A 460,424-nucleotide genomic window follows, 5' to 3' on the forward strand; every position below is an offset into this window, starting at 1 on the left:
TTGTGTTTAAACAATTTATAAAACTTAACTTTTTGAATCTTAACATCTAGTATCATTAAATAGTTGTCTGGCCCCTCCATAATTTCCCATAATTGTGAAAAATTTTAAATTAATAAAAATAATTGTTTTAAAAACAGATATCTGTTGAAATTCTAAAATAATAAAAATCAAATTCTACCAAGCCTTTTTATCTTTAATATAAATAGGTTGCAAAAACTATGGCAAAAAAATTATTGCAATTTCTACTAAACTATGTTGTTCATATGATCATAAAAGAAAATTCTGCATCTTATTCTGAAGTTACTGTAAATAGTGCATATGATACGAAGCTATTAGTAGGAACAGAGTTTTTTTGCAAAACCAGACATCTGAAACAGCATCTGGCACTGAGCTCAGATTTGATTAAAAATAGTGACACTTACATAAAGTAGCACTAAAACTAGCATTTTATTTTATTCACAAATAAAACAACGTAAAAGTTTCTGGAAAATTCTATGCAACCACAATCGCAGTGCAGTTATTTATCAGTGAAATCTCACACTGGGCCTAATCCAAAGATTTCTGACATCAGTGGGAGTCTTTGGATTAGTGGGTAAACGTTATCCCCATTTTACAAAGGAGTTAATCGAGGGGGTGAGTGATTTGCCCAAGATCTCACAGTATTTCACTGGCAGTGTCAAGAACTGAACTCTGAATTCCTGGCCTATACACCAAGGACCCTATGTTTATGGAGCTCGGCAAGGAGAGTTTAGTAATTAACATATCTGCCAACATTGGAAAGCTTTAAGTACTGAGAGTGAGGGAGAAAATAGGGAAACACCTTTTAATTCTATTAGTAAAAAGAAAAATAGAGGCAGCCCCTCTTAACTGGGGCAGTTAGTAAACATCCTGTTTCTGTATAGCATGAATGTTTAGGGAACAAAATAAAACCAAAAAAGGGTTTTGCGGCACGCAACAAACTCAGGTGCTGAAGGACAGAATCCTCAGACCAACTTGGCCAGTCTTCAGTCTGTGAATCTGAGCTGCAGCCACAAACACAAACAAAGAAGATGAGTAGCAGAAGTAGCCCACTGTTTATCCCCATGGACAGTTGTGACTTCTCACGCAGTGAGAAGGCGAGGGTCTATGAACACTTACCACCTCTAGGGGGAGCTACAAGTACCCTTCACAGAGAGATTTTCTGCTGTATATACAGAAGGACACATGCAAAAGGTTACCACTGATGCTGCTCCTCACATAGACAATTTGCAACTCTTAGGTCACATCTATACTACAACTATCACCAGTGCATGGAACTCAATACAACAGAGTTGTATCCTGACATGGTTGCAACAGGCTTAAAAGTTGTTCTGTGGTTGGAACCCAACATGATTTTAGTAAACTCAAGTGTTCAAGTTTGAACAATTGCCTCAGGGGAAAATAGGGAAGAAAACAAGGTCTCAGGCAATTTGTACATTTGGTTTTTAACCTAAGTGTGGTGCTCAGATACTATAGCAGTGGGTGCAATTATAAAAGCCTGGGTGGATGGACAGTTAGGATAAATAATGTACTGAAAAAATACAAAAATCCCCTATAAAAATTAGACACCTAAAAATATACTGAAATCAACACAATGTTATTTTGGCAGCATCTGATATACAAGGCTCAAAATGATTAAACAAAAAGTTTCATAGTCCTCATTTCCCTCAATATAACTCAACTTGTATTTACACTCCTTTTATGCCAGCTTTCCCAACTAAATCTTAGAATCATAGAATATCAGGGTTAGAAGGGACCTCAGGAGGTCATCTAGTCCAACCCCCTGCTCAAAGTAGGACCAATCCCCAATTTTTGCCCCAGATCCCTAAATGACCCCTCAAGGATTGAACTCACAACCCTGGGTTTAGCAAGCCAATGCTCATCCCTGAGCTATCCCTCCCCCCGTTGTACAGATTGCCACAGAGATTTATTACAAATTTTGCAAAGCTTTTGACCTGTATCATCTTATTAAATTTTTATGAAAAATCAATGGAGTTCAATCATGTTATAGGCTGTTCTTCACACACTTCAGTGGTAAATGGAGAAGTCTATTTATCCCCAAAGTCTAGAGTGAAGATGTTAGTACTGATAGAAGTCTCTGATTGTATCTTCATCTGTCATGGCTGTGAACTTAAAATAGAGAGTTTAAGAAAATAAAATAAAGAAATTCAATTTTGAGAAAAAGAGGAAAACAGAGAACTGAGAATCAATGGCTTTTTGAGGACCATCACATTATAAATTAAGAAACTTTACCCCACAAAAAATGTTTCAGATATATACTAGAGAAAGCATGCTTTTATTCAAGGATAAATACACAGGCATAACTGTTATGTAATACATTACTAATGTCACCAGGAGAGAGGACAAAAATGATGGACTCACTTTTTAAAAATAAAACAAGCCACATTTTGAATAACATAAGCAACAATACATGCTGCATCTGAATAATGAGAAGCAGTCACCACAATTGTTCACAACTATCAAAAACAGCCAAAAACTGTTACCATACTCCGGGCAGTAGAGAAAACTCAACCCATGCACGAACTCCATAAATGTCCTTCCCCTACCCAGTTCAGGGGACAGTTCTGATAGAGGTTTGGGAATAGGAGCATAGCATTGTACGGGCAACTCGGGGAAGAGTTTTGATAGGAGAGGAGTAGGGAACTCACTGGTTGGCTTTGTACAGAGGAAAAGTAGCAATATATATTGATTGCTCATACATACGTGCTCAGCCACCCGACAGGTGACCGGGGTCTGCAGGGATTACAAAAACAGGGACAAAATATCCATGTTTGTAAAACAATCAGGGACACCAGGACAAGCCTTGAATGCTGATCCAGTTACAGTTTTCAGGCACACATAATCATCTGGGTCATGGTCACAATTACAGAATGCCATTTTGGAATCATATGAGCAGGACTAGGAGTATTGCTGACCTATAGCCTCCTACAGCGCCTCAGAGTGGTATTGAGGCGCTCTGAGATGAAGTATTCCACAGACATTTCTGTAGAAATTGCCTTAAACTATGTTAGCTGTAGGACTTTGAACAATCACTGCACAACACTGTAGTCATTTATAGAAGGATATCGACTCATGTTTGTTCAATTTCTTTATTTTCCTTTTGTTGTCTTTTCTCTCCAGTGATAGGTGGTATTGTTATCCTTTTGACTTCCTGTTAGCCAGAGGACGTAAAGCAGCAGGGAAAAGAACGGCATTTTTTTCAATAATTTAAAAATACCCTATTAGAAAATATGGAAAGGTGGATGGTGCCAAGCTGGCTGAAGCAGGGAATTGAGTCTGAGTCGCTCCCATCCTAGACCAGTGCCCTAACCACTGGACCACCCTTCCTCTCCATACCTGCCACCTTGTATAAGGGGATTTTTTTTAATAGAACTATAAATACATGCAGATGTGTGTGCGCGCGCACACCCACCCCACAAATATCATTAGTGGGTTCCATCTATCCCCCACATGCTGCCCCACGGTGAGAGTATAACCCACAGTTCTCAGCTATAGGTATACTCTGATGCTCCATCATCAATGACAGCATTTATCAGGAATCCCTTGAGGCTAACAACAACTAATTTCTCTGTGCTCACCTGCTTGCCAAATTGGGTGGAATGCTCATTTCCATTCCAGTCAGTTGTACCAGGGCATAGCAGGGTACATCCTCATTGTGGCAAGAATGAGAATTCTAATAAACAAGGGGGAAATAACACCGTACATTCTGCTGATTAGCAACCCCTCAGTTGCCAGCAAAGAATTGCCATTATCTGGCATTTACCAATGAGCCGACAGCAGATATGAGGCGCTGCAGCCAGGGAAGGAAGCACTGGGACCTACCTTCCCTGGCTGCAGCCCCACAAACCTGCCTGTGGGCAGGGCAGCAGCAGGGAGAGCGACTATGCAACTCTGCAACCCTCAGCGTCCCTGTTCCCTGCAGAAAGCCTGGCATCCAGGCTACAGACCTGTCCCCACTGGTACCCTGCCCATAGCCTTCCCTCTCCCCTCCCCAAGGCCATGGCACCAAGACTCCAACAGGGGCTCCCCCATTAGGAGGGGATACAGGTGCCCCAACCCCTTAACTCTTGTGCAGTCCCCAGGTGCAGGTAGGTTTGCAGAGCTGCAGCCAAGGAAGGCACGTCCCAGTGTTTCCTTCGCCATATACAGCCCCACAGACCTGCCTGAGGCAGGGGCCTTTCTCCCAAAAAGAGTTCTCAGTTTGTGGCACATTGTTACCAGTATCCAAATCCCATTACTGTGAAAGTCAATGGGACAGGATTGGGTCCCAGTAAAGTGTTGCTATTAACTGGAACTTGTTAATATCAGGGATGCTATCAAGCAGCATTCACTGTAATTGTAAAGAAAAATATCTGGAATGTTAGACATTTTTGTGGTCACAGACCTGGTGTCCACAATTCAAGAAATACGTTGATAAATTAGAGAGGGTTTGGAGAAGAACCACAAGAAAGATTAAAGGATTAGACAGCGTGCCTTATAGTGATAGACTCAAGGAGCACTATCTATTTAGCTTAACAAAGAGAAGATTAAGAGGAGACTTGATTACAGTTTATTAGTTCCTATTTGGGGAACAAATTTAAAAATGGGCTCTTCAATCTAGTAGAGAAAGGTGTAACATGATCCATTGGCTGGAAGTTGAAGCTAGACAAATTCAGACGGGAAATAAGGAATTTTTAACAGTAAGAATAATTAACCATTGGAACAACTTACCATAGGTTGTGCTGGATTCTCCATCACTGGCTATTTAAAAATCAAAATTGGATGTTTTTCTAACAGATATGTTCTAGGAATTGTTTTTGGGAGAGTCCTATGGCCCGTGTTAGACTACATGATTACAATGGTCCTTTCTGGATTTGGACTCAATCAACCTTTTACCCAAGAAGTAAGTAAAATAAAAAAAAGATTCACACTGTGATGTAACACTTATTGACACAGCAAGAAAGAAAGTAAGTAAAAGCATACTCTATATATTAGAACATGAGAAGTTAAATGCTTCCCATGCATATCAACATAGGTATACAATATAGGCCAGATCCTCAGGTAGAGTAAATGAGTATCACTAATTTACCCCAGGCAAAGATCTGACCCTTGAGAACATTATGTGGAGGAACGATCTTGTGGCAAATTAAACTACAGGTTTTGAACAAATATTCATTTTGTCTAGCTACACTGACAAAGTCAGATCATGTTAGAAGTATATCATAGAAATGAATTGGTTCTACAGGTTAGCCTTAAACATCTGTTGAGTTCATTTTATTCATGTATCCCCTGAAGGGAATGCTGTCGTGCTCTCTCTTTAACCTTGATTACTATGGGGAAAACCCCTAAATGGGATGTTCTTTTGGTCTGATAAACAAAATGTGTGCTAATACATCTTACACTGAACATGATCATCAAGGGAATTAGTTGCATAGTCATTCTATAGTTCACCTGGGTACAGAACAATATTTGTATGAGGTTATGCTTATTGAAGGGCTGACTGAGGAAAATGGCTTAAATTGCTACTTTCTGCATTTTAAATCAAGATCTTCTATAGGAAGCAAACAATAAGGAAAAATGAAATTAGATGATAATCAAACAATACTTTCCTGTACTCAAAATATAAATAATCGCACCAGCTATTATCAAATAAAATTCTCAAGAAACCAGGGAATGGATGGAAAGGAATTGTGCATGCAGACTATGACTACCCATTTGACTTTGACAGTACTTAGGCAATAAACTTGACTGCATGTAATGGCTATTTTGAAGAACATTCAAGCCAAATTTCCAGCCATTAGCGCTATATTTAGAAAAATCTTGGCTTGTAAAGAAAGACACAGAGTACCTCATGTTGTAGAATATGTACAAATAACAAAAGCTTACAATGGTGACATGGTTGTTTGTGAATTTTTTTAAAATAAGATTTGATTAAAAGGGACGGAGAAAATCACAATTAACCAGATTTGTTCATTTTTCAGCTCACTAAAAAGGATAATGACCCAGAAAAGTTATTAGTGAAAAACAGAAAAATCCCAAGCAATTTCAGCAACAGTATATATACACCCTGTATTTAAATGAATACATCAGAACTACTTTTCACTGTTAATTTCCTCTTCTAAATAGAAAAGACTTAATTCAAAGTACACCAGATTACGTAAAAAGTTCTAAAACTGTAATGAACGAAATATATGAATTTCCCTAAAGCTTATTTTTAAGTTAGTAGACCAGGTTTTAATTGCTGATAACCTCAGGTCAGATATACAATAGGCAGGGTCTCTGTGAGGCAGTAAACTTGGCATCAATTCTCTTCATTTCATGCACTCTCTGATCAGGTTTTGTTTTGCAAAGGTCATTTAATTAGTACTATCAGTAACAGTTACTACCTTAACATTATCTTCCTTTAGCTAATGATAGCATTTTGCATGTGTTAAGTAAAACAGGAATTAACAAAATTCCAATGGCTTACTTAAATGATAAATAATGAGCCATTTTAAGGAAGAAATCTCCCGGGGAGTGCGGAAAAACCTGCAGCTGAAGGCAAGCGAGTCAGGATGTGTAACTCTGCACAGGCATAAACAGGAAATGGAGCAGCTTGCATTTGGATTGACAATCTGGCTCCAAATGGCTCATCTAAAGCGGGCACGAAGCTTGACCCCTGTCAAACACGAAAACTAAGGTTTTGTAACAGTTTTATGTCCTGACACCTCTAAGCTCCTCCATATAAAAGAAATCTTTCCTTCTCCGTTACTCTGAATGACTAAGGAAAATGGGACTTGTTAAATCAGGGAATTGTTTACGGTAACAAAATCACATTTTATTTTAAATATTTTCTCATCCCAGCTCGCCATACAGTCCATGTGATAACACCAGAAGATTGGAAAGGTCAGCAATTAATCTTTCTGTCATATAGAAATAACATCTGACTCTCTTATTGCCATGTTCCAACATACTGTAGTGTAGGGAATAGCTTGGCTTCCTACAAAGAGCCTGCAGGACCTAAGCCTACACCACCAGTTTCAATGGGAACAGTGTAGTGCTCTGTATCGGGGGCAGGAGATTTTGGGAGTAAGGAAGTGGCAGGGTAGCACAGGAGCAGGAGGTGGGCCACAGGTCCTTAGTTATTCAGATGCACTGGGCGTTACCCCTCATCCGACCCCATGGAAGAGGCATGCAGGAGCCCAGGAGCAATTTCAACCCTAAGGCTGCAGCACAGGCTGCAGAGCACAAAGGAGATCACTAGGGTTGTGTGACGAGTTAAGGATTTGGCCCTTATACAGCACACTCAGGTGATCTTACCACATAATATAAAGAATAGATAGAACACTGTAAAAAGAGTTCCATACAACACAAGAACAATTATCATCCACTCTCCACAATATATTCCTGAAAAAAAAAATGGGGTCAAGATTTTCAACATCAGCAGCCTAAAGTTAAGCTCCTCGATCCATAATTAGGGACCTATATAACTGGTTTCCATTTCAAAAGTACCAAGCATCCAGTAAATGGAACTGACTTCAATAGTGGCTGTTGGTTGCTCAGCACTTTCGAAAGTCAGGTCACTTATTTAGGTGCCTAAATATGGATTTGGGAACCTAGCTTTAGACGCCTGTTTTTTAAAATCTTGGACTTGGATTTAGCACAAAAATTTATCAGTCAGACATCTACTGCAGGACAAAGGGGATATTGAATCATCGTGATTCTTACTACTACTAATACTTATTAAAACATTTAAAATTTTAAAAACAATGTTATACAGTATGTAATGTCAAAGTTTGCTGTCCAAGAAGAAAGCTGCTCCCCAAAACAAGACATTATAAAATAAAGCTGCCGATATAGTATTTTTTAAACTTATATTAAGCAAGTCAGAGAGAGCATGGACCACTCATTCTTATGTTTAAAAATAGGTAGTTTAAATTGCACTTGCAAAATAACAAGTCACATTGTATTCCTTGAAACTCCAATATAAATAAAGTACCTGTATATCTAGATTTTGCATTTAAAGTTCCAATTACTGGGTTTAAAGATTAACTGAACTATTTAGTGTGTGTTTTTTAAACTGCAGTACAATTAACATAATACACGTGTAGAATAGTTTTTCAATGCATTTTAAACATGACTCAGAGTTCTTAGCAGGTTAACAAACAAACAAACAACACTTATTGAAAAAATCCTGTCAATTTAACACAAAAAATAAATAATTCTACAGTTTTTTTTAAATCATGCAATAGAATTTAATAGAGAATTATAATCCTGCTATAGCATTCTTCTGCATAGTAAAAACACTTCAGAAAGACGATCACTTCCTATAAAATTCTATACAGGGTTTTAGAGCATTTCCATAGAACCCTCTATTTAGATGCTGCAGAATTCTATAGATTTAGTCCCTATAAAACTTTATACAATTTGTTTCATAGGAGGAATGTGAGTTCAGGGTTCTATTTTTTCTGAATGTGAAATGACATCATTAACACCAACAACATGAAGCTGCATGCCATATGCTGGTTTAGGTGCTAGTGACATCGTAAGGAGAAAAAAGTCCAAAAATAGATCCTGATAGATCAGAAACCATTTTCAAATATTTTATTTTAATATGTATTTGTGTATCATTTCATTCTTCTCATTTTATTATTTATAACATGGTAGTGCCTACGAGTTCCAGCCCTGGACCAGGACCACACGCTACAGGCACTGCACAAAAATGTGGTCCCTCTCCCGAAGAATTGACAATCCAGTTGATTTACTGATTTAGGACCTGAAGCAGTTTTTTGTATATATTTACTTTTAAATCACTTTGCTTCACCTTTAAAACAAGGTGGAGGGGGAAATAGCTGATCTATATTTAGCAAACAGCAACATTCTGCCCATTTATAAAATTTTGATTTGATGCCATCTTTGTGCTCATATATCTTACAAATTTTTACTTCTCTCAGTTAAATATAAAAATAAAATGAGTGCAGTTAATGATTTTTACTACTTCATTTTTCTACTGTTTCAGGCATATTATGCAATAAACCATAAATCAGATATTTGCAAAATATAGAACAGCTTTTAAAGAGTCTTCCTCCCCCTCTCCCTTCCGAAGAATTTCATTGTAGCTTCTTGAAAACAATACAGTGAGTTGGGCATTTCTCCCATCAATGAATTTATTTAACAAGTAGAAGGCAGGGACCTGGAAATTTGCAAAGTGGATACCAGGAACAAGGGTCAGAGGAAGGAGATGTAAAATGTCCATTTGTCACTCATGCATCTTAATCACTAATAAGACAGCAGTAGATATCTCGGAGCCTGCTGGAGAAGAAAACAAACTATTCCCTGCACAAACATCCCCATCAAATGGCCAATGAGAATTCTTGGCACAGTCTGCAAAGGCAGATAGGCAGTTAAGCAGCTATTCATTACGCACCACAATCAGAGAAGACAACATGGAGTTGTACACACTGTATGTGTGTTTGGTGGGGGGAGGCTTTGGAAGGAAGGGCTGCATGGGGGGGAACAACAAAGGGAAATTAGAATGGACAATCAATTAAAATATATGAAAGTGTATGATTAGCATACAATGACCGATTTCTTACTTTGTTTTAATGCTCAATGGCACGTATTTAAGATATTTAATAATGCTATTTTAACACATAAGCAACAATAGTTTATAAAAGCCTGATATGAGCTTAGAATGGAGCTAAGCACCTCAGTAGTGACACAATATAAACTTCAGTACATGAAATACTGGAAGTTGATGTAAACAGCTTTTAATAGCAGTGAACATTTGTTCGCTTTGTTTAGACCATCTGGATGTTCCATTGTGTTCAGTTCAACACTGACTGCCGTCGGGTGACAGTTGATATATGTTAAGTACAAGCAAAGTGCCGCGGCCCACTCCAGGGACTCTTAGGAGAGCTTTTCAGTGTTTTGTGGAATATTCTGTCAGATCACAGCAGAGTCACCTACATCCTTAATGGCTCTGTGCCAAAGTCCTCCGGCTTTTTTTATCAAAGGAGAGTTTTGCTTTTACTGTTTGAAAGGTTAAGAAAACTATGCCAAAGTTCTTCCAGGCAGCTTGGAGAGCATCAGCTGACAGGAATGATTTTCAATATGGAGCAAAGAATAAAGAGAACCACTAAATCCTGAGAGAGTCCAGGTTTCACTCACTTAACATGCAATGTGTTGAACAAACAAGCCTTTAGAACGCAACAAAAGAAAAAGTTACCACAAACATGATGTTATTGTTCTGAAAAAAGATAGGAAATTAACATTTAAAAGCACGTTGCTTTGTGCAACTGGAAAAATCTATGTGGTATATTATTTCTTTATTAAATTTTAGGCGGTGAGCTATGCACGCCCATGAAACTCAGACCTACCTTTCAGAAGCGTCGGCCACTTGAAGCGTAATTAATGTTTGTCAAGCTCTGAGATCCTTGAATGAAAGCACTACATAAACACAAAACATTATCATATACAGCTTCAAATAACCAGTTAAGGACAGTGTTTTATGCATTCAAATCTTTTCAAAAAACAGAACAGATAGAAATCCAAGCTTACATATAGAAACACAAAAAACAGTCAGACTTATTGTACATAACTTGAATAATTTTGATCATCACTACCTTGGGATTTTTGGTCATTAAGTGCTTCATTTTAAAGCAGAACTGGAAAACTTAATGGAGACACACTGGCTTTTGCTACACACGAGTCTATAAATAGGAGATAATTATATAATAAATTTCATATCACAGCAGAAATTTAGATGGGTCTTAGTCATGTATCACCAGCCATTTTTTGCTGTATTTTAAAATCAGCAGTAACAAAGTACTGCATGACATAGAATAAAACGTATTAGACGGGGGGGCAGGGGTACGTGTACACTGCAAAAAAAAACCCACAGCAGCAAGTCTCAGAGCCCAGGTCTACAGACTCAGTCTCACAGACTCAGACTATGGCACTAAAAATAGCTGTGGAGATGTTTGGGCTCAGGCTCTGAAAACCACTCCCCTTCCAGGGCTTCAGAGTCCAAACTTCAGCACAGGCTTGAATGTCTACACAGCTATTTTTAGCACCATAGCAGAAACACCACAAGCAAGAGTCTGCACAGCCACAGGAGTGGTTTTTTGTTTGTTTTGTTTTTGCTGTGTAGACATACCCACAGAGTACATGCCTTCCCCTTTTTCCTCTTCTAATTATAGTCATTAGAACATTTAATATGCTTCTCATAGATCATTTTGATGTCTGAGCAGCCTTAGATATTCACAATGGCTTATTGAGAAACTATTCTAGTAATCTCTTTATCTACGGAACAGGCGCTTTCCATCTATGCCCTCCAAAATCTAGTACATCAGGCTTGAAATAGTCAGACCATCTTTAGAGGTGAGACGATAGGTCAGTTTCCATGCCATTTCAGTCCTTGGTGCCTTTGTTGAGAGAGCTAAAAGGGTACCAATCAGTAGATCTGTGATGGAGGTTCTATAATGTGGACATTTAACCACAGGGAATTGGCCTGAGAATATCAAACTCATTTGAACTGGAAACCTAGAGCCTCTATATCCCAATCCCTGAGCTATCTAGTCCCCTGATTGGTAATCATCTTTTTAAAAAGAGCTAGAGTGGAAGAAGTAACACTCCAAAAAGGAGAATCTCCACTTCCTCAAAGGTTAGAGATAGACGCCTCTGAGTGAATTATCTTTGACCCCTAGAAAGACTCCCCTCAAATTAAACGTAAGAATTTGAACCAACATGGTCCTTTTCAACTACACTTTCTACAAGGTGATTCTTTACGGACCTGCTTCTGCTCTCACTGAAGTCAGCAGGAGGTAAGTTTGTATACCACTTTTTAAAAGATATAGCACCTGATCCTAAATTGCAGTGAGTGCCTTCAATTCCCTTTGGAATCAACTGAATCTAAAGGGTGATTCCACAATACACTGAAAGGGTGCTCAGTGTATTGTGGAATCAGGCCAATAAAGCATAATATAAAGTGCTAAATATTGCCATATTGAAACAGAAGTTAAGACTGCATAGGAGTCATTAGGTCGTACTCTTTGGAATCAGTATTCAGTTAGAGCTTTGAAACCAACTTAAAAGTAAAATCCTGCCTCATATGAGTAGTCTTGTTGAAGTCAATGGGATTCCTCACATGAGATCGGTCACAAGGATTTGGCCCTGGAGAATAGCAATATATCTATTTCCATTGTGTAGGTAGTCTTTAATTAGTTTCTTCTATCTAAGCACTATACCTAAAAATATTTGTAATAAAGAGTCCAGTTTTTTAAAAACCTGTAGCTGAACCAATTAATGTAGGATCTTCCTTTTTCAACCCACTATTTCTTCTTTGGGGCGTGGGAGGGGTGTACATAATAAAATAAGAATAATTTGAATTTCTCTAGCACTTTTCATTATAGGACTTCAAAGAACATTATAAATGTTAATTAAATCCCACAACATCCCTGAAAGGCAGGTAAGTATCATACTCACTTTACAGAAGGGTAAACTAAGATACGTACAGGGCAACTTGCTCAAAACCACACAGCAATTCAGTGGCACATCTGCAACTTGAAACTAGTTCTTCGCTCTAGGCAGTAGAACACATTTCAAATATTGCAAATCCTCACTCACCTACTTTTTCCTATGTTGATATTTGCATTGTAAAATAGTACATTTAAAATAAATTAAACAGCCAAGTCCCAAATTGCCTGTTCCAGTGTGACTTGGGCTGAACAGTAAGCACTCAAGCTTTTAGTTACTGTTGACTACTGCTCGCAGATCACATTAATGGAAACTGAAGCTTTCTATTTACTTACAAGCCAGGTATTTTGTAAGCAGATGTTTTACACATTTCTCTACACTGCTCTAAACACAAATCCTAGCTTTACTTTGATTACACCTTTATTTTATTTCTTTCCCTTCCAAAATAAATGTTAATTTGTTTTCTACATGTTCTTTAAACAAAAATGCCTGTCACAACAAACTTCAAAACCAGCAGCACCCTAGTTTACATTTTTGCTACACATAATGCCGGTGCTACTAACACTATACAGAATAATTGTCTTAATACAGTGGAGGTTTTTAAAAATTATCAACTGATTAATATTGTACAAGACAAAATATTTTTTGTAAATTAATAATCTCATTACATAGTTTAGCCAACAAAATCAATAGCTCTCATACTATATTTATATTTCTAGGTCGTTAAGCAAAAGAAAGATATGGGGAAAATATTTATATATATTTCTTATTTGGGAAACACAAATAGGTTTGGGGGGGAGGGTTAAATGTTGGTATTCATGAGTTTATTTGCATTCTTGTGTAAACAGCCTAATACTTCATCTCTTAAATGTATATTGTAATATTACATTTCAAAACATTTTAAATCTTAAAAATGAAAACAGCTGGTCTTTCACTAAAAAAGAATATGTTGACAAAGAAAGTGAACTCAATCAAATGCAGAAGTTATTCAATAGATAAATGTGTGTACTGTACAATTTAACGTCACCTAGTTAAAAAAAGTGAAGATGCTAATTCTGCTGATGAAGATATTGTTTTTCCCCTCTTGTGCCCTATTCATTATGCAAGGCTGCAGAATATGAAGTGTAGTGTGTGATCCGAGCGATCTAATGATCTCCCACACCTGCTCATCTGGTACAATTTTAATTAACACTCCAAGGAGGTTTGTCAAGAGTAATCAAAAACATTGTCGCTTATAAAGCTGTGGCAAGAAATCAATACTTTTCATCAGAAAAGGTAAGGTCTGGCATAACTGAACCATTTAATTGCTCCATTCCAATAAACAAAAACTGCACATTTTAATGACTTGATTCTGGAGATCAATATCTAACTACATATTGCATTAAACAGCAACATGTGGTGGGGTATTCACAGTCATTTCAATGCAGAATGAAGCATTCCTCTTTTTTATTTCATCTGGAATGGCAATAGGTTGCTGAGCCTATGCAGTGCTATGATTTATATCAAATGAGTGACCTCTAGGGCCGTAAGACTAGAACGGGTGACTAGTTCTCAATGGTAAGCTACTGGCACTTGACAAAGTGCCTGAAGCAGAATGAATTTACTTCTCTTTTCCTCAATCATCAACAGGCTCTGCCCTGACCCTCATACTGACTCCTATAACAAGATCTCCTGTCTCTGACTGAAAAATTTATTGTCATGTCTACTTTTCATTGAGCTCAAGTGAGTACTTCTGTCACCTTCAGTGAACTGAGTCTGTAAAAGATTTAACTAAACACCAGTCACAGTTTAAAAACTAAATAAGTACATCTCATAAGAAGATAGCGCACACCAGTTTCTTAAAAGCCTATCTAAACTCCCTAAGTTATACCTTTTATTATGCTTCTGCTTGTTTAAATGTTCGTTGGTAAATTACTGAACTCTTAAAAGACACTTTATGAAGAAGTGAATGCAAGACTCATTGTAAAATGCAGATACCATAAAAATTAGCGTATGTCTGAATTTAACACTGTGAAAACTTCCCATCAGATACATAAAAAGGTAAATTTTAAATGCTTCTGAAGCTATGAAACGCTCTAAAAATAAGTGGTCTTAGAGATTGAAAAATGTGAACGTCCGCATATGGAAGTAGATTAATATATGCATATTTCATACATAGTCATTCGACTATAATAAAGTATTTATATACACAGTGTGTCCTACATAAACTCGGATGTGCCTGGGTACAACAACTAAACTAACAAACTTACCACTGTTTAGTAGACCTTTAATCTTAAAGAGCTATTAGTTAAACATTTTCTCTTTTAAAATTTTTTCAAGCTATTACAGAATACATGAAAACAGCCATACAGAAATACATTCATAGCATCTGCTACTTAAGCATTTTAACTAATATTTTACTAACATTTTAACATCTTAAAGTAATTAAAATTAAAATTTCAAGAACCCTTTATATCAACAATAAGGCTATTAAAAGAATGACATTTGATGGTTTATTCCAACACTTCACTAAAGCCTTACACAAAATTTTCACTCCCTCTTTAATTTTCCATTCTTCTACCCTCCCTGCTTCACAGCTTCTGGCTATTGGCTTTTACAATCTGTCCCTAGAGAGCCAGGAGTTATTACTCCTGTCGATGGAAGAGAAAGGGATGTTATTCCCCTGTCACCCTCTTCGGCTCCAGCAGATTCCTAGCTCTGATCTATAGACTTCATTGGAGAAAAGCGTCTGACATGCTGTTAGTTCTCAGTCCTGTCAGATCCATCTACCTGTGCTACTGGCATTACTTACTGGAGCCAGAATGACACTTACAGTCACAGGAGTTAGACCAAAAAATTCTAGAAAAACACTGCACAGCATTTCTTCCTGGGTACATACCAGAGTGAAATATCCTTTGCAAAGTGTGTATGTTTGCTTGTGATACACCAAGACACAGACCTCTATACTCCAATTCAGACTGTAACTAGAAGAGTATTACTGGAAAATTATCCAGTAGTTTGTAACATAAAAACTGCTTGTACATAATTTATTCAATAAGACAGAGCTTATTTAAAGGAAAGGAGCGCAACAAAATCTTTAATGTAAAAGATTCAGACGTTTAATACCTTTTTCAATGCTGTTTTAAATAACTAATCTTTCATCTTCTGTATTATTGATATAATCTATTCATAGAATCATAGAAATGCATGACTGAAAGAGATCATCAAGTTCAGCCTCCTTCACTGAGGCAGGACCAAATAAACCTAGTCCAGCCCCAGCAAGCATTTGTCCAACCTCTTCTTAAAACCTCCAATGATGGGCATTCCACTATCTCTTTTGGAAGCCTATTCCAGAACTTAATTACCCTTATAGTTAGAAAGTTTTTCCTAATTTCTAACCTAAATCTCCCTGTGCTGCTTTGGGGTACAACCCACACAGTAAGGAGTTTTGCCACAGCCTGCTCTAATATCGGCTCTAACATAGAGCAGATTCCGCACTGATTTCCTTTTTGTTGCTCCTAGGACCCTACTGGACTTTTCCATATCCCGCCAACATCAAGACCTCTGTTACAGTTGCCATTTTTATGCTTACCTGTGGGGCTTTGTCACCTGCCCCCTTTGAATCTAGTTTAAACACCTCCTCGCTAGGTTGGTGAGTTGGTGCACAAAGATTAATAGTTTCCAAACCGAGAAGGAACCACTGTGATCCTTTAGTCTGACTTCCTGTATAACACAGGCCACAGACCTTCCCCAAAATAATTACTAGTGCATAGCTTTTAGAAAAACATCCAATTTTCATTTTAAAATGGTCAGTGATGAAGAATCCATCATGACCCTGGGTAAATTGTTCCAATGGTTAATTACTCTCACTGTTAAAAATTTACACTTTATTTTCCATCTGAATTTGTCTAGCTTCAATTTCCAGCCATTGGATCATGTTACATCTTTCTCCACTAGACTGAAGAACCCATTATTAAATATTTGTTCCCCCTTAAGATACTTATAGACTGTAATCAAGTCATTGCTTAACCTTCTCTTTGTCAAGCTACATAAATTGAGGTCCTTGAGTCTCACTCTAAGGTAGGTTTTATAATCCTTTAATCATTCTTGTGACTCTTCTCTGAACCAGCTCCAATTTATCAACATCTTTCTTCAATTGTAGTCACCAGAACTAGATGCAGTATTCCAGCAGCAGTCATACCAGTGCCAAATACAGGTAAAATAAACCTTTCTAATCCCACTCAAGATTCCTGTTTATGAAGCCCCAGAATGGCACTAGCTTTTTTGGCCACAGCATCACACTGGGAGCTCATTTTCAGGTGATTATCCACCACAACCACCAAATCTCAGTCTCACTGCTTCCCAGGATAGAGTCCCCCATCCTGTAAGTATAGCCTGCATTCTTTTTGTTCCTAGAATATACATTCACATTACAGGTATTAAAATGCTTATAGTTTGCTTGCGTCCAGTTTACCAAGTGATCTAGGTCACTCAGAATCAGTGGCCTATCTTTGTCATTATTTATCACTCCCTCAATTTTTGTGTCACCTGCAAACTTCATCAGTGATGATTTTATGTTTTCTTCCATATCAATGATAAAAATTTTAAATAGCATAAGACCAAGAACTGACCCCTGCAGGATCCCACTGGAAACACAGCTACCCAATGATGATTCCTCATTTACAGTTACATTTTGAGACTTATCAGTTAGCCAGTTTTTAATCCATTTAATGTGCGCTTTGTTAATTTTATATCATTCTAGGTTTTTTTTAATCAAAATGTTGTCTGGTACCAAGTCATATGCCATACAGAAGTCTAAGTATATTACATCAACACTATTATCTTTATCAAACAAACTTGTACTCTTGTTAAAAATAGATATCAAGTTAGTTTAACAGGATCTATTTTCCATAAATCCATGTTGATTTGCACTAATTATATTACCTTCCTTTAATTATTTATTAATCAAGTCCCATATCAGCCTTTCCATTATCTTGCCCAGGTTTAACATCAGGCTGAACGACCTATAATCATCCAGGTTATCCAGTTTTCCCTTTTAAAAATTGACACATTAGCTTTCTTCCAGTCTTCTGGAACTTCCCCTGTGCACCTCTAGTCTATAAAAAGGACCTACATTTCCCTTCATCTTTCTCTTACTCCTAATGTATTTCAAAAACCTCTTCTTATTGCCTTTTATATTCTTTGCAAGGTGTAACCTATTCAGTGCCTTAAACTTTTTGATTTTGTCCCTACATGATTGTGCTGTACTTCTATACGTCTTCTAAGCAATTCTTCCATGTTTCTACTTTTTGTAGGAATCTTTTTAGGGTGACCATAGGCAGATCTCCTTATGACAAATCTTGTCCCCCAAGCAGGAGTGCACAGGGACCATTTTGTGGTCTTATCTAATTTATTTCTTTTTCACCACAAGAGTAACCAAAAACATTCACCTGAGCCAAATGACACTGATGAAGAACAACAGTGCCAGGTGCTCAGATGTGTATCTTCCCCTCCACCATCCACATATTTCTGCTTTGTTTGGGCCAATGCAGGATTGTCCCCACAGTTTGAAACCTACAGGTATTCTTGTTTTTAAATGCAGTTAAGAAATCACTGGCATATGGGATTAAATATCCACAAGACTTCCCTTTCCTCTCCCATATTAAGTCATGCCAATGTTTCTTATGGGTATGTTGCTGGTGTACTCCATGCCCTGAAGAATTCTTAAATTCTCTGACTTGTTAAGTACACACACGATATCTTCACACCGACATAATCACAGGGTACCATTTACGACTATTACAGTGTCATTTCTTAGCCACACCATTTTCAAAGCCACCACAAATATAGAAAGAGCAGCACAGTTGTAACAGATCTAACTGAATGGAAATGAACAATGACTATGAAGTCTTATTTTTTTGCTGACTTTTATATTAAGTAAGAGCCAATTGCTAATCATCAGACAAGGATTCATGGATAGACCTTATAATTACCAAATTCACGGCCACGAAAAAAGCATCACGGACTGTGAAATCTGGTCTTCCCCCATGAAATCTGTATAGTATAGGGTAAAAGCACACAAGACCAGGTTTCATGGGGAAGACCAACATTTTTTAAAATTGGGGGTCCTGACCCAAAAGGGAGTTGCAGGGGGGTCACAAGGTTATTTTAGTGGTGTCGCAGTATTGCCACCCTTACTTCTGCGCTGCCTTCAGAGCTGGGCAGCCAGAGAGCAATGGCTGTTGCCTAGGTGCCCAGCTCTGAAGGCAGCGCTCCACCAGCAACAGTGCAGAAGTAAGGGCAACAGTACCACAATCCCTCCTACAATAACCTTGTGACCCCTCCACAACTCATTTTTGCATCAAGACCCCTACAATTACAATGCCATGAAATTTCAGATTTAAATAGCTGAAATCATGACATTTACAATTTTTAAAATCCAATGACCATGAAATTGACCAAAATGGACATGAATTTGGTAAGGCCCTACTTATAATTATAAATACTTTACACTTGTTTAGCATCTTTCATCTCAACTTCTCAAATCATTAAAAAAAAGTTAATGAATTAATCCTCACTCCAATTGGGGTATATATTATGAGTCAAGTTTCACACATGGGGAAACTTCCTATGCGCCCAAATAGAGATCAAGAATAATCTAGCCTCATATCTTTGTGAAAAATTGCATGATAGCAGCTGAAGTATGTATGGGTTGTTTGAATCTAACACTTCCCTTTAAAAAATGTGTTGAGGTGAATAATAAATGTTATTTACTGAATATTTCACTTTTATTTCTTAAGCAAGATAAAATTGTATTTAAAAAAGCAAATGGATAGGAATAGGATTTGGCAGCTGTGCAATTTGCACAGTTAGTTCCAGTATAAATACATAAAAAGTGAACATAAGCCAGAAAAAAATGGAATAAGCATAAGTGTCAATAAAAACATTATCTACTAAAAATTGCAGAGATGAGAAGGTGAGACAAATCCAACCTTTTAGCAATATTTCAGTTTAATCAACAGTGAACAGACAATATTGGGTTTTCCTGATTATCTGTTAAAATGATGTGCTGGGATATTTTGAATTCATTTGCTGAACATTGTACTAAACATTGCACTAAAACTGTTGCTTCTTAGCCCATTGGCACACACATCAGTGAGCCAGTTATTCCCCAATTATCATGGATACCTACCAGGTGGATAATTGCACTGTATATGACTCATTGGATCAAAATATGTTGGATGGATGATTAAACTAGCGCTGGGTGAACTAAGGGATCTCCTAGCTTTGGTGGTGGCTGGCCTTGGTAAGAGTACTTTCCTGCATTGGTCACACAGGAGTTAATCTTTTTTTCAATAGATGCACTCCCAGATCTTTCTAGTAATTGTCACTTGTTCCAAGCTGCCACCCTTGTTGCTTCATATTGCTTAACATGAAAATAGCTGCTCTGAAATGAGGGCCATCAACATAGCCTAAAAATCAGGGTTACTTAGGAAATATGATTGCTGAGAAAAATCATGATGCTTTAACAGGGTTGCCAATTTGCACAGCTTATAGGCAATTCTCATGATATATTGTCTCTTTTCTTAAAGGTCCAGCTCTGAGAATCAAGCAATTATTTGATTTTAAAAAAAATAGTTCCTAACCCTCACTAGGAAAAGGGTGGTTTTTTTTAACCATGAGCTAATACACACATGGTAAAGAACATTACTCCTGGCAGAATTCTGCACCCATGCAGGAGCACAGAATTCATGTGGCCCACATATTTCTGTGCCCCCCACACAGAAAAATGCAAAAGAAATCTGCAGAGAGACACGCATCTTTCCCGGCAGTCCAGGCAGCACATCTGTTCCAGTGTGCCTGGAGCAACTCCAGAGACGCAAATCACTGCGGGGGAAGGAGGGCTCCATGTGCATGCGTACCTGCGGGGGAGATGTTGATCACTGTCAGGGGGCGAGGCTGGCCAACAAGCGAGAAAGACTCGCTCCATATTTCTTGATACTGTGGCTTGAGGGGTGTGGAGGAGGGTAGGTCTTTTTGTTATGCAGGAGGAAGGCTCTATCCTCAAGGCAGAAATGTAGCAGCCTGTCTGCTTAGTAAAATGTAATTTCTTGAGAATTGAAAAAACACTTAATTAAATATTAGTATCATGTTACTGAAAATTGTTTGTTTTTAAGTTAAAGAAAATAGTTTTTGTTAAAAAAACACATTTTGTTAATGTTGCTGTTGATAGTTAATTGATCGCATTCTCTGAGGCAGAAATGTAGCGACCTGTCTGCATAGTAGCATTGTTAATTATTCTATTGTTAGTTAACTGTTTCCATTCTCAGTCAATTCCCTCATGAGCATAAAAACCTGTAAAAGTTTTAGGGCCCCTACATTGCCAGAGTGATGTAAAGCTGTATAAATGACAGTAAGGGAATCAGCTAGGAATATCTATGCACTTTCTCACTTTTTTTCCTGTGCCAAAGTGGAGTAGTAGAACATGTAGCAAAATGCTATTGTGGATTTGAAGAAGAACTTGGTATAGCTCAAAAGCCTGTCTCTTTCACCAACAGGAGTTGGTCCAGTAAAAATATTAACTCACCCACTTGGTCTCTCTAATATCCTGAGACAAACATGGCTACAACTCCTCACAAACAAGTGTGGACAAAGCAGTTTACAGTTCACACGTGTTAGTAAATCAAGGTAAACACTAGAGGAGGGCCCAGGCAATGCCAAACAATGGTACCAAATGATAGCAAGAAAGGTTCCAATATAGAAGTAAACCGCAAAATAAACCTATTTTATATTTTAACCAGCAACCAGAAATGGTCAATATACCACAGAGGCACTTAGATCCAAAGTAGTTTCAATTTTTTAACATGCATTCCAGAGAAATGGCATTATCAAGGATGGAAAGGAATGACTGAAAAGGCTCTTAGTTCTAAACCAAGTGTATAAAACCCTTTAAACCTAGGGAAATCAACATTAAATGCATTCTAAATAATGGAGAACAGGTCCCAGCACTAATGACCTCCAGCAAGCTGATAAAGTATTCTCAGTGCTATTCATCTATTCTTTTATATACAACCAGAATAATATTTAAACAGTTGGAGTTTACATTATCATTCACATGTATTCTCCAGTTTATCCACCATTTCCCAACTATAATATCTGGGTTCAACTCTGAAATGTAACTTATCTGGTTCCTGAAATGTACAGCCCATCCATAACTTAAAATAACATAGACGTCCTTTGTTGGTAATAAGACATTTACTTCATAGATTACTGCATGCATCCTTTGGTCCAACCTCCCACAAGGCAGGCATAAAGGTCAGAATGGAAGAAGATGCAATCAAAAACAAGAATTGAGAATGGAGGAAAGGAAACAACAATGGAATAATTACATGAGAAGACTGGTGGAAACAAAAGGAAGTTAGGAAGAAATGAGAGCAGAAATGTAAGCAAGAGTAGACTTGCTCATAGCCTGAAGGTAAAGACAATAAGCATGTAACTGATGAGGACAGTAAAGGAAGCCAGTACAGGGAAATGAAGAGGTGGGAGGTAGTGTATCCAAAGCAAGAGAAGAGGCATAGGTAGAGCATTATCGGAGCAGCATTTTGTATGGATTTGAATGGCGTAAAGGGAGAAGCAAGCAGGCTGGAGAAGAGAGGAGGTTATATTAGTCACAATGGCAGGTTAACAAGACAAAGACAAGCATTGTATAATTGGGGATGGGAAGGAAGAGGAGTTTGTGAAATGCAGAACCACCACCAAAAGGATTTGGTAACAAAGAAAGGAGTCAAGATGAATACTGAAGTTCCAATAGGTGACAGGGAGACTAGTGATGTTAACAGTGATGGTGTTGGGTTTGAGTTAGTGACAGAATATCCAGTATGAGACATTGGAAAGGCAGCTGGAGATGAAGGGATAGTTCACAGAGATTTGGGAGTCAGCGGCACAGAGGTATCATTTGAAGCTTTACAAGCTTTTTTTGCCCATGGGGAACATAGCATAGAAAGAGGGGCAAGGGTCAGAACCTTGAAGAATACTGGTAGACAGGGCAGGAGAGGAGCCACCAAAGAAGAAAATGGAGGAGCAGTAGGAGAAGAAAGAAGAAAAGTAGGAGAGCACAGAGTCTTGGAAGTCAAAGGACAAAAAAAGGCCAGAAGAAAGCATGTCAGCTGTGCCAAAGGCATCAACAGATTGAGAAGATGTGGCCAAGGAGATCGGCCAATGTTTGAGCCTGAAAGGAGGAGATGGGGAAGTAGTTGAAGAGACAGCTGAAGTCAAGGGATAGGATTTTTAATACTGAAGATACTAGAGCATGTTTGAAGGCCCATGGAAATTTAGACTCTAGAGATTACCATAATATCTGTTAGGAAGACCCTAATCTTGCAGATTTTTATTCTCCACAAAAATCTCCTTTGTCTTCCACTATAAACTATTGAATACAATTGAAAGGAACAGAACTACTGACAATAACCAGAGATCACTTATTAATTTACTTCTAAAATACCAATATTTCAGCCACTCCACCTCAGGGTACAAGAGGCAAATTAATTCTGGTTTCAAAGCAGTCTGTGGCAACACCAAATTTCTGCCCTTGGGATGAAGCTCCACCTGCTGAATTTCATCATCATCATCCCTAGGTCTTGTTTGGGAGTTAGATCTTCTCTCTCATTTTCCAGGTTATAAATACATTACATCTCAATGTGACAATTTCATCCCTAATTGGTTAATTTCAATTACTACAAACAGCTAATAAATTATATTTTTCTTTACCCCACACAGTCATGTGGTACAGCATCCTCAAGATAATGATCCTAACCAATAAAGCTGTGTCCAATTGCTTTACCATTACAACACTAGTCCATTCAGAACCTCTACAAAAAACACAATTTAAAAAACTCTCTTTTAAGGGGAATATCAAAGTCATAAAATCAAATCCCACATTCTAAATCCATTTCTCATCAGCCTTTGTATCTCACAGAAAATTATATGATCACAGCGGGAATTAAAATGGGGCCTTTTTCCTTAATCCAGCAAAGGAAGGGTATTAATGCATCAATAGTTTAAAAGTCCTAACTCTAGTCAAATATAACTAATCATAGCATTTCTTCTCACAAAATGTGTTCATTTAGAAAAAGATAGAAAGGAATTATTTGTATGAAACTAAGACGACTTACTGTTCCTCTTAAAGACAGTACAAAGTACAAGACATTCCCCCTACAGGTGCTTTCTTTCATGTGCACCTGGAAAAGATCCATAATATCAAAAGCAGATGATGATTTGGTAAAACTGCTGAGATTAGCAACACAGAGGTTCACAAACTGTTTGATAGCCTGGGCCAGTGGTTCTCAACCTGGGGTACATAGAGGTCTTCCAGAGGGTAATCAACTCATCTAGATATTTGCCTAGTTTTATAACAGGCTACATAAAAACCACTAGCGAAATCAGTACAAACTAAAATTTTATACCGACAATGGCTTTTTTATACTGCTCTATTTACTATACACTGAAATATAAGCACAATATTTATGTTCCAATTTATTTATTTTATAATAATATGGTATAAATGAGAAAGTAAGCAATTTTTCAGTAACAGTGTGCTGTGACACTTTTTTGTATTTTTATGTCTGAGTTTATAAGCAAGTAGTTTTTAAGTGAAGTGAAACTTGGGGGTATGCAAAACAAATCAGACTCTTGAAAGGGGTACAGTAGTCTGGAAAGGTTGTGAGCCACTGGTCTGGACCACATCTTAATAGTGAGCATGTTTGTGGACATTCCCCACTGCCATTCAAGAACAAAAGGAAAACCAAAACCATAAAAACACCCAGCTACCTGCACACTACCAACAATGACTCTTCTGACAAGCAGTGGGCTATCGACCACAGCATGAACTGTGGTTAACGACTACAAGCACAAACCAGGTTTGTCCCTATCAAGGTCAGCCTATATACCCTTTTGTTGGCAAACACATTCATGAACATTTTCTTGCATGTTTATGAATTTGCATTGGGCACACAGGTGTGATTCTGTTTCTGTGTAAGTGCAACATTAGACATAAGAAGTTTGCCTGCCAGTCAACCAGGTATCAGGGCTGTGAGGGGATTTGAGATGGAAGCTCTTACAGAAGGAAAGGCCCATTCTTATCTTTTCCGTGTTCTGTGTTTGTTTACCTTAATTTGTAATTAAAATAATCTAGACTGATTATGCTTTGCCTCTGTGTGGGGGAGAGGGGGGGAGCAGGGACAGGAACCAGATCTGCTCATTGGAAGGAACTGCACCCTTTAGCAAAGTAGTTTGTTCCCATTTTTACAGTAGTAGCTCTCTTCACAAGGCAGCACAGGACTTTAAATGGCTATAAAACATGAGATTCCTCATAGCATATACTGCTAAAAACCTGGTACACGTCAGGTGAACTACACATCCTCTGTACAATGCTCACAAGAATTAGCTTTGTAGGGGGAACAGTGATAACTGTTGAGAGAGGATAGAGTCCTCCTTCCTAATCTGGAGGCAGAGCATAGACCTGCATAGACAGGCCTCAGTGACTGCTCCAGCCCCCTAGCTGAATTGGTTGTTATGGCTTGGCATACCCCACTCCCCCCACACAAGATTTGCATCCAGAGGATCTGTTCAGTTCATGGACCCACTAGTCACACCACTGCCACTCTTATACTGACCACAAACCCTATGTTCTCACAGAGAGCACTGCTGAAGAGCTCTGAAGCACATAGGGAACCGTGAAGCCCTCTAGCTCAGTCTTTTCATTTCCTGGCATTGTCTAACCATGCGTGTATGTCCCTCTGTATTTATGTCCCTCTGTAACTACAGAAGGGAGGTGGAGGATTTCAAACAATCTACCATCTTTTAAAAATGGGCCCTTTGTTCCTCTAGAGAAACATTAACACTTTAGATTAGGAGGGCTCTGCAATATTAATCAACATAAAAACAGGGAGATAACACTGATTACTATAGACAATAGTTAACATCTACTACCCACCATTGTAATGTCTGTACAACATGCTGCCTTTGAAATACTCTTGATTTAATTTAAACTGTTAATGGTTAGTGATGTGTACTGGGAAATTCTATGCATTAGGATTATTTTGAGCAATAAATGTTTAAGCGAACTGACATTGTTATTAATTCTTTTCCAGGCAAATTACTTTTAGAGTTTTTCTTGTTTTGTTGCTATTTTTTCCCTTAAGGATAAAAGTAGTATAGGGTGAAAGTTACATTGAGATTTTGTGTTTGTTTGCTTTAACTTGCTTGTTCATTTGTTTGCAGTGTTTTGGAGGGTTTTTTGATTGGTTGGTTGGTTCAGAGAGTTTTTGTCGGGTTTTATTTATTTTAATTCGTTTTGTTTTTGTGTTGATGATGCAGACACCAGTATTCTTTTATAAAAGAGATATAAAACTGAGTCTGTGAACTGTGTAATCAGACCTTATCCTTAGCAAAAAGGGATTTCTGAAGCCCAGGGAGATTTACATGCATAAATCAATGTTCACCTAATCCTCATCTACAAGCATTAGGCACCCATGTAAAATTGATGATTTTCCCCCCTTCATAAAAACAATGTAGCTAAAATTTTTGTGAGAAGAAATTAATGACTAGCCAACATATTTTCCGAGAACCATATCCTTTAACACAACTGCAGGCTGAAGGTGTTTGTTTTGTTTTGGGAATACCTGATATGAATATATACCTTTCATAGGGCCTAATCCTCAGTCCCTACACATAACTCCATTTGCTTCAATGGGACTTTGGCATGAATGGGGACTGCAGGACCAGGACTATTGTGCCCATATCTATTCTATCTCTCTTTAAGAAAATACCTTTATAGGCCCAAAGTGTTCATAGCCTGCCCCTAATTTTTCCACCCACAGATCAGGTAGACATGTAGACATGACAGGTTGCAGGCATATCAGCAACACTAAATATTTTAGTTAGCTTGACACTCAAATCACAGGTCATAGAATTGGCCCTCACAACACAAGAGTAACTTCGCCGGAGAAGCATTAGAATACAATGTGGGAATCATCATTGAACAGGTGTTTGAAAATTCCCAGATGCCCATTCAGCGTCATATTAGGGTTGCCAACTTTCTAATTGCAGAAAAATGAACTACCTCGCCCCTTCTCCAATGCCCCATCCCCACTCACTCCTCCTCCCATCCCTCCATCGTTTGCTCTCCCCCTTCATCGCTCACTCGCTCATTTTCACCTCATTTTACGGCTAGGAGCTGGAGGGACATGCCGGCCGCTGCAGGGAGCCGGGTAGGGAGCCTGCTTGTGCCACCAATCGGCCTTTTAACAGCCCAGCCAGCAGTGCTGAAAATCAGACACCTGGCAACCCTAGGTCATATACCAATTAACGCACATACAGCTACATTCTGCTGTGATTTGCACTAGTGTAACTGACATTAGAATACAACCTACTATCTAAGTACAACAACAAGTACTTAGTAACATAAATAGAAGTTGTGGCAGAACAGTAAATGTATATAAAAAGAAACTAAATACTGAAATATAAAATACTGGAGACCAAATTCTGTTCTCAGTTACACTGGTGTAAATGCCTGATCTTCAGTTTAGCCTAAACCAGGAATTCCTTTATGCACCCTCAATTTTGCAGGTATAAACAACAGTGGGCACAATTTTGCATTCACAACTGATTGTGGTGCAATTTAGATCATTTAGTCATATATATTTCTATTATGCAGGCAAAATCAGTAGAGTTAGACAAAAGAAGGGGACATTTTTGTTTAAAAAAAAGTTCCTATTTTTCAACCAGCTCTAAGAGTCAAGTACGTAAACATCTAAATGGCCTAAATGACACCCACAATTAATTTTGAGTGCAAAAGCTGAAATTACTTGGGCACACATAGGGTATGCAGGGGCATTGGAACAATTTTTATAGTGGGGGTGCTGACAGCCATTGAATCAACTGTAAACTGAGTGTATAATGGAAACCGCTTCAAACTAGGGGTGCAGTTCCCCTCACACCTCTAGTTCCAGCACCTATAAGAGTGTGTCTACATACAAAGAAAAAAACGTGGCTGGCCTATGCCAATCGTCTCAGCCTTGTGGGGCTCAAGCTGTGAGGCTGCTTCATTGTTGTGTAGATTTCCGAGCTCAGGCTGGAGGACCCTGTGAGGTGGAAGGGTCCCAGAGCCCAGACTGCCGCTCAAATCTGGAAGTCTACACAGCAATGAAAGTACTCTGCAAACTGAGCCTCACAGGCCAGCCACAGGGTTTTCTTTGCTATTTAGACATACTCATAACGTAGTTTCAGTAAGAGAGGCACTGTTAAAAAAAATCTGACCCCCAAATCTCAAGTAGCTTAACTGACTACTAAATCAACCAGAATTCTTTCTGAAGACCCTAGGTGTTGCACAGCCCTCTAATGGGCCCACATCTACGGCCAAATCCAAAGTACATTGAACTGAATCTTTCCATTGACTTGAATGGACTTTGATTCTGGTCCCTAATGCTCCTACATCACCTTCCTCTAATATGCCATGGGTACAGTCTATATCATAAGGTAAAGTGCTGCACATAAGACAGCATATTCTATTCAGATTCTTACACTGTTCACATCATCATACCACCTGTATGCCTTGCGCATGTGAATTAAACATGACTAGCATAAGCCGTACACATCAATAGTCCTGTATAGTAAGGGCGTGTCGGATGGTTGATGCAGAAGCAAATATTTTAAATCAGCCTCTTACAAAAAATGTGGGTTGTTTTCTGAAAAAAATAAAAAAGGTTCATAATGGAAATGCTAGCTGTTGATTAACTATAACAATACCAAACAGTATTGTAATGCTGACTACACTAAAAGCAATCTTTACTCAGAACTTCTACAATTTAAAATCAGTGGCATGTAAGTTAATGAGCAGGCACTGCTGCCAGAAAAAATTGCCCTGGAACTGTAAATGTCAGTTTACAATTCCAGAACCAATGATAGTTAAACATATTTTATTTACAGAAGCTGACCTGTAACTACAGAAAATACGACACATCTGTTACAAAGTTGACAGAGGGGAAGTGAGATGTGGGGATAGACATAGGTTTTATGGTTCCATTAGGAATCTGACTCCAAGAACCAGCACGTGTTATTGAAAACAAACTACTTGTGGTAAAAATCTACTGCTGAGGATTGTTTACTGAAATGAAATGTTTATTCTCCAGGGCAGTATTTAAAACTCTAAGATAAGTGCAAACTGTTTCTGAAAAGATACAGCATGTAATAAAATACATGGAAGGAAGCAGCAGAACAATATTAGATTTTTACACCAGCTAATTTACAGTAATATTAAGACTTCATATATAAATTATAGGGGATTCCCAACTACAGTCCACTTATGCAGTAAGAGAAGGTTTACTCTATTTGCTTTAGTTACAATTCCTAAAATTTCCAGTTTTCTTTTGGAAGAATAGAAAGCATGCCATCTATTTCAAGGTTAATTTAAAAGCGAGGTGAAGAAAACAAATTTATGACATTGAAATATGACCTTTCAATTATTCTTACTTTGTGCTATAGACAATATGATTCCTGGCACATCTCTGTTTCATATCTGTTGCACTGTTCTATTGGCAGGATCATACGCCTACAAGCACTGGATTATAGAAGAAATCACACCTCCTGGCTAACTTAAATAAAAATGTTAAATAGAAACAGTAGGCCCTAGTCTCTCTAATTTTGCGGGTGGAGAAGCGGCATAGGGTAGAAGAAGAGGTTTCCCTAGAGTATTAGTTCATACAAACACCACACATTAAAGGGCAACATTAAACTGACCAATGTCAAGCTAGCCAAACTCTAGCAAAGTTTTTATTCAACAGATAAATTATGAGAACATATTTCAGACAGATAGATCACTCTCAATTGATTTACTGCAACTACTGCTGTGAGTAGATGCTATTCATAATTTATTACTGTAAACTGGTTAACTTAGTCACATGGTTCTGCTTCTTTTCCCTAACTGGAAAACTTCTGCAGTCACAAAGCAATCTCAAAATGGCCATCCAAACTCCTTTCCACAGTAAATATTCATGTGAATACATATTTGCAAATATCCACTTGAACAAATGTATACAAAACACAAGTAAAAGGGATCTGTACCTTGTCAGAAGAATGAATTCTAACAGGGTCTGCAATATTCACCCAGGTCCAGTCCTAGGTCCTAGTCTGAATTTTTATTACATGGCTCAGTGACATGCAGTTATAATCCATGCTACCCCCCTGCACACACAGCGCCCCAGACTAGTCCCATCTACACAGGCAAGACCAAGCCACATTATGACACCTTTGGGGAACATTATGATCCCCCACAACACGGCAGATTTGACTGTGCAGACTGGGCCCCATGTTTGGCCCAAAACTTGATCTTATCCATAGATTTACCCCAAAAAAAGGCAGAAAACTAGAGGCCAGAAAGAACAACTCCCCAAGGGACTTGACTCTATATTTGGCTGTTTTTATTTCATTAAAAAGAAACTGAGGTAGTTACAGTAGAGCAGGATATTATCATCTGTAGTCCCACTGATGAGATTCAGGTCCCCTTCTGGGGATCCTGTATCAGATGAATCCTTTTTTTGTCCCTGTACAGTTTATAGGCTGCAGCCTGCCAGCCAGCACTCATTATCAGAAGATCTCAGAGTTTTAAAAACATAACAGTTACTGGACTATTATAGGTGCGAAAGGTTAATATAAGGAGTTCCCTGCTCCCATTTTTATTTAAATCCCTGCTACACACTGTACTACTGACTAATGCTTTACGGCAACAGAAGGAAAAATGCTAAAGGTGTTTGTCAGCCCTACTGTCAGGAAAGTAAAAGCAGATGAGTAGGAGAAGAAAAATGATCACATTAGACATAGAAGAAGAAAGATTAACTTATGAGAGCTGTAGGAGCAGAAAGATGAGTGAAAAGCAGGGGGACTCGATGGCTCAGGGGAATTGGTAATGGGTGACACTGCCTTTCACTTCTAGATCACTGGCTCATATCCAGCCCACATCAGTAGTGACTGTCATTACCATCTGATGGAATTTTGGTGACCTCTGTGGAAATGAATTGGTGGTTTCAATACAGTTCAGTTCCCAGTGAACAAACGTTCACATCACAACAGGTACACCACTGTCTTAAGAGAAGGAACACAGCCATGAAAATTCCAGAGCCCCTTGAAGAACTGAAACAGAGCAAAAGAAGTCACCCAGCCTCAGAAGCCAAGTAAGCAGCCCACCTCCAAATGTATCAACAGGTGAAGTGGAGCCTTGGAGCTGCCTATGGAAGAAGAAATTCTGTGCAATGGGTAGAATCAATCCAGATTAGGCAACAAACATAACAGAACCTGAAACAATCCTGATTCAGGCTGGGTTCTGGGTTTTATGTGAGCATTATGCACAGCTGTATTTAAAAACATATCAATAAAGCCCATGGGGAAGCCACCACTGCTGCTACTGCACTGTACCTGCCATGAGAATGGAGCAATTCAATTACTGGGAACCTAACAGTTTTCAAGAGCACAACTTCTTTTTTAAATTGACTGGCTACCCTCTGTCATGGATACCATTGTCTCGCTGTATCCCAGTCTATTCAAACATTCAGACATTTACAATTAAAATAATTCATTCCAACTTAGGATACAATATATACACTATATTTTATTAAATGAATAAATACCACAAGTCGAGGGCAATGGGAGCTGGATCACTGCAGTTACTTTCTGTATTTTTATCAGATTCCGTGTCAAAGAGCTGCTGATGCCTCAAGGAAAACTTTGGAAAATATTTTATTTAGAAACAGGCCTACACTTATCTATTTTTGTGCATTTCTTGTACCTTATTCTTTAATACTAAGCACATTCACATGCAAATTGAATGTTTATTTCTTAACAGGTGAACTGCACAGGAAAAGAAATAGGCCAAATTCTCAGGAGGTGTAACTCCATTGACTGCAGGGAAATTACAACACTAGCAATCCAAGTGGGTTATTATTTTTGTTTGTTTCTCAATCAGGATAAAACAAACTCTACACAAGAAAATTGGGAGGAGAGGGTGGGTTCTATTTTTTACCTTAGAAAAATCAAGACCTTCAAATCTGGGCTCCTCTTTTTCTGCTGGATGGCCTTTGGCGGGCTGGATGGCTCAAATGGGATGGTGACCTCACAATAGACTAAAAGCTGGTCTACAACATTCCTTTGCACTTTGCAAAGGGAAGGGGACAGTGAAACTTTCACAAAGTGCATTTTATTCTGTTTGTCATTAAGCAGGTCTTAGCAAAAAGAACCAAACAACATTTATAACAGTCTGAACAGTCTAAGCATCCCTCCCCTCTCAGTTTAGGTATGCAAAAGTTGCAGCTAAGGTTTTATTTCAAGGTGATGTCATTATTTCACTAGCCTCCACTCGGCTCTCCCACAAAAACAGAAAATTCAGGACCAGATATTTCTAATCTATAAACATTTTAAACTGCAAACCTTTGAAGTTATCTCTATTGGTCATAAAGAAGGAATAAAAAGGTACAATTACCTTGTTTTTCTTTCTAGTTTATCTTTAAGAGTTGATGTGAACGTATGCAGGCCTTGTGCAAACTGCCCTGTTGCTTTAGTATTAAGTCTTGAGCATAATGAGGACAATGACAAGCCTGTTTTATTTGTGGAAAATATGCTTCGCCATCTATATCATTCCATCTTATACCTCTGTAAACATAGGAGGCCCCTTTCAGAGGTGACACATAAGAATGGTGTAAGCTACCAATGGATATTTCACAGAGTGAAAGACAGTCCCTGCCATGAAAAGCTTTCACCTAATTAAATATGATAGCGACACCATTACAGTTGTTATAGTCCTTATAGTTCTCCTGAGGACCTGTGACAGTGCGCACTCACCTCTTATGAGCTCCTGCTGTCGGTTGCGTGCGAACCTGCACGCTCTCTGCTTGCGCTGCCCCTTGTCGGCTGTTGCCCTCATCAGCAGGGTCTTCAGTGGCTCTGGCTAAACCACATATAGACTAAATGTATGAAGAAACTTCTTCTGTGGTAATGCAGTCCAACAAAGGGTTGGCCTTCTCCAGGGTCTTCAGCCCAGTCTCTGGGCCTGTTTAAACTCTAGCTCCTTTCTCGGGCTTCAAAACAAAACATGTCCCCTTCTCAGGGCTTTGACCAATTCACCAGTGGCTCATGGGGGGAACCAGACCCGTCTACTACTCCGAGTCCCAACCCAGGGACCCTCCAAGTAGCAGCCACATGCTGCTTTCTTTGCTTGTTGCTACTGCTGCATTCCTGGGTGGTTTCCCACTCTGTCCCACCACCGTCTTGGGTTCTCTGTTCCCTCGCTGAGCAGGGTCTTTCTCAGGCCTCATTTGCTTGGAGAGCTTGTAACTGGCTCTGCCCCCTTTTTAGACAGGGTTCTCTCTCCCAGGTCTCTGCACCTGGAAAGCTTCACAGTCCTATCTCTGCTTGAGCAGTGTTTCTCCTAGGGTTGCCAGGCCTCTGGTTTTCAAGTAGAAAACCTGGTTGAAAAGGGACCCTGGCGGTTTCAGTAAGAACTGCTGATCGGGCCATTAAAAGTCCGGTTGGCTGCTCGCAGTGGGGAAGGCAGGGTGCCTGCCCGGCCGCACATGGCTCCCAGAAAGCTACTGGCATCTCCCTCTGGCTCCTAAGTTTAGGCGTGGCCATGGAGGCTCCACATGCTGCTCCCCCCTCTTGGTGCCAGCTCTGCAGCTCCCATTGGCCAGGAACTGCAGCCAAAGGGAGCTGCGGAGGCGGTGCCTGCAGGGGGAGGCGGTGGGGCGGTGCCTGCAGGGGGAGGCAGTGCGCAGAGCCTAGGAGATGGAGGGAAATGCTGACAGCTTTCTGGGAGCTGCCTGAGGTAAGCATGGCCTGGAGCCTGCAGCCCTCACGCCCTCCTACACCCCAACCCCCTGACCCAGCCCAGAGCCTCCTCCTGCACCCCAAACTCCTCATCCCAATCCCCACACCAGAGCCCACACACCCAGCCAGAGCCTGCACCCATACCCGCAACCCCTGCCCCAGCCGGGAGCCCCCTTCCACATTCCAAACCCCTTGGCCCCAACCCCCAGCCCAGAGCTCCTTCCTACATCACAAACCCCTTGTCTTGCCCCACCCCAGAGCCCGCACCCCCAGCCTGCACCCCTTTCCACATCCCAACCCCAGCCCTGAACCCCCTCCTGCACCCCAAACCTCTCATCCCCGGCCCCAGCCGAGGGCCCACCACCCTCAGCTGGAGCCCCCACCCGCATCTCAACCCCTTCCCCAGCCCAGAACCCCCTCCCACACTCCAAACCCCTTGGCCCCAACCCCCAGCCCGGAGTCCCCTCCTGTACCCCAAACCCCTCAAGTCTGGCCTGACCCCAGAGCCCACACCTCCATCCAGAGCCCTCACCCGCTCTCACACTCCAACCTCTGCCCCAGTCCAGTGAAAATGAGCGAGGGTGGGGAGAGCGAGCAACAGAGGGAGGGGGGATGGAGTGAGTGAGGGCGGGGCCACAGCGAAGGGAAGGGGCCAGGCAAAACAAGGGTGTTTGGTTTTCTGCAAATAGAAAGTTGGCAACCCTAGTTTCTGCCCAGTCTCTTTACCTGTGGAGTGTCTCAGCCTTCCAGCCCTTCTTCACCCTTCTAGTCCCAGCCAGCAACTGCCCTGCTCAGACCCTGTAGCCCCTTTGAACTGAGTCTGCTGGGCTGTGATTGGCTGCTTCCCTGCATCTTTTCCAGGTAGGCCTGGAGGACCTGCCTTCAATGCTTTTTTTCCTGAGGCAGGGTGTGGTAGGACCACAGGGCCTCCAGCCGGGGGACTCAAAGGGCCTGATACACCCTATCACAGGACTCCAGGACAAAATGTGTCACATTCTTACCCTCATCATTTATCATCTCACCTGCTTGTTTCGAGTACAGGCGTTTGGTTTTCCCATACACTTGGCTGCTTTGGAAAGGATTGTTCAAAACTAAATGCAGGTCTTTGTTCCCTCCTGGGAGCTTTATAAAAAATTCTCTGTCTACGGAATTCTTTAAAATTCAAAGCTATTTGTCCTCTTTCAAATGTGCTCTATAGCCAAGGGAAGTAGCTATAAGTATCAGGTTTGAAATACACAGAGGCCCTGGCATCAAAGGTCCAAATTTTGGCAAGGCCAATTCCATCCTTTGGTACAGAGATGGGCAAAGTATGGCCCATGGGACCCTCCTGCCCTGCCCCTGAGCTCCTGGCCCGGGAGGCTCACCCCCCAGCCCCTCACCTGCTGTTTCCCGTCCTCCGCAGCCTCAGCTCACTGCGCCGCCAGTTCTGTGCTGTGCGGTGGCGTGGCTGGCTCCAGCTGGCCGGCGCGGCTGCCTGTCCTGGTGCTCTGGGTGGCACGGTTGTAGCGCCGCCATGCATCGGTGCTCCAGGCAGTGGGGTAAGTGGAGAGGGAGCAGGGCGGGGGAGGCTGGATAGAGGGCAGGGGAGTTCAGGGTGGTGGTCAGGGGGCAGGGGTGTGGAACAGGGGGGTTGAATATAGGCAGGGTCCCCGGGGGGCAGTCAGGAAGGGGGGGGATTGGATGGGGTGGCGGTCAGGGAGAAGGGTTGGTTAGATGGGGCAGGGGTCCCGGGGGGGTGCAGTTAGGAAGGGGGGGTGGGATGGAGCGGCGGGGGGCAGGTAGGGAGAGGTGCATGGGGCAGGAGTTCCAGGGGGGCAGTCCATGGGTGAGAAGCAGCGGGGGTCGGATAGGGGGCAGGGGCCGGGCCACACCTGGCAACCAGCCCTCCATACAATTTCAGAAACCCGATGTGGCCCTCAGGCCAAAAAGTTTGCCCGCCCCTGCTTTGGAAGGTAGATAAACTGAGTACTAGCTGGCTGCCATCACCCTCATACAGGTGACTGCATTGCAGTGGTCCTGAAAGCTTATGAAGTATTTAGGGCTCCTTCAGGAAAAATGTGCGAAATATTACAAAGAATAAAAAGAAACAAAAATGTGCCTTTCACTATTTGGTGTATTCATAAACATCCAGAGCAAAGAGGGAGTGGAAATTAAGCTCACCAGACATAGCTGGAAGATGTTACACATACTATGGAAGATAAAGAGACAAAAATGGTATGACATTACATTATTATTTGAGAAGCAATATGTGATAAAGACTATATGACAATGCTTAAGGAGATTCTGTTAAGGTTCCAGGAGCAAAGTGTAGAAAGAAATGGTCAGTTTTCACAGGGGAGAGAGGTAAATAGCAGGGTCTCCCAATGATCTGTACTGGGACCTGTGCTGTTCAACGGATGTATAAATGATCTGGAAAAGGGGGTGAACAATGAGATGGCAACATTTACAGATGTTACAAAATTACTCATAATTAAGTCTAAAGCTCACTGCAAAGAGTTACAAAGCGATCTCACAAAACTGGATGACTGGGCAACAAAATGGCAGATGAAATTTGATAAATGCAAAGTAATCCATATTAGAAAACATAATCCCAACTATACATACAAAATGATGGGGTCTAAATTAGCTGTTATCACTCAAGAAAGAAATCTTGTAGTCACGAAAAATGTCTGAAAACATCTGCTCAATGTGCAGCGGTTATCAAAAAAGCTAACAGAATGTTAGGAACCATTAGGAAAGGGATAGATAAGGAAACAGAAAATATCATAATATCACTATATAAATCCATGGTACGCCCACACCTTAAATACTGTGTGCAGCTGTGGTCAGCCCATCTCACAAATGATATATTACAATTGAAAAAGGTACAGAGAAGGGCAACAAAAATCATTAGGGGTATGGAACTGCTTCCATACGAGGAGAGATTAAAAAGTTGTCTCTTTTCATCTTAGAAAAGAGACGACTACAGGTGGGTATGATAGAGGTCTGTAAAATCATTAATGGTGTGGAGAAAGTGAATAGGGAAGTGTTATTTACCCCTTCACATAAACACAAGAATCAGGGGGTCACCCAATGAAATTAATAGGCAGCAGGTTTAAAACTAACATAAGGAAGTACTTCTTCACACAACACACGGTCAACCTGTGGAACTCATTGCTAGGGGATGTGACAAAGGTCAAAAATATAACTGGGCTCAAAAAAGAATTAGATAAATTCATGGAGGATAGGTCCATCAATGGCTACTAGACAAGATGGTCAGGGACGAAACCCAATGCTCTGGGTGTCCCTAAACCTCTGACTGCCAGAAGATAGGACTGGATGACAGTGGACGAATCAATCAATAATTGCCCTGTTCTGTTCATTCCCTCTGAAGCATCTGGCCCTGGCCACTGTTGGAAGCCAAAATGGACCACTGATGTGACCCACTATGTGTTTGTAGCTTTGGCATTTATTTAATATTGAGTGGAACTCTAACCTAATTATTGAAAAACTATAGAATAAATCTGTGCTTGAGTCTTCCATTTCTCCTTTTAATCAGTCTTTTTAAGACCTGAAATAGTTTCAAAACACAGCAACGAACAGAAACTAAAGTTTGCTTCTTACCAAAGAAGAAATAAATATATTCTTCTTAAACAAGCTAGACAAATAAACATATATATCATAGAAATGTTATCCTAGAAACTCTTTACTCTAGTACCATAGAAGCAGACAGAAGATGCCAAAAATAGGAAAAGTCAAATTTGCCTACTCAGTTCTTTGAAGACTTTTTATTTACATGCAGCAAAGTGAAAATCTCTCACATAAGTTCTAGCTGTTTAAATTAAGGATTGATTTTGCTACCTTTGCGTATACTGAGTAGCAATTACCCCTGCAAATAAGTACAATTAGGCTATTCATGCAGGTAAATAATGCTCCATGTGAGTAAGGGTTGTAGAATAGGGACCTATAGGAGCTGCAGTGCATTTCAAAACTCCTGATCCATCTCCAATTCCAGTGACATGAATACACCTGACTGATCCAGTGATTACTTGAATTCTGCATATGCATCATCTCCGCTTCATTCTTGAAAAAGTATCCCACAAGCAAATAAACTATATTTATTTGTAACCTAATCTACGATTTACTTATTTAAATCACAAGCCTCTGACAAATGCGGAAGCGATATATCCCAGATGCAGCAAACGACGTGATTATTCCTGGAGGCTGTAAGTGGTTAAGTAGTCCTGGTTTTAATTGTTTTGTCCTACCTTATACGCTCTTCAGCTCCTTTGTTCCAGCTGCCACTGAAGACTTTTATTAGAGTTCAGTCATTTGCTCAGTGTAATTCCAACAAAGTGAGCCAAATGAACCATGTTCAGCCATCTGGAACATCTTCCTCCAGGTTTTGCTCCCTTTGGGCCTAGAGAATCAGTCTATTTCCCTGGCATGACAAGATCCAGAAACTTGCTACTACAGGACCTCAATTACAATTCCCAGCTTGGGTAGCACTGTCCGGGATTCTACAGTATTCTGTTCAGTGCAGCAGACACCTCATTTGTCCCTCACACATTATCACCAAGCTATTAAAGCTATTATACTTAGTGAGAATTCACTGATTACATTTTAGGGGATAAGGGGCATGCAGTACCCTACTTGAAACAGGGGAGGCCTGTGCTGTCCTAACTGATCTTAAGGATAGTCAGAGAGCGCAGGAAGGAAAGAGGGGCTGATCTATAACCAGGACAGGGCAGAGTGCTCATGCTATCCCAACCCCTTTTTACCTCGCCTGGTAGCCCAGAAAGCTATTCCTGTCTAGGGGCAGCAGTAGCTTCCACAGGGTGCCCTGCTCAGAGGATAGAGAGGGCATCAGGGGCAGGTCCCAGTATGTCTCCCCCAAGAACAGCACTTGAGAGGCTGGTAAAGAATGGAAGCCTGTGCTGGCAACCCACTCTTCCTTTTCCCACGGTAGGGTGCATGTTTGGTGCTGACGGGCCACCCTCCTAGTCAACAGCTGTGTTTTGGACCAGTCAGCCAGCTCTGATGCTGAGTGGAAAGAGGGAGAGAAGACCACTGGCCTTTATCGCCATTTTCCAACTTGTCAGTCAGCCAGGGAAGCCAAAGATATCAAAGGAGGCACCACCTCCTCACCATCACTCCAGTGCACCCCCACTGTCATATGTGACAAGGAAGGTAGAGTCTGGGAGGGACTTTGCCTCTGAGGAAAGGGGGCAGGGCTAAATGGCCACAAGAGCAGCTCCATGGCCCCTGGTGAGCAGCCCCTCCCCTTCAGCATGCAGCATTGCTCTATAGGTTAGGAGCCTAACTAGGGCATGGAGCTTGTTGCCAGGCTGCACGCCCACTGTACAGGTGAACTGGAATTTAGCCTAAACATTCTGCATCTTTTGTGCTTCTGGTATGATGAGTAACACTTATTAAAACCATTTTCAGGAAGCAAGCTAACCTGAGCAAGATGTCAAGTTAGCACGACCCTAACTAGCAAAATAAAGGTCTCTTGAGACAAACACGCTGTATCCTCATCCAGAAAAAAACTGGAATGGCTTTCCTGTTTGACACTATCAGCACACCTGATTGAGCAGAGGCTATTCACAAATGCCCAGCCACATTGCTGCTCACCCTAGCTCAAGAAAACTGCATATAGATGTGAAAGCATAATAGAGGATTTTTTATAAACAAAGCTGTAGCATGGATAGACTACACAGTTAGTTAGGTCCTGTCTATGCTGCCAGGAATAATGATGAATTAACTATGACAGAGGGCAGCTATAATATAAGTGAGTGGGGCGGGGCTGGGGGGAGAGCCTAAAAAGCAAAAGCACAAGAATGGGGAAAATAAAAAGAGATGGACTGAGGAAGAAAGCTCCTTGTTCCAACTAACCCACTACTGTGTATTCAGAGGAACTGAGTATGTCTGTGACATCCTGATGGCCCAGTGATTAGAAAGGACAGCCCATAACAATGGTTCAGGAGAAAGGTGGGATATACCAAGTGTGCTACGAAGTGTAACTCCCAAAGTGCAGTGTGCAGTACAATGGGTTTTCTATACAACTTGGTCCAGCATCAATAGATACTGTTGAATGGTCTCTTGTTTTGTCTTAGAATACTGCTATCAAAATATCAGAGTAGGGCTAGGTAGACCGGACATGAAAAGGAAAATTCAAATGCCAAAACTCTATAAAAAGAAAAGGAGTACTTGTGGCACCTTAGAAACTAACAAATTTATTAGAGCATAAGCTTTCAAAGCTCTAATAAATTTGTTAGTCTCTAAGGTGCCACAAGTACTCCTTTTCTTTTTACGGATACAGACTAACCCGGCTGCTACTCCAAAAACTCTATAGAAAGGCTAATTCTCTATACCCAGGGAGAACAGAATTCCATACATTTGGGAAGGAAATTCCTATAAATTTCTCTTGTCTCTAGTGAAGTCACATCATTTACAAAATATATAACTGACAGAATCTAAAATATCCTCTCTCATTTTATTCTGTCAAGGAGAATAAAAATGCCATGATGCATCCTAGGGCCCGATCCTGTTCCTGTTGGAGTTGTAGCGAGTTTTGCCACTGACTTCAGTAAAAAATGGGATTGGGCCCCTAAACACAGAAGGTGAATTTCTACTTCAGTAGAAAAATATTTTGCAACACATTGTAATTTAGCCTGCTGATAAAGGGAATAAGGAAGTGAGCAGCCTGTTCTTCCCAATTATCTACAACTCTCTTTTCTCAGATATTAGCAAAGGTTGTTTTTTTTTTCCCTTTCCAAAGGCAAAAATTTTTATCTGTAAATTTGCTTAATAAAATACAGACATATGTACAATTCTGTATAAGTAGGGCAGAAAAATAATTCCAATTCAAAATACAGAATCAGAAAACAATTATTATTTAACAGCTAGAACATCCACACTTTTGGAAAATACTGTGAAAATCTATGGAGACTCTACTCATTCAGCTTTTGTAAATCTACAGAACTGAATATGTAACTATATCTTCCACGAGTTTCTTTAGATATTTTATAGACAGGATACATACATATATACATGGGTGAAGGAACTTTTCTAATAAAATATCACGTTGAAGCAGACAGCCCATTTCTTGTTTCAGGCAATATATTCAAAGCATCTGCTTTTATCTTACAACCCCACATCCTGCCACTGGAGGTTAAAAAATATAATCATATGAAACATACTTTTAGGCAGTTCAAGCTTGCCTGCTTTTCTTGGAATAATGTATTTGTAATGGAGTGCATGTACCCCTGTCCATCTGCTGTTGACCTATTCTATTGGATAGAATGTCAAACCCGTGTCAAGTGTTTATCATTTCCCTCTGCTAATCACTAAAGGACAGTGTTTTTGTGGGGGCAAAGATCATTTGCTAGGTTACCTGGTGGCCAATGCCTCTGTGTTTGGAAGCAGTTTGGGACTGTTAGAGACTCAGACAAAGCCTGCTGAAGTAAAAAGTGGTAAAGGGTTAAAATTGTAATGTGGCATTTCAGCTCTACCTGGCTCGAGGGGCAGACAGAAGAATTATGTTTTGTTTCTGTGTCAGAGTTGGGGGTATGACTATAGAAAATCTTTAACAATTCAACTAGTTGATTTATTTTTCATATTTTCAAGCTCCTGCTTACTGTCACCAGCTGTACTGGCCCTTTAAGGCAGGTTACAAATCCAGCTGTGCGCTTCCAATGTGGCCAATTCTCACAATATTATTGTGAATCTTGTGATATATGATGTTTTACTTAAAGTCCCCACTCCTGTAGTCACATAATGAGAGGAGAATTTCAGGGCTTGTCTACACCTGAAAATTCTGATTAAGCAGGGTGTGAATATAAAATCAAAAGAACTATTTCAGAGTAACTCAATGTGTGGATACTCTTATTCTGAAATGAGAGCCTTGTTCCTGTTTAATTTAATCCATCTTCAAAGATTCCAGAAAGTTCCATGTGTAGACAAGCCCTCAGCTTTTATTTTAAAACTAAAGTAAGTTTCTAGCTCTCATGATTGTGGAGAAAATCTTGAAAACAAGGCCCAAGTGTATCCAGAAGGCTCAAAAACCAGAGGGCAAATTAAAAAAACCCAAAATGCTTTTTTAAAAAAATCTCATGATTTTTAAGTCAACCTCATAATTTTTTGGGGTGGCTAAGCTTTGAACATTTAGGGCGGGTGACAATACTCTGTTCTATTCAGGACAGAGGGGTGCTGGGCCAGAACTGAGTATGTAACTATATCTTCCACGGGTTTCACGAGCATCACTGTAAGCCTACCTTCTTGTCACAGATCTTCACAATGCCTCCACCTGCCCTCGCTCGTCACACAATAGTGTGATACCACCGTGTGTGCACAGTAACAACAAGCATTGTAGCTGCACTATTACAGGTGGTCCTTCTAGCTCCATCCCACAGAACACTGTGGTCATTTTATCTCCCTGGTGCAGTCAGCAACTGAGTTCCCTGCCCTGATTCAAGCAGGCATACCACAACCAGGGCCATCAGCAGGTCTTGGTTATACTTGAGAAGTGCTTTTTTATAAAAAATTGGAGTTACTGAATGCAATACAAACTATTTAAATACTTTTTAATAAAATCAAACTTATTAAAACAACATTTTATCTACCTAGGTATTTGTATGGTTCTCATCACTGTAGTATATGAACACCTACCAAGTATTTATGGATTTAACCTTATAACACCTCTTTGGAGGTTGGGCAGTACTATTATTGCCATTTTATAGATGAAGAACTGAGGCACAAAGAGATTTAGTGACTTGGCCAGTCACACGGAAGCCTGTGGCAAAGCCAGATATTGAACACAGAGCTCCTGAGTCCCAGAGCAGCACTTAAATTGTAAGGCCAACCCTTCCTCCCAGTAGGAACCTCTCCTTTATCTTCTCCTGTGAAATGAAAAACAAAACCCCATTTAGATGCCACACACCAAAAAGGAACAACAGGGAGGGGAGAAGAGCGGCTGGATACTGTACCACAGCCACTTACTTACTGGGAGCTAGGGCTGACAGATTCCTCAAAGAACTTCTTTAGCAGCAGCTCCTACATGGTGGATATCTGCAAGGAAAACAACAAGAAGGAATGTTGCACCAGATTCTGCAGCCTTTATATCAATCAACGCTCTGATTGAAGTAAATAGGAAGTTTTACTTGATTAGGGGCTGCAAAATTTGGCCGAAAGTGACATCCAAATTACAAACACACACACTATGCACTCTTACATTCCAGTTCAAATATACTCACTACTCCGTGGCACTCTCCAAACACCTCATTTGCCTATCCACTTCCCAACATAACCCATGGCAAATGTAGTCAGATGCCATGATGATGAACGCAAGATAGATCAGTCAGACAGAGTTTAGCATAGGGTAACAGCAATGGATACACCTGCAATCAGCTATCCCCCAGATCATTTCCAGGGCAGGCAACTAAATGTCATGCAGCAGCAGGTAGGGGGGAAATCTAGTTGAATCAGAGCACCTCTCCTTCATACACCCATCCCTTCCAGACAACAATCCTGCCAACATCTGTCACTGGATCCTAGGGAGGAAAATATGAGAGAATGAAACTGTTCAGCTACAAAACAGGTGGGGGTGGGGGGTTTGAGAGTTTAAAACATTCCAAAACAATTAGAAGCAAGTGACTTGCCTCCCCCAGCACCCAGTGGGAGAGGGTTCATCAAAATAAAGGCCCACACTTAGTCCAGGGGAGTACCAGTGTTTCTCCTTCTCTCATTTCTGCACAAATGATGGTAGGACAGCAGAGTTAGGGAAGCACAGATCACACAAAGGACAGCCCAACAATAGAAACAATTCTTGCAAGAAATCTGGAGTTTTAATAGGATCTGAATAGCAGAATATTTGCAAATAGCCTGTTAAGGTACTGCAATAACTTACTCATTTCAGAAGAACATTCAGCACGCTTGAAAGAGTTACAGTGGACTATTAGGTGTGGTCACACTGAACCATTCTACAAAAGTCAGGGTTAAGTATGGACAAGATGAACAACTGCACGAACAAACGGCTCTTGCAACAAGCAATAGTGCCATTTGATACTACAGATGTTTCTACAGAGTAAGTAAAGGGTAACATGGTCCTATTGAGTCTCCACACCAGTTCTACTATGCAGCACCCGGCACATTCCCTTCAAAGGATTAGACTCAGAAACAAATTCCAAAGAGACTTTAAAAATGCACCAAATATTTTTGTCCATACACTTGTTTGCATGCAAATAGTTCTGCACTTGCACACACAGCTTGGACTATCTGTATACCAGTACCTGTTTGCAGACAAATCTTTTCTTATTCACATAACTTGCAAGTGGAAATGTCCAAATTAGGGTGACCAGATGTCCCCAGTCCCAATTTTTGGGTCTTTTTCTTATACAGGTTCCTATTATCCCCTACCCCGTCCCGATTTTTTCACATTTGCTGTGTGGTCACCCTAGTCCAAATGCTTGCATGCAAATTTTGCGCATGCATGTTTGGAGTTCCTTTCAAAAACTGATCCTTCATGGCAGTATTGTAGAGGGAGTAAGGATGGTCTATTGGGCACTGGACTTAGACTCAGGACACCTACGTTCAATTCCAGGCTCAGCCACAGACTCCCTAAATGATCTTATATAAGTGACAATCTACCCTGCACCTCAGTTCCTCTTCTGTGAAGTCAGGATAATACTTCTCTAACCTCACAGGGTCCATTCATTATCATCAGATGTTCAATATACTCTGATGATGAGGCCACATATGGGCCTAGACAAATACTGTACATGCTCAGATTGAGGATTCCAACCCATTTCTTGGTTTCTCACTTACTGGAATAATACAAAAGTGACAAATAGAGCTGTAATAATTTGAAAAAAAGCTTGAGGTTAAAAAAGTAAATTAGGGATAAATGTTTCATTGAAACATATTGGAAATTCATCATTAAATGAGATTCTTAAAATCCTTTTAAAATTCATCCTGAAGAAATCACTTTGAGAATAGCGAGATTTAGCAAGTCTATGTAGACATGTGTCACAGGATTAACTATTCCATATGTATTTGTATTTTAATAAAGATATACTTCCCTGATGGCTTACTGGTAGCATTAGGCAGCAGTTCCATGGCCACTTTCCTAGTGACGACACAATGCAATATTGCAGCTCTTTAAAATCAATCAAAAAACCCTCCCTCGCTTTTGATTCCTCTCGTCTAGGATATCACCACTTCTGGGATATAGTCCTCTTGGCAAGCTCCACCAGATCTATAAACTAACTTCTCAACATGCTGTACTGCAATTGCCATTTCTAGATTAACATTGACAGGCACTAACAGAGTCTTCAAAAACATCGTAAACTTCGTTTTGGAGCTGACACACAATTGCTGCTTTGTACATTATGGGAGCATACACAGAGCTGTGCAAGCATATCTAGTACTGGTCAGATAGATGCCTTTTGTCATCACCTCCAAACACGATTTTTCAATTAAGGCAGCGGGAGGAGGAAAGCCATAAGAGAGTGACTTCTAAAGTGACCTATGCCAGGGGTTCTCAACCTTTTTCTTTCTGCGGCCCCCCAACCATGCTATAAAAACTCCACTGTCCACCTGTGTCACAACAACTGGGTTTTTGTTTGCATGTCAAAGCCAGGGCCAGCATTAGCAGATAGCAAGCAGGGTAATTGCCAGGGGCACCATGCGCTTCGGCTTCAGCCCAGGGTGGCGGGGCTCATGGCCCTGGGCTTCAGCCCCATGCAGTTGGGCTTCAGCTTTCTGCCATGTGCCCCAGTGAGTCTAATGCTGGCCCTGCTTGGTGGCCCCCTGAAACCTACTCACAGCCCCCACAGCGGGCCCTGGACCCGAGAACCACTGACCTATGCTACGGTGTCTGTAGGTCAGATGTGTGAGAAGTAGTTTATAATACACTGATGTAACCTAAATTAATAAATAATATATAGTACTTTATAAGTGAGCAACCTGGCAGCTCAGCAGTAGTGCTCTGCACGGCCATTTAGGATACCCAGGTTCATTCATCATCGTCTCCCCCTCCAAGTCAATTGGGGCTCAAACCACAGTGGAAAATAAGTCATTCAGCCCGGGTGGGACAGCTTGCTTCTCGCTGCTGACGAATGTCCTATGGTTCTCATTGGCAAGTATAATCCCTTTCTCATAACTCTTAGAAAACAAGAGAGCTGTGAAGACTTTTTATTAGGAACCCACAAGAGCAGTTACTTTCCAACTTGCTAACAAACTTCTCTGAGCACTAGCACAGTCCATCTGGGTGGCAAGTTAAACAGTGGAGCAAACTGTGGAGTTAGCTAGGATGGAGTTACATGCACTCTGCAGTAGATTTACTGTATTATACACATTGCCAATGGAAAATTAAGAACTGGTGATGGGGGGGGGGGGGGGGCTTTGAATAGAATCATGTCTAAAGCTTCTTCCTCAAAAAAGATGGTATTCATAATATAGAGGACTCAAGAACGGAGGGGAAGAAGTGGGCTAATATGGAGGAGAAAGGAACAGAGCCTCAGCATTCAGACAGAAACACACAGGTTTTCCCAGAAAGGAAAAATGTACAGATCAAGATATAGCATCAAATAAACCCTATACTACATAAATATGTTGTATTTCAGTTGATTTTACAGTGGTCATAAAAGTGATATGTAGCAATAACAGTTATTAAAAAGGCCATCCTCTAAAGTGATCTGGACCATTCAAAATGTAGAACATTTTCTCAAATGTGTCATATTCTCACACAAAAAATCATTTGAAAATAACTGAAGATGAACCATCACTACAAAATAGTTTGTTTTTTCCCTTCAAGTTATTAATCAACAGCCCTCCAGAGAATGGCAGACAGCCAATGAAAAATTCCACAGACTCATCTCTCTGTCTCTGGTTAACAGAAGCTACAGTGTTTATCTGTCCAAAGTAAAATTCTGGGTTAAGGTAGCTGATTTAAACTTCTATAATAAGCAACCCATCTTACATATGGGGGAAAAAATATTCTATTTTATACTGCCAGACATACACTCATTCAGCTAATCATTACATTTGTGTGTCTAGATTCTGTGCATAACAGACAGAATCTGCAACATGATTCTTGTCTTTTTATTTGCACAATTAAAAACACCATGATAGTCCTAGTGTTATGTTAAGTGGAATAAAATTCAGTGCGACTAACAATATGTTCTCCATTTTATCTATTTTCTTTTTAAAAAATGGTCACTAATGACATGTTCTTCATTTTATCACTTTTTTTAAAAACATACATGTACAAAAGTGGATATAAACAGTTAGGACTATGACAATGGAGAGACTGCTGCCACCTTTTGGTCATCTCTATAAACAGCGCTATAGAAAAGACAGCAATATTTTTCCCCATTAAAATAATCCGTATTGGAAACTAGTTTTATTTTGTAAGCATTATGATGTGTCCCAATGCTGATTGTGGGCTCTGGATGATACCAAAGATAAATGATTATTAATAACAACAACATTTCAATGAGTCAATGATGCTTTTATGCTACTTGTCTCAATACTGTATATCAATGATTTTAGTTCACATGATGTAAAGGAAAGATTTTGAATTAAGTAAATAGATAGAGCTATAAAGTCTTCAGAGTGCTGAGAAATCAGAGTTCACCAATATCTGACCTAGACATGGGATAGTGGTAGACTACCTCCAGAGTAACAAAAGCACTACACTACCATTTCTGAAAGCCAGAACATAATGAGTGCAATTATTATGGCTGAAAGGCAGGGTTTTGTTTTTTGTTATTTTACATCAGAGGCTTGCTGGCAAAATGGATAAAAATGATAAACAAGGCTATACTTTCCCTTGTTTCAGTTCCTACAAGAAGACATACCAGACCTTTCTGGGGAAGTAGTTTTAATAGAAAAAAGAATTATTCCTAACAATATAAGTGTTTTGGGACTAGGGGCTGGCATTTTGGGGAAAGTCACTTTCACAGAAACCCATCAAACTATTTTTGCATTCAGAAAACTATGTTAAGTTCAGGAGGAGGGGGTTTGTTTTTCAAGCACTTTTTTCAGAAGAGGATCCATTTTTTAAAAAAAAAAAAAAGTCTTCCTAGCAAACAGAAAGTCTGTACTATGTATTAAGGATAGAAGAACAACCAAAAAGCTAAGCCAGCACAAGTGAGTGACTGACATATTGCCTCTCCCAAACCCACACTCCAATCTATGCTATTTTTGTCAGCCTCTCCTAAGTGAAATATGAACCAAACACTCAAGACTGAACTGAACTTTCAAATTCACAATATACATGAGTTTGAAATTAGGCAGGATGAGTCTGCTCCTTAGGACTCCCTCCCATCCTACTGAAATAATTTAACTGCCTGTAAGCAGTGGATGGCCCATGGAATAGTTCAGAGTTCATCTATCTGTTTTGCATGGCTGTTCCATGTTGTGCATACATATGACTTTAGCGCTCATATAAGGTGCTAGTTTGATACTGAGCTCATTTTATTATTAGAAAAGATAAAGTACATGCAGCAACAGTTAAAGCTTCTCCATACCTTCCTACCAACATACCTATCCCCTGAACTAGAAGCTCGGTGTCTAGATGTGAATAAATGGTCCATTTGCCACATCTATTAAGTCTCTAGCATTACTGCTAAGTCTGTGCAGCCAGTAGGACAACTGGCCTGGTTTCTGTGATTTGTACTGACTGAGAACTGGACTGACGCCAACATTCATTTCAAACATGCCACCAAAACAATCATCATCTGGTAACTTTCAATCATTACCAATAACCTAGAGGTGAAAGGTTCTATAGACTATTCAAAAATCCCTTGAGCCATGCAGTTGCCCTTTCCTTTTCTTGTTCCTAACCCCACCCAGCTCTTCTCTTCGTTCTGTCTTCACAACTTTGCTCAAGATCAGGTTTCACACAGCTTACTCTTCCAACTCTTCTCCACCTGTGAGTCAAAGTTATTCTGATCTCTTCTGGAAAATCTGGGGCCCTTTCCCTCATCTGGCATCCTGAAATTTGATGTTAAAAAACATTGAATTAAAGTAGATGGAGAAGGAGATTTTCAAAAGCACCTAAGAGATTTAGGAGCAGAAGTCCTATTCACTTTCAATGGGGTATGTGCATCTAAATATCTTAGGCACTTTTGGAAAATCTCTCTCATAATGTGTGAAACCTCCCTTGTTCATTAGTAATCAGAAAAAACAATGTCAAAAAAAATGAGTCAGAAAAAGAAATGGGTCAGAAAAAACAATGAAAGGGGGCAGGGCCGTCCCTAGACAGTTTGGTGCCCTACGCAGCCCGCCCCCCGCGGGGGGGGTGGGGGTGGAGGGAGCTGGTCTCAGGCCTCCGTGGGAGGGCAGGAGGGCAGCCACCCCCCAGAATGAGCCAGCAGAGCAGAGCGGGTTGGGACTGGGTCGCTCCACTTCCTGCCACCCGATCTCATGCGGCAGCGGGAAGTGGAGTGACCCAGACCCAGCCTGCTCCATTCCACTGGCTCCCAGCCTTGGGCCTTGGGGGAAGGGCGGGGGGGGGAACTGCCCCCAGCACTCACTGGCGGCGTGGCTGGGAGCCAGCAGAGCAAAGTGGGCTAGGTCACTCCATTTCTCACTGCCCGGCGAGTGCAGGGCACACCCAACCCCTGCTGCAGTCCCCCGGGACGTTACTCAGGGGAAAGGGTGGAGTGGGGCGGGGCTGGGGAGGAGCAGGGGCAGGAAGAGGTGGGGCGGGGGCTTTGGAGAAGGGGTGGGGCGGGGGCAGAGCTGGGTTGGAGTGGGGGTGGGAAGAGGCAGGGCTGGGGTGGAGTAGCAGTGGAGGCCATGGGGAAGAGGCGGAGCAGGGGCAGGGGCAATGTTCCTGGGCAGATCAGCCAGCAGGGAATCAGGCTGGCCACTGGAGCAGCGCACAGCTGCGTAGGGCACGAGGAAATTTGGGGCAATTTGGTGCCCCAAATTTCCCGGTGCCCTACGCAGCTGCATATTTTGCGTATGGGTAAGGACGGCCCTGAGAGGCGAACACAAGGCTCTGAAAACTCCATAAATTTCACCTCACAGAATTTGCAGTCACTTGCCTTGTAACAGTAGCTACTGGAGTCAATGGATACTGACCCCTGTCATCTGATATTACTGATGATATTTGTTTGTGATATGGCAATATCCAGTGGTCTCAGTCAAGCATCATGGCCCCTGTGATAAATGAAAAGGGGGGGGTACCTCCCTTTTATGGACCCAGCTAGCCAGTTAGATGTAAAATCCCTCTTAGTAGCTGTTCTCTACTTGCTTTACCTGTAAAGGGTTAAAAAGTCTCCCTGTGATGCATAGGTAAAAGGAAGGGAGTGGGCACCTGACCAAAAGAGCCAATGGGAAGGCTAGAACTTTTTAAAATTGGGGAAAAAACTTCCCCTTTGTCTGTCTGTTATTGTTCTCAGGGAGAAGCAGAGACAGGGCTGGAACTATGCTATAAGAAGCTTGGGGCCAGGTATGAAAAATCATCTGAATCATACCTAGAAACTACTCATTTGAAACCCCAGATATGTAAGTAGATCAGGGAATGTCTAGGAAGACGTGGTTAGGTTTCTCTCTTTTTTATTTCTTTATGGCTTGTTGACTCCTCTGTGCTAACCCCAGGTGCTTTTGTTTTGCTTGTAACCTTTAAGCTGGACCTCAAGAAAAGACAGTTACCTTTTCTGTAACTAGTCTTCTCTGAGATGTGTTGCTCATGTCTATTCCACAATAGGTGTGCGTGCTCGCCACGTGCACTGGTGCCAGAAGTTTTTCCCCTAGCAGTACCCGTAGGGGGGAGCGCCCCCCTGTGACACCTGCCTGGCGTTCCCCCCACCCTCAGTTCCTTCTTGCCAGACAATTCTGACAGAGGGGAAGGAGGGTGGGATGTGGAATGACATGAGCAACACATCTTGAAGACCACCAGTTACGGAAAAGGTAACAGTCTTTTCTTCTTCGAGTGATTGCTTATGTGTATTCCACAATAGGTGATTCCAAGCTATATCTGTTGGAGGTGGGTAGGAGTCCACAAGTTCTCAGGATGGAGTACCGCCCTGGCGAACCCGGCATAATCCCTGGCCTGGGAGACGATCGCATAGTGCGAGTTGAACATGTGAACCGAAGACCACGTGGCAGCCCTACAAATGTCCTGGATGGGGACGTGGGCCACGAAGGCAGCCAAAAATCAGCTCCTCTGGACGGGACGAAGATGGTGCAGTGCTTTGGGTGTCATCCCGGCACTGGAGGATCCACCACCTGGTTGGACTCCGGCACGGTACCAAGGACACAAGTCCCACCGACCTTTTTTCTGGCGGTCTAAAGATGGACATCGACAGTGCTTCCAAGGCCCCGGCCACCAAGCGAGCCCCCACTGGGGGCTGCGCCGGAGGCAACGGTGCCCACTGGGCCGGCCACAACGCTTGGTGCCATTGCGCTTGCTGAGGTGCCGGTGGGGCCGGCTGTTCAGGCTGGCTAGCTTGGCTTGTAGACGGGCGGCTGCAAGGGGAGGCCAGGCTGGCGTATGATCCGCTGCCGCCTCTGGACCTGGAGTATCAGCGGTACCGGGACCTACGTTGGCCACGGGACCATGATCTCGACACAGAGGAGTGGCACCGACGGTAGTAGCTGCTCTGCGAATGGCCTCAACGGGCGGACCCATGTCAGCGAGATGCCAGTGATTGATGCCCAGGACTACGGTGCCTTGGCGGAGACTTGGAACGGGAGTCAGAGCAGGAACAGCGTCGACAATCGTGCTGCGACCAACTGCGGTATCTCTTGCGAGACGAGGACCGTTGGTGACATCCGCCATGGTCCCATTGATATTTTCTTCGCTCAGACAAGTGGTGCTGGGAGTCCTGGTCACACGGCACCCATCCGGACAGTCTGGCCAGCGTCGAGGGTGATCCACATGGACTGAGCCCTGAACAGTCACTGGGTGGTGAGCAGTGTCGGGAACGTTCCCTCGACCGAGACTGGTACTGGGCTGGTGGCGACTGCGGTGATCCCAGCAGTGACTTGCCTCTGGAGTGTGGGGCCGACATCGGCGGAGCTCCGGGCACTGGCACGGACATGACATCCCTGGCTGCCTGGAGGGCTTCGAGTGTAGATGGCATCCCGACATCCGGAGAGGCATGCTCCGAAGGGGTCAGGCTACTCCGTTCAATGTGAATCGGAGGCCTATCCCTAATGGGGATTGAGGACTACCTGACATGGGCCTAGCCTCTGTCCCAGACTTCCCTCGGTGCCGTTGTGAAGAGGAAGTCTTTCCGGTCCTCTTGGCATGCCCTGTGGACGGGGAGTGGTGCTGACTGCATGATGGTACTGGAGGGTCTCCACATACCGACACCACGGTGCTGGGTACCGGTTTGAAGTGGCTTGCCGGGGTCGGGGCCAGCACTGACTCCATCAGGATGGCCTAGAGCCTAATGTCCTTTTCTTTTTTAGTCCGGGGATTGAAAGACTTGTAGATCTTGCACCTTTTGCTGATATGGGTTTCTCCCAAGCAGTGCAGACAATCCGCGTGCAGGTCGCTCCTTGGCATAGAGAACCCACAAGAGCCGCACAACTTAAAGCCTGGGGCTTGGGGCATGCCCTGACCCGGGCTCAATGACTGACTAAACTAACTGAATAAGCTAACTAACTACAGGTACTACTGAATAAAGGGAGAGTTCTGGAAACGAGCTGCAGCAAAGCTGGAGCTGAGCAGTTCTGATGCACCTTCATTGGCGACAAGAAGGAACCGGGTGGCAGGGGGGGGAAAGAGCGCAGCCCCCTTATACCGCGCCAGGCAGGCACTGTGCGGTGGGGCGCTCTCCCCTACGGGTACTGCTAGGGGAAAAACTTCCAGCACCGGTGCACATGGCGAGCACGCATACCTATTGTGGAATTCACATGAGCAATCACTCGAAGAACTATTCTTGATGTTTAATCTTTGTATTTGCTCTTTTTAAATCTAGCAATAGCCTGAGTTTCCAATGTATTTTCTTTCATTTTGTTTTAATAAAATTTACCTGTTTGAAGAACAGGAGTGGATTTTTGTGTCCTAAGAGGTTTGTGCACATGTTTAATTAGCTGGGGGCAACAATTGATTTCGTTTTTTTCTTTCTCAGCTCCTCCCCGGAGGGGGCGTGAAAGGGTTTGAGGGTACCCCACAGGAAGGAATTCCCAAGTGCACCTTCCTGGGTTCTCAAAGGGGTTTTTCCACTTGGGTGGTGGCAACATCTACCCATCCAAGGTCAGAGAAAAGCTGAAACCTTCGGAGTTTAACACAAGCCTGGAGAGGCCAGTATTAATTGTTAGAATCCTTTTGAGCCCCCACCTTCTTCACTCAAAGTGCCAGAGTGGGGAATCAGCCTTGACAGCCCCTTTGCACTAAACATCGTGCAAACTCTTCTCAAGACTGTCCCTACCCCAAAAGAGATTGAAATTTACGTTACAAAATAAAGCCAACCAGATGCACAAACTAAACAAACAGGGAGGCGGCCACAGTAAAACAAGCATATCTTAGCAGAATGAATACTAGCCATAATGTTTTGCTAGGTGAAGGAGAACCAGCAAATAAAGATCCAACTCTTCCTAGCTCTCCTGGGTGTCACATCGGTATTGCAGTAACACAGGTGGGAAGTACCTGGGAAGGGAACCATCAGATGAGCAACAGAAAGTGACTCTTTATGCTGCTGCCCCAGCTCCCCTCTCCCTCCACAGCTCCAGTGGGACAGACTTCTGTAGAGTCAGGGGAAAGGGGGCGGGAAGATAACCCAAAATCAATATAACCCTCTCTCATGCTTAGATCTATCCAGTTTTCATCCCCTCATCACAGCTGTGGAGGAAACAAGTTGGCCTATAACCACTCGTATCTATGTGTCAGAACAGCACAAATAATGACAAATAACAGCAAGTAATGACCATAGTTATTCACTGTCACATTTGAGGAGATTATTTAACAAGGCCAAGGTTACTACTGTCTATTAGACCAAATTATGTGACAGTGTTGCAATCAACAGCACAAATATTGGGTAGGGGTGTTGCATTATTTTGAGCAATCGGGTAAATGACTGGCATTTTTGGAGGAACTGGATCTGACCTGCTATAAAGAGTCTGGGCTTAGCCTTGGAAAACAAAACATTTCTCTTGCAAAGGATTTTGCCATATCAGGTAAATTCTGAGGTGCGATACTCTGTTCAATAACCATATGCTTTCATAGGCACATTGGACTAGATTCACTCCAGGTGGCACAGGGAAGTAAATTGCACCTGCTTGTGCCTAAGAGCTGTGCCATGTTTCAGAGGGCATTCATACTGAGAGGGGCAGGTGAAGTTTTCGTCATTGCCCTCTCTTGGGTGGGCTATTCCATAGATATTGCTGGGGCCTCCAGAGGAGCCATGGAAGAATCTGCCAAGTGAATTGACTGGATCAACATATTGTTTCACCTTTTGGGCCACATTTGCTCCCTGCTTTAAAATAATTCAGCCATTTTTCCTGCCTTCAACAAAACACAACGTCTTGAGCCACCAAAACCTCCCTTAGGGCAAACTTTTTGCTGCCGGGGCCATTGCATGCTTGTTTACAGCCACAGAAGCTATTGTTAAATAGGAGAGAATCTGACCCATTGAGTAAGACACTATAACTTCCCCTTTGTGTCCTGACATCTCAAAGTGTGTGCGGGGCTAGAAGAAAATCCATAGACCTTATGTCTTGGTCCTGCAGTATCAGAGAGCACAGGAAGGTGCCCTCCATTCCCATAAGTAAATGTCGCTGACGACTAAGGGTACATTTGAAGTCCATGCATCTCAGTCCACTCTCACATGAAAACTAATGATTTTTTATGAGATAAACACAGAACATGCATCCATTTCCTACAGCATTATGAATATGTCCTTATTTGCTCAAATTAAACAAAGACCAATACCTGCTTAGAATTCTCATCATTGCAGTCACCATCATTCTCATCATTTGCAAAAACAAACTCAAACTCTGGAAATGTGGTTGACCAGAACAAAAGTATTGAAAGAAATGGAACCACATGCATCTGTATTAGGCCTCCACTTTTTTAAACTATTTATTTACTAAGTTTAACAAGCTAACAAATCCTTGTCATGTAAATATCAGAAGTACAGGCAGTCCTCGAATTTACGACTTATGACGAATGGCTTAACTTATGGTTTGACTTATGATGAATGGCACTTACATCACTTCTGAATTGACACCCTGATTCTACTTATGACAATTGGTTTCGACATTACGATGCGTGGTCCTGCAATGGAGTAGATTGCAGTTCCGAGTTAGGACGTTACGACTTACGATGCAATTTTCAGAAACCAATTGTGTCGTAAGTCCGAGGACTGCCTGTAAAAGAATCATCATAACAGTTAGCTTTTGTTTAAAGAGACATAATACAGGACTATAATCATATATTTTATTTAACAGGGTATTACCATATTACAGAGTGAGCATCATTACAATGTCTATAATATGTTGTGTCTAGGGATTTTATTAAATTGAGTGAAATCTCTCTCTATATATATACTGAACAGACCTGATGCGTCTATCAAAATGTCAATATTCAAGAAAATTGGACAACTGTGCTGGCGTGGGGTTTTTTTTGTTTTGTTTTGGTTTTTTGCAGGTGAATGTACTTTATGAGAGTGTGGAATAAAAAGTAACCAAATATCTAAGCATCTATCTGCCCTCTATTTTGCTGGGTATGTAACTGGTGTATTAATTTTGCCATAACCTCCAATCTTTTTCAACCATTCCTCTATGGTGGGGTTATTTTTCTTTTACCATCGATAGCCTACCAATAGCCGAGCAGATGAGAGATTAATTCTTCGTTTCCTCTTGTATGAGGGTTTCCTCTATGAAGCCCCAGCAGGATTACCAGAGGATCATTTTATATCATAAAACAGGGGTGGCCAACCTGTGGCTTCGGAGCCACATGCGGCTCTTCAGACTTAATATGCAGCTCCTTGTATAGGGACTGACTCCGGGGCTGGTGCTACAGGCACCAACTTCCCAATGTGCTGGGGGGGGTGCTCACTGCTCTTCCACAGGACCTGCCCCCACTCCACCCCTTCCCCTGCCATGTCCTCACTACTCCCACAGAGAGCCTCCTGCACACCACGAAACAGCTGATAGGGAGGGAAAGGGAGGTGTTGACCGGCAGAGCTGCTGGTGGGTGGGAGGCACTGGGAGCAGGGTGGGGAAGCTGATGTGGGGCTGCTGACGTATTACTGTGGCTCTTTGGCAACGTACATTGCCAAATTCTGAGTCCTTCTCAGGCTCAGGTTGGCCACCTCTAACATAAAATATCCAACAATTTATGGTATTTGGTTAAGGATTCCAATATTCTCTAATGACTGGACAAGTCCCCCATATATGCATAAAATCTCCCCTTACCACAATTTATCCAACATTTATCCCTGTTGAATCAGTGTGTATATTACATATATTGAACCTGTCTGGTAATGAGGTACCATTGAAGCAGTATCTTTAAGAAATTTTATTTTATTGTTACACACTGAGGTTTCTGGTCCTCTTTTTCAGTTCAAACTCCATTCCTCTGGGCTAATTTGTCTATACGGGTCCTTTTCCCAGCATGGGTTGTTGGTTTTTTTTTTGGGGGGGGGAGGGAGATGTTAGGAAAATTGTCTGCTAAGATTGATATCAATTAGTCATAATCTTTTGTTTCCCAATTGATCAGATGGCATCACTTCTATTCAAATTAGTTTTCTATATAAAACAGGTTTTCTAGAAAGTTGAGAAATATAATGCCCGAAATGAAAGTACTGGTACCAGCAGAGAGTGGGCCAGTTAAAGTTACTTTTGATCTCTAAATAAGTTAGAAAAAATTCTTTACTTGAATAGCTAGCCAACCACGTGTATTGCATGGCTCTCACTATCTTTGAAGCTCTCTGGTTCAAGATTTGGGTTAAGATCTGGCTTATTTGCAATGGGTGTCATTGGCGAGGGAAAAAAGTTTATCTCTAGTTCTATTCCAAACCTATAGAGTAGCCTTTGCTAAAGGATGTGTGTCAATTTCTGGAGGGTCTGATTTTTTATTGTTTTTTAAATTCGTGGTAGCCCAGTGATGTTTACAGTGTTCTTGTTCAATAAAGACCCAGTGTTTGGCTGGGTTAGAGTGCCCCCAATCCACTACTGCTTTGAGCTGGCTGGCTTTGATGGTTCCATAGAATATTTGGAACAGCTAGTCCACCCTGTTTAATGGGTCTGTACAAAGTATCTGCTCTCAGTCTTGATCTTTTCTTATTCCACCTAAATTCTAAGAACAGCCTCTGTATGCCTGCTAGGGTTTTATCTAGGATAATCCCAAAAAGATTTGGAAACAAGATAGATATCCTTAGCAGAATATTTTATTTTGATTTTGAGGTAATATATTTTATTGGATCAACTTCTGTGGCTATTCTTCCCAACCAAGAAATTGCATACTTCCCCCAGCACTCCAGTTCATTTGCTGAAGTAATGGTTTGACATTTAAATCAGAGTTCTAGGTTGTTTGAGATTTGAATTCCCAGATATCTTATAAAATTTGCTGCTCAGTTTGTACCTAAATGTTTTCTGGAGGAGTGACTTTCATACATCTGTATTAGCTTAACAATTGAACTGTTAGAAGAAAGATGAGCCCAATGGGATGAACTGATTTTAAAAAAAGCATTGACATAAATTTTCTGAAAACAATTTCTATATCTACTGTAGCTTATTATCTTGTCCCAGCTCTGCTGTATTCTCTTACCTTTGGTATTTATCACCTTCTTTTGTAACACTTATTGGGGGGAGGGGGCAAAATTGTTTCTGTTAATAATTTAGTTTAACTTTAAAAAAAAAGGTTAGTTACTAAAAAAATTTGAGGAAAGAAAAATGCCATTGAAGTTAACCTTGGATAAAGAGGTCTACTTAATTTAATGTCAACAACTTTCAATTCATTATGCATTTTAATGCAAGCAAGAAAGCTACATCATTTTAACTTACATAGTAAAATAACGAAAAGGAAGGATGGTGACTGTTGTGCCAAGTTCAAAGAAAAGATTGCCAAAATTATAAAATTCATTGCCATTCGCAATCACATCAGTGTTACCTCTTCATATCCTCTTGATCTGATTAATGAATTCATCAGGGATGATTAAAATAATACAAATTTTCAATTTATTTAAAGTTGAAAACATTCACAGAAAAGACTTAATCTGAAGGCACCTATTTTCACTATTGCTTCAGATCCAAAACACTTCAAAAACTGAACAGAAAATACGGCAAAAGCAGCCTTCTTGTCTACAGTATTTACATGCTTTACATACTTTAAAAATATGTGGCTTATTAATGACTGATTTTTCAACCTTCCCAATAAGCTATTTTATTAACATGACAGTCCGTTACTTACAAGTGTCAAGCAACTCCTTACTGTGCATGTATCCTTTAAGATGTTTAATATAAAAGAGAGTACAGTATTTATACCCCTCACAATAAGAGAATGGATTGTTTTAAGGTTATACAGCCCAGTTGTGATAAAAAAGAAGGAACCTTACAAAATGATAAATATTTTCATTAAAAAACTTTAAAACTAAAAGTTCAAAGATATGTTCGCCTCTCTTATATCTTGTCAAAACATGACTTAGGACCCAAAACTAATCTACTTTCAATTTTATTCCATATTTCAGTGCTGTCATAGTACTCAGCAGAGAGTATTGGAATACGATCATTTTTTATTTTGTTGATGTTACCGACAGCTTTATTTCACAAAGCAATCTTATACTATGTCTACCAGTGGCAGGTCACAAAGGTCAAACAGTCTATCCTTACAGGTAGAGCTTATTAAATGGCACGTCTATTAAACCCTATGGACAGTATAAAGAAACATTTCAGCAAAATACTTTTAACATAGTTCAGTGGAAGATATGAGTCAAAAGGATAGTAAATAATTTAAACCGAAACCAATAAGGAATTATTGTTGTTGTTTTGCAAGCATCTTCAAAATTATGCTTCAAATACAATAGTTAGAAAGAAGAGAAATAGAAAAACCTTCACAAAGATCAACTTACTCTGTGCAAACATTTGTTTTGTACAGTGCATTTACTGCCGCATTTTCAAGGTATCGACATTTACAATTATGTCTCTAAGTGACTAAATCAAGCTACATTTATGCTCTCTAGGACTGTGCTTTAATATGTGTTAAATTTAAAATCATCATCAAATTTTGTATAATACTTTCCTTCAAAGCTACCTGCATGTCAGCTTACTAACTACTAGACTGAAACATCATGGGATAATTTTTAGGAAACAACCTATTTGTAGTTATTTGTTTTAGAATGACACTAAAAGCGATCACATCCTAGCTTTGGAAATAATTCAGTAATGTATATCAAAAGAATGAACTCTAAATAATGAGGAATGTGTGGACTTTACAAGATATTGCATGAATATTTTAACTGAAAAGGATGTGTTTTCTGAGGCCAGAAGAAAATATTTATTGATACATAATTGTGATTTTATCTGTTTTTCTGGCATAATTTGATTGTTGTGGTATTTCCCTGTGCCCTAACCTATCATATGTTAAATATTGAAAATGTAAGATCTATGTTTGCATAACTGCATTTATAAAAGAGGAACAAAAATAGGACATCTGTGGGATGGAAAGGTTATATATTCAAATAAAGACTCATATTCATTATCTTTAGACTTACTTTGATTGGAAAACAAAGGTTAAGTATTTTTAATTGACTTTTAAAAAAAACAATACCTGAATTTTGGTAACCATGATCTCTTATATGGACTCTGTTAGATGAAGTACTTGATCCACTGTTATCACTAGATTCACCTAGTCAGATAATTAATAAGATACAGAAATATAAAACATGAGTTGTTAAAGTTTACAATTACCTTCCCTCACAGCTTCACTCTAAATGCACTGTCCTTGCTTTAACACACAGTAAATCATCTACCTAAATGTATTTGCACCCAATCATTTTTTAAAGTCACAATCTTTGTAGTGTCAACTTGTCAAGGGTCAAAGGGAAGAACAGGCAAGATTCCCAAATCAATCTGCTTGTAGGAACTGTCTCATTTCATTTCAAATTACCTGCTGTGGCTGAAGCAGGCTATGGACAAACTGCCTTCCTCCATAAACCATGACAGCACAGGTCGAACTTATGTGATCATTCATAAGGGGCAAGTCATGCTGGGTCTGTCATTAACTACTTTTAAACTGCTGTGCAGGGTTAAGTGATCTTGCAGGGCAGCAGCAGATATAAATACTATTTGGACAGTTTAATGTCAAGAGACAACTCCTCTGGGATTAAAACTGTGTAACCCAATAGTGCAGTTGTCGATATAAGGATTAAGGTACTTTGGGACTGTTTCTCAGAGGCAAGACTTTGCATGTGTTTTGTATGTAATTTAGATATCAGACCCAGAATGCAGCTGTATAAATTGCTTTGTAACAGACTCCCTGAAAATATTAAAATAACTCCAGCCTCTTGGTGTTCAAATACTTGAGATCTTCTAAGTAAGCATTCTCAGACGGTCTCCTTCTGTCCTTGTGAAACTGACCAACACATGAGAGAATACTGCGGGTCTAAGCACATAAATATGTTGCAGCAACTAATCATGCACCAGGCTATATGATCAATGGTCAAATGGACTACTACGCAATCCCTCCCAACCACCCATGACCATTGAAGCAGCCACCCAGGACCATCAACCACCCTTCACATAAACACACCCATTCAGCCCTTGGGAAACTTTGGTCCTATCAACCTTCCTGAGCTAGATCCCAGGAAGAGGAAGAAAGCTGAACATGCTCCCTTAAACTGGACACTGCCACTTCATCTAAAGAGGAGTCATTAGACCTGTCTGCAACTAAGATGTGAAGACAAATGTCATTAAAAACAAAATATCAAGAGATATTAAAAGGTGAATAGAAACACTACCACTTTGCCCTTTTACGGCAGCTTCTATCCAAGCATTTCAAACCTAACATAACTTGCAGGTTCCCTCTACAGTGCTGGATGCTAGTGAATAAGATTCAAATTCATTAAGGGCTTCCTACCTGCCTTTAACTTTGTTTTATCCAGTTCTATTGGTTATTTAAATAAAAGCTACAACATATTTGATTTCCAAACCACACCTCTATTTGCAGATGGGTGCTCGGCATTTGGAAAAGGGTAAACAAATGTATGTTTGGTTTTATATCAGTGTTAAAACACTTTTATGGTGAGTCCCTGGCACTCAGTAGAACCATGCTGATACTGAGATCATTCGCAAAGAACCTCATGGACATTTGGGGGCTAAAACCGAAGAAAGCACTGCAAACGTGCCACCAGAATGAACAGTAACTTGCAATAGTCAGAAGGGTCAAAGTAATTCTTACCAATGAGGACCTTTACAGAGTATTTTTCAAATGAGTTTAATATGATAAATGATTGAAAAATTAATTAAGGATGAAGGACTTCTGGAAGATGTTTGATATAGTCAATTCAATCTTATATGGAATATATAAATTAGTCAATTTTGGATGTTATCATGCTAAACTGCAGCTATGTGCACTACCTTGAAAAGTATTCTTGATAACTACTGAAGTTCAAAATGAAGTATAGAAAACCCCTTATGTTTCATTTCAAGTAGCATTCTTGCCCCCAAATAGACTTACAGTTATTTTACATTCAAATAAAGCCTGAGAGGTGATGTCTCTGGGAAGAACGCTTCAGCAGTAGCATATGTGTGAAGGATTCTTGAGTGAAATAACTGAAGTTTGAGTCACATTCTGTACTAACAATCAGACCTGTGGCCCCACAGTAACATCCACAGAGATCTTCAGAGAAGTTGAGCTTTCCACGGCAGCTGTATTCTTTGCATTAATCTAGTCATACAATGAACTAACATGCAGACTAACAGGAATACCTTAGGATATATACTATTCCTGAAACCCTACAGAGAAAGAATTACAATTTAGGGAGCTGACATAAAGTAGCAGTTTTAAATAATGATTAGGGCTGACTGACTTTTCCCCACAAAAGGCAGACAGTTATAGTGAACTGAAGACAATGCTAATACAGCAAACATAATTAAAATGCAGAGGAAAAAAAAGCTAGCATTGCATACAAACTTACTGAAGCAGCATGCAGGAAAGCAAAACACAGCTACTGCACCAAAATAATAATGATATTTATAATTTTGATCAGTTAAGGGCTGCAGATGCTTCTGTGAATATTAAATTCACATCCCAAATGTCATCAATTTCACAGATGTTAGGCCGCTGTTCAGAAAGACAGAACACTACATGTGTCAAAATTAGAAGAAGAAATTTATTGGGCATACCCTTAAAAACTTTGGTCCAAATCCTACAAGTCTTAGTCAGGTAATACGCCCATTGACTTCACTGTAAAATTTTCATCTGTGTAAGGGCTGCATGGTTTTGCCCACCAGATAAGTCTTTTGATCTAAAGAAGCCTGAAAGGATAATGCAGGAAATAGCAAGGGACCCAATGGAAACCACAAGACTATCATATGTACAATGTGAATGCCACATGGGGACTCAGAGATTACTATTATACACACCCACCCACACATGTTAAAAGAACATTATTAACATTGCAAAGTCAAGCACTCTGAAGTTAGAAAATGCCAAGATTAAAGTTGCCTGTGCAACCTTAATTCTGTCCCCTTGTGCATATGCATTATGACACTGTATTTAAATACATGTCAGTCCCAGGTTATTAGAGAGACGAGGTAAGTGAGGTAATAGCTTTTATTGGACCAACATCTGTTGGTGAGACAGACAAGTTTTCGAGCTTACACACACACACACCCCCACGCCTCTTCTTCAGGTCTCTCTCACCAACAGAAGTTGATCCAGTAAAAGATAGTACCTCACCCACCTTGTCTCTTCAGGTATTTTAGATATGTAATACCTGATAGCAACATGACAAAGAAAAAAAACAACACTATTAGAGGAGATTCTTGAATACTGGCATCTACAAACATTTTATGAAGGTGAAAGCAATGCAGACCATTTTCTAACATTCAATCAAATCCAAACATGCACAGATAGAACACAAATTGAGTTTTAAGACCACATTCTGGGTTCAGTCTACAAATGCCTAAAACCTCCTCTTTTTTCCCTCCAAGCCCTCAGGGTAGACTAAAGGAACCCCCAAATTTACACACTTTTTACTCCCCCTTTGCAGTGGCCTTGCATAGCATCCATCATCCTTTTGACCAAAGAGGATGGAAGAGGATGCCTTTTGCAGTTTGTCATTTAGCCAGAGAGATGGCTGTTTAAAAGACACAAGGTGTTTGCTACACATCATTTTCCTTCCAGAAAGCATGACTAGGACTAGAAATGAAACCCAAGGCATGACAGTGCAAAGTACTCCAACTAGAATACTATGGAAGCTCCAACAAAATCTTTTTAAGTTTACAAAAACACACACACAATTGTCAACATACTGTAGATAATTAGATACAAGTCTTTCAGTGTAAGCTCTTGTTGATTTTACTCTTCTTGATTGTGCTTTAGACTAATGATTTTGCCACGTAAACAATTTTCCAAGCCTTATACAAATTTCAGTTCCTTGGTGTTTGCTACACCTAATCCTATGCAGCATAACTTCTTTGATTTCAATATATTAAGCATGCTTGGCCTGGAAATAGACAATTCTGATGCAGTATCCACTCTAGGACACACAGAAATTCAAATCAAATCAGTAAACGCTAAAGAAACATGAGGCTTCAATTAACGCACTTTCTGTATGTCCAATGCATATACATAATAAACAACAAAACTTATACTTTTAAAAATGTGAATGAATGCTTTTTGAAAGAATACATTTACCAGAGTGTAGAACACAATAAAATATTTGCCTCTTTAATAAATAGAACAACAATGTCACAAACACTGGGTCAATTCTGCACTCCTCACTCAAGAAAAATAAAACTAAGGACTATAGGATTTTGAAACACATACTTAGGACTTCAGGATGCATTATTTTGCAAACAGTAATGAACAATTATTTTAAACGGTTGCAACTATTTTAGAACTACAAGCAGTAAAACATGAAACAATTTACGGCTTATATTGCTGGTTCCCAACCTTTGGATCCAGCAGAGGAGCAAAGAGAGGTGTAGAAAAGAAGTGAAAGAAAGTGGGAAAAGTGAGAACTAAATCACTAAATAAAACTGCCCATCTTTCTAGGAGACAGTAGGAAGAAAAATGAGGTTGTTATTTGCTAATGAGGTTGTTAGCCCTTTGGTAAAGGCTCAAATACCCACAGGGAGAGATGACATCATAAAAACTTGGAGACAGACAGATCATGGATCACCTCTAACTTCCAATTGCAAACCTGCTGCTGAGGATAAAGTAGTCAACAGCTTCTTAAAACTCACCTTTCCTCTCTACTTCTGCAGTGATCCCTAAGACATTAGGCAAAGGAGCCGATCATGCATAAGGATAAAGGCTCACAAAGCATCTACCAGTCCACGTTTTGTATCACAAGGGCTTCAACAAACAGGATGGGAATCACAGAGCTAACTACTGGCTAAACAAGATTCAACTGTACCAGAGGGTTGTTTCTTGCACTTTAAAAAAAAAAAAAAAAAAAAAAAATCAAGTCTTAGTCTTCTTTGTATATTTAAAAAAAGTTCATTTCTTCATTCCTCCAGCTGTTGTGCTCCATTTCCTAAGAAGCTTGTTTAATTTAGATGTAGGATGATATTGTGGCTTAGTTTCCTTTCTCCTACCAATGAGCAGGCAAGTGGAAGGCTCTGATACTTAGCTGCTCCCTCAATTCCTCCTACAAAATATCCTATCATCCATATATTTAAGCAAGTAATTATGGATATAATTTCCTATACATTTTCCAGAAACTAGTATAAATACTGGTTTAAAAAAAAAAGAGCAGAATTTATAGCAATCTATTCTTTTTTTTATAAAACTTGTAAAATTTCATTATTTCAGTTTAATTACAAAGCCTGGAATCCTCACAAACCATCACCACACCCCCTAAAAGTTGCAAGGTGTGTTTTTTTTATTCTGCGGTAGTAACATGTTAATAGTATAAATAGTAATGCTTAACGTGATAGTTGTATTGGAAAAACAAACTACATTTTTACCTTATTTGGATCTAATGATTCGTTTGTACTACAGATACAATTATGTCATCATTCATATGGAAGAAATCACTGAAGCAATCAGAAGACCCAAAAAACCCCAAGAAATCCTTGAACTGATAACACTGACAGCGGTTCTCAAACTTCTGTACTGGTGACCCCTTTCACATAACAAGCCTCTGAGTGAGACCCCGCTTATAAATTAAAAACACTTTTTAATATATTTAACACCATTATAAATGCTGGAGGCAAAGCAGGGTTTGGGGTGTAGGCTGACAGCTCGCGAACCCCTAAGTAATAACCTCGAGACCCCCAGTTTGAGAACCCCTGCACTATGATCTAAATTAGTCTGACATAGTAAGAATTGCATCAGATATGATGTGTGAGAATATAGGGATGATGATGATAATCTGAAACAATGAACTACAATTCCAGTAAATAATAAGCTGTATTGTAGGAATTTCCCTGGATCTTCCATGAAGCTTATTGTGTCCCTTGGGGCTCAATCTTTTCAGCTTTTTTTATGTAGCACACAGTGAAACACTGTGTGATGCTAATGCATTCAACATCACCAATACATAACACCGTATCACCAAGCCATATGCCTCTTTAACAAATGGGGCTGATGCAGTCTCCCTGATGACAGCATGTCCAAATAAAGTGAGGACTTGGATGAAAAGTAGCTGGTACAAGTTTCAGTCAGAAGTCAAGCTGGTTGGCAGGGGAAAGCACTTTGAAGAAATGACTAGAGACTCACTTTAGCAATATATTACTACTTAGGTCTGGTCTACACTAGGAAATTAGGTTGGTATAACTACGTCGCTCAGGGGTATGAAAATTCCACACCCCTGAGCAACACCATTAAACCGACCTAATCCCCAGTATAGACAGCACTACGTCAACAGGAGAATTTTCCCATTAACCTAGCTAATGTCTCTGAGGGAGATGGATTACCTGCACTGACAAGGGAACCCCTCCTGTCTTCACTGAAGCTGCAGCTCTGTAGAGTTTTAAGTTTAGACAAGCCCCTAAATTCCTCTTGGGGGAGTGGGGGGGGGAGGACTGCAAGAAATTTCTCCCTTTTCCCCAAGACATTTCTGGGGGCATCTCTCACCTAATATATATTTGATTTTTTTATTAAATTATTAAACATGTTTGTGTCTTACTGTAGGGACAACTGTTATCTGTTGAACGCTTTGGGAAATTCCTTCGAGATTTTCATTCAAAATCTGCGAAATTCTGCAGATGATTAACCTCAAAGAATGGACCAATTTTTAACCTCTCTTGCAGGTATGCTTCTGAATGAAGATAAGTGAAAAATGACACAAAGGTGGCTCTAACAATGTTGCTTCATTAGTAAGTACACCTAATCATTCCTGAAGCAATTCAAATGATGCAACAGCAGGCAGCAAAGTGGAAGACACAAGCCCATTTTTTCTTCAACGTTGCTGATCTCTAATGAGATCGGTCATTGCAGAATTATCTGCTGAATCACCAGAGGTAACTTTTAATCTCTAATGCACAAACTCCTATGTGGTTGATGCAGCAGCTTGTAGAGATAAACGGGTTTGTGTCCTCTCTTGCAATCCTTACAGAATTGCGAAAGAATGTGACTGAATTTTTTCCAATCTCTTGGAAAACACACACAAGTAGAGAGCCTATACATGGAAAAAAGTGGAGGGAGAATGTCTCAATCAGGAAAAACTGCCTGTTACTTCAAGGAGAGTGTTCTCAGGAAACACTTCAGAGTGGCTGGTTTTTTTGGTTTTTGTATTCTAATAGGAGTGCTTGTTCACTTAATCGCTTCACTTAGCACTTCCCAGTGGCATGCAAGGGTCCAGATTCTGATCTCACATACTGCTGTGTAAATCAGGAGAAATCCCACTGAAACCCACAGAATTACTCCTGATTTACAGGTTTCAGAGTAGCAGCCGTGTTTCTTTTTCCTGATTTACAGTGGTATAATTTAGATCAGAATCTGTCCAGGCTGAGAGAATAATTTACACTTTTGCTGTAACTATTGTTTGGCTTTTCAGCAACGCTGGTTAAACAAAAGCAAAACTGAAGCTTAAGCAAGGTTTGCATTGTAAAGTCTGTTGTCACAATGGGAAAAGCAAATAATCTCTCAGAAAAAGATTATTTAGAAAAATCCTGAAATTAAAAAGGGGCTAATTTTCTTATACTCAGCAGCCATTTTCCAACATCCTTTGTGTGTAACCTTATCTTAAGGCCTTGTCTATACACAAACCTGCACTGATCTAATTAAACTGTGTCAGTTAAAATCAGTGGAAACCCATGTGTGGGCACCCTTCTTTCTGTTTGAATTGCTTTTTTCAATTTGACTTAAACCTCTTTCTATCTGACAAACTCATTAAAGCTGAAATACGAATAGCAACACAGCCTTTTGCACTGGTGTAATTAAATCAGTTTAAAATCACACCAAAGTTAACCCAGTGTGTACACAAGCCCTCAGTCCTTAAATACATCAAAATCTAAACTATTTTCTACACAGTATTTGCAAGACTTCAGTGGTGAACTGCAGCTAGAAGCTCAAACTACATGTTGATTTCCCCAGTTGTAAAGTGCATAGGAGAATTCAACACAAAACTAATTTCACTGTAACCTTTATTTTAAACAAGCATTCCATTCAGCTCCCAAATGTGCTGACAGACCAGAACTCTGATATCACATATAGGAGCAATTCCAGCGGAGCTGGTCCATCCGTACTGAGATAGATTAGGCTATGTAAAATAATAAATGTTTCAAAACTGTCTATTGAAATAAGAAGCCAGCTCCACTTGTCCCATTTCTGATATCAGTTACCCACATTGAATGACACATTCTGGGGCATCCCAACAATCAAGAGCTAGCCAGAAGTACTCTGATTTTTTAAAAATACTTTTTTAAAATAGGAGAAGCTGAATGCCTCTCTGGCCCTTCAGTCTATCCAAGCACGTTTATTTCATTTCTGGTAAACTGCATTATCTGCATTTTCGCCTTAATTAAGGTGGGGGTCATACTGGCTCCATGACCTATTAAACAAATATCTACTTTAGTCATTCAACTATGTCTCCAGATCACTTCAGATAAGATATCCCCCTCACCAGTTACCATCTCCTCCCCAGATCCTCCTCCAACATTTCTTACCTCTAATAAAATATTAATAATCACCAGTGCCAGCTGCTGTAGTCCACCACAGTTGATTTTGCTTTAAAACCCACCAGCACGGACGAGATGCTATGCTCCATAATGCTTCCCCCTTTGGCATGCAATGTAAAGGAGTACTTGTGGCACCTTTGCGACTAACCAATTTATTTAAGCATAAGCTTTCGTGAGCTACAGCTCGGTGCCACAAGTACTCCTTTTTTTTCTTTTTGCGAATACAGACTAACACGGCTGCTACTCTGAAATGTAATCAGAGTCACCTCCAATAGTGAAAGCTTTACAGAATATAAGATTTCTATGGTGCAGGCAAAATGAGACAGCTGTATCAGCAGGTAGCAGTAAGGTTTAGCAATGCTAGTGGTTATTTATTAGTTCATTTATTAAGATGTCTAATTATAAAAGTCTCAGAGCTTATCTGCAATGTTTAAAAACAATACATAGCTCTTAATGACTAAAGTCAGCAAAGGGAAAAGCTTGCTCCTCTCCCAAAATAAATGGAATGAAATGCCTAGACCCACAGGTAAAAACAGGAGAAAAGAGATGGCCCTTATACTGTACACACTAAAAGTCATCATACGAGTGATCTGTTGGACCAGCAAAGGAATCAAAGCAGAGCTGAGGCTATTAACAGGGAAGGGTTCAGAAAAGAAAGAAGCAGATGGGGTGGAAGAGATAGCAAAAGTATGGTAAGGAGACAAAAAGTTAAACAGGGAGAAGGCCGAGGGAAAAATCTCAACTTCTAGATTTGTATCAAGATCATTGCATGCCACCTGAATCTGTAATAAAATTCTGCCAGGAAACTGTAGCATATACTGCACAAAATTTTTTTAAAACTGAATAAGGACTTAGGCAGTCTCAAGGGTTCTTAAATATGCTAAATAGCTTTCATAATATTCTAATTAGCAAAGTGTCTATATTTTGTTCTTTGAAATAAATACAAAAGGTTACTTCATATTTTGGAGGATGTCTGCCTTTTGTAAATCCCATGCTTAATTTTTAAATAGATCAAAACCTAGTGTTATAGTAAGAAAGAAGTTTGACAGAAAACATTTTGTATTTTGCTACCACTAATTATTACTAGAACTATCTGTGCTCCTGAGGGCTAAGTAACTACCACCACTAAAGATTGCTGAGTTCTATGTCTGCACTGCAATTAAAAGGACCCTGTGAGGTGGGAGGGTCCCAGAGCTTGCCCAAACATCTACATCACAGTTAAACCCCTCAGGCCAAGCCCCGCAAGCCCGAGTCAGCTGGCTTGGGCTAGCCTCAGGTGTCTAACTGCAGTGTAGACGTACCCTAACTCAGATTTTAATGTTGCCAGTTTAGTTCAAAGAAATACCCTTTATAAAGCACTGGTTAAACAACACAGTCCACTTTTTAAAATATTGCACTTGTATCCGAAAATTCAGTACCTACTCGAGTTGCAAGTTAACACCTAAAATTACTCTAGCTTAAAGTGTTAGGAAAAAGTAATTCTCTATTTTTTCAGTGTTTCTTTGAGCATTCAACAGCACTTTGTGGATAGTTAGTTTTGCTGTTCCCCTATTAACTCTTCTCTACACTGAGAACATTTACAAAAATATTCCCACTGGTACTGACCCCTGTCCATCTGAGACCCTGTCCAGCAATGTTGAAAGCCTTAATGTAAACTCCTCCTGCAACTGGACCTGTTTTTACCATCATTTCACTTAGAATTACTTTCAGCATGTTTAACTGAAATACTGGCAAAAACAGTACCAGACCCCTGTGCAAAGAAGCATCCAGATACCTAAAGAAACAATAAGCATACAGGTTTCAGAGTAGCAGCTGTGTTACTCTGTATTCGCAAAAAGAAAAGGAGGACTTGTGGTACCTTAGAGACTAAAATTTATTTGAGCATAAGCTTTTGTGAGCTATAGCTCACTTCATCGGATGCATATTACATGCCAGTAAATGCTCCACAGCTTACAGATTAGGAGCCACTGCACTATACTATCCTCAATGATCTATTCACACAAAAAAAAACAAAAAACCTTTGGCTTACACATTTACTTTCAATTTAATAACCTAATTTTCACTAACACTGAATTTGGCTATATTTGTCTGATGTGAGTCAATAGTATTGTATGTCCAGTGTGGAAAAAATATTTAATTGCTATGAATCACTTGTAGAAAAAAGCTTAAATCTTTTAAGGACATGAGCCAACCACGTACATTTTGTTTTCACTTATATAATTCACGTAATTAGATATCAGGGGGTAGCCGTGTGAGTCTGTATCCACAAAAACAACAAGGAGTCCGGTGGCACCTTAAAGACTAATCTGTTAGTCTTTAAGGTGCCACCGGACTCCATGTAATTAGATAAGTACTGTAGTGCATTGTATTTGATCACCCCCTTTTCAAAAAAATCTAATAAGTACCTTAGTACACAAAAATTATTTTAAGTGTTAGACAGTCTTGCTTTGTCTATCAACTATACAAAGCAGCTTTTCTGATTTAGAAATAAATAGGTAATACAAGTAATGTCAGATCTTTACCTGTTAGTCAGTAGAATTTGCAAACCTTAATTTCTTGTCAAATGCAATCAGTCTCATATTGTCATACAAAATTTAAAAACATTTTCCAGTTATGTACAGATCAATCACTGCATTTAGTGCTCATCAAGGCCAGTGTCTGATATTCTGAATTTGTTTCATTTAGTATGAATACACGTTTTGTAAAGATTTGCCATTCAGGCAAAGAAAGGAGGAATAGAAATACGAAACAATTAAATATGCAGTTGTCACTGAACACGTTTCCAAGTAATAATTCATTATTTTTTCCTCACCTACCATTGAACTGCAATTCATGCAAAAAGAAAAAAAAAAAGCCTTGGGTGATTTTGCTACAGATCCTTCACCCGAAGTAATACTCAATTATATTGTGCATATGGTATGTGCAATACCTGCTTTTACTTTAGGGCTGGGAATCAACAACCAAGTACCACAATGCCCTCATGTTTTCTGCTGCTGTATAGCATACCTAGTCCAACATCCACAAAGTACTCCTTTTCTTTTTGAGAATACAGACTAACACGGCTGTTACTCTGAAATAAGAAATTTTGTTCACTTTGATGATTCTGGAAAGCTAATGGGGAAATTTTTGAAACCAATGCATGGGTATTTATCTGTATTAACACTGGTGGAATCTTATGTGGCTGTGTGCCCAGTGCGTTGCTTTGAAAAGAAACCTCATAACTGTAGGCATCAAAGATCAGGTTGTACAGGTAACTGATTGACAGACAGCTTGAAGGAAGTAAGAGATAAGGATTCACGAACAATACTTTATGGTTATTCCACAGTTTGTCTGTCCTTCAGTTCCCACAGCTGGAAAATGTTTCTGGGCTTGCTAATCTTTGTCATTGCTGCACATATTATTACTATTAACATTACTAAAATGTCTATAACAACAGTAACTAGGCTCAATTATACTTAGAGGTACACCAGCTTCTTCCAACATGAACTAATTTTCTAGCCCTCCAGTTCAACTGTAACTCTTTTACTTAGGAATATTTGAGTCCAAGTGGCATACACACACATCCCCATGTTATTTCTTACCCATCTTTAATAACAGGTTTTCCTGTAGGTGTGCTCTTTGACGTTATGTTTGTTGATTGCCTCATTTTAAATGTCTTCATGTCCGACACTTTGACAAGCATTCCTTAATGCTGATGCTTGAGGTAAGAAGGTGGAATTCGCTTAGGGCTGAATTCTGCTTAACTCTTAAAAATGGGTGCACAACACGGAGGGGAAGGGAATAAGATGCTTCTCTCAATACTCCCTGCATGACTCCAAGGGCTAAGCAGAACTGCAGGTCCTGCATTCCAGGATTTGAAGAGACTGCTCCCCCAGTACTCTCCCAGAGGTGAGATGGGGCACAGAGGCCTCCTTTCACCCTCCCTGCATTCTGGTCAGCAGAGCCAGGCTGCCTCATGGGGGAGGGGAGAGAGAAGCTGCTGCACACAGTAAAGGGATGCAGCAGTGTGTGCACTCTGGCTGCACATTGAGAGGTATTCTGCATCACCGAGGCAAGATGCCTCCAATTCTTCGCCTACGGTATTGTAGCTCCACACTCCCACGTCTCAGGATTGTGCCTAGTTGGCAACCTTAGTCTTTAGAATTAACTTACAGTTATTAAAATGAGTGATACATACATTCCAAAAGCAAGTCAATCAGACAAGAATCTCTTTATCCTGCATATCCTTTTTAGTCTTCTCCCAAGAGTTCAGAATCCCAGAGAATCCGCTTCTTGCTGCACACAGATATTTGTCTTGCATCAGTAAAGCTTACTCAACTGGCATATGCTGCAATACGTCTACAATAAGGTTAGTGGGAGTGTAGCTACTTCAGAGGGGGGAAAAAAGCAAACAATGTCAATAAGCCCTAAAAGCAGTGATAACATACACCTCTGAACAACAAAAGGCAAGTTAACATTAACTAGCTAATATCCAACATAGAATGAACAAAACTTGATAATTTATCTCCTTGTGTTTGTCATCCCAACTGTAGAGCCAAGTAACAGCAGGACTTCACTGGGTTAATCCTTCCCGAGCAACACATAATTGTATTATAAAACATACAGGAATTGACTCAAACCAGGTTATAAATAAAGTTGGCTGAAAAATTTCAAGTTTCTATGAGAAAAAGAGAAACAAATCAATATTTTTGGTGGAATTTTTCTCTCCATTTTTCAACCTGCTAAACTAGACAGTTTCAAACCCCATCAGTATGTTGTCTGAGCTGTTCCCAAAGGAATTTTTCTCATAGATCCTCCATTGAAGTTAATGGCAAATCTCTCACCGATGTCAATGGTGCAAGATGAGGCCCTCAGAGAACAAGGATCATGTAATAAACAATTCAGGGGGACCAGCTGAAGAGAGTATGAAAATTATCTAGCTATCTATGACGAGAACAATTAGCTTGCCTCAATTCTGAGGGGCAGGGAGTAATTTAAAAGTGTGAATTCATAGTACTGCATAAAATTCATATATTAGTGCATAACAATTGGCACCTAGACAATCCAGCACTGAGTGCATCTGAAATACCTAAAACAGATTAGAAACTTTATTAAAGTAACTATGTATAAATGTTTCTCTCTTTTAAAATGTACATTAATTCCCTGTGTTTTTAAGCTAAAAGGGGGATTTTCAGGTGTTCAAGGCCTCCTTATGCCTTTTTATAAAAAACAGTAATAAGGGGAAATGCTGTCACTTCTCTGTGGACCCACCAGAAGACTCTAAACACAGTGGAACTGTCATGGCCTGCTGCATGAGCGAGAAGACCAAGGAGAGGCCTCTCAGGGGGATTCAGCAATCCCCATATGCTCTGGAGCAGAATAGTGACAATGTGGAGAAGTATTTGGGAGCATTATGGGGGCAAGCTAGGGAGAGGCAAGGGATGTACTGGACATATCCAGAAGGCCCAAGTCCTAGCATAGAAGGCCCATGATGCTGTGCCTTCAACTAGGAAAACACATAGCTTTAATCCATGCTAAACTAACTCATTTTAGCTAACCCCATGTTATGATCCTAGAGGAGACTGTTAAAGTTTTAACCCGCATTCACTGATTCAGGTAAACATTTTGCTGATCATAATAAGTGAATCCCTAGAGCTTACCTCATCCAGATAACACATCTTAAAACCAAAATGGCCTTGTCTCCACTAGGATTGCAACGCAGGGTTAACAATATACTCTTTTTCCCTAGTGAATAAGGCCCTAGTGGCCACAATAGTAAAGCAGTTGCGCACAATACAGGGGTGAGAAACAGGTTTCCTTTTGCCAGATCCTCAGTGTGAAGCCTAAATATTGAGCCAGTATTTCTATAAATAAGAAAGGACAAGAACATAAGTTTGTTAATACCATGCATAAAACACTACACCTAGTCAAAGCTTTTGTCACTCAACAACCCTGCAAGGTAGAGAAATTTCTACAGGACAATTTTGTTTTGTTTACAAAACAATTTCCTAGACTAATCACCATACCTACCTTGCTCAAAAATTGTTAAGACCTTGGGTCAAGGAGACAGTGGCATTAGCTCTCAACAGAAAATGTGCTTCCCTACACAATTCTACACTAAAATAGCCTGTTAAGCAAGAATGTGGAAATGATTTATCTTGCACTGTTTAAAGTTGGATCTTCACCTCAGCTATGACTGCACAATCAGAGAGAGGATGTGATACTTTCATACAAAGAAAAGAATACTAATGGCCAAGAGAGTCTAGTATTTAACAAGAAACAATCTTTTGGGAAAAAATATTGCATACTACAAAAAATCAGATTGGAAAACAATTCATTGCTGCTATTTATGATTTTTGGATGAAAGAAGTTCTTTCAGGTGCTTTAGGTCCCAAAATTACTTTTTGTTTAAACAAAAACAAAAAAAAAAGTTTTACAAAACTTAACATTAAAAATGTTTTTTTCCTAATTTCAGTGTAAACAGTTTATTTGAATTTAAATATTCCCATGTTTGCAATCCCAAATATCATAGTGTGCTAGTGCATGACAACCAGAAAATGAAACTGAACATTAAAAGAAAGTGAAACTTAATCAACTGTGATAACCCAAAGTGCAATGTATTGTGCAAAGTTAGCAAATAGAATTAACAGTGTAAAGCACATTAAATAATCTTTCAGTTTAGTAATTTAAGGTGTTACTTGTAAAACAGGTAAGGATATTTGGTTTTTATATCCATTTTACATATATAATTTTAAATTGGATCATACTTAAAACAATTAGAAACCTTTGTGTTCTAATAAAGGCAATTAAACTTTTAGACAACAGAACATTCACTGAAAACAATAGGGATAGACAGTTTGATTTTGAAAAGAATAGTATTTATTTATTCACTACTCTTCCATCACTATACTAACTACAGACATTTCAGAATTTTAGGAGTACAAACCCTTTCAGTACAAGGCCCTTTCCTGCAAACACTTATGCATGTGCAAAGTAGGATTTGCAGGATAAGGCCCTACAGGTCTCTCCATGAAAATAAATGGACGGCTCGCATAGAGACAGAGTCTGTGCCACATGATCCACAAATATGTAAGAAACCTCTGGTGAGGTGTCCATTTACAGAGGCATGTGAACATTTAGAACAACCTCCTTTGTTCTTTATGAAATTCACTAAACTGTACAAAGTAAGCAGTCATCATATTGGACATGATGCGATTCCTTTTAAATCAAAATAGTTACACAAATTTCCACCAACACAGGATCTGGCTCCTAATAAGAGATCTAGTTTTTTTTCCCTCTAGTACCAGCCCAATTTGAGCCCTGTTGAATAAGGACATCAATGAAGATTAAAAAAAGAGAGTAAAACTACAATTAGCACTAAATTCTGGTTCCCCTTGTCCATTTAATGCTAAGGGGAAAGACGACCTTTCCCACCCATCACAAGTGGTCAAAAAATAGATTTTAGCCTTTTATTTTATAGAAATTAAATGAACCTAGAAGAGTCAAATGGCTCCTAGAATGAAACTTTCCGCTAAAAGCTCTCCCATCTTTATATATAGTAACCCATCTATTGCACTGAGATATAGTCTCACCAGAAATTTCCAAGGCTAGTCTTCCTCATGACATATATATACTGCAACTATACAATTATTTTATGCTAAATCTCATTCTATTTAGTAACAACCTTCACTAAGAGCAGATGTCTGAGGGATTATTCTATTGTAAATAGATAATTTGTAGTAATAGCTCATCTAAAGGAATATAGCACTTGCCACACCAGATAAAATGAATGGTCCTTCTAGGCACATAACTTGCCTCTGGCAGTGGAATTCCAGATGCTTCAAAGAGAACTGAAAAAACCCAACACACCTATCTAGCACTACGTTAGCTAATATACTGTATATTCTAGGCCAGGCTGGCAGCGCACATATGGTAGGATTGCCTGTCATTTCCCCATTATAAGACCCTGTTTTCAGTTGCTTATCACTGTGCCAAACTTTAACCATTTGTGCTAAATTTTTCCATGTCAGATGGCTGCCTCAGGCTGAATGTTGTTGAAAAATTTCAGCCAAAACTGTTCTGTTATTTACAAGAACAAGAGAAAAATATGTCATTTTGCCCATGTTAAAAATGCTTGAGACATTTTCTTTCAACAACTCTATCACTCCCATGCTTTGGTGCAGGGACTTTAAAATTGGCAGATGGCCAGGGATGTGCCTTTTGTGGTCACTGTAAAAATCTGCCCAAATTTGGCCAAGTCTTTGAAAGATCTTAGCTCATACACACTCTGTTCTTAGATTTTAGCAGTTAAATCTCCAAAGATTCCATCCCATCTGAGGTTACTCTTGCCCCTCCCAGCTGGCTGCACATGCAGTGCCCCTACAGAGTGAGGGAACGTGCTCCCTGCAGCCCAGGGATGCAGGGAGAAAGCCAGACTTCCCCAGTAATGGCTGCTACCAGCCTGTCTCTCCTGTGCTCTCATTCCTCTCAATGACCCCACTGTAGGCACTTAGGCAGCCTGAAGCAGGAAGCCAACTGATTTGAATGCTGAGGAGACAAAACCCAGACATGATGGGAGGAAAGGAGTTGACTGGGACAAGGAATCTACTGAGACTGGGACTGGAGAGAAAGCATGACTGGGAATGGGGGATGAAGATTGGGAACTGGAGGAAGCAGGGGGCTGGTACGGGTTTGGCAAGGAGACTGGGAGCCGCTATGGAAACAGAGGGGGAACAGGAAGCCAATTGGCAGGGGAGGATGACTAACACTGAGTTTGGATGATGACTGGGTGGGGGAGGGTAAGGAGGACACTGGGACTTGCTGGTAGGGAGAGACACTTCTGGCAAGGAGCTGGGTGTAGGGAAAGAACTGGGGCTGGTTAGGCAAAAAGAATGGGAAAGGTCTGAGATTCGGTAAGGTGTCTGGAGATGGAGGCATGAACTGGGAGCCAGTGGGAGGGGAGAGGAGAAGAGAAAGATTAGATGAGAAAACAGAAGAGGAAAACTGGAACTGGCTAGCCAAAGAGATTGGGGCCAGGAGTTGGGATAGTGGACTGGTACTGGCTGGGCTAGGAGACAGAAACTAGGTATGGGGAGGGAAGAAAGACAGGGAGAGTGGGAATGGCTGGGCAAGAAGACTGGGACTGAGATGAGAACATGAGAAGCGGAGACTGGGACTGAGTAGGCAAGGACAATAGCGCTGGGACAAGGAACCAAGGGAGGTAAGAGACAGGACTGGCACAGTGATACATTGGAGGTGATGGGGCAGAAAATGTCAAACTTGGTAAAAACAGGCAGAAGAGTCCGTGTCCACTGGAGCACACTCTGCACCAGATTCCTGAGTCTCACCATTTTTCTGCTGTCAGCAAATATCTGTGAAATCCACAGACAAAGTGTGCCTCATCCCCCTGTAGTGCTGGTCCACATAGAGTATGATATCTTACTACTGTTATCAGTTATTCTTTTAGTTCAAGTGGCAGTGGATCTAAAAATTCCAACCCTGTTGATAGCCCAAGACGGTGTCAGTATGAAATTTCCCTTTTTCAATTTTGTCAAAAACCTAGAAAATTACATTAAAAATACCACATTAAAAGAATGTTAAGACTGCAAAGTCAAGCACTCAAAAGTCAGGAAATCCCAGAATTAAGGGCACCTGAGCAACACCTAGGTCCCTTTGTGGATCTGTGCCCTGGTAACCAACATGTCTTCCCTATAATTTTACCTCATGTTACTTAAAAAACACTTATTTCTAGAGAATAGAGTCCTTGCCCCCAAGTGCTTATAATCTATTATCCTTTTAACTTTGTACAAGCAAATCTATTTATCGGGGAGGGGATTGTTTATTTTTATTTCTCCAGGGGTGGGGCCATGGGATAGGCATTGCTCCCCCAGCTGGTCCAACGCTAGGTTTGGGCCAGGAGAGGGGTGCCCCAGCCACAGCAGGTCCAGGTCGGGGCTGAGGCTGGGTTCAGGCTGGGGGGGGGCGGGGCCCCCCTCCCCTGACCGCAGCAGGTCCAAGGCTGAGTTGGAGCCAAGGCACCCACCTCCTGGCCAGGCAAGTTGCCTGAGCGTCTACGCAGAGCTCAATAGGCTGCTGTGTAGCCACACAGCTTACAGGATACTTAGCTCCAGACCCAGATCCACTGAATCGAAATGTAACATAGGTGGGCAGAAAAGTGCATGTGACAGGGAGAAATTTTGAGAATGCTAACCTAGACAGACTATTCTTTGGCCTGGGAGGAGACATCAAAATGAGGATCCTTTTGCCAATTGCTGTTGATGGTCTACATAGAAATTAAAGATCTTGGGGAACTTTTCATAAGCACCAGAGATAACCCTAAAAGCTAATACAGCTCTCTGTAAAACATGCTTTAATGTCAAAGGCTGTGTGTGAACCTAACAGCTGCTGAAATTGCCTTAACAGTAAACTGTACTACCCCTACTTAGCTCATTAGTTCACAAAGTGTTTTGAGATACCTGGGACTAAGTGAGGGGCTACAAAAAACTTAATTGGAAAGACCAAAGTTATATGGATCACACAGAAAAATATTCCAAAGTTATATTTCCCCAATTCTATCCTAATTCTTATCCATTTGATTACATACTGGATATCTGATCAAATTTAAAACCTAATTACTATATAAGTAGGCAGCCCTCTAACGTACCATTAGAAAAACATTTACTATGGAAGATAGGCTAAAGACTAAGTGTAAATTAAACAAACTTGTAGTAAATGTAATAAAAAAATAAACTCGCAATCTAGACACACCAAAAATTAGATATCTAAGCATTATATTACACAGAGTTACACTGAAAGGACGTAAGGCTGCAAAGTACTCAGAAGTTAGAAAATGCCAGAATTAAGATTGCCTGTAGAATCTTCATTCAGCTGCCTTGTGCATATGCATTATGACAGTCTCTAGTTATGCAATTACATGCTATTTTTTCCATGGGACCCATCTGTCAGTGCACAGGATGTACAATGCTCATGGAATTAATCCAGGTTGTCTATAGGACCCCTACCTCATTTGCTGCAGAAGATGGAAGGGGTGTAGGAAGAGAAAGGATGATTTTGAAGTTTAGGCAGCTGAATGTCACATTGGGAGATTGGATTCTATCCCTGGCTTTGCCACCTTGAAGAAGAGCTCTGTGTAGCTCGAAAACTTGTCTCTTTCACCAACAGAAGTTGGTCCAATAAAAGATATTAACTCACCCACCTTGTCTCTCTAATATTCTAGGACCAAAATGGCTGCAACAACACTGCAAACAAAGTTCCTTTGTGATTATGGACAAGCCACATGAACTAAACTTTTCACAGGCAGCCATATTCCTCATGTTTCCTCATTTTCCGGGTACCCAACTTCTGGGTCTGGTAAGTGTTGAGACCTTGGACCTGCGACTCAGGAAGAGCTGAGCTGTGAACATATGAAGTACTATATAATACTGTATTGTCTAAAAAATCACGCCATAAGCATATCCAAATGGACCTCAAAATTAGTCTACACTTTTGAGTCTCGCTGTGCCTCAGTTCCCCACCTGTAAAATGGGGATACTATTACTCTACCTCACAAGGGTGCTGTCAAGATACATTAATGGTTGTGAAGCACAAAGATGCTACAGTGATGAACACCACAGAAAAGCCCGCAATGAAATTAAGAACTCCGTATTCAGAGCAGGATTTGAATGGTGTGCAATAAATAAGGCATGAGACCACAAACTGAACAATGAGGATAAAACAAAATACTGACTAGTTGCTCATTCAGCACTATCTATTCCGTGCACTGAAAGACAGGGACCCTGGTAGAACCAAAAAAAAAAGTATGTGATCATGTAATTAAATACTACATCATAATGCATCTGCACAAATGGATCAAATTAAGGTTGCAGAGGCAACCTTAATACTGTCATTTCCTAACTTTAAAGTACAACTTTACATACAAAACCAACTATATTAGCAATGTTAAAGGTGCAATGTTCTTGTTTATATAAAAGCAAACTGAAAAACACAAATTCCATCACATCATACCATGCTGACTATCCCATGATTCTTCAGCAGGACTAGAACCTTTAGATCAACAGCACAGACTTCTGCCACCTGAGCTAAGAAGAACTGATAGCAATAGTAAGTTACTATGTGCTATGCGGGCGAGCCATTAGAGGAAGATGAAGCATACACATTGCCAGAGGGTTTCACAGCTTATTTCCTGACAGCTGAAGAACGTTGAGACTCAGGAATGCTGGGTTCTATTCCAGGTTCTGAGGAGAACATACTCTAGTGGATACAGACTTCTCCTTTTGCCCCTGGACCTCCAGCCTCTCCTTGTCCCAGACTGCCTGCAGTTGGCTCTTCAGCCCAGCCTCCAGTCCAGACCTCAAGGCCCAGCTCCCCATTCCTCTGCATTTCAGTCAGGCTGCCTCCTCCTCACTGCCTGTGTTAGCAGCAGGAACACCGATTAGAGGAGAACAAGTCTCCCTGCTCTCACAGTTCTTGTGATGTGTCACAGCATCTCCTTGCAGCCAAAGAACAAATTGCAGTGGAAAGTCCTGTTCAGCCCCTGCAGTCTCATGCTAGATCACATCCAGCACAGTTGGAATCATCTCGAGAGCTTAGCTGCCAAACTCCCAAGTCTCTACTGAGCATGTGCAAACAGATTTCAAAGGCTCGTAACTAGGCCAAATTCAGGCAGATTTTACAAGGATGACAACAGGAACATCCCTGACATCAGAGCAATCCCCCAATAAATGTAGAGCCCCAGCTATAAAGCATGGAAGTACTACAATTTTTCAATGAAATGGTTGTAAGATTTTTTTTTTTTTTAAATGTGGGTAAAGAGACCATTTTCCCCTATTTTTTGGTCTAGGAAATAGTTAAACTGTTTTTGCTTAAATTTTCCAGAAAAATTCAGCCCGAGTCAGGCACCCAGCAGAAAAATTTCAGCCCAAATGGTTAAAGTTTGGTGAATTTATAAGAAATTGAAAAGAGTGTCTTATAATGAAAAGTATCTGGCTAACTGCATGCCTCTAATAAAAAGTAAAGTAGAGAATGCAGGAAGTAAAGGCTGCAATACCTTTTACACTATTAAAAGCATGCCCTCTATTCACAACACAGATTTCCACAATCATCAACTGTAACATTACAATTAGAAGACTCATTTCTAGTGGGAAGGATATTAAAAGCAGAGTGCAACCAAACAAAAATTGTTTTCATGCAAATGTTAGTAACAAAAAGAGAGATAAGACTAAAGAAAATATGACAAGCTGAATTGTTTCAAAATCTTTTCAAGGTTTTCATGAGGCATCATCAGTTTTTTATCATCTCATGGGAGCAAAAGCTAATTGGTGAGTTGCCATATTTCCCTTTTACAAAGCCAAGGGATCGTCTATAACAAAAATAAAGACTTTTTGACATACCAGAGTGCCCCATTATAGCATTATCACACAGATTTTTTAAAAACCAAGGCATTACTACAAAAGTAAATATGAAAAAATATACTAAGTTGATCAAGCAGTAACTGAATTTCTATTTTACATTATCAAATATCCTGAGACTAGAATTATTATAAGGGAACCCTCCCTCCAGCCTGATTAAGAGGTACTATGTTTGTAGCAGGGGTTCTCTGTTTAAGTGCCAGAAAAGACAAAATCCTCAAGGCAGCACAAAATTGTGCCTTTTGTGCCAACTTGTCTGCTCTTGATTTAAATATGTGTGATGGGATACTTAACATTGAGCACTTCATTACTTCACCTAGAATTAGATGACGATTCCACTTACCAGGGGCTGAGAACTATAGGCAGCTAATACAATAAATTTGCTCTTGCACAGTGGGGAAAATCTTTTGGAAAGTACAAGCTTTCTTCAGGATTCCATAAAAGCCTGAAACTATTATATTTTCATTTTCTTAAGTCTCCCCCTCAATTTGCTGCTCCAAAAGTGCCTCCTGCTTTAATTTACATTCAAATATCATTTCCACCTGTGTTAATTTCCAGTTTTCAAACAGCTCTGGAGTACACACAGAGTTTTTGCTGGTTTACAGTCACCCACCCATAATCTGGAGGAAGAACCACATTGTTTTGTCTGATTCAACATCAGTTCTGAGATGGGAGCTACATATCATGGTAATATAAATGCTTCAATTTACGTATGTCCAACTTCTTATCATGTATATTACTTCTTAATGGCCACTTCCTTGTAAATAATTCCCCTTCAGTACCTTCAATCTAGACTCTACATTTCGGGTTCGGAAACAGAATTTAATTCCCTTCCATTCCCCTTTTTAAAATATACTTCCAGACACTAAAAGTTATGACACATGAGAAAGTTAATTTAACCTTGAGAACTATGTTCCTTCCCCTCCCTATACTCCCAAATTACCCATAGGATTGTTCGTTTGCTATATTTATACTACTGCTTCATACACATTAAGGAAAATCTATATTTGCAGTATGTAGTTCTTTCCAGCACATAGCAGAAAGACCAGCTTCCTATATTTACCAGGTGCTCAACATTAAGCACCCAAAGCAAATAGATGTGGCACACTGAGTACTGTCCTGGATACAAATAATTTGAAGTCAGTGGTTAGCTGGGAAAAATATCTGTTTGTGTTCTACTTAGAAACACATTTTCAAGTGATTGCACAATTACCAGAGTGTGAAGTGTAACAGTCTGCATCTCCCAATCTTCCACAAGGGCTCCTGTCAATCCCCTGGATACTATCTACATTAATTCCTTAAGTACTTTGTGTTTATGTAACTGTTTGTTTTTTGCCAGTTACCATTCTGTTTCTTTTTGGCATACAGGTATCTTCTTCCTTGACTTTCAGATAACTTCATGTAGGCAAACGGAACTATAGTCTGTACCTAAAAACTACTCAACTTCCCTACTTCCCTTTTCAAACTGTTTTGGGGACTTTTAGCACAACTGCACTTATTTTCTACAAGTTTACGAAACACTAGATAAACCTACTAAGGAAGCACAGAACATATACTTAGGACTGGTCCACACTAGGAACTTACATCAGCATAGCTATGTCTCTACAGAGTGTGAAAAATCCACACCCCCAAGAGAGGTGGCTATGTCAACCTAACTCCGAGTGTAGACAGCCTTAGGTCAATGGAAAAAAAGCTACCACCTCCCTGAGAGACGGATTACCTTCGCTGACAGGAGAACCCCTCCCATCAGCATAGGGAGCATCTACACTGAGGCGCTACAGCGGCTCAGCTGTGCCGCTGTGGGAGTTTAAGTATAGACATACCCGAATGCTACCTACTGCTTGTCTGAATAATGGTTTTGATACAACCTTACTTTTGGTAGGTCCTTCTTTAAACGCAAATAAAAGCAATGGGTTCAAAGCAAAAACCAGTTAACAGAAAATGTTTAAAATCTTAGAACAAAATTATCTCTGCATAATATCTACAGAAACTCCAGCTCTCAATTTTCAACAAGTAAATTACAAAATATTCAAATTACAGTAAAAAGAAAAGGAGTACTTGTGGCACCTTAGAGACTTAGAGCTTGGATGCTGTAGCTCACGAAAGCTCATGCTCAAATAAACTGGTTAGTCTCTCAGGTGCCACAAGTACTCCTTTTCTTTTTGCGAATACAGACTAACACAGCTGTTACTCTGAAACCTGTCAAATTACAGTACGTGCACTACCACTGTGCAGAGCCATACGCAACATAGAGGATCATGTTGGTCAACTAGTTTAAGCAAAATCTAACTAATCTCAATGGAAAGTTAAACATTAAAGGTGTTATGTGGCTCAATTTTTTTAATAGTGTATTCAAATAAGAATTTCCAAACCAAAAAATAATCTAAAAGTAAAAAATAATCTATTTAAATCTGCATACTTAAAATACCAAGAGTATTTTTATTGATCTAAAAGAACATAAACTTACAATAAAAATACCTTAAAATATACCATCAAGCTATAATGTTGCTTCTGCAATGCTATTTAAAACATTTTATGGAATTTTCTTAATAAAAATGTCTCAGAAGTGTGACTGGATAATATAAGTGATATCTTCTTTATGATTTTGTGAATAATAGTTTTTTATTATTAAGCTAAAGCAAACAATCAGAATACATATGCAATATCCAGTACACACAATATAAAGAAAGTAAATCATAACCTCTGCAAAACAAGAGATGATAAAAAGTACGAGGCCTACAAAAGTTATGGTCTACTCCATCCCTTGATGACAGACTGGGCTTCATGCCTGGTGATCAGAGGAAGCTTACCTCACTAAATTGAAATAAGGATGAAATACATAATCAAGTTTAGAGAAAAAGTTAATGAGATTAGATTAATTCTGTGGAAGCAAGCCTGCTAACAGTAAAAAGGTGATAGTTCACTTAGAGAAATAGGGTTTAGGTTTGGGTTTTTTGGGAGGGTGGATAATGGGAGATAAATTACCCAATTTTTTTTTAACAATTTGTTTAATAATTCCATAGTTTTCAAAACACGACTTTCATATCAGAAGTGTTTTACACTTGCACAATGTTAATTACTTTATTATACATGGAAACCTGTAATAGGCTGATTACACAAGAAGACTGCAAACAACCACTGGTACTTTTCTGACACTAGAAAAGTACGTAAGACTGAAACATCACCAAGAGTACATAAAAAACCATCAGCATAAACATCACCAAAAATTACATAAAAAAACTAAGCAGAAAAAAACATTTTCAAAAAAGTGGTTTAGAGCAGTGCCACTGCCTTTCAGCAGCTTCAAATGGCCACGAACAATTCTGGGTTTCCGTAGCTCCACAGGCATTAATCAGGATTCACATATAATAAATAATGTACCACAAAATATACATAAAGTATGGCAATAATTCCATTAAAGGGTTATGGTGACATTAACAGACCACTCAAGCTCCACCCTTGTGGTGTCTGTCATCGCCAGAAACCTTTAATGGAATTGCAGCCATAGGCCCCAAGCCTGCAGTGAGATGTTGTGGACCCGGGCACCTATATGGAGACCCACTGAAGTTACTGGGATCTGCTGGACACAGATGTCCATGTTAGCAAATCCCAAGGCAGCATCAGGGCCTTACTATGTACAATTGGGAGTATATTATTTCTTATTGTACATGGAAACCTTAATAGAATTATAAAATACATGGGTGTTTACATTTTTATTTTTCTGTACTTGATATCATAAGACATCAGTAAGTACATAATAAATTATGCACTTTCTGGAATGTAAATCTTTTCAAATTCCAACTGTTAAGATGGGAAATAACCAGGGAAGGACCACAAACCATGTAGGATTGAACCAGAGAGGACGACAAAATATGCAGAAAGAGGACCCAGCATACTAACAGAGGAAGGGCAAAACACTGATCTGTTTTAAACCATGTATAATAAATAATGTATCCCAAAAGTGTATATAAGTTATGACTGTAGCTTCAAGTTGGGGTTCTAATAACATGAACAAGCCACTTAAGTTTTGTTCTCAGGGCTTATGTCACTAGAATCTCTTTATGGAATTACAGCCTTGTACAGGAGTTCGGGGGACATTATTGTTTATATTAAAGCTATCATTCCAGGCATTTACCATGGATCCAAGAACATTTGCCCCACCAATCTGGAATGAATCACCTGGAAGAAGAGTATATTAAAAGCTACAGCAAGATGTAGGTAGCAAAATTCTCAGAATTTTGGATCACCCTAGATATAAGACAGCAGTCTGAAAATGTTTTAGATCCCTTCCTTAAATGTTGAAGTATATTTGCCACGATCTGTAAATTGGAAGTTCCAGTACACTAATGGTGCATAGAATTTCCATGCTTCGTTACACTTTCCTGAGAGTAAAGCAATTAGAATAAACCTTAATCCTAGGAACAAAGTTAATTTTTTGCATTTTAAACTTTTGGGCTATTCCCTGACACTCTATATATGTAAATTGGATTGCTAAACATTGTCATTTGAGCAAAAAGAACTATTTTAAGCTATTGATTTTTTTTATTAAAACCCATAATAAACAGACCTAAAAAAAAAAAAAATCACACTAACAAAATAAACTAAATATGAAAAGTTGCATTGAAAGGGCATGTTACATTATTCTTAACAGGACCATGTAGAAACATTCCAATGGCAGTGTTATCAAAATAAAACAAAATTACATTAAAAAGACCCCACAGCCTGGTCACACTTGGGACCTTACCTGTAACTTTGGCTGGTAGGGGTCTTTACTCTTGTACTACATGGCTCATTTACATCAGACATCATATTTGTATACCCTGAGAAATCTGACACTGAAGTCCTTATTCTATGGTCCACTTCTCCATTAGAGTTAGTGATAAAAGTCATTGGCACCCTGCTACCCAATTTAAATTGAGAACCAAACGCTTGTGCAAAGTTCTCAATCTGGTATGTTGCTCTAGGCTCTACATCCTTCTGGGGATCTATCTGGCTAGCTAACTCCTGAGGTGGAATCTGAAAGCTTGTTGAAGATTCTAAATTTTTCTGTTCCTTCTGGCTACTCAATTTCTGAGATGTAGACTGGTAGTTTGATGAAGTCTCTAAATTTTTCTGTGAATCTATCAGATCATCCAGCTCTTGAGAAGGAGTCAACTGTTGATGAGTAGCCTCCAAAGCAGATAAATAAAAACCTGGTTGAGATCCAAGCAACATCCCAAAAGGAGGCTTTGGCAATGCAGTTGGCAACACTGAGGTAACAGACTGGCTGAAGCCACACTCAAGAGGAGATGTAGTGTATATCTGTTTGTCTTGAAACAAACTGTGGTTATGGAGAGTTGAAGACAAACTAACAAACTGGAAACTGGGTCCAAAAGCAAAACCAGTGCTATTGGTCGTTCTTTCAAAAGCTTGTTGGAGGTATTTAGAGTATTCTTGCAACATGCTTGCCTTATCATTTGAAGCTGTTTGAGAGTTTGGGCTCAAATTTTCTTCTTGAACCATCTCTGAATGTTCTCCCGAGGTGTGCAAGTCTACACGTTGTTCAGTTATACTGAAAGGATCTTCCTTCTGGCCTTCTGACTTGTGAGAGTACTGGTCCAAGAGACTCTGCAAGACTTCATCAGGAATTCCAGACTTGTCATGGCAAGACTTCATTTCAGTATTTAGAGATGTTGAATCAATAAGAGATAATGGGGCTTCATTATCCATAACGCTGACACCTGCAGACTGGATGACAGACTGTTGGGAGGCCATATGTCCAACATTTATAGAAAAGGCACTGTTACTGCTGGCAGTTTGTAAATATCTTCTTTTCTTTGAAAATTGCATGGCATCATCATAATTGCTACTTATTTGACCTGGTTTTCCACCTGCATTTTGGAGAAGACCAATAGCTTCTACACCAGTATTGGTTACTATACCAAGAGAGCCACTTTGTTTCCCAGGCAATGGCTTTTGCCCAATAATATCTGGTAATGGTGACACAAAATTAAGGTAACTTTTGTCTGCATTTTTTCTGTTTCCTTTTTTGAAGACCAACTTTGGCACCTTTTTTTGTAATTCTTCCATGCCAGCACCAACTAAGCTACCACTGGAAGACACAACAGGAATCTCTACTGCATAATTCTGCATGGTCATATTACTTGCAACTTGTGATTCAGTTACTTTATTACTAGACTTATGTCCTTTGTTTTCAATGGATATACTTTTTGTTTTACTTTTTCTCCTTGAAGAACTTGTACTTCCCTGAGACAACACAGCCAGGCTCCCCATGTTATGATTTGATGATCCAGGTTCCATTCCAGCACCTGCTTTACCTATGGCTTCACCGCATGTTCGTCTGTGCTTCAACAGTCTATCAGTCCTTGAAAAATACTGCTGACAAGTGTCACATTTGTATGGCTTTTCTCCACTATGTGTTCTCTTGTGTCTCTCCATATGGTACTTCTGGATGAATTTCATGCTGCACTGGTCACATCCAAATGGCTTCTCCCTACTGTGGATCTTCTCGTGTCTCTGGAGCAAGTACTTCTGGATGAAACCCATGCTGCACTGGCTGCACTGGAAAGGCCTTTCCCCAGTGTGAATGAGCACATGTCTGCGCAAGTGATAGGAGCTCCTGAAGGCAGCGCTGCAGTGTTCACAGACATGAGGTTTCTGACTTGAGGACAAGATGGCAGCTTCTGCGTCTCCCACCAGTGGGGGTTTGGATGAGGCGCTCTGCTTGCGCTTGGCTTTGATTCCCTGAGATTCTGGCTTTGGCCTCTTTGCCTTCTTGCCATGGGTGTCGTGCTTTGGCTCATCGGAGCCCCCAGGGGTGCTCTCGCTCCTGCCGCTCAGTAACAGGTCCCGGTGGGGATGGTGGTGCAGGTGGTGGAGGAGGCTTAGGTCCTGAATCACACTCTGGCTGGCTCCTTCCCCACTGCCACTGCCCAGGGCTGGGTGCCTCTCCTCCCCAGCCCCTCCAAATAGCCCCCCATAGTGCTGCTGCTGTTCCTCTTCGCTGGGTTTCTCCTGCTTGATGCTCACCAGCGACTGGAGGAAGCCCCAGTGGCTCCTCTGCGAGGAAGAGGAAGGGAAAGCCCCAGCCGGCTCCTTCTTGAAAGTCACGTCCTGAGGCGGGGGCGGCGCGGGAGGCTCGGCCGCCGCAGAGGAGGAGGCGGAGGCGCCGGCGGCGGAGGGGGGCGGCGGCAAGACGCACTGCGAGGGGTGCTGGGCCGCCGGCGGGGGCGCGGCCGCCCGAGTGAAGCTGGTGACCGGCGGGAGCCGGTGGTTGAACATGACCATGCTGGGGGGGAAGGTGGGCTCCATGGCCGCCGCCCTCTTGCTGCCGCCACCGAGGAAGCCGCTGCCGAGTTTCATCCCCCAGGAAGCCGGGCCGGGGAGGAGGCGCGGCCCAGAGGGGCTGCGGGACCCGCCGCTCGCCCGCAGCCGGACGCCGCTCGCTCAGGGTGCTGCTCAGCGCCGGTTCACCGAGCCGGCCCCGCCCGGGCGCATCGTCACCGCCCCACCCGCGCCGACGGGCAGCACCCGGCCCTGGCTGCACTTACGGCTCCCGCCGCCGCCTCCAGTCAAAAATAACGCCGCGTCCGCTCCACAATGGAATTAGCAGCCCCCGAGCGCGACACTGCGCATGTGCGGCGCGCGGCATGCTGGGAACGACCCAGTCAAGAGGGCCGCGCTGGGCGGGCAGCGCTCGGCAGCCAGTGCGCAGGCGTAACAGAACCCCACCACCCTGCCCCCCTTCGCACCCATCAGCCATCTCTGCCCTGCAGCCCCTCAGGCCGCCTGGGCTGCGCCCGGGGGCAGAGGCCGAGGGGGAGGGGATTGCACCTCGTTGCTGGGGGAGGCCCGGGTGCAGCTGCCCTCCCTGGGCTCGCGGAGTGACACAGAGCGGGGCAGGGGTTGCCGTTGCCCCAGCCCTGCTCTGCAGCCAGTACGGGTAACGGACTGGGCGCTCGCCGTGGCCACACGCAGCCGGGTGCCACCCTCCAGAGCACGCGGTCCTGCACCTGTGCGTCGCCGCCGGCGCTGGTCCCAGCGCGAGCCCGCAGGCTGCGCTTCGCAGTGCAGGGAGCCGAGCCCGCTGGAGAAGCCCCGTGAAGACACAAGCGAGCATGTGTGACGTTCCCCCTGTGTGTTGTGGCCGAAGTGCCCCGTTACGTAGCCCAGGGTAGAACACAGGCAGCTAACGGTGTTTCAGACCTGTTCGTGTAACCCACGTGTGGCGGGGTGTGACAGGTCTCCCTCGGGAGCCTCAGGCGTGTTCAGCCAACTCAGCCGAACTGATACGAGGCGGCGGGGGACGACGACACGCACCGCTTTTCTCCCACCAACAAACACTAGGCCTAATACAAGTAAAACCACGTGTGCATCTTCACTCCTGCAACGTATCTGTAGGATTGGGATAGAGATCTAAATGCGTATTGTTTTTGTCGTCAGACTCAAAAATAATTACTTTGACATGCGTGCATTTATTAATCCCCTTCTACACACGAAGAAATTAATAGTTTATGTATTTATAAGAAACCAGATTCCGATATCCTTAGCGCGTTAGCATCATATTGCACTGACTTCATGGACATTAATAGAACCGCTCCTGAAATATTACTTAAGAGTAAGGATATCCAAATTTGGCGTATTGATTGTATATGTGTATACATTCATAACATGCATACTTGCTTGTGGGCATTTCATCTGAAATCTGAAAAGTGCAAATTGGAAAGCACAGCCAGATAGTTCACCCTTTCTTTCGAAAAAAATTAGCACAGAGTAAGAGAGCGCAGTTAAAGAAAACTGTGCAAGCAAATTAATTGTACATTTAGAGAACTGATCATTAATATACCTGAAGACCACTACATAATTCCTCTCAGATCAGTACAGCCCAATTGCAACACACTTTAAGCACACAGTTGTAACAGATATGCACATGCCTGATTAATGGTGCTGCTTGCCATTTTAGTTGCATAGATGAAAATCCCTTCACTATTACTAGCTTTGGCAGAATTTGATTTTAATTTTTTTTGTAATTTTGACATATATAAATGTATATTTCAAGCATTTTTTTCAACTTTTATCTATTTAAATTTTCACAGTTGCAGAAAATTACCATTAATGACAGTACACACAGGTATACAAAGTTAAAGCCTTATAACTATTAAAACACAAATTGTCAACATCACATCAGCATCTACAAAGTAAATATTAAACTAAACTAAGAAGTTCTCAAGCAGCATTTCTCTTTGCCTATCTGTACATTTCTATTATTATTGATGGAGATTTTGTCAGTGTGTGTGTATTCGGTGAAATCAATGTTAACTGACATTTACTAGTAAAAATCTAATCCTTCCAAATGTAATTATAATGGACTGATGCAACTCCAGAAACACATTCACAATCACACCACTTTAATTTTTTTAAAAAAACCTCTCCATGAAAGATTACAGCTGACATTTTTCTTCATTTTCACTAGTGTTAAACTAGATATGCAGCCTTGACTACTACTAACTTTTGAATAAAATTATGTTTAATTTCCAACCATTGATTCCCAAAGCTTATTTATTTATTTCGATGGGTTTTTAATATGGCATCCCAAATATAATATGCACCCAGGTGTATTAGTAACTTCCTACTGAACTGATTAAAACTTTTTTTTCCCATGAATGGAACTGTAAGGGCACAAACTATAACAACAACATTTGGATTTTTTTACATTCCATTTGCTATGTGTATATATATATACACACATACACACATATATATATATATATATATTTATGATATATATTTTATCACCTTTAAAGATCATGAAGTAATTTCCAGAGGCCTATTTGCAGCTATTAGAAAGTCTTGCAGTAGATTTTAAAAGTCTTCCAAAATATATAAAAGATGTAAATATTAAACCTGGGATATAAGATGTTTCTATACCCTACAGAATTTTGAAGTCAGTTATTAAGATAGACTAGTTCTTGCTACATTTCATGTAACTCTAAATGCAATTCCATTTAAACAGCATGCAAACTAAAACTTAGTTATATATAAAAACCAACTTGAATTGTGAAAGTTTAAGACTGTCAAGTGTAACTAAGTGTTAAAAAAAAGACTAGGAATTCAAAAACTTAAAAGCAGCAGTAAAATATTAGTCAATGCCTATGAGAAATGAGTCTGTCCCTTTATTCAGGGTGTCTATGTTTAATGGTAAGATGGGATGCATATAAGCTAGTCCAAGCATGAAGGGCAGTAGGACACTCATATGGAAAGCCAACTTTGTCCCTCAGTTATCAAGATAAGAAACCTGTCATTTCTCTCATTCACTCTGTCAGCCTTGAGATACTCTAAGCAGACTTACCTCTGTGTTGTACACCCCATATATCAGGAAGATGAAGAGACCCTGTAAAATAAAATGGAGGGAAAAAGCTGTTAACTCTAATCATTTCAGCAGTAGAAATACCTGAAATAAACTTTCCTGGGAACAGACAAAAGAAGACACACTTCATCAAGGTCAATTTATTTTTCTATTTTTCAACATTATAAGCTGTACCTTGAGCATTTATTTGATAATGTGGGAGTACATTGCCTACAATATTTGTGCTATTCAACTGTTTGGCAATAAAATATTCAGGACTAAAGAATCTAAAATGTAAATTAGAAAAATTTATGTCACACCTGAATGGTCTTTTGAACATGAAATAAAAAAACATCAAAAATGCTATTAAAACAAACTAAGAAAAGAGCAAATATTTATATTTCTAAATATCTTTTAAAATGCAATCAGTAAAAAGTTTATCGTTTATTACCATGTTCTATAATAAAAATATATGTATGCATGCATACATATGTTTGTGTTTGATATATAGATACATACACACCTAAAATCACAAATATTCAACTTTTAAAATGAAACTAAAATAGCAATAAAGTGAGAGATGTAGGATTATAAGGAAAAGTATAGAGAAAAGTAACAACAATTAAATGAAATAGCTAAATTGTTCAATATTTCATTAATCAGAGATCTCTGTCTTGACAGTAGGGAGTATGAACTCTCAAGGCAGACTTAGACAATACAAAATATTACAGAACAGTAGATTCTAACCATGATTTATCAAAGCCAATATATTTATAAGCTTCTTCAAATCTGACTAGCATCAGACAAACAAGCAAAAAGACATTCTGGACTTCTGTGGGGGCTCTGTGCAGTCTTTTCACAGGGATCTATTTGCAATATCAAGGGCTGAGTTAATATACTGTTAATTCTTCCAAAGACCAATTACAGGCAAGATCCTTCAAAATATGAGCAAAATACATCAATTAGGAACAAAGCAAATCAGAAAAACGTTATAAAGTTGTAGAAGTACTTTCTTAGGGAAACTTTTCAGTAACTTGAGTTCAACACCTCTGGTATAATTACCCTGAAGAAATAAAAAAGGAGTCTCATATTTGCACCCAGAATTTTGAATTCATATGTGGGCCTACCCTACGTTGTAAGAACTTTGTTTTGTTTTTTCCATTGGCATATACAAGCTGCCTGTAACACTATGACACCTGGGGTTTTCTGAAGTTACAGATTTTAAGTTCTATATAAAAATTATTTAAACACAGCTAGGATATTCTTGCAGTTGTTACATCATCAGAATTACTGTATCAAGAAATATTGAACTATAAGGGAGATTATGCACATTTAGTATTTCCCCAGGTTACACAGCATGGAAGTTAAACTCTTGAGGGGGAGAATAAGATTAATTAATTTATAATAAAATAATTAAGAAATATTAAACTCCAGTTCACCTTTCTGGGGTGTTTTTTTCATAATGAAAGCAGTTTATTTAATGATACATAGACTGATACAAAGGACAGACATCTGGTTCGGGCTATATTGTACACTTAGTATTGAACATTCTGCACTTTTATATTGTGCTTCTTGTTTGCAAAATAATAAAATTCTGCAAACATGGCAATTCATGTAAGTGAAGTTACTTACGTGCATAAGTGTTTGCAAAATTGGGTCCTAATTTTGCTTTCAAATAAGGGGGAGCATAAAATTTCTTATGGGGAACATATAGTGTAAAACACAAGGATTAATTAATTTTAGTATATCATTGGCTTCTCTCAGAGAAGAATTTGAAATCCATGTTGCTTAGACTACAGGAGTAGATTAGCCTAAATTTACATATTTCAGTAACTGAAATAAAATTCAGAGATGCATGAAATATAGTTACAGAAAGCAAAATAATTATGGTTATATGATAGGTAGTAATAAGAAATAAATAATAATGTATGAAATTTAAATTGAATGTTCAAACTTTACTAACCAATAATCAAATGAAGTTAGTATGATACACAGTAATCCAAGCAGTAGCACAATTGTTATTACAAAGCTGAAATACTATGTGACTTTTTTCTAATATTCTGTACAGAGAATTATTGTATAAACATGGATCCTTTATACAGACCTGAAGGTCAATCAAGCTTATGCCAATTAGTATTGAAGACTGACATTGACAATTAACATTAAGATAAAAGTTATAAATTTAAATAAATTTGAACATTATTATTTATGGCCACATATGGACTGAACATATGCAACTGCACAGGACTAAGAGGAGGAGTAAGATACACACCTGTATGGCCTCCTCACATCTCTGTTGCAGGTGTAAAAGCAGGAGCTGAACTCTTGGGACTTCTCTTTCCAGATAGGTGGACAGGGAGTGGGTGGGGCGGGGCAGGAAAGATGAGTTGACACAGGGAAAGCAGTAAGCTGTTATTGGTAAGAACAAATAGATTACTACTCCATGGGAACAGGGAAGGAATTGTGCCTCTCTTAGTACAGATACTCATCTAAAAAGTCCCTTCATTAATAGGCATAGAAGACACACTTATTTTATTATTTGTATTACAATAGCACCTAATGACCCCAAGTGAGGTTGGGATCCCATTCTGCTAAGTACGGTACAAATACGGAATAAGAGTCCCTCCCTTGAAAAGTTCACAGTCTAAATGGACAAGACAGACAAAGGGTAGGGGAAAGGGTAGAACATACAAGCGGAGCTGAGTCTCATTTTCCAAGAGTTCAACAGAAATGTTTGACACCTCTCCTCTGTTGTTTTACCTAGAAGTTCCCACCAGTCCTTCAGATCAGCTAGGGGCTACTACTCTGCCTTTTGGACTTCGAAAAACACAACCATTGTTGCTCTGTCTAGTGTTTACTCAGAAAACCTCTTTAACTGGGGCTCTCTCTTGGGTGTAAATCAGTTGTTTATCTTTAAACCTCAACTGTTCTCATCAAAATTGTCCTTCCTACCATTTATAAGACAGCCCATGGACAGTTTTAACCTTTAACTATTCCTCAAAATCTGTTCTACCTTGGTTAGTAACAGTTGACGTATTAAAAGTCCATTTGGAGTTAGAGCAAGAAAGCCCTGAGGCCCAGTTCCTTTATCAGAACATTCACCCCATGATTTATCATTTGTTCCTTCAATCTGCTGCTATTTGAAATTTGCTAAAAGCTTTTTTTTTATTGACAATATATTTGTAAGATTTGAAAGAAAATATGCAGTGTATCAACATCTGTTAAACATTGCGTATCAAAAAATGAATATGAAGTATGTTTATGTCAACATTGTTTTAAATATTCCCTGTATCAGGACTTTTCTTTTTGGATCATCATCCTTCAGAATGTATAGCATTATTTAATCCTGTTTACCTTCAATAGTTACATTTTTGAGGCTCTTGCACTTTCATTTGCTCAACATAAAAATGAACAGCTAAAAATTCCCAAGTACTAAAAATACAGCCTGAGATACTTCAGTGGATCAATTAACTATATTGGAAAATAAATTGTAAATTTAAGTTTATCACTTTGATGCAGTGTAAAGGAATTAAAATACCTGAATTGTCATTTTACTATGTAAATTCCTGACATGACCACAAATATTTTAACACATGCATCTAGTATTAACTTATTAAAACCTTTCTTTACAGAAATAAGTCTCTGTGTTGTAAAATACATTCTATAATATATATACAGTGGGGAAACAGAGAGAACACTTCACCTACAGACACAGAATTAATTATGCTTATTTATTCCATGTGTAAGAAATGGGTGCATGTTTTGTGGCAGTAGGCATGTATGGATTGCAAAAATTACATGGTGAGACTGAGCAATCTCCCGAAAATAATAGATGAATTACATCAACTCTTGTCCTTGACAAGGGTATAGAAAATTTTTACCATTCAAAGGCTTCATAGACACCAGCTTGTATATTGCCTTGCAGCATCAGGGATAGAACTAAGTACCCTCAACTCCAAAAGTACAGGCTTTTATCACTCAAAGAACTATTTCCATTAGCTTGTCCAAAGTATTTGTTTTGACAGAACCATGTTGCCATTTAAAATTACATTAAAAAGCTTCAAATTTAGCGCCTCAGACATGCATAGGAACGGTTCACGTCTCTTAGCTATTGTTCAAATCTATCTGCATTCTGTGAAAATGCAGGGAGATAGCATGGCTTTGGTTCATATTCAGAAGGTTTTCTTCATAACCATAAATACTAGAAACTTTTAAACATTATTAAAGATTTAATATCCGAGGTAAAATAGGCATTCTGGCTCATTTTCCCACTGGAAGAATAAGGCCACTTTTTTTTCTCCCCCCTCCAAACTCTGTCCTGTGCATATTGCTGTGGGGACAAATCTACCTCGTACTCAAGAAGATCTAAAGCAGAACAAATAACTTTAAAGAGCCTTGCCTACAACAAAGGACAACTTCAGTCCATGATTCTTCACTAAAGGTTGATTGAAGCCATCCAAAGGAAAAGAGGTAGCAACTGTTGAAGAGACCTGAGTTATAACCGAGGCAGGGAGTGATCTACTACCATACCACTCAAAGTTAAACAAAAACAATTCTCTAGGCTGCTGTAGCAAACATCTTCCTCAGGAACAAGTGCTGCTAAGGAGCCTCATAGAAATTCCAGTAGAAATAATTGAGATATTTATAAATGAGGGGTAAGCACATTTGCCAGGCTATTAACATAAATACCACATACAGCCAAATTCTACTATTCTTGCTCATGTTTAGTAGTACCTTACAGCAGAATTAACGCCATTAATTTCAATGAGACAATTCCTGAAGTAAGTACTGCTTAACGTGTGTAAGGGAGACAAATTTTGGCTCATTGGAAATGGAAGGTTTAAAATTATTACCTAGAGATACAGATGTAACATTGTAAGCAAACAGGGATGCAATCAAAATGTGATCCAAGTGTTTCTGTCAGGTACAATTCTACATTTTCAGGTATTCGTTTACATTGGACCTACAGATAAATTTACTTTCTGCAATAGGTTCTGACAAGATATCAAGTTGCAGCAGCCATTTCAAAATGTCTGTGTGTACATTTACCATGATCTTTAGCATAGTTTTATATATCTTATTGCCCTTCCTTTTGTTGCCTAATAATTTAGGGCTTGATCCAGGGCCAATTCAAGTCAATGGGAGTTTTTCCATTGATTTGAATGTTTTTTTGGATTAGGTCCTTAATCTCTAGAGGTTGGATTAAACTAATTTAATATAAGAACTTTCATTCTACTATAACAAAAATGTTGCAAAGACTAACTAAAGGGTTAGAGGACTGATGAGACAGTAAATTGGATCTAGTGCAAATTGTATAACTACATTGTCTGAAATATAATTTAGTGATTTTGGTCAGAATTCAGATGGTTTAAAACATCCCTTGAAGATCTAGAAATATGAATTTACTGTCTAACAAATCATACAGGGAGTTATCTATCCTATGTTTTATTAGTGAGTTATAGATATAACCTATGAAAGCTTTCCATCTAATTTCTACCCAGTCACTGAATTCATGCTAGATGTTGCCTGTAGAGCTAATGTCATGTGAGTCAACAGTTCTGCCACATTCTTTTCCTCATTTTTCACAAATCAGATAGACTTTCGTTGGATTAGAAGCAGTCAGCACTGGATTTAGGGGCAGGCGACCCAGAAGACTGTCTGGGCTACCAGGCTTATTGGGGCAGGCACCAGGCTCAGGGTGCTGTTTTCGTTCTTTGCAACAAAAGGGAAAATAGAATTTGTGCAGTAAAATGTTTCAGGTATTCCATATGTGGATATCACTAACCTCCTAGAATGTTCTGGACCTTTGTGGAATCTCACGGAACCTTCCAGACCTTATGGGGACTACATTTCCTCTGAACTTCTTGGAATGTTGTCAGCCATGCCCTTGCAGGTATATAAGAGGCAGGGCATTGCCAGTAGGTCCATGAGATACAAGAACAAAGTGAAGTGAAGTGAGAGTCCAGCTATGATATTGTGAACCTTTGTTTTATTGTGTAATTGTGAAAGTGTACTTGTATTTTAAGACTTGAAGGGTGTAAGTAGCAACTAATAAAGGACATATTTACTGAGACACCAAAGATATCTATCGAACCCCTATCTATGCAACAATACAGTGCTAATAAACAATGGTCACATAAACACCACCCTATACCGGAAACCTACTGACCGCTATTCCTACTTGCATGCCTCCAGCTTTCACCCTGACCACACCACACGATCCATCGTCTACAGCCAAGCTCTGCGATACAACCGCATTTGCTCCAACCCCTCAGACAGAGACAAACACCTACAAGATCTCTGTCAAGCTTTCTTACAACTACAATACCCACCTGCAGAAGTAAAGAAACAGATTGATAGAGCCAGAAGAGTTCCCAGAAGTTACCTACTACAGGACAGGCCTAACAAAGAAAATAACAGAACGCCACTAGCCGTCACCTTCAGCCCCCAACTAAAACCCCTCCAACGCATTATTAAGGATCTACAACCTATCCTAAAGGATGACCCAACACTCTCACAAATCTTGGGAGACAGGCCAGTCCTTGCCTACAGACAGCCCCGCAACCTGAAGCAAATACTCACCAACAACCACATACCACACAACAGAACCACTAACCCAGGAACTTATCCTTGCAACAAAGCCCGTTGCCAATTGTGCCCACATATCTATTCAGGGGACACCATCACAGGGCCTAATAACATCAGCCACACTATCAGAGGCTCGCAAAAAGAAAAGGAGTACTTGTGGCACCTTAGAGACTAACCAATTTATTTGAGCATGAGCTTTCGTGAGCTACAGCTCACTTCATCGGCGATGAAGTGAGCTGTAGCTCACGAAAGCTCATGCTCAAATAAATTGGTTAGTCTCTAAGGTGCCACAAGTACTCCTTTTCTTTTTGCGAATACAGACTAACACGGCTGTTACTCTGAAACCTATCAGAGGCTCGTTCACCTGCACATCCACCAATGTGATATATGACATCATGTGCCAGCAATGCCCCTCTGCCATGTACATTGGTCAAACTGGACAGTCTCTACGTAAAAGAATAAATGGACACAAATCAGATGTCAAGAATTATAACATTCATAAACCAGTCGGAGAACACTTCAATCTTTCTGGTCACGCAATCACAGACATGAAGGTCGCTATCTTAAAACAAAAAAACTTCAAATCCAGACTCCAGCGAGAAACTGCTGAATTGGAATTCATTTGCAAATTGGATACTATTAATTTAGGCTTAAATAAAGACTGGGAGTGGCTAAGTCATTATGCAAGGTAGCCTATTTCCTCTTGTTTTTTCCTACCCCCCCCCCCGAAGTTCTGGTTTAACTTGGATTTAAACTTGGAGAGTGGTCAGTTTGGATGTGCTATTACCAGCAGGAGAGTGAGTTTGTGTGTGTATGGGGTGGGGGGATGTGAGAAAACCTGGATTTGTGCAGGAAATAGCCCAACTTGATTATCATGCACATTGTGTAAAGAGTTGTCACTTTGGATGGGCTATCACCAGCAGGAGAGTGAATTTGTGTGGAGGGGTGGAGGGTGAGAAAACCTGGATTTGTGCTGGAAATGGCCCAACCTGATGATCACTTTAGATAAGCTATTACCAGCAGGACAGTGGGGTGGGAGGAGGTATTGTTTCATATTCTCTGTGTATATATAAAGTCTGCTGCAGTTTCCACGGTATGCATCCGATGAAGTGAGCTGTAGCTCACGAAAGCTCATGCTCAAATAAATTGGTTAGTCTCTAAGGTGCCACAAGTACTCCTTTTCTTTTTGCGAATACAGACTAACACGGCTGTTACTCTGAAACCTGTCATTAGAAATACTGTTACTTTTTTTCTCAGGCTTAACACGTAATATTTGATGACTTCCTAAGACTGCAAAACATAGACTTTTGCTCTCCCTAATACTGTCTGTTTTCCCCCATAGAAAATAAAAGAACCCGAAGAACCCTTCAGGACCTCAGTATAGGAAGTCAAAAGCTCCATTGCAATCAAGGTTGCAGGAAGAGGCAAATTTGATGGGAAAATATCTGAAACAGAACACAGACTGGGCTTTAGGCAGTTGTAATTGTCCCAGTGCAGAAGAAATTGAGGAGCGAAGTGTAAATGATGGACATCCTACTGAGTAATTAGCAGATTTACCTGAACATAAGGAATGGAAACTTGAGGAAAGTGATGGAGAATTGTCCAGTTTTTCTGGTGACGTAAAGGAGAGTGATAATAAAGAAGAACATGGCTCACATGAAAAGGAGAGTAACAAGAAAGAAATATCTGGTTTACGTGAAAAGGAGAGAAATGATAAAGAAGAATCAGCCTTGCATGATAACAGAAACAGCAGTGAAAAAAATTGCGTATCACAAATCGATATGTCGGATCCTGCTTTATGGTGAGCAGTCCTAAACTCTGCTGATATTGATCGTATAATTTTGAACAGGCTGGGGAAAATCGAGGATATGACTTTCCAGTAAATAAGAAGAGACAGTTTTCAAAGTCACACTGCAAAAGAGTGCTCAAGAATGGTGAGAAACTGACCCGGTGTTGGCTAGTTTCCTTGAATTCAAGTGAAAAATTGTTCTGTTTTTGTTGCAAAATATTTAACAAGAATGCCAAATCATTGCTTGTGCTTTCTGGGTACAGTTACTGGAATAACTTAGCTGATGCTCTGAAGCAACATGAAAAGTCACCCAGCCATTTTATGGCCTACTCCAAATGGATGGAGGTCGAGTCCAGGCTCAAGCTGAATAAATGCATAGTTGCAGAAAACCAGCACATTATTAATGTGGAAACCCAGCATTGGAAGAATGTGCTCAAGCGTCTGATTTCAATTACAAACAACAATTTGGCTTCCCAGAGTCACTCGACGTAATGGTACTTTCCTTGGTTTGGTAGAACTCCTTGGGAAATAGACAACATCATGTGTGAGCACCTACATGGAGTAGTTCGTAAAGAAGCTATGGATCATTACAGTCAATCAAAATGAATTGACTGACCTTATGGCAAGGAAGGTGTTTGATAACATATTGATGCAGCTTGGCAAAGGAAAGTACTACACTGTAATAACGGACTGCAGTCCCGACACTAGTCGCAATGAAAAGATGTCATTAACAGTAAGATTTGTTGACAATGATGATGGCTGTATCCAAGTAAAGGAACACTCTCTGTTTCCAGTCTGTGGATAACTCTACTGGAAAAGGCCTACCAGAACTCTTTATGAATGTTTTGAATGAGAATAAAACAAAGCTTTAGGACTGCCAAGACTACGATAATGGTGTGAACGTTGAAACAGTGGCATCCAGGCAATGATCCTTGCACTGAATCCAAGAGCTTTTTTTGTGCCTTGTGGCTGCCATTCCCTCAACCTCGTTGTGTCAGATGCAGTGTCATCTTCTTTAGATTCAGTATCTGTCTTTGGAGTATGGGAAAGGATGTAAGTCCTGTTTTCAGCATCAGCTATCAGTTGGAAGATCCTCATGGACAATGTTACAAATCTGACCATGAAGCTGCTAAGTGACACTCACTGGCAGAGCTGCATTGACAGCAAAAGGCCAGAGAGGTACCAAGTGACTGAGATTTACGACACTCTGATGGAACTGGCGCAGTCAGTAAAGCTGAGGCCAGAATCCGACAAGGCCGAAAGCCTGGCAAACCAGATCACTGACTTCAAATTTCTGGTCTCAATAATGGTTTAGCACAATATCCTGTTCCAAGTAAACATTGTAATCAAGGCATTACACACTCAGTCAATGGACACTGCGACCACTACTACTTGATGAGGAGCTGCCTTGATTTCATTGTGGCCTACAGAGACAAAGGATTTAAAGATGCCATCACTGCTGCCAAAGAAATGATGGAAAACTTAGGAGTTGAGCCTGTCTTCAAGGAAACTCATATGCATTGGTAGAAGAGAGAGTTTGGTTTCAAGGGCAGAGATGAGGTGATGGGAAGCTCAGAAAAAAATTCACGAGGGAGTTTTTTTGCTTACTTGTGGACACCATGCTTGAGTGTCCATCGAAGAAAGGTTTGGACAAATGAAGCACCATGAAAAAACCTGGGTGTTTTTTTTTTTTTTGTACGAGTTTAGTAAGCTACCAGCAGACAGGAAAACACTCTTGAATAATTGTATAGACCTTCACCAGACACTGACTCATGGGAATGTTTGGACATCAATGATAAAGACCTCTGTGTCGAATTGGACAACATCCATCACATTTTGCAACATGGGAAGACTCTCCACTCCAAGTTCTCCAGTTCATTCATGATTCAGAGCTGAAGGACACTTTTCCTAATATTTGGCAGGCCTATATTGGTATACTATTTTCATCAAATCCCTAAAAACCTTTCAGTAATTTTCTTCTATTACATTATTGGGCCAGTTCTCCAACACTTACTGACACGAGCAATCTCACTGAAGAGAGATCGAAAGACTGGCCAATGCCATTTTCAAGCAATAAAATAGCAAATGTCAGTCTCTCATTGGCCATCGTCGACTGAAGGTGTGTTTTAATGAGCCTGAGCTTTGAAAAGCTGCACTCACCACGTGACTGTGACCGGCAGCGTGAGCAGAATCCTCCTTACAAGAGTGGGCCCTATTTTTCATAACTACTATAAAGTCATAATTACAAACCCCAATATTACACTTCTGTGGAGACTTGGCATTTATATTTTGTAAAGGACAATAATTCCAGTAGCACATGAAAACTGATGATCCCAAAGCTTTCTCTAAGGGTAAAATTTACACTACAATGTTCTTAAACAGATATTTGATGTGTTCACTTTAGTCTTAAAATGAGATTCTAATCTGAAAATGGTTTTCTGGGGTTCCATGTTTACGTTCTCAAAGTCTCTTCCATACGAATGTATTCAGTTTACAGATAAAGTTCTTATAAGTGCCAGCACAGCAGAAAGTTGTGGGGTGGGGGACGGAAGAGACTTAAAACTCCTCAGCTCCACCATGATTTTAATGTAAAATTTGTCAGCTAAGTTTCAGGCATATACTAAAGAATCATCTCACTAACTCTCCTGAAAATCCTTATTTTGGACCCATGCATGAAAGTGGACAGGAATCTGCTGCATTTGGAGCAAGGAGAAAGGTACCAAAATTATCTGGAGATAAAAAAATAGTACAAGTTGGAGACCTCATTACTCTTTTTATATTTAAAAAAAGAGACAAGTCAGGTAGTATTTCATGCTCAGTACGGAATGAGAGAGAGAGAGAGAGAGAGAGAAAGCTGGAGTTCAGTGGGTTTCACATTCTGCCTATTTCTCTGCTGGGATCCTCTCTCTCTCTATTTTTCTTTTCCCCATTGAGCCCTTATCACCACAACTGAACAACCCCATCCTTGGACAACTGTCATGGAACATTGTTTCCAACAGTCTATCTCATCGCCCGGTACAAGGACACCACCCAAAATAGTCTTCTCACGGTTAGCAAGAGGGAAAAATCATCACTCCATGGGTGCCTTGTAGCAGGGGCAACATTAAGAGACCTCACATACTAAGGAGTACAAGGGAGAGCTCAGAAGACAGGAGGAGAAAGGAGGAGACAAAGGTAAAGAAGATGGTCAGACGACAAGAGAGGAAGAAAGGTGATGATGGTGAAGTAGGGAACTGCATCAGGGTGCTCAGATGGGTGCAGTATAAAAGGGATAGATCACAGCTGGGTTAAGATGTCAGAAATGTTATCAGTCTTAGACCCAGACAACAAGATGAATGTTAAAAGGCCGATCATGAAAAGAAAATGATTCTACACTGTCCAAAAGGAAGTATTAGCTATCAATAGGAAATTTGAAAAAGTAAGGTATTGGTTGACTTCATGTGGTAAATATTAAACCCTCAGCTTGAGGTAGTGGTTTGTGATTGCAGCTCTGCCATTGTTAGCCTAACTAAAAGAGAAAAATACACTTAAAAAGGACAATGACAGCTTGAAAAAAGAAATCACACTTCTGTCTAAAAGTAAGTGGCGCTCCACACAGCCATAGAAGTCAACCCATGCAGTATGACTTGCTGTACTGGGGCTTAGATGACTATGCAGGGGAGCACTGAAACTGACTACACACAAAGTGCTGTCAAACGTACAAAGTAAAACCAAAAAAAGACAAACATTGTTTCTCACTGACTTTTTGGTTATCGTAATTCAAGTTATTACTTGTTACTGTATTTTAAAGAGTCTCTAGCCCTTTTCCCATTGGGATCCACATGGGCACAGGAGTGGAGTAGGTACACGATCCAAATATTAGTGATTCCAGTTCTCTCGTGCTGACAGACCCCTATAAACATCAAAGAAGCGGAAAAACCCTTATGCATTTTTTAAAGTAGGGTGTTTTTTAAAAAATAGTTTTCGGGAATAGTATTTAAAAGGTACTCTATCAAACTGGATTTAAAAAAAAACTAGTCAATTAAAAAAAATAAAGTTGAAAGTATCCCTTTAAAGCCAAATTTGATTTAATCAAAAAAAGGGTCCAAGTAGGCCAGAGGACCTCTAAAGAAAAAAATATATTTTTAAAACAGTAGGCAAATAGCATTCATATCCTTTCCACTACTATTTTCTCTAATCTTTCTTCTGTGAACCATTTTTTATAGTGGAAGGCTATACTGCATGAAATTTTAATTTGAAGAGACATATTCTAATAGCAATCAGCCATACTAGGATGTGTACCAGTAGACTTATTGATAAACCTTTCAGGCAGCTGAAGCCACTTGGTCTTCAGGTTTTTTCTTGACAATGAAACCAGGATATATGCCAACAGCCTGTGGGTCTTTGTGTGGTTTACTGCTACTGTATGTTAATCCATAAGGAATTCTGGTGATGGTGATTAGTCATTCTGCTACAGCTAGAAAGTACTGAAAAGCTAATAAAAAAATTAAAATTAAATAATCCGATTGTCTGAGAGGAATAAAATTTAACCTTTTAGGGTGGTGATAGAATTCTCAATCCTTCCTTTCTCATGCAATATTTACACAAAAAGGGCAACATTTTCAAAGGGTCTTCAAACCGGCTTCTAATTTTGGATCCCTGATCAACTGTAGGTACAATATTGTGACTCATTATTTCTGCCTAAATTTGAATTTAGACATTTAACTGCCTGATCTATGGGTACATGCAGCATTTTGTTATTAGATATCCAAATTCTAGCATTTGCAGCACAAAATTATATTCCCTTTGGAACATCAAAGATGGATGTTGTGTACTTATTACCTTATTACTTATTATTGTACTTACATTTACCCTCCTTGAAATATAAACCTAGCATAGTGTTGAAAGAAAGTATGCTAGAGTGAGGAAGCATAATTGTTGACCTGTGTAGGTAAACAGGGTACAATGAGACTGTAGTGTACATAGCAATCTTTACCTGAGTGCTCTGAATATTCTTGGGAACTCATCTCCCAGTGTTACTGGTAATGGATTGATGACTTATTTCTTGTATGTGTACACAATATGCAATACTAATTGTATTCATGACATGAAATGTCCACAGCATCATCTTTGGCTGATGGACTGAGAACAAGAACCTTGACTTTTATGATTACCCAGTTAAATAATAATTTGATGGTTAACTCATTATGGACATGTTGTATAAAACAGCTACAGTATGTCTGTTCTGGAATTTTAGAGGTCCTATGGAATTCTCTGTGATTTGTTTATGATGTAGTGATGATTGACTCTGCCAGTAACTAATAAACGTTAAATAAAAAAGTAACCTGTGATATTAAAGTACTACATTAGCTACATTGTGATTAAATTACAGTAACACCACCAGCTATAAACCTTTATAGAATCTTCTCAACCATGCAGTAATTCTCCTAACTATACTATTATGTAGAGCACAAATATTTCTTTGTAAATCCAAAGCAATACATCAGGGAAGCATTTACTGCTAAAGCTAGATTGAGAGTAAATGCATCTTGGGTTGCTATGAATAAAAGCTCTAGCTTCTCATTACTTTATGACAAGACACAGAAATTCACTTTACTTTTCATTTAAGCTTTTCTGCTCCAGTTTATAGATGTATGCCTTCACGCTTTTATTCCCTTCTCGCTTCAGCCGTACGTAATAAATGATTATAAATTTTCACATTTGACCACCTCTCTGCTAGTCTCATGCTTAATGCACAAAGTTAGGAAGCTGCAGGTAAAAATTTCTCAAACACTTTTATTTATGATGTTGTCCTTGGTAACGGAAATTTCAATGTACTGAAATGAAAAGTATGATTAAAGGGATACGACGTCCTGACAAGGATAGTAGAGGGCAGCCTTCTATTTCCCACTGAAAATATATAATACTTTTTTGACATCAATTTCATAGAGAATAGACATGGGCTAGTCGTGAAGAGAAAAAAAAGACAAACCATTTCTAACTTCAGCGTTGTTGTGCATTCTTAAATAAAATTTCTCTCAAACATTTCTGAGTTAATAAGCTTCTGAGATGAAAATTATTCAGACAGAATCACAGCTAATTTCCAGTGAGTGAGAGTGCCAAAATAACACAGAATAAACAAAGGAGAAAAGTGATCTGGGACCTACATGATCAGTTTTCTGTGAAATTAAAAAAATAATAATAAAAAAGACACCCCTCCAAGAGAAGTATTCACTACCTATCATTTACTGTTGTCAGACTTCCTGCCATATTCTTACCATAAGGGGAATTATTTACTGGGTTATTTATCTAATTTTTCCTTTTTATACATCTGTAAAGTGCCAGGCACACCTATGGCACTCTCTATATAGTAATTAATAGGTGAATAGTGAATGTTTTATTTTGAATTACATCTGTTTATCTATAAAAATTGTTTTCCATACTGTGTTAAAGATGCAGATATGGGGAGAAAACACTGGAACCACATTAAGTAATCAGAATTTTAATTTCCTCTACATGGAAAATAGGTTACCTAGCATTACAAAAGTGAACTTAAATCTTTCCTGTTAAAGTTTTAAATCAATAGTCCTAATCTAGTATTGACTATCTAAATATGGGATATTAGGTCCAGGGTATATATTTTTGTTAGATGACTTTATCAATTAAAAAATGGCCAACCAGTCATACTAATCACAAAACTCCTCTCACCAAAAATATTCTAATCCTGTTTACAACAATTTATATATGGAAATAAAAGAAATCTGTACTCAAAATTGTATAGGTACATGGAAATATAACTTGAATCAGTATTTCTCCAAAGAATTAAAAATTAAAAAAAATCTTATGCAAATGTGCAATTTTAAAGGAAAGATATGTTCTAAGAAACAATGTATTTTTAGCGACCCAACACAATGATGCTGCTATACTAACTAGTAAACTCTTATCCTTGTATTCAAGGTCTTAAAGCTTTTCTGTTTGGGATACTGACTCGAGTGGTCTAACAGAGGAACTGGATGCATCAAGGAATTGTTAAAATGAAATATGGACCTTTTCACCCCATACCACTATTTCAAATTCAGTCCAGACTGGCAGTGACTGAAAGTTGTTACTAATCTGATGGCTCTTCCGTAGTCTACATTAAATAATTTGTTGGTTTATGTCCAGTTCCCAACAGACATGTGTACACATCACAGTAATCATCCTTCTTAACTGGACCCAGAAAGACCAATGGCTAAACTAATATTTTAGTTGGTCCCTCTAGTTTAGGGCTGAGTTACCTTGACAGGGCACCATGGGGAGGCTGGCACTGTTAGAGCCCATGTTGTATGAGTTGTATAGATTTTTTTTTTAAATGAGTCTTTAGCAGCTTTCAGCATATTAAAAAAAGATTTACTGAAAAAATCCTTGAGCACTGCATCCACTAGTTATGAGAACAAAAGGATATTTTTTTAGAAGACGGCAAAAGAAGTTGTTATACTGCAGATGTCTGTAGTCATTACATTGTTCGGAAAATATTTCATCAATGTATATGCTGAAAATTTTTCAGTCTGTGCTTGTACTTTAACAACATTACAACTTTCTTCACTAAGGGGAGTTGCAAATACTTTGTGACAGATTCCATTTGTTGGTTCGCTATCACAGAACCCTGAAAAACATATTATGTATCATGTCAGTTATAAAAATAACACCACAAATTATAACCAAAATAAAATTACATGGCAATTATCATTTGAATGTCTGTTTTAATCCATTTCAGATTTGCTGTTACTCTGCACTGTTTTACACCTAAAATTTTTATATTTTACCATACAATTACAAATTACTATGGTCATTTAAATTATTTTTTCATAGTCACTATTATAATACCAGCAATCTACATTGCTGAGCACTCTGCACAGTGTCCTCACCATAAGTGTGTTGTATTCCAAATGTATTTAACATTTGCAGTCTGAAACTTGACAAGAAGTGCTTAGAGTGGACATGTGGTATCAATTATGGAAACTAAAAGCATACAGGTTAAAAGTACAACAACAGAGCTCACACTTTCTTTTAACTAGCTAATGTCTCTGACCCCTTTTTACAAAAGCACTTTAATCAACATTATATATATTATATTTTAGCCTCACCATTTAACAGGCTGTAAAAAATGTTTGGTTATCAATTATACACATCAAGTTGATATGCTGCAGAACTGAGGGTCATTTAAACTTAACAATTATAGCTGAAAGTTGGGGAAACCCATATGGGGAGCAAACTGTTTTTTTTTTAAGCTTGCAAGTAAAGAGGAGACAATTAAATTCAATAGAGAGAGTTCCCTCAGCCCACACTTATGAAAAAGTATTGACATTTGCTCAGTTGGTGCTCCAAGATACTCCACTGTTATCTCCCATTCTCTCAGATATTCAAGCCTTGCCCATGCATACATACAAGTGCCAATAACAAAAATGTCACAATCAAGTGATCACATTAGATAAATTTGGTCCTGATCTCACTTTAGGGCCTAATCCAATGCTGGAACAATGGGATAAGTCTGGATCTGGCTACTGATGGCTGGTATGAGATACGGGTCAATACACATAAGTGCTCTATTTGTAATCATAAAATGAGATAATGTATAGGATGCTAAAGCACTTCTTTACATCCCCTTCATCTTATAGGGAAATTGGTAGTTCATGTTCTTCAAAATGATGAGGAGAGATGGCAGCCAGTTAGAAACTATGTTTTTTCTGACCAAAGACCTTTTTAGTGGTCTCTTTTCTCACTTATTATGCCAAATGCCTTGGAGATTACTGATAAGTTTCAATTTTACTGCTTTTCTGCTGAGGTATTTGAAAGAGGATGTCCTATTTCCTCTATTTCATGCAACCTCAATTTCAGCTCGTGCTGCAGAGCAAATGATCGCAAATTGTAAAAATCAGCTTAAGTGTCAAATTTTGGGGGCCAGCACTGAAATCAGACCCCCACCTTCCCTCACCAGAATTGTTTTGATTGCAAGCTAGGAAACTCTCTTACTATTGTACTTGAAATCCCAGGACTGACTTTTTGTTTGTGTACTGTAACTTGGGCAGTAGAGTTAATATGATCCATTCTGGAACTGGGCATTTGACATTTTTGCATGGCTGGTGCCTTTGTAATCCAGGATGGATTGCTGCAGTATCTGTTTAGCTTATTTTGGCAGAATGTAACCATGCTGTGCTATTGTTGCCTTTTCCCTGTTGGATTTGAACCTCTCATCGCAATAAATAAATTGTAGGATAGTGCTGAGGTTATCTTATGGTTTTAGCAGCTCCTTTGCCAAAAGCAGGTATGATACTTTCAACTGGTTCAACAGCTCATTGATGTGACTTTCAAGTCACTCTTTGGGATCAACCTATTGGACAAACAACAGCTAGCTTGGGGGCTTGTTCATCAGAATTTGAAGCTCTGGTGAAGAGCTGAAAACAGCTATTTGTGAGAAAGAAAATACTCATGCACATTTTAATTTGGAAAAAGAAAAATGACACAAAGCAAAGATGATGCACGGTCTCTTGTACCTTTCTCAAAAATTCTTACCCCAGATTGAGCATGTCTCTGAATGATTACGAATGCATTGATTTGACTTCAACCTGAAGTTACCAAGGTTTTATAAGACTGCAGTAAAGCTTTCTTTGCATTAACCAGCCAAGCACATAAACATTTTAATGAACTGTTTTTACATGGATCATTGGGTAGCTCCCAGTCTCCTATAATACAAATCACTGCTCTGTCACATTCAGTTTTCTCATGCAGCCTTTACTTTTTAGTTTACAAAAAACAAATTGAATAGCAGTTCTAAGAGACCTCAGCAAGTATTAGGTTACACAGGTGTACTTCCTAATAGTGAAAATGACTTTGTAATCCATCCCATCTCAACAGCACAGTTTTAATAATTTAAACTGAAAACCTCCAACATCCACAACAATATGTTTAGAAAAGCATGCTTGCTTGTTGTCATCATGCAAACTATTACAGACCAGTATGAAATGAGCCTTGGAAATATTGTCTGAAGCCTTCTCAGTGTACTGCAGTGAGTGACAGTATTGCTATGGAGTGTTTGGGGAGCTAAATTACCATTAATCATACAGTAGGTTGTCTCCCCAAACAGGTATTTATTTTATATTGACCTAAAGGCGGAAATGAATTATTGAAATCAACATCAATGCAGATCAAATCTCTTTGGAATAATTAAATAGCATTAACAAACAAGTATTTTGGTGTATTCTAGTCAACCTTTAAAAAGCAACACGAACAACATTAAATATTTATAGTTATGTTTTCAAATAAGCTTTACGACATATTATGTATTTAAGATTAAAGATTAGTTCTAACACATGATTTAATAATGAATGCAAATTATAAATGAATATTTAACAAACCATATCACGTTTTATGTCTTAACATATCCTCTGCCATTACTGTGACTGAATGAGAAATGGCTGTGTGATGTATTGTCCTGCTGCCTAGGGCCCTGGGTGTTTTCACCTTGATATGGCCTTTAAAATAAATTAATTTGTTAACATTTAAGAACTCTGTGTAACAGCTGACATAAAACATTTATAAGTCTGTTTATGATCTAACCAACCATGCACTAATCAAATAATTTTTTTTTCAAATTTATTTGGCCAATTGTTCCATGAAAAAGATTTGGAAATATTTATTTCCAAATTGAGGTTGGGATTAAACGGTACTAATGGTACCATAAAGATGTTATATGGTGTTAATATAACCTGAGTATTAAAAACATAATGAATTTGCTATTTATGAACCATTAAGTTTTACCTCACCCCTAGAATAAACTTCATACCATTACAGACCTATTAATAACTTTTCTTGCTCTCTCTTTTCTTTTCATCCCTATTCCCCTTCCTTTCTTTCCTCTACATGATCAGAGACACAAATGCATAGACATCTATAGAGTAGGTACAAATAAACCTAGTATTTTATTCTGAACATATTTTCAGTATTTTGTATGTTTAAATTAAAAGACAAACAATTGCACAAAGGAAATAGCATCAGTAAGAGCATATTCCATTCACTTAGTTTTCATTATTATTAGTTTTTAAATGTACTATCTAGCCCACTAAACTAGATTTATTTTAAGTCCATAGATCACCTAAGAGGATGCAAAAGAAATACAAGCTTCCCAGCCTCAAACATCCAAATCCAAACCCAATATTAGATGGTGAAATCCCAGTGATTTAAATGGAGATGCACCCATTGCACCAAGTCTGAGTTTGGCCCCAACTCTCCAGCAAGTTTCTAAAAGGAAAAAAAAAAATTCTATTTCTGTGCAGTGCCCGATCCAAATAGATTGTTATCCTGATTCAAAAGGATTCAGAACAGGCTCAGAAAGAGTTAAAATAGAACTTGATTTCTTTTCTGATATGGGTTGCAACTTTTTAATACTCTGCACAATATTTCTTCATTTTTAGTCTTCTAATTTAAAGGAAAAAATTAAATAGGATTTCCCTCTTACCCACCCCCTGCCCCTTAAATTCTACTTTGTTTCAGTCAGCACTAGAATCTGGCTCCTTAGAACAACAGCTCCCACTCTCCACTTGTGCCATATTACATAGCAGCAGCTGGGCTGCACTAACACAGTTGCCATGTCTCACATGCTGGGGGTATTTTGCCCATTTTTTCACAGCTTTCCCCCCCTCCCCTTCTCATTTTTCTTTTTACCTGTCTCATTTCTTAAATGTTGCTCTCCATATTCTATTCTTGCTTTCTCTCCAATAGCCTCTTCCCCTGAGCACTCTTCTCTCCATTATTCCCGCCCCTTCTCTCACTGTCCATGTCCCGTGCTGTCCTGGCAGTCTACTATTGCCCCCTGCTGTATCTCCCCCACTTCAGAGACATTTATTTGTCGGGCCACTCCTCCCACTCAGAATTTGGCTGTTATCCCCATCAATATTGCCCCACTCCAATGGGGATGCTCTTCTCTCCTGCAGCTTCCCTTTTAGAAGCATAGCTGTTACATAACATAGGAACATAACAATGGCCATATTGGGTCAGACCAAAGGTCCATCTAGCCCAGCATCTTGTCTTCCAGCAGTGGCCAATGCCAGGTGCCTCAGAGCAAATGAACAGAACAGGTAATGATCAAGTGATCCATCCCGTTGCCCATTCCCAGCTTCTGGCAAGCTGCTGTACAGCCTTTTGTCCCTCTCCTTCCCAGCAATAGCCATAGAGTGTTCAGGGAGCTATGCCACGTAGCACCATGTAGTGGAAGGGAGAGGACACAGGGCTTGGGATGGCACAGAGAAGCAGGTGTGCCCTACAGGTTGGGAGTGCCTGCCCAAGGGCCAGAGGTCAAACCCCAGGAGGGTCTCCTCAGCTCTTTGTTTTCCCCAAGACAGACAAACTGAGTTTTCTATGGGTGGCTCTCAGAGAAATCCTCAAAATACTATGGGCGTATCTCCTTTGCATATACATTAAAGATCCCATGGTATTCTGTTCAGAGCTGGGTTTGCCCCAGAGTCCTTGGCCAAAATTTCCATTCTCCCCATAGCTGTGCACCAGGGAAACAATCCTGCAAGGTGCCAAGCAACTTTGCCTCTTATTGAAGCCAATGGGAGTTGAGGGAAGTGAGCAGGGTTGGCTTCTTGGTCCAAGGCTGTAATTGTCACTTAGGAGATGGTAATGCTCCCAGCTTTAAATCTTACAGAAGCCCTCAGAGCACAAAATTCCTCAGTGCTGAGGCACCACAGTGATTGGCCTATTGGAGAGAGAGAGATAGGAGGCACTCAGCAACAGGCAGGATTGAGCCCTAGCGCTATCCACTTTGCTGCCACGTTTCAGTGTCATTGTTTATACTGAGTTTTGGGTTACATTTAGGGCCTTATCCCAAAGTAACATGTTAGGAGAGTAAAACTGAAAGAAGAGGGGGAGAAAAGTGCTTCTGTAGACTCTCATGGGCACTACTGCATTTCTTAGGCCCCAGTCCTGTAAATACTTAAGTCTGTGAGCAACATTACTCAAGGAAGTAGTTCCATTGTGCCAAGGGCTGTACAAACATGTGGAAGATGCTGTTTCATCTCCAATTGAAGTCAACGGGGCTACTCCCATGTGGGAAGTTACACATATGGTTAAGCAGTTGCAGGATTGGGGCCAGGACCATGTCTTATTAAAGCCTTTAGCGCAATGAAACACCAAATATGTTCAGAGACACTGACTGCAATTGTAACATTCTGGCTGGAGAAACTTCAACTGAAACAAATTCCATTGGAATATGCAGTTCCATTAAAATCTGAACATGTTGTGAAATTGGGTAGATTTGTCCAGAATTTCATTTTTGAAGAAAACTAGGTAAAAGTTCTGAAAATGTCAAAATGTTCATTTCAAACGGGCTTCCAGGAACCTATCCTTGCAACAAAGCCCGTTGCCAACTGTGAATATCTATTCAGGGGACAAAATCACAGGGCCTAATCACATCAGCCACACTATCAGAGGCTCATTAACCTGCACATCTACCAATGTGATATATGCCATCATGTGCCAGCAATGCCCCTCTGCCGTGTACATTGGTCAAACTGGACAGTCTCTACGTAAAAGAATAAATGGACACAAATCAGATGTCAAGAATTATAACATTCAAAAACCAGTCGGAGAACACTTCAATCTCTCTGGTCACTCAATTTCTGACTTAAAAGTGGCTATTCTTCAACAAAAAAGACTTCAGAAACAGACTCCAAGGAGAGACCGCTGAATTGGAATTCATTTGCAAATTGGATACAATTAACTTAGGCTTGAATAGAGACTGGGAGTGGTTGAGTCATTACACAAAGTACTATTTCCCCTTGTTTATTTCCCTCCCCCCCCCCCAATGTTCCTCAGACGTTCTTGTTAACAGCTGGAAATGGCCCACCTTGATTATCACTACAAAGGGTTTTCTCCCCTCCCCCCCCCACTCTCCTGCTGGTAATAGCTCATCTTAAGTGATCACTCTCCTTACAGTGAGCATGATAAACACCCATTTTTTCATGTTCTCTGTGTATATAAATCTCCTCACTGTATTTTCCACTGAATGCATCCGATGAAGTGAGCTGTAGCTCACGAAAGCTCATGCTCAAATAAATTGGTTAGTCTCTAAGGTGCCACAAGTACTCCTCATCAAATTAATGTCTCCCAAATTTCTTCCCTCATACACCCAATCTTCTCTGGACCAATTTCACATTAGGATATTTTCCACTTCACTCTGAAGGTTGACTAGAAAGCCTGTTTCATTTGCCCTGCTCAGACACAGAATCTCCTCCCCCTTGAAGATGGTAACAGTGAGATAGCACACTCAGTTTATCACTACCTTCAAGCACAGGTTATAATCTGCTGCAGGCCGATGCACAGTACACTTCAACCCCTTTGGCAGAACTACTTCTCTATCAGACTCATAAGATGGAGGGATATAATTAACATTGTAAATTAACAGAAGGCAGAGAGTTACCAAAAGGAGTAATATAGTCAACAAATTGCCTTGACAGATCACAACACTAATTAGCTCTTTTGTTTCTAACTTGTTATAATCTTTAAGCAGAAAGAAGTTTTGTGGGATCTGGGATTTTTTTTTTTTTTTTTTTTAAGAAAGTCTTTGTTTATTCTGTTTGAAAACTCGCTAATTGACATAGTCTGCTTGTCTGGGTGAATGTCAGATTTATTATTTCTCTGTTGCTATAGGTGTGCATAGCATTTTGCAAACACATTAAAAAAAGAAAAAGGACAGGTCTTTGCCCCAACTTATATGACCAAACACACAGATAAGTCTTAAAAAAATAAACACAACAGAGGGGAACTACATAAGATTTGTTCCTCATGTGTTTTGTTCTTTCCTGATGATGCGCATCTGCTCTAGAAGACGCATGGACTAACCAGCACCACTGGTTGGTCACTCCACAGAGCAGTGCTGCAAGAGTGGCAAGAGCGGCTTCTGAGAAGTCACTTGGGGAATGACAAGAGTAACCTGTTCGCTTTGGACCTGTTCCAATGGAGTTGTTCCATTGACTTCAAAGGGCTTTGGATCAGCCCTATAGCTTGGAAGGACCAGGGCGCCTGATTCATAGTCTTCCTTCATGCATTGGTGAAAAGTCTCCATTTCTTCATGCATCAGTTTTTCTCCCTCAGCCTTCAGATTTGAGCTCTGTTAACTAGTGAAACAGGGAGCATTGACAAAGTCAAGCCCGCCAAATTATGCAAGACTTAATAAAATAACGTGTGCCATTGTCTACTTAAGCCAAGACCATCAAAGTCAGTTCACCTGTAAACTTACCATGAAATTGGAGTCAGGGTTTCTATGAAATGAGAGTTACGAAGGACTGCTCATGATGCCACCCTGCAATGTGCTTCTGGTTACAGTCTCTCCTCTCAGAATAAGCAGCTATACCTGTGCCCAGGATAAAAAGAAATAAGCAATGTAGATGTAAAATACAGTGTTATTTTAGATCCTCGTGATGGGAAAAACAATGGACAACAATCAAACAGCTGCTTCATAAAAGCAATAATGCTCTCAATATTTTCATATGTAACCCTAGGAATGAGGGAAAACAAAAACAATTCCACCCAGAAGTATAGACAAAGAAGATAATCCTCCCAAAGGAGCCCAGCATGATAAGTATCCACAGTGAGAATCACTGTGATCAGTCAGAAAGGCAGGAGAGTTATTAGCTTAGCCCTGAACCTCCTACTTAATGTGGGGCCAGTGGTGATAGTTAACAGACCCTGGCTAAGGTGACAAGCTTTGGACCTGCTTGAGGAAATCCAATTGAAAAGCAGCCAAGAGGAACAACAAGCTATAGAAACAGATGTTCCAGCTACCAGGATGTGCACACACTTAACCTGAATATGTAGCAAAAATATTATTTTCTAAATATAGTGATTTCATCTCCTCCTGCAGCACAGATATTGTCAAGTATCATTATCTCCAGCTAAAATACTTCCTTCACGTTTTGGAATATATCTTAAACCAAGTAGCTGTCTAAGTGATAGATACTAAATAAAGAATTCAGAGCACTCAATTGATTTTCTGAAGATAATTTCAGCGTATAAGCAAAATGAGGCCAAAATTCAGATCCCGGAAAAACAAAAAAAAATTCCACCCCAAAGTTAAAATACTTGCTAATATTAAATTTAACATAGAAGGTAAAACATCACATCAGAAATTTTTTTTTTAAACTTTCAATTCATGTTTAGCAACTACTGCTGATTACATGTACTCCTATCAACAAGCATCTAACCTACTGCAACAAGGGCATAAAGACTGGCTTGTCAAAAGGCTCTAATTACAGTCAAAGCAGAGTTCTCTCAGATTTAACAAAAGAAGTGTCATGGTCCTGGATAGTCTTTTGTGTATCTCTGGACTCTAATGTGTAGAGGAATGTGCATAGGTCCTCTGGGATGTTAATATCCTGTATGCAGTATATACATTGGGCTATAGCCTTCTTTAGCTACATTTCCATAATTCTCATTAATGTTAATGGCAGTTATATATGCACCTCAGGAGGAGAAAATGCCCCACTGTGTTGATTTTTACACCATAAACACTTGTCTGGTCCACACATTTCAAGCACACCCCTTTTAGGGGCACACAACAGTCCTATCTGGTTGTAGCTAAATTTGTCTGTGGTTATACATTAAAAATAGAATAAACAAAATGTGTATGAGAAAAAGTGATTCCACACATCATTCTATCTTTGAATACAACAAAGACTAGAGAACAGCAACATCTTTTACTAGCAGCTTTTTCTTACACTGGAGTAGAACCCAAGAAATGTACATATTTGGGGAGGGGAGCAGAGTAAATCATTTCCTTTCAATCTGTCAATTACCTGTGTGTTTTATTGAAAAGAAGTTAAATGGCACCATTTTCTTATGCAGCAAAGCTGAAGAGTTGCTAACCTTGGGGACTCCCAAATATTTTTGAAAAGCAAAATAAAAACAAAACAAAACAAAAAGTCCACAACTAATTCTTTTTAAAATCACTTACAGTGGAGGTAGAGGAGTTCAATAAATTACCCTAATTGGGTATTTATATATATTAAAAAAAGCTTCTGTATGAGGTCTTTGAAAACAATATTTTCACTTGCTTTCCGGAAGTAATACCATGAATGCAAAATGAGGAGAAGCACATGAAACCAAAACCTTCACTATGGAATCTATTAGGACTCTTTCCCAGGAAAATTGGAAATAATCAGTGTGGATTCCTCTGGTCTATGCAAACTCAAGGGTGGAGTATGTGTCTCTTTTTCCCTTCTGAACTCACTCCCATGAGTTCTAACTTGTCAAGCCCACTTAATGATACACGTCCTTTCTATATCTCAAGGCAATTTACAAAGTTTAACCATTATAAATCATTGTCAAATTAAGCTTTGTGTTACATCACTTCTTATGAACTAAAAGCCAACCTTGTTTTCAGTGTCTCTGAAACTGGCCCTCTGCTTGATTTAAGCAACCACAAACAATATAGGTTTGTATGTCTTTTAATTTTTGTAACACCTGTAAAAAGAAAAGGCTTTTCCATGCTGCTGCTTCTACTTCGAAAGGGACTCAGTAACCAAATGTGTAACAATTTACCTGCCTTCTTCTACATGAAAATAAATTTAGTATTTTATTTCAGTCATTTTAGGAAATAGCATGTTCTTTAATGTTGTCATAAAGTCTCTAACATTAAAATTTTTTAATATCGTATATTAAAACTTGTAGTGAATAAGTCACCTGCTGTATTAACATGTAACTCAATTTCTTTTCTTCTGTCGATCTTTCAGATTCATCAATTTGAAAATAGGGTTACTTCAGAGGAAAAATATCTGTTCAATATTTTTTCATTTTTAATAACAGTTTTAAAAAGCAAGACATCCAAATATAAAGCAGAGTCTAAAACAAAGTAAACTAACTTCTGAGAACACATACACCATCAAAACAAAAAATAAACAATTTACTTGTAAGGTACCACTGCTCAAAGCTAAGCATCATTTTCATTTGCATTCAGCAACTTTTATAAAGTTCAAATAATGCAGACAGAGGACTCAGTGTCTCTTGCTAGAAAGCACTGACTAGAAATGACTAACATGAAGTTACCATCTCTCTTACAAGAGGCCAGATGTTGAATTGTTTTAAGGCCCCAAAACTAAAATTGATTACATGTGGGTGGACAGCTGGGCCTGCCTGGAGCCGTATTGGCATCAGGGATAGCTCCATGTTGGCACAGCTCCTTGCCCACGTGCTGTTCATTGCAGAATCGGGGCTTTGTTTATAGGGTATTTATTGTAGCTGCTCTAAAAAACAAACTAATCCAACAAAAGAGTTTACAAAAACTCATTTAAAAAATATTCAAACCCCCCAAAATTTTTAAAAAGTTATCTTCCTGCTAAAATAAATTTAAAAAAAGCTTACTGATCTGGAATAGTACAGGTCTAGAAACTTTTGAAAGTTAAATGAGATTTCCTTACTGGAGAGTAATAAATAAATCAATAAATAGGCACTTGAAATTTAAATAGCACTTTTCAACTGTAGATCAAAGAACATAACATAAGAACATAAGAATGGCCATACTGGGTCAGACCAAAGGTCCATCCAGCCCAGTATCCTGTCTGCCGACAGTGGCCAATGCCAGGTGCCCCAGAGGGAGTGAACCTAACAGGGAATGATCAAGACATCTCTCTCCTGCCATCCATCTCCACCCTCTGACAAACAGGCTAGGAACACCATTCCTTACCCATCCTGGCTAATAGCCCTTAATGGACTTAACCTCCATGAATTTATCCAGTTCTGTTTTAAATCCTGTTATAGTCCTAGCCTTCACAACCTCCTCAGTGAACTTGACAGAAAGATGGATAACTTATTATTCACATCTTACATATGGGAAAACTGAGGCACAGCATGATTGAAATGATTTGCAGAAGCAGCTGTCCTATCTCGGGGCCTCTCCTTCTGCCCCTCCACCCCCACGAACATACAGTTCTGTGGTGACCTAGCATCCTATTTTCGAAGTCTCCGACTCAAGGAATATTTCCAACACACTTCTGAACAATATACTAATCCACAGAGACCTCCCTACCAACACTACAAAAAGAAGGATTCTAGGTGGACTCCTCCTGAAGGTCGAGGCAGCAGACTGGACTTCTACATAGAGTGCTTCCGCCGACGTGCACGGGCTGAAATTGTGGAAAAGCGGCATCACTTGCCCCACAACCTCAGCCGTGCAGAACACAATGCCATCCACAGCCTCAGAAACAACTCTGACATCATAATCAAAAAGGCTGACAAAGGAGGTGCTGTCATCGTGAATAGGTCGGAATATGAACAAGAGGCTGCTCGGCAGCTCTCCAACACCACTTTCTACAAACCATTACCCTCTGATCCCACTGAGAGTTACCAAAAGAAACTACAGCATTTGCTCAAGAAACTCCCTGAAAAAGCACAAGATCAAATCTGCACAGACACACCCCTGGAACCTTGAGCTGGGATATTCTATCTACTACCCAAGATCCATAAACCTGGAAATCCTGGGTGCCCCATCATCTCAGGCATTGGCACCCTGACAGCAGGATTGTCTGGCTATGTAGACTCCCTCCTCAGGCCCTACACTACCAGCACTCCCAGCTACCTTCGAGACACCACTGACTTCCTGAGGAAACTACAATCCATCGGTGATCTTCCTGATAACACCATCCTGGCCACTATGGATGTAGAAGCCCTCTACACCAACATTCCACACAAAGATGGACTACAAGCCGTCAAGAACACTATCCCCGGTAATGTCACGGCTAACCTGGTGGCTGAACTTTGTGACTTTGTCCTTACCCATAACTATTTTACATTTGGGGACAATGTATACCTTCAAATCAGCGGCACTGCTATGGGTACCCGCATCGCCCCACAGTATGCCTACATTTTTATGGCTGACTTAGAACAACACTTCCTCAACTCTTGTCCCCTAACGCCCCTACTCTACTTGCGCTATATTGATGACATCTTCATCATCTGGACCCATGGAAAAGAAGCCCTTGAGGAATTCCACCATGATTTCAACAATTTCCATGCCACCATCAACCTCAGCCTGGTCCAGTCCACACAAGAGATCCACTTCCTGGACACTACAGTGCTAATAAACGATGGTCACATAAACACCACCCTATACCGGAAACCTACTGACCGCTATTCCTACCTACATGCCTCCAGTTTTCACCCTGACCACACCACACGATCCATTGTCTACAGCCAACTCTGCGATACAATCGTATTTGCTCCAACCCCTCAGACAGAGGCAAACACCTACAAGATCTCTATCAAGCATTCTTACAATTACAATACCCACCTGCGGAAGAAACAGATTGATAGAGCCAGAAGAGTTCCCAGAAGCCACCTACTACAGGACAGGCCTAACAAAGAAAATAACAGAACGCCACTAGCCGTCACCTTCAGCCCCCAACGAAAACCCCTCCAATGCATTATTAAGGATCTACAACCTATCCTGAAGGATGACCCAACACTCTCACAGATCTTGGGAGACAGGTCAGTCCTTGCTTACAGACAGCCCCCCAACCTGAAGCAAATACTCACCAGCAACCACATACCACACAACAGAACCACTAACCCAGGAACCTATCCTTGCAACAAAGCCCGTTGCCAACTGTGCCCACATATCTATTCAGGGGACACCATCACAGGGCCTAATAACATCAGCCACACTATCAGAGGCTCGTTCACCTGCACATGTACCAATGTGATATATGCCATCATGTGCCAGCAATGCCCCTCTGCCACGTACATTGGTCAAACTGGACAGTCTCTACGTAAAAGAATAAATGGACACAAATCAGATGTCAAGAATTATAACATTCATAAACCAGTCGGAGAACACTTCAATCTCTCTGGTCATGTGATTACAGACATGAAAGTTGCGATATTACAACAGAAAAACTTCAAAACCAGACTCCAGCGAGAGACTGTTGAATTGGAAATCATTTGCAAATTGGATACAATTAACTTAGGCTTGCATAGAGACTGGGAGTGGCTAAGCCATTATGCAAGGTAACCTATTTCCCCTTGTTTTTTCCTACCCCCCCCCTCCCCAGTTCCTCAAACGTTCTTGTTAAACCCTGGATTTGTGCTGGAAATGGCCCACCTTGATTATCATACACATTGTAAGGAGAGTGATCACTTTAGATAAGCTATTACCAGCAGGAGAGTGGGGTGGGGGGAGAGAAAACCTTTTGTAGTGGTAAACACCGATTTTTTCATGGTTTGTATGTATAAGAACATCTTCTGTATTTTCCACAGTATGCATCCGATGAAGTGAGCTGTAGCTCACGAACGCTTATGCTCAAATAAATTGGTTAGTCTCTAAGGTTCCACAAGTACTCCTTTTCTTTTTGCGAATACAGACTAACACGGCTGTTACTCTGAAACCTTAATAGAACAGAACAAGTCAATGCAAGTGCCAGGAATAGAATCCAGGTCTTGCAACTACAGGACTGGTGCCCAACCCTATTCAATCACACCCCTCCCTACTTTGACCACAGAGGCAATGTAATCTCTTACAGACTGGAAACCCATTTCTATGTCACTTAAAACTGGACTAGTTAAAAACATCTGAAACTAGCCTCCTTGGAATGGGTAAGATAGACAAATGGGCTAACTTCTCAAAGCAGGCCTCTACAAAAATGCAAATGTCGAAACAGGCATTTCTGCATGCCCAACTGGTACTTAGCTTATAAGCGCTTTGGAGCAGGGATAAGTTTTTTTGATCTGTGCACCTAGCACAATGGAGTCCTGGCCCTTGACTTGGCTTCCTAAGCACGACTACAATACTAATAAATAAACAGCAGTGAGCCCAAGTACCCGAGCTGCATGGGCAAGAACCTTTCCACACATCTAAGTGATTTTTGTTTTTTAATGTTTTGTAGGCCCAACAGGTGTATCCTGCTTAGAAAATCTAGCTCAATAGGTGTTTTCAGACTCCAGTTTCTATGGCACTTTATAAAGCAACTTAGGAACGAAATTTTTCCTTGCTGTACTTCATCCACATTAGATTCTGATGCTGGAAAATTTTAAAGTATCAAATGAAGTGACACACTGATTCTACAAATTGGACATCTCCATATCCCAATTTGGGTGGGGGGGGCAGGGGTCCTTTCCCCACTTACACCAGCTATTGTACTGTTTCCTCTATGGTTAAAGAGTCACCAGCATTTCCATTAAAGAAGCTTGCTTACAAGGACTTAAAATGCAACCAGAAGATGGTCTGAGTTCAAGAATGAAGGAAAATTTTCACTAAATTTGATTTAAATTAATTTGAAACAAGACCAAATTCAGCCCTGGCATACCTCTAAAAGTGAACCCAGGCAGGATTTGGTCCTTTGAGTACAAACTGTAGTAGTGTTGGGGGTATGAGACTCTCTTCTGCTCTCCCATTACCCAAAGCAGCTTCAGTTTAAAAATGTGAATGTCCCTAATGTGCACCATTGCCTTAAGGATGTGCCATTCGCTCATTAGATACAACTTAATATCTAGGAGCTAAAGTCTTCAGATATCCATTTGGCACGAAGGCAGTATTTGGTGCTCGTGTTAGGACTTTTGGGTGGGCCGGTGGGGAAAAAAAATCACTTATCAACATAACCATTTATTCTGCACCATGATTCTGCACTGTGTGATGAGCTGGCCATAGAATTTGGGGATGGTTTAGGAAGATAATTCATTGGGGTACAGCCAAATTTAATTCCTACTACCACCTCCCCTCACTGTCCTTTGCTGCAGAAGAAAGGGCGCCTAGCTGTTCATGTTGGGGTCTGTGCAGAGTTGAAAAATAGCTTGTGCAACGGACAGTTATCCAAATAAGCCAGAGACATTAGGGTTGCTAGGTCCCACGTCACCAAAATTGTAATGTGCATTTTGGTGAATTTCAGCACTTCTAAGGCACTTTTCAAACACTGTCATAACCCCCGAGTGAGGCAGATAAGTATTAACTGCATTCACAGATTAGGAAATTAAGGCAGCAAGGTTAAATTGATTCAAGTCACGGAGGAGGTTAGAGCCAGAATTAAGACACAGGAGCCTTGTACTCAGTCCGTGCTCACCTCTGTTACAATGCCCATCCTAGGGATCAGAGATCACAGTGTCTGCTAAGCAGACGTGGCTCATCAGCCAGTAGCAGGCCGAAAGCACTCCACAGCCCTACTACCATTGCTCCCCCACAGCCACAAACTGATCCGGAATGAAGATCAAGTGACATTTGGACATGGCTTTCATGCATCCCAGTAAAAATAATTCAGAATCTATTGTTCAATTTATTTTCAAGGCTTTCTCCACCAGAAGGAGGGCTAGCTGTGGCTAGCACATACATTTCTATGTCCACCAAATCAGGAAGCCTGCAGCCACATGCATCAGTACTTTCATGTAGGCTAGTACCTAGGTCAGCTCTGGGGTTTTCTGAGTTTGCTTCTTAGAGAGTTTGTGCCAGTAGATTGGGTGAAGGGCAGGTTTTCTTTCTCAGAGTATTTTCCTTGAGAAACCAAATAGCCATTTGCTAGCTCTTAAGCATTTGTTCTTCCAATGTGCCTCATTCTAGCTTTCGAATTCTGAATGGACTTCCTAGTCAATGATTTCAGCTGCAACGGCCCTGGCTCTTCACTCCCTAAGATTTAGAATATCAATATCCAATGAACAATCAGTGTTCAGATGAAGCTCCAGACTCCTAATGGCTAAACATACGTAACATTATTCACTGAAGGACCCAAGACAGTAGTTACACAATGTTCAACAGTGGTAATAAGACAGATACAGATAAAGCAGAGAAGGGCTGATAATAGAGGGCTCTTTAACTTATCAGATAAAGGCATAACAAGATCTAAGGAGCAAAAGTTGAAGCTAGACCAATTCAAACTGGAAATAAAATTCAAAGTTTTAACTGTAAGGGGAGTTAATCACTAGAACCACCATCCCTTAGTAAGGTTCTCTCTCACTTGAAGTCTTTAAATCAAAATTAGATGTCTTTATAAAAAGATATGTTCTAATTCAAGCAGAAGCTATGGCCTGTGTTAAGCAGAAAGTCAGACTGGCTGATCATAATGGTCTCTTATGACCTTAAAAATCTATTCATACAGAATATTTTGTCCACAATTCTCCAGTGACTAAACTTCTTTGGCTTAGCTATTGTATCCCTTGAATTTCAGCCTAATATGGACCATTCACTGTAGGATACCTTTTATCTATGGATATATCCTCCTTTGCAGAGCCACAGTATATTCTGTCTCTATTGAAAGGTTATTGATATCTCTCTCTGAGATGAAAGAAAAGCTGTTTGCCTTAGTACAGTATTGGTCTTCTTTCTTTCTGCAACAGGATAACCTTTCAACAAATAAATAATAAAATTAAGCTTCTATAATGGGTTACATACTCCGCTGTAAGATGTTATGTAATGTGTTATGTTATTTTATACCTTGCAGTATATGGAACACACATTAATGAAATCAGTATTTTGAGTGATATCATTAAAATACAAATGCAGAATAACTACTCTATTAGAAACCTACAGGCTAAAGTGTCCCTTACAAATTTAGCACCATCCCACTTCATGTTAAACTAGGTATGGTTGCTCATGCACAACTTGATCGTGCTTGGTCCTGAGCTGAAGGTGCTCAGCACAGGATAAGGCTCATGGTGGATAGCATGATGTACTGACCTCAGGCCCTTGCCATACATATAGTAGGTAGAATGTGGTAAGGGCAAAGGACAAGAGAAAATCAAACTCACAAAAGCAAAGGAGTTTTAAATCAAACCTTTAATGTCATTTGTTGTGTCATCATAAGAGAGATGTTTGCTTTCAGCCACTCAAATTGTAGTTTCATGCCTTGATCCGGCTTACAAACAAGGCTTTCCTAGTGAGTTCAGTGGGAGAAAGATCGCACCTAAAAAGCTGAGATAGGGCACTGAGCAATGGTAATGAATTAGGCATTAGTGCCCAAAATACAGTATCTTAATCTACGGATACTACTACTTCTCCCTCCCCCCGCCCCCATCAGACTTTGAAAAAAAATTCTAGAAGATATTGGGTGAGAGACTCATTGAGAGGACCCTGAAAAAAAATGAGCAGTCAAATTCTATAGTTGGAGAAACACAGTAAATTTGAGGATATGTAGCAGAGAGTAAACAACAGCAGTTAAAATTAGATGCAAATACCCACTTCTATTGCAGCAAAGGCAGGACATGTGTATATAATAAATAAATAATAATAATAATAATGATCAAATGACCCCAAAATGAGGCCTTTTATTGAACCTGTTGATTTGTTACTGTAGCATTCTTTCGAGTATTTGTATGTTTAATACAATATCACATTAAAATTAAAACCAACAGAATATTTTATATTTATATTTGAAATACAGATGCAAGATTCTTGCAAATGATTGGTATGTTTAAAGTACAAAGTTGATTGACACATGCTTTCACTTAATGATGGTAATTACAAAGAATAACAACTCCAAGCCACATCTGCTCAATGTAACAATCTTGTAGTGCTGTGCAGATTACATTGAGAGCTGTCAGAAATGCCAATTTTACCACAAATCATGCATAAGCACATTTGTAAGACAAGAAACAGATTAATAAGCATCAACACTTTTCTGTAAACACTTGTTGAAGAGAATAAAAGTTGTTAGCACTGAAGGAAATGATACAACAGTGGAGGCTTTCTCTATCAAGCCTGAAATAAGAAATCACAGGAAGGACAAAAGTGCATGCTGAAGCCATAAAGAACCTGTCCCCCATCAAGGGATCAAAATGTAGAAAACCACACATTCACATTTCATGTGAATAACATTTGATCAAATTCACTCTATCACTTGTGTCACATTTTGACTAAAATCTTCATTTAACACATTCTTTAGCAACACTAGGTTGTCGTACAAACAAGGTGTTCCTGAATGGACCTGAAATCGAGTACCTAACAAATTAAGCAATTCTTTACAAATATTTAATTCCTTTTACAGTAAAATAAGTTTTTGCTGTTGTTTATATTTAAGCTAGGAAAAATAATTCTGTCTGCTATTTTAATCATGTGTAAACTCCGGAAAAAAAAACTGTGTGCGACTTTAAACATGTATTAAAAATATCAGGTAAAAATCAAATGACAATTGAAGTTCAAACCAGTAAATGAAAATAACTGAAATAGCAAATTTATAAATACCGTGAACTTTGTTACCATATCATAATTTTAGGTGCTTTTATTCAAAAGCTGTTTAAGATTCAGGGTCATGTTTTTTATAGCAAAGGGGCATGGAATTATAGCCAGTCAGTCATATGATCTCAGACAAGTCATTAATGTAACATGACTTTGTTTGCTTTTGTATGACACGAGGCATTACAAGATATAGCTAACACACGGTAAAATTGCAGAATAAATAAATAGTATGAATTTAAAACAAAAGATCCTTAAATATGCTCCTCTCAGTAATTTTTTTAAAATGAAAAAGTTAACAAAATGTATTTGTTTGTTGGAGAAATAGTTTTCCACTGAATGTGTGTTGGTCATTTATAAACAGCCAATCCAAGTACAACCAGAACACGCACATGCAATGGAAAATTACCAAATATCTCTTAAATAAATAGATTTGCAAGAAGTCCCTTATATGTACTCATATACATGACTATCCCAAACTCTGAGTAGATAAATTAGTTACAGACTGAATATCAAAATCCATTCATTCAAAAATTAATGCCTTTTTATTTTGCATCATTTGCTTTTAAATCAAATTTTAACCTACCCAGATTTCTGCAAAAGCATTCCTGTTTAAAAAGTGTGCATTTCTTGGTAAATTTGAATCCACAAGGGAAGGATCACAAGAGCTCAGCAATTTAAAATATTAAATCAAATTATTGCATCACTCCCAAGTATTTCACCTGCAAACTATTTATTATTTACTATGTAAATACTAACAAGGCTGAAGTGTAACGAATACAGAACAATGCTACAATTACTCTCATATTTGATGCTTATTCAGTTACATATTTTATTCATGCTCCTCAATCCTTTTTGAGGCCAATAAGGCCAATAAGAAAGGCTCACTGAGACTCTTAGGCCCCATTCCTGCAAACACTTATGCATGCTTTAGTCACCTAAGTAGTCCCAGTGAAGTCAATGGGACTACTCACATGAGTAAAGATAAGCATCTGCATATTGCAGACTCAGGTCCTTACCCTGATTTGTAGCTCTCACTCACCTAATTCTGCCTTTTCGTACGCCACAATAAACTTAGCCATCTACCGGAACTTATATGATGGTTTTACTGGCCAATGTTCACAACAAATAAATCAAGCAAATATTGTCCCACTACCTTCAAAATGTCAAGTTGTGAAGAAGTTATAAAACTTACTGAACATTGCTTCAGAAATGGCAACTAGAAGGATTTAATAAGGTTGTAATGTTATTTCTATCAAGCCATTAACAATAAAATTAACTTTCAGTGATTTTTTACAGTGCCTGTCAAGCAGGAACAGTGACATTATTTAGTCAACTTGCTAGTAAACTCACAGTGTGGCAAGGTTGAAAATTGTTGGACTAGGAGTGCATCAGCCCACTAGAAATATAGTTTGACCTGCTCTGAAGGGTATGACACTTCATGTTTTCTATTTCTATAGGAAGAGATTCTCCTAAGTAATATTCTTATCCACAACAAATATGTAAGCCTGAACAAATTTTTCTCAGAACCAGCTGCTTCTGTGGTATCTTGGCATCTGAGTAAATGATTTGCAGAAATTCCACAGGGAAGGAGGTACTTTAAAGGCTGCCAGGGAGTGTTATAGGGCTAGAAGAAGAGTGAAGAGGCACAGCTGTGACAGCTGAAAGCAGGATAAGCTGCCACTGATCTGTTTCCATGCTTATCACAACACCCATTAATCAATTCCAATCACAGCAGGCCCACCAACTAAACCATACTCCACCTCTCAAAAACGGACTACTCAGCCCTATAATCCTCTTGAAAAATTGTTCATCTGAGGAAAATGTCAGAGGGACAGTGTGTTTACTTTATTAAAATTAAAATTAGTTGGGAATATAAAAATAATAGAAGTAACAGTTAAAACAGCCACAGGCTTTTCTTTTTGGATATCTTATTTTCTGTTAAAATTTCACTTACTAAAATGTTTTGTATCATTCTAAATGAAAGGATCATATTCTACCTCTGCTTTCTGTTGTAAGCCAATCTACAGATACTCATTTTAGACAACCAAACTTCTCATCTATTTATTGCTATTGAAATGCAATCTAACCTTTAGTGTAGCCAATGCAATAGTTAAGCTCTGACAGCGTCATTGAAAAAACCCACCCTCCTAGAACTATGTAAAACATTAACACACTAGAATCATGCTATGAAAATTATGCCACAAAATATACAGAATTACCTACCAACGGTATCAACCAAATCATAACTGAATGTGTTAGATAATGGTGGGTCTGTTTTCTCCTTAACATGTGCGTGTACTTCCCATTAATGTTAACGCTGATATGAATGGGAATTACGTTCTGCACCAAGGAAATAAAAGGACACCCATCCTCAGTGACCATACACATACTAGGCTCAACACTGATACGTAAGCAGGTTTTGAACTAACTGCCTGATGTTTACTCAGTACCCAATTACGGCACACTTGTTCACTTTAAGTACCATTCATGCAGGCAGCCCCATCTTTTGTTGGCTTGCTCCTTAATTTCCCCATCATTAATGTGATTTAGGCCCTTCCTATGCTGACCCAGGGTCTGCCCATGCCAGGCCAATTGCAGCATCAGGACCTTAATGATGTTCTAATGTTATAAATCAGAGACCCAAAAGAAAATTATTGTAAACATATTTCTATCTTGCAACCATTGGGCCATACACTGATGCAATGTGGACATAAGTTCTTCATGTAGTTCCAGGACAATAAGGTAAAGACTTCCATGAACTGTAATAAGAGTTAGAATGGGCTCAGAACTCAGAGTAAGGAATAGAGACTGTTATAAACTCAGAGCCCCTGTGCCCTCTGCCGCACGGAACAGATTTCAGCCTTGTGTTGACAAACTTGATGTTGAGTATCAAGGAAAGCACTTAGGCAGAAGCCTGGATGCTTGAGATCACACGTGGAAGGATTAAATGCACTTTATGAATATCTCTGAAGTGTCATGTTTAAAACAGAGGGAGATTTTCCAAAAGCACAAAAGGGATTTTGAAGCACAAGTCCCGTTAACTTTTGATGTGACTTGTGGTCCTAAATACCTTTGCTACTTTTAAAAATCTCCCCCATCTATAATAAGTCTGTAACTTACCATGTCCTCCTTTATTCAGCTATCATTCCTTATATGAGTAAACGAGTACATATGTTGTAATGGCGTAGAGTCTTGTGGCAGTATTTGGAGGATTGCCCTGGTTTCCACAAAACTGCATGGGTACTTTCCAATATTCCTGCAATTTATAGAACTTCAACACATGCTTTAGCTGATAATTCCTATTATTTACATAGCATCAACACTAGCACTGTATACAGCATGTTCTGATACACCAGCAAATTGAAGATGGTGAAATAATTACTGTAAAATAGCACAGATCATGGTCAGCAACATTTGTACCATTTACACAGGAACAATACGCCACATAAGAGCCAGGCACTGGAGAGTTGTTTATGCATCCTAGTGAATTTTAGGTTTTTATTAATACAAATGTCTCAAATTATCAGGACCTCAGAACTGACCCAGTTTTCAGGCTAATCCATCTCTCCTACCAGGCCAAAACTCCATTAGATCCAACATGCAATACGCAATGTCATCTCAGTATGTAATGTTGATTTATCACAATAATAGTGGCAAGAAATATATCAGAAGCGCACAGTACATACCTCTGCATTGTGAAGATACACATTACATGGTAGCAAGGAGAACCCCCAAATTTCAGAGTTTGGGATCTACTCAAATACACAGTGTAATATTTGCAGGCACTTCTGTGGGTCCTGTTGAAGACTCGTCAGGTAGCACAAGCATCACCACAAAAAACATTGGCACCGCCTTACCTTTTGTCACACTCTCGGCTCTATGGCCTGTTTGCTCATCCATGTGTCGTGGGGGGACCTAGACAATACGCTTTCTTCCTCCCTTTAGTGTCTGTCTCTGGGATATGGATGGCAGCTCTGCTTCTCCCATCTGGCATCTTTGCAGGCCATCTCCATCTGTCTCAAGTTTACCCTGTTAAAATCCACTTCTGTCATGACTTGCTGTACCTCTGTGGTCTGGTTAGAAGGCCAGTTTTGGGGACAGGAACTGAGGTTACATCTTCCTCTCCCTGCTGTGAAGCACTTAAAGCATGGAGAGAGGAACAATTAGAGAGAGCATGTATGATGGCAAGAGGGACCCAGAACAACAAGTGATCACCTCTAACTCACTAGTTTCCTCTCCTAGCCAAGGTGAGAGCTGCAGTCATCTATTCAGTCCCAGCTGCTTAAGACAGAGCCCAGAATTGGAGTTGCACCCTTATATTCAAACTGAAAATAGAATTGGGTCTCTGCTGTAATAAGCCATAGGTTCAACTTTAAGTATTGTTCTGTCTAATGCATTTATCCCTTTGTGTCTTCTTCCATGTCATGTACAGCACGCTCCTGGCACTCTAAGTATTATTACTGCTCTCAAGATGCACTCAAGTATCTGATCTCAATTTTGGCATTTAACCAGTATCTTTGAAGAGAATTACGCTTGTGAATATCTCAGAGTAATTGCTGACAAGGGTTTAGAAAGTAAGTGTTATAGGGGGAGGTGAAGAGCTGGGCTAACCAGGAGTACAATAAATTAGGCAACCTCTTTAGCTATAAAATTTGAATGAGAAGTAGTTTCTGCACCTCCATCTGACTACCTAGGAAACATCATCATAGCAAAGAGGAAAGATTATCTTGAAATTAAAGCACTGCACTTGGAACAGGAAACCTGGAAACAATTCTTAGTTAATCTGTGCCTCAGTTCCTCATCCGTAAAATGGGGATAACAATACTACTATTTCCTCCTCCTTAGTCTATTTAGATTATAAATTCTTTGGACCAGGGACTGTCTTCTACTACGGGGGCACACGTGAACTAGTACAATAGGGTCCTGATCTCAGTTGAGGCCTCTGGGTGCTACCATAATAAAAATAACAAATGATAATAATATGGTGTCTGACGAATCTGAAAAAGACGTTGTCACGGTTCCTCCCCCACTCTGAACTCTAGGGTACAGATGTGGGGACCTGCATGAAAAACCCCCTAAGCTTATCTTTACCAGCTTAGGTCAAAACTTCCCCAAGGTACAAAATATTACACCTTGGACTGGCCGCTACCACCACCAAACTAATACTGGTTACTGGGGAAGAGCTGTTTGGACGCGTCCTTCCCCCCAAAATATTTCCCAAAACCTTGCACCCCACTTCCTGGACAAGGTTTGGTAAAAAGCCTCACCAATTTGCTTAGGTGACTACAGATCCAGACCCTTGGATCTTAAGAACACTGAACAATCCTCCCAACACTTGCACCCCCCCTTTCCTGGGAAATGTTGGATAAAAAGCCTCACCAATTTGCATAGGTGACCACAGACCCAAACCCTTGGATCTGAGAACAATGAAAAAGCATTCAGTGTTTTACAAGAAGACTTTTAATAAAAAATAGAAGTAAATAGAAATAAAGAAATCCCCCCTGTAAAATCAGGATGGTAGATATCTTACAGGGTAATTAGATTCAAAAACATAGAGAACCCCTCTAGGCAAAACCTTAAGTTACAAAAAAGATACACAGACAGAAATAGTTATTCTATTCAGCACAATTCTTTTCTCAGCCATTTAAAGAAATCATAATCTAACACATACCTAGCTAGATTACTTACTAAAAGTTCTAAGACTCCATTCCTGTTCTGTCCCTGGCCAAGACGACTACAGACAGACACAGACCCTTTGTTTCTCTCCCTCCTCCCAGCTTTTGAAAGTATCTTGTCTCCTCATTGGTCATTTTGGTCAGGTGCCAGCGAGGTTACCTTTAGCTTCTTAACCCTTTACAGGTGAGAGGAGCTTTCCCCTGGCCAGGAGGGATTTCAAAGGGGTTTACCCTTCCCTTTATATTTATGACAGACGTTAAAAATGAAATGAATGGCTATGGTGAGCAGATAGGCAAGTAACATTCCAGAACCAAACTGCAAACTGTTTGGGAGATTTTGCCTCCTTAACCCATCTCCAAACTGGTAGCTGATGCGATTCAGGTTATCATCATTCCTGAGGCTGGTATTTCTAGGAATAAAATCATATCAGAAGCAGATCTGGGAAGAAAAGCCAAGGAGTTTCAACTCTGCTCTCACACCACTTTCCCATCTTTTTTAAATTTGGGCACTCTGTGGCAGAGATGATATCTTCCTCTGTATTTGGAAAATACATAGCACATGGTGGGCACTAATTGAATTTAAATAATTAATAAAAATATCCTCAGTCTGAAGGAATTGTGTTAACAGAGCTGTCGCAGTGGCATGTGACATTCCTTAGCACACTAAAGGACACCCCCTCCTGACCCAAATATAAGAGCTGATCTTGCTTTTTGGCTAAAATAGGAATTCTTATACATTTATGATATAAAAAAAATATGAAAAACCTCAAAGAATATTGCTTCCAGCAGATGAATCACAGACTAAAAACAACAGATAATGTGAACCTAGATATTTGCTTCTTGGGAATATAGGGTACAACAATATGCTCTGAACATTGTGACATTTGGAAATATGGAAGTAATAGAAAGGAGATCAGATGTACAAATGTGCACACTTGTGTACACACACACACAGAGGAATATATGCTTTTTATTTTTTATTTACAAAGAAACATAATGCCACTGGGGATCCATTGCATTCCAGGATTGGATGAATCTAACAAGGGTCTAATAACTCAGTCATAAACTACTATGCAGTATGAATATGGCTTTTATTGACCTCATTTTTGGCTATAAAAAGAACAGCACTATGCTCCCAAGGGAAATGTTGATACATTTTGATTTACGGAAACGCAGACCTGTTCAAGTGCTGTTATGAACAGAAAAGTGACTGTAAAAATGGCACTTTTACTCAACACGTCAGCTCCCTGTGCGTATTCAGTCTATCTTGCATTTTTAGCGGCAAAAATAAGTTTTACTACTTCTTATTCCTGCTGTGACTGCAAAGCCAATGCAGCTATGGGAAAGCAATGGATTCTTATTTGACTCAAACATCATCAACAGAATTGTTAAGTTCCCATTGAATATTCCTTGCAACTGAGTCCTTCCCCACAACAGATATAAGAATACGCAGACCTCCCACAACAGGGAATTTCTGTTATCCATATTTAGGGTCATTATTGTGTGACAGTACCAACTGCCAGCATACTGGTATTACATAGGTTTCATATCCAGAAGCCTAAACACGAGAGAAGCCTTTCAGCAAAAAAATCACATTATTCCCTGATGTCCTAACCAACTTTCTTTGTTATTTAGTGTATCTACAAGATCCTGTCCCCCAAGCAACTATTTTAATATTATTTAATATTTATCCAATGCTGTGAACTTTCATTATTGTCTGCTAATACATTTTACTTTAATGAGAATATAAAATGTTTAAGGATTTCTTTATGAATATTAAAAGGCCAGAGGATTTTTCTCTCTGAAAGCCTGAGTTATCTGACTGCAGAGAAATGAGAAGGAAGAAGAAAAGCACTCTAAAGAGATGTTTTGCATATGTGTGCGCGCATTTGAGAAAAGTGGATCATTGATGTGTAGACTTCTGGATGTAGATGGCTCCTGTGGACGCGTAGATGCTCCTTGAGGACCCAGCATTGGTTGCCTATATCACGTAACATAGAACTATCTTTATTCTTTGGACATCAAAACCTACCACCACAGCATTGCCACTGCAATGTGTCATAAATGTGTTTTATGTATTGTATATCTCACTGAAGTCTCATCTTTCCTGGACCATTGCTGAAAGCTAATAGTATGGAATAAAGTCTAGTCTCAGATACAGTGAAAAAAGGGCCATCAAAAAGAAGAAGTTCACAATAGTGTGTTGGAGTTCCTCGTACTGTAATAGCAGAATTCCAGGACCAGTGCTAGTCTTACTACTAGACCACTCTCGAACTAAACTGCAGGGCTAATCTATGTGAAGGATTCATAGGCAATATGGTAATACATATAATAAATAATTTCTACTTCACCCATCACCATAGTAGCTAAGGGCTGTTCTATACACAGATTCTGGAAATAAGCTATACTGATTTAAGCACCTTTGTACCAATATAATCATGTCTAAACTAGGTGGATTGCAATAGTTTAACTTGTATCAGTTTCTAAATGGATATTGTTAAATTGGTACAAAAACCACATATAGACCAGCCTTATGAGGATACAACATAAGAATTGTCCTAGTGAAGATCAGAAGATGTTGTAGAGTAAAAGTGAACTAAAGAACCTGTGCCTGTAACAGGGGCTGTTCATAAAGATGTCATTAGCCCTGGATTCTATTCCCAGTTCTTCCATTGATTCAGTGTGTAACTGTGCGCAAGTCAGTTAATGTCTCTGTCTCCGTGTCTCCATTTACAAAATGGAGATATTTACACATCTTTGTATAGCACTTTGAGATCTACAGATGAAAAATGCTACACTTTTTTTTATTTGTCTGATTCCCACTGTAGCAACCTCCCACCCTGTTGTGGAGAAAGGGAGACAATCTGATGCTGACTGAGGGACACAAAGTTGGAGCATTGTCTGGCTATTCTGGAAGGAAGACCAGAGACACTAGATGTGGTTTAATTAGGCCGCAACCTTATTCCTAAATGTCTGGGAGTACCCAGCAGAAAAAAGCATACAGCACAGGTAATTTCATAATCATGTACATATAGCAAGAACGGGGAGGCTGCTGCCCTTTACCCATCCTCATCCCCAGCCCACCCACTGCTGGGACCTCACCCCCACCGTTGAATGACGGTTAAGGGGGCTTTTACTGCCAAACCAGTCATAGTAACCCCAACACCCTCCCCCACATTTCCATTACCTTAAAGAATACCTTCTTTAAATCCTTTACCAATCCATTTTATCTGATCACGTATCCCTTCCCTACAGTGTACCTGCATTGAACATCTGCCCCACATTTACAAAGAGTTTGACAATCACAGCCTAAACCCCGTTTCATGTCCACCCCAACTAAGCCTCCAACTCATTGTGGGGAATGCAGAAAACCCCACTTCATCTTGGCCAGTCTGTCAGTGATGGGAAAAGTCCTTCCCAGCCCCTTGAGAAAGGAGCAACTAGGGTAACAACCAGCAGATCATGACAAAATCTGGTATTTAACTACACCCATGAGCGGGAGGTGGGTGCTGCTCTGTCTGGTCCAGGTAAAAGATGGCTTTTTCCAGCGCCAGTGTGGACCTAAACAGTCTCTGCTCTCTTCCGGGAGGAAGATGGGTCAGCATCCCCACGCTCACCTGGTCTGAAGTCACTTCAGCAAGGTAGTCTCTGGCCATCTAACCCTGAAGGGGGGTTCTTTTCCTACAAGCCGGACAACAGCCCTCACCACTTAATGTATGGTTAGGTCATTCCATCTGTGTAGAAGAATGACCAGAGTATATTCATAATCTGTAAAAATTGTGGGAAATTCTCTCCGTACACCATCAGCGCCAAAAAGCATGCCTGCTCTTGATTTAGTAACAAATACAGGACAAAGTTCTTGTGGACCAGACGTGCACACATGTATCTACTTGTGCATGTTACTGATCTGTCTGCAAAACACTCTGCAAATTAAGTGGCAAATAGACCCTTCAAGAAGAGAAATTCCACAACGCCATTCACCTTTTTATGTCAATCTCATTTCATTTCTGTCTTTGGTTAACCCTTTCATCTCATAGGACTGATGTTAAATGCAGACAAAAAATACTTGAACAATCCCATACTACCACAATACAATTAACAACTCAGGTTCTGAACCCTGGTCTAAATTTTTGCAAGCACAGTAATTGACACGTTGGATTACTTCTGGCCCACTTTTATTCAAGGGGCAGAATGTGGATAAATGCAGATTGCTCACTAATCGAGGAATCTCGCTCTCTTCAACTACGCAGACTGCTTCCCATTTATAGTCTCAATCTCCTGAGGAGAATAGCTGAGGCTGGGAAGAGATCCATACAGTTTATCTCAAACGTTTGTAGCTCCAAAGGATAGACTATTTAATTATGATGCAAAGTTAAATTAATGGATGTCTTAATTTACGTTTAGGTAAAGAATAAAGGAAAGGTTACTAAAGATACAGATCTATGTAATAATCTTTCTTGTGAGACTTATACACCGTTGTCTCTGCTCATAATATTTCTGTGTTACTCAATCATTTATAAACTTTTATTTCACCAGGAAAAAAAAACATTTAGAACAAGTTCTTGTTTACAGTAGTGACCTGTCCAAGACTGCTCACAAACTCCTCTATGTTATTTCTTAGCAGGGGGGATGTTATCTAGTGGTTAGAACATGGATTTGTCACCAGAATTCTTGGGTTCTGTTTCCAGCTGTCACTGATTTACTGTGTGAGCGGGTAAAACCTAGACCCCCCAGTATAGCAAACTACTGAAGGACATACTTAAGCACTTTATTGAACAAGGATGACTTAAGCAAGAGCTTAAAGCTAAGCATGTGCTTAAATACTTTACTGAATTGAGTGCTTAACATTTTGAAATCTGATACAAGATGTGATACTGGTGAACAGTCTTTTCTCATAATTATTATAGACATACACAGTCAAGTAATTATGATAGAAACAAAATAGAAAGCAAGAGCACTAGGATTTTTTTCGTATTGTTGTAGTCAGAGTATAAATTCTATACAGTATATTTTTCCATCTAATAGTTGACTGTTCCATGTATACCCTGCTAGTCCATGTAATTACTTGAAAACTATACACAGAAAAGAACCATCCTAATAAAAAATAAAAATACAGGTTTTTACAGAAGCTGCTTTCAGGTATGTTACAAATGTTAACTTTTAGTTGTCGTTAGATTCCCTTCCATGAGGGAGGTTAATACAGACACTTCTTAACAGGCCTTGTAATTAGCATAGACTTGTGAAACACCTCCATCTAGTGGCTAATATGAGAACTACACACTACTGAAATTGAGAGTACAGATGGCCAAGATTTCAGTCCATCATACTGACTTACTAGAGCGTTTGCTATTTGATCAAGCTTTTCCACATCCATAACCATAATATGAATAGCCACATCATCAGCCACCCTTTCTCTACCCTCCCAAAAAACCCCAGCCTACCCAGCAGAGCTTTCTTTAATCCTGTATGGGAAAAGAGCCAAAGGCTCCCTATAGTCCATTCTGGATTTCACTCTGACCAGTCTCATTACGGTAAAGGGGCTGAAGCACTATGAAGAAAAGGGTACTTACTGTAACTGTGTTTTTTTGAGAAGTGATGCAGAGGTGTATTCCACTTGGGTGTGTGCACACCCAGAGCCCGTGAGCCAGACACTTTTGCCTAGCAGTATCTGTAGAGGGGCAGTGCTCTAGCCTTGTGGCTGTGGCCCCTTCCCTAGCTATATGAGGCAGTACTACCCCAACCCCCTCTGTCCTCACCACCCGTGGCTGGAGTCAAAGCTCTATGTGGTTGTAGTCTCACAGCCTCACATTTCATCTTCGGATCATTTATTGTCCATATAGGGCCTTACCAAATTCACGGTCCATTTTTATCAATTTCACAGCCAGACTACTTTAAAATTGGTCAATTTAACCTTTTCAAATGTTTACATCTGAAAGTTCATGGTGTTGTAACTGTGGTGGTCCCAACCCCAAAAGGTGTCAAAGCTGTTGTAGGGGGTTGCACGATTGCTACTCTCACATCTTCGCTGTCTTCAGGGCTGTTATAGTAGCAGTTAGGAACCCTAAACAAGGATCCAACTCCCATTGTGCTAGGCAGCATACGGACAAATAAAAGGAACTGTTCCTGCCCAAGGAGTTTTATAGCCTAGGCAGGTAGACAAGAAGATAGAGGGTGGGGATAAGTTAAAAACCGAACAGACCTTAGTGGGAAAAATGTATTTTTAATGGACGTTTCATTCTGTAGAACCCATCCCAGATAGTGGGTAAATATCTTACAGCAAGCAAATCTGTCCCATGGGCCTGGTACTTAACAACAATGGACTAGCTGATTTGAAGATACAAGAACATGAATGTCAAAGAAGTTAGATATATTTGTTATTGCATTTCTTTTGGGGAGGTCCAAAGGAGCAGGCAAAAGAATATTTCTTGAGCTTTAAGAAAGCAAAAGAAATTCTACTTTATAACTATGGCCTGGTCTACACACAAAGTTGCACCAATTTAAATAAAGGTGTGATGTTAAACTGAATTCATGAAACTCCAGCAACTTTGTGTGTGAACACTCCAATTCAGTTTAAACCTGGCTTAAATTGATTTAGTTTGTCAAATTTAGGCCTGGTCTACACAGCCCTGGTTTATGCTGATATAACTGGGTCCGATAGGAGTAATTTATTTAACAATATAGTTATTCCACTCTAAACCCTGGTATGGACACAATAATAATGGTATAAGGGTGCTTTATACTGATATAACTTATTCCCCCTTCTCGTACAGGGATAATCATATCAATATAAAGCAGCTTGATACTACTATAACAATGTCCACACTAGGGGCACTTTGTACCACTTTAACAGTACCGGTATAGTTGGAAGCAGCACAATTTTCTTGCGTAGACAAGCCCTTAGGATCCTAAATACCTGTGTCATTTTTAAAATGGGTCTTATGAGTCTAATTCACTTAGGTTCTTCTTAAAATGGTATTTATACATTATATATTACAGGGGTAGCCAAACTGACTTGTGAGGCACATGGGGCTCTTTTACCATTAAAGTGCAGCTCGTAGAGCCCCCCACAATCCCATGATTCTCCACCTCCCAGACTGGGTGGGGGGAGCTCGGATCCCTGACTTGCAGCAGGGTGGTGGGATAGGGGCTTCTGCCCAGCAGGAGGAGGGTCTTGGGGCTTCTGCGGGGTGCACATGATGCTGGGGCCTGGGGCTTCAGCAGGAGTGGGGCTGAAGCCCTGAGCCCTGGCAGGCACACGCCGGCTCTCAAAACTTCTGAAAATTGTTGTATGCAGCTCAGAGGGTCAGTAAGTTTGGCCACCCCCATATATTAGAATTAAACTCAATTTACTCTCAGTGGTTGCCTACCATTTACCATACATACCTCATAGAAGCCATGTAAAGATTCATTAGGTAATATTTGTGACATGCTTGAGATATCTGGAAGGGACACACTATACTGCAATACAACATATAACACTTTTCTTATTACAGGTAAATGCCACAAAATTTATAATGCCCTCTAAAAGCAACATTTCTTTTTTCAGATATTCCCCATTTCACATCTTCCCCTCTACCTGAACACCAGTCTGATTGGGGTTTCACCTGGGCTTATCTAATCATTACAGGTAATTCAGAATAAAGGCATCACATTCAAAAAGATATATGTAATATTTCAATCTTTATCTTGTCACAGGAATAGATTCACTTCTTATGGTGCTCTCTGCTCATTAAATGCCAGCCTCTCAGGAGAATGGATGCCTTTTTGGCTCTCTTCTCTTTTCATTGCAAGTCAAATTGATGTGAACATGGACTGGATTTTATGCCATTTCCCATTCTAGCTTCCAATGCTCTCATGAGAATATATATAACAGAGCGCAAAGTAACATTTTCTAAAAATGGCTGACAGTAACAACAAAACTGAATTGATTCTGAGGACAAGGCTGAAAATAACAAATGAGAGACTACACACAATATGAACCTTTTGTGCCAAACACATTGTGGCAGGAACAATCTATTGTTTAAAAAAAACCCACACAACCATTTCTAGCATCATGATCTTACAGTCCTTACTGGAAGCTGCTGGTACAATGAATTACTGATTTAGAAAGAAAAAAAGAAAAAGACAGCCTTTAAAAGTAATAGAACAGTCCTATTTACAGTATATTATGAAATGAAAAAGAGGCAGAGCCCAGTCCACAAAAGCTTAGTGTTGTATTTGGCGAGATGAAGTAGCTGTAATCTCCTCTTTTACCTGTGGGTGCCATTACTGAACCAAAGGAAAGTAAAGCTGCAACTTGCTGATTCACCTCATCTTCAATATTCTTAGGGATCAGTGAGTGCATTAATGGTTTGCCCTAATTTGAAAACCTTGCTGAGTGTTCTATAAAAGGTGTGATTATAACTGGTCTTTTTATAAATGTGTTTGTGTGCTGTACTTTTACAGAGAAAAAGCAAAATATTTTAAGATACATATGGAGTCACCTGAAACCAATCTGGTGTTGATGCTCAGAGTTCTCTTCCAGCTAAAATGAATCGACACCTGAGAGATCACAACACTTGACTTCAGAAATACAGTCCACATGTCAAAAAATTTTAAGTGGCCTTTTCAGGCACAGTAGGCCAGAATCATGATTGGTTTAACTCCCCTGATTTCTTTGGAGTTACACCAGAGATTAATTTGTCCCTTGATGTCTTTTTGCTGTAGTTCAGCTCAGGTCATGTTATTACCAGCTAAGATGATGTCAGGGTCTGTAATTTTAATAAGGTTTTCTTGAAGTTAAAGGGAAAGTATTAGTACTACCATTAGCAGAATTATAAAAAGAGCAAAAAGAATGAGGAGTACCTGTGGCACCTTAGAGACTAACAGATTTATTTGGGCATAAGATTTCATGGGCAAAAACCCACTTCATCAGATACATGCAGTGGAAAATACAGGAGGAAAATAGATATAGATACAGAGAGAGAGAGAATGAAAAAATGGGGGTTGCCATACCAACTCTAACAAGACTAATCAATTAAGGTGGGCTATTATCAGCAGGAGAAAAAAAAACTTGTAGTGATAATCAGGATGGCCCATTTCAAACAGTTGACAAGAAGGTATGAGTAACAGCAGGGGAAAAATTAGCATGGGGAAATAGTTTTTAGTTTGTGTAATGACCCATCCACTCCCAGTCTTTATTCAAGCCTAATTTAATGGTGTCCAGTTTGCAAATTAATTCCAGATCTGCAGTTTCTCGTTGGAGTCTGTTTTTGAAGTTTTTTGTTGAAGAATTGCGACTTTTAAGTCTGTAATTGTGTCCAGGGAAGTTCAAGTGTTCTCCGACTGGTTTTTGAATGTTATTTATGTGGTTTTTGAAATTGTGGAAAAGCAGCATCACTTGCCCCACAACCTCAGCCGTGCAGAACAAAACACCATCCACAGCCTCAGGAACAACTCTGACATCATAATCAAAAAGGCTGATAAAGAAGGTGCTGTCACCATCATGAATAGTTCGGAATATGAACGAGAGGCTGCTAGGCAGCTCTCTACCACCACATTCTACAGGCCATTATCCTCTGATCCCACTGAGGGTTACCAAAAGAAACTACATCTGCTCAAGAAACTCCCTGAAAAAGCACAGGAACAAATCTGCACAGACACACCCCTAGAACTCTGACCAGTGGTATTCTGCTACCCAAGATCCATTAACTTGGTAATCCTGGATGCCCCATTATCTCAGACATTGGCACCCTGACAGCAGGACTGTCTGGCTATGTAGACTCCCTCCTCAGGCCCTACACTACCAGCACTCCCAGCTACCTTCGAGACACCACTGACTTCCTGAGGAAACTACAATCCATTGGTGATCTACCAGAAAACACCCCCCTGGCCACTATGGATGTACAAGCCCTCTACACCAACATTCCACACAAAGATGGACTACAAGCCATCAGGAACAGTATCCCCGATAATGTCATTACAAACAGGGTGGCTGAACTTTGTGACTTTGTTCTCACCCACAACTATTTCACATTTGGGGACAATGTATACCTTCAAGTCAGCAACACTGCTATGGGTACCCTCATGGCCCCACAGTATGCCAAAATTTTTATGGCTAACTTAGAACAACGCTTTCTCAGCTCTCATCCTCTAACGCCCCTACTCTACTTGCGCTACATTGATGACATCTTCATTATCTGGACCCATGAAAAAGAAGCCTTTGAGGAATTCCACCAGGATTTCAACAATTGCCATCCCACCATCAACCTCAGTCCACACAAGAGATCCACTTCCTGGACACTACAGTGCTAATAAGCGACGGTCACATAAACACCACCCTATACCAGAAACCTACTAACCGCTCTGCTTACCTACAAACAAGATCTCGTTCTTAAAACTACAATACCCACCTGCTGAAGTGAAGAAACAGACTGACAGAGACAGAAGAGTACCCAGAAATCACCTACTACAGGACAGGCCCAACAAAGAAAGTAACAGAATGCCACTGGCCAACACCTTCATCCCCCAGCTAAAACCTCTCCAGCGCATCATCAAGGATCTACAGCCTATCCTAAAGGACGATCCCTCACTCTCACAGATCTTGGGAGACAGGCCAGTCCTCGCTTACATGCAGCCCCCCAACTTGAAGCAAATACTCACCAGCAGCCACACAACTAAAACACTAACCCAGGAACCTATCCTTGCAACAAAGCCTGTTGCCAACTCTGTCCACATATCTGTTCAAGGGACACCATTATAGGACCTAATCACATCAGCCACACCATCAGGGGCTCATTCACCTGCACATCTACCAATCTGATATATGGCATCATGTGCCAGCAATGCCCCTCTGCCATGTACATTGACCAAACTGGACAGTCTACTCAAAAGAATAAATGGACACAAATCAGACATCAAGAATTATAACATTCAAAAACCAGTTGGAGAACACTTCAACCTCCCTGGACACTCAATTACAGTCCTAAAAGGGGCAATTCTTCAATAAAAAAACATCAGAAACAGACTCCAATGAGAAACGGCAGAACTGGAATTAATTTGCAAACTGGACACCATTAAATTAGGCTTGAATAAAGACTGGGAGTGGATGGGTCATTACACAAACTAAAAACTATTTCCCCATGCTAATTTTCCCCCTACTAACAAGTTTCAGAGTAACAGCCGTGTTAGTCTGCATTCGCAAAAAGAAAAGGAGTACTTGTGGCACCTTAGAGACTAACCAATGTATTTGAGCATAAGCTTTCGTGAGCTACAGCTCACTTCATCGGATGGCTTATGCTCAAATACATTGGTTAGTCTCTAAGGTGCCACAAGTACTCCTTTTCTTTTTTCCCCCTACTGTTACTCATACCTACTTGTCAACTGTTTGAAATGGGTCATCCTGATTATCACTACAAAAGTTTTTTTTTCCTCCTGCTGATAATAGCCCACCTTAATTGATTAGTCTTGTTAGAGTTGGTATGGTAACCTCCATTTTTTCATGTTCTCTGTGTATATAGATCTATCTTCCTACTGTATTTTCCACTGCATGTATCTGATGAAGTGGGTTTTAGCCCATGAAAGCTTATGCCCAAATAAATTTGTTAGTCTCTAAGGTGCAACAAGTACTCCTCGTTCTTTTTGCTGATATAGACTAACAGCTACCCCTGTAAAAAGAGCAGTTACAGTCTCAAGGTGAGAGAAATTCCAATCTAAACAATGTTGCAAAAATAATACTCCACTTCTCATTTCTGTGCAAAATTCAAAAAAAACAAACAAAACTCCCCTTTGTTTATATTAATGGTTCTTTCGCCTGCATCCAAGGAACATAGCAGTGCCTTCCCTGACTGTGGGCCATGATTTAGGAAGGCCCTGTATGTGCCAATATGTTTCAGCACAGACTTTAGGTTTGGAAATACAAAAGCAAGGGAGAACTACAGGACCAGAAATGAATAATCTTTGTATTCAGTACAGCCAAATACTGTCCTTTTTCTGCCACAAGGGACTCAAACTATTAATGCTTTTATTAATGCATGGACATATGGAGGTACTTAAGTTCCCTGATTATACCACGTCCAGTGTGATGTGGGTGAGTCTACTAAGCCCTTCATAGTCATATAGTGTTGGGTGGAGAAGGAAGAGTGAGTCTTGATTAACAATAGTTTTATAATCTGCAGCTAGGCCAGGTACTATAGACATGTATAATTTAAAAAAAATTTAAGGTGAAATTCATCCTTGAGCAAACAGCATACACAAGGCCCTATGCACCACTTATGCCTCACACCCTTAAAAGTGATGCACAGGGCCTTGTAGGGGCCTACTGCAGAGCGGTCAACCTCACCCCATGCCTATGTGGATTTGGTAGTATTTAAGATGAGAACCTACCAGTATACATTAGAACCAGGGTATTAGCATGGTGCAGGATTGCTCACACAGCTCTGCTAGTCCCTTTTTGTCTTCATCTGCATCACCCATAGTATTGAGCCTACCTAGAGAACAGCAACTGCACTGAACTATAAGGTGGTTTTGTGATCTACATGCATCCGGCAGGGAACGTTAAGACAATAAGGATGCTGATGTAAACAGCTGCATCACTAGACTGCAAACAATATTCCCAGCTGATGATACAGCCGTTCATTACTCTCTCTCATATACTACCCTGTCCCTCTGCCCCCTCACCCAGAGCTGAGAGAGAAACAGAAAATTGGTCAGGTAGATTCAAGGCCCAACCCAGCCAGGGATCTCAGAGGACAACACAATCACAAAAACAAGACTAACTATGCCTATTTGAGCATAAGCTGTAGCTCATGAAAGCTTATGCTCAAATAAATTGGTTAGTCTCTAAGGTGCCACAAGTACTCCTTTTCTTTTTGCGAATACAGACTAACACGGCTGTCACTTATATGCCTATTTTGCTTTACATGTAGCTGATCTTACAAAGGCCTGGTGCATTATGTTACCTTCTGCATCACAGAAACAAAGGAGAAAATAGCGGTCTCTACTTCATTCCTGCGATATATCAGGCAGGCTATACCCATATAGACATCTCTCTTGACCTAAACCTTACCCACCCTCTAGGTTTACCGCTGTTTAATAAGACACCATTCATAGCTACATCAGTCCATCCCAAAATCTGCCTGCCAGGATCCAAACTCCTTAACATCCATAGATTGACCCTAAACCCCTCTCCCTGATGATATATTACACCAATACATTACTAGAGTCACAGCTACCTTGATGATGTATAAATGCAATATGTCCTGAGAACACTAGTTCACCCTGATGACATACAGTATAATTGCAATATATAACCTAAAAGTAAAGCAGTTTGGTGATGTATAACTGTAACAAGAGATTTAGTTAAGATAATGGGCTAAACCAAACACAGCACTAACGTACTGTGTTGTTTTTTTTGCCTAGCATCAGCATATTGGCCAAAGTTTCACTTTCCCCACCATAGCAAAATTTGCTGTGTCAGTTGTCTACATGATTGCTGTCCTCTCATACCATTGGTGACTGCATTTTAGAAATGCTACATATTAGGTTTGCAAAAGGATAACTCCAGTACAGACATACTGGGCCTGATTTTCAGAGATGCTAAGCACTTGTAGCTCCCCTTGACTTTAGTGGGAATTGTGGGTGCTCAAAATGCCCTGTCCTAGCTATAGAATTTCTGACAAGATAAGAAACTTTTCCCAGAGAAAGGAATCTATTATCGAGCTGTCAAACAAACAAGGATTTAATTAGCTTCCCAGACGTGCCATGGAAAACCTTCCAGGAAGGTTTTGCCATGTGAACTTGAGACTACAATAAAGCCACCAATCTTGGCTCAAAAAGTAAAAAGCTTGTGTATTATTACATTGAACTGAGATCTGATTTCATCATACACTAACTTACAGTATTACTTCGAACTCTGTCTCCCCAACCCGCATCTGTGTAACGATACTGTGTGTTAACAGAGACAAAACTAAAGAACCTTGTTTCAGTGTGAAATAGTCCCCCTAAAAAAACACCCCAGACATTTGATTTGTTTAGCTTTCTGTGGAATATTTTATCATTTTGCAACACTATTATGTTCTCAGCAGGTGTACCATAGATAGGTCTCAAAGCAACTATAAAAATGGAAACTAATAGGATGTTTACTAGTGTCTTAAATTATAGCAATTTTGATCTCAGTTCAACAATCTGATTCTACTGTTTACAATAGTTTACAGTTATATACACAGTACATGATTCTGAACAGCAAATTACATTTTTAAAAGTTCAGTCAAATACAAAATAGCACTTTTTCACAAGGTGTAAACATATGTTTGATTCCGCTTTTTGATTTTTTAAAGCCACACAAAGGTTCCTAATAGCAGATTATGTCAAACTATGAATAAACTTTTACATTTCTTCTCAATGAAAATGGAAAGTGATTAACTGAGTCAATATCACATTTTATGTGATACAATGACAAATGCTCCTAGCAATAAAAATGTTCTGTTAATGTTTCTGAAAAACACATTGACAAAACATAACTGCACTGCAAAACATTTCTGGAAAAGATATTAAATTATATGAATTTTAAGGAGAGTACTGTATGTGCACTACAAACTGAAGCAAAGCTTTTATTTCCCCAATAGCAAAGACCAGAGAAATACAGTTTATACAGTGGTTGCCAAAATCACTGAATTACTGTTCACAAAATATTTGGACAAAATTTAAAGTGGAAAACAAAAATTTCTAGTTGACAAAACAGGTGATTGATTTTCTAGTCACTTAACTTACAGCCAATTTTTCAGGTCACTTAGTGTTCCAGTTGCTGTAGTATAAAATCACATTTTGCAGATCTTTTACTTCATTCAAGAGGACTTCAAGAAATGACTGCAAAAGGAGTGCATTTTATCCTTTTACTGGCATATAGTATATTTGCTTGCTTATTATATAACTACAGCTTCCCAAATACAAAAACCTCATCCTATAATAATTCTTAACATCCAATTACTAAAGTCACAGGGGATAAGTTTTTTATATTGTTATTGTCTTTTTGTTCACTTATATCACTTAAATGAGGATAATTTCTGGTGTACTCAGACTTTACTACTTGCTGTGTGAAATTCTAGCCTCACTTAAGTCAATTGGAATTTTGCCATTGACTTTAATGGGGCCAGGATTTCACCTGCTCTGTCCAAAGTTGGATAGCACCATTTCTGCTCCATCACACTATAACCAAATAAAGCATTGACTAACAAGACCAGGTGAAATGCTGAGAAAGGAACAAAGAACAAAAATGGCATGGATCTGGTGACTGAATTTAATCAAGAGAGGTAATTATCTTTGAGAGGAAGTTTTACATTCCAAAAGGGAGTGTGGGGGGAATCTATCAAGAGACACGCTATCCCTGAATACTTGGTTGAAAGGTTTGACAACAGGCAGTAAATGTCACTCATTACTAGGATGGACAACACCACTGAGCAAATCAGTTGCTCTGATTAGAACATGTTGTGTTATGATCTCTCAGTTCCAAGTGTTCAAGAACAAACACTTCTCAAATGCACCATTATCCTTGATTTTCACAGCAATCATTAGCTCTACCTAGGAGTACTATAGCTTTTTTAAACTACAGCCAACTCAAAAGGGGTGTGGGAAAGGAGAAAAGCTGCTTATCAGTTTGACACATTGTAGCCTAGATTTAGTCCACGTTTGCTTCTATTACTCTAGCTATTATAAAAAATGAAATAGTCTCAAAGGTATCTGCTTTTATCCTTGCAGAGAATCACAACTGAGTATTTCACACAAAGGAACAAGGAAGTAAACACTATAATAAGTGATCTGAGAACAAGTCACCAAGATATTCTTATAAATCTTTCAACATTAGTACAACTAGGGCCAGACTGTAGCTAGCCAAAGCTCCCAGAAGCAGCCAATATCAGTTGGGATGCAGTGGGCTAGTCTAGTGACTGGTGTAGAGGAGAAGATAGCCATGTCCTCAACCACTTTGGTAAGCCCATTGCCAGCATTGGACTGAGAGGGAAAGACCCTCGCCCCACTGAAGTCAATGGAATCAGGATTTCACCCAGAATCCTTGCTTTTCCTGAAGTCTGAGATTCTGCCCTGTACCTATGCAGGAGCATGAGGTTCTGGGAAAGATGCCTTGTATCCTTCCCTCTCCTTTGTGCACCTGCAAAGAGCTAGGCTCAACCTGGCCTTAAGATTTCAGTATGAACATATTAAGTGTAGGCTGCATGTCAACATAATTCTCAGCTGCCTCACATGGTGACTTATTTGTATATTTGAAAAGTGTTATGCCTCTAAACTTCTATGCATAGCACTAAAAATGATTTAAAACCAAGGAAAATTGTTTTTTGTTATATACTTTGAAACATGAATCATTATAGTCAATCTGCATTAATGTTATCTGAGCTCTGTAACCCCCGCCGTTACTCCGAGGGATTATAAACCTATTATCCCCTTAAATGTGTGTTTACCCAATAATTTTTGTAGCCTTTCACATCTTTCCTAAGAAAACAGATACCAAAAACCTCTCTCAAAAATACTAAAGCTGGCAAACCAAAAATAAAAAAGCCAGGAAATATAGTGGTAAGGATGACACTGCACCCTTAATAAATCATCATGCATTAAAGTGAGGCTACATTATGAATGGAGGATAAAGTGCCCATTTTTAACACTGAATTTCCTAGCTTTTCTCAATAATTTTGTTTTATTTACATATTATTCTTGGACTAGATTTTAACCCACTGTCTGGTTACTTCTTGTACGTTGCTCTATAATTTACTACAGTTAGATATAGGTTTGAATAAAAATACTCACACGTTTGTACTTTTCTTAAGTGTAAGTCTAATGTAAAGTCTTCTGGATTTACATTTGTTCCTGTGCAATTCAATGTACCATATCTTCTTGTACCCCAAGTCCTCTACTTTCACACAACACTGTCCATGCTCTTGATAAAATTACCAACACATTTCAACCTTCCGAGATATATTATTTTTCCTTCTCAACCCCCCCCCCAAAAAACAGATGCCCTCCTTGTCTCTCTTTCATTAAAAAAAGATAGCTCATAATGTTTACTTTTTCCTACATGCAGGAGTCTACTATATTTAATGCCTTAATTTTATACCCACTGTATCCCACTGGATGAAAGTTTCTCTGAACTTGTAGCTGAAGGCTGAGGTTTATATTCGCATTTTGGAACCCCTTTCTGTTTCCAAGTAGATTCACCAGTTTCAAGCTGTTTTTCTTCAGTCTTGCTATTTTGCATACAAATGGTCTGAGATGCCAATGAATTATGTCCTTGTTCAAGTTCAAAACTTATAATGAGTGACTTTGCGAGAGAATCCAATTCAGAAGTGACCATAAAAGACTTGGTTGTTCTGTGAGGACTGTTTGCTGAAGCAGAAGGCAAGCTAAATAAAGTGCAGTAATTATTAAAATGCCCAACTAAGATGCAAATCTTTTCTGTATAGCTTCTGAGTTGAGTTGTATTTCTGTATGATCCTGTGGAGTACAAAAGCAAAAAGAACCAATGCTACTACTTTGCTAAGCAGCATGTGACTTCCATGCACATCTTTTCTTTCATTTCTGTTAGAAACAATACCGTATTTTGAAAGTATGTTAGTAAATCTATTGTGAGACTATGACGTTAACATGAGGAGTCAGTTGGGGAAAAAAAAGGCTCAAGACTTTGCCTATAGTCTCAGGCTGACGCAATCAGCAGGTATTCCTATAATCCAAAAGAAGCTAGTGGGAGTTTTCTGTAACATGATCAGCAGTGAAATGGTTAAAATTTGACATTTCGTTTTTTTTAATTAGGCTTCAGAATCAACAATGAATTGATATGAATGGAATAAAGATATTGTTTTAGTCTGTCTCTAGACTCAGTAGGATAGCATCCTATTGGTTCACTATTTGTAAAGTTCTTTCCTCAACCATGTGTAGTAACAAAACTTATTTTTTTTCATATGAATCTTTAAATTCTTCAAGAGCCACCAAAGAAATGCTGATATAGTCCACCAGATCAACCTAGAGTATCATGGGAACAATGGTTTTAATTTGCTTATTTGTGCCTGGTCCCTTACCCTGTAACTTATATGACAGAAAATTAAACATAAGGAAGGCTGGATGCAAAGGAAAGTTACCTTAGGATTATCAGGTCACGTGAAACCAGGAATGTGAAAACACAGTAATTAACTATGTCAGCAGTTGTAAATGACTTAAAACTTGTAAATTCTCTTTCTTATTAATGTTGAAGTGATGGAACAAATACTTTAAATTCTGTTAAAGGTGACCTGCTTCTTTATGCCTGGAACTGTTTTTTCAACAAAAAGTTTTTCTCCTACTTGTCATCACCTTACAAATTCAACTCTAGTTTACCCTTTTCCTAAAAAAATTATATTGGTGACTGGAGAACTAGTACATTTATGACACCCTTGTTATTAAAAGAAAAAATTTTGTTCGGGGGTGTTGGGGGGGAAGGGTGAGATATTAATCAGACAGTTTAAAATATTGTTATTGTTAAAACCTATTTAACTTGAATGCCTAACAAAGAGTGGGAAGAGAAGATTTCATTAAAGATTCAACACTGTGTTCCTCCAGGTAAGGGCTGAGGAAGACCCCAAATCACTTCCAGAAGACACGAGAAACAAGGAAGATACTGATAGGCACAGGAAACGGTTACTTACTGTAAGTATGGTTCTTTGAGAGGTGATTCAGACATTTATTCCACTTAAGTATGTGCACACCGAGCTCACCACAGCTGGAGTTTGCCTAGCAGCACCCTTAAAGGGGAAGCGCTTCTACCTCATGGCCGTAGCCCTTCCCCTAGCTACACGAAGCAGCACTGCCCCGACCCTCCTCAGTTCCTTTGCACCGAATGCCCAGAAACAAGATTCTGATGCAGAGGGGATGGAAGGTGGATTGAGGAATACAAGTCTGCATCACATCTCAAAGAACCACAGTTATGGTAAGTAACTGTTTCTTCTAGTAGATGCAGACATGCATTCTACTTAGGTGACTCACAAGCAGTACACCTCCCACTGCCCTGGAAGCAGGGCTCAAAGTCTACCTAAACAAGGACTGCAGGGAAAAAAGGACTTACCAAAGCCTGCATCCACCCTGGAAGGCATAATGGTTGTGGCATAATGGTTCATGAATGTATCGACAACCACATAGCAGCCCTACGTCCAATATGGAAATGTCACTGACGAATGCTACAGACGTTGCTTGCACGTGCTGTTGGGGCATAAAGTAAGCTATTTCATATGCAGTCCTGATACCGGATATTACCCATTTGGACGTCCTCTGTGAAGATTCTGTTTGACCCTTCATGTAATCTGCATATGATGCAAACAAATGAGGCAAAGCACAAAACAGTTTAGTCCTGTCCACATCGAAGGCTAGACATTGCCTGACACCTAAGGTGTGTAGATGCTGCTTATCTATAGATGAATGCTGCTTAGGAAAGAATACTGGTAAATAGACCACCTTGTTCAAATGAAATTGAGAAACCACTTTAGATAAAGATTTTGGGTGTGGCTGTAAAGTCACTTTGTCTTTGGAGAACTGTGTATAAGGAGGCTCTGCCCTCAGAGACTGCAACTCTCATTCTCTGTGTGGATGTTATTGCTACCAGGAATGAAATTTTCTAACACAATGGCAAAAAGGGACAACATGCCAGAGGGTCAAATGGAGATTATATTAAGGCTGCAAGGATTGAGTTAAGGTCCCACAGAGGAATTGGCTCCCGGGCTGGAGGGATGTAGATGAAGGAGCCCTTTTAAGAATTTTGATACCATGGCACTGGAGAAGACTGATCTTCTCTGAATGGGGGGGGAATAAAATGCCAAAAATTGCTACCAGATGCGCTTTCAATGAACTAAACACAAGCCCCAGCTGAAGGTGCAGCAGGTACTCCAAAATGTCCTGGATAGAATCCAAGCAATGCTGGCCTCCTCAGGCTAGTGACCACAGTGAAATGGAAGTGATTTTCAGCAACAGGCCATCCTGGTGGAGGGTTTTCTACTGTTGAGGACAACTTTTTGAACAGCCACTGAACACTGCTCTTCCTCCTCATTCATCCATGCCACGTGATGCAGGGACTTGAGTGCAGGATGCAAGGCACAGACTTGGTTTTGAGTGAGTAAGTTGGGATGGAGAAGAAGCAGAATGGGAGGCTGACTAAACAGTGCAAGAAGGCCAGAGAAAAAATGGTTACCTACCTTTCGTAACTGTTGTTCTTCAAGATGTGTTGCTTATGTCCATTCCAATTATGTGAGAGTTTTCCACATGTACAATAGCCAGAAGGTTTTCCCCCTTGTGGTACCTGTGGGGTTGGTTCAGGTGCTCCCTAGAGTTGCACTTCCATGGCGCCATATATAGGGTCCTGCCGACCTGCTGTCTCTTCAGTTCCTTCTTGCTCTGACAGAAGGGTAGGTGGGTGGGTCTTGGAATGTCGATTACGAAAGACAGGTAACTGTTTTTCTTCTTCAAGTGCTTGGTCATGTTGACTCCCAATCAGGAACTTGGAGGCAGCAGCAGAGCTCATGGGTTCACTGGTTGAAGCACCGCTCTGCTGAAGTCTGCATCGTCCCTAGTCTGCTAGGTAATGGCGTAGTGAGAAGTAAGAGTGTGGATTGAGGACCATGTTGCAGCCTTGCAGATTTCCTGGGTCAGAACCTGGACCAGGAATGCCGCTGAAGATACCTGCTTGGAAGGTCTGGCATGCCAGACGGACTGCCCTCAGCTCTCTGACATTGCGGTGAAGTGAGAGCTCTGCTTAGGACCAGAGGCCCTGAGGTCCCCCAGATGCGCTCCCCACCCCATCATTGACACGTCCATGACCAGGGAAAGTGATGGTTGAGGTCCGGAGAAGAGAATCCCCGCACACAGAACTTGCAGGTTGAGCCACCATAGGAAAGACTTGAGAACCGTCCAGGAAAGTTGACTACATTGCTAGACTGTCCTGGTTTGGTCAATACACCGATGGCTAGCCACATCTGAAGGGGTTGGAGTCTCCGTCTGGCATGCTACGCTACGTAAGTACAGGTGGCCATGTGACCAAGGAGCTTCAGGCAATTCCTTACTGTAGTGGTAGGAAATTGTCTGAGATCTTGTAAGATGTTGCATAGGCTCTGAAACCGTGATTCCATTGGGAATGCTCTAGCCTGTCTGGAGTCCAACACTGCCCCTATGAACTCTGTCATCTGTGTGGAGGATAGTGTTGAGTTCTGCACATTCATTAGTAGGCCAAGCTCATTGAAAGTTGATCTTATCAGGTTTACATGCGCCTCCACTTGTGTTCTGGAGTGGCCCTTGATCAGCCAGTCATTGAGGTACCTGCACCTGGTGCTTCTGCAAGAAAGTGGCCACAACTGCCATGCACTGGGTCAACACCCAAGATGCTGCTGACAGGGAGTACCGTGAACAGATAGTGATTGTGGTTCACCACAAACCTGAGAAACCTTCTGGGAGACAAGGTTATGGATATATGAAAGTATGCGTCCTTCAAGTCAAGGACTGCATACCAGTCCCCAGATCCAGAGAAGGGATAATGGAGGTCAAAGAAACCATGTGGAACTTCAGCTTCTTCATAAACTTGTTGAGGTTTGGCAGGTCTAGGAGACGTCTGAGACCACCTTTGGCTTTCGGGATTAGGAAATAACAGGAGTAGAATCCTTTGCCCCTTAGCTCCCGAGGAACCTCCTCCACCACTCCTGCTCTTAGGAGCAACTGCACCTCCTGAATTTGAAGATGATCATGAGAGAGGTCCCTGAAGAGGGTCCGGAGAAAGAGGATGGGAGGGAGCTGAACTGGAGAGAATATCACAGTTCTACCATGTGAAGCACCCAGCGATTTGACGTGATCTGGGCCCACACATGGTAGAAGTTGGACAGTCAGCACAAAAAGGATTGGATCATTGGATATGGTGTTTGAACTGGTGCATTGCCCTCGGGTGCACCAGTTCAAAAGGTTTATTTTTGTCCAGAGGGCTGTTTCACCTGCCCAGAGCCCTGAGATGAAGGAGGAGGCCTCCTCCTGTGGTTTCTATTATACATTTTAGAATAGTCCTGCCTATTCTGAGGTTAGTAGAATCAAGGCGGGGGCTTAAAATGGTCCTTGCCAGGGTGTGAAGGTCAAGGGAACTGAGAGTGGCTCTTGAGTCCTTAAGGCTACGAAGCCACAAGTCCATTTGCTCAGAGATGGTCTGTTGGACCTCATATGGGAGCCCTGATGCTTGCAGCCAGGAGCTCCTTCTCATGGCCACTGCTGAAGCCATGGTCCAAGTGGCTGAATTGGCAACATCCAGGACTGCCTGTAGTGAAGCCTGTGCCACAAGCCTACCCTCTACCACTACGGCAGAAAACGCTGCCATTGAGTCCTCTGGCAGAAGCTCCATGAACTTTGACATAGCCCCATAGGAATTGAAGCTACACCTGCTGAGGATCGCCTGTTGGCTCGAAATCTGAAGCTGGAGCCTCCCAGTAGAACAGACTTTCCTCCCGAAGAGATCCAGTTTTTTCATGTCTCAGGCTTTAGGTGAGGATCCTTGGTGCCTTTGACGTTCACATTTGTTCACTGCTGCCACCACTAAGGAGTCCAGTGGTGGGTGTGAATAAAAATGTTCAAACTCTTTAGAGGGGGCAAAGTACTTCCTCTCTGTCCTTTTCGCTATTGGGGGCATGGAGGTGGGGGTCTGCCACAACGTTTTGGTGGTATCCTGTGTGGTCTCTATGAGTGGCAGGGCTACTCAGGAGGGTTCCCAGGGGGCCAGGATGTCTATCATGGGGTCCGAGGACTCAGACCCCTCCTCAAGCTGAAGCCTCAGGTTCTGGGCCACTCTCTTCAGGAGTTGTTGGTGGACCCTACCTTCCTTGAGTACAGGAGCTGTGGAGGTTCCGGCCACTGCTTTGTCTGGCGATGATGAGGCTCTAACGGGGACCAGCTCTTTCTATAATGCCGAGAGGATTGCACGGTACTGGGTCTTCCAGTGCAGCATGGGGTGGCTAGTCCTGCACCAAGGGAGGTGGAGAAGATATGAGGGTTTCCAAAGCCACCGACACCGAACTCCTGGAATAGGACCCCTGGCTTTAATAGAATGGCCAGGGGGTCCAAAACGACCATTGGGCTGGAGCCTGCCACTGCGCAGGCTATGGCATGGGGGAAAATTGCTGTCTCTCCCTGTCTGACCTCGAGCGTCTGCGCTCCAATTTGTGCCGGCTCTGCCTGGACACAAAAGGACTCCACCTCCAATTGTGAGGACTTGCTCTGAGAGGACCATGGGGAAGCAGTGCCACCGGTGCAGGGGAGCAGTGCCAGGACATTGGGAACCAGTGCGATTCCACTGCCAGTCTGCTGCCTGAAAGTAACGGGGATCAGTGCTGAGATGATTGTGACCAACGTGATTTGCCTCTGGATGGCACCGAGGGTCTTGGGGAGCCGTTGCTTTTGAGCTTGGTGCCCGATCTTGCCTGGGCGTGGAAGTGTTGCCGTGAAGGCAATGAGCTCTCTTGCTGCCTCAAAAGGTCTATGGCATGGAGGGCAGCTCCAAAGCCTCTCTGCGACTCTCCCAGGAGGGGAGTCCTGCAGAGCTGAACTCGACTGACCCCTTGTTGGGACACGGGTCTCATTGCGCTTGAGTCTTTCCGTCCTGGTCTTAGTGTGGGTGAATGTCCCCTATTTGGCTTTGTCTTCTTGCAGAGCACTGGGGACTGGAAGTGGTGCCACGTGCTACCATGTATGGAGCCTTTGTTCAGAGTGCCCTGCTGGTGTTGAGTGTCTCTATGAGAGTCTTTTCTCGGCACCGAAGTCTCCCATGTTGATGCCGGGGCACTGCACATCAATGTTGAGGTTCGGCCAAACTCTGCTTCGAGTGAGGATGGAGGGCAGCTTCCATCAGAAGGATTTTTCACCACTGGTCTTTCTTTTTGAGACCTGGGGTGGAATCCCCTACAGATCTTGCAACTGTCCTTCTGATGAAATTCCCCCAGACACTTCAAGCAGGAAGTGTGAGGGTTACTCCTGGGCATATGCTTGTTACAAGCTAAGCAGGGTTTAAACCCTAGGGACCGGTGGTGGGAGAGGGTAGAGAAAAAAGAGGAGGGGGTAACCCCCAGAACAATTCCTTACTGGAATTCTAACTATACTGTGACTAAACTAACTAAAACTACTAATTAATTTAACTATTTACAAAGAACAATTGAGGACTACTAGGGAGAGGGCTTGCTGAAGCAAGAGAAAATGAGTGTTCCAGCTAACTGTCACAGGAGGTAAGAAGAACCGAAGTGGCGGCTGGTTGGCAGGACCCTATATATGGCACCGTGGAGGTGACACTCCAGGGGGCGCCTGAAAAGACCCGACGGGTACCACTAGGGGAAAAACCTTTGGCTTCTGTGCATGTGGCACGCACACACCTCATTGGGATCGACATGAGTAAACACTCGAAGAAGAACCAAACACTGGTCGTGCCATGCTGGGGCTTTGAGAATGAGCCTGGCCTGATCTTGAGCAAGCCTAAAGGAAGACCAGGAGAAAAGCATACAGGAGAGCCAATTGCCAGATGAGGTGGAAAGCGCTGGCAGGGAGCTTGGACTGATGCCCTCTAGAGAGCAGAACAGATGATGTTTCCTGTTGTTCCTTGTAGCGAACAGGTCAATTATTGGAATGTCCCAAGCTGTGAAGATGACCCAGGACATGAGTCTTCAGGGAAAAATGCCTGCTGAGATGGTCTGCAAGATCATTCTGAACCCCCAGCAAGTGAAAACTATCGAAGCAACGTTCTCCTCGACGCAGAACAGTCACAGCCTGATTGCCTCTAATCAGAGCAACCTGCAGCATGCTCCCCTTTGCTTGCTGCACATAATAAAGACAATAGCATCATGATGTAAATATGCACACCAAGTCTCTAATACAGTCTCACAAAGCATGACATGAATTGTAGATGGCCTGAAGCTCCAGCAAGTAGATATGGAGTGAGGCCTCCTACTCCGACCACAGCCTTTTCACTTTTAGGGGCCCCCAGGTGCACCACCCACAAGTCATCAGCATGGCATCAGTAAAAAACAATCTGGTTGGCAAAGACCGGACAAAGGGAACACCTTGGCAAATGTTCTCTGGACACATCCACCACTGCAAGGAGTCTAGCACTGTAAAGGAAGACTGACCTGTCTGTCTAGAGGGTGAAGACTGGGATAGTAAATCACTCTTAGTCACATTTGAAGGGGAGTGAAGGCACAGCCTTGCAAACTGGACCACCTGTGTACAAGTGGAAATATGGCCCAAAGCCTCAGATACATCTGAACGGTCATGGAAGGCTGAGACTGCAGAATGAGGCAAAGACAGAGAACTGTTTGAAAACGGTTGGTCAGCAGAAATGCTTTCAACATCACAGAATCTAACAGAGCCCCAATGAACTTTGTTTTCTGAGTGGGAACAAAGGTTGATTTCCAGGTGTTTATTATGAGACCCAGACAGTCGAGCAAACAGTGTGTGGTGCTGATGTGAGCAAGAACTTCCTCTCTGGATCTGCACCTAAGTAACCAGTCGTCCGCATATGGGAAGATGTGAATTCCCTTCTTCCTGAGATATGCTGTAACAATGACCATGCACTTGGTAAAAACCTGGTGTACAGAAGAGAGGTCAAATGAAAGCACTGTGTAGTGACAGTAGCCTTCCGCCACGATAAACTGAAGAAACTTTCTGTGGTTGGCAAAATTGCCACATGGAAGTAGGCATCCTGAAGGTTCGGAGCACACCACCAGTCGTTCTGAGACTATGCAGGGAGAATAGTCGATAAGAGTGACATAGACCTGATATATTTGTTGAGGCCATGAAGGTCAAGGTCTTACCCCTCCCTTGAATTTGGGTACCAGAAAGTACCGGGAGTAGAAGCCGTGACGCTGGTATTCCAGCTGAACCTCTTCCACCACTCCCAAAGCCAGTAGAGAGCAGACCTGCTCAAGGAGCACTGTTTTGTGAGGGGGACCCTGAAGAGGAATGGGGAGGATGGATGGGGTGGAAGTGTGGAGAGGAACTGGATGGCATAACCTGATCTGAGAGCACTTAGGACTCAGCTGTCAGTGGTGATCGAGCCCCAAGCATTGTGAAAGCAGGCCAGCCTGTCCCGCAAAGGGGGGAAGATGAGGAGGGAGGAGCAACAACAGGAACAGAGCTCTGCACCAAGGAGACCAAATGGGTACTTGGAGAGCACTGAGGGGAGGGCATGTGGACTGGCTGAACTCCAAGCCTGACTACATTCTCCTGTGGAATCTGTCCCACAATACTGGCATGGCCACCCCCAAGGACTGCAGTGTACGAAGGGAAGGATGAGCTGGCCAGCACAGAACTGTGCAGAGATGAAGATGAGGCCCTGGATGTCAACAGGGAGAAGGACCGCCAGTGCCTGGGCCTGTGGCAGGTCAACGGTCACCACCATAGACCTGACCAGTGAGCTCACCTTTAAGCAAGACAAATAGCAGGACCTCTGCAACTGAGGGGTATCCCACGGATTCCATGGAGGCTACAGACATGGATAAGGCACTGGTGGCCAGTAGACGCTGGGCCAGATGCCTCCATCCCAACCACAGGACGTGTGCCAATCTTGGTACCCATAGTGGTCCATCAACGACTCCCAGTGCTGGTCAGGTGATGGAGAACAGGAGGATAATGATCCCAATTCAGATGCAGAGGAGGCTTGAGATCAAGGCAGAGAGAGACCAGAGAGTGCAAGTATCTGGTCCGATTTGTTCATTGCCCAGAACGAGGCAGGAAGTGGCAGTGCCGATGGAAGTGGTACCATCAATACAAAGCATGCCAGTGCTGGAAGCGAGAAGCAGTACTGGAGTGTCTGACAGTACTGATGTTGAGGGTGGTGAAAGGCACCACAGAAGCATTTGCAGTGCTGAATACAGCAGTGCCAAGGAGATTCCTGATACTGACGTCCCCCATACTGAAGCCGGTACCAGCCCTGCTTATATAACCTGTGAGGGGTGAACATTGGGGTGCAATGCAGACAGACCCGAGGGTTCAGCAGCTCATTCAGTCAACAGAGCTATAGATGACAGTCCTGGACCAGAGGAGAGATCGCAACCAAAAGGTGGAGGAAGTCTGTAACTGCCTGGTATGCTGCCGACATAGAAACAGTCAGTACTTGCATCTGCCTCTTTGGTACTGTACTCAATGGATGTCCGGAGGCCAGAACTGGAGTCAACAGTACATGGCTTTTAATCTTTCTGTTTGGTACCAGGGAAGGATTAGAAGTATCTGCTTCATTAGGTGCACCAGCACCAACTCCATGCCAGTCCACATTTTCCTGGGGGAGCAGAAGATTCACCTGGAGAGGTCTTGATTGATCTTATGCAAACTTTTCCTCAGCGCAGTCGACAGGGAATGGCTCATCTGTGTCTCTGAAGAAAAGCCTGCTCTGGAATGTGAAGCTGCAGCACTCTTGGAACCTGAACGTGATCTCTGACCCAATGAAGACCTCGATACTGAAGCAGGCCACATGGCCTGTTCGAGCAGATGCTGCTTCAGGCGAAGGTCGCAAGACACTTGAGTCCATTTCTTAAACCAGAGTTGGGCAAACTACAGCCCGCAGGCCACATCCAGCCCGCGGGACTGTCCTGCCTGGCCCCTCTCCTGCTGTCCCCCCACCGCCATGCCGCTGTGTGGACAGCGCGGCTTGCGCCTGCCCACCTCCCAGTCTTTCCAAGAAGCCTGTCCTGCCACTCTGAGTGGCATGGTAAGGGAGCAGGGGTGGCTGGATAAGGGGCAGGAGGTCCTGGGAGGGGGCACTCAGGGGACCAGGAGTGGGGGGTGGGGGCCAGTTAGGCACAGGGGTCCTGGGAGGGGGCACTCAGGGGACCAGGAGTGGGGGAGGGGAAGGGTTGGATTGGTTGGGGGTCCCAGGGGAGCCTGTCAGAGGGAGGGGGTGTGGATAGGGGTCAGGGCAGTCAAGGGACAGGGAGGGTTGGATGGGTCGGGGGTTCTGAGGGGGGGCAGTCAGGGGGCAGGAAATGGGACAGAATGGATAGGGGGCAGGGGCCAGGCTGTTTGCGGAGGCATAGCCTTCCCTACCCAGCCCTCCATACCGTTTCACAACCCCGATGTGGCCCCTGGGCCAAAAAGTTTGCCCACCCCTGCCTTAAACGATCTGCAGGTCATGCAGCACCAAGGCAGAGGAAGAACCACATGTGGGGATTACCCCCCACACAAAGGATAATGTTTAAACCCCAGCGAGGACAACACCGAGGGAAACAAACTACTACAACGAACGCTACTCTGACACTAATGGCACTACTAACTATATACAAGGGGAAAAACAAAACCAGTTGATATGTTGTGAAGTTAAGATCACGCAGAATTGTGACTCCAGGCACAGGCAGGAAGAAGGAACTGTGAGACGGTTGGGGCAGCACTGCCTCATGTCGCCAGTGGAGGGGCTATGGCCACAAGGCGCAAATGCCAACCTTCTATGGGTGCTGCTAGGCAAATTTCTCTAGCTCTGTTGCGTTGGGCATGCACCCACCTAAGTGGAATACATGTCTACATCTACTCGAAGAACCACCTAAAAAAACCAGGCAGATTAAAAATAACCATCAGTTTTTCTAACCTCCAACATACATCAAATAAAGAAGCAAAAAAAAAAAAGCACAAACCTCTAACTTCACCGGTCTCCTTTAGTGTACAATTTTCTGGTACAACACACACAGAAGCTGAGCTACATACCTTGTAATGAAGTAGTAATAATCTGACAGACTTTATCTATGCACTGCTCTAATTCCAAGTATTCAGAAGCAAGATTAGTTGCCTTCTTTAGTTCCTGGTGGGCAGATTCTTCTTTTGTTAATTGAGTTCCCATTTCTCTCTGTATTAATAAAGAGCAATTTATTTGAAAGCTATGAGACATCTGTAATGCTTAGTGGTTTGCGTTCTGATAGCAAATGTGGTCATGGGTTCAAATGTCACACCAGCGTTCATAGTTTTGCACTTCACTATTGCAATGTATTATGGGGATGTTGGGTTGTTGAAGATGTTATGTTTCAAAATACAATTTTGGCAAGATTTGCAATTTCTGCCAGTCTTAAAATCACCAGCTAGAGCTGTAAGATCCTAGAACATTTTTGACATTCAAGGGATAGATAACACCAATAAATTGGTCAATATTCCATTCCCGATTCAAAGTAAATCCCGGTGCTAATAGTCAAGGCTGTAAGCTATTGCGTACACAGTGAATGTTCTACTAGTATCTAACACGACATTTTGAAATAAATAAAAATGTGTTTGATAAGTTAAATTTATGTAAATCAACGATTTCAGATAGATCAAATAGAAAATAAAATGAATATAATCTTTAATTTATAATTGACAGTGTTTTGTTGGTCTCTGAACCACTTGTATTTCTGCTGTATAATTTCAGAGATGAGACGACCAGAACAACAAGCAGATGTATTCACTGGGCTGTCCAGAGTGACATGGGGTCAGGGGGTGATTTTCAAAGGCACATATAGTAGTTAGGCGCCTATCTGCCCTTCGAAAGTCTCTGCAGGTCTTTTCCTTGAGTTATTACAGTCAATTTAGAACCAAAAAAAAATCTATGAGCAATTCAAATTATACCATCTAATGTATATTATCTTTCATTTGTCAATACTGAATTTCAATCCACAACACAATAATCAAACATCTAAAACTAAGTCCCTCTGGAGATGCTCACTCATTTCTAGCCAGAAATGGCCTCAAAAATTCTGCCAACAAATTCTGCCATCTCTACATCATCCATTTTATCAGATTATTAACAGGCACCCCCAGAACCTTAGGTCACCTCACTTAATTTGGCCATTTTTAAAAGTGACAATTTATTCCTAGTTTTCCTTTGTCATTGAACCAGCTTCTAAGCCATGATAATACTATATTTCTAATCACACAACCGCCTCGTTTCCTTACTAGCTTCTTGTTAGGGACTTTGTCAAGGCTTTTAAAAAGTCAGAATACATTATATCTTGTTCCTCACCATTTTGATGACACATACAAAGAATTCAAGTAGCATGGAGGGTTATTTTAAAAAACTGTAAAGCAGAAGAATGAACCAAATTCTGTTCTAATAAACACAAAAATTATATTTATACAATCATAAGATAGTTAAGATAATTAAGTAAAGAAATGCAAAATGTAAAGTTCTTATAGCAAGATTAACTTGGCCACAATGCATACAGGTACTAATTTTTATCCCTCTTCCTTGCTAAACTTTTAAACAAGAAACCCTTTGAAGTTAACATTTAAACAATGTAATTTTGTGAATGGGTTCCCTTACCTTTTTGTAGTCAGATATTGTATTTTCAAGGCATCTGGCAAAAGCCACTGCATTATTCTTTATTTGATTTTGAATCTACAAAAAGGGAATTTTAATTATTATTTTCCATGCATTATTCAAAGCACTGAGAAAGAAAAATGTGTAAACCTATATCCCAGAGACAGGACAATGAGCACATGTGATTAAGGAGGAAAGTGTTCAGAAGAGAATTACAGCACAAGCAATAGTTGGAAGGTGAATTTTCTATCATAATTCTCAACCATTTCATAAAAAAGTTATCACTTTATAGTGTTCATACTGCATATGCAAAAATTTGAATAAATCTACAGTAGACTTTATTCTAGGTGCAAGTAAGAAGACACTATTCTTTCAACTTTTTCTAAAGGAAGTGACCACTTTAATTGTACCACCACCATCATAACTCTCAGTAGTAGGATTATGGCAATGCCATTTGGCTTCTCTCTGATGCTTCCTGTTATATGCACTGCCCTCCAGTGAAGCTAAGACCCTTATGGTTCCATAGGTCTCTGCTACAAGCAAACACAATAGCATTTACCAGGTTGGCTGTTCAATCCCCACCCTTGGCAAAAAACTAAAAATACAAATTTAATTTGCTGGGAATAGGGAGAATTTGAGTTCCCTGGGAACAGTGCCAGTTGTGGGAGGTCCAGTGTAACATTGGGTCGTGGAGAGGAAGAGGCAGGCAGAGTGAATCCTTATCTCTGGGAGCAGGGCTGGTTGTGAGGGAAAACACAGGCACAATAGCACCAATTAGTGTAAAAATAGATTCAATTATTGTAAGTATTTGCATATTTTGGGCAAAAGGTTTGTTTTCAAGCCCCAGTTATGCCATGGGCTAAACAATTTAACTATCCAATTTCTTATCAATATAGTAGTGCTCCTTCCACAAAGGCTATCACAGAGGTTTCCAAAATGCATCCGTAGCTCCGGGGGTGGTCTGTTGTATAGCACTCATTGCAGCCCTGGAGCCTGTTCCCATGGCCACTGACTCCCTATGGCATAACAGAGGCTTGGCCCCCACTTCATTCCCTCTTTTGGCTTGAGTGTGCACTCAGAAAGAGGATGCAAAGCTGGGAAGAGGATTACAGATGAGTGAAATTTTGAGGAGAAGGGCAGGATAAAGAATGTAGGGCACACGAACACAAAGGGATTGGTTACAGGAACATAGTGAAAAAGAGGAAAGAATAAGGGGGAAAGAAAGGAAGAAAGAACGGAGAGTGTTGTGGATGAGATGTTGGGAGTTGGTCCTAGGTGAGCAAGGGTGGGTTTCTTCACTTCTCAACCTTAGTCTTCATTTTTTATTTCTCCTGCACTGGGAATAGCTCCAACGGCTATTTTTACCATTCTTCTCACGTTTCTCAAGCAACAACGATGAAACTGAAAAGACACTGGTCCAGTTTTACTGCTGTCCAGAGAGTTAAGAATAGCAGCAGTGGAACTAACAAGAGCTAAGAGCTTTCTCTGGTGGCTCAAAGAGCCATTGAGCACTGCTCTGCGTCACATTTGGAAGGTTTACTGCACAAGCATAAGGAATCGTACATTTTGATTAAAATGGAAACTTAAGTTTTGCAGAATTGTATGCTCTAGATGTCCCAAATTTGCCAAAGAAGTTCTCTTACTTTCTACTAGCAAATAGATTATACAAGCTCTGTCGTACTCTGGAAAGACCCATACAAAGTAAACAAAAGACAAGAGAGCTTCAAACACAAATGAAGAGTAGGATTTGCCTTGCACACTATCTGTCCAAGATACAAGTTTTTATTCTCAGAAGAAAAGAGGTAGAAGAAGAATGCAGGTATACCCTGAGGCTGAAAAGAGATATGTACACTATGTGCAGCCTAATACTTTTTAAAATAACTTTTCATCCTTTTAAAACGTTACCTGTAATGCTACCAGACTCACTGTCAACATGAATTACCCACTGTGTAAGTGGCATCTTTCCCAGGGCTACTGTAACTTGCATTCCTGAATTTTCAGACTCTTTTCTGGGTACATATTTTAGGGAAAAAAATTAGCTGCAGAGTCTAGTCTTTGTTTCTGTCTTCCTTTTTATGTAACTCTCCCTACCATGTATCTCCTTAGACTTACCTAACGAATATATATAATAGGGGAATACCAAGACCATGCACCTTATTTTAGAGAAATTTGTTAGGTGGGCTCTCTTCAATTTGCTTTAAAAATAATCTCTGCATGCAAGAAGGGCTTGAACTATTTTAACTGAAGTTACAAAACACTGTTTCTACCATTTCCCAGACAACTGTGTCTATCTTAAATTAAAATCGTCAGCCTATGATTTTCTGCTACAAATCTTAATCAAAAAGCCTTAATTAAAAAAAATAGATACAAACCCCAACTTTTTAACATTGCTCTGAAAAAAGTGTGAATACTGTTACATATGCTTTCATGCAAAACTTTTATTGCCTAATGTATAATTAAAATATCACAGCTGCCACCAGAAAAAAAACTACTACCCCAATTGCTCTAAGTGAATATGAAAATTCTCTTTTATATTATAAAGATTAAACAAACTCAGAGGTCTTATGTAAAGTTAAACAGAACACTGGTGTCACTTCTTTTTACGTTTCAGTGTGTCTGGGGAGGTGGCAGGGTCAACTCATTGAAATGTCAAATATATTTGCTGTATTTATTCTATAACTTAATAAAGCAGCTGCTAAAATGGAAGTACCAATGCTGCTTAGCAACCCAGAAAACTTTTGAAGGTTATTCCTGATTCCAGTTGCTACCATGAAAATGAACAACAACATTCTGGCATTCATGCTTTTAGATGCTTACTTGGAATAAGCCACTATCCTTTTACAGGCCCCAATTCAGCATAGTGCTTAAGTGCATGCCTAACTTTAAACATGTGAGTAGTCTTGGACTATACTAAACTTACTCACATTTATGTACAAGCTTAAAAATGCTGAATGGAGCTAAAATTATAACAGCAGAAAGTAGGAAATACAGTTATCTTACCCCTCTAAAGATGCATAGAGAGAGGATTTTGTAACACTAACAGCAAGTGCAGTAATAGCAGATGTGCTTGCTATTAGTACAATGAAAGGTAGTCAGTTTCAAAAAATAAGTTAAAAATAGTTTCATGCATCATACCAGCCCTTGAGTGTCCCTGCCAATTTTTGAAGTCTTATGATATTTTCCCTTTTTCCACTAAGTTTCTCTCTCCCTCTTGGTGTGTGAAAGATCCCCACAAACAACAAGGGAAGCTGAGTGGATACTCAGGGGATACAGTGAGACTCCATACAATTAGCACTGTCAAATGCACAAAGTAAACTGAAAATACACCGAATACTTCAGTGGAATCCATTTGAGCAAAAGGGACCAACTTTGGAGAACTAATTGAAGGATTAAATCAATATTTTCTCCCCTCCATTATGTCAAGTTAACAGTAATTGAAAATTTTTTCATAATAGTAGGCAAAACATTTTCAGACAAGATTTTGTTAAATTGATATTGTATCTTTAAAAGGGTCCAATTATAGTAACAAAGATACACCTTGCAGAGGTTTTATCTATAACAAATACAGATGCATATACAGTCTATACTACCATATCATATATTATTATTGCATGAACTCCAGGATTTCACAAAGCAAGGTATAAGTTTCCAACCCATATGTGTTACAGCATAAAAGTATTAGCAGCTATCACTAAAAACTGACCCTCAAGCCACAAACTCTCTCTCTCACCTCATTTTGTTGATACTGTTTCAAAAGTTCTTTCTGCATCTCTCTTGTTTTTTTCTGTACAGAATCCAAGAGACTCTTCAGTCCTGAACCTACTCCATCATAAATGGCAAGTATAAAATCTTCCTAAAAAATATTCAATATTTTTAATGTTCAAATAATGGTTTAAAAAACTGACATTTGCATCAATGAATTTGTAACATTTTGTTATATTAGGCAAATTGACCAACACAGACAGACCAACCCTTACGCCCAAATTAGACCTAATGTAGTCAATAGGGCTCTGATAATGCTTTCCCTTTGAGAAATCTGTATCTTCAGCTCTAATTCAGATTTCTGAGAATTCTTTTTTGTTACAGACTTTTACAGTGAGAATATTAGTGGCAAAAAACACACACAGAACAAATTATTTTAATTTCAAACTCTGCATACAGGCTGTCAGCACAGGATTCAACTTTTTTTTTTTTTTTTTTTAAACTTAGCTCTATTGACATGTTTTATCTTTCTCATGGTAAAACAATTTTTAATATTCAGGACTCAGTGTAAACATATAAAACCTGCTATATCACTGCCTTGAGGCCTGGTCTATGCACACATTTTGTATTGGTACATCTATTTGATTAGAGGTAAGGTTTTTACCACAATAGCTCTAGTGATACAACCCTAGTGTGGATAATTATATCAGTATAAAGGTACCTTATACTGGGACAGTTTATTCCTCATCCCATATGGCAATAAGTTATACAAACATAAAGATGCCTTATATCAGTATAATTTCAGCCACGCTAGGGAGGTTGTTCCACTTTAACTATATCAGTATACTTATATGACTTAGGGTTATAAACAGGGTTTCAGGGTTTAAGTCAATGACTTGAGAAACACTCTGTTACATTCCAAAGGTGCTATGTAGGACCAAATTTTATGTTACAGATATTACATTGATGTGACAAAGATACACTGTGTTAGTGTATTAAATGTGCAACTATGAAAATCTGAGTGTAGACATTTTAATTATTTTAAATCTTTCCTTCACACTACTACTCTGAAGAATATACTTTTATAGTATTGAGAAGATACCTTTATTTTGATCCAGTGGAATAGTCACAGTCCATAAAAAATTCTGATATTAATCTTTAAAGGTGTTGTATTCAACTAAATTGTTTTTACCTGTGAAATAGTTGCATCTTCTTTGGTGTCTTCAGAAAGGTGTAGGTCAGATCCTGTAAGTGCTGTCAAATGTCCTACATGTTTTCCTGCTTGTTTCACTATTTGGATTATTTTGTTGTGTGCTTCTGTTACCATTGAGGATATATCTGAACAACAACCCTGAGAAATGAAAATAATAATTTAGTTAGAAAACTTCTGCAATGAAAGTGTAAATGTTTTCAACTGCACATATAAAACAGTGTTTAAACTATCCTGAAGCATTACCAATATCATATCCTTATATTACTAATAAGTGGCTCAGTCACTGTCTCAAATAAAAAGGGAGCCAACCTCGCAACCACATACAGAAAAATTATTACAATTACACTGCAGGATTAAAAACCATGACTGCAAATACATCTTAGACTAGAATAGAAGAAATAATAAATGGGTTTAAAAAACTCATAATCAATAAGTTTATATAAAATGGCACTGAACAGAAAACAACAAGTCTATCAAATTAAAAAATATCTAAAGAGACAGAACCATTTAAAAGAAAATAATAACTACGGAGCATAGTTGTGGAAAGTGCTATATACTTATTCATCCAGCAAAGTATTCATGGAGAAGATGATTAATTAAAATTGCTGTAGGCATCTTTATCATACATCTTACCAAGTCAGCTTGTGATCATATGCATTGTGTGCCAGAGTGTTGTTACAAAGTCTATGGCCAATAATATAATAAGAGTATATACATTACACAGCTCTAGATTATTTTTTCTTTCAATTATTTATATGAAAATATAGGGGATATAATTTACCTGCAATAGTAATTGTAAATAACCTCCCAAGTTTTTTACACCCTGTCTCAATTCTTCATCAATTTTTAGGGAATCAGTGCACTTTTGGAAACTATTAAGCCAATGTTTTGTTAGAACCACAAGTTGTTCAAAGGCAGAGGTAATTCTTATGCTGCAGGACTGAGTAGCACGATCAAGAGAGAAAACTACAAAAAAAAGGAATATTAATCAGAATCTCAGGTCTGCAAATGAAAACAGGAACATTTATACTTATTATGTGTAAGACATGACAGAATAAACAGTGTAGAATATTTTGTTTATGTTAGTAACAATTAAGCTTACAATTCTCTTGACTTTCTTCATCTTGTTGTTCATAGGCATTTGAAATGGCAGTTACTCCAGTATAAATAGTAAACAAATTAGTTAGGAGACTATCTGCTATACTCTTTTCTTCATGATTCTGTCCTAGTAAATCCAAAGCTGAACCAATTAATTCTTTGCAAATTCCAGGTAGAAATGATTCAGAAGAACTTGAACATATGCTGCCGGATTTATTGACTGAACCTGTATTAATAGAAGAGCAACATGAATTAAAAGTTCCTTACAAAAGTAATAGGTCTGTTAGTTTAATTTTGGTTCCTTCTGTTTCTATGATCTAACTTGAAGGATGAAAAGAATTAGGAAAAATAAATTAGACATACTTCTGATGAGAAAAGTTAATACACATAAAAGTTTCTATTAGTTAAATGAAAAAAGCACAAAAAGAAAATAAGCATATTTTAAAGTGACATAGATAGTAATATACACCATCACAAAACTATTCTTTCCAATTGCACTTATCAGTAGCTATGATAAAATAAAAACACAGCTGATCTAAAATGAGCAATAAATATAAGTATAAATATTTGGGAGACTCAAGTAACTTCTTATATCTGAAAAACATGTTTTAAAATTTTAATTTATGAAATTTGTAACCAACAAACCAGAGACAATATCAGAGAAGTTGAGTAACTAGCAACATCTCAAGCAAAGAATTACTCAGTGACTGTATTGGAATTAATAGTCTCTGGTACAGCCAACACTAGGCGCCGGGTGACAGCATAATCCTAGTTAACCTTCAATGGCTAAGTGTAGCAAGTTTCAAGCCAAAACCCTCAGCATGATCGGCAGGAGCCTTGTTCAAGAGGGTTTTACCCTCAAGAAGGACGACACCGATTTAGGCAAAGAAATGTTGTAAAGTCTACAAGCAGGCACAGGAACACCAACAACAAATATGAATATTTTACTTGTAAAATGTCGTGCTCCTCATTTTCTTTACAATAAATTCTCAAATTATTACACAGGCATAAATTACTATTAATAATAATAAGCTATACGTTTCCAGCTTCTCAGTATGAAATAAAAAAGGTAATTGCCATACAAAAGAAAAACCACCTGATAAGTGTGACATATGTAGATCCTGGATTGGCTGCAATTTTATGTCAGACAAACATCCAGAAATTCTCCTGTTCTTCATGAGACTTCTGCTCCTAGAATATGAGGGCATGGCGGGGAAACACAAGAGAGACAGGTCTTTATTTATATTTATTCCAGAAGGTCAGTGGAAAATTGAAGACATTTGCCCTCAGAAAGATTAGTGAGAATCCCACTTATTTTTCAGTGACTGGATCAAAACAGCACAGACCATAGGTGTACCAGTCATCACTGTCCCCTTACATATGAGCCCCGAAATAAAGATCAGGGGAGATCCTCAGGTAATGTAAAGTGTCATACTTCCATTTGAGTCAATGGAATTATGACAATTTACATGAGCTGACGATCTGCCCCTACTCTTCAACTAGAACTCCTGTGTGACTCACTCTTATAACACTGGACCCTCTTCAATTTGATTATATAAGCAGGAACGATGACCAATTAATATAACAGAATTTACCCTCCTCAAGTATCTGCTTCCTCCAAGTTCAGTTCCTTCCAACATGAATGAACAATGCATTCTCCCAGTGGTTCTCAACCAGGTTTCAGGGGGTCCGTCAAGCAGGACCAGTGTTAGACTCACAGGGGGCCAGGGCAGAAAGCCTAAGCCCTGCCATGCAGGGATGAAGCCTGGGGTCTGAGCCCCACCACCCGGGGCCGAAGCAGAAGCCTGAGCAACTTAGCTTCACAGGGCTATCTGTGGTGTGGACCCCCGGACAATTGCCCTGCTTGCTACTCCTTAATGCTGGCCCTGGCTTTTATATGCAGAAAACAAGTTGTCGTGGCACAGGTGGGCCACTGAGTTTTTAATCACATTGGGGGGGCGGGCCTCAGAAAGAAAAAGGTTGAGACCACGTGCATTAGCCTACACATCACCCTATCTACAAGTCTCACCCTCAATCCTAGAATCCTCTGAGAGGGTGGGCTGTCTTGACTCAGCCACAGAAAATGGGAATATAAATTCTCTTTCTGTGCCTGAACAGCACAGACCTTAGGTTCAGAACAGTGGTACCTCAGCAGACATCCAGGGAAGAGACTAGACTAACCACTGAGATCTTTTCTTCAGTAAAAAAATCACCCCCCCAAAACCAAATATTAACTAACACATGGTATCTACCATGAGGTAAAATCCTAGTGCCAACAAGGGAGTTGTAATTTTCACAACCGTTTGCTAGGCAATATAAACCACAGGCTACCTCCTAGCTAACACGCCGCAAAAAACCTTCCACCTTCTATTTCCTACAGTGGGCATACCCTGAAAAGATATAGGACCATAGTGGCATGGACACAAACGGGATGCCATGTTCTTCTACTTATCCCTCTACCAGACAGCTTCCTAAGGGAGGGCAACTCTAAGCACCATGCTCATTTGGTCCGAGTCCCTCCTGACTAGGTAAAAACTCCCACCTACGTAGACATTCTGCTTAGCAGATGCATCAGACTTATTGATAGCAGATTTCCTTACATTCTCTTAAAACAGTAGTATGCCCTCCCTTAGCTATGTGAGGTTCCCGGTGCTATCCAGACAGATCAAATATACTACCACCATAGTGTTATCAGAGTTTATGAGGAAACACCTGCATATCTTGAAGGTGGTCAGTTTAGCTGACCTTAGATTGGGGTAAATTCAATTAAGTAAACTTGAGATATAGACAGTACCTGAAAATCTCAAGCTAAGGGGATTTGCAACAGAACAAAGCCCAGTAGCCATACCTGATGAATAGCTGTCAGACTCAAAGCTCTTCCTCTGGAGGAGCCGCTGACTGAGATGGAAATTCTTGAACAGAAACTAGACAAAGTGATGCTCAATTTATCTATTTCAATAACTTGTAAGGCCCCCATTACTTTACTATCTAAGCATCTAACAGTCTTTAATGTATTTCTCTTCTCAACACTTCTGTGAGGTATGGTAGTACTATTAGCCATATATTACAGATGGGGAACTGAGGCAGAGACTGTGACCCGCCCAAGGTCACACACGAAGATTGTGGCAGAGCAGAGATTCAACCCAGGTCTCCCCAGTACTAGGCTAGTGCCCTAATCCCTGGACTATCCTTCCTTTCTAAAACCTGGAGAAAACAAAGGACTGCTTCCTCCCTGGTTCATAGGGTTTATGAACATGAAACCTGGGCCTGCCCCTTTAGAGAAAAGGCTGATTTTTGGACCCTGTCAGAAGAAAATAACTTCATACAGTCAGCCACCCACCCTTTTTAAGGGAATAAGTGACAATAGCTTTGCTTTTCTCGGTGTCTATTTGCTGGTTGAACAATCTAACACCACGTGTCAGGGGTGGCATCCAAGGACACACAATGCTTTTTCAAAAACAGAAACTGCTAATTACCCAAATCCACACATTTTAAAATGAACTCTTACTCGCTCTCCACGCTAGGGTGACCAGATGTCCTGATTTTATAGGGACTGTCCCGATTTTTGGGTCTTTTTCTTATATAGCAGGGGCAGGCAAACCTTTTGGCTTGAGGGCCACACTGGGTTTCCAAAATTGTATGGAGGGCCGGTTAGGGGAGGCTAAAAGAAAAGGAGTACTTGTGGCACCTTAGAGACTAACCAATTTATTTGAGCATGAGCTTTCATGAGCTACAGCTCACTTCATCGGATGCATACCGTGGAAACTGCAGCAGACTTTATATACACACAGAGAATATGAAACAATACCTCCTCCCACCCCACTGTCCTGCTGGTAATAGCTTATCTAAAGTGATCATCAAGTTGGGCCATTTCCAGCACAAATCCAGGTTTTCTCGCCCTCCACCCCGCCACACAAATTCACTCTCCTGCTGGTGATAGGCTGTGTCTCCCCAAACAGACAGGCGTGGCCTGGCCCTGCCTCCTATCCAACCCTCCAGCTTCTCGCCCCCGACAGCTTCCCGGGGACTCCTGCCCCATCCAACTCCGTCTCCTGACGGCTCCCCGTGGACTTCTGCCCCATCCACCCAACCCACTCCCTGCAGCCCCATCCAACCCCCTGGTCTCATTCCTGACTTGCCCCCTGGGACCCTTGCCCCATCCAACCCCCCCGTTCCCCGCTCTGATCACCCTGCCCCCTAGCCACACTCCCGCCCCCTGACCACCACCCCCAACTCCCCTGCCCTCTATCCAACCCCCACCCGTCCCATACTGCGCCACCAGAGCATGGAGTCAGGCCGCAGCTCTGCAACTGCGCTGCCCGGCCACCCAGAGTGTTGCGCCAGTGGCATGCGGAGACTGCGGGGGAGGGGGAACAGCAAGGGAGGGGCCAGGGACTAGCCTCCTGGGCCAAGAGCTCAGGGGCCGGGCCGGAGGGTCCCACGGGCTGGATGTGGCCCACGGGCTGTAGTTTACCCACCTCTGTTATACAGGCTCCTATTGCCCCTCACCCCATCCCGATTTTTCACATTTGCTGTCTGTTCACCCTACTACATTCCATGAGGTTCAGTATTTTCTTTTTGCCCTGCTATAATCAACATCACAAACTCCTACAAAGCATATTAAATTCAATTTCCTTCACAATTAATGATGTCACCAAGGGTTACAGAAGAAACAAAGAACCTTGAACTCAGGTGTTGACAGTTCAAAAGCTTTTTCTTTCAATTCACTTTTATACAGGACATTGTTTAAATTAGGCAGATTAAATACACAACTGAGACTCTGACAGTGCACAGAAATAGAATTCCAATTACTGCCCAGCAAGCAACAGACCAGGAAAGCTGTTGCCATTCCAACATTATTCTATTGTTAAACTAATATTTAGACTAGAAATAAAGAAACTGCCTGTCAGATTCCTTTTAAAGAACTTTTATTTAACCCCAGGGTAGAATTTACTTTGGGCTGTCAACAACGCATATAAAGATTTACAATCAGCTGAACCAAACTGCTTTACTGCAGAATAACAGTATCATATCTGTGCCCCGTAGCAAAGCCATAATTAAGGATCTGTCAGCATTTCCATTATAAGCTACTATTTGCAGGAGTTTGCAATTCAGCCGTAAACACTGTTACAAGGCTAAAACTTCATGTACAAGGTCTTGGCTCAGCTGCAATTTACTTTTTTAAGTATGATGCTTTTAAATTATAGAAGTGTAAATAAAACCTTCCGAACCAGACACTATTTTGTATTGCTGATACCTACAAACATTTGAAAAAAAATCTGTTTTAGATCCTAATACATTTTTGGTATTTTTTCCCTAACACTCCCCCACCCCAACAGCTTCAAGATTTCGAATAGGGCTGTCAAGCAATTAAAAAAATTAATTGTGATTAATCGCACTGTTAAACAATATAATGATTTATTTAATATTTTTGATGTTTTCTACATTTTCAAATATATTGATTTCAATTACAACACAATACAAAGTGTAGTGTTCATTTTTTATTACAAATATTTGCACTTTAAAAAACAAAAGAAACAGTATTTTTCAATTCACCTACTCCAAGTACTGTAGTGCAATCTCTTTATCATGAAAAGAGAACTTACAAATGTAGAATTAAGTACAATAAAAATCTGCATTCAAAAATAAAACTATGTAAAACTTTAGTGCCTACAAGTCCACTCAGTCCTACTTCTTGTTCAGCCAACCGCTAAGAGAAACAAGTTTGTTTACATTTACAGGAGATAATGCTGCCCGCTTCTTAATTACAATGTTACCTGAAAGTGGGAACAGGCATTCGCATGACACTGTTGTAGCCAGCATTGCAAGATATTTACATGCCCGATGCGCTTAAGATTCATATGTCCCTTCATGCTTCAACCACATATGTCCATGCTGATGACAGGTTCTGCTCGATAACAATCCAAAGCAGCGCAGACCGACACATGTTCATTTTCATCATCTGAGTCAGATGCCCCCAGCAGAAGGTTGATTTTCTTTTATGATGGTTTGGGTTCTGTAGTTTCCGCATAAGAGTGTTGCTCTTTTAAGACTTCTGAAAGCATGTTCCACGCCTCATCCCTCAGATTTTGGAAGACATTTCAGATTCTTAAATCTTGGGTCAAATGCTGTAACTATCTTTAGAAATTTCACATTGGTATCTTCTTTGCATTTTGTCGAATTTGCAGTGAAAGTGGTCTTAAAACTAACAAAATTTGCTGGGTCATCATTCGAGACTGCTAGAACATGAAATATATGGCAGAATACGGGTAAAACAGAGCAGGAGACCTACAATTCTCCCCCAAGGAGTTCAGTCACTAATTTAATTAACGCATTTTTTTTTTTTAAATGAGCGTCATCAGCATGGAAGCATGTCCTCTGGAACGATGGCCGAAGCATGAAGAGGCACATGAATCTTTAGTGCATGTGGAATGTAAATATCTTGCGACGCCAGCTACAACAGTGCCATGCGAATGCCTGTTCTCACTTTCAGGTGACATTGTAATTAAGAAGTGGGCAGCGTTATCTCCCTTAAACGTAAACAAATTTGTTTCTCTTAGTGACTGGCTGAACAAGAAGCAGGACTGAACAGACTTGTAGGATCTAAAGTTTTACATTGTTATGTTTGAGAGCAGTTAGGTAACAAAAACCCCCTACTTTAGCAAATTGCACTTTCATGATAAAGAGATTGCACTACAGTATTTGTATGAGGTGAACTGAAAAATACTGTCTTCTTTTTACAGTGCAAATATTTGTAATAAAAATAATAAAAGTGAGCACTGTACACTTTGTATTCTGTGTTGTAAATGAAATCGATATATTTGAAAAAGAAAAACATCCAAAATATTTAATAAATTTCAATTTAACAGTGCGATTAATTTTTTTAATAGTGATTTTTTTGAGTTAATCATGTGTGTTAACTGCGATTAATCGACAGCCCTAATTTAGGATTATAAAGTAACTGCTATGAATGAAAGATAACTATTCTCTTTAGATAATTACTCTCTTTAGTTAAATTTACTGCTTACTTGATGATAGTCCACAATGTTGGATATTATAGCTTTACAATGCACACTGAAAAAGCCATAAAAACTATACTGTACCTATATACACTAAATCTGCCTTTAAAGTCACCCTTTTTTTTTTTTTTTTTATAGTTCTCCCCATGATGTATGAATGTGGCCTGAGGTGGGTGGGTGGGGGGGGGGATTTTTTTTTTTTTTTTTTTTGAAGTTCAGGTACAAATTCATGTCCACACAACCGTAACTCTGCCCTTCAGAGCTGGCAATAGCCACGGGGAATTATCTGCATGTAACTCCAGCTTTATTCACTGTATTAGGTATAACTGTACTGAATGGTGGAGGAAGCTGTAGTAGCTTAGAAGAGCTGTGATTGTGATACAAGGTAACCTGGGAGACTGTGGCCCTCTGGGGGTGGTGTGAGCCTGGGTGTGTAATCACATGAAAGAGGTGCAAGGAAGGGGGAAAAAAAAAGTTGCCTTTGTCCCTTGACAGACCCAGTATGCCTCATTGCATCACTGCGCTGTGTAGACTATGTCACTAGCAGGGCCTGGGGGCTTGCCATGGGGATTGTCAGCAGTTAGGTGGGCAAAGAACATGGTCTGTGATTTTAAGGAAGGGTAAGTGAAAGGATAATGTTTGACGATCTAGTGTGCCTACGGTGAAGAAGTTGTGAAAGGGTTTGAAGGAGTTGTAAAATTTAGTATATGTGGAGTTCTCTCTGTGGAATAAGAAAAGCATGAAAGTGTAGGGAGCTCCTGTGCAATACATAGCAAAGGCAAGTGAGAATATCTGTCATGGGCTTATTGGGGCTGACTTAAGACTGCACTGGCATTTACTGTAACTCTGTATTTCCTGGTTTTCACTAGTTTGAGCTTTGCTCAACTCGATGTTCTGGAAGGGTGTCAGCTATCACCAGGCAACCTTAACTCTGCATTAAAGTACAAGGGTTTTTTTGGACATTTAATAGATATACTGGCAAACCACTGTTAGTATAGCCACTGTCAAGTCCATGTGACTGGGTCCTCTGACCATTTGTCTAGAGGATTTTTTTTTTTTTTTTTTAAATCTCAGGAATTAAATTGATTGCTAGTTTATAAAGGTAAGTCGAGACACTCTCCAAACTATCTTAAGTTAATTGACAACCAATTAGGTACAAACTTTACGGCAGACAAGCCTTAAAATAGACCTCCAGCAAAAGTACTGTAAAAAATTCAACATTCTTGATATCTCCAAGGGAAAACATAAGGAAAAAAAGGTATTAGAAAAACCCACACCTTTCAGGCCTCCTAGGTATATCATAAAGTAACAAGATGGGGAATATATATTTTTTTTAAAAAGGTCACTTAAGAAAAGATACAAAAAAATCACTGCTAAGTGCATCACATTCACAACAGGAAAGTCATTAATATGCATGAAGAGCATACTTCAGCCATTCCAAAAATACATGAAATTATATTTATTTTATCACTATTGGCATAATGTGTACAAAAGAGCCTCAGAGCTTTCTAAGGTATTATATTAGTACAATTCCACCCTCCTTGCCAATACGCAAGTTGAATGCCGAATAATTTTTAACGTGTCAGCACTGTAATAAGGCAAATAAAATAAATGTAAATTTATTGAGACATTTAATTATACCAATCAACAAGTTTCTGAAAATGTAATTTTTAATATAAAAAATTAGAATAATAAATTATTTACCTCCTTCTGGAAAAGGAAGAAATGGATGTAGTTGTAAGGTCAGGTTCCCACTCATCAGCAGGATCATAAAATACATCAGCTTTGTTACTACCATTACTCTGAAAGGAGAAGAAAATCCAGTTCTTTTAGCTATGTTAAAAAGAGGAATGGTGTAATAAAAGCTTACAATTTATTTGTAAAGAAAATAGGCTGGTCTTTAACATTAGCATTTGCCTTTGAAATAAATGTTTGTTGGCTTGCTTGTTAAGGTTATGTCTACATTAGACCTCTGTGTCTCAAGTTAACTGATCAAAATTAACTTGAAGTACTTAATATATTTGTAACTGCTAATGCAGAAACATCTCCACAGACTTGTTGCAGGCTACAAACTTTTATTGAGTGTCCACACTAGCCTTTACAAACGAGATAAAAGTTTAGGGAAGACAATGTCCAGCCTCCTGGATTTGGGGAAGCCAAGGACAAAACTACTTTACAGCTCACTCCCTAAAGCAGAACAATAAAGACTCAATGCATTTAGATTTCACTAAAGTTTCTTGCATTGTAACAACATTTAGAATTACATAACAATTCTAGCCATATTTTTCCATATGTAATGGCAAAACTAGAGGTTAGGTGCTAAGACCAAAGCAGTTCCTAACAGTAAATATACCTAAATGCACTTTTTTTATTTGATATACATACATAGAAACAGAATTTCCCCCAACTCCCTCCCCACACCTCCGTTTACAAAATTTGAACCAGATAATACTGAAAGAAGAATTCTGGAGCTTTCTTTTTAAATTTCTGATTTCAGATACCCACATTTGTCTGAAGAAATTATTCTTTCAGATGAAAGGGTTTCATGTTTCACCATTTGAGGGGCAATTTTCTTTTAAAGGTTTGATAAATATTACAGAATAACATTTTCCAAACATGAAAAGCCAGTATTTTTTCCATTGAGAAAATTTTTTCAAATGGTATTTTTGGGGCTCCAGGGGCTCAAACTGTCTTTTCAAATTCCAAGCTTGAGTTAGGCCTGTTCTACACTACAAAAAGTTAGGTCGCTGTGTCAACCTGGTTGTACACTTAAAATGTCTGCCACTGATGTGTGTGCCCCATTACACTGACATAGAAACACCAGCTCCCTGAGCAGCATTGCGCTATGGTCAACGTGTAGAAAGCGACACAGCTCAAGTGAAGACATGAGTTACCCATGTCGACCCGAAAAGTCCGCCAGCAGCTGCCCCACAATGCCTAACGCTGACTGCTCTGGTCACAATTGTTAACTCCAGGGGTCATGCATATCAGAAGTCCCTCCATGTTTAAAACCCCTCATGTATTTTGAAATGGCTTTTCCTAGTTGTCCAGCTGGGTGAGCACAACTCTATCTGCTCTCCCTTGCTGTATGCAACTTCCCAGCTGACTATGTCAGCTACACACTTCAGATGCACTCCTGCCTGGAGTAGACAGGAGCTATTGGATCTCCTGGGGCTGCGGGGAAAAGGACTGTGCAGGCACAGCTCTGAACCAGCTGTAGAAGTGTCCACATCTATGAACAAAAAGAACAGGAGTACTTGTGGCTACTGCCGTTTGAACTGCTTATGTGCCGGGGCTGACATGTAGAGACACAGGATTTTCAGGGTGGTGCGGAAGTCCTTGTGGCCATGCAACTTGCTGTCTGTTTGCTCTGCAAATAGGGCCCCCCGTCGAAGGGCAGGTCTTGCAATGACTGCTGGGCCTCAGTGGACAACCCAGAGAGGAGCAACCAAGAGACTCGCCGCATGGAGATAGCAGAAGCCCTGGTGCAGGCAGCAGCATCTGATGTTGCCTGGAGGGCCGCCTCAGCCACAGTCGTGCCCTCATAGAGGATCACTCGGAACTCCTTCTTAGAAGCCATGGGGAACGACCCTTCGAACTTGGCCATTGCTTGCCAAATACTGAAGTCATATCGGTCAAGGAGGGCTTGGTGGTTGGCTACTCTCACCTGAAGGCTGGAAGACTAAAACTTTATGTCCGAAAAGATCCAGCCTCCTCAAGTCTTTATTTTTGGGGGTGGCCCCGGGTTGTCCCTGCCTCTCCTTGTGGTAAACCACCTCGATCACAAGGGAATTGGGGGCTGGGTGGGAGTATAGGTATTCGTGCCCTTGTCTTGGCATGAAGTACTTAGGTTTGGCCCTTTTAGAGATAGAGGCCAGGGAAGAGGGGGTCTGCCACAGGGCATTACTGATTTTGGAGACCCCTTCATGAAGGGATAGGGCCACCCTGGTGGGAGCAGAGGAACAGAGGACGTCAAAACAGAGAGTCCGAGGGCTCTTCCAATTCCTCTGCCTGAAGCCCAAGGTTAGAAGCGACCCTCTTCAAAAGTTCCTGGTGCGCTTTGGTGTCATCCTGAGGAACTGGGTGAGGGGGGGCCCCCATGATAGCCTCATCTGGCAAGGATGCCAGTGCTGCAGGAATCTCCATGCCCATTGGTGGTCCAGCAGCTTGCTCTCCTGGACACGCAGGGTCTTACCCCCTGAAGCCTCGAGCATCGGAGGGGGATGGGATACTGAGGCTGCTAGCCTCTCCGAGGCTCTCAACACCAATTGGGCATCCTGGGAAGGTTGAGTGAACCCCCAGGGTGCTGGCCACTGCGCTTGGTTTTGGTGCTGATAATATACTGCCGACCACTGGGGCAGGTTTTGGTGCTGATAATATAGTCAGCACTGCCACTACTGGGGCTTGTCCCGCGGTCAGGGAACCTCGCTCTGAGCCAGAGCTACCAGCGGAGCAGTCGGTACCAGGCGACCAGGATTGGGCGGAGTGGTGGCTCTTGTCCGACCGGTGCCTGTTGCTGCATCCCGAAGCCAACCTGTCCAAGCGACATTGTCTTGGTCTGGGTCTTGGGGACTGATGGTGTTCAGAGTATCTGCGTCGGATACCCAGAAATCCATGCCTCATGCTACTCGACTGGTACCGGGAAACCAAACAGGACCGTGAGCTACTATGGGCCGGTTGCCAGGAGGACCGTCCTCAGTAGGGCAATATCCTTCTTGGAGACGGGTCATGACGGCCCTGCAATTCACAGTCTCTGGTGTCTGATCAGCCCCGGGATCATTACCGGGCACTTGGAGACAATTGGGGTTGGTCCTAGAGTTCCTGCTGGGTGGTGTGTGCCCCAGAGAGTCTGCATCAATCCACGGGCGAGGTACACCTTGAGTCCCTTGATTAGTGCCCCCATGCAGGGACCGAAGAGGGCTCAGCTGAGCCTGCCTCTCTAGTCCTGAGGTGTGACTGCTTCGGGCAGGTGAGCAATGGTGAGATGTCCCTCTCTATGGGGAATGGTGCCGCTGAGGCAGGGACACGTGTATGGATCCCAACGCGGGTTTTCCCCGAGACTGGGATACCGCTGGAGCTGGTGAGCGTGACACTGAGGATCAGGACCTCCTGAGCTGCTTGAAGGCCTTTGGGCGTGAACAGCACCTGAAGCTGGCTGCAGCCTGCACGGCTATCTGGGGTAGGCTGCACCGCTCTACCTGAGCTGGGACCCGAGTTCCCAACAGGGGCTTTGAGCTACCTGGCACAGGTCGTGGCTCTCCCCCAGCCCTCTCCTTTCCCTTATGGGACGTAGGAGATCTTCCGCTCACAATCTTTTTCGGTTTCTTCACTGGAGCAGTGGAGGGGGACCGGTGCTGGCTCCTGGATGGCACCAGCAGAGCACTGCGCACAGAGGCCGCACTGCTCCGGTGCCAGAGTGAGTCCTGACTCCATCAGGAACACTTTCAGACAGATATCGCGCTCCTTCTTCGTCCTAGGTTTGAAGGACTTGCAGATACGGCTCTTGTCACTTTTGTGCCCTTCACCTAAGCACCTTAGGCAGCTGGTATGTGGATCACTGATGGGCATAGGCCATTTACAGCGTTCGCAGGGCTTAAAGCCTGGGGACTGGGGCAATCCCCGTCCCCTGGCCAAGTCCCATTCAGGACTATCAAAGAGTTGGGAAATACTACTAAGGATAACTAAGAACTACTAACTAAATACACAACATTACAGGTTTTCAAAGTTTGCAAGAACTAAGAACGAAACAATGCTAGCCGAAGCAGAAGTTCCAGCACCACCACTGACTGCAAGAAGGAACTGAGGGTGGAGGGAGCTGGTGGCACCCCTTATACTGCGCCGTGTGGGCACCACTCCAGAGGGCAACAGAGCCAGTCCCCTGCAGATACCGCTAAGAGAAAAACTTCTGGCACCGGTGCATGTGGCGAGCACACACACCTAATATGGAATGCACATGAGCAACCGCTCAAAGAAGTAGCCTCCCTTTCTGTTGATGTACTCTATAATAAGGTGAACTAGGGCCAAAACAGGAACGTGCATGCTGTCTATTGCTCCACCGCAGTTTGGGAACCCCATAACTGAAAAGACATCCACTATACCCTGCACATAGCAGAGAGTCAGAGTCCTGCACAGCATGATTAATGGCCCTGCACTTTTGCATGACAATGGCCCCCCACAGTGGATTTTCCTACTGACTGGTAGCAATCCAGCATTGTAAATTTCCACAGTGTGTTCACCACTTGTTTCTCTACTGTCAGTGCAGCTCTCAGTTTGGTGCCCCTGCATCAGATGGCTTCAGCGAGCTCAGCACACAGATCCAGGAATGTGGCCTTGGACATCCAAAAGTTCTGCAGCCACTGCTCATCATCCCAAATCTGCATTATGATGCAATCCCACCACTCAGTGCTCATTTCTTGGTCCCAGTAGTGGCACTCCACCATTTGCAGCAGTTCTGTGAATGCCACCAACAACCTTGAATTGGTTCTTGCTATGTCTCACAGCAAAGTGACTGCCAGGAAATCATCCCCACGGTTCTTCTTTGCAGCTCTGCAAATACCAGAGAATCATGCGTCCTGTGCTTGCAACACCCAGGACAACAGTGCAGAGCTGTTCAGACACCCTGTTCTGTCAGAGATGACAGACAGTGACAAGTCTCACACACATTCATGGAAATTGAAAATAGGCAATAAAAATGATAGGATACAGATATTATGGAATGGAGTACACTGCATTATGGGAAGTTGACCCCTTGCTCTTAGTCACTTCTACGCTATCCATTTCTGCCCCACCTTGCATTGCCAAAACTACCCAAAAGAGAGCACACTGAGTGTGTTGCACTTTGGGATACCTCCCTATGGTGCACTGCACATTGACACAAGCACTCCCGGTGAATACACGCAGCACCGACACAAGGAGCCAAGTATGCACATGGACAAGAGATATACTAACCGTAGTGGCTGTATGCTGACATAAGTTGTGTCAGCAAAACTTTGTAGTGTAGACACAGCCTGAATGCTCCATCAGAATTAGTGTTTTTAAAATGTTTGAAGGAATTTAGTTTAGAAACAGCAAAAATCAAAATGTTTGATTATAACTTTGACATAGCACATTGTTTTCTATTAATTTTTCAACAATGCATGAGGCTGTGCACAAAATAAATGCTGAAAGGAAAAAAGAACAAGTGTGCATATATCCACACCATCTGAATATACACACTGAAGTACATATAAACTAATTAAGACAAACTGTTTTATGGTCCCACTTGATAGCTTTGGACCCTTCCTGCACTGCAGCCAGCTCTCACCTCTGAATACCATCTACTATGTTTGTTTTAGTATGCAATTAGATTGCACCCTCACATATTGCACACACTGAAGAAAAGATACTGCACTCTGCAAAGCTCCTGAAATGAGAACTGGAATGCAGCAGAAAGACCACTCTTTGTGCCCTCCTAAAAATGGAAGGAATCTGAAGAGGCCCAGCAGATTGGGTGAACTTTTTACTAGGCTTCGTAAGCTACCAGTTCTAAAACTTCACACAATGTATAAATCCATGGTGCTCTTTAGGACATATTGTCCTAGAACATGGGCAATTTACACTGTGCTTATATGTTTATAAAGAATTGTACAAAGATGGGTTTATTTCCTCTGACACATTTTCCTCCTGCACAGACCAAGGCCTACCATTTTAACTTTGATACGCCGTGGGAAAAGAAGTTGCATACATACAAGACTAAATAAAAAGGGCAATATAATTATGAAGGTGTTGTCTGCATTCATGAAATTTCAAATTTTAAAAGTTTTTTTTTAAATAATGTACAACTGTGGAGTCAAATACAGATACCTTTCTTCTTTTTTCCTGCCCCCCCACCCCTTCCTTTGCACGTGCTCTTGTTATGTACAAAGCATTAATGTTAACACCATCTACCCTAATACAAAACACTGCATGTACAAAGGGAACAAGGTATAAATTCTATAGTTTGTCTAAAGGAGATGTAATTAGAGTGATGGAAATTTTTGCTGCATTTCACTAATATAGTTTAAAGAACAGTTTATTAGGAGACAGATGCTTTACATTGAAAAAAGGTCTTTAAACCCTTCTCCAACCCTTCAACATCTAAGATTGCACTTGAAAACAAGGATCTAGCTGAATGTCAAATTGTGTGTTTGACTAGCAAGATCCAAAAACTAGTGAAAATTTGAAAAAAAAAAATCCATAAAACTTTTAAAATCGATATTTTCTCCAAATGTGTGAGCACGCGCGCATGCACGCACACACCCAGTTACAAACATGGTCCAGGTCCAGAAGGCATCACTCAGTTTTTGCTAAGTAAATGAGAGCTTTACCTGAGGAAGGATGGAGTAAATGTAAAATGCATAAAACTGAGTAAAAACTAGGATTTCCCCTACCTACATAAAAAGCACAGATGTTTAGTTCATTAAAAATCTGTCAAATTCTGGACTCTAACTCCTGTTTGATTTCATCGATATAGCGTAAATTAAATGTTTACAATTAGTGAAGTTTTTCTTCAATTCTTACAGACCTCATAGAGTTCTTTCATTGCTGCTAGCTTATATTCAAACTTCTCCAGGCTCCAGAAAGTTGCAATTTCCAGCTTGAGGTTACGAACCAGCACTTTAACAGAAGGTCCAGTGCCATTTCCTTGTTCTGATATATCATGTCTAATTTTAAAAAAAATACAAAAGCTATGATCACCAAAATTAACAAAAAAGAGTGGACTAGTGGAACACTATGAGGCTAATAGTTTGCCAATAGTAGACAAAGATTAGTTTTGAGAAATTTGGCTTGCTTAAGTAACAAATAATATCAAGGGGATAATTAAAATAATAGAACCATAGAACTGGAAGGGACCTCTAGAGGTCATCTAGTCCAGTCCTCTGCACTAGATGGCAGGACTAAATATTATCTAGACCATTCCTGACAGGTGTTTGTCTAACCTGCTCTTAAAAATCTCTGATGATGGAGATTCCACAACCTCTCTAGGCAATTTATTCCAGTGCTTAACCACCCTAACAGTTAGGAAGTTTTTCCTAATGTCCAACCTAAACCTCCCTTGCTGCAATTTAAGCCCACTGCTTTTTATCCTATCCTCAGGAGGTTAAGAAACAAATTTTTTCTTCCTCCTCCTTGTAACAACCTTTTACATACTTGAAAACTGTTATGTCCCCTCTCAGTCCTCTTTTCCAGACTAAACAAACCCAATTTTCCCATCTTCCCTCAAAGATCATGTTTTCTAGACCTTTAATCATTTTTGTCACTCTTCTCTGGACTCTCTCCAATTTGTCCACATCCTTCCTGAAATCTGGCGCCCAGAACTGGACACAATACTCCAGTTGAGGCCTAATCAGTGCGGAGTAGAGCAGAAGAATTACTTCTCATGTCTTGCTTACAACTCCTACTAATACAGGAGTAATCAGGTTGGTTCGGTAAAATTTTCTTGTAATACAGTCAGATTCAAGGGAGAAATTCCAAAATAGTATACAAGATCCTGGCTCTTGAGAAGCCTTAAATAGAAGTTTCTCTGTTGTGTATTTATTATAAGTGAGTTTACTCAAAATAGCTTGCAAACCAACAGTTTTGAGTTAAGAGTAATAAGCAAAAGTTTTCTAAGAAAAAGCTCATTCCACATCTAACATCAAGTTCAGTTATTTTTTACACGTGCCTTGTATGTGAATTAGGAAACTCACCTGCAGAAGACTGTGTGCTTTCCTAATTTACTACTAATGGTATTGGCCTCCTGGATCATCAGAGAGAGTTTCATAGAATTCCAGTTAGGCTTAACTAAATAAAAAACACATAAGATCATAATTGACTGGATCAAACATACTGAAATGATCCCAGACCAAAAAAGGAGACCTTTAAAGGAGTTTGGTGGACAAGGCAGTCACACGGACTTCCAATTTACTGAAAACACTAAAAGACAGATAACACTTTCAAAGGATATTTCAAAACTGGAATGCCATTTAAATCATGGCAGGTATCACATTTGAATGGTTTCAGAAACAAATACATTTTACCTTCCTGCTCTGGTCCTCCAGTCTCCACAACTGTGTTTCCTGCTCTTTCCCACAAAGCCTAGACCACCTGATAGTGGGAGAACCTTTGGGTCTGCTGAGGAAGCATGCTAATCTACATGTTTGTTTGTTCACCCAGATCAACTAAATGTGAACAAAGTATCACTCTAGCGCTGCCTGATGTGCATGTCTCAAGAAGGGCAAGGATTGCATCCAAACAGTAAAGATGAAGATCTTATAACTTCAATTCCACCAAGATAACATGTTGGGGTAAGAGATTAAGCTACTAGGATCCCATCTCAGCTAGAAATGCAGCAATTTTCTCACAAGAAGAATGGTGAAAACAGAGACTAAAGAGGTGTGTCTGTCAGAAAGTAAACATCCCAGCAAGCGGGAAGAGAAGGGGAGAAAGGCTCTCCATTGCCTGATGGCAGAGGAAATAATGAATTGAAAGTTATACTGTACACAACCTCCCTCCTCCCCACATACTAGTTATTGTTTTATTCCCATTTCCACGATTCTGTTGGAGAATTTCTATTTCTTTAGCAATTTTCTGCTTCTCAGCCTCCAGAGCTTCAAGAATCTTTGCATGACGAATAGTATGATCTTCTAAAGCCTAAAGAAAAGACACATAGATCCATCCATGACAATGTTTTTTACAAAAAGCAAAAGGATAAAACAGGGCGAGAGGTTATTTTATCTTTTGAGGGTAAAAGCTTTACAATAAACTTCTTTTTGATCTGATCCCTCTACTACATCAGTTAAGAAGACACAAATTCTACCAATTTTTATTGCTTGCTTAAATTCTCACATGTATATGTTGGAGCATTTATTATTTAGATGGGACTGCTGAATTCAAGAAAAAGGGAACAGAATTTTCTATCAATTATTTTAAAAAGAAAAAATCTCTATCATAGAAATTTAAAGATGAAAAAAATGTGCACTAGCAGTCATGGAAAATAATGAAGTTTTGGTGTCTACTGCAGTCAGCAAATGTAGAAACCTAATCTAGGTCAAAATGTAAGGTATTACATCTATTAATACTCTTTAGGAATAATTCCTCGTTTTCAGGGGTGCTGTCAAGTCTCCTTTCATGTTTTTATCTGATGAAACAAATTTTGGAAGTATTCTGGCTCCCTCAGATATTTCCCCAAATACTTAACATTCTAGACATTGCTTGCACTTATGCCTGAGTCCATCATTTTTGGTGAGCTCAACATTCCCCTAAGTTTGGAATATCAGCAACCCAGCCCTCATTACATAAAATTATAGCTTGTTATTTCTGATTCCCCAAATAGCAGCTGATTTAATAGGAGGACAGTAAATGAGACGTGTCTATCTTAAAATCATTTTGGAGAGGACTATTTTTAAGAGAGCCAATGAAGTTAAATAATACTATAATGGTGTGTTTAAATAGATGTTTGATCAGACAAAACACATTTTAAAATTACCTGTCTGGTGGCGAATGTCTCCATTTCCAGACGCTTCTTGCTGAAATGTACTTCCAACTCAAGATGTTGCTTTGCTTTTTCCAGTTCTTTTATTTTGTTAGTAGTCTGCTGGTTATTCATTTCCTGAATTTGTTTCTTATGAGATTCTTCTCTCTAAAAAAACAAAGGACAGAATGTATGGGATATAGGAAAAACATCACATGCTTCAGCTCATCCAACCCATTCGGTGAAGATAGATATTAGAGTCGGTTCTTCTTTCAGTCCATAAGAGATTTATTACCACTATAGATTACAGAGATAAATTCACTTTTGCAGCAATGGGAGGTTATATCCCAGTCAATGAACATCAACTATTATACCCTGTAGTACATTTGCAGAGAAGTAAAGTATCATAAATTTATCACTTTGCCACCATATATTATTCTCTGTTAATTATATCAAGCCAGCACACTGTGAAAATTTTATCCTGCTTGTAACAGTCCTTGCCCCAAAGAACATGCAAGCTAGCAGAACAGCAAATGCAAGAAAGAATGAAAACGCCGTGCAAAAAGAATGCATTATAGCTGGAATACTTCATACAATAGGTGGACTTTTATAAGTGTTTCAAAGGAGAGGAGAGATAGAGCCAGGGATTCAGCTGTTCAGGCACGCGAGACAGCATGAAAGATTACACAATCCACGTTTTGGTTTAATTATACAAAGCAATTTACCAGTTCTGCTTCCAGTGATTTTATCTTGCTTTCGTATACTTTTTTTTGAGAAATAAGTTCTTGTTGAGCCATCTCTTTTGCAACCTGTATACCTTGCATCATTTCTTCCTTGGCTTTCAGTCGTGCCTCTTCAATTTCTGATTCAAGTCTGGAAGTAGTGAGTAACTTAAATTAAAATGTTAGCTTTTAACCTTTTTTAGTATGTTGTATATGAGTTAAAAAGACTAACAAATGCTATATTAATTACTTTATTGCTTCTGTCAAAAGTGAAATTTAGGTCTAAAAACCTCTCATTTTAATTGTGGTGGGTGTGCTAAGTGTTTTGTAGTTTATTGATTATTGGTTCTCACGTCCCCCAATGGAAAAAAATCGAGAGAGACTTTTTAGCCACAGCTGCTACATTTTATGTCTATTTTATTACATTTGATTTCAAGAACTGTTTTGAGAATCTTTCACAAATAGTATCTGCTGTAGAAACTCACAAATCTACAGTCACGTGGATTAGAAGAGCCAAACTTTAAGTCAGTGAGGACTGCAGATTTCCAAGTGCCATGGGTGGCCCTAGTGGGCTGATAGCATGCTTTCTATGGGCCAACAGGGTGCCACATCACACACACTAGTCCCTTAGCACCTATACTACCACTTACAGCTGGATACAAATGTTGTTCACCATCCTCTGTGTTGTTGCTGCTGCTCTATAAAAGGTAAGGTACTCTGTGCTCCTACACTGATCTAATCAGAGTGGGAAGAGAAAGCCTGCAGCCAAAACTATATTGGGGGTTAGGCATAGGGAGCTTTAGAATAGCTGCATCCTTCCTGTCTAGCTGCAGATCCTGGAAGAGTCACCACTGTTCCTCATGTGTGCTTCCCATGACATAGAGCCCAGGCACAGAAAACTATTACTCCTGGGGGAATTCTGCACCACTGTGCATGCATATTTCATGTGCCGCATATATTTTTAATTAAAAATTTATTTATTTAATGTTTGCAGAAAATAGCTTCTACTGAAAAGTTGATGCAGTGCTGCCTTTTGCACACCAGAGGGTGCTGTGGTGCTAGAACACAGCAGCTGCTCCTGCCAGCCCCAGTTAGGATAGGGAAGAGAAAGTCTGCCTTCTTCACAGCGTTTGTCGGGCCATGTCAGGAGACAGGAGATATGGGGAGACAGACAGTGTGGGGCTGCTGAGGGGGGTCAGACAGGGGCTCATAAGGGCTAGTGGGTGATGACAGACTAGGGCAGGGGCTGAATGGGAGTGGAGGTGCAGGGCCACATGGGCAGAGGGGGAGGGCGTGCAGGACCACATGGGGACAAATGTGCCTGATTGAATGAGAGAGGCTAGGAGTCAGGCAGGGTCTGCATGGGGGACGCTCCCTAACACCACCTTCCACTCCCCCCACAAAAACACTTGTTCTATACTTTTCCCACCCATTCCCAACAACTGTTCAAGTTCATACCCAAGCTCCTTCCCAGCAACTACTTTCCTCTCCTTCAGCTTCTCCATTACCCCTGACTCCCCCAAGCCTTTGCACTGCTTTCGAGGGGTGTGGGAAATATGGTTTAAATCCATTATTACTCAGAGTTCTGTATTAATATGCCTAGTAAGGAATCTATTTGTCAAAAAACGTTTCCCGAATCTTTTTTGTTGTCTGTATTGTTACAGAAATACTCGTTGACAGGTATTTTGAAATAAGTTACCAAAATAATTTAAACTGGTGTGATAATATTGTGTTATTCTGACAAATAAAATATGAAGAATTTTGCAATATTGTGTTGGATTTTTGTAGTGGAATAAACTTTCAATTTAATCTTTTGGCAAGCAAGAAGATTCCATGTGAGAAGACAATTTTAGCAGAATTCAGGCTTATGATGGAAATATGTCATAATAAGAATTATGTGAATTCCAAACAGTTAATCAAAAGAGTGCACAGAGATTACAAAAATAAATGTTTCATGGTTATAAAAACATTCCAATATCATTGTGTGTGTATTCAACTTTATTAAAATTTTGGATTTTATGAGAAGTAAAGACTGACTTTTTTTTTTTTTTTTTACACACTTTCACTTATTCTTATGCAGTTTATATGCCTATACATTTCTAGAAGACAGCATGCTGCATTAGCAGATGAGCAGTTTATTTTTAACTTGGAAGGTGCCACAATACTTACTGTGACCTCTGTGCAACCAACAGTTCATTTTTTGCAAATTCGAAATCTTTTGGCCCATCACATGAAAGGGTAGTCCCACAAGATGGCTTTTTTACTTTCTGAACCTCTACTGGATGATTAAACCTGAAATAATGGTCTCCACCAAGAATCACACGATCACCCTGCAAAATACAGACACTATCAGTCTCTAATCTTACAATCAAATATATATATAATACATCAAAATATCCAGTGTTCTGTCAGGATGAACGATTCAAGAGCCTTCTCAAAATCTGCAGTCAACAGATAATTTACCGTTCATGCCAGGTGTTTTCAAAGCCATGCATAAATATATTTATTTTTGTATCAGTGATGGATAACTTACGTGATGCATAACTGTTGGCTCTGAAATGTGTTTCCCATTAACATATGTCTTTGCTTCTCTGAGTGGCGTAATACTCACTCTACCATCAACATTTTTGATAACACTGAAAGTGAGAAACATCAGATGTGACAGCAATAGCTAATCATGAACAAAAAACCAAGTTATGTAACTTAACTCCGGCTATCCATGAAATTCATGACTTAGATAATGTGACTTTGAATCTCTTTCCTCCCCCGCCCAAGCCTATCCTGACTACAGAATGAACCCCACCTGAGAGGAATCAGGCAATTTCCTCTTCAAGAAGGACATTGATAAATTGAAGAGGGTTCAGGAAAGAGCCACAAGAATGATTAAAGGATTAGAAAACCTGCCTTATAGTGATAGACTCAATCTATTTAGCTGAACAAAGAGAAGGTGGTGAGGGGGTGACTTGATTACAGTATCAGTATCCACAGGGGGAACACATTTAATAAATAGGCTCTTCAGTCTAGCAGAGAAAGATATAACATGATCCAATGGTTGGAAGTTGAGTTAGACAAATTCAGGCTGGGAATAAGGTGTAAATTAACGGTGAGAGTAATTAACCATTGGAACAATTTACCAAGGTCATGGTGGATTCTTCATCACTGACAATAATTAAATCAAGATTGGATGTTTTTTAAAGGTAAATTCTGTGGCCTGTGTCACACAGGAAGTCAGACTAGATTATCACAATGGTCTCTTTTGGCCTTAGAATCTATTAATCTATAAAAAGCAGAAGGTGGCTGCAGTAAAATGGCAGAGATTGAGAGAGGCTCCTGCAGGGAAGACCCTCAGGCAAGGGGGAATTGCTGCAGCTAAGAAGGGCAGGGTGTAGCCTGCTAAGGCAGTAAGGACTCTGACCAGATCAGGAGCATTTGGGCTGCACCTGGCTGAAGGGAAAGCTTTATGTTTAGTTTTGAGCTTTAAGTTAGTACATCAGACCATAAGAAGGGCTGTTGTGATTGGATTGATGAATAGAGGTAAGATAAGAACAGTCACAAGAGGTCAATGTGGTTGCACAAGGAGCTTTTTAGCTATCTAAAAAGCTAAAGGGATACATACAAGTAATGTCACAAAGAAAGTATACATGGGAATAGCGTGAGTGTGTAGGGACAAAATCAGGAACGCCAAGGCAAAGAACGAGTTACAGCAGGCAAGGAATACTAGAGAGAACAAGAAGGGGTTCTTCAAATATGACAGACAAAAAAGAAAGATCAGAGTTGGTGTGGGTCTGCTGCTCAATGGAGAAGGCGAGCTGGTAACAGAAGATGACAGGAAGGCAGAGCTACTCAACGCCTACTTTACTTCAGTCTTCTCACAAAATATAATGTGACCGGACAACTAGCGAAGCTACCATAGACAATAAAGGGGAAGGGAGACAGATCGGGATAAGTAAAGAACACTTCTGACAAATCTGAATTAATTCAAGTCAACGGGGCCCGATGCTATTCACCCCAGGATGCTGAAGGAATTAGCCAAAGAAATCTCAGAGCCACTGGCAATAATATTTGCAAACTCATAATTGACAGGAGAGGTCCCAGAAGATTGGAGAAGGGCTAATGTAGTACCCATCTTTAAAAAGAGGAAAAAGGAGGAGCTGGGGAACTATAGACCAGTCAGCTGACTTCGATACCTGGAAAGCTACTAGAGCAATGTATAAAACATCCAATTTGCGAATACCTGGAAGATGACAGGGTAATCACTAGCAGCCAGCATGAATGTACTAAGAACAAATCATGATAAACCAGCTCGATTTCCTTCTTTGACAGGTAACTGGTTTGGTGGATAGGGGGAATTCGGTGAACTTAATACACCTGGACTTCAGCAAGGCTTTTGACACAGTCCCACATGACAGTCTGATAATTAAACTGGAAAAATGCAGGCTCGGTGGACGGGAGGGGAGAGAGAGAGAGAGAGAAAGGTGGTAGCCCATTCTCACATAGCCACACGAAGGATCTTTCATTTTAGGGTATCACATACCAGTGATCATCAGCAATTAGCACCCCAGAGAGCTGGATATCATGACGAGAATTTGGTTTGTACTTTCCAACTGTAGTTTGTCCTTCTTTTATCATATACAGAAGCATCTCAGAGAGCTGGGGATCTTCATTGAGATTGACAAGGTTTGGTAAACGATTGTCCATCTTGAATGTAATTCCTGCTTTCTAGGTGATGGATTCAGAAAGAAAACAGAGATTTATTTGTATGCATTTATCAAAAATACATCATTAAAGTCTGCCTACTGTACAATAGGTCAGTGTTTCTCAACCTGGGGTCCGTGGACCGCTGTGGTTCCGCAAGGATACTCCAGGAGGTCCATAGGCCATGCTGATCAACTCCTCTCCCTCCCTCCCTCAACTCCTCCCCATCCTTCCCAGTGCCTCCTGCGCAGCGGCAGGTGGATGGTACAGGGGACAGCCCACGGTGGCTCGCCAAAGGGAGCACCATACATAATGTTTGCCTGATTCCTACCTGGTCTGCCAAGAGCCAGTTGGGCTGGCAGAGGCAGCAAGCAGGCCAAGCAGCAGCATTTGGAGGGGAGGGGGGAGAGGGAGGACCTGAGCTGCAGGGGGGCAGTTTGATGAAAAGCCACGCCAGGTCTCTTCTCTGAAGCAGGGGTGCCCATCCTGCCCCCGATCCACTGCCGTATGCAGCCATCGCTGCTTCTAGCCCCCCTGGAGCCCGAGGTGGGGGGCGGGAAAGAAGGAAGACGAGAAGGAGGCTGATGTTGGGTGTCCCCCACCCATGTACCCGGTCTCCATTGAGCTGGGGTGATGGGACAGGGGGAAATCTGTGTGTGTTGCTGCTTCTCTGGGTCAGAAGCTGCTGGCAGCTGCTTGTGTCTGAACAAGCCTTCAGGCCCCTGAACCTGAGTGCTTTATTAAAAAGAGTGTGTTCAACACTCACTCAGGTGCGCGTGCGCACACACACAAACACACACACCAGTCTCCCTCACACAGTCCCCCCCAAACACACACACCAGGGCTCCCTGCATCTAGGTCAGTTTCACCACCTGGGCTGTGCTGAGAGGTGAGCACAAGGAGCTGCTGCTCTCCTGCCCTCTCCTTACACAGCCCAGGTGGGGAAAGTGACCTGGATGCAGGGAGCCCTGATGTCACTCCTTGCTCGCCCCTCAAAGCCCCCTGGGAGTGCGAGGCTCAGATGAGCATCAGTCCAGTGGGGGAGCGAGCAGCACTGCCAGCTGCTCAGTCATTGCATCCACGTCAGTTTTCCCATGTGGGTGCAGGATGGGAATGCAGAGGTTGGGGCACAGTACAGAGGTTGGTGAGCAGAAAGCAGGTGCAGGGGTAGAAGTGAAGTGGGTGCAGGGATTAGTGGCACAGGAGGGGAGTGCAGGGGTTGGGGTAAAGAGGGCACAGTGCAGGGGTTAGGGGCACAGTGTAGGGGTTGGGATGAAGGGAGGGTGGGCAGGCTATGGGCGCCAGGGTCAATGGTGCAGGGGGGTGCACCATGCCCATGGGGCCAGGAGCACCAAAATGCAAGTTTGCCAGGGTGCCATTTTCCCTAAGGCCAGCCCTGTGGTTGCCACAGAACAGCTGTTCTCCGGCATGCAGGAGGCACTGGGAAAGAGGGAATGGGGTGCACTCGGGGGAGGGGGCAGACAGAGGCAGGGAAGAGGAGGGGCGGGGGTGGGAAGAGGTGGGATCTTCGGGGAAGATGTGGAGTGGGGGATTTGGAGGTCCACAAAAACTTTTAAACCAAAATGGGAGTCCACGGGTTGCTAAAAAGTTTGAGAACCGCTGCCATAAGTAATTTATTTGAAAGCACTGACCTGAAGAGAATGAACAATATTAACTGCTTCTTGCAAAAGAGGAACGTAGACTAGGAAAGAGGATTCTTAGGACAACCCCAATTCTGTGCATTAAGGGGTTTATTGGTGTTAAGCATTTTCTATACTACTTTAATTCTTATGAATAAAGGGCACCTGTAACTCCTTTGTTTCTTCAAATTTCCTTTGTTCTGCTTGTTCAAATTTTTCTTTCCAGGCCCTTAGCATATTAGGGGAAAAAATCAAAATAATTACTTTAAGGATACTTTATTCCAGTATTTATAAGACTACTACTTACTATTCGGAAGACATTAATGACTATCCCACCTTTGCATCTCTGCCATATCCCTCTCCTGTTGGTGGAGTTTTACCCTTAGGGATGTTATTTCTTGCAGATACTGTCTATATTTCTCAGGATCTGTATTTAGAGCACTTTTGCGAGCTGCTTTCAGTTTCTCAATTTCTGCTTTCAGTTCTACATTTGAAAAAAAACATAACTCAGCTTTTACACTAAACATAGGATCCTACATTAAGCAGGTATTTAATAAATAAAAAACATTCTTTTTGAACAGTAAAGTCTGAGGATTTTCTCCTAACTTTGGCAATATCCAGTTGAATTTATGTTAAATAGAAAGCATTGCATCTAAGCTTTAACACACCCATCTAGCTACAAAAGTCTGCATTTGTTACTTTTAAGAATAGAGAAAATAATTTTATTTCACTACTCTTGAAATGTGAGACATTAAATAATCTGCTGAACTGCACACTGAATTGTGCTTTTATATATGGCAAACCGATTGTTTTTGGCTAAAGTCTACAGGTCACTTTTATATCATGCTATTCTCTGAAACACACAGGTCACACCAAGGAAGCATTAGCTAAATTAACTGATCAACTAGAGTGCTGACAATAGCTTATTGCACTATACATCTGATTTCATTTGATTATACAGCACAGACAGATTCCAGTTAAGTACTGCCAGATTTTCAATCTTTCAATCTGCATACAATGTTTTTCAGGAAGCTGCTAATTTAAAACACAACAACTGGTTTGCTCTCTCATATTACACGATGGTTCTTTTGTTTGCCATTCCATCTAAGCACTTTTTCATTTATATTATTTCCTCTGTGCAACACCTGCTGAATTATCACCTACTTTTATTTTTATTTTTAAATATAAACAAAATAAACAAGTACTCTAATTTAATAAGTAAAACAAATGCTACTTTGTGAATCAATCCCATTATATCTCTACATAAAACCACATCAGCATGAATACCACACACCACTGGAGGTGGTAGTAACCCAATCCCCTCAGTAAACCTAACAAGAAGGAGACAGAGTAGCAATATGAGGGTAATGCCAGTTTTTACACCCCAGTTACTACAACACTACTCTTAGTACTCATCTCTAATACGACTGCAAGTTAATCTGCACTTGCCTATTGGCTGCAATACTAATGTTCCCCACAGGTAATACAATGATTATATATGCAGCTCTAAATTATTTCATGATCTTCAGTCAGTCTGAATTATAATAGTAAATCTGTCTGACTCCACTTTTCTGCAAGAAAAGACTTTCCTCTTCCATTTTCAGTTAGCACTATACGACTAAATGCCAGAGAAGCTATTTCTCTTCAAAAGGGAAACTTCAGGTTGAATGAACACTTACAGTCTACAAAATACAACAATGTCCTAAATAAAAGAGTACAATAGCATGTGTCTAAGCAGGTTGCTACTGACCCCACTCAGCTGGAACAATAAAACTATTTTGTGTGGAGAATTAAGGTCCAGAATTTTATCTCCTTGTTCACACAGCATAGCAATTTAGTAGTACCATTGATTTCAATGACTACTAGTGCAGTACGGTGCTCTTTATCATGTGTGAGTATATCACAATCTGACTATGTAAAAGCAACATTATAGCTAAGATTTTTAAGTGTACAGACCTTAGGAAATCCATCTTTAATTTGACCACCTTTCACTCATGTACTATAGTGTGTATCGCTGTAGGAATCGTACTGAATTTCCTGACTCTTATTTAAAATCACAATCATAATGTTGAATTACATGTAAAAAAACTAAGGTTAATTTCCTTGTTTCATAAACAAAAATAAAGGGAAGGAAAACTTAGGTTTGCTTGAATGCACAACTGAAATTAACACATTTAACTGGATGCTGTGATATCTATACGATTGTGTACATTCAAATATATATACGGTACCTAATTACTGTAAACAGGGTATAGGTTCAAGCTCAGAAACAAAACAACCTATAAAAAACACTGATATGTAAAAGTTTTTGAAACTGTATCAAAGAAAAGAGTATCTCCAGTTTAAAAGTATGAGTAGGCCTGTAAATTATTTAAAGCCAGTTATTTAGAAAACTCTTAATGTTAAAATGAATAAACCTCAAATATGCTGTCAGTCATTACAAGAGGGTATTAATATCAACATCTATCAAACAATTAAGTTAAAAATGCTTGCAAATAAAAAAATCCCACCTTACCTCTAATTAATTTAGCATTCACATCTTCATTTACTTTGGCAGTGTTGATTATCAAACGAGCTTGTTTAGCATATCTAAGAGTGCTAAGGGTTTCCTCTACATTGCTGGCAGCAGGGCTTACTGTGGCAATCATGGTCGTTTTTGAATTTCCACCAAGACTTTCCTTTAATAACCTTCATTGATAAGAAAATGAAACAATTATTTCCACCATAAAAACCAAATTAACTTCTCAGAGTTCATAAGGGATTAAATACAAAAAAATCCTGTGTGATTTACTATTTATTTCAAGATGATTTTCAACCAGATATCCAAATCCAGAACATGAGCCTGTTCCTGCTTATAGATACACAACAAGTTTTTCTTATACTTAGAGAAAATTCAATCAACTACTTATACACCTAAATAACTTCACCCTATTATACTTTAAGACTCTTACAAACCATAGACACTCTTACATACAAGCATTTCTTTGCTTTCCATTTATGCCCTCCTTTTTTTGGAAAGCATCGATCGCAAATGCCTAAATATAGCAGAAAAAACATGCCTGCCTTTGTTTATATTTTCACTGGTGTACCAACACTATGGAAGATTTTAGATGAATATGTTTTAAGAGTTATGGGAATAGGTCATAAATCAATTTTTGGTGCAATCAACATGATGCTTTCATTTTTTAGTGACAAAACTGCATTAAAATGGATTTAAATAGTCTATAATTCAGATGACATTCCCCAGCAAGTTCTAATAGCATTAACTTTCTATCTCATGATGATCTCATACCAAATTACACAATCCTTGTTGCCTTCTCATCTAAATTTGCCAACAAATTCTAGTTCTTAGAGTAATTTGCAAGACAGTACACCTAGCTACAGAGTGGACAATGAGAGGGGAATGCGGAAGGAGAAATAGTTTTTACTTTGCCCAAGTTCTTTTCCATTCCTGAATTAAAAAAAGCTTCTCTCCCTGTGCCTTTTTACATTTTTCCCACTCCACATTTAGTATTTATGACAGTTGCCAGAATGAAGAAATGGAAACTAAAGTCCTTTATTTACAGAAAGCCCTATTCTGACTAAAATAAACTCAGGTGTCAGGCATGCATAAGCCCCCAGGCCACTTGCCTCTACCGCTGATCTATAGGAGACAGATGAATGGTATTGTAAGAACTACTCAGCTGACCAGGAATTCATAGTTTTAGGGTTTGTCCTTAATCTTAAAAAAATTAGCCGATTCCCAGGTGCATGACACTGTGGAATAGTTCAGTGCCAGTGATGAGGGCTGAGAGAGAGCTGTGTCAAGGAGAGAGGACGGATTCTGGCTGCTGGGAGGCAGAGATGGGATCAAGACCACAGAGTCCCACCCATGTGTCCTCTCATGCACTCTGTGCCTAGTGTGACATGTCCACCCGTCACTAGTTCGATCAGGCCAGCAACCTGCTGAAAAATCTGTCTTTAAGAGAGAAAGAACCATCATGGAGCCAAAAAGGCAAGGCCAGCAAATAACAGAATATAGGCAGGGAATAGGAGATTGTTTCCTCTCTTGTGGAATTTTAGTATTCAACAGATGCTAAAAATGTGAAAGCAGTCTCTTCAGAGTCAGAAGAAAAAGGGAACAGCAGAGAGATGAGGGCACTGTTAAGAGAAGAAAAGGCATCAGAAACACATTTCTTCATATACAGTACAGAACCACCGAGGAAGAATATACCAGTCCTCAAACGCACCCACAATTAGCAGAACATGAAAATAAAAATATTTTTCAAGTTTACGTTACTTCATCCAATAGTTATTTCATACAATTTATAGAAGTGAGAGTCTACGGATGCATGAATCTACAGTCTGCTAAAAGTCTCATTTTTTTGTTTTCCACAGAACCAAGATTACTTTACAGTAGCTCTTCATGAAATATACATACCACGTAAGGACAGATTCCCGATAAGGAATGAAAGCTCTCTTTCTGTTCTGCGATTGCTCAGAAAGCGCAGAAATAACTTTCCCCAGAGTCAGCAGTGATTTATTAATACTCACGCCCTCCTATATAAAAGCAGAAATAAAAATAAATGCACAGCCTCATTCTGAACATAAAATATTACAACTTAGATTTTTTTTTTAAATGGGCAAATTGCTAGCAGGCTAGCAGCATTCTCCTGTGAACTGAACTGAACCTGTGATTGAGACTCAGATTGATAATAATTTACATACATATACATTTTAAACAGTGAAACTGCTAAGCAACTAAAGCAAGAAGTTAAATTTAACTATGAATAGTACAGAATATTCAGCAGACACTACAGACATTTTTTTCCAGTCTTGTGAAAAGACCAGAGCAGCAATGCAAAAGACACCGTTACATCAAGATTCATTCAACATTGAGACCAATAGATCTTCTCTTACAAGTGTAGACCTAAAGCATTTTCATTTCATGGCCTCACAACACTGTACTCTTTGGGACAAACCATATGTCACAAAACTATAAATGCAGTTTACCTTCAGCCTCTCTTCACTGATCTGAGTTGGAGAGCAGCGTTCACTGCCTGCTAGATCTATTAGATTTATGCGACTGGTAATCCTATGATCATGCTCTTCTCCTTCCACAAATTCCGTCTAGAGAAAAAAAGAGATTACTGTACTTAGTCTGCAAAATTAAATGTTTTTCTATGACTCATCACCAAAATAAAAACCCCGTGAAGAGTCAAATCTATCACACTATTCACTTTTAAACAATATGTTAAACATTTTCTCATTTTATTTTTTTAATGAGAGTCTCATTTAAGATATACTATAACTTGCAACAAGAAAAGGAGTAAGGCGAGGATAGTAAATAGTATCAGAGACAAACACCTGAGGATTTCCAGTAGCACACCTGCACAAGGAAAATTCGTAAAAAGTGAAAGGCAGCCTAGAAGTACATTTTGGTACCTCAGCTCGGGAGCGTATCAGGACTACTACTCACTTGGGCTTCAATCCAGCACCCATCGAAATCACTAGAAGTTGTCTTTGACTTCCACTGGTGCAAGACTAAACCACTGGTGAATGAAAAGGACACTGACCTACATGCCCTGATGGGGAAGACAGAGCAAAGCATGGTGATGGCAGCAACTGAGGAAAATCAGGGAAAAAAAAATCTGTGGGAGGAAAAATTGGAGGCCCATAGACTTGGGAAGAGCTCTACTTCGCCTTCTTCTCCACCCTCGTCTCTTTGTGGAGGGTCTCTGTCTCCTATATACAAACTGATAGGGTGGAAGAGCAGACTCATGTCTGCTAGGGATAGGTGCCACTGACCTGAGTGCACAGGTGTGTTTCAGTAGCTTCTCGTTTAACAGTCCCTGGAACACTTTGCATTATCCTATCTCTGACCCAGGTCAGGTATGTTGGAGACATCACTGGGACATAAACATTCAAAACTGTGTATTATAGAATTTTCTCCCCTTGCTATAACTGAACCATGAACATATTTCTATAGTGCAATAAGTATATATAGTGCAGAAACATTAGAAAAGCAGTGTCCTGAAAAGTTTACAGTATGACTCAGACATGTTTACAATGTGCATTTTAAAAAAAAATAGTACTGTGAGTATATAAAATAAACCAGACCTGGCTACTTAGAAAGCAGGACTACTACTTCTTTATTCAGCCCAGTATATTTAACACAACCCTCCCCTACTTCATTCTTTTCTAGGCAGCACACAATAATTGAATTTTCTACCACTACATTATTGCAATGATTAAAAAGAAAAAAAAAGGTACTCTATACCTTTGTCTGTGTCATCACGAGGGAGAAGACAGAATGAGATCTAGAGCTCTTGTCATTCATGCCTGTGGCAGCAGTTGCTCTCTGTTTATTTCCTAGCTCAAGCCAACTCTGATAATAGAGATAAGAGACAGGATATTAAGCGAAAGGATTCTGTGAACAGCTAACAAAAGTTTAAAGAGCTCTGCAAAAATGAACAAATATACTGTATCTACATGCTGGTATTAGCAGTAGCGTGGGCCACTAAAAGGAAAATTTTGGTAGCCCACAAAATACTTTGGGGATGTAAATTATGTAGGATGCCAACATTAATCAATGTTTTGAGCATTATTGATACTTTTTTTCCTCCTCTGAACACAGGGGTCAAAATGGGGCAAACTTTTTGAGACCTTGGTGTTACCACAAGGAAAAATGGAACCACTACTACTTTTGTCTAAACTTAAATGAGAAATTAAAATGAGAAGTTTAGGCCCCAATCCTGCAAGTAATTTCACCTGGGCACAAGGGTCTGCCCACACGTAATCAGCTGCAAGATCAGATAAGATGTCATAGGCTAACAGACTAGGCTTTGTAAGCTCATGTTTATCATCACTGAAAACAAGCATTCAGGAGTGAAGAAAGGAGCAATCATGAGGCAAGAGAAAGATTTTTACTTACAGCTATTAGAAGACTGATTTTTATTACTTAAAAACTTCATCATCATCATCTTACCTGGATATCAGAATAAGAACTGACCATGTTCCTATAAAACAAATAAATAGTTCTAGTTCAAACCAGTTCATTTTGTTTCTACAAAAGTCATTAATGGTTTAATTTTTGAAAAAATTTACTGAGTTATAGACAAATACATACACTAAAGCTGAACTTCATCGAGGCACCATACAAGCCTAAGTGTCTACCCCAGCGAGATTGGGCAGGATCTTAGGCCTTGATTCGGCAAAGATTTACATGTGCTTAACTTTACTCACTGAGCAGTTTCCATGGCCTCCATGAGATTATTTACAGTTCATAAAGTTAAGCATGTGTGCAAGTCTTTGCAAAATAAAGGGTCCTGCCCAATCCTGCTAGGGTTGACCTTTACATCTGCAGAGCCTTTATTAAGTCAATGGTACTGCACAAGGGCATAAGAACAATAACTAGCATATGGCCATATGAGGCCAATGTATTTACTAGAATTACAATAGTTAAGGCTTACGCTGTCAAGTCTTCCACATATGGCCCCAATACTGGATGTTCTCTAACACGGAGCTGTTGAGAATAATTGTAAAAGAAAAAGCGATTCAAATATATGAATTTGTCATAACCATTATGCAACCATCTCTTAAAAGTAAAAAAAAAACTAATGAAAATATAAGTGAAAAATGATTTTTCTACATGGCATGGTATGAAGGGTTTTTTTGGGGGGTGGGTGGGTGGGAGGTCTTACAAAAAAAATTCAATAAATGCTCCAGAGTAACATCATTACAAGAATAATAAAACCTTTATTTTACCAGGATAACTGAAAATGAGTTCTCAATTACAAAAATAACCAGGCCAAAATAGGTTACAAACTGGAATATACTGTTACTTACCAGATAGAACCGAAGATGTAACAATGTGTGGACAAAATAAAATTGAGGAAAATTCATAACTGGGATTTGCTATAAACTCTCTTTACTACTTTTACACTGAAGTTTTAAAAATACCTGCACACTTAATTACCTGCCCAAGACTTAACAGAAATTTAGCCCAAGTCCATCAGCAAACGTATTCTGCCAAAATCACCATCCAACCTAACCCTCCCAATTTAATAGAGCCGTAGGGTGCTCTGCAGAGAACTAGAATAAAAAAGTGCTGCATATAAATGAATGCATTTCACTAATAAGTGCTGTGTATTGGGGGGGGGTAGTGGGCTCTTCTTCTCTTCAGCATTTCTTGGTTTAGTAATCTCCCTCTCCTCTTTGTTTTGTTTTTCCCCCACTCCTGTCATTTAATTTACTCTCTCTCTCTTATCTGTTTATGATCTTCTGCTTTTACTGGCAGCACAAGAACCTGAATTGTCCTCTTTCATGTTTGTTTTTCCCCTTTGATCTCAATTTGTTCAATGCTTCCTTCTAAACTTTCTTTCACCGTTCTGCTTTCCCCAGCCCCACTCCATAGTGCTACATCTTCACTGCAAAGAGGTGTGTTTTTACATCAAGGTAACTATCTTGATGTAAAATCCTAGTGGAAGCAAGGCATTGTCGTTTTTATGCCAGTGTAGCTGGTCAAAGTCAATATTAGGTAGGGGAAAAATAAGACTGATCTTGACCAGCTACATCAATGTGAAAATTACCTGTACCTTGTCTCCACTAAGATTTTACACCAAGATCTCTCTCAACGTAAAACACATTTTTTTTTAGTTAAGACAAAGCCTTAGGGTTTATGTACACTAGGATTTAAAGGTGTGTTATTAGATCATATTAGCTAAACCAATCTAACAAATGCCTTCTAGGACAAGTTGTTCTTTAACACAATTTAGTAATTTAGCAACTTGCCTTGCCTCCATAGAGTTTCAAAAGGAATTAATTAGCTACTCAATCTAAAGTCACACCTTTAAATCCTACTTAAAACACAGCTTTAGGGCTGAAGTCTGTATCAAGCAGAGACCTCTGCTCTGCTCCTCCAAAGCAGGGGGGCAGGGGAAGGTATACATGAGAAACCCCAAAATGTAAATGTAGACAAGGACCAAAAAAAGAGAAAAAACCCCCAAAATCCTAGAATTGGAGTTAGGGAAATGATAGATAGAAAAATCAATGTATCAAATCACAATTTTGGGGAAGGGATTAATTGTCTGTTTCTTTCAGATGCTATCAGCTTCAACTAATTTGGTATGAAGTAGGGTTGCCAATTCTGATTGGACGTACTCCTGGAAGTTTCATCACATGACAATCTTTAATTAATGATTAATCTTTGTCCTAGAGTCTCCAGGTATTAATCCTAGAGGGATGGCAACCCTCCCTACAAAGAAGGCATTCAGAGAGCAATCCTCAAAAAAGTAAATTCCTCCACTTGGAGGAAGACTGATGGGCAAAATTAAATTAAAGCCCTATCTGCAGATTCCAGCTTTCTCACAATGTTACTTTAATTAGAAATAACCCTGGCTCTGTTTTTAACTTCTTCTATGCAGGGGCATCATCAATATCAGTAGCAGAAAGGTGGACAGATTAGTAAAAGCATTTGGGTGAACCAAGACTCCCAAAATCAGTGTATGTTTCTTCATTTTATCGCTGAAAACTTTTTGGTCATGCAGTAGTGGAGAAAAATAAAATTTAGTCTGCAAAATATTACTCAGTTAATATTTAACAACCTTAAATCTAAAAACTACCTTATAATTTGACAATATTTTATTGAAACTGGCATAACAATGTATTTTTAAAATTCGTACCAGTATAAATTCTAGGCACTGAGTACATAGCTAAAGATGCTTCATAGCAGTCCAATGTGTGTACCATCTTCTCTGTAACTCTTATTTAGTAGGAGCATTTATAACAAAGGTAAAATATTAGGAGATGTGCTCATTTCTTTCTTCTTGCTTATCACACAACAATATTGCTACATAATCTACCTATACAACAACTTCCAAGCTTGCCTGACAGGAAGCTTACCATATCCTTCCAGTTAGGAGACAGGTGCCACTACATCTTGTATATTGACAGATATATTAAGTGTCTATATTATGAGTAGTAACTTACAGGTTGTTTCTTCTGTCCATTTTCAGCTTTAAAGATGAGCAAATCATGAATTTTCTCATTGTAGACTTCAAAATAGCTCATTTCAAAATGGTACAAAATCTAATTTAAAAAAAAATAAATATGAGTCAGATATTCTGCCAGACTTCTTTTGTCATTTCCAGCCAACACATTTAATGGAAGCTGCAGGTATTCTACACCACCGGTGCAAGCTTTCATTTTGAAGTCCTCTTCCAACAGCAGCAAGATCCTAGACAAGAAATCTTAAGTATACAAACTTATTACAATTCTATCCACTGCTTTCCACAGCTGTGAAATTTCTGAGATTTAAAAAAAAATAATAAAAAAAATGACATGTCAACATTGTGCTTCTAATACATTAAAAAAAGTTTTATTCACTCCTGCAGGAGTCCCATATTCTTTTATGGACTAAGCTTCCACAGTATGATAAATACAATACATGAAATAAAGATTCTGACTGGTGGAGCTGGCACACTTAGGTGATTTTTTACCTTGCCTCAGAAAAGGGACATGCATTGTCATAACTGGTATCCACAATTATCTTAATTTATTGAATGAGGATTTTTCCATGATAGTACTCACCCCTTCCCAGACTCCTATAGTATTTATAAAATTGAAATGTATTGTTTAAGGAGCAAAGAAGACTGAAGTAAAACAATGACAATACAGAGAAAAATAGAACTTAGATGATTTATGGCAACAGAATCACTTATTCACAGCACATAAGCATAGACAGTCACTTATATCCACTCTATTGGCATTCATTAGAAACTATAATTTGATACTCTTTATTGCTAAATTCAGCCGTATACTACTTAGATTCCTCAATGCCTAACAAAACTTTTATAACTTCTGTGCCTCACAGTAAAGCAAAATGATTTATAAGCTTCGTAGCTGTGAATACCAATATATTTATGTATGCTGATGTGCTGAATACTTTGGCAATAGATAAAGAAATTTAAGCAAGTTAAAACAAAGAAACCTTCCTGTATAAACTTCACTCAAAATTACCCTCACTATTTTATAATCAGCAAAATTTAGTCACCAAACACTTGTATGCAGCCTTTTCTGTCCTATAAGAAAGCAATTACATGTTCTTGATCTCTAATTTATCTTTACATATGTGGACAATAACATCAAATAAGATGTGAAATAAGCCAGATGTCCCTCTGTTTTACATTTAATATCTCCTTCAATAAACTTTCAAAAATCAGATTTATAAATTGAAGAAAAAGATTCAAAACATTCTTTCTAGGGAGCATCCATACCATTCTTACCAAGGACAGTATCTTGTATTTGTAGCAAGGTAAGATTTAGTTGTCTCAGTCCTCTCTCAGGCTCTCTGGTCTAGGTAAAAAAGAAGTACAATACCAAAAACCAGCGCTCTCTACCAAATTATTAGGAATTCAATCTTAGCAAAGCCTGAATCCCAGTAACCATAAAAACAAGAAAAGCACATCTCTGGAGGAACTTCTTGTGATAAGAATCACTCAACAAAACCCCAAACCATCCTTCTCTCTAGAAAGCATAGGTATACACGGTGTATACATACCAAGTTGCCATCACAACCACATACAGATTAGCCATTGTCTGAATGCATCTTAACCTGCTCAACAACCCTGGTGACCCTTCTGCTAGACTTCCTTACAAAGATTCCAAAGCAAAATTATAGAAGCTGTAGTACGTGTTTCCAACTAATTGCAGATGCTTCAGTTTGGCTCATTTCTTGCTTGTTGATCTCTCCATCTGATAAATGTTCCTCTCCACATGAGCACCACAATTTTTCTCCTTGAAATGGTTTTTGGCTCACCAAACAATTCAGCTTTAGCATCATTTCCAACATGCTAACTTGGAATAATGGGACTGTCCTGCTCTTCCACAAACTCCAGCATATGCAACTGCTTTCTTCAGCCGGCATGACCTACATTACTCTAGAAAAACAACGAAGAATCTGGTGGCACCTTAAAGACTAAGATTTATTTGGGCATAAGCTTTCATGGGTAAAAAACCCACTTCTTCAGATGCATGGAGTGAAAATTACAGATGCAGGCATTATTACACATGGAGAAGGGAGTTACCTTACAAATGTATAATAATGCCTGCATCTGTAATTTTCAATCCATGCGTCTGAAGAAGTGGGTTTTTTACCCACAAAAGCTTATGCCCAAATAAATCTGTTAGTCTTTAAGGTGCCACCGGACTCCTTGTTGTTTTTGCGGATGCAGACTAACATGGCCACCCCGATACATTACTCTAGGTAGCACCAATGCAACAGATGTAACAATGTTGCCTTCTAGGTTTATAACATAGGCTCCAATATGGAGTATTGAAAAAACTTCCCGCTAAATTATAATTGATCCTTTCCTGAAAGAAGCAAACAAGGTATCATAGAGGAACAAAAACAAAACAACAAACAGCCATTTGTTGTCCTGAGAAATCGAAAAGGTTATTATACTGAAGGATATCACCCATATAAACTGTATGATAAAACACATTTGAGGTGCTGAACTTCAAACAACTGAAAGGCTGTCTCCATTTGACCATGCAAGTTACTGTACCAAACATATATGATGTACCTGAGTATTGAGAGAAACTTTGGGACAAAGCTTGCATTTTATCTTTGTCCTCCAAGTTTCTATCTGCGCTCTGGGACTCTACTTTTTGCCACTTTTTCTTTGGATAATGAATCCATGCTTGAGGGCCTAAAGACTTTATGGAATGCTCTTCCAACTGTGGATTCAGTAGATCAACTAAAAGTAAGTGCTTGCCTAAACACAAAAGTTATACAAGCATGCTTTAGTCTTTCCCATCTTAAAAAAAAAAAAAACCACCACCTTTAATCCTACTTGTCTTTCCAACTACCATTCCTTTCATCTGTAAATTCATTGAACACACTGTCTACAATCACTGCCTGGAGTTCCTCTTCTCCAATTCCATCTTATACCACCTTCAATCCAGCTTCTGCCCTCAAAACTCCGCTGACCTTGCTCTCGCCAAAGTCTCCAGTTACCTCTTCTTAGCCAAATCTCAGAACCAGTACACCATCCTCATTCTCCTTGACCTGTCAGCCGACTTTGAAATAGTCAACCAGGCTCTTCTTGCAGTCTTGTCCTGCCTTGGCTTCTATGAAACTTTACTCTCCCTGTTATTCTCCTACCTTTCTATTTGCACCTTCTGTGTGTTCTTTAAAGTATGCCCCTCATCCCCCCTTCCGTGTTCCCACGGGGCTCTGTCCTTGGTCCCCTTTGCTCCCTCTAAATCTTATTTTTGTATAATCTCATCTGTAAATACAAGTTCTATCAGCATCTTTGTGCTGATGACCCTCAGGTCTCTCAACCACAGGCCTGTCTCCTTCTGTCCAAACTAAAATCTTAGCCTGTCTCTGATATCTCCTCATGGATATCCAGCTGTCAGATCAAGTTCAACATGGCTAAAAGAGCTCTTAATCTCCCACCACACATGATTTTCTTTTACAATCACTGTAGACACCACCACCAGCTTGCCTGTCCTATCGATCAGGCCCATGCTCCAGGTGTCATCTTCGACTTGGACCTTTCTCAGATTTTCACAACCAGGCTGTGTCTCAATCTTGCCAATTCTTTCTACATAACATCTAAGGTATAGCTTCTCATCCATCCACAAAGCTAAAACATTCATCCAGGCTGTCAACTTGCATCTCAATTAGTACAACATCCTTTTCTCTGGATATGACAAATGCAATCTTGCCGCACTGATATCCATTTAGAATTCTGCTGCAAAGATCACTTTCCTAGTTCAGCACTTTGAAACTGTCACCTCTCTTTTTACATCCTTTCACTGTCTTCCCTTCTCCTCTATCACATCAGACATAAGCTACTTGTTTTCACTTTGAAGGCCCTTCACAGCCAACCCACCCCCATCCACAAAGCTATCTAATTATCCTCCTTGAAATACCTCCTTTAAATGTTCTTTTGTCTTGATACCTACAAAAATCTTGACAGGAGTTAAGATGCTGGTGTACCAACACCACTGCCTATCATTCAGCTAGTATTGTCTCACTGTTTCCTTGTACTCCTCTGCTAGTATGTCTTTATCCATCGAATGTCTTATATTTAGGTTGCAAGCTCTCTGTCTTTATGTTTTGCATTTGCACAGGCCCTAGCACAATGGTTGATAACTAGGGCCCTTAGGCACTATGATAATACAATTAGCTAAAATGGTACAACCCCATTAGTGGGCATGCAATTTTATCAGTATAAAGGTGCTTATAATGGTACAGCTATTCCCATATGGGAAGGGGAATAAGTTATACTCCAGTATGAGACACCTTTACACTGATTAAAAAAAAACTAGGACTACTTCTGACACCTTAGAGGGCAAGCCAAATAAATTTGTTAGTCTCTAAGGTGCCAGAAGTACTCCTAGTTTTTTTTGCTGTTACAGACTAACATGGCTATCACTCTGAAACCTTTACACTGATAACTACAGCCACTCTAGGGGTTGTGTCAGTATAACTATTTTTGTAAAAGAGTCACATACACGGATACAAAAAGTGTGCGTAGATCAGGCCTAAAAGATTGTTCTTAAGTAATCACGGAGCTTTATGTGAATTAAAAGATGACTTCACAATAACTAATATAACCAGAGACAGTTCATCTAATTGTTCAAACTTTGGTTCTTTTTCATGGTTTCCTTTTTTCATATTATGCTCACCTGTGTTTATCCCAAAAGTAATATTAATGAAGAAGGGCTTACATTCATTAAGTTAGGAAAGGATTGCATATTTGTCTTTTCAATGGCACATACCATAGCAAGAAAACGGAGGTCTTGACATTAAATAAGCTATGCTCTGAGTAAACAAGAAGGCCGCTATACAGTGCGGACTTGTCCAATAGTAAGACATTGCCAAGACTAGGGAGAGGGAAACCCAGAATAACCTCTGCCATTTACACTGCGGATCTCTTAAATCTCTCAAAATTTCAGAATCAGAAAAGTTGAGAGGAGGAATGTTTGTTTTTAAATAGAGTAAAAATTGTTACCATTAGGCTATATCGTTAACAGTTATTACTGAGTTTCATTTTTATACATCAACACCAGATCTGCTAGGATTTTTATTTACCCCTTTTTCTGTAAATTTTTATCTTTTACATACAAAAAGTATATATAAAATAATACCTAGCCTTTTGGTACGGTACCAATAGTATGTATAAATTTCTTTTTGCATTATTCCTGATATGGGACTATAGCACAATATATTATTTGGATTGTCTAGAGAACGTTACTTGTCAGTTTTAGCAAAAACAAAATTTAAAGCAGCAGCAGAGTACAGAAACTAGGAGGAAGTAAAATAGCACTAAAGAGTAGAATGATAGGAATTAATATCAAAATCCTTGATAACAATATACTCTAATACAATACATCCACAATAGAAATAAGCTTTCTGACACAATACCTGTTGTGTGTCCATTTGTGCTATTTGAGTAAAAAGATCTTCACAAAATCTTGGAATTATTCCTAGTTCTTCACCAAATCCCATCATCCTGTAATTACAAAAGAATGTATACACACACACACACACGTAGTTTTTTAAAAGATGATGTTTACATTTATCTGCCTAATGTAAATATTAATTATGTTGTAGTTAAGACCATATTACAGTTCAAATCCCAGATGCATTTCTAAATTATACAAATAATTATAGAAACAAATCAAAGACTTTTTTTTTCTCATGAAAAAAAGTTATCGATACCTGACCTGGTATATACAAACCAATTTATCCTCAGACTCCAAATTGAAGTTTATGGGCCTCCCTTTAAAGTCCTGTCTACCAGTCCAACTTCTTGAACTCATTACTACTAATTTTATGAAAAAGTCATACTTAACACATTTCAAAGTATACCAACATTTATAAAAATCAATGCATAGAGGCCAATTCACTTGAAAATCACAAGTTTGTTCAAAAATAAATCTGGCATAGTTGTTCCGATACTAATCACCTCATTATCTCCAGTTCATACCCTTCTTGATTTGAGTTTTGCATCTTTAGTTCAATTTAATTTCAGTTTCAATTTGAAAAAAACAGCCATTAACTCAGCTAGTAAATGTTTACATTCATAGCTGCAGTAGTAAAAAGAAATCTGTTCTGAAACTACAATCCCAGCACAGTACTAGTTTATGTCAAACATTAAAACGCTGTAAAATGTGACCTTGTTTAACATGAAAATGAGTACTGTCCTCTTCATTCTCCTCCCCTACATAGCTACTGAAAAACTTGTTTAAAAAAAAAATCACATAGAGTAGTTATTGTTCAAGTAGGAAGTACAGCATCTTGTATACTTCTACTGAAGAGCTATGCAATAGAGGAATCATAAATTAATCGAAGTCCCGCACAAGTGTTGTGCCAACATCTGAGAACTGTGAAGCCTAGTACAGAGAGGTACAAATCAATGTTTGCCAGAGAGAAAAATGACAGTTGGGAGAGAACAAGTCATTTTTAAGCTTTTAAGAAGGATGCTAGAAATATGACAATTTTATACTATAGAAAGTACTGAATGTGTCTGTTTTAGTCCACCTTTACTAAATACTGCAAGTCAAAATTGGGTTTTCAAAAGAATGACAAAAATTAAAAAAAAAAAAACACACTTCTGTCTAAATATTTTCAGTTACAACTTCTGCAAACAACAGCTCAAGACAATTATAACAGGAAAAGTTTAGCGGAAAAATAATCCCCCCCCCCCATTTGTTTACTTTGTGCATTTGGCAGTATTTCGCATGTAGTCATTTTTACTCTTCCCTTGTAGTCCATTTCTCTGGATTGATGCGTGGGTGTTTGCAGAAGATTTGGGTGTTAAAGACAGTAAAAATACTTTACAAAAAAAGAAAAAGAGTTAGGCAAACTTGAGGCTTGTCTACACTACAAATGCTTGGCTGATCTAGCTATACTGGCACAGCTATCTCAGCAGAACCTCTACTGTAGGTGCAGCATGTGCCAACAGTTGTAGTTTTTTTGCATCTACACCGAGTTGCATCTACGTCGGGGGTTTTGCCGGTCTAAAAGTATTGAAAAACAAAAAACAGCCCCTAGCCAATATAACTATGTTGCCAAAACTTTGCATAGACTAAGACTGCACTAAAAGTTAAGCTGACCTAACCCCCATTATAGACAGCACTAGGTCAACAGAAGAATTCTTCTGTTCACCAAGCTATCATCTCTCTGGGAGGTCGATTAACTGAAGTGACAGAAGAACCCCTCCCGTCGCTGTAGCAAGTGTCTACACTGAAGTACTATTGTGGCGCTGTTGCAGCATTTCTAGTGAAGACAGCCTAACATTTGACTGTAAAACCACAAAAATGGGCTGAGGAAGTCAGTGGGAGATACATATGTGAAACTTTTTTTAAAAAAATTTACTAGATTTCCAGTTGAAAAGGTCTCTTTAAAATAAAATTCCCATTGACTTCCTTTAGATTAAATATTGGGGGGTGAGGGAGTGTGTGTTTTTTAAAAAGAAGATCAGGATCACCTTACAACATTCCTTCCTTTCATTCCTGAGAAACTATAGACGTAACTATTTCTGCTTATAGGGCTTCTTTAGTAAGCAGCACGCTCGCTATGATGTCCATTTCACAAAAAATTGTTAAACTACAACAAACAAAAAGGGTGGGATTTTCAGAAGCACTCAGCCTTAACCTTAACCTAAAAGTTCCCATTAACTTCACTGGGAGCCAAGTTAAGCCAGTGCTGACCTCTTCTGATAATCCCACATTACTATGTAAAGAAGAATCTTTTGGGGTTTGAGGCATTTCTGGACTAAAGCCTCTGTGGGTTTGATAAAGCTGCCTGCCAAGTGCTATTAATATCCTCTAGGCACATTGATACATGTTTGATTTTATTACACATACAACGCTGGAATTCAAATTGAAGATCCTTAGAAGACATACATTTAAGAACATACGAATGGCCCTACTGGGTCAGACCAAAGGTCCATTTAGCCCAGTATCCTGTCTTCCGATAGTGGCCAGTGCCAGGTGCCCCAGAGGGAATGAACACAACAGGTAATCATCAAGTGATCCATCCCCTGTCGCTCATTCACAGCTTCTGGCAAATGTTTGTTACTGCTTTTAAGATAACATTTTTTTCAGTATGGTTTTCTCAATATTGCCCAGCCAAACAATATTAATTCTGCTTTAGCTGAACCAAGTGCCCCAGACTTGAATTCATTAGATCAAACAATGGAAGTAACATAGCCCTTGAAATAATAGCATAATAACATATTCAATTAATAGTATTTGTCCAGCTCTGATTATCTTAATTTCTATTATAAGTGTTAAATAGCAGATTTTCAAAAGCTTAACAACTCAATCATTTACAAGCCTATTTAAATTAGGCCTCTTTTAGCAAACCCAGGTGATTTATAAATTCGGCTCCAACAGAAACATTTCCAAATTATAACACTTGCAATGAAACTTACGTATATGATTTTCCAGAACCAGTCTGTCCATAAGCAAAAAGACAGGTGTTGTATCCCTCAAAGGCTCTTTCTAGGAGCGGTACTGCCAATGCCTTATATATCGTCTTCTGGCTGGCAAAGTTAGGATGACAGTGGTCAAAAGACCAGAATGAAAAGTCATAAATGAAGTCGTACACTTGTTTTGTTTCTGGATGTCGCACGACTGTCTCCTGGCCACTCATTGAGACCACTTGGGATGCTTTTTCTTTTCTCTCTCTGCATAAGACACAAAAACAAACTTTACAGATAAATGTAACATTAAAAACAAAGTATGTTATGGTGGTCAACTCAATCTATTTTGTGATCAATTATTTTCTAAAGAGCCAAGGTGTTTTACCTTTATGTAGAACATTATCATCTAAGAAAGAACTGTTTAATTTTGCAGAAAAAAAATAAACAAGTCTTTTACATGGAGCAGTGACCTATAACATTTTCTACCAGTGGTTGCCCATCCTAGCCTGAACTACATTAATGTGCTTTTTAATTTTTTTTTCTTTATTTAGAAAGAAATCAGATCTTTTCACATACATTATGTGTCAATCGAATGAACATCTTTAATAGAAGGACCATACTGCCTACCTGATATGTATAAAAAGGTTGTTTATGATACCACACATTTAATTCAGCTCAGTGTATAAAATAGACCTACGCTAAAATGAAAGATTGACTTTAAAATAAAGCTGAAGATTTTTAATATGGTTAAATAAAATACTTGCTACATCCTTTCTAACTATGCACTGTAACTGTTTGCCTAGTAGATCAACTGAAATGATTCAGGAAACTTTAGCAGTTAAACATAACTAACAAATTAAAAATTATATTACATCGCTTCTACCAAGATAATAACGATTCTTTTGAACATATACTGTAGAAACTATTTTAAACTGTCCAAATCAATCTCTGAAAACAGTTGATTACTAACCTGTCACTGAAGGGCCTTACTCGCACAGCCACAGTCACTTTACTGTTTTCTTCTTTGAGAGGATTTTCGTCTGTGCAAGTGTTCTGAGCTACAGTTTTTATTTTAAGTGCAGCAGGTTGCATAAATATTTGACTCTCTTCTGCCCTGGCACTTCTACTTATGGACAAAGAGTTGGATGCATTGGTGTTCTTTTTCTGTGTAACTTGAAGACAAGGAGTCCTGTTCTTAAGAGTAGACGAAGCTGGACTTTTGGCATCCTGAAGAGTTCCACGCATTGGTGTAGCCTTTATTCCTTCTGTTGTACCACCGTTCCTAGGTGTTCTTTGTCTTTCCAAACTGCCATATTTAGCAACTGAATTTCCTATCCTTTCCTTTCTAGTCAGTTCATTAAAATTATCTTTTTCATTCAGCTTTACACCTGGGGTCCTGTTAACAAGTTTTGTTGCTATTAAATGTGCTGATCTAGGAACATCATTTTGAATTTTGGCATCAGCAATAGTTGTCCTATATTTCAAACATTTACTATTCTCATTTCCACTTGAACCATTAAGATTAGCAAGGGAATCTTTATTTTTCAGATCAGAGCATCTCTTTCCATTCATCTGACCTTCAACTAACTGAGTACTAGATTTAATGTAATGGGTGTTGTTAGTACTAATGCCTGGTGGAAATACATTTTTGTTGTTTGTCTGTGCAACAACAAAATCACTATTTTCTGTCCCAGGTTCACTGTTCTTATTGGTTTTATGTTTCTCTATTGATCCAGTCCGCATACGTCGCTGCAGGGTAAGTCTTCCATCTGTTTGGGTATTTTCAACGTCTTGTGCTGTGTTCTTCTCCAACTGTTTATCAATAGAAGTGGATATTTTGCTTGCTCCAGTTCTTCTCTGGAGAGTTAACCTACCTTCAGGTTTAAATGTAACTGAAGTATCACCTGCATTTTTACAGGCAGAAATCACATAGGTCCTATTTATTTCTTTGGTCTTAGTCAGAGAGAGAGAGAGAGAATTATCTTTTTCATTTTCTGGTCCCTGTGATTTAAGCTGCTGTCCAAACCTGTTGCTTTTAGGAAAGGTATTTTGTGGAGGATTGTTTTGGAAAGAAGAAACACCAAGCACATCCGTGTGGTTTCTAGTAGGAACTGTGTATATGGGCATTTTGGCTTCAAGCACGTTTTAATTTTAGGATTTAAAATATACACCCAAGCATTTCCTGAGAGATTAACTTGATTTTTAATTTTATCTTCTCTACAATCAAGTGAGCCACCATCCAGCTTTTACATGGAATCTGTAAAAGTAAAGCAAACATTTATTTTTATCCTGAAGAATGCAAGTTATTTTTACTACAATGTATTCAAGTCCTTTGTTGGGTAATATATATTCAGTCTAATGTTTAAAGTAAATGATATCCCCCCCTTCTACCTCACACACAAAACACACATTTGATTAAAATGCTACTGGCCACAACATTGAGAATCATTGCAATAGGGTGAGGTGCAAACTTTTATACTGGTGACCCCTTTCACATAGCAAGCCTCTGAGTGCAACCCCCCCTTATGAATTAAAACCACTTTTTTATATATTTAACACCATTATAAATGCTCAAGGCAAAGCAGGGTTTGGGGTGGCGGCTGACAGCTCGCGACCCCCTCATAATAACCTTATGACCTCCTGAGGGGTCCCAACCCCCAGTTTGAGAACTCCTGCCCTATTGGATGCAGGTTTGGCTAGAGTGAGTCACACATTTGTGACAAATTGTGATTTTTGCAATTCACGTCTAAGAGAATGTCTACACTGCAATCGGAGGTATAATTTGAAGCTCAAGTAGGCATACCTGTATCAGCTTTAATTTAGCTCAATGGTTCTCAACCAGGGGTACGTGTACACTTGGGGGTACGCAGAGGTCTTCCAGGGTGTACATCAACACATCTAGATATTTGCCTAGTTTTACAACAGATGACATAAAAACCACTAGCGAAGTCAGTACAAACTAAACTTTCATATGACTTGTTTCAACTGCTCTATATACTATACACTGAAATGTAAGTAAAATATTTATAGTCCAATTGATTTTTTTATAATTATATGGTAAAAAGGAGAAAGTAAGCAATTTTTCAGTAATCATGTGCTGTGACACTTAGTATTTTTATGTCTGATTTTGTAAGCAAGGAGGTTTTAAGTGAGGTGTAACAAATCAGATGCCTGAAAGTGGTACAGTTATCTGGAAAGGTTGAGAGCTACTCATCTAGCTAGTTCACTAAAAATAGCAGGGAAGATGCAGTGATGCAGGCTTCAGCACAGGCTAGGAACACAAGTAGGTACCCAGGGTTCTGGGCAGGTTTAGACAGCCCATTCTGAAGCCAATAGCACCACTTCTTCACAGCTGCTCTTAGCCGTGTTAGCTAGATTAAAGCTATTGTGGGTACGACTACATGAGCTACAATCACACCTCTTTGAGTAGTGTAGATGTATCCTAAAAATTAAACACAGATCCTAAACAAGGTCCAGATGGTACAAAATGCAGTAGTCCAACTTAGTAACACTGGTCACCATGGGCATGTCACCCTGTTGCTCTACTCTTTACACCAGTTTCCAGTTGAAGAAAATCCAATTTAAGGGCTCTTCTCCTGATAGTCAAAGTCCTCCATGGAATGACCTCTAGCAACCTAAGAAACTGCCTCTCCCGCTATCATATTTTCCCACATCTAAATTCCACTGGCACTATCAATCAAAAGGAGGAAGCCTGTGAATGTAGGAAGCAGATCTTTTACAGGAACTGTACCTAGACTGAAAGAAAAGGAGTACTTGAGGCAATTCACAACCAGAAAAAATAAGAATGACTAGTAACTATACTATGTTCAGAATCAAATGCAGATCTATATAGCTTATTTCCCCCTCCCTATGTCCCACACACATACACAACAGAGAAGGGAAAAAAAACGCCTCCAATTAATCAAGCTATGTCTCCTAGGATGGCAAAGGTAGACAATTTTTGTTTTTTCTATTTTTTAAAAGACTCAGGAGGCACTCAAGCACTATAGTGTTGGGGTCCATGATGTAAGTTACCACATAGATTTGACAGATCAGACACACTCAGATGTGTGTCACTCCTGATTATGCAACATTTTAGGTGTGATCTGATTATATAGTGCCTTCAATCATCCAGATGTATCACCTGGAATTTCAAAGAGGCACAACCACCTTAGGTGTCCAACTGCTATTAAAAGTCAATATGAGCTGGATGCCTAACTCCCTTAGGTCCCTTTGAAAATTGCAGATATTTTACCTAGCAACACAGGCCAAAGAGTATTTTATCAACATGTATTTTGTATTCTATCTAAATATATTGCTAATATATCTTTGAGGTGGATGGGCTGTATACAGAGAGTGAGGAAGGTTGACATGATAGCAGGGTTGGTTAAGACTAAAAGTTTAAAATCCATCCCTTTTTAACTGTGGTTTTTGTTTTTTAATTTGATAGTGAGAAAAACCTTAATTTTCTTCCTATAGTTAATTGCTCTCTCCAGTTCTGCACTTTTCATTACAGGACAAAGTTTACATAGCTCAAATGCTGCAAAGAGAGTAAAATGCCAAAACAAAACCTATTAGCCAGCCATCAGCTTGATGTGAGAAACTACTTCTATAGTATTTGGAGTTTGCACAACAAAGAGATTTGAGAGCTGTAGCTCACGAAAGCTCATGCTCAAATAAATTGGTTAGTCTCTAAGGTGCCACAAGTACTCCTTTCCCTTTGAGCAATGATTTATGTTATATGCTTTTGGATCATTTACTACTATGGTCTCTAAATTATCCTTATTTCATTTTGATTTGGCTTTAAAAATGCTTAAGATTGAAGATACATGATCTTTCTTGTTCCAATATAATTTGTAACTACTTAAGGAATATTACTTCTGCAGCAAGATTAATCTCTCAGTTTATTGCTGCTTTCATTTTAAGAATTTTTGACAAAATAAGTAATAAAGAAAATATACATTTGTAACTGAGCTATTTGTTTAGATATAAAATTCAAGTGTTCAAAATTAGGTTAAAGCTTAAACAGATCAATGAGCTATTACTATATTCACCAAATCTATTCTCTTCAGAAAAAGCCTGTCAGATAAGGTTACAATTTTTGTATAGTCACAAACTTTCACTTTTATGCCCCAAATTCAACTGCATCCCCAGCCCTGCACAAATGCAGTGGTGCAAGCCTATGAACTATCGCCAGTACTAGTACTCATTTTGTAAAGATACGTTTGGCCATAACAAGTCAAGACTACCGTATTTCCCCAAATGTAATTTTAACAAAATAAAGATCCCAATACTGGCAACAGATGCAATACTCTGTTGGCTGAGAGTGCTTGGTTTGGGAAGGCCAGGCAACCATTCCTTTCTCCCTTCACAGCTGTCTCAATGGAGTCAACAGCCTCTCGCCCACGGAACAGCAACTTTCATGCATTCCTGTTTTTCCGGAGAAGGTAACCCATTAGCCAACCGCATTGCGAGGCACGGCGAGATCTGAGGTGGGTCCGTTTGGGGCCCTCTTTTAGAAGGCAGAGCTCCCTGGAAGGGCAGGCCCTAAGGCAGCAGCTCGGGGCTGACTCCAGCCACTTGTAGACGCTGCGGCTGCCGGTGGCTAACGGGGTAGTCTGTGCACTAAGCGCGGGCTCCCTGGGCTCGGCAAAACAGGGCCCCACTAGGGCCTCAAGGCAGTTGCCCTGCACCTGGCCGGGTGCGTCAGGGGGCCGTTAGCAAGGCCCCGAGGCATTCAAAGCAGGCACGAATGACCGTACTTCCCCATATCAACAGGGGGAAGAGTCTATTCCACTAGCCCACTCGTAGCCCCCGCACCACTAGAGAAGGGCCCCGGCTTAGGGAGGGAGAGCGGACAGCTCCCGGGGTACCAAACCCCATCTGCGGGGGGAATGAGAGGAGGGCTCCTCCACTGGGAGACTAGCCCACCCCCAGCCTCCGCACAGCTACCTCACTTACCTGCCCCCAGGCAAGCGCGCCAGCGGCAGCCGCCCTCCGGCGCCCTGTTCGAATGCGCCGCGCCGCCCGCGATTGGCTACAGCCCTGGTCGCGTCATACGCAGCACGGCCGGGCGGGCCCTAGCAGTTGTCTGGGGAACGGTCTTCCCTGCTGAGGCCTGGGCGCTCATGCTCTGGGGAGCGGGGAGATCGCTGCCGGCCCCAGGGCGGGGGGCTCCCCAGCGCGCCGGAGTCTGCCCCCAGGGAACCCCCTGCCCGAATGTCCTGCTCCTCCCAAGGGCTTTGTGATAGAATGACCTTGCGCGCTGAAGCAGTTGGCCTTCCGTGGGAAAGCAGGTGAAACCCTCCTTCGCACCGTGCAAGGTTTAGGAGCAAGAGAGGCAGGGCACCCTCAAGCAACCGCTAAGAATTTCCTTTGAATATTTGTTCTCACTTTTCTTTTTAACGAGCCGTTTGGAAGCTGGGAGAAAGCTCCCCACCTGAAAGTGTCCCTGCCAGTCTTGAAAAGGAGTACTTGTGGCACCTTAGAGACTAACCAATTTATTTAAGCATAAGCTTTCCTGAGCTACAGCTCTGTAACCAGAGCGATCACTTAAGGTGAACTATTACCAGCGGGGAGGGGGGGCGGGGGACCCTTTTGTAGTGATAATCAAGGTGGGCCCCCTTTCCAGCAGTTGACAAGAACGTCTAAGGAAGGGGGGGCGGGGGGGGTGTCTTTTATGGACACAAATCAGACGTCAAGAATTATAACATTCAAAAACCAGTTGGAGAACACTTCAGTCTCTCCGGTCACTCGATTACAGACCTAAAAGTGACAATACTTCAACAAAAAAACTTCAAACACAGACTCCAACCAGAGACTGCTGAATTGGAATTAATTTGCAAACTGGATACAATTAATTTAGGCTTGAATAGAGACTGGCAGCGGATGGGTCATTTCACAAAGTAATACCCTATTTATCCATATTTATCCCTCCTTCGCCCCCCCACTGTTCCCTCAAGCATTCTTGTCAACTGCTGGAAATGGCCCACCTTGATTATCACTACAAAAGGTTTTCTCCCCCCCCCCCCTTGCTGGTAATAACTCATCTTAAGTGATCACTGTGGTTACAGTGTGTATGGTAACACCCATTGTTTCATGTTCTCTATGTATACATATCTCCCCACTGGTTTCAGAGTAGCAGCCCTGTTAGTCTGTATTCACAAAAAGAAAAGGAGTACTTGTGGCACCTTAGAGACTAACCAATTTATTTGAGCATGAGCTTTCGTGAGCTAGTGAGCTGTAGCTCACGAAAGCTTATGCTCAAATACATTGGTTAGTCTCTTAGGTGCCACAAGTACTCCTTTTCTTTTTGCAAATACAGACTAACAGGGCTGCTACTCTGAAACCTGCCATTCTTGGCTCTTATCCCATCTCCCCTGCTCTGCACCATTTTCAGCAACTCACACAAACGTTAGCACCTGCTTCCAGGCAGCTCCATACACAAATACCCTCTCTGAGCTGGCCCCCTAAGGCCAGAGCCTTCTCTTTCAGATCTGTGCTCAGGACCTCCCTGTGCTACAAATCCTATAATAAATCAATCTATTACTAGTTGCTAGGTTGAGCTGCTGATTAAGATAGTTGATACTTCATTTATAACTAGCTACTGAAAGCCTGTGCTGTTACCCCACTGTGATTCATAAAGTCGTGTGTGTAAAAAAAAAACCTGCAAATGGCAGAGACCTTAAAACTAGTGGTGAAGAGTATTCAGAGCATGTACAAATGGTTAGGCAATAAATCTTTTTTGAATGGTCAAAGATTACTTCTGCTACCTTGCATCTGATTTTAAGAAAAATATAAACATTACTAAGATTTTGCAGTACCTATGAGATAAAAAGTAGTTAGATTTGAGTCATACTTTTTTTTAAAAAGTGTATATATATATATATATACACACACACATTGAAATTATGGATGACAAGATATTAATCCACAAAAGGAAGGGCTTTCTGAGTTAATGTAGCAGCGAGAAACTGCTGAATTGGAATTCATTTGCAAATTGGATACTATTAATTTAGGCTTAAATAGAGACTGGGAGTGGCTAAGTCATTATGCAAGGTAGCCTATTTCCCCTTGTTTTTTCCAACCCCCCCCCCCCCCCCGACGTTCTGGTTTAACTTGGATTTAAACTTGGAGAGCGGTCAGTTTGGATGAGCTATTGCCAGCAGGAGAGTGAGTTTGTGTGTGTGTGTGTCCCTGGGGAAGAAAAAAAAAGGGGGGGGGTGAGAAAGCCTGGATTTGTGCTGGACATGGCCCACCTTGATTACCATGCACATTGTAGGGAGAGTGGTCACTTTGGATGAGCTATTACCAGCAGGAGAGTGAGTTTGTGTGTGTATGGGGGTGGGGGGGTGAGAAAACCTGAATTTGTGCTGGAAATGGCCCACCTTGATTATCATGCACATTGTAGGGAGAGTGGTCACTTTGGATGAGCTATTACCAGCAGGATAGTGAGTTTGTGTGTGTGGTTTTTGGAGGGGGGTGAGGGGGTGAGAGAACCTGGATTTGTGCAGGAAATGGCCCAACTTGATTATCATGCACATTGTGTAGAGAGTTGTCACTTTGGATGGGCTATTACCAGCAGGAGAGTGAATTTGTGTGTGGGGGGGTGGAGGGTGAGAAAACCTGGATTTATGCTGGAAATGGCCCAACCTGATGATCACTTTAGATAAGCTATTACCAGCAGGACAGTGGGGTGGGAGGAGGTATTGTTTCATATTCTCTGTGTGTATATAAAGTCTGCTGCAGTTTCCACGGTATGCATCCGATGAAGTGAGCTGTAGCTCACAAAAGCTCATGCTCAAATAAATTGATTAGTCTCTAAGGTGCCACAAGTACTCCTTTTCTTTTTGTGAGTTAATGTCATACCCTTAACATTTAGTATAGTATATAGTGTACCAATTTAACTGATACCTTCTCTGTTGAAAGATTCTATCCTTCCCTTCCAAATGAACTCAGTGGTTTGTTTTTGCTTTTTCCCATATCTGGGAAATAATCCTATTATTCAATAATCCTATTATTGTTTGCAAATTCCCTTTTCTTAAGTGCCATACAATTCAAACTGATATGCCTTTGCCAGGCGTGATCAACTCCATAACATTTTCTTCAGAGGGCTCCAGTGAAATCATTTTGACAATATAAAGTCATTGTCATATATCAGTTACATCCCACAAGAGATGAAGAGGCAACTTCCATCTGAAGCAAACCTAGTTCAGCTCAAACTGAATCAATTGTCCAAAGATTTCTTTTGGCTCAGATAAATAGAGCTGCTTCCTTCAGACCACAAGGATCTTTGTTTAAGACTTGGCTTTAGGATAAGCCACCAGATGCAGTACGGCGCTTGTCTAATTGTTTATGTCTGATCTGGTGTCTGGCCGACAATTGGGGGACAAAACAAATCATATAATCTATCTCAATTAAGAATAATAACCCTTCCACTACTCTACTCTTTCTCTACATTAAGAAAACATTATAATCCAGGGTTTATTTTAATTTAGTTATTGCTTCATATTGAGCAAAATTACCAATTATTCTCCCACAAAATTTCCACAGAAAATAATCCTAAAAACAGGACAGTAAAGCTGTGTTCTATACATACTATATGCAAATACAATATCCCACCCACGTTCTTTACTAGAAAAATACTGTTAGCTGTTTCGGTTATCAGAATATTCATCAGTTGCATAATCTTATATGTTCTGAGTAGTTTTCCAGTTGGTCTTAAAGCATTCAGCTCTGTTATAGGGCAGGTAAAACAAAACAGCTGGTATTCAGAAATATTGTACATCGGCCAAACTAAAATACAAGACAAGGTAAAAATATGCCAGCAGAGGGAGACAAAAGGAAGGATAAAGTTCAAAAGCAGCAGCACAGTAAAACAAGACATGACTGTTTTCCTAATCTTAATCAAACTATGTTAACAAAGCAGTATCTGGAACACGGTACAAATCAGGATGAAATATTAAATACAATATTTTAGCATAAATATTAGTATTTGGCACTGATCAAATGAAAAATAATTTAAAATGTAAACATAGCATTCGAACTTGGAAGGGTTAAATTCTGGTAAGTGCAGACAGTGCTGTGTCATTTCCAGTACGTGCATATGCACATTCACACAAATCTTGTCTACATGAGAACATCCAGGAAACTTAATTTGAATTAACTAAAGATGTTAATTTGAAATGGGTTAATTAAACATTCTCTGTTATTCAGAATTAGTGCCCTTAATTTGGTGTAGTTTAATTGACTCTGGAATTGAATTAAGGTCACTTTAATTCTGAATGAGGATGTTCAGACTGGGTTAATGTGGTTTCACTAATCCACTTCAAATTCACACATTTAGTTAATTTGGATTAATTTTCCTGCATGTCCTCATATAAACAACCTCATACAAGACAAAAGCAGTATTGATAATGTATTGGTATTCTGGCTGTTAACCTGAAGAGGGCACCCCTTCTGAAGTTCCTAAACTGTGGCCCATGGACCACTGGTGATCATATAACAGCTGTTTTTGTTTTGAAATGAGACAAATGGAATAGATTAGTGGGGGGAAATGAAATAGAGCACAAACAGAGAATGACAACTTTCTTCAAAAAGGACAAAATATTTAATGCACTAAAGAGAGCTAAAACTACATAATTTCCTAATGATACTCTTGTTGCCACAGGGATGTTACGTTATGACTGGGAGGGTAGGTGTCTGCAAGACAACTGCTAAGAAGCGGTTCATACTATAAATTAGAGAACTACTGATATATAAGTAGGAATAAATAGCACAGTAGCAGTGCCTAGGAGCAACATCTATAGCAGGTCAAGGTGGCCAGCTGGTGAAACATGTGGACAATAACCCCTTACCTCCATTATGCCACTCCATAACTCCAGTTTTAGAGGTCCACTAAGAAAAGGTTCTTTACAGTATTTCAGGGGATGCAGGATTGGGGAAGACATGTTCCTCTGTTTTTTTGCATACCACATAAAAAGGAACCGATGTCTTTGTGAATTCCATATTGGATTATTGTCTGAGATTTCCTTGAAGAACATCCGGAAGTTTTAGATAATGCATTAGGATGGACATGGAACATGTGTCACTTTATCTGCTAAAAGATCTTAGATTTGAATTGCAGTGGCCTGGAGGGAAGGCTGTATTTAAATTTGTTTCCAGGATAGGTCTGAAAAAGCCAATCTTTTGAGATTCAGGGTATAGTACAAAGCTCTATTTATTCCATTCGTGGGCTGCTGCGATGACACGGAGTGAGCTGTGGTCGGTGTGAAATAGGTTTTATGTTTGTTTTTTTGCTTTTATCAACATTAGTTTTAATTGTGTTTTTACATGTGTCCAGACGCTTGCAAAGGATGCATTTTTATAAACCAAAAGATATATATATATTATATATATCTAACACAAAACAACTTACTTTTGAGCTATCTTCAACCAGCGGGTTACTTTAGTACGAATGCAGACACTAAATAAAGATCTGCCTACATAGCAAATATGTGTTGTCTTTCCAGAGGAAAAAGGCATGTTTCCATAAACCTCTGTTTTCATGTACTGTATAATTCCACACCCATCCACATGCCTATACAAGTTTACATAAGACTTCAATTTTCCTGTACTTATTCAGCATTCATTCTGTAGTCTGACTCACTCAGAAAAAATGCCTGAGTAGGATAAGAGTTGTGTTTTTTTAAAATAGGATGGATAAAAATGGACTGTTCTCTCCTGAAGTTTCATTAATGATGGGAAGATGGTACTTTATTCTGTAATGAACTTGGTTTTTAAAAGACACTGCAGGGTTTGGGCAATATACACAAAATAAATTTAAAATATTAATTGATGGGTTTTTATTGAAGGGAATTAAAAGGCTTTGTTGACAGAATCTCTTGCAATAGTTTTAGCATATAGGACCACACGCCGGCAAACAGCTATGCACACGCTAAATTTAAGTTCATATGTAGTGCTCTTGAAGATTGGGCCACATCCCCAGCTGATGTAAATTGTCAAACTCCATTGCTTTAATGCAACTACAAAAATTTAAACAAATTAAGGATCTGGCCCAATGAGACTACTGTGCTTAAATGTAAGCATTTCTTTAAGAGATTGCAGGATCAGAGCCTAGAGAACCAGATTCAATCCTGTTGAGGTCAAGAGCATTTGAAAACTGCTTCCCTGCATGATCTATCTGATTCTGTTGGGGTTTTTTTAGGGCTGTCAAGCATTTAAAAAAAAACTGATTGGGATTAATCGCACTGTTAAATAATAATAGAATACCATTTATTTAAATATTTTTGGATGTCTTCTACATTTCCAAATATATTGATTTCAATTACAAAACAGAATATAAAGTGAGCAGTGTACACTTTGTATTTATTTTTGATTACAAGTATTTGCACTGTAAAAAACCAAAACATATAGTATTTTTCAATTAAACTAATACAAGTACTGTAATGCAATCTCTTTATCATGAACGTTAAACTTACAAATGTAGAATTATGTACAAAAAAATGCATTCAAAAATAAAACAGTGTAAAACTTAAGAGCCTACAAGTCCACTCAGTCCTACTTCTTGTTCAGCCAATCACTCAGACAAACAAGTTGGTTTACATTTGCAGGAGAAAATGCCTCCCACTTCTTGTTTACAATGTCACCTGAAAGTGAGAACAGGCATTCTCCGGGCACTATTGTAGCTGGCGTCACAAGATATTTACGTGCCAGATGCGCTAAAGATTCATATGTCCCTTCATGCTTCAACCACCATTCCAGGGGACATATGTCCATGCTGATGACTGGTTCTGCTCAATAACAATCCAAAGCAGCGTGGACCAACGCATGTTCATTTTCATCCTCTGAGTCAGATGCCACCAGCAGAAGGTTTTCTTTTATGGTGGTTGAGGTTCGGAAGTTTCTGCATCTGAGTGTTGCTCTTTTAAGACTTCTGAAAGCATGCTCCACACCCCGTCCCTCTCAGATTTTGGAAGGCACTTCAGATTCTTAAACCTTGGGTCCAGTGCCGTAGCTATCTTTAGAAATCTCACATTGGTACCTTCTTTGCGTTTTGTCAGATCTGCAGCGGAAGTGTTCTTAAAATGAACAACATGTGCTGGGTCTTCATCCAAGACTGCTATAACATGAAACATATGGCAGAATGTGGGTAAAACAGAGCAGGGGACATACAATTCTCCCCCAGGGAGTTCAGTCACAAACTGAATTAACATTTTTTTTTAACTAGTATCATCAGCATGGAAGCATGTCCTCTGGAATGCTCGAAGTATGAAGAGGCATATGAATGTTTACCATGTCTGGCATATAAATACATTGCAATGCTTGCTACAAAAGTGCCATGCAAATGCCTGTTCTCACTTTCTGGTGACATTGTTAATAAGAAGAGGGCAGCATTATCTCCTGTAAATGTAAACAAACTTATTTGTCTTAGCAATTGGCTGAACAAGTAGGACTGAGTGGACTTGTAGGCTCTGAAGTTTTACGTTGTTTTGTTTTTGAGTACAGATATGTAACAAAAAAATCTACATTTGTTTAAATTGCACTTTCACAACAAAGAGTGCACTATAGTACTTGTATGAGGTGAAGTGAAAACTACTATTTCTTTTATCATTTTTACAGTGCAAATATTTGTAATAAAAAATAATATACACTTTGATTTCAATTACAACACGGAATACAATAGATGTGAAAATGTAGAAAAACATCCAAAATATTAAATAAATTTCAGTTGGTATTCTATTGTTTAACAGTGCAATTAAAACTGCGATTCATTTTTTTGAGTTAATCATGTCAGTACATTGACAGCCCTATTTTTTTTTATAGTATAACATTCCACCCTAACAGCCCAATCATGCCCCCATTAACAGAATGAGATCACAATTTCATGTTTTAATTACTAGATCTAATTTTTCTCACTTCTCTAATATGAAGTTGAAGAAACCACAGTCCTTGCTAGCCCAAATGACAACCGGGAAAAAAATCTTCTTTATGTTGTAGAGTACTGGAGCAGGATTTTTTTTTACTGGTTTCAGACATGTGATGGCAAGAAGAAAACAATCATTTTTAATAATTCATTGTGACCCATAAATGAAAATTGTGGGGGTGCCCAGTATTGAGGATAATTAGATATTGATTTGAGGGTTAAAGGGACATTCTTAACTTAAACATTGTTAATTTAACAAGAGTTAAAAATATTTGCAGATAGTAAACATGTCCATGCCAATTAGTTTTACAACCAAATTTTTCTGTTTTAAAAATATTCCTCTCTCCTCCACTGCGGTGCAAAAACCCCACAGAAACAACAAGGAAAGAACAGTGAAAATAACTATATAAGAAAATAACTATATAAGAAGATGTCACCTACACAAAGTAAACAAACTGAAAAAATGCTTTTAGATGTTACTGTACTTTTAGACTGAAGTGTACTTTTTAAATTTGGAATGTCCTTTTAGATCAGGCACTATTTGGGGATGGAGATGAAAATCAGACTCAGGATTTCTCCAGAAAAAAGGTTACACGTTTTAAAAAATAACTTCGAACGATCTTATACCAATGATATAAATTCATGTTTAATTATTACTGAAATACAGTGCTTTCATTATATTTACACATTTATAAATATAATACCATTAATCACTTCTGAGAATTACTTTTGTCATGTTTTCTAATAATGTCCATAAGATTATCACCTGTTACAAGACTGTTCTGTGATTGTGTAACTTTCTGTTGTTCTTTTCTCTTTTGGTCATGAAGATAAGGGGAGTTTAGCAACTGTGGAGGAAGAATCGTGCCTGTTGGTTTTACTCTCTTTACAACATCCCAAAAAAGCTTCTTGCTGTTGTTATTGATAAAAGTAATTGCAGTTCCACTGTGACCCAGCCTTCCTGCTCTTCCAACCTGCAAATGAAAACAAAGTTTATTTTAAATTGGCATTAGTAATCTATCTCCCTTCAGAATAAAAGAAGACTGCTTAAACTCCATTGTGTGATAGTTTAAAAATGTATTTTTGTTGCAGCAATACTGTACATTGGGTGTTCTTACATGAAACTGGATATATAGTAGGACTGTCAAGCGATTAAAAAATTAATTGTGATGAATGCGTGATGAAAAAAATTAATCACGATTAATTGCATCATTAATTGCGCTGTTAAACAATAGAATATCATTTATTTAACTATTTTTGGACATTTTCTACATTTTCAAATACATTGATTTCAATAACAACACAGAATACAAAGTTTAGAGTGCTCACTTTATTTTTGATTACAAATATTTGCACTATAAAAAACAAAACAAATAGTATTTTTCAACTCACCTAATACAAGTAGTGTAGTCCAATCTCTGCCATGAAAGTTGAACTTAAAAATGTAGAATTATGTACAAAAAGCCTGCATTCAAAAATAAAACTATGTAAAACTTTAGAGCCCACAAGTCCAATTGGTCCTACTTCTTGTTCAGACAATTGTTCAAACAAGTTTGTTTACATTTGCAGAAGATAATGCTGCCCGCTTCTTGTTTACAATGTCACCTGAAAGTGAGACGGGCATTTGCATGGCAATGTAGCATGGTCTTGTAGGCTCTAAAGTTTTACATTGTTTTGTTTTTGAGTGCAGTTATGTAATAAAAAAACCTACATTTGTAAGTTGCACTTTCATGACAAAGAGATTGCTCTACAGTCCTTGTATGAGGTGAATTGAAAAACACGATTTATCATTTTTGCAGTGCAAATATTTGTAATAAAAAATAATATAAATTGAGCACTGTACACTTTGTATTCTGTGTTGTAATTGAAATGGATAAATTTGAAAATGTAGAAAAATCAAAAATATTGAATAAGTTGGTATGCTATTGTTTAACAGTGTGATTGATCACAATTTTTTAATCGTGATTAATTTTTTTGAGTTAATCACATGAGGTAACTGCAATTAATCCACAGCCCTAATATATAGTATTGTCATGGGCAAGTGAGTACTCTGAATGCTCTACTAGCTCTTAGTTGTTTCACAAAAGTAGCGAGGTCTAATAGGTTGGAACTAAGCAAAACATCAAATATTGCTATATGGGTAAGCAGAGTTCCCATTCATTATTTCATTGACATTTCAGTTTTTTCCAACAAAAAATGAAAGAACTAATAATGTTTAGTATACACATATGCTTTAAAAAGGTATAGGAACTGAGATACTCCTTCACACTGAGGTGGAGAGGGAGAGCTATATAAACACCACTGGCAAATAGAGGCATTATTTTTTAGTGTTCCTCCATTAATTCAGACTGAAGGTTTGGTGTTTCTTGCATAGGATGGAGGAGAGATTCTTCAGAATTCCCTTCTCCCTGCCCTCCTAAAGGGAACTTTTCCGGAGGTACGTCCATCCCTATGCGTGCATCTTTCAATTCAAATCATGCATGGTCTTGTTTTATTTTTCCAACAATGTTTTAGCAAGTATCTCATGTATGTTTAAGATACACGTATCTCTTTACCTGATGTACGTATTCGTCCATGCTTGAGGGCATATCAAAATTTACAACCAGTTTGACATTGACAAGGTCAAGCCCTCGCCCAAGGACTCCAGTGCTTACTACGACTTCATATTTTTCCTGAAATAATCCCTGAAGGGTGGGAAACAAAATAAATTATAATTACTTTCTATGTATGCTTTATTTCCTTGCAATTCCCCTTTTGAGATCTGCTGTAAAAGGGCAAGATACTGTTGGTTCAAATAAAGGGCAGTGTCATAATTTGCACAACAGACTATTCTGCTGCTGAAAAAAGAAGAAAAATAGTGCCCTACTGTACTCTTGATTTATGTAGCACACACAGAAATAAAATTTTGTGATTCAGTGAGTCCTGCTTAAAATGATACAAAACACCAATTCAGCAAGGCACAAAACCAGTCACAGACTAACTAATGTTCAAGTCAATTCCCATTTAAAATAAATAATAATAATAATAGAGTAATCTAGAGTATTTAAAATAGCCACTTTCTTGAAGTATTAGTAGAAATACAATCTGTGCTCTCATTTCAGTTTTCCATAAACTCTAGCATTCATTGTGAAAACTCAGTAATACAAGACAGATGTAAGTACTTTCACTATGCATTTACTTCACCCCAAAGAACAATATTCTGAAGAATAAAAATTATGCCTGGAGTTTAAAAACAAACATTAAATCCAGTGGTCTCTGGAATTGCATTAGTCAGCTTTTATGTAAGTGACAGACAACGACAAGATGCCTACTTTACTAACTCATTAAAACTAAATTATCTTTTTAAAAATAAGATGGAATGTTTCATAGTGACGTAGAGATCTCTATTTTAGGAAGTACAAACCTGCAGTATATTTGTTCTTTCAGTTTGTGATTTATCAGAATGCATCGATATGCATTGTAATCCTGTGATTTTATGAACAGCATCACTCAGAAGATCTGCTCCAAGCTTGCAGTCCACAAATACCAATACTGGAGGTTTGAAGAGTTTCTTATCCTGTAAAATTAAAATAGTTGTGTAAAACCTACTGTATCAGCATAGTTTATTTCTGGTCAACCACAGCTATTTATTTTCAATTGCTCATTTTCTCTTCAGTAGATTTTATACTTTTTTTGAAACAAGCATATTTATTTTTTTTAAAAATCCTCCAACGCCTAATAAAAAAAGGACAAGATTTAAGCCCTAATCCTGAAAATACTTGCACACATGTGTAATGTTACTTATGAGTCAAATTAAACACATGCATAAGGGTTTGTAAAATCAGGTCCCTAGTTTGCCTTGAAACAACTTCAGAAATAATCTTTTTGAAGATGTATTTTAAATACAAAAATGGTGAGTTTTTAAAATGTGAAATAGATCTGAGTTTCACTTAAATGCACATATTAATCTCTTACATAACTGCAGCTAAGATTACTTCAGAATGCTCATAAAATAAACCTAGAATTATTGTGAGGATTAAGGCCCTCACGTCTTTTTGTTTTATCAGGGAACCCCCACGGAGACATTCTTGAATGTGGTGGGGCAGATAACGTACTGTCCATTACTGCTCGTTTGCCTCACACACATTTGCACTAGATAGGCAAGAGCTAAATTAAACTTTATTCACTACAAGCATAGAAATAATTTGCTAAATAAAACACTATACTAACATTTAATATTTCAAATAGTTTTTTCTTTTTAGATGGTTCTTCTACCCACAAGATAATCTGGCGAACATTGGAACATGGCAGATTCTTTTCTCCAATGGTTATTCTCACAGGATTCTGCAGAAGTTGATTTGCCAGCTGCTCAATGCCAACTGGTATTGTGGCTGAAACCAATATGGTCTGACGATCACTGGAGGTGTTTTCCAAAATATCCAGCACTTGTTGCTGGAAGCCCATCTTTAACATGGTATCAGCCTAAATGAAAATATTAATTTAAGACAGTATGATGTTTTTCCTAATAATTTTAAGTATAGTATACAAAAAGACACAGGGAAGCTCTGACAATCATGCACTATTCTTTAATTGACATAATCAACACTAGTGTAGCGACATTGTCACCACATTAAAATCAGTTCTGATTTGAGTAGTCAGAAGAAAAGCTATGAAGAGGGATAGACACACTTCTTCTGTTGACACTCGTGGGGCGCTGTGGCGGAGCTTGCGCTCCTATCAGTGATGTAAACTGACATGACTACAGCCACTCAAGCATCTTTTACATAATACTAAATTCACTTTTTAACCCTGAGAAGTATAAACTATATTTTAATAAACATTGTGTTTAGTTGACAATCAACCACCTCGCCTGGGACTCCAGTTAAACCACTTATTAGACACTATGGACCTAATCCAGCAAAGCATTCAACGACGTGCTTAACTTTAAAGCATATGCTAAATTCCAAGGAAGTCAGTGGGACTACACACAAACTTAAAGTTTAGGACTTGCGTAAGTGCTTTGCTTGATCAGGACCTATATTAGGCAGCCACCTTTTATTTAACAGTCAGAAATATGAGAGCTCTAACAGTGGCCATTATCACTGTATTTTGATAACACTTGTTTCTAATTACAGTATTTAACTTTATATGAACTTACTTCATCCACAACTACGATTTTAATACCATGGAGCTGAACAGAGCTTTGTTTTAAAATATCTAATAGTCTTCCGGGTGTTGCTATTATAACCTATCAGAAGAAAGCAAAACATTAGAAAAGCAAGCTAATATGAGTTAAAGCTATATGAAAATTGTATGCAGTCCTTGAAAAATAATATGTTTGACATTAGCACTTGCAAGCATTGGACTACAAAAATGCAAGCTTTCTGTTTTTGTTTTTAGTAGGGACAGAAAAAGGTGGGTGACTATCAAGGGTACGTTACAGTTACAGCACATTTGTACCAATTATCTGTATTTATGTAATTATTCACGTTCAAATGCAAAGAGACTTGACATTCCTGTACATGATTCTCCAAAGCTGTGTGTACCTGAAAACAAATGGAATAATTAGCCCTCTGAAGATGATACCTGGAATTTATGAATGCCTGCAGTGTGTTCCGTGCCACAAAAATCTAAATCCTAAAGTCAAGGAACTAAAGTGTTTCCTGTTGTAAATTATAATTCCTCACTTAAGTGGCAAATTATACCCTTTGAAAGCAGCAAACTTATAAAGACAAGAAATCATTTTGAAATCTTATTCTTTATATGTAAAATTCAGAAGGATACATATAAATGTTTCATATCTGTAAAGAAATGTATATTACTATTAGGGCTGTCAAGCAATTAAAAAAATTAATCGTAATTACTCACACTGTTAAACAATAATAGAATACCTTTTATTTAAATATATTTGGATGTTTTCTACATTTTCAAATATATTCATTTCAATTACAACACAGAATACAAAGTGTACAGTGCTCACTTTATATTTATTTTTGATTACAAATATTTGCACTGTAAAAAAGAAATAGTATATTTCAATTCACTTAATACAAGTACTGTAGTACAATCTCTTTATAATGAAAGTTGAACTTACAAATGTAGAATTACGTACAAAAAATAACTGTATTAAAAAATAAAACAATGTAAAACTATAGAACCTACAAGTCCACTCAGTCCTACTTCTGCCAATCACTCAGGCAAACAAGTTTGGTTACAATTTGCAGGAGATAACGCTGCCCACATCTTGTTTACAATGTCACCTGAAAGTCAGAACAGGTGTTCGCATGGCACTGTTGTAGCCGGAATCACAAGATATTTACATGCCAAATGTGCTAAAGATTCATATGTCCCTTCATGCTTCAACCACCATTCCAGAAGACATGCATTCATGCTGATGATGGGTTCTGCTTGATAACGACTGAAGGACATAAATCCACCTTGTGTAGAGATCAAGAACAGGAGTTTATTACGTACAGTGCTGACGGGAGTGTCACCTCACTTATTAGGCTCAGAGACACTGTCAATCAATTGATTACAATGGAATATATGGATTTTCATGGGCAGGGGAAAGTGACAGGGTACGCAGTCCCACACCCCCAGATAAGTTTAGCTGCAAGACATGATAGCACAGTAGCCAATGGTCAAGGTTACATAATGTCTCCGCCCATGGTCTCAAGTTAACAAATTAACATTTAACATTTAATTAGTACTTTAATAAATATTATTAGTATAAAATATATATGTTGAATTCTGCTTTGGGGTCCATAGGAATGAAGTAGCTCCTTTGATTGTCCAACAGATACATATCTAGGTGTAAAAGCAAAGAAACAGTGAAAGTATAAGGCAATAAAGATTGTCTTTCAAGTTGTTCATTTGTGTTTTAAGACAGGCACTGATCCCTGGGAAAGGGAGGAGGCCATATCTTATACTGACATGCTTGAACCTTTCATAAACTCAAGGTTGGATGTGTGGGAAGAACATCTCCCTACAGAAGAAACTAACAACAGAAACAGGGCTTCTTTGTTCTATTTACAAAAAGAAAAGGAGTACTTGTGGCACCTTAGAGACTAACAGATTCTATTTGTAACTTTAAATAAGACACAATTATTGCCCCCAACATCTGGCGTTCTGCTGACCAGGCATATCTAGCAAAAGCAAGTTATCTTTGGTTATTCTGCTTTCTCTTAGCTAATCACTATTTGCTAGGCCTCTGACCTCTTGACCAAACTCTGGACTTTGGGCCTGTACATAAATCCATATACCGGGTTATTACATCAGCAATGAATTTTAACCCTTCAACAATCCAAAGCAGTGCGGACCGATGCATGTTCATTTTCATCATCTGAGTTAGATGCCACCAGCAGAAGGTTGATTTTCTTTTTTTGGTAGTTTGGGTTCTGTAGTTTCTGCATCGGAGTGTTGCTCTTTTAAGACATCTGAAAGCATTCTCCACACCTCGTCCCTCTCAGATTTTGGAAGACACTTCAGATTCTTAAACCTTGGGTCGAGTGCTGTATCTATCCTTAGAAATCTCACATTGATACCTTCTTTGCATTTTGTCAACTCTGCTGTGAGTGTGTTCTTAAAATGAACATGTGCTGGGTCACCATCCGAGACTGCTAGAACATGAAATATATGGCAGAATGTGGGTAAAACAGAACAGGAGATATACAATTCTCCCCCAAGGAGTTCAGTCACAAATTTAATTAATGCATTTTTTTAATGAGCATCATCACCATGGACGCATGTCCTCTGGAATGGTGGCGGAAGCATGAAGGGACATATGAATGTTTAGCATATCTGGCAAGTAAATGCCTTGGAATGCCAGCTACAAAAGTGCCTGTTCTCACTTTCAGGTGACATTGTAAATAAGTCAGCAGTATCTTCTGTAAATGTAAACAAACCTGTTCGTCTTAGCAACTGGCTGAACAAGAAGTAGGACTTAGTGGACTTATAGGCGCTAAACGTTTTACATTGTTTTGTTTTTGAGTGCAGTTATGTAACAAAAAAATCTAAATTTGTAAATTACACTTTCATAATAAAGATTGGACTACAGTACTTGTATGAGCTGAATTGAAAAATACTATTTTATCACTTTTATAGTACAAAAATTTGTAATCAAAATAATAATATAAAATGAGCACTGTACACTTTGTATTCCGTGTTGTAAAAGAAATCAATATATTTGAAAATGTAGAAAAACATACAAAAATATTTAATAAATTTCAATTGGTATTCTATTGTTTAACACTGTGATTGTGATTTTTTTTTAATCGCAGTTAATTCTTTTGAGATAATTGCGTGAGTTAACTGTGATTAATTGACAGCTCTAGTTACTATAAAAATTCAGGAGCTAATCTTTACTGCTAAGGGTCTAGACTCATTGTGTAGAGCAAGGGTGCCCAACCTACAGCCCACCAGAGCATTTCATAACGCCCACAGCCTGCTTCAACAGCAGATTAATTCCTGTTTTGTGTTCTTCACTGTTTTTTTCCCCATTTTCTGTAATTCTGATACACATTTTATGCACTGATTTCTTTGTTTTTAAATAGACAATGCTATACGTAGAAACAACCCATCTAAATACATACAAAACAAGCTGAACTTAAAATATATATCAGTACAGGGGACTATAAATCTGATTAAAATATGTATAATCTGTTTGACCCACACAAGGTTGTGGCTTAGATTTATAAGACCCTCCTGTGTAATGAGGTTGGGCACCACTGATGTAAAACATGCAAATTCAAGTCAAAGGTTAAGTCATCAGTTTTTATTTCCTACACATGCCATAAAAACATCTTTCTTCAAGGAACTCTTTCACACAATGGTTCTTACCTTAACAGTTTGTTTTAGACGATGAAGTTGGGGTGGCAGTGGTAAACCTCCTACAAGAAGAACTGTTCTCATGTTTGGCAGACCAATCATCAGCTCTTTAGCTTGTCTCTCTATTTGAATGGCTAACTCTCTCGTTGGTGTCACAATAAGTGCAGACGGAGTTTTAGTCTAAAAAGAAAAAAAAAATATTTCTATCCACCATCGAATTTTCATTCTTTGGTGAAAACCTAACATAAATCTTTCTACAGAGACATAGTTATGTAGTGCAGTCATTTTGATTAATTAGCTAGTAAACAGCCTACTAAAATCATTCATGGAGCCAACTCTAATATTCAACTGAAAGATAAAGGATTCTAATTGACATTTAGGTCCCTTTACACTGCTGTGGCAGTGACTGCAATGTAATGTATACCAACTTCAAAGCTCCTTTACGCGCCAGAGCAGTGTAAAGAGCCTTTAAGATATGCCTACACAGCAAAGAATAACCTGCGGCTGGCCTGTGCCAGCCAAGTCAGGCTTGAGGGGTTTGGGCTGCAGGGTTGTTTCACTGCTGTGTAGACTTCTGGGTTTGGGCTGGAACCCAGGCTCTAGGACCTGCAAAGTGTGGGGGTTCCAGAGCTCGGGGGTGGGGGGGGAGGTGAGAATCTGCCAAGACTCCAATCTCCCCAACCCTTTGAACTGACATGATGGCTAGTAAAAAAGACTGTCTTCATAGATAAATGGAGCAGAGAGCTGGTTGCCATAGGTTCAGATAGAGGTCTCATAAGGTAACTGAGTACCAAACTGAGGTTCCAGGTTGGGGTGGGGTCTCTAATCTGAGGGTAGAGATTCCCCAAACCCTTAATAAACCTAGTCAATATCAAGGGAGCAAAAATGGAAAATACTTTTAATGAAGGATGAAAGGCTGGTATTTGGACCTTAATCAAACTAACTGATAACCCCAATTTTTTCAGATCCAACAGGTAATGCAGGATGGCAGAAATTCTGGCAGGAAGGAGTGACACCACCACCATGGAAGAAACTCTTCCATTTCTGCAGGTAAGTAGTACAAGTTGACCTCTTTCCACTATTCAGTAACATCTGTTATACCTCTTGTACCTGTTGTATTTCTATAGAGCAGGAGGATTCTAACTCTGAACCACACCCTGAGGCAAGAACTGCTAGGTTAGGATGAAGCACATGGCCCACACTCAATGAGAGGAGATGAGGAGTGGACAGGAGCTTGAGCTGCGTTTGGACACAGATGAAGCAGGTAAGGGTACCAAGCTTGTCTCAGCCATGTCAGCACTATATGGATAACTTTGGCCCTCTCCTGTCTGATTTTGCTCATCACCCTTAGTATCAGCAGTGTTGTGGGAAGGCACAGAACAGACCCTTCTTACAAGACAGAAAAGAGGTGTCCCCCAGGATTGATGGCCCAGACCTCTTCTTGAGCAGAGAAGAGGGCACCCTTCTGGCAAAGAGATCCCCAGCAGTCCCCATTTTTTGAACATGCTGTGGAGAACTTGTGCATTTAGCTCCCATTCGTAGTCTTGAGAGCAGTACCAACATCATCAGATGTGTTGTTCTGAATACCTGGGAAACAGACTGCTGAAATTTGGGTCTGATGATCTATCCACCAGTTCCATAGTTTCATGGCCTTGGCACACAGAAGGACGATCCTGTTCCTTCTTGCTCATTGAAACAGAACATGCAAGATACATTGTCCGTCATGACCCTGATTGATGTACCCCCGATGAGGGGCAGAAAATAAAGGTAACCGTTCCTGACAGCCCAAAGCACCAACAGATTGATGTGGAGACTGTTTTCTGGAGTTGTTCATCTTCCCTGAGTTGTGAGGATATTGAGGTGCGCTCCCAATCCCAACAGAGATCCACCTGTTATTAAAGTCACTAATGGAGCTAAGCGACAGAAAGGAATCCCTGAAAAGACACGGAGTTGATCCTTCCACCAGTGTAGGGAATTACTCTCCTGTCTGTCCAATGTGTCTGACTGGAGAATGGATCATTCTGAGCCAACCCCAGAAGCAGTGGAGGTGTAGCCCTGCATGACTGGTCAAAGGTACAAGTTGTCATGTGCCCCAGGAACTGTTCCTTATTATAGAGGGCTACACTGCATTGCCTGTACCAGAACTGCCAAAGTTACAAATCTGTCTAAGAGAAGGTAGTCCCTGGCTGCCAACAAGTCCAAATATACCCCTATAAACTATCTTCTGTACAGGGTTAAAGTAGATTTTTTTTACATTCAGTTTCAGGCAAAACTGCAGGGGTTAACATGGGACAGAACAAGGGCTGTCTGAGTGGAAGACAGCACTGCTTCATAGGAGCTGCCCTTAAGTAATCAGTCATCGAGATATGGAAAAACTACAATTGCTTCTTGTCAGGGGTAAGTCGCCACTGCTGCCACTGCTCTTTTTTCCAGAGATCCAGTGTCTTTGTCTTACAGGGTAGACTTAGAGAAGTACCGTCTATCATGCTCATTTACTCCCCACACATCACCACCAGGGAGTTAGGTGGAGCAGGGGAGCACAAAAGGTCAGAATCCTTAAGGGGTTATCTGCCTGTTTAGATGTGGTCCGAACAGTGGAAGGTGTCTGCCATACAGTCTTAGATGGATGTAGGAGTATCTCGTTAATGGGTAACACCACCCTGGAGGTTGTTGCGGACGATAGGATATCCAACAGTTTGTGCTGTGAATCCTTGACTTCAAGAGAAATTTGCTACCCACTTTATGACTTCTTGAAATTGCTGAAAATCTCTGGCAATGGATGGTGGTGGAGGCATAACCACTTCATCCAGAGAAGAGGATGAAATAAGTGTTTGAGGGGTGGCCTCTTTATCCGCCCTGGTTTCCTGGTCTTCAAACATCTCTTTGTGTGTGGGGAGGGAGCTCATTGGGGAGGAGAGCTGTGCAACTCTAGCCTCCCTATGAGCAGTATAGGTGGTCTGGCAAATTGCTGCCAAGAAGCATCCTAGGGGTCCCAGTGTGGCCACTAAGGGAGCCCATATGGAAGTTGGAACCAACCCTACATGCCCCTCCATCACCCTTGATAATAATAAGAATCTTCCCTGTGACTGTTGGGGGGGGGAGAGGAGAAAAATAATCCTCTCACTTCTTAACTAACTATAACTATACTAATTAATCAATCAACTATAGAAAAATAGAAAAGACGAAGCATGCTCGAGACAGACACACTAAGGCTCCCTCTCAGGCTGAGGCGGTTGAGAAGGAACTGAAGGGCAGTTTGTTCATACTCACCTATATGGACTTAGTGTCCAACACAAGGAGGCATAACGCACATGAAAGCACATTACTAACTGAAAATCTTTGATTGAGAGGCACATGCGCCGCTGAAGTGGAGCACCCATAAGGATACTACTCAAAGAACTATAGTGATTCTACTGTATTTTGGATCATCCTAAACTGCCACTAATCACTGGGAAAAGTAAAGCTATTTCCCTCCCACCCATAATAACCAATAATTATTATCCTAAAAATTAACAAGTTATAGAGACAAACTAAAGTTTTTCAGATGTCACCAGGATATAAATAAGCCATAGTGTATTAAAAGGGGGATGGGGTAGACCCTCCTAAATTAGAGACACTTTGATTTAAACCCACCAAAAAAAATTTCAATGTTCAAATGAGAATCTGGACTGAAAAGTCACCAAACTGTATCCTGAAACTGAAGTACAGAATAGTATGCAAGATCACCCATTGCTTGAAAACTTGCACTATGAAATGTAAGCATTCATGTTAGTTTCTTTTTCCTTACTTCAAATGGTATTGAAGTTAAGTATTAAAATATGCACTGATGGGCCCCTTTTGATGAGGTTGTGGGGAGCAGTCAGCACAGAAATAAGTTTTACCTACCCTTTAAAAATTATTTTACCCTCTGAATTCCTCTGGATATTTGCTGGTTGGCTGAAGACATCACAGCCTGAATTCATCTGTGAAATCACATGAATACCAGGAATGTCTTTACAGCCCTCATAGTATTTGTGATGTCACAGAATGATGCATGCTGGAACATTAGCAACTAACTCCTAAGTTACTGGGAAAACTACATAATTACTGGGAGAAAAAACACCAAAAGTGTCCTTTCAATAGGTTACTTTTTGTGAACAAAATGAAACTGCAAGTACACTAATGTCAATTAAGAGACTATATTTCCTGCCCACCCAACTAGAAAATATTCATAGTATTAAGGGGAAAAGCTCTTTAAAAAAAATAAACTAATGAGCTTCAATACAAAATCACTGCCATTCTTAATTATATTAAGAACTCTGGACTCATTAAGCTTCTCACCTCTTTCTGAATATATACGTAAACTTTAATTACCTCCCTAAACTTTAATTACCTCTTCTAAGGCTTTAATAATAACTGGAAGCAGGAAGGCTGCAGTTTTTCCTGAGCCCGTGTCTGCACTGGCCACGATATCCCTTCCCAAAAGTCCAACAGGAATCATCTGCATCTGGACAGGGGTTGGAACTTCATAGCCTGAATTCTTTAAATTATAGTTTAAAGTTTCAGGAAAACCACAGTGTTCAAACTCTATAATAGGTCTTGTAACTCCTTCGCCCTGGACAACAATACCTAACTGTAATTTAAGGTTCTTGATCTGGTCATCTTGCAGGCTTAAAATAAAGGAATGTTCTTTATAAGTATAAAGCGTGACAGGCAAAAGAGTTTCTGGTTTTGATTCTACTTTCACAAGACTGTCAGAGTTTAACCCTTCTTCCTTTTCTTTAGCTTGTAAAAGATGTTTGGCTTTACATTCTAAACTACAAACATCTTCATCTGTTTTATCACAAATATATTCACCATAACGACCACAAACAACACATATAGGTTCTCCAGGTTCTGCCCAGCGCTGGAATTTGCTGAAAGATTTAATGGGTTCGTCTACAGAGGAGCTGTCTTCATCAACATTTTGGTTGTCACTTCCCAAAGATTCATCAGCAAAGGGGAAGTCTGAATCTGGAAAAGTGTGTCGCTCTGTACATTCTTGTACTGCTTTATATAAATTACATCCTGAAGCAGAAGCGTCTTTTATAGCTGGCTTGACATCTCTGAAGTCTGTGGCCTCCACTAATGAGGGTTCTCCAGAAGACAACTTTTTTATTTTTGCTGTACAGCTTAGGTCATCATCAGCATTCCTCTTCACTTTAAGAGACCTTGGAACAAACATGCTTCAATATTCTGTGAAGAAAATAATTACAATTATTAGAAGGTATTTTAATGTGGCCTTGGGGAAAAGCTGCAGAGAGGAGCCAGCCAGAGACTCCAGCTGGTAGCCAAAGCAGGGACTATTGCACTGCAGCAAGGAAGCAAGGGGTAAAATAGGGTCCAGCCAGAGTCACCCCTTCCACAGCACACAGAAGTGTGGAGGGGAGACCACTGACCCCAACTCCAGGGGTGCCTACCCCACCATGTGACCTTGGAGAAAAAGTGCAGAGAGCAGCCAACCCAAGATTCCAGCCAGTAGAAGTAGCAGCCAAAGCATGGACTTTTAGACAATCAGTGAATTTTCTGCAGTATTGACTGGACTTTCTCTGCCCTGTGCTGATTGGCTGTTTGCTCCAACCCTCTCTGTCACCTTCCTTCCTAGTCTGTTCACCTCAGTTTCACTCAACACCTGGGCCTCTTACGCTCTTGAGGCCTGTCCTGTCTCCCACCTCCCTTTTCTTTCCATTTAGCTTATCCCATTCTAAGTAAATCCACTCAAAAGATGTGTATGTGTGTGTGTGTGTGTATATATATATATATATATATATTCACATTGTTCACGCCGTTTATTATACCTCTTCCCCCACCTTTGTCTATTTCGGGTCTGTCTTGTCTATGTAGATTGTATGCTCTTCAGAGGAGACTTTGTATAGTACAGTGGGACCCCACTCTCGGTTGGCCCTTAGGCTCCACTATAATAAACATGATTAATAATAATTGTCATGGTTTATTTTTACCATGAAACATTACAATCAGTGAAATGTGTTTTCAAGGCAAGAGACTGAATCAACATTCAGAAGTACCTAGGAGTTAATTAACAGAGGTTTTGGTTCATACAGCACAGCTCAAGACTGTTGGGACCCACACACAATGACAGTATCTTCCTTTTCTCTAAACAATATTGAAAATGTTTATACCACAGGTCGGCAACCTTTTAGAAGTTGTGTGCCAAGTCTTCATTTATTCACTTTAATTTAAGGTTTCACGTGCCAATAATACATTTTAACGTTTTTTAGAAGGTCTCTCTCTATAAGTCTATATATAATATAACTAAACTGTTGTCGTATGTAAACAAGGTTTTCAAAATGTTTAAGAAGCTTCATTTAAAATTAAATTAAAATGCTGATCTTACAACGCGGGCCTTCTCAGCCCACTGCAGGCTTGGGGTTCCATTCACCTGGGCCGGCAGCGGGCTGAGTGGGGCCTGTGGCCGGGACGCCGGCTGGCAAGGGGCTGGCAGCCAGAACCCCAGGGACTTTGGGGAAGGGGGTGGAATCGGCATATCCCCTCCAGCCCCCTGCCGTGAGTCACTCAGGGCAGGGGGCTGGGAGCAGCTCCACGACCCCAGCCCACCGCCCTGACCCATGCACTCCCTTTACATACCCCAGCCCTCTGCCCTGACTCCTGAACCCCCCCACAACCCCAGCCCAGACTCCGGCACCCACACACATACCCAGCCCCCTGCCCTGACTCCTGCACCCCCCACACATACCCAGCCCCCCACACCCCATGCCCTGACTTTTGCACCCCCCACATCCCCACCCCCACCCTGAGCACCAAATTGGGGCTCTTGCACACACACACCCCACACACACATTCCCACCTGCACCCCTCGCACCAAATGGGAGCTGCCCAGGTAAGCGCTCCACACCAAACCACACCCAACCCTGAGCCCCCTCCCTCATTCTAGCTCCTGGCCAGACCCTGCACCCTAACCCCCAGCCTACTCCTTCACCCCCAGCCCTGTTCTCAGCGCACTCTCGCCCTCATCTCAGTGCAGAGAGAGGAAGAGAATGGCTAGAACCAGGAAGAAGGCAGGTACCCACTCTATGTGGGCAGGGCTGGGACCCCAGACCGGCAGCGGGCGTTCAGCAAAGTACTCCAGTTAGGAAGGAACAATCAGTTGCACACATATAAAGTGGGAGATGAATGCCTAGGAAGGAGTACCGCGGAAAGGGATCTAGGAATCATAGTGCATCACAAGCTAAATATGAGTCAACAGTGTAATACTGTTGCCAAAAAAAAAAAAAAAAAAGCAAACATCATTCTGGGATGTATTAGGCAGGAGTGTTATAAGCAAGACAAGTAGTAATTCAGGAGTTCTCAAACTGGGGGTCGGGACCCCTCAGCGGGTCATGAGGTTATTACATGGGAGGGGGGGTTGCAAACTGTCAGCCTCCACCCCAAACCCCACTTTTCCTCCAGCATTTATAATGGTGTTAAATACGTAAAGAAGTGTTTTTAATTTAAAAGGGGGGTCGCACACGGAGGCTTACTACGTGAAAGGGGTCACCAGTGCAACAGTTTGAGAACCACTGAAGTAATTCTTCCACTCTACTCTGCGCTGATTAGGCCTCAGCTGGAACATTGTGTCCAGTCTGGGCACCACATTTCAGGAAAGATGTGGACAAATTGGAGGAAGTCCAGAGAAGAGCAACAAAAATGATTAAAGGTCTAGAAAATATGTCCTATGAGGAAAGACTGAAAAATATAGATATGTTTAGTCTGGAGAAGAGAAAACAGAGAGGACATGAAAAGATTTTTCAAGGACATAAAAGGTCATTACAAGGAGGAGGGAGAAAAACTGTTCTCCTTAACCTCAGAGGATAGGACAAGAAGCAATGGGCTTAAATTGCAGCAAGGATGGTTTAGGCTGGACTTTAGGAAAAACTTCCTATCTGTCTGGGTAGTTAAGCACTGGCATAAATTGCCTAGGCAGGTTGTAGAATCTCTGTCATTGGAGATTTCTAAGAGCAGATTAGACAAACACCTGCCAGGGATGGTCTAGGTAATACTTAGTCTTGCCTTGGGTGTAGGGGACTGGACTAGAAGACCTCTCAACCCTTCCAGTCCTACGATTCTATTCTCTCCGCACTCCTTTTATAACATAATATTTTCTTATTGTAAAAATATTTTACATATATGTAGACCCTTTTGTCCACATATTTCAAAGCACTTTCAAAACATTAAGTAAACCTTACAATACCCACATAAAGCAAAACACTATTATCTGAATTTTACATATAGGGAAATGTATGCACCGATAGTTTAAGTAGAAAGGTCAATCATTCAGTGAATCAGAACTCATGATTACTAGATATTTACTCACATTTAAACCCTTCTTTCCCACTGTAAGATTCCTTTAGAACAGCATTACGATAATATCCAAGGAGTGCACTGATATTTGCAGTAGTTTATAATGGTATATAACACTGGTCAAAATTTTTCAGTCAAAATTGTTTCTCAGTTGAAAGTTGGATTTTCAACCCAATGACATTTTTCATGAAGTGTCTGCTTTCTGTAGAAACTTTAAATTTTTTGTCAAAAAAATAAACATATAAAAAAATCCAAAAATCCAAACATACTCCTGCTGTGGTGCCTCTGGGAGCTGTAGTTCAGTTTCCTCATATCTACATTCTCCTCTAAGGGCTGGACTCCCCACTCAAACTGCATCTCCCAGCTGTGCACAACAGTGAGGAGCTTAAAAACGTAAACCCTAAACATGCCCACCCAGAAGACTAGGAAAAATAATAAAATTTGCATTCTTTTTTATTAATCTCATATATTTTTGGGGCCTTACTCATTATTTTTGAGTACTTGCAGCAAGTATGTTCCACATCACAAACATTTGTTGCTAGTGATGTTTAACACCAGGCTGTCCTGTCTACATTAGAATTTACAATTGTGTTATTAATCAAGCTGTGTTAAAACACAACTAAAAATGCAAATGAAGACATAGACTTGGGCCATGTCTACACGAGGGGTGCTTTGCCCCTAAAGGTATCGTATAATTAGGGCCCTACCAAATTCATGGCAGTGAAAAAAACACATCATAAACTGTGAAATCTGATCTCCCCCGTGAAATCTGGCATGCAGCTGGGCGCTCCTAACCTGTGCAGGACTCCAGGGCTTGTCTACACCACCGCACAGGGTCAATCTAAGATACGCAACTTCAGCTATGCGAATAGCGTAGCTGAAGTCGATGTTCTTCGATCTACTTACTGCGGTGTCTTCACCGTGGTAAGTCTACAGTTGACACTCTCTCGTCGACTCCGCTTGTGCTTCTTGTTCTGGTGGAGTACCGGAGTTGACTGGAGAGTGCTCAGCGATCGATTTATCGCATCGACGCGATAAATTGAACCCTGCTGGATCAACCACTGCCCGCTGATCTGGGGGCTGGTGTAGACAAGCCCCTGTTCCCAGCTGGGGATGTGGAGGCATGAGACTTACTCTTCCCCTTCAGGTGCTGCTCCCAGAGTGGGTCAGACCCACCTCTGGGATCTCCCCGGGGTGGAAGAAGGTTGAGCAGCTCCAGCTGTTACTACCGCGCACAGAGATGCTGCCGCTCCAGCTGTCACACACACACCCCGTGGAGAGGCTGCGGCTCCAGCTGTCACACACACCACCCAGTAGAGAGGCCGCGGTGCCAGCTGTCACACACACCTTCCAGTGCACAGAGGTTGCACCTCCAGCTGTCAGCCCCCTTCTTGGGCAGCAAACTTCCAGGAAAACGCATACACACAGCCCATACCCTGTGACCCTCACTTCTGCTCTGCTGCTGGTGGAGGCACTGGCTTTAGAGCTGGGTGCCTGGCCAGCAGCCTTCCTCTCTGGCTGCCCTATACTGAAGGCAGCACACTGTCAGCAGCAGGGAAGAAGTAAGGGTGGCAATCCCATGACATCCCCCACCCCTGCACGCACACACACAATATAGCCTTGCAACCATCCCACCCTGACAGCCTTTTAGGTCAGGACCCCAAAAGTTACAACACTGAAATTTCAAGTGTAAATATCTGAAAACATGAAATTGACTAATTTAAAAAATCCCTGGCAGTGATCTTGACCAAAATGGACAGTGAATTTGGAAGGATCCTAAACTATAATGACAAAGTGCTCCTCACACAGGCAACAAATTGGTAAAACCGAGCTTTTGCCAACCATCCCGTACCCCACACACTCCAAAATAAACCTACCCTGGGGCTTATGACAGCATACCTATGTCAACCAGGGATCACACCCCTGGCCTAGCTATGCCAACAGAAGTTGTTTGCTGTGGAGACACGGTTCTGGACAGGAGATGGTGGGGCAGCGCAGCTAGAAACTGGGGCTTGATCTACACTAGTAACTCGCCTGTCTAGATAACATCACTTATGGGGTGCGGTTGTCTTTTTGAGACATTTCTATACCGGCAAAAGCCCTAGTGCAGGTGCCGTGACAATGGCAAAGAAGGCCCCTGCCGAACCACTACTCTGGCCAGGGAGCGGAACCAGTCTGGCAGAAGCGCTCACTTGCTGCGTAGCCATGGGGCAAACCCCGGCTAGGGTGGCCAAGGCCTCAGCCCAGCCCCTACGTTCTCCCCGGGGACACAGGAGGGGTCTGAGCGCGCTCAGCCATCCCGCCTCTCCAGAGCTCACCGGCGCAGGGTCTCGTTCATAGCGCTCCCCACGGCAAGGTGGATGCAGCCCCCGCCCAGGGGACCCCCTGCTGCACGGCTTGGGCTGCCCGGTGCAGACACTCACCGGCCCGGCCCCCGGCGCTGCGCAGCTCCCCGCCGCCTGCCTCGCTGCAGACGGGACCCACAGCCCCGCCGGCGCCCCTGCTTTGGGGCCAGCGCGCCCCTGGGGCGAGGAGTTGCTGGGTAACGTAACTTACTGGTACCTCCCTGCCATGCGCCTCGACACCGGCCCGACCTTCCCGTAGAAAATGGCGACACCACAAGCAGCGAGAAAATCCAGCGACCAAGCCAGGCGGCCTCTCAGTCCCCACCCCGGCGGTGCGCGCGGGGACGGCAACCAGAGTGCATGCGCCGGAGCCGCGAATCACAGAGGGCGGGGGCAGGGGGTGAGGAGTAGGGTGACGTGGGCGGGAAAGGAGAGAATGGGGATGGAGAGGGACGATATCGACTAGGGCGGCGGGAGAGGAGGGAGAACCTGACAGGGCCTGAGGACAGAGGGGGGCGGCGGAGCAGGCAGCAAAGCGAAGAGGGGCCAATGTACGGGGGGTTCTGTTGAAAAGCCCCGGGAGGGACATGCAAGAATCAAATGTCGAAAAGCAGAGCGCTTAGGGAACGGGAGACGGCGACGCCCAACGCCGCGGTCCCCGTCCCAAAAATACCCCAGCAAGGCGATTAAAGAGAGACAGCGGGCTCCATTGCAGCACACGGCCCAGGAGGGGAAAGGAGAGTGGACGGACAGGTGGCGGTTGTACAGCAGAGCTGCAGTTACAGCAGAGGAGGCAGCTCCTGCAGTCTCAGCCCTTCCTCACAGGCCCTTACAACTTTCTATAGAAAAGCTTTCTTGTGCCTGAAATTTCTCCTGGGCCTCCATCTTTTCTACAACATTTCGCTGATGCTTAATTACTGTTTTGCAGGGTTTCAAAAACAAGGGTGGGTGGGTGCTTTTTTTTTTTTCTTCTTCTTTCCTCTGGAATAATTTAAATGGGACTGAAATTTCACACATGGCATGTGCATGCACTCCTCAGTGAGAAACGCATGCCTTTGCTGAGGGGGAAACAATGGAATAGAAAAAAATGGAGTATGGATAACCAGGTAGCTGTATGCTCCCAAGTGAGTTTGTCACTGAATAAATACAATGGGGGTGTACCTAGATGACACGTGGTATATATGCGATATGGTATTTTCTATCAATTTTCATCTTGGAAAAGAGATGACAAAGAGAAGATATGATAGAGATCTATAAAATTGTGAATTGTGTGGAAAAAGAGAATAAGGAAGTGTTATTTACCCCGTCACATAACACAAGAACAAGGAGCACCCAATGAAATTAATAAGCATCAGGTTTAAAACAAACAGAAGTACTTCTTCACACAACAGAGTCAACCTATGAAGGCCAAAACTATAAGGGAGTTCAAAAAGCAATTAGATAAGTTCATAGGTTCATAGATAAGAGCATAGGTCCATCAATGGCTATTTGCTCAAATGGTCAGAGGTACAACTCCATGCCGTGGTGTATCCCTCTTCTCTGATTGCCAGAAGCTGGGGGTGGATGATGGGATGGATCACTCAATGATTGCCCATTCTGTTCATTCCCTCTGAAGCATCTGGCATTAGCCACTACTGGAAGACAGCATACTGGGCTAGATGGACTACAGGTCTGACCCAGTATGGTTGTTCTTATGAATTATTATCAAAAGCTCTGCTACCATTTCTTGCCATCTAGTTTCAGCAATTCTGCATCTTTTTCTGCAGTGCCCTCCCTGAATGCAGTAATCCAATCCATGCATAGTTAATTATATTAGACTTTTAGAATATAAATTCTCCCAGGAAGAGCTTTTCCTCTTTCATTAAGTGGATTTGGAAGATCCTTGTGGTCCTGAGCTCAGTAGAGTCATTTGAAGATGCAGTAGTCAAGTTTTGATGCCATGCTACAACAGCCTGGTGCAGTGACATTCTGTTAAAGGGGTCAGGAACTGCCTAAGCCTATTATACAGTATTTTAGCTTTCTATGTTAACAGACCACTGCAAAATTGGAGATTAACAAATTTTCTTAGTATCCATTCATAAAAATTCTCCCTCAAATTTGGGAGTTTCTTTTTAATCCAAGAGGCTATAATATTAGAAAAAGCAAATCAGAAACAGACATTGGTTAAGAAAAAACAGGTTAGGATCTGCTACACCTGCATCCCCATTTTCTACAGAAATCTGCATATACAGATATATATCTTTACTGCAACAGGCAAGGCTCTACCATTGTTGCTACATTCAATATTGCAAACGTTTTGTGTTTGGCAAGAGGCTAGCTGAAACTTCCTCCAGTTAAAATTATTTTATCTGTTGGTCCCAATCTGCACCAAAACTAAACTACAGAGTCTAACAAGCTATAGCTGTGATTTGCACATCATTTGGTGGCTCTATAATCAGCTTCATTGGACAGCTGTTCCTGGTACCTATTGCTGCTGACCTCAGAAATTCACCAAAGTAATTGGAGATGCTGGCCACTTCCTATTGCTACTAATTTTCTGGTGATCCAGCAACTCTCGTCAGCTGGGAGGTCATGCTGACATGACCAGTGACCTGCATATTTAGAAGGCTATTCTGTTGATACAAGCTATAGCTGTGATTTGCACATCATTTGGTGGCTCTATAATCAGCTTCATTGGACAGCTGTTCCTGGTACCTATTGCTGCTGACCTCAGAAATTCACCAAAGTAATTGGAGATGCTGGCCACTTCCTATTGCTACTAATTTTCTGGTGATCCAGCAACTCTCGTCAGCTGGGAGGTCATGCTGACATGACCAGTGACCTGCATATTTAGAAGAAAGAAAAGGAGTACTTGTGGCACCTTAGAGACTAACCAATTTATTTGAGCATGAGCTTTCGTGAGCTACAGCTCACTTCATCAGATGTTTACCGTGGAAACTGCAGCAGACTTTATATACACACAGAAATCATGAAACAATACCTCCTCCCACCCCACTGTCCTGCTGGTAATAGCTTATCTAAAGTGATCAACAGGTGGGCCATTTCCAGCACAAATCCAGGTTTTCTCACCCTCCACCCCCCCACACAAATTCACTCTCCTGCTGGTGCTAGCCCATCCACTAAACTTTCTAATTGCTTCTCTACAAAAGAAAAAAGACACTAAACTTTCTAATGGATGGGCTAGCACCAGCAGGAGAGTGAATTTGTGTGGGGGGGTGGAGGGTGAGAAAACCTGGATTTGTGCTGGAAATGGCCCACCTGTTGATCACTTTAGATAAGCTATTACCAGCAGGACAGTGGGGTGGGAGGAGGTATTGTTTCATGATTTCTGTGTGTATATAAAGTCTGCTGCAGTTTCCACGGTAAACATCTGATGAAGTGAGCTGTAGCTCACGAAAGCTCATGCTCAAATAAATTGGTTAGTCTCTAAGGTGCCACAAGTACTCCTTTTCTTTTTGCGAATACAGACTAACACGGCTGTTCCTCTGAAACCTGTCATATTTAGAAGGCTATTCTGTTGATTGTTATATTTGGAGGGAAGAATGGGGGAATATGTTGCCCACAGTGTATTCAGGATGAACTCATTAATACAAGAATTGTTGAATTTGTCTGTTATATAGCCACAACAACTGTGCCTTTATGATGACTAAGTCTTGGAATAGAAAATGTAACAATGTGGGATAACCATGATGTGTATGTGTTATGTTTTTTAACTGATGCAGAAACCCTTGGCTCAGATTTCCTATATTTGGACACAACACACCTGTGTTTTTTTGTTTAAATGTATTTTCAAAGATACCAAATATTGTATAATGAACATAATAAAATGACTACAAAATTAGACTAGAAATCATGTGTACTACAATAGATAACGTTCACAGCTAAGAACCTTATCACTGTAGAAGTAGGACAATCCACTCAAACTGTGCATATGATCATGGTATGGAAGACCACAAAAATATTCTGTAATTGAATATCTTGGCAGAACTTCAGACTTGAAAATGTAATGGCCCAGTATATTTTTTTACTCAAATTATTGAGTCCAAAATTATGCTTCATGAACAAATTCAAGTTTCTTGTTTCTTCCAGGATTTACTTAGAATGTTTACTAGTTCACAGAATTTTCAAATATTTCACTTTTCAGAATTCTAGGATCTCTGCAGTTGTCGTGTAATGCTGAGGAATGCACCTTTCCAGAACACAGACAGAGTGTGGGGCACTGAAATACAAAGGCTGTGCATCTGTGAAATTCATAAGGACTGAGAATCATGCTTGTAGATCCTAATGGGAGACATAAACACAGTGGTGATCTTTGATCACTGTACCGGTGTCAAAACAGTAATAGACTTTGAAAAGGGAAAGGAAGGGCATGATAACAATTATAATGGCTCCTAGTCTAGAGTAAAATATGTATCACAGCATCTAACATGAAAATTGCCAAATATATTATAGGACTGAGTTTGATAACTGTTTTACAGAAAACTGAGCTTTGAACAAATCCAATATAACAGCAGCAGCATTCTTTGTTGTTGAGTCTTTGGATGTCAATGATAGTTTTCGGTTCAAACTCAGAAGCTTGAATAATACTGTCTATAGCAGTGGTCTCCACCCTTTTTATGCACACTATCACTTTTTGAATTTAAGCGCAACCTAGGATCTACCCTGCCCTACTCCCGAGGCCCCACCCCACTCACATGCACCTCTCCTCTGTCACTCGCTCTCCCTCCCTCAGTTTCACCGGGCTGGGGCAGGGGATTAGGATGCAGGAGGGGGTGTAAGCTCTGGACTGGGGCTGAGGGGTTTGGAGTGTGGGAGGGAGCTCCTGGCTGGGCAGGGGGTGGGGTTGCAGGAGGGGGCTCTCAGCTGTGGCAGAATGTTGGCAGGCAGGAGGGGGTACATGGTGCTAGCTCCAGAAGGGAGCTCAGGGCTGGGACAGGAGGTTTGGGGGGCACGAGGGGGTTCAGGGTGCAGGCTCTAGGAGGAGGCTCAGGGCTGGGGTAGGAGGTACTGAGTGCTGGCTCCGGGAGGGGGCTCAGGGCTAGGGTGCGGGCTCCTGCTGGGTGGCACTCACCTCAGGTGGCTCCTGGTCAGCAGTGCAGTGGGGCTAAGGGAGGCTCTCTGCCCGTCCCTGCCCCACACCACTCCCAGAAGCGGCCATCATGTCCCTGTGGCCCCTGGGGGGTGCACATGGCTCTGCGTGCTGCCCCTCTCTGCAGGCAGCAGCCCCGCAGCTCCCATTGGTTACAGTTTCCCATTCCCAGCCAATGGGAGCTGCAGCGGTGGTGCTTGCAGGCAGGAGCAGCATGCAGGGACCCCTGCCTCTCCACCCCCAGGGGCCTTGGGGCATGCTGGCTGCTTCCGGCTGCTTAGCCCCGCTGTGCCACCAGACTTTTAGTGGCTGGAGATCGCAATTGACTGTCAGAGGCTACAGGATCGACTTGTTGACTGCTTGTCTACAGGATAAAGAAATTATATGTTTTTGTTGTCACACAACATTATCTTGCTGTTCTGAGCTGCAAAGTACAGGAAATTTCTTTGTCTAATATGTGTCTTTCTATGGAAAGAATAATTTAATCAGTGGGTATTTCTATTCTTCTTATATTATGCAATGATTCATTTTTGGTTGCATGCCTTTCCATTTTTGACTCTGTATTGTACGCTGTTCCATGAGAACACTAATGCATTTGTAATGAGTGTCCTTTGATTAGATTTGACATTTTTGATCATCATTTGTTAGTTATAAATGCAACATAATAGCACACATTGAGATTCCCCCATCAAAAATCCTGCCTAGAACTATATCTTTATCCATTTAGCAGCTTTCTTTTCTTCAGTGTTTAATGAATTAGTAGATGAGTTCATACTTTTCCCTCACAGTGATATACTACATCAAGAGATAAAAGCAGGTTACAGAAATATTTCAAATCTAAACATTTTAATAAGCTTTGTTAGAGATATTATTCAATCTAGTTAGAGACTAAAAGAAACTGAGTACTCAGAGACCAATCTGGGGGATTATATTACTAATCCGAAAAGGAACTGTAAAATACCCCTAGCTCTCACAGCATGCTTAATTATCTAAAAACCTGTTTTAAATTGTTCAATATTAGAATGTTAGATTTGATTATGAAGTCATAATTGTTAATCTTTCCTGAGCTGAAAACTTTTTTACTGCCTGTAGAAGGAAGATGAGAAACCATGAATCCATATACCTAATTGTTTCCTCTGTGTCTATACCAGAATTTATGAACTATATAATTTCTAACTAGAATTTGTAGGGTAACATGATGCATAGCAGAATTCACACAGAACTGGGGATATATCACATTTACACTTAGGATGAACATGAAATCATTAGGAGGGAGGGAAAAACACTTTTTTGCCCTACTACTATTTTATTATTTGTTTTCACTAGTGACCACAATATGCTAAAAAAAACAACAAGGAGCCCGGTGGCACCTTAAAGAGTAACAGATTTATTTGAGCATAAGCTTTTGTGGGTAAAAACCCCACTTCTTCAGATGCATAGAGTGAAAATTACAGATGCAGACATAAATATACTGGCACATGAAGAGAAGGGAGTTTCCTTACAAGTGGAGAACCAGTGTTGACAGGGCCAATTTGATTCGGGTGGATGTAGTCCACTCCCAATAATAGATGAGGAGATGTCAATTCCAGGAGAGGCAAAGCTGCTTTTGTAATGAGCCAGCCACTCCCAGTCCCTATTCAAGCCCAAATTAATGGTGTTAAATTTGCAAATGAATTTTAGTTCTGCTGTTTCTCTTTGAAGTCTGTTCTGAAGTTTTTTTGTTCAAGTATAGCTACTTTCAAATCTGTTATAGAATGTCCAGGAAAAAAGAAGTGTTCTCCGTTACCATTCCTGATGTCCGATTTGTGTCCATTTATTCTTTTACGTAGGGACTGTCCGGTTTGGTCAATATACATGGCAGAGGGGCACTGCTGGCACATAATGGCATATATAACTTTAGTAGATGTGCAGGTGAATGAGCCTCTGATGGTGTGGCTGATGTGGTTGGGTCCTCTGATGGTGTCGCTAGAGTAGATATGGGGACAGAGTAGGCAACGAGGTTTGCTACAGAGATTGGTTTCTGGGTTAGTGTTTCTGTGGTGTGGTGTGTAGTTGCTGGTGAGTATTTGCTTCAGGTTGAGGGGCTGTCTGTAAGCGAGGACTGGCCTGCCTCCCAAGGTCTGCGAGAGTGCGGGATCGTTTTCCAGGATAGGTTGTAGATCGTTGATAATGTGCTGGAGAGGTTTTAGCCATCGTGTACAGTCCCCAGCTAAAACCAAATAGCCATTTTGATAACCCCCACAGTCTGACACCCTGTGACGTCCTGTACCTACCCCTTGACAGAAGCATTCATAGATATAAAAAAAGTGGCCATATCTTTTTTGCAAACAAGAAAAAATAATACATTTTTCTGTATTATATAGAATTTGTGAGCTCCAAAAAGAGCAAACATCAGCTTTATCCTGTGGTTCTCTCTTTAAAGGCTACTAACTCCATTGACATTAGATAACTGCAGATATTATTTTGTACACAAATTATAAAGACAATATATCTAGGAATATAGAATCTAAGAATGTGGCAAATTTAGTTTTTGAGAAAGAGTGGATACTGAATTATAACTGAATTATAACTGTTTTTTTCTGTCTAATAGCAACATGTTAAGATCTTACTATAACTACCAATAACTTAAGTTAAAATGGTACATCATGCAAAGCATGACGTTGTCTTCCTTGTTGAGTTGTGGAAGACATCTTAACCAACCCACAAAGATCTACTAGTCTCTTCAGCTACTTAAAACTTCCCTGAATAGGGACATGATCAAAAGCCTATCAAAGTCAACAGGGGTCTTTCCATTGTCTTCAATGAGCTTTGGCTCAGGCCCCAGATTCTCACAAAGAATCATCCAGGTAAAATGCTAATCTCCATTTTGAAGAATTAAATCTATAACAAGTCACACTGAAGGCTATCTTTTCCACACTATGATAAGACCCTAGTAGCTGCTGCTCCCTCTGCTTTTCCGTCTACAGAAACAGAGGTGTTGGGAGAAAGAGTATGAGAGGCTACAGCTGCGTTCACCAGGCCAAGAACTACACAGTGCAGAACTGCTCATCTTTTGGGAACAACCAATGGCCCCCCTCCACCAAATATCCTGAATAACAGATGGAGAACAGGGACCCCTCAACTGCATTTCCATCACATTAAAAATTCTATTGAAGGGAGTGGGTTCCACGTAGGCATTTTGAATTAGCTGGGTTTTCCCTTCTTGCTGGGCTAACAGCCCTGCAGTACAGAACTGCTTCTCTTCTGAGTAAAGCCCCACCCTTCATATCTCAATTAAAACATTTGGACGAGGGGAGAGTATGAAGAAGGCAGTGGGAGTATCTCACAAAAAATGGACAGCTGGATATTTCCAATATAGTTTGGCATTCTATTTTTTTTTAGATATGGTCTGTTTGCTTTTATCTGTTTTAATCACATATGTAACTACATTTTCTGATATCTTGTTATTTTTGTTATCCAATATTCAAATTACATGTGTGTACAAAGAGAGGAAGCAGTCAAATTTGAATGAATTCATGTAGAAATTATATTAATTTGGGGAATTGTCCCCTACCTAATTGTATTACCACTTTTTATAATTGATCCTGTTTGGAATAAACTCAGACACTTTCCAGTGCACAAGTTCTAACAACATGAAAACAGTGAAATCCTATGGTAAAATTTCACTCTATTAAAAATTCTACTACAGAAGGGCAGGAGATTATATTGGATTGTTTTGTGCTTGGGTAACTCCAAATTTGGCAAAACTCTATGGGAAGTAAGGAAGTAAAAATCTCAAATAATTCTTCAAATGTGTTGGCGACCATTTGTTCTTTCACAAGGTGGAGAAAGTAACCAGGCACAGCCATTTTAAACTTTATTCTGACCAATAAGGAGGAATTGGTGGTGAATCCATAGGTAGAAAGCAATTTGCATAAGAGTGATCATGAAATGATACATTTCATGATTCTGAAGAAAGGAAGCAGCAGAGTAAAGACAACAATTAAAAAACAAAACAAAACACTTTAACAAATCAAAGAACTGGAGGTAAGATCCCTGGTAAGAAAATCTAAGGGAAAAATTTGCTCAGGAAAGCTGGCAGTTTCTCAAAGTGACAACATTAAAGGCACAATAGCAAACTAGCCCAACATAAAGGAAAGGTAGGAAGAAAGGTAAGAGGCCAATGTGGCCTCTCTTTAGTGAAAATCAAAAAGGAATCCTAGAAAAAGTGGAAACATGGACAAACTGATAAACAAGTATGGGAAAAAATCAGAAAAGGTAAGGCACAAAATGAATTACACCTAGCATGGGACATAAATGGCTGTAAGAAGTTGTTCTGTAAATACATTTGGAGCGAGAGAAAGTTACAGGAATATGTGGAATCATTACTAAATCAGGAAGGATCACTAATAACAGACAAAATCAAGAAGACTAAAGTGCTTAAGGCCTATTTTGCTTCAGTCTTCACTAAAAAGATTAATTGTGACCAGATGCTTAACATAATATTAACAAATATTAACATAATTTAAAAGATAAATTAGAGCAAAGAAAGAACAGGTTAAAGAGTAAGATAAGTTAGATGTATTCAAGTCATCAAGGCCTGATGAAATTCACCCTAGGATACTTAAGGAACTAGCTGCAGCGCTATCAGAAGCATTAGCATCCGATGAAGTGAGCTGTAGCTCACAAAAGCTTCTGCTCAAATAAATTTGTTAGTCTCTAAGGTGCCACAAGTTCTCCTTTTCTTTTTGCGAATACAGACTAACACGGCTGCTACTCTGAAACCTGTCAATTATCTTTGGGAATTCATGGAGGATGGGTGAGATCCCAGAGGACAGAAGAGCAAACATTGGTCCCCTTTTTACACACAGATACTAAGAGAACCCAGGGAATTACAGATCAGCCAGCTTAACTGCAACACCTGGAAAGATACTGGAACACATTATTAAGCAATCAATTTGTAAGCACCTAGAAGATAATAGGGTTATAAGTAATATCCAACATGAATCTGTCAAGAACAAATCATGCTAGACCACCTAATTTCCCTTTATGACAGGGTTACTGGCCTAGTGGAGTAGAGTGAAAGAAGCAGATATATCTTGATTTTAGTAAGTCTTTTGACACAGTCCCCTATGACATCCTCACAAGCAAACTACAGAAATGTGGTCTAGGTGAAATTACTGTAAGATGAGTGCACAAATCCCGGGTTGAAAAACCATATTAAAAAAGTAATTAACATTGGTTTGCTGTCAAACTGGGAGGATGAATCTGGTGGGGACCCACAAGGTCTGTCCTGGGTCTGGTACTATTCAATATTTCCATTAATGCGTTGGATAATGGAGTGCACAGTATGCTGATAAAATTTGCAGATGACACCAAGATGGAAAGGGTTGCAAACACTTTGAAGGGCAGGATTAGAATTCAAAATGGTAAATTGATAAATTGGAAAGGTCTGAAATCAGCAACATGAAATTCAATAAAGACAAGCACGAAGTGCTATAGTTAGTAACGAAAAAAATAAAGGCAAAAAAATACAAAATGGGAAATAATTGGCTAGGTGGTAGTACTACAGAAGAGGATTTGGGAGTTAGAGTGGATCACAAATTGAACATGAGGCAACAACGTGATGCAGTTGCAAACAAGGCTAATATCATTTTGGGGTGGAGTGTCATATATATCACACAGGAGGTAACGGTCCCGCTGTACTCAGCACTGGTAAAGCCTTAACTGGGCTACTATGTCCAGTTTTGGGTGTCACACTTTAAGAAAGATGCAGACAAACGGGAGAAAGTCCAGAGGAGAGCAACAAAAATGATAAAAGGTTTAGAAAACCTGACCTATGAGGAAAGCTTAAAAATCCTGTGTATGTTTAGTTTTGAGAAAAGACGACTGAGGGGAGCACCTGATAACAGTCTTCAATTACATTAAGGGATGTTATAAAGTGGAAGGTGATCGATTGATCTCCATGTCTACTGAAAGTAGGACAAGAAGTATCTGGCTCAGTCAGCAGCAATAGAGATTTAGGTTAGATGTTAGGAAAACCTTTCTACTACAAGGCTTGTTAAGCTCTGGAACAGGTTTCCAAGTGAGGTTGTGGAATTTCCATCACTGAAGGTTTTGAAGAACAGGTTAGACAAACACCTGTCAGGGATGGTCTAAGTGCAGGGGCTGGACTAGATGGCCTCTCATGTTCCCTTCAGTCCTACATGTCTACAATTCTTTAATTATGAAGCTCCGTCCAGCTTCCTGAGACCAGGCCACTCCACTTCTGTACACTCACAACACACAATTTCCTTCCTGTTCCAACCATCTTCAAATGGTAACAAACCATTCTTGTCTGTTTGCAATGCCCCATGTCCTCTTGTCACACCTACTCCCCTTACATAGCTCAGGAAGCCACGATGTAGTGCTAAAGTGCAATTGTCCAAGTGAGGGAGGGAAGTTAAGAGATTGATTCTGTTATGGCTTGCTGGCACCAGGGTCAGATGGTACTGCAGCTGGAAAGTTAGGGATGGTGCTGTCTCTTGAGAGCAGATCGAGCAGTGTCCCTGGAAGCATAAAGCTCTGTGCAGCTGCATAAATAACTTATGCCTAAGGCAGCTAATATTTATACCTCAAGTAGCTTCAAAAAATATCACAGACACAAACTGCATATTACTGGCTTACACAAGTCATCTGGTTCACTGGAAAACTGAAAGTCTATGGTATTTGCACAAATTACACAGAACATGAGATAATCCTGCAAACTTACTTACAAGCACTTATTACATTTTGGAGGATAGCACTTTGCATACATTTCACTATGTGTAAATTATGAGGCATCATCTGTATTTATAATGAAATACACACTCTATATACAGAAGAACAGGGCCCAAATTTAACTTCTGGCCAAAACCTGGGGTCCTTCTTCAGACCAAAACCAATGGGTGCAGCTAAAGAAAGGAAAAATGGGGAAAGTCAATCAGGATTTTACCCTTTAAGAGAGTTTCAATGCCTACGTTATTTTTGTTTAAGTACAACAAATCCAAAATCTAGTGTTGAGAAAACTGCCACTATATCAGATACTAATTTAAAATGTAAAGACCAAATTTATTATTGGCATAAGAGAGCACAACTGTTACGGATTTTCATCCACTTAATGAAGCAGTGAACTTGGTAACAAATCTCTTAACAGTGTTTCCCTGTAATCTATATCTAGCAAAGCTTTTCTATCTCCATCAAATATGCAGTCTCAGAACATTTCACAACACCTGCTAGTTACTGTTCCTGCTTATGAAACAGCATAAACCATTGAATTAAAGAAGTGTTCAAAATGACCTTTAGTTCTTAGAGCTAAGAAATTCTCAAAGCCTCAAAAGAGGATCAATCAACTCAGCCCTGCTCTATATTATGGTATTCTTGAAAATTTTGTAGGTTTTACTTTGCCAGTATAATAATAAACAAAATGTGTATACAGTGGTTCCATCTTTTTGTTCCCTTCAGTACTTTTGAGTCATTAATACATCTCTTTCAGAAGTTACAGTAAGAAAATTTAGGGTTTGAATTCCCCTCATACCGATGTAAATCAGGAGTTACTCTATTAAAATCAACAGAGTTATCCCAGGGCAAAACCATCAGAAGTGAAAAGAGTATCAGACTCATTAAGTTTAAGTACACACAAACTGCACTTTTAATCATCAATACTGCTTCTTAATTTTCTCTACTTGCAGTTTATTATTACTCCTGGGGGAATTATGCACCAAAAAAAAAAAAACCGTTGTGCTAAAGAATTAAAAATTCTGCGCACAATATTTTAAAATTCTGCAAAACTCTGCATATTTTATTTGTCAAAATAACACAATATAATCCCATCATTTTCAATTATTTTGGTAATTTATTTCAAATACCTGTCAACAAGTGTGTCTGTAACAATAGAGACAACAAAAAAGATTCAAGAAATGTTTTTTGACAAATAAATTCCTTATTAGCCATATTTAAACTACAATACAGATATGTATTTCCCACATTCCTCAGAAGTAGTGCAAAGACTCGGGGAGCCAGAGGTAACAGGGGACAGGGAAGTAATTGCTGGGAAGGAGCATGGGAGGGGACCTGGAGGGTTGTTGGTTGTGGGTGGGAGAAGTATGGAACAGGTTTGTTTGTGTTGTTTTGTTTTTTGCAGGGAGGGACTGTTAGAGAATTGGGAAGCCTCCCCCATGCAGACCCTGGCTGACCCCCAGCCTCTCCCATTCAGGCAGGCACATCTGCCCCCTCACCGTGTGTCCCTGCACTCCCCCACCTGTGTCCCTGCTCTCCCCTCCCCCTGTGTCCCTGCACCTCCACTCAGACACATTCTCCTCGACATCCCCATGTGGACCTGCAACTCCTTCCATTCAGCCCCTGGATCAATGCTGTCACCCCACTGGTTCCTGTGCCCCCATCCCAGTCTGTCCCTTCCATTAGCCCTTCTGAACCCCAGTCTGTGTTACCCCCCCAGCAGCCCCATGTGCCCCGCTCTGTCCATCCCCCCCATATCCTGTGCCTCCTCACCTGGCCTCTGCCCCCTCCCTCTCTGGCCTGTGAGCTGGCTGTCCTCTCTTCTGGTGCCACAGTAACCCCTGATGGGCAAAAGGTATAATTTCAGTGCCTCTCCAGCAGAATGTATTTTCTGCAGGGGACAAAAATATCTGGAAGGGTGTGATGGGGCATCTGCCTCACACTGGCCAGTAAGGGGTTAACAGAGCCCTAGGGAGACCGCCTGAAAAGCAGTCAATAGGAGAGGGGCTGTGAGAAGTGGCCAATCAGGCACCAGCAGGCCCATATAAGAAGAGTTGCATGACAGAGCATGGTCAGTAGCTGTTTGGAGCTTGAGGAGGGAGTACTATGTCTGAAGTAGGTTGCATTCATGGAGCACCTTAGACAGAGTAGTGCAGGCAGGAAGCCAGGGAGGGGAGAAGGAGCTCTGGACAGGTTCCTGAGACTAAGAAAGGTGCTTTGGCCATGCAGAAGTGGTCCAGGAAATGCAGTGACAGTAGAGAAAAAGGAAAGAATGTGACTGTGGTTCAGAAGGTCCTTGGGCTGGGACCTGGTGTAGTGGGTGGGCGTGGGTTTTCTCCCATTTGCCACTGGGGAAGGACAACTGACTGCAGTTGCCACTGGGGAAATGGAAGGACTACTGAAGAGCTAAACCTCAAATGGAACAGGGGAAGACAGAGAGTGATGTGGCTGGAGGGTGGAGCCATGAAGAGGATGCTGTGGATCCTCAGGCGGCAAGCAGGGCTGCAGGCAGATGGTGGAGATCAAGTGATGTTGTGCAGATTTGGATGGGGATGTTGACCTTGAGCTAATTTCAAGAGTGACTTAGAGGTGCCAATCGAGTGATGAACACTGTGACAATTTGGTGGAGAATGCTGGCATATGGTCACCCCACTATAAGGGGAGGCTAGAGGACTGTGGGGATGATAGACTATTTGAAAGACTGTGAAGGTGGAGAGACAATGGAACCTCAATATGCGGAAGCATATTTTGCTGAGGGATCATACACCCTCCCAGGATGAATTCCAGAATCGCTGACCTTGCAGAAAGGGGCTGACAGTCAGCAAGGGTGACTCCAGGCCCTGCTGCAGCAGGTACTCGAAACCCAACAGATAGTGGGAGACACAGGAGTACTTGCAGCCCTCTATGGCCCAGCTAGCTGAGCAGCAGCTATATATATTCAGGCTCCTGTGGTAACAGGTCACTAGAGGCCACAGAGTGAGTGGGAAGCAAGGCATCAGGGCAGGAGGCTGGTGCTGGGACAGGGCCATGTTATGCCTGTGGGCGACAATGACCCTGGAAGGGAGACAGCCCCTACCAGGAAGGGGAACAGAAGCCTTACCCAGAGGATGGGAGGAAGAAAGAGCCCAGGAGAGTCCCACATGTGAGGAAACAGGGAGGAGATGGGCATGTTGGGCCTGTGAGCAACCGGGGCACCTGCAGCGGAGTGCCCGCACATGAGTTGTAGAGTCAAGGCTAGCCCAGGTAAAGAGCTGAGCAAAGGGAGGACAATGGGAGGCCTATGGCCAAAGGGAGGCAAAGAGGTTGCTTTCAATGCCATGAGGTGGGCCATATAAAAAGACATTGCCCCCTTTGGAAAAAGCAGGATAGAAAAGGCATGTCTGAGAACCAGGCTAGGGTAGAGACTGTCAAGAGGGATGTGGCAGTGAGGACCATGGACCTGGCAGGGAGCCATCTCCGACACCCAGCAGTGGGTGGTAAGGAAGTGGTGGATAAGATGAGTGAGATGGAGAGGACTTTTTCACCTTGTTATGAATGAAGGACTTTCAACTTTGCAGTGTACTATATAACCTTTCCTCCACTCTGTTTCAGAGGTTATCATAGGAAACTGTTAACAAATAATTAACTTAACATAGGATCTCATAGCTGGATTGCGTGGAAGTGCAATTTGTCCTGAACTATGGTGAGAACTTTCCAATTAGAATGTACCTCACATGCTTGGGGTACTCTTAGCCAATGAACTTCGAAAAGGGTTTAATTTAATCAGTTCTTCGCATTGCAGAAACGGAAAAACTAGGCAATGTTTTCACAACCCCAAAGAATTTATTTTTATATTTCACTGTTTTGTAACTTTTCTTGTAATATTTTGGAGAATACAGGTGATGTGCAGTTGTTTCATCACATGCTGGCTGCCCCTTTCAAAAGTGTGAAATTTTCTTCAAAATTAATAGATGAAGAACATTCACTATAACTGAGATTATGTTTAATCATATGACACCAGTACTGTAATCTTATCTTTAATTATACTTATCTACCTTTATAGGTGTACCTTTAGATTAACTAATCTGATTCAGATCCCTATATATGATAGAAAAATCCCTTCCACAGAAAGAATAGCAAGCTTTTAAAATGTTTGTAGAAATTTGATCAACACATAAATAATTTCCATGCAATATGATAGACCCAGTAACATCTTTTCCCCCCAGAGCACCTCTTTGATTTGTCATTATTCCTTATTTTTGAATTTTAATTATTCTTTATAATAGCACGCACCTAGCATTTCAACCTCTGAGGTGCTAAATCTTTACAAACATTAAATTAGCCTCATAATTCCCCTGCAAGATACTGTAGATATTACAATACTCTCTGCAAATCCTAATTGCTCTAAGCAGTAGCAATCTTTGCCCAGTTGAGGTCAATGTCACATTCATTGGAAAGAGGTCGCAATGTGCAGGAGCTTAGTCAAACTAATTCTCTTGGTTATAATTTCACCGGGCAGCTAATAAACTGCCCTCGTTTCAGCTCAAAAGACTTATTCAGCAGAAACGGATAACCCGTGGAGATAACAGTAATACTGTGTACTTCTATCATGCCTCCATATCACAGAATATCAAGGTACTTTAGAAACATTAATTAAGTTTCAAAACACCCAAGTGATGTACACAAATATCTTCCCCCACAAGGAAACATCCATAAAATATAATTATGGTTGAAAGGGTGTTGACATGCAGTATAGCTAACACCCAACCAAATATTTTTTACCCTCCCTGTCAGATACATATAACAACCTTACCACATGGAACACCAGAAAAATCTGCAAATGCATCATTAAGGATTCAGCCACCCAGTTCCCCCACAAACAGCTTACATATTCAGATGCATCCAACACATGATTCAATTCAATACCCAAACAAAAGAGCCTAATCCTGACTTGAGAGAGTGTAGGCTGACTCCGTGCCCACATGCAGCCTAGTCAAGCATCTGCTCATGTAATGCTGAGAGACCCCGATCATCAGGATAGAACTGGAGACCTCCGGAGCTTAGTGCATGAGCCTCTACCGCATGAGCTAACAGGCTGTTAGCTAAGGCTGTAGAGCAGACTCGTTAATTGCTCTCTAAGTAGTCTCGGCGCCACTAAATGGGACAGGACAGAGCTGTAGCTCACGAAAGCTTATGCTCAAATACATTTGTTAGTCTCTTAGGTGCCACGAGTACTCCTTTTCTTTTTGCGGATACAGACTAACATGACTGCTACTCTGAAACCACTCATACTTCATAGATTGCAAGATCGGGGCCAAAGGATTGTGGGACTGGGGCAAATGTAAGATTGACTGGGTGGTAGAAATTGGTTTGGGTGATAATGAATGGGTAATTGTTACATGGCAGCAGATAATTAACTGGATTCCTCTAGATTTTCTAACATTTAAGGGCTTGTTGAGCCCCTTATCATTGGTGCCTTCAGCATTTACACAGTTACACTATGGAACTAATGAAAATTTGAAAAATGTCTTGTTTTTTGTGTTTTAAATACAGATACATACATAGGATATAAATTCATTTGCTTACATATAATTTAAAATAAATTAAATCATTGGCTATTTTATTTGCATTTTTGTACACAAATGGACATGATGAAGTGGTCATTTAAAAAAATACATGTAATTCATCTGTCAAATATGGAAAATTCCAGATTTTTCTGATTCCCAGGCCAGAGCTATATAGAATGTAATTATGATATTGTAGACTCTTAGGACTCTTCCACAGTCATTTTAATAATTCATCCTTTCAAGAATATGGATGTAAAATTCTTAAAGCCTAATAAAAAAAAAAGAACCCAAAGGGCGAAGACTGCCAAAATGAGATGACGTTAAATGCCACTGATTATTTAATAAGAATAGTAGTCAAGTAGTTAGAGACAATTTGATTACTTTTTTTAGGTTTATGCTTTTGTTCATATAAATCATAAAACTCAGCAGTATACATCGATATAAACTGATGGATTATTCCTGCACTTGCTTCTTAATGAAGCTGTTTCAATTTTGTGATTGCAGTACACCAGAACTTGTCCTGTAAATCAAGTTTTTCTAAGGACACTGGACACTCATTCATGGACTTAGAATAAGATCTCAGAGCTGGATATGCTTGCAACAGTCATTCAGTCACTGACACAGCACAATACAGACATTGCTAATAAAATCTGTTGTTGGCCAATAACTGGTAGGTAAATATACATATTATATCACTGATCTCAATTCGCCAATTAATTTCATTTCTGGCATGCTTAAATATGCCAGGGAACAGAAACCTTGACCACATGGTCAGTGCAGAGGATTTTTGTGTCAGAACTTTTATGTTTTTATTATCAGCGATATTTTCCTGTACCATAACTGCTCTCTAGGCGCATGAATAGGCGAACTGTGAGTTTGTGGCACAACATGGTCCGTACTCAGTTTCAGATAAACTGAATGCAATTTTGTCCCATTTCTATTTTGGAACACAGGACAATCGTCCCCACTCCATACAAGACAGTCCACAAATAGGATAAAGAATATACAAACAATGTTGCTTGCTAAGAGAGACTACACAACTGCACTAGAAGAAGAGGCTCTTACATCCTTTTCACTTCCCTCTAGCACACCCCTACAGCAAGGGAAATAGTTGGCCTTAGTTGTGTAAATTTCAGTTTAACCTGGCCTTACCTGATATCTTTCCTCTTCCTGGATTTGATAAATATAATTCATATAGACAGGTTTTCACTCCTGGAAAGTGAATTTAATATTTGTTTACTGTGAGTATTCAACCTTGCAAGTTTAGAATGTACCTTTCATGCTAATTCATACTAGGCAAACTCAATTGCTGTGATGTTGGCAGAAAGCAAACACAAAAAGGGCCAAATAAATGTTCCAGATTTTTTTATTAATTGTCCAGCTTTACTAATTCATCTTCACAACACCACTGTCAGATAGGTAAGTTATTATTACCCCTATTTTACATAGGGAATACTGAGGCAACCTGACTGGGCAACTGCCCAGTGGCAAAGTTAGACCTCGGGCGGGGGCGGGGGGGTTAATTCTCACCCCTGTATTCATTCCTCTAGACTCATGTTACTTTTAATAATGTTTATAATTAGCTAGCAACAAACAATAAAAAAATATTGGTAGAGCTTAATAATCATTAAACTAATAAACAAAGCAAACTACTCCCTTCCCCCAAGTTACTAAACAACTACTCACTGGTCCTTACTATCATTCCAAAATCTGGAGCACTTGATCATTGCAATAAGCTCCACATGCAGAGGAATCATCTCTCTCCTGACTGCTAGTTCCTCCAGCAATGTTCACAAACCACTCCCACAGACATCCATGGATTTGCATATCGGCCAATTTTAAGTACAGAATGGCACATAGGTCAGAACTTACACTGTGAGTAGGATTTTTCTTACATGCATTAGGAAATCCTAAGGTGCTATTTTTCAAAATATAAGTTGAGGCCTTAGAAGGTAAATTCCATCACACATTTCTGTTCTCCTCTATGTAAATGTCTATAGTTCCCTCTACCAAAAAAACCCAACACTCCATGATGGCCCATGCCTTATCACTTTTAAGTAGGCAACTATGGAGGATGCCATTGAGGGAAAGCTATGGTAAAGAGTCCTAGTAGAGCCACATCTGTGTGGAATCAATGGCCCCAAATCCTTTGTCTCAACTATTTTTTTTAAGGGTTTTTACATCAAAATGGCTAACTTGAGTAAGCTATTCTTAGACATTTCATTTATAGGTTTAGGTCTTAGATTGTACTTTTGTGTGCATATGTTAAAAACAAGAACTTAAACGATGCAGTTACTGTAATGTTAGACTAAGTATCTTGTAATCATGGGCACCCTGATAGTAGAAGACAGTAGCCATGGGCAGTCATGCATTTGGAGGCATCCTCCAAAGATATAAATCCAGTTTTAAAAAATCATAGGATGCAAATGTCTATATACCAGAATTATATGTAGCTTAAAGCACACAGGCATCTTATGCATTCCTCATATTTGGTACAAAAAAAGTGTCCCCTTGACCGAGGGTTGCCAGGCATCCGGTTTTCAACCAGAACACCTGGTCGAAAAGGGACCCTGCCGGCTCCGGACAGTACCATTAAAAGTCTGGTTGGCAGCACAGTGGGGCTAAGGCAGGCTCTCTACCTGCCCTTGCTCCGCCTGGCTCCTGGAAGCAGCCAGCATGTCCACTTCTAGGCGCAGGGAGGCTCTGCACACTGGCCCCACCCCAAGCACCGGCTCTGCAGCTCCCATTGGCCGGGAACCATGGGCAATGGGAGCTGCAGAGGCAGTGCCTGTGGGCAGCGCACAGAGCCAATGACCTGCACAGTAAATGAACTGGCCGACACCTACTTATGCTATTTTTACCAAGTTGTAGGCTTTTTCTTTTACTGCATCTAGTGTTAAATGCTCATGTAATGGCAAACACCATGCTTCAAGATCCATCAGCCCCATAATCATGGCTATAAGTCTTCTGTGACAAACTATTACTTTTTTCCATCAGTGCTACAGATATCAATAATAGATCATCATATGGTTCAACAAGAGATTACTCTAGATGTTACATAAACAGATCTTTCCTTTGTTTTTCGTGTTATCATTAGCACAATCATGCAAGTCTGTAGGTTCATATTTAACAGCAAGTAGTGGATATTTTGGAAATGAATGGACTCCAAAATCTCCATGTTGCCTTCTTCTTTTCACTGGAATTGTATAAAGTTCATTACATTCAAATGTTTCACAATAGCTTGCCATTTAGATTCAAACTCAATAGCCTGTGTAATTGATTTGGAGGCATAAACAAGAATGACACATTCCAAAATGACACTTACTGAAATTATTTTTTCTTACAAAAATTAGATTTCTTATATATTTCTTACTTGTTAAATCTTTCCACTTAAGACTAGGACAGCAGAAGGAAAAAATGAGAGAGTAGCAATCACTAGTGCTATTGTGGCAGATTACCTCTTTGCTTGATTTGTGATCCCCCACTGCCCCCCAATAACCTTCTCTCTCTTTCCAATCATATTGGTGTTTAGGAGAGCAAAATATTTCTAATTAGTCAGTGAACATATTTAATTTAGCAGTTAATGATCTACTCCATCTCAGCTGCATTAGATGGAGACTGGTAGAAACAGCCCAGAGTTATGATTTACTGGTGTGACAGACAAATGAAAGGTTTACATTGCACACCTTTGAAGGGGATGGGTAAATTTTTTTCTTTAACAGCAATGGCAGAAAACCACAGTACTTAGGTCAGACTAGATGATCTAGTAGTCCCTTCTGGCTTGAAACTCAATGAGTGGTTTGATCTGGGAGAAATGTGTGGGAGGTGTCCTACACTTGACTCTCTAAGAATCATGGTGCCAAATTCTTCCCTGATATCAATCTTCAGACTAGATTCTGCCCTGAGTTAAGACTAATTTGCACTACTCGGGGCAGATTTAGAACTATTATGTGTGGCCAATCTATCCCCTGCATAAAATAGTCCTGGGGTGGCATACAGAAGTCATAGCAGCTGCTATGTAATTCTCCTTTTTGTGTTGGGGGCAAGACCAAGGTGTTCCTACAGCTATCTCCAGCTGCCAAAATTTCCCCCTGGAGGGTATCAGCAGCTGTCATAAAATAGAGCAACCTTCAGGCTCCCCTTTCTACCAGGGACTGCCCTGATGGCCAGACAGCCCTAGGACTGAGGTCACAAAGGTGTCCTTTGTGCTGTCTCTCTGTGATGAGTGCTACTTGAACACAGGTGATTATCTAGCCCATTGACTTCAAATAATACACCAATTTCACCCTTGGTATGTAGAGTGTTCAGTGTAAAACCTCGTAATAGAGCTTTCCAAAATAATCTCCTTCAGCACAAAATTCTTTCCACTGAGTTACAATATGGATCTCTGATCTTCACTTTGGATATCTATTGCATATTCTGCATTAATTTAATGTGAAGAACTCCCACATTAATGAGAGTTCTGTACGTGATTTACATGAATATGGAATAAAGATATAAGAGAGAATGTTTGCCCTTAACAGCATACCCATATAACTACTTTTGCCCTTAACAACGTACCCATATAACTTAATTTCAACCAAAGTTCTTTCCAAAGGATTATGTAAGAAGCTGGCTCAATGTATTTATATTGTCATATAATTATAAAATCATCCTATGGGGCCATATGCTCACATAACTTGCGTGCTGAAGAGTGTAGCTACTTTTTCAAACCCTGACACCAGAATCTACACACAAGATAAAATCTCTTATTTGGCATCGTGCCATACCAGGCTCCAACACAAAAATGATCTTATGCTGAAGGGGCCAAATTATCTCTAGTGCAATTTCACTGATGTGAATTGAGTTTCAGCAGGAATTGCTTTCGTCCAAGATCTGCAAAAGACATGCAGACTACAAAAAAAGGGGTACTGATATAAAAAATGTGGGATGAATCAGGGCAAATATATATCCAGTGCTATATATCCTACACAGGAAAAATAAAGAAACATTTAATCCCTTCCACTTCTATGTATGGAGGGGACATAAACCTGAACAGAGATAATTCCCTACTAAATTTTACACAGTATTAAGAAGCCTTTTCTATAGAAACCTGCTGGTTTCATTTCTATTAAAAATCTATTAAATGTTTTCATAAGAGAACCTTTAAAGACCTAAGAGTAGCTGTGCCTGGTGTATAGAACAGATTCACACAATGTATCTGAGAAATCAAAATAGGCTACATAATATCAATTTGTCTGATACGGATACTTCAATCCATTGTTGTTCCAGTTCTGTTCAGGCTCCATTAATATGGAATACCTACATAAAGTTAGGACAAGGTTTTATCACATACCAGGAGTACTATAAATTTCAGTTCAAATGCTTATTGCCTTCTGTTTTCAAAATAGATTTATCTGTTTTATTGTTACTTCCATTACCTCTGTGACAAATTATTGCTTTCCCCACCACCACCATCAGTGCTACAGATATCAGTAATCATCATCATGTGGTTCCTCAAGAGATTACTCTAGTTGATGTTACATAAACAGATCTTACTCTTGTTTTTCATGGTATCATTGGAACAATCATGCAAGCTTGTGGGCTTTTACCTTAACAAGAAGTTACTATGTTTAAGGTAAAAAGGTTGTCTGTCTTCCCTACACCAAAAAATTAATTATGGGATAATTAAGACTGAAAAGATGTTAACACTTACTGCACTTCACACCCGACCAATTATTTTTAACTTCCCTTTTATACACTCGAAGAAACTCTAAACACTAGAAACCCTGGAATTGCACAGCTAAGGTTTCCCTGACAATTCCTCATCACCATACAAGGCTTGACCATTCACTATCACCCACTCAGCCTTAATTCTGCTCCTTTAAATCTTCAAAAATAACTCCCATACAGAGATAACAAACCTAGTTTCTAAACATGAAAACCATATATTCAATGTAATGAATAAATGTTAAATACAGCAAATCAATAATACAGTACCCAGCATTATTCACTACAAAATAACATTGATTCATAGATTGAAAGTAAGCCCTGAGAAAATAGCAGATTTTTTTAAATTCACAGCAGTGTCACAGATAAAGTGGCGATTTTCATGGGATAGTGACAGAATGCAGTCATTGAAAGGTCACCGCTGCATTCCTTTGCAGAAAACCAGCCACTGACTCCCTCTGGTCCACCCTGTACCGCAAATGCTGCAATGTTTCCAAAGATAGGCCACTGGAGCAAGATGCCTACTTCCACCTCCCTGCTTTTGGAAAAATCACAGCAGTTCAGGGAGACCTGATGGCCAGTTTTATGTGTGTCATAAATATAAAGGGAAGGGTAAACCCCTTTGAAATCCCTCCTGGCCAGGGAAAAACTCCTCTCACACGTAAAGGGTTAAGAAGCTAAAGGTAACCTCACTGGCACCTGACCAAAATGACCAATGAGGAGACAAGATATTTTCAAAAGCTGGGAGGAGGGAGAGAAACAAAGGGTCTGTGGGTCTGTCCATATTCTGTCTTTGCCGGGGATAGACCACGAATGGAGTCTTAGAACTTTTAGTAAGTAATCTAGCTAGGTATGTGTTAGATTATGATTTCTTTAAATGGCTGAGAAAAGAACTGTGCTGAATAGAATAACTATTTCTGTCTGTGTATCTTTTTTGTAACTTAAGGTTTTGCCTAGAGGGGTTCTCTATGTTTTTGAATCTAGTTACCCTGTAAGGTATCTACCATCCTGATTTTACAGGGGGGATTTCTTTATTTCTATTTACTTCTATTTTTATTAAAAGTCTTCTTGTAAGAAAACTGAATGCTTTTTCATTGTTCTCAGATCCAAGGGTTTGGGTCTGTGGTCACCTATGCAAATTGGTGAGGCTTTTTATCCAACATTTCCGAGGAAAGGGGGGGTGCAAGTGTTGGGAGGATTGTTCATTGTTCTTAAGATCCAAGGGTCTGGGTCTGTAGTCACCTAGGCAAAGTGGTGAGGCTTTTTACCAAACCTTGTCCAAGAAGTGGGGTGCAAGGTTTTGGGAAGTATTTTGGGGGGAAAGAAGTGTCCAAACAGCTCTTCCCCAGTAACCAGTATTAGTTTGGTGGTGGTAGCGGCCAATCCAAGGACGACGGGTGGAATATTTTGTACCTTGGGGAAGTTTTGACCTAAGCTGGTAAAGATAAACTTAGGAGGTTTTTCATGCAGGTCCCCACATCTGTACCCTAGAGTTCAGCGTGGGGGAGGAACCTTGACAATGTGAGAGACAGTAGCCAGCTCAGCATGGGTCAGAGTGGAATGGATCAGCCAGGCATAAGCAGCTGCTTTAAATTCTCCCTGCAATGCACCCACTCTGGGCTCATTAATATTGTAGCAACGGACAAAGCCCAGGGAGGCAGATGTGCAGCCAACAGGGGGCTGCCCCTAAGGGACACCACATGCTTATTGGCTACTCTGCATGCAGATGCCCACTTCCACTGTCTTGCTGTTGGAAAAATCAGGGCAATGGGCTAATTTCACAAAAATCCATGAAGTCCCAATGTTCTTAGGGCCCTAGTTATGAGGTCAGAAGGAATCACTATGATCATCTAGTATGACCTCCTGCATAACTCATACCATACAGAACTTCCCTGAATTAATTCCTATTTGAAATAGAGCATGTATTTCATTACAACATCCTATCTTGATTTAAAAACTGCCAGTGATGGAAAATCCACCACAACCTTGTGTAAGCTGTCCCAGTGACTAATTACTCTCACTGTTAAATATTAGTGCCTTCCCATCTGAATTTGTCTAGCTTCAATTTTCAGCCGTTGGATCATGTTATACCTTTGTCTGCTAGACCGAAGTGCTCATTATCAAACTTGTGTTCCCTGTGTAGGTACTTACAGGCTGTAATCAAGTCTCCCCGTAACCTTCTGTGCTAAACTGAATAGATTGAGCTCTTTGTCTCTATCACTGTAAGGAATGTTTTCCTCTGAAACCACTCCAATAGATCAACATCCTTCTTGAACTGGGGACACCAGAACTGGACTCAGTATTCCAGTAGCAGTGGAATAGTATCAATAAAGAGTGTATTTATATTACCTACTCCTATTCAAGATTCCCATTTATAATCCAACAACTGTGTTAGCCCTTTTGGCTATACCGCCATAAAGGGTGCTCATGTTCACTTAATTATCCACCATGACTCCTCAAATCTTTTTCAGAGTCACTGCTTTCCCCTGTAGAGTCACCTATCCTGGAAGTATGGCCTACATTCTTTGTTCCTAGACATAACTTTACAGTTGGTCATATTAAAATGGACATTGTTTGCTTATTCCCATCTTACCAAATGACCCAGAACACTCTCTCTCTCTGACCTGTCCTCTCCATTATTTACTAATCCCCCAATCTCTTCGTCATCTGCAAAGTTTATCAGTGATTTTGTTTTCTTCCTTGAAAAAAAAAAAGTTAAATACTGTAGGGCCAAGAACTGATCCCTGCAGGGCTCTGGTTAAGGGGCTGTTTAACTGTGGTGTAGATGCCTGGGCTTGGGCTGAAGCCTGGACCCTGTAAGGTGAGAGGGTCCCAAAGCTTGGGCTGTAGCCTTAGCACAAACATCTACACCACAGTGAAACAGCCCTGCAGCCTGAGCCCCGCAAGCCCAAGTCACTGGTAAGGGCAAGCCGTGAGGTTTTAATTGCAGTGTAGACATACCCTTATGCTGTCTTTTAAGGTTTAAGTGGTACACAGGCTTGTCTGGGTCATCTGTACAGGGATGAATCTCACCCAGAGCCGTCCCTAGGGTACTGCTAATCAGGGCAACCACCCCAGGCCCCATGCTTTGTGAGGTGGCAGGCAGGGAGGTAAGACAGGTGGGTGTGTGGGGCAAGGAGGAGCCCCCTTACCAATCTCCTCCTCCCTCCCAGCGCCTACTGACAATCAGCTGTTTCGCGGCATCTGGGAGTGCTGGGGGGGAGGGGAGAGGAGCGAGGGGCAGAGCACGCTCTTGGAAGGGGACAGAACTGGGCAGGGAAGAGGCAGGGCAGAGAGTGAAGAAGCGGGGCGGAGCAGGGGTGGGAAGAGGTGGGGCACAGGGGGAAGGGGTGGAGTGGGGGCAGGGCCTGGGCGGAGCTGGCAGGAGCACCCTCCAGCAGATAGAAACTCAGTGCCTATGTCCTAGGCCCCACACCTCCCTAGGGATGGCCCTGATCTCACCTAAAGAGAATGAGTATTTTTGAGTTTGCAGAGAATGGCATAAACACAGCTAACCAAACTAAGTTGGAACATATGTAAATTTCTGATTTCCCGAAAGCTCATGAAAAATTCTGTCATACACTATGTGGTTTGTTTTTGTTTCTATCAAGTTGGAGAGTGGAAAGATTAAAATCTGCTTTACAATTGGAGGTTTGCCTCAACCAAAACTACGAAGGGATATCTCACTCTCTCCATAACCTTAAGCATTTTAATAATGCTCATCACTGCAGTATTTTTACAACACTCATCATTGGTGCTTTTTCATTATATTCTCAAAGTATAAGGGTAACCATACCCATGCAGAGTTCTGGCCAGCAATGAAAATTGGCCTTATTTACAAATGTTGCAGCATGTGTAGTAGAACTATGCTCTTCCTTTTCCTAACACAGTATCCACAGCTTCTTGACAGCCAGTTAGTATAGCTCATCATACCAAATAATGATTGCTATAAATGTTTTTTCTCATGATTGGATAGCATGGGTATTTTTGCAGCTCAGTATGAGAGTATATTTAGGAGGACCATGGCCTTTAACTCCGTTTTTTACTATACAGTATGTACTATGTAAAGCAAAGCAATTCTCTGCTAATTTTCTGCTTTGTATGCTCTTTATTATTTAACACCAATAATCTAAATATGAAATAATCAATAACTGCAATCTTCCTATGTGGGATAAAACTGCAGCCCTTAAAATACCCGAAGACTGCACTATTCAATATAACTAAGCAACAGATATAAACAGATCACTGAAAACATTCCAAAAATGTAGGTACTTTACTTTCTGTTGAGGCTTTTCCTTCTCAGATTCCTATATGGTATTTTTTCAATTAGTTGTTACAAATGCTGAGAAGACAAACCCCAGTTTCTCATGACATGGTGGCTCTAAATTGTCAGTCTGTGTTTTAGTTACATGCTTCCAGACTCCGAAGCTCTGAAGTTGGAACAACACATTTGTCCTTATGAACTTCAGCCTGTTCCCTAAACTCTCTTGGTTTGTTGTGGGTGTGTGTAGGCATGTCATTCATTCAGTTTAGTGAAGCACAGTAGTTATCAAATCATTTAATGACAAGAGACCTGAGTCTACAAAAAATGTGACAGGAGTGTGTTACGGAGTGTGCGGGAGTCAGGGCCCTGAACCCCCCACTTCCTGTGATTGACCTTGACTCTCAGCCAGCCAGTAAAACAGAAGGTTTATTAGATGACAGGAACACAGTCTGAAACAGAGCTTGTAGTTACAGAAAACAGGATCCCTCAATCAGGTCCATCTTGGGGGGTAGTGAGCCCAGAACCCGGTTCTGGGCCTCCTCCGTTTCCCCAGTCAGCTCCAAACTTAAACCCCCTCCAGCCCCTCCTCTAGCCTTTGTCTCTTTCCCGGGCCAGGAAGCTACCTAATCTCTTTGTTCTCCAACACCTTCAGTTGGCACCTTGCAGGGGAGGGGCCCAGGCCATCAGTTGCCAGAAGACAGAGTGTCGGCCTTCTCTGTGCAGAGAGCATCACACTGGCCCTCTAGGGCTCTGCAACAATCACAAACCCTTATCCCACCACCTAGATACTTAAGAAAGGCATAGGGGAAACTGAGGCAGCTACACAGTATTCAGAGAAAACATTAAGAACATTCCCACTTCATCACAGAGTGTGCCATGTGTATTTTTCCCCCCTGATTACCCCTAATGCCTTTGAATATTTTCAATAAGATGCAACACCAGCAGCCTTATAGTTAGGTGGTGACTCTGTAATAAAAGAGAGTGCAGCCAAAATCATGAATGCCTCCTTGTTTACTCCAGGGGGAATTTAGCACCACTGCGCATGCACAGAATTTACGTTCCCCACAGATTTCTTTGCTTCCCCACAGAAAAATGACTTTTTGACAGGGAAGCAAATGGAAGTCACAAGAATGGTCATGCAACCTTCGCCAGCTGTATGTTTCGTATGCCCAGGGAAGACGGCAGAGAGGTAAATCACTGTGTGGCAGGGGCCTGGACTGGGGAAGACCCCACTGGTGGCTCCTACTCTGCGCTAGGCTCAGCTGCTAGTCCCAGCTGGACGGGGGAAGATGGGACTTCCTCTTCCCCTGCACGGCATCCAGGACCATGTCAGACTCATCCCCAGATTCCTCCCCCAGCTGTACGAAGCTCTGCAAATGCCCCCCGCCCCCATGCTTCCTGCAACCATTGCTCCTCAGCTGCAAGAGGAGGAATCATTGTACAGGGAGCTGCTCTCCCATCTGTCCAACCCCTGTGCATCTAGACCCCCTTATGACCAGACCCTCCCGTCAAGCCTCACCCCTCCTGCACTCAGAACTCCACACATGAACCCCACTCCGCCTGCACCTGGACCACCACAACAAGCCACCCCCACCCGGACCCCCACCCTACTGAGCCCCAATCAGCTGCACCTGGATCCCCACCACACTGAGCCCCGCTCCCCCAGAATCTGGATCCCCCACTGAGAGTCCCATTACCATTGCACCAAGAACTCAACAAGCCCCTGTGCATCCAGGTCCCCCCGCACCTAGATCCCCCACTGAGCTACTCTCACCCAGATTGCCCCACATAGAATTCTTTCAACCCACACCTGGATTCCCCCACACTAAGCCCCTCCACTCTTGGATCCAGCCTGCCCACACTTGGTGCATCTGGAATGGAGGGGGAGGGCCCTGGGGTGTTTCTGGGGCAGGCCCGGTCCTTGCACTGTGTCGGGGGGAGGGAGGAGGAGGAGGGAGCTGCACAGTGATCTCCCAACTCTGTGCAGCCAATGGCCTGTGCTCCCCAGTGCCATGCTTTATCTGACAAATAAAATGTGGATAATTTTGCATAATCTTAAAATAATGTACGCAGAATTTTTAATTTTTTGGTGCAGAATCCCCTCAGGAGTACTTGTTACAGCAGTTTTGTTTGTGTTGCTAAAGAACAGGATCCTAACAAGCACTGGGAGGTTTACAGGGATTTATAACTCAGCTGCAACAATTTGCTTCATGATCAAACTTGACTCTAAGAAAGCCAAACCAAAAGTATTTTTCTTTGCAAAATTTAAAACAGATTATGTATGTTTGGGTTAAATAAGTGTAAAATGTTTGCCAGTTTTAGATGGTCTTTTGTGGTTTTGTCACTTTAAGACAACTTTGATAAAAAATAATTTTGTATTCCATTATCCCATTATATGGCATCTAATCCCTTTGGGATTAAAAAAGCCTAAAGTATTAAAGATTGAAAGGAGAGTGTTGTGTATACACAGCACAGGATTCCCCCCCCACCCCTGCACATTTTCATGAGAATTTTTTTTTATAAAGTATGAACAGCTCAGAAGACACCAACATTAAAACAATTCAGTGGACTAAATCTATTCCTGCTATAACTCCGCTGATTTGAGTAAAGCTACAGCAAAGATAAATATAGCCAATTGTTTTTACAAACTTAGGCACTGTTTCTTGAAAACACATACTTAAATTTACATGTGAGTAGTCCTAGTGAGGTCAGTGTGAGTACTCACATGCATAAAGTTAAGCATATACATAAGGGTACATCTACACTGCTGCTGGGTAGAGCCTCCCTGCTCAAGTAAACAGACTCACATTAGCTCTGCTCAAGCTAGCATGCTAAAATTAGAAGTGTGAATGTTACAGCAAGGTTAGCCACCTGAGTACAAGACTGCCCAGCTCCCTGGGTCCATACTCAGGTGGCTAGCCTGTGCTGACCCCCATGCCACAATGTCTATGCTACTATTTTTAGCATGCTAACTCAAGCACATCTACAGCAAGTCTGTCTACACCGGCTGTGAGCATGTGTCCAGCTGCAGTTTAGAAATACCCTAAACTTCTAGAGCAGTGGTTCCCAAACTTGTTCTGCTGCTTGTGCAGGAAGAGCCCCTGGTGGGCTGGGCTGGGCCAGTTTGTTTACCTGCCGCATCTGCAGGTTCGGCCGATCGCAGCTCCCAGCAGCCGCGGTTCACTGCTCCAGGCCAATGGGAGCTGCTGGAAGCAGCGTGGGCCAAGAGACGTACTGGCCACCGCTTCCAGCAGCTCCCATTGGCCTGGAGCAGTGAACCGCGGCCACTGGGAGCCGCGATCGGCCAAACCTGCAGACGCGGCAAGTAAACGAACTGGCCCAGCCCGCCAGGGGCTTTCCCTGCGCAAGCAGCGGAACAAGTTTGGGAACCACTGGTCTAGAGCATCAGGGCCTAACTCTAATTCAAAACTGTTTCAGCTTATCATATAGTTCATTTTCTATGCACATTCATTGTCTAAACAAAGTTGATTGAGGCTGTGAACAGCACTAACAGTTGACTGGATCTCAAAACATAGATGGGAAAGACCTGTTAGGTCAGGAGGCACCTTGTAAAGCTCTTTCCCGTGGCAATATTGTTCCCTGCAGTGTATTCTAGAGTGCTTTCTCCAGCACAGCTTTAAATTGACTGTGCGCTACAGTACACATATTGCATCTGTCATAGGCTAATCGTCAGTTGAAACTATGCTATTCCATTAGCTTATAAAAAAGGGAAAGGTAAAATAATATTTATTTTAAATTGAATGTAATAGGTAGAGCCCTGCAAATCTGTGGATACCTGTGGATATTTGTATCCATGCAGGGCTCTAGTAATAGGGTGATCACAATTTGTACAATATATGCCTTACTATATAACTGTCCTACCACTATCCCTCCCATTCCCCTCCCTTTTTTTAAAATGACACTCTCTTGTTGAGTCACTTCTGAATTTAGGACCCTGATCCTTAAAACATTTAACTATACGCATTTAACTTTACTTATATGAATAGTCCCATAGAAGTCATTTGTGGATTCAGAATGAATCTGGAGAAACATGCTTGAGCAATTCAACACTGAAACAGTCTTGCAACTCCCATATAATTGTCAGGAGCCTTTTAACATCCTCATCATCACCACCACCATCACACAGCCTGGATCCAGCTATTCCCCATGATCTGTGAATAAGAGGCTCTCCTCTCATGTCTCTCTACTTCCAGAAAAGAGGTTTTAACTACCTCTGCAGCAGTATTTCCCCACTTCCTCTAGATCAGTATGGAGGGAGAAGGCAGGCAGTGAGTGGGCCGGAGAAAGAGTGGGCTGGTTAGTAGTGGGACTAAGAGGAACACACTTCAGCCCCCTACCAACCAATAGAGCTCAGGGCAGAAATGTAATGCAGTGAAAAGCTGAACTACATTTCTGCTGCTCCCTGCTCTGCCACTGAGCCCTCTTCCTCTAAGTGGGGTGTGTGTTGGAAGCTGTTACAGGATGGGTCCACTGGAGCAAGGAGGGTTACCAAAGATGCAACAGCAGCATAGAGGCTTGGGCCTCCCTGTAGACAACCCTGACCTTCCGCTGATGCCTCAGGATCTGCAAGGTGTGAAGGCCTGTTCCAAGATGGTGACTGGGCCCTCCTTTTTAAGAAATGAAATGAGAGCAAGTAATGGAATCAGAATCTTGCTTATAACTACTTACCTAGCCATACAATATCATAACACTGTCATTGTTACTCTGTATGTGTCTGCACCGTGCTTAGCACAGTGGGGCCCTGATATGTGACTGGGACCTCTCGGTGCTACCACAACACAAACAAATGAATAAATACTCTAAATCCTTACTGCTTATCTGTTTTCTGTCAAGCATCCCCTCCCCTCGTTTATCTTCTGGTTCCAGGCAGTCAGATTCTCCTCTCAGTCACACCCATGCAACCAAACTGAAGTCCCTGGTGCAAAGGAGTGGGGAACTTGGTATAAGCTCTCTGCCTTGGTTACAGAGCTCTTTCTCTAATTGAGTCAGCATGACCCCAGTTGCCTTCTTAGCTTGTTTTCACCTTCTCTGATCCAGGGTCTACTTGCACTCCTGATTCTGGCAGATAATGCTGTCTGGCAGTAATGTGGCCATGCATTACACACTACAGAATTCCATCAATGTCCTGTGCCTAGAGGAATAATCTCCCAATGGTTATTTTATCAAACAAAACTATCTATCCTGTACCATTTGAGCACCTCTCTTCTTGCTTCTTAGAATGCTTTTTTCCTCCTTACTCTATTGGTCTTCTGTTTTAAAAAGGCTGAAAGCCATCATGTCATTCAGGCTGTCTTCTTGCTATTTTACTACTAATAGTAGTTCAGTTACATTTACCATGAATTCATTTCATATTTTATCTACAAGTCTCTTTGCCTTCCAGTTCAAAAGCCTGTGGAGAGGGTCACTTCATAGTGATTTGGTGAACACATACTATATTCTGGAGGCTGCCATCTTGTGCTCCAGAATTTAAGCTATCATTTAAAACAAACATGGTTGAGAATGAAATGTGAACAGACTATAATGCAGTGATGTTAGCCTCAAAACAACTCCGAAAGAGTTGTGAGCTGCTGATTGCCCTATTAATATCAAGAGGTTGTTAGTTCTGAAGTCTAATGATAAATTAAATGTCATTATCTGTTTCACTACTCATCAAAACACACAAGAAAAGAGTTTTATGTTATGAAAATTTACCGAGAGTGGAATCTCATGTTGCCTTCTGAAGAGGGTGGAACTTGATGCTTGGGAAAGTATCACTACTTTTTTTCCCCCTTCTTCAATCCCTACTCATGGACCCCTAGCAAAAGAGGGATCCATTGCTGCTGCTATTCCACTATCCCAACACTTCTCTGAGTCAGTCATCTAAATGAAACATACAATTGGATACACCTAACATAGCAAGATGCAGTATAGCTAGAAACAGAGCAGGAGGCACTTTGTTAGGAATAAAATATGAAACAGGTCTTCTGAAATAAATATTTCAGAGGTTTCTCTCTCAGTAAAGCAAAAGAATAGTATTCCATGTGTACCCCATTACACAGTGTGGTGTCATGATTAGAGTAGGACATTAATAGACAGACGACCCTGTTTCTTATCCCACTTTGAAACTGATTTACTATGTGACCTTGAGCAAGTCATTTAGATCCAAATTTTCAGATGTGCCCACTAATTTTGTATGCCTTAGCTCATGAGTGCTCAACTCAAGATTTTTAAAAGGTGCTTTACACTCACAATTCTAGTTGAAGTCACTGAAAAAACCAGCCTTATGCTCTCTCTGCCTAAATTTCCTCATATTTTAAATGGAGATACTAATATTTAACCACCTTTGTAAAGTGCTTTGAAGTCATAGGGAAAAAAAAGTGATATATAATATTATGTGGGTAGGTGAAAGCCTGTGCCGTTTTACAGGTGTAATTTGTAAAGCGTAAAAAAAAAAAAAAAAAGCCAACCATGTCTGGGAACCCCTTTCTAATGTTTTCTGGATGTTAAGGACTGGGATTATGGCTAGCCCCTGCATAGGAACACAATTGGGGGTAGGAGAGGAGGTTTCTTCTCACATACCCTTGCACACATTGACAAACCAAGCCACAATTTGGTCATAAAGCAGTAATCCGTTAAACGAGTTAAATGTTTTCTGAACTAATAATGCAGCTTATTAAGTCTGTCTTTACCAAAAGTTGCCAACAGATGGGCTCTTTTTATAACTTTAATAAATTAACACAAGTACAGCTGCAGTAAGAATAGCTGATTTCAAGCAGACTTATTCACTCCTAATTTACTGGAATGATAAAGAATGTCAGGTAGATAAGCAAAAAGAAAAGGAGTACTTGTGGCACCTTAGAGACTAACCAATTTATTTGAGCACTCATGCTCAAATAAATTGGTTAGTCTCTAAGGTGCCACAAGTACTCCTTTTCTTTTTGCGAATACAGACTAACACGGCTGTTCCTCTGAAACCTGTCATTATGCAAGGTAGATAAGCATAATTACTGACAGTAATATACTGGACAAAGAGCTAAATTCTGCCATCCTTAATTAAGCAAACCTCTCATTGAAGTCACCATCAACTTAAGTAGGAGTTTTGCTTGATTAATAACTGCGGTACGTAGCACAAGAAAATTATGTGCCATAGTATATACTCAGCTGATGTACATTTTGTTGCTCTGCTGATTTCAGATGGTGTGTGCAGGTGTGAGGCTAGGGGTTGGATGAAATCTTATTGAAGCTGTGGGTGTAACAACTGCCCTTCTTTCAGGATAAATGTTGACAATTTGTATAGTCAATTGCTTGACCACACTTTGGATGTGTGGATGGATACTCAAGAGAGCAAATAATCAATATCAGTCAGGTTGATTAATATAGTACAGGAACAAGATTCTATATGATACCAGTCTCCGAGAAGCCGTCTCGTACAGTGATATTACATTCACCTTATGCAGGTCTGCTCCCAAAGTTATACATTTCAGCTGCTGGTTTCAGAGTGGGAGCCGTGTTAGTCTGTATCAACAAGAAGAACGAGAAGTACTTGTGGCACCTTAGAGACTAACAAATTTATTTGGGCATAACGTTTTGTGGGCTAAAACTCACTTCATCAGATGCACGGAGTGGAAAATATAGTAGGAAGACACACACACACACACACACACACACACAGAACATGAAAAGATGGGGTTGCCATACCAACTCTAATGAGACAAATCAATTAAGGTGGGCTATTATCAGCAGGAGAAAAAAAACTTTTGTAGTGATAATCAGAATGGCCCATTTCAAACAGTTGACAAGAAGGTGCGAGTAATAGTAGGGGCAAAAATTAGCATGGGGAAATAGTTTTTAGTTTGTGTAATGACCCATCCACTCCCAGTCTTTATTCAAGCCTAATTTGATGGTATCCAGTTTGCAAATTAATTCCAGTTCTGCAGTTTCTTGTTGGAGTCTGTTTTTGAAGATTTTTTTATTGAAGAATTGCCACTTTTAGGTCAAAAAGAACAAGTACTTGTGGCACCTTAGAGAGACTAACAAATTTATTTGAGCATAAGCTTTTGTGGGCTAAAGCCTACTTCATTGGATGCATACAGTGGAAAATACAGTAGGAAGAGTGTCCAGGGAGGCTGAAGTGTTCTCCGACTGGTTTTTGAATGTTATAATTCTTGACATCTGATTTGTGTCCATTTATTCTTTTGTGTAGAGGCTGTCAGGTTTGGCCAATGTACATGGCAGAGGGGCATTGCTGGCACATGATGGCATATATCACATTGATAGATGTGCAGGTGAACGAGCCCCTGATGTGATTAGGTCCTATGATGGTGTTCCTTGAATAGATATGTGGACACAGTTGGCAACGGGGTTTGTTGTAAGGATAGGGTTAGGGTTAGTGTTTTTGTTGTGTGGTTGCTGGTGAGTATTTGCTTCAGGTTGAGGGGCTGTCTTTAAGCGAGGACTGGCCTGTCTCCCAAGGTTTGTGAGAATGAGGGATCATCCTTCAGGATAGGTTGTAAATCCTTGATGATGTGCTGGAGAGGTTTTAGTTGCGGGATGAAGGTGACGGCTAGTGCCATTCTATTACTTTCTTTGTTGGGCCTGTCCTGTAGTAGGTGACTTCTGTGTACTCTTCTGGCTCTGTCAATCTGTTTCTTCACTTCAGCAGGTGGGTACTGTAGTTTTAAGAACGCTTGATAGAGATCTTGAAAGTGTTTGTCTCTGTCTGAGGGATTGGAGCAAATGCGATTGTATCTTAGAGCTTGGCTGTAGACAGTGGATTGTGTGATGTGGTCTGTATGAAAGCTGGAGGCATGTAGGTAAGTATAGTGGTCAGTAGGTTTCGGGTATAGGGTGGTGTTTATGTGACCATCGCTTATTAGCACCATAGTGTCCAGGAAGTGGATCTCCTGTGTGGACTGGTCCGGACTGAGGTTGACGGTGGGATGGAAATTGTTGAAATCCTGGTGGAATTCCTCAAGGGCTTCTTTTCCATGGGTCCAGATGATGAAGATGTCACTAATGTAGTGCAAGTAGAGTAGGAGTGTTAGGGTGAGAGCTGAGGAAGCGCTGTTCTAAGGCAGCCATAAAAATGTTGGCGTACTGTGGGGCCATGCCACACCCTTACCTTTGTTAGGATACGAGCATTCTAGGTACTGGTCTTTGAAGGTACTTCCCTAGCTTGTATTATTACATAGAATACTTGTCAGAATCAAGATACATTTGTTCTATCTGCTTATGACAAATGCTTACTTCAGCAAATGCAAGGAATTATGGGATACTTAGCATAAGTGAAAAGGATTATGGTATAGCCAGTTTGGGCTATATCATGGCTACAGTATTTGGGCTTCTGAGAAAAAGCTAAGAGAGTGAGTTTTTGGGTAGAGTCCTGGATGGAAAGTGGCTTTAGAATCATGAGCAAAGAAACGGTCTTCTGCTGTTTGAGCCCTGCTGTGTTCAGGGAAATAGGACTTTATGTACATTATTTGTTAATAAGTAGGACTGCATCAAAGAAATACATGGCCCCATCACCAACTTCCCTCCCTATCAGACCCTGAATATTAGCTAACTGCTTATGTCGAAAGGGCTCCTAGGCACTACAATAATACAAATAATAATGAAAACATAAAAATAATAATCTCTGTTCAGTAAGTCTTAAAGTTAAGCTTGTGCTTAATAACCCTTCCTGAATAGGGATTGCTCTCCTGAGTCAGGGTCTCTGTGTTGGTTTGGCATTATTACTACTACTAATAATTCATATAGCAGAAATCAGGATCCGGGACCCACTATGTTAGGAACTGTATGTACACAAGGAAGTGATGATCTCTTGATATTTGTTTTGGAATTGCTATATAACTCACTCAGGGCTTCTCCACTCAATTACTAATAATCCCAAACTCATGTCAATACAAATTTAAACTTCACCATGCCATCATATATACATAATATGGATATGTAGGCAATTGTATCAGAAGCAAACAAGGTGCCTCACAGGGCAAATAATGAAACAGTAATCTGTTCCAGTCCAAAACAGTATTAGAATCTAACTCTCGCATAAAAAGAAACGCAGGACAGTAGTTCACGTAGAGAGTGTGGACGCAACATTAAGTGAGGAAGAATTTAAAAAATAAGTTGATTTTAAAGAGGAATTAAGATAAAATGGTTGGTGGACAGAGATGGGAGGCTATTCCAAGCCTAGGGGGCAGTACGTCAATACAGGAACATTATCAAGTACATGTCACAAATGTTGAATTACATCAAAACTGTTATATATAAAATTGGAATGACAGATTTAATTATTTAAAAGTAAGTACTTTTTGTGTTTACTTTCTCATCAATAATCCCCATCCCAGCTAGTGTGCAACCTTAATATAGCATTTTTGGACTTCTAGATGTTAAACAATGGAGCTGTAGCATGTTTTTGTATGGAATTCTATTTTATGGAATATATATTTATATATAACTAGTTCTTGCCTTCTTCAGTTTGTTGGCATTTAAATGTTAAAAGGTCTGATAGAGAACAATAAAAAATATTTTGACAAAACACAGCACAGAAAATATTAAAAATTGTATGCCTACACACACACGTTGGTCAGAGAGTCCTCACTTGTTTCTTTAAATATATACAAATGTAAAATTTTTCTTATTGCATAATACAGTTCTCAAATTGTGTATGTTGTGTTGATCTGTAGATCTTTTGCTATTATTGTACCTAAAGCTGGCTAATAATGCTTGCTCCTTGTTTCCATCTGATAATTCATACTAAAAGACATGCAATAGTGTATTTTATTTTAATAATACAATAACATTACTGGTACTACTGTTCCATGTAAGCAAATTGTCCCAAAGATTTCATGCAGTCATGAGGGAAGGTGGTCCATGCATTTATGAGTTGGACAGGAGATGGTCCATGAGAATCTCTTAATTAAAATGTAATCTACACAATAAAAAAAGTTATAGACTCCTTGGCATAAGATTTTCTCCATCATAATCCCTTTTCACCCCAAAACATTTTACAAGTTACAGACAGCTGACCCTACCCAAATGCAGCCTCCTTGAGAACAACCACCCACTAGCAAAAGGAGTTGTAAACTTACGTGAATTGTAAACTCTTTGAGGCAGGGACTATCTTTTTGATGGGTTTGTACAGCGCTTAGCACGCTGAGGTACTGGTCCATGGAGGGGGTTCTCAGGCACCACTTGAATGCTACTAATATAATAGGGAGGAATGATTTAAGCCAAGGACATTGGGACAACCCACAACGACAGGAAGTGCCCTAGAAACGTTAACAACCAGGGTCGACAAGCGTGTGGATTTCCTAGTGTCCCCTGTGGAAGGTCCCACCTGGCGACTGGCCTATGCAGAGGGAGGGTTCGTGCGGCCGCTGCTCCAGTCCCTCTCGGTACGTCCATGGAGCACTGCACGCGCTCCTTGCCTCCCCGCGGCGGGAAGCGCCCTCGCTCCCCTGGCACTGGGCCCCCGAGGCCTGGCTGCGCCTGGGAGCTGCCCGCCCTTGGCCTGGCGTCAAGAATGCCCCATTGTCCGGCCGGCCACGTGACGCCATTCCCCGCCAGGGCTGGGGAGGCCCCGCCCCTAGCCAGTCGCTGCGCCCAGCCCAGGCCAGGGCCCTTTCACGCGGAGGAGGGGGCGCGGGGCGCATGCGCCGTGCGCGGATTTGCTCTGCCATCCAGTGCGGCAGCGGCTGGGGAAAGCCGCAGCGGCTGGGCGAGACAGGACAGGAGCCGAGAGGCGTTAATTTGCGGCAGCCCCAAAGGGAGCCGGGGCGCTAGCAAGGGCAGCCGCCGCCGCCCCCGCCCACCGGGGGTCTCCGCTGCGGGGAGGCGAAGGCGCGGGGGCCGCGCCGCGCCCGGAGCCTGCGCTGGGAATTTTGACATCTCTTGTGTCTCAGCGGCGGCCGGGAAGGGCCAGGTCCCCGCTTCCTGCCGCTGCGGGGAAATCACGGCCAGCTCCCGCGGGGGCTCCGTCCCTGCCGGCGGAGGGCGGGGGGATCCCCGCGGGCTCAGCCCTCGCCGGGGGGGGGTGTTTCCCTAGCAAAGGGAGCGGGGGTTATCAACTTGTCATTTTGGGGGGCGGGGGCCTTGCCTGGATGAATTGAGACAAAGAGCGAGGGAAGGAGAAAGCAGAGGCTCTGCTACGTTCCTGGGCAGAGGAGGCGTCACCCCATAGGGACAGCTGAGTTCATCATCACCGGAGGCGGCGGCGGCTGCTGCGTCTATTTTGTATACGGTTTTTTTTTTATTATTATTATTATTTTGTGGGGGAGGACTTGGGAAGAATAATCATGTAAATAAAAGAGAAGGTGCTGTAAAAAGATGGGGGATGCTGCAGACATCAAGGAAATGAGAAAGACGTTCATTGTTCCTGCCGTCAAACCTTTTGACCATTATGATTTCACCAGAGCAAAAATCGCCTGTAATCTAGCGTGGCTGGTGGCCAAAGCCTTTGGGACAGGTAGGTGGCGTCTTCTTCCCTTTCTTTGATGCTGGTTCCTGCCTGGTCGCTTCACTACTGCGGACGTGAGCCATTCCCAAGGGAATTGCAGAGGAGAAAATCATCTTGATCTGTTGCTTGATCATGTGGTTTTTATTTTCGAATACCTGTTGTCTTTTTTTCTTACGTGTATCAACGCTATTTCCGTCACTGAGTGTCATGTTTGTGTGTCTAATTGCGTTTATTTGGGGGTATTCAGCCTTACAAAACTCTGTGTATTGTTTTTCCATTCACATTTTTTGTTGTAATACAAAAATAGTTGTTTTCCGTTGAAGAGCTGAGAGGTAGAGGGGGATATGGATGTGCACTGTTAGTTTTGATATGTGTGATGGTAAGCCTATAGTCACTCAGATGGGTAAAGATTAAGCAATAACCTGGATTCCAGGAGAAAGAGCATTTAATGTCAATTGTCACCCAACCCTGTATAGAATTCTCTCTGTCTGACTGTATAACATTCGTTTATTTTAATGCTTCTGAAAAGTATTAGTTCTATGCTTCGAAAAACCAGGGCCTTCAGGAATATCAGACTTATATCAGAAATATTACTAAGAATATCTTTTGAGGGCAAACATTTAAAAAATACAAAAAAATGTGTGATTTAACTATATCATTATTTAATTTTCAATTTATAAAACAGTTTTGTTGATATTTTTGAAAGAAAGAGTGTGCAGGAACAATCAATCATTTCCCCCCTGTCCTCTGTAGAATAACAGGAAAAGGTTTCTCCTTTTGGAATTCTGCAACAGTTGCATATGTAGCCAGAGTACTGTTGCATATTGTAATAGGGCTAAAAGATGTATCTTTTTGATGTCATTAGGAGCTGGTAATACCCGACAACAGCCTTTCTCTTTATATTTAAAAAAAAAAAAAATCCATGACTACTGGCTGTGCTATATATTAGCCGTTTCTGTATGAAATAACCATTTCTGGTTATTGCAAAGCAATTTATTTTGTACAATACTTTTATATTTTGTAGAGCTCAGATTCATGATCTCTTTTTAATCAATGCAAATTTGAGCACTAAAATGCTAAGGCAGTGAAAATTCTTAGAATAATTTGTTTTGGGGTCTTCAGAGGTGATGTAATTTAATGTCCTTAGGTGATTCAGTTCTGTAGGCTTGCATGTATATGAACTAAACAGGTCTTTCCCCCCCCATGATCATATGAGGTATAGAATATGCACTGTGGCTGTAGATTCAGATATGGTAGAGTTTTATTCTGGTGTGGCTTTGCAAATTCTTTAGGCGATTGAGCTATTTTGGTTTTTATTAGCTGAGTTTGGACTGAATGTGGAAAGCAACCTGTAGGGTTCTTTCTACTTAGCTTTCTGTAAAAGTCCGATCCAAACCAAATTCCTTTACTTTCCTTGTCCCTCCCTATGGTTTTCATTCTGAGAGATACACAAGCAAATGCAACAAGTAATCAGTTAAGAGCAGATATTCTCTGCTTTTGCCTTTTAAATTCTCTGTTAGTATTTGACCCACTTAATGCAACTAATGGAAATAATGTCAAATAGAATTGTATACAGCATTAAAGTATTCCAGATCATAATTTTGTGACTAATTTCAAGTCAGTGTTCAACTCCAGGAACTACTACCACGTGGTATATTAGAATTTGAGGGTGAGAGCATGGAAGTATACATAAAACTTGTATGTTTGAAATGCATACATTACCTTTAGACATGAAACAGAAGCAGAATTGGAGGATTGACCATCTCCTTTTCATATTTTTAAAGCTCTCCCTGGAATAGATTACAACTTTTTCTTCAAAGAAAGCCATATTTCTACTACCTGCTGTCATATGTTTACCCAAAAGGAACTACAAAGGATGCTTAGAGTGTGTGTGAATATCTCATTCCCTATATATATAAATAAAACCTTGAAGTGACAGATTTTGAAGTGATCACTAATGAAATAAGGGGTTTCAAAACTTTGTCCTAAATTCACAGAAAATACTGATCAATAACTATCTTGCATTTCTCCCTTCATTCTGCTTTCCCAAGTTAAAATACTGTTTTCTCCATCAGATAATTCCTTATCTTGGAGAAAAGTCCTATCCCTCCACCATCTGTCCATTTTGGACGAGTTCACATGGTTTCTTTTGTGGTATAAAAAGCATCTTCAGTTTCTTCTTTAGACATATTGTACACACATGCAATATGTAAAAATGTACATTTGGGGTCTGATAGATGTGCCTTGTTTTAAATGCATGGTGCAACACAAACAAAAATGTGGGTGACTCTTAACAACTTGGTTGTGCTATAGAAGAGAAACCTGTCCTCTCCAAGAGGACTTCTGAAGTATTCTGTGGGGGGCAGTTATGCTTTACCAAAATCAAGGAGTCAGTGCTATCCTTGTTGGAGTGGTGTCTATGGGACTGATAATAAACAAACATACAGTTCCAGATTCAGCTCTGTTACATCTGTGCAATGTCATGGACTTTAATGAGGTTGGGAAGGGATAAGAGTAGACTTTGTTTAACCCTGTATTTGCATATGATATGAGCCAAACATACAGCACAAGAACAGAAGATGTATGGGGGAAATAGTCATTTAAAAACATCATATATGAAGCATGAATGAGATTGAAATAACTTTGAATATAAAAATAATGCTAGGAATTTGTTTCCTTTCAGTCTTATTCCATCTCCTGTAGCATCCATTTTCAGTTCTTTCAGAGTTAGGAAGAAACACAATCTTCTCCTATGAACCATAGCTGAAATTTAACTGGGTACATCAATGCATAGTCTTAATTCAACATAATATAACTGCAAGCAGATAAGTCCTAAGCCTATGTTGCCCTGATGGTACTTGAGAGATTTAAGGTTTCAGAGTGGTAGCCGTATGAATCTGTATCAGCAAAAACAAGGAGTACTTGTGGCACCTTAGAGACTAACAAATTTATTTGGGCATAAGCTTTCGTGGGCTAAAACCCACTTCATCTGATGCATGGAGTGAAAAATACAGTAGGAAGAGATTATATTATATATATATATATATACACACACACACACACACACACAGTACATGAAAAGATGGAGTTGCCTTACCAAGTGGGGGGAGGGAGAGGAGTCAGTTCTAACGAGGCAATTCAATTAAAGTGGGCTATCATCAACAGGAGGAAAAATCACTTTTGTAGTGGTAATCAAGGTGGCCCATTTCAAACAGTTGACAAGAAGGTGTGAGTAGCAATAGGGGGAAATTAGCATGGGGAAATTTAGTTTTTGTAGTGACCCATTCACTCCCAGTCTTTATTCATGCCTAATTTGGTATGCAGTTTGCAAATTAATTCCAGTTCTGCAGTTTCTCATTGGAGTCTGTTTTTGAAGGTTTTTGTGTTGAAGAATTGCCACTTTTAAGTCTGTTATTGAGTGTCCAGGGAGGTTGAAGTGTTCTCCAACTGGTTTTTGAATGTTACTCAGACCTTCTTGTCAGCTGTTTGAAATGGGCCACCCTAATTACTGCTACAAAAGTGATTTTTTCCTCCTGTTGTTAATAGCCCACTTTAATTGAATTGTCTCATTAGACCTGACCCCCCCACTTGGTAAGGCAACTCCCATCTTTTCATGTACTGTGTATAAATATCTTCCTACTGTATTTTCCACTCCAGGCATCAGATGAAGTGGGTTTTAGCCCATGAAAGCTTATGCCCAAATAAATTTGTTAGTCTCTAAGGTGCCACAAGTACTCGTTGTTTGAGAGAGTTAAGTTCAAGATTCAAATTTAAATGAATGCAAATAAACAAACGATTCTTTTAGCTTCTGGCTACTGTTTAACTGCAAGTACTAGTACTATGTAACTAGACTCAGACAAATGGAAAAGATATTTCTCTAACATAACTGTATATGATATATTTTGGTTCTTAAAATTTTGGGACACTGTTGTGGAATTCAGGTAATATCACAATTGAGTCAAATACAGAAACTTTATGTCCCAGACAATGGTCTTTGAGATTATATGTATTTCTTATTTTTATGAGCCATATTTACAGTGATTATTCAGGATTTAATATGGTTCTAATCTAGCGGTCAGTATGTGTTGGTCAAATGAACTTAATACATTTTGTTTAATGTATTTAGCTCAATTTCTTTCCTAACATAAGCATAATGCAGTGAGAGCTTGATTTCTTCTTGTGTTTGTTTTAGAGACTTGGAAATATTAATATTGATTTGTTGCATTATGTTTGTACTTAAAACTACTTTTCCCTAGAAAGACCTTTATGAAATGACTTTCTTTTGGAGAGAATCTGCACTAGAGATGCATTTTCATCTAACATAATGAAAGGAAGCTTCTTAAAAAATTCAGGGTGCTGGGAAGCAGAGGTGTTTTAACTGTCAAACAATTTAAGAGATTTAGAAGTAGCTTTATTCTTCTAATATTTCAAAGGGGATATGATCACGAAAAGTAAGACTTCCAAAATCTTGGGAGTGGGAGTGAAGTTTGATTGAGATTTTGGAAGGGCAATCTTTGGGTTTAAATCCACAAAGAATTACCATGTATGCTAAAGTCTATTTAATTCAACAGACTACTCATGAGATTAGTGATTTGGAAGAAAACAAGAACTTGCCTTTAGTTTAGAAAATCTGCTTTCCATACCAAATGGCTGAAATCTGCTGATATTATATTCCTTATGTACCTTAAAGGAGGGTAGGCCTGACTAGTGAAAAGAATTGAAATACATTGTAACACGGTGTAGGTCAAGGTTCCTCCCCCACTCTGAGCTCTAGGGTACAGATGTGGGGACCTGCATGAAAATCTCCTAAGCTTACTTTTACCAACTTAGGTTAAAACTTCCCCAAGGTACAAATTAATTTTACTCTTTGCCCTTGGAATTTCCACTGCCACCACCAAACTTTAACTGGGTTTACTGGGAAACATAGTTTGAACACATCTTTCCCCCCCAAAATCCTCCCAACCCTTGCACCCCACTTCCTGGGGATTTTGGTAAAAATCCTCACCAATTTGCGTAAGTGACTATAGACCCAAACCCTTGGATCTTAGAACAACGAAAAAGCATTCAGTTTTCTTACAAGAAGACTTTTAATAGAAGTAAAGGAATCACCTTTATAAAATCAGAATGGTAGATACCTTACAGGGTAATTAGATTCAAAACATAGAGAATCCCTCTAGGCAAAAACCTTAAGTTACAAAAAAGACACACAGACAGGAATAGTCATTCTATTCAGCACAGTTCTTTTCTCAGCCATTTAAAGAAATCATAATCTAACACATACCTAGCTAGATTACTTACTAAAAGTTCTAAGACTCCATTCCTGTTCTGTCCCCGGCAAAAACAGCATACAGACAGACATAGACCCTTTGTTTTTTTCCCTCCTCCCAGCTTTTGAAAGTATCTTGTCTCCTCATTGGTCATTTTGGTCAGGTGCCAGCGAGGTTACCTTTTGCTTCTTAACCCTTTACAGGTGAGAGGATTTTTCCTCTGGCCAGGAGGAATTTTAAAGGGGTTTACCCTTCCCTTTATATTTATGACAGTGTACAAGAGACTTACGCCCTTAAGATCTTTGCCAATCTTTTGAAGACATCTCAAGAGTTTGTGTTCTTTCTCTCTTAGAACCATAGTCACATTAGAAAGTGAACTATTCTGAGAGAATTTTAAAAGGCAACTCTGTAGTGAAAACAGGTCTACACAGTACAGATTCGGGGCGGGGAATCCTTTTCACAATTAAGGGGAATCAGACTGATTTTTTTTAAGCTCTAAGTTGCAAAAACAAATTAGATATAGTATAAAATTTTGGGCCAAATTCATTCATGCTGTTATAATATTGAAGTAATAGACTACAAAGCACTTTATTCTTGAGCTTGCATTAAGCAGGAGTTCTGAAAAGTTTTTACCTGATAATTCACTTTCTCAGAATTATGCTGCAGATGCTCTACTAATATGTGGTGGGAGTCAATATAAACAGTCTGGGTCTTTGTTGGAGATTCTAGAATCTACTATTCCCATGGGAGACATTTTAAAAGGGTTAAAGTTAATACAGTAAAATAACTGAAAGCTTTGGTTTAGATGAAGAAACCACACAAGAATGACACTATGTATAAGAGTACAGATTTTGGTTGGGTGGGGTTGCACATATGTACCAGATGTCTAGTGGACACACTTCTGTGTTAAGAGTAGGTATGCTATGAGGCTTTGTTGTCAGTGCAGAAGATGTGAAGTATCTTGGTGTAAAGTTTTCTGATACATCTGAGCAGAAGTTATGTGGCGTTATGGTTATAGAATTGAAATTGTTTGAGCTAAAATATCCCAATTGCAGGTATGGAAATAATCCTGTAAATGATTTAAGTGTAATGTTAACTTAGGTTCTCCTAGTTTTCTAGTTTCTGTGGTGGTGTGTTTATTTTTGGTTAAGTTTCTGTAAGACGGTTTAGAAGAACTAATGTGAAACACATTGATGCTTGAACTGGAACTCTTGATGTAATGGAGTTTGTAAGGTGCACCAAGATTTGCATCTACTAGACTCTGAGTTCAAGTGTGTGTAAATTTTGAACATCTACCAGCTTCAGTGCAGCTTACAGGTTCCTCAACCCAAAAACCATTGAGTGTGGTGCAGTTTAGGAGTGCATTAAACCAAATACAAGTGACTTCCATACAAAGTTGGGAAAGCAGGTAGAGCCTGCTCAGTTTGCAAGTTAAATGTATATACTGTGCACTGAATAAATTCCAGAGAGATCCTCACTGCAAATTCTTTAAGAACATATAAATGGCCCTACTGGGTCAGACCAAAGGTCCATCTAGCCCAGTATCCTGTCTTTGGACAGTGGCCAGTGCCAGGTGCTCCAGAGGGAATGAACAGAACAGTTAATCATCAAGTGATCCATTCCCTGTCACTCATTGCTAGCTTCTGGCAAACAGAGGCTAGGGACACCATTCCTGCCTATCCTAGCTAATAGCCTTTGATGGACCTATCCTCCATGAATTTATCTCGTTCTTTTTTGAACCCTGTTATGGTCTTGGCCTTCACAACATCCTCTGGCAAGGAGTTCCACAGGTTGACTGCCTTGTGTGAAGAAATATTTCCTTTTATTTGTTTTAAACCTGCTGCCTATTAATTTCGTTTCGTGGCCCCTAGTTCTTTTGTTATGAGAAATAGTAAACACTTTATCTACTTTCTCTATACCAATCATGATTTTATAGACCTCAATCATATCTCCCCTTAATTGCCTCTTTTCCAAGATGAAAAGTCCCAGTCTTCTCTCTCCTCCATATGGAAGCCATTCCATACCCCAAATAATTTTGGTTGCCCTTTTCTGAACCTTTTCCAATTCCTATATATATATATATGTATATAAAAATAAAATTTTGAGATGGCCCACATCTGCACACAGTATTCAAGATGTGGGCATACCATGGATTTATATAGAGGCAACATGATATTTTCTGTCCTATTATCTATCCCTTTCTTAATTATTCCCACCATTGTTTGCTTTTTTGACTGTCAATGCACATTGAGTGGATGTTTTCAGAGAACTATCCACAATGACTCCAAGATCTCTTTCTTGAGAGGTAACAGTTAATTTAGACCCCATCATCTTATATGTATAGTTGGGATTATGCTTTCCAATGTTCATTACTTTGCATTTATCAGCATTAAATTTCTTCTGCCATTTTGTTGCCCAGTTACCCTGTTTTGAGAGATCCTTTTGTAGCTCTTCACAGTCTGCCTGGGTCTTAACTATCTTTAGTAATTTTGTATCATCTGCAAATTTTGCCACCTCACTGTTTACCCCTTTTTCCAGATCATTTATGAATATGTCGAATAGGACTGGTCCCAGAACAGACCCTTGGGGGACACCACTCTTTACCTCTCTCGATTCTGAAAACTGACCAGAGACACCTACCCTTTGTTTCCTATCTTTTAACCAGTTACCAATCCATGAGAGCACCTTCCCTCTTATCCCGTGACAGCTTACTTTGTGTAAGAGCCTTTGGTGAGGGATCTTGTCAAAGGCTTTCTGAAAATCTAAGTACACTATATCCACTTTGCCCCCAGCCTTAAAGTTTAACCTAAAGAGTGAAGGGTGAGAATGATCCTAGTGGACAAGGACAAGTAACTTCTGCATCAAGACACAGGAGTTGATCTCTTAGATAACTGGCTCCCAGGCCATTCAGCGCTTCATAGATTCTAATCAATATATTAAATTGCCCTCATAGTTGAATAAGAAGCCATGCAGAGTACAGAATATTGATATTGTGGGCATATAGTAGCTTGCATCAGTCAGGTTTATACTAGTTGCAGCTTCAGGGTACTCTTTCAAGGATAACCTCTTTTGATTGTACAGTATTGTAACCTGAAGGCTGAATTGATTGAAAGCCATGGCTCACTATTTAGAGGTTCTTGTCAGAGACCGTGATCTTAGTCTCTTGACCAACCATAAATAAAAGGCAGTGGATCCAGTATGACCTTGAAACTACAAATGTTTTGGGAAAGTAAACTTGCCGGTCTGGCCCACTCCTCCAGATGCTTCCCTCTATTGTTTCACTTCTGTCTTATCAGAACTGAGTCTGAGCTAGTTTCCCTCCATCTGCTTTCTCACCTCTGTTAGTTCTTAGAAGGTGCAGAAACTGCCATATAAGTTTGACAAAAGGGAGATAAAAATCTGAGTGTCATTTATATATTGGTGATGATGAAGGTCACAACATTTCATAGTCTTTCCTAGCAGCTGTAATTATATACCTGAACAGCAACAGGGACAGCACAGAGGCCAGTAGAAACCAATACATGCTTTTCTACTTCACGGTCATGTAAAGGTGTAGGATTTCTCTTAGAAAGGATTGATTTACTAAAGGGCCACTATCACAAAAGTCCACAAGCAAGATGGTCATTTCTACTGAAGACTGATTGTCTAGTAATCAACAAGGATATAGTCATTAAAAAGAGTTCATAGAATCATCTTTTTTCTGTATGATGCCCTCGCTTGAAAACGGATTGACGTGAGGTGACGTGAGTACAGCTGTTTTTAACTTCACTCTTTCAGTAACCTTCCTTAGGTTTCAGAGTAACAGCCGTGTTAGTCTGTATTCGCAAAAAGAAAAGGAGTACTTGTGGCACCTTAGAGACTAACCTATTTATTTGAGCATGAGCTTTCGTGAGCTACAGCTCACTTGATCGGATGCATACCATGGAAACTGCAGCAGACATTATATACACACAGAGATCATGAAACAATACCTCCTCCCACCCCACTGTCCTGCTGGTAATAGCTTATCTAAAGTGATCATCAAGTTGGGCCATTTCCAGCACAAATCCAGGTTTTCTCACCCTCCGCCCCCCCCACACAAACTCACTCTCCTGCTGATAATAGCCCATCCAGAGTGACAACTCTCTTCACAATGTGCATGATAATCAAGGTGAGCCATTTCCTGCACAAATCCAGGTTCTCTCACCCCCTCACCCCCCTCCAAAAACCACACACACAACTCACTATCCTGCTGGTAATAGCTCATCCAAAGTGACCGCTCTCCCTACAATGTGCATGATAATCAAGGTGGGCCATTTCCAGCACAAATCCAGGTTTTCTCAACCCCCCACCCCCATATGGGGTATGGGGGGGGGTTGAGAAAACCTGGATTTGTGCTGGATATGGCCCAACTTGATGATCACTTTAGATAAGCTATTACCAGCAGGACAGTGGGGTGGGAGGAGGTATTGTTTCATGATCTCTGTGTGTATATAATGTCTGCTGCAGTTTCCACGGTATGCATCCGATGAAGTGAGCTGTAGCTCACGAAAGCTCATGGTCAAATAAATAGGTTAGTCTCTAAGGTGCCACAAGTACTCCTTTTCTTCTTCCTTAGGTTGGAAGCAATAAGTTGTGAGGGTAACAGTAAGTGGCCATGTTACTATGTGGCTAGCATCCTGACTTGGAAAGAAGTACTCATAAGTACTATCAATAATGAGTTTCTCATGCCATGAATAGTAAGGGTCCAATTCACAGATCTCTAAGTGCAATTCCCCAAAGACCTAAGATGCTGAAGAGCTCAGTGGATGAAATTCCACCAGAGAGCTCGATGGATTCCTACCTCTTTATCGGACAGTGAACTCATAGCTCTGAACAAAAGTCTGATCCAGTCAACCTTGTCAGTAAAGTAGATGGAAAAGCTCTTCAACATTTTGTTATAGAAAGCAAATGAGCGAGCACTAAACCAACCAAAATTTTGAACAGGTCTTCGTGTCAAGACACTGTTGTTATGCCAGGGGAAAATGTGGTTGGGGTGTGTGTGGTTTGGTTTCTTTTTCTTTTTTATTGCAACTAGTTCTGTTGTAGACAGAAACAAATGAGGAAAATCTAGATTAGACAGAGTTCCTGTGGAATAATTTAGCCGTAAGCCTCAAAATTGTGTTGCATTAATTTAAATGGAGCATGTGGGGTCAAAGATATTAACGTGACCACGTTACTGTCCAACATTAAACAGTTTTAAACAAGGTTCGAGGTTTGGTATACAGAGATCTCTGCCTGCTTAGTACCATGGCAAACACACCTTTTATTAAAAGATTATAAGAATATTTAAGGTACAGAAAAAAAGGAAAAACAGAGAAAACCTTTGAAATGTAAAATATTAAGTAAGATCTTTATTTTAACAACATTCCTTGTTCCCTTTCCCTGGTGAAAGTTTTTAGACGAAGGCAAAGAAAAAAATCCTGACAGTCTTTTAAATAACTGTCCTTGTTTGTGGGGGGGAAGAAGTTAGCTAAGATGGGCTGGAGCTGTTGTTGTTAAAGTCCTATTCCATTTCCTAAAAGGAAAAACAAGGCAAACACATGAAGGGAAAGAGAAGACCAGCAAAGGTAGAAAATACAGTTTCTGTCTCTGGTGTTGACTCACCTTACAACCTCACTGCTGGGGAAAATACAGGCACAGCACATAGTCTTATCAGTCACTCCAAGATCTGGAATGCATCCGATGAAGTGAGCTGTAGCTCACAAAAGCTTATGCTCAAATAAATTTGTGAGTCTCTAAGGTGCCACAAGTACTCCTTTTCTTTTTGCGAATACAGACTAACACAGCTGCTACTCTGAAATCTGTCCAAGATCTGGCTAACTTTTACCAGCAGTGAGCTTTGTAGGGCATTGGTTTTAGCTGCTCTTCGGTGACAGGTTTATAGCAGTGTTGCAAATTATTCTGGGTTGACTGGCTAAACCAGACTTTTATTAGACAGGGGTAAAAAAAAAAAGTGAGAGGAAGGAGACAAAATAAGGTGGGGTAGGAAAAGGACCACATAGGAGTGAGGGAGAAGGGGAGACAGTCTTACATCCCAGATAGTGGCTGAGATTTAGCTGGAGTTGCTGGAGGTGTCATTTAGGTCCTTCCTCTTATGCCTGGTGTGGCCAGGATATTTTTCAGGATCAGGGATTGGATTTCAGGGTCCTAGGAGTTGGTGGAGGTGGCAGCCATGATGGTGAAGCTTGGTCCTCCACCTTGTCTTGTCGAGTTTGCCCAGTGTTTGCATCTGTCCCTACATGTTTTCTCCCCAAGGTTTTTTGTTTGTTTGTGTTTTGGAACCTCAAAAGGGAATGATGGGTGGAATAGCCCATCCCCTCCTTATTTTGTCCACCAATTAAGTCTGACTTCTGATGCACCAGCTGTGGTTCACTGATTTCTGGTCTGCACACTTCTCTTGTTTACCAGACATGATCTCCATACAGTCCTTGAGTTATATCAGTAGGTCTTTTCATGTAGACTAATTCAGTCTGTCTCCCTTTTTCACCTTTTCCTATCATTTATTGTTCTAGGTAAGGGTGCAAGTTTGTCACAGAAGTCACGGATTCAGTGACTTTTCTTGATTTCTGCAGTGGCTGGTGCGCCTTGCTCAGGGGCAGCTCAGGTAGCCCTTGGGGCAGTCTTGGGCCACCGCAGCAGACTTTGGGAGTGGAATGGGGCAAGGGTATGGGGTGGGGGTGGGGCAGGCTCTGAGCAGTGCTTACCTGCGGGGCTCCCCGGAAGCGGTAACATCCCCATCTCTCAGATCCTAGGCAGAGGCATAGCCAGGCACCTCTGCGCACTGCCTCCGCCTGCAGGCACTGCCCCTGCAGCTCCCATTGGCTGTGGTTCCTGGCCAATGGAGCTGCGGAGGCAGCACACAGAGTCCAGCTTTCAACATCTGGAGTAAAATCCTGGCCCACTGAAGTCAATAAGAGTTTTGCTGTTGACTTCAGTGAGGTCAGAATTTCATCCATAGTGTCCCCACCCCATCCCTGCTCTCCCAGAGTAGCTCAATGCCCAGTGTACCCACTGACTTCAACTGGCAGGGATTTTCTTCTCAAAATCAGACTGTAGTTGCTAAAGTTTCTTCCCTAAAATTAGACTACTTTGGAAATGTAGCTCTCTTTTTATATATATCTCAATAAAATGGATACAATAGATAAATTTCATTGGTCTTGGGTATTTGTAAAACACTTCAAGATTTTCAGTATTACAAAAGTACAAAGGTTGGTATAGTAACATAATAATCTTCTGTATCCCGTATTTCAAGTTCTGTCATCCTTGCATATTCTGTCATCCTTGCATATTCTGGCTTCTCCTGTTAGTTAATCTCCAGTAGTGACTCCAGACTGGTGCCTGGATAGAAGCATAAAACTTATGACAGTCTTGTTCCTTTTGCCATGTGTAATGGTCTCTTGCATGCACCAGTCTAGAGGATATCTTGAATTATGTTCTTGCTTATTACTGTGTTACTATTTTATTGCCTTATTTGTACAGTGCCCAAAATGTTAGGTGTTCTGCTGACACAGAATGGGACAGAAAGAAAAGGAGTACTTGTGGCACCTTAGAGACTAACCAATTTATTTGAGCATGAGCTTTCGTGAGCTACAGCTCACTTCATCAGATGTTTACCGTGGAAACTGCAGCAGACTTTATATACACACAGAAATCATAAAACAATACCTCCTCCCACCCCACTGTCCTGCTGGTAATAGCTTATCTAAAGTGATCAACAGGTGGGCCATTTCCAGCACAAATCCAGGTTTTCTCACCCTCCACCCCCCCACACAAATTCACTCTCCTGCTGGTGCTAGCCCATCCAAAGTGACAACTCTTTACATAATCAAGTCGGGCTATTTCCTGCATAGATCAAGGTTTTCTCACATCCCCCCCACCCCCATACACACACAAACTCACTCTCCTGCTGGTAATAACTCATCTAAACTGACCATTCTCCAGGTTTAAATCCAAGTTAAACCAGAACATCTGGGGGGGGGGGGTAGGAAAAAACAAGAGGAAACAGGCTACCTTGCATAATGACTTAGCCACTCCCAGTCTCTATTTAAGCCTAAATTAATAGTATCCAATTTGCAAATGAATTCCAATTCAGCAGTTTCTCGCTGGAGTCTGGATTTGAAGTTTTTTTGTTTTAAGATAGCGACCTTCATGTCTGTGATTGCGTGACCAGAGAGATTGAAGTGTTCTCCGACTGGTTTATGAATGTTATAATTCTTGACATCTGATTTGTGTCCATTTATTCTTTTACGTAGAGACTGTCCAGTTTGACCAATGTACATGGCAGAGGGGCATTGCTGGCACATGATGGCATAGATCACATTGGTGGATGTGCAGGTGAACGAGCCTCTGATAGTGTGGCTGATGTTATTAGGCCCTGTGATGGTGTCCCCTGAATAGATATGTGGGCACAATTGGCAACGGGCTTTGTTGCAAGGATAAGTTCCTGGGTTAGTGGTTCTGTTGTGTGGTATGTGGTTGTTGGTGAGTATTTGCTTCAGGTTGCGGGGCTGTCTGTAGGCAAGGACTGGCCTGTCTCCCAAGACTTGTGAGAGTGTTGGGTCATCCTTTAGGATAGGTTGTAGATCCTTAATAATGCGTTGGAGGGGTTTTAGTTGGGGGCTGAAGGTGACGGCTAGTGGCGTTCTGTTATTTTCTTTGTTAGGCCTGTCCTGTAGTAGGTAACTTCTGGAAACTCTTCTGGCTCTATCAATCTGTTTCTTTACTTCTGCAGGTGGGTATTGTAGTTGTAAGAAAGCTTGACAGAGATCTTGTAGGTGTTTGTCTCTGTCTGAGGGGTTGGAGCAAATGCGGTTGTATCGCAGAGCTTGGCTGTAGACGATGGATCGTGTGGTGTGGTCAGGGTGAAAGCTGGAGGCATGCAGGTAGGAATAGCAGTCAGTAGGTTTACGGTATAGGGTGGTGTTTATGTGGCCATTGTTTATTAGCACTGTAGTGTCCAGGAAGTGGATCTCTTGTGTGGACTGGACCAGGCTGAGGTTGGTGGTGGGATGGAAATTGTTGAAATCATGGTGGAATTCCTCAAGGGCTTCTTTTCCATGGGTCCAGATGATGAAGATGTCATCAATATAGCGCAAGTAGAGTAGGGGCTTTAGGGGACGAGAGCTGAGGAAGCGTTGTTCTAAATCAGCCATAAAAATGTTGGCATACTGTGGGGCCATGCGGGTACCCATAGCAGTGCCGCTGATCTGAAGGTATACATTGTCCCCAAATGTGAAATAGTTATGGGTAAGGACAAAGTCACAAAGTTCAGCCACCAGGTTAGCCGTGACATTATCGGGGATAGTGTTCTTGACGGCTTGTAGTCCATCTTTGTGTGGAATGTTGGTGTAGAGGGCTTCTACATCCATAGTAGCCAGGATGGTGTTATCAGGAAGATCACCGATGGATTGAAGTTTCCTCAGGAAGTCAGTGGTGTCTCGAAGGTAGCTGGGAGTGCTGGTAGCGTAGGGCCTGAGGAGGAGGCCCTACGCTACCAGCACTCCCAGCTACCTTCGAGACACCACTGACTTCCTGAGGAAACTTCAGTCCATCGGTGATCTTCCTGATAACACCATCCTGGCTACTATGGATGTAGAAGCCCTCTACACCAACATTCCACACAAAGATGGACTACAAGCCGTCAAGAACACTATCCCCGATAATGTCACGGCTAACCTGGTGGCTGAACTTTGTGACTTTGTCCTTACCCATAACTATTTCACATTTGGGGACAATGTATACCTTCAGATCAGCGGCACTGCTATGGGTACCCGCATGGCCCCACAGTATGCCAACATTTTTATGGCTGATTTAGAACAACGCTTCCTCAGCTCTCGTCCCCTAAAGCCCCTACTCTACTTGTGCTATATTGATGACATCTTCATCATCTGGACCCATGGAAAAGAAGCCCTTGAGGAATTCCACCATGATTTCAACAATTTCCATCCCACCACCAACCTCAGCCTGGTCCAGTCCACACAAGAGATCCACTTCCTGGACACTACAGTGCTAATAAACAATGGCCACATAAACACCACCCTATACCGTAAACCTACTGACCGCTATTCCTACCTGCATGCCTCCAGCTTTCACCCTGACCACACCACACGATCCATCGTCTACAGCCAAGCTCTGCGATACAACCGCATTTGCTCCAACCCCTCAGACAGAGACAAACACCTACAAGATCTCTGTCAAGCTTTCTTACAACTACAATACCCACCTGCAGAAGTAAAGAAACAGATTGATAGAGCCAGAAGAGTTCCCAGAAGTTACCTACTACAGGACAGGCCTAACAAAGAAAATAACAGAACGCCACTAGCCGTCACCTTCAGCCCCCAACTAAAACCCCTCCAACGCATTATTAAGGATCTACAACCTATCCTAAAGGATGACCCAACACTCTCACAAGTCTTGGGAGACAGGCCAGTCCTTGCCTACAGACAGCCCCGCAACCTGAAGCAAATACTCACCAACAACCACATACCACACAACAGAACCACTAACCCAGGAACTTATCCTTGCAACAAAGCCCGTTGCCAATTGTGCCCACATATCTATTCAGGGGACACCATCACAGGGCCTAATAACATCAGCCACACTATCAGAGGCTCGTTCACCTGCACATCCACCAATGTGATCTATGCCATCATGTGCCAGCAATGCCCCTCTGCCATGTACATTGGTCAAACTGGACAGTCTCTACGTAAAAGAATAAATGGACACAAATCAGATGTCAAGAATTATAACATTCATAAACCAGTCGGAGAACACTTCAATCTCTCTGGTCACGCAATCACAGACATGAAGGTCGCTATCTTAAAACAAAAAAACTTCAAATCCAGACTCCAGCGAGAAACTGCTGAATTGGAATTCATTTGCAAATTGGATACTATTAATTTAGGCTTAAATAGAGACTGGGAGTGGCTAAGTCATTATGCAAGGTAGCCTGTTTCCTCTTGTTTTTTCCTACCCCCCCCCCCCAGATGTTCTGGTTTAACTTGGATTTAAACCTGGAGAATGGTCAGTTTAGATGAGCTATTACCAGCAGGAGAGTGAGTTTGTGTGTGTATGGGGGTGGGGGGGATGTGAGAAAACCTTGATCTATGCAGGAAATAGCCCGACTTGATTATGTAAAGAGTTGTCACTTTGGATGGGCTAGCACCAGCAGGAGAGTGAATTTGTGTGGGGGGGTGGAGGGTGAGAAAACCTGGATTTGTGCTGGAAATGGCCCACCTGTTGATCACTTTAGATAAGCTATTACCAGCAGGACAGTGGGGTGGGAGGAGGTATTGTTTCATGATTTCTGTGTGTATATAAAGTCTGCTGCAGTTTCCACGGTAAACGTCTGATGAAGTGAGCTGTAGCTCACGAAAGCTCATGCTCAAATAAATTGGTTAGTCTCTAAGGTGCCACAAGTACTCCTTTTCTTTTTGCGAATACAGACTAACACGGCTGTTCCTCTGAAACCTGTCAGAATGGGACAGGTTTCTCTCTCAGAAGAGCTTAAAGTTTAAATGGGCTATATACAGACACGGAAAGAAGGATTACGACGAGAGAGCTGGAGGCAGGAGGCATGTGGAAGGAATAAATGGAACTGGTTATTCGGTTGCTTAGTTGTAGAGTAAATGCTTTTTTAATAGCAAATTGGAAGGTCCTGTGTAGGACTGTGAGGAAACAAGTGTTTGATGTATCTGTAGGTGGTGAGGGAGGCTTCATGGTGTACAGTAGTGGCTCTCAACATGTTCCATACTGGGACTGTCTATCCAGTTAGCAATACAAGAAGGGCATGGTATTTGTGACAACCACCTCTGCCTCCCTCACAAGTTATCTAAGCTGAGAACCCATGTGTAGAGGGTCCAAGGGAAGGATTTCCTGGTGTATGTGGCAGTATAGGAGTAGAACACATGCTTGTGGAGGTAAGAGTTAGGAAATGTTATTGCAGTTATTTTACAAAATGGCTACTGAAGTGTTTGTCACATATCAACATACATAGTTTGTCAGTGTGTGTTGAACTATGAATATTCCTAAAATTTCAGATTGGTATCAGAGTAACTGTAAAAGTTTACAGTTCACTTGGTATTTTGTAAAGGTGATAAGTTCCTTGACAGCTTAAATATATTAAGATTCATTTTAGGGCACGTGATCAGAGAATAATCAGTAGAAATGTATGACATAGCAACTAAACTTCCTTCATTTGATAAAAAGAGTAGCAAACCAGCTAGAAATGCATATGGCATCCTCTCATTTTCCTGTAGAGGGTTTTAGTTGAAGATGTGATGAACTTCAGTTTTGGTTTTTGATTATCTTACAGTATTTGTTCACTAACACGTCAAACTAGTCACAGCACGAGTAGTAAGGACCCTTTTTATATTGTTTCATGTTTGAAACTTATGGCTCAAAATCCACTAAACTAATGTATACAGTTAAACTGAGGCTTCAGTCAAATAGGATTCATTGTGCTATGTATGAAATGTTCAGACATCAGTATTGTACAAAATCATTTCTAGAAGTGTAGGTCTGAGACTTATCTTTTAAGGCATAAAAAACACTTATTTTTTTTGCAAGATAATAGTTAGATTAAAATTGGGAAAGCCAGCAGATAAATTGTTTAATTGTGAAGAGGTAACTTTTGTTTGCCAGTGGATTTAAAGGGCATCAATTAGTTTTGCAGACAAAACATTATGATCTGCATTTTAAGCCTAAGATGTCAGACTCCTAGCCAAACTTAGGCTAATGGTAACTTTTTTCTATTTATTAAATTAGAAAAGTCTCTCTTCCTTCTTGATATATTGAATCTGCAAATCAGAAGCAACATCTCATCCAACATTACCTTTATCTTGGTGGGGGACTGAGGGAGGCATTTAGGTACACATTTTGTTTAAAAACCTAGAAAAAACATCAGGCTTCTATTCCCCTTATCTCCTCCCACAACCAATTGATAAAAGAAAGGTAGTTCTTTAAAAGCTAAATTAAGGAAGCACTTTGACTTGATGTTATCAATGAAAAGATGATCCCATGATATTCTGTTGTTCCCACCTCCCTCCCATCCTCTGTGTGGATTAAGAATAGAAGTATGGCCATACTGGGTCAGACCAGTGGTCCATTCACCACCCTGGACTTTAAGTGGAATTGGCTGGAATTGGAGTGTCCTGGTAGAGGATCTGCTGGAGGGACATGAACGGAAAGGTGGGGTGGGGCTGAAAAAAGCACTCATGCCCCCCTTCCCTGGTGAATTGTGGGGGTTTTCACTTGCACTGCACATTTTATCCACCAGGTTAGTCCCAGACATCTAATAGTTAAGGTGCGGCCTGATTAAACCCATATCTAATGTCTCGTGTCATTCTTTCGGCATAGCCAGACAACCAGACCAGTATCCTGTCTTCCAACAGTGGATAATGACAGGTGCTTCAGACTCCTAGTCAGGTCTTTCCTATCCTGTCACATAAGCTAGAAAGAGCCTGCAGTTTTCCTTGCTGTTTCTTCTTGGCCCTTGGCTCTTGTTTCTCCCTTCCCTGTCACAAGTGAATGGGCACTGAAACTCCAGCCCAAAGACTGGACATATGGTGTCTTGTCCCACAAATGATACCAGTCTAGCATGCTTTGGGGTGACTGAGATTGCACTTCTAAGAATAGACGATCACCAAATGCCATTGTAATGCTTTTTTACGTATGGGAGTGGAAATCCTGAGGCAAGATCTAAGTCCTATCTGACATTAGTGCCAATATTATTTTATTTGATGTAATGTCGTTTTGAATTTTTATAGCTGTTCAGGTATACTTCTAAATGGGCTATTTTTTGATTCGTACATCTTATGTCTTTCATGAATGATGCATCTGTAATAACTGGTGTATGGTACTTGGGAAAGTTGTCATGGCTTTTCCTGTAAAGCTTGTGATAGACAGCATTGTGCCAATTTTGTGTGAAAATCTCAGCATAGTTTGACAAATTCTTGTGTAGCTTTTTGTTGGCTCTGCAGCCATTCATTGGCAAGAGAAATGCACTCTGTTAAAAGGAAGTCAGTTACACACACTTCCTGAGACAGCGTTTACATATTTCAGCAAAAGGGTATGGCTCTTTTTTCTCCAGAAGTTTTATGTACACTAGAATGTATTATTATTCTATTTCCATAAAATTCTGGAATGAGACAGATTGTGTTGAATCACAGCTGACTGACATCATTTTGACTTTGTGGCTTGAGCTATGAAATATGACACGAAAAGAAAGAAGGTTTGGCCATAAACTTGGAAAAGCCAAGACATTTTGAATTAATGCTGCTTTAAAACCACATCTTGGCCATGTTGTGCTTTGCAATGTAAAACCACTGGGTTTTCTCCCCATGCTAATACCTGTGGCCAAATTTTGTTTAACAATATTACATTTATAAGTAACTTTCACTTCTCACTGTATTGTTCAATTCTTATTCTGTAATGGGGTTCCCCATAGATGTGTTTAAAATAATGTAGAAATAATTATATAAAAAGGGATACTTCCTAGCTAACAACTTTTATGTAAAGTGTGTATGGATTCGGTACCTTTCCTAGTACTGTGAAGTGTTGTTTATCTGATTATATCTTTTGATTCTTGCAGAAAATGTTCCAGAGGAATTGCGAGAACCATTTTACACAGACCAGTATGACCAGGAACACATTAAACCACCTGTTGTTAACTTACTGCTATCTGCTGAACTCTACTGTCGTGCTGGAAGTCTTATTCTCAAGAGTGACGCTGCAAAACCACTTTTGGGTCATGATGCTGTTATACAGGCCTTGGCACAGAAAGGTCTTTATGTCACTGATCAAGAGAAGTTGGTAACAGAAAGAGATCTGCACAAGAAACCCATTCAGATGGTGAGTGTGGCTTCTGTATTTTTTTCCTTGGTGCTCCTAATAGCAGTATAATTATTTATGTTTGACTTAAGTCTCATCATTACTTTTATCTCAAGAACTATATTCAGTTAACTTGTGGGAGGGTTAAAGACTCCCCCTTGCCTCACCCTTTCAAAATGGGGAGTAAGGGAGGATTCCAAAATTTTGAGATCACATCTTTGAAATTCTTTCAGATACCAAAACAAAACACATTTTCCTCCTACAATTCAAGTGTCATTTCATCTGTGTTTCTGTTCTAATAGCACTTTTCTGTGTCTGTGCATTCCCTTTCCTCTTCACCAGTTCTCTATACCTCTAAAGAATAGCTCATAACTTATTGACTGTGGAATACTTAATAGTTCTATAAATTTGTAGGTTTTATATAAATTTTAACTTTATTAACATGGTCAGCTGTAACTTTTCACTTTGTAAAAATATATTGAAATACAGCTTGATATAGCTTAAAATGGGAAGTTGACTTTAAAGGCAGAAGGTGAAATCTTTCCTTTATTGAAGTCCATGGCAGTTTTGCCATTGACTTCACTGGGTGAGGATTCCACCCAGAGTGGCTTATTCTCTGAATACTACAAAAAGTTTTTGTCAAGAATAACTTCTGGTCTTGGGCTTTTATCTCTTAGTCATTTCTGAAATAGAGGAAATAAGATGAAAATGTAAATGTTACCATTAGTCTGTCAAATTCCTCTGAGTTGGGTGTACCCTAGACCTTCCTATTACAGAGGTGTTCCAAAAAATACTGCAGTAGAAAGTACAAGCAATACTGGAAGTGCTTCAGCAGCTAGCATAAGGGATTTCTCAGGAACATCTGTGACTGGATGACTCTGGGAAAATATTCCTATAGACTAACTTGTAACATGAAGATGATTTTTTTAGGGATGTTGAGTGACACCTAATCAGGCTTAAGAGCTACAATTTAAATAGTTATCTTTGGAAGGGGAGAAGAAGCTGGTGTGCTTTGTACCTTGTCACAGCTGCCTTTGTAGGTATGTTACTGTGATTTTGTGTATGAAAGGAAATACTGCCTTTTTCCAACTCTTCAACCTCTAGTGTCTTGAAGGGCAAAGTTCAGAGTTTGGATTAAATCCAGTAGGTTCACCCTGATATCAATTTTACTAATCTGCCCTGAACAAGTGGAATTTTCCTCTGTTTTTCTTTAGTGGTTTTTAAAACAGTATTGAGATCCTTTTAAAAAGAAAATTCTCAATGACATAACAGAATGTCATAGTCCAATACAACAATACATAGTATTCCTATGAGTTACTTAATCTGTATAAAACATTCCAGTGAACAAACCAATGGTACAACTGTTAACAGATATTGTCAATATTTAGTTCTGTACCTAATACAAACTACAATACTAATTAAAGCCAGGCTCACCAAAGGCTTTTGGTTCCAACAGTTACTATAGTCTGAAGACAGCCTTTTTTAAAAAATTTGATTTGTGAGAACTGTGTTTGTATATACACTCACCTGTGGAGAATGGATACATTTAGATAATTATATTAAAACCTTATTCTGTCACTGGATTTGTTTACATATGACTGAGAGAAAGGAGTTGCTGTTGGTTGGTTATGCAACATATTAAAAATACAGTAATGAGAGATGAAGCATGGCTGTCCACTACAAAAGATAATTTAGAAGCAACTCTATTAAAGAAATAATCACAATGTGACTTCAATACATAAAGTTGAGCTGCTGGAGACATTTTGCTTTATTTGTATTCCACTAGTGACCATGCCCCAATCAGTGTGCTAGAAGCTATATAAATGAGTAAACACAGCCCATGCCTTGTAGGATTTGTGGACTCCCTAAATGAAATCCTGGCCCCTGTGAAGTCCATTGCAAAACTCCCCTTAACTTCACTGGGACTAGGATTTTGCCTCCAGCCCATAGATCTAGCGAAGATAATCTACAGGTTGGTTCTGTTTCTCTCCCTCTACTTATAGAGCAGATTTGCTACAAGGAACCTTCTCTTTTGTTTTTCATAATTCCTATTTCTAGATGCATAGTGAAGAAAATGACTTAAGTCATCAGCCCAATAGCTGAACCTACAGCTTCAATTTTTCCTGGATCTCTTTCACTTGGAATCTACTTTCTGAAATCTGCTCAGCACTACATTTGGTAGTTGTTGTGGTCTGAGCAGTTCTGCAGCACTGGTCTGGGAATAGAAATAAATCTACACAATAAATTTGTTAGAAACCCAAGTTGCTAAAAAAAATTTTTATTCTAAAGTGTGAGATTATGAGCAAGCAGTTAACATGACTTAATCTGCATCATGTTTATATTGCTAGCAAATATTTAGGCCTATTACTTACTTTAAAAAATGCACAGAACTAAATTCCTCAAAGCGGCTTCAGGGTTTTTTTTTTTAAAAAAATGGATAACTCCCTTCAACCTTGTAGAGCGCTCTGTTTTGAAGACCAGTGTTCCACAGGTTGTAGTAAGATAAGGATTTAGCCAGGTTTTTTCCTGAACAAAATGAACATTGAATGCAGTTGATTTGTTTTCTTCACTCCATGTTGACATTGTTGATTTCTCTTAATAAAATAAAAAACAAAGGCTAATCAAAGAACAAGGGGGCATCTTAATGAAATGAAAGGCAACATATTTAAAACTTCTTTTTTTAACGCAATGTATACATAGCAAGATATTGCTGAGGCCAAGAGGAGTTTAGGGTGACAGATTGTAGACCTGTATATGGATAATGAGAACATTCAAAATTTCATGACAGAACATACGAGGGATGTAAACCCTCATACCTTAGAGCAGTGATTCTCAACCAGGGCTTTGGGGCCCCCTGGAGGGCTGTGAGCAGGTTTCAGGAGGTCTTCCAAGGAGGGCCAGCATTAGACTTGCTTGGGCCTAGGGCAGAAAGCTGAAGCTCCAACACCTGGGGCTGAAGCTGAAGCCTGACCAACTTAGTTTCCCAGTGCCTCCTGTAGCAGGGGGCCTAGGTAATTTCCCTGCTTCCTACCCCGTAATGCCAGCCCTGGCTTTTATATGGAGAAAAACAGTTGGTGAGCCATGGAGTTTTTATAGCATGGGACGGGGGGGCCTCAGAAAGAAAAAGGTTGAGAACCCCTTCCCTAGAGCATACATGAGCAACTATCTGACTGGGATAAGCAACAGACTTCTCCTTTTGTGCAGTTCACTCATTATGGAGTGTTTTGTCCATTCAGAAAAATCTGGTGCTGGTCACCTTTGGACAGGATACTGGACTAGATGGTCCAGGAGTTCTATATTGAAAGCAACCTAGAGACTTTATTGTAGAAGCCTACTGCCTGCTTTCTCAGTGACCTGGATCACAACAAGCACACAATACCTGTGCTCAAAATTCTGCACTGCTGGGAGGCAGGGACACAGGCTGGGGTTGCTCGGGCCCCATGCCCAGGGCAGGTGGAGGGACCCAAGCTCGCCCATAGCTGCCAGTGTGACGCTCCGGTGGGGAGGGGGCTTGGAGCCACAGCCCAGCCACAGTAAGAGCTGGGCAGGCAGCTGTGGGGAGCTGTGTAGCAGACCCTCCACCTGTCCTGATCAGGGGACCTGAGCAGCCCCCAGCCCATGTCCCTGCCCACTAGGCTTCCCACCCAGGGCAGGTGGAGGGTCTGCACTGTGATTCCTCACAGCTGCATGCCTGGCTCTTACCCAAGTCAGAGCCCTGCACGGATACAAAATTGTTATCTGCATCTGCCCTGCTATCCTCAGAAATGGTCCACGGATATAAAACTGCTCCCTGCAGATTTGCAGGGCTCTATGGATTGGGTTTATTATATTTTGTACTTCTAAAATTACATAAAAGTGTGGCAGATGTATTTGTAAAAATCAGTACATAAATAAAATAGCCATAGATACAGACAAGGTACTTGAAACCTCCTTCTCTCAGAAATCAAAAAGGTAATTTTTATGTTGGCTAGTTTTCTATCTAACGGAGACCTGAAAACAAATAAACTCATCTGTCCTTTTTGCAAACATTGAATTAAAGGAATCATCCTCAACCCTTTAATACTATGGCGGAAAATAGTTCTGACATTCTCTTCCTGCTCAGGGTAACTTCCTCTGAAGTAAGGAGTGAGTTATGTGGTGCAAGACAACAGGCTGTTTTGAACAGTGCACTGAATTCTGGAACTCCCACAAAGTCCAAAGATGGTTATTTCAGACACCTCCAGTATTCTGGACAAAAGGAATGAACACCACCTCCATATAGTAAACGAACTAATAAAGAATGAACCCTGCCATGCAACTGACATGATTCAAGACATTTGTAATGTCCACAGCTTGATAGAGCCTCTGAGAACCACTCTAGTAGCCAAAGATAGGGGTCTTAACAGTCTTGAGGGAGCTTACATAAATATTAGTGTTTAAACTAATTGTCAGTGGCCTTTGTTCATTCTACATGAATGGTGCTTCCTATCCTCTCCCTCCCATTCAATGTAATCTCAGCACCATAAATGTTCAGTTTACAGACATAGTGACTGGAGCCTGGAGGACAGAAAAATCTATCTGGTCACCTACCTGGATTCTTCAAATCTTAGGGAAAAAAAATCTTGTCAGTACTTTAAGGTTTTAATGGTTTTGTTTTGAAGTCCCAAATAGGTATAAGGCTTTCATGTTAATGAGAAGCAGGGAAGGGCTTGTGTCTAGGAAATGTATAAAGTGGTAGATGTTCAGCTATGTGTGCTTAGAGCAGTAGATTAATTCAACTGTGGGAGGCTTGAGAGCATGGGAATCTTTTTTCCTTGTTACAACACTCTTTGTGTCACCTCTCACCATAAACTTGGACTTTAATTCAGAACACCTCTCTCTTAACAGTTTTCTGTGATGCACCTCCACCAGGATAGAGGGGCTCTAGTGCAAAAAGTGTTTGAAATAGTCATGTGGTGGTTGCTCTTCTCTATTTGAGTCAGAAGAGGTTAGAATAGGCTAGACCTGGTTCAGTTTTCAACGGTAGAAAGAATTAATTGGGGGAACAGCTGCAGAAAGGGAAGAAGTTAAAACCCAACTGAGCCTTCTGTTGTATGTAGTGGAGTTTTTTTGTTCATTTGTTTAATTTATATGATCGTCTTTGACCAGTTGAACTAAAAGCAGGAAGCAGAGCCACTGGTTGAACAAATCACAGGAAAATTGACATTTTGTTTTTAATGCCTTCTGCAAAAAAGTCTTAAGCATGACTTTTCTCTAGTTTTGATCCCTTTAATGGTTGGTTTATTTACATGTATAGTATTTGCCTTTATTTTTTTCCTAGGAAAAACATAGTATTCTTCAGGTCTATATTAATACAATACTTGTAAGGGGATTTTTTTTATTCCACAGAGAGATCATGTCAGGGGTATATTTTGTTTTGTTTGAGGAAACGTGTCATATTAAACTTCAGTGAATTTTTTCCTTTCTTCTGGTTTCAGAAAGCATGCCACATTTCATAATTGTAGACTATGGGAACTTTGTTATACATAATTTTTTTTCTAGATGTTTTTGCTTTACAATAGCTACATATTTTCTTGTACTGTAGTAGGCTACAACTTTATTGAGCTGCATTTTTGCCTCACCAATGCTGCCATTGTTTTAAAAAAGGGCTTTCTCAGTTGTTTCCCTTTAATCTGGGGGGTAGGGGCTGGGAGCTCCAGGGTCCCCCTCCGCTGGCGGCTCCAAGCTGCTGGGGTCCCCTCCCTGCCACCCACCACAGCTGGGAGCTGCTGGGGTCCCCCTGCTGACCACAGTGGCCTGGGAGCATAGGGGGTCCCTCTTGCCACCTGCGGTGGCCCGGGAGCAGATTACTTGGATTTGGGAATAGAGAGCATGCTGATGAAATCTACTTTGGAGGATAAAGCTAAAATTCAGAGGGTTTTTGATAAATTGGAAAACTGGGCTATAGACAACAAAATGAAATTCAACAAAGACAAATGTAAGGTGCTACACTTCGGGAAGAAAAACCAAATGCATAAATATAGAATGGAGGAATAACTGGCTTGGCAGCAGCACAGTTGAGAAGTATCTGGGAGTGGTGGTGTATCACAGGAGTCAGCAATGCAATGCTGTTGCAAAAAAAGCAAAGGCAATTTTAGGTTGCATTTACTTAGGCATAGCATGCAGGTCACAGGAAGTGATAGTACTGCTCTGTTTGCCCCTGGTTAGGCCTCAGCTGGGCTATAGTGTCACCAATGTATGGAAAGGATGTAGAGAAACTGGAAAGGATCCAGAAGTGAGCAACAAAGAGGGATGGAATGCAAGTCATATGAGCAAAGGCTGAAGGAACTGGGTATATTTAGTTTGGAAAAGAGGAGATTAAGGAGGGACAGGATAGTGGTCTTCAAAAATTTGAAAGGCTTCCATAAAAAAAATGGAAAAGTTGTCATCTCTTGCACAGAGGGCAGGACAAAGGGCAATGGGTTCAAATTAAATTATAGCAGATGTAGATTAAATCTCAGGAAAAACTTCCTAACTTTAAGAGCAGTAGGACAATGGAACAGACTGCCTAGGGAGGTTATGGAAGCTCCTTCACTAGAGGCTCTCAAAAGGAGGTTGGGTAGCGATCTGTCTTGGCTTGCTTACCCACAACAAGTTCTGCATTTTGGAAGGGGATTGGACTAGATGACCCCTGCAGTCCCTTCTAACAGTATGATTCTAAGTAGTAAGGAACCAGGTGAAGCCACCCACTGCAAGTAACTGGGTTGTGGTCAGGTTCTCCCATCATCTGGGAGAAAAAACCTCAGGGCAGTCCTTTACAGGTTCACATATTTGACTGGTCCTCCGCTTGCTGTGTCTGATCCTAGACATGAACAATCTCTAAATTATCCAGTTTACATGTTTGGAGCAAAATGAGCAATGTGAGAAAGCAGAATTGTAGCATGGGAACCATTTGGATTCATTTGACTAACCTCTTTCCTTTAGGTGAGAAGGGATTGAACACCATTGGGTGGGACTATAGTAAGGATCCCTTCCTTTGCTCTCTGCATCCAGGAAGGAGTTCTAGGGATGTGAAAAAGATATTCTAGCATGATGTGGCATCATTATATGATGCCATTTTTGTGACAACATAATTATGTGATAATGCAATATTACAGTATTACAAATCATCTCGATGTGACTTAGTAACTTTCTACAGTTCTGTCAAATAATAGTGTATCTCCTCAGGTAAATAGAAAGAGAGTTTTCAAATACTTTTAAAATGCAAAATTTTCATATGAATCTGCCCATGTATCTGATTTAGAGAAAAATTCTTAAACCATTGTCCATCCAGGTGCAGGGCAGATGCACTGGAGAGAGGGGAGACAAGATTGCATGTGTTTTGTTAAAGGTTAAAGAGCCCAAAGTGCCACTACTGCAGGCCTGGCATTTTGCAGGGGAGGGAGTAAAGGATCCACACAGAGTGGATCATCTCGAAACACCTCCCACCTGTCTTCCTCCTGCATAGGGAAATGTGGACAATTTTGGCTTCAAAATAAATTCTGGAGTCTAGAAAATTGTGACCAGAGTATACTCTGCATCTAACTTCACCTATCTTCAGAAAAAATGAGCCATGTCTCCAAATGTTTCTATGTATAGTCATTCAAACACAGGAAGATGGGAGCGAAGAATGTGAAGAACATATTAAGTATCTTCTAATAAGTGTATTTACAAGGTGGCTACATTTTGACCTTATCTGGGAAGATACTGTTTAGTTACTCAGCTCTTTATTTACTGCAACAGTAATCTCAAATTTTCACATATGCACAGTGATTTATAAAATATTTTAACTTAAAACTGTAAACACTTCTGCAAACATTAATCCTCACAACATCCTTATAAGGGTAGTCCCACTTTTGCGGTTGTAAAACTAAGTAGAGGTTAAATGAATCAAACAAGGTACCAACAGCAAGTGAGCTGAAGCCTTGGGATAAGAACTCCGGACTCCCTGATTTCCAGTGTTCTATACTACCTTTCATGATAAGATTTAGTTCATAGTTTTTTATATTTTGTAAGTGGTTGTATACTATTAAAACAATTCAAACCCCTGTTAACCTACTGTTCATTTTTTAAATTGGTTGTTTATGTCTAGAGTAGACAGAACCATCATTTTTACATTTTTAATGTGTTTTAATAGCTAGGAAAAGGTGGTAAGGTTCTCTCTGAATTAGCATACTTTTGAGCTCCAAGCAAGATATTAACACACACAATTTGTATACTATACTGCTGGTTTTACCAAGGCTGGATTTTAAAATAAATAGGCTTTGTAACAACCATTCTAATATTTGTTATCCTCCATTTAGTTGCCGCGTACCTTCTTTTAATACCCTTTTTAAAAAGTGCATTCTGTGAAGAAAACTGCTTAAAACCATTCTCCCAACACAGTCCATCTAGATTTATTTAAGACTATCTTTTGGTATGCTAAAATGTTGACCACTGGAGACTTCAATGTAGAAATTACTACATTTGTTTACCAACTGGAATGGAACTTTGAATGTGCCAGTATTGGTATCTGTAGCTAGGGTCTATAACTCTCTAATCCAATAAGAAAATTTATGCCCAATGCAGATTTTGGTCTCTTCACAGAATGTTTCCATTTGAAATGACATCCCTTTTCTCCCCCTCGTCAGAGGAATCTGTTTCTCATTCCCTGGGAAAGGACACTAAGGGTTATATACCCCTCACCCAGTAAGTTTGCAATTACATGCTGCAGATCCTGGAGTTTCATATAACAGTGTAAATTGCTGTTGAATTTGTTTCATTTTTACAGCATCAAAAAGCATAACAGATATTTGACGGAGTGAAAAATAAGGCATGGTTCCTGCTTGAAGAGTTTACAATCTAGTTTTAAGTGTGATGTGACAAGTAAAGGTCTCTGACTAGAGGGATTGAATGGGGTGAGAAAGAATGAAGGCTCACACAAGAATGTGAAGTTACTCAGTTGAAGATGTGTACATGCTTCACGGCTTAGTTAATCTAGCTGGTTGTTTCTTATTGACTCACCATGTATGGCAATCTTGGGAGAAATGCTTTTAGGGAAGGATTAGAATAAGGGGTAGATGGTGGATCGATGAACTAGGATTAGTGTGTGAAAATAGACTTGAGTTCTGTCGATCTAGTCTGTGTCTGAAGTTAATGTACCACACGTTCGAATAGCTAAAGATAGTGGATTATATTTTGAGGCTGAAAAAATGCATTTGTTACACATTTTGCTTAATTTCTATTTTAGACACCTGATGGGCCAGATCCGGGCCTCGGCCCGTAGTTTGCCCACCCCATGCTAGATTCTCCAGAGTTGAATCCACCACCTTAACCACTGATAATTCAGTCTGCTGTTACCTCTCTCCGTGTAGTTTCTTTGTTTAGTACAGATGTTTCATGTCAGATCCTTATTTGATTGAAAAGGATAGTAAGCAAGCATGTATAATTCTGCTGACTTTGCAGTGTCACTTAAATGTCATCTCACCTAATTTAGGAATGCAGTCAGTCTCCTTTTTGTAAAGTGAATGAACATCCTAAAGGGCAGTGTGTCAGGCTGCTCCCTTAGCCTGCTTTCACTTTGATCCCGTGGTTCCCTGTTCCTGGCCAATGGGAGCTGCAAGGGGTGGTGCCCTCTGCCTCAAGGGAGCAGTGCCCTCTGTGCCCCTCCCTCCCCCGGGCGTTTTACCGTGTGACATTGCTGCATGGTTCTGAATGTGTCTGTGTCTTGTATAGAAAATGTGTTGCAGTTTTCTGTCATGTGTAAATGTGAGTAGTTGATTTAGGATGAATGTTGCAGTAATATCTAATTAGAATTCAACATCTATAATATATATTCAAATGAACAGTCAAACAGATCAGTTTGGATATTGAAGTCTCTATATTATGCTGAAGAAGGACTTGAAGAGCAGAATATTCTTGGTCTGTTTCTTGCTGAAGTTATGCATTGTATACTCACCGAACAAAATGATTAAACTAAATATTTTTTTCTGCACTGTAAATACTGCCATGTACAAGTTCAATAAAGAAGATTTTGTGTGTTTGACAGTCTACTTTGAAGGGAAAAACTCAAATAAAATTATAGCATTACAATGGAACTGTTCCAAAATAATTTCATTTATATGAAATACATTGCATCTCCAGAAAGTCTGAATTTGAAATTTATATAAATTGTGAATGAGCCTTTCTTGGAGAAATTGGCTTAGAAATACAGTTGTGTAGATGTTTAGACACTTTGCAGTACTGTAATACTTTCCTCTTTACTTGGATGCTGCTGAACAGATTGAGCCATGTGTCTAAATTGATTTGTTTTAAGATTTTATAAGAAATTAAAATTTCAATGAAAATAGTTATTTTTCTAATCTTCTTGTAAATGGGCAAGCAAAGCAGTATTGAACCAGAAAGTGAAAACTAACTTATGACAGGCATAACTCAACCAGGTCAGCATATATTAGTCTACCCTGCCTTGTCTCTAAACTAGGATATTAGTAAATACATTCCAACATCTAACACACCCTAAGGCTTTGTCTAGAGGAGGACAAAAAAAGTGAGTTGTGCTGGAGGGATTTAAATTTGTTGGATACAAGTTTTTAACGATTATAAAAACCCTAATGTCGCATGGGCAAATTGTACTGCTACTTGATTTAGCTCGTAGAGGTGAATCCTAGGCTCCTGTTAAGGTTCCTTCCCCACTCTGAACTTTAGGGTACAGATGTTGGGACCTGCATGAAAGATCCCCTAAGCTTATTCTTACAAGCTTAGGTTAAAAGCTTCCCCAAGGTACAGACTTTGCCTTGTTCTTGAACAGTATGCTGCCACCACCAAGCGATTTAAACAAAGAACCGGGAAAGAGACCACTTGGAGATGTCATCCCCCAAACCGCCCCCCCCCAAGTCCTACACCCCCTTTCCTGGGAAGGCTTGATAATAATATCCTTACCAATTGGTACAGGTGAACACAGACCCAAACCCTTGGATCTTAACAATGAAAAATCAATCAGGTTCTTAAAAGAATTTTATTTAAAGAAAAAGGTAAAAGAATCACCTCTGTAAAATCAGGATGGTAAATATTTTACAGGGTAGTTAGATTTAAAACAGAGAATCCCTTTAGGCAAACCCTTAAGTTACAAAAAGACACAAAAACAGGAATACATATTCCCTCCAGCACAGCTAATTTTACAAGCCAAAAAACAAAATAAAATGTAACGCATTTTTTAGCTAGATTACTTACTACCTTTACAGGAGTTGGAAGGCTTGCAGCATTGATTTGTTTCCAGCAAAGGTATCACAGACAGACAGTCAAGCTTCCCCCCCCGCTCCAGATTTGAAAGTATCTTGTCCCTTCATTGGTCATTTTGGGTCAGGTGCCAGCGAGGTTACCTTAGCTTCTTAACCCTTTACAGGTGAAAGGATTTTGCCTCTGGCCAGGAGGGATTTTATAGCACTGTAACAAAGGTGGTTACCCTTTCCTTTATTTTTATGACAGCTTCCACCTAGGAGTTGATGCTCCTGCAGTAGTAAAGTGCCATATTTGTTTTTCATGGTACAAACCTATTTAAATCCTCCATTTAGATTGCCTTTGTGATGGGAGTGGGAACAGTTTCCTGTATTTAAATTATTTTCAAAGAATATGCAACATGAGTATTGCAAAACCACTGTAAAGTAGCTTATTATGCAAACGTTCTAGAGCAATGAACACACTGTCTACACTAATCAAATCTGAGGGATGTCTAGGACTTTTGTTGGAGAAGCAGAGAGAAATGAGTACTAGTACCTTATAGCAATAGGATTTAAATCTTGACTATTTTAACATTGAAATGTATCCATTTGTTCACTCCAGTTAAATGACTGACCCAGATCTATACTGAAATATGTTGCTAGTCCAATTTGCTAAACACTTGCTAAGTACAAGAAAAGCTATTAGACTAAGGCAGTGGTTCTCAAACTTGTTCCGCCGCTTGTGCGGGGAAAGCCCCTGGTGGGCTGGGCCGGTTTGTTTACCTGCCGCGTCCAGAGGTTCAGCTGATCGCAGCTCCCAGTGGCCGCGGTTCGCTGCTCCAGGCCAATGGGAGCCGCTGAGAGTGGCGCGGGCCGAGGGACATACTGGCCACGGCTTCCATTGGCCTGAAGCAGCAAACCAGTCACTGGGAGCCGCGATCGGCCAAACCTGTGGACGCGGCAGGCAAACAAACCGGCGCAGCCCCCCAGGGGTTTCTCTGCACAAGCGGCAGAACAAGTTTGGGAACGACTGGACTAAGGTATTGCAGATTTTAAAAAGTGACACTCAGAGACTACATTTAGGACTCTTAATAGGAACATAGGAAATCATTTTAGAAAAATCCTACTAAAGAGTGTTAGTTGTAAAATACTGTATCTTGGAAAGAAATACTGAGGTCCTCTCCATACAATATAAGATGAAACAACTGTTCCAATCCTCCATTCCACTTGAAGAATTGTATAAATTATTTGGGATATATTGGCCGACAGTTTAGCAATTAGCATCAATGTTTAGCAAACGTAAAAACTTGGAAACTTTAAAAACATCCAAACAAGGTTAACGGAGTAAGGTACAATATAAGTAACAGATAGTAGGTTGAGTACTTTAAGACTAACATGAGCAGAAGATGGTAGAACTGAAAGTGAATGAAGACTAAGAAACATCATACAAATAAAAAGTTTAAGAACTGCCTTAGCAGCATATAGAGAATTTTCCATATTGTCTTCAAACTTGTTACCCTTATAGTAGCGTTTTGAGGATTACTAGGGCTAGCTGGCGGGTGTAAAAGCAAATGAAGGCTAAACAAAATTCACAACTTGAAGTGCGCAACATATGCAGCTGTATATCACCAGTCTGTACGAGCTAAAGTGTTACCAACTGTAGCAAGGCGATGACTCACCAGTGCGGTGCCTCCTGCTGGTGGTCTGGGAATTAGCTCTTTCCAGCTTACAGAGCACCCTCTGCAGGCCAATGTCTTGCCTACAGCTGGCCCCATGTCCCTTCCAGTGCCCTTTACCCTGGGGTTCTGCCCCAACAGTATCCCCACACTCAGGGTCTTCCCTCCCAGGGGAACCCCCAACCCTCTAAACCCACCTTGCCTCAGTGGCTACTGCCAGTCATCAGCTAGCCCCTGCTCACTGGGGCAGACTGCAGTGTAATGGCCACTCATCATTGACAAGGGGTTAGGACCTGCTGCCTTGGCCTATTCCCAGGCTGCCCCTCTGCAGCCCCAATACCTTTCTGGGCCTTTACCAAGGCCTGCAGCCTGGGAGTTTACCAGGCTGGAGCTCCCTTTGCCCTTGCACTGCTCCACTTAAGGTACCTCGCTCTCAGGCAGCTAGCCTTTTCCACTCCAGGGCTAGAGCTTAGGGCCAGCTGTGGCTACTTCCTCCAAATCAGCCTAGCTTTGCTGTTTTAACTCCTTTTCCCTCGGCCGCAGCCCTCTCCAGGGCTGCTTTAACTATTGGCTTCCCTAAGCAGCCCTCTCCCAGGGCTGTTTTAACCCCTTCAGGGCCAGAGCGGGGTGACCACCCCACTACACCAACCTTATCAGACCAGGCACAGAATCTACTCTGTTGCCGTTTACTATGATGATGATGGGGAGGGGAGTGAAGGGGAGACGATTACTTTTATTCATGTGCTGGAAAAAAAATTAATTTATCTTCGATAAATCTGTTAGAATTTTTCAAGGGTGAGCTAAATGATTCCACTCGGTCTGCTGTGCCTTTCAGTAATTTGGTCATGATTCTTCACTATGCCCAAATTGTAGCATGCAGGAGGGGGTGCAGGAAACTGGTTGCAGCTCTCTAATTCACGACAACCTGGGTATGATACAATTATTATTCCATTGTGTTATGTTTCTTTTCTTTAGTAAGGGCACTAAGATATATTTACTGGAATGCTAATGTAAAATATTTGTAACCCTTCTGCCCATCAGAGTCGGAAGCAACAAGGGCCGTGTTCGGTATTTAGGGGTTCCTTTTCAATAACGCAATGCAAAACCAGCTCGAGTCCCCAACCAGTGACCTGGGGCAGTTACATACCACTCCCCTGAGCACCTCTAAGAGGCAATACTTCCCCTCTCACAAGCACAGAGTCTGGGTGTAGCAAAAGCCTTTTAATAAAGGAGGGAAACTATGTGGCGTTATGTTGGGGAAACACCACAAACAGGATTCATAACACAAACCATGTGCAAAAGACCCACCCCCAAGTAAGTTTGGCAGTGTCTTTTTCCCCGCAGGGTCTAAAGTCCAGCAACCCAACAGTCACCCCATCCACAGTTTCTGTCCTTGGTCAGTGCAGCCCCAGAGTTCAGAAGTTCATCTGCAGAGTTTACCTTACATCCTGGGTGGAAGGGGAAGGAGGTATGGGGGCGTAACAGTCCAGAAACTAATCCATGCAGCTCTTCTCTCAAGGCACTTAGGCATATGTCTGCCATGCATTTGGTGGTCTGCCATAGCATAAAGACACTAGTGGTTCTTATGTTGCATTTTACCATGCTTCTGTATATGGCCTCCATCACTGTAGCATCTGATCAGTTGTCTAGTCTTCACCCAAACACACCGTGGGCAACATCTGCAGCAGTGTTCCAGCACAGAATTTCTTTACACCGTAAGCCAGTGGAAAAAGGACAAGAAATAAGATCTTTCATTCCTTATCAAAGCCCCTCTGCAGCTGTGTGTGTGATGCAGGAGTAACCAGACTAGTCTAGCCAGGGAAAGTCAGTTTACGTCTGCATCAAGTATAGCAGTGTTTTGCATATGGAAGAGTTGCAGATGAATCCTAATCTAGTCACTTTCTCTTTGCATGCTTCCACATGCTGCATGCTGCAAAACTTTGCAAAGAACCAAAAGTAAGATGGAGAACAAGAGCATAAATGACAGAGCGGATGAGGGAGGAGACAAAATTGACTGTCAAAATGGTGGAATAAAAGGAGAAAGACTGGGTAGAGCAGAGAGACAAATGGTGGGGAGAAAAAAGAATAATAAGTAAGGCCCTACCTGAATCGTGGGATGATTGTCAAATAATTGTGACTGAGTTGCGGACAAGACATGGAAAATCATGGAAATGTAATAATGGATCTTAATTATCTGTGGCAATTTTGAAGGGACTGACAGCAGGAGCCCCTGCCTTGGCCGCTCAGGGCTCCAGCTATCTGCCACCCATTGCAGTGGAAGCCTAATACTGCAGGATCTGCAATGTCATGAATTAAGTAGGGCCTTAATAAGTAATGTAGTATCCTGGAGATTGTGTCAAGAAGCTCATATATAGAGAGCAGGGTCCCTGGGTTTACCAGCAAGGCCCGTTAGTGTGGTAAATCTTCCAGTGTCAGTTGGCTATTAAAAATCTCCTTTCAGTAATGCAGCCAAGAAAGCCACTATTCACCACTACATTCTAACCTAATCTGCCACCACAGGTCTTCTCTAATGTCCTTTCTTCCCCAGGAGAATATAGGAGCAGCCAGTAGGGAGACTGATCCACTGAAATGGGGGTAAGGTACAAGAGTCCTGAGAGCTGCAGCAAAAGAGCTGTTAAAACTAATCAGTTGGGAAGGCTTACGAAAGGATATGCTTGCCTGCTGAGCGCCTAAGCAGCAAAGGATTTCTACAGGGTAAGCACATCTTCAGCATGGAGTAATGAAGATGTGCAGAAGAGAGACCTGATAGCCCATTTTGCCTTGTCTCTGGTAGAGTTCTTATGGTTCATGGACTAGAGCACCTTCCCAGGAGAGCAGGGGGTTCTCAACCTTTTTCTTTCTGAGGCACCCCCAACATGCTATAAAAACTCCTTGGCCTACCTGTGCCACAATAACTGGTGTTTCTGCATATAAAAGCCAGGTCTGCCATTAAGGGGCAGCAAGCAGGACAATTGCTTGGGGCCCCATGCCACAGGGGGCCCTGTGAAGCTAAGTTGCTCAGGCTTTGGCTTCAGCCCCAGGTGGTGGGGACCCAGGCTTCAGCCCTGCCTGGTGGAGCTTCAGCTTTCTGCCCTGGGCCCCAGCGAGTCTAACACCCGGCCTTGCTTGGCAGCCATCCAGGGGGCCCTGGACCCCTAGTTGAGAGCCACTGTTGTATCACATAGGAGCTCCACAAGTAGAGAAATCTATTTGTCCTGTCAGGTTCCTAAACCCTGCTGCAGCAAGGGCTGTACTTCAGTAGAGCTCCTGAGGGTAAGAGCATCCTCCAAAAACCTCCCTCAGATTGTTTATTTACTTCTGCCTCCTCAGATGCCGCCTAACTTCCTCTTCTCTCAAACCCTGTGGACACTCATTTAAAAAGCACACACAGGGAAGCTGCAGCATTGGAAAATATACACAGTAATGTATCTAAGTCTTTTACTTCCCTCGTCTTTGGCTGCATAAATGCATAGTATGTGCAACCTTGATAATACTTATTACTGACAGTATATTCAGCTTTACATTTTCAATATGGTATACAAACATCAATCCTCTCAATACCTCGTGAAATCTAAAATATTTTTGGATATAGGGATGCCGAGACTCATCAAGCCCTCAGATCGCTACCCCTTCCTGCTTCTCCACGTGGGCACCAATGATACTGCCAAGAATGACCTTGAGCGGATCACTGCAGACTACGTGGCTCTGGGAAGAAGAATAAAAGAGTTTGAGGTGCAAGTGGTGTTCTCGTCCATCCTCCCCATGGAAGGAAAAGGCCTGGGTAGAGACCGTTGAATCGTGGAAGTCAACGAATGGCTACGCAGGTGGTGTCGAAGAGAAGGCTTTGGATTCTTTGACCACGGGATGGTGTTCCAAGAAGGAAGAGTGCTAGGCAGAGACGGGCTCCACCTAATGAAGAGAGGGAAGAGCATCTTCGCAAGCAGGCTGGCTAACCTATTGAGGAGGGCTTTAAACTAGGGGAGGGCTCCTGCCTCATACTGAGAAAAAGGGACGATCAGCAAGTTATCTCAAGTGCCTATACACAAATGCAAGAAGCCTGGGAAACAAGCAGGGAGAACTGGAAGTTCTGGCACAGTCAAGGAATTATATTGTGATTGGAATAACAGAGACTTGGTGGGATAACTCACATGACTGGAGTACTGTCATGAATGGATATAAACTGTTCAGGAAGGACAGGCAGGGCAGAAAAGGTGGGGGAGTTGCATTGTATGTAAGAGAGCAGTATGACTGCTCAGAGCTCAAGTATGAAACTGCAGAAAAACCTGAGAGTCTCTGGGTTAAGTTTAGAAGTGTGAGCAACAAGCGTGATGTCGTGGTGGGAGTCTGCTATAGACCACCGGATCAGGGGGATGAGATGGACGAGGCTTTTTCCGGCAATTCACAGAAGTTACTAGATCGCAGGCCCTGGTTCTCATGGGAGACTTCAATCACCCTGATATCTGCTGGGAGAGCAATACAGCGGTGCACAGACAATCCAGAAAGTTTTTCGAAAGTGTAGGGGACAGTTTCCTGGTGCAAGTACTGGAGGAACCAACTGGGGCAGAACTTTTCTTGACCTGCTGCTCACAAACCGGGAAGAATTAGTAGAGGAAGCAAAAGTGGATGAGAACCTGGGAAGCAGTGACCATGAGATAGTCGAGTTCAGGATCCTGACACAGGGAAGAAAGGAGAGCAGCAGAATCCAGACTCTGGACTTCAGAAAAGTAGACATTGACTCCCTCAGGGAACTGATGGGCAGGATCCCCTGGGAGAATAACATGAGGGGGAAAGGAGTCCAGGAGAGCTGGCTGTATTTTAAAGCATCCTTATTGAGGTTACAGGGACAAACCATCCCGATGTGTAGAAAGAATAGTAAATATGGCAGGCGACCAGCTTGGCTTAACAGTGAAATCCTTGCTGATCTTAAACACAAAAGAGAAGCTTACAAGAAGTGGAAAATTGGACAAATGACCAGGGAGGAGTATAAAAATATTGCTCGGGCATGCAGGAGTAAAATCAGGAAGGCCAAATCACACCTGGAGTTGCAGCTAGGAAGAGATGTTAAGAGTAACAAGAAGGGTTTCTTCAGGTATGTTAGCAACAAGAAGAAAATCAAGGAAAGTGTGGGCCCCTTACTGAATGAGGGAGGCAACCTCGTGACAGAGGATGTGGAAAAAGCTAATGTACTCAATGCTTTTTTTGCCTCTGTCTTCACGAACAAGGTCAGCTTCCAGACTACTGCACTGGGCAGCACAGCATGGGGAGGAAGTGACCAGCCCTCTGTGGAGAAAGAAGTGGTTCGGGACTATTTAGAAAAGCTGGACGAGCACAAGTCCATGGAGCCGGCCGGATGCACTGCATCCGAGAGTGCAAAAGGAGTTGGCGGATGTGATTGCAGAGCCATTGGCCATTATCTTTGAAAACTCATAGCAATCGGGGGAAGTCCCAGACGACTGGAAAAAGGCTAATGTAGTGCCCATCTTTAAAAAAGGGAAGAAGGAGGATCCTGGGAACTACAGGCCAGTCAGCTTCACCTCAGTCCTTGGAAAAATCATGGAGCAGGTCCTCAAGGAATCAATTCTGAAGCACTTAGACGAGAGGAAAGTGATCAGGAACAGTCAGCATGGATTCACCAAGGGCAAGTCATGCCTGACTAATCTAATTGCCTTCTATGATGAGATAACTGGCTCTGTGAATGAGGGGAAAGGAGTGGACGTGGTGTTCCTTGACTTTAGCAAAACTTTTGACATGGTCTCCCACAGTATTCTTGCCAGCAAGTTAAAGAAGTATGGCCTGGATGAATGGACTATAAGCTGGATAGAAAGTTGGCTAGATTGTCAGGCTCAACAGCTAGTGATCAATGGCTCCATGTCTAGTTGGCAGCCAGTATCAAGTGGAGTGCCCCAAGGGTCGGTCCTGGGGCTGGTTTTGTTCAATATCTTCATTAATGACCTGGACGATGGTGTGGATTGCACCCTCAGAAAGTTTGCAGATGACACTAAACTGGGAGGAGTGGTAGATACACTGGAGAGTAGGGATAGGATACCGAGGGCCCTAGACAAATTAGAGGATTGGGCCAAAAGAAATCTGATGAGGTTCAACAAGGACAAGTGCAGAGTCCTGCACTTAGGACAGAAGAATCCCATGCACCGCTACAGACTAGGGACCGAATGGCTCGGCAGCAGTTCTGCAGAAAAGGACCCAGGGGTTACAGTGGACGAGAAGCTGGATATGAGTCAACAGTGTGTCATTATTGCCAAGAAGGCCAATGGCATTTTGGGCTGTATGAGTAGGGGCATTGCCAGCAGATCGAGGGAAGTGATCGTTCCCCTCTGTTCGACATTGGTGAGGCCTCATCTGGAGTACTGTGTCCAGTTTTGGGCCACACACTACAAGAAGGATGTGGAAAAATTGGAAAGAGTCCAGCAGAGGGCAACAAAAGTGATTAGGGGACTTACGAGGAGAGGCTGAGGGAACTGGGATTGTTTAGTCTGCGGAAGAGAAGAATGAGGGGGGATTTGATAGCTGCTTTCAACTACCTGAAAGGGGGTTCCAAAGAGGATGGATCTAGACTGTTCTCAGTGGTAGCAGATGACAGAACAAGGAGTAATGGTCTCAAGTTGCAGTGGGGGAGGTTTAGGTTGGATATTAGGAAAAACTTTTTCACTAGGAGGGTGGTGAAACACTGGAATGCGTTACCTAGGGAGGTGGTGGAATCTCCTTCCTTAGAGGTTTTTAAGGTCAGGCTTGACAAAGCCCTGCCTGGGATGATTTGGTTGGGGATTGGTCCTGCTTTGAACAGGGGGTTGGACTAGATGACCTCCTGAGGTCCCTTCCAACCCTGATATTCTGTGATTCTGTGATAGCTGTTCTAAAAGAAAAATTCCTGGGTTGTCCTGTACCATATCTAAAAAGACCTTTTCAGTGTTACTTTGTGCCTTCAGTATTCACGCTGGCATGCTACTCTTTCCTAAAATTCTGGTGGAAACCCTGCTTTATGCAATTTTGATGAATATCAATAAGCTAAAAATCCTGAACGTTTGTAACTGGCAGTGACTTTGTTAAAAGAGCAGTGGTTTCTTCCTATTATGGGAAATCATGAACTTTATTTAGTAAGAGGTATGGAACTATAATATAAACGTTCAGAGCTTCACTTCCAGCTTTGTGTAATGTGTACACATAGCAGTAAAGGGTCAAAACCATATTGAATGCTTAAGGAATACAATACATAGCATCTAGGCGGGAGCAGCTGCTTCATTAGTTGCACAATGGAATACTGCTAATCTGCACTTTGCTAATCTGCGAACACAAACCTGGCAGTTTGTCCTCACCTGTCAGCAAAGGTTTACTGTGGTAGCCCAGAGCGTTCTAATGAGATCTCATAGAATTAACTCATTTTTTACAAACTCTGTTGCAGATAGTTCAATAAGTAATTAAAACAGCTTTTTTTTAGAGTAAATTTTGTGAGATGTGTTTTGTTTGCTCCATTGTTTGGTAATTAACAAAATGCAATAAATTGTAATGGGCTTCCAAGTCATTGATGTGAGCTAGTGAAGTTTTAAACAGTATTTTATTTGAATTTTTACTACTGTTCAATAAAAGGGCATACAATAAAAGGGCATACTCAATAAAAAGGCCCAATACTTTGGGCATCCTTGACAATCTTTTAAAAATATAGTTGTAAACAGATTTGTAAATTACCCCAAAATCAAACACAGTAGTGGCGTGTTTGTCTTTTCTACACATACAAAAGTCATCAATGTATCATTTTATTTCCCACGGTTGTTAAATGATTCTTTTAAATCATTTAAGTCATGATTTGAGTGTAGCAATCTTTCCTCTGACCGAGAAGGATTGTCTTCTGAGTTACATACAGATCATTTATGAAAGTGTGCATAAGTTTATATCGGAAGACTTTTTAAAATAGAGTTGCTTTCTCATATATCTGATTCCTCCATTTTGACCATATTGCTTTCTCTCTCCCTCTGTTTGTATTAACTTAATGGTTACAGATCTAAAGAGAAGTACTTTAATGTCTCTTACAATGCTTGATGGTCAGTTGGTGTTTACATTTGTATTAATTCCAGAAGAACATTGGTTAGGAAGTTGGAAGTTTTGAAAGGTGTATAAAACTGAGATAAGGTACTCTGTCACCATTTGTTTGATGCTTGTCAGCATCGTTTTGGAACCTTATAGCACTGAAAGTAAGCATACAGTCTAAACAGAGCTGCTATACAAATAAGTGGTAGCAGGTAGGAGTATAGGTCTCTTGAAATTTGTTTCCTGAAAATTATTAGCAACTTTTTCTGTCACTGTTCTGTGAAAACTGTTGGCTTTGTTCTCCAAATATAAAAATACCATAATTTTTTTTTTATGAAGGGGCAGCTCTCTCTCTTTGCATTCCAACAGTAAAACAACTATCTTAAGTTTCTTACGTGAATAAACTAAATCTTAATCAACTTGTCTTAGTTTAAAAAAACGATATAATTTATATATAAAAAAAGTGTGTGTGTTTCATTTGGATAGGTGGAAAAAGCTAGGGCTCTCTGCATCTTTGTTGTGTATTTACAGTGCACTTGTATTTGTACAAAAATAATTAAGACCACCAGCCTTCCCAAAATCAAGATGAGAATCATTCCAGCTGCAATTCACAGCCCTGGCACACACATTTCAGTCCTCAGTACACTCCTGTCTTCCTCAAAAGTCTGACAAAGATATGGTAGCAAGGTCTATATCTGAAAGAAATTATTGCAACCTACTGGACTGATGAAGACAGAAAAAAACCTTCCTGGTCACTTAACATATCTGAGTACTGTTGGACCAAACAGTGCAGCACGTTCCGGAGTCAAATTCCTCTTGTGGAAAATATCCTGCCAGTAACTCCATCTCTTTTTTAAAATGAGTGTGCTGAATCTTGAACCCTCCATCAAGCAATATGGCATGGGGAGAGATTCAGTCCATTGGGTGAGCAGGTTCCAAACCATTTAGAACTTTAAAGGTTAAAAGGAGCTTCTTCAATGCCACCTATAAACTTACAAGGAGGCAGTATGTTGAATACGTTCATATTGTGTCACTTAGACTGATGTCACTAACAACTGACATGCAGTAGAAGTATTTGCATGCATACATGCATCAGCTTTCATTTGTTTTGTATATCAAAAAACTTGAGTTCTGTCATCCTTTTAGATACTTTGATTTATTCCTTTCTGAAAGAATTAAAACTTCAGTTTACAGTATTTTAATTAGTTTGTGCTTTTCCATTCTTGTTTCATCTAGTGACTTGCTTTTCTCTCAGACCTCTAAAGACAATTTACCTCAAAATTACCCTAATCTGGTCGTTTTAGATCCCAAAATGCAGTTCTTAGACATAATTATATCCATGTTAGAAAAATCTTAGATTGGGCATATTTTATGGGTCCTAAAATATAATTAATACTTTTAGAGTTCCCCTACTCTGTCACAGAGAAATTATATTTCTGTAAACAATAGCAATTCTTATAGCACACTTCTGTAGTGTTGTTATTGTTCGAGAAAGTAACCTGCTTACAGAAGCAGCTGAGTTTAATTAACCAACACAATTTTCTAGGACTGTGACATACTGGATGGTTTGGGCAAATAGAGATTAACAAATGGAGTGCAGGACCATATAGAGTTTTATTCTAATAGACACAGAAAGAAAAATATCCAATTCCTACGTATAAAGGACACAACTGTTTGGGAAAGAAATGCTATTTTACAATTTCTAGCACATTTTGTAACAAAACATAACTTAAATCCTTTTTTTCAAAGGTGGGGCCAGTGTCCCTTTACATATGTATGTGTGTGATAAAGAAGTAGAAAGAGAGCCTGTATAAACAGAGTGAAAAAAATAGAGGTTGAAGTGAGTCCCCCATAATTAAGTTGAGATTAACAAAATCTGCTCAGCTTGTGCATGAGTTTAAATGGAAGGGCTATGGGCAAAAGATGTGCAACAGGTGACTTACTTTGAGATGCTGCTGATGTGAGTAATTGAACAAAATTAGTCCACTGCCATTTACTTCATGTGTAAAGAAACATGATGAGATTCCAGACCCAACAAGTTTTATGATTAGTCTATAAGTACCAACACTGAGAACAAATATTAGATAAGGGGCTTTTCAGCCGAGGAAGGTATAACAGAGTCCAATGACTGGAAGCTGATGCTAGACAAATTCAGACTGAAGATAAGGCATATATTTTTAACAGTGAAAGTAATTAACCATTGAAACAATTTACCAAGGGTCAGAGAGGAATTTTGATACCAGGTAATTTTTAAATCAAGATTAGATGTTTTTCTAAAAGATATGCTCCAGTAAGTATTGTGGGGAAGTTTTGTGGCCTGTGTTTATACAGGAGATCGGACTATAAGATCGCAATAGTCCCTTCTGGCCTTGGAATTGATGACTCTATAAGCTATAAAAGTAGGCTAATGGAGAGGAAACAAATTAAAAAGTATGGAAAAGGACATAATAATGAAAGGAAAAGAAAAATTGAGGGAAAAGGGGGGGAAAAGGAGAGAGATGGTGAGTGACCAACAAAAAAAATGTTAGAAAGAAATTCCAGTGTTCACATGACACACTTTGCCTGCTAAATCCAGTTACTGAAAACTGTATTAAAACTAGCAAGTATTGCTTAAGCAGTCTCTAGTTAGTAACTGCATCAGACAGTGGAAGGCCTCAGACTAAATGAGCTGTCAAACCATTCAGCTTGTCTCAGGTTATCCCCAGTGTTTTCTTATTGTTGGTCAGAGCTGTGAAGCCTGAATCCTCTAAGTCAGGAAATTTATACATTTGGCAAATGTTCACTATGTGGGGTGGGGGAGGTGGGAAGAGGAGCCATTGTTGCTGGTGGTACTCTGTGCATATCCTCTAGTCGCTCTATACCTGCTGAGGGACTATGGGATAGCTGCCCAGATTTTCCCAGAATTTACTGATAGGTGGCATGGGAGGTATGGTTATACATAATTGACTCATGTTTATTGTATGGGGAAAAAATCTTGTGTGGACACAACTCAACCAAGTCTGTTGTAACCGCTTCAGATGACTTAAATAAACTCAATTATGCTTATATTGTACACAAGATCTTAGTGTGGAAAATAATGTATATTTTAGATAATTTCCTTCCAACAACTCCTAACCTTTCCCAAAACATCAACTGAATCTATAAAAATAATGAATTATAGAGGATTAGTTAGTAGTCCCAATATTTAAAAAAGAAAAGATAAATGAAAATCTCACGCTTCTTTTAAGATTGTTTCTGTTTTCCAATGTACAGTACTTGCTGTAATTGTTTTGTATTAAATTTTTCTGTTTTTTAAGTTGTTTCATAGTTAAGACCTATTTTGAAAAAGGATGAAATCTTTAAAGTAAGTGTCATCAAAAAACATAGCTAGCAATGTATGTTAAATGCAAGGCCTAAAACTTATTACTTCTTTCTGAAAGTGAAATATATAATTTCAGTTTGTATACCAAGAAACTATAACCTTAGGAAAACAAGGGGAAATAGGTTACCTTGCATAATGACTTAGCCACTCCCAGTCTCTATTCAAGCCTAAAGAAAAGGAGTACTTGTGGCACCTTAGAGACTAACCAATTTATTTGAGCATAAGCTTTCGTGAGCTACAGCTCACTTTATCGGATGCATACTGTGGAAAATACAGAAGATGTTCTTATACATACAAACCATGAAAAAATGGGTGTTTACCACTACAAAAGGTTTTCTCTCTCCCCACCCCACTCCCAGCTACCTTCGAGACACCACTGACTTCCTGAGGAAGCTACAATCCATCGGTGATCTTCCTGATAACACCATCCTGGCCACTATGCATGTAGAAGCCCTCTACACCAACATTGGACACAAAGATGGACTACAAGCCGTCAAGAACACTATCCCCGATATTGTCATGGCTAACCTGGTGGCTGAACTTTGTGACTTTGTCCTTACCCATAACTATTTTACATTTGGGGACAATGTACACCTTCAAATCAGTGGCACTGCTATGGGTACCCGCATGGCCCCACAGTATGCCTACATTTTTATGGCTGACTTAGAACAATGCTTCCTCAGCTCTCGTCCCCTAACGCCCCTACTCTACTTGCGCTATATTGATGACATCTTCATCATCTGGACCCATGGAAAAGAAGCCTTTGAGGAATTCCACCATGATTTCAACAATTTCCATCCCACCATCAACCTCAGCCTGGTCCAGTCCACACAAGAGATCCACTTCCTGGACACTACAGTGCTAATAAACAATGGTCACATAAACACCACCCTATACCGGAAACCTACTGACCACTACTCCTACCTACATGCCTCCAGCTTTCACACTGACCACACCACACGATCCATTGTCTACAGCCAAGCTCTGCGATACAACCTCATTTGCTCCAACCCCTCAGACAGAGGCAAACACCTACAAGATCTCTCTCAAGCATTCTTACAACTACAATACCCACCTGCGGAAGTGAAGAAACAGATTGATAGAGCCAGAAGAGTTCCCAGAAGTCACCTACTACAGGAGAGGCCTAACAAAGAAAATAACAGAACGCCACTAGCCGTCACCTTCAGCCCCCAACTAAAACCCCTCCAACGCATTATTAAGGATCTACAACCTATCCTAAAGGATGACCCAACACTCTCACAAATCTTGGGAGACAGGCCAGTCCTTGCCTACAGACAGTCCCCCAACCTGAAGCCAATACTCACCAGCAACCACATACCACACAACAGAACCACTAACCCAGGAACCTATCCTTGCAACAAAGCCTGTTGCCAGCTGTGCCCACATATCTATTCAGGGGACACCATCACAGGGCCTAATAACATCAGCCACACTATCAGAGGCTCGTTCACCTGCACATCCACCAATGTGATATATGCTATCATGTGCCAGCAATGCCCCTCTGCCATGTACATTGGTCAAACTGGACAGTCTCTACGTAAAAGAGTAAATGGACACAAATCAGATGTCAAGAATTATAACATTCATAAACCAGTCGGAGAACACTTCACTTCAATCTCTCTGGTCATGCGATTACAGACATGAAAGTTGCGATATTACAACAGAAAAACTTCAAATCCAGACTCCAGCGAGAGACTGCTGAATTGGAATTCATTTGCAAATTGGATACAATTAACTTAGGCTTGAATAGAGACAGGGAGTGGCTAAGTCATTATGCAAGGTAACCTATTTCCCCTTGTTTCCCCTCCCTCCCCCCCGCCTTTCCTCAGACGTTCCTGTTAAACTCTGGATTTGTGCTGGAAATGGCCCACCTTGATTATCATACACATTGTAAGGAGAGTGATCACTTTAGATAAGCTATTACCAACAGGAGAGTGGGTTTGTTTGGGAGAGGGTGTGGGGAGAAAACCTGGATTTGTGCTGGAAATGGCCCACCTTGATTATCATACACATTGTAAGGAGAGTGATCACTTTAGATAAGCTATTACCAGCAGGCGAGTGGGGTGGGGTGAGAGAAAATCTTTTGTAGTGATAAACACCCATTTTTTCATGATTTGTGTGTATAAAAACAAACATCTTCTGTATTTTCCACAGTATGCATCCGATGAAGTGAGCTGTAGCTCACGAACGCTTATGCTCAAATAAATTGGTTAGTCTCTAAGGTGCCACAAGTACTCCTTTTCTTTTGGCTTCATTATAGTTCAGGAGAAAATTCTTTGTTGATGGGTAAGAGAGATAAAGGGGTATCAATACACAAGTTGCTCTGTATGCTTCCTCACTTTCTTAATGAAGTGCTCCTATGCTCCAGTCTTCCACACAAACTTCCTCGTGGCTGGATTTTACTAAAACTAGACAAGCCATTTACAACGCACACTTTGCTTCTCTACAAAAGAAAAAGGACACTAAACTTTCTAAACTACTACATGCTACAAGGGGCCACAGCAATGGTTCCCTCAACCCACCTAGCAATATTGTTAACCTATCCAACTATACTCTCAGCCCAGCAGAAGCAGCTGTTCTATCTCGGGGCCTTTCCTTCTGCCCCTCCACCCCCACGAACATGATACAGTTCTGTGGTGACCTAGAATCCTATTTTCGACGTCTCCGACTCAAGGAATATTTCCAAAATACCCCTGAACAACATACTAATCCACAGAGACCTCCCTACCAACACTACAGAAAGAGGGATTCTAGGTGGACTCCTCCTGAAGGTCGAAACAGCAGACTGGACTTCTACATAGAGTGCTTCCGCCGACGTGCACGGGCTGAAATTGTGGAAAAGCAGCATCACTTGCCCCATAACCTCAGCCGTGCAGAACACAATGCCATCCACAGCCTCAGAAACAACTCTGACATCATAATCAAAAAGGCTGACAAAGGAGGTGCTGTTGTCATCATGAATAGGTCGGAATATGAACAAGAGGCTGCTCGGCAGCTCTCCAACACGAGTTTCTACAAGCCATTACCCTATGATCCCACTGAGAGTTACCAAAAGCAACTACAGCATTTGCTCAAGAAACTTCCTGAAAAAGCACAAGATCAAATCCGCACAGACACACCCCTGGAACCCCGACCTGGGATATTCTATCTACTACCCAAGATCCATAAACCTGGAAATCCTGGGCGCCCCATCATCTCAGGCATTGGCACCCTGACAGCAGGATTCTCTGGCTATGTAGACTCCCTCCTCAGGCCCTACGCTACCAGCACTCCCAGCTACCTTCGAGACACCACTGACTTCCTAAGGAAACTTCAATCCATCGGTGATCTTCCTGTTAACACCATCCTGGCCACTATGCATGTAGAAGCCCTCTACACCAACATTCCACACAAAGATGGACTACAAGCCGTCAGGAACACTATCCCCGATAATGTCACGGCTAACCTGGTGGCTGAACTTTGTGACTTTGTCCTTACCCATAACTATTTCACATTTGGGGACAATGTATACCTTCAGATCAGCGGCACTGCTATGGGTACCCGCATGGCCCCACAGTATGCCAACATTTTTATGGCTGATTTAGAACAACGCTTCCTCAGCTCTCGTCCCCTAAAGCCCCTACTCTACTTGCGCTATATTGATGACATCTTCATCATCTGGACCCATGGAAAAGAAACCCTTGAGGAATTCCACCATGATTTCAACAATTTCCATCCCACCACCAACCTCAGCCTGGTCCAGTCCACACAAGAGATCCACTTCCTGGACACTACAGTGCTAATAAACAATGGTCACATAAACACCACCCTATACCGGAAACCTACTGACCGCTATTCCTACCTGCATGCCTCCAGCTTTCACACTGACCACACCACACGATCCATCGTCTACAGCCAAGCTCTGCGATACAACCGCATTTGCTCCAATCCCTCAGACAGAGACAAACACCTACAAGATCTCTCTCAAGCTTTCTTACAACTACAATACCCACCTGCAGAAGTAAAGAAACAGATTGATAGAGCCAGAAGAGTTCCCAGAAGTCACCTACTACAGGAGAGGCCTAACAAAGAAAATAACAGAACGCCACTAGCCGTCACCTTCAGCCCCCAACTAAAACCCCTCCAACGCATTATTAAGGATCTACAACCTATCCTAAAGGATGACCCAACACTCTCACAAATCTTGGGAGACAGGCCAGTCCTTGCCTACAGACAGCCCCGCAACCTGAAGCAAATACTCACCAACAACCACATACCACACAACAGAACCACTAACCCAGGAACTTATCCTTGCAACAAAGCCCGTTGCCAATTGTGCCCACATATCTATTCAGGGGACACCATCACAGGGCCTAATAACATCAGCCACACTATCAGAGGCTCGTATACCTGCACATCCACCAATGTGATATATGCCATCATGTGCCAGCAATGCCCCTCTGCCATGCACATTGGTCAAACTGGACAGTCTCTACGTAAAAGAATAAATGGACACAAATCAGATGTCAAGAATTATAACATTCATAAACCAGTCGGAGAACACTTCAATCTCTCTGGTCACGCAATCACAGACATGAAGGTTGCTATCTTAAAACAAAAAAACTTCAAATCCAGACTCCAGCGAGAAACTGCTGAATTGGAATTCATTTGCAAATTGGATACTATTAATTTAGGGTTAAATAGAGACTGGGAGTGGCTAAGTCATTATGCAAGGTAGCCTATTTCCTCTTGTTTTTTCCTACCCCCCGCCCCCAGATGTTCTGGTTTAACTTGGATTTAAACTTGGAGAGTGGTCAGTTTGGATGAGCTATTACCAGCAGGAGAGTGAGTTTGTGTGTGTATGGGGGTGGGGGGGATGTGAGAAAACCTGGATTTGTGCTGGAAATGGCCCACCTTAATTATGCACATTGTAGGGAGAATGGTCACTTTGGATGAGCTATTACCAGCAGGATAGTGAGTTTGTGTGTGTGGTTTTTGGGAGGGGGGTGAGGGGGTGAGAGAACCTGGATTTGTGCAGGAAATGGCCCAACTTTATTATCATTCACATTGTGTAAAGAGTTGTCACTTTGGATGGGCTATCACCAGCAGGAGAGTGAATTTGTGGGGGGGGGGGGGTGGAGGGTGAGAAAACCTGGGTTTGTGCTGGAAATGGCCCACCTGATGATCACTTTAGATAAGCTATTACCAGCTGGACAATGGGGTGGGAGGAGGTATTTTTTCATATTCTCTGTGTATATATAAAGTCTGCTGCAGTTTCCACGGCATGCATCTGATGAAGTGAGCTGTAGCTCATGAAAGCTCATGCTCAGATAAATTGGTTAGTCTCTAAGGTGCCACAAGTACTCCTTTTCTTTTTGCTCCTATGCAGAAGTTAACATTTCTGTTTTCTGACTGTGATGTCATCAGTTGGCACTTCTGTGCTGAGGCAGACTGTTAGTCCTGATAGCTGGCACCACTGCAGATATGCAAACATTTAAAGAGCTTAGCTGGCCATTTAACTCCTCAGAGGGCTCAAATGTGGAAGCTTATTTTTGCAATATTTCATTGTGTCTGTGTCTGTCTCTGTTTTCACCTCGTAGCAGGCAACTATGAGAGCTCATTTGTTCTCCACCACATTTTTCATCATTGTATGTAGAGTTCCATCTTGTGGCTATGTGTTGAAGTAGCTGTTTAACGGCAAGGTCCATTTCTAGTTCCTGTTTGGTCTGCAAGCAAGACCAAAATACATTTTAATGGTTGCTTCTGGATGACCATAAGCATGCCTCACTAAAACTTCTTTTAATAATGCATCATTAGTAGAAAGTTGCAGGATGAGAGAGAGCCATCTCAAATGTTGCTATTTAATTGATAGTTTTTCACGATTACTGTGCCATTCACATGGAAATCTGTCACTTATTAATCATGCCCAGATACCCAATCAGTATGATGGGAACTATGTGCCTTTGGTCTCATATCTTATAATACAGATCCACTAATTTTTCTGTTAAAATCTTCTGTGACTGAGCGGTTTCTGAGACTCAGGAAAGACATTGTGGTCATGGTCTGAATCCACATGTCTGTTGTGAATGCGCAACAGCTCAATGTCTTGCATTCTAGTACAGCTTGCAGGTGAATGTGTGTGTGTGTGTGTGTGTGTGTGTGTGTGTGCACACGTGCATGCGTGCACGAAATCATAATAGATTTCTGACTCTATCTGAGGGGAAAACTTACAGTTCCTAAGTCCCTTTAATGTACTAAAGCCCAAGTACTTCACAGTAGAAATGGACTACTTATCAACTATTGTCATTTTCCCCAGGATAGTATGGACCTTGCTGGCCTCTAGAAATGTATTTTCCATAGTCTACTCTGTACTCCGTGTGTCTGCTCTGGTATTTGCCATGGCTCTTGATGTTAGCAGCTGTAGCAATATCCTGAATGTACTGTGCTTTGAGTTTCAAGGGTTTGGTTTGAATATGTGTTCTTATTGCTGATAAAGCAGTAGTGTCAAACCCCTGTTCCTCCTTGTCGGATGCATATTGGACAGAATGGAAACTTTCATTTAGTTCCCACTTTCATGTTTGGAAGTTAGCACTCTCACCACTAGTGCCTACATCCTTGTTCTGTTACTTTCTGTTTTCTGAGTCTTTAGAGTTCATGATTTCAAGATGTTCTCAGCAACCATGAGGGCTAGAAACTTGTCCTCCCCTGCCCCAGATGACAGCTGAGAGTCTCATATAACAAATGACTCCAGGAAATGGAATTTTAAGGGGGGGAAAATCACAGTACTTAGGATAAAATCACTATGTAGCTTTGTTTTAGATAGCTTGACATAGAGACGTGAATTGCCCCATTCATCTCAATGAAGCGTTTATTCTTAGCCAAAATGAAGACACCTTTCAATAGGCAGATATAAAATTTTAGATTTGCCATTACGCACATATTTTAAACATGCTACTACTATAAGTATGGCAAGTTGCAAGCACAAATGGCCAGACCAAGGGAAAAAACATCTTTGGTCTAAAAGCCCCCTCCTCTTCCCATTGTCTGCATTGGCTTTGCCATATTTCTTGAGAGAGGAATGGTGGCTTTTGTGCTGTAAACACAGGATTCAGATCTGGGTTCAGTTCCTGGTTCTGTCACATGCTTCTCTGAGACCATCATTAAATCTCCTTGTGCCTGAGTGGAAAATGGAATAATAATACTTCCCTGGCTTGCAAGCATGTTTTGAGGAAAAATTGATGAAGGTTTCACTGTCATGAAAGGGACCATAAAAGTACCTAAAAAAACAAATGTCTTACCAACTCCTTCCCCCTACAGCCCCTGTGAGTGGTGCTTGATTCAACAGTAAATTTAGTTATCTAGTTGCCTTAATCTAGCCTCAAACTTTGTGCAAACCTCCCATCATAGTTGGTGGGTGTGATGTTCTATACCTCATGGGAACACCTTACACCCCTATATTCTTCCTTATAAAATGATTGTGTGGTATCCAATGCAAAGTTTGTCATGTCGGGTGTCTTCAGAAGGCTCATGATGCATTGAGTCATGACGCATATAGTGATGTAATAGTAACTGTTGTTACAGTAATGTTATAGTTTATAATTTCATGTAGATGGTTATGAGGCTGAAAATGTGTCTTCATGGCTTAAAATAAGCCCAGGCAAAAACTCTCCAAGAGCTAAGAGGCAGTTCACACCTCATCAGGGCATGTATGGGACAAACCCAGTCCAGCGTCACAGGAACAAAGAATGCTGGCCTAGGCGGCAACAAAAGGCTCTGTTGGACTCTCGAGTGACTCACCCCCCTTCTTTTGGTCAGTTTGGGACTGACTCTGAAGTCGGGGGGAGGAGGGGGTGAAGCCAAGAGGGAAGAAAGAACATGATAAAAGGGAGAGACATTTGCCATGCTCTTCCACCTACATCTACAGACACCACACCAAACAGCTGAAGGGCTGACAAAGGGGAGAGCCTGGCTGAAGAGCAACCGGCCACCCTGTGGTGAGAAGTTTGTAAGGGCATTGGAAGTGTTAGGATCAGCTTAGAATGCATTTTGCTTTTATTTCATTTGACCAAATCTGACTTGTTATGCTTAGATTTGAAGTGATTATAAATCAAACTTTATAGTTAATAAATCTGTTCATTTGTTATATCTGAAGCAGTGAGTTTGGTTTGAAGTATGTCAGAGACTCCCCTTGGGATAACAAGACTGGTACATATCAATTTCTTTGTTAAATTGATGAACTCACATAAGCTTGCAGCATGCAGCAGGCATAACTGGACGCTACAAGACAGAGGTTTCCTAGGGTTGTGTCTGGGACCCGAGATATTGGCTAGTGTCATTCGGTTGCACAATCCAAGGAGCTGCTTACATGCCAAAGGCTGTGCATGAACAGACAAGGAGTGGGGGTTCTCACAGCAGAGCAGGGTAAGGCTGGCTCCCAGAGTCAAGGATTGGAGTGACCTAGCAGATCACCGGTCCAGATAACACCAGAGGGGAACGTCACAGTGGGAAAGCCATTGTGGATTGATGCAATTAAAAATATAATTCATTCGTCTCTACACAAGAGTTACAAAACTCTGTGATACATAGAATGGTCTGACACACCATCCTCTTGAAATTCCACCTTACAGAGCTTAGTCAGTTTTGGCATGTGTGGGCAAGACTCACCAGCCAGACACTCAGGAAAGAATTCTCTGTAGTAACTCAGATCCCTGTGTTCAAGTTGACAAAATGTCCAAACAATACAGCAGTGGTTTCATACTGTTTCTAAAAGACTGATGCTCCCTATTTTTTTTTATTTTTTTTATTTTTTTTTATTTTATTTTTTTATATTTTTTTTAAAATGTTTTTACTCCTTTTGTCTCTTTCTCCAAACTGCACCTTTGTGTTTTTGGTTCCCTGTCCTCCTTGCTGCCAATACCACCTGGAATAACCTCTTGTCCCAGTACAGGGACACAAGGCAGGGACACAAGGAAAGTCAAGGATTGGAGTGACCTAGCAGATCACAAGGAGAGTATCCTTGTATCCCTGCCACACTCTCCTCCAAACCCTCATGAGAACTCTGACTTGAGTTTAGCTTTCCACTGCTGGTCTTTGTTCCAGTGCTTCTGCTCCTCCTATCTTTCTCTACCCTTATCTCAATTTAAGAAAAACGTGTGATGAAATATTTTTTGTAATATTTTTGATTCTTATGCGTGTCTGTTTCTCTCTGTACCTTTCATTGCTACCCAGTGGGTGCAAAGAGGATGAAACTGCTTAGGGGCAGAACAGGAGACACCAGAACAGAACAAGTGTATGTCACCTCATTGTCTGGGGCAGACTGAATGGGTCGTTAAAGAACTGGTTGAAAGGGATCCAAATCAACAGAACATCTGACAATGGAAACCTCAACCACTGAACAATCCACACTTAGCCACCTGCTGGCACTTCTTGCTGTTATGTGAACTCTGCATGGCTCTAATAAAGATAAAGGACATAGAGGTGATAGAAGGGGTTAAGAGTACGCTTTTGGGAGGGACTCAACAGCTCTCACCTGGGACTGAGAAAGGGGAAGAGAGCTGGAAATTGAATTCATAGCAGCTGGGCTAGCTAATGGCACTGACTTGGCCAGATGGACTAAGTCGGGGTTCTCAAACTTCCTTCCCTGTGACCCCCTTCTGACAGCAAAAATTACTGCACAATCCCAGGAGAGGGGGCCAAAGCCTGAGCCCACCCAAGCCCCGCTACCCCAGCTGCAGGGGCCAAAGCCTGAATCCCACTGCCCTGGGTGGGGTGGCCAAAGCCAAAGCCCAAGGGCTTCAGCCTCATGCAGAGGGGGCCTGTAACCTGAGCCCTGCTGCCTGGGGTTGAAGCCTTCGGGCTTTGGTCCTGGGCACCAGCAAGTCTAAGCCAGTCCTGGTGACCCCATTAAAATGGGGTTGTGACCCACTTTTGGGTCCCGACCCACAATTTGAGAACCGCTGGATTAAGTTTTAGCCTTATTTCTCTCTGCTAACCTAAGGTCTTCTGATGCTTTGTTTCAGTTGACTAATAAACCCGTGTCTATTTTGAAAAGGCTGCCAGCTGGCACTACATATACTTGAATGAGTTGCATGAGTCTCTGAAAAGAGTACAAGTCTCTGACCAGGAGTCTATCCCAGTTGGACCTGCTGGAGAGAGCTCAATGTGCAGCAGGAGTGCTAATGCCCAAAGGCTCAGTTTCAGAGGCAGCGTGGCCTACCCTGAAGGAAGAGTAATACCTGTGGGGGGCGAGGATCTGCCATACAGAAGGGGTTCCTCCAACAGACTGTTGAAAAGTTGCGGCATAGCACAGATCCTGTGGATCCGTGATAGATCTGAAATTACAAGCTTTATACAACATAGCAATACTAGTCATGTCATCTTTTATTTATCAAAATCCTGGTCCAACCTGTGTCTCACCCACTTTTTGTTGGCTATTTCTTCTGTTCAGATACATTTTTTAAACTAAAAGAGGACATTTTGTCATTGTCCACAGGAGTAGGTATAGTTTTAAGCAGTGCTTAATTTGTAATGAAAGAGGTGCCGGGGCTCAGCCTTGGCAAGCCCCAGCACAAATTAAGCTCTGATGCACCAGCTATCGCACACAGTGTATTCACCCAACTGTGTCTATCCCCCATGCACCCCCCATTCTGAACACCTTGCATGCAACCCCCCATTCCCTGCGCACCCCCAGCCCCACCTATCTTCCATGCAACCTGCACCCCATCACAAACACCCATGCCGAACGTACCCCCACACCCTGCGCTATTGTCCGGGGTGGGGGGGAGCTTTGGTTTCCAAATGGGGCAGAGGATGTGGGAGAGCAGCGCTACCCCACCAACCACCCCCATCCCCATTGCTCTCTCAATGCCTGGGGGAGGGTGTTAATTTTCCATCACTCCTGTATAAAAGGGCTACGGGACCACCACCTGAACCCCTATCACTGTGCTCTCATCCTGGATCGGGGCATGTGCTCGGCTGGAATCGCCTGGGAGGGAAGAGCAGCCCACCCCTCATGTAAGGGGGTCCAGAATCAGGACCAGCTTTCACCTTCTCCCAGTGGGGGGGGGTGGAGGGGATGGGCAGCCTTTGCCCCCTCCTGCCCTGGTGCCTAGCTTCTCCTGCCCCGCACTGCGCCCCAGCTACACAGTCACCTCTCCAGTCCCTGACGCTGTACCTCTCTCCTGATTGCCAGCACTGGGGAGTCTCTGTCTCTCCAGGGCCTCCCGGGGGCAGCAGTCTCCTTGCAGGAGTCCCCCAGGAAGGCAAAAGGGCACTGGTGGAAGCGTTGCTGGGAGGTGTCATCCCTGCCCTTGAAGGACTTGTTGCCCAGGGCGCAGAGCTCAGCTTGCACCGATTTAGCCACAGGTACACCCACTGGGCATCGGGCAGACTCAGCGTGCTGCTGGCCTTGTGCAGGGGTGTCAGTGAAGCAGCAGTGCTCTAACCTATGGGTGAAGCAGCTGGAGCCCCAGTGGAGGAAGGGCACTTTGTGGACAGCATGAGCCTCCTGCTGCCTGCGCCTGGACCAGTAACTGACATGGCAAGCCCAGAAATGCTAGGGCTCAGCCCCGGCAAGCCCTGGAACAAATCAGGCACTGCCCAGAGGTGCCAGGGCTATGATCTGCCAAGCCTAGAGATACCAGGGCTTAGCCCTGGCACAAATTAAGCACAGAGTGTAAGATGTTTTGCGGCAGGGACTATGTCCTGCATACACATGGCACTGTACAAATATTAAATATATCCTCACACAGGAGAAATAGATCTGTTTTTATGTAATCTTTTGGGCAACAAAATGGGTCAGGTTCAATATATTTAAGGTCCTTCTTGACAAATAACTAAATAAGCTGGAGCTCCCAGACAGAAACCTAGGAAAAGGAAGCATTCTCTGAGTGTCCTTAATAGGCAGAACTTCCTCCCCTGGAAGTGCTCTCAGACTGTGTACAAAATATTACCTCACCTTGTCTCTCTAATATCCTGCGACCAACACTGCAAAATAGAAGCAAGGAAATTTTTATTAGGGGAATGGCAGCATGGTCATAAACGTAGGAAAACACAACAACAGAATGTATACGCAAACAAAAAAATAAAATACCTCTCCCCTCCCAGTCACTTTGGCAGTAGTCCATCTAATTCCCTTCCTACCTGCCAGGACAGTGGTAATGGTCCTTTGATCACACCACCTCACTCATCCACCAAACTCACTCAGGGTTAGGATAATCAAGTGGCAGTAGTCCAAGTGTCCCTATACTGATCTGTCTCCAGTTCCAAGGGAGCTGCTTGCATTGCCCTGCCTAGAAAGGCATACATCCAAGTATTTAAAGGGACAACAGAGCTCAAATAGGTATCTTTTCATATACAAAACAAATGAAAGCTGATGTATATATGCATGCAAATACTTATTCTACTTCTTCCACTGCCTGTCACTTGTTAATGACATTAGTCTAGATTATATAGTATGCACTTACATAGCACTTTATATGTTCAACATTAACTAATTAATTGTCACAACACCCCAGGGTAAGAGGGTCAATATTGTGATCTCCATTGAACAGATGGGAAAACTAAGACAAAAGTGACTAGTTCAGGGTCATGTAGTGAATGAGGAACAGAGGCAGGATTAGAACTCAAGACCTTTCAACTCCCAAGCATGTGCTCATTCATCTATACACAGTACCACATACTATTGTTAATCTGATTACTTCTGTGTGGGTTTTTTCCCTGAACAACCTACTTTTAGTGAAAAGCTGACACACAAAACCTGTCCACCCAGACAGGCTGAGAAACATATTGAAATGCTTTGGCTATCATCTTAACTTGGATATATGGCTTCTGTAACTTGCATCTACTAACTTGGAGGACTCTCCCTGCTTTATAATGTGTATCTTTTCCTAGGGAGGAGTTTGTGTTTAGAGAGAGGGTGTCCTTGAAGAGAGTGTACCATTTTCATAACTTTTTGAAAAAACTAGGAAAGTGAAGCGTGAGTTGTTTTTGTAATGTTAGTTACTCATTGACAATTGCTTGAAGATTGGTCCAGAAGTAGAATTAACACCATCTCAGAACCTATTTTTGCAAATAAAAAATATTACCATTTTTTCGCTGTAATAATTAGTTAGCTTGAAATTTTCAAACTCTTTTAAAGATAATATAACAAGGCAATTTATATTCCAGGTATCTGCTCCATTTAATTTGCAACAACCAAGATTAAACTTCTCAAATTAGGACATATAATGGAAAGTTAACTCGACCATAGCAATAGAGTGACTACAAAACCTGTATTACTTTAATATAACCTCACAATATTTGTAATCAGTTAAAATAGTTATTCCACGATTAATATAGTTCTATGCCGTGCAGAGAAAATATATGCAACATGTAGAAAATATGCAACATGTATATGACACGGCAGTCAAAAGAGCAAACGGGATGTTAGGAATCATTAAAAAAGGGATAGAGAATAAAATGGACAATATCTTATTGCCCTTATATAAATCCATGGTACGCCCACATCTTGAATACTGTGTACAGATGTGGTCCCCTCATCTCAAAAAGGATATACTGGCATTAGAAAAGGTTCAGAAAAGGGCAACTAAAATGAGTAGGGGTTTGGAACGGGTCCCATATGAGGAGAGATTAAAGAGGCTAGGACTTTTCAGTTTGGAAAAGAGGAGACTAAGGGGAGATATGATAGAGGTATATAAAAATCATGAGTGGTGTGGAGAAAGTGAATAAGGAAAAGTTACTTACTTGTTCCCATAATATAAGAACTAGGGGCCACCAAATGAAATTAATGGGTAGCAGGTTTAAAACAAATAAAAGGAAGTTCTTCACTCAGCGCACAGTCAGACTGTGGAACTCCTTGCCTGAGGAGGTTGTGAAGGCTAGGACTATAACAGGGTTTAAAAGAGAACTGGATAAATTCATGGAAATTAAGTCCATTAATGGCTATTAGCCAGGATGGGTAAGGAATGGTTTCCATAGCCTCTGTTTGTCAGAGGGTGGAGATGGATGGCAGGAGAGAGATCACTAGATCATTCCCTGTTAGGTTCACTCCCTCTGGGGCACCTGGCATTGGTCACTGTCGGTAGACAGGATACTGGGCTGGATGGACCTTTGGTCTGACCCAGTATGGCCATTCTTATGGAGATGTTTGAGTTCATTGGTATAAGATTTTTCCTTTTGCCTATTTCATTCAATTGAAGTGTAGTGTATATTTTTAAATCAATGATTCTTCTAAAAATATGCCAAATACTCTGCTTGTGTAAACTGATGTAGCTCCATTGACTTCAGTTGAGCTGTGCCAGCAGAGAATTTGCAGTTTATAAGGATTATGTTCACATTGAAGGCCCTTGCTGTATACTTAAATATTTTCCTAGCTTGTGATCAGCAAAGATTCTACAGCACTTCTTGCAGGATGGGTGGTGATGTTGAACCCTATTTTCTAACCAGATTATAATGGATAGTATTCTGCCTTACAAAATTCACTCTACAGTTTCATGTAAATAAACTGTTCATTGCTTTATGTCCTAATCTTTGACATTGAGTTGTTGTGAATTGAAAAACTTGTTTTCACTGCAGGGCTGGCTGCAGTTCAGTGGTGAGTTGAGGTGATCCCTTTATATAGTTGATATATCAGTTTAAGCTCAGTCTTGCAACACTTATTCAAAGAGGATTGAATATCTAATACTTCACACATACACACTAAAAGGAAAATCATCTCCTTTGCTGTGTGGATAACACTTAAGAGAGATTTCTGTTCACACTGTGGATTATCTGTGGTTGCCCTTTGTTTTCAAATGTTTGCTCAAGAGTTAATACATTTTCATCTGAAGTTTTTAATATCTGAAAATGCCTTCCTTTCCAGTTGAGTAAATGTGAATAAAAAAAGTGGTTACTTTCTTAATAACATACTGTCATAAATATAAAGGGAAGGGTAAACACCTTTAAAATCCTTCCTGGCCAGAGGAAAAACCCTTTCACCTGTAAAGGGTTAAGAAGCTAGGATAACCTCGCTGGCACCTGACCAAAATGACCAATGAGGAGACAAGATACTTTCAAAAGCTGGGGGGAGGGAGAAACAAAGCCTCTCTCTCTGTCTGTGTGATGCTTTTTTTCGGGGGGGGGGGGAGGAGATGGGGAGACACGACAGAACAGGAATGGAGTCTTATGTGATTGTGATTTCTTTAAATGGCTGAGAAAATAAGCTGTACTGAATGGGATGTAGATTCCTGTTTTTGTGTCTTTTTGTAACTTAAGGTTTTGCCTAGAGGGATTCTCTATGTTTTGAATCTGATTACCCTGTAAGGTATTTACCATCCTGTTCAGTACAGCTTACTGTACTGTACTTACTTGTCTCCTGATTAATCATTTTGGTCAGGTTCCAGCGAGGTTACCTTAGCTTCTTAACCCTTTACAGGTGAAAGGGTTTTTCCTCTAGCCAGGTGGGATTTTAAAAGTGTTTACCCTTCCCTTTATAATTATGTTTATGACACATACTAATGAGTCATTGAATATTAAAAGGTTGTGAATGCAGATTTACATATATACTTTCTCAAGATAAGATGTTTTAGCCCTGGTTTTCAAAGCATTGCTCTATCTCACTTTCCATATGTAAATATCTACATTTATAAATCATACAACTGTTGCAAAATTGGAATTAATAAAAAAAATCAGGAATTTATACTCAGATCTTTCTGGTTACATATCAAGGAAGGATACTCTTACGATTAAAGCACAAAGTTGGGTGTCTAACCATCTAAATTGTTTTCCTATGTTCTTATGTGACTTTGCATTTAAAGGGACACTGTCAGTTTAAAAATCACATGATACAAACACATTTCTTTGTTACTAATACAACTTTAGATTATTAGAAGTACACTTGTTTAGAGAATGGACTATGTGAATTTGAAATTGTATGATAAGAGATGATGCTATAAGATAAATATTGTTAAGTGGAATAGTATGATGGATATGTTATTGGGTGAAAACTAAAAGAACATATGTCACTAGGTGCACAGAGACACAGAAACTTGCGCTCCACCCAGACTGTTTGCTTGGACTTTGGGGGTTTTGAATTTGAGTGTTATCGGTTGGCTCCTGAGGAGAGAGGGGGCAGATCCACAGAACGGGTTGGAGAGCTAGACTGTGATCAAAAAGGGAAGCTATGTTAGCAGTGGTGTGCTGTGGCATTTTTCGTAAGGCATGCAATGACTTTTTAGATGACAGAAAAAAATCTTTTTTTCTTATGTAGACATAGTGATTGATAAACCAAATAATTTTTTTTTGGCAAATGCTAGTAGTCAAATATAATGAAAGCTAAGAATATACAAATAAGTGTGAGATACTAAGCACCTCTCTAGTCACTCCCTACACACCATTGTAATAATCTTCGTACAAAATATGCTTCGTGAGGTATCATTTGAAAACTAATAACTCACTGATCATTAATATTCTGTTTCAGTCCAGACCACTGAGGGGTAGCCTTTGGTGCCTCACATTGCTTTGCTGTTGTAGCTTGCAACCTGGACCACTCTCAACCAGCCTACCAGCATGCAGGTCACACTCAGAGTGTCTGTATGCTAGACAGCCCTGGTTCTGCAGCTCCGACCCCAGCAGCCTGTCTGCAGCCCTGCAGCTTGTACTACTTGCAGGGTGATACCGGCACACTCCCCGTCCCATATTTTCCCAAAACCCTGTGCTCTGCAATGTCCAGCCCTCTCCTGGACTGTTCATAGAGATAGTAAGGTTTTTGTTCCTCTAAAGACACAAAACACATCACAGGTTGTTAACTGGGGGTAAATACACCCTTCCCTTTAAATGCCACACTGAAAATTTGTTTATGGTAAAAATGAAATAAATTTATTAACAAACTATACATAGGATTAAATGCTTTCAGGTATAAAGAATGAAGATAGAAAGGGGTACAAGTAAAACAGAACTAAATAAACAGAACTAAATACACTTTTAAGATCTAAAACGTAATCTGCCAAGATACAGGCTTTGTTCAAGATGGTTTCCCTCTCCAGTGCCCAGCCATGGCTGACTTTTTCCTAGTTCTGGACCTTCCACAGAAGTACAAGGTGCTGGCTTTCTTTGTCGTCTTAGGTGAAAGATCTTTGCCTATGCAAGTTCCTCACTTATATTCAGTTTCAGAGACTTCAACCCCTCCATCCTGGGTTGAAGGACCCATCTTTCTCAGTTTGCAAGAGCTCTGGCTTCATGTGTCTGTCTAGTGATGGATGCCAAAGATGGCGTCTGTTCTTGCCTGTATCTTGCAAAGTTCAATTACCTTGTTTCAAGAGGCTGGATGTCCTTATGTTGTTCTGTTCCTGTGTGCTTCCCATCCCCCTATGTGATTTCTATGTAAATGGGGCTTCCATTCAAAGCATATTTTGTACAAAGATTATTACCGTAGTGTGTAGGGTGTGAGTATAGGGATGTTTATTGTCACAATTTGATTACCTAATCTTTCTACTGAAATAACAAATCCATTCTTCTATTTTTTTTTTAAAAATCTGCTTGGTGACTAGGTCATAGAAATCTGGTAACCTGCGCAGATACTGCAGCAGTTCCTTTTGAGATGGTTAGTAAAGCCAAGTTGGATAGTCAGTTGTTGCCCTGTGTCCGCGATTGTCTTAATGTGCTCTAAGGCTGAAAAAGATCTTTCCTCCATGGCCATAGAGTAGGGGATAATCAGAATTAAGGCAGCCAACTTGTTGATCTCAGAAAGGCATATATGTTAATACAGCATATGAATAGTTCTGTGCAAGTGAAATGCACTTTCTCTTTGCAGATGTTCTCAGTTGTACACAGCACACCAGTTCAGAAAGCAACTAATATCAAAATTATTCAGCTAAGATGCTTCCAGATATTCAAGAGCATCAACCAAAAATGTGTCTGGAACTTGTTGAATCTTTTTGGATTCAGCATCTGGACAAATTCAAGTTCATACCTTCAAAGCATACTAATAGCTGTTTGCTGATATTGTCGATAACCTCAAAGAAGAGTCACTTATGTTTGGCCTTCTCCTGATTTTTTTTTTCTCCCCAAGGTTCATGTAACCTAGCTCAGAACACCTCTTTCCAAAACTCATCAAAAATATGTTGTTTTCAGCAAATTTGCTCTATTGTGTCTCAGATCTGCTGAATTCAAAACCTAGTATCATACATCTTTGAAGAATGTCAAACAACACTTCTGTCACTTCAGAAATGTTGCTGTAGAGGCAAAGGAGAAATAGAAACTGACAATCATCAAGTATGATCAGAAAACCCTGGACTGAGGAAAAAGCCTGAATGTCCTAGTCTGCTGGATTTTTTACCACACTGGATTTTGCACACTTTGAGAAGTTCAATCAGAATTTCTCTACTCTGCTTCACAAGCCTTGAATGAAAATTCCCCCATGTGGCACAAAGAGAAGGCAGTCTTTGTTTAACTATGTTTTGAAGAAGTTCAGCCTACTTCGGAGATTGAGAGAAAAATGCAGATATTCCTTCTAAATTTTTGAAGAAAATCTCTGATACAGTTTGCTGCGGAACCAAGGACAAGATTTAAAATGTAAGCATAGCAATGAACAAAAAGTGCACAGGGAACTTTTAATGAACACGTTACATCATCTGTCATTACCACTCTACCATCATATGTCTCAGCTGCCAACTTGTCACTTAATTTAAACTTCTGGTACAACATGCTGGCAAAGGATGATGTTGTTAGATTGTTACTAACCTCAGTAAAAGCAGCAGTGTTCTGCAACATTACCATTCTTGATCATATAACGCAGTACAATTGAAAGCTGAGACTTTGGGCAATATCTGAGGTTTTGTCAAATAAAATAGCAACAAAGGGTGTTTCCTCAACTTCTTTGGCAATGACATTAAGTTGGGCATTATACTGCTTCAGTGAGGTCATTCTGAATTCTGCTAGATGTTCCAGAAAAAAAGAGTAGAGGTTTCCAAATGCTGATTGAGTAAAGGATCGAACTTTCTGACTAATTCTAAGGTTTCTATATAATTGCCCTAGAATTATAGACTTTAAGGTCAGAAGGGACGATTATGATCCTCTAGTCTGACCTCCTGCACAATGCAGGCCACAGAATCTCACCCACCCACTCCTGTAACAAACCACTGACCTATGTCTGAGCTATTGAAGTTCTCAAATCCTGGTTTAAAGACTTAAAGGTGCAGAGAATCCTTCAGCAAGTGACCCGTGCCCCATGCTGCAGAGGAAGGCAAAAACCCCCCAGAGCCTCTGTCAATCTGCCCTGGAGGAAAATTCCTTCCCAACCCCAAATATGGCGATCAGCTAAACCCTGAGCATGTGGGCGAGACTCACCAATCAGACACCCAGAAAAGAATTCTCTGTAGTAACTCAGATCCCACCATTCCATCACAGGCCATTTGGCATATTTACCGCTAATAGTCAAAGATCAATTAATTGCCAAAATTAGGCTATCCAATCATACCATCCCTGCCATAAACTTATCAAACTTAGTCTTGAAGCCAGATATGTCTTTTGCCTCCACTGCTCCCCATAGGCGCCAACTTTCCCCGGCGCCAGTGGGTGCTCTCACCCCTCCGGCCCACCCCCTGCCCTGCCCCCATTACAACCCCTTTCCCAAAGTCCCCACCCAACTCCGCCCCCTCCCTGCCCCTATTGGACTCCTTCCTCAAATCCCAGCCCTGCCTCTTCCCTGAGCGTGCCACGTTCCCCCTCCTCCCTCCCTCCCTCCCTCCCTCCCTCCCAGCCAAACAGCTGTTTCACAGTGCAAATACTGGGAGCTGGGCGGAGAAGCGGAGCCCAGCGCGCTCAGGGGAGGAGGCGGAGCGGAGCTGGGGTGGGGGGAAGAGGGGCGGGGAGCTGCCGGTGGGTGCAGAGCACTCACCAATTTTTCCCTGTGGGTGCTCCAGCCCCAGAGTACCCACGGAGTCAGCACCTATACTGCTCCCTCCCCTTGGAAGGCTATTCCAGAACTTCTGATGGTTAGAAACCGTTGTCTAATTTCAAGTCTAAACTTCCAATGACCAGTTTATATCCATTTGTTCTTTTGTCCACATTGGCACTGAGTTTAAATAAATCCTCTCCCTCCCTGGTATTTATCCCTCTGATATATTTATAGAGAGCAATCATATTTCCCCTCAGCCTTCTTTTGGTTAGGCTAAACAAGCCAAGCTCCTTGAGTCTCTTTCATAAGACAGTTTTCCATTCCTCGGATCATCCTAGTAGCCCTTCTCTGTACCTGTTCCAGTTTGAATTCATCCTTCTTAAACATGGGAGACCAGAACTGCACACAATATTCCAGATGAGGTCTCACCAGTGTATAACAGAGCATCATCTGATTTGTTATGCCTATGAAATACCAACTCTTGTTCTCAGAGATGAGAAAGAACACAAATTAGTCTTTGCAAAATATCCATATTTTGGCAAACTTTTTCATTGTGTTTTTCACAGCAGTTCTCTATTGCTCACCTAACTGAAGATAAATAGGATCTTGCCCAAAACTTTGTAACTTCATACAGGCTGTTAGATGATGTTGGCCAGTTTCCTGACATCTGCAGAAATTGTGCAGGTTATTTAGGTCATTGTATCCTGCTTTATTCCACAAATTCTTTTCACTGATGAAAAGTAGACAGGGCCAGCAATATAGCTTGCTTGTTTCCAATACACCTATAGATTCATTCACATTTGTATACCTCATTTCAGCTCTTCTCCTACTTTTCTGTAAGTACTCACTAATTATGTTTTTAGTTTTGGCCTTCAGTTCCTTATTTCTGTTTTTTATTGCCTAGTCTCTTGTACTAAATGAATTAGTGAACAAATTTTGCACTAAACTTTCCATCCTCATGAAGAAGTTGTGCCTCTAGCTCTGTTCTATCATGGGCAATTCAAATCTACACTTGCATGTCTTAGTTTCTTTTTCCAACACACAGCCAGTCAGGAAGTCAACTGCCTGCAGAGCCTTGTTGCCTAGGCAATGTGATGCAACTTGGAGCGTTGCACACTTTTCTAGCAAAACAAGAAGATAGCCAACATGAACAAATTGATTACATGTAGGACTTCTATATTTTTGTAGAATACACTTTTTTTTGTGAATTCTTGGCATGCAATACATGTGTTGCATACATAGCTGACACAACACTACTGGGCTTTATAAGGTTACTCCCTGAGGAAAAGCCTAATAAGTAGAAGGGTCGCTGAAAGTTTTAATTTTCACACTGGTTACCAAATATTTAGTGGTTTTTTCCACCCCTGAAGTTGGATATGTACTAAAATGAAGAGATCTGAAGAACCTCCAAAATAGAGTTAGGAAAAGCAGCCAAGATCATCAGATGTTCACAGGCAGATGTCCTGAGAGGAAGCTTAGAGGCGTAAAGGACCATAGTAGTGACCCAGAGATAAGGTGTTGAACAAGGTGTGTGCCCAGGAAGAGGGAGGTTGAGACAACTTGTTGCTTTATGCTCAGTGAAGTTGATTTCATTTTTCTTTCTTTTTTTTCTTTCAGGTTCATAGTTGTACAGTGTCTCAAATCCAAACACTGCAGTGGAATAATTTTGTTATAAAATGACTATTTTCTTTGGACTACTTTTCTTCTTTACAGCTTAAATCAAATCTCTCCTATGAGTAGAAAGAATGGGGTTTAGATTTTCTATATTGCTGCATTGTTTCTTTGGTGGTTTGGAGTAGCTTTAACTTGAGCCCTCAGCCTCATTCCTCATTACTGACCTCAGGATTGATTTCTCAAACCAAATGAAAACACCATACACCTGCAGAAATGCCTTTTAAAAAAAAAAAGTTTTGAACTTGGCACAATTCAAATACTGCTATAATTGTTTGCTAATAGAGTGGTCTAAATAGTTTTATTTTAGTATTGTAACATGAAAAAGTAGATCCTACTTTCTTTGTGTTTTAACTTGTTTGTTTAAAGGTGAAACATTTACTATTCTACCTCATTTTAGTTGCAGCATAATGTTCCTGGCTCCCAATAAATTTATCTCAGTATGTAGCTTGTTTCTAGTTTAGGGAGTAAATTAGGATGAAGAGGGCTAGGCAGTACTAGGCTAGGCAGTAAGAACAAAGATTTGCTGTTCATCTTCTACTATATTTATTTGTTGTATTTGATTGTGGTTTAGTATTTTTTAATTGAACTCATTATGCAAAATGTGTTTGTTTTTGAGATTATAGCACCATTAATGTTATATTTCAAACATATTTTTTCTAGAGTAGAAAGACATTCATTACTCAGTCACCAGGAGTTTTGTCTTATACTTGCTGCAGTGAAAAATGATATCACAGTAGACTCTACCCAGGCCTAGACTAATATGGTATCTGTCTGCGGAAGCATTTTTGCAACCTTTTGCATATGTCGTAACTCATACTTTTCAACGGCTGCTGTCGGCTGAATTTGCATAAGCAATTTAAACATGGAAATTCTTGTGCATAGAAAATTAAAGGATAGGTTGAGATACCATTTGAAATATTGGCCTTTTAAATAATTTTACTGATAATTACTATGCTGTAAATTTAATTGTATGCCATAGCTGGCATTTAAAGTAGTGCTACCTTACACAGTCCAGATGAACGTATTTAGCTGCAGTTTTAAGTGTCGATGTAAAATTTAAAGACCAAATTGGGATAAGAGGATAATGTTTGGTTTGATTTATTTTCCAGTTTGTGAGCTAATTACATTTGTTTTATACCAGGAAATAGAGAGAAGTGTGGTGTCATTTCTTGCAATAATTTCATAGTTGAAGAACATAGTGATTAAACGGAATACCATTACACTGATTCTCTTCAGGCTTGGTATGTTGTATGTGTGTCGCTCATTTAACTTGCAGATTAAAAGATTAGACACATTTTTTTCCTTTTAAGTTTTTTGTTTGTTTTTTTTTTTTAGTTTGTAAGAGCTCATAAATGGCACATTGGAACTGTGTATCAAATTGCACACTACATTCAGAATTAAAGTAGTCCTTTTTCAGGCATAATGAATCATGTCACCATAATGATCAATACAAAAAGTGCAGGGAGGTACTCTCATCTGGTATCTCAGGGTAGCAATAGAAAAGGAAGGGTTCTTGCTTGAAAGATGCAGAGATAAGCAAGTGAAATCTGTTCATAGATGTGCATGTTTCTGTGGCTGGTCCATAGCTGTGCTTGCATGGCCTCTTCTTCTCTCCACAGGCTTAGGAGATCCAATACCTCCTGTCTACTCCATGCAGGAGCCCATCTAGTGCATAGAGCTGGCATTGTCAGTGGGGCAGTTGCACGCAACAAGGGTGAGCTGGTAGGTGTACTCCCTAAGGTGGGCAATCAGGAAAAGGCATTTCAAAAATGTGGGAGGTTTTGGGAAGTCCAGTTTCTGTATCCGTAGGGCAGTTGAGTTTACAATTGTGACCAGGGAAGTCCCTGTTGTAGGGAATGGGGCATTGCCAGTCAGCTGCTTAGAGGACTGTTAGGGTCAGCATAGTTCATTCACTGTGTATACTTGCATTATGTTAACCTCAGCAGGATGACCATGGTTCCATGCCATTAGGGGAGGTCGATTTACTACATCAGTGTAACAGAAAAAAAATAATTGTGGAAAAATAGTATGTGATCATAAAATTAAAGACTGTATCATAAAGCATATGCAGAAGGGGGCTGTAGTAAGCATTGTCTAATTTTTTAGCGCTTGACTTTACAACCTGACCTAAGACCTTAGTTCGTCCTGTGCCATTGACACATCGGGCAGTCCAGTTCCTCCGCTGATCAAGATCACTTGTTAGTTGTGGTGCTTCTTCCCAGGTGTTTCCAGCACATTCAATATCCTCTGTTATTGTCTTCTGCCAGTTTTTTGTTAGCCTTTCTTGCTTTCATTTTCCTCCTTGGGGTACCCAATTCAATGCTTGCTTAGCATGCCTTCCATCTTCTATACAGTGTACATGCCCCAACCTCTTAGCCTTCTTGCTTCAATGATATTTTCTAACATGTCCTGCTCTGTCAGCTCCCTTACTCTCACGTTTGTTATTTTGTCTTTCCATGAAATATGTAATATCTTCTTCAGCCATATGTAATGAGCAGCTTCCAGTCTCTTTTTGTTAGCCCCTGTTCTTGGCCAAGTCTCTGCTCTGTACAGTAGCACGCTCAGCACAATTGGATGGTATAATCTGACCTTTAATTTGGTGTGGAGACAAAGGTGTTGGAGCCTTCCCAAAAGTGGGGGAGCCACGGTCCCCTGAGGCCCTGCCCCCACAACACCCTTTCTCTTCCCCCAGGGGCCCGTCCTTTTCCGTCCTCTTCCCCCAAGGCCTAACCCCCAGCCAAGCCAGAAGCTGGAGTGAGGGAAGGGAGCCCAAAAGCAGCTGCTGCCCGTGTCCCCACCGCCCAAGTCCCCTGCCCAGGGTCGGTGGAGGGACCCAGATTCACCATAGCTGTGTGTAGCTCTCCCTGACCTGGCTTTGCTGTGTAAGAACCACACAAACAGCTGTGGGGAACCGCGGCAGACCTTCCACCTGCCTGTGATGCAGGCGGCTGCCAAGAGCAACCCCTGGCCCATGTCATCGCCCCCCAGGCTCCCTGCCAAGGGCAGGTGGAGGATCCGCGGCTCCCCACAGCTGTCCTCGCAGCTCTTACTATGGCTGGGTTGCAGCTCCAAGACCCCTCCCGACGCCGGCCAGAGCCAGGTTGGGGAGAGATGCACAGGGGAGCTGTGGTAAGCCAGCAAGTGGTTGCGGACCCTCCACCTGCCAGCTGGGCAGGGAGCCTGGGAGGTGGGGACATGGGCCAGGGGCTACGGGCCTGAGACTGCTCTCAACACCCCCTGGACCCCCGCACCACAGGCAGGTGGAGGGTCCGTGAGGCTCCCACAACTTCCCGGTCTCCATGCTTGCCTGGCCGGGGCCTCGGGGGAAGGGAGCTGCCAGGCACATCCACTTTCAAAAAGTGGGAGGGCTATGGCCCCCCTTGTACTGGTGCCACTATGTGGAGACCTCTGTTTGACCAGATGTTGTTCATTCTTCCAAAAGTGGTATTTCCTTTTCCCAGTTGTTTATGAGTATCTTAATAGCAGCCATTTTCAAAGTAATATCCCTTCCAAGATAGCAGAACTCTTCTTCCCATTCAATTTCTTTCCCATCCACATACACCTTTGCATCTGTTGTCCATTTTTCTATTTTCATAATCTTGGTTTTCTCTGCATTTACTTTCAGTCCAGTTTTTGTTGCTTCCTATTCTACCTCTGATGTAAAGGTAATCATTCTATTCCATGTCATATGTAGTAAAGCATTGATGAGGTCATGTAACTCATCTCCACTAACTCATTTTACACCATCCATACTGTCTCTTGTTACCCAGTTCATCACCTAGTCTATTGCTAATGCTTTGAGGATTGGTGATAACACACACCCTTGTGTAACTCCAGTCACAGTATTGAATCACTCACCTAGACCTATATCTGATCTTACTGTATCTCATCTACTTCAACATAATAAAGAGTTCATATGATGGATCAGCTTGTCTGATATCCCATAGTTTCCAGCCACATTCCACAGAGTCTGTTTGTGGACACTCTCAAATATGTTCCTGAAGTTGATAATGTTAGAATGAGTTTTTGCCAACCAGTAGCTTTTTGGATGATCTGTCAAAAAGTGAATATCTGTTGATAATATTATCCACCTGGAAAGAACCCAGCCTGTTCTTCTCATAATATTCCATACCCCTACCTTTTTCATTCCATTCAGCATAATGGTAACCAATACTTTGCCCAGGAGTGATAGTAGTACAGTACCTCTCCAGTTCATGCATAGAGTAAGATCACCATTTTTTGACAAGGCCACAGTGATACAATCTTTTCAGCCTTGTGGCACTTGTTCTTTCACCCATATTTCATTATAGAGTTTTGTTAGCTGCTTAATCAGAATTTCACTTTCCACCTTTAGTACCTTTTATGAATTCTGTCAACCCCAGGAGCTTTTTCTTGTTTGAGGCCTTCGATGGCTGTTTTAATTTCACTGAGTGTTATCAGTCCCTCTTCTCTTTCTTACTTAGCATTGGCATTTCTCTTGAACCAGTTCGTGATCATCAGTTCTGGTCAGTTTGATATGGAATGGAAATGTTTTTTCCATCATTTGGCATATTGTTAATGAGTTTTCAACATTTGTCCATCAGAGTCCCTGATCAGCATCACCTGTGATGGTCTAGTTCTTCCTGAGAGGTCTTTCACTATTCTGTAGAGCTGCTTGAAGTCTTTCTTCTGCAGCTGCATCTGCCTCTGCAGCCTTCTCCTGAACTCAGACATTTCTGTCTTGCCTGTATCTCATCTTTACTTCTTTCTTTTTCTCTGTTTTTCCTGTATCTTGCACTGTTCCTTGTTGGCCTCCAGAGTGTTCGATTATCAGTTGACGCCTGTGTTCCAGATAGAATCTGTGCATCCTTCTTCAACCCTCTTCAGAAGCCCACTGCTTCCTCCTCTGTCTTGACTACTGTCTTCCTCCAGTTTAACCATCTGTCTTCCTGACTTTCATCAGTCTGGTCCTGTAAAACAGTGATTCTCAATGAGGGGTCATTCAGAAGAAGGGAATGAGTTATATTCTGTGTTTAAAATGGGATTCAGCAGGTGGTATACCTGAACCTAGTTAAATTCTGTGCCTCCGTATGTTCAACTATATGACGTATTTTAAAAAAATATATGAATTTAGTGCATATGAAATTGCTGGAAGTGGAAGTCATCTGTTTAGTCACAAAACCAATACAGCATAGTCAGTAACTATTTCCTCACACTGCCCTGCCCATGTATCTCAACCTTGACTTAGCTACTAAAGTAATCTGCTTTCTGTGCCCATTCAGTCATTGGCCATTTGGCTTCGATTTTCAAGAAGGGAATTGAAGTGGCAGTTTTTATGAGGTGGATATCCATTCACTAGGAAATATACTGAGATGACCAATTTATTTTGCATGGGCCACGAAACAGCTGTTGGACTATGACTTTTGCCCGGGGTCCTGAGCTGTTTGAACCAGTGACCAAAATATTAGTAGAAAATGGGTATGAGTATTTTTCTGCTGTAGTAATTTGTGTTTCCCTGCATGCCCTACATCACTGTTCCTGTGCACTAGAAAAGAAGGGCGTCTATTTAAAAGGATCAGGAGTTGCTCCTCTAGGATAAGAGCTTAACTCTATCAATTAATTGCTATGGTTTTGTAGACTGGTTTGATTAGAAACTGACCTGAAAAAGCTATTAATCTCTTCCTCTTTTCTAGGGAGTTGCACATTCTCACTCTTGAACTACTTCCTCTTGAATCTACAGTATAATTATGAAATATTGCTGTAGAGGAATAATTCAGTTCTAGCAAATCGAGATATATTCCAAATTACCTATTTTCCAGTAAGAAATATGTAGAATGGGAGCTCCTCTATTCTGAAAGAGGAAACAAAAAATACTTTTCACACTTTCTCTGGTAAACTTGGCTCTTGTTTAGTCTGCTTAGTTGTTTATTAAGTCCTCTTTGCCTACTCTTGGAGCCAACGATGTATATATTCATTCAAAATGTAATTTTAGAGAAAGCTATATATCAGAATTTTCAAGCAGTATTTTTCTCAAAATAGTGCCTTGTCTACACTTAACAGCATGAATGAAATGAAATGAATGTCCACATAAGTAGTAACAATTTGAGAAGCGAGCACTAAGAGAGAAATTCAATCATGATGCAGTTACATTGATTTCAGTAGTTACACCAATGATGAATATTCCTAAACTCTGTAAACAGTATAATGCCTTTTCTATATAATAGCCCATTTAAATGTGACTCAAAGATAAGAATGTCATTGATTACACCTGTGTTAAAAATGTGAAAATCTGATAATGTAGTCCTTCTATAGGTGCAAGATGAAAGATAGAGTTGTAACAAAATGAGAGAATCAGTGTAATCCCCCTGGTCTTGTCCCTTCCAAATAATGTAGACTTAGTTACTGAATAATGTGTAACTACTGAGAAAAGACAGTTGGACAGATCTCAGGACTTCATGCACTGAGATAATTTGCCAGGTTCTGAACAGGTTCTTTGTATGATGAGGAAAAGAGTTAAACTACTGCAAGAAAGATGTGTTTCAACCAGGGAGATGGTCTTCACTTAATGGTATTAAGCAGTGATAGTAATTTTATGTTAGTTTTTGTAGCTAGCCACTTAGAGGATATTGTTGTCTGTTGCCAAACAAGCATAGCGAATGCTAAGTATTAAGGTTGAAAATATCTTATTGGAACTCATGCAGAAAAATAGGATTGTCTTAGCAGTATAAATATCTGCCAGGTATAGATTGTCATCCCAAACTGTGACCACAGGGATGGGGAATTGAGAAATTCTGGTGAGAACTAACTTTTTCTATGATGCTGCATTACTTCCAATCAACCTTTTTGCAGAAGCAGAGGATGTAGTATCTTTGAAGCAATGGAAGATATCAGTAGTTTTCCCTGTGACTCATGGCATGGCAAGATATTTCTAGAAATTACTGCAGACAACTGGGTAAGGACGCAATTGCTATGAGTAGCTATTTATAATTTGATGCAGCCAAGAGATAAGCCTAAAAATGAATTGAAAGCTGTTAAAGTATAGTATCTTACTCTGTTCGGAATAAATATTCAGCAGCTGATATAGAAAGTAAGAATTTGAACATTTGCAAAAGCCTGTGTTTCAAAAGACTCCTGTAATCCTAGGAGCATTGAGATAATACAGCATAACACATATAAACACCATATAATTACTTGCATTAGAAACAGTGTGACTTGGGACACAGGAGAACACTGAAATTTTAGGGACCATAAAGGACCATTGTGATTATTACCTTGTCTAGAGTGGCTCACTAGCATGAGTACCAACCTCAGGGCAGACTGTGAAGAAGCAGGGCACAAACCCCAAACTGGTTGTGAGTTCTATACTTAAATTTCACCAACCAAGTAACAAGTGTAAACTCCTCAGGCTCTATACAGCCTTAAAGTAGAGTCACAGACATTCCCTTTGAGTATTCCAATCGAATACATGCAGCATCCTATAAGCAGACCCACCACTGTGGTGCCTCCTGCTGGTCGTGCTGGGAATTAGCTGTCTTGGACTGCCAGGGTGCCTTTTACTAGCAGTGTCTCACTCGCTGTTAGTTCCACTTCCTCCACCGTCTCCACCATCCCCAGCCCGCTGTCTCCACACTTTCAGGAGACAGGTGGTCCTCAATCCTTCCACTTGCCTCAGTGGCCAACTGCAGTCTCTAGTCTAGCCCCTGGCTTTAGGGGTAAACTGCAGTCTGGATTTAGGCCACGCTCCTCATTGGCAAGTAGGGGTAAAGGGGTGGCAGGGGACGACCCAGGCTTGCCCTCTACTCTGGGTCCTGGCCCAGGGATGCTATAGCTGGCAGCCACTTATTGCCCCTCCTATTCCCGCTGTCTACTTTCCCTGGACCACTTCCCCTGTAGCCCTAGCACCTTCCTTGCCCTTGCTTCAAGGCTTCAGTCTGGCTATGGTCAGCCAAGAGCTCCCCTATTGCTCCACTACCCTACCCAGCACTGCAGTATCTCCAGTGCTCTTCAGCAGATAGTCCTTCACCTTTGCCCTCCAAAAAAACCCCTGCCCCTTGCTCTGCTGAGCAGCCCTTTATATATTGGCTGCTCCAGCAAGCCTTCTCCTGATGGCTCTCCCAATAAACCCTTTCCTGATTGGCTGGGTTCTGCACAGCCTCTCCAAGGCTGCCTTAATCCTTCTCCTGCCCGTGTGGGGCAGCCACCCCACCACACATTCTTATAACACTAATACTTATTTTAACTATTCTAACCGCCAGATAAACTCGACTCGTTTCCAACTGTGCATTTGTCAGTGTGCAGTGAGGCAGAGGCCTTGGTGTGACCTGACACCTGGTCTGCTAGCATCACAGTGATAATCTAATCTGACTTCCTGTATAACACAGGCCATAGAACTTTCCCAAAATTATTCCTAAAGCATATCTTTTAGAAAAAAATCCATTCGTGATTTAAAAATTGCCATTGTTGGAGAATCTACCACAATGCTTGGTAAATTGTTCCAATGGTTAATTACTTTCACTGTTAAAAATGTATGACTTATTTTTGGTATGAATTTGTCTAGCTTCAACTTCCAGTGGTTGGACTGTGTTATACTTTTCTCTGCTAGATTGAAGAATCCATTATCAAATATTTATTCCTCCACATGTAGTTACTTACAGATTGTAATAAAGTCACCCCTTAACCTTCAGTTTATTAAGGTAAATAGATTGAGCTCCCTGAGTCTATCACTATAAGGCGTGTTTTCTAATCATTTAGTCATTGTGTGTCTCTTCTCTGAACCCTTTCCAATTTATCAAAATCTTTCTTGAATTGTGGACATTGGAATTGGACACACTATTCCAGCAGCAGTTACATGACTGCCAAATACAGAGATAAAATCACCTTCCTACACCTAGTTGAGATTCCCCTGTTTATGCATCCAGGTATCGTGTTAGTCTTTTTGACCACAGTGTAAAATTGGGACCTCCTGTTCAGCTGACTACCCACTGTGACCCCCAAATCTTTTTTTAGTCATGGCTTCCCAGGATACAGTCCTTCATCCTGTAAGTGTGGCCTACATTCTTTGTTCCTAGATGCATACATTTACATTTAGTCATATTAAAACACCTATTGTTTGCTTGCACCCATCTTACCAAAACATCCAGATTGCTCTGGATTATTGACCTGTCCTCTTCATTTTTACTACTTCCATACTTTTTGTGTCCTTTACCATCTTTATCAGTGATTATTTTGTTTTTTTCATGGGGTAGACTTTATCAATGGTAATTTTATGTTTTTTTTCCATACAATACCTCTCATAGGAATAACCTGCATCTTAAGGGGCTGGAAGACTTCATTTTTATTTTTTAATGTTTTCATCTTGAAAATACATGTCCTAGATAGGTAGATTGGCAATTATATCACCTGCTGAAGAGAGAAGAAAAATTAGATTCTTCAGATTCATTCTGATGCCAAAAAAGTATTTATTTAGAAACAGACTTTACATATTCTTCCTATTGGCAAAGTGTGATCTCTGGCATCTGCTTCACCTTGTTGGCCAATTAATTAAGGAGCCTTCTCCACTTCTTAAGATCTCCTTCAATTCTATTTTGCTTACGTAGACAATAGAAAGGCCTTCTAGTTGTTTTAGGCCTTCTTTTAAATGATCTTTTAAACAACATGTGGACCCAAACTAATTATCCCCTTCATTTTCAACAAAGAAAGGCTTCAGGGAAAAAATGTGCTTACTGAAGATGGTATTAAATGAACTAATCACTTCAGAATTTAATGCCTTTATTAAAATAATTTTAAAAAATTAATTTAAAAAAATAGAATTTTGTGTTAAACTTTTTTGGAAAAAATTATTTATCAGAATAAGCTTCCATCAATGACAGAAGGATAAATTATATAAATTTCAGCATAATTAAAAGGGAGGGAAGAGACTCTTGTGAACATAAATCTGCATAGGTTTCAGAGTAACAGCCGTGTTAGTCTGTATTCGCAAAAAGAAAAGGTGTACTTGTGGCACCTTAGAGACTAACCAATTTATTTGAGCATAAGCTTTCGTGAGCTACAGCAATGCCATGTGCCAGCAATGCCCCTCTGCCATGTACATTGGTCAAACTGGACAGTCTCTACGTAAAAGAATAAATGGACACAAATCAGATGTCAAGAATTATAACATTCATAAACCAGTCGGAGAACACTTCAATCTCTCTGGTCACGCGATTACAGACATGAAAGTTGCAATATTACAACAAAAAAACTTCAAATCCAGACTCCAGCGAGAAACTGTTGAATTGGAATTCATTTGCAAATTAGATACAATTAACTTAGGCTTGAATAGAGACGGGGAGTGGCTAAGTCATTATGCAAGGTAACCTATTTCCCCTTGTTTTCCTCGCCCCCCCCCCAACCCCCCTTCCTCAGACGTTCTTGTTAAACCCTGGATTTGTGCTGGAAATGGCCCACCTTGATTATCATACACATTGTAAGGAGAGTGGTCACTTTAGATAAGCTATTACCAACAGGAGAGTGGGTTTGGGGGGGGGGGGGAGGTGGGGAGTGAGAAAAGCTGGATTTGTGCTGGAAATGACCCAACTTGATTATCATACACATTGTGAGGAGAGTGATCACTTTAGATAAGCTATTACCAGCAGGAGAGTGGGGTGGGGGGAGGTATTTTTTCATGCTTTGTGTGTATAAAAAGATCTTCTACACTTTCCACAGTATGCAACCGATGAAGTCAGCTGTAGCTCACGAAAGCTCATGCTCAAATAAATTGGTTAGTCTCTAAGGTGCCACAAGTACTCCTTTTCTTTTTATAAATCTGCATAATAATTTTGTTTAAAAATAAACAAGCAAAAATCCCTCGATTATTTTTGATTGTTTAAGTAGTTTGCCCTTATCCATTGCATAAACTGAACTCTACATCATAGGAAAGCAGAGTATTGAGACCAGCTAAATTTTGTTTTCTTGGAAACTGTATATCAAGTCTGTAATCATGGAAAAGATCTTAATATATTTTTCTAGTATGTCCATTGGCACTTACATCTGCTGCAGTCTGACACTGGAATTTTTGAATACTGTTAAGTTACTCTTTTACATAGCCTTCCAGATTTTAATAAATGTTGTTGACAGGTTTGAGCAATCTCTATCTAGTACAGTAAATGTTCCTGTGATGAGGTGAACGGACTTCAAATAGGAGCTTGCAGGGATGGAGTTAACACTTTGTCCCATATAAGCAGAGGCGCTGCATGTTTGCAAATGAAATTGAGCCCCCAGCGTGCCTGTACTCTATTAAAAAGCGTTAGTGGTACAGCAGGATCTCCATGGAGGAATCTAAGTCCCTCTTCCTTCAACTACGCTAGAGCATCCAGGGAGTCTATTTTTTGAGGGGGAGTGGGAGGAATGGGGAAGGTGCACGTGAAGTCGAAAGGCTCACAAACTGTTATGTCTTGCTCTTTGAGGATTATTATAGCTGAGGAAAGCCTATTTTATTTATGTTTGACGTTTGGTCTCTGGCTGAGAAAAGCTTTTTACTTAGGAGGCTTGGACTAATGGGCCAGAAAGGGGAAAGATATTTTAATATATTTATAAAACAGACCAGCTCTACCCCCCACTACTTGAACTGTATCCCAGTCTTAGAGTGTTTCCTTTTGTCTAACATCCTCTGTTCTGGCTGGCCTGTCACAGCCCTTTATTTCCGAGATGGAAATGAATAGGTCAGCTGTCTGATTTAGTAATTCTCTTAGTCAGCAGCTTATTGCTGCCAAGGTTTTTATTACAGTAATGACAAAAGGGAAACAAGCTTATTGTGATTGGTATAATTTTGAGTGTCCATTTTCATTTCTCTCATGCTACTGATACATTTCCTTTAAGTAGGAGGCTGGGAAATGTTTCCTGACTAGCACATTATAAGAGGAAACTCTTCTTTGAGGAGGTTGTCTCCTTGTCGTCCCTTCCTAGTGCTATATCATTCTGTGTGGTCCTGTGCCTCCAAAAATATAGAAAACCAAATAATCATCATGGCTTACATGATTGCCATTGCATCAATGAATGGGATAGCTTTTTTCATTTTTTTTTTCATTTTTCTGTGCATGCTGTTAAAAAGAGCAAATAAGAAAATCCTAAGAAGTCGATTCATTTGAAAATTTGGAGTAAAAATACTTCAAGGTAGTTTTCCCCTTTTTTAAAGACAGTACCTTGGCATAATCAGAAAAGATATACTCTGAATTCCTTTAGCTAATATTTTCCTAGAGCAACAAAGAAAGCTAAACCTAAAAAGGGATTCTGGTCTTCCTGTCCTAACAGTAGTAGTTCCTGAATAAACAGTTAAAGAAAAATGAATATAACTCTTCATATATCCTTGAACAGCAGCTTTTTAAAATTTTTACCTAGTCACAGTTAGTATATAAAGGAATGATGTTCTTCATAGTTCTGAGATGCTCAAATTTTTGAGACCAGTAACTCTAAAACTAAAGCTCTCTATCAACTAAAAGGCATAAATGCTCACCCGAATGAATAACTCTAATCTGAAGTTATTCCAGGGCTTTTGGACATGATGCTCCAAAAAATTAAGATGACTTTTGCAAAAGTAAAATCCACTTATGTTTAAAATTCTTATTTTTAAACTGCCTTGCCTGATTAACCTGAACCTTCTCTCCAATATTCTCCTTTGGCAAGAGGAGAAAAATTTCAACTGGAAGCATGTTTCCTGAGGAAGTTGGGTGGAATTCAGTTGTTAAAATCTTTCCATGGAAAGCTAGTCACAGAGCTATGGACACACTGCCACCTCACCATAATGTTAGTAAATTAAACATGTTTAAAATGACGTGTATATATAATAGAAAAAGTAAAGAAAGCAATTTTTTTTCCCCCAAGTGTATCAGCTTTTCATTCCAATCTTGTGACTAATTATTGCTCTGGAACTGTTTATATGTGTTTTGTTCTGCACATTCATTGTGCCCTATGGAGCATTGGTTATAATGTTTCAAATCTGCAAAAGCAAGTTTACAATAAAAATTTTGAGTTCTACAAAATATTTGTAAATTCCCTTTGATCCCAAAATGTGTGTCTGTGAAAAATATGTGGAACACAGCAGCTGCGTAACAGTGCACGGCAACAGAACACAATTACTTAAGAGAGGGAGCGGAAAAGTACTATATCCAATTAAAATTGCAGGGGGAATTTAGTCTAACAGAAGGTAATTACCCAAATTGGGATTTAGGGCCTGATCCTATTACCACTAAAGTTAATGGCAAAACTCCAGGGGCCTTGAGACAGGTCATCAGATTTTGACATCCCCACTTTTTGATAGTACTCAATGATCTTTGGCCACCCGTTGGTAGGATCTCAGTTTTATATGACAACTGAATTATAGTTGGACAAATTCTGTTGTATTTGCTCCTATCTTCATTGGATGCACTGTCTGGAATTACAGTGTTGCAGAGAGCAGGACTTTGTAGCTGCAAGCAGCACTGTGCACCTTTACACCAGGCTGGGGTACGGACACTATCAGAGGAGTATTAGCTTCATCCTAGATTTTTCTTGTAAGTTTCATATTTAAGCACTGACCTTAACTTGGTATATTTTAGTTGGAGAGCTGATGAGATCACAGCCTAAAGTGTTGGAGCTGCAGGAAAACAGATTTCCTGTTTTTCAAAAGTAGATTTCTCTTTTAGGGAATGTACTATTTTACCTTTTAACATTACACTTTTTCTGTGAGTTTAGAATTAAATAAATTCTGAAATGATCAAAAACTTGAGCAGCATTTAAAAAACTGGAACAGTGTGGAAACAATTCAATCACGTATTTGTGGAAAGGTGAATCTTCCTCTTAAGTACCTTCTGTTATTAGCTATTTTAAGCTTAATATCACTGAGATAAAATCATATGATGTGAATGGTAATAAAAGTGAAGGCTCAATACATGTAGTCCTTTATCGTAGGGAATGACAGCTATGCTGTCTGATGTTATAAACACATCATAGAATCATTTAGTTTCCATGGAGATGGGCTTTGGAGGTGAGAAGAAAACCTGCCAGCATTGAAATAATGGCTTTAAGAGCTCGCAGCAATATTTGCTGAAAATGTTAGTGACTGATCTTTGATATGCTGTTGGAATATTAAAGGTCAGTGTTAGGAGTTTAAATATAAGCAATCCAACCATATTAATGAAACAAAGGAGTTTTTTGTCATATTCTACTGTTGTATCCAGTTGTCCAACACAGCAAGTGGTTTAATTTATTTTGACAATGGTACTCCTTTGAGGTGATTTCTTTTCCCATCCTCCACCCCATGTACCCATTATTTCTAATCTTGATTACAGAGCCAACAAACTATACATCAATGTCTAGAGAGAGAAATTAGCTTGTAACTGTTGTCTGTAGTCACTGCTAAACAACATTCATTCCAGTTTAGTTTGGGACATAGAAAGAGTTGTTCCAAGAATCAGAACTGTGCCAGATCAGAATTTCTCCTCTCCTTGTGGAAACTCCTACCACTCAAATGTATCCCTATAGAAAAAGTATGAAATTCAAAAAGTTACTGCATTCACATAGCCATTCTGAGACTCCTACTGGTTTGTTGAAACAAAAAGATCTACCCACCCAGCCCGAATTTTAGTATCTTACGCATTGGGCCATTTTAGTGAGCATATGTGACTCAAAAACCCCTCACTGATTATCCTATAACCACCCCAAGATTATCCTGATCTTGGTATGTACATTGTGGGTTCATCAAATAATGTCATGTGAGGTCTTAAATGAAAGCCAGGGTCACACTGGTGAAATGAATGTACAGATGCTATGTAAGGAGTTATGTATGTATACTGAAAATGTGTTTTAAAATGTTTCATGGCAGAGTTGACAAACAGGATTTCTGTCAGACAAAAGGTGTTTATTCACCTTGCTTTCTGTCAGCATGTAAATTAAGCATTGTACGCTAACTCAGTGGATGTGAATTCAACAGGGCAGCCATACACAGGAAAATAAACAACGGATGTTATCTTGACTCAGTATAGCCAATGAACCTTGGGGATAGAAGAGGAAGGCAAAAACACCCCTTTATCCTGCACTTAGAAAGTAAATGGACAACACATTTACATTCTAGGATCTCTGTCTACCTTGCGAAATATTATGGGTGATATAAGACCCCTTTAGACAGGAGGTTAACCTGTTAAGTTTAGTCTCTGGAAAGCATGTTAGGATTTTGTTTTATATGTAACCTTTTTGTTTCCATTATTCTTACTCACTATCTGTTGAATCTTTGATAATAAATGTATTGTTGTTTTCACTATAAATGTATCTCAGTGCTGTGGTGTTAAGTGAGGTGCAGATCCTGAGTTGAATCATACAAGCTGGTGTGTACACTCTTTCCTTGGGGACAGCAGACATTTCTGTGAGTGGTCAGTGGATGGGGCTGGATGCTGCAGGGGAACTCTTCAAAGGGACTTGGGGACTGGGGGACACACATTATTAATGTGAAAGGCAAAGTAAGAGCTGGCATAGCCCAGAGAAGCATTTTTGAGAGGCTAACAGGTTGGTTGTGTCAGGGAGCTGACTCCCAGTTAAACACAGGCTGGAGGCAGTGGGATAACAAAGGTGACTCTCAGTTCTGGTCACCCCACAAACAGCACAGCATATTAGCACACTTTTTTAGAATAAGGATAATATTGCTTGTTATATTTAAACAGCCCTATTTATGCTTACTGTTTAAACGTGACTTGCAAAGCTTTTTAGCTTTTACAAAAAATGTAAACAGCATTCATAGTCACATGTTTTTAAACTATCCTAATTTTAGAAAGAAATTGTCCTTCTTGCGGTTTGTCTCTTGGACACGTTGTTTTGCCACCAGCAACTCATGTAACCCTGTTTTCTGTGAAATGACATCACAAATCCCATGGATGTGTTCATCCCTGACTAATCCAGTTCTGAGTCTTTTCCCTTTCCGCGCTACTGGAAAGCAGCAATGTAACAAATTTTACTAAAACAATGTAGCAAGAGAAAGAGAAGGAAAGAAAGGGGAAAAGCTATTGGTATCTGCTTGGCATGCTGATAGCCAGGATGTTAGGAGAGGAAAAGCTGAAGTCCCTCTCCCTCAAGTTTTTAAATGAGCAGGGTGGGGTCAGAGCTACTTTTTTTTTTTAATTTAAAAAAATCATAATTAAGAGCTTTTGACAAAAATAAGTAAAGTAGAAGAGAATCTTGGACTGTAAGTTTCATAAAATGAAAAAAAACTTGAAAAACCTTTGCAGGTCATCTTTGTTGTGTCAGTATAAATAACAAATATTAGCCATTAAAATGTTATCTTATTTTAATTCACATGTGTAACTTAACCTGAGTTTTTAAGATGAAACAAAAATCACTTTGAATTTTCAAAAGTTATTGTAAAGCACTGTAATAATTGCCAGCAACAATTATGAACCTTTGAAAATAATATGCCAAATTGCCACAGAATTCTCCTAAATTCTGGTTGTTTTCCAGATTAAGCTATTTGAAAACAAGTTTAATGGACAGGATTTTTAAATGACCTGTATCTTTTTCAGCTAAACAGAAGATGAAGTAGTGTCTTCAAATGGAGCCTGAACAAGCTATAGTTTATGGGACTTCTCTTTTGATGTTAATGTGTACATTAACATTTCAATGCATCATTTCACAGATCACAGGAACAGTGAGTAGCAGTGAGTAGTCTCTCCCACTACTCATTGCTCATGGGTTTTGAAATTCAACTTTTAACAGTTATAATTTAGCTTTTAATGATAAGGTAAGATTCAGTATTCAATTAATCTGAAATTGGTACTATAAGGAGAAAATCACTGGCCTTTGTGTGAAATATTTAGCTTATGTCTTAGATAGAGGAGAATCTGATAAAAAATTGCATCCAGTAGTCAATCTCCAAGGCTATCTTGTATCAGACCTAGTAACTGGGCAATCCTCCACCAGATGTTGCATTCAGCATTGCAATTAAAGCATCTATTCTCTCACCACCCCCATTATACCATGTGTAGCAACAAGACTCATTATTGGAAGAGAAACACTTAAGCAGGACCCAAGACCGGTGTGAGATAGAAAGGGCTGTTTTTAAATTGATCACTAATTACAAACACCTTGGGAATGGAGGTCATTCATAACTGAACAAAAAAATATGATTGTTCTTTCAAAAGTTTACAATTGAACATTGACTTAATACAGCTTTGAAACTTTACTGTTCAGAAGAAAAATACTGCTTTTAACCATCTTAATTTAAATGAAACAAGCACAGAAACAGTTTCCTTGCTTTGTCAAATCTTTTTTAAACTTTCCCTTTACTTTTTTAGTAGTTTACGTTTAACACTGTACTGTATTTTTAGTCACGTGTTTGGGAAAGAACCCCATGTAACTAAAATAGTTGGAGTCACATCCTGAACTGGTATTGAGAAAGACCGTTATTAAGATTTGGCCTCCCATTTCTTGTTTTTCTAGGCTATAGATTTTTAGTAACTTTTCAGATAAAATTACAGTATAACCTCAGCGTTACAAACACCAAAGTTATGAACTGACCGTTCAACCCCATACCTCATTTGGAACTGGAAGTATGCAATCAGGCACCAGCAGAGAGAGAGAGAGAGACACACACACACACAGGCAAATGCAATCAGGTACCAGCAGAGAGAGAGAGACACACACACAGAGGCAAATGCAGTACCAGGGAGCCACATGGAGCTGGATAGGGAGCCTTCCAGCCCCACCAACCCACTTCCCTCCGAGCACCAGCAGGGGTCCCAGGCTGCTCCCCATGGAGCACCCGCGGCGTGTAGTCCCTCCCCCCCCAAGCACCGAAGGTTTAGGGGTATATAGTACAAGTCATGGACAGGTCACGGGCCGTGAATTTTTGTTTACTGCCTGTGACCTGTCCATGACTTAATAAAAATACCTGTGACTAAAACGTAGCCTTAGTTATAGTAATGGTAGTGGTGTGTTTGGAATGACTCAGTAACATCCATTCTTGCTGAACAAGTAAGTTGTCAGAGTTGCTGGTTCTTCATTAAAATGAAATAAGCCCAAATTCTGCTTTGTCATACTGGTGTAAATCAAGAATAACTAAATCAGGTGACAGAGTAACAGCCATGTTAGTCTGTATTCGCAAAAAGAAAAGGAGTACTTGTGGCACCTTAGAGACTAACCAATTTATTTGAGCATAAGCTTTCGTGCTCACGAAAGCTTATGCTCAGATAAATTGGTTAGTCTCTAAGGTGCCACAAGTACTCCTTTTCTTTTTGTAAATCAGGTGAGTTATTACAGAATTACAATGGAGAACAAAAGCAAGATTTGATTCTAAGGCTGCATCTCTCTTCTCTCTCTTTTGGGGGGTGCATGGGGAGGAAAACTGTTTCTTGTCAGAAGAAAATGAAAACAAATGGCTTCATGTGGCTGTTTCACCTTTCCAATGAAAAATGGGGAAAACCCCTTCCTCGCTGCACAAAATAAGAAGTGTCATTGCTTAACAGTATGGTCTTGATAGAAACAGGCAATGGGTTTGAAGTTGAGCCTGATTGATAACTTTTTCTTCCCATCGCTAAATTTTTTGTGTTGGAAGAAGTTCTGTGGTGAGACATTGGTAATGGAGCGTCATACTGTGACACTTGATAATACTACAGGAGAGAGTTGCCTAGAGGTCTGACAGATTGATGTTAGACCACTATGGTTTTCCCTTAACTGAAGTAGGAAAAGTAGTCTAGTGATCAAAGCTCTAACCTAGAACTTTGGAGACCTGGTTTCAAGTCTCTACTCTGCCACAGACCTCCTGTGTGACCATGAGCAAGTCACTTAATCTGTCTGCGCCTCAGTTTCCCATCTGTAAAATGGGGATGATAGTACTTCCCTACCTCACAGGGGTGCTGAGGATAAATCCATTAAAAGATTGTGAGGTGCTCAGATACGATGGTGATGAAGGCCATACAAATAACTTAGCTTAAAGTATATAGAAAATTAACATTAAAATTAACAATTAAATTTCCCTACTTTTGCCTGATACTTCTGTACTTCTGTGAATATTGTCAACTAATTTATAGTTTTTACGTTCCATATTTCCTAGTACCATCTTAGAAGCCTGAAGTTAACTTACTTTTCTACCAGTTTTTGCATTAGAGTCAGTGTTTTAGCAATGCGCCACTACAATAGTGAAGACCTATTTGATGACCTCTGTCCAGTAGAAATGTGGTATGTAATCCCATGGAACTCTTGCAGAATTTTGGGTTATTTCCAGTTTCCTGGCTAAGTTCCAGATAAGGTAATTGTTTTACCCATCTAGACTCTTCAGTAACTTCAGCTGGTACCCAGGAAAATAAAACCAAAACCTATTCTGACACATTTGACAGTGCCAAAAAATCCACATATATAACAGGTTTCAGAGTAGCAGCCGTGTTAGTCTGTATCCACAAAAAGAAAAGGAGTATTTGTGGCACCTTAGAGACTAACAAATTTATTTGAGCATAAGCTTTTGTGAGCTACAGCTCCGATGAAGTGAGCTGTAGCTCACGAAAGCTTATGCTCAAATAAATTTGTTAATCTCTAAGGTGCCACAAGTACTCCTTTTCTTTTTGCACATATATAACAACTCACTTCTCAGTCAGCAGCTGATTTAGCACTTTTTAGTCCCTCAACTAGAACAGTTGTTTTTTCTGTTGTGGGACTGCTTTGGGGTCTAGTACAGTGATTTTCAAACTTTTGTACTGGTGACCCCTTTCACATAGCAAGCCTCTGAGTGTGTGCTTCTACCCTATACTACACAGATGTCACCGGGGAGACCAGCATTTCTCAAACTGGGGGTCCTGACCCAAAAGGGAGTTGTGGGGGTGGGGGTTGCAAGGTTATTTTCAGGGGGTCATGGTATTGCCCTCCTTACTTCTGTGCTGCCTTCAGAGCTGGGCAGCTGGAGAGTGGTGGCTGCTGACTGAGAGCCCAGCTCTGCAGGCAGCAGCACAGAAGTAAGGGTGGCAATACCATACCAGGCCATCCTTACTTCTGTGCTGCTGCATGCAGCAGCCCTGCCTTCACAGCTGGACTCCCAGCCAGCAGCTGCTGCTCTCTGGCCACCCAGCTCTGAAGGTAGCGCTGCTAGCAGCAGCAGCACAGAAGTAAGGGTAGCGATACTGCGATTCCCCCACAACTCCTTTTTGGGTCAGGACCCCTACAACTACAACACTCTGAAATTTTACATTTAAATATCTGAAATAATGAAATTTAGAACTTTTAAAATCCTGTGACCATGAAATTTACTAAAATGGACTGTGAATTTGGTAGGGCCCTAGCCATGACATTTGAGGGATAAAGCATGTGACTGTAGTTGGTCTGGATATTAATATTTTAATAACATGAATTTCTAGATTTGTAGTGTTTGCATTGAAAAGAAATATTCTTCTGCCACTATTACTGTAAACGCATAATGCTTTTGGTGTGAAAATAATATACATGTTCATCTGAGGAAGTAGGCAGTAAGTACATGAGGAAAGAACAGCACAATGCAAACTTATTCATCATTCTCATACTACAGATGATAATAAGATGTGGAATGATTTACATATGCTACTCTATACTATAGCTCTTAAATATTACATAGTATCTTTCTCTGTGGCTTGTTATTCATCAGTGTTGCCAAGATATTAACTGCTGTGCTTCATGAAATGTTTGTATGAATGCTGCACTGTAGAACTGAGTTACAGTGGTAACAGTACCGAGTGCTCGGAATCTTCATTTTCATCCTGAGATATTACTTTAAAATACGGTTGTAAACTGGTGGATCAGCTCCCCAGCCTGGGACAAACAGCCACGTTTGTAGCCCTTTCCCCAGGGCTCAGTTTATTCTCCAGCACAAAACAAAAGCATCAGCTCTGCTCTTGACTGAGGCTATGGGGCCACTTCTGGCCTCTGGTAACTGAAGACTCTGGACCTCCCTAGCCTAGCGGGGGGAAGGGTGATCTGGAGGGCCTCCTTGCCCTCTTGCAGCCTTCTGCTGCAGCCACAAGAGAGTTTGCTTTCAGCACACTCCTGGTTCCCGGCCCCCTTACGGAGTTGGGATCTTGATTTATATCCTCCAGCTGGGAATCTGACCCAATAACTAGGTGCTGCTCAGTTAGGCCTGGGTGCATAATTCCCAGCACCTTCCTGCTGGTGTTCCACCACAGAAAAAGGCTCTTTGTTGTCTGCCACCCCTGCCCATCTAGGAAAGGTCTCGTTAGCAACCCTAATCTACAGACTTGGGCTATCAGAGCTCATGCTAGCACTCTAAAAATAGCTGTGTAGACAGCATTTTGTAGTTATGGCATGGGCTAAAGCTCTGACTTGGAAGCCGCAGGAGGGGTGTGGGCTTCAGATCCCCATGGTATTTTTAATAAAATTTACCATACATCATACAAAATCTAACATACCGTAATGTGCCTGCAAAAAGATTATCATTTGGAACTTATTCCAGTTTGTGAGAAATGTCAGTTCTAATTCTAGAAAACGATTACTGTCTTTTTACAACAAAAGGCATAAATTAATCTGTTTTATTATGAGCGCTGCTGCCACCAACTCCCAGAACTCCCACATTAATCAAAAGAGTCAGATGAAAATCTCTGCAGTTTTCTTGTTTGTTTGCATGTTTGTTTGTTTTTTCGTTTTTTTGTTGTTTTTTTTAATAGTTACTGATAATGAAACTGCCACTCTCTCAACTTGTAGCCCATAAAGTGAGGAGAAATTGATCCCTTCCATATTAACACAGAAGGCTATCTTTTAGTTTATGTCCACATATGTTCAAGTTTAAGCCTAATTGTAACCTATGTAATGATATTTCTACTATAATTTTATTCTGACATCTTGAATCTTTTCTCTCACAATGCACTAGGTTATAGTGAAAGGTTTATTTTAATTGTGTATTTTTGATATTTTAAACGCATTTTAACATATACAAAAATAGAATTTCCATTTCTAAATTATATCTTGGAGGTAATCAAAGTGAGTTTATTGTCCAGCTCTACCCTTTTCCAGTACAGATAAAATTGGTTAACAGATTTTTTACTTATGGGTATTTATTTTATTAAGGATATAACGAACTTTAAAATGATTGCATGTATAATTGTGGTGACATTAAAACTTAGTGAGGATTCCTATATTTTTTTCATTGCTTTTACATCTTATCTCACATTCATATTTTTTGTTGTTGTTGTTGCTATGTTCATTATCTGGTTGTACAGATCATTTATTTTTTAAAAAGCATATTTTTTCAAGCATATGTCCTTGTGCTTTGTGTTGTCCTTGTTAAAACTGTTATGCATGTTTCCAGCATTATCCTTTGGCCTAAAGCTGGCAGTCAGTTATCAGGCTTCTTGTGGAGGTTAGTTTTTTTGGTGGTTTTGTAGGTGCATATACATCTAGTAGAAATATAATGAAAAATAGAGAAAGAATAGAGTGTTTAATTTTGTAAAATAAACAAATGGTCTCTTATAAAATAACTTTAACTTTTTTCTTGTAGAGTGCTCATTTGGCCATGATTGATACCCTGATGATGGCATATACTGTAGAGATGGTCAGTGTTGAAAAAGTGATTGCATGTGCTCAGCAGTATTCTGCCTTCTTCCAAGCCACAGACCTGCCCTATGAGATTGAGGATGCTGTCATGTACTGGATAAATAAGGTAAGAACAAAGCAAATGTATGCTTAGATTGAAAAGACAATCAACATGATTCAGCAGCCATGAATGTAAATTATATGTATTCCAGACTTCATCTAAGATAACATGTTCATTGTCCTTTAAGCAAGGATAAGAAAAAAGTAAGTTTTCATAATCAATTAAAACATGTTATTGAAATCAAAATTTTGACTGCAGTGTATAGTATGAAGAAAAGAAAAGAATGTAAGAGAGAGATGAAACCTGACCAGTTACTGATGAATTTTGATGATGTGATAAAGTTGTTGATAAATCATTTTGCAGAACCTATAGATGTCCTTGTCTTTCTCTAGTGTAACGAAACTCAGTTTGAAACTGGGGTCTCTGCTGTACCTAAGCATATCTTGAGTATGAGATTTTCAACCTGTTTACTTATTACATAATAAACAAAATGTACAGATATAATAGTAGCCTACTGTAATAAAATGTACCTATCAGCATCCAGCATATTCAGAAACAGATCACACACCATTGCCAGATCTGCTGGTACAGGTGGACCCAGATTTCTGTTTCAGTTTTGTCTGATGTGAAGTAAACATTTCTCATGTTTTCGGTGAGTCCTATGATGATGATAATTTAGAGGCCCCTGAAAAAATATTTTTCCCTTCCATATTGATCATAGCTGGGGCATATCACAGGTTCCTCCTCAGCATGGTTAACTGGAAACCTCAACCCAGCATTCCCTAAATCAGGGATTCCCAAACTTTTTACTAAGGAGCCCCACCAACTGCATTTTGTCTTTTTCTGCAACCCACCCAGGGTCCAAAATTGTGGGAAAGGTCAAAATCATAGGCCAGCATCCTTCTCCTTACCTCACTGAGGGGGCACAGACCAACCACAGCAGCGCCCTCCACCCTGGCATCGCGACCCTAATGCCAGCCCGCTGCAGCAGAGAGACCCGGGGGGGAGGGGGTGTGGAGGAGAAGAGGGAATGGGACAGGGAGGAATGGAAAGTGAGCCTGCCTTACACTCGTGCTGCTGCAGCAGCTCCTGTCCTGTGGGTTTGGGCCCAGCTCCCCTCCCTGGGTGTCGCAATGTGGTGCATGGGATCATAGCACCACTTAGGGTTGGCCTGGTTGCTCCTCTGCCAGGTTGTAATATTCGGAGCACAGAAAGCCAGGCTCAGTCCAGTGGAACAGGAGCCACTACTGCAGGGTGAGTGTGGGTGGGGCAGGCTCATTCTCCAGCACACGCACACGCGCACAAACGCCCTTTGGGGCCTCCCCTCTACACTGGGTCCACAACCCACTGAGAATCTTCCCTTGACTCAGTGGTTGGGGAACAGAGCCCTAACTCTCTCCATAAACATACACTGATTCTAGGACAGAGCACCACCATCTTAGGAGTTTGGGGCAGATGAGGCTGGGGGGAAATGGGGTTGGATAAAGTTACACCCTGAATCTCGAGCCTTGCAGCCAGGTGGTCCAATTTAGTGTCTTTGATTTGGGCCGTAGGTTGGCTTCAACAGACCCTGATCGTACTGACTATCACGTTTCAGTTGTAAACCCAGTCAGAGGACTGCTTCTTTTAAAAACAGAATAGGTCATTTGAAAAATTTGTCTCTTTAGGTAAATGAACATTTGAAAGACATTATGGAACAGGAACAAAAACTAAAGGAGCATCCTAGTGTAGAAACTCCAGGAGGTCAAAAGGTAGGTATACAAGTTTAAATATTTAAATGTGAGGATACTCATATATATGTGAACAAGACTTACTTCTGTATAACATGTAAAGTTACATTGTAAATTCTTTATTAAATCTAGCAGACACTACAGTTGAATCGAGCACTCTAATGGTGCTCAGTACCGAACACCAAATGTTTCTGGGGATTCCTGGTGATCTTAGGAGCATTTTATTTTTTAACAAGACAAACAAGCACATATGAACACTGCTGTAGTCTTGATATGTCTGCTGAGACCAGGGTGTAGAGTATGTTAAAGTAAGAGAGAAGGCTTTTAGTTCAAAATTGCAACAAGCTATGAAAGTTTCACTTCTTCAGTTAAATCATTTTAAAAATGAGTTTTATACTTTGCATTCCCTGTTGTCCTTTTTGCCAAAGCAAAGTTTGACAATGTGGAAAGATCTTTGTGGCAATATATATATATGACACATTAGTCCTAAGAACAGTATATAATAAATACTACGTTAAAAAAAAAAAAGGCTACAAACAGATCTAACTCTTAAAAAGTAACATACGTTTTTAGAAGTTCTTTTTGGCTTAGCTTTTAGATATCACCCTTTTATTACATAGGTTTTTTTGAAAGATTCAAATAGTGTGGAATAGCAAGAAGCATCACTTTGGTTACAGTCCATAATAATAGTTGGTTACTAGCCTAAACATGAATACAGTCAAATACATGGTATTCTATACTTTTTTCTGTCAGGAGTTTTCCCTGATGTTCCTGGCACTGACTCAGTTAAAAAGCATCTTAGTCAAACTCATGATACAAAGGAAGGATTATGTGGGATTCCCGAGTCTGGAAGCTGGTTTGGGAGCTTGCTTCTGAATGACACAATTCACCCTGTGGAGAAATGCTTATTATGGAGGGAAGGATTCTTTCTTATTCCTAGACTTGCTTTGATATTGACGTAAAAGAGGCTAGTATAGATACCATACAACTCCAATCCTACTTTCCTCCCCATTCTCTTTTAATGTAAGGGGTAATTTTCCTTCCCACCCTGTTTTGAAGGAGTCATAAGGATGCCTAGCTGTGTGAATTATTTGGTTTTAAAAAAATTGAAAATGTGCTTTTAAAAATAGTAAAATTAAATTAGTGTTTAGCACAGAAAATTTTCTGGCATATGAGAGAAGGGCTCTTGTTTATTTTTTCATTCAAATAATGTAAGATATGTCAGGTAGAGAAATTCTTTGACATTTTCATGCTTTAAAAGGGTGGTGTTGTTGATGAGGTCAAAAATAATTCTAACTGCCCCTCACTTTTATCAATATCTGCAAATAAGGCGCTATCCCAGGAACAGCTTAAATTTATAGCAATAGCAATAAAACAGTGAAATAATAAAGGATTAATTTCTAACATCTACAAAATACTGATTGAAATTGACATACAGGAATGTATAAGTTTTATGAGCAAATGGATTAAAGATATTAATAGGAAATAGCATAGGAAAAATGGCTGAAAATGTAGTAGAAAGGTCAGTCATCTCGTATTTGTATTACCAATATGGAAAACTGCTTAAGATTCTTAGCAGTGGTATGCACTTAGCTAACTGAAATGCAATATTTTCATAGTAGGAACAGCATGCTGGAGGGAATATGGAGTAAAAGGAACTTTTTATCAACATATAATCATTGTGCCCATATTCATAGCTTCTGGTCCAAAATTAGAGAACAATTATGGCTAATTACTAAAAATAATATAACTTAACAATGATATTAGGCCTCCCTGAAAGAGAGACCTCTTACAACTGAGAGATCTCTTACAACAGTAAAAGTAGCCTGGTAGCATATCTGATCTTGACTTAAATTATTCCCCTGCTTTCTTTGCATAGTGCGCTAGAGCAGGGGTTGGCAACCTTTCAGAAGTGCTGTGCTGCGTCTTCATTTATTCACTCTAATTTAAGGTTTCGCATGCCAGTAATAGATTTTAACGTTTTTAGAAGGTCTCTTTCTATAAGTCTATAATATATAACTAAACTATTGTTGTATGTAAAGTAAATAAGGTTTTCAAAACATTTAAGAAGTTTCATTTAAAATTAAATTAAAATGCAGAGCCCCCCGGACCGGTGGCCAGGACCCGGGCAGTATGAGTTCCACTGAAAGTCAGCTCGCGTGCCACCTTTGGCACGCGTGCCATAGGTTGCCTACCCCTGCTCTAGAGTATGGGATGTCCTTGCCATAGAAAAGCTCACTCATCAGATTGAGTTAAAACAAGCTGAATATTTGTATATATTGTTGTCTTCCATTATAGTCACAAAAAGGAAATTAAATAGCAGGAAGGACTGCATGACTTAAGCTTTCTTGAAATACTGAGGGGGGCCAATGTGGTTGAGATTTTTTAAATAATGAATAGACTAAAAGATGCATAGAAACAGAAATTTGTCTTACCAGGAGAAATATTTGATGTTATTGTTAACTATTTAAAGATACTGTTGTCTGCAGATTTGATCATATAAATGTGCATGGTGGAAATAATATTTTGTATAAAATATTTTATATTTATTTATAAATTTATATTTATTTTATATTTTATTTATTTATTTTATTTATTATTATTATTTACATTGTGATAGCATTCAGGGACCCAATGATGGATCTGGGCCCCATTGTGGTAGGCACTGTAGAAAAAAATAACAAACAGTCACATGCGTCAAAACTCTTTACCAATTGTCATATACTTCATTGGGGAAGGGGAAGGTTTTGTAACTAAAGCCTTGTCTACGCTGGAATTTTAGACACCATTGAACCAGCGCAGGCGTAACATGATTTATTTTGGTATAAATTGTAAGTGTAAATGTAAGTGTAAAAGTGTAAATGCCTTTATGTTAGGTGTTTACATCAGTGCAGGCAAGCTCTATGGCTCCAGCATACTCCTGGATATTTTTTTAACCTTTTAGAGATTGCTGGGGGACACTGCAACACTTGTTGTACTAAAGTGCTATCCTTCACACTTAAAGGCATGAAGAGAAATGACAGTAAAATTATATGGAAAATGAGTTTAAAATATTAATTACATGTTAAAGCCTCAATTTGTTATGAAAAATTAAATCAGCTTCTGGAAAAATAAACCTTGCACCTAAATATGAGAGTTTTAGCACAGATTACACAGATAAATCTACCCACAATACATTGCTTGAACGCTAACATAGATTCACAGAACAAACCTCACAAATTAGATTTTCATAAATGTTTAAATACATGATCTTCCAAATGTGTTGCATGAGACCCATAAATCCGTTTATGGAAGAACTAAAGCTTTTTCACACTTTATAGAAGTGCTTTGGCAATTTTAATCATGAGGTTCAGAGCTTTATAATATTGCTTGTACCTAAAAAGTTTCACATAAAAGCATTTTACAGTGTATTTATATTCACCTGAAGTATTTCCTGAGTTTTATAATGTATAAGAGCCTGCTAGCTTCATTTATGTGTAAATCTGGGCAAAGAATTAAAAAAATTGAACAATTTATTTGAAAAAAAAATGGCATTCAACCAGCTCTATTTATGAGCAGTATCTAAAGGTTATTTTTTTACGTAAAATGCAGAAAGATAAAGTATAGTATATTTTGTACTCATTTGTATCACATTTTACCCAAGTTATCGAAACCCATTGCTTGTTACTTAAATATCGCCACCTCTTGAGCTCTCACTGATCTCCTAGACCAGTGGCCAAGCTGCCACACTTGAGTCTTTGCCATTCATTAGTCCTGTTATATCCCATTTCTACTAGAAACATACTCCTTAAATACAGTGTGTCTCACATACTGTGCTGTGACTATCACTTATTACTAAAGTTAATAGCTCTCACATGTAGACACTGCTGCTGAGATTTTGAAACTCATCACAATCTCAGGTAGAAATTATATTTTCGTCACATGGAACATATTGAACAACTCTACAGAATACTAATGTGTTTTTTTTTAGTTAATTTTTTTAAAATTGTAACTCAAGCCACCCTTTTAATCAAGTTGACTGGAATTTCCATCAGCTTTCTATTAAGGTGCTATGATCAGCTTACCTGTTCAGTATAATGCTGCTACTATCAAATGTCTTTCAGTATTCACACACACACTTCGGTGCAGCATACTGTTTATCTTTTTCCAGGTTCTGACTCGTCATCCCTGTACTCCATTTCTTTTTTCACAGCTCAGTGCCAGTGAGATGTCATTTACAGTATATATCTTTGTTGACCCCCAACATCTAATACTGACAGCTGCGCAACAGACTCAATTATTCTCTTGGGCCACTATCCTACAGCTGCTGACATACAATTGCAGCTGTTACTAGTGACTACTCTGTGTGATGTTACTTTTTTCTGTCATTTTCATTCCCTGCCTGGGAACTAAGTTACTGGTGTCAGTAGACATTGTAATTAGGTCAAACACCCAAGATTGAATTCTGCTGTTGTAATACCCTTTCTAAATAAGCAATGTTCCAAATACTTAAACAAACAAAATAAAAAATAGAAAGAACTCCACATTTACACTGAAGTTAGGCACCTAAATGTAAGTGGCATGATTTTCAGAAATGCTGACCACCCAGACTCTATTGGACTGAGAGCTCAGGATGATCACCATTTTAAAATGAGGCCACTTATTCAGTGACCTTAATTTAAGCACCTAAATTTTGAAAATGTTGGCCTTAGTGTTCATATGCAGTTCTAGCTCTATGCTTACATCTGGAGCCCATCACTACCCTCCTTTCTTGATGCTTCTTATATCCTTCAGCATGTTGCTTCCATTAGGACTTGGAAACCTAACAAAACAGGGGGTTAATATTTCCATTGTACCTCTTCTGCTTCTTTCCATCACCCTTTCCAGACTGAGGCCCTGTGCTGTAATGTGGGTTCTCCATGTGACTGGCATAGTTTGAAGTTCAAAAGTACCTTGTTCTATAGCTTTAAGCATCATTGAAGGTTCTTCCTGTTTGTGTGGGCTGCTACTCCAGCCACATACTGCTGAGACTTCAAATTTCCTGAGGTTTTTTAAGCTGTAGCTCTCAGGGATGGGCATGATCTTGGAAACCTGTTTTTCTCTGGAGTTTGAACTGGAAAAGGAGCAGGGAGCGAGAATGTTTCTATCTCCCCAATAAGCACAAATAGCTAAGCAGGCCTGGGAAGAAAAGAACTTTATAAAGATTTCAAGGACCTGAAGACCTATTTTTCATTTTAGTTTCTGGCCAAACAGAAGCAAGATTGATTATGCTAGAAACAGGCAAAGTTATTCAGTAAACTTTATAATTCTCTTCTATTTCCTACTCCAATAAATTTCATTCCAGCCAGAAACAGAAGAAAACTGAGCATATAACCCTCAAACCCTGCCTGACAGTTTTACTTTAGTTCATTTAGAAATGCTACAATAAATCTTTAGAGAGCAAACAACTAAATTAGTGTTTTGTTGAAAAAAACATTAAAATGATTATTTATTATGAATTACGGTAATAATTTGATTAAGTCTCGATTAGCTAACAGCCCAGACCTAACTTCTGCCTCATTCCCTAATCTAGACAAACCCAACAGTAAGCATAAATTACATATAACTGGGAGTTCTTTGAATGTAATGCCTTTGCAAATCCATGTGCATTTCCCTCATCTTTGGGTTTTATTAGATTTCAGTGAGGCGGGAAGGAACTGGACCCAGTTGGAAGGGGATGTTTTAATAAGAATGGTTGGAATGTTCAGATCCAGGGGTGGTTATGCATGTACCACCTAAAACTTAACCACTTCTAAATGGTTGTGGGATTCTCCAAATACAGAAGCCCAATCTCACACGGTGGCTTTGCAGAGGAAATACATTTAGTACTCCCACTCCTGGTACACAACCTTTCCTCCAGTAAAAAATTATTTCATATTCAGACTAAATGAAATCTGTTTCCTTGCTACAGTTACTTTCCACAGTTTAAAAAGTATGTAGAAAAGACAATGTACTGTACAGCAAAAACTATGTAAAATAACAATGAACTTTCACATATTTAGTCTTTTTTACAATCTTTCAGTGAGTAAACCTTTTATAATAATGCAGCATGTCTAGATCTTTTTAAAAAGTACATAAGCATACAAAATATATACTTCCTTTGGAGTATATTTTCTGCTTCAGGATAAAACATATGAAAATTAGCTTCATCTGCACTTATAAATAACCATTCCTTAAATTTTTTAATTTGCGTAATCAAGTTAATTTACCCTTTGGTAGAACTTGCTCTGTGTATTTGCTATACTACAATAACAATGGTGGTTCTTCGAGTGTTTGCAGACATGTATTCCACTCAGGTGTGTGTGCCCAGTGTGCCAAAGCTGGAGAACTTTTTCTATGTCAGCACAGGTGTGTCCACACTGGTGGCATATCATGGAGGATTGGCCTTCCTTTGCCTGTCTGTTCCTGACTCTCCTCTGATTCAAGAATGCTCAGCTGTAGTGCTTTCTTTGTCAGTATCCTTGGCACCAACGGGACCAGTTTTAGACCCCCTCATTGTTGTCGGCACTGTCTTCTGTGCCTTTTCCAGTGCAGGGTTGAGGTCACCCACCCTTTTGGTACTGAGAAGCGAGTAAGCGCAAGTACTACCTTCCATACCAGTGACAATTGCAGAGCACACTGCTTCTGCAGGAATGGGAATGGCTTCAACTTCAGTGCAGATATCTGCTCTGGTACTGAGTGTAAGGTCCATATCAATGCTTAAAGTACTGAGTGCTTTACCTTTCTCAGTACTGATGAGCTAAACTTCAGATGAGGCGGGATGTTTGCTGACCCCACTGGGGATGGCTATTCTGTTGCCTCTGTTGACAATTTGGAAGATTCCTCAGGGTTGGAGACATCGTCCTCCTCTCTGTTGCCTTCTAGATATCGCTTTTGAAAGACACTGAGACTTCCTGGGGATCACCATTGGTACTGATATTGTGAATGCTTTCATAGTTGAGAGAGGACTTCTTGGCCCAGTTACTACTGGCCATTTATGCCGTACCCTTACCCACAATGGCCTTGTTGGAATCCCTGGGATGTTCCACAGTCAGTTAGGTTCTCATCCATGGTGCAGTCCAGAGCAAGGTCTCCTATTCTGCTGGGAGCCTCTCCTCCTGGAGACAACTTCTTGTTGTAATGGCTGCTAATGAGACGTTAAGACAGGGAGGTATAAATTTACACAAAAGAACAAGGATTTTAAAAGACTGTATGTGTTTGGGAGGAAAATGTATTCTACTTCTTCCTTACAAATGCATGTTGCCAATCAGCAGGCACTTTTATCAAAGTACGACTTTTGTAAATTGGGAAGCAATGACAAAATTAACAGATAAGTTGCCCAGAATCCTGTAGTGAAGAGTTTAAGGCTTTCATTGCAGAGGGCTGTCGAGTGGCAAAAATTACAGTTAGTTTGAGACATGGCTGATGCTTCCTCTAGAGTTATGGCCTCTGCTGTAACAATGAGAAGGACTTCATGGTTGCAGAACGCTGGTATCACTCCTGAGGTCCAACTGACAATTGAGGACCTATCCTTTGATGGTCAATCTTTATTTTCAGAGAAAACTGATGAAACATTACATTCCCTTAAAAACTCAAGGTATGTTGTGTTTGTTGGGGGATTTTACCCCAGTGGTAAAGATCATCGCTTCCCAGAGCAACAACAATAGCAGCAATAACACCCTCAGCAGTTCTTTAGTTCCAATTGTCCTGCTAGACAGCAGGACTTCTCCAGAAAAGGGCATGTGTCTCATAGAAGTAGGTCTTCTGGTCCCAATTTTAACCCATCAGCCTGTCCTTTATCTATTTTGGGCAAGCAGCCTACTCGACACTCTCCCTGAGGTTGGCATTCCAGTTCTCAAGCTTCATACCATTTCCCTTTCGTTTGGAAACTGGCTATCCCTCTTCTACAGGGTTTGGGAGTCAATAACTATGGACAAGTGGGCACTGAGCATTGTGAGACTGGGTTATACCATTCAGTTCCAGTTTGTTCACCCTTCCCACTCAACTACTCTTTCCCTTTTCAGGGACCCTTCTCACTCGTCTCTGCTCCTTCAGCATGTGCAGACTCTTCAGGCTTTGGGGGCCATAGAGGAGTTTTCACTTCAAAATCGGGGAAAGCATTTCTACTAAGGGTACTTCCTGATCCCCAAGTCCAAGGGAGGGATGAGACCTAGCCTCAATCTCTGTGGTCTCAACAAGTACATCAAATACATGAGACTGTGCATGGGTATCCTAGGGACTATTCTCCCACTTTGAATCACAACAGCCAGTTTGCAGCCCTCAATCTTCAGGATGCTTACTTCCATGTGGCGATCTTCCCAAGGCACAGGAGGTTTCTGAGATGTGTAGTGGAGGTCAGCATTATCAGTACACTGTGCTTCCCTTTGGCTTTTCCTCCGCTCCATGGGTATTTACCAAATGCATGTAGTAGCAGCATATCTCAGAAAAAGAGGAATTCTTGTCTGCCCAAACCTGGACAATTGGTTAGTGAGAGGCAAGTCCAAAGAACAAGTCCTCTGTAACACCAATTCACACAATGTCTCTTTGATCATCTGGGTCTTATTTTGAACAAAGGAAAGTTGACATTAATGCTAACTGAACAAACTGATAAATTAGGGCCCTACTAGACTCATAAATTTGAGAGTGTTTCTGCCAAACAAACAGTTTCAAGTAATTTGTCACCTGTATCTGGCACTTCAGTCCTAACCTTCAACTACAGTCTACGTGTGCTTGAAGTTCTACACCATATGGCTGCGTGCACTTATGTAGTCCAGCCTATGAGATTGTGCCTTCATCCTCTTCAAACATGGTTGAAGTTGGTTTATTGCCCGAGTTGTCAGTTGTTGGACAAGCTTGTCCAAGTGCTTTCAGTGATCCTGGATTTCTTACAGTGGTGGACAGTTCTGAGCAATGTATGTTAGGGTATTCCCTTCAGTTGTTTTCCAACAACAGGATTTTAGTCACCAGTGCCTCCTCAATAGGTTGGGGAGTTCATCTAGAAACATTGAAAATTCAGGGCTTTTGGTTGAAAAGGAGACTTCCTTTCATATCAACATCCTGGAGCTTCAATCCATTTACAATGCCTGCCCAGCCTTTCAGAATCACATTGGGGTGCAGCAGTTCATATACTCACCAACAACGACACCGCAATGTATTATGAGCTTAGGATGCAATAAATTTTGGCAGTTCTGCATCAAGGAAAGCCGCTCATTTACTTGGGGTCCAGAATCACTACTCCAATCATCTCAGCAGGAATTTCTCCCAGAATCACAAGTGGTGTTAAGCAAGTGCTACTCAATAATAGAAAACTGTCCACAAGAGCTACCTATTCAACCAAGTGGAAGTGGCTTTTGATGTGATTGCTAGCCCGGGGATTCGACCAAGGCTAACCTGCATTTGGAACATTTTGAAGTATCTGCTACACCTTCAGTCCTCTGATCTGTCTCTCAGCTCCTTTACAGTCCAGTAACAGGTGATCTTGGCATTTCATCCTTTGATCCAAATGAAGTCAATTTTCTCTAATATCATGGTAGCAAGATTTCTAGGAGGAGTCATTAGTCTCCACCCACCAGTGAAAGAGCCGGTTCCCTTGTGAGACCTTAATACTGTGTACTGTGTTAACTGCTCTTATCGGGCCTTCACTTGAGTCCCTAGCAACCTGTTCTCTGTCCCCCTGTGCCAGAAGACAACCTTACTCTCCTTGCAGATGTTACAGCAAGAAGAAAGTGAACTGCAGGCCATAATGACATATGCAGTTTTTCAAAGACAAAGTGGCCCTATGGCCACATTCAAAATTTTTGTTGGAAGTGGTTTCCCAATTTCACCTTAACCAAGTAATATTTTTGCTATTCTTTCCTAAACCACACTCAAATACATATGAACAGCAACTTCATTCATTGGATGTGAGACAATGCTTGGCATTTTACCTAGAGAGGACTACACTTTTTCATTCATCACCTCATTTTTTATCTCCTATGCAGATCAAAGGAAGGGTCAGGCAGACTCTAGGCAGATTTCCAGGTGGATAACTTCCTGCATTACAATAGCATATAAAGTAGCTGTTCCTCAGACCATGCTTCCTCAGAGATTATGGACTTATTTGATGAGGGCACAACCAAGATCGATAGCATTCTTAATTGCTGTTTTAGATTCATAGATTGATAGATATTAAGGTCAGAAGGGACCATTATGATCATCTAGTCCGACCTCCTGCACAACGCAGGTCACAGAATCTCACCCACCCACTCCTGCGAAAAACTTCTCACCTATGTCTGAGCTATTGAAGTCCTCAAATCATGGTTTAAAGACTTCAAGGAGCAGAGAATCCTCCAGCAAGTGACCCCGTGCCCCATGCTACAGAGGAAGGCGAAAAACTTCCAGGGCCTCTTCCAATCTGCCCTGGAGGAAAATTCCTTCCTGACCCCCAATATGGCAATCAGCTAAACTCTGAGCATATGGGCAAGATTCACCAGCCAGATACCCAGGAAAGAATTCTTTGTAGTAACTCAGATCCCACCCCATCTAACTCCCATCACAGGCCACTGGGCCTATTTACCATGAATATTTAAAGATCAATTAATTGCCAAAATCATGTTATCCCATCATACCATCTCCACCATAAATGTATCGAGTCTAATCTTAAAGACAGATAGGTCTTTTACCCCCACTGCTTCCGTTGGAAGGCTATTCCAAAACTTCACTCCTCTGATGGTTAGAAACCTTCGTCTAATTTCAAGTCTAAACTTCCCAATGACCAGTTTATATCCATTTGTTCTTGTGTCCACATTGGTATTGAGCTTCAATAATTCCTCTCCCTCTCTGGTATTTATCTCTCTGATATATTTATAGAGAGCAATCATATCTCCTTCTTTTGGTTTGGCTAAACAAGCCAAGCTTCTTGAGTCTCCTTTCATAAGACAGGTTTTCCATTCCTCGGATCATCCTAGTAGCCCTTCTCTGTATCTGTTCCAGTTTGAATTCATCCTTCTTAAACATGGGAGACCAGAACTGCACACAGTATTCCAGGTGAGGTCTCACCAGTGCCTTGTATAATGGTACTAAAACCTTCTTATCTCTACTGGAAATACCTCTCCTAATGCATCCCAAGACCGCATTAGCTTTTTTCACGGCCATATCACATTGGCGGCTCATAGTCATCCTATGATCAACCAATACTCCAAGGTCCTTTTCCTCCTCCGTTACTTCTAATTGATGCGTCCCTAGCTTATAACTAAAATTCTTGTTATTAATCCCTAAATGCATAACCTTACACTTCTCACTATTAAATTTCATCCTATTACTATTACTCCAGTTTACAGGGTCATCCAAATCTTCCTGTATGATATCCCGGTCTCTCTCTAAATTGGCAATACCTCCCAGCTTTGTATCATCCGCAGACTTTATTAGCACACTCCCACTTTTTGTGCCAAGGTCAGTAATAAAAAGATTAAATAAGATTGGTCCCAAAATTGGTCCCTGAGGAACTCCACTGATAACCTCCCTCCAGCCTGACAGTTCACCTTTCAATAGGACCCACTGTAGTCTCCCTGTTAACCAATTCCTTTTCCACCTTTTAATTTTCATATTGATCCCCAACTTTTCCAATTTAACTAATAATTCCCCATGTGGCACTGTACCAAATGCCTTACTGAAATCTAAGTAAATTAGATCCATTGTGTTTCCTTTGTCTAAAAAATCTGTTACTTTCTCAAAGAAGGAGATCAGGTTGGTTTGGCACGATCTACCTTTTGTAAAACCATGTTGTATTTTGTCCCATTTACCATTGACTTCAATGTCCTTAACTACTTTCTCCTTCAAAAATTTTTCCCAAGACCTTGCATACTACAGATGTCAAACTAACAGGCTTGTAGTTACCTGGATCACTTTTTTTCCTTCTTAAAAATAGGAACTATGTTAGCAATTCTCCAATCATATGGTAGAACCCCTGAGTTTACAGACTCATTAAAAATTCTTGCTAATGGGCTTGCAATTTCATGTGCCAATTGCTTTAATGTTCTTTGATGAAGATTATCTGGGCCCCCCGATTTAGTCCCATTAAGCTGTTTGAGTTTTGCTTCTACCTCAGATATGGTAATATCTTCCTCCATATCCTCATTCCCATTTGTCATGCTACCATTATCCCTAAGATCCTCTTTAGCCTTATTAAAGACTGAAGCATAGTATTTGTTTAGATATTGGGCCATGCCTAGATTATCCTTGACCTCCACTCCATCCTCAGTGTTTAGCGGTCCCACTTCTTCTTTTTTTTGTTTTCTTCTTATTTATGTGGCTATAGAACCTTTTACTATTGGTTTTAATTCCCTTTGCAAGGTCCAACTCTACTTGACTTTTAGCCTGTCTTACTTTATCCCTACATGTTCTGACCTCAATAAAGTAGCTTTCCTTGCTGATCCCTCACATCTTCCACTCCCTGTATGCTTTCTGCTTTTTCTTAATCACCTCTCTGAGATGCTTGCTCATCCAGCTTGGTCTACAACTCCTGCCTATGAATTTTTTCCCCTTTCTTGGGATGCAGGCTTCCGATAGCTTCTGCAGCTTTGATTTAAAGTAATCCCAGGCCTCCTCTGCCTTTAGATCCATAAATTCTTCAGTCCAATCCACTTCCCTAACTGATTTCCATAATTTTTGAAAGTCAGCCCTTTTGAAATCAAAAACCCTTGTTGCAGATTTATTTTTGTTAATCCTTCCGTTCAGTTTGAACTGAATTAGCTCATGATCACTTGAACCAAGATTGTCCCCTACAACCATTTCTTCTATGAGGTCCTCACTACTCACTAAAACCAAATCTAAAATGGCATCCCCTCTAGTCAGTTCAGCAACTACTTGATGAAGGAATCCATCAGCTGTCACATCTAGGAAAATCTGAGCCTTATTATTATTACTAGCACTAGTCCTCCAGTCTATATCTGGGAAATTAAAGTCTCCCATGATCATGCAGTTTCCATTAGTATTTACTTCATTAAAAACATTAAAGAGGGCTCTATCCATATCCAAATTAGATCCCGGCGGTCTATAGCACACCCCAAGCACTATCCCAGGGGAGGCTCTAGTAGTTTTCTTCCCCAGTGTAATTTTTGCCCGGATGGACTCTGTCTTATCTATTCCATCGCTTCTTATTTCTTTACATTCTACCACATCATTGATATACAGTGCTACTCCTCCACCTTTACCTTTATTTCTGTCTCTCCTAAACAGCACATACCCTTCAATACCCGTAGTTCAGTCATGACGACTATTCCACCATCTTTCTGTTATCCCTATTATATCTGGTTTCACTTCCTGCACCAGTAGCTCTAGTTCCTCCATTTTGTTACCTCGGCTCCTCACACTGGTGTACAAACATCTTAATTTTTGCAGTTTGGCCTCGCTCACATTCTGTACCCTTTTTGGCACGGTCATTCTACAGCCAGTATAACCTATTAGACTGGTATCCACACTGCCCTTCGTCCTTATATACATTCTCCTACCCACGGCTGTATCCTTTCTTACTGTGTTTTCTTCCCTCTCAATGCTAAAATCCGGCGTGGAGATTACCTGGACATCTCCCAACCATCTTCCCCAAATCCCTAGTTTAAAGCTCTCTTAATCCGTTGTGCTAGCCTCCATCCTAGAAGTCTATTTCCTTTCCTACTCAGATGAAGTCCATCCCGAGAGAACTGTCCTCTTTCCATGAATGCCTCCCAGTGGCCATACATCCCAAAGCCCTCCTTATAGCACCACTGCCTAAGCCATCTGTTGATAGTCATAATCTTGTCACACCTTTGTTGCCCTTCTCTAGGAACAGGCATAATCCCACTAAAGATCACCTGAGTCTCGATTTCCTTAAGCATCTTCCCCAGCCTAGCATAGTCTTCCTTCATACGTTCCAGTGAGAATCTAGCTGTATCTATCATGTTGATATTGGACATTGGCAGGGCTGCTGCCCAATCTTCTTTATATATTTTTATCAAGCACTATGCTGTTAGCACTGTGTCTAGGTCACATGCAAACTTTGGAAAGGCAGTTTTGCAGTTGTTGAAGTAGACTCCATGTCCCACCACCTTAAAGTACTGCTTGTGAATTAACTGAATGGAATACCCATCTATAACCACTCAATGGAAAAATTATTACTTGTACTGATAGATAAGATAATAGATAAGCTATTACCAGCAGGAGAGTGGGGTGAGGGGAGGTATTTTTTCATGCTTTGTGTGTATAAAAAGATCTTCTACACTTTCCACATTATGCATCCGATGAAGTGAGCTGTAGCTCACGAAAGCTTATGCTCAAATAAATTGGTTAGTCTCTAAGGTGCCACAAGTACTCCTTTTCTTTTTACTTGTACTGTAACTGTTGTCCTTCTAGATGCGGGTGGAGACATGTATTCCACAACCCAACCTCCAGCCCCTCTGCATCGGAGTGTCTTGTCTTGACATTTGGAGCAAAGGAACTGAGAGAGTTTGGGGCAGCACTGCCCTTAAATAGCCAGGGAAGGGGTTAAGGGCCAGAGGGCATAAGCGCCCTCCCTGCCGGTACTATTAGGAAAAGTTTCCAGTGTTGATACACTGGGTGCTCACGCATCTGAGTGGAATACACATCTGCACCCACATCTCAAAAAAATAGTTACAGTACAGGTAGGTAACTGGTTTTTTGTAATAAATATTTTTCTGAAACCTATAAGCACAATTAAAGACTAATCTAAAACCCTTTGAACTTAATGAAATAATTTCAATTGGTTTTTTTTAATGAGTTTGGGATTAAGCATTTAGAATGAGTTTCTCTGATTCTTTGCAAATCTAATCATTTGGTCTCTCTTTTTTATCATATATATTTTATAGACTATTTGATTATGATTAAATCCACCAATTCTGATTTTTTCACCCCTTCCCTAGAAGTAACTGAAAGAAAACTACACACATGAAAACTAGGTTGTACATTCAGGTCATTGCCCATCATGTAGCTGATGCTAATGTGACTTGTATTTGTAAATACATGATTGCCCGCACCCTTCATTTTTCTGAAGATTGTCATAGGACTGTATTTACAAAATATTTTTAAACTTGTATGAAACATTACTGACTGGCATTGGAATTAACTTTTATAAACCTCATTGGAATTTGTAATATTACAAGCATGTTTAGACCTGTTATTATACATTGCGTTACCTTTTTTGCTTGCTTGCATATTCTATGTTCTGAGTCACTTCATTTTGATCATAGTCTCAGATGAATTCCTCAGTTGGCAAAATTGATTGCATATCCTGGGTGCAATTAGATATGTGAGGACATCAAATAAAATAATAGTGATTTAAAAACCTGTGTCTTTTTAGTATGGGAAAATTATTCTGTTGATCGACAGAGACTGAAAACTATCATTTCCATTATTAGTTTTACTATTAAAGAATTTCATTTTATTCTGTACGAAGGTTACAGTGCCAATAGCATTTATTATGAAATTATAATACGCTATTGTACAAAACTGAGAGAAGTTTAAAGCAAAATTGCTATGTAAGGATAAACTATAAAATCTGATTTAAAAATTTTTTTTGCTTTTGTTTTTTCTTTTTTCTACTGCTTCCTCTGAAGTCTCCTACCAAATGGTTTTGGAAACTGGTTCCTGTAAGTTTGCCTGACTGCTTCACCTTTGATCTAATAGCTTAAAATGAGAATCGTTTTGTCCATGTCATGCTGGTGTACTCAATTCATTTAATTTATCTCGGCTAGATTAGATTATAGTATAGTAGATCGCTGTCCATAGGGTTCACATAGTTTAGAATCCAGTCGTTCAAGGTAATCTGGAGAAAATTAAAATTTAAGGTATGATATTGGATCAAAAGTTGCTTTAAGAACAGTTGACATGCATCTGTAGTGGTTATGATATTTTACTTTTTATAGTGAAGCGTGTTGTCTTCTCTTACCTCACCTCAGTATATAAAATACCCTCTCTGTACTCTCTCTGGTAAGGTTCTTTGCTTGGTTCATATGCAAACTCCTATTCAGTGTGAATCAGAGCTGCTTGTGTACTTTCTTAAGAAAGTTGATCCACAGAAGCCAACCTTTGTGGCACTTGAAGTTTTTAGACACTTATTGAAAAGTGTGTATCACACATACACCATTTATCCTAGTTTCTCTCTTTTCAATTAGTGATGAGTATTGAGGGGAGCAAAACATTGGCTGTCCCCCTATTGTTAAAATTATAAAAGCATAATAATGTAACTCTGTGCTTAATTAATAACATATTGTAATTTGCACTAAAATTGTATGTAGTTTAATTAACATATCCCCTGCTACACTTCAACAATAAAGATAATATGCTCTTTTCTCTGTCATCAGTAAATCCATACTATAGATATGGAGCTGCTTTGAGATTTACTGTAGTCTGTAGATGTTCAAGTAAAGGCTGTATTGCATTTTGTTCTGTTTTCCAAAAATGTACTTTTGATTTTTCAATCAAATCACACATGTAGCACTTGTGCAGGCCCTCAGCTAGTTTTGTTTTAACTAATAAGAGATGGTTCATATATATTGCAAAGAGAGAAAAATAAGCTTAGGCAACTGCTTACTGTAAATGAAGTTTGGCCATTGCCTAAAGAACAGCATTAAAAAACAATTTGTAATAGCGATTACAGCTGTTCTATTCCTAGCTGATTGAACCCAATTTCATAAGAGTCTGAGTATAAAAGTAATTCCTCTGCAGTGTTGTCTTTTTTCCCCTCTGCATTTCAATCTATGTATATTTAAAGAGAATATTCAGTTCTGGACTATGTAGTACCATTTAAATGTTCTTATTTCAGGAATGAAAGGACAACAATCTAACTAACATAGGGGAGAGGAGTAAAGCCACAAGTGGGCTGTGTATGGTCATTACAGACCTACGAAAATAAAGTACATTTCTCATCATAATCTGACATACAGTATTTCCATTAAACCAGAAAGTTTGTGAAGAGCTGTTTCAGAATAAAACAGCTTTTGTTATTGCTGTTTTTGTATGAGGTATTTGTTTACCGATAGTTCCCCACCAGTATATTAGAAATATCATATATATTTACAGTGCAGTTATTAAAAGCAGTGCTGTACCAATCTTTCGATAAATATGGTACTAGCATGTTGAGGTGTTATATTTTGTTATGACCATGTTTATCATCACACTTTCTAAATGATTAAAAGAGATTTTCTTCCAAATTAAAAGTAAAAAATAGTCACTGGTGGCTATACAGTAACTTGAAGTAGCATAACATATGTTGCCTTCTTTATCAAATGCTGAGTAAATTCCTATTAAAACATGATACAAAATATACCTTGAGCAACCTAGTCGATTTGACTATATTTTAACTTTATTTTTTCCTCAAGTTGGATATTTCTACTCTCTCAAACAACCATCTTCTTCCAGGTCTACCTTAAAGGTTTGACATACTGTAGTTCCCAAGAGAAGTCTGTAGACAATGTTCCTAAGGCAGCCTGAATCATCATTTAAATGACAGGAAGCTTTCTCCCAGAAAGTCATTGTGTGGTGGCATATTGTGAGATGCTGCTAAGCTAGCCATCGTACTCTATATTTAAAACAACTTTAAAATGTTCTTTAAACAAAATTGAGAGACTGTTCTTAAAACCATATATTAAATTTTTGAGAGAAATTTTTAATTATGATTTTTGAGCCAATCTGTATATTATGTGTTACCATATCTTCTCTGCTATTGTTGTCGAATAATAAAATAAAATGTAAGTAAAACATTTCTCCTCACACTTCATTTCTAAACCATTTCCATGGAGGAAAAGCATAATTCTATATTTGTGACAGTATTGTGATTTCCATGACAATAGATTAGATTGTCACGAGTAAAGAATTGCAATTTGGCTGGGGAGGAAAAAGCTCTGACAGTATGAAAAATGTCTTGCTTAAATATAGGTAATTTAAAGTGTTACTAACATATGCAAATCAAATATTAATAATACATGAAAGATTAACACATTTTGTTAAGCATTTTCAGATGTCTATCATAGCAAGGGGACACTGTCTTCTGCCATTTGTATCTTCATACAACATACTTCATGCAATAGTGTCACCATATTTCAAGCTTGAAGTAAAGCTTTAAATCTTACTCTTTAAATATTAAAATATTAACTGGTTAAAAGTTATCTGGGCCATTCTGGTGTGCTATAAGAAAGACTTGTCTTCAGTTCACAGTACTGGTGTCTCTCCACAAGGTAATATAGTCTGGGAGTTCTACATTTCTCAAGCCACCATTTTGGCCAATTTAAGAGAGACACTGAGATGCACTGAATGGAATCCCATCCAGTTCTCACCAAAAGTATAATTTTCAGGGTTACAGTGAGTGAATTCTCAGAACCTCAAAAGAGAGCCCTCTGAATCCATCTAAATATATACATAACTTAAACATAAAATTAGTTAGCTCAGGGATATTCTTGACATCATAATTAGCATCATAATTAGCACTGAGGTATTAAGACAGATTGTAAACTTTCTGTAGTATTTGAAAATTAAAAGGTCAGTTACACAATAAGTCATATCAACAAGTTAGGAAATACGTCATCGTATATGTCCTTTTTTTTTTCCCCTCCCAATATGGCACTCCAGGGGATGTGAGAAGAGACATTAAGAATGACCAATATGAAATTAGAGCAAAAAAAAAGTTTCTTTTCAAAATGTTTTCCTTTTGTAAAATTCTTTTACCCTGGTAATCTTGACCATGAATCCTTTTCTAAATGCCCTGTTGTCTGTATGACACAGAGTAATAATGAAAATGGAGCTGATCAAATCCAGATTTCTCTACTTTTGAATTTGGCGTCAGGTCTGTTATAACTGAAGCACGTATTGGCCCAGATCCTCATGTGGCGCATATTGACTTAGCTCAGCTCACTTTCAAAGAGCAATGCAGAGTTACACGAGCTGAGGATTTGGCCCATTATGTTAGACAAATAAGTAATTTTTAAATGCTCATGAAACTGAATGCCACTATTTGTAAGTTATTCTCCTAATAGTGATAAATGAATTGTCTGATTTCAGAGTGAATTAGAATATTGTATAAAGAAAAGGAGTACTTGTGGCACCTTAGAGACTAACAAATTTATTTGCATGCTCAAATAAATTTGTTAGTCTCTAAGGTGCCACAAGTACTCCCTTTCTTTTTGCGGATACAGACTAACACGGCTTTCTACTCTGAAACCAGAATATTGTATGTATTTGATCAAACTTTGACAGCACAGTAGTTTTGAATGAAAGTTGCAATATTATCATATGGACTTATTTCCTTTTAAATCGATTTACATTTTGCCTATTTGTTTAGCATAAATATTAATCTACAGAAAGTAACCTCTGACAAAATGGTGACTGACTTGATATTACTTAATGCCTTTTCACTAATGGAACACAGAATCTACAGTACAAATCTGTTTTCACATATGTTTCTGAGCATATGTCTATTTTAATCTCCTCTTTCTACATGGTAGACTCGTTACAGGAAGGAGCAAACACTGCTTAAGCAGCTGCCTTGCATTCCACTGGTCGAAAATCTGCTGAAGGATGGTACAGATGGTTGTGCTTTAGCTGCTCTGATCCACTTCTACTGTCCTGATATTGTCAAACTGGAGGGTGAGTGTGTATGTTAGAGGACTCTCTGCCATTCAAAAGATGGTGATGCAAGTTAAATGGCTTTTTCTTCAGTGTACATTAAAATGGTGGCATTGAATAGCATAAATACATAAGAGGTAAAATTTGAGTTTCTTAAAAGCTCTCACTTGCATAAAATTTCATTTTTTAAAGAGAGAGCACCACTTACCAGGGTATCTCCCAATATTATGTTTACCATTACTATCTATAAATCACCAAGCAAATATAAGTTTGTAAAGATAATTCAATAAGGAACTGTCTTGGTAGATTCCTCACTCTTGAGAGCACATCCTTCAGTGACTAAAGTGTCTTGGCATCCAGCCTTCCTTGGTCATTCTCTGGCCTTCTGTTCTCCCCATGAAAGCTTCAGCCTTGTTGGGATCATGCACATGGATCTCAGGGTTGCTCAGATATGAAGTGTGAAATCCCTATGCAAAACTATTCCACAGAATGCCTCCAGTAGCACAGGCCCCCAGATTTAAGAAAGCAAAATTCCAGTTGCTCTTGGGCTTATGAGATGAAAAAAGTTGGCTTTCAAGTTATGTAAGTGTCAAATCCAGGCATGTGCTGTTACTGTCTAGTGTGTCTGATCAGAGAAGGGTTGAAACCAGGGCTGCCATGGATGTTGACTCCTTGGATCTTTGCTTCCAGTGCTAACACCTTGCCCTCTTACTGTTTGAGAACAGACAGAGATTCAGAATTTCAGAATTCAGAATAGGCCTGGAGTTGGAATCTCATGTATGCTTTCCCACAGATTCCTCCACTCTCTGTTTTTCAGAACAGTGAAGCAAGACAGGGATCATGTTATCCTTGAATCCCTAGCTTAATATCACCAGTTTTATTGTTTGGATCTCCTCACCGTAATATCCCATTTACTTTTTTAAAATATGCATGTAAAGTTTCCCCTTTTGTCTCTAAAATAAAGTCAGAGGTGATCAGGTACTACTGTGAGAACCATGGAAAACATTAAAAATATAACGTTTTTATTGAGGCTTACTCTATCTAACAGTATTATTCTTGACACTTACTAGATTTGAATGTTCATATGTGAAGCACAAGATCAATTCCATTTCACTTACTACTAGTATCTGAGCATTTAAAACCTAGTTGCAAGAGGGATACTGTAATCAGTGAAATATATTTAAGTTATACAGTAATGTTTGTGATGGTCTCAAAATAATAAATGGGTCAAGAGTTAGATTATAATTTATTTTCATCAAGGGTCATTAAAAATCATAATTTATAATTACCATTTACAAAAAAAGCCCAATCATAGTGTGTTTTAGAAAGTATTCAAGATGTTAATCTACTTTGATAGAATAAAAACAAACCTATAAAAATGCAATGGAATAAAATGTAAGATGACATAACTCAAGATTCTGAAATTAAAATCTAATTCAAAACTGGATTTTTAAAAAATTCCTTTTGAGAAAATATTTTCATTTTTTAATCTGCCTCCAAAATGCTTGGCACTTATTATATGTAAGGCTTTTATTTTCAGATCTGTAGCTATGCCTAACCTTTTCCGTTTCCGCTTTCATTTTAGATATTTGTTTGAAAGAGACCATGTCATTAGCTGATAGCCTATATAATCTACAGCTCATCCAAGAATTTTGTCAGGAATATTTGAACCAGTGTTGCCATTTCGCTCTTGAAGATATGCTCTATGCTGCTGCTTCAGTAAAGGTAAAAAAAAAAAAAAAAGTGTTTTTTTTGAACATGTGATTTCTTCTGATCTGCTTTAGTAATGCTATTTTAACTGCTTTTAGGTCTATTGCTATATGGTTCAGCGAAAAAGGATACTGCATTTGTTGGAACACAGTGATTAAATTATAATGTGAATATAAAATGCATGTTTGAGCTGCACTTATCACCTCATTTTTGATGGTTATTATTAAACTTGAAATGTAAATATATTTTTAAAAGGAGAACACGTAAAACTTTAGTTTTTGGGCAGACTGTCATAACTTTGTTCTCTCTTAATTAAAAACACACAATCTGCAATATTTCTTTAAAAATGTAATTGAGAGTTATGATGGCTGTGACTTCCTAAGTTTTTCAAACCATAGTGTAATTTAAAGTTATAGTTTCTAGAATAACTAACTCATCTACCCTTGTCCATCTGTACAGAAATATAAAATATATACAGTGTTAAATTCTGTGTTTTACATGTGTATGTGCTATATTTATTTGATACGCTATGGTTGCTCTGCAAACCATAACTTTGAATTTCCTGAATTAATTAAAGTTAAATATAACACTTATGCATATAATATGTAGTTGTGTGCATTTCATTTCCTTACCTTAAAACCGAAAACTGTACTGAATTTCACAGTATGTATGTTCATTATAACATATGCTATGAGATTCAAATAAGTGTTTGAGTCTTTTCACAGGTATACAGAATTCTATGTATTAGTGCAATTACTGTGTGTGTTGTCATCTGAATCATAGAATATCAGGGTTGGAAGGGACCTCAGGAGGTCATCTAGTCCAACCCCCTGCTCAAAGCAGGACCAATCTCCAACTAAATCATCCCAGCCAGGTCTTTGTCAAGCCTGACCTTAAAACTTCTAAGGAAGGAGATTCCACCACCTCCCTAGGTAACGCATTCCAGTGTTTCACCACCCTCCTAGTGAAAAAGTTTTTCCTAATATCCAACCTAAACCTCCCCCACTGCAACTTGAGACCATTACTCCTCGTTTTGTCATCTGCTATCACTGAGAACAGTCTAGATCCATCCTCTTTGGAACCCCCTTTCAGGTAGTTGAAAGCAGCTATCAAATCTCCCCTCATTCTTCTCTTCCGCAGACTAAACAATCCCAGTTCCCTTAGCCTCTCCTCATAAGTCATGTGTTCCAGTCCCCTAATCATTTTTGTTGCCCTCCACTGGACGTTTTCCAATTTTTCCACATCCTTCTTGTAGTGTGTGGCCCAAAACTAGACACAGTACTCCAGATGAGGCCTCACCAATGTCGAATAGAGGGGAACGATCACGTCCCTCGATCTGCTGGCAATGCCCCTATTTATACATCACAAAATGCCATTGGCCTTCTTGGCAACAACGGCACACTGTTGACCCATATCCATATTCTCATCCACTGTAACCCCAGGTCCTTTTCTGCAGAACTGCTGCCTAGTCATTTGGTCCCTAGTCTGTAGCAGTGCATGGGATTCTTCCGTCCTAAGTGCAGGACTCTGCACTTGTCCTTGTTGAACCTCATCAGATTTCTTTTGGCCCAATCCTCTAATTTGTCTAGGTCCCTCTGTATCCTATCCCTACCCTCCAGCGTATCTACCTCTCCTCCCAGTTTAGTGTCATCTGCAAACTTTCTGAGGGTGCAATCCACACCATCCTCCAGATCATTAATGAAGATATTGAACAAAACCGGCCCAATAACTGCATTTAGGGCTCATTTCTGCTAATTGTTGAGAACCTTCAACGCCCACTGACTTCACCCAGATGAAGATGTTTAGCAGTTCACAGGAGCACTTAGCATCTTCCAGATTTGAGCTGTTGCTGTCTACTTCAGGCCTCATCTGCACACACACACATTGTAGTTAACGTGAGGCAGTGCCTTCCCCATGGCCCCAATTGTGGATGCACTGATATTGGCATAAATATGCTTTTAATAGGTTTGGCTTGTTCCATTAGAGGAAAGGGAATAAACTATACAGCTATAAAGCACCTTTGTACCAATATACCTGTGTTCACACTAGGAGTCGTACTGACATAACTGTAATGCTAAAACATCACATCCCTAGTCAACATAGTTATACTAGCACAAAATCTGTGACTGGACCAGGCCTTAGTCCAGAGGTGGGCAAACTACGGCCCGTGGGCCACATCTGACCCGCAGGACTGTCCTGCCTGGCCCCTGAGCTCCCGGCTGAGGAGGCTAGCCCCCAGCCCCTCCCCCGCTGTCCCCACGCCCCCAGCACTCTGGCCCACTGCTTCTGCCTGGCAGTGCGGGCTGGGTCTGGCGGGGCTGCGAGCTCCTGCTGCTCTGTGCAGCGTGGTAAGGGGGCAGGGGTTGGATAAGGGGCAAGGGGTCCCGGGGGGGAAGTCAGGACAGGGAGCAGGGGGCGGTTGGATAGGGGGTGGGGTCCCAGGGGGCAGTTGGGGCGGGGGGTCCCAGGAGGGGGTGGTCAGGGGACATGGAGCAGGGGGGTTGGATGGATTGAGGATTTTGGGGGTGGTGGTCAGGGGACAGGGAGCAGCGGCAGTTGGATTGGCGTGGGAGTCCGGGGGGGGCTGTCAGGGGGCAGGGGTGTGGACAGGGGACAGGGCAGTCAGGGGGCAGGGAGCAGGGAGGGTAGGATAGGAGGTAGGATCCTAGGGGGTGGTTAGGGGCAGGGGTCCTAGGAGGGGGCGGTCAGGGGACACGGAGCAGGGGGGGTTGGATGGGTTGGTGGTTTTGATGGGGGCAGTCAGGGGGCAGGAAGTGGGAGGGGGCGGATAGGGCGGGGGCCAGGCTGTTTTGGAGAGGCACAGCCTTCCCTACCTGGCCCTCCATACAGTTTCGCAACCCCGATGTGGCCCTCGGGCCAAAAAGTTTGCCCACCCCTGCCTTAGTCACTAAGGGCTTGTTTACATACAGCATTACACCAGTTTAACTTAAGGTGTGATTTTAAACCTTTTCAGTTAAGCCAGTGCAAAAGGCTGTGTGGACACTCTTATTTTGGTTTAAACCCAGGCTTATTTCAGTTTAACTAAGGGTATGTCTACACTACGAAATTAGGTCAAATTTATAGAAGTTGATTTTTTAGAAAACGATTTTATACAGGCAATTGTGTGTGTCCCCACTAAGCGCATTAAGTCGGCAGAGTGCGTCCACAGTACCGAGGCTAGTGTCGACTTTCGGAGCGTTGCACTTTAGGTAGCTATCCCACAGTTCCTGCAGTCTCCACCGCTCATTGGAATCCTGGGTTGAGCTCCAAATGCCTGATGGGGCAAAAACATTGTCGTGGGTGGTTTTGGGTACATGTCGTCAGTCGCCCCTCCCTCCGTGAAAGCAACAGCAGACAATCATTTTGTGCCTTTTTTCTTGCGGGTGCCATACTGCTTTCAGCAGACGGTGCAGTAGGACTGCAAACCATCCTCATAGAACGACTGCTTCCACTGCCACTCTGCTCTCCTGGTCGTCTCATAGGTCCTCTATATGACCGTCATCATCTGCCGCTTCTGCTGCAACTGTGCTTGGCTGCTCTTGTCTCATCATACCATGGCAAGCGTGCAACCCGCTCAGCTGTTGTGTCCTGGCAGCAGACGGTGCAGTAGGTCTGCAAAATTGGTCATCCAACCACCACTTCCCCTGCAACTCTGCTCTCCTGCAGATGCCATACCATGGCAAGCATGGAGCCTGCTCAGATCACCGCGGCAGTTATGAGCTTTGTAAACACCTCACGCATTATCATGCAGTATATGCAGAACCAGAACCTGCAAAAGCAGGCGAGGAGGCAACGGCAGCGTGGTAACTAGAGTGATGAGGACATGAACATGGACACAGACTTCTTTCAAAGCACGGGCTTTGGCAATTTGGCCATCCTGGTAGCAATGGGGCAGGCTAATGCCATGGAACACCAATTCTGGGCCCAGAAAACCAGCACAGACTGGTGGGACCGCATAGTGTTGCAGGTCTGGGATGATTCTCAGTGGCTGCGAAACTTTCGCATGCGTAAGGGCACTTTCATGGAACTTTGTCACTTGCTTTCCCCTGCCCTGAAGCGCAAGAATACCAAGATGAGAGCAGCCCTCACAGTACACAAGTAAGTGGCAATACCCCTCTGGAAGCTTGCAACACCACACAGCTATCAGTCAGTCAGGAATCAATTTGGAGTGGGCAAATCTACTGTGATCCAAGTCACCAATGCAATCACTGATGTTCTGCTATCAAGGGTAGTGACTCTGGGAAATGTGCAGATTATAGTGGTTGGCTTTGCTGCAATGGGATTCCCTAACTGTGGTGGGGCGATAGGGATATGCGTTCCATCTATCTTGGGACCGGAGCACCAAGGCAGCCAGTACATAAACTGCAAGGGGTACTTTTCAATGGTGCTGCAAGCACTGGTGGATCACAAGAGATGTTTCACCAACATCAACATGGGATGGCCGGGAAAGGTACATGATGCTCACATTTTCAGGAACTCTGGTCTGTATGAACAGCTGCAGCAAGGGACTTACTTTCCAGACCAGAAAATAACCGTTGGGGATGTTGAAATGCCTATAGTTATCCTTGGGGACCCAGCCTACCCCTTAACGCCATGGCTCATGAAGCCATACACAGTCACCCTGGACAGTAGTCAGGAGCTGTTCAACTATAGGCTGAGCAAGTGCAGAATGGTGGTAGAATGTGCATTTGGACGTTTAAAAGCACGCTGGTGCAGTTTACTGACTCGGTTAGACCTCAGTGAAACCAATATTCCCATTGTTATTACTGCTTGCTGTGTGCTACACAATATTTGTGAGAGTAAGGGGGAGAAGTTTATGGCAGGATGGGAAGTTGAGGCAAATCACCTGGCCTCTGATCACACGCAGCCAGACACCAGGGCGATTAGAAGAGCACAGCAGGGCGCGCTGCGCATCAGAGAAACTTTGAAAACCAGTTTCATGGCTGATCAGGCTACGGTGTGACAGTTCTGTTTGTTTCTCCTCAATGAAAACCCGCCCCCTTGGTTCACTCTACTTCCCTGTAAGCCAACCGCCCTCCCCTCCCCCCTTCGATCACCGCTTGCAGAGGCAATAAAGTCATTGTTGTTTCAAATTCATGCATTCTTTATTAATTCATCACACAAATAGGGGGATAACTGCCAAGGTAGCTTGGGGAGGGGTGGAGTAGGAGGGAAGCAATGGATTGGGTGGGGGAGGAGGGAAGGACAAGGCCACACTGCCCTTCAAAACTTACTGAATGCCAGCCTTCTGTTGCTTGGGCAGTCCTCTGGGGTGGAGTGGTTGGGTGCCCGGAGCCCCCAACCCCCTTCCCCCACGCGTTCTTGGGTGTCTGGGTGAGGAGGCTATGGAACTTGGGGAGGAGGGCAGTTGGTTACACAGGGGCTGCAGTGGCGGTCTGTGCCTTTTCTCCACCTCAGGCATACACCGGAGCATATCAGTTTGATCTTCCAGTAGCCTCAGCATTGCATCCTGCCTCGTCCTCATCACGCTGCTGCCACCTCTCCTATTGCTCCAGCCTTCTGTCCTCTCACGCATCCCTCCTGTCCTTGTGTTCATTTTGTGCTTTCCTGGACTCTGACATTGTCTGCCTCCATGCATTCTGCTGGGCTCTTTCAGTGCGGGAGGACTGCATGAGCTCAGAGAACATTTAATCACGAGTGCGTTTTTTTTCGCTTTCTTATCTGTGCTAGCCTCTGGGATGGAGATGCTAGTGGCAGCGTTGAAACATTTGCAGCTGCGGGAGGGAAAAAAGGGGAGAGTAAAATTGAAAAAGACACATTGGCCATTTAAAAGGAGGGGCTGATGTTTTCGGGTTAACGTGCAGCACAAACCCAACTAAGCCCCCCCACCACCCAGTTCTCTGGAATGATCGCATCACCCCCCCACCACCACCACATGGCTAATAGCGGGGATGATTTGTTTTCAGCCACAGGCGAACAGCTCAGTAGGAATGGCCACCTCTGAATGTCCCCTTAATAAAATTACCCTATTTTAACCAGGTGACCATGAACAATATCACTCTCCTGAGGATAACACAGAGAGATAAAGGATGGATGTTGCTTGAATGCCAGCAAACACTGGGACCACACGCTGCCATGCTTTCTTATGCAATGATTCTAGACTACGTGCTACTGGCCTGGCGTAGTAAAGTGTCCTACCTTGGAGGATTCAATAAGACTGCCCTCCCCAGAAACCTTTTGCAAAGGCTTTGGGAGTACTTCCAGGAGAGCTTCACTGAGATGTCCCTGGAGGATTTCCGCTCCATCCCCAGACACGTTAACAGACTTTTCCAGTGGCTGTATTGGCCGCGAATGCATCCCCAGTCTTCAGGGCAAATTAATCATTAAACACGCTTGCTTTTAAACTGTGTATTATATTTAAAAAGGTATGCTCACCAGAGGTGCCTTCTCTGCCTTCCAGGTCCGGAGCCCGGGTTGGGAGAGTATTGGATCATGGTGATAAACAATTCCTGGCTGTCAGGGAGAACAGTTTCTCTGCTTGCCTGGTGTGCGCTATCTTCAACCTCCCCCTCCTCATCATCTTCCTCGTCCCCAAAATCCTCATCCCTGTTGCGTGAGACTCCCTTGCAGGAGTCCACGTACAGGTGTGAGGTAGTTGTAGGGCACCCCCTAGAATTGCATGCAGCTCCTCATAGAAGTGGCATGTCTGGGGCTCTGACCCGAGAGGGCGTTTGCCTCTTGGGTTTTTTGATAGGCTTGCCTGAGCTCTTTACGTTTCACGCGGCACTGTTGTGGGTCCCTGTTATAGCCTCTGTCCTTTATGCCCTTGGAGATTTTTTTCAAAGCACAGATTCAATAACAATCAGATCCAGTACCTCCCGTTCGGTCCATGCTGGAGCTCTTTTGCGATTCTGGGACTCCATGGTCACCTCTGCTGATGAGATCTCCACGGTCACCTCTGCTGATCAGCGTGCCCTGCTGGCCAAACAGGAAATGAAATTCCAAAGTTTGCGGGGCTTTTTCTGTCTACCTGGCCAGTGCATCCGAGTTGAGAGTGCTGTCCAGAGCGGTCACAATGGAGCACTCTGGGATAGCTCCTGGAGGCCAATACCGTCAAATTACATGCACACTACCCCAAATTCGACCCGGCGATGTCAATTTCAGCACTAATTCCCTCGTCAGAGAGGAGTACAGAAATTGATTTTAAGAGCCCATTAAGTCGACAAAAATGGCTTTGTTGTGTGGACGGGTGCAGGGTGAAATCTATCTAACGCTGCTAAATTCGACCTAAACTCGTAGTGTAGGCCAGGGCTAAGAAAATTAAAAACAGATTTAAGCTAAATCGAAATAAGCTACTCTTAAATCAAAATAAGACTTGGTCTACACTTAAAAGTTAGGTTGACATAGCTGTGTCAGTCTGAGATGTGAAAAAAACAACACCCTGACCTAAATAGCTATCCTGACCTTTTCCCTGGTGTACCCAGTTGTGTCAACGGAAATGTGCTTCTGTCGACATAGCTAACTTTGCTTAGGAGGATGGTGTTCATACGCCAACAGAAAAACACCTTTTGTCAGGTAGGCTGCATCTACTCTACAGCTTTATGCCGGCATAGCTACGCTGACATAGTAGCCTCAGGCCAGGTCACCACTACACACTTAGTTTGGTATAACTATGTGGCTCAGGGGTGTGAAAAATCCACACCCCTGAGCAACATCGTTATACCAACCTTAGCCCCCCCACGTAGACAGCACAATGTTGACGGGAGAGCTACATAGCTACCACCTCTCTCTGCCCTTAGAATATCAATACAGGGGATTGCACTGGACTAACTACACTGATTTAGCTAAACCATTGCACTAAGGAAAATAGATATGTGCATACAGAGTACTGTTTTTATTCATTTTATAGATTTATTTCTTAACAGCTTCTTCTTAACTTGGCAAAACACTAATTCTTGCAGGACTACATAAATCCCAAGTTCGAACTTTTAATATGAAACTGTTCTTTAGTTTACAAGTGCCAAAAAGTATCTCAGCAATATTTTCTGTGACTGTAAAACATTTTCCCTGTGCTTGGGTGATTAAAATAGCTGAACAGATTTTCTTCAAGTTATAAAATGAAAACGCATATCAGGGCAAAACCTGTCTTTTTCCAGAAAGTTATATGCTTAAAACAGAGACTTATGTTCTATTGTGATTGTAATGATAGTGTGACCAGTGTGATTCTATAATAGATATTTTCAGGCTTATCCTTTGAACATAGTGAGGTATCTCACAGACTGAGCAGAGCTTTTGGTACTCCTTTGGTACCTCTGCTTTCTTACAATGAACTCTCCTCTTCTCAAGAGACAAGAGTAAGAGAAAAAAATGTGCCTCATTTTCCTAGTCAGGTGTCTTCTTTAAGGTCAATGTAGAGAATTGGAGACAACTGCTGAAATGGTTTCTTCCCTAAATGTAACTCTCCTTTTTGTGTTTTGTTCTTTTTTTAAAGACTCTATTTAAAATATTTCCCTTTTTTGCTTAAGATTCTCCTTTGAATGTCTTCAAAGAATTAAATGTTCTTTTTGTGGCATCAGCATAGCCGTTGCAGATGGGATGTAATCAGTTTTCTGAACAACTGGGTCATCTTCACTGCTGTTCTTATGATCTCTAGCAGTTTCTCAAGCTGAGTCAAAAAGGCTGGAAGCCTGCATATTGTTCTGCTGGAACCTTACTTATATGGGTAGTCACACTGACTTTAATGAGACTGCCTGTGTCAGTAAGAGCTGCAGAATCAGTCCCCTAATGTATAAGTATGGTCATCTCTTGCTGATTATTCTGTTACTTCACATACTGAAACTTCATCAGTTGCTGCTCGAGGCAGCCAGTTTCATCTGCTTGAGTCAGCTTTTGGCATTTTCAAATTTCCACATCACAGACTACTCCCTATCGACATGCTTGTTATACTGTTATCTCTTATCGCTTAGAATATCTATTTGCTTGTGTTGTGGGAGCAGACAAAAGGATGTGGACAACAGGCTTGCCCACCACGTCAAATTTCTGCTCATCCCATCTTGAGTTGAACTTCTTCCATATTTTGATCTCTTTCCCCCAGCCCTGGCTATCTGGAATATATGGAATCCATGACTCCTTATTGCTGTGCTAAGCTAATCCATGACAATGAGTAATGCTATTTTTGTACAGTAGGTGCATAGTGTGTAATTATTCAAATAAGTATCCAATATAATGCTTTGAGAACAAGTATTTGAATATAAATATTTTCTTTATAAATTAATTTCTTATATTGTACACTTTAAAAATGCTACAGACTAAGTAATTTTCCTGCTTCTGAATAATTTGTTTAGAGTGGATTTAGGTCTTTCATAGGTTTAGGACATTTGTAAATTGAAAAAGCTCATTGTGGCCATGCTTTCACGAGCTTCTTGTGGCACAAATACCTATTTAGATGTAAATGCTACACAGAAAAGCTGCCAAGTTTTCCTCCTAAGCCTTGGCAGGGAAACACTAGCTGGTGCTGTAGGCTCTGTTCTGCATGTGTGGAAAAGACATCTGATTTAAAAATAAATCCACAGTTAAGACGAGGGCTTTCCAAGTTTCCCAGGACATCCATTGGGAGTAACTTCTAATAAGAATATATGCTCCCTTGACGAACCCCTTTGAAAAAGCTCATGTTGTGAGCAGAAACCTTAAATATTGCACAACATATTAAAATGCTATATAGTACAGAAAATTGTTTTCTCATTCTAGAAACTGACTAGGAATGATATCAGTGTGTGATGCAAACCTATACAATTATTTTCTATTTGCTGACTCTTCCAAAGAGAATTTTCGTGGAAAAAAGTAGTTTTTAAATTTAACTGCCACATGATAGTATAAATTAATGTATAAATTTAAAATAATAGCCTACTTTTGCAGCTTTTTGCTCTGATTTTATCAATGTATCCTAGCCCCTGTCCTGCTCATACAGCTTGTTTTCCTTATTGTATCTCTTTGACTAGAAGGGTATAATGGAATATGCTGTTTCCTTTCTGCTAGAGCTTTGAGTAATGCACTGCCACTTGCCAGCAGGAGGATGGTTTGCATCATTTCTGTAGTATACAGAGCCTGCAGATCACCAGGCTGATGTATTTCTGCCTCTAGCTTATAAAATGCAGTGTGGTTTCTTTGTACTTCAGGGAAACTATCGTAAATTGATTATCTTTTAGCTTGTAGTTTTGATCCCTTTTCTGTATAAGAAGCAAAGTGATTTAAAAACAAATTATATATGTTAAGGGCAGGATTAAATGCTTCATTATAATACATTTTAGAATAGTTATTTTAAAATTTGCTAACAGGTGAAGTATACCATTAATATATGTAATGTACTGTGACAAAGCTCTGTCCTCGCCTCCGTCGGTCCCACGTTTCCTGGCAGATTTCGCTAGCCTCAAAGGCTCACTGTGACCCTCCACGTAACCCTTCTTTCTCTAGAGACAAGAGTCACAGTCTACTGAGCCATTTTCATCATAAGCCAGCAAGGGAGGTGAGGAGAAGTTATCCTTCCTTGCATAGTCTCTGTTGTCTCCCAGTCTCAGTGATTAATCAGGGGGCAAAGGTGAGGGGGAGCCCGGGCCCACCCTCTACTCTGGGCTCCAGCCCAGGGACCCTAATAGTATCAGCTATGGTAGCTGACCTTTTAGAAACATGACATGTACAATTCCCTGGGCTACTTCCCCCACAGCAGTCCTCACTTCCTCAAGCTCCACTTCACCCTTACCTCAGGGCCTCTTTCCTTGTGCCTGATATGGTGTGTACTACTCGGCCTCTCCAACAGCACAACTTCCTCTCACAGCTCCTGACATGCACACCCATCTGACTGACTGGGAGGCTTTTAACTAGTTTCAGCTATCCCCTGATTGGCTTCAGGTGTCCCAATCAACCTAGCATTCTCCCTGCCTTCTGGAAAGTTCTTAATTGGCCCCAGGTGTCTTAATTGACCTGAAGCAGCTTCCATTTCACTTAACCTGGTACCAGGGATTTGTTTAGCCTGGAGCTAATATATCTATCTCCCACTACTTTTCTGTAGCCATCTGGCCTTGCCCTGTCACAGTACATATCTTCAGAGGACTTAATGCAATCCAGCAGTCTGCTTCCTCCCGATTTCATCATCCATCAGTTGCAGAAGCAGCAAATAATTTCCTTGTACTTGTTGAACTTCACTCCTTGGGCTTAGTAGCGATCATTAATGCAGTAAATTAGGATTTCTAACATGCTTACACCTTTCTTTGTGAAAGGGCAGAAGGTTGGGCAGAAGGTTCACTATATTTCCTGGCCTCGATGTGTATGGCCTAGCTGTTGCAACTCGTCAAGTGGATAAGACTGCACAGCAGGTAGTGATATTATCTTATCAGAAATCAGTTAATCTCTGATATTTGTGCCATAAGTAACAAAAAGAACCAAGCTGCCAACAGAAAGTGCATTTTAGGGGAAAGCAGTGGCACAAATCACAGTTGAGCCTCCAGGATGGACATGGAGTTTCTAGTGCAGCCCTTGAAAGGAAGCAAAGTACTCTACTCTGACTTCCTGTGCTCTGTTGTGATTAAATATATCCACCTTTCCAACCCATCCTGTTACAGTCTGAGGCTTCACAGTTTAACAGGAGATTCAGGGCAGGTCTGATCAACAAGATTCCAGTGAGTAAGGCTTTATGTACACTTAAAACGCAACAGCAGAACCGCTGCTGTGCTGAAGCTGCGTCACTGTAGCACTTCCATGTAGACACTCACTACAGCGACAGGAGGGGTTATTCTGTTGCTGTAGTTAATCCACTTCCCCAAGAGGCATAAGCAAGGTTGATGCAAGAATTCTTGCATGATTTCACACTGTCTACACCAGAGGTTAGTTCATCTTCACTATGTTGCTCAGGTGTGTGGATTTTGCATAGTCCTGAGCAACATAGCTGGCTTGACCTAACTTTTTAGTGTAGATCCGGCCTAAATCTGGAGAAGAACTAAGTAGAAGAGCCTTGTGCTTAATTTACATTTTGGACGCCAGAACAGTTCTCCCTTGTGGCTGACTTTTTCTGTGATACCCCATGAAGCCTGAGGACTCAGAATTGTGTCATGTTCAGTTACTGAAGGTATGTCTACACTGCAGTGTGAGCCTGTGCTTGAGCCTGGGCTCATGCCTAACTCCCCTTGTATCTACACTGCAGTTGCGCTAATCCAGGGTCCCAGGGCCCTGCAGGACTGGAGGGTCTGAGCTTGAGTTAATCCAAGAATCAGGATCCAAGCCCTATTGCTTTGCAGTAGAGATGCAGCTCCGCTTGCCTGAGGTCCCGGGAGTCACCTGGAAGTATTCCACAATTCCCTGGGACAACTTCCTTTATTCTCTCTCTCTCAAAAGTCTTCAATCCACTGTAATGAAAACGGAAGCCGTTCCCCTCCCCTTGGCAAATGGCAGCAGCTCAGGTCAGCATTAACCCAGTCTCTTCTGATCAACAATCTGCAAGCACATTATCAGACAGCCTCCTGGATTTGCAACGGAGAGCAAATTGATCAAACCTTTTGCAAAGCAAACTGCCTTCCTGGCAAGGTACAGGGCAGGCAGTAAAGTTTTCCCACAGTGCACCACGGTTTAGGCTAGAGTGGCCACATTTCAGGGTTGGCGGAGGAGCACTAGGGTCTCTGGGATAAGATTACTTTGGCTTGGGTTTGCTCATTGCAGTGTGGACACTAGAGCCCTAAGTTCAAGCAAGGATTAGAAAAGTCTTAACGTAGGGTTAAAATGCAATGTGGATGCTCAAGTCCAGGGTTCTCTAACACAGGTCAGCTGACTTGAGTCGTACTAAGCCTGGACTTATATTGCAGTGAAGACATATCCTGAGAGTTAACTGATTTCAAAGATTCCCACCACCCACTTCTAACACATGCCAGACTTACAGTCTGCCCAAACAGTTCTCAGATAACTTCACTGCTTACCTAAGGGGCATCAGAGTCACCGTCATCAAGTTCCTATCCCATAAGACTGCAGTTCCTCTAGCTGGTTGGCTGAGAACAATGGAAAATGATCTCTAATTTAAAATAAATAAAGGAGCACAGGGAGTAGCTTATACCCTATTTCTCTTGAAGCTTGTCAGGTCGAAACTGTGTACTTTGGGTTACATTAGTGTGCACATTGCATCCTTCAGTTACACAAAGACAAGGTGGATCATGAATATGTGTGAAATAAGAATTCAGAGTCTGACTTAACCAAGAAGGTAGTGACCACTTCTGTCTCTGATATCAACAATCATAGAAACCAAGTCAAACAAATAGTAGGCATCAGTGACTAAACATCCAAAGTGTTTTATGGTGTGTACACATTGTACTGCATTTCAAGTGATTCAGCAGATAGTTATTTGTTTAGCTTACTTACAGTATAAAAGGCACGTTGGCTTCTAAAGACACCATTTCCAGATGGATTAATTATGAAGTAGTTGGAGCATATGAAGCCAAGAAAAAAGACATCCTTTTCCCTCCCCCATTCCAAAAGATCATCACAGCACACTCACAAAGGTAATGGCTAGTGATGTTGCAGAAGATATCTGAGTATGTTCCATGGATGTTTAAGGCACTACACAGTGGACCAGTAGGTACTGGGTGATTTACTTTGAGACACAAAGATAGTAGGTAAAATCTGGTGAAGTGGTGAGGAATAAAAAATAATCAGATAGTGGAATAAGTATTTTTTCCTAAAAATTCCTATCCTAGTCAGGATCAACCCTTCCATCAAACAAGAAACCAGCAAGAATAGCAGTGTTTGGGTCTCTTTTCTTCTTAGCAAAGTTTGATTATGTCAGGTTGCCCTTTTTCTCTCTCCCCCTCCCCCCACCTCCTACAAGCTGTTTTCTCCTGTGATGGTTTTCTCATATTTTTCTTTACTCTTATCTGGGAAATCACTTTGATCTGGAAAAGAGGCAAAAAGGGGAAGCTCTCATTATGTCTTCTCACAGACACATGTTCCACCTGGTAGAAGAATGATTCCATGCAGGTGTGAAAATTTACAGAAAACCTTTACAGGTAACGCTTAAACTGTCACAGAAAAATCTCTACTTACCATGTAGTGTTGTCAACTTGGTTGAGTTTAAGGCATCCTACAATTTGCGCTTCCTAGCCTAATTAATACTAAGAATATATCAGTGGAGACATGTTTGATCTCTTACGAAAGATCACATGTCCCATCTGGCAGGTGAGACATGTTAAAGGTATTACTAAAAGAATCATATTTGTACATAGTATGAGTGGAAAAGACATTTTGGGTCAACTAGTCTAGTTTTTGGCATTATATGAAGCCTATTTCCTTTACTACTGTTGTTCCTTCTAGTAGAGTCTTAGGGCTTATCTACACGTAAGCTGCACCACTTAGTGCACCACTGTAGTGCTTCAGTGAAGACACTACCACGCCAACGGGAGGGCTTCTCCTGTCAGCGCCAGTAATCCACCTCCCTGAGAGGCAGCAGCTAGGTTGATGGGAGAATTCACTTGTCTACGTATCACTGCTACTCTAGGGATTAGGTTGGTTTAACTGGGTTGTTCAGGAGTGTGGATTTTTCACACCCTTGAGCAATGTAGTTATACCAACCTAATTTCCTAGTGTAGACCAGGCCTTAGAGAATATATTCTTAAATCGGGAATCTTAAATGTTTCTGACCTACTTGACTTGTTCAGATCCAACAGAGTGGAAGCTTTATGTTGTGAAGTCAACCTTCTGAATGTGAAATGATTTAACATTGTCTTAGCCTGGAACAGTTATGAAAGGTCTGAACTCCTCTCAGTCATCTAAACAGGATATTAGGTCTGAAATCTAATATGGAGCAGATCTTCAAATAATTTAGATGTGAAGTCGCACACATGAAATGGATGCCTTATTTCTGCATGTAATTACTAAATTAAGCATGCAAAGTGAGTAATTGCATGCACAAAAGGCCAGATAAGCAAAGGGCAGAAATAGCAGTCGTGGAATCAGTTTTTCCCACTAAGCAATGTTAAATGCAGCAGTAACCGTATCTAAGGGCTCATTTGTATTTGAATACAGTTTTGAATAATTGAGTTTCCTGACGTAATGCTGACTGACTTGCTAACCAGTAAAAAAAACATGTTCAGCATCATGTCATCTAACTCAGGGCTTGTCCATACAGAGACATAGTGGGTGGCACATGAATGTAAATCTATCGCACACTAGCTTGCTACATGCTAAGTCGCTGTGAGGACCCTGCTGTGACATACTGTGCAGCAAGCTAGAGCCTTGTACAGTCATGCCCTGGTTTGCCATGCGCTAAGTCTCCATATGGACATGCCCTCAGTGGCTCAAAATCATGTTCATACTTTAAAAGTTTGCAGTGTAGATGAATCCTAATAGTTGTGTTGCTACATAAGGGCCATGTTCTATCCTCTGTCTTAGTACAACTCTCCTTCTGATGTCAGTGGGAGAACTACTGTTGATCTACGTCAGAGGTGGGCAAACTACAGCGGCCCGCGGGACCGTCCTGCTTGGCCCTTGAGCTCCTGGCTGGGGAGGCTAGCCCCCAGCTTTCCCCCTGCTGTCCCTCCTCCCCTACAGCCATGCCGCCACGCGCTCTTGCAGGGCTGCGTGGCAGCGTGTCTGGCTCTGCCTGGGCGGCGCAGCTCCAAACATGCTGCTCTGAGTGGCATGGTAAGGGGGCCGAGGTCGGGGCCGGCAGGTCCCGGGGGATAGTCAGGGGGCAGGGAGCAGGGCGTGGTTGGATAGGTGTGGGAGTCCTGGGGGGCCTGTCAGGGGGCAGTTGGATGGGGCGGAGGTTCTGGGGGACTGGTCAGGGGATGGGGAATGGGGGGTGGGGGTTGGAAAGGCGTGGGAGTCCCGGGGGGCCTGTCCGGGGATGGGGGTATGGATAGGGGTTGGAGCAGTCAGGGAGCAGGGGGGTTGGATAGGGGGTGGGAGTCCCGGGGGGGCCTGTCATGGGGCGGGGGGTCCCAGGATGGGGCGGTCAGGAGACAAGGAGCAGGGGGATTGGATGGGTGGAGGGTTCTGAGGTAGGCAGTCAGGGGTGGGAAGTGGTAGGGGTGTATAGAGGACGGGGGCCAGGCTGTTTGGGGAGGTACAGCCTTCCCTACCTGGCCCTTTATACAGTTTTGTAACCCCAATGTGGCCCTCAGGCCAAAAAGTTTGCCCACCCCTGATCTAAGTGGTATATTGGGCCTAACATTGTAGTCCAAGCCCACAGTCCATAATTAAAAATGTAATTTGGCCTTCTCCACAGAATGTTTGAAACACCTCAACTCTCACCCCTTTCACTCTGTTTTTGAATCTCTCTGTTGTATGATCATATTAACTATCTACTTGAATTTGAGGCTGCTCGTTAATATGTATTTTTACATGAATAGCTTTTGAAAGACTGATTATGTTTGCATCTGGCTACTTTCCCTCCGGAACACAAGTTGATTGAAGCTTGGTTATAAAAGAAATGTGCAATTTAAAATATTTAATTTTTAAATATGTAATTCCAAAATTAATAAATATTAAGACATCCAAGATTCTCTATAAACATTAAGATTAGTCAAACTATTTCTGGGCAATATGTGAAATTTACTGACATGTAATGCCTTAAGTATATGGATTCTTTAAAATTAATCTTAATCCTAAAACTGTGTGTGGGAAATAAAGAGATTCTAAAGGAAACATAAAGGATTGTTTATGTAAATTTTGCTGAACCATAAAAACCACCGTTACATTATTTGCCTTTTATACAGAAGCAGGAAATGCAATTAGTAGATTTTTGTATAGAAACTTGTACTCATTTACGCTGACTACTATATCTGAACAGTAGGATTATTTCATTGTACTCTATCAAAAGTTAAAAATAAACTAATTTTTATATCATCAAGTTAATTAATAGCCTTTAGGTAGGCATGAAATGTCAAGAAGGGAAAAGAAGTAACTAAGGTCAGAATCGTTTAGAAAATGAGAGAGTAGAGCTATCAACCCAAATGTTTACAGCTGCAAGTCTACCATCTAGTGTTAAGTAATTTTTGAACCAGTCTGAAATGTGTTCAGAGCACAGTTATGAATCATCATTAAGATGATGTCATGCTTCTGCACTAACTGTAGATTAGCATGCAGATGATAAAAAGCAGCCAAAAGCTTGGTTGTGGGAGTAATGCTCTCAGCAGTGAGGCAAGAGCATGAGTGACAACCTCAGGGCAGGTTTAAGAGTAGCAGCCGTGTTAGTCTGTATCCGCAAAAAGAAAAGGAGTACTTGTGGCACCTTAGAGACTAACAAATTTATTTGAGCATAAGCTTTCGTGAGCTACAGCTCACCTCAGGGCAGACTGTTAGAAACAAGGATACAAATCCCTGATTGGTTGTGAGTTCTAAACTTAGATTTTGTCAACCAACTGCATCAAGTGCAAATTCCTCAGGCACTATAACAGCCTTCACACAGAGTCAAAGACAGCCCCCTTGGGTACTCGGGCGTGTCTTGCCACCCACGTGAGCTTATCTCTGTGATAGATGGTCCCTTACATCAAGAATCACACCAATATTCAGATTACTTCTGATCCCAAAGGGCCAATCACCCCAGGTCAATTGCACTTTAGGTCTCACACCAAAGCCACTGCTTGTAGCCAATCCTATAGTAAACTATATGAAGACTTATTACATAGGAAAAGAAATAGAGAGTTAATTACAAGATTAAAGCAAGCAGACAGAGCAAACAAATGACTTAGGCCATGTCTTCTCTACTAAATTATGTCGACCTAACTTACATTGGCGTACAGCCACCACAGTTATTAAAGTGTTTGTGTCTGTGCACATTTGGCTCCTTGTGTCGGTGGTGCGTGTTCTCACCAGGAGTGCTTGTATCGATTTGTATTGTCAGTGTGGAGGATTGGGGGATTGCTCCTGGAGGCCAATAACAGTTGATGTAAGCAATGCAGTGTCCACTAGGGTTGCCAACTGTCTAATCGCAGAAACCCAAACATCCTTGCCCTGCCCTTCCCTGCCCCTTCCCCTGTCCCCTCCATCCCCCCTCCCTCTGTCGCTCGCTCTCCCCCACCCTCACTCACTCGCTCATTTTCACAGGGCCGGGGCAGGGGGTGGGAGTGCGGCCTTTGGGCTGAGGAGTTTGGGGTGAGGGAGGGGACTCTGGGCTGAGCCTGGGTCTGGGGGTTGGGATGTAGGAGGGGGTGTGGGCTCTGGGAGAGAGTTTGGGTGTGGGCAGCAGCTCAGGACTGGGGCCGGGGATTGGGGTGCGGGAGGGGGCTGAGGGTGCGGGCTCTGAGAGGGAGTTCGGGTGAGGGAGGAGAATGGGGTAGGGGGTTGGGATGTGGGAGAGGGTAAGGGGTGCAAGCTCTGGCAGGGCCACTCTTACCTCGGGTGGCTCTCAGAAGCGATCGGCATGTCCGGCTCCTAGGCTCAGGGACGGCCAGATGGCTCTGTGCACTGCCCCTGCCTTCAGGCACCACCTATGCAGCTTTAATTGGCCGCGGTTCCTGGCCAATGGGAGCTGCAAAGTCGGTACACAGGGCAGGGGCAGTGCGTGGAGACCCCAGGCTGCCCCTGCGCCTAGGAGCTGGATATGCCAGTCGCTTCCAGGAGCTGCGCAGAGCCAGGACAGGTAGGGAGCCTGCTGTAGCCCCACTGTGCCACCAACCAGACTTTTAGCGGCCTATTAAAATTTCCCAGATTGGTTTCAGCAGCTACCAGGAGATCGATTCCAATTCCGGGAGAGTCATGGCCAATCTGGGAGGGCTGGCAACCTTAGTGTGCACACAGACACTCTGTCGACTTAATTATGTCAACTGTGACTCTTCGCTGCTCAGGGAGATGGTGTTACTAAATCAGCATCGAGAGGCACTTATGTTGGTGGGAGCCAAATTTAAGTGAAGACGCTTCCACAGTTCGGACATCTAACCAAATAGTGTAGATGAGGCTTTAGTCTTGGGTTTCAAAAGGTAATTTAGGTTTCTATAAATCAGCAAGCTCTATTTGGCCTTTAGGGTTAACACAGGCTTAGCAGCTGAGGATATCTTGCTTCTGCCTAGCAAAACCTTGGCCCTGTCCTCCACCTCTCTTCCCCACCGAGAGTCCAAGCAGCATAGAGATACCTAGTTGCTTTGGTTCAGGTTTTTTCCCCCTCCTGCCATGTGTTCTGAGCTACAAACTCAGCTTATGGGAGGAATCCATTTGCATCACTCATTTTCCTGGAGAAGAGAGCAGAACATGAAGAGTCTTGAGTCCTTTTGTTGACGATTCCTCAGTGCAGATGGCTAGAGTTCCCAGTTGTAAGATTCACCCATAGCTAAGGCCCTACCAAATTCTTGGCCAATAAAAATACATCACGGACCTGTGAAATCTGGTCTTTTGTGTGCTCTTACCCTATACTATACAGATTTCACAGTGGAGACCAGCATTTCTCAAATTGGGGACCCTGACCCAAAAGGGAGTTGCGGGGGAGTAGAGGTGGGGGGTCACAAGGTTATTTTAGGGGGGGCGCGGTATTGCCACCCTTACTTCTGCACTGCCTTCAGATCTGGGCAGCTGGAGACCAGCGGCTGGTGGCTGGGCACCTGGCTTTGAATGTGGTGCCCCACCAGCAGTAGCACAGAAGTAAGGGTGGCAATTCCATACCATGCCATCCTTGCTTCTGCTGGCAGCGGCTCTGCCCTCAGAACTGGGCTCCTGGCCAGCAGCCGCCACTCTCCAGCTGCTCAACTCTAAAGGCAGTGCCGCTGCCAGCAGCCATGCAGAAGTAAGGGTAGCAGTACTGCAACCCCCCCACAACAGAAAATATTTACAGACATAACATTTGAGTTCTTCACAATATGTTCATACAATATTTCAGTATATAAAAATGTAAGTACTTAACTTATAAGGCTCTTCCAAATGAGGGCAAAACTATCACTAGGAAAATAACTGACATTTTAATTTACCGTAAAAATGTGTATCTGCAAGGTAGGAGTTGGGGTTTTATCCCTGGTGCAGAAATTATCCAAGTAAGAAAATCATATTTATTTTGAAACTTTAGGTCTGATTTTTCCTCTAGTGTGTGTTAGAGTCCAAAAGATAACCTATACTAACCCAGAATTGCTGAATAGAACACTTTTCTTCAATGGAAAAGATTTCAGTATAATTTTTCCTTCATTTAATTATCATGCTGAATGGAAAGACAGGGCTTTTTTCTAATAATATTTGTAGTTTGTACATAACTATGACAACATCTGGCTCAGCTGTTGGCCACTGAACCTTTTTATTCTGTGGTGAGGTGTGTGAACAGCTTTCAGTTTAACACTTGTGATCAGCTCCCAAATCTGAGCATTGGGTTTTCCTAACCCGGGTTGTGAGCAGCCACTAGTTACTCTGTTCTTACTATTAATAGTTGCACTTGTGTGTGTTGCTAGGACTTCTGGATAGATCCAGTGGTTTTTAGTGCTTCAATAAGGTGAGCCATTGTATAATTTATTCCCAGTAAACAATGGAATAACTTGTGTGCCCTTCTGCACTCATTGGGGGAATTGTGGGATACATCAGAGGACTGTCAACATTCAAGTGATTTAGCCTGCATCCCCACCGCAAAGTGTGCAGGTTACTAGTTTGAATGAAACCAGCACTTGGGCGTTAGCCTATAGCCCCAGATAAAATGGCTAGCCTGGATTAAAATCACCCCAAACTCAGGACAGAGGTTTTTATGTGTGGGTGGGAGCCAAATTAGAGACAACACCCAAATAAGAGCCCAAGTTAATTCTGCAGTGAAGATATATCCTGAAACAACTTTAAAGAGTTTGAATGTACCATTAAGTTAACATGTCTTTCTCCATATGGTTTGAATGATGTGTCAACTTTCAACTGCAGTTATTAAACTGTATCTGGGAGAGTATGAGGATGCTGCTTATTTTTATGTTAATAAGCACCGGAAGTCATATTTTGTCCCAGGTGCTGGAAGATAAGGCAGCAGCTATAATTCCATATTTTCCTGATGTAGTTCTATACTAACAGACTGCCTTCACTTTTGTTAATATGCTGTACAAAAAACTGACTGTTTATTAAGCATGATTTGTCATCAGACTGTCTTAATACCGGGAACTCTCAGAGAAGAATCTCAAATATCAATATGTGCATTCTTCTACATGCCGCACCAGATCACTTGTGATGTTCTCCTTCTCATTCACTTTACCACAACCCAATATAAAGAAGCCACGGGGTCACCGCATGAGATTTTCACATTGATCCCCAAAACCATGAAGCCAAGGGTATTCAAAATTGAAAAATCAAGCTACCAGTCTTTTTAAAGTCAACTGCCAGGTGGAGAAATAGGCTGTCCCATATGCTGTTAGATGATTTTGTATTTGAATTGTTTTCTTTAAGATATTCTCATGTTATTTGAACGTTTGCAGTCATTGTGTAGTGTGAGCACATTTCTTTGTGAATTAAAATGATATTCTATTTAGACTTCTGTCCTAATTGACTGTTTTTTTTTTCTGATTCCCCCTCCCTCCCCACAATTTAACTAATAAATTTTTCAATGAGACAAGAATCATGGCTTCCTCAGAATATGATATTTTAAAGGCTATATAAAATTAGCAACTTGCTAGTGAAATGGTGATACAAGGATGTGAGTCATACTATGGGGCATCATTTTTAATTTGGGTCCCTAATTTGCATGCATAAATCCAAATATTGTGTGCTCAAGTGAGCTGTTAGACATCAGAGTTTGAATGCAGTGTAGTGGTAGCCATGTCGGTCCCAGGATATTAGAAAGACAAGGTGGGCAAGGAAATATCTTTTATTGGACCAACTTCTGTTGGTGAGAGAGACAAGCTTTCGAGCCACACAGAGCTCTTCTTCAAGGCTGAAGAAGACTGAAGTCTTAAAGAGCTATCAGGGGCTCGAAAGCTTGTCTCTTTCACCGACAGAAGTTGGTCCAACCAAAAATATAACCTCGCCCACCTTGTCTCTCCATAGTTAAATACACAGTCAAATAACAAGGACACTCTGTATCTAAATTTGAATTCAACATTCCTCCTGAGGTTGTCCATTCCTTGACAAAAAGCCCTGCATTTTGGATGTCTTTATTAATGAATACAGGGTAGACTACAGATTCTTCCTTTTAAGCTGAGTATTTGCTTAAAGATCAAAATATACTCACTCAGATGTTTATGAATACTTTCATATCAGACTATGATCAATACACAAATCCTTTGTTTCATTAGCATTGCTTTAAATTTTTGTTGTATTAATTTCAAGACAAATAACCAAACTGTTCTTGTTTGAATAATGAAAATATCCTCAATCTTTTGAACAGTGTTTGCAATTACTTCAATGGCTTTAAGGGGTAAACATTTTCAGAGGTGCCTAAGCCCCATTTTCAAATATAATTGAAGCACTTAGGAGCCTGAGTCCCATTGGCTTTCAATGCAATTTAGGCTCCTAAGTGTCTTAAATTTCTTTAGAAAATAGGACCTAGGCACTTTTGAAAATTTTATCCAGGATTTATAGGCTATACATTACCTGTAAAGAACAACGTGCTTTTGAACCTATCTTAACCTTTGGTTTACTTACATACAAACAGCCAGCCATGGTAAAAGTACTGTCCGTGGAATGTGGTACAAAAGACACAGTAGAAATAGTTACTCATAGTGTCTGATACTACAGTTATATTCCCAAAAGTACAATTTATTGTAGTGGAACTCGCACTGTGGTCTGTAAAATGTTTCTGTCAAGGGCTTGGGAATCAGCAGAGTAGGCTTATATGCCTGACTCGGAAAGTTGGAGTGGTAGCAAAAATGCAAGGATAAAACTCAAATGAAAAGTTTTCTAGAGAATTGAGGATTTGAGGCCAAAGAAGGGGCACTTGGTGCTATTAATAATAATAAATTAAAATACCCCTGGCACTGAACTCCCATTGACCCCAGTGGTGCTGGATTGAGCATTTGGGCACACAACTCCTTTTAGCTATAATAGTTAAAAATAATAATCCAGTGTCATGTCTGAAAGTTATCAACCAAGAATATAGTGCTCCTCTTTATCTTCACTCTGCAGTAGGTATTAACCAAAAAAACGCAAAAAAAGTCCCAAAGAAGAAATTAGGTACACTATCATGTGATGTGCTAGCAGGGTTGCAACCAGTGCGCTGTGATGCTTCTCAGAAATTAATAACCAGAAGAACATAAGAATAATCATCCCAAATTACAGATTCACAGAGCACCCAAATACTAAGATGATGGCTTCGCTTTTCCCTACACTGACATCTTGTGGTCAGTTTATATGATGACAGATATATATGTATATATGAGGCATGGATTAATTGCTTGTGAAAAAAGAAAAGCAATGCATGAATTGACATTTGCCAAGTCTTTTTGCAAAGCGTGCTCTATAAATCTATTTGTACAAATTATCTGAAAGTTGCCTGTAGATAAAACAATGTAAATGTTTACAAAACAAAACTTTCAAAAAAATAATTTTGCTGATTTACACCCAAAGCATCCTTTTAAGCTCTGAAAACTCATTACATGTATGTGGTTTGTGTGTGAAGTGGCCTTATGTCTATGGTAAAATGTTGATCTCATTAATAGATGTACCACTTTTATTATTTCTATAATACAGTGAGTGGTCCTGCTGCTTTTTAGTTTCATTTGTAAAATTATAATAAACAATCCTACCACTGCAATTAAAAGGAAAACATGGAATTTTTAACTATTTTTAAATTATTTTCTCTATAATCTTAGTTCTGGCATTTCCTAACTTTTGAGTGTTTGACTTCACAACCTTAATTTCTTTTAACATAGAGGTGTGTCTGTGTGATTTCCTAGCTTTTCAACAAAGCAAACTGAAAACATATTCCATCAGGTGTCAGGTGGGTCATCAGGTTGGAACCTTTAGATTCACTGCACAGACATCTGCCACGAATGGAATAGCTTACAGCAATAGTGGGTTGTCATAATCTGTGTAGAGCAGCATTGCGGAGTGGGGAAGATAAGATACTTTGCCAGTGTGTTTCACGATTTGCTGGTAGCAAAGGAATGGTCAGACTCAGAAATCATGGATTCCATTCCAGACGCTGGAGGAGACACTTCTGCTTGTTCCCTCTCCCCTTGCCAAGCTTGACTGCCCTCCACCCACAATTCCATGAGCTTTTTGTCTAGCTATTCCCAGTTTTATTTCTCCTCTCCCCAGCTCTTTGTCCCCAGTCTCCTTGTCTGTCAGTCCTAGTTTGCCCCCATCCCAGCTCCTTGTCCAGTCTGTTTCTCTTTGCCTGCCTGCCTGCCCAAGTACATTCCCTGTCCAAACTGGCTCCCAGTCTCCCGCCCTGGGCTCCTCATCCAGTCGTCTTTCCCCCAGCTCTTTGTCCCAATCTCTTTCTCCAGTCTAGATAAGTCCCAGTTGTCCCCCTCCCTGTCCACTTCCTCTTCCTTTTGCCCCACTGGTTCCCAGCCTTTCCCACCAGCTACTCATCCAATCTCAATCTGAAGTGAGCTGTAGCTCATGAAAGTTTATGCTCTAATAAATTTGTTAGTCTCTAAGGTGCCACAAGTACTCCTTTTCTCTTTATGGATACAGACTAACACGGCTGCTACTCTGAAACCACTCATCTCTGGCTCCCAGAACCTCCACCCCCATTTCCCTCCTGGGTTCCCAGTCTCCCCTGAGATCAGACTACATTATGTAATGGTGATTTCTAGACTTGAAATCTATGAATCTGCTGCCCCTCCATTTCCCAGTCCCAGTTTCAATCCAACTGTCTTGCAATCCCAGTCTCCTTCCCTAGCCAGTCCCAGTCTCTCCACCACACCAGCCATGTGTCCTTCCTTGTCCCTCCACTGCTCTCTCCAGTGTGGCTCTTGTCCCTTCCATATTCGATTCAGGCAGTTTCCTCTTCCATGCTCCAGCAAGGGGTGGGGGAGGGGGGGGACACTGAGAGCACAAAATCGACAAGCTCTTTGCTCAATGTTCCAGTGCCCAGTTGAAGCACATACTTGCAGCAGGCCCAATCTGCAGTTGCAGGGAATATTCTGCTCATCCCTGAACTGCAGCATTCCCCAGTGTAGATGGAATCTTCACAGCTTTTAGCTGCAACACTCTAGCAAGTCTCTAATGAGCATATGCTAACTGATTTTTCAAGAAGCCTGTAACTTCGCCACAGTTGAGTGGAATTCCAAGGAGAAACCAAAAGGCACATCCCTGACACAAAGACCACCACCTGCAAATTTTCAAGTCCTTGCTTCAAGAACGAAAGCGCTAGAGAGGTCTAAAAAAAAGGTCACCAGAATTTTTTAACATGGGCAAAACAAAATATTTTTCAATAGTCTCATTCTCAGAAATGTCTGAGAACTGTTTTGGCTAAAACTTTCCAGGAAAATTCAGCCTGAGGAAAATTCAGCATGGAAAAATTCAATCCAGACAGAGTTTGGTAAAGTTATAAGCAGGGTCTTATAATGGGAACTGTCAGGCAACCTTAATAATAGGTTGTGCTGCCAGCCTATTATACATATATACACTGCTGATCTGACCATCTAAGTAGTTTAACAGATTTGCTAATGAAGACTGGACAAAATACAGAGACATTTTCTGAATGTTATATGATTATTATATTTAGGATTAAGATTTGTATGGTTTTATCTTTACCTAAATTTCCTTGATTTCTTGTAGAGTAATTATTTGGTGTTCATGGCAGAACTTTTCTGGTGGTTTGAAGTGGTGAAGCCATCATTTGTACAGCCTCGTGTTGTCATTAATCCCCAAGGTAACAAAGTATTTGTTTTTGATTTCATGTTAACCAGTGCTGTACAAGCCCTATAGAGTTCAGGTTTCTATAGTGTAAACAGATTTAATCTACAATTCAGTTCACAGAGCTTGGCTACAGACCAGCCCCTTAAAGAGCTGAAAAGTGACACTGTAAACAGGAAACCTTCCTTGTATGAAATTTGAATGTATTTCTCAACAAAGCTGAGAGGCAGATTCCTCTTCCTTCTCATACATCATCAACAGACATGATGATTAAAGTCTTCCCTAGACCAGGAAAATTTGCTTAGCTGTAAATACATTGGTGTAATCTAGATAAGCCTTAAATTCCACTCATTTATAATCTGTGAAAACCCTGTAAACGCAGTGGGATTTTGTAGACATACCTGAGTGCAGAATTTGACCCATATAATATTTTATTGGTGAGAAAGAGACACAAAAGTGAAAGTACTCAGAGCAGAGTGGTGAACAGATCAAACAACTACAGGGAGGAATGACAAAACTCTGCACCTGCATAGCAAAAATCATTTCAGGCACAATCTTTCTTCAGCAATTTTTCAGATTGATAAATCTGCCTCTCAGGCAGACCTTTTAGAGACTGTGGAGGCAAGGCAAGAATTATGTGCTATAGTACCATGGTCTCAGCACTGGCACCTGGGATCACAGTTCTGTTGTGTAGGCTTTTACTGCCTTAATATTTTTATGCATATATTGTATAATAAACAAAACATCTGGAAAAAATAATTTTAAATGGTGCTAACTAAGTTATGATGTAGCCCAAATATTTCAAAATGAAAAACTTGCAAAAATCATTTTTTTCCTCTTAAAATTTTCCTCAGAAAACAAAATACTTGGTGGCTTTTTCAGTTTTTTGATTTATCAGCATTTCTTTGTGCCTCCTATTCTTCCTCTCTCCCTTTTCAGTGGCAAAATGGGGAAAAGGGGAGAGGAGAGGGGCTAAGAAAAAAAAAAGAACACTTTTCATTTAAAAAATTGAAAAAATTAAAACTTACTTGTGTAAGCTTATGGAATAAAAATTACTTCAGAATATTTCAGCCAGCTTTGTTGATAAGGTTTTGAACTGCATGATAAACTAAAATAATGTGGAGGTTTTGTCTTCTATTTTGCAGCTGAACCTGTGAAAGATGCATCTTCTGTTCCTATTTTGAATGCTAATAGAAGAAACTATATGGATAGTTCACGTGGTTCTGACTTTATAACCAGGTAATATCAGTTTCTTTTGTACCGTTTTATATTTCTCTCCCTTCCACTCAAATCAAGCACAAATATTTGATTATTTTCTGATGTCCTTTCTTGAAATGTCCAGAGGGTCTATTACCAAATAATAGGTGAAGCCAAATTTCTTATACATGATTCTGTAAACATAAAGCAAAAGACTGCTAGCAACTATTACAGAATTTTCTGAACCTGGTCCCACTGATTCCTTTTCATTCTGTGTAAGAATACATATGAAAAGATTGAGAAACCTTGTTAAATTCTGAAAATAAATTTAGTTATGAAAGTGCAGACTAATAGTTCTGACTAGAACCAGAATTGCTTGTAATATGGAAGCCTGCCCCACATAGCTCTGAGCGGGTGCCTCATCAATGAGATTCATTATCTGCATTTCCGGTTCTGGGCTTCACTTTTTCATAATCTCTCAGTCCTGCAAGTCATGAAGGTACTCAACTCTCATTTAAGTCAGCGGGAACTGAATCTACTTAGCACCTCATAGGATTGGGCCCATTCAGAGAGTTTGCAATTCATCATCTTCTGTACAGTGGAGACCAGAATGGAAATAATAAACTCTGATTTGCTTGTGATCTACAATATAGAGGATTTGAACTCTGTCACCAGTGCGCTAACATACTGTACCACAAGGAACCCTTGAATCTGGAGATTCAACATGCAAACCAGTCAGTGTGTTCAACTCCAGCAGCCCCAAAACTTGCATGTATGTTATCAGGCTTCACAGCTTGTCCCAGTAAGATGCTATGTAAAATAACCAATTGTTTTTGTTGCTTTTTAGTGTTCTTGCAATATTTGCACTTAAAATAGTTACTTAGGCTATGTCTACACTACCGCTGTAAGTCGACCTATGCTACACAACTTCAGCTACATGAATACCACAGCTGGAGTCGACGTACTTCAGGTCGAGTTACCTACCACTGGGTCTACATCGTGGTGAGTCAACAGGAGTAAATCTCCCGTCGACTTACCTTACTCTTCTCATCACGGGTAGAGTACAGGGGTCGACTGGAGAGCAATCTGCAGTCGATTTGGTGGGTCTTTACTAGACCCACTAAGTCAACCGCTGTTGGATCAGTCTCAGAGCATCGATCCCCGCTGTAGTGTAAACTTGCCCTTAGAACTAGCCATTCAAAGAAGAGGAATGAATGCTTCAATGGAAGAGCCTCTTGAAGTACTAGAGATCACATTCTTGGAGATGGAAAAAGGATAAAGCCTTTTCCTTGTCATACTGGTAGTGCACCTATATATTGGTGTGATGGGTGCCTTTAGAAAACCATTTATAATGCTACTTCTGGTGGTAACAGGTAGATTAATTATAGCAGAAGGGAATTTAGACAGACTAACACACAGAAATTATGATGACTGAAGAAATAGGGAGAAAATCTCAGGCATGACTTTTTCTGCCTGGCAGCCATCGTTGAACTATGTTAAACTTTGTTCAGCATATATGAGGCCAAGAAAAGAGCTTGTTTTCCTGAAATCCAAAGTGGTTATTTCTAAACATTATGAAGAAAGTGAAGTGAAAGGAAAAATACAGAAAAGACCAAATGCTGGTCTCACAGTGGCACATCTTTATACTAGCTGTTAGAGTCATGAATTCTTAACTGAGGCAAAATCAAAATGTGGCATAGTTTATTATGAGGAAATCCTAACATTGTGAAAGAGTGGGAGTCCAGAGTAGTGTGTTCACTAAATATGTTTTGCTTTTGTTGATATTAAAAATAGGGCTGTCAATTAATTGCAGTTAACTCACGCGATTAACTCAAAAAAATTAATCGTGATTTTAAAAATTAATCACGATATTTTGATGTTTTTCTACATTTTCAATATTGATTTCAATTACAACACAGAATACAAAGTGCACAGTGCTCACTTTATATTATTATTTTTTATTACAAATATATGCACTGTAAAAATGATAAACAAAAGAAATAGTTTTTTTCAGTTCACCCCATAGAAGTACTGAAGTGCAATCTCTTTATCGTGAAAGTGTAACTTACAAACGCAGATTTTTTTTTGGTTACATAACTGCACTCGAAAACATAACAGTGTAAAACTTTAGAGCCTACACGCCCGCTCAATCCTAAGTCTTATTCTGCCAATTGCTAAAACAAACAAGTTTGTTTACATTGACGGGAGAATGCTTCTTATTTACAACGTCACCTGAAAGTGAGAACAGGTGTTTGCATGGCACTTTTGTAGCCGGCGTTGCAAGGTATTTACATGCCAGATATGCTAAACATTCATATGCCCCTTCCAGCTTCGGCCACCATTCCAGAGGACATGCTTCCATGTTGATGATGCTCATTAAAAAAAAAATGCATCAATTAAATTTGTAACTGTACTCCTTCAGGGGAGAATTGTATGTCTCCTGCTCTGTTTTACCCGCATTCTGCATATTTTCATGTTATTGCAGTCTTGGATGATGACCCAGCACGTGTTCGTTTTAAGAACATTTTCACAGCAGATTTGACAAAACGCAAAGAAGGTACTGATGTGAGATTTCTAAAAATAGCTACAGTACTCGACCCAAGGTTTAAGAATCTGAAGTGCCTTCCAAAATCTGAGAGGGACGATGTGTGGAGCATGCTTTTAGAAGTCTTAAAAGAGCAGCATTCTAATGTGGAAACTACACAACTCAAACCACCAAAAAAGAAAATCAACCTTCTGCTGGTGGCATCTGACTCAGATGATGAAAATGAACATCTATCAGTTTGCACTGCTTTGCATCATTATCAAGCAGAACCCATCACCAGCATGGAAGCATGTCCTCTGTAATGGTGGTTGAAGCATGAAGGGACATATGAATCTTTAGCACATCTGACATGTAAATATCTTGCAATGCCAACCATGTGCATGCCTGTTCTCACTTTCAGGTGATATCGTAAACAAGAAGCAGACAGCATTATCTCCTGCAAATTGTAACCAACCCTGTTTGTCTGAATGATTGGTTGACCAGAAAGTAGGACTGAGTGGACTTGTAGGCTCTAAAATTTTACATTGTTTTATTTTTTAATGCAGTTGGGCTTTTTGTACATAATTCTACATTTGTAAGTTCAACTTTCATGATAAAGAGATTGCAGTACAATACTTGTACGAGGTGAATTGAAAAATAAAATTTTTTTGTTTTTTACAGTGCAAATATTTGTAATCAAAAATATATATAAAGTGAGCACTGTACACTTTGTATTCTGTGTTGTAATTGAAATTAATATATTTGAAAATGTAGTAAAATCCAAAAATATATAAAATAAATGGTATTCTATTGTTTAACAGCGTGATTAATCATGATTAATTTTTTTAATCGCTTGACAGCCCTAATTAAAAACTTTAAATTCATTTTGACTTTAGTCTCCCAGTTAAGTTGCGTTACAGTTGTGGAGTCAGTGTATGTCTTCTTTTCATTTTGTTCTCTTGCTCACAGTACAGTAGAGATTGTGGAGAAGTTTACCTTATCTCTGCTTAATCTTTTGTTTGATGGAGCCAGAGAAGGCCTTCAGTTGACCAGAAGTGGAACATGTGTTGTATGACTGTCACATTTCAATATGGGCAATAGGTTTATTGATTATGACTTCGGGGCACAGAAGGAAGATAAAATTAGCATTGTAATTGGCTATTTGTCATATTATTTTTATTTAGCTAACCTGGTTAATCATGCTCAGTCTCTTCTGAGTGATAGAATAGAGAAACCTGTTGTTGTAGCAACCAGGCAAGGTACCAACAAACTTCAACAGGACTTTATTTTTAAAGTGGAAACCTCTTTACCAAGCTGCTGCTGGACCCTCGGTAGCTCTCACTCAGCCTCCTCTACTCCTCTCCCCTCTTTTCTGTTTCCTGTCCTTTCAGACACCCAACAGCCAGTGCTCCCAGTTCTAACAATTACAAGCAGCATCTAAATACCACATTCCCTCCTCTCTTAAGAAACTCTCCCAATTAAAATAAACATTGTTGTTCTAACCACACGAACCAATATGAAATAAGACACTATACTGTTGGAAGAAATATTATACTGAAAACACTGTAGATACTACATAACATAGTCTCTAGTCCAGACAGGTGGTCATCTGGGTCTGACAGGCCATCTCTCAAGCCCAGGTTCCACTACAGCTGTCTTGGTGTGTTGATACTACAGTGAAGTCATCTAATGCAGGCTGGGTGTTGGCATAATCTCCTCTTGGTGCATAGGCAGATGCAAGATAAGAAGCATTCCATACCTGCCCATCAGAAAGTCCATAGGTGTAAGGTCCCTTCTTCTCTATCATTTTAAGAGGAGCTATGAATTTATGGTCCCCTTTGCATAAAATTCCAGGTTTTCGTATTCTAACAAAGGAACCACACTCAAACTTTGGTTCCTTAGCACCCCGCCGCTTGTCTGTGAAAGCCTTATACTTTGCTTGGTTCTGTTCAACTGTTTTTTTCACATCATCCTCGGTTGGGGCATCAGGTCGTGCCTTTAACAATCCAGCAATGTTCAGTTTAGTATTCATCTGTTTCCCATGCAGTAACTCTGCGGGTGATCTTTGCATTGTGGCATGTCGTGTAACCTGGTATGCTTGCAAGAAATCAGTAGTGAAGGGTATCCACAATTGCCCTTCCAGTTCAGCCATTTGCAGACTCTCTTTCAAACTTCTGTTAAACCATTCGATTTCCCCATTGGCTTGAGGGTAATATAGGGATGATCTTCTGTGTAAAATGTTTCTCTCTGCTAGAAAAGTTTCAAAATCCAGGGAAGTAAATTGTCTACCATTATCTGAAACCAGTTCTTTGGGGTTACCTTCCCTGCTAAAAACTGAAGAGAGGAACTTAATTACTGTAGCAGAAGAGATTTGCGATGTAAACACTACCTCAGGCCATTTACTGAAATAGTCTATTAAAGTGATGGCATAACGGCAGTCACTTGGAGCAGTATCAAAGGGTCCTACAATGTCAATCACCACTTTTTCCCATGAAGATTCAGGAAGAGGAACAGGCTGTAATGGAGGGGTACATGTCACTGCTGTTTTATCATGCATTTGGCAAGTGACACAGGACTTTATGAGTGCTTCAGTTTCAGAGTCCATCCCTGGCCACCAATACAGATCCCGTAGTCGTTGTTTGGTTCTGACAATTCCTTGATGAGTATCATGTGCCAGGTGTATGAGTTTTGACTGTAAATCTTCTGGCACAAGTAGCCAGTGTGTACCTCATAGCACACAGCCATCAAGCAAAGAAAGTTCATCCCGAACTCTAAAATAAGGCAGCAAAACTGGGTCAAGGTTTTTAGGGTTACTGGGCCGTCTCTTTGTCAGAAATTCCCGTAGTTTTTGTTGATTTGGACGCACTGAACAAGCAGCTTGAAATTATTCTTTTGTAACTGTAGTAAGAGTGCTTATAATAAGCACAACTACTGCATCCTCATCCTCCGGTGGACCATCTGGTGACGGCAAAGGAAGGCGAGAAAGGCAATCAGCTACCACATTTTGGTTTCCTGGCTTATATTCCAGTTCATAATTGACAGAGAGTAGTCTTGCAGACCATCTAGCAATATGATATCGTGCTCTTCCCAGTCCTTTCATGGTGAGCAACGTCATCAAAGGACTGTGGTCTGTGCGCAACTTGAACATGCAGCCCCACAGGTAAGTTCTCCATTTTTCAGTCGCCCAGACACAAGCAAGTGCTTCTTTTTCAACTGTAGAATATTTTCTCTCAGCATTACTTAGTGTCCTTGAAGCAAATGCAACAGTCCTCTCTGTGTTGCCCTCATGAAGTTGTGTGAGGAAAGCCCCAAGTCCATAATCAGAAGCATCAGTAGTTACAATTGTGGGCAATGCAGGACTCAATAGTGCAAGTACTGGACTATGTACAATCAAGTCTTTCACCGTTTCGAAACTAGCTTGTGCATCCATTGTCCACATTAAGGGTGAACTTCTCCATAGTAATTCTCGTAACGGTTCAATGACAGAAGCATAATTGGGAATGAATTTTGCATACCAGGAGGTAAGACCCAAGAAAGAACGTAAGGTTTGCAAATCTGTTGGAGGAGGAGCATTTGAAATTGCCAGGATATGATCTGGATCAGGTTTTAGTCCAGCCTGTGAAATTGTATGCCCCAGAAAGGAAAATTCAATTTGTCTAAATTTGCATTTGGATCTATTGAGCTTGAGTCCTGCTTTGTTGATGCAGTTTAGTACAGACTGCAGGTTATTGTCATGCTCCTCAGAATTATTTCCAAACACAATACTATCATCCAGATAGCACTGAACTCCATGTTGATTCTTCAGAATCAATTACATCATTTTTTGGAAGGCACTTGGGGCAGATGTGAGACGGTATGGAACACGTTTAAAATGAAATAGTCCCTCATGTGTAATAAATGCTGTGAGGTCTCTGCTATCTTCATGCAACATAACCTGGTAGTATGCAGTCTGCAAATCAAGAGTAGAAAGCATCTTTTCTCCATAGAGGTCTGCAAATACTTCTATGTGAGGAAGAGGATGGCTGTCAATCACAATAGCTTTATTTGGCTCCCTTAAGTCCACACAAAGGCGAATGCCTCCACCCTTCTTCTGCGTCACTACTATAGGTGAAACCTATTCCGAGGAGTCAGTCTCTTCAATAATGTCCTTTTGAACAAGTTTTCTAAGTTCCTCTGAAGCAACTTCCCTGACTGAAAATGGTAAGCATCGTAACTTCTGTCATACAGGCATCACATTATTCTGCATTTTAACTTTATGCAGAAGCCCATAAGCACAGCCAAGTTTCTCCTCAACCTGGTGCTGGGTCCCAGCTGAAACTGGTGTGTGTACCACAAGAGTGCTTTGCTGTGGAAGATCAATTCATCCATTAACTCCCCTGAGATTTAAAGCAGCCAATAAATCTCTGCCAAGGATAGGAGTGCCTTTGTGGACAATGTAGAACTCTGCAGTTACACAGCAATCACCAAAAGTAACCATCGTTGGCAGGCAGCCATGTACTTGACTATGGTTTTTCAAATAGCACACCAAGAGAAGTTTGGGTTCAGTAAGAGGCACATCTTTAAAGTAATGCAAATAGATGGAATCAGGTAGTATAGATAATGCTGAGCCAGTGTCCAACATTAGCTGAATAGAGTGTGATTTGCCAGAGGGTATGGCGGAATCATTTATTGTGCACTTTATTTGTTCTGGAATATGTACAGTAGTGATTTTGTCCACGCTCAGCACAGTAACGTCTGGTATTGTAACTGCATGCACTTGTTGATTGAACTGGCTGCTGCAATATACTTTAGCAAAATGCCCAATCTTTTTGCAATAATTGCACTGAGCTACTTTTGCCATTCATCCTGTGTAGCTTACAAGCTGTTGTGGGGATCCACAGCAAAAGCATGCTTTTACTGTATTTTTAATTTTCTGATTCAGTAGTTTTTCATTAGGTTTCCTCTTGTAATCAATCATTTGTCAGCAGTGTGCCCTTGTTGCCAAGAAGGCCAATGGCATTTTGGGATGTATAAGTAGGGGCATAGCAAGCAGATCGAGGGACGTGATCGTCCCCCTCTATTCGACATTGGTGAGGCCTCATCTGGAGTACTGTGTCCAGTTTTGGGCCCCACACTACAAGAAGGATGTGGATAAATTGGAAAGAGTCCAGCGAAGGGCAACAAAAATGATTAGGGGTCTGGAACACATGACTTATGAGGAGAGGCTGAGGGAACTGGGATTGTTTAGTCTGCAGAAGAGAAGAATGAGGGGGGATTTGATAGCTGCTTTCAACTACCTGAGAGGTGGTTCCAGAGAGGATGGTTCTAGACTATTCTCAGTGGTAGAAGAGGACAGGACAAGGAGTAATAGTCTCAAGTTGCAGTGGGGGAGGTTTAGGTTGGATATTAGGAAAAACTTTTTCACTAGGAGGGTGGTGAAACACTGGAATGCGTTACCTAGGGAGGTGGTAGAATCTCCTTCCTTAGAAGTTTTTAAGGTCAGGCTTGACAAAGCCCTGGCTGGGATGATTTAATTGGGGATTGGTCCTGCTTTTGAGCAGGGGGTTGGACTTGATGACCTTCTGAGGTCCCTTCCAACCCTGATATTCTATAATTCTATGATTTGTCTGCAGTGATGGTGAACTTTTCTGCAAAGGAGTCACAGCCTGGACTATGCCTCCTGTATCCATGCTCATTATTTTGGCTTCAGCTGTAGCTGACTCAATCTGAATAGCAATGGTTATTGCTTTTTCTAGTGTAAGCTGTGGTTCTAGAAGTAAGCGTTCTCTGACACGAAGCATGGTTGTTTTCTCAATGAGCTGGTCTCTAATCATCTCATCTGCCATATTCCCAAAGTCACAAGTTACAATCAGACTCCTCAGGGAAGCGGTATACTGCATTATTGTCTCCCCTGTTTTCTGCTCACGCTGGCGAAATCTGTAGCGATTAGCTACTACATTCATTTTTGGCACAAAAATGTTCTTTAACGCAGTGAGTGCAGTCTCATATTTATCATCTGCAAGGGGAAAAGTGTAAAATATACGCTGCCCTTCTGCTCCAAACAGTGGATTAGCAGAGCATGCTTTCTTACTTCAGAAATCTCTGTAGCAGTGATTGCAAGCAGATAAGTCTCAGACATATGGATCCAGGCAGTAAAAACAATTGGAGGCTCACCTGGGCTTTGCAGAAAGGGTACAGGTGGATTCAGAGGCAGAAGATCCACCCTCATCACCAAAATGTTGTAGCAACCAGGCAAGGTACTAACAAACTTCAACAGGACTTTATTTTTAAAGTGGTAACCTCTTTACCAAGCTGCTGCTGGACCCTCGGTAGCTCTCACTCGGCCTCCTCAACTCCTCCCCCCTCCTTCCTGTTTCCTGTCCTTTCAGACTCCTTATAGCCAGTGCTCCCAGTTCTAATAATTACAAGCAGCATCTAAACACTACACCTGTCAAGCAGGGAATGATATTTCTTACTACCATTAGGTAGGGCCTGATTCTCCTTTCACACTGATGTAAGTCAGGAGCTATTCCCCTAAAGACAATGGGGCTACACCAGTGTATATCCATTATAAGTGAGATAAGAATTGGAGCCCTGGTCAGGGATGTCCTTTATAAGTTTCATAAAAGACAGCAAATGGCTTCACTTATACTTAAAGTATTGAGCTTTTATGGAGGCAACTGTATTTACCTTATATTTTAAAGAAAATGTTAGCTTAAAACTGAATCAGTAGTACAAGAGAAGGAAGTATATAGCTTGCAGTTATAAAAAAACAGAGTTGAAGCCCTTCATAAGGGATTTATCTCCGGTCTGACAGAGTCCTTCAATGACATAAGCACCTTTGTTACACCAAACAGAATTCCCCACATTGAATAAAAAGAGACTCTGTCTGTGTAGATGATTTTGGCTTCCAGAGTGAAGAGGATAGATAGGAAGCTCTAAGACAGACATTTGAATTCCATTTGTAGAAGGCCCCTAGAGATCTCAGATCTTAAAGGGTTCTACTTTTATTACAATCATTAGGACTTCAGAGTTAAGTATTGTCTGTAAGCTGCCCCAATTATATGCTTTGACACATATGCTGAACTTGTAGTAGGATCTGTTTCTTGAGACCTGTTCAGAACTGTAGTACAAACCATCATCAATATTGTATATGGGGTAGCATATTGTACTGGTTCATCATTGCAATAATAGTTTTATTGTCTCTATAAGGATTAAGTATAGTTTTTGTGTTGGAATATTATGAGCCCACTAACTGATTATCTAATTGTAGGGTCTCTTGTTTTTATCATCAAATGCAGTTCTTTGTACAGTCTGGTAATAGTGCACAGCACTTCATGGCAAATAAATAGATGGCATCTACCCAAGGAGTTGGGTTTATAATGCTAGAAAATTAATAGCTCATGCCACTGTCAGGCTTTTCCTGAGTGGATGATGTGATTGGGATTTAAGCAGGTGGATTTTCTTTCTGATGGACAGAATATTTTACAGATCTTTTCCCAATGACATTTTCTTTTAAAATAATATATAGACATTGGCATATGGAATAGGCATTTTTTAACTGAAATCTAAAATAAGGGTATAAACCTCTATGCCAGTTATCCACTGCTTAGAGAAATCTGCAGAAATAATCAAACAGGAATTTTTATTCAATTTTTGTATGTACCCATGGAAAATGCTTTATTCATTCATCCGTATTTTCCATTAGCTCACAGTAATGTCCTTCTCATGAAGGTTCTTTAGATGCCGGTATACACTACACATTAGGCAAAAATCACATGAGAGCGGCAGATTGTGCCTGCGGTTCAGGGTTCTCTTTGTCTGATTGCTAGTCATGTGTTTTTTAATTAAATAATGAAAAAGTAGTTGTAACCTTTGTTGTATTGCATTACATTAAAAAGCAAGTTGCAAAAATCTACAGAGGTATTTGTAAAGAGCCTATCACTATAGTGCCTAGGAAATAAGACATTATCAGGGCCGGCTCCAGGCACCGGCTTTGCAAGCAGGTACTTGGGGCGGCATTTAAAATGGGGCGGCAATCCGTGTCCCGCAGCGGCAATTCGGCGGCAGCTCCACCGCTCTTCCCACTGCCGTGGCTTCTGGGCTGCAGCTCTGTTGCTGTTCTGGGCCGGGCGGCAATTTGGCGGCAACTCCGCCGCTATTGCGGGGGCGGCAATTCAGCAGTGACTGCTTGGGGCGGCAAAATTGGTAGATTTCAGAGTAACAGCCATGTTAGTCTGTATTCGCAAAAAGAAAAGGAGTACTTGTGGCACCTTAGAGACTAGCCAATTTATTTGAGCATGAGCTTTCGTGAGCTACAGCTCACTTCATCGGATGCATACCGTGGAAACTGCAGCAGACATTATATACACACAGAGATCATGAAACAATACCTCCTCCCACCCCACTGTCCTGCTGGTAATAGCTTATCTAAAGTGATCATCAAATTGGGCCATTTCCAGCACAAATCCAGGTTTTCTAACCCTCTACCCCCCCACACACAGACTCACTCTCCTGCTGGTAATAGCCCATCCAAAGTGACAACTCTCTTCACAATGTGCATGATAATCAAAGTGGGCCATTTCCTGCACAAATCCAGGTTCTCTCACCCCCTCACCCTCCTCCAAAAACCACACACACAAACTCACTCTCCTGCTGGTAATAGCTCATCCAAAGTGACCACTCTCCCTACAATGTGCATGGTAATCAAGGTGGGCCATGTCCAGCACAAATCCAGGCTTTCTCACCGCCCCCCCTTTTTTTCCCGGGGACACACACACATACACAAACTCACTCTCCTGCTGGCAATAGCTCATCCAAACTGACCACTCTCCAAGTTTAAATCCAAGTTTAACCAGAACGTCTGGGGGGGGGGGGTAGGAAAAAACAAGGGGAAATAGGCTACCTTGCATAATGACTTAGCCACTCCCAGTCTCTATTTAAGCCTAAATTAATAGTATCCAATTTGCAAATGAATTCCAATTCAGCAGTTTCTCGCTGGAGTCTGGATTTGAAGTTTTTTTGTTTTAAGATAGCGACCTTCATGTCTGTGATTGCGTGACCAGAGAGATTGAAGTGTTCTCCGACTGGTTTATGAATGTTATAATTCTTGACATCTGATTTGTGTCCATTTATTCTTTTACGTAGAGACTGTCCAGTTTGACCAATGTAAATGGCAGAGGGGCATTGCTGGCACATGATGGCATATATCACATTGGTAGAGCCGCCCCTGGACATTATATAAATAAATTAGATTACATGTCAGCTCTATTGAACTGACACAACACAATGAAAAATGTTTTTTGAAGTATGCTTTTTTGTTCAGATTAAACATAAAAAATAGTAGTATGTAACTCCTACAGTTTGATTGGGAATGTGTATTCACCAGAGGTGCCTTCCCCGGCATCCCGCTCCGCCGCCAACTGGTCCTGTGAGGGGATGGGCTCCAGAGTTAAAAACAGTTCTTGGCTGTCCAGTTGCCTGCTTAACATTCTTTTGCTTCTCCTCCTCCTCAACAATGTCCTCCTCATTGTTGCTCCACAGACATGCCACCCGGGGCTCCCAGGAAGTATCCACAGAGCGTTCTGGGGTAGTGGCGGGTCACCACTGAGGATTATGTGCAGCTCCTCATAAAAGCAGCATGTGTGTGGGGCCTCCCTTGTCTTCTGGTACGCTTCCCAAAGCTCCTTTATTTTCATGCGGCACTGCTGCGTGTCCCTAGTATAGCCCTTCTCCCCTATGCCCTGCACAATCTTGGCATAGATATCAGCATTTCTTCTGCTGGATCGGAGCTCTGCCTGCACAGACTTTTCTCCCCACACAGCAATAAGATCCACCACCTCCTGTGTACTCCATACTGGAGCGCATTTGCTGCCTTGAGTCTCCATGATCAGCTGTGCTGGCAAGCTCTCCATGCTGATCAAATGGGAAATGAACATTCAAAAGTTGCTGGGGCTTTAACAGGGGAGTGGTTCTTTCCTGTGTACCTGGCTGATGTTCAATGATGTTGAAAGTGCTCTCCAGAGTGGTCACAGTGAAGCACTGTGGGACACCTGGAGGCCAATTCATTCAAATTCCACAGTGCAGTGTCTACACTATCCCCATGTCAACCTGTGGATGTGGAATCAAGTGCTACACCTCTTGCAGAGGTGGAATACAGAAGTCAACTTTACAGGCCACTTAGGTCGGCGGAAGGGTCTCAGTAGTGTAGATACATACATTATTAGATCAGCTTAACATGGCTTATGTTTGCCTAAGTTTGCAGTGTAGACCAGGCCACTGTCTGCTGTGGACAGCAGGAAACCTCTGCCTTTGTTTCTTTACATTATGTGCTGTGGTGTGTGTTGCCAAGATCAAACCTAAAGTGACTTTCATGAAAAGAACATTAGCATGGAATAACTGCAAAGACAGATGTTTTACCAATAAACAAACATTTTCAGTAGACATTTTTTGAAAACTACAGAGAAGCTTTCTATTTTAATTTCTGTGCAGGTTTCTTTTTGCTTTAGTGGTGGTAATTAAGATGCTTGTACTTTTTTATTTAATAAATTCATAATGTTTCAAGAGCAAAATTACATTTGGCTGTGTTCCCTCACACAGAAATAAACTACTTCTTGTACTGTACCAATATACAAAGTTTGGCTGCATTCTTCTAATGTGGCCTCTATCTATTACTTTGTTTTGCTTTACAGTGTGGAGGGTCCAACCTTTACACCATCCCATCAACTTCTGCCTGTTAGGCATACTCACCATCAGCCTTACTCAGCTGCTCCAGGTAACAGCATAGTACTGGGTTTTTTGGATAAAATATTATCTATCTTGTTTTGTTGATACTCTTGCACGATATCTTGATGCAGAACTCCCATTGACTTCCGTGGGAGATCCACACGTGGATAGCTTACAAGGTTGGACCTATAACTTCTTGTGATAAGCACACACTCAAGACAGTGGTTTTTGTGAGGAATTACTGGCTGTACACATTTTATGAAGTTTGGTTTCCACTCTAAGTGGAATATGGCTTTCAACAGTTATTTATAAAATAATTAATGTTGTATTCAGTAATAAATTTACCTTTATCTCTTTACTGAGTGATGGGTACTGTGTGCACATGATATAATTCATGTATATGATTGCCATACTTTTGTTTACATTAAAATAAAGATCATTTTACATAAAAACCAAAAAACCTCCAAAAATTTGATAATTTACCATTGAAATATTTGAAACAATGAAAGCAACTGATTTGCTGTACTAACTTGTTTATTTTTAAATGATTTTCCAAGTATTTCCATACATTGTAACTTAGTTACATTGTATTCTATTTTAATTCCAATTAGGAGCCATTAGAAGGTCCTCATCTATGTCTTATGTGGATGGATATGTAGGGACTTGGCCCAAAGAGAAAAGGTAAGTTATCATTACATAGAAGCTGGTTTAAGAAGTAACTGTGGATCAGCCACTAAACAATATTGAACTATATTTAACATAATTTGGACTTTCAAAAAGCCTTTAACAGGAGGCTTTTAAGTAAAACCAAGTCGTCACAGAGTAAGAGGTAAAGAAATATTATTGGGTAGAAACTAGCTCATAGAAAAGAAAACATAGGAATAATTGATCAGTTTTTCAACCTGGTGAAAGGTTAACATTGGGTACTCCAATATTTCATATTATGACTGGTGGTGTTAAATATATTTGTCTGCACGCAATATACTTGAAGTGCCAATAGAAGTCATCAAGATCAGGAGTAGGATTAAAAAAAAAAAAGGTACTTTTCTATGGATAATGAGAATAGGCTGATGAGAGAGGATTTTAGAACAAAATAGAAGGGCTATAAACTCCTATGTTGTAGGTATAAACCATCACTGTTTGGCTTCTTTTACTTTCCTTTGACGTATCTGGTACTGGCTACTGTCAGAAAGGAAGGATGCTGGATTAGATGGACCGCTAATGTGATTCAGTATGACCAGTTCCTATATTCCTAAAATTGCTTAAGTGTATTACAGATTGGCAGGAATATTTTTTTTTCTCTCTGAAGTTACCCAAAATGAATAAGCATATTTTTCATATGAAAATACAAGCATATGTGTGGTTATAATTTAATACAAGTAATTAGAACAAACAATAAAAGCATGAGACTGAATAAGATGTTATATTCTATTTAATTTTGTATTTTCGTAATGCTAGCAAATGAAGCTAATCATATCTCATTAGTACACATAGTGTACTACAATTTTAGATTGTTTTTTCACAGTAATGTAAGTTTGTTTATTGTATTAAATATGAATTGTTTAACAGCTTTGTTTATTTTAATCCCATTTAGATCTTCGATGCATGGAGTTTCATTTGACATTTCTTTTGATAATGAAAACAGTATTCAGATATCTACTCCAAACAGAGGAATTACTAGATCTGTTAGTAATGAGGGCCTTATGCTAAATATCAACCGCATGCCCAAACACATTAGGAAAAACCTGTCCTTCAAGCCAGTAAATGGAGAAGAGGAAACTCAAGATATTGAAGAAGAAAAGGACATAGTATCTCATATCGACCCAAAGGCCAGTGCATCTCTTAACACAAATGAAAGGAATGCCAATGAAAACTGCCAATACAAGCTTCCAAATGGAGCTTTGCAAAACAGGGTAGTTATGGATGATTTTGGCAATCAGATTGAGACTCCAAGCATTGAAGAGGCTTTGCAAATAATTCATGATACTGAAAAATCTCCAAGTGTTATCCAGCCAGACCAAATTACAAATGGGTTCTTTCTTCATAATCAGGAAATTAGCATCTTGAATTCAAATATTAAACTAAATCAACCTAATCCTGATGTCATTACAGACACAAAAATTGCCCTAAGTCCTGTGACTGACAATACTGAAGTGGACACTGGAATACATGTTCCTTCAGAAGATATTCCAGAAACTATGGATGAGGATTCTTCTTTGAGAGATTATACTGTAAGCATGGACTCTGACATGGAAGACCCACCTAAATGTCTTCAGGATTATGATATACGAGCTAGCAACCACAGAGAGCTATTAAGTCCCTGTCCAAGCTCAATAAGTACCAAATCGCAAGCTGGCAGCAGTGCTTCTTCAAGCTCGGGAGTCAAAATGACCAGCTTTGCAGAGCAGAAATTCAGGAAACTGAATCACACAGATAGCAGAAGTAGTGGAAGCAGTTCTCAGAAAACTACCCCAGAAGGCTCTGAGTTGAATATTCCTCATGTTGTTGCTTGGACTCATATACCTGAGGAAACACCTCTCCCTCAAGGAAGAGACACTACACAGTTGCTTGCTTCAGAAATGGTTCATCTTAGGATGAAGCTGGAGGAAAAGAGGCGAGCCATTGAAGCACAGAAGAAGAAAGTGGAAGCTGCTTTTACTAAGCAGAGACAGAAAATGGGAAGGACAGCATTTCTTAATGTAGTGAAAAAGAAAGGTGATGGAATATCACCTCTTCGAGAAGAAGCAGCTGGAGCTGAAGATGAAAAAGTATTCACTGATAGTAACAGATTGAAAGAAAAAGACATACAAAAACCAGTTGAAGAAATTAATAAGACTGCAGAGGTAATAAAGGAAAGTGCTGAAAATTCTCAGGCCAAGTGGTTAAAGTCCCCTAATACACCTATGGATGCTGAAAAGCAATGGAACTTAGTAAGCCCCGCAGAAGAAACCTTAAATGAAGGGGATATTTTAGAATATACAAAATCTATTGAAAAGCTAAATGCTTCTCTACATTTCCTACAGCAGGAAATGCAACGCCTATCCCTTCAGCAAGAGATGTTGATGCAAATGAGGGAGCAGCAGGCCTGGGTTATTTCACCTCCTCAGCCTTCACCTCAGAAACAAATCCGAGAGCTTAAATCTTCAATGAGGCAAACAGGACTGTCATCTCCCATTGCAGCATTTGCTTTGGAACCTCCTCGCCCTACTCATCAATCACCACAGTCTTCTAATAGGAAGAATGCCTCTTTCCCTGTTAAAATACAAAGGACTCCCAGGCCAAATGAACTGAAAATAATACCTTTTAATCGCACCTTAACTGCTCCACGGTCTGTGGATAGTCTTCCTCGTTTGAGAAGATTTTCTCCAAGTCAGGTTCCCATTCAGACTAGATCATTTGTATGTTTTGGAGATGATGGAGAACGTATATCTGAACCTCAATTAAAAAGAAATCTTTTGAAAGAAGTCAAACCTACAGAGGATGTAGCAAAAGAACAACAACAACAAAAAGGTACTTTGGAAGAATGTGAACAAAAAGTGAAGGAAAAGGAGATCAAGCCTTTTGAATCTAAGGTTTCTGAAGTATTATCTCAGCCCATCACAGAAACTGTCCGCCTCACCCCAAATGAAGATCAGCTAAGCCAACCTGTTTTGCCAACACTGATTCCTAAAACAGCTAACCTAATTGAAGTTTCCCTCTCAGATTTGAAACCACCAGAAAAGGCTGAAGTGTCTGTTGAGAAATATGAAGGTGAGAGTGATAGAGAACAATTCGAGGATGACCAAAAAGTGTGTTGTGGATTCTTTTTTAAGGTAGGTGAACTAGAACAATGCATGAGTCTATTGGAAACATTTTACTTTTTCAAAGGGAGGCTTTTATTTCATAGATGACTTTTCAATAACCACTTTCCACTGAGGCCAACTGCATATAGTGATTAAAAGTGTGTCTCAAATAAATTTGTTAGTCTCTAAGGTGCCACAAGTCCTCCTTTTCTTTTTGCAAATACAGACTAACATGGCTGCTACTCTGAAACCTCTCCGCCATTGTGACTCTTAATTGATTTGGGATCATAGGGATTGTCAATATCTGCCAGCAGTTTTCACCACCTCTTTCAATTCATAAAGTTTAAAAGATGTTTGGGGATTTGGGGAGGGGGGAGTAAAGAAGAAGCATATTGAATATAGGTACATTTTTTTTCTTTTAACACAAGCTTTAGTGCCCACACAAACCAATTTCTTTCATGTTCTTTACTTCCTGACAAAGTTTTATAAGATTTCGGAAATTTCATCTCCTTAGAGTACTCTGCATATTTTAAAAGTGTCACATTTTATATGTGTAGTTAAAAAATTAATATATTGTATACTAAAATGCCCATGTGTAGGCAGAATCTTTTAATCAAAATGTGCATTTTAAAAAGGCAGTTTGGATGCTGAAAGCCACTACTGTTTTGAATGTAGTCTTCAAAATTTTTCTTGGAGTGCACAAAATCTTGCACTGCACTGTTTGAATACCATATATTTAAAGTGATACCGAATTGAGACTGCCTTCTCATGGCCCAGGAACACAGTTTTAGCATATTTTATTCCCTTTTTCGTTCATCACTGAAACTGCTGCATCCACAATATGCATACCCTATCTCCCTCTGGAAACCAATCCATGGTGCTAACAAAATATACTGAACTGGCCAGCAGAGGTTGCTTTATATATTGCATAGTCACATGCTCCTCCTGGAAAACTGTCATCCTCTCCACGTGCACAGCCTACAGTTAACTGTGTTCATTCCTGAACCCCTTGAATTTCATATGATAGTGCCTTGTTACTGCTATAGTACAACTATACAAGCTAACTTAGAGTAATAATGGCAGACCTTTGTATCTTCTGTTTTAATCTGCTCTGAATCCGCCATTTGGAAAGAAAATAGAATTATTTGCATCCATCTGACGAGCAGCAATTTGTGCACATGCATCAAGATCTTTCCCATTACAAATCCTGTTCTGTTTTTGTTTGTTTTTTTTAAGAGTCTGTGAGTGTGTAGAGTGCAATGTAAGACACCAGTCCTGCACTATGGTCCACTAATATGGACACCTCCACTCAGAGTCTCATTGAAGCTAATGGGACTCTGCAAGTGTGCAAGGGTTTATGCTGTTGGATCTGAATAGGATTATGGTCTACAACTGTAACATCTTAACTGTATGCATTGTCTAACTTCAGTATCATCTTTGATGTTTTAACTGAGAAACAGAAACTCTATTACAGCAAATTGTTAAATTAAAACAAAAAGTAAAGAAAACTAACTTCTGTAATTGCAGGGGATAATGTGAGATGGACTTTAATTTAACAAATATAAACCCCCTGTAGAATGTCAGAAAAAGTAATAGTGAGTTATTTCTTATTTCCTTTTTGTGGTATTCTTTTGCAAATGTTTAGATTTTTGTTATGATAGAAATAAATCAGTTGGGCCTCAATCCTGCAAACAGGCACTAAGGACCTGATTCACCCACTGAATTAATGAAAATATTCCCATTGACTTCAAAGGGCTTTGGATCCAGACTCCTGAGTTCAGTGTGACTACTCAGTGCATAAACTTAAGATAAGCACGTTTTCAGGATTGGTGCTTTATTTTATGCCTTAGTCTTCCTCACCTGCATTCTAAGCCTGTTGACCATCTTTGCTTCCATGCAAAACCCCAGAGCAGCTTTCAGTGAATTTTGAGTAGACAGCCACTTTCACATTGATGAACTGAAAATCTGGCACATCTGAAATATGATGAAAGAAGTTCCTAAGGCACCAATACATCATAAAAATAACCAAGACTGTCACTTTAGCTGTGCAGCACTTGACAGTGCATTGTAGGAACATTAATAAAATTTCTTAACTGGCTTTCTTGTAAGGATATGTGATATAAATGGTGGTAACAAGTTTTTTGAATTAATGTTGGGATAAACTTTGTAATGCCCCCTCTCCCCCCATCAACCCCTGGTTGCTCTTTTCCCCTTTGTTTTGGAATGGAATGAGATCTTTGAAGCTTTTTTGTCTTCAAGGGCAGAGCGATGTGCTGTTGATCTAGCTGGGGGGTGCCCTCATAAACAGGTCCCAGTGGCTTAAGTTGGAGGCAGCTGTTTGTGTCTCCATGTGGTACTCCTCAAGTGGACGTTTCCTCCTGCTATGGTTTGATAGTTAGATCTGTATAGGTTTTACCACTTTAGTCGTTACCACCATTGTTGATATAAGTGAAGTATAAATTCTTCTTTGACATACCTAAATAATCTCCAAGTGTGTACTGGTAAGGTTTTGGGGGTTGGTTTTGGAGGTTTGGTTTGGTTTGTTTTCCATAGGGTAGGGGAAAGATATTGGAAGATTTTCAATAAGGATATTTAATAGATTATACCAACACAATCTAAAAAATGTAGACTTTTAGTGACCTGAAGTACACCATATGCAGAATCAAATTATCTTAAAATCTCCTGATCTATTTCTTCCTAAATATTGTTGCTGCTAGGATGATCAAAAGGCAGAAAATGATATGGCAGTGAAACGGGCAGCATTACTGGAGAAACGGTTGAGAAGGGAAAGAGAGACTCTACTTCGAAAGCAGCAACTGGAAGCAGAGCTAGAACATAAGAAGGAAGAGACAAGGTAAAGCTAATTGCATATGCTAATTGCAACATAAGCAAAAATAATATACATGAGCCTTTGCTATGGCTAAAATTATAAAAATTGTAATCATAATGCAATTAGGTCATCCTTCTTTGTTTTCCGCAACAAATCCTTTTCCCACTGTGAGCCCAATACTTTATTTAAACCTTTTACCTAAATTGATTTCAGGGAGTTCTGGTACTGGCAAACTGAGTTAAAGACTAAGAGTATATTCTGTCATATCAATTCACAATTCCACTTGAATGAAAGAATAATTTTTCATATGTATTTGAGGGTAGGGTTTGAACTATACTATAAAAGTAGATAACCTTTTTATTCCCGTTATTTACATTTACAATGGGGGTGAGGAGTTTAGCTTCTCTTTTGATGTAAACTGGCAAATTTATATCAGCTGAAGATCTGGACCCATATCTTCTGATTTCCCTGACACAATTAAAAACACGTCCAAAATCTAGGGTGAAAAGAAAGACAAGCTCTCAGTAGATAAATGGAAAACTTTTTAAAAAAACATTAAATCCAAAAATTCCACAATCTGAAGTATGGTTCTAATTTTTCCAGTACAACATTCAAGTGTGTTAAGTTTTCAGCTGTTTGAAAACTGAGAATAGATCAGTTTATCTTACTTGTATATGAGAACTGGAAAATTCTGGAATAGCCATTTTTTCCCCTGTTACCAGTATTATGGTGGTTACAACTGCTAGTCTTTCCGAGGGAAAGTTTTCTACTAAAACTTTATTTCATGATTTCTTAGGCGCAAGACAGAGGAAGAACGTCAAAAGAAAGAAGATGAGAGAGCACGTAGAGAATTTATTAAGCAAGAATATATGAGACGGAAACAGCTGAAGCTCATGGAAGAAATGGATACTGTAATAAAGCCACGCCCACACTCATCCAAACAAAAAAAGCCACGTCCAAAATCTATTCATAGAGATCATATTGAATCACCCAAAACTCCAGTTAAAGGTCCACCAGGTAACAAATATCAATGTAGAAAGAGTCTGTTCATGATAAAACACCAGCTTGAATTGTGGTACTAACCAAAATGTTCATAGATTAGCCTCACGCTAAACTGATGTACAATTTTTGAAGCTGCATGTCACTGAATTGGAAAAAGTAGAATTTACAAATGGAAGTTAATGATAACAAATGTTGCTGATATATTATGCATGCATGCATATAAGAAGAAACGCAAAGGTTTGCTCGATGAATACCAGCAAAAGCACTAATGTCTGGCATGATTTTGTGTACGCTCTGTATTCTTTCCACTCACTAACCTCTTCCTTGCACCTGTAGAGCTAACAATGAGTAGAACATTTGGGAGATGTGCGATTAATAAATAAAATGGTGACTATAAGGTAAGAGTCCTTAAGCTGCTGCTTCATCATAGACAAAAACTAAAGTACATCTGAAAAGTTACCTTTATGTTCTGGTGTTCTTTTATTATGAATACTTCACCCACTCGCCTGACTTAGTGCAAGTGTACTTGTGATCCCTGTGAGAACAGTCCTATGGAAAAGTGTAGCATGTCATTAATTATTTAAGAATGTAGAATAATGATTTCAAAGAAACTATTAACAATTTACAGTTAGAGGAAAGTGCAGTGTCCTTATTTGTGTTTTTAGCAGTAAGTTTTCCACATCCTTCGCTGTCGTGCCATGTGTGCTTTGTCATGGCTGGTTGTTACCCTCCACCTTATTTCAGTGCAATTTAAAATGCTCTATAACAATCCATTCAAAATTCTAGTGGGAAATTAATTCCACTGTAGCTAGATCTGGTTTGCTGATTTTGCAACTTTAATCTAGTGCCCAGATTTCAGCTCTACATTTCACTTTAATGCTTAGCCTCAGAAAACTCCAGATTCAAGTAAGTTCCATTGTTATTGTGTCTATAAATACATGGATTAACCTTGCAACATATGCATGCAGGCATACTGTATATAGAAATAAGAACACTTATCAATTTCCTTCTGCTGGTGTTGTGTCTAATGAACAGACTCTTTGCTATTTGCCTGCTTTTTCATAAATTTTAACTTTGTTTTTATCCAGGTTCACAACTTTATCGTGTTTTTTCAGTATCTAGTCTTTCATTGGCATCACTGAACACGGGAGACAATGACAGCGTGCAATCAGGCAAGAGAACGCCAAGGTAAAGCTGCAATAACACCTTTATTTAATATAAATTGGTGTTTATCTTCAGAAAACTGGCATACGTACTAAAATGCTTAAAGAACCCAAGTTGTATATTTTGTATTCTGACAACTGATACTCTTTCCTGATCTGCAACACTGATCCTTCACACTGTCGGCTGATGAAGAACTGAATTATGTGCGTTAATTTTCACAAATGCTGCTGATTGTGCAGCTGTGAATGTGTGCAAAAGAGCACATCCACTGGATTTTTATCAGTGCTATCTCTTTAATTCACTCCTTGAGCTTTGGGCTCAACCTGTAGATTCTTTGTTCACATGCTGTCAGTTTATATGCCAAAGTACTTTTTTGCTGATTTGATAGAATTGTTGTGTTTTTTGTTTTTCTTAGTGGCTGCACAAAAGTAGCCAGGAGCTAACCAGAACTTAACTGGCATTTTTTTCACCAGCCTTGGCTGAATACCAGAATTTATTGTGAGTTAAAAGCCAGTGTGGTGTTTTCACTTGAAAATAATATTATGAAAGATTGAATTAAATAAATAGAAGTTCATACAATTACATTCAAGAAGAGAGGAGTGAAGGAAAAGGAAAGGTAGTTATTCTGAGGCTCAGATCAGACTTAACCCAACTCCATCCTGTATTTACTGCCACCATGCTTTACTTCTCAACTGTGAGCAGCCCTGTAGCTTTAATGAGCTACTGCCTCACTGTTCTTCATGCTGTGACAAAGTTCCTCCTCTGCCTTGGTGGGTCCTGTGCTTATTGGAGGATTTGCTCACCTCAGAGATTCACGGCAGCCCTCAGTGTGGCCACTTTTGCTAGTGGCTCAAACCTGCCATTCACTCAGCTAACCTCATCACTGGCCAGCAGGGGGAAAAGGAAGGAGAACAATCCCCGCAGTCTCTGCCAGTCCACCTAGTGGGTCGGGGGACAGACCAGCGACTGCTCCTGTTACCTTATCCAGGGAAAAAGGACCTGCTTAATCTGGAGCAAATATATCTGCCGTCTATCACTCTCCTGTAGCCATCTGGCCTGACCCTGTCACAATGGTTTGAGCATTGGCTAATTGCTTGTCACAGTAGTGCATAAATTCTTTTAATTAAATGTATTGTGTATTTGGCATCTCTTTAAACTATCGGTTTTATTTGAGAGGAGGTGTACTGTAACTATATTTAGCTATTCTACAGAAAAAAATAAAGCCTCGTCTACAATGGTTTTATTTACACCAGGTTAGCCACATGGATATATCTGTACTTGTGCAAAACCTTAGTGCAGATGTGCTGCACTGAAGTAACAATGACTGGAACGCATGCATCTTATTGTGGCTTCAGATGTGATTCAGAGCTTGAGTTTTCAGAATGTTGTAGAATCCAGTAAAAATTGATGAGGCATGGAATTTTCAGGATCATTGATTTTATTTTATTTTTGGTAGGAAAGGGGTGAATTGCCATAATTTTCTCCTTTTTCCTCATGTCAGAGAGTTAAAGGGGTTTTCTTTCGAGGATTTTATTGTTTGAATTTCATAAAGATATTTTGAAATCTCCCTCATGCACAGGCTGAGTAGAGTAAACGTACAGTGATATTACAAGTGAAATGAAGCTTAATTAGCTGCTAAGATTTTACCAGATGTTAATTGAATGTGCTTAGAAAGTGTTTTTAAAATCACTTTTTTTCTTAATTTCTTCAAACAAGCAAGGCTTGTTCAGGACCATATCCATGCCAAGTTTCAAACTTGACCAATTTTTGTAGTAGTCCCATTCAAAGAAATTTAGAATTTAACTGAAAAAATATAGCTGAAGGGATTTTGCTCACACTTTCCACACATAAAAATATTCACATTTGGAGCAGAGTGTCATTTCATAAAAATTCAAGGGGGACTGAGGGAGAGGATAAGGTGGTATCAGCATATAGAACATTATATGTGATTACATTATATCCTGCAAAGTCTGGGGAGGGCAAAAAGTGGAAGACCTATAGGCCTAGGAAAAGTCAGGGGAAGCAAATAAAGGTCAAGGGGGAGAACTCCCTTCCTTGCCCCATAGCAAATGACCTCCATGATTTTAAGGACAAAGCATTATTATTTCAGCCCCAATGGTTAATGTTTGTGAAAACAAAAGGTTATAATGAAAACTGTTTTGCAACCTTAACTATAGCAGTCCTTACTGGCAGCTGCTATAATAATGCCATCATCAGTAGAAATGGGAAAACAAACCTTGTACTTCTAGTTAATCATCCTGTCAAGAGCAGGCTTTCTCCCTATGGAAAATTCTCAAATGTTTGTTCAGTGTAGTTTTAAATGATTCAAGCAAAATTCAGTAAGACTGTTCTACAGCCTAATAGATTTTATTAGAACTGTTTCCTTGATATAGTCTACAATTTCATACTATTATTACTCTTTGTAATAGCTTTTGGAACACCTTAAATAATACATGCGACCGAAGGTAAATGTACAGAGTTGCTCCTCTAATTCTTCTGGTAGCATTACAGCTTTGGGCTTTTAGTCTACATTTCATATCCTGCTATCTTCTATCACAGTAAAATATTCTAAGCACAGTTGCCAACTTTCACGTGGTAAATAAGCACCCCAACTTTCACAGTAAGCCATAAATCAAGCTAATCCCATTTCAAAACAAGGCCAAAACAATCCCTAAGAACCCCAATACTCTCTGTGACTAGATCCCCGCAGCATTTAGTCCGGGACTGGGGTGGGCCTACTGTGCACTCTGACTCTCTCCCCATGCTTGCCCCCCCTTGCCGGGAGCCAATCAAAAAAGAAGAAGCAACAAGCTGCAAGCCAAACAAGCTACAAGCCAAAAACAAGCCCAATTTCTGCATTTTTTTCGTGGGTTTGGTACATCTGATTCTAAGTTTTCTTTTGATGTTAAAAGGCCATTCTGCTGAAAATAAGGGGACTTTTTCATAGATATGTTCTACTCAGTTCTGAAAGGAAAACATATTTTTGTACATTTTTAGGTCTGAGTCTGTGGAAGGATTCTTATCTCCCAGTCGTTGTGGTAGTCGCAATGGGGAAAAAGATTGGGAAAATGCATCTACAACTTCTTCAGTGGCCTCTGCTACAGAATACACAGGTCAGTGTTGGTAATGTTCTCAGGGAAATGTTTGGGTATAAAAAGGGTCTGTGTATGCAGAGTTTTGGTTCTCCTTTATTTGCAATTCCTACAACGTGACTAAGGACTCTTCCTTAAAGACTTGAAATTAATCTTCTATAATAAAGAAGCAAATGTCTAGACTGTCTAAAAATGGCGTAATTTAATATATAAAATAAAAAATATTGGTAAAATAGGAAATGTGGTATATTAAATAAACATACTAAACTACAAATTTAGGCCAAATCCCACAAACACATAAGTAATTTTATGCAGGTCCTATTAAAATTGTTTCCATAGCAAGGGAAGGAAAGAGTGTAGAAAATACAGGATCAGTCTGTAACCAAAAGCTTCAAAGAGAAAAATATAAGTGCCATAGGAGAAAAAAATCTATTCAGTAATATAAGTTTAAATATAAAAGAATTGAAGAATTGTTTGAAAGCCAACAATACACCATAGTTTACATCTTGTTTCAAAACAGACCACTCTTTAAAAACTAAAGACTTATTAAAAACTCTCAACTGCCTTACTTCTAATATTTCAGTGGCCTATGAGTCTAACAATAGTGACATCATCTTTATCCTCTTTTTCCGTGTGTGTAGCGTGTGATATTACAAAATGTCTTGCATCATTATAATAATAAAATCTGTGTTTTTGTCCATGTAATATCGCTCAGTCTGGCAAAGAATAGCTCTGAAGTATCAACAGGTATTGTAGATAAACAAGCTTTTAAGGAGGTTAATTTTGATCTATGAGGCTGTGCAGCTCTAGCTATGCTGGGAAATTTGTATGTTCTGAAAATAAACTATTTTCCTCTTCAACACTACTGCAATAACTACAGAAGAGGCCAAATTTACAATCTGGATACTGCACAGTATTTATCTACCAATCTTTGAGAGCACTTTCAACCAACTTAATCGCTTCCTCGCATCTCCTCAGGATTAAGTCTAATACAGGTACTAACACTGGACTTAGGTTGTCTCCGTTAGTTCTCTCAATAAGACCCATTGCCTAAAGGGGGGGGAGGGGTTTGTTTGGTGGGGTTTTTTTTGTTTGTTTGTTTTTTAACTTTTCAGACTTTGTTTTTAAAGCAATGTGATTTTTTTTAAGGAACTCAGGGTCTTTTGCCACATAATTTTGAATACTCTGTGGTTTATAAATCAGATTTCTTACATCTTTTCCCATTGATTCTGTTCTTCCATCCAAACAGTCAATTAGTTAGTCTGAGACAGTGAAAGTTAATCTTGACTTTAAATCATTGGTGGCCTTTAAGATTATGTTCCCTTTTATTAGTCATCATAACTATGCCTCCTTTCGAAGTGTCTTGACTCAAACAGGAAGATAAATTGCTGAATCTATTTTCCATTGCCCAATCCCTCAAAATTGTGAGGGTGAAGAGCCAAACATCTTCTAGAGGGCCTCTGATTCTTAAGCTTCACGTGGTGCTTTGATGCCATTAGGTTATATCCCCACCACAAAGAACAGTTTATTCAAAAATATACTTGATACATTTTTCATCTGGGGGAAGAGGTTTTTGGTTAAACTTTTTGCAGTAAAATTTTCTTCTAGTGAATGGCTTTTCCACAGGACTGGGTCACCAATTAGAGTCAGCAAGAGGGGGGATACCATCAACCTCTCTACAGCTCACAACCCTACACTGCACACTTGTCAGAAACCAAAGCAGAGACAGTTTCTAATCATTCCTGATGGAACAAGCCCTTCAGGCAGCCTTGAATGACTTGTCAGAATCAGCACCAAGCCTTTCTGCCTTCATTGTGGGCAAGTCGCAGTTGGGATTCCACAAGACCTCCAATCCCAGAAGGCAGGCAGGAGACCAGTAATTCTAAACACTGCAGCAACTCACTGTTCTCTGTTTCACCCTTTAAAACTAGGGGCAGAGGAAGAAATGAAAATCATCCTCCTCTTAGTTGGTCAAAGGATTTTTTTTTTAAATACAAAGTATTTGAGTAGATTATCATGTGAACAGTTTATGAGGCATATTCAAGGTAGTTCCCCTAAACTGCCCTCTGATGCTCTAATGCTGAAGGACATATCATTGAGTGATCTAGTAATATTTAAAAAAAATCTTTTTTCAGTTTTGACAGTTGTACCACATTATATTCATATATAATCCTGTGATACAGTAACAGAAGAATAGCAGTCAATCAATGTATGTGTGTAACAGGTCTGATTTCTACTTAATTCCTTTGTGGGTGCTAGGATTGTATTGTTACATACACAAAAGAAACATGGAAAAAGTGTTTCATGGTGTTCGAGACTGCTTTCTGTATAGCTTATTGAATCACTTAGCTGATTTGTCGATTCTGTTTCATAGGTCCAAAGCTCTACAAAGAACCCAGTGCAAAATCCAATAAGCATATTATTCAGAATGCTCTGGCTCATTGTTGCTTGGCTGGAAAAGTAAACGAAGGTCAGAAGAAAAAAATATTGGAGGTAAGGATATTTTCCCTCTGATGATTAAAAAAAAAAAACATTAAATCCAGCCTCCTTTGAACATTAGGGAGACGTGCCAGGGTGGAGGGAACAGTGTAAAGGAATCTTCCTCCCAAGGCTGTGTAAATGCTTTGTGGATGGCTAGAGTAGTCTCAGTGATCCTGAGCCTGTCCCCTCTATGAGTAAAGGACCAAAAGAGCAAGGGGTATTATGAAAACAATTGTATAGCCTCATGTAATTAAAGAGTATCATAATACATATGCTGAAGGTGACTGAATTAATTATATGCACAGGCAATCTTAATTCTGGCATGTGCTAACTTTTAAATGCTTGATTTAGCAACCTACCATTCTTTTCTTTTAACAGGTTTTGAAAACATTATTTTCCAAGTTTTTTTTTAAAAAGCAAACTGAAAAAAAGCAATTCCATTTTGTGGAACCTATATGGATCATCAGCAGAGTTGGGATCTTTAGATCCATAGCACAGATCTCTACTGTTTAACCTAATGGAGTAATTGGTAGTAATAGTAAACTGTTATCCTCAATGTACAATAGCCACCAGAGTGGTATGAGACACACGCTTTGCCAGTGGGTTTACAGCTGTTTGCTGAGAGCAGAGCAATGTCAAGATTTAAGAGTGCTGGGTTCAATTCCAGATTCTGGAGGTGTGTGTGCTCTAGTAGGTAAGGCCTTCTGCCCCAACCTCTCCCTCTGCTCTTCACCGCTCTTTATTCATGTCAGAATGCTTCCTTCTCCTCCATACTATCTGGGTGAAAGCAGAAGGGGCTCCAAGAGCACAGGAAAAACAGTGTCTCTGCTGGCAGTGTTGGTGCCTGGCACCATAACAGCTCCCAGCAGTACGAAGGAGCAATTGCAGAGAAGGTCATGCTCCGCTCCTGCAGCCCTAGAATGGAGCAGGCTCAGTCACTTGTCGGGGACTGCGCATGCTCAGTCTAGTCAGCATGTAGGAGCTGATTCAGATGGATCATGATCTGTGCAACTGGAATCTTTAGACCATAATGCTTACAGTCTCCAAGAAGCCTCTACTGAACGTGTGCTAACTGCAATTTTTCAGAAACTTATAGATTGGCCAAATTTGGGTGGATTTTTAGGGAATGGCAACAAGCACACCTTCAGTACTAAGGCAGCCTCCCTTGCAAATTGCAAACCCCTGCTCCCAAGTATGGAGGTGCTAGAGTTTCTTAATTAAACAGCTGTAATAATTTTTAACCTGGGCAGAAAAAAAAAAATTCCCCTTACCTCCTTCTTAGGAACAACTGCACTGTTTTTGCTTATTTATTTTTATAAAAAAATGAAAATTCTTCCTGAGGCAGACATCCAGCATGCAAAAATTTAGCTCTAATAGTTGAAGTTTGGGAAAATTGTAATTAACTGAAAACAGGGTCTTAGGGAAAGTGTTATACAACTTGAACTATAGATCAGCCTATAATGTGTTTAAAATAAAACCCCCTACAACTTAGAGTTGAGGGTTTCCTACACGTAATATAAATTTCACATTGTAAACATTTTTTTTTCTTTTTCTTTTAAAGGAAATGGAGAAATCTGATGCTAATAACTTCTTAATCCTATTCCGGGATTCTGGCTGCCAGTTCAGATCTTTGTATACATACTGCCCTGACACTGAAGAAATCAATAAGCTGACTGGGATAGGCCCCAAGTCAATCACAAAGAAAATGATAGAGGGGCTATATAAATACAACTCTGACAGGAAACAATTTAGCCACATACCTGCTAAAACTATGTCTGCCAGTGTTGATGCAATTACCATTCACAGCCATTTGTGGCAAACCAAGAGACCAGTAACTCCTAAAAAACTCTTACCTACCAAGGCATAGTGGGGAAAATATTTGTTTCAGACAATGTGATAAACTTGCACTTCATCTTTACTGCCTATAGAAAATAGGTTTCTAGTTGCCAACAAGACTTATAGAACTTGAAATTGGACAAGTTCTTTTATCATATACAACTGGAATGTAAACACAGTATTTAGGAGTACAGAAGATTGTCACTTAGGTGATACAACTACAAGTGATATTGGAAATATCTGATTCATGTGTGGAGATTTGTATGTGCTAATACAGACTATAGGGTACATTTGCTCTGTATTTTGATTAGATACATAAGCACTGAATGTTGTTCATCTGCAGTGACTGCAATTACATTTTTTACATTTCTTGCCTTATGCTTTTGTGTTTGTGCTTGTCTTGAAATTTAAATTTCTTGCTGTTTTTTCCTTCACTTTTCTTATTATTTTCAGTGTCATTGAATTTTACTTAATGAATCCCATCATGAAATACAAACAAAAAAAGTTGTCTATTATGAGGTACAGAACACTCTATGGTTATTCTAAGACATACTGGTCTTGTTCTGAAAGACCCTCATTGTATGTTCTAATCATTACTGAAAGACCCATCCCACTGAGTATTTCCAGTTCCATTTCAACTCTGTAATACTGGTTTATTTTTTTTAAATATTAAAGGAATTCTTTGAGCTGCTTAAAGGGAGGTTTCCTTCAGATTAAATTATTATTTAGCAACTAAAATATTCAGGAGAGTCACAGTATTCACTAACTAAATCTGTTTTTTTCACCTGAGTTCTACGCAATTCAGCCTTAAACAAGTTTTGTTGTGGATAGACATCTGCTATGGGTTTCAGTCTGTCCAGCTTTTTAAAAAGTAAATCACTTTTTTTACATACCCTGACAAATGACATTTTGAGAATCTCTTATCCATTTAAAATAAGTATGGCAAAGAACCTGGTTGACATTTCAATCTTTATAACAAATATAAACATTTTTGAAAAGAGCCATTGGAACATATTTCAGTATTATTTACAAAGGGCTGCATTTTGATTTCATAACAGTGTTTCTATCACTATTGTTCTTAGTGTTTTTCTTTTGTATAATTATTTTCAGTGTGGCACTGTTCTGAAAAAACTACAAACTTGAAACCTCCCCCAAATCTGTGGTTTTTTTGGCAACGTGTACAAGAGGATTAGTTGGTGGGAGGGGGGGCAAACTCATTCTCAGGAAAAGATTTGAAAGATTTATGATCCTGTTCTGTTTGTGTTGTGACAACTGTGTAAACATAAGGACAGTATTATGCTATAACTATGTAGTTCATTCTGTTTCATGGGGAGTAGAGACTAAAATTATGTACATTTCTCTCATTGAACTGCTTCGAGAGAAATAATGCCTCACTACTATGATGTACTCATTTACTTATATAAAAGATTCACAGGAATGAGATGTCCTTAAACAGTTTAGAACAGTACTTTTTTAATTATTATAAGGCCTTAGGCATAAATGCATTGGGTTGTTTATCAACATTTTCTCAAATGCTGTCAATATTTTACTATAATTTATGTTCTTATATTTATGTATATTTGTTAAAACTGTAAAAAAAAAGAAAAAACACTTTAAAATATATGTTTAAAATGTATGTGGCTCAAAACTACTTGTCGCTAGCTGATTCCTACTGTTTGCATGTATATGATCAGGATATGTAACTCTTATATTTCAAGTGTATATATATTATATAAAAAATATAGAGGGGAAAGAGGGTTTGCACATTCTGCCTGTTAGATAGCTCCTACAACTACTGTTATATGAACTTGTGTATAGTAAAAATGAGTTCAAGAAAAGTCAGTGCTGGAGTAGGGAGCGGGTGGATGGAATTAACAGATGTGGATATGGTGAATAAGTTTATAAAGGTTAATCATGGGAAGCCTTTTTCTTTCTAAAACTGACCTAGGATTTGACTGAACACTTGCAATACTCACTAGTACATGCACATCCATCTAAACAAAGTGAGTTAAAATACATGCCATAGGGATTCTTTGAATCATTTAAAATATGACTGAATATATTATGTTCATATTTGTCTACAGGTTAAAAAAATGTGTAGTGTCTAAAGGAAGAATATGAATAATGCAGTTGAAAAGTCCATTGCTCACAGTCTAAAATTTTTCTTAATACAGGAAAAGTGAAGACAGACGCTTTTTCTTTTTTAAGCCTTCAAATTTTCTAATTACAGTGTATCTTTGGTTGGGGTCATGTTTAAAAAAATAAAAAAGGAAAAAAGCTTTTCATAAAGGCCAACATTTATCACTGATCTTTTCAGAACACACTGGTGCTTTCATCAGGGGTATTATTATTATTGTTGCTATGACTGAATTTGCCAAACACTCATCTTAATTTCCAGAGCAAAACTTCAAATTCTAACAGTCATAATTGCTACTGAAACCATTTTTAAAATTTTAGTATGACTGTTTGTTTTTATTGTTTGGCTGTTTAAAGCCAAATACAGCTATTTAATTATGATTTAATGGGCACTGTTGAGAAATGTACAGTGTATTGTGTGCTTACTTGTCCACTTCTGTGGATCATTGCTTCCATATTTTTTCAAATAGTGTGCTGTAAAATATTGTCATATTGCTACTTATGTGGTACAGTGTAGTTTTTCCTTTCAGTTAAATAAAAGCATGGCACCAAAAACCATACATTTTCTCGCGCTCTCTCGTATTATGTTTAAATATAAACTGAAAGTGTGATTAATCAATTTATCTGTTCAAAGCATGCTCATCATGGTAGCTGAACACCTTACAAATTTTAGAAAAAATACATAGAGATTTCTATTTTCTCTTCATCCCCCATTTATGTTTATTTTATTTAACATGTAACTCAGTGTTCTATTATCAGAAGAAGGCTGTTAAAGAACTGGATTTAACAACTCTTTGCCTTCAAGAATGAAATGTAATCCTAATCTCTTCCAAAAGTAAATTCACAGTTGCAGGCCAGTTGCCAAAATAATTGCATCTCCCAGGCACACTAGTCCCAGTCTTATGGTTCACTTTCACTGTTCCAAAGGATTGGTCTAATTTTGGGAGGTTATCATTCAGCATAATGTGTTCATGTCAATAGCTTTGGTTCAGCCTGTGGAGGGTTTTTCAATATAAAATGAAGCCTTGTACTTGATTGCTGTTTAAAGGGGAAATGGTACAAAGGGCAGAACATGAGGTGAAGTGTTCCCGGTTATCTGTGTTGCAACACAGAAAGCCTGCTGCCTTTTGAATGAACTAAGGCTTCTTAAAAGTTGTCCGCTTTTTGTGAAATCCCTTGTACTTCCCAACTGTGGTGTATATCTTGGTCAGAAGAAGTTTCAAAAAATTAAGTTAACTTTTTCCAGATATGTAAATTAGCAATTTAAATATTTTGAGCTAACCTATGCCCATTTGATGGAATCTTGCATTTGTTTTTTAGCTTTATGGTCTTTGTTCTACATACTTTTCTGGAATCCCAGTGATCTTGGTTTTGGGGCTAGGCTGCCAAATTTACAAAATTTAGAACTCTCTGATGGATTTTTCTAGCCACATTTAGAGACTCAACTGAGGTTCCAACTCCCTCCTGTTGACCAAGATATATCATACCTCAGGTCACCTGTTCATAAAAAGCAAGAGGAAACTGCTTATGGAGCTGCTAAAAATATGAGAAGTCAGGAAATCTAATGGCTGTTACATCACTAGATAAGACATTGGAAAATAAGGCACTGGTTCAGAAAAGCACTTAAAAATGTTCTGGTCCATCACTGAATCAGGGCTGAAGTTCCTGCATGAATGTTGTAAGAAGGTACCTAAACCACCTTGATCAAGCAGTGCTTCAAGATGACAAAGCTATAAGCAGAAGAAAAGTATGATAAAACTGTAAATGCAGTAAATAAATTGTTTAACTTTGATTACAACAACTTGAAAACCAGTTGCAGGATCACATTCAAATTCTTGCATTGCAAACAAAAACAAAGATGATCTAATCTTATTCTTGGAGAAATAGACACCAGAGATATTCCAACAAAATATGCAGATAATCTGGTCATGGCAGAAAGAGCCTGCTGGTTCACCACCATAGGACAGCATCTTTTTACCAATCTAATGGACTAAAAAGTGAATTCTGCAAGAAGATAAGGAACTGGAATAAAGGGACACACACACATCCCCTTTTTCCAGATCTGAGGCCTACCACACAAAGTTAAAAGGTGATGCTTGGCCTCATTCAAACAAGACTTTAAAATAAGCAGAAGTGGTGATTATATTCCAGAAAATTCAATTCCATGGGAAGTGAAGTCACTGCTATTGAATCATCAAGACAACTGTTAAACCTACCGCCAGTGGATTCCTTGTCCAGGCTTATTAAACCCTAACATGATAATAGTGATGGCCAAATCATCTCTAGAATACTTGGATGCATTTCTGTTAGCATGTGATTTGTGGATTTTTTTTATTTACAGTGCTTGTATCCTTTTTATTCATTTATAATTTTCTTCTCTCACTACAGCAGATGAAAGTAAGGTAAATCCCCGTGATCTTGATTATAGGGCCAGGCTGCCACGTCAGGTGAAATAATGTATCTATGCTTACATACTGCATACAATAATTGTCAGCATGACTGACCATATAACCAAAGAGTCAGAAACTTCCTATCCAACACAATTACATTTTAATCACACAGCCCATGATAGACCTTTTACATTCTAAATTGAAATTTAGATTTAATCTTTGGTCTGTCGGAAATTATTTCTATAAATATGCACTATAAAAACCTTTCTTCAGGGACCATTATCTTTACAAAAAAGAGCAAAATCACCTCTGCATGATGGTCCTGGAAAATCATAAGAGATATTTTGGTTCCTTGGCCTGAGGCGTCTACTCATTCTTCAAGATAGCACACTCCACTCTCTAAACACAACAGTGAGGTAAAAAAGCCTACTGAGTACAAACCCAGGAAATTCATTTTATACAAAGGAATAATCTGTGGAGGAGATAAATGGGCCCTGGGATATTTTTGTTCTCCACCATATCTGCAAATCTGGGGGACAAATTGTTAGCTAACTACCAGCAGACAGTCTGTCAATGACTTTCAAAGAATTGAAAAACAATTTTTATTTCTCATGACTGAAATTTTAATTTTATAACTTAGAATTCAGAGAACATTCCCACATAAAAACATGAATTCTAAAATAGGCAAATTTTTATTTGATCTATTTAATGGTCTTAAATCAGGTCAAATGGATGCTCATTCATATATTTCAACATGTTTCATAGGAATTCTAATTCCACCATGAAACTCTACTAATACAATTTGGATAGTTCTTGAAGCCTGAGAACATAAAAAATGAAGACAATTAAACACTATAAAGTTATTTTAATAAGAACATCACTGTTCCCAAAAGTTTGAAGTCAATTTTTTTTCTTTTAAATTGGCAAAACTACTGTAAATACCTGAATTTCATAGATGTTGAACACCCTGAAAATCTCATTGGCTATAAAGGGCAAATGGGATGCTTGGTAGCTCTCAGAGTGTACTTACACTGTTAAAATTTCTTACTCTCCTCACAATTTGATTAAATACAGAGAGATTCTATGAGCCTCATTCTTAGCTCCACTCAAGTACCCAGGAAGCCATCTTAACTGGCCTCCTAAATAGTCCCTTTAGGTGGGGGATGTTGCTTTTTGTGGCCTGAACAGTTAGCCAGCAGTTACACAATATTCAGAATCCTATGGGTTGTTTCTGTTAGGAGGAGAAATTGATTAATACAAAAGATATTTCTTTGATGCAGTCCTACTCCTAGAAACACTTCCATCAAACAATGCCCAGCAAAACCCTTCTTCCCCCATAGTTCAGTTTCTCACCAGCCTTGCATGAGGCATGTGTGTTGGGGGATGGCAATTATTTTTTCAGCTATCCTACTCCAAAAAGGCGCTTAACTGCTTCTTGCATTTATCCTGTGTGAAGGGCAGCTGTCATGCGCACCAGCATCACAGAGATTTCACAGATGGCATAGCAGCTTTATGCCACCCACTAACCCCACTGCCTGCAGCAGAGGGAATTCCTGCAAGAAAGGGGCAGAATATTACGTAAATTAAGTTGTCCTGGGATAAGAGGGAAGATCCTTTTATGGATTGAGAACTGGTTAAAAGACAGGGAATAAAGGGTAGGAATAAACGGTAAATTTTCAGAATGGAGAGGGGTAACTAGTGATGTTCCCCCTAGGGTCAGTCCTAAGACCAATCCTATTCAACTTATTCATAAATGATCTGGAGAAAGGGGTAAACAGTGAGGTGGCAAAGTTTGTAGACGATACTAAACAGCTCAAGATAGTTAAGACCAAAGCAGACTGTGAAGAACTTCAAAAAGATCTCACAAAATTAAGTGATTAGGCAACAAAATAGCAAATGAAATTTAATGTGGATAAATGTAAAGTAATGCACATTGGAAAGAATAATCCCAATTATACATACAATATGATGGGGGCTAATTTAGCTTCAGCTAATCAGGAAAGAGATCTTGGAGTCGTCATGGATAGTTCTCTGAAGACGTCCACGCAGTGTGCTGCGGCAGTCAAAAAAGAGGATAGGATGTTAGGAATCATTCAAAAAGGGATAGAGAATAAGACGGTGAATATCTTAGTGCCCTTATATAAATCCATGGTACGCCCACATCTTGAATACTGCGTACAGATGTGGTCCCCACATCTCAAAAAAGATATACTGGCATTAGAAAAGGTCCATAAAAGGGCAACTAAAATGATTAGGGGTTTGGAATGGGTCCCATATGAAGAGAGATTAAAGAGGCTAGGACTTTTCAGCTTGGAAAAGAGGAGACTAAGGGGGGATATGATAGAGGTATATAAAATCATAAGTGGTGTGGAGAAAGTTAATAAGGAAAAGTTATTTACTTGTTCCCATAATATAAGAACTGGGGGCCACTAAATTAAATTAATGGACAGCAGGTTTTCTTCTTCACACAGTGCACAGTCAACCTGTGGAACTCCTTGCCTGAGGAGGTTGTGAAGGCTAGGACTATAACAGGCTTTAAATGAGAACTAGATAAATTAATGGAGGTTAAGTCCATTAAGGGCTATTAGCCAGGATTGGTAAGGAATGGTGTCCCTAGCCTTTGTTTGTCAGAGGGTGGAGATGGATGGCAAAAGAGAGATCACTTGATCATTACATGTTAGGTTCACTCCCTCCGGGGCACTTGGCATTGGCCACTGTCGGCAGACAGGATACTGGGCTGGATGGACCTTTGGTCTGACCCAGTATGGCCATTCTTACATCTCTACACCTCACTGATCCTCAGCAGACAGAATGACCCTTTTGGTTGATAGGCAGCTAAGTGTAACTTAGCGCACCACTGTGGCTCAGCTCTAAGTTATACCAGGGAGAGGACCAGCCCTGGGATCAAGGGAAACACATGGTGATTTAGAACTACCTTTATTTCCCGACCCACAGCTATGCAGAGCATATCTTGCCTGTAGATGAGGATCTAGCCCTAGCTATCTGCAGATACCTTTTTCCAATTACTGTATTATTTTTATTTAATAAAGATGTTAAAACCTTGGCCCTTGCAGAGCTATCTAGTTGTATCATCTCTGATACTAAAACAGCATTTC

At 40.5% G+C, this 460,424-nt stretch overlaps 4 protein-coding genes across 16 annotated transcripts; 1 reads left to right on the top strand and 3 right to left on the bottom strand.

The window, feature by feature from the left end:
• Window positions 1–85,485: 85,485 nt before the first annotated feature.
• On the bottom strand, window positions 85,486–88,633 carry ZNF281 (zinc finger protein 281). The gene has a single exon (XM_073356778.2). It carries the CDS (start codon window positions 88,323–88,325, stop codon window positions 85,704–85,706), a length of 2,622 nt encoding a protein of 873 aa, XP_073212879.1. The 5' UTR covers window positions 88,326–88,633; the 3' UTR covers window positions 85,486–85,703.
• Window positions 88,634–106,946: 18,313 nt separating this feature from the next.
• Window positions 106,947–213,932, bottom strand: KIF14 (kinesin family member 14). 2 transcript variants are annotated; one of them, XM_073356780.1, is made up of 30 exons: window positions 212,753–213,932; window positions 211,792–212,046; window positions 208,776–208,863; window positions 203,327–203,425; window positions 200,809–200,861; window positions 200,325–200,355; window positions 199,617–199,724; window positions 198,350–198,466; window positions 197,778–197,896; window positions 195,873–196,045; window positions 193,694–193,841; window positions 193,523–193,586; window positions 191,557–191,741; window positions 189,556–189,658; window positions 189,192–189,352; window positions 187,026–187,173; window positions 186,316–186,468; window positions 185,354–185,480; window positions 184,538–184,631; window positions 183,373–183,511; window positions 176,535–176,632; window positions 168,908–169,002; window positions 167,816–168,037; window positions 167,495–167,679; window positions 166,693–166,851; window positions 165,529–165,651; window positions 161,802–161,876; window positions 160,220–160,358; window positions 114,942–115,055; window positions 106,947–107,309 (listed from the first exon to the last, which is right to left on the bottom strand). In XM_073356780.1, exons 1-29 carry the CDS (start codon window positions 213,907–213,909, stop codon window positions 114,964–114,966), a joined length of 4,710 nt encoding a protein of 1,569 aa, XP_073212881.1. In that variant the 5' UTR covers window positions 213,910–213,932; the 3' UTR covers window positions 106,947–107,309; window positions 114,942–114,963. The 2 variants fall into 2 exon arrangements, with proteins under 2 accessions (XP_073212881.1, XP_073212880.1); XM_073356779.2 differs by lacking the exons at window positions 106,947–107,309; window positions 114,942–115,055 and adding an exon at window positions 145,161–148,996.
• Window positions 213,933–214,013: 81 nt separating this feature from the next.
• On the bottom strand, window positions 214,014–283,798 carry DDX59 (DEAD-box helicase 59). Of its 6 annotated transcripts, none has more exons than XM_073356794.1 (9): window positions 245,405–245,518; window positions 238,884–239,725; window positions 234,524–234,691; window positions 230,844–230,933; window positions 229,916–230,167; window positions 229,110–229,262; window positions 228,262–228,390; window positions 226,473–226,680; window positions 214,014–214,039 (listed from the first exon to the last, which is right to left on the bottom strand). In XM_073356794.1, the coding sequence occupies exons 2-9, from the start codon at window positions 239,712–239,714 to the stop codon at window positions 214,029–214,031; spliced, it is 1,842 nt and encodes a 613-aa protein (XP_073212895.1). In that variant the 5' UTR covers window positions 239,715–239,725; window positions 245,405–245,518; the 3' UTR covers window positions 214,014–214,028. The 6 variants fall into 6 exon arrangements, with proteins under 6 accessions (XP_073212895.1, XP_073212892.1, XP_073212891.1 ...); XM_073356791.1 differs by lacking the exons at window positions 214,014–214,039; window positions 245,405–245,518 and adding exons at window positions 224,130–224,902; window positions 283,627–283,798; XM_073356790.1 differs by lacking the exon at window positions 214,014–214,039 and adding an exon at window positions 224,130–224,902 and having other exon boundaries at window positions 245,411–245,520.
• Window positions 283,799–284,194: 396 nt separating this feature from the next.
• On the top strand, window positions 284,195–455,478 carry CAMSAP2 (calmodulin regulated spectrin associated protein family member 2). 7 transcript variants are annotated; one of them, XM_073356785.1, is made up of 19 exons: window positions 284,195–285,002; window positions 304,872–305,131; window positions 373,371–373,532; window positions 375,134–375,217; window positions 390,778–390,810; window positions 394,660–394,801; window positions 396,366–396,505; window positions 422,093–422,186; window positions 423,316–423,409; window positions 436,562–436,644; window positions 437,207–437,276; window positions 438,190–440,105; window positions 440,298–440,407; window positions 443,095–443,231; window positions 444,004–444,224; window positions 445,298–445,397; window positions 448,371–448,486; window positions 450,840–450,958; window positions 452,508–455,478. In XM_073356785.1, the coding sequence occupies exons 1-19, from the start codon at window positions 284,864–284,866 to the stop codon at window positions 452,811–452,813; spliced, it is 4,326 nt and encodes a 1,441-aa protein (XP_073212886.1). In that variant the 5' UTR covers window positions 284,195–284,863; the 3' UTR covers window positions 452,814–455,478. The 7 variants fall into 7 exon arrangements, with proteins under 7 accessions (XP_073212886.1, XP_073212882.1, XP_073212887.1 ...); XM_073356781.1 differs by having other exon boundaries at window positions 438,190–440,407; XM_073356786.1 differs by lacking the exon at window positions 452,508–455,478 and adding an exon at window positions 449,346–449,460 and having other exon boundaries at window positions 438,190–440,407; window positions 450,840–450,956.
• The last annotated feature ends 4,946 nt before the right edge of the window (window positions 455,479–460,424 follow it).

Source organism: Lepidochelys kempii, chromosome 8 (genome assembly GCF_965140285.1).
Source record: "Lepidochelys kempii isolate rLepKem1 chromosome 8, rLepKem1.hap1, whole genome shotgun sequence".
In the NCBI taxonomy this organism is placed as follows: Eukaryota; Metazoa; Chordata; order Testudines; family Cheloniidae; genus Lepidochelys; species Lepidochelys kempii.

Coding starts and splice junctions, on each gene's coding strand:
- DDX59 (XM_073356791.1), bottom strand. CDS start 239,714: ATGTTTGTTCCAAGGTCTCTTAAAGTGAAGAGGAATGCTGATGATGAC. Junction 230,168..230,843: donor AAATCGTAGTTGTGGATGAA/GTAAGTTCATAT, acceptor ATTTTCATTTAG/GCTGATACCATGTTAAAGAT. Junction 226,681..228,261: donor TGGACGAATACGTACATCAG/GTAAAGAGATAC, acceptor TTTCATTTGCAG/GTTGGAAGAGCAGGAAGGCT.
- CAMSAP2 (XM_073356781.1), top strand. CDS start 284,864: ATGGGGGATGCTGCAGACATCAAGGAAATGAGAAAGACGTTCATTGTT. Junction 440,408..443,094: donor GTTGTGGATTCTTTTTTAAG/GTAGGTGAACTA, acceptor TGTTGCTGCTAG/GATGATCAAAAGGCAGAAAA. Junction 444,225..445,297: donor TCCAGTTAAAGGTCCACCAG/GTAACAAATATC, acceptor GTTTTTATCCAG/GTTCACAACTTTATCGTGTT.
- KIF14 (XM_073356779.2), bottom strand. CDS start 213,909: ATGCCCATATACACAGTTCCTACTAGAAACCACACGGATGTGCTTGGT. Junction 198,467..199,616: donor TCGTGATGACACAGACAAAG/GTATAGAGTACC, acceptor TTTTTTCTCTAG/ACGGAATTTGTGGAAGGAGA. Junction 168,038..168,907: donor ACATATGTCACACTTATCAG/GTGGTTTTTCTT, acceptor CTATTAATACAG/GTTCAGTCAATAAATCCGGC.
- ZNF281 (XM_073356778.2), bottom strand. CDS start 88,325: ATGAAACTCGGCAGCGGCTTCCTCGGTGGCGGCAGCAAGAGGGCGGCG.